The sequence below is a fragment of the Myotis yumanensis genome, unplaced genomic scaffold, assembly GCF_028538775.1.
Source record: "Myotis yumanensis isolate MYYU_CA2020_CCGP unplaced genomic scaffold, mMyoYum1.0.hap1 SCAF_3, whole genome shotgun sequence".
In the NCBI taxonomy this organism is placed as follows: domain Eukaryota; kingdom Metazoa; phylum Chordata; class Mammalia; order Chiroptera; family Vespertilionidae; genus Myotis; species Myotis yumanensis.
The window spans coordinates 154,044,275-154,620,990 of NW_027223754.1; the positions used below are offsets into that span (position 1 = coordinate 154,044,275).

At 39.0% G+C, this 576,716-nt stretch overlaps 1 protein-coding gene and 4 pseudogenes across 11 annotated transcripts; 3 read left to right on the forward strand and 2 right to left on the reverse strand.

Annotated features, from left to right (window-relative positions):
• The first annotated feature begins 17,820 nt into the window (after window positions 1-17,820).
• Window positions 17,821-483,858, forward strand: TAFA2 (TAFA chemokine like family member 2). 11 transcript variants are annotated; one of them, XR_011470817.1, is made up of 7 exons: window positions 17,821-19,146; window positions 102,490-102,610; window positions 342,260-342,366; window positions 437,323-437,475; window positions 438,560-438,684; window positions 471,779-472,016; window positions 481,768-483,858. XR_011470817.1 is itself a non-coding variant. In XM_070409826.1 (6 exons), exons 2-6 carry the CDS (start codon window positions 102,573-102,575, stop codon window positions 481,777-481,779), a joined length of 435 nt encoding a protein of 144 aa, XP_070265927.1. In that variant the 5' UTR covers window positions 17,821-19,146; window positions 102,490-102,572; the 3' UTR covers window positions 481,780-483,858. The 11 variants fall into 11 exon arrangements, 10 of the variants coding, with proteins under 10 accessions (XP_070265927.1, XP_070265930.1, XP_070265928.1 ...); XM_070409826.1 differs by lacking the exon at window positions 471,779-472,016; XM_070409827.1 differs by lacking the exons at window positions 17,821-19,146; window positions 471,779-472,016 and adding an exon at window positions 78,786-78,835.
• Window positions 89,298-89,850, forward strand: LOC139005405 (large ribosomal subunit protein eL31-like; annotated as a pseudogene).
• Window positions 138,383-138,927, reverse strand: LOC139005406 (large ribosomal subunit protein eL20 pseudogene; annotated as a pseudogene).
• LOC139005407 (peptidyl-prolyl cis-trans isomerase NIMA-interacting 4-like) lies at window positions 225,450-225,863 on the forward strand (annotated as a pseudogene).
• On the reverse strand, window positions 319,127-323,883 carry LOC139005248 (heterogeneous nuclear ribonucleoprotein A1-like; annotated as a pseudogene).
• Window positions 483,859-576,716: the final 92,858 nt, after the last annotated feature.

Here is a 576,716-nt window from a genome sequence, read left to right on the forward strand (position 1 = left end):
GGAATCCAACCGTGACCTCCTGGTTCATGGGTTGACACACAACCACTGAGCCACAGCGGTCAGATGGATTACTTTCTAATTGAGGTTATTTTACTTTACTATCATTTCCAAAAATATGTCTATTGTGTGTAGGGTCTAGGCTGGTAAATTAAATAGGGATATGATAAGAACCATCAACCATGAATCTTTAAGATCTTTAAGATTGGCACCATCTCTGTCACTCCTCTTACCACATGCTCCCATCCAGGAGCTTCCTTCTCTTTCTAGACATGCCCCCCCTTTTTTCTTAAATATATTAAAAATATTTTTAGAATATTAAGAAATACTTTATAATCTTGGGGGAGGGGACATTTCAGAAGCTTTTAATTAGCTGTCTCTACTATCTAGATCCAAGGAACTAACACCAGGCTCAGGATAAGTGACCACTGGATGGCTCTGTGGACCTGCTGTTGGTAGGAATTTGGCCAGGCCTCCACTTATTATTTTACCTTCATATGCTGGTACTCTAATGGGGGAACAGTGTCAATTTGAACTCTGTGTCCAAAGCCCTTGAAATGTGTAGGTGTTTTCTTCCTTGGGGGAAGGAGAGAGGAAATTGTTAACTTGCCATGGTGAAACAGGTCCTGGGACTCCTTTCAATGGTTAAAACTCACTGTCTTTACAAATAACAGTTCTTATATAATTTTATTTAGTGAGCACTACAATATTAGAATAGCTGTTGTTATATAGGTGCCCTCTCTCTACATTTAAGAAACCAAGGTTCAGGGAGATTAGGTCACACAAAGAGTAAGTTGCAAAACCTGTATTTGTATTGTGAAACAATGTTCTTTCTCTTAAGTCAATTACTGTCCTGGAACAGCTGTATCAGCATAAATTTACCCGGAGTAAGATTGTGTACAGATAATTCTTTGTGTCTGAAAGCAAAACCGAAAGGCAAAAAAATAGGTGAAAATGTCAGTACATCCCCAGACTATGAGATGTACTGGAAATTTTGTTATTCTTATATCCTATAACCTGGCTTTCTTCTATTACATGGCATTTCTAGTGTTAGGGCAACTACTGAGACTAGAAAACCTGAATGATCTAGGTAGAGGACACAGGGGGATTCTTTTGGTGACTGCAACTAATAAATACTTTATGAAAAACTGACTTATCAGTTACTCCAAATGTGAGCAAGTGGAAACTGCCTTTTGTTCCCCAATTCAGAAACCCAAGGCTCTGATTGTCTTGGAAAGTTTCACTGTCCTATTTAACTATAAAAATTATGCAAAATTAATGATTTAGTTTTTTAGTAATGTCTCAGGAGAATTCTACAACTTCCTTCCTTTCTAGACATTCCCCCTTTTTGTCTTGAATCAGGAAAGTGGGTCTCATCAGTGGTAAGCATGGTGCAGTGGTGAGCATGGCATTCTTGTCTTGTTTCTGATCTTAAAATAAAGGCTTTTAACTTTTCACCATTGAGTATGGCATTAACTGTGGGCTTGTCATATACGGCCCTTATTACATTGAGGTACATTCCTTCTATACCTAATTTGTTGAGAGTTTTTTTTTTTTTTTTAAATTTTTTTTTTATCATCCAAGGATGCTGAATTTGTCAAATGCCTTCTCTGCTTCTATTGAGATGATCATATGATATTTATCCTTCATTCTGTTAATGTGGTGTATCACATTTACTGATTTGCTTATGTTACATCCTAGGGATAAACCCACCTTGATTACGGTGTGTGAATTTGGTTTGTTTGTATTTTGTTGAGGATATTTGCATCTATATCAGGGATACTGGCTTGTGATTTTTCTTTTCTTGTAGTGTCCTTGTCTTGCTTTGGTATCTGGGTAATGTTAATCTTATAAGATGAATTTGAAGGGTGACCTCCTGTCCATTTTTGGGGAAGAATTTTGGAAGGATTGGCATTAATTCTTTAATGTTTGGGTAGAATTCACTAGTGAAGCTATTGTTTCTTTGTTCTTAGCTCCCCTCAGGGGCTCTTACTATGCTAGTTGCCTCAGTGCCTTGAATGAGGTGAAACAAGTAGGTTTTGGGGGCAGTGCCCTGAAAGGCTGGGGATGCTGGATGGACACTTTCCTGTGAGGGAGAATTTGCAGGCTGAGTGGATTTCTTTCAGCCCTGAACTGGGTGGCTTGAGGGAAGGTGTGATATGGATCCAATGAAACTCTTGTTCATTGCAAAGTGGATTTTCTCGGTTTTGTGCTACTCCTAGGATTGCAAATTCTTAACTGAATTCTCGATGTTTCATAAAGGCAATTGGACCAAGTATTGTTGTTTCATCAACATCTCTATAGGAGGACAAGGACTGGGACTTCCTATTCCACTATCTTGCTAATGTTATTCCAATGTCTAGATTAGCCTTTTTAACTTGGTGTGTCTGGATGGTTCAGGGGATCCCTGGACTCCTTGAAACACTTTTTGGTATTTTAGAAGGTGCTCAATGCTTCCCTTAAAGGTTAAGAGTAAAAATGGTGTTATGTACTGATAGTGATGTCAACTGGGAACTTGATTCAGTATCTCTGTGTTTAATAGACTTTTCTTATTTAATTTTGGGACATAGATCTGGGTACCTAATTGCCATTTCAATTATTTTTCCATGAGCTTGGGACATTCTGAGTTCCAAATAACATCTAAAATCTTGAAAGACATCCCATTCGTAAATTGAAGTTACCTATAGTTGGGATAAAGGATATAGTTGAGTTTAAAGGATTTCAGTAGCTGAAAACATTTTTATCCTTTAGTTTGAGTTATAAATTCTAAAAGACCAGAAGATGTGTGCTCTTACAAAGCACAGTAACACAGGCAGGAGTACCTAATGGCAACTTGTACTTTTAATAATCATAAAACAAATTGAACTTACTTAAATTGTTCAAGTAATCATCCAGAAAACTGGACAGATTGTCCATAAACAAAGTACAACTAAGAATTTCTCCTCTGAATTCTCAAGCATTGTTTTAGAACTATTCTGTTTCTCCTTTCTACCATTTCTATGACTATGTCCCTTACCCAAGTGAGGAGGGATTGAAGGATGTGTGGCGACAAGCAGCTGCTTGGTCTAAATCCAGAAGAGAAGTCAGACATTCACAGTGGCTCCTGAATATATGAATTGATTCTGAGACAGGGGCCAAATTTGTGGTCTCAAAACTTCCTGGGTTCCTGGTATAAGTTTTACTAATACAGTTATTTAATAAATTTAACATAATTATTTTCACCAAAGAGAACAAAATACATTATTTGTGGCCTTTATTTTATAAGATTTTTAATTTTATTTTCAGGCATCTAATATTAAACGTTTTAATCTCCTGTAAATAATTCTTACCTTGGAATTTACATCTCTTGGACTCAAGCACTTAGGTATATTTTTTATGCTCCTTAACGTAGTGCAATAGTTAAGAAACCTATTGTATCATCACAGTTGTGATTTATTTTTTCTATTGAGAGTTGGATTACACCTTTGATAATTTAGAGTGCCAAATGAATAAACAAGGAAGCATTTCAAATATCTCATTTTTATTAGTACTTAGTTTTTGAGGGTAGAGCATATCTCAACTATTCTGACAGGCTTTTAAAGGAAAGCAATTATATCTGCCAAGGAAAGAAGAAGTGTGTTTAGAGGATGGTTATTAAGCATAGAGGAGTGAAGTGACTGCCTCCACAGATGTCAGAGGACTTGGGCAGGCTCAGCTTGGATACCTTGTCAACTTACAAAGCATCTAATGGTGGTGGAGGGGAGTCTCCCCAGAGGACATCAATATGAAACTTGATCATAAGAGATGGAGACTGTCTTATTCAAAACCCGCAAAAGACAAAACCAAAAGAAATAGGTTCATTGAGAAATAGAGGACTCAACCAAGCACCTCCAAGTGGCTTCTTGGAGAGATGGTTGAATTTCCATCACCGACTAGTATTAAAATGAGAGAGAGGTTTTGGGTTGGGGATAGTTTGAAGGAAAACTTTTAGAATGAAAGGAAAACTACGTACTTCTTAAAAGCTTCTTTCTAATTTTATGAATTGATGGTAAGTATACACCAAATGTCTTTCTTTCTATTCACTTTTTTTTCTGATTTGCTATATACCTTGAACCACAGGGGCTACTTAAATTATGATCTTTAACAATATTTATTGCTTGACTACTGATTTCATGCAATTTGGTGATTTGTTGTGAAGTAGGTCATTAACAATAAAGTTACTGCTAATAAAACACTAAACTTAGGGAAATAAGAGTGCTTTTTATTTTATTTTATATATGGAAACTAATCAAAATGTTAAGAGCCACTGATCTAATCTATGTACACTTAGGCACTGTGTTGGGGCCAACACCATAATAGAAATAGCATTTCACAATAGAAGTTGACCCAGACAGCTCAAGCACCAACCCTGAATAATTATGAAAGAAGACATACTACCATTAAAAAGTCTTTTCTTATACTCAGAATTCTATTATTATTTTTCTACTTTTTAAATTCAAAATAAACATGTACTCTATACCCCATCTCTAAAAGTCTCTCTTCTTTGTCATTCATGAACTAATAGCTTCATTTTGTAGTGATGTCATCACGTTTGCTTTATTAGATTGTACTTTCTAAAGGGCAGGTGCTATCTATGTATAATTAAGTGTGTAGTAAATCTACATAAATGATGATTTAGTTCTAATATTAGTCCTACTGTATCTCTTGCTGCATGTTGTTCACTTTTGTTTGTCATTACAACTTGGTGGAACTTGATTTCTATAGGTTTCTCATCAGTTGCCTAGTTACAGATTTTGCTGAACACCTTTAATATTGGCAATTCCACTGATTCTTTCTGTGGCTCATTACACTGCCTGATTAACCTCTATATTAAAAAATATACAAAAAACCCTGAATAGAACTCTTGTTTTTGACTCATTTCTTACATATGATTAAATTTTATTATTTAATTTCTTGTTACTTCTTTATTTTTTTCTAGCATTTTGAATCAGGCACATCTTCACTTATGCTATTAAAAATTTTAATTTATAAAAATTTGGCTCCTCATTTTCATGTTCTTCTTTCTGTTGTGGGAGTATCTTCGATATGTACAAGTTTTACCACTCAAAGACTCGGGAATCTCTGTCATGATGTATTTTTGTTGCTGTAAAACAGATAGTCTGTACTATCATGCTTCTCTGTAGACAGGTTAGCATCTGCCTGCAGTTACTCTGTTTTGACACTGGGTGGCTGAAATGCATACAGAAGTTGAAACGGGGTTAAAGTTCTGTAGGCACTAGTTTGATCACATTGAATGACAGTAATCATCCTATATCATACTAAAAATGAGAGGAAATTTTGTACAGGACTCTAAAGATAATTTGCATGAATGATTTTTAGGGTTTGAGTTTGAGCCTTCTGGAAATAATTAAATCAGAACAATATGTAGAGTGAAAAGAACACTGGTCTGGGAACTAGGAGACATGAGTTCTTGTTTATGCTCTTGATAAAAAATATATATATAATTATAATTCCGGCTGCCCTCACTATTTAACTAAGTTACTTGGACAAGATACTTAATCTCTGAGCTTCAGTTTGAGTCATAAAATGAGATAATACCTACCTTACAGATAATATTTATAATCTTAACCAGTGGTTCTCAACCTTCTGGCCCTTTAAATAAAGTTCCTCATGTTGTGACCCAACCATAAAATTATTTTCGTTGCTACTTCATAACTGTAATGTTGCTACTGTTATGAATCGTAATGTAAATATCTGATATGCAGGATGGTCTTAGGCGACCCCTGTGAAAGGGTGGTTTGACCGCCAAAGGGGTCGCGACCCCCAGGTTGAGAACCACCGATCTTAACCAATATCTTATAAAAGTGTTATGAGAAGAAAGATGTATTAGTTTTCTTTCTTACTTTTATATTCAATTTTTAATTAAAAATTTATAAACATTGCCCTCTACTTAGCTTCAGTTAAAAATAGTTTTTGATGTGTGATCAGTTAGTAGATCTTACTCCTGTCCATTTTTATCTGTATTCAGTGGATGAACAAAATGATGGGTTATTATTATTTATTTAGTTAGCAAATAATACAGGAAAATGGGATTTTGAGCAAAAGTCTAGGAGGACCTAGCCTCTTAAGTACAGTACTGAAAATTCACTTCCATCTTGGTCTGTACCTTCGGAATGTACCTTGCTACGTGAAATCATTGGTGTCCTGCTAAAGTAACAATCTGTCTGCTTCTACAACCTTGCTTTGGGGAAATGGGGGCAGGAAGGAGGGAAAAAAGGGACTAAGAGACCAAAAGCAATCTAATTAATCTGATAAAGTAGGCAGGAAAATGAGGATCAGAAGATAATAATTGTACATGGTTATTATAGGCATGACAGTCAAGAGACAGATCATTTGCAGCTGGCAGTATTGGCAGGAGCTGTGGATCACACCTCAAGTGGAGACTCAAGGGGGACCAACTCTGGGTGATGAAAATCTTACGAACGAAGACATCCAATGGATTACATGAGGTACACTGTTAAAAACCCTGGACTTCCTACCTCACACCAATGGAAATTTTTATTTCTGATGGAGGAAGGGCATGGTTATTAAGACATCATCCTCACTCCTGATGACCGTGCCCTCTAATCTATACTGCTGAGACTCGTATATTCATTATATGGACCATTAATTTCTCAGAGATCTGGAGTCTGTCAGTTTCTGCCCATTCCTTGCCCCATGCTAGCTATTCATAATGATTCTATAGTGGTGTCTATAAATACTTTTTGCTGCTTTATACGACAGAACTGAAATATCTCAAAGGCGAGTATTCATAGAACCTAATGTTTAGCCCAGTCATGGCGAACCTATGACACGCGTGTCAGAGGTGACACGCGAACTCATTTTTTTGGTTGATTTTTCTTTGTTAAATGGCATTTAAATATATAAAATAAATATCAAAAATATAAGTCTTTGTTTTACTATGGTTGCAAATATCAAAAAATTTCTATATGTGACATGGCACCAGAGTTAAGTTAGGATTTTTCAAAATGCTGACACGCCGAGCTCAAAAGGTTCACCATCACTGGTTTAGCCCATTAATAAATGGATACAAACCATTAAGTGCAGTCAAGAAATAGTTTTATTTTTCTCTCATTGCCTTGATGTCTCAGGCTACTACCTTGTGTAGTGGCCAGTTGGTCCATGAAATAAATATATCTTTGGCCCATGAAATGATAGATTTACCTCTTGACTATTGGATGATCCATCTTTTTGGGACTACTGCTCTTGGTCACTTCAGCCAGTCACCCACTTTTGGATTTTTCAGACAAGAAGAGGCACTTCCCTCTAATTTCACATTTGCCCCCAAACTACTGGGAAATTACATGTTAGATTCTCTAAAGTGTTCTTTTTCTTTCTAGCTGTGCAAGCTTCCAGCCAGGTTGTGAGACCAAGATTCCCATCACACCCCATCACTTCCTGTGGGCAACCTTTGTGTTCATAAGGGATGGTGATGTCTAGACACTAGAGCCTGGGACTCGCAACATATCCAACTTGCCACAGGGAAGGACTTGTGCTGAGTTCAGCACGAAGCTGATACTGGGTCTCTTTCTTACCTGGCTACCCTGGCGATGTGGGCACACCTTGGGAAACAGGTCTATGGGACTGCAACTTAAATAAGTTGATCACAAAAAGCTGGGGCTTTTGGAGACTAGGGCTATTTTTCTTTGATCCTGGGCTCAGTAAAACATTGTGGAGAAGTGGAACTTCCCTTGTATCCTAGGAACCACTGTGGTTCAGCTGTTGGAGCAAATTGGACTTCAGTTACTATTCTAAAATGGGACTTAGCTCTAACATGTGGAAGCAGCTGAATGTAGGAAATAGAAACAAGCAGGTGGGACTCTGAAAGTCAGCAGGTCAAAATAGACCATAAGGAGTTCATTTGAGCTTCTTGTCTCTGCTGAGTGTGTGTGTGTGTGTGTGTGTGTGTGTACACATGCAGCAGTGAAGAAGGCTGATTTCATAGACTGTGTCAACTTCCTTCAAGATTGCCAGCAGCCACTTGGGAATCTAATATTTAGATAAATATAATTCTTGTGATCATCAGGATGGAGGCTTGAAGTCATTATTGTTGGATATTTAAATAAATGTGACAATATACAGAGTGTCTCAAAAATGTATACACATTTTAACAGCTATCAGCTCAATTTTGAAAATGAAATGTATTTTAATTATAGGCAGTCCTCGGGTTACGTCAGACTCGACTTACGTCATTCTTGACTTAGTCGTTTCATGGTTACGTCGCCATCTCCCATTTACAGTATTTATATAAAAAAAAGTTCCATCATTTCGACGTATGTACATATGTGCTTTATGTTTTTTATTATTTATTTGCCACAAGTAAAGGTCAGGCATTGTTATCTTTCTTTTAAGTTTTTTTACTGTTTCACTTCATTACTGCTGTGTATGTGCTCCATGTGAGTGACGTAGGTGCTTATGTAGGTGGGTTCCAACTTACGGCGAAAATAGAGTTAGGTCGAGCCGTAGGAACAGATCTCCGATGTAACCCAAGGACTGCCTGTAACACCGTCTTTATAATTATTCAAGTGTGTGTATACATTTTTTGGGCCACCCTGTATTATTCCACAATCTTGTGCATTGAGATATTGATTACTCATCCACCTCTCCATCCTTGTCTGCAGCTTTCCTAGGTGAAAACAAAGATGTACACCACTGTATACCTTCAAGACGCATATAGTCTAATGTGGGATAATCTATAAAAATGAGTCAATTACAACACAATATGATAAGTATTAAGATGGAGGGAAACATTAAGTATTGGGCAGCACAGAAGAAATAGTTAGTACAGTGAAATAAGGGACTTGTGATGATTTCTTAGAGTAAATAATCCTTGTGTTGAGACTTAAGTAGTGAGTTGGAGTTTACTAGGTAGAGATTCCTTACAGATATGGTGTGTTGGTGCCAAGGATGTCAATCAAGTCCATTTGGGAAGTCATTTTTAACAGGTATTATTTATCTTAAGTCTTTGGAACATGGTAAAAAAAAATCAGAAAGTAAGCAAATAAAATCAGGCTCACACACCAAAGATGACACATTCACTGCCATGTAAAAGTTGCTAGTGATTTCTAGCTTATTGAGTCAGATTTTATTAGTCTTGGGATTAATTCAATGACTAGCGTAGAAAGTATATAAAATTTTTGTCTAGTGAGGCAAAGAATTACAAAGACATGTTCCACTGTATTGGTGAAAACTGTTGGGATGGACTATATCTTTTAAATTGATAAAGGAAGTGAATCCAGAGACTTGATAATCTGGACAAACTTCTTGTTCTCACCCAAGATAGGTGTCCTTTATCTGTAATGGGAATATTCTGCTTTCCACAGAGCAGTTTACAAGACACCTGGTGGGTTAAGCTACTATGCAAAATGCTAGCCTTCTGGGATAGCTATTATAGTAGGTTGCAAAAATGAAAACAAACTCTTTCCCTGTACCAGGTTATTGAATGTGTTTTTGTAGCTCTACTCATTAAGAGATGAAATCTTTCTTCATCTCTTGTGTATAGGCTGGCCTGGTGAACTGCATTGCCAAGGGGGCTGTAGCAAACAGGATGTAAGCAGAATCTTGGAAAGTGCTTGGGTATCAAGGCTTCTCCTATTACTGCTCTTGGAAACTGGTGACCGCCACAATGTTAAAAAGCGAAGCTAGCCTGTTAGATGATGAGACATGTGGCCTACTTAGCTCCGAATACTCCAGTGTACAGTTAGCCAATTGTCCGACAATAAGTGAGGCACTATCCTGCCACTTGATCATAGATGCATGAGTAAGCTCAGCTGAGTTCAGAGGAACTGCCCAGCTGGGCCTAGCTGAGCTCAATCCAAATTGCCAATCAATAGAAATGTGAACTAAATAAATGTTGGTTTTTAAGCCACTAAATTTGGGGGTAGTTGTTTTCATTTGTCTGTGTGCTACTTATAGGACAGTTTTCTTGCCTCCATTCTTTCTCAAACCACTTTGTGGTTCTCATACCACTCAAGTTCTCTTGATTTGTTTTCATGGCATGTGTCTGCTCACTTGACCTGTTTGGTTTCCTGATTACTGACCATAAAGTATTTATAGAGTATTTATGGTATGTTAGGTACTATGCCACATGATGGGGATACTAAAAGTTAATAGCATGCCACCTTGGGTTATACGGAATGAATTCTGTGCTCCTTCTGTTCACCTAATTACATGGAAAACACTTAAAAGATGAGTGGGAGAAGCAGTATTGAAAAAGATAGATATAAGATGGTTAGCACTGAAGAAATAAAACAAGAGGAGACAAATGGGACTGAGTAGCTTATGTGTAGCACTCTTCTTCATTTATGCACTGGAGTCAGAGCTTTTGTTCATCTGTTTTACTGCCCTACACCTTGGCAGAATGCGGAGGGGAACTGTTATTAATATTTTTCTCCCCATCTTTACCACTAACCACTTCTTTCTATTATGATTGGACCTGAGTTCTCTGGCTGAGGCTTTTCCATATGCAGGTGCACATAACTTTCAATTTTTTTGTAATATGAAGATAGCATGTTTCAGTGGGGTGCTGGGGAAGTCAGGGGAAAAAAAAAATCAAAGCCAAAACCAAGCCAAACAAAAAACAAAAACTAGTTTTAGACTCAGGTACATATGGTTTGAATCCTAGTGCTACCACTTAATGAGAAATTGTCTCAATTATTTTTCATATAGAGTTATGCCATCTATTTTATGAGATGTTGTGAGAAATTGAGGTAAGGATTTGAGGTCACATATAAAGCCTCTAGCAGAAAGCTTGAAGTGCCTCAAAGTGACATTTTAGTAAGCCTTCAGAATACAGAGAGCTACTAGTACACATGGAGCTACAAGCCAGCAAAGTTCAGCATTCAAAGCAACTATTTTTTTACTGTTTAGGAGGAGGCAGTTTAAGTAAACAGATGCAAAGAAATATCATCTCAACATTTCTATTAAATTAGGGAGGTATTTGTCATATTTTTCCTTTTGGAGGGAGAGATAGATTTTGTTTAAAGTCTAGAGACAGAACTTAGAGACAGAACCTACACAGAACATGGCAGGAGAACCTGGATAGATCCTGGCTAGAGATCCTGGCAAGAGAACCTTGCGACAGAACCTTGCGATAGAACCTGGCTGAAGAACCTAGAGATAGAACCTGGCTGGAGAACCTAGCAAGAGAACATGGCTAAAGATTCTGGACAGAACCTGGCTGGAGAACCTGGCTGGAGAACCTGGCGACCGAAACTGGCTGGAGAATCTGGAGAACCTGGCTGGAGAACCTAGCAAGAGAACATGGCAAGAGAACCTGGCTGGAGAACCTCGCTATGATGATCAACTGAAAGCTGCATCCGTGTCATTCCTTCTTTGCTGACTCCGTCCACACCTTTGGGGACCCCTGGACCTGCTGGGGTTGGACCCCAGCACAGTTGGACATCCCCCAAGGGGTCCCAGATTGGAGAGGGTGCAGGCTGGGCTGAGGAAGCTCCCCATCCCTATGCACAAATTTCGTGCACCAGGCCTCTAGTTTCAAATAAGAGGTATTTAATGAGAAAATTAATGCCTTTGGAGTATAAGTCAATAAATCTTTTCTGCCCTGGTCAGTTTTGGTTAGTGGTTAGAACATCAGCCTGTAGACTGAAGAGTCATGGGATTGATTTCTGATCAAAGGATGTACTTTGGAGAAAAAACATCCAGGAAGAACCAAGATGGCAGCATAGGTTAACGCCGGAGTTTGCTGCCTCGAACAACCACTTCAAAAATACAACTAAAAGACGGAATGGACATCACCCAGAACCACAGGAAGGCTGGCTGAGGAGAGATTCTACAACTAGAAGTAAAGAGAAATCCATACCGAGACTCAGAGGAGGCGCAGTGCGGAGGTGAAATACTAAGGTGTGGAGGCGCGCGTGGAGCGGGCTGGCGGCAGAGGGCACGGTTGTTGTTTTCAATCGGGAGGGAGTTTCAGACTCTGAGCTCCAGATCCGGGTGAGTCTCTAGGGACCCAGACTCAAACGGGAGAAGCGGGAAGGCAGCTTTCTCTCCGAGGTTTGCAGCGGTTGCAGAGCCGCTGGGGACGGAACTGAGAGCAGCCATAACTGCTCGCTCTGCCCACCCTGTAGATCCCCTGGGACCTGCCCCGCCCAAGCCCTGCACAGAAGCATTTGCCAGATAGCCTCAGGCAAAGGCTTGATTAGCACCGCCCTAGAGATTCAGCACAGAAGCTCTCCCACTGCAGACACAGCTGACTCTCATAGCCAGTTAGCCTGGAGGTCAATTCACCCCTAGTACTGCCAACAACAATTAAGGCTTAACTACAACAAGACTGCGCACAAAGACCACAAGGGGGTGCACCAAGAAAGCATAAAAAATGCGGAGACAAAAAAAACATGACAGAAATGGAGGATATAGAGCTAAAAAACGCACTTTTGAGGGCTTTCAATAATTTGCTAGAAACTGCTGATAAACTTGATGAGAGCCTCAAGAAATCTAATGAGACCCTCGATGTTGTGATAAAGAACCAACTAGAAATTAAGCATTCACTGACTGAAATAAAGAATATTATACAGACACCCAACAGCAGACCAGAGGATTGCAAGAATCAAGTCAAAGATTTGAAATGCGAAGAAGCAAAAAACACCCAACCGGAAAAGCAAAATGAAAAAAGAACCCAAAAATACGAAGATAGTGTAAGGAGCCTCTGGGACAGTTTCAAACGCACCAACATCAGAATTATAGGGGTACCAGAAGATGAGAGACAGCAAGATATTGAAAACCTATTTCAAGAAATAATGACAGAAAACTTCCCCCACCTGGTGAAAGAAATGGACTTACAGGTCCAAGAAGCGCAGAGAACCCCAAACAAAAGGAATCCAAAGAGGACCACACCAAGACACATCATCATTAAAATGCCAAGAGCAAAAGACAAAGAGAGAATCTTAAAAGCAGCAAGAGAAAGAGACTCAATTACCTACAAGGGAATACCCATACGACTGTCAGCTGATTTCTCAACAGAAACTTTGCAGGCCAGAAGGGAATGGCAAGAAATATTCAAAGTGATGAATACCAAGAACCTACAACCAAGATTACTTTATCCAGCAAAGCTATCATTCAGAATTGAAGGTCAGATAAAGAGCTTCACAGATAAGGAAAAGCTAAAGGAGTTCATCACCACTAAACCAGTATTATACGAAATGCTGAAAGGTATCCTTTAAGAAGAGGAAGAAGAAGAAAAAGGTAAAGATACAAATTATGAACAACAAACATGCATCTATCAACAAGTGAATCTAAGAATCAAGTGAATAAATAATCTGATGTACAGAATGAACTGGTGATTATAATGAATCAGGGACATAGAAAGGGAATGGACTGACTATTCTTGGGGGGGAAAGGGGAATGGAAGATGCGGGAAGAGACTGGACAAAAATCGTGCACCTATGGATGAGGACAGTGGGTGGGGAGTGAGGGCGGAGGGTGGGGCGGGAACTGGGAGAAGGGGAGTTGGGGGGGGGGAAGAGGAACAAATGTAATAATCTGAACAATAAAGGTTTAATTAAAAAAAAAAAAGTCTAGGAGGTGCCAGGAATAGGAATACCTTAATCTAAAAATCACTGGGAATTATTTATCTGAATATTTATAAAAAATACAAAGATTATTACAGAATTTTAATATCATGACTTTGAATAAGAAATTCGATTATATTTTGCAATTAATTTATACATTCGTTATTTTTATTAACTTTTTCACATTTTTGTGGGTTTAATTAGGAAAATAAGGAGGAAAATGTCACACATTTTAACAACAGAAATACACTTTTAACAATATGGTAAAATTATAGTTTTCCTCACAACCACAGAGAGCTAATGACTTAGAAGACAGAAGGATTATAATGCATGCTTTATATTTCTTACTAGAGGCCCGGTGCATAAAATTTGTATATGGGTGGGGTCTCTAGACCTGGCTGGCGATCAGGGCTGATTGGGGCCAGGCAGATCAGGGCCAGGCCGGAGAGGAGGTGATGGTTGACAGGCTGGGCGTAGAAGGCACGGATGCCTCTGCTGCCATAGTCAACACCCCACCACTGTGCGGTTCCCTGCTTCCCCCACTCCTCATTCCCTCGTTGCTGTGCTGCCCCTGCAGTGGGAGGGCAGCGGGCCAATCAGGGTCTGCTGGCTGGGGGGAAAGAACAGGGCAAGGGAGGTTGGCCACCAGCCCTGAGGAGGGAGCTAACCCTCGGCACCCCTGGGAAAGGGGCCACATTCATCACCACCCACCCCTGGTTCCCTGTCCCAGTCTGGGGGCCCGAAGGAGAGACTGTGGGAGGGTGTCCTGCTGGGGGAGGTTGGCTGTGGGAGCACACTGACCACCAGGGGGCAGCTCCTGCATTGAGCATCTGCCCCCTGGTGGTCAGTGCACAGGTTGTTTAGGCTTTTATATATATAGATGGGAAAGAAAGGCCAGTGTTCTAAAGTGATTTTGTAAATGGTTATTCTTCCCAGCACAGTGCCTGGGTTTCCAATGTCATTCCCATTTGGATTTAATCCCACTACTTAACATAGCAGACAGAGAATTATTGTAAGACTTGCAATGAAATAGTAGTGCCAGGCCTTTTAAAATGTAAACTTTGTTCCCTGGGGAAATAAGTTGATAGTTAAGAGAAAAAAAAGAAATACCTTTCATCACATGACATGAACCGTTCAAAAGAGATCATTTGAAGGCACCTCAAATGATTGTCATATGCTAAATTGATTTAAATATACTATAATACAATTAGCTAAAATAGTAAAATTTACATAATTTACTTTTGTCTCCTTGTTTTAAATTATTTGTCTCAGTTATTTCCTTATAAATTCTTTTCTTTCTTTAAGCCTCTACTATGTTAGATTATCAAGCTAAAATAGAACGACTCCAAAAATTCAGAGTAAATGGTGAATGGGATGGAGTTTAATTGTAACTTTAATACATATTTTATAATTTATAAACATACAGATACTTCTTGAAAGCAAACCTTTAAATAGTAAGTTCATAAAAACTAAATATTAAAGTAATAGATGGGACTGAACTTGAACTTGACTGAAGTAACAAAACATAAAATCTGTGGCAGTATCTTTTATTAAAAAAAAACAAGTTAAAATACTTGATGCCCTTTAGATGCAAAATATGGTTGGATTACAAAGCATGTTATGGTAAACTCACTAACAAGGGAAACATATTTAAATACTAGTGGCCCGGTGCACAAAATTTGTGCACGGTGTGGGGGGGTATTCCCTCAGCCCAGCCTCTCCAATCAGGGACATCCTTCTCGCAATCTGGGATCACTGGCTCCTAACCGCTCACCTGCCCACCTGCCTGATCTCTCCTAACTGCCTCTGCCTGCCTGCCTGATCACCCCTAACTTCCCTCCCCTGCCAGCCTGATCGCCCCTAACTGCCTCTGCCTGCCTGCCTGATCACCCCTAACTTCCCTCCCCTGCCAGCCTGATCGCCCCTAACTGCCTCTGCCTGCCTGATTGCCCCCAACTGCCCTCCCCTGCAGGCCTGATCTTGCCCCCAACTGCCCTTCCCTGCTGGCCTGATCTCACCCCCAGCTGCCCTCCCCTGTAGGCCTGACCTCTCCTCCAACTGCCCTCCCCTGCAGGCCTGATCTCGCCCCCAACTGTCCTCCTCTGCTGGCCTGATCACCCCTAACTGCCACTGCCTCAGCCCCTACCACCATGGCTTTGTCCAGAAGGAAGTTGGATGTCCAGAAGATGGCTGGTCGACCCAGTCTAATTAGCATATTACCCTTTTATTAGTATAGATAGATTATATAGGATAGGATTGCTTAAATGGGGGGCGGGGAGAGCCTTTTTCAGCAGGAGGAGATGCTCTTGGCAACAAAAATACATAATCCCTATATCTGGACTGATAGCCAGCCATATGCACTATACTGCCAAGCTGGTCATTAAAAAAATTGAACCACTTTCTTACACCTGACACCAAACAGCTGTTGCCTTAAAACCCCTCCTCTGCCCCCACCTTAGGTTCTGCCTTCCTAGTTCATCTAGATTAGGTTCTGATTGGTCAGTTTTTATGCCAGTCAGCATTAAAAGCTCTGCCTCCTAGGCAGCCATTGGCTCCTCGCACTTCACCCAGATTTGGTTCTGATTGGTCAGTTTCTATGCCAGTCAGCATCTCCGGGCCTATTTCTGGGCCTGATCATGGAGGCGGGGCTGATCAGCAGCCACCCCAGGCTGCTGGTGAGCCGGCTGAACTGCTGACCTCTCGGAGAAAGAGAGAGGCAAGGGCTGATCAGAAGCTGCCACGGAGGCTGCAGATCAGACCCTGCTTCTTTCTCCAGGTCTTGCCAGCAGCCGCAGCAGCTGCTGATCAGCCCCGGCTCTCTCTCCAAGGGGTCAGCAGTTCAGCCCGCAGGCCAGTCCCCGCCCACCTGAGCCTGCTGCACGTGCAACCTGGCTTCGGTGGTCTCTTCAGTCGTTTTGGACGTTATGAACCCTGACTCTTTATATATGTATAGATAGATGATACCTAGTATTACTTTTATTTTTAATCTTCCCCTGATATTTTTTAAAATAATGTTTAAAATATATATTTTTTATTGATTTCAGAGAGGAACAGAGAGGGAAAGAGAGATCAATGATGAGAGAGAACCATACTGGAGACTGAGCTGTCAACACGGACAGGTGCCCTTGACAGGAATTGAACCCAGGACCCTTCAGACTGCAAGCTGATGCTCTACCCACTGAGCAAAACCGGCTAGGGCGGATATGGATTTTTTAATTGATTTTTTAAAAAGAGAGAATAAGAGTGAGAGAGAAACATCAATTGCTTGCCTCCCATAGGCACCCCCACTGGGAATGGAAGACACAATCTAGGTATATGCCCTGAATAGGAATTGAACCCCCAATCTTTTGGTGTACCTGAGGATGCTCCAACCAACACAGCCACCCTGCCAGGGCCCTAGTATTGCTGTTAATTTTAGAGCCTGTGAGGAGAACATCTGATACCTATTTTGTCAATGATTTCCGTGAACCAGAGCTATAAAAGCACAAAACTTTAGAGCTGAAGGAATTTAGTTACTTTGGTAATTACTAGTCTAGTTGAATAAGATGTATGAAATATTGGCTCCAAAGCAAGATCTTGGAGATAGCCTTAGTTGTAAAGGGTTCGTAAGATTTCCTGGATCAGCCTCTTGTTTCTTCGCTTCAGATATTCTTTTTCTAAACCCATTATTAGTACTTATCCATTTCGCATAATCTTCTAATCACTAGATTAAGATTTTGCTCATCACCGAAGCTGGTCAAAGTGAGCTTAAAAAGACCTTTCTGTTGAGCTCATATGCATACACCTTAAACCAATTTCCAATTTGATTTAACCTGTAAGGACATGACCTTCCAGGGTCTTGCTATTACATTTCTGTAAATAGCACACGGTTCTTTTACCAAGGACTCTGGTTACCTAGTGCTGCAGTGCAAATCGTCTCTCCAAAACCATTATAGCTTGGAACGGGTAAAAACGCAAAATTCTCTGAAACCAGATACTGTGTCTTTTTTTTTTTTTCTCTGTGGAGAAATTGCAATCCTAGTTACAGCCAGTAAAGCTTTCTAACCCGGTTCTTCCTCTAGAGGGAGACACAGTCCAGCTTTTTACCCATTGCCGCCCTTCCATTTTTTACTGTCTGTCTTTTCCTGCAGGACCGCAGTTTGCTCTCAGCAGCAGCTGCGTCTGCTAACAGAACTGGCGGTTGGGAGGCAGACGGAGGGAGGCAGCATCGTTTGGTCTTGCCACCCCATTTTACTGCTTCACTCAACCTGGAGTGTTGGGACCTATTCTCTCTCTGCGTCCTCTCCAACCAGGCTGGGTGGAGTAAGGGGTGTGGGTGGACAGGGGGTTCTGCCCTTTTCGGTGACTTTAAAAAAGGTACCACCGGTGTCTATGGACTGTATAGCGCTTAGGAGAGGGGGATTTGATTACTAAACCGTTTACTTTTTTTCCCTTCGGTAATTTGGATTTGTTTCCTCGGCCCCTTCCCCCGCCTCCCTCTCTCCCCCTCCCGCCTTTAGCGAAGTGACACACTTGCTCGCTCCAGTTGGATGTTGGAACTTACACCTTCCCGGAGGTGACGGTGCCAGGCACTGGGGAGAGGGGGACAGAGGCGACTTCCCTTCCTTCCAACCCAGGATGCCTAGAGGGGCAGCGGTTGGGCTGCGTGGGGCTCTGCCCGCAGCACTTCTAGGAGGGATTGAGGGGCTGCAGCTGGCCAGGCGTGGCTGCTAATTGGACTCACGCTAAGTCTCCGAGAGAGCATCAGCTGGGACCTATCTGCTAAAAGCGGGAGCACGGGCACCTGCACCGAGGAACCCGGGCGGCTTGCGGGCAGACGACGGCCGGCCGAGCTCAGAGCCTCTCCTCCTTCCTGCCCAGAACCTCCCCAGCAACTCCTCCTGGACCTGCGAGGGCCGGAGAACAGAAGTGCGTGGCAGAGGCTGCTTTCCTGAAGGTGAACCGTTCCGTCCAATTGCCTTTTCCCAGAGAGCAAAAGGGAGGGCGGGAGACGGAACGGAGTCCTGTGTGAGTGTGTGTGAGAGGGAGAGACGACGTGAGGCGAGAGGAAAAGTCTGTACTCGGCGTTAAAAGCAAACAAATCAGAGATGGAATAAGGGCGGTAATTGCTGCAAGACCGCCTTGATTCTCGCAGCGGGGGGAGCTGAGCGCACCGCGCGTATCCGGCGAGGACGGCGGGCGACCGCGGGCGCTGGCGAGGGCTGCGGGACTTCGGCTTGTCCTCGGGAAACACATTTTTTTGATTACTTTGACACCGTGGCATAGAAGGGAGGAAAAGAGGCGAGGCTCGCTCGCTCCACCTTCCATCCGCTTTAAGGGGATTCCGGTGTAAATGTCAAGAGATTCCTGAGCCTCTGTGCCATCGGAGGAGGAAACACACACGCGCGCACACGCACGCTCCGGACCTCACTCCCCAGCCCTCCACGAGCACACCCCACCGGACCCCGGTTCCCTATGCCCCTGAACGGGGACGGCGGATTGGCATCTTGGAAGCGATGCGAGAGCGATAAGGCTGGCGCGGGCCCGCGGAAGCTGCAGGAGCATCGCTAGGTGTTGCCGCCACCAGGAAGCCGGGCTGCAGGTAGGTGCGAGCCGTGCCCCCGCGGGCTCGGGGGACTCGGGCGGCCGCTGGAGGACCCGGGCCCGGAAGCCCTCCCCTCCCCGGGGTCCGGATCTGTTAGGGAGCTCGTCGGGGCAGGCGGGAGGGGAGAGCCGATGCTGGTCGGGCGGCCAGCGTCTTCCTCGCGGGCTGTCGGAGTAGGGGTGCGGGTAGAGGGACACCGAGAGGGGAGCCGAGCGCACGAACGACGTTCCGAGCGCGGCGCCCTCCCTCCTTTTCTGCTCCATTTCTCCTAACCCTGCGAGCGACCCGGCCGAGGGTGAAAGCGAGTTTTAACCGGACCCCCCAGCCAGGTCCAACCGGGTTGGTAATCATTTCGGACTCCTCACCAGGAGTTGGGGGTCGCGTTCGAGGCAGGACCGTTGAGGTGTGCCAGGGCGCCCCTCTGACAGCCCTACTTTCTGTCCACTTCTGATTAGCTGATCCTCGGGCCTGCCTGCAGACGGTGGGCGTTTCAAGGAGGCTCGTTTCAATGAGACTTCCCCACTTCCAACTATCTTCATAAAGAATCGTCCTGATAAGTTCCTCGGCCCCATCTGTGTAAAGGGTTATTTCAATTTGGGAACGGACGCTTTATTTCCGAGTGAAATAAAGCTTTCATAGAGGATATCACAAAAGAGCTCCGGGAAAAGCATCATTTGACGAACTGCGTTCAACAACAACAACAAAACCCAAACAAACAGCTTCGAGAAGCGAATGGGTTTTCATTTCTTTCCCAATGGAAGCCTCCCAGATCTTACTAACAGGGCACGGTGTTTCTGCCCCATTGCTCTGCTGTCCCTTCGCCCCCTCTGTCCCAGAAGGCCGGGTTCTTATCTGGAGGTGTTTTCTTTAGGCTATTGGTCCTCCCTTGCCAGTGGGGAACGTGTTGTTTCCAGAAACTGCCTTTGCAAAGGAAAGTTTGAGATTCGCCGCCCGATTTCTCCGAGGACTGCAGGCTGAGCTGTCTAGTCTCCGCTTGAAAAGGAGTAACTGTGGGCGCTTGCAGAGCTGCCGCCTCCCCACCCCCAGTGGACGCGGCGCTCTCCCCTTCAGCATTCCTCTTCCTGACCGTGTTAAACAATTGCCTGAAGCGTTTGGAATCAGATGTGTAGTTACTACAATGGCTGGCTAGCCTCCCTCTCTCCAACCTGGTGCTGAAGAGAGTTTGGCTTGTGGCAATGAGACAGAAAAAATACCTTCTGTTTGTGTTAAATCCCCTCTTGCATTTTGTTGTTTTTGGGGAAAAAACAAAACAAAACAAAAAAACCCACCCAACACAAACCTGAAAACCTTTACTCTGAAAAGTCCCCTCAGAGCAGTCAGTATATGAGTCCTCTCAGGACAGGATGAATTTCAATGACTATTGACTGAATGATAATTATCTGGTTCCTGTCTTCCCAACTAGATTGTTTGAGACATTAATGTTCAGACTGTTATCAATTAACACATTAAAACTGCTCTATTAAGCAATGTAAGTTAAGACAGCTGAGTAATTAATTTCTGTGTAAAGTGCTAAATGGCAATAACTAGCAAAGGAGATTGAAAACACTTCTAAAGCCTTTAAAAACCAGAGCATTACGATGATAGGTATTCACTCCAGCCTTCCTATGTTTCTAGGTGTACTCTCAGACTGGTGAATCTGTTACAGTTTCAAATTTGGCACCTAAAGAACCCTAAGAATGATCATACACATGTAATTTAATTGTTTCTTTTCCTACTTTACTCTGCCTCATCCTGGGTCAATTGTTTGCATATTGACCTCTTTAGAGCCCTATTTTTTAAAGCTACCAATAGCCTTTGAAAGGCCATCAGTAACTACACTGAAGCGCATTTTATTTTGGTTTTCTGAATTTTCAATAAAAATGGGATTGTATTATTTATAGATAGTATGCTATGAGAACAGTGTCACACCAACTGAATGCTCAGACACAGTGACTCTTTTAAGAGGCAGAGCACAGTTTAGTGTTTTGCTTTCTATTAGGCATTTTTTGAAATTGAAAATCTTGATTCTTTTGCACACCTTTAATAAAATTTTGTAGTTTAAGATGCATAAACTTACGTGTTAACATATAATGCTATGATATATGTCTCTTAAAGAAGAACCAAAACCTTGACATTAATGCCACAAGTTGTGCTAAAGGGGAATTGAAGTTTTCTGAGTTTGTGATTTTGAATCTGAAAAAATGTTAGCTACTTTAACAATGACAAATTGCAGAATGAAGATTTATTGAGATGCCCATGGATCTATGTCATAGGTAAAAAATGATACATATTGCTTAGAGACTACATTATAGTATTTATTAACCACCAACTTATAAAATGTGAGCACACAGCTGTAAAAAGGCCTGTTTTTAAATGTGGTTACGTTTCCTTTTTAAAAATGTATAAAGTAATGAAATTTAGGGGTAATACAAGATTTTATAAACTTTATTTTGTGTATTATCAGAAAATCTTAGTGATCCTGGATCTAGTATTTTAACAAATGACCCTTTTACAATGTGTTTTTGAACATTGAAATATTGAGAGTGTATTTTAGGGTTGATTTATCATTAATTACAGGTTATGGATTACCCTGCATGGGGAGGGTAAAATGTGCCTTTCCAGCATTTTCCAGGATTTCTTATCACGGGCCCTAATAGAAGGTATTCTCAGATTCTGCCTAAGTTCAGCTGTGGCTGCAAACTGATGAACATTTGCCTCTCTAATGCATGTGTTAAACTAGCAGTGCTCCAAGTGTCATCAGTTATTTCTAATATATTTGGGAAGATGAAACAACCAGAGTGCAAACAGTTCAGTGCCCATGCTTTTACTTCTCCAGTATTTTATTAGGGATGCCTCATTAAGTCACATTATTCTGCAGCTGTTTTGTTCATTAAAGATTCAAGTAAAAATAAGGAACTTTACTGTGCAATGCAGCTTAGTTTCCTGGGTGAAAAACCATACGTTGAGGTAAAATAAGCATCTAACATAGTCCCCTTTGATCTATGCCTGACATTTACAATTGCAATTCACCAACCTGTTATTAGTAGGGTTCCCTCAAAACACAGAAGAAACACATTAGCACAGATGCTGCTAGATATGAAGGCCACACTAGCTAGATTAACCTCATATCTGGTCCACATCCTTGCACAGTATTTCACATGATGCATCTTACTTAGGAAGCATTGATTTTTTTTAATGCCATGTAATATGATGAATTTGCCATTTTGTTCAGAAATTCTTTGGTTAACTTTATTTTGAACACTGTATTTGAAGCATATTGAACTATACCACTGGAAGAGGAGGAATAATTTCACAATGAGTCTTTTTAGAGAACAGTTTTACTTAAGGTTTGGAGCATAGGCTGAAATAGGGGAGATGGAGAGAAGGGCATGACAACCAGAGAACTAGAAGTTAGTTTTTGTTTTTTAGTTGTCATTCACCACTGATTTATTGGGTAATTTTTAGAAAGTCTGATTCTATTCATTTGGCACAGTGATTTAGTGTCCTTGTCAATGAAATATAACTAACAATTCTTGTCTTCCACTTATTCTTAACAGAATTTTTTAGAGGAATGGTTAGACTTATTGGAACGTGAAGAAAAGAACTATTTAAATACATTTCTCTGCAATATCTATCTAATCTCTATATCTATACATATAGATGCACATGCATATATGTATACAAATGCTTTTAATGGCACCTATGGAAAATGCTGGTTTTTGTATTGAAGGGGGTGAGAACAACTATAAAAAATGTGTACATTGTTAGGTACATAGTTTTTCACTACTTTGCATGATTTGACCTACAGTACAGCTGTATCCATGGTTTAACAAGGTCATTTGTAATTGAGTTTTACTGTTTGAGCCACTGTTACATGCAGTATATTTTTCCTTTTTAGTTTTTTTTTTTAAGGTATTTTTGTCCTTGCTCTGTTCAGGCCTGTCTAACTCTTACTACATTTTTATTTGTTAGGCTACAAATGCAAAAATTAATCAATTTTATCCCCTATGTAGGGATGCTTTGGGATGTGTTTATTGACACCATGACTGGGAATTTCAACATATTTTAAACACTGAATAAATCTGTATGCTGTCTTTATTAAATATGCACCTCTGCAGTCCAAACATAAACCTCACATTACGTTAGAGCATACTATTCTGGTTTACAAGTGTTACCTACGCATTTTCCAGCAACATATTGATATTATAGGCCAAATTTCTATTAGATTTCCATAACCCACCCACTTCCAATGTATATACCACATGTATATGTTGGATTTCATCCTCTGCTATAGTGATAGGCCATTTAGTTCCTGGAATCAGTGAAAATCTGGCCTTTTTTAGGCAACTGATTATTATGACCATTGGGAAATATGTGCAAGACTTTCAGGTTACTTGGGATTCAGATGAAAAGTGAATATACTAGTATTCACTATAAGGAAAACATTTCATTTTGTTCACAGTGATCCAGATGGGGTATGAGAGATGACTAAGGAATCAGAGCTTATAGTACGCTTTTATTAGATAAGATCCTTTTAGTCACTTCCTTTAGTCTCCTGAATTACTCCATAGTAGCTGTAATTGTTTTATGATTTCATCTGAATGGTCAGTTAGTGACGGTACGTCTGTCTCCCTTTCCCTAGCAATAGCACAAACATAGTCATTTAATTAAATTTATCGTTATTTTTGAAAGTCTTTACAGAGAGACTGGATATTGTGATAATGTTGAATTCTTAGCAATTATGCTGGTAGGCTGGATTTAGAACTTTGACAAAATGGGGACAAGTAGCCCCTTTGCTCTGTAAAGCTTACGCTTCACATAAAGCCCGGAGAGTGCAAAGTAGCTTTTGATGAATGCAAGGTTTGTTTTACTCAGTACTTTTTTATGTTTTTTTTCTGCTGTGAAGTAGTCACTGTATAATTGCATGCATGTGAATGGGCAACTGTGTTGACCTTTAAAGGTCATACAAAGATTCTAAACCTTTCAATTTCCAGTGATAATTGCCTATGACCTCCTGTTGCTGCATATGGAGCTTTCTGTTGAGTTTAATAATACAGAGTAATACTTTGGCTTTCTGTTGCAGATTATGCAGCTCTTTATAAGCACATTTACAAAGGTATCCATAGTAGGCACTATGATGGAAGACTTTTGGAAAAGTGTATTTGCTTTGGAATAAAGTTTTCAAGCCAGAATGGCCTGGGCTATGAGGAGATGGACAGATTCTTTCTGGAACAAAAATCCTTCATTTAAAATTATCTTTATGTAAAAACTGTGCAAAGTTTTATTTGATTCTGGCTGAATTTTTCTTTTTTAATGTCTTTCTTGGAGATTCCAGTGAGAATTGAACTTAAATATTGGAGGAAGGAAATATGTCTGCTCTCTCCTGCTCTATTATGAAAAAGACCATCTTTATGAGAAAAGCAAGGTGTGTTGTTTGTTCCAGTCTGTTTTTTTTCTGGTTTCATATTCTTTGTCTTTATGGGTTTATTTTTTTTTAAGTATTATTTTTTAAAATATATTTTATTGATTTTTTACAGAGAGGAGGGGAGAGGGATAGAGAGTTAGAAACACCGATGAGAGAGAAACATCGATCAGCTGCCTCCTGCACACTCCCCACTGGGGATGTACCCACAACCAAGGTATATGCCCCTGACTGGAATCGAACCTGGGACCCTTGAGTCCGCAGGCCGACGCTCTATCCACTGAGGCAAACCGGTTAGGGCTTTGTCTTTATGGGTTTAAAGTAAGCAAAAGCAGGGGAGTAAAAAAGGGCTATATGGTCGTAAGAATCTTAACAAAATCTCAAGCTAGTAGTAATATGACACAGAGACTGTTAGAATATATTGTTCAAGAGGGTAAGTGTTCTATGGCTCTAAAATTTGGTCTATTCAAGCAATATAACTCTATGTACTAATGCAGTGAATTCATGTCTGCTCAGATCAGTCAAGTATTCAGAAATAGCTAATAAAGACTATTTAAGGAAAACAATATAGACACTTTTTTATTCGTATTAGTTTATGGACAGTTTCAAATTAATTTAAGGTGGACAAATCTGGTTATTAGCACTTCTTTCTTAGTTTAGTTTTACCTTACTACAGGGGTCTAGTGAATGGCATGCTCATATTTGTTAGTGCTGGAGAGTTCAGTGAATTTCTTCTTAGAATGGCTGTCAGACATACTAGTACCAATGACCTGGTTCTGCTTTTGTTTGTATTTTCTTCAGAAAGTTGAGTTGAATTGAGCAAAACAGCTCTAACTTTAGTGTTTTGTTTTTATGGTGTATAAGGAGAAAGGAGGTAGATGTACCTTTCAGTCAGGCAATCCAAAGGCCAAGGGCAAAGTGAAAGGGTATTGCAATCTCATACTCCATAAAACCATTTTGAATAGTTTTAAGTTACAGGAATATTTTTAACCTAAATTTTTTCAGCTTTAGTTATATTACAGTAGAAATGTTATATTACAGCAGTTTCCTGCTAAGATACATGTTTAGCATTATTGGAAAAACCTTTTAGATTGATTGTTGGCGTGTTTATAAATATACCAGAATTGGGTCAAAACTTAGATTTTGCTATTTGACAAACTTAGATATATTTGCTTATCCCATCATCTGCTGAGTGGTTAAAATTCATTGGCTTGCATTTTGGTTAGCAGATACATTTTGAAAATGACTATTATGAAAGCACTGTGGTACAGTGGCGAGAGGTCTGGAGATACTTTTGTAGTTCTACCAATAAGTAACCATGCAACCACAAGAAAATAACTTTATTTCTATGAGCCTCAGTTTTTCAGCAATGTTTTTTTTTAAAGTCAAGTTTTCAAGACAATTCAAAATTTGAAAAATTTCCCCTGTGCTCAGATCTACTAAGCATCATGGCATGTGAGGAATAGTACTATAAGACATACCTTTTAGTTAGGCAGTCAAGAGACATCTAGCACATAGTTCCTGGCATATTAGTAACTGTTCTATAAATGCTTTTCAATAAGTGATTTGTGAAAGTTGTCCAGCTTTATACAATTGGGATGATGATGATAATGATAATAATGATTATGGTGATGACTAAAGAGTATAGATAGAGGGACATAAAATTGAATCAGACTAAATCTTATAATTCAGCTTAGCCATTTTGTCTAGTTTATATTATGCTGTTTTTTTGCAAAACAAGTTGTGGTAGACTACGAGTCTTAGGCTTGTTAGGGTTACATGTCTCTTCTTTACTGCTGGTTTTCATCGTCACTCAAATAAAATGAACAACCAAAATAGAGCTAGACTAGCAAATGAGTACTCTTCATATATCTGTTGATAATGGAACACATTGATTCAAAATCTGTGTATGAATTTTTGAGAATTTTTCATTCCTGGGAAAAGTTTATTCATTTATTCAATAAGTATTTATTGAACAACTTCTAGGTGTTTGGGGTCTCTCAGTAAATAAAAAAAGACAAAGACACCTGTCCTCGTGGAATTTACCATTTCAGTATATTACTTGAAGTTTTGAAATGAATCTGGAGGAGTGGTTCAAGAATGTATTGTGCTGTGTCTGCACTTGCCACTAATTCTTGTTTATGACTGTGAAGCATAGTTCTGAAAAGACATTGTTAAAATAGTTAAATTGTCTGAGTTGGAATGAGATGTGTAGAAAAATAGCATAGTATATACTGAAGGTGAGTGGATTGATTCCACTTCCCAAGGTCTATGACCAAACCTAGGGTAACACAAACAGGAGCTCCTTTTCCTGAATTACACATGGGAAAGAATAAATTCAGATAGGCTGAATGATTTGAGTTCAGCGACATGATACTTCTAGAGTCCCTTAAATGGGTCACACATTCAAACACTTACGGAGACCGGTTGGGAATGTGAATGAGGGAAGCAGACCAAATGGAAGATGACAAATGATAACTGACATCAACTTCAGCTACAGTGTTGGGGATACCATAGGGAGTGGTGGAGATTCTGGCCAACATCTAAGTGAGAAAGCTGGACCTTGGCTCCCCTTATTGCCATGCCAGGATGTAGGTCTGGTGTTGCCAGATTTTCTGACTTGTTGAAGGAAACTTAGATGTGCAGATTTTTTGATGTGAAAGTTTCAGATTTTTAAATGAACTCAAAGTTAAAATACTCTGTGGGTCAACAGACATATCTGAAGGCCATGTGCAGGCTAAGGAGCATGTTGAAAGGGGGATATGTGAGAACAGCTAGTTAGGGACCCTCTGTCATCTCTAGCCATAATCCTCCAACCCTACTGGCATCTGGAGTGAGATTAGTTGCCAGTACAGGGCTCAGCTGGAGCAGCTGAATAATAACGAGGAGTGGTTCCATCTGTCTCTGTATTTAGTTTTCTTCATGTTGACTCATTGTGCAGTTGATGCTGAACTCACCTTGAAGTTGGTGGTTTCTTGTAGGGTTTAAGAGAGATGCTGGAAATGCAGAAGTTTAAATTGATGCCATGTATTTGGAATGTGCTTTGTAATTCTATAATGCCTTATTCTTTTAGATTAGTGCTTCTTAAACTTCAAAACGCTCAGAAACCATCTGGGGGAATTTTGCTAGAATGCAGGCTCTAGAGTGGGGCCTGAGATTCTGCATTTCTAACATGCTTCCACGTAAAGCTAATGCTGTTGGCCCATGGACTACAGTTTGAGTTGCAAGGCTTTAGAGAGCATTCTCACCTGAGCTTCCATTCATGCATGCAGAAATGGGGGAGGCCTCCAACCCTTAGCTCTGACAGGGTTCTCTCTGCAATTACAGCCCAAACCTGGCCACTGACTCAAAACACTTTTTTCAAAGGCTCTTTAATCTGAGCACAGAATTCATGTGTTTTGCTTATTTTTCTAGTCTTTTGTTTAGAGAACATATTCCCCCCCCCCAAGTATTAATCAGACATTATCTGTTCCTCATATATTAATACAAGTTTGATTCACTTCCTACAGCTTGAAGGAATAAGTTTATTTCTTAACTAAGGCATTATATTTGGCTCTCTAAATCAGTTTTGAAATTTTAACAATATTTGCTTCCCTTTAGGACTTAAATGTCAAAATTTTGGCCACAATAACTAGATTTTTGTTTTACTTAAGTAGTTATTATGAGTAGGCTAGAGGATAGATTTGAAAAATGATGGTTTATCTGTGTGTTTATTAGGCTTACTATTTTATTTTTTAATTTATATTTATTATTGAAAGTATTACAGATATCCCCCATTTTCCCTTCATTAACTCCCTCTTCCCGTCTCCTCCCCAAGCCTTCACCCACTGCACTATTGTCTGTGTCTGTGGGTTACGCATATAAATTCTTTGGTTAATCTATTCCCGCCCCTCCCTTCCAGCTCTCATTTCCCTATGAGATTCATCAGTCTGTTGCATGCTTCCATGTCTCTGGATCTATTTTGTTAGTTAGTTTATTTTATTCATTAGATATCATATATAAGTGAGGTCATGTGATATTTGTCTTTCTCTGACTGGTGGGCTTACCATTTAAAGTGACTGTTTCTTGCCTGGCCTATGTAGCTCGGTGGTTGAGTGTCGACCCATGAACCAGGAGGTCACGGTTCGATTCCTGTCAGGGCACATGCCCGGATTGCGAGTTTGATCCCAGGTAGGGGGCATGCAGGAGACAGCAGATACGGTAGATGATTCTCTCTCATCATTGATGTTTCTATCTCTCCCTCTCCCTCTCTCTGAAATCAATAAAAAAATTTTAAAAATGTTTAAAAAATAAACATCTTTATATAGATGAAATGACTATCTCTCTTTTTTTTTTTTTTTTTTTATCATTTTGCTCTGCTAATCCTAACCACCTTTCCACAGTGGTCTCTTTAGGATTGAAGACATAGTGACCTATTATTTAGGGAGTTTTACTTCTTTATATATCGTTAGCATTTTTTTTTCCTAAACCAGTTTTACTAATGCCAAGTGTCATAGCTAGGTTTGTGACTCTTTTGTACTGAGGTTTGACCTGGGTCTTATGTCAGAAGCTCAGTTCATTGGGTAAACTATTTTGTTGCCAGTTTTATCAATGCCCTGAAAATTCTTATGTTTCTTATGCTGGCATATTAATTATAAACTGAGATTGGATTTAGACATGTCAGTCTGAGGGAGTGAAGCAATTTGTTTTCTTGCAAGTTATATGATTAATATAGTTTGCAATAGTAATGCTATTAAAGCTTACTCATTTTTTTCATTTAAGTGCTTCGAAGTTTCTGATATATAAAATAGCTTTGCTTAAAACTAAGTAATAATATGATTTCATTTTCCTGAGTCTGTTAGACTGTAAGCTCTGTGAGGAAGAACTATGTGTATCATGTTTCTATTGATTCCCAGTGCTTAGCATAGTGTCTGGCACATAATAGGTACTTGATGAATTTAATGGGAAGATGATCACGAGCTCATATTGATAAAATGTCTTTTTGCATATTTCTTCAGTGTGTAAGGAAGTATTCTGTGAAGCATTGTCGTTTATTCTGTCTAACTAAGTGTGTGTTTATGTTGTGTGTGAGAGAGAGACAGAGAAAAGATAGAGGCTATTGATTTTGACCTACACCTGAAAGATATTTTGGCATTAAAAAATACATACATTCTAGGCAAAATATCAAGTGGAAAAAAATAAAATTAGCATGCTGACCGATATTTGACAATTTACTGTAGTTTGGAGGTTTAGGGACCACATATGCTTGTGATTCTACTGTAAATTAAATAATATTTGTCAATGTCAAACTTAAGTGTTGTTAATCACATATGGAATATACTTTGATTGCTCTTGTCAGTGACTTGACTCATAATTCATTAGGGAATTTAATGCCATTTATTCTTATCTACATAATTACCATTTTCATAATTTATCATGAACCAGATTTGCTTCTTTTCACCTTCAGGAACACTTTTGATTGTGATACCATTGTTCTTGGCTTTAATGATATTTAAAATTATTGGTGTTCTAAAATTTAAATGCTATTTAGTACAGATAGTATGCATTCAAATATTTTATTTTAGTCCTAGACCAACTAAAGATTTTAAATGCTTGCTGCTATTGAAGATTTTACAAAATTAAAACTTTATAAATATTTGATTATTAAGAAAACTCATGTGTATTATAAAACCAAGAGTCACCCTAACCAGTTTGGCTCAGTGGATAGAGTCTGCAGACTCAAGGGTTCCGGGTTTGATTCCGGTCAAGGGCATGTACCTTGGTTAAGGGCACATCCCCAGTGGGGAGTGTGCAGGAGGCAGCTGATCAATGTTTCTCTCTCATCTATGTTTCTAACTCGCTATCCCTCTCCCTTCCTCTCTGTAAAAAAAATTAATAAAATATATTTAAAAAACAAACAAATAAATAAAAAACAAAACCAAGAATCAACTCATTAGATCATCAAAAACTTAGTTGTATTTTTTGTGTCACCTTTATTTTAAAAGTTTGAGTTAAATTGTATATATTAGCATCCTTTATGCTTAAAACGTTTCTTAAAACCCTTGAATATGATATATTTTTTGAAGTATAAAGTATGTCTCTTGCATGCTTCCATGTCTCTGGATCTGTTTTGTATTTTTGGAACTCCTCAATGAGTCAAAAGACAGTCTTTGAAATAAATGGACCCGTTATTGCCTGTATTGTCCCAGAACACTGAGATGTGTATAATTAAGATCTAAGTTTATTGAGCTAGGACTACTGTGGAACTAATTGAAAAAGACCTCTTTTTCTTCCCCAACTCAATACCAAATATGAGACGAATGAAAAATTTAGGGACTGTATAGTACTAAATTTCAATATCAATCAATAGAATTAAAATCAGGCTTATTGTATAGTGGTAAATTTTATTTTGGAGCAAAGTCCAAGTTATAATTCTAGGAAGACTGGATTAGCTATGGTTTTCTTTGCATAGCATCTTTTCCTAGCAGCTGATTACATCTAGTCTTTAAGGTGGGCTTCAGGGTCTGTGGCCAATACTTCACTTTGTATTTGTGAAATCTGCTTCCAGTTCAGTGGGTAGGTGGTATGGCAGACTGGAGTGAAATGAAAGACACAGAAATAAGACTGAATAACTGGCGGTCAGGGACTGAGAAGGTTTGCATTTGGTAGGGAATTCCAATGGGAAGAGGAATTAGGAAGGGAGAAAATAGAGGTGAAAAGGAAAGTTTGTTCTCACTAGCATTTTTATACAAAAAAAGAGGAAATCCTTGACCCTTGAGAGAGATTAGAAGTTAGACAAAGAATAAATCCATTGCAGTTCTTGGGGGAGCAAAGAGGTAAACTGGCAACCAATAGAAGTAAGACTGTTGAGAGAAAAATGTTTGATGCCAAACCAAAGTTTTCCCTTGGTCTTGTGAAAATTGTTACTGGGAATAAGAAATTTTCATCAAGGTATTTTACCAAACTAGAAGTCTGAAAGAATGTTACTGAACATTTTTGTCATTAGTTTCTCATTGGTAAATTGGATTTAATTTACTTAGATCTCTCCAAGCTTCTTTAAGTCAATGATGACCATAGGTCATCCTATGCTTCTATTAACATATCTTGAACACTGTCCTTTCTCTCTGCCTCTTCCCCACACTATGAAATTCTTGAGGTCAAGGAATGTTTCTTATTCTTCACCATGTACCGCCCAAGGATAATCTAGAACATATTCAGACATTTAATATGTATTTTATTAATTTATCTTTAATTTTTTATTCTAAAATTCAAAATTATTTTCATCTTTATTTTCCATAATAAAAAACAAAATGTGTTCCAGAGGCACACATAAGTACATTTACATAGCGCTGTATTGTTTATAGAAATGCTTTCATACATGTGATTTCATTTGATACTATAAAATGGCTAGGAGTTAGGGATGAGTGATATTTTCAATTCTGGGTGAGGAAATGGATAAAAATCATACAGCTAGCAATGCCAAGAGGCTGGTTTGAATTGAAAGCCTATCTGCTGGGAGATAATTCTCCATGGGTCTCTCAAGACATTAACTGCCCTTTTGTTCCATAAGATCTTTTTAAGGATGTTTCAAAAGTAAACTGTCTCCCTTTGATTCACAAGGCAGATTTGCCTACTGTCCAGCATAAAAAAAAAAAAAAAAGTCTCCCTCTAGGACAAAGGGAAGTCTGCTTATTGTCCATTATAACATACTAGAGGCCTGACGCATAAAAATTCATGCACTTTGGGGGTGGGGTGGGGTGGCCCTCAGTCTGGACTGTGCTCTCTCGCAGTCCAGGAGCCCTCAGGTGGGGGAGGGGGATGTCTGACTGCCTCGGAGGCGGGAGAGGCTCCCACCACTGCCACTGCACTCTCCAGCCATGAGTCTGGCTTCAGGCTGAGTGGCACTCCCACTGACCTCTAGGGGGCAGCTCCTGCATTGAGCGCCTGACCCATGGTGGTCAGTGCGCGTCATAGCAACTGGTCGTTCCGTTGTTTGGTCGACTAGAATATTAGCCTTTTATTATATAGGATTTGGGTTCACTTAGCTCAGGGTTCCATAAACCAATGTGTGTACAACATCCACATGGGCTGCTTTGCATCGTACCTGTGGGACTTGGAGTAAGGGAACTCACTAACCTTCATGTTACTTGATATTCAATAAGTAATAAAGTCTTTTGTCTCTGACACAGGAATCTCATGTCTTTTGCCAGCAACCATAAGCTATGGTAGCCTAACTTGTAAGATTATAAGTAGGGTAAAAATCTCAAACCCTTCACAGTTTTTGACAGTGTCTCTTTCTGTCACATCAAATCATGTCTCTTTTTCTTTGCCTACTTTATGTCCACTCTCATAGCTACTCTAAGTAAAGTTGTATCAAAAATGTGTGATCTATTTTACTGCTGTCAGGCTTTCAGTACTCCCCCACCTGAGGTCCATCCTCCTCTGATATTCAGAAAGATCCTTTAGTGGCAGTATAGAGGATAGGTTCCATGGGGGGCAGAATAGGAAGTCAGGGGAACCAGCTAGGGAGGTGTTTTTTGATTCTTGTGAGAACTGGAAAGAGTTTGAAGAAGAGTGTTGAAGAAGGGAGGAAAAAAAAGACACAATTTAGAGGTGGAACCAATGGGTCTTAGAGACTGAATGAGTGGGGGGGAGAGAGAAGAGAGTCAAGAATAGGTCCTGGCTTCAGTGACTGATATCATTTATACAGAAACATCCTGAAACCTACTGTAGTCTATCTAGATCAGTGGTTCTCAACCTTCTGGCCCATTTAGTACAGTTCCTCATGTTGTGACCCAACCATAAAATTATTTTCGTTGCTACTTCATAACTGTAATGTTGCTACTGTTATGAATCATAATGTAAATATCTGATATGCAGGATGGTCTTAGGCGACCCCTGTGAAAGGGTCCTTTGACCGCCAAAGGGGTCGAGACCCACAGGTTGAGAACCACTGATCTAGATGAAGACAATAGGCTTAATGTTAAGCATTTTGAGTTGAGATGCCCTCGGGATATCCAAGAGGACATTTAAGTAAATAGTGGTACATTTGAGTTTGAAGTTCAGGTCAGAATTATGGTTTAGAGATAGAAGTTTGGGAGTCATCAGCATACATGTTGCAGTTGAAACCTCCTAACTGGATGAGGTCTCCAGGAAGAGTGTGTAGAAAATACCAAGGAGAGACAGAACCCTGGGGGAACAATAATGTATATAAAAGAATCTCAGCTCTACTTAATGTCAGCAGGAAGAGTCGCTTTCTCTCTGTTGTTCTCTTTCTGGATTTTTGCCCGGTTTTCAGGAACTTGGCCTCATAAACCAGGGAGTCCACCTCTCCTGCCTAGAGAAGCTGATAATAGCAGGAAGAGAGAGCACTGGAGAAGAGTGGGCAGCATGTTCAGAGTTCCCCATTTCCATTTTCCCTCTGCTATGCCCTGAATATTATCATGTACTAAGGCTGTGCCCCTGCATGGCTGTCACAGACAAGAACACTGCGAGGGTCCAGAGACTTTTCATTTGTGGTCTTTATTCTCCATGGAGATCTACAGACATAAAAAAAATTAAAACTCAAGTGTTTACAATGTGCCAACACTGTGCTAAGCACTTTACATGAATTACCTTATTTAAATCATGCAGTAATTCCAGAGGAAGGTACCACTACTATCCATCCTATTTAATAAAAGTCTAATATGCTAAGTGTCCAGTAGTCCAGTCATCCATTCAACCAATCAAAGCATAATATGCTAATGCTATGCTAAGGCAGCTCAACCGCTCACTATGACGTGCACTGACCATTAGGGCAGACAGTCAATGGGTTGACCAGTCACTATGACGTGCACTGACCACCAGGGGGCAGATGCTCTGACCAGTAGGCTAGCTTGCTGCTGGGGTCTGCCCGATCGGAACTGAGTGAGATGAGCCGGACATGCCCTGGAGCCCTCCCATGACCCCTCCCCCCAGTCAGCCCCAACAGGCCCCCATCAGGGCAGGCCAGCTGGACCCCACCCATTCACTAATTCATGCACCGGGCCTCTAGTAGTATTTTTATAAAGAAGTAGCTTGACCAAGGCCACACAGCTTGTAAGAAGTGGAGAAAAGTTTTGAATCACATACCCTACCTTCAGAGCTGAGTTTTAACCATACAGTACTGCATGTTAGTCACACTTGTTGTAAAATGAGACTCATTCTGCTTAGCAGAAGGCTAGTTAGAGAATTGTCTTGGTTCAAATTACTTATATTTAGACATCCTAAGTATGCCCTATTTCTTCAAATTTAGAACTATATTATTCAAACTACACTATAATATCTATAGCATTATTTGAATATGTCACAGATTTCCCATAAGTGGCTTTCTATGTCTCCTGTTTCATTTGATAAAAAATTTTAAGTAATGAGATATAGAACTAGCATTCAAGAAAATCTGGAAAAAAATATATACGCAAATATTTATTCCTTTGAATTAAAAAACTAAAACAACAACTCCAGCTCCTAACCAAAAGTGAGCTAAAGTGTCTTTTTCAGGAATTTAAATTCAGGCTAAAATATTCTATTACATTTACCTTACAAAAATCTCTCCTGGGCTCCTTGCTCTGTAAGAAATGGGATTCTTGGGGGCAGGGCAGGAATAGCCTATGCAGCAGCCCTGTTTGCAGAACGCAGTTGCATTTGTAGAACCTCAATATAAGACCAATGAGATGCTCAATGCTTGGTAAGGTTTGTACATTACAATCTTCTAATTTTCTGATTAATGACAAAGCCTCACAAAAACATTAATTATATTGAAAAAATTCAGACAATCCCTGTTTGAGTAAACAGTAAATATATCTGTAAATGGACCTTTCCCCGAATAATATTGTAATATAGCCAGCAGACATTCTGTGGTACTGTGAATAGTAGGTTCCTATCTTTGCATGTTATAGATGTTTTTAATATGAGGACAACATCAGAGGAGGAGTTCTGTATTACAGCCACATTGTATTTTCTTTTGACTCTGTTTTTAGAATTCAATGTTAGAAAAGAATAGGACAGATTGAATATTTTTTTTTAAAATGAGATGTATACTGCAATACCTCTGTAGACATACATTCAGATGTACATATTATATGTATTATGTACTCTTTGTATACTTGATTGACCTTCTTGGTCTGAATTATAGTTGTTGCTTATCGAGTGGAATAATAATTGGTGATAACTAGTCTTAATAGCAATAAGTTAAATATCACTGTCGATTATGCACTAAAATTATAAATGGAAACAAAACTTTCTAGCTGGGGCTAAGAGAAAGGCCCTTGTGAAGCATAAGATTTAAAATCATAACAAACAACAATGTAATTTCATTTGAGGATCCACTTTGTTGAAGATGACAAGATAATTTTTTTTAATGACTGAATGAGGATATGGCAAAGTGAAATTGTGGTATAAAGAAGCTTATTGTAAATACACAATAACTAGAGAAGAATAAAAATGTGAAGCCTGAAGAAATATAATTAGAGCACTGAGTAGCCATTTCAAATATTTTTCTTTACACATTTTCTTATAACATTTACACATGAGTTTCCACAACCCAATAATCTTATAGTTTTAAACCGGAAAAAAAACTTTGGAGTATATACAATCCAAAAGCCTCACTCTATAAATGATTTCTTAAGGCCCAGAAAAGTAGCTTGATTTGCTGAAGGGCAAAGAAATTCTGTCAAACCCAGATCTGGAGCCCAGGTTTCCTGATTTCCCAATGGGATGTTTGCACTACAAATAATCTTTGTCAGCTTTTCATGGAATCAAAGTTTTGGAAGGGAGTTTGAGAGGTACCTAATCTATCTTGCTTTCTTACAGTGATTTAGAAAGTTATGTGAATATTGATAAAATTAAGGGAAAAAAGATCCACAGAGAAAGGAATGTTAAAATTTCATTCAGTTATTTATTCTAGAGTTTAAAACCCTGTTTGTCAATATACTTATTCATTTAATCGTTATTTATGGAGCACCTACTATGTGTCAGGCACTCTGCAGATACATGTAAAACAGATACTGATGCAGATACTTGTAAAGCAGAATGTCCTTGGAGTTTATAATCCAGTGGGGGAGACAGCCATTAAGTAAATATGTATTTCTGTATGTATACACACACACACACACACACACACACACACACATTTGCAGATTAGGGTAAGTGTTATATCAGAAAATTTATTTTCATATATTTAGAAAACAATGTTTTTTCAGTGGACACACATACAAAGAAAAATACTCTGATTCAAAATGAGAGAAAATTTGTAATAGTTAGAGCTGTCCAAAGATTAAGAATTTTAGAAAATGGTAAATTTCTAGCACTGGATTTATAGCTATTAATGGATCCACCTTGATATAATAGAATTACTTATTTGTTTGCCTTAATCACTAGATGATATGATTCTTGAGGGCAGGGACTGTTCTTTTCCTATTTTCTGGTACACTGTGTCCTTGTCTTCTCTCTTCTCAATCTATAATTTTGCTAAGTAAGAACATTAAAATTGTCTTAAATGGTTTTTTTTTGAAGAATGGTTTTATTATATGATCTCCGCTGTTTTTCTTTTTGACAAAGAGATTTTGTGATGATTTGCTTTAATAGGTTTCTAGTTACATGAAAAATATATATGAGAGACAATACAGTTACATTCTGATCATCTTCCTAATCCTCCATGAATTTTTAAAAATAATAGATGTGGGCCTGCGGCCAATTTCTTAGTATTATAATATATTTATATATTTAGTTTTACTTGATCTTAGTATTGTCAGTATGCAATGCATTAACAGTGAAGAAAAGTGGTCTTGTAATGTATCTTGAGAAATGTCTTTTGGGGTATGCCTTTTCTTGATGATGCATTACCAAGGGGCTATCATGTAGCGGAAGTTTCTTGTTATTGCTCCACCTTTGTTCTAATCACAGCTGTAATTTCACTACCATCAAAGTACAGGGCCTACATTTCAGAATTTGGAATTCTGTAATATAAAATTTTAGCAGAGCATAGCTCAAAAATAGCATGTGGATTTGCTTGGTTATGTTCTCTGTATTCTTTTTTTCTCTTCAAATATTATAGATTGTCTGAATGAATCAGCTATCAGTAGAGAGGATTTATTTGCTTATGTTCTCTGTATTTTTTTCTCTTCAAATACTATAGTTGTCTGCATGAATCAGCTATCAGTAGAGGTGATTAATAATAAAACTTAATAACAGTGATTAATACTAAAATATCAACAGCAACAATACCACATATAATTAAAGAGACTGTGATACCTTAACTGTGGTGGATCATAGTAAAGTGAATTAGAGAATGTTGCTAGGTTGCAAACCACTTACTGGTTCTAAAGTATTGATTAATCAAGAAATGCTACAACAGCCTAAGTATTAAACTAAGAATAACAGTTTTAAAAATTGGCCCCAAAGTGCCCATCAGTGGATGAGTAGATAAAAAAGCTGTGGAATACAATGTGGCTGTAATAAGGAAGGAACTCTTTTTTTTTTTTTTTAAATATTTTTATTGATTTCAGAGAGGAAGGGAGATGAAGAGAGAGATAGAAACATCAATGATGAGAGAGAACCATTGATCGGCTGCCTTCTGCACGCCCCCTACTGGGGATTGAGCCCACAACCCGGGCATGTGCCCTTGACTGGAATCGAACCTGGGACCCTTCAGTCTGCAGGCTGATGCTCTATCCACTGAGCCAAACCAGCTAGGGCAAGGAAGGAACTGTTATCCTTTGTGACAGCACGGATGGACCTGGAGAGCATTATGCTAAGCAAAATAAGCCCGAGAAAGACAAATATCACATGATCTCAGTTATATGTGGATCTAATGAACAAAGTAAACTGATGAACAAATTAGGTCCAGGGGCATGGATACATGGAACAGAATGACAGATATCAGAGGGAAGAGGGGTAGAGGGAATGGGAAGACATTTACCAAAGAACATATATGCATATATGCATAGCCCATGGACACAGACAATAGTGTGATGAAGGCTTGGGGTGGGGTAGGAGCTGGGTGGAGGGGGTCAAAGAGAAGTAAAATGGGGGACATCTGTAATGCTGTCAACAATTAAAATATTTGATCCCAAATAGCCTTGGCAATCTTGAGAAAGAATGAAGTTGGAGGGATCACAAGTGGATATCAAACTATACTATAAGGCCATTGTAATCATAGCAGCCTGGTACTGGCACAAGAAAAGGTTTATATATCAGTGAAACAGAACAGAGAGCCCAGAAATCAACCCGTGCTTTTATGGTCAATGAATATTTGATAAAGGAATCAAGAGCATACAATGGAATAAAAACAGTGTCTTCAATAAATGGTGTTGGGAAAATTGGACAGGTACATGCAAAACAAACAAAAAAAGAAACTAGACCACCAACTTACACCATATACAATAATAAACTAAAATTGGATAAAGGACTTAAATGTAAGTCATAAAACCATAAGAATCCTAGAAGAAAACATAGGCAGTAACATCTCAGATATCTCTTGTAGCAATATTTTTGCCAGTATATCTCCTAGGGCAAGGGAAACAAAGGAAAAAGTAAACAAATGGGACTGCATCAAACTAAAAAGCTTCTGCACAGCAAAAGGAACCATCATCAAAATGAAAAGGGAACCCACTCTATGGGAGAACACATTTGCCAATAATACATCTGATAAGGGGTTAATTTCCAAATCATATAAAGAACTCATACAACTCAACACCAGGAAGACAAATAATCCAATTAAAAAATGGACAAAGGGCATGAATAGACACTTCTTTAAAGAGGACATATAGATGGCCAAGATACATATGAAAAAATGCTCGCATCACTAATTATCTGAGAGAGGCACATTAAAACTACAATGATGTATCACTCCATACCTGTTGGAATGGCTACCATCAATACATCGACAAGTGCTGGTGAGGATGTGGAGAAAAGGGAACCCTAGTGCTCTGTTGGTGGGAATGCAGAATGTTGCAGCCACTGGAAAACATTATGGAGTTTCCTCAAAAAATTAAAAATGGAACTGCCATTTGACCCGGTGATCAATCCCACTTCTGGGAATATATCCTAAGAATCCCAAAACACCAATCAGAAAGAATATAGGCACCACTATGTTCAAAGCAGCTTTATTTACAATATCTAATCTATGGAAACAGCCTAAGTGCCTATCAGTAGATGAATGGATAAAGAAGCAGTGGTAAATAGATAAAAAAAAAGCACTGGAATACCATATGGCTATAAAAAAAAGAAGGCACTCTGACCCTTTGCAACAGCATGGATGGACTGGATATTATTATGCTAAGCAAAATAAGCCAGTCAGAGAAAGATAAATACCATATGATTTCACTAATATGTGAAATCTGATGAACAAAATAAGCTGACAAACAAAATAGAATCAGGCATGGATACATGGAACAGAATGACAGTTGTCAGAGGGGAGGGAGGTTGGGAGGACTGGATAAAAGAAGGTGAAGGGATTAGCCAAAGAACATATGTGCATAGCCCATGGACACAAACAGTGTGGTGAAGGCCAGGGGAGTGGGGTGGGGGCTGGGTCGAGGTGGGAAAATGGGGGGCATCTGTAACAGTGTCAACAATAAAAATAAAAAAATAGAATGTAAAAAAATATTTTTATAAAATGTTCTCAGGTAGAGCCACAATAATAGCCCAATGGCTCAGATAGTTTGATACCTGATAAAGCCCCTTTGCAGTTGGGGTTTATAGCTCTTCATGGTCCCTATTTAGTAACTCCTATAGAGAAGTAATAAACAAATATATAACTCTAGTAGAGCAAATGTGGATATAGAAGAACATAAAAGCAGAGTGATCTACCTCAGGAACCTGGCTGACTTGATGTATAAGTTGAATACGTTTCAAAACCAGTATTTCTTTCATGTCTTGGCAACATTTCAGAGGGAGGCACATCTTGACACTAGCTGTATCACGGAAATTTTTTCCTTACAGAGTTTGTCTAAAGTACTCACCCAGGGTGAGGCCAATGCCTTATTGTAAGAGTCACCTGACCTAAAAAATATCTTTACTTAGAATTATGATGATGATAACACTGGACTCTGACATATAGTTTCCTGTGTTCGGCATTTTAAAAAGGGGTATCAGTTATTTTAGGCCTCAAGGAAATGGTTAAAGCTTGCCCTAGGGTCCTTGGGATTGCAATTTTCTCTTCTGGCTTCCATAAAGACAAACAAGGAGAGAGTTATGGTTCTTGGAAAGAACTTGGGAAGCCATACAAGATATGCATTGTCTCAAAGGTATATGATTACTGCTGTTACTATCTTAATTTATTTTTTAGATGTGTGCTTATGTTGTAAGCTCATTTCTATTGTACACCTCAGACTCATTCCTATTATACAGGTGCTATCCATTATAAATAGAATATACGAATAAATCACTTATTTAAAAAGACCTACTAGTCATTTAAAAACATTTATTTCTTGTGCTGTTTTCTAATTTACCACTTGTCTAGTTGGCTTCATTCTTTATTATAATGCACTTACAAAACTTTTACTAAATGCTTATTTAAGGCATAGAAAACCCTGCAAAGCTAATGCATTAATACCTGTAGTGCAGATAGTCATTAGTTTACACATATTTGTGTTCAGGTGTCAGTGTAGTGCATGTTAGAAGTATCTCAGTGTATCAAATAGATTATAGACTTTGAAACTAGACAGCTAAGATTAGAGTTATAGCTCTATTGCCTACTAGCTGTACCATCTTGGCCAAATCACCCAGTTTCCACAAAACGTCAAACTTTGGAATTCCCATGCTGTGGATACATGAGGAAGGAAGGAAAAAGTAAACACCAAAGGAATAACTAGAGAGACAGACATTGGATTAATGTGGTGTCCCTCAGGGTAAAGATGATGATATTAAATGTAGCAGAGAGGCTAAAAGGAAATGAGAAAAAGGCCATCGCATTCTGAAATTACAAGTTCATCACAATAGAAATTGAGAAGGCTTTCTGTCTGAACATAAGGAAGGCTTAGCCCTTCTTTAGAGGGATATTTCATGTGACAAAATAGCTCATTATAATTGAACAAAATATTTCCCTGTGTTAGACTTGTTGGGGGCCGCTGTGTTCCAATTTCAGCTTGGCCACTAGCTAGCTCACTTTGTAACCTAGGGCAAATCATTTAATTTCTTTGGGCCTCATCTGTATAATGAATTGTGTGTTTTTTCAAAAATATATTTCTTTATTGATTTCAGAGAGGAAGGGAGAAGGAGAGAGAGAGATAGAAACATCAATGATGAGAGAGAATCACTGACTGGTTTCCTCCTGCACACGCCCCCACTGGGGATCGAGCCCACCACCCAGGCATGTCCCCTTGGCCAGAATCGAACCCAGGACCCTTCAGTCCACAGGCTGACACTCTATCCACTGAGCCAAGCTGGCCAGGGCATGTATAATGAATTGTTGAGTGAGGACAAAGGTATATGATTACTACTGTTACAATCACCAATGTGCTATTGTTAGAATGTGCCTGGCCATGTACTAATTACTTTCTATCCATTCTTTCATTTATGTGCTATTTAATGTTCCTTTTTATCTAGAATTTCATTAATTAATCTGAAATGTTCAGAAGCACTAGCAGTGGAAACTACTCTGAATTAACCAAGATTATGTCTAAATTTTTTTCCAGTTAATTTTTTACATTTCTAATTGATTACTGGGTGGATTTAAAAAAAAATAGAGACTTTAAATATTTTATGAATCATGTGTGCATTAATGTCTAAGACCTGAACCCTGGCTAGATTTAAAATAAAAATTCCCATGGAAGTGGCACTTGTATTTTTAGGCATGTTTCTTTCACTAAAGTCAGACATGCCCATTAAAAAACTAAATGGGATATTCCTTTAAAAAGAACTCAGTGTCTCAGTAAGTCTACCTGGCTTTTGTTTGCAAGTTCCAGCACATTGATGTCTTGAGTATAAAAATGTATTTAAGTTCTCTAGGAATAAGATAGATGTTCTCAGGTTCAAGAGAGAGAGAATTGTTGAAAAACTAAGTGAAACTTTGGCTGCCCTTCAAAAACCTCAAGTTTACCAAATTGCAGATTAATGGACTCAGTTCTTACTCAAACTTCTAAGGGAGAGCCCTATCCAGGAGGATTCATGGAATAAGCACAGATGTTCTTTGAATGGTACTAGTGAAAAACAAATCAAATACTAGATTTCTTGTTCCACTCTCTTTGATTGCCTGAAATAAGACTATTCATAACATTTTCATTTTCTCTGTTTTCCAAAAATAAATTAGATCTCAGCTCTGCTTATAGATGCATCTGTTGAAATGAAAATTCTTTAAATGCAGTCACGGGAAAGAGTTAAAATGCAACCTTTTCCCCACTTCTCCTTGTTCCCAACCCTTGTGTTTTTAATTTACCCATCAAAAGAAATGTGACATGTTAATACAAATGCTTATTGCTGGTGTCCATTTCTCCCTTTGCCTAGCTTTTTGCAGAACCATTGCAGTTATGTTAGGCTGTTGAGAGATTTACATTACTTAGAAAACAAACAACTATATTTGCCACACTTAAATTAACAGCCTCTCTCTAAAAGCATCTGTCTTTGAAAGTAGATTTTACAAATGAAAGAGGACATTCTGTGGGTTCTTACATTTCCGTGATTGCTCACTTGGTTTCCACAAATCATCTTTAAATAGGTAAGACACCTCCCTGAAGATGAGAAGGAAGGTCAAAGAAAGACTAGAACCACCGCCCTTAGCCTCTGTGAGAAAAAGCACAGGAAAAGGGAGAACAATGATTGCTTCTGGCCCAGAAGATAAGGAGTTAAGAAAGAAAAGTGGTTCTTTTAAATAGTTAATAACAGCACCACGACTGCTGTTAGGTGTTATGGAGATAAAATGGATAATTGTGGTTAGATAAAAGACCAGCTCCTGAGAGCGGGAAAGGTTGTGACTCGTGTTTTCTACTCATGTTTGGAGATTTTGAGTGGAACTGAGGCTTTTTTGTACAGAATTGTAAAGGGAGTGAAATACTCTTTCATATTTTTCATGAAAGATCCTTGCTGATTCATATATGTTGCTCCCTTCAGAGACAAGATAGATTGTATGTGAATAGTTTTTGTGTGTGTTTTTTTCCTCCCAGCACCCACATACCTGCACCATTGTCCTAACTTCCTTCCTGATTCTGTCTTCCAAGTCCTACACACACTCAACATTGTAATGTGATTAGACTTCTCAGTTTTTTCACTTTTTGTTTTTTCTCCCTTGTGCTTTGTTCACCCTGTGCTTTCTGTTGCAAAGCCATCTTTTTATTTCTGCCTTTATAGAATTCTTTCCCTTTCTCAGACCTTGTAAAAACTAGACCTTTTTTTTTTTTTTTTGGTGGAATGCCACATGGAGACATTCATAGAGTCGATGCAGAATTCTCTTAATTGACATCTAAATTTTTTCAAATTATAAGATCTCATTATTTTTAATGTTGGAAACCAAGGAGGAATCCCAGCCAAATGGACAAAGCCAATTTGCTGGGGACCAGAGAAAGGCTGCTACGGCCTGGGCATTTCAGTGCCCAGAGTTCACTCCGCTTACTGCTGGGAAATGGAATTACCAACACTATCTCCTCGCAACTTAGAAAGCCTCCCCACAAAGAAGAGAAATAAAACAGTTTTGTTATTGAATAACCATTAAATCAGAATGTAAAGTGCATCACAGGCAATCTGCTATGAGATTGCAAAGACAGAGAGAACTCTCACTCTTTGTGGAGCCAAGATACAAACCCTTCTGTACATGTTCTCCAGATAAACAGTAACTAGTCTTCAGGTAAGAGGACTTGACAGCACCACTTGTCAAGCATAGCTCATCCTATACTCACCTGGTAATTGGGATGAGCATCTGTGTTAGCAAATTGGCTTTATTTGGAGGAGAAACAAACTCATCTTCCTGACAGGAGGGGGTTTTGCAATTTGGCACAAGGCACCCACCAAATTAGGCTCTTGCCCTCCATGGACACTGGGAGGTAAGGGCACTATCTTTCATGATGTTCAGAGAGATGGCTCCCAGGTCCTTGAGAAAGGCATTCCTGTATCTTTAAGCCAGCAAGAGGGTATTTAGCTTTAAAAAGGATTTACATGTATTTCAAAAAGATAGAAAAAGATCTTATAATTTCAAGTTTTCTTAAATAAAAAAGAAAAGGGATGGTGTGGGGGGAAGATGTCTCTTCCCTTTTTTACCTCTATTTTTTAGCTGTTTTTTTATGTATATGTTTTTATTGATTGAGAGAGGAAGGGAGAGGGATAGACAGGAACATTGATGAGAGAGAAACATTGATCGGCTGCCTCCTGCACACCCCCTACTGGGAATAGAGCCAGTGACCCGGGCATGAACCTTGACTGGGAATTGAACTGGTGAATTTTGGTTCATGGGTTGATGCTCAACCACTGAGCCATGCTGGCCTGGCTCTCCTATTTATCTATTTATTTTAATAATTCTAATATTTTAAACTTTCTTTAATATACAGAAGAGTGATTCTTTAATTGATCGTGCTGTTGCTATAGATACACATTCAGGCAGTCTTCACTTTAAAGTAATTTTCTTTTCCAGTGGTATTTTATATATCAGAATATTGATTTTTTTATTGTGGTAAAATACACATAACATAAAACTTACTATCTTAACCATCGTAAAGGTACAATTCAGTGATATCAAGTGCATTTATACTGTTGTTTAACTGTCAGTACCATCCATCTCCAGAATTATTTCATCTTGCAAAATGGAAACTCTGTACGCATTAAACAAGAATTCCCATGACCCCCTCCTCCCAGCCAATGAAAACCACCATTCTACTTTTTTTTCTTTCTTTCTTTTTTAAAAAATCTCCTCCTCCTCTCCATGGCCCAGATTCTGGTAACCACTATTCTACAATCTGTTCTATGAGTTTGGCTTAAATATGCATATAGTCCACATATAAGTAAGATCATGCAATATATTTCTCTGATATATTTCACTTAGTATATTGTCCTCTAACTTTATATATGTTGTCACAAATGGCAAAATTTCCTTCTTTTCTAAGGCTGAATACCATTTTGTATTGTGTGTGTGTGTGTGTGTGTGTGTGTCTACTATCTGTCTGTCTATTCATCCATCCATTCTTCCATCCATCCCACATTTTCTTTTTCTGTTTTTTTTAGGTTAATCTTCACCCAAAGATATTTTTCCATTGATTTTTTTTTTAGAGAGAGAGTGGAAGGGCAGGAGGGAGAGATAGAGGGAGAGAAAGAGAGAGAGAGATCATATGAGAGAGACACATTGACTGGTTGCCTCCTGCATGTGCCTCGACTAGAGTCGGGGATTGAGCCTGAACCCAGGTACATGCCCTTGACTGGGATTGAACCCAAGACCCTTCGGTCTGTGGGCTGATGCTCTAACCACTGAGCAACTGGCTAGGACATCCCGCATTTTCTTTGTCCATTTATCCATTGATGGACACTTAGATTGTTTCCATATCTTGGCTATTGTGAATAATGTTGCAATAAACATGGGAGGGCAGATGTCTCTTATTTCAAATTTTTATTTTCCCTTACAATACTACCCCTAGAGCAAAAAGACCAATTTCATACCTCTCTCATAGGTGAGTAAGGGACACAGAATTGGTTAGAGTCATACCTACAGGAGACAGATCTGCTTCCCCATTCATTCATGAGCACTTGCAGCTCAGCATATTGAAGATGTTAGGAATTGGCAGTAGGAACTTATCTTTCTCTGGAGACACATTATTTTCTGTCATGTGTTATAGTTTTTATGTGCATGTCTCATCCCTTTTGTATGACTTGAAGCGCCCAGATGGCAAGGATAAGATAATTTCTTATTTTCTAACTCATTCATAGTTAGCAACATTTATTCAGTATTTACTATGACAGGTTCTAGGCTATGGCCAGGGGTACAGAGATGAATACAGGAGAGAACACAGCTTATTATAAGACATCAACTAATTGCAATGCCCACGCCTTTAAGAGAAGTATAAACAATATGTTCTGAGACCTCAAAAGAAGAAGTGCAGGATTCTGGAAATATTCCCTGAGGGGTCGTGACGATTTTATGTCAGTTTAAGTGGGCCATGGGGTACCCAAATTAAGCATTGTTTCTGGGCCTGTCTGTGAGGGTGTTTCTAGCTTAGATTAGCATTTGAATCAGTGGACTCAGTAAAGTATGTTGACCTCTCCAATGTGGTGGGCAGCATCCAATCCTCGGGCCTGAATAGGACAAAAGGCAGAATAAGAACAAATTTGCCCTCTACCCCCCTTTTTTCTGCCTCACTGCTTGAGCTGGAACCTAATATCTCATTTTCTCCTGCCCTCAGACTGGGATTTTCCTCATTGGCTCTACTGGTTCTCAGGCCTTTGAACTGGCCTGAATTATACCACTGGCTTTCCTGGGTCTTCAGTTTATAGTAGATCTCAGGACTCCTCTGCCTTCATAATTGCATAAGCCAGTTCCTCAAAATAAATCTCCTTTTCTATCCTATTGGTTCTATTTTTCTGGAGCACCCTGGCTAATCCAGGAGATTACATTGAACCTTGGTAGAAATCTCTATCAGCTGCCTATGAACACACTCATAGACATAATGACTTTTTCTTGTACCTAATCATGTTCTAGGATCATAGTGCTCTTAGGGAGAGAAGAAAGGCCAAGAGAGACACTCAGGGGGAAAAGACAATTGCATGGTCGGGGTCCCCAGAAATTTTCAGAAAGGACTTTAGGTAGAACCTCAACACCAACCGCTTTGTCTTTCTGAGCTCAAAAAACACAGGACCTGTTTCGGACCTGGCAGGCACACAGAGGATGCTCAGTACTTATTTCCTGAACTGAATGACTTGGGTAAGGGTACAAAGGCGGTGGAGAAGCTTGAAGACACAGAGCTCCTGGGGCAGCATCAAATACTCTCTCCCTCTACTACTTTGATCACATTGAGCTTAGCTCAAAAGTTGGGACTCGATATAAAATACAAGCATTGTATTCAGATTCTACCATAAAAATTATTTATTGTTGCTTTCTATTAAAACAACTTGGAGTCTGACACTCAGAGGAGCAGACTCTTCCTTTTAAAATATTTCTTTGTGAGTTATAATTCCTGGATGGGGGGTATGCATCTTACAAGATACTGAAGAGCTTTATGGTTCTCAGTGATGCACCATAGTCTGCTCAGTTTATGGTGGCAGTTCTGCTGGTAATGGTACCTTGAGTGTTTTTATTAATGGCCATTACATTGAATGTTAGTTTCTTCAGAGTTATTAAAATCCTTTGTGTAGTTGTTTTGTTTCTGTTTTATTCTTCCCTGTCCCACATTTTGGCAAATGATCAACTATAGCACCATATGGGCCACTACTTTAAGGAAGCAACTTGAGCATTAAAAATGTTTTTTATCCACACACAACACATTTAAAGAAACAGAAGAGTTCTTCAGTGCTATATCAAGTTATACCATGGGACAGAAAGAAATTATATTTCTTCTATAATGTGTCTTTTGATAACCTGCACTCTAATAATTTAGAACTCCATATTGAATTAAGAATTTGGTTGTAATACCTGAATATATAAAGTTATTACCTTTTACTTTTAAACTGGAGTATTTCAATTAAAGATGACCATTTCCTTTTTCTTGCATTAAATGAATCAAATAACAAATCACATGCTTATCTTCCAATGCCTTTTCCTTTTCCTTTGTGCTGGGTCTTTAGACCAGTGATGGCGAACCTTTTGAGCTCAGCGTGTCAGCATTTTGAAAAACCCTAACTTAACTCTGGTGCATGTCACATATAGAAATTTTTTGATATTTGCAACCATAGTAAAACAAAGACTTACATTTTTGATATTTATTTTATATATTTAAATGCCATTTAACAAAGAAAAATCAACCAAAAAATGAGTTCACGTGTCACCACGCGTGTCATAGGTTCGCCATCACTGCTTTAGACTATGATTGGAGGTACATGAGTCTTGTTAAAGTGATGTAGATAATGAAAGAGATAAACAATCTGTTTTGCTTTTAGCTGACTTTTAACAACCTGTCTTGGAAACTAAAGGGAAAGAGAATAGCCATTTGTTGTGCGTGTGCGTGCGTGTGTGTGTGTGTGTGTGTGTGTGTGTGTATATATATATATATATATATATATATATATATATATTTTCTCCAAAATAAGATGTTATATTATCAAAAACATGTCTTAATAACTGGGCTGGGTAGGAAGGAACTGAATCTGAAGAACAGAGACCTTGGTCTAAGATGCAAGATACAGATTTAAGGTGTCACAGCAATTCAAGAGTCCTTAGTCTATGGAATTTAGCTTATAGATCCGAGAAGACTTACTTTACTCTGTTCCCATGGAGAGTTGACAGTCTCTGGAAAAATATGTCCTTATGCGCTACTAAATTGTGAGGAATTCACCAGGAGAATGTCTAGTTCAGCTCTTTAGTTTTCCTTGTGGTAATTAGAATCCTCCTCTCAGTAGACTAATACACACTAGAATGTTTTAATGAAATATTACATGAAGAAAATTTATATGTATGATTTAAGATACTACCTAGTATGTACACTTGAATGCAGCAGCTTAGTTCTTTCCAAGAGTCTTTTGTTATTTTTTATATTTACAGATTAAATATAAAGTTTGAATTAATGCAATTCAGCCAATAATTACTGAGATCTATGTGTCAAGATCTATGTATCAAGTTTAGATTATACTAAGTATGAAATACTGCTTGTAGTTTAACTTATTTGGGATAAACCTTAAAGGTATTGATTTTTTAAGAAATGTTTATAGGGAACACAGTTTAACCTATCAGACCATCAGAGCTACTATATATATTTTTCACTCAACAAATATTTATGGAGCACTTGCTTTGTGATGAGCCCTGTTTGAGGTGCTGGAGGTAGGGCTATAAACAAGATAGACAGTGTTCCTGCTTTTGTGAAGCTTATGTTCTAGTCTAGTGGGAAGGCATAGGGTAGACAGATAAGCCAAATGAAATATGTCAGGTAATTGTAAATGCTGCGAAGAAATAAAAGCAAGGTGATGGTGAGTGACTCTTTCAAGGTCAGATTGTGCAGAGAAGGCATCTCTATGGAGATGACATTTGAATCAGCACCAGATGATGGGGAGACAGCCATGTGGACAACTGGGGAGGTGATAGCAAGTCGAAAAGCCTGCGATGGTGTGAACTGGTGTGATTGAGGGAGGCAGAGGCATAAGGATGAAGGGCAGGCCTGACCACAGAGGTCTTGGCCTTGGTCAGGTGTTGGTAGGTGTACGTGTAGGTGTATGGAAGGTGTTTTCTGAGGCTCTCTAAATGATCTGCTCCTTAGTGTCACTAGCTATTTTAACATCATGCATGTTCAAATTGCATTTTACTGTCTCTCTATCTGATATTCAATATAAATCGTTACTGTGCCCCCTGCTTCTTCAGAGGGCACTGTTATTATGTTATCACTGAGATAGAATATTTTCCAAGTGCTTTTTTCCTGAAGTGACTTTTTTAATTAAAAAAATCTTTCTTTTTCCTGACCATTTTATAGGATAAGAAAAAATTCATAGACTCTTGAAAGAAAAAAAAATACAATTTCTATTATATGTTCTTGGATACTGAAGATAAATAATTTTAAAATTTGTACTTACAAATTTTATAGTTCTTTTATTTTTTGAAGGCGAGCATAGTGATTCAAGGCATTTTAATTCAGAAACTACATAATTACTATTTAATTTTATCACATGTAAATGAAGTAAAGGCATTTATACCCAAATTATAGACAAAAAATTGAGTCATTGGAGGTAAATAGTGTTAAATAAAGCAAAGAGTAAAAAGTTTTTATACTTTGCCTTAATATTATAGATCATAATCGAATCACATGTATGTTGTCTCAAATACACAATGAGAAAAAATTCATCCCTCCTATTTGCTTCAGAAGGGGTGTGTGTGTATGTGTGTGTATGTGTGACCTAATATACTATATATTAGTTAATATACATATATATTAGGTAATATATCTATATATTAGTTAAAGTATAATATACATTTTATCTAAAGATCTTTTTCATGACATTGTATGTATATAAGGAGAATATAACATTTGTTGCTCTTTACAATCAACTTTGTTTAGCTTTATGGTTAATAAAACACTTTTAAACAAGTTGTCTGATGTCATTCTTGACACCAACTTTATAAAGAATATTGAGGCAGACATTGCAAGCTGCCTATTCATTCCATTCTCCCCTTCTTTACTGACATAACCCCAATTTTGATTGGACTGGCAATGTGTCCTGCTTTAGAAAACCCCTACATTTTCTAACCTCCTTGCAATCGGTGGCATGTGACAATTCTAGCCAATGAACTATAAACAGAAGTCCTACTTGGGCCTAGAGAGCTTTGTCTCTCCCAGTAAAGTCTTTGTCCCTTTCTCCTGTTCCTCACTTGTCCCCCTATGTCCTTTTATCACAGCCATAATTGTTAGAGCTGTCACAGATGTCTTGGACCAAGGGAAAGGCCAAGAGAGCTCTAGTGAGCATGATCCTGACATCTTTAAATCACCAAACCAACTTCAGCACCTCCATACTCCTGGAATTCTTTTTTGGAAAAAAATAACCTCCACAGTTTATCTACATGCAATCTATTACTAATAGAAATATATTACTAGTATTCTCATGTTCAAATTTCAGTGACTAAGAGCACACAGCACATAATTGGCAATCTTTGGGATTAAACATAAGTCTTTCTATTCTAACATACACTCTTTTTCACTATACTATATTATCTAATTAGAAACCTTGTCTAATCAGATTTGAATACTTTCTAGAGCAAAGATTAATGTTCATCTTTACCTGATATAATAATAGGATGTGATAGGTGAGGGCTCAGTGTGACAAACATATCCAGAGGTAGCAGATAAATCAATTTTTGTTGCAGTCACCATTCTACTTTGGACAGCCACCACCAGCCACCTGTCAGAAAAACCATAGCTGGTGCTCCTACCTTCAAACACCAGTTTCTAATTTAAATTGTAGGAATTAGTAGTTATATGCATGCATTATAAATAAAATTATTAAATAATAAAGAAATATTAATAGATTCTTAATACAGTATATGTAGTTAGCACCCCACCCTCTTTGTCATGCTAGACATCAGTATATCACAACATGTTGGCATTTTGTGCCCTATAGCAAGGGTTCAACACATTCTTGGAGCTTGATTAATATGAAAACATGGATATTTTCTGGAGAACTGTCTCTACTGTTGTAATATAATTTGACACTTCAATGGCTTTTAAATCTATATCTTCAGAGCCACAATTATGCTGTTGATTTGGGTAAAAGCAATTACCCATGCAAGTAGCTGCAGCTGTGTACAAATAGCCTACTATTTTTTCACTGCCCCTGTCAGAGCTCTATGCCTCACTCCTATGGGAGAGGGATCCTGCATTTCAGAATAGCATAACACAGACCTTTAAACAGAAGATGAATTATCATGCCAAGAACAGTGTCAGAATGTTCATGTCTACCCTTTAGATCTGGATTAGACAGGTTTGGGTTCCAGGTTTTCAGATAACTTGGAACCTCTTTATGCCACAGGCAATCAACAAAAAAACTCTCTAAACAGTGAGTAACTAGTTACATTTTTGTGCTACCATTTGGGTCAAGAGTGAATTCCTGAGTTTGAGGAGTGTCAATGTGCTTCATCTTCCTGGGGATCTTATTTCTAAGCTGCTTTGTGGAGAGCGGCTACCGTGTTTGGACAGGTTCAATCCTTGGACTAATGAGAGGGCACAGTCCTCTCATGGCCACGTGCAAGTCCCAGCTTGGAGGGCAGAGCCCTCCCAGCACAATTATAGCCAACAGCTATAGTTGTAAGCTTGAACCTATGGTCCGAACACATGGCCCCGCATTCCTGAGTGATGTGGGCTTGATAGAGTTCAGGTGCATGTAACTGAGTAGGCTTGAAACCCAGGAGAATGTTGTAAACATCTTGACCACACCCTTACTTTCCCTCGAGTACTCTGGCTATAAAATAAAGACATGGTTTGTAGTTCGTGGCACTGTCTCTCCATCTGGGAGCAGTGTCCCACCCAGACCCAGCTTTCTTCTCTTGTCTGTCTTTTCTCCATCTTTCACCGCCCCCTCTCAGGGTGACTGAACCTGGTTGAGCTGGCATGGCACATAAGGTTCCCTGGGGCTGAGTATGCCATGGCCGTGCTGGCTTGCCACACTGCTTGATCTGGGTAAGGCACTGTGGACAAAAACGAGCCACATGCTAACCTCACTAACTCAGGGAAGGCAACCACAAAAGATGGTCTGAAATTAAAACTTTTAAATTAAAAATTAGTCTAAAGTAGTCATGTCTTAGGCTGGTACAGCCGTGGGCAAACTACGGCCCGTTTGAAATGAATAAAACTAAAAAAAAAAAAGACCGTACCCTTTTATGTAATGATGTTTACTTTGAATTTATATTAGTTCACGCAAACACTCCATCCATGCTTTTGTTCCGGCACTCCGGTCCAGTTTAAGAACCCATTGTGGCCCTCGAGTCAAAAAGTTTGCCCACCCCTGGGCTGGTATCTTCTATGGTGAAGATGTACTTTGATTTTAACTGAGACTATTATCTTTTTGCATCTAGATAACATACCTTTGGAATGTCTGGGTAACTTGTAACTTCCCTTTTTCCAGACTCCTCAGGGCACAAGCAGTGAGCCAGAGCACTGGCAAGGGTGGAGACCACAGATTCCCTCATTGTTATTGTTATCTTGGTAATTGTTGACTGTTAACTATCCTGTACTCACCTATGTAAAAGAAGCATGTGTCCATCATTTTACTTTTTTTCCAATCCTAGAGATTCCCCACCCCCCCTTTCTCCTGCTTCCCTAATCTATCACCAATAGATTTCATGTAACTCACTTATATCTCCTACTTTGATAGTAATTTATAAAAATAGGTGAGAAATCACCATTCTTTGGAGCATTATCTCAATACGTTGAGATTCTGCTTCCCAGCAATTGTCGAAAGTTTGGCTCAAATAAACTTACAAAAATTCTTTACAGGTTTGAATGTTTCTTACGCTAACAACACTGACATTAGTTCACATTTTCCCAATAGTTTGCAGCAAATCATATTCATTTAAAATTTTTCCTCTACATTGTTCTCTGTACATACAAATAAGTAATCTGAGAATGGGAATGTAATTAAAAAGTTCTCTCTAATGAGTGTGGCAGGAAAAACCTTCCAGACATCATCTTTTCCCCTGTAGACACACTTGATTGCAGTGTAAGGTGTTTGCACATTTTCCAAAGCAATATCATTCTGCTGTGTATTTTACGGATAGGCCTGCTGTTCCAGAGGAATGCACTAAATCAGAAATGTCTGCTTTATTGAAAATATTTTGTACTACAGCCTTACATTGTGCTTCCTATTCCTCCCTAGGACCATAAACATCTTAAAGGCTAACATCACTTTGTTTCACTTGTTCACTGGGAACTCTATCTGATAACTAAATAAAACATAACTGAAGAATTTATTTTTTGAGTCTTGTTAGTTTTCCTAACTCCATAAATACACTTCTCTAAATAATAGTCTATTCTAATGTATGGCATAGAAGCTCCGTTGGGTTCAAGGGTGGGTAGAAATAGAGTTTTCTATTCTATGTACAAGATACACAAATCTGGAGGAGAAAGAAATTAGCTTACTAACATTTTTATGGCTAGGAAAGTGAAAAAATTACAGTTGAACCAGAGTAAACCAACTAAAGGATTTTCCTCTCCAAGGCAATATGTAATTGCGCTACAAAAATTGCTACTGATGTCTTGCCATAAAGTATCAGGTCTTTTCTACATGACACTAAATGTCTATACACACATCAGATACTGCAAATGAGACACATATGTTATTGTTCTGGCCAATCTTCTGCATTTAAAGTAAAATGTCTATATACACATCAGATACTGCAAATGAGAACATATATTATTGTTCTGGCCAATCATCTGCATTTAAAGTAAAATGTCTATATACACATCAGATACTGCAAATGAGAACATATATTATTGTTCTGGCCAATCTTCTGCATTTAAAGTAAAAAAGATCTTCCTTTTTATAGAGAACACATTTTAGGCTTCTCTACAAGTAACAAAACCCTCGTTCTCTGTGGAGCCTTTCAATTAAAGACTAGACTGCAAGAGGGGGCAAGAGGAACACACTGATGGGTAATGGACAGTCACCACCGACTGCCTCCAGCACTGGCTCATGGTTCTGTGATGTGCTTCAGAGAGGCACTAGGGCCGGAAGCTGAAACCAGCAAGGTGGGTGTTGATTGGCTGCCAGACCTTGGACTTTGGTTTGCTGATGTTGCATTTGTGAAGGGTAAAAAGAATACCTTGCCTTCTAAAAGAAGGAAACCCATCTGCTTGCTCAAGGCACCTTTGGAGCCCCTCTGGCTCTAGGAGTCAGATTTTGGGTACATTTGAAACTACAAATTAGAAACTGCAAATCAGTCCTCCCCTCCCCCTTTGGTAGTGGTAGTAACATGAATGCGAACAAACCTGTGAAATTAAGTAAATAACCTGCGTGGTGGTTATATAAGACCCAAAATGGGAAAAAGGTAAGTTGAGCTTTAGGTGAAAGCACATGTGTCTATTGTCACCATTCTTTTTTTTTTAAATGATAAGGCCTTTAGTACTTGGATGCGCCTATTTCAGTCTAGGAATGGGTTACCCAGTTATATCCATTCATAAACACATATAGGGGACAAATAATTTAGGCAGGTTCCATATTCTTTGTGACAAATGACCTCTGACTTGCAATTTGTGTGTGTGTGTGTGTGTGTGTGTGTGTTTTAAATTTATTTTGAGGGCACTCTGTGTGGCAATTAATATTTTTGAGTAGATGAGTGATGGCATCAGAAAAAGCCTGTTAGGAAAATTAAACTGATGAATATAGGATGGTTCGAGAGAAGTTTGGTCTGTGAGATGATTTAGGAGGCTAAGAGAGAAGAATGTAATATGTTATCTACCCTCTAGGTAAATTCAAATCAATGCTTTCTCTTTCCAGAACATACCAATTCAATTCATTTATTTACCTACTAGAGGGGGGGGGGGTATCCCTCAGCCCGGCCTGCACCCTCTCCAATCTGGGACCCCTTGGGGGATGTCTGACTGCTGGTTTAGGCAGTCGGACATCCCTCCCACAATCTGGGACTGCTGGCTCCTAACCACTCATCTGCCTGCCTCCCTGATAACCTCCTAACTCCTCCCCTGCTGGCCTGGTCGCCCCCAACTGCCCTCCCCTGCAGGCCTGGTCACCCCAGCTGCCCTCCCCTGCTGGCCTGATGGCCCCCAACTGCCTTCCCCTGCAGGCCTGGTTGCCCCTTACTGTCCTCCCCTCCGGGCCTGGTCACCCCCCAACTGCCTTCCCCTGCTGGCCTGATCGCCCCCAACTACCCTCCCCTGCCTGCCATCTTGTGACGATGTGAGGGTGTCGCGTGAGGGTGTAAGGACCACCTAGGCTTTTATTAGTATAGATAATAACACATCTGTTTTAAAAAACAAATATGAGACAGTTTACAAATAAATGTAGATATACAGAGAGATTATGAAAATAACATAAAAGAATAAGAGCCATTTAACCAAGGTCTCTTTTCAGGAAAGCAGCATGTTTTAGTAATCTTGGTGAGTACCACAGTGTGTGGCACAAAAGTACTCAATTTTTGTTGCCTGACTTTAATGGAGAGTGGGTTATAATTGACTAGAGGCCCGGTGCATGAAATTCATGCATGGGTAGGGTCCCTAGGCCTGGCTGGTGATCAGGGCCAATTGGTGGGGTGACCGGTGGGGCGATCAGGGTCCCCGTTCGCCTTGGCCTGGCACTGCCCGCTCACCTGCTTCACCATCCCACCATGTTCCTGTTCTTGTTGGGGCCTATCAGGGCTGGCAGCGCCTCCACTGCAGCCTGCTGCCAGTGCAGCCAATGCCAGGGACAACCGCCATGTTCCACACCGCCCCCTGGTGGCCAGTGAACATCTAACTCCTGGTCAGTCAAACTCCTGCCCTTGGGGACAATTTGCATATTAGCCTTTTATTATATAGGATAATGGGGTTTGAACACATAGCATCTTGCATATCGATAACCCTCTCCCCCCTTGCGACTTTGAACACTAAATTTAACTTTAAGTTTACTGTCAGCTAAAGGCAAATCTAAGTTACAAGTTTCTTGGCATCTTAAAAAAAAGAAAACATAGAAGACTTTTCTATGTTTTACTAAGGAGGAGTTCATAGAATGTATCATCATTAGATAAGGGACGTGAGCAATATCTTCAACAGCAATTTCACAAACAAGGCAGAAATATTTGTCATTGGGGTTCCTTATATTGACCTCTGATAAAGACCAAGACACAATATTAAATTACTAGAGCAGTGGTTCTCAACCTTCCTAATGCTGTGACCCTTTAATACAGTTCCTCATGTTGTGGTGACCCCCAACCATAAAATTATTTTCATTGCTACTTCATAACTGTAATTTTGCTACTGTTATGAATCATAATGTAAATATCTGATATGCAGGATGTATTTAGGCGACCCCTGTGAAAGGGTCATTCGACCCCCAAAGGGGTCGAGACCCACAGGTTGAGAACTGCTGTATTAGAAGTTCAGTCCATGAATTCGTGCATGGGTGGAGTCCAGCCGACCGTCCCTGATTGGGGCCGATTGGGCCAGGGCTGGCCAGGAGGAGGGGCTATGGGTGGTTGGCCATCTGGCCCTGCCCCCGATTGGGGTGAGGGTGGCAATTGGGGCCTCAGTGTGCATCAAAGCAACCAGTTGTTCTGGTTGTTCCAGTCACTTGGCTTTTATATATATAGATAGTTTTGTGAAGGCATTTCTGTGGCCGAGTGAGAATTGAAGGAAGTTATTCAGTATAGCTGGATACTAAAGGGTGAATCTCAAAAATGATGAATATGTTTTGGCATAGTTATTAACATACTGTGTTTTTTTTTCCCCCCTGACTGTACTGTAATTGGTAAACAGTTCCATTTTTCCTTCAGGCAGCTTTTTTATTTTTTTTTGAAAAGGCAAGAGGGTATATATTCAGTTCATCTACAGAAAAGAAATTCATACAGCAAATGTTTATTTTTTGGCAGCAAAACCATTCCCCCCTATACAAAATCTTAAGCCTAATATTCAAAGCAGATGAAATCTGATCTATTTTGGTTGACAGCGCGTGAATGAGGGAGAGAATTGGGAGAGCTGTACTTCTGAGTTTTCTGCCACCATGAAGGTTCCTGTGAGACCTCCATGGAATCTCAGGGCTCTGAAGAACCTGGTTTTAGAACCTCTTTCTAACAGCTTTAGAAACTTACCTAGACCTATGTCTTATCCCTTGTTCTCCTCTGTGTATAGGACCTGTATTTTAACTCTCAAGAGCCAGTTCCTGCCCATGCTGATTCTTCAGAAATTATAATAAAGAACCCAAAGGAGTATTCTTGGAATTTATATCAAGAACACCTAGTGGGTTCATGTATGTTTTTGTCAAAAAAAGCAAATGATACCTTAACAAATGTTTTAAGTCTGTGCTAAGGCCTGAACAGGCTGAGGTGAGCCCACTCTAGCTGAAGTGCAGGAATTAGGCATGGCCTAGAAAAGAATTCTAAGTAATTCTAAGATTATAGTATCAGTTAATGGGATCATAGAAAACATAAATTTGGAAGACTATAAAGTTGGGGTGTTTAAGTAATTTATTAACACCTCAACCGGGAAAGCCCAGCATATACTTTAAGACATATTTGATCATCTTTTATTGGGGAGGGGGCCATGTTGGCATTAGAAGGAATGAATGATTTCTAACTGGATACTAAATAGTATGTCAGATAACTAAGAAAAGTCCCTCTAATATTAACCAAGATCAGTGAGATAACCTTCTATTGTCTATTGCCTAGTGGTTGTATTTTAATAAAGGACCTGAACTTCTTCCACAGAGAGTCACTCACTAGATTTCAGGCCCTGTATAGAGTTTTGGACTTTTAAATCTCCCCAAAGAGGATTATCAGGTCAGAGTCATTTTTTTTTTAATCCTGTGACATTGTAAAGATGTTTAGTTCTTATCAGATATATTCCAGGATCATGGAAAGGGCAGCCTTTTGCCTCTTAAAGCCTTGGCTCATGCTTCTACATGTAACAGGATGCTGAGTGTCGCTTCTCCTTTTGTCTAGGATAGAAGGACTAAATCTCAAAGCCAGCGACAGAGAGGTTAAGCCTCCCATTCTTAAGAGGGCCTCCATAATTGGGAGCCACATGCTTCTCTCGGGGCTAAGAGGCACAAGACTTGCCACCCCCAGTCCCCAGCACTCTGGCCCTCCAGTCCCAGTCTATAAAAGAAGATGGGATGAGAGAAGAGGCACACAGTGGCAGTCTTAGGCTGCAGTGCTGAGATGGTGGGTGGGGGAATGGTGCCAAGCAGAGGAGGGTGCTTCAGCTTCTCAAGGTGACATGAGAGGGAATCTGAAAAACTTCTCTTAGAGACTGGAGGGTGGGGGTGGGGTGGGGGGGGGGGAGGGTGCCTGCAAGAAGGGGAAATGTCACTTCCTGTTGGGTTGGGCAAAGGGCTTTTTGGTATATCCCTGTGCTTATATTAGCAGAGGAAAGAAAAACTGGAGTGAAATTGGGGCAGAGAGGAGGCAGATAGGGAGTAACCTTCATTCCCACTATTGGGCAGGGCAAGGAAGGAAGCATGAATTTCTCATTGGTCTCATAGATACCAAAAGGTAACAAGGCGTAAGCTGTCTTCCCATATCTCACAGAATGAGGGGCATCCTTGCAGAGAGGGCTTTGGGCTATACCACTGGTGGTAGGAGTTGAGAGCGGGCCAGCAAAGAGGTCAGGCTGGAACTGTACAGTGAGGGCACCTTGCAGAGTCAGCTAAGAATTCTGATGAGTGCTTCCTGAGAGTGAGGCGTTGGACAGTTCTCCAGATTGGGTGGAGACCCAGTGGGGGAGGGGGTTGTCCCCGAGGGAGACCACTGATGTTCACTCTAAGGTGAATTTCATTTATTTAGCAAATGTTAATTGAGGGCTTCGTGTGGCAGAGCACGAGGGGAGTGGGCAGTGTACCAGGCTCTGGTAGTTATTACCTTTTCCACTTGTCACACACCAGAACTGGCTTGGATAGGTTAAATAGCTTCCCTAAAATCACAAGCTCATAAAGTGGCAAGTTACTTAACCTTTATGTGCCCTAACTCCTTCTATACAAAGAGGAAAAATAACACCTACCAGTAGTTAGCATATATGGAGATAAAAATTTCTCTTTTTTGTTTTGATAATCCTTACCTGAGGATATTTTTCCCATTGATTTTTGAAGAAGGGGGTGGGGGGCAGGGAAGAGTGAGGGAGAGAGAGAGAGAAAGAGAGAGAGGAGAGAGACATCAAAAAATTCCTCTTTTGTTGGGTGGTGAGGATAATGTTGAAGCCCAGCTTTCACGGGCACTCAGTAAGTGGTTGGTAATAACAGAAACAATGGGAATCTATTGCGAAGGCCAGTTTCAATGCATTTCCAAAGGAAAATTTAGTTTCTGTCTCCTAAATGACCAGGATCAGTGATAAGCATGGCACTGGCAGTCTTCCTTAGTTGACTGAGTTTAGTGTTTACTGAGTTTTGCCTGAAGTATATAGTTTTGCCTGTGCAGAACGAACTCCAGAAAATCAGTGATCGGTTTCTCCCACTGGGGGCACGGCTCTCCTCAAAACTGCTTTGCTTGCATTCTCTTAGTGTTTACAGTCAAAAATTAAAAAACAACAACAGATAATCTAAAGCCAAATGAAAGATTATTCATGGGAAAAGACAAAACTATTAAACTGCAGCATAGAGTAAAATTTAAATATTGAAATACCAGTCAAAGGGCCAGGCCACAGTTTTTGGTTTGAATGCCATGAGGTTTATCCTCAAAGTAAGGTTTCATGTGAAGTTTCTGTTAGTTGAGGCTAGATGAGGATCCGTTTAACAGCAGCAGGAACTGAATCCTTCCAGGCAGGCACCAACACATTGAGCCACTTCAGAAAAAAGGATCCTCATTAGCTGAGGTAAGGCAGGCCTGTGCCTGCAGTGCACGTGGTCGGGCTAAATGGAACACACAGGCCCCAGTATTCTCTGAATTTTCCATCTCCAGAGGTGCTCGCGGGCTTTCAACCTACCTTCTGTGGGTGAAATGAGGAACTTTGTTGACTGATAAAGGAATTTCAGACATCTATGATGAAGTTGGTGACAGTGAACAATTTATTTAGCTTCTGTAAGACTGTTTCCAAAACAGCAAAACTGTACTGATTAAGAACTACCAGGAGAAGCTGATCATGATAAACCATGACCAGGGGGCTCTTCCCTGGTGTCCATCTGTTCTCTCCATAGTCAAGCTCCGCTTGGCCCCATGAGCTCACTTTTTGATCTGATGTGAGCAATGCCACTAGTCTTTGATTAGCTAGTCTCTCAAATTTCCCTGTTCCTGCAGGAAATAACCCATTTCTAACTTTACTAGTATAATCAGTAGTGGGAAATTGGTTATAGTATGAACTGGGCACATCAAGGCTGGCTGGAAGCTGGTGGTTAGGCTGTCTGTCTGAGAAACAAAATAGACATATGTTGTAGGTTGGATTGCATGGAAGCAGTTATTGTGGTGCAAGAGCTTGGGGTGCAAGATATTTATTAGGGATCAACACCTGTGAAGGGAAAGAGGCGGCAGCAGGATTGGGCGGAGGGAGAAGTGGAGTTGTGATGTAGAATTGACAAAGCCTTGCTCCCCTGGCAATGACCTCAGGAGTAAGCATTGTTCCTCACAGGTGTCCGGCATTGGGGTGACTAAGTTTATATCAGCCTAGCTTGGACACTCGATTGGGTGGCACCAGAAGGGTTTGAGCTCCTGAGTTTTCTGCAGTTGAGGGGAAGCTAAAGGAGCTGAGCCAAAGCTGTTCTTTCTTGTTGGGCAGGGGGAAGCCCTCCTTGGAATGTCTACCACAACATTTTTTAAAGAAGGAAGCCACCATTCCTGCTGTAGGCACTCCCTCACAGACATCGGCCTGTGGAGGCTGGGATAAAAATTTAACCCCACAACTAAATAATAGGAAACTGCTAAAATATTTACAGTAAGATCTGCCAAGCTCTTAGGACAAATCTCCTCATAAAGCACATTTACCAAGAGCACATCATGCTCTGGGGAAATAAAATACACATTGCCGCTCTGGTATTGTCTTTCTAAAATCTTTATATTAAGAAATACAAATAAACAATAATAAATGACAGTGTTCTTTCTCTCTGTCTTTCTTCCTGCCGCTTAAAAGAAAGGAAAACCAATATTTATTGTACCCACAATGTAGTGAAAAGATGATTGGATTGGGGTTAGGAGACTTTATTTTAGTCTTGGCTCAGTCACTGTGTGACCTTGGGCAAGTCACTCAAATCCAAACCTCAATTATCTTGTCTGTATGATGACAAAATTGGGCTAGATCCCTTCCAGTTCTGATAAGTTTGTTATGACTTTTAAATAATAAGAAAGTCTCTCCCCAAAATGTTGGATCCTTAGTCATTTTATGACATGCTATGTGTCAAGCAATGCTTGTTACCAAGATGTATGTCATTGGTATAGATCAGTGGTTGGCAAACCGAGGCTCGCAAGCCACATGCGGCTCTTTGGCCCCGTGGCATGGGCTACGAAGTTTCAATCGCACTGTACGTGCGCGCCCGCACGTGGTATTTTGAGGAAGAGCCACACTCAAGGGGCCAGTTTGCCGACCACTGGTATAGATAATGGCTAACATATCCCTCTTCCCATCCCCAATTAGAGAAACCATATTAATGAATTCTTCGAATTGCTATGTGTAATTTTACATTGAATCCATGTCTAAACTATAAAACAGTAGGCATAATGTTCATATCCTATCATAAAATTTTGTATTTTGTTTTTCCAGTAAGAACAACTTGTAGTGCTGATACTCTGGGGTAGAAAGTTTCAGTTTATCCCACTTTGTAAATTACAATCCCTAGATAGGGGAGATGAATGCTACAAAATACTTAAGAATTTTATGACATTTGGTAATTCAGTAAAGAACACTCATTTCACAGTGTCAGCGGCATTAGTTGTGATGGCACCAAGTAATTATAATAATGACTATCTTGCTCACTATTAGTTTCTTTAGGAGTGTTAAAACACATTTGTTACTTGTTTCTATTTATTTTATTTCCCGAGCCCCACCTTTTAACAAGTGATTGCCAAGACCTCTGCCTAAGTTGGTATTAAAGGTAAACAGCTTTGGGAGCGTTCCCCACCCCCACCTCCTATCGTTTAAGCACATCTAACAATGTCATAAAATCATATGATTTCTTCATTTATATGTCTAGTTACTTCATGGGTAAAAACATGCATTATTTTTTTCACCCTATTGCTGGTCTTTGGGTGGCATGAAATGTCTGAATTCTTTTGGCACTCATTATTGAATTAAGGATTCTGTCGGCAAGCCTGTTTAAAATGTAAAGCTCACATCTCTCCTGAAAAAGGTTATTTTAAATTAAAATGAGCGTTTCTGTTTCCATTGTTTTAGATGTCTTAAATGGTGCACTGAACTGAAAAGAGGTTGTGAAGCAGACATTTGGTTGTGCCAGGGGAAGCCAAACTTTGCTGAGCGCTGCATACACACTCAAAGGCTGCATTTAATTGGCATGCATTGGAGTGTAGTGAGGCAACGCTCCCATTACAGAGCCACCAGCCAAGTAGACTTCAGGAGAGTGCATAATTCAATGTCTTCTGTTGGTCTGTCAGCTGAGACCTGAAGAGCCAGTGACCATTCATTCATTCATTCATTCATCAAATGCTGATTGTGCACCTACTATGTGTCTGGCATTGTCCTAGGAACTAGAGCTCTAGCAGTAAACTATCAGACAAAAAATTCCTGCCTTGTGAGACTTACGTTCTGCAGGGGGAGAAAACAGAACATAAGCAAACAAGTAACATTAATGATATTTCAAATGCTAATAAAATAAAGAAGGGTAGAAGAATAAGGAATGCTGAGGTAAGAGTTGGTATGCGATTTTAAATAGCAGGGTCAGGAGAGACCTCACAGAGGAGGCAGCATTTGAGGCATATGCTTAAAAGATGCTCAGCAGTTTGTGATGGGGATTTTGGGGGGAGATCCTTCCAGGCAGAGGGAATAAGCACAGAAGTCGAGAGGTGTCTCAAGGAGACCAGTGTAGCTAGATTGGAGTGATTCATAGGGAGTAATTGCAAAGATCTGAGATGAGGTCAGAGAGGCGGGGATGGGGCCCTGATGGAGTTGGACTCTGTTGGCTTTTCTAAGACAGTTTTTATTCAGAGTGTGTAGGAGAGCCACTGAAGGATTTTCTGGAAGAGAGATGTTGTGATCTAACCGATGCTGTAAATGGAACCCATTTGGCTGCTGTGTTGAGGATAGATGTATGGAGGCAAGGATGGGAGCCTGAAGACTGGTGAGGAGGCTATTATGATAACCCATGTGGAGGTAATGATGGCTTACATCGGGCTGGTTGCAGTAGAAGTAGTGAGAAAGGGTTGGGATTCTTTTGTCTAGATTACGTATATGATCCAAGAAGGAGGCTCTGGCCTCTGACTATATTTCTAGCATTGTAAAACCATGCCATTAGCTGTGGGAAATAGAATATAATAGAGAGATTGTGGGTTTTAGAATTAGAGAAATCTGAGTTAGAATCCAGTTTTTTTCACCTACCAGCAGGGTGACCTTTCATAGACACTGTCTTTGTGTTTGAATGGGAATGCCATAGTCTGTGCTCCCCCATAATTCACACATTGAAATCTAACCTCCAAAGTGATAGTATCAGGAGGTGGGGCCTTTGGGGAGTTAATTAGGTCATGAGGGTGGAGCCCTCATGTTTGGGATTAGTGCCCTTATAAAAGAACGTCCTCCAGAAAGATCCCTTGTCCTCTTCTGCCTTGTGAGGACATAGCCAGAAGGTGCCGGCTATGGAAGAGAGCTCCCACCAGAACATGTCCATGCCTGATTTCTTGGCTTGACATGCCTTGACTTGAATGTCTTACACTTTTGGTGCTTTGATCTTGGACTTCCCAGCCTCCAGAGCTGTGAGAAATAAATTTCTGTAAAGTACCCAGTCTGTGTTATTTTGGAATAGCAGCCAGAATGGTCTAAGACAGGGAATAATAACTAACTTCCAGGATGTTTATGAAGATTTAATGTAGTGAGATGGTGAAAACAACTTGTAGAGGGTTTAGCATATCTAAGTACTTCCTAAGTATTAGTTATCTTCAATTTCTCATTAGCTTAAAGATGGTTGTTACAATGTAAATTCATTAGATCATGCTCCTTTGTCTATGAACTAGAAATTTGTTCCTCTTGCTCCTTGGGCAGAATCTGTGCAGGACATTTCCCAGTCTGTCTGTCCTTAAGGAAGCAGGGTGACAAATAGGAGCTTTTCTTGTAAAACAGCTTCAACTGTATTGAAGACAAATTCCTAACCCCGTGCTTTTTTTTTTTAAAGTTTCAGTCCCGTGTTTAAGATGGGGGCCCTCTCCAAAGCAGAGGCTTCTATTGAGGAATGAGGGGGGTTTCCAAGGGTAGACTTAGGGGCTCAGGGAATTCCCTCAAATTTTATGAAAATTTTGTGCATTAACATATTTTTTTCTGGAAATAAGAAATAGAAGATTATAAGATTCTCAGAGGTTTATGAACCCTAAAATATTATCTACCACTGTTCTATAAAATTTTACTGTGTTCTAAAAAACCACTGTCCCCCTGCCCCCATTAGAGAAATTGTTGCCTACTCTTGCTAATCCTCTTAACAAATATTTTACCACAAAACACTTTGTGGTTGGAAGATGTTATCCTGGCTTCTTATATTTCTCAGTCTGTCAATATTTTCTGTCTTCAGCTCCTCAACCACTGCTAATTATAAACCTCTGCGTATATACTGTTTATGGAAAAGGCTTAGGATGTGTTTATACCTTATACTCATTATTGTGAATTACAAGGATAGGTAATTTTTTCTGCACACTGTTTCCCTAAGCCCTGAGATGGGGAATCATATTATGAAAAGGTTTGTCCTCTGCTATTTCTGTTTGTTGAATATTGGAACAATATAGAGGGGAAAAGCAGATATCTTTTTTTGACAATTATCAGAGTGGACAGAAGAATCACAAAGGAGACAAAAACTGCCACATTCTGTCTGACTCTCAATTTGTTTCTAAGCCATCTGTATCCATACTTATATTAAATGATTTATAACAATTGTGGATTACTGTATTACAGAAAATAACTTTTAAGATTCTTGGATCTTCTAAATTGATGAAAAGGAATATCCTAATAAAAATCTCCATAACTTAAAAACAAAAACCTGTCCACTTGTTAACTAGTAATCATATGCTAAAAACTGCAGCGTGTGCAAGCCAATGAATTTACAAAGTTGAAAAAGTGCATGCAAAGTAAGAGCCTGGGTGGTGAAGAGCCAAATATTGTCTCAGCATTCATCATGACACCTCTGGTATGAGAAAGAGCATTTTTCTCCTGAGACACATGCAGATCAGAGAAAAGTTGGTCAGGGTGAAGAAGCCATGCATTCTTTCTATATATAAACTAGAGGCCCGAGGCACAAAATTTGTGCGAGGGGCTTGGCCCTCGCAGCCGCAGCTTCATCCGGAAGGACGTCTGGAAAGATGTCAAGAAGGTTTGGCTGTCCGGTCTAATTAGCATATTATGCTATTATTATTATAGATGATTTCTCCTGAGATTTACATTGTTTACATCACAGACTAAGTAACATACTCATTCTTTAAAGGGCTACTGGCCAGTCAAGAGATAAGCTTTTCTAATAGCACTTTATTTGGTTTTCGCTTTATTCTATAATGCAAGCTTTGTTACTAACTTAATTGAGCTGATGATATCCATAAGTGGAATAATTCAGAGGTGCTAAATTAGCCTCTAAACTTGCTTACTTAAAAAAAAAAAGAAGTCCTGATAGGTTTGGCTCAATGGATAGAGCACCGGCCTGGGGACTGAAGGGTCCTGGGTTCGATTCCGGTCAAGGGCATGTACCTTGGTTGTGGGCGCAACCCCAGTAGTGGGTGTGCAGGAGGCAGCTAATCGATGTTTCTCTCTCACCGATGTTTCTGACTTTCTATCCATCTCCCATCCTCTCTGTAAAAAAAATCAATAATATATATATATATATATGCTCATTTTCTTATTTAATATGGTTGTTTTACCATGATATACAAAATCTATTTTTATTAAATTTTTTTCTAATATTTATTTTTGTTTTCAAATAACCCTTTGTTTTATATCTGTAATGAATTTTCCAAATTTTACCTTATAGTAGTAAAACTCAGCTGGCTCTATAACCCTGTGGTGAATAGATTTTCACTTTTGTTGAGTAGTTGAGTTTCCAAATCATAAATTAGGTGACAATCTTGTGATGCCTGTCATCAGAAGGTTAAGCAAGTTATTGAACTACCTAGTCTTTCAGAACTGAGTAGTTTCAAAGCTATTTCGGCAATGCAAGCCTATAGACTCCATGTGTATTTGTCCAAGTCTATTCATTCAACTAGCTAATGTTTATGGGCAGCCAGGCACCATGCTCTGCCCCAGGGACATAAAATTGAATTAGATATTCAAGGTCCTTGCCTTCATGGGGCTGTGTCTTGCTCTTTTCCCTGAGTCATGTTGCATTCTTGGAGGGCATGGGAAAGACAGAAGATCTTCCATCCATAAGTAGTGGTAAAACAAAGATCAGTATGGCTTACACAGTAAAGGAGAATTGTTTACTTATGGAATTAAAATAGGGCATCCAGGATGATTGAGTAAATCTCCATCTCTATTTTATTCTGCTCTTTTCTTGATTAAGTTTTGCCCAAATTCCAGATAATAGTTCGTCAGACCATACTGTCCCAGAGGAGAAAGGGTTCCAGAATTTCCATCCTAAATCTTGAGCTTTGTGTTGATTGGGTTGATGCTGATAGAACCAGGAGAATATTCATGCTGACTGGCTTCCATATTTACTCCTAAACTAAATGTGTGGTAAGGATATTCTTATCGGGGAGTGATAGTGACCCTTGGGTGTGTGTGTGCATGAAAACTTATGGGGAGGTGTGCAGAGAAACTTATGAAGAGTGTGGCGTTTTCACAGTGAAAGAAGGGGGAGCAAAACTGACATTTAGTGGATGAGGACCAGGGATGTTAGAGGCCTTTAGTATATAGGACAGGCCTGTACCACAAAGAATTGTCCCACATTCTGCACACGTTTTGGGTGTACTTCTGGACAATATATAGGTGTAAAGTACTATATAGTCACCTGAACCTAGAATTTAGCTGTTTCACACTAAAACCCAAAGTGAGGTTTGAGTAGCACTATTTTAATATATACTGAATCTATAATAATAAAAGCATAATATGCTAATTAGACTAGACGTCCTTCCGGACGACCTTCCGGATGAATCCGGGGCTGAGAGGGGAGCCTGGGTCCTGGGTGCCTGCCGGCAGCCGGAGGGAAGCCCGGGTCCTTGGTGCCAGAGGGAAGTTGGTGCCGGGGGAAGGAAGGCCTACTCTTGTATGAATTTTGTGCATCGGACCTCTAGTTTTCAATAAATGGAGTTATTGTGTGTATTGTGAGAATATTGTACATTGTTCAGAATTTTCCCAGGATTTGTTCACCCATTTGAAAAAGATCACAACAGTTGGGATGATGTTTGGGTACTTGAGCTGTATATGTAATACACTTTATTTCCTGTATTTGTAGGTGTCTCATTTCATGGTGGTGCCATGTAAAGATGTAGGCATTATCATGCCTGAATATTTACATATTGAATACATTTGTTTTATAACTTAATGTTATTTCTGCTTTATGTTTTATTTTGAGCATTATATGGATTTTTGAAATGATGGTGATAATTATATTTACTTATGAATGTCATTGTAGTAGAGGAAGGGACATTACAAAATATTTATTACATAGAGGGGTGTTGGGTCTGATTGGGTTGAAATTACTGGTTTGGGCTCATCAGAGCCCACCCCTGGAGCTGTGGATGGGCTCAGTACCTGAGCAGTGGGGTTAATATACACTAGAGGAAAGGTGGAATGGATATTGGGGAGTTACCACAATCTACTAGATACTCATTTTATTGTTAAACATCAGCTTTTCAAATCAAGACAAAAGTGATTAAATGTAATATTTTTGATATTAAATGTACTTTCAGGGAAAATCTATATTAAGGTAACTTCCTGTCACCCTATCCGGTTTGGCTCAGTGGCTAGAACATCGATCTGCGAACCAAAGGGTCCTGGGTTTGATTCTAGTCAAGGGCACGTACCTTGGTTGCAGGCTTCTCCCTGGTCAGGGCATGTGCAGGAGGCAACCAATCTATGTGTTTCTCTCACACTGATGTTTCTCTCCGTCTTTCCCTCTCTTCTACTCTCTCTAAAAGATTATTGGAAAAGTGGTTAGAGAGTCCGCTGGCTTGTGTTTGATTCCTGGTCAAGGGCATGTACCTCGGTTGCTGGTTTGCTACCCACTCCCTGGTCTGGGTGTGTTCAGGAGACAGCCAATCGATGTGTTTCTCTCATCTCTCTCTCTCTCTCTCTCTCTCTCTCACCTCTCTCTTTCCCTCACCTTTCTCTTTCCCCCTCCCCCATTCTCTCCCTTCCACTCTCTCTGAAAAGTAACGGTGAAGATTAACAACAACAACAAAAATCCAAGAGCAAGTTAACCTGAGGTGATGCAAATTTTATGTTGCAAATTTTATCACTGTAGACTTCAGATTCTCTTTTTTAATTCATTCAGTGTTGTGTACTCATCGTTCACTGCTTTAACACACCCCTTCCCATTTTAATATTATGAACTGAACTTCCAGCATGTAGGAGGGCCCTTAAGTACAAAACCTAACCTGTCCATGAAGTTGTGAATAGGAATGGCCGAAGTGCTAATTCCTAGTAAAAGCGCCATCACAGAAACCATGAAAGGGTAGAATGAAAGGTAGAAAATGCAAAAATGAGTAGTGGCTGGCATTTATTTAATAGGCTAAATTGTTGACATTTAACTCAGATTGGAGTTATATGAACATATCTGGCTCCTTTAAGCAGGGTTTACAAAAGAACATTGGGAAAATGGCCATTTTAGATAGTGGGAATAGATTTTTTTTCCCTATTGCTTCAAAATTCACACACAGTGAAACCTTTATCTGTTTCCTTGAATTAAACTAAAAACCAAGAAAGTGTTTGTGTTGCTTTGGTCACAATGTATGTGGTGCAGTGCACAGATTGCCACTGGGTGCTCCAGGAGCACCACTGAGAGGCATTTGAATTTTTCAGAGGAATTTGTGGAGAGCTTCTAGGTGACACTCCCAAAGCTCTTTACTTCCGGGACTACTACTCAGTTTGTATACAATAACTGGCGTACATACCAAACTTCCTTTAAATAGGTACTTATTGCTATGGGATCAGCTTAATTGCATGGAGAAAGTGCAAATGTTACCTCTTTTTTCTTTCTCCCCGTGTGTGGATACCACCCGGGGTCCTTACAATTTAAGGGGTGGTAGGTGATCTCTTTATGTTGTAATTACTTACCAGAGAGCTGGCTCTGACATTGTGCTTTCGTCCCCCAAATTTCCGGCTCCTCTAGTGAACTGCATGCAGTACATGTTTTTTCCATTGCTTCCTATGTGACATTCTTTCCACGAAGGCCAATGAGCTCCACAGCATTGTTCCTTTTCATTAGCGAGGTTTTCCATTTACCATGTTATTTTATGTCAGCTGGCTTTTTTCTTTTTTTTTTTTTGCATCAACATTGTAATCAGCTAACATTTTGTTAAGCAATTTGTTGATGCTTATCACTTGTCAGGTTTTCACTTTGCCAACTGCTGACATGGTTTTCCCTTTTTTGTTCAGAAAAGGATTTTTACTGTTTAATATTACCAAACATACCATTTTTTCCTCTTCTCTTTTCCCTTTCCTGACTCTAGCTTATCAATAGGTACATCTCTCTTAATAACAACAACAACAAAAACAACAAAACCCAAATGGCCCTGGCTGGTGTGACTCTGTTGGTTGGGCATCATCCCATGCACCAAGGGGTCATCAGTTTGATTATCGGGTCAGGGCGCATGCCAGGATTGTGGGCTTGATCCATCCCCATTTGGGGCCCTGAAGGAGGTACCAATTGATGCTTTTTTCTCTTTCTCCTCCTTCCTTTTCTATCTAAAATCAACAAAAACATATTTAAAAAGAGAAAAGATATTATGTTTGAAAATCTGAACAATTAAAGCATATTAAATATGGGTCAGTACATTTCTAGTTCCACTTAGAGAAGAGTATTGCATGGAGGGTCATACATCCATGTCAGTCTCTGTCAGCGTCCCTGGTATAGTGACTGCCACATAGTGGGTGCTCAGGAAATGTCAAGTGAGATGAGATGAGGAACATATGCAATCACTTTCTAAGTTTCAGTAATAAGAAACTCGAATTTCCACTCATTTTCCTACTACAGTATATTCTAGGGCAGTGGTTCTCAACCTTCTGGCCCTTCAAATACAGTTCCTCATGTTGTGACCCAACCATAAAATTATTTTCGTTGCTACTTCAGAACTGTAATGTTGCTACTGTTATGAATCATAATGTAAATATCTGATATGCAGGATGGTCTTAGGTGACCCCTGTGAAAGGGTCGTTTGACCCACAGGTTGGTAACTGCTGCTCTAGGGGATGGGTTAGCCAGTAAAATGTCTTTGAGCTAGTTTTCCTTACTTGCAGTGTTAGTCTGTGAATTCACTTATTCCTTACCTCCTTAAATTGTGTATTTCATTTTTACCACTTTAATTTTAAACTAAAATATCATGTGTTTTCTCCTTCATTTGCGTTTGAGCAACAGCAGGGGAAATTCTGAAGCAACAGGAGGGGAAACTTCTTGATAGAGGTTGAAAAGTTCTGAATTACTGTGTTTACTGAGAGTAAAAGAAAAGCTAAATGGGAGTATTATGCGCCAGGCCACAGCCATGGCTGTAGAGTCCCTCAGGCCTCCCAGCCACCTGGGACAATGAAGGCAATTTGCCATAAGAACTCCCCCTGTCTTCTAATTTACTGTGAAAAAAAGCTACTAAACTATAAGAAAGTTAAGTTCATGAGTAGAGTAAATACTTTTGATTTCTGTTTATCATTTTTTATAACAAGGAAATGGGATTTATGGGTTAATCTAATATGTTGGTTAATGGAATGTTACTAAAGCATAACACAGATTTCTAGTTCATCTAGAATGATTGGGGAATGGAGTATTACGGTATTCTGGATCTCAGAGATGCCACACATTTTACCCTCGTTAGCAGTTAGCAGTGTGTCTTAATCAGGGACAGTTTTACCCGCTGCGGACATTTGGCAATACCTGGAAACATTTTTGATTGTCAGGGTGGGAGGAAGAGGTGCTACTAGCATTTAGTGCAGCGGTTCTCAACCTGGGGGTCGCGACCCCTTTGGGGGTCAAACAACCCTTTCACAGGGGTCGCCTAAATACATCCTGCATATCAGATATTTACATTATGATTCATAACAGTAGCAAAATTACAGTTATGAAGTAGCAACGAAAATAATTTTATGGTTGGGGGTCACCACAACGTGAGGAACTGTATTAGAGGGTTGCGGCATTAGGAAGGTTGAGAACCACTGAAGTGGGTCAAGTCCAGAGTTGGTGCTAAGTGTCCTACAATGCACAGGATGGTCCTAACAACATAGAATTGTCTGGTTCAAATGGCTGTAGTTCTGATTTTGAGAAACTCTGCAGGTTAGCACTTTTTATCAAATTAGAATTCAGAAAAATTCAGTTCATGTTCAAGATGACAGCAAGCATTTTGGGTGATTTAGATGATAATTTAGCATCTCACAGAGATTCAGTGCTTCACCAATATTAATTACCACTGTATTGGTCAAGTGTAGAAGTGTGGACCCTTGGTTGACAGATAAAGATGTTATGCTGTGGTACAATTATCTGAAGAGGCTCAATTATGTCCTAACAGCTATTTGAATTAGAATTGCTACTTTTTTCTTATAGAGGGGATTATTTTTACTTTTCACCTTATAACAGAATTGAAATATAACTTGACCTGTGTTAATGAGTTTTAAATATACTTTATAGATAATAAGTGACATTGTCTTGGAAGAATATTTTTGTCAATACAACTGTTTTTTATAATACTTACTATGCTTTTACTTTAAGCCCATTGTGAAAACATAAGAAAGAAAAAAGATTTTCCTTCTAATTCGATAAAGTTTATTTGTGTGCACAATCCAAGAAAAACACCCCTTCTGGGTAGCAAAACAAAGGAATCTGTTTATTTATTAGTATCTTAATTAAATATTTATTGAGAACTGTCTCATTCACATTCTGGGGCTAGCGCAGTAAATAAGGTAGAAGTTTTTATGATGTCATTTACTGAATTATTTGGAAAATAAAAGTTGAAAGCATGAGAGTGAATTTAATTTTATATGTTTGTATTAACTTCTTGCTCACATGAATTTAGATACAATGTATGGTGTTTACAACTCTAGAAACCTCCTATTGTGTCGCTATAATTTTATCCTTAGAACCACGCTTTGAGTTATGACACAATTAAGTAGCTTATCATCAGTAAGTGGGTTTATGCAATCAATGATTCCCTTTTTACTAAGCATACATTGCCTAATATGTGCGATGCTATTTTAGGAAGAAGGGACATAAACATGAATCAGAAACGGTCCCTGCCCTTCTGTGTAATTGCAGGAGGAGGTGGTGAGGAGAGGGAACAGAGAGGTAGAGAGGGGACTATTGAGAACCTTGAGTGTGACAGAGCAGTGAGGAGATGAGTCATGTGAATGATAATGTGTTATTAGTGGTAAAAGAGGATAAACAAAGCATGAAAGACATACAATCTGTCACTTGTTTCTGTATTAACCTCCTGTTCTTTACCTGGATTTGTTTTTAACCCTTTCTTTTAGACACTTCTATCTCTCCTCTATCCTATATAATAAAAGTCTAATAAGCAAATCGACCAAATGGTGGAACAACTGGTGGAACAACCGGTTGCTATGACATGTACTGACCACCAGGGGACACACGCTCAATGCAGGAGCTTCCCACAGGCCCCAGGCCAGCCAAGGCAGGTGCCAGCAGGGCCCCCATCCCCGCTCCTCGATCACATCACCGGTTGCCCCGCAGAGGGAGGTGACTAGCGGCAGAGGTGGGGGACGGGGCTGGCCAGTGGGCAGTGCCAGGCTGGCCAAGGTGGGTGCCAGCAGGGCCTCCTTGATCGCCTCGCCAGTCACCCCACAGATCAGCCCTGATCACCAGCCAGGCCTAGGGACCCTACCTGTGCATGAATTTTGTGCACTGAGCCTCTAGTGTTAAATAATTAGCCTTGGCAAGGGCAGGGTAAACACAAACTTAATTTATGTTTGTTTTACAACCTCTGAGTCCCCAAGGAAATGAATTATCTGAGGGCAAACTCAGTGCATCGATTTAGTCATACTTAACAATAACAAGGATGTGGCTTCCAGGGCCATTTCTCTGAATACATAATCATTGAATAAACAATAAAAAGTATTGAGCCTGCATATTCTGCAGTTTCTACTTCAAAGCATAATCCTAATTCAACTTTTAAATATTTTTTTAAGAGAGTGATAAAATTGGCCCTGAACAGACTACTGAGATAGAAGAAATAAGAATGTAACTCAGGCACCTTAATCTCAACATGTCCAAAATAGAATGCATTATTTTCCACCATATTCTTGCTTCTTACTCCCTACCCATTTTTCCTTATCTTGATTGTACCTCCAGGGCCTTTTTCTTGCCAGTCTTAATATATGTTCTCCCTTCATATATCTCTCCACATTGCTGTCAGAGTGATCTACAAAAACTACAAATATGAAAGGAATAATACTAATAACAACAGATAAGATTTAACTGAGTACTAGTAAGTAATGTACTTGATCTGAAGTGATCAATATACAGTAAATATTTCAATTTTCACAATAGTGTGATACCGGAACTATTATCACCTTAAACATACGAGAAAATGAAGGCCCAAGAAGAAACTTTGTCTAGGTGACATATACTCCGTGGTAGAGCCAAGATGTAACTCGGTGTTCTGACTTGGGAGAATTGGGCCTTAACTGCCATGCTGTGTATGCTCTCTTGGTTAAGGTACTTATTGTCTCTTCAGAGCCTACCACAAAATTTGGAGCACTTTATCTCTCATTTGATGACTGACTTATTTGTTAAAAAAAACCTACTGCTAAGTGAAAAACTAAAAGTAAAAATCCATTGATTTTAATGAGAAAAATTATAATGCGTTCCATCCCAACTTAAGATACCTAAACAGTTTTCACAGGTGGAAAAAGGTAACAATTCAGCAACAAAAACAGGTTTATGTAAATAATAAACAACAATTTGAAAGGAGAGAAATCCAATTTCTACATAAAATGAAGGTTTATTATACTTGACAAAGGAGGAAGAAAAGACTTGGGATGGGCAGTGAATGGTCGATGTAGAGCGCAATGGAATCATTCTTTGGAAGGTACAATCTTCTTTCTGCCCTATTTTCCTCACCAATTCTTCAACCTTTTTGGACTAAGATTATCTTGTACTCAAGGTTCACTTTATAAGTGATAGCACAGGAAAACACCTCTGGGGCAAAATAAAGGCTAAACCCAAGACCTCATCTAATACATGAACCCATGATGAAACTAGGGCATGCATGCACACAACAGACCCCTGCTTTCTCTCAAAATTTTTTTGGCTTCATTAAAATGTGGTCCTTAATTCAAATCTATTCCATAAGATACATGCTGACTAAACACTGATTAGTCAAGTAAATTGGTGAGTGTGTCTCCGTTATTAAACAGTAACATCCGTATATCATGTCCTATAGTGTATTTATTTAGGGAAGTTTGGAAAGCAAATGTTGCTCTAATTAAAAAAAGATTTGTTCAAAAAATGGCATAACTTTCAAGAGCCGATGGTAAAAAATCATTAGGTAAACAGGCATTATGAAATAAGTTTATACTTGGCACACAAAGTCCCCCATGGCTCTGCCCTTGCATTGCTCGCCAGCCTCATCTTTCCCCACTTCCTGTTTCACGCCTTCACTGGCTGGCATTACTGCATTATTTATACTTATGCATCCACACACTGCTGTTTCATACCTCGGTTCCCTCTGCATGAAATATCTGCTTTCCCCTTCTGTCCACACACAGTGGGCTTGTGGCACAACTAAAGAATTCCAAACATTGGAAACCTCAGTCTTTTAAAAAGGGCTGTTAACAATGCTGCCCAGGCTTTGCCCAGGAAAGACGCATTATCTTTAATATTCTGGTCAGAAAACAAATTCGCCCTCTGCCCTGTAGAGAAAGACTCTGTCTTCCAAAGCTGTTTGGCATACAAACATTCCTGAACATTTAATCTGAAACAAAAGATCTGCGAATGCCTTTGCTCAGAAAGTGCAGAAACTGGAGAGATTTGTGGAAATTGTCCCCCAACAGTCATTGTGCTTGGCACATTGTATTAAAATTATCCATTTATGTGTCTGTTTGGTGAGCTCACTTACAGCAGAAATTAAACGAATAAATGAATACCTTTAAAATTATGAAGCACATGGAGCTATACCAAAAGTTATTTTATATAAGGTAATCCATTAAGCTGCATAAACACTACTGAATTTTAAATGTCAGGTAGCTCTCAAACCACCAGCTCATTTCCATGATCCAGACTCTAGTACATTGGAAAAGTTTCTTATTATATAATGATAATACCCAATTCAACATTTATTATGTGCCAAGCACCAAGTTAAATTCTTTAAAGGTAATGCTTCAATACATTCCCATAAGCAACCCTATGAAGCAGTACTATTATTATTGAATTTTGGAAGCAGAGACTCAGAAAGGGTAAGTAACTTGTTCAAACTCACACAGGTGGCCAGTGGAGGAGATGGGATTTGAACACAGGTGGTTTGACTCTGGTGGCTGTGTTTTTAACCACTTATGTTATATAGCCACTAACAGGAAAGGAAATTAAAAAATTTGCTTGATTTATCTTAGATTCTCTCAACAGATGTTCTGTCTGTGAAACCAAACTTGGATAGACAGAACACAAATATTCCCCATTAACAGGTTCCAGTATACATTTGAGGAACTAAACTGAACCATGTTTGCTTTAGGAAAGATGTATCTGTCTTGCCAAGGAAATTCTCAGAGGGTGGGAAGATGAAATTAACATTTAAAAAAAAGCTATTTATTTCAGAGAGGAAGGGGGCGGGAGAGAGATAGAAACATCAATGATGAGTGAGAATCATTGATCGGCTGCCTCCTGCATGCCCCACACTGGGGATTGAGCCTGCAACCTGGGCATGTGCCCTGACTGGGAATCAAACCCTGACCTCCTGGTTCCTAGGGTGACGCTCAATCACTGAGCCACCGCGGCCAGGCCATGAGGTTAACATTTTTGCCTGTGAGTATTGGGACTGAAGGGCCCTTGAAGACATTATTACTGCTAACCTCCAGCTAATCCAGGCCAGTGTCCTGGAGTGTGACCTAAGCAGTCACGTAGGCCCTGCACTTAGCAGGGCTGTGATCAGAAGGGTTTACATGGTTGGTTTCCTGCTTTGCTGTCAATGTCTTGAAATTTTTAATGCTGTTTGAATAAGGGGTTTTTCAAATTTTGTAGCAAGTCATGGTTAAGTTTTTATGGCAGCTAATTATTTGACAATGGAGAAGGGGGTGGACTGGCAACACCAGAAGTGCTATCAGCAAAGGTCTTTCTTTAATGACCTGACCTGAGGTTCTGCCAGTATCCTGGACTCCGAAGGGAAATGCTCAGGCCTTAAATTTCTAGGCTGTAGAATATCCAATTCCCTGCTTATTTGGCAATTCTGTAAGCTCACCTGGGGATTGTTTTAAGATATTTATTGCAGAATACTAGTCTATCTTAAAGGGAAAAATTATATGACAGATAGCGTTTTCCAGATTCTTAAAGGTCTTAGTTCAATTTTCATTCTTTATCCTGGTCTGATGGTTTGCTTTCGGTCAATATAACCATTCTCTTTTGTAATAAGCACCAATCAATGAAATAATATACAATATTTCCTTTGAACAGGAATCAATATCTACCTGTTTTTTTATTATGCAAGTTACATTTCTATTATCCTTAGTAAATGTGAATGCACTTTGTGATTTTGTGTGTGTGTGTGTGTGTGTGTGTGTGTGTATAGGCTCAAATACTCCATAATATCAGGTTTGCTACTATATAATGTTTGCTACTATATAGTGATGTTATCAACAGCCTTGATTTTTAATACTTTAGTAATACTACCTAGCTGCTGCTGCTTTTTTCTTTATTTCCTCAGAAAACTCACTTAGAGCCTTTATATGGCCTTTGGTCATATTCATCTGCATTTGCTTCTGACAAACATTTGTAATCCAGATCGTATTTATATGATTATTTTCTTTTGCATCGTTTCATCTCATTTCTGCAATCTTTGAGATTTCCTGCTGAGTTCCACTATTCTACTACAAATGGACACTAGGGGAAAACACTGATTTGTATAGCAGTTTCTGAAAAACCATTTGTTTTGATTTATTATTACTATATTTTGCTGGATACTGAGTTTAATTTTAGTTAAAACAGAAATTCTGTGGGGAATGAGTTCTATCACCTCCAATTCTAATGAGTTGTATGTTTTACTGCTGCAGACCCAGCAGAGGGAGCCCAAGCTAATGAAGGAAAGGAACTGTTTTGATGACTCAGAACTAGTAATTTGTAGTCAAAAGGTGATGGGGAGGGAGGGAAGGCTGGGCGGGGAGAAGTCAGGATGTGTGTGTGTGTGTGTGTGTGTGTGTGTGTGTGTGTGTACTTAGGTGTGTTAGAGAGTAGAGGGAAGAAGTAAAGTAGAAGGTGGAAGCCATGTAAATTTTAATATGTAAAGGTGGGAGCTATATTACATCTTCTGAAGGAAAATGACAGAGCCCATGGAGAGAAGCGTTTGAATTTCAGATCCTGAAAAGGTACTTTCACACTAAATGTATAAAATGACTTTCTTCTCCTTACTTTTTCAGTTAGTCAATTCTCCCTTTAAAACTCCTTTAGATTGAATCCTTATACATTTCTACTTTTTTGTGATTTTTATAATTAGGGTAATTTCCCAGTGAAAGCTTTTCTTACTTTCCTTCTTCAGTCCATTAGCTGACTGGCCCGCACATTATGTGCATCCACGTCTGAGCACAGAAAACCTTGGAGGCTGTTGAAGTTCAGGTGAGAGAATATTTATTCAATAGATTAATCAATTATTCCGCCAACTATACAAACAGTATTTATTGAACTTCTAGTAGTATATGAGGTGCAGAATGTATGTATGTGTGCCTGTTTATGGAAGAGGGTGCAGCCAGGAGGGAAAATCAAAACTGCTTTCTGTTCTCAATGAACTTACATAAATGTAGCTGAGTAAATAAATGTTTGGTAAAAACAAAACATTATGTAACCAAATGCTAGGCAGTCGTTTCAGGTGCTCCAAAAGGAAACTGAACATAATGTAGGTGTTCAGAGAGGAGAGATGCAGATCCTTGAGGTAGCTGGCAGAGCCCAGAAAGGCTTCAAGGAGGATATGGCTGGGCCTGAGTGAGGAGTGGTTTTGTGAATGCTCAGAGGAGTAGGGGGGAGGGGACAGGGCTTTCCTGGGTGGGGAAGCAACGTGGGAAAGACTGTGAGCAGGAAGGTATGGTTTATGATGGAGATAGGGGTCACTGTGTAGGCTTATCCTTTTTGTGTGCTGCATACTCCGGAGGGCTGCCATGCGCGGCAAGCCTAGGTGGATGGTGCTCCTGGAGGTCCCCAGTGTCTTAGAGTGAGTTCTGGAGTGACTGTGGTCATGTTGACCAGTGGTTCCTCACTTTTCGTATATTTGACCTTCAATCACTCTATTGAGAGGAATCTATAAAGAGGCAGTAGAGCACAGTGGGTCCAGACTGGACTGTGTAATCAGGCAGCTTGGGTTTGAATCCTGGGCACATCAGAAAATAGATGTGTGACCCAGGATAAGTTTCTTAACCTCTTTATGCCTTATTTCCCTCATCTATGAAATGGCAAGATAACGATAGTACTTAGTGCATGGAGTTGTAATGGTTAAATGAGGCAGAATGTCATCTGCTTAAAACAATGCCTAAAGCCTGGTGAGCCCTGAGTGTTAACTGCTATTATCAAAGAGCTAATGCTAATGTGCCCCTAAAACGGAAAAGAAAGCAAATACCCTGCTTTTTAAAGTTTAGAAATATGAAAATTCTGGGTCTCACCTAGACTACTTTGACTTTTGCCGGTTACGAATGAAGCCAATTATATGGTTTAAGATTGTGCTAATTTCACAGGCTGATTTCTGCAAGTAAATCAGCATCGTTTCTGGAAAAACAAAGATGACACCTATTTCAGTAAGAGTGATGCTTACCTGGGAATTCGGTGGCCCTCTGCGCTTGCAGTGCCTCCACATTGTCCAGCAGTTTTTGTTTTTTTTTTTTAGTTTTTATTTTATTTTATTGATTTTTTTACAGAGTGGCAGAAGAGGGATAGAGAGTTAGAAACATCAAAGAGAGAGAAACCTCAATCAGCTGCCTCCTGCACACCTCCTACTGGGGATGTGCCCGCAACCAAGGTACATGCCCTTGACTGGAATTGAACCTGGGACCCTTCAGTCGCAGGCCGATGCTCTATCCACTGAGCCAAACCGGTTAGGGCGGCAGCCGCCATTTTGAAACGGCAAAGGTCAATCCCTCCCTTTTATCCTCTCCCTGCCGCCCTAAATCCCCCGTTTTAACTTCCCTGTTTTAATAGCACGAAATACAAGTACAAAACATTGTACAAGTATACTTTTTACTACATGGAGGTGGAATAATACCTTTGTGTTATTGGTGTGTGTTTTTAAAAATATATCTTTATTGATTTCAGAGAGGAAGGGAGAGGGAGAGAGTGATAGAACATCCATGATGAAAGAGGATCACCGGTCAGCTGCCTCCTGCACACCCCCCACTGGGGATCTAGCCCACAACCCAGGCATGTGCCCTTGACCGGAATCGAACCCGGGACGCTTCGCGGTCCACAGGCTGATGCTCTATCCACTGAGCAAAACCAGCTAGGGCCATTTGGTTGTTGTTGTTGTTGTTTAAAGAGAGAGTGGAAGGGAGAGGGAGAAGGAGAGGAAGAGGGAGAGGAAGAGAGAGAAAGAGAGAGAGAGAATTGTTTTTCCACTTGTTTATTTATTTGTTCCTAGCTTTTTAAAAAATATACAACAGTAGCAATGAGGGAATTTGTGGTCTCTACCCTGGGACCCTGGGCTGTGCCCCGAGGGCACTGGAAAAAAGGAAAGTGACTTGTTACCAGGACATTCACTAGTCCAAACACATGTGATCCTAGAGGCAGAGAAAGACAATAGGCTCAGATACCAGTAAGTTCAAAGGTGATCTGTCCAGCTGTTTTTGAACCACGGACAGAATGGAAGCTCCTGTGCCTGGCATTGACTCTTTCCTCCTTCTTTTGTGAATGGGCCAATGATCGAAAGGAGGTATGATTTTGAAAACGATCCCTGTTCTGTCCTACAAATTTGTTGGCACTCCTATGCTTAGCGAGGTGGAGCAGGCACGTCTACAGAATGTCTTGAGGGACATGTAATTAAATATCTTCCCTACTGGTTTATCACTGCCAGAAAATGAATGCCACATCTATTTTAAGTCACTTTATAGTTTACAAATAGTCTCTTACGCTTCATGTCTTTTCCTAGAGTATTCATGTGAATTTGTTATTATGTCTTCCATTTAATAGATTAAAAACTGAGTCTCAGTAGAGTTTAGGGACTGACTCAGTCTCAAACACAAATTATTGTGGCCTTTGGACTTGATCCCTCAACTGAAGATTTTCTTAGGCTTTAGTGGCACCATACTTTTTTCCTAATTACATGGAAAGCCTCATGATTACATCGACTCCCCCAGGAAGGATGGGGTCTCTCTATATTGGTGTGAGATTGGATTGGAGTTGCTTTGGAAGATACCCAGACACTCATAGGGGATGTGATACTGGGCAGAACCATGAGGTGGGAGAAATAGTGGACAGAGTTAGAATTTACCTTGAGTAGTTTATAGAAATCATAATGTATCCATTGAAACTGAAAGGCCTGGATGGGATACTCCACTGAAGGTTCTGAATAAAGACAGTGGGAATATGGAAAACAAACAACACAGAGAAGACGGGAACCTAGAGGACCTAGCACAGGCCTTCCAAATCTCCATAATTTTATGTAGAGCTGATCCTCACTTGGGTCAGGGGAAACCTAAAGCCAAGTAACCGAGTAGCTGTAACTGTAAGGCTATGTTCACTACAGGAGGGGAGAGTATGGAAAGAACCTACTCTTCAGTGCTTCCTCTTCTCTCTTGGGTTTGGACAAAAGCCTTTATCAAATATGTTGGCCACGTTCATCATTATCTCCTTCTTTATTATTTAATTTTTTAAATTACAGTTTACATTCATATTATTTTGTATTAGTTTCAGGTATACAGCATCTTCTAGGTCAGTGTTTATATTATGGTCTGAGGCATCCCTATATGGTAAATGGACTTTGCTTAACAAATTTTACTACTGTTGGCTGTTTCAATTATAAATTTCCAACATTGGGAAATTACTAAATGGGACTCTTTAAAAAGAAATAAAAAATGCCTATTTAATGAGACCGTTGAAATGTACAATGGCATATTCTCTTAGGTGCTTGGTAATTATAAGCATAATTGAACTCAATCAACATTTGTGGGTACTTTTATTACATAATTTATCATAGTTAGTCCCATTTTAAATTTATTTATGGCTCCTTGATTATATTAGGGAGCAAATTTTTGTTCTTTATATTATCTAGTGCAGTGCTTTGCCCATAGTAGATGTTTGTTAACTGTGTTAGAAGTTAAGCCCTTTTACTTTTTTAGAATGTAATGGTGGAGAAACAGAGAAACAAGAGCTCCTCTGAGATAGTGGATATTTGGCAATTAATTTATATTTTGGTCTGCCATTACTTAATTTGTGAAGTTATATTTAAGGTAGAGGTTAACCCAATTTTAGTTTAGAGCAGAAATCAGAACACTAATATAAAAATATTTGTAAAACAAATCATAGTAGCAATGGAAAATATAAAGGGAAGTTTATATGTGGAACAATAATTGTGCTTGCCTTTTCCTCACTACTGTTTCTGTGTGTGGTGTGTGTATGTGTGAATTTGTGTGTGTTTCAATTAGTCAAAATAGATTTTTAAATTGCTATGGTGAGGGGAATGGGAATGCTTAGTTGTCAGAAAAAATCATCTTCATGTTTCTCACTTTTATAATTATCCTAATTATATATGACAAAATTAGCAACTTCAGTTTCTACTGTGCAAGATTTTCTTTCATTTATAAAAGTATTATATAACTAACTAACATCAGAATTTTCGGATAGTTTATTTTAGAGTCATGTAATAACAATTTTCTATAACTAGAGATTAATACCTGAAGTATAAATAATTCATTAAGTATCAAAAAAACCCTATAAAGTTAGATTCTTACCTCACACTATATAGAAAAATAAAACAAAAAATGGATAAAGGATTTAAATGTCAAAAGCAAAGCTTTGAAAACGTAGTAATAAATACAGATGAATATATTTTAGACCTAGAAGTCAGGAAGTATTCCTTAAAGAAGACATAAAGCATGTTGACTATGAAAGATAAGACATAAATTTCACTATATTAAAATTAAAAACTTTAGTTCATCAAGAAACCACTTAGAGAAAATGAAAATTTTACAAACTAGGGGAAGATATTCACAATATACCCAACTGTAGAAGGATTGATATCAAGAGTACAAAAACATCCCATAGGAATCAGTAAGAAAAATGGATGAAAGTCCTTAATAGACATTTCACAGAAGATAAACTCATGACCAACAAACATATGGAGATATATTCTTACTTCATATTATATCTGTTATTAATCATGAGAATGCAAGATAATAATATACTACCACTTTATACTTTTCTTTTGGCAAAAGAATTAAAAGCCTGATAATATAAACTGTTGGAGAAGATATAGATCCACTAGATGTTCATTGCTATTCAGAATGCAAATTGGTGCAATCATTTTAGAAAATGAATGTTTTTGAAAAAAATGCATATTCACATAGCCTGTGACTCAGGAATTCCACTGCTAGGTATTTAATACAATTCATTTACAGGTACAACAGAGAACATGTTCAAAGATGTTCATTTTGGTGCTATTTAAGCAACTACCTGGAAACAGTCTAAATGCATATCAGTAGGAAAGTGGATGATTTAACTGTGATATACTCACAATAAAATATAACACAGCTGTTGGATGAAGTATAGCATTTACAAATATGAATGAATCTTAACAATGTAATGCTAAAACAAAGCAAACTCAAAGTTAAAACAACGGAAATATCTCTTAAAATACAGATAGATATAATAATTCTGTATACCAAGGAAGTTAAAAAATGATGACTATGGAATGCAGTATAGTTAGTGCCTCACATCTAGGAATCAAAAGGAATGTCACATGATGTGACCATGTAGCTGAACACAGGTTGTGTGTAATCAGAGTCCTTTTATGTTGACATAGAAGGCTATATTATGTTATAGTTTTTATATTATTTATAAATGCAATTTTATAACTATACTAGAGGCCCAGTACACAAAAATTTGTGCACTTGGGGGGTTGGGGGGGGTGTCCCCCAGCCCGGCCTGTGCCCTCTCACAGTCTGGGACCCCTCAGGGGATGTCCACCTGCTGGCTTAGGCCCGCTCCCTGGGGGATCAGGCCTAAGCTGAGAGTCAGACATCCCTCTGGCAGCCTGGGAGCCCTCAGGGGATGTCCACTTGCCAGCGGGGAGCAGGCCTAAGCTGCAGTTGAGTATCCTTAGCGCTGCTGAGGAGGCGGGAGAGGCTCCCGCCACCACCGCTGTGCTGGCAGCTGTCAGGCTGGCTTGTGGCTGAGCAGAGCTCCCCCTGTGGGAGTGCACTGACCACCAGGGGGCATCTCCTGCATTGAGCGTCTGCCCCCGGTGGTCAGTGTGTGTCATAGTGACCAGTCATTCCCAGTGGTTCTGCTGTTAGGGTCAGTTTGCATATTACCCTTTTATTGTATAGGATACATAAAAGCCTAAGCGACTGGCCTACTGGCCAGTAGCTATGATGTGCACTGACCACTAGGGGGCAGACGCTCAATGCAAGAGCTGTTGAGCTGCAGTTACTTGGAAGCAGGGATTCTCAGGTGATGCACCCAGAACCAGAGAACAAATTCTGGGGTGCATCACCCAAGAACTGCCCTCTTGCAATCTGGGACCCCTTGGGGGATGTTGGAGAGCTGGTTTCGGCCCAATCCCTGCAGGTCAGGCCGAGGGACTCCACCAGTGCATGAATCCGTGCACCGGGCCTCTAGTTTTACATGAAAAACCATTTTTAAGCTCATTCTCAGATTATCTGTGTCTATCACGTAAAAAAGGAAACATAAGAATCATTCAACTCCATTTATTTGGTGCTCATTTTTATTATATTTGATCTATTTTTCAAAGAAAAAAAATTAAGGCAATATCTGAGACCAATTTTCACTGCAAAAGTATTTAAACCTCAAAGATGTGAGATTTTGGGTTGAAAACTCTGGGTCATGTATGTGGAATATTAGAGATAAATATTTAATTTCCTAAAACTGCATTTCCTAAATATACACAGTTTTTTATATTTTGAAAATAAAATTGGAAGCATCATAGAATAGCAAAATTAAATCTATTGTGAGTTACTGTAAATATAATACAATACAAGGATTAGGTGACATATACAAGATTCAAGATAAGCACAAGAGTTAATCAATAAAAAGGATAGAAATTTCAGCTTACAAAAATAGCTGGCTGTTTTAAAAATAGGAAATCCTATTTTATAATGAAATCCAAAATATTTATTCATATTTGTATTAGTTTGCTAGGGCTAACATAAGAAATAATTACAGACTGGCCCTGGTCGGGTGGCGTCCTCCTGTACACCAAAAAATTTGTGGGGTCTATCCCCAGGCAGGGCACGTACCTAGGTTGCAGGTTTGATCCCTCATCAGGGTGCATATGGGAGGCAACCAATGGATGTTTCTGTCTCCCATCAATATTTCTCTCTTTCTCCCTTCCTCTCTCTCTAAAAATAAAATACCAAAACAAAACAAAACATATCCTTGGGTGAGGATTAAAAAAAATTATTATAGACTGGATGGCTTAAACAACAGGATTTAAATTTTTACAGTTCCTAAGCCTAGAAGTCCAAGATCAAAGTGCTGGCAGGTTTGGTTTCTTTTGGAGCCTCTCTCCTGGGTCTGCAAATGGCCATCTTCTTGCTGTGTCCTCACATGGTCTTTCCTCTGTGTGGCCACATCTCTAGCCTCTTTTCTTCTTAAAAGGACACCAGTCATATTGGACTAGGATTCCACCCCACTGGCCAGTTTTAACTTGATAACCACAGGGTGGAAATCAGACATAACCTTGGGAAACCAGGACTGAGGGGGAGGGCAAGTGGGGGTACATGAGGGGATGCATTTTGAAATGTAACAAGATGACATTTCATCACATGTATACAGAACCTTCAATATACAAAAAGTGGTGTTTCTTGATCACCTGAATTTATGGTCTGTGATTTGGACCTGGAACTGTACTTTAAAATATTTGATTTAGTTACAACAACCGCTGCTAACAAGGACTGAAAAAGATTGAGCTGCAGTATGGCTTGATTCAAAGCTAGAGACTCATGAGCTGTAAAATCTTACCAAAGCTCTTGTAATATGCTGTCATAAATTGAAAAAAAAAAACACCCCAAAACAACAACCCAGTACAGTGTGAAATACTGGCCTTCTGCAGTATCATGAAGATGATCTTATATATAATCTTGGAAAGTGGGGGCCTGGGGAGAAAAGCATACACAATCTTGGTGCAAATATAAGCTAACTCTTGTTATTCAGTTTGATGACATTCTGGTCAAAATGAATTTATTAGTTTTTCTTCTAGACTTGAAATTAAAATAAAAATGGGAAATAGCCCACTTTTAGGGGAGAAGGAATTACTCAAAGGAAGCCAATATTTTGAGACAATAGTTAAAAAGAAAGGTATTGTGTTATTTATAGAAATTAGCCTCAGCCTAAATGACCTAAATCATACTGCATTTCAACCAATCCGTAATTAGATCAGCCCACGTTCAATTAAATGAAATCAATAAAAACATGTTAAAAAAATGCTGGCTGTACAGTCGAGTGTCTGTGTGAACCTGGGCAATGTACCTGGCTTTATTAAAAAATAGAGTGTATTTTACAATTCCAAAATATTTTACACATTAAATCTGATCACTTATTTAATGTGCATGGCAATTGTCATAATTTATGTTATTATTAAAACTTTTACTAATTGGAGGTTTTTAGCAGCCTGACCCATGATATAAAATGTTGGTTTTTTTGTTGGCTTAACCATATATGTTTAGTTATTGAGTCATATGATTTCTGCATTTCCTAAATAATTTTATTACACATTAGAAATTATTGATACACAATAAAAGCTTTCCTATGGCTTTTCACAATGTACAGCTAAAAATACATGAAAATATAGTGAATGAAAGAATGAATTCTTTAGGCAATACTCTTTATGACTTCCGAAACAAAATAGGAAAAAGAGAAGAAAATTTTAATGGCCTCTGGCAGATATTAATGACAATAATAATGTTATAAATACTATAGTAATGTCTATTTTAGCCTTCTTAGTTTAGTCATTCAGGAGATTTTAACAAAATAAGCTAGTGAGCTTTCACATTCTAAAGAGGAGGTTTTGTTATGAATTTTCTCTGAAGGAAGTACAAGTGCAGAAGAATTAAGAAGTTCATTAATATCCCAATGAAATAACTCTTCTTTCAGGCCTCCTATTTCAGTTTCCTCTTCCAATAAAAGCCTTACTTAAGAAACAAATTTGTTTCATTAAATCAGAATTCTGAAAGTGTTGAGATTCTTAGACTAAAATAAAGAAAACATGGTTTTAAAAAGTCTTCATAATTCACAGCTTAATTTTTGTTTTTGAGATAAACTATGACTTATTTGGGAAAATAATGTGCAAGCCAAGCTTAGGATTCTGATAGCATTTATTTGAGGTTCTCTTTGTTTATTCTTTGTTGCCTTTTGCCATTTTGAAGAAATGACATCTATCTTTTTTTCTAGTAGCTTTATTAACTTTCATTGGTCCCTTTCTCAACACTTTTTATTTTTTAACTCATAGATGCAGAGAACAAACTGATGGTCTGCAGATGGGAGGAGGTTGGGGTGGGGCTGGGTGAAAAAAGGAAAAGGGATTAAGAAATACAAATTGGCAGTCATAAAAATAGTCATGGGATGTAAAGTACAGCATAGGGAATATAGTCAACAATATTTTATTAAATATGTATGGTTAACATCAGAATGTTAACGGTAAATGGTGCCAGATGTTAGACCCCAGTCTCGAGTTTTGGCTAAGAAAGAATTCAGAACCAAGACTCAAATACAAGTGAAAGTTTATTTATAAAGTCATAGAGGTAGAAGAAGTGAGCTAGCTGGGCTGTGTGAACTCAGGAGACAAGTTACAGAGATGATAAAGGGACCCTTGGAGCTTAGGAGAAAGAGAGCAAATATATGTGCCTTGAGGGAAAGAAGGGAGGAAAGGCATGGGAGTACTCAAGAGAGAGCTTGGTCCTTCATCTTAAGGGCTTTTCACTGGAGATCTCAGGGGATGGTCTCAATAGAATATGCATCAGCTTTCCGGGTGTGTTTCCTCTGGGTTGTGGTCTCCACTGATTGGTTGGTACCAGGGCAGAGAATCATTAGTCATTGCAGCTGGTCCTGGTGTCAGCCATGGCGCTGCCCCACCTGGCCCTGCTGCTTTTCTGGGCCTAGAGCTGAACAACTGAGGCCTAGATGTTATCTTTAGGACTTAATGCTTAAAGAAGGGGTTCAGCAAAGGCTTGTATGGGAGTCCTATTCTCTGGCCTCCTTGTTCCTCCTTTAAGGGGGTGTCTATCACATGACTAGCAACTTGTCAGGGGAGGAAAGGTCAGGGGAGGGTCTGAGTCACATGACCAGCAATGTGAAAGGTCAGGGGTTCAAAACAGCATGACCAGTGATATGTTAGGGGAGGAAAGGTCACTCTGGGGACAAAGTCCCAGCCCAGTTTTGTTCATTACTAGGCACCCAGGGCTTCCTGCTCCGTTGACCTTCTGTACCTAGCCTATTGTTTCTACTCTGCTCATGTCTCTCTAACTGCCCCCTATATCAAGATGGATAGTCTTATTGGGGTGATCAGTCATAAAGTATATAAATGTTTAATCACTATGTTGTACACCCGAAACTAATATAATAGTGTATGTCAACTAAATAAAAAAAGAAAATATAAGATTTATTTTACACTTTAGCCTGAACTGCAGTGATATAAATTTTTGTTTTGCTTTAAACTTTTTATGAATTAGTTTTATTGCTGATGAATTTTGACAGTATAAGAATATGAAAGCAAAAATCAATGCATGAAGAACATTAAGAAAGCAGAACGTTTCTTGTTAGGGATTTTGTCTTGTCCTTTGCCAATGAGGGGAGCAGCAGAGAGGGAGATAGTGAGTTAGTAAAGAAAGTGTATCGGTATTTGCAACCCTGTTTACCCTCCCCCACAATACCTCCAGCTGTCTCTTTCCAACTTGGGCTGGGCGTAATGGCTCCTGCAAAGAAGGGTGGCGAGAAGAAGAAGGGCCATTCTGCCATCAATGAGGCAGTGGCCAGAGAATACACCATCAACATTTTCAAGAAGCATGCCCCTCAGGAACTCAAGGAGATCTGGAAATTTGTCATGAAGGAGATCTATGCATTGACACTAGGCTGAACGAAGCTGTCTGGGCCAAAGGAATAAGGAATGTCCTATACCGTATCAGGGTACAGTTGTCCAGAAAATGTAATGAGGATGAAGATTCACCAAACAAGCTCTACATGTTGGTCACCTATGTACCTGTCACCACTTTCCAAAATCTACAAACAGTTAACGTGGAGGAGAATTTACTGCTGATTGCCAAATAAAGTTATAAAATTGCAAAGAAAAAAATAAAAAAAAGGTATCATTTCTTGAGAGAGTCTTTACTAGAGTCAAAAGGTAGCAGTGATCCTTTGAAAATAGAACAGTCTACAGTAGTAATTGAAGGTCTTTTACAAGTCCCTTCACTGCTGCTGCTATTCCTGACAGTGAAGCTATTTTAACTTTTAATTCGCTGAAAGGCAAATAAGGCAGCTGTCTTCACAGTAGGAAGTTAGGGGTGAGTGTTGGAGAAACAGCTTCTCCTTTCATGTAAATTAAAGGAGACTATACTAGAGAAAAGTTTACAGTTACTCTACAGACTCTCAGCAAGCAGACCAGAGTGCCATCTTTAGAGAGTCTCTTATAACTTCTTTTAATTGGCCAAACACATCAGATCTGAGGGCAGATTTTAGATTGACAGCAATGAAACTGTTGCTGGTTGAAATGGGGTCCTTTCACAGAGTCACAAGAAAAGCATTTCAGGACCCTATGAGAAGATGAGATGTAGTGAAAAGACTCATTGGAATAGAAATAAAAGACTGCCCCCAGGTTCTTGATGGCTCATCTCTGTCTGTCCCGCTGTGGAAGAAGTCCAGCCTTGTCTTCATCAAGCCCAGAAGAAGGACCAGGGTCCAGAAATTCTGTGCCATTGGTCCAATCCGTGCCAAAGCTTAGTCCAGTTCAGTCTCTGTCCCCACTTGGCTTAGTCTTTGTTCCTGGCTCTGCCCAGAGCTGTGTTGCTGTACCTCGTCTTGCCTTTGGGCCCATGTGGCTACTGTGGAGAGAGAGCAAGCTAATGGGAGCACAGGAGCGCAGGAATGAATGGCAAACAAATGCCTGTTACCAAGCCAGGGGCCTTTGTTAAGCTTTGATTCTATTATCTCTGGCTTTCAAACTGACCAATATCTTTCCCAGTCCTTCTTGGGCTTGTGCTGGCCCCTCTCCCTAACGAATCGGTCTTTCCCCAGATTAGACGTCTTCCCTTCATGGTTGCCATCTTGGCTTCTACTGTGCATGCCCCATAGTAGAAGGCCCTCCCCATGCACCATCTTGGCTTCTTCTGGGCATGCAGCAACCACAGGAATTTCCACTTTATTGTTTTCTCTCCCCTGGTAATCCTGGCTAATGACTGGTAACTGATCCTTCCTGCTGCTTCCAGGATTAGGTCCCGAGGGTGGAGGATGCAGGGATCCTCTGTGGAGCCTGTGAATGCTGCAACTTCCTAGTGAGGTAGGCTTATTGTCCTAGTCAGCTCCCTGGTAGATTAGGCTTAATATCTGATTCAGCTTTCTAGTTTATTTTGCTTAACACGTTAAGCTCCCAGTCAGTCACCGGTGACTGACACTATACTTTCCATCTGGAAGACAAAACAGGCTGGGCGCTTAAGGTGTTAATGTCAGATTCCCTTTGCTCCCTTCCTTTATCAATACTAGCTAACCACCTATGCTAACAAGACATCCCTTCTCTTTTGCCTCTTCCTCCGCCTTCTCAAACATCAAACCCCAGAAAACTTTTTGGATGGTGCCTGAGTTTAGTATTCTACTTAGTGCTTTGATAAAACCTCATTCTTTCCTTTATGTCATTCTTTTTTATCAAAGCGTTTTCCTAGAGGAATTGAAGCACATGTGGCAAGAACTAAGATTGCACCTATTTCTCATTAAAGATGTTAGCATCTTCGTCAGTGTTGCACGTGATCTACTAATGGCAACGGCCTCGGGATGAGTCCTTTTGAAGTTGCTCTCTAAAGGTCTCATCAGAAAGCATTAGTCTCTGCATTATCCCCTTCTGACTTCTGGTGGTTGTGTTTTATTTGGCTATTGATTGGTATTACACATCCCTCTTAATGCTAACATTAGGTGATGCTTTATAAGAGCACTTAGTGGAAAATTACTGTATATAAGTAGAAAGTTCATGAGGTAATTTGAACTATGAGTCTGGGATGCATCTTTAGCCAAATATATGCTCTAACTATAGGACTGATTGGGAATTTTGGTAAGTTGATTCATTTAACTTATCTCTCCTATACTTTTGTCTGTTGTAGGGTAAACATGTATTATTTAGATGAATACTTCTCTTTGTATCCAGTATAATACATTTTTAATGGCTAATGATTGTGTAGGTAATCTCATATAGGGGAGCAAAAGCATTTCCCTTTGGTTATCATTATAAATTTACTCCTGAACAAATTTAAAAATGAAATCATCATTCCTGTCAGAAATGGGCAGGAAAACAAAGGCTTATTAAGAATTTGCTTTCCCCTGGTGAAATATATTGCCAATGATCATTGCAGTCCATAATGCATGTGGTTTGGCGTGATGTATTAATTTGCACTGATTTAATGGTTCAGAAATAATTTTTGTTTTACTTTATTGGATCTTCACTTCTGGGAACCTGCAGTCCTCACATATCTTGTGTAAACAAGTTTGCATGATGGTAATCACACTGAACCTGTCTGGTGTTAGGACAAATACAAATTAGGAGGCTCAGTTCTCCCTGTGGAAAATGAGGGAAGAGACTTCTCTTCCCCACATTTTCCTAGAACATTCACTTTAGCAAACTTGTACTTTCTCCTCACTTTCAAACGTATATGAATCCTGAAAACTGGGTAGGTCTATGCCTCAAGTTTATGACCCAGGGATATTTTCCTCAAGAACCTGGGGGCCATCTCTTTGAAATGTAAACATCAAGGAAATTAGCGTCCCTGTATCCTAGTGTGAAGGGTAGGGCAGGAGTCGAATTTGGTGGGAGCCTTGTACTAAGTTGCAAAACTACTTCTTGTCATAAAGATAGGAGAGGTTTGTTTTTCCTCTGGATAAAGCCAATTACCAGGTACATTTAAGATGAACCATGTGACAAATGACGCTGTCAAGCTCTCTTACTTGAGGACTAGTTATTGTTTATCTTGAAAATACGTGGCTAATGATTTGTATCTGCTAGGCTATATAAAAGAATGAGATTACCTTTCATCTTTGCACTTTCTTAGCAGATTGCATGTGATGCTCATTACATTCTAGTTTAATGCTTCTTCAAAAATAGAATTTTTTCTTCTTTTTCTCTGTTACCTTTGGGGAGAGGACTTGTGAGTTCTGAGAAGATTTTGTTTTTAGTTATATTTCCCCAACAGTTGTCATGGACTATTATAAAAAGTAACACTTTGACCAATTTGTGCCTTTGGTTGTTCTCTGTCTTTCTTTCTTTAATCAGATGTTCAATTCAGAGTACCCTCTTGGCTAAAAAGCACTGAGGATTAAACAGTATTATGTAAAAAGAAAACAAGACATTCATTAGCATTTTTTTGCAAAAAAAACAGCTTTCCAAATTCAACTGTGAAAGCTATTGTGCAGAGAGCATTAGCTAAGTGGCACGTTTGTCACTTTTTCTTTTAGTTAGTACTTAAATCCTCTCAAACAATCTATTTTTAGGCTAATATTATTTCATTAAAGTTATTACTATTCATTTTAAATATCACTTGCTTGCAATTATACAGTCTGTAGAATCCTGCAAAATGTTAAACTTGGCATTGCTAACTCAAAGGTGACTTGTGGCACAGGAATGATTTATGCCCGTGGAATTGCAGGGGTCTAAAAATAGGGCTTGATGTTACATTAATATGTACTGCAGTACACAGGCACAATAGGGTTAGAGGAGATGGAGTTTCATCCTAGGCTCTCAGTTTGCTTGCTTTTGTCTCCGAGTCTGAGCAGCACTGGAATAATTAGACATTGCTCATTTATCATTTGTATCATTTCCCATCAGGGCATACCATCCTGCCCTGCCAGCTCCCAGGTGTGTACAAGCAAGCATGTAGTCTGTAAATAGCCATTCTGCACAACTGTAGTTGCTGTCTTAATTTGAAGATATCCTCTGTACATTGGACTGGACAATGACAGACCATTGCTGCTGGGTTCTGATGGGGTAAGTATGTAAGTATGACTTTGACCTTAGCACGAGATCAGAAATGAAAGCGTCTAGCTAGATATACAGCACATACTACAGATTCCAGGAAGGTGTTTCTATTGACAAGGTGAATGCCAGCAGTTCTGGACAAGCAGCATTTCTGAGTGAATGGCAAGCGTTTTGGTCAAGGTTTCCTCTGGTCTGATGCTTCTGATTTCAGATGTAATGAGGGAGATGACAGGCATTGACAGGTGCCTTTCTGAGTATGAACTCTGATCACATGAGAGGAAGTCATGTAATTGAGTTCACACATCTTTGTCAACAGGGCTATAGGTTACTTGAGCATAAGGGTGTGCTGTAGAGAAAGAAATCAGGGCTAGTACCAGCCAGAATATATATGGGTGACTTAGGAATTGGGTAGTTTCTCTACTTGTTGAATGGACTGTTGATAAGACACAAAGGTGATGGAGAAACTGTGCTCAGCATAGCCCCAAAGTCTTCTTTAATGAAATCTATGAAGATTGAGCATGATAGTTATAGGTTCACTTAAATATAGTGAGTTGCTAGCTTAATTTTTCTCTACCAGAATATATTTGATTAACTTATTTTATAACTGATGAGGGAGTTTGGTTCAGGATATATTATTGTCTTATAAAAAGGGAGTTGTTTAGATTTGGTGGTAGCTCTGGAATTCTGAAAAGCCATGGTAATTTAGAGCATTTCTGACACTGTTGTTTAATAAGTAGCTCAGTTCTTGGAGTTTATGGAAAAGATCTCAGGGATCACCCTTTCAGCAATAATTTTACATTTTTGTAATGGCTTCCATGTTGCTGTGGTGAAACAATGTGGAACACATTATACTAGTCACTAGTTGCCAATTTAAATGCATACTGGGAAGAGTAACCTGATTTTCAGGGAGTATTAACGTGATATTAATAAATGTTGATGTTTAATTATGACCTTTAAGTTATATTTTTTGAAGAAAAATGTCTCATGTTTTCATGACATGAACTGTTGAAAAGTCTAGATACTGTGGCTATTTTTAAAAATGGACTTAGATATTTTAAATATAGCAATAGTTTCTGAATGCAATATATTCCATTTTAATACAAATAAAACCTAGTGAATCTGCTCCCATTACCTACATTATACTAAAAAACACATATAATCAGAGGAGACCTGGCTAGTATGCCTCAGTGGTTGAGCATTGATCACTGAACCAGGAGGTCATGGCTCAATCTCCAGTAGAGGGCGTGCAGGAGGCAGGTGATCAATGATTCTCATCATTGATGTTTCTATCTCTCTCCCCTTCTTCCTTCCTCTCTCTGAAATCAATAAAAACATACTTAAAAAAAACAACACAGAGGAGGACAAAGCACTAGTTACAGTGAGAGCAGAAAAAAAAATTTCCTCTTACACTCTTATAGTTAACTATGCAGCAAGAAGAAGCTTGCTCCCACCAGCTTCACTTCAGCTTCTTAACCAAGCAAACTCCTACCTGTCCTTCAAAATCCATTAGTAATGTTGGCTTCCCCTCCCCGCCCCGGGACTCTTCCCAACCTCTTGTTCTACCCACAGGCAGAGATGATTACTCTCTCAGCACTTTGTTCATAGCACTGCTTTATATGTTTTAGAATTTCTTTTTATATTTTCCTCCCTCCCTTGACTGAGTTCCTTGAGGACAGGGATTATTCCTTATTCATTTCAATATGCCAATGCCTAATGCCATTACACCTAGAGTGGGTATTCAATAAATATTTGTGAAAAGTGGGAAATGTTAATGGATTCTCAAACAGAACTTCAGAAATGGTCCATCCTGACGGTGGTGATGGTGCATGCCCTGATGGATTGCTCTTGTAAAAGCTGCACCTAGGCTCCTGTAACCCATCAGCTGCAGACCACCTACCTTGGAACCCACTTACATGTTACAGTTCTTTGTCTTTCAGGAAAAAAGCCAGGTTTGGGTTTACAGCAGAACTAACTCCCAATCTAAGGAAATTTGATAACAAACTATTGTATGATGAGTGTGCATCTCCAAGTAAATGCAAAATACCTTTAATGTAGGTTCAAATTCATGATAAGCATGATAATGGATTAAAGATGTTTCAGTTCTTTGGACCTTTAGACTTATTTAAGAGATGGTATGGTAATTTGGTGTCAGCCATGTGGGTCAAGACCATGAGTCAATTGTGTATTGGCTCTTGTTGTGTCATTGGTCAAGAAACCTAGATTGTTTTGTGTCATTGGTCAAGAAACCTAGATTGTGAAGTGCTGGCTCCTCAAGCAGCCCTGATATTCGAGGGACCTCTTAGAACGCTCAGGACTTTCCTGGGCCTTGGTTAATTCTAGAGCACTCTTCAAAAAGACTCCGATTCAGTTATTATTGAATACTCTGGTACTAATTTAGGCCATTTCTGTATTGTGTGTGTTTGCACATGTGTATCTGATTCTCTGCATGTATGGGCATTGTTTTAAGTCAGTTTAAGCTTCCACCCATGGACGGGGTGGCTTCAACAACAGACATTTATTTCTCAGTTTTGGAGCCTGGACATCTGATATCTGGTTGTCAGCATGGTTTGGTTCTTGGCAAGCGCTCTCCTTTTGGTTTAGTTTTCTGATGGTATTTTAACATGGCAGAGGAGAGATAGATAGATAGATAGGTAGATAGATAGATAGAGAGAGAGAAAGAAACTGTTGTTTTTTTCCCTATAAGGACACTAATCCCATTCATAAGGACTCCACCTTCATGACCTAATTACTTTCTAAAGACCCCACCTTCTAGTAGCATCATGTTGAAGGTTAGGATTTCAATGTAAGAATTTTGGGGGGGACACATACATTCAGCCCATAATGGGTATGTCTTCAAGTGTCACAATTAAGAAGTATTCTATAGGAAACTATAGGATCTAGTGTATCATAGTGATTAAGACCGACCTCTTTTTCTGATTTATCTCTACCACTTGCATACTTTTCTAAGCCTTATTTTCCTTGGTTTCTGTGATAATGGAAATCAAAATAATGCCTATCTTTAGGCCACTGCAGGAGCTGAGCATTGTCCATGCCCAAGCATTATCATTCATATTGTAGTCTATGTGACTGGCATCTCCAAGTTTGAAGAGCATAATGAATGAAGACCTGCTTGGTTATGAGCAGTAATGAGTCACTGCACATAGCTAGCACTGTGCTTGACATTTAGGATGAGCACAATAAATGACCACTTTCATCCTTATAGGAAGGTTCTCAGTGTTGTTGTTTTTGTTTTTGTTAACCTTCATCCAAGGACATTTTTTCCCATTAATTTTTGGAGAGAATGGAAGGGAGGGGGAGGGACAGAGAGAGAGAGAAACATCAATGTGAGAGAGACGCATCGATCGGTTGCCTCCTGCACATGCCCTGACCAGAACCGAGGATCAAGCCTGCAACTGAGATATGCACCCTTGACCAGAATTGAACCCAGGTCCCTTCAGTCAGCTGATGCTCTAACCACTGAGACAAACTGGCTATGGCTCACTGTTGTTTTAAGAAGGCTGGATAGGATAAGGGGTATGACATGGGCTATCACAAATGACATTTTGAAGTGATGTTAACAGGTGAGTAAGGGTTTGAAAATATAATCCATGTTATAATCATTGCTACAGTCTATGTTTAAAAGTCAGCTTGTTTGCTAGAAATCCCAGACCATACTGTATAAATGTACAATTACACATATTATGTATTTGGAGGTGATTTTCTATCTTCAATCTTGCTTTCTGAGACATCAATCCTTTAGAATATAACTTTTACTAGATGTAAGGGAATAAAATGAGGAGGCCTCTAAAATAGTGATTCCAAAGATTTTACTGTGAAGATAGGGAATTGACTTTTGAGTTCTTCCAGAATTTTAATGACTCTTAATAAACTTATAGTTCTTAAACAATATGGTTATCCTGTTTCCCCATCCACAGAAGAGCAAATCTGAAGGAGTGACTGTGTGTGTATGCACCCATATGTATGTGGAAAGCTACTATTATGAAGGGACAGTGTTTTTGGCACATATAATACACAGTGATAGCCAGTGGAACAATCTAAAGCTTGATCTAGAGGGCTAAAAAAGAAAAATGAAAACAGCAACAACAACAAAACTCCACATTGCTGATATCCCTGAGATGTTAAGAAAATATGTTCAATGTTTTCTATTTTAAAAGGAAAGTCACATTAAAAATGCATTCCCATTTTATGACCATTTATTAACTAAAACATGACCTACATGAAAACAATTTGTTAGCTAAGAGGAGGCAGCATGATATGGTGAAAACAGAAGTTGGAGTTGTACTTAGACTGGTTTACATTTCATCCAGATTCATGTCTATGCTTAAGGGATGTGGGCGGATTACTTAATGCTGTGAGTTTGGTTTTCTTATCTTTCTTATCTATGAAGTGGAAGTAGTGCTTCCCACCATACAGGGGTGTTGTGAGGCTCCAATGACATCCTATGGTGTCAAGTGTAGCCAGCATATTGCTCCCTCCCAATATATTAGTTCCCTCCTTGTCTGCTTGGTGAAATTTGTTTATCTGAAACACCCCATTCTCAATGAGATTTCACTACATTGCTATTTATCTGACTGGAAATTAAATTTATAATGCACATCTCAGATAGTAACTGGTCATTGAATTCAGTAATTATGAACTCTGAATGATTTAGACACTGCTAAAAGCCTTCAGGTATGCGTCTATAGTAAAGTGCTAGGGTGGTCTAAGAGTTCTAAAAGGATTTGTTCTGTAGTTTTGTGAGGTTTCTGGAATGTTAGGACTTTCTAGGATGAAAAAGGAAAGATAAATTTTATTCATTGCTAGTGCTACCAAAGTTAAGAAGACTGATCACATTCTTGTGTTAAATGCACTTTTAATATAGTTCAGATAATGGTAGTGGGTTGTGTTACAATTCACCCCCCCCCCCCCCACACACACACTTACTATTAGGTGCTTCTTGTTATTGTTATATATCTGATTGATTTGGAGGATATTCTAGAGACTTACACTATTGATTAGGCAGAATGTTTCTATATTTTGTGATTTATCAGTTTGACTCTTTTATTATTATTACTACTAGACTCAAATTGAAAAGATCCACAGATCCCTTTTTATCATGGAATTTTTAGGTTTTTTTTTTATGACATATACAGTATTGAAGAATTTTGTGAAAACTGCCTAATTCCTTTAAATTTATCTAAAATACGCCATCTGCTTTGTAACCTCTAGTGTTTTTATGGTTTATTAGATTTATTATGCAAACATTTAATGTGTAAATATAATTTAATACGCTTCCCACAGGTGTTTAATTAGGCTTTAATTTCTGCCACTAGAATTAAATCCAGCAAAGTGTGTGTGGGTCTCTAAATCATAGTAATATCTCTCAATGTTAACTGGTCAAATGTGAATTTGTATCTTGGTTTAATTTTAATATCTTTAAGTCTCTGAGGGATTCTGGTATCAGATTACTACATTAAAGAGATGATTCTTCAGCTTTTGGGGGTGGGGGCTATTTTAACAGCTAAGACTAATTCTGTTGCAAGTGACTGAGAATTCCAACTCCAACTAGCTTAACAAAAAAGAATTGATTGGCTGATGTAGTTTGGAAGAATACTTGGACAGATTGGAGACAAAGAAGGAAGAATTAAGGCCTTAATGAGTGGATTTAATGATGGCAGAAGTCTCTACCTATTTTTCTTTACCCATGTTTTTATTTCTTTCTACATTTGTTCTATTTGGAAGGATTTTCCCATAAGGCAAGGACATGGCCGTTGCAGCCCAATCTTAGCAACTCCAGTGCAAAAACAGCTTCTTTCCCCTCATGTTCATTTGTCAGGGCCAGGAAAGACTCTGATTGGGCAGGCCTTAGTCATGTGCCCATGGGGGTGATGGGAAAGCTTGCTAGGCTCAGGTAGGTCAATCTGTCACTCACTCTGAAATCTACTGAAAATCTGATGAGTATTATGGACCTTTACAGGAAAATCTCTAAGCATAAACGGATCTAAGTATTTTAGAATAGTTTTTTAGGAAGCTAGTTATAGTTTCTCCTTAGATGTTTACGGACTTCAAGTTAACAACACCTGTGATAAAATGTTAAGACAGCATGATTCATCATTAAAATAAAAGTTTAGCAACTGTGTTTTTATTTCCAATATATAAAATTCTTTCTGTTTTAAAAAAGTGTGTGTGTGTCTGTGTAACTCCAATAGCATTCAAGCAATAACTCCTTGTAATATATGGGAATGTATAGATTTTATCTGGGGATCAACTGCACAACCTTAAAACATCTTTAAGGTTTATTTTGTTTGTTTATTTTAATCCTTATCTGAGGATATTTTTTCATTGATTTTTTTTTTAAGAGGCAGTAGAAGGGATGGGGAGAGATAGAGAAACATCAATGTGAGAGAGACACATCCATTGGCTTCCTCCCGCATGCAACCCAACCAGGGCTGGGGGATCGAGCCTACAACTGAGATACATGCCCTTGACAGGAATTGAACCCACGACCCATCAGTCCATGGGCTGACGCTCTACCCACTGAGCAAAACTGGCCAGGGTGAAATCTTTAAGTTTTAATGACAAAGTTGCTTCCAAGAACAGTGAACACAGCTAAGAAGAACTAGAACTAATTATTGGCTTTGTTACATAGAATAAAAGAGGGATCTTGGTGTCTCTAATAAGTCAAGGTTTTTCATGAAAAATCAGAGTGGGATAAACTAGTAAGTGACTGGAGAGATAGAAGAAACTCATTGAAATGAAGTGGGGTCCACCTCTAAAGTGTACGAGGCAATTTCCAACGCATATATATAGCGTAATATGCAAATAGACTGGATGGCGGAATGACCGGTTGCTATGACGTGCACTGACCACCACAGGGCAGACGCTCAACGCAGGAGCTGTCCCCAGCCTGCAGGCTCCGATTGCCTTATTGGGACCTGCCCCCATCCGGCAGGCTCTGATCGCGTGATGGGGAACGGGGAACCGGGGGTGGGTGGTGGCAGGTGTGGGGGCTGTGGCTGGCTGCCGGCAGCCAGAAGATCGACCCTGATCACAGACCAGGCCTAGGGACCCTACTGTGCATAAATTTCGTGCACTGGGCCTGTAGTATTTTAATAATGATAACTCAGTGTTACAAATGCATGCCCCTATAATTGGTCTCTTATCTCCCATTCCTGCCATCTTGTCAATGTTATCAACACTGTTCATTGGTCAATCCTTATACTAAAAATGTTTAACATGACCTCTAAGCTATGATCTGGCTCCTACTTTCCCCCCCACCTCATCGTATGCCAATTTCACCTTCACTGTGTTTACTTACATTGCCATCTTGACCGGAGGTGACTGACCTTTCTAGTCCTTACATGTGCAAACCTCTCCTTGTTCTGAGGCCTTTGCCCAGGTTGCAACTTATTTCTTGAGTGTCTTTTTTCCACTTTTTTCTTGACTTTGTCCTACTTACCCTTGGTATAATTATTACTTCCTTAGAAAGGCCTTCTGGAACCAAGTCTAAATAAATTCCTTTCTGTTTTTCCTCTTTAGTATTGTATTGCTGCAACATATATTTTTAATGTTTCTTTTCCTTTTGCATTATAAGTGCTATGCAATGAAGTATCATGTCTGTTTTGTTCACTTGGTGCCTAAAACAGTGCCTGGGATATAATTATTACTAAGTAAATGCTTTTGAATAATCAGTGAAGAATGGAAAAGGAAATAGAGGAGATTAGAAACAGTTGCAACAGCTGAATATAAAGCTTAGAAATAGCAAGGAGTGGTAAATAACAGACATTCTGACGGTCAAGTCAAAAGAGAGATATACCAGCAAAAAGCGGGCAGAACAGCATTGCCATCTGGGGCATGGGGCTGTGTGAGTACAGGCATGTGTCCCACAAAGACATGCACAGGCACATGAGCCTCCTGCTCAACAGCCCCTGAGCGAATCAGTGTGATATCTGAGAAGCCTGGTAATCAGTCCAGCTTATCACCTGGGAAACAGTTTGCACACTGCCTGTAAGTGACAAGCTCAGCCATTTGTGCCTGTGGTTGTACACGAGCAACACTACTGATTTGACTTCATTTGTAACATTGAGTTATCATTATTGAAATATTGGAAATTGCCTTATACACTTTAGAGGTATTTTTATTAAAAACAATTTACTTTCTTCTGGGAATACTTACAAAAAGGAAGACTCAGTTATAATTGGGATTTATAATCCTGGATTAAAAATAATAAAACAAATTATTATTTATAATAATACGTATTTATAATACTAAATTGTTATCACCTAATTTAAACCCTTTTAAAATAAAATTTATTCCCCGTTCTTCAGTTAATATTTTGCATTTGTTTATCTATGAATAGAATCTCATTGTGATGAGCTATGTCTTTTTATCTCAGCTTTTGAAAAACAATTTTCTTTTTTTAATCCTCACTGGAGGATATTTTTTACATTGATTTTTAGAGAGAATGGAAGGGAGGGAGAGGGGGAGCGAGAGAGAAAGAGAGAGAGAGAGAGAAATATCTGTGTGAGAGAGACACATCAATCAATTACCTACCACATCACCCTGACAAACCTACAATCCAAGTATGTGCCCTTGACCAGGAATCAAACCTGCAACCATGCATTGCTCAGGCTGATGCTCTACCACTGAGCCACTACAGCCAAGGCAAAAACACAAGTTTCCTTTTAAAAAACTTGAAAAAAATGTTTTTTAGTTATAGTTGACATACAATGTTATATTAGTTTCAGGTGTACAACATAGTGATTAGACATCTCTATAACTTATGAAGTGATCACCCCATAAGTCTAGTACCCATCTGGCAACCATCACAATATTTATTTATTTATTTATTTATTTATTCCTCACCTGATGATATTTTTCCATTGATTTTTAGAGAGAGTGGAAGGTAGCAGGAGACACACAGAGAGAAAGAAACATCGATGTGAAAGACACACATGGATTGATTGCCTCCCGTACATGCCCGACCAGGGTTGGGGATTGAGCCTGCAACCGAGGTACGTGCCCTTGACTGGAATCGACCTGGGACCCTTCAGTCCTCAGACTGACACCCCATCTTCTGGGCCAAACTGGCTAGGGCCCATGACAATATTATTGACTGTATTGCCTATGCTGTATTTACGTCTCCATGACTGGTTTTACAACTGGCAATTTGTACATTTTAATTTCTTTCCTTTTTCTGTCATCCCCCCAGCTTCCCTCTCATCCTGAAGCCACCAATTTGTTCTCTGGATCTATGAGTTTGTTTCTGTTTAGTTTGTTCTAAATGGTTTCCTTTTGATTCAGATATAGTTGGAGCAGAGCCCCCTCACCTTCCCGTGTTTGCTGTATAGTACTTATGTGATCTTAGTGTTTGTATTAGCAGTGATGTGTGAATGCTTGCTTTTTGAAAGAGCACATCTCAATCTGAGCAACATCTTTAACATCAGGATAGGAGTGTCTGGATCTTTCTGGGGAGTGAGCTGTGCTTAAAGATATTAAGAGCCCAGCAGATAAGATTCCCAAAAGAGAGAAGCAAAAACCACCCTCTGCTTCTCTTGATAAAAGTTTCCCCATCTTACCACGGGATGTTGGCTTCATGGTAGTGGGAACTGGTAATATAAAAAGGTATTAAGAGTGACATGGTACCATGAGAGACATTTTCCTAAGATCAGTCTTTGTGAAAGTTTACTCTTTGAACCAGATCTGTAATGCTCTTTTTCTCAGAGCTTTGCATAACTGGCTCCTTCTCATTTTTTGGATTTCATTTTAAATACCCATCCTCAGTGAGGCTTTCTGAGGTATGTCAGTTCTCAAAGACTTGGTTCATACTTGAGGATTGGCAGAAAGCGATTCGTCTTTGAACAATGTTCGTTTTCTTCTGCATTACTACGAATCAGAAAATAACCATTGCAAGGGTGCCCATGAGTTTAACAACACAAGGGTGAGGATCTTTGCAGATCCCTGGAATCTCCTGTCTTTTTTAGAGCCTCCCCCAAAGTTTAATAGAATCAGGTGTAAAAGACCCTTTTTAGGCTAGTGTGAGCAATGGGCATCTCAACTTATGGGGTCTGCTTTATTTGAGTGGTGCCACTGAGATGTAGGTACTGGATTCATAGTTTTTTCTTGCTGTGGCATTGTATTTACTGCTGTGCCGTCTGGGTTTCAGGGTGTTAGGCCTGACTGGGGTCTTCTAGGCCTTTCCCAATCATCCCTTTTATTCCTTACTACCGTGTCACGTTTACTTCTCTCATAAATTTGAATAACACTCATTTATTTTATTTGTTTACTTGTTTCTTGACTGTGTACCCCTCACTATGTTAACTCTAGCAGGGTGGTAATTATATTTCTTCTCTGAGGTTCAGCCTAAGTGCCAAGAGAAGTGTCTTGACACTTACGGACCTTATATTTCCTACTCCCACAGTGTAAGGCTTATGATGCTCTTGTGGTTGTATCATGAGGTAGGGAAGTTTGCTAAGAGCATGCAAGCCAGACACTCACTGCATCACTCAGATCCCTTAGCAAGACCTCATCTATGAGGTCTGGGACCTGGAACCTGGGGGCAGGTAAGCAGGTATAATGATACTATTAGAAACATCCTTAGCATTTGGAAAACTAGGCAATTAAGGAGACTTTGTCCATGACTGATGTTTTACTATCATCCCTTCCTATCCTTGCACGTTTTAGTACCTCTGAAGCATACATTTCTCTAATTTTTTTTCATGATAATTTGGCCAATAGTACAAGCACTATAGCTCTGTAGTTCAGAGCACAGTCTCTAGATGAGTCACCTGTGTTCCCTTTCTGGCTCTACCTCTTTTGAGCTACTTTTTGCTGGTTTCTTAATCTCTCTGGTCTTAGTTTCTTCATTTAAAAAATAAAGCTAATTTATAGAATATATTTTACAAGGTTCTTATAAAGATGAAATGAAGTCATATGTTCAATGTGTTTAGAACAGTATCTGAAAGACAGTGAGCATTCAATGCTGGCCAAAATAAATGAACAAATTATTATATTAGATAATTCAGGGATAAAATTTAGGTTTACATTTGTCTATTTCCCCTATGTTATTTGTCTATTTAAAATTTTAAAAGTTAAACCAATTTCTTCCTAAAATTCTTCCTTATTAATGCCAGGAGTCAATAATACAGATATTTTTTATTTAAGTTGGGAGGCCAACCCTGAGAAGGATGGGAAAGGTTGGCTCCTAGGCACTTGAATTTACAAATACCCCCAGGAAGGAATTTAAAAAACACGAAAGTTCCTGAATGTATAATCAAAGTGATTGATATCTCTCAAAGTATTCAACCTTGCTGCAATTGCTCAGTACATGTTAAAATCTCCTCCTTTGGACCTGCCTTCAGAGCAAATTTACAATCTTTACAAGGACATCTGCCTTTTTATTTTGTAGTTAAATCTTGTTTTAGATTCAAGATAGTATTACTCATTTTTATCATTCACCTGATTTATTGGACTTGACACTAAATAATATTGGTTCTTTCAAAAAACCCACTTCAAAGTATGAATATGTGGTCCTCTGAGGACAATCAAAAGAGTGTGATGTGGGTTTTAGTGATGTTTTTGAAGGTGGAATTCCTAAAAGGTCTGAGCATATGATACTATCAATGGAATGTGGTGTAGCCTTGTAAGATTATCACTTTGAGGAGAACAGTACCTACTTGGATGTATAAATACTAGCAGTCATTATCTTTATAGTTAAAACTTGACTCCCCAGGTGTCTTGTTGATTCTTTGCTTTCTAAGATACATAACTTTGAAGCCACAATTCATTTGAATGTGTAAATTCTATAAATTTAAAAAATCTAGCAATGCCACTATGCACTCTATTTTTTGTCATTGTTGGATCTTACCATTAAACAATTATCACTTTAATTACACATACTTGAAATCTTCATTTTCATCATCAATGCTACCTTGATAAACCCAAAGCATGCACACAAGAGTGGCTTATATTAAAACCATAGAAATGGATTTAGACATTGACTAACAATACAACACATTCCTGAAAATGGTTTTATAAAGCACATAATATTTTCCCAAAGGAGCAATGTTGTTGGAGGTTTTTCTTCTAGCTGATGACAGAAAATCAAATAAATCAGAGATGTAGCAATAATGCATTATAAATGCAAAATTATAACAGCCAAGACCTTGATAATATTCTAATATAATAAAGTTGTGTACTAAATCCTATCAAATGTCTAAAAATGTAATGGATATATTGATTAGAAAGAGGATATAAATGGCCTACCAAGTTATTATATTGCAAAGAAAATCTCTATTGATATGTGAAGTTAACTGGAAATGAATGTCTAATCAACAATAAATGGCAATTATTCTTTTAATTATAATGCTCTTAAAAATTATATGGGATTTGGAGGGAGATGATTTGCCAGGCCTATGTCTCAGAAACTGTCTAAGGAAATTTAAACATTATGCCTTTTTTCCCTTGATAGAATATTTCTGCAAAAGGCAGATATGTTAAAAAATCATGCCATTAATCTTGGAGCCATCTCCTAACCTACTTTAGTAGATTTTCAATACATTGTTAATGAGATTGATTGCTTGATTGATTCATTTATTAATTTATATGTAAATAAATTTCTAGGCTCTGTTTTGGACATTGGGCAGTTGAATAGAAATTAGTAAAGGAGGCTGAGAATGAGTGGAAGGAAAACCAGGTGAGTGTTGTGTTGGGGAAGTCAGAAAGATATTTTAAGATAACTGAGATGATTATTTGTGTCAAGTAATATGAAGACTGAAAACTGACCATGGAATTTATCAAGATAAAGAGTCATTTATGACCTTGGTAGTAGTGGTTTTAGAGACAATGGAGATAGGAGTTTAAACAATTCTTTTAAGGAGTTTTGCTATAAAGCAGGAATGGGGAACAACCAGCCGGCCTGTGGAATCATTTGGTCTGGCCCTGCCAAGGCATTAGGGGTGAGTCAATTAAATGTTTGATCAAATACAGCAGGCTAATTTTTAAGTTGATAATTTTGTATGGCCCACGAATGCAGTTATAAATATCTAAATGGCCTTTGGCAGAAGAAAGTTTCCCCACCCCTGCTAAAGGTTTGGAGAGAAATGAGGTGATTGGGAGATTAAGGTGAAAGGGAATGGGGTCTAGAAAGTTTTATTTTTAATAAGATGGGAGAAGTCACAACATGTTTGTGTGTCTGTGGTAGTGATCTAGTAGAGGGACAATCTGCTCATGTAAGAGTGAGGGGAGAAGAGCTGGATCGGTGTTCCTGAATAGCTGTGAGGGGTTGGGACTGGTGCACAAATGGAGTGTAGATCTTAGCTAGGAGCACAGACAGTTCCGTGTTATCAAGGAAGAAGGTAGAGTATGTGGACATAGATGCCAATAGGTGAGTATTGTAGCAGTGGGTATTATTTATCCTTTAAAAAATAATTTTAAATGTTCAAACAATTCAGTATTGTTGCTCATTATCACCCCAGATCAGTATATCACTCAACTTGACATTCCATTGACAGTCATTAGAATGCTTTACACTTCATTGGAAATGCATTAAAAACACTTAATAGCAACTCTTCAAATGGTGTTTCAACATCTCCTTCCTAGAACAACGGGTCTGAGACAGTTATGGAAAAGTATTGTGATTGAGCTTGCCCTTTGCCTTCAATTTGACAAATCACTGAATATGTTTAGTAAAAGGCAAAAGATTTATGCGATTTGAAGAGAAACCAGAGTATAAATCACTGAGTATGAAAAGGTAGGGACTGGAACCATGTAGGTGTGGCTGTTAATTGGGGACCTTCAAATGATTACATTGGAGATGTGAGTAATGAGAAAAGATCTGAATTACTGGGTCAGACTTCCAGTAATTCCAGTCTATAGTTCTTCATAGGTAGTTTGGTGATCATCCTCTTCTTCACTCTCTAGTAATAGCAAGATTGTAAAGTACATGGCATGAAAACATAGTGTCTGTGTCTGGAGAATAATTATATGATGGGTTTCCATGTGTTTATGTAAATATATACATTAAGTTAAAGAAGGAGGCAAATTAATACATATCTACTGTATGCTAAGCATGCACCAACTTCTATAATGATGTTATTTAATGTCAAATGGACATTCACTGCCTTGAATTAAAATGAGAAATATTGACATAAAAGCTATAGTTGCTTAGAAAAAGAAAAAAAATCACTGTGGACTGAAAAATCACTGTGGCAGAACACTTGGATGAGAAACACAGAACTTACATTGGGGCTTTGAGCCAAGTCTTTGTCTTGGCACCTGAGATAAGAAAAGGATGTATCTGCACCTAGCAAGATGCTTGGCACATATTTAACACTTAACAATGCCTGTTTGATTAATTTTGCTATATTATGTGTGTGAATATTTAAATCTTTTGTTCAGATTTCCTGAAAATGTCAAAACAATGGAGAATAGACACAAATATCTGTATATAAGTAGTAAAGAATCCAGCTTTGCCAGCATTATCCAGTCTTAATTAGAAGTCTAATTTAGGCCCAAAATGGCTGTCTTCTGAAGGATTTATAGAATGTTTTAACAAAAGTGGCAGATTTATAGGAAGGACTAACAACCAAAGAAGAGTCACCTTTGCTCATTGATCTTAATCTAAATGGGAATATTTTCTCTGGAAAATGAAGGTTGCAATTAAGATTACCTTTTTTTTTTAAAAAAGAAATATTTGTTCAACAAGAAAGAAAAAGGAATGATTAAATGATTGTGGAAAAGAGGTAGAGAATAGACTAGTTTTTCAGTTGACTCTGAGGCTCTAGCACTTGGATTAGTGGTGACTCTATTTCAGTCTCTAATTTTCCTTCAGTTGCCAAAGGAAAATGTCTTATTCACAGTCTTGAGGCAAGCTCTTTCTCTTTCTAAATCAGCAGGTTGCTCAAAGTGATGTTGACTGTTTTGTTTAAAACCCCATTAATTTTTAAACTGTAAAACTGTGTTTCCATTTTTCAAACTAGAAACATATTTTATTTTCTATGATTTTGCAGTAAAATTTTGATAACTTTATGGTGGATTTTGAATATTTTCTGTTACATTATGCATGTGTAAATGACTGCCAGGAGATTTTGTTCAGAGTCCAAATTCCTATAGTTAAACACTTATTTGTAGAGAAAGCTTTCAAATCAGCCCATTGATTGAAAATTTTGGATAAATTCCACAAGAGTTTAATTCTTTTGGACTAGAAGTTAGAGACTATTTTGAAGTCATGTTGAAATTTAATCCACTGAAAAAGCCAAGATCTGAACAGGAACTGAAGCAAAGGAAGACTCTACCCTTAAATAAAATGAGCAGCCAATGCAAGGGCTTGAAGGTAACTAACTATGTGTGGAACATAATATTCAGGTAGTCTTGTGAAAATTGATATTATTTTGGTAGCATATAAAGCATAAACGATAACATCTAAATGATATCCAGCTTAATTTAGAGAACAGGTTACACTGATGAGTGAGGTTTGATGGGTCTGTGGTTAAAGAACTCTGTTAAGGGAATAAAAGCAAATAATGGGGTGAGACGAATGATATTTGCATGGGCAAAAGCCGAATCCAACATTACCCACAGCTGTTAGTCTTGAAAACCTGAACAAGTAGTAGATTTCATCCAACCTTCAATTCTAATGATTCTTTAGCAATTATTTCTTTCAGCTCTGTGGTTTCAAAAGTTCATTCAGATACTTCTGTGAACCATATATATGTAAAAGATTGGACCAACTCATCAGGAATATAGAGTAGATTCAATTGGCCTAAAAGGAATTCATATTCTCTCTCCTTCCTTCCTTTCTTTCTCCTCATGATGTTACAGCTGAATTTAGACTCCAGTTAAGTCCTGCTGCTCTTCATATCCTGTTTGGCTCATCCCAAGGCTATTAACTGACAAAACCAAGTACGGAAATGAAAACAAAAATCAGTATCAAGTCCTTGGGCACTGCTAGGGTTCTTCCATTTAGGGTAATATTGGACATCATAGTATGTGGATGGTTCACAAAACTGAGGCTTAAAATAGTCTAGGAATTATGGGTAGCAAGTGAAGTGCAATATTTCCCTTTGAAACACAACTAATCTTCCTGTTTGCTTCTTTACTCAGCTTACATGAACTGACAGTCCCCAGTCAATTATCCATCACTTAAAAAATATATTGGTTCATTTGTAGTAAGAAGTTTTAATCTTAACTAACTGGCTTTCAAATATTAATAAAGGGCAATGGTTCTGGTAGTAAGCTTTGGTGTTAATTTGGTTTAACAATTATCTCAGGATTGGTTTGAAATTCCATTTTGGCCTTGTACTCTGTTGAACTTTAGAATCAAGAATATACTTTAGAAAATTTTTTTTTCCATTGCTGCTGCTTTGCTTTGGATAAAGGGAAAGAAAAGCAGTTCTGTTTTATGAGGTTTTTTTTTTTTTTTGCTGTGTGTGTGTGTGTGTGTGTATAGAATAGCTAGTAGGTATTTCTTCAGGCCATACCCACCTCGATTTTTTCTCAGAATGCAAAATCATAATAAACCTGACATTCCTTGGAGTGTTTCAGGAAATGACAACTTACAAATATCCAAACATATTTCTTGACTTCTAATTTACATCACTTCTAATTATGTAGATATAAAGTATTCCTGTGCCATTATCCTCCTGCTAAAGAATTCATATGCAACCTTACTTCCTTACTTCTGATGTGTTTTCTAACCCATGCCCAGTACCATTTTCTGTGGAGCAAGTAGTCTCTGTTTAGGGATCTTTTCCCTGAGATTCTTATTCAGAGTATTTCCTTCTACTCACTTAGTGGTATAAACCATTGCAAGCTCCAGGATCCAGGATAGCATCATTCTACCACAGCCTTGCCAGACCAAAGATCACCATCCATGAACTTGGTCACTGCAGGAGCAGGAGCAGGAGCAGGAGCACTGGGGGCCATCATATGCCTGTACATGCTGCTCCCTCCTGAAAGTTGCTTTTCTTCTTTACTTTTCTGGCCAGTTAGTTACTTGAACTATTGTTTAGTTGGCTAATTTAATTTGCCATTATTTTTTTGCCTGAAGTTTTGAGCTGCATACATATCTACTGAATTGGGATGGGAAGAGGAACATGGGATTGCTGGATGACTGTGGACAAAAAGGACTCATGAATATAACAAATGGAATACAAAATTCCAAATATGTTTTTCCCTTCCTTAATGATATTGTTAATAGACCACCTTTGAAACATCAGTACCATAAACTTATTATTCAAGCTGAAGAGTCATTTTTGAGTCTTCCTTATTTTTATTCCCATAGCCAGGGCAACTATATGATTTACTGTCCAAACTGGAATAATGTTGAGAACAAAAGAGGGCACTGGGACAGTAGGCAGAAATCAGGTGAACAGGCAATGTAAGATTACCCTACCCAGAAAAAACCAGGAATATTTGTTGGCTTCACCATCAAAATATATGTTAAATGTATTCATTTATCACCATTTCCACTGCTGTCATCTATGCCAAGCCATCATTATGTCTACTCTGTACTTACTCCTAATGGATTTGCTTTGATTCTTGCCTTCCTATAATATATTTTCTACACAGCTGCCAAAACAATATTTCACAAACAATTAGATCACAGAATTCCCTTTCTCCCAAAATCTCCTAAGGTTTCAGTGTCCTTAGAAGAAAATTCACACTGCTTTCTTGGCCCACAATGCCTTACCTTTCTCATATAGGTCATCCCATATCAATACATTGCTAGGACTCCCTCTACTGGACCTTCTTCCTAGTTCTTCAAATGCAAATCTTATGCATTTGTTTTTCTCTCTGCCTGAAATGCTTGCCCTCCACCACCAAGGTCTTACCTTTCTGAGTTTCATCATTCAGATATTTAGAAAACTATCACCTCCTCTGAATACTTGAACTCATAGTAATGCTGTCTTAATCCCTTCTCTTATCATTGTTATACTGTTTCTTATAGCCCTTCTCAATGTCTGAAATTTTCCTATTCTGTTTTTAAAAATTATGTAAAAATACACATGAAATAAAATTTACAATGTTAACCATTTTTAATTGTATAGTTCAGTGGCATTAAATACGTTCACATTGCGTATCCATCACCATCTATCCATCTCTAGAACTTTTTTCATCTTCCCAAACTGAAAATTCATACCCATTAAAAAGTAACTCCTCATTTTTCCCTTTACCCAACCCCTAACACCCACCATTCTACTTTCTGTATCTATGAATATGACTGCTCAAAGTACCTTATATAAGTGGACTCATACAGTAGTTGTCCTTTGTGACTGGTTTATTTCACTTAGCATAATGTTCTCAGAGTTCATCTATGTTGTAGCAATTGTCAGAATTTCTTTCCGTTTTTTGAAATCCTCACCCGAGGAGATATGTTTTTATTGACTTTTAGAGAGAGAGAGAGAGAGAGAGAGAGAGAGAGAGAGAGAGAGATAGAGAGACAGAGAGAGAGACAGAGAGAGATATATATTGATTGGTTGGTTGCCTTCTAAACATGCCCTGGCCAGGGTTTAAACCTGTAACCTAGGTATGTGCCCTGACCAGGAATCGGACCTGCAAACTTTTGGTGTGTGGGACAATTCTCCAGGGCCAGAATTTCTTTCCTTTTTAAGGCTGAATAATATTCAATTGTATGTATATATATCATATTTGGTTTATCCATTTGTTTGTTGATGGACACTTGGGTTGCTTTCATCTTTTGGCTGTCTATAATAATAAAAGTGTAATATGCGAATTAGACCAGACAACCGAACGACCTTCTGGATGTCATTCCAGATGTGCTTCTGGATAAAGCTGCAGGGGCCGAGGCAGAGGTGGTTAGGGGCGATCAGTCAGGCAGGCAAGTGGTTAGGGGCAATCAGGCAGGCAGGTGAGTGGTTGGGGCAATCAGGCAAGCCTTTAGGGGTGATCAGGCAGGCAGCAGAGGTGGTTAGGGGCAATCAGGCAGGCAGGCAGGCAGATGAGCAGTTAGGGGTGATGAGGCAGGCATGCAGAGTGGTTAGGGGCAATCAGCCTGGCCTGTGCCCTCTCGCAGTCTAGGATCCTTTGGGGGATGACCACCTGCTGGTTTAGGCCCGCTCCCTGGGGAATTGGGCCTAAGCTGGCAGTCAGACATCACTCTGGCAGCCCAGGAGCCCCTGGGGGATGTCCACTTGCCAGCGGGGAGCAGACCTAAGCTGCAGTCGGACATCCTTAGTGCTGCTGAGGAGGTGGGAGAGGCTCCTACCACCACCCCTGTACTGGCAGCTGTCAGCCTGGCTTGTGACTGAGCAGAGCTCCCCCTGTGGGAGTGCACTGACCACCAGGGGGCAGCTCCTTCAGTGAGTGTCTGCCCCCCGGTGGTCACTGTGTGTCATAGTGACCAGTCATTCCCAGTCTTTCTGCTATTAGAGTCAGTTTGCATATTACCCTTTTCCTATATAGGATAGAGACCTGGTGCACGGGTGGGGGCCAGCTGGTTTGCCCTGAAGGGTGTCCCAGATCAGGGTGGGGGTCCCGCTGGGGTGTCTGGCCAGCCTGGGTGAGGGGCTGATGGGTGTTTGTTTGCAGGCTGGTCACACCCCCTTCAGGGTGGGGGTCTCCACTGGGGTGCCTGGCCAGCCTGGGTGAGGGGCTGATGGCTGTTTGCAGGCTGGTCAAGCCAACCCCCCAGTGGGAACCCTCACCCCTTGGAGGTTTGGCCAGCCTGGGTGAGGGGCTGATGGCTGTCTTCAGGCTGGCCACACCCCCTTTAGGGTGAGAGGTCCCCACTGGGGTGCCTGGCCAGTCTGGGTGAGGGGCTGAGGGCCATTTTCAGGATGGCCAAGCCCCCCTGCGACAGAAGCTCCCAGCCTCTCCTTTTTTTCTTTTTAATTCTGGGATTTATTTATCTTCTATAATTGAAACTTTGTTGCCTTCAGTGGAGCTCAGAGCCAGCTGGGTAGCTTGGCTTCCTCCATCACTGGAGCAACCAAGCCTCCTGCTCGCTTCAGCTCCGTGGCTGCTGGCCGCCATCATGTTTAGGTTAATTTGCATATAGACATTCTGATTGGCTGGTGGACGTGGCTTAAGGTGTAGCAAAGGCACGGTCAATTTGCATGTTTGTCTTTTATTAGATTAGATTGTTAACATAATATATGACCAATAATTGAAGAACTGATCCTAAAAACTTCAGCATTGCCCCATTAATAATTGGAGAATAGAGAAGATTCTCTCCACCATCCATCTTCTGCTCATGGAGACAGGGAAATCTGGTAAAGGAAAGACAAATCTTTCTTGATAGAAGTTGGAGGGGCTGAAGGATGCATCTAAGGATGGATAGGCTGGAGCAGAGGAAAACAGCCTCATCTCAAGCTGGAGTTGGGTAATTACTCTGGTTGGCTGTGGAGTGGGTACTTGGGGATGTGAACAAATAGCAAAGGAGTATTTATCTGGTAGAAGCTTGACAAGTGAGGCTGACAAGACCAACAACACTTGGAATTTTCAGTTTTTAATTGGAGCAGCAGGGCTTCCTCATGGATCCTAAAGCTTGAGGTCATGTGTGATGAATACAGTGGCTCCTGAGGCACCTTAAACAGGTTCTATTTCCTTTTTTTAGGAAAGACGTCCAAGACATAAAAAGAACTCAACTTTAAGTATATCCTTGACTTGTGTGACATGGGAAACAACTGCTGTATCAGAAAAGCCTTAGTAAATGCTTTAATTGATGTCAACATGTCTTGAATATAACTATTCTACCTCATCATTTTTTTTTGAAATATGAGATTTATTTTCACCTTGACAGATTCTGGGTAAAAGAAAGCAAAGTGGGTTTTAGAATGTTTCTCAGAACTCACCATTCAGATATATGTCTGATGTCTCTACTGCTTCTTTGACCAGTCCCTACCACTGGGCATCCGTGTTTCTGATCATCTAAGGATGAGGTCTGTTAATTCTGAAGGAAACATTCAGCAGAAGGGAAGGAACCACTGGAGGGAGAACTTGACTATTCTTTTTCCCCTTTCTGGGGAGCACATTTTCTCTTCTCATAAAAATTATTGAAGGGTCATGTCTGAACATTGCTCTCAGGTTTGGACAGACATAATTAACTGGCCATTAGTACATATGCTGAGTCTTCTCCCACTTCTTGTGACTATGACTTTGTTCTGCTCTATTCAGCATCATTTGTATTATATCTCTCCCTTTGTACTATTATAATTAGAGAAGAGCAAAGGGAAAAATGCTAATGATTGTCATAATTGGGTTCATTATTTAAACAAGCGTTAGATAAGCTGTTAGGTATTTAAGTATTAAGCATATAATTGGGAAGTGGTTTTGTGCTCTCTGAAAGCTTTCTTATAAACTTGACTTGAAAATTGTTGGAGGGAGTGGAATAGAGAAAGGAAAGAGAAAATATTAGAAGAATGTAGTGCAGTTGCCAGATGATTTTCTCTCTCTCTGCATACCTAGTACAGCTTTTGATGAAAGGTTGGCTTTTTGGAAAATGTACTGTGTACGTATAGTTAAGCCATAAATCTCTTGAATTTGGAGTTCAATTTAAAAACACCCTGGGAATACTGATGCATCTCTTCTTATATGTATCTTTGAAGCACACACACAATGAGAATAAAACATTCTCCAATAACAGTCACCAGTGTGGGAAGAATTGAAATTAGATGATGAAAAATGAAAAAGTTCACAGAAATGCTAAGGCTACAAAAATTTTAAATGTTCTAGATATTTTAACGACTAAGATAATCTATTGGGACTCTAGTACACTAAAGATACTCCTACACTAGTGAGGTTTTCATTCATTGCTACATAAAAAGAATATTTAAAACATATAAAGACCTATTTTTTCCTGCCTTATGCTAAAACTGTGGGAGACAAACCAAAGTTCTTAATGACAGAATAAATTTTTATTTGTAAAGGATGTACAAGTATTTGCAGTCAAATGTGGTTTCAGATTGTAGCTATAAAAATATTCTTCAGACTCAAATGAATAAAAATGCACCCCTATTTAAGTTTGTTTTGCTTTGGTGGGGAGAAGAGGTATTATTCAAAGATAGAGGTTTCAAAAGATAAAACCTGTATTTGGCATGTACTTCAGAGAAATATTTAATTGGATTTTGACTGGAAGGTAGACAGTAAGCATTTTTCTACTTTCTGTAACTCCTTTACTCTCTTCTGATAACAGGAATGTTGTTAGAGGGAAGAAATGGTCACTATCATTGTGAAAGTTGTAGAAACTGTAGCAGTACATTTTCTACTGAAAGAGATAATTCAGATCAGATGGTATCACAGTCATATCAGATCATTGCAGGTTTATATCAGATCAGATTGCTGCTCCAGTTTATAATATCCATTAATAAAAAACCAAAAAAAATAAATTCACAGTGCCTGGAATTTAGAAGACACTCAGCAAATGTTTATTGAGGCAATAGAGTCTACTACTGGTTATGAGCTCAATTCTGGAATCAGATTTTAAGAGTTTAAATTTCAGCTCCAATATTTATTGTGTGTGATTTTGGACAGTTTTTTTTCTTTAGTTTCCTTACTTTAAAAATGAGGATAATATGCCCAGCTGGTGTGGTTCAGTGGTTGAGCATCAACTTATGAACCTGGAGGTCACAGTTTGATTCCTGGTCATGGCAGATGCCAGGGTTGTGTGCTCAATCCCCAATAGGGGGCATGCAGCAGGCAGCCAGTCAATGGTTCTCTCTCATTGATGTTTCTATCTCTCTCTGTCTCCCTTCCTCTCTCTGAAATCAGTAAAAATATATTTTTAAAAAATGAGGATAATAATAGCACCTACTCTTAAAGGGTTGTTGCAGGGTTAAATGAAAAAAAAAAAAAGTAGCTGTAGAACATATTGGACCCATAATTACTGTTATGTGTTAACTTCTTTTTAGTGAGTGACCAAATGATAGAAATTATTCTCAGAGGCTATATTTTAAAATTATATTGTATATTCTTCAGAGTTCAAATGAAATGTTTCACTGTGTCTAGTTATGACTGGTTATTTCAGTACATGATGTAATTACTGTTTGGCTTGACTTCATAGCCCATGTTAAGATTCTTTTTCTTGGAGATTCAGGTCCTCCTGGAGACTGAGTCAGAAGTCACTCCCCTCAAATGTAGTATCTGAACTTGATGAGCTTCATGAAGGCAGGGCTGTGTCTGGTGTTGGGGCAACCCCGAGCCTCAGCCCGGAACCGTATTTGTCACTCAGCAATGTTAAGTATCGGTGGCATCAGCAAGCATTGTGTGTGCTGTGCCCCGTGCAAAGCAAGGTAAACAAGATGTGATGTTTGTACACTTAAAAATAAAACAGCTGCTTACTAACAAAGATGATGGAGCAACAGTGAAATAGGAAGTACATCAGGTCAGATGAAAGGTAAATTGGAATCTGCCTTTGGTTACGTTCCTAACTTGCTGAGGAAAAACCATTTAACCTTTCCCAAACTCAGGTTTTTTTTCCACCTGTGTAACGAGAAACGTAATATATTGCTCGACCTATTTTTACATGGATTTTTAAAATTATAAAATTAATGTGACAGTAATTGTAAAGGTAACTTGAAAAGTTAAAATGATTAAATACTTGCAAAGATGGTATAATAATTCTACAAATGGAAGTAATACTCAGGAGAAGGGTTTGATGCTAAGAGCAAATAGACCATTTGTCAAAGGCATAGGAGGCTGCTTTTTCATGAGCTGGTTGTGGAGACTTACTCTTTGTGGATATTTACATTAAGTCAAGACCATTTTTTTCTTTGCTGTCACCTGGTAAATTTTATAATGTAAATATGTTATATGTGAATGTATGGTCATACAAAGTGAGAATCCTTGTTTTATGAATTATGAAAGTGAAAGCCAGAGATATTCAGAGATTTAATAGATCCACATTGAATGATGCGTAGATTTTAGAATTTTGTAAAGTTCACATGTGTGGCAAATCAAAGAAGCCATAACGGAAGTGCACATTTTTCTCCCCCGTGTCTGTTTTTTCTTTTTCTATTTTTTCCTCCTGTCTCTGCCCAGGAGGTAATTCAGTCTCATGCATGCTTATGTGGTAGGAAAGAACTGTCATAAGTAGGAAGGGTAATGTGGTAGACAGAATTCTACCTTTTGATGACCATTGTTATATAATTCCATGTCTTCAAATGTAGGCCTGGACGGTGAATACAACCTGGGCTTTAAGAAAGGGAGATAATCCTTGGTGAGCCTGACTGACCTCATCAGGTGAGTCTTTATAAAGGGACTGTGCTCTTTCTGGAGAATGAGATTCAGAGTGAGTGGAAATGATTTTTTGGACACAAAGGAGGATATTTGTTTCTTGTTTTGAATATAGAGAAGGCCACATGCAAAGGAATGTGGGTGGCCTCTAGAAGCTGAGAGCAGCCTCCATCTGATAGCCAACAAAGAATTAGGGAGCACAGTCCTACAACTGTAAGGAACTGATTTCTGCCAAACAACATGGTCTTGGATGAAGAGCTGAGCTCCAAATGAGAACACAGGCTGGCTGACACCTTGACTCGTCTGTGGGGTCTGAGTATTGAAACCAGTGTCTTTGTGCTTGAACTTCTGACCTATAGAACTATGAGCTAATAACCTGGCATTGTTTTAAGCTGCCAAGTTTGTGGTAATTCATGATGCAGCAGTAGAAAATTTATGCAGGGAGATCAAGTTAGTTGGCTTTGTCATTAGTGTGCTAGTTGATTTACTTTTTTTGTGAGCAGCTTCTTCTGAAGAAAGTGGTTAAACTGGACCAGATTAACTTGAATATCCAAGAATTATTTTGAGTCAGGAATACTGATTTTAGATCATAGATTTCGTAACAACATGCCGTTTAACATTTGTCAAGCTACAATATTGACTCTAATCCTGTAGACCTTTCAGAAATATTAAATAATTTGAAATTAATGGATAAAGTATATTTTTATAAACTTTGATATTTTAAATTCATGCTCTTTTTCTTATGTCAGTTTACTACCTGCCTTTGTGACAGGGATGGTTGCAGTTGAGTGTTTGATGATGGAAAATGCAGACTTTGAGTTTGCAGATGTGTGTGTATCCTGTGTGTGTGTGTGTGCATGTGTCTGTGATAGTTAAGATAAACAGAGATTCAAATATATTTGGATGTGTGAGACCAGCAGTTTGCTTAAGTGTCTGTTTGTATGAATAGACTTTTTTGGAGAAAGGGGCTTGCAAAGAACATGTTAGTGTATGGTTTCTGGAGAGCTGATCTTGAAGAAAGTGGCAGTTGCAAATGATGACATGACATGGCATTGGAAATACAATCTGACTTGGAATGCATATGACCTTATAGAGAGAAAGGCTATAATTGGAACTTAAGGAATTGCTTTCAAGAAAAGCTTGTGAAACATGCGTAGTAACTGGGCTTCATAGATCTCCAGAGACCAAAGTGAATGACAGTGGGGGATTTTAGGGTTCCAGCCTCTTTCTTGTGAAGCATGGCATTGCTTTGGTACTAGGAAGGCTGTAGGTACTCATGGGTGTACCATTAACACTGAAGGAGAAGACTGAAACCATTGATTGAGAGAGGGAACACAGGAGGGCTAACATTATTTGGCTGTGGGGTAGAGAGTAGACGTAGTAAATTTGGAACATGTTAATTTCGAGGTCCCTGTCATGTAGAGGTTTTAAAACTATGGACTGGGAAGTTAGAATTAGGTTAGTGTTGAAGATGTGGATTTTGACAATCAGCATATTGATGACAGTTGAATTCATGGGTGCGAATGAGATCATCTTGAGGGAGTATATGGGATAATGAGAAACAGCTCTGGAAATGGACAGGCAGTCCTGGAAAGTACTGATAAGTTGTCAGAGTTTGGAAGAGAATTGGAACAAAGTGGGATCCTGGCAGCTAAGGGAGAAATGAGGTTGTATATCTTTATGAAATTTCTTCATGCTTTATAATACCTATTCATAGCTTCAGATGGATTTCATGATCAAGCCATTAAAATAAATTTCTTCTCAGAAATGAGCTACACTTGATGCTGATCCTCATTTCTTCACCAACACTATTACTTTCCTTTAACAATTCAGAAAGAAGTGACCAAGCATTTCCTCTTTTGTAATTAAACAATCATTACTTGCTAATTTTAGAGGGAACTTTAATTTTTAATTTACTCTTATGTAAAAGATAGCTTGTGCAATGACTTTGAGCGAAAATATCAGTGAATGTTTCTTTGTCAATTAATGAAAACGGAGCACAGAATAAAAGCACCTCTTTACACCACGTTCGTGTGTTTTGTAGCTTCTGAAATCACTAGGGTGAAATTAATTCAAAGATGTGTCTTTTAGCTGTTGGTTTTAAGGAGAGATCTAATCAAGTCAGCCAACAATAATTCTCTAGGTTTAATAATAAAATATCTTGCAGTCTTTAAAAACTTAAAAAAAATCTCTAGGTTGCTAATTAATGAATTTAATAATTTATCTAATGTTGAATAATTTCTGGTTTATGGATTCATAAATACTTATCTAGGATTGGAATGCACTATTTTCATTGATATTAAATATCTCAGAATGTTAATCAACTAAATCTAGATTACTACACTGGAGGAATCTAAAATTTACTGAAGCCCTAGCTGGATTTGGCTCAGTGGATAGAGGGTCGGCCTATGAACTGAAAGGTCCCAGGTTTGATTCCAGTCAAGGGCACATGTCTGGGTTGCAGGCTCAATCCCTAGTAGGGGAAGTGCAGGAGGCAGCCAATCAATGATTCTCTCTCATCATTAATGTTTCTATCTCTCTCTCTCTCTCTCCCTCTCCCTTCCTCTCTGAAATCAATAAAAATATATTTTAAAAAAATTCACTGAGGCTTCATTTCTATCATATTTCCTACTTTGAGCTCTTTTCTCCTCGTTGGAGGTTGCAGTTTCATATTATTTTTTCCCTGGAAACCTTGATGCTGCCCCGAGCAGCTATAGACATGTTCATGGCCTTTAGTAAAACTATTTTATCTGAATTCTAGCCCATTTGGATACTTATAGGGTTAAGAAATAAGTTATATTTTTATTCCTTCTGCTTTTTGTGTCATATAACACTAAAGCAGCTGGTTAATTCTGTGGATTAAAGAATTGGTAGCCTGGCCAGCATGGCTCAGTGGTTGAGTGTAGATCTACAAACCAGGAAATCACAGTTCGATTTCTGGTCAGGGCATATGCCTGGGTTGCAGGCTCTATCCCCAGTGTGGGGTGTGCAGGAGGCAGCCAATCAATTATTCTCTCTCATCATTGATGTTTCTATCTCTCCCTCTCCCTCTCTGAAATCATTAAAAAATAAAAAAAGAATTGGTAGAAGCTGTTTTAATTCCTTCTTTTGGGAGGCAGGGGAAATATTGTTTAAATATGAGATCAGATTGGTGAGAAATGCTTCTGGAAGGTTCCTGGCCAATAACACACATTACATGTGGTGTCTAACCTTGGCAAGAAAATTTGGAAGAGTCATGAGGAGAATATTAGATTTTATTGAGGGAGATACCTGGAAAACCCTAAAGAAATGTTAGGAAGTAGAATAAAATATAACTGTCCCAACTGTCATGTCAATAATGAAACTTTTCTGAAATCTATGACAGAAAAGTGATTTTCAAAAAATTAAGATTTTTGCACTGGAAATATTTATTTAAAAAATCAATTTCTTTTTCTAGTGCCTTAAATCTCACTGTGATGCCCTGCTAACAAAACCTAAAGATAATTTGGAGACTTTTTCCTAAGAGACTTTAAACTTTAAAATTCATTTTCCTTTGCCTATTTCTATTCCTAGGTCTTAAATTTTTCACAAGAACACAAATTATAGACAGAGACAATAGTATGGTGGTTACCAGAGGGAAGGGGGTGGGGAGTAAGGGGTCTAGGAGGTCAAATATATGGTGGGTATACAATGCAGAAAATATATCATAGAATTGCGCACATGAAACCTACATAATCTTATTAACCAATGTCAACCCAATAAATCATTTTTCAAGAAAGAATAATACACCCCAGCTGGTGTGGCTCAGCTGGTTGAGCTTTGTCTCATGCACTAAGAGGCTACTTGTTCAATTCCCGGTCAGGGCACATGCCTGGGTTGCAGGCTGATCCCCATAGTGGGTGTGCAGGAGGCAGCCAATTGATGTTTCTATCTCACCCTCTCCCTTCTTCTCTTTCCAAAAAATCAATAAAAAACATGTTTTTTAAAAAAGAATAATACAAATTACACTAGACATACTTAAATATATGGATGTAGGAAAGTCTGATCTTATCTAATTTTTAATAAAACAACACCAACTTGTATGCATGTATACATAACTCATGGACACAGACAATAGGGTGGTGAAGGCCTGGGGCAGGGGTTGGTTTGAGTTAGAAGAGGTCATGGGGGCGGGGAGGAGATGTATGTAATACTTTCAACAATAAAGATTTTAAAAAATTTCACAAAAAACAAAAAAACAACACCAGGCAAAATTCACTTCCTTTTGAAATGAACAGTTAAAATTGGGTGGATTTACCAAGTCACACATTAGAAATATTGGCCCAAAGAGGTTATATAACGTAGTCTGAAGAGCAAAAGATTCAGTTTAGTGCCTCTTGTGCTGGTGGAGGGCTGTGCACCATTTGGCAAGTTACTTAACTGCTCTACATTTTATTTTGTGATCTGCAAAATAAAAGGACTGTAATGAGGATCAAGTGAGAATGTTATGAGAATGTTTTTTAAACTATTAAATTTCAGCTCAAAACCATATAATTGCAATGTTATTTATCTTTAACAATATAATAATTAGAAAACAGTAGTTTATTTGTAGCTCATGTGGGCATTCTTAGTACAGTGGGGCCTTGACTTACGAGTTTAATTCGTTCAGAGACCGAGCTCTTTAAGGAGCTCGTTAACTCAAATTACTCTATCAACTCAATGCAAAAAATCAGCTGAGAGACAGCTGGTATCTCAAAAAACTCGTTAGTCAGGACACTGGTAAGTCAAGGCCCCACTGTATTTTGGCCTGTACTTGCTCTTATATAACTTAATGGATTAATAAACCTGCAAAAGCAAAAACAAAAGCCCCCAATGGTTATTGACTATAAAATGCATGTATATGTATATGTGGTAATGTATGTATGACCTATTAATTAGGATAAGCTAAGCTGCTGCAACAGATAGACATGAAAATAGTGGGCAAATAACAGTCCTAAATTAAATGTGTTTATCTGGCTGGCAGTTCTGCTCCTTACAGTCAATTAGGAACAGAGCTGTAAGAAGGGGGTGAGTCTAATCTGGGTCCACTGATTTCCACTCAAACCAGTGAGATGGAATTTGCACACATTGCTTCTACCCACACCCCATTGGCAGGAGCTAGGACACATGGCCACATTTAACTGCAAGGGAGCCTGGAGATATACAGTGTCTACCTTCGCGTCTGTATCCCATCTAGAATTTTATCACTCTTGGAAGAACAGCTGATTTCAGTGGACAGCTAGCATGTCCACCATGACAGTCACTGCTTTTTCCTTATTTCTGTTTTAATGGAATACTTAGTACATTGAATTATTTACATTTTAAATAATATACCATGTAGATTGTACACTTATTTATGTCTGGCATATAGTGAGTACTCAAGTGGTAGATACTGTCATTACACAAACATTTCATTTAATAACAAAGAACAGAATGTCATATTCTTGGCACAATATTCAGTAATTGAAAATATAATAAGCATATATCCATCTTTCATGTGTGACAAGTTTCCTGCAATCATCAAATATTTAACAATTATGTAGATAAAAGGATTCTAGATGTGAGTATTGCACATATAAGCTTGCTTAATACTATTTATTTGGGAAAATAAATAGATGATTCAAGGATATGGTTTCAGAAGCAAAAGGGAAATAGAATTTCTTATTTTCAAAGTGTTCTATATCTATGGATTTGTTAATGATGAAAAAACTTTGACATATGTAATGTCTTACTATAAATGCTTCCAAATTAGCAAATTTATCACTATCTATGAATTTTAATGAATTCTGCATAAGCTCATAAGACATATCATTTCCAAAACAATTAAATTGCATTAGAGACTAGAATTTGAGGGGGTTAAAAAATTCTTCCTTTTAAATGAGCCTTTCCATGTCAAGATTAAGCAACATGAAGTATGAGAATTTTTACAGTGCAAAAAATATTTATTTAATGATGTATGCTGGAAAAACTCTATGTCCGTGCTATCATGCTGGCTGGAATATTGTGGTGCCTGGTGGTTTATTTACTGCCCGGGCATAGAAATCTAAAGTTAATCTTGACTTGGCCATATTCTCTCTTTCTCTCCCAGAAACAAGTGGATAATAACACATAAACTTAAATCACGGTTGCATCCGCTAATTATTGTACATTTAATGAAAAGTAGATGTTACTATAAAATGCTCTGCTAGCTAAGTAAATCAAATGAAATCAAGTTTGTACCCACCAATCCAACCTTAGATTTATCACACATACTTAAAAAACATCTCTACCATAAACATATAACATAGTTAAGACATAAAGAAATCTAATTTGTTTTAGCAATATGCAAATCTGAGGGCCGGTTCATCTATCTATCTATCTATCTATCTATCTATCTATCTATCTATCTATCTATCTAAAAGCCTAAGCAACTGTCCGACCATCTGACCAGTAGCTATGATGCGCACTGACCACCAGGAGGCAGACACTCAACGCAGGAGCTGAAGAGCTGCAGTGACTTGGCATCTGTGGTTCTCGGGTGATGCACCTGGAACCAGAGAGGAGGGAGCTTGATTCTGGGACGTGTCACCTGAGAACCGCCCTCTCACAATCCGGGACCCCTTGGAGGATGTCAGAGAGCCAGTTTCGGCCCAATCCCTGCAGGCCAGGTCGAGGGACCCTACCCGTGCACGAATCTGTGCACCGGGCCTCTGTCTAGCCCATTGGCTCCCCACTTCGGGTCTGGCTCTCACTGGGCCTCTAGCCTATTGCAGAGGATGTGGGTCTGGCCCTTACAGAACCTTTACGACTCGATTAGCTAAATGATGAGACTTGCAGGACCTACTGGCTGCGGCTCCATCGTCTGGCGCCTGCACTAGCCCATCTGCTTAATATCGATTTCCAGTGGAGGCAGCAAATTTTCCCACTACCACTTTCAGCTGGGAAACCAGAAGCAGCTTCCCTCCTTCTGGGTGGGCAGTAGGGCCAGCGGGCAACCTCTAGGGAGGGAAGGAGGTGAAGGAGCAGCTCAGGTGGGAAGAAGGATGTTCCTGCCATCACAGGACTCAGCCTGGGTGGAAGGGCCTGGGCAGAAGCTTGACACTGAGCAGAGCCCTGCCCTAGGCCAATTAGATTCCAGGTTAAGTAAATCCTGTTTGCTAAATAATTGCATTTTGCAGCTAAATGCCCATAAGTCATCAGTTACCGCCAGACTTAGGGTAAAGTGAGATGGGAGAAGTGAGACAGATACAGAGAGAAAGTGACATAATATCGGGAGAAGAGAGGAGGGAGCCCGATTCTGGGGTGTATCACCCGAGAACCACCCTCTCACAATCTGGGAGGATGTCAGAGGATGTCCCTTGGGGGATGTCGGAGAGTCGGTTTCAGCCCTATCCCTGCAGGCCAGGCTGAGGGACCCCACCGGTGCACGAATCCGTGCACTGGACCTCTAGTATCAATATAACAGTCCTTGATCTCTCACTGTTTTATGGGAGAATTCATTCTTGTCTGTATAGTCATGGCACAGAAAGATCTTAGTGCCACCTGTGTCTGCCTGTCACTTTATAATAACAGATAACTGAAAATGCACTGTGTCCCTGCTGTGTAATCAGAAATGTATCTAGCAAATTATTAAAGAATATGGAGGTACTGACATGAATTTTGAAGTTAAAGAGACTTAAAGTCCAGTCCTGGCTCTATCACTTACTGTGTAGTGCTATACAAGTTACCTTCTCTAAAAATGAATTTTCTCATCTACACTAATAAAAGAGAAACATGGTAATTAGCGTACGACCGCTACCCTTCCCATTGGCTAATCAGTGAGTATATACAAAGTAACTGTCAGCCAAGATGGCGGCCGGCAGCCAGGCAGCTGATGCGAACAGGGAGGCTTGCTTCCTTCAGTGACAGAGGACTCCAACGTTCCCCGCCGGCCTCTGAGCTTCAGTTGGAAACATAGTAACATTTATAGAAGATAAACAAAAGCCCAGAAAACTCCTGTCAGTTAGCCGGGATCTCAGAGCTGGAGTCGCAACATTGTTTCAAATACAGAAAACAAAGGCCAGAAACCTGCTTTCAGCCGAGCCTCAGAGAGAAAGCCGGCTCTCAGCTCCACTGACAGGCATAGAAGGTAAATAAATGCCAGAATAAAAAAAAAAGAAAAAAAGGAGAGGTTTGGAGCTCCAGTCGCCCGCCAGCCTGAAAACGGCCCTCAGCCCCTCACCCAGACTGGCCAGGCACCCCAGTGGGGACCCCCACCCTGAAGCAACAAGATGGCGGCTAATTTGCATACTGAAGGCAGGCGGCAGCAGGCAAGGCTGTCTGCGGTCTGGGACCCGGATCTGTGACCCTGCCGGGCGGGATCAGCGGAGCCGCGAGGCCTCCCGGCACCGGGATCAGCGTGACAAGGGGCAGCGCCCAAACGCCCTGATCGGCCCTGCTCTGTGGGTGACAGGGGGCAGCACCCCAACCCCCCCCCCCCCACGGGCCCTGCTCTATGTGAGATGGGGTAGAGCCATACCTCCCCATCGGCCCTGCCCTGAGTGTGACAGTGGCGGCGCCCCAACCTCCTGATCGGCCCTGCTCTGTGTGTGACAGGGTGTGGCGCCCCAACCCCCCCCCCCCCCCCCCCCCCACGGACCACCCTGCTCTGTGTGTGACAGGGGGTGGTGCCCCAACTCCCCTATTGGCCTTGCTCTGTGCGTGACAGCGGGGAGCTCCTCAACCCCCTGATTGGCCCTGCTCTGTGTGTGGCAGGGTGTGGCGCCACAACCTCCCCATCGACCCTGCCTTGAGTGTGACAGGGGGCGGTGCCCCAACCCCCCAATCGGCCCTATCCTGAGTGTGACTAGGGGTGGCATCGCAACCTCCCCATCCGCCCTGCTCTGTGCATGACGGGGCGGCACCCCAACTCCCCAATCGGCCCTGCTCTGAGCCCGACCAGGCGCTGCACCTAGGGATTGGGCCTGCCCTCTGCCACCTGGGAGCAGGCCTAAGCCAGCAGGTCGTTATCTCCTGAGGGGTCCCAGACTGCGAGAGGGCACAGGCCAGGCTGAGGGACCCCCTCTCCCCCCACCCCCCGAGTGCACAAATTTTTGTGCACCGGGCCTCTAGTCTATAATAATAACACATACCTCATAGAGCTGATGTGAAGATTACATGGGAGAAGACTAACTTCGAAAAAAATGTCTACTACACAGAAGGGAACAACACTAGAGTAATAGTGAAATCTTAAGGTGGCCCCCCTACATTACCCTCCAGGTTTTAGTGTTCATATCTTTCTTATTTCTGTCCACTGATCTTTATTTCCCATAATACCACAACTGGGGTGTGGCATCCTGGTATCAAAAGCAATATCTTGGATTAGTTTGTTTTAGCCCTTGCCCTATCCTCTGTGCTGTTCTGGCAGGAGGGAATTTAAAGGTTGCAATGGCATCAGATGAGAATAAGAATATCCAAGAACTATATTCTCACACCAACTTCTCATTCTAACTAAACCAGTGATGGCGCACCTTTTGAGCTCGGCGTGTCAGCATTTTGAAAAACCCTAACTTAACTCTGGTGCTGTGTCACATATAGAAATTTTTTGATATTTGCAACCATAGTAAAACAAAGATTTATATTTTTGATATTTATTTTATATATTTAAATGCCATTTAATAAAGAAAAATCAACCAAAAAAATGAGTTCGCATGTTACCTCTGACACGCGTGTCATAGGTTCGCCATCACTGAACTAAACAGTCTCATTATACAGGAGTGACCTGTGCTAGGCTGAAGGTCAGCTTTGTCAGCTGATTAGGGGATTTGTTTCCCTTTTACTTTGCTTCATCTATTTTGGTCACCCAGTATTTTCATCCGGAGAGTGCATCATTTTTAACATGGAGGGTGTAAGATATTCTTGCCCAAGGATATAAGTCCTTATGCCAATGTTACTTTTCAGCTTACCTATCTTTTTCCAGAGAGGAAACTCTGTCTAAGCCAAGATGCTTAGAGAATGAGTATGATAAGATAGTGTCTAAAATGTAATTTAAGAAGTTTAATCTGACTTCCCTTTAATTTTTATAAACACGAGGGTAGTGAAGTATACTACTTGATAACACACCAAGAAATGGTGTGCCTAGGCATGTCAAACAGAACATGGTCAAAACAAAACTGTATTAACCCCACACCCATAAAGTTACTTCTTCTAGTCTTCCCCATTTTGGTACTGGCACTATTATCCTTGCTCCCCACATTTATCCCAACAGCCAGTTATGGTTAATCCTCCATTCAAAACATATCCCAAATCTGTCTTTTCTCTTTCTCCTAGCATCCTAGTACAAGCCAGCATGATATCTCTTTGTAATTCTTCCTTGGATTGCTGCTATCCAACAATTCATCCTCAAGAACATCTTATAGTAATATTAGAGGCCCGGTGCTTGACTTTGTGCATGGGTGGGGTCCCTCAGCCTGGCCAGCGATCGGGGCCAATTGGGGCTGTCTCACCCAGTCCAGATCGGGGCCGATGGGGGCTGGCTGGCTGGGGAGGGACCCCGGGAGGGTTCCAGGGCCTGCTTGGCCGTTGCCCGCGGTGACCCGGGAGTGGTCAAGTGGGCCCCACAGACAGCAGAGAACCACAGGGAGTGGGCCTAAGCCTTCAGTAGGACATCCCCTGAGGGCTCCCAGATTGGAGAGGTGCAGGTAGAGCTGAGGGACCCTCCGCCCCCTGTGCACAAATTTCATGCACTGGGCCTCTAGTCCTATATAATAAAAGGCTAATATACAAACCAAACAAATGGCAGAACGACTGGTCACTATGATGCGCACTGACCACAAGGGGGCAGACTCTCAATCAGTGCACTCTCACAGGGGGAGTGCCACTCAGCCAGAAGCCCTGAGCTGGGCTCATGGCTGGCGAGCGCAGTGGCAGTGGCGGGAGCCTCTCCTGCCTCCGTGGCAGTCTGACATCCCCCAAGGGCTCCCGGACTGTGAGAGGGTGCAGAGCTTTGTAGCATATTCTCTCTCTCTCCCCTACCCCATTTTCTTCCTCCTTATCCCCTTCCTCCTCCCCTTCCTCCTCCTCCTCCTCCTTCTCCTCTCTCTCTCACATTCACACACACACACACACACACACTTTGTCTTTATGGAAAGAATTATACCCTAAGATGTTTGCTCAAAAAAGAGGCCAGTTCTGTCAGTGTTTGAGATCAAGAAAGTCTCTGCCATTTATTGCTAACTCTTATACTTTATTTACTATACCTTTTAAACTTAAATTTCCCAGTAATATTCTGAAAATAAAGCAGCATAAGCAATAATATTTTTTAAAAATCCTGACTTCTATATCTTTGGAATTTCCTCTACTTTCTTGCTGAGAGCTAGTCTCAGATGGTACAGAATGAATGAATGAATGAATGAATGGAAAAATTAATATTACTCCTAAGACTAGCAAGCAAGTGTGTAAATGTCTTCAAGAAGTCAGACCACCTTGCACATTATAAATATTAGAAATAACACATGTGCCATAAGAAGCATGATACCTAATCCAATTAAATGTTTTTTTAAATATGGTAGCAAATCTTACAATGTTAATGAGGAATGCACCTAGAAGCTGAAGCAACGTGCATGGTCACTATTGTGTTGTCTTGACATGTAGAAGAACTAAAATTCAAACATCCAAGGCAGTTGAGTCCTGAGTAGTAATATATTATTTGTTTTCTTTTTTTCAAGCATAAGAAACAAATATTTGGACTCAACATATATATGTTTACACATGTACCTGGCACTTAGGAACTGCTCAACACATTAGCTAGTGTCATTAGATGGTTTAAGAGGCATTTCTTGTCTATTGTTACAGGATAAACATTTTGATGCTGTTTCTGTCTCTTTGAACTCATCATAAGAATACCAGATCAGTGATTCCCAGAAAAGAAACAAGACAAACCTTTAAAGAAACCTATGTTTTGATTATGTCCTGCCCCTGTGTCACCAGGGATGTTGCTATGGCCAGGGTTATACTACAAAGAGTAACAGGCTGTCAGGGAGCAATAAGAAAGGAGTGAAGGAGAGTAAGTGACCAGTGTGGAGCCCCGAAGCCATGTAATGGTGGCTTCCACTAGCTTAAGCTATTCCCTTCTGTGGAAATTGTGACACAAAATCATTCTAATTCTTTTGTGATGGAGATTTTCAAGCTGGCTTTGTTCCTTTCTAGAGAGTACATGCTTTGCAATGTCCTCACACAAGAAACTTTTCAAACATGGAGAAAATTGGTGACATTCGGCTCACGGTTTCTGAGTAGCGTCTATGTATCGGTGTGGGCATTGATGTTGGGAACACAGATGACTTCAATCAGTAGGAATTCATCATCTCTGCTTTTAAATGATTACCTGTGAGCATCAATATTTCTGATGGATGCAATCATGCAGATGGCAGGTTCTCATTTTCCAGCGGCACTGAACAATGAGGAGTTCAAAACACCCGAAATCCTCTTTGTGAAGTCAAAGATAACATTTGGCTTGGTGAAGGAGAATTCCTGTAAATTGAATTTTTTGAATGATATTTGAAGTCTGTGATTTTTTTCATTTCCATATTCTAACAGAAAGTGAGCCCATCTGATGATTTGACTGGCATGATATATGAGCCCCTTGCTTAACTATTGTAAGACCTATTCCTAGGAGGCAGGTGGAAGATGAGATAATTGCTCTTAGGGTGCCAGCAGGAAAAATAGCTTAGCTTTGATATTTTTCAGCTTTTCAAAAGCGAACAGAGGTGAGGCTATGAAAAGAGAATTCCATCTCATCTTTCTCCTACTACTCCCTCCTACAACTTTGCTAGTGCCAAGGTGCCTATGTGGTGGATTTACACAGGTAACTGAGGATGTTCCTTTGGGATTAAACAGAGGTCACTGAGAGAACAAGTCAGCTCATGCCAGGGCATTTGTAATTTAAAAATACTTGAAGCTTCACTTTTGTAGTTTCCAGTTCCCCCCTTTCACTTGTATTTATAAGGACATCACAATATTTCCAGTGTGGCTCAGTGTTTGGAACATCAGTCCGAACACCAAAGGGTTTCCAGTTCCATTCCCATCCCTGGTCAGAGTGTGTGCAGGAGGCAATCAGCAAATGTGTCTCTCACATCAATGTTTCTCTCTCTGTGAAAATCAATGGAAAAAAATATCCTCAGGTGAGCACTAACAAAAAAGAAAAAAGAAATTAAAATTTGCACAGAGATCTGCTCTCAGTGAGGGAGGTAAATAAACCGTATTTCTATTTTTATAGAAGCCAGGGAAAAGGCATTATAGTGCAGTGGCTATAGAATTGAGCCTCTGTGGAATTGTGGAATGGAATTTATAGAATTAGAGATCTGATACTAATCTTTCTATTTGGAAGAACCTAAAAAATAAAAAAGTAAGACAAAAATTATTAAAAAGGAAAGTAATAAAGAGACACATTGTCCAGTTGAAATGAGTCAATTAAGTAATATCGTTAAAATGCAAGTCTAATTGTGAAGTGTGATGTTTTATTTGCCTTTTAATGATGCCCAGATACTTAGAAAACACCTGATATTGAAAGTTCCTTTTGATATTCTAAGGAGAGTAAATGTTTGTCTGATACTTTACTATTTTTTTTTTTAAATGGGATGTCTCAGCCCTGGCCAGTTTGGCTCAGTGGAGAGTGTCAGCCTGTGGACTGAAGGGTCTTGGGTTTGATTCTGGTCAAGGGCACATGCCCGGGTTCCAGACTCCATCCCCAGTAGGGGGCGTGCAGGAGGCAGCTGATCAATGATTCTCTCATCATTGATGTTTCTATCGCTCCCTTTCCCTTTCTCTCTGAAATCAATAAAAATATATTAAAGAAAGGGATGTTTCAGGAAAAGAAGAATTATCAGCCTTTGTTTGTGGGGCAATTCTCCTGTTTTTACTTTTCAGTTATAATTCACAGTATCTTTTCTCTATGAAAAATTATTATTCCTAGTCACACAGAAATGACGGGATTTTTCTCAAGATTTTTCTACATGCCTTGGTACTCTCTAGATTACACTGACATCTATAATTGCAATCAGCTGTTATATAAAGTGATGTGGTTCTGGAGGCTGTTGGTGTGTTTGTTATTGACATACCATAAAGAACTTGTTTTTCTTTATCATTTTATGGATAATAAGGCTGATCACTGGTGTAAATTTTATATTTGACATGAAATCTCATACATGCAGAACTCTGAGTTCTAGTTTCACTCCCATTAATCATAACAGGCCCTCGCATGCTTCCCTCAGCACACACACACACACACACACACACACACACACACGGGGGGGGGGGGAGGGGTGAGAGAGAGAGAGAGAGAGAGAGAGAGAGATATTTTATATCAACATATGTAATGCTTCTTGCTTAGTCAAACTGCATGATTTTAAAAATTGACCACACCTGGCCTGGAGAGGTTGTTGGTTAGATTCCAGGTCAGGACACATGCCTGGGTTTTGGGCTTGATTCTTGGTAGGGGGAGTGCCAGAGGCAGCTGATTGATGTTGCTCTCACACAGAGGTTTCTCTTTATTCTCTCTCTCTCTCTCTCTCTCTCTCTCTCTCAAATAAAACTATTCTTCAAAAAAAAAAAAAATTTAACCACATCTGATGTCTTTTGGATGATACTATTAATGTAAGAAATATTTAAATCTGTGAAGAATTTTTGTTAGTTCATTTGAGCCAAACTGTCGACAATTGCCAGGAAGCAGAATCTCAATGGATTGAGGTTATGCTCCAGAGAATGGCAGTACCTTCCTTTATATATTACAATCAAAAGAGAAGACATAAGTGGGTTACATAAAATCTATTAGTGATAGATTAGGGAGGCGGGCAAAAGCAAAGTGGGGAAACCTCTGGGATTGGATGAAAAGTATGACAGACACATATTTTTTATATAGGTGGTACAGGATAGTTAACAGTCAACAATTAACTCAATAGCAATGAGGGGATTGGTGGTCTGGGCAGAGCAGTGCCTGTGCTATGAAGGGTCTGAAAGAAGGAAAATTACTTTGACATTCCAATGATATATGTTACCTTAGATGCAAAAAGACAATAGGCTCAATTAAGGTAAAGATTGACCTTTGTCAAGGAAGATACCAGCCTAGGACATGACTAACCACCATAAACTGCTTTTTAATTTAAAAAGTATTAATTTCAGACCATCTTCTGTGGTTACTTTAGGTCTCTGAGTTTTCAAGGCCAACACACAGGCCTTCCCTGAAGTAGTCAGGTTAGCATGTGGCCCATTTTTGCCCACAATACAGAGGCCAATAAGAATAAATAAATAAAAAATTTTGTAATATATTAGGCTCTGGGCCTTTACCCAGATAGTATGACAGTTTTCAGTCTGAATATTGTTTTTGCAAGTCTGCGTAGGATTTGGAGTTTTCAATTGCACCATTTTTCAACATCATTATGGTATTTTTATTGGTGAGACTAGGCAGGAAAACAAGAGCCTTTTACCTTATGATCAATGATTGATTCTTTATCAAACTTTTGCCTAGAACAGGTTTCTGGTTATTCCTGTTTACTCCCGTATAGTTATTTTTGATATTTTGACTGCTTTTTGTTTTTTTCTGGAAATCAGGTGTATCACTTTAATGAGTTTTTTTTAGTAAAATATGTATGCTTTGAATTACATTCTGATTTCGTGCAAAGCTTGTACTCATGAAAATAATTTGCAAAAAATACTTGCAACATAATTGGATTTGGGAACTAAATTTCTTAGAGGAAAAGCAAGGCTGCATGATTTTCTAATCTTGAGGGAGTGCTTTTAGGATAGTGTTAAAACATAGCCAAACCAGCTACTTAAAGTAATAGTATATGTAGCATTCAGTTATAGTATTGAATATTGTTAGTTAAATAGTAAAATTAATATTGATTAATTATAGTAGAAAATCTTAACAACATTAAGAAAAGTGACAGGAAAATACAGACAACATAAATTATTCTTTTAGTTCATAACATTGTGCAAATTCAATAGAAGACTTACTGGGAGGATTATCAGTTGTATTCTTATGGTGACAGTTATTGGAAGTTCTGTGAATTATATAGACATTATACGCACTTAATAGTTGTGATTTACCATCATTTTGTTTCAAGTTTACAGATGGATCAGTAACATACATAGTGAACAAATATGTATCTTAATGTTATTTATTAGGAAATACAATTTGGTGATATGACTCAGTATTTGCCTAAAATTGTATTATATATGAAACAAATGGAAAACCCAATGATTATATTGAACAGAAAAATACTTTTTTTAATTTGGATAATTATTTTAGGAATTGGCAGTCTCTCTGCTGAATCCAGCGAAGGCACATTTGGAAACCAAAGTCCAACAGATTTGGATGCTCTGTATTTTTCTGTTTCGTCTCCTCCTATTGTTTTTGGCTCCTAAGCTAGCTCTGTTTTCACTCTGAATGTTATACTGGCAATATGTTAATAAGAAATGCATAGTGAAGTTGTTTATTGTCTGATAGCTATAGTTTTTTAAAATTGACATGTGAACTTTTTTATATCTATGTGTACAGTGGCATGACATGGCAAAATTGTCTATTTGTTCTAAAACTCCAAATAAAAGTATCTTTCCCTCTAAATTTAAAGAGTAATGGTGTTTTCAACTGTCATCTAAAATGTTTAGTAAATTTTAGGAAGATAATGAACTTTGAGCTCAGGCTCAGATTCACAAATCCCAACTCGATTAGTTATTTGACCCAAATCAAATTTTAAAAATTGCCTCTGAGCCTCAGTTTCCTCATCTCCAAAATGGTCATGCCACATAAGTTGTGTGACAACCAAAAACTATTGGCTTTCTTTGTATTTGGATTAATTTCTGGGAATATCTAAGTTATTAATGATTAAATTTCGTTCCTAAAGGTTATGATTGCAGGATATTTATATGTTGCATTAACCATAATATTTGATATATCAGAATACCTTATTCTCATTTGGATAATGAATGATTTACTATGTGAATAGCATTCATTGGCGAAATAGACAGAAAAATATAATCTGGTTAACCATTAAGATGAACATTTCATTGTATCTATCTTTCTTTCAAAGGTGCTGCATTCTGAATGGATTTTATTGCTATAAAAAGATCCAAGGGCATTAACTAAAGGTTACCCTGAGCTATATCTGGGATACATATTGTTTCCTCAGATAAACTTTAGCAGATAACTGAATAAGAATTTTATGGCAAGATATGGCTCCTGGATTTATTCATAACACAAAGTAGTTACACAAATAGCCCAATTATGATGTTGACTTAGATAGATTAGCATTGAAAATTGCAGGAATATTTTACATTAAAATTTGGGGAAAACTTTAATAGTCAGAGATTATAACCAATTTTACCATCTAGAAAGCAATTCTCATAAGAAGACTACAGTGGCTAAATAATACTAAAATAACCCAAAGCTAATCTTCTAATGGACATAAATAAATGTACTCTGAAATCACAAAGAACATTTTAAAGTTGCCATTTCAGGTTAAATTAATGGAAAACACTTGTATCACAAAAAAGAAAGAATTATCCTGAAGTGATAAAGTACCACAAGCATACTCCTAGAGAAAGAAAAACACACACACACGCATTGCCATTATTAACGGTTTTATGAAAACAAATAATATTTCCCTATTGTAACATGATTTGGTATGATAGATTTGGATTTTTATTGTTTCATAAAGCATTTTGATAATATGTAATGGGAACTTAATAGTACATAGCTTGCAAAGTAAGTTCTGTATCCCAAAATAAGGGCATCCTAATAAAAAGGTTCTATTCCAGTTACTTTATGTAGGAAGTTTATTTCCTCCTTTGGAACTTTCTGAAATTACTTCTATATAATAGTTAGGAATTTAATGATGGCAGTTATTTGAAGTCTTCCATTTTGTGCTATGCATGACTAAAAGAGACCATGAAAGCTCTTTCCTTCTTTTTCCCAACGCAGCCTCTGTTTGTAGCCAATATAACTTTCCTGCTTAAGGACCATCCTGGAGCTAAGTCACTGGGGCTGTGTGGTAGACAGGATAAAGGCCCCCCAAAGATGCCCGTGTCCTGCTACTCAGAACTGTGACTGTTACCTTACATGGCTATCTCAGTCCGTTTGGGCTGCTATAGCACAATAGCATAGACTCGGGGAGAGGGGCTTAGAAATAACAGGCCTATAAATAACATAAATTTGTTCCTCACAGGTCTGGGAGCTGGAAGTCTGAGGTCAGGTGTCAGCATGGTCAGGTTCTGATGAGGACCCTTTCCAGGTGTCAGATGATCATTTTCTTATACGCCGACATAGCGACGAAGGCAAGGCAGAGCTTTCTGGTGGCTTTTTCTAAGGGCATTAGTTCCACTCATGAGCACACTTCTCTCATGATCTCCCTACCTCACCTCTTAATGCCATCACCTTGGAGGCTAGAATTTCAGCATATCAATTTTAGGGGGAAACAGATATTCAGTCAGTAACATTGGCAAAAGAGACTTTGAAGATGTGATCAAGGTGGGAGATTTCACTGGGTTATCAGGGGGCGCCCAGCCTAATTACATGAGTCCTTAAGAGTGCACCGCCTTTCCCTGCTGGTCAGAGATGCAATAGGAGGACAGTTCTCTAGTGTGAGAGGGACTCAGCCTCTGAGGGCAGACAAAGGGGGTCATGAGCTAAGGAATGTGGTAGCCTTTAAAAACTGGGAAAGACCTTTTGTTTATAACCAGCAGGAAATGAAGACTGAGCTTTACAATGCCAAGAGATTGTCCTTTTCCAATTGTACATTATTGACTCCTTTGTCCTAAATTAATTGACCATATATGCATAGGTTTATATTTTTTAAAATTTAAGTTCTTTATTGTTTAATGTATTACATAAGTCTCCTTCCCCCACCCCCATTGACCTCTCCCTGGCCCCCCCCAACTGCCAGCACATGCCCTCACCGACCCCGCCCCCCCCCATGTGTGTCCATTGGTTATGCTCACATGCATGCATACAAGTCCTTTGGTTGATCTCTTACTCCCTCGCCCCCTGCCTTCCTTCATAGGTTGGACAGTGTATTCGTTGCTTCTATGACTCTGGTTCTGTTTTTGTTCATCAGTTTATGTTGTTCATTATATTCCACAAATGAGTGAGATCATGTGGTATTTATCTTTCTCTGACTGGCTTATTTCACTTAGCATAATGCTCTCCAGTTCCATCCATGCTGTTGCAAATGGTAAGATTCCCTTCTTTTTTACAGCAGCGTAGTATTCCATTGTGTAGATGTACCACGGTTTTCTAATCCACTCATCTGCTGATGGGCACTTAGGCTGTTTTCAGATCTTAGCTATTGTAAATTGTGCTGCTATGATCATAGGGGTGCATATATCCTTTCTGATCGGAGTTTCTGTTTTCTTGGGATATATTCCTAGAAGTGGGATTACTGGGTCAAATGGAAGTTCCATTTTTAATTTTTTGAGGAAACGCCATACTGTTTTCCAGAGTGGCTGCACCAATCTGCATTCCCACCAGCAGTGCAAGAGGGTTCCTTTTTCTCGGCATCCTCACCAGCACTTGTCAGTTTGTTGATTTCTTGATGATAGCCATTCTGACAGGTGTGAGATGGTACCTCATTGTTTTGATTTGCATCTCTCAGATGATTAGTGACTTTGAGCATGTTTTCATATGTCTCTTCTGTATGTCCTCTTTCAAAAAGTGTCTATCTAGGTCCTTTGCCCATTTTTTGATTAGATTGTTTATCTTCCTTTTGTTGAGTTGTAGGAGTTCCCTATAAATTTTGGAGATTAAACCCTTATTGGAGATAACATTGGCAAATATATTCTCTCATGCGGTGGGCTTTCTTGTTGTTTTGTTGATGGTTTCTTTTGCTATGCATTTCTGAGCTTTCTATTGTGTTCCATTTGTCAGAGAGATAAGAGTTTAATTTTATCCTTCAGTGCCCCATCCAGACACAAGAAGCTTGCGTCTACCCTACAGGACATAGTGTGTTATTACAGACTTAGCAAGAATTTTAAGAACATATTTGTTTTTGAAAATGAAGGGTCAAATCTATTTCTAAGTAAAGTGCCATGTACGAGAATTTTATGTTTTATATTTATTTTTCTGAGCCTCCTTTGAGCTTCTTATTGCCATATATTTCCATTTTTCCAAGAAATAGCTTTATGTCCTTATACTTACTAAAATTCTTATTAGAATATAAGTTCCCTATAGGCAAGGACCTTTGTCACTTACATCTATTGATGTGTCACCAAAAGCTAGACAGTTGTCTGATCTGATACCTAGTAGGTACTCAATAAATACTTAGCAAATGAAATAAATGAATGAATGATGTTATCTTACTTTTTTTGAGACATTATAGCTTTTCAATTCCTGTGCTGCTTCTAGTTTTCAAATGATGATACTTCATAATATGAGCAACTTCCTGGTGATGATATGATTAAATCATATGAAAAGATTGTACTATAATGTAGCATTTTTTCCCTCCCTCACAACTTATGACTGACTGCCCTTTCACAACCCTACTCTAGGAGATATATATATATATATATATATATATATATATATATATATAATTTTATTTTCCCCCCAAAGAATTTATTTGGGTAGACCAAGGAACGGAGAGACCCTGCATCTAAAAGAAGGTGTTGGGCTTCTTGGTGGTGAAGTGTGGCTGGTGCTGGCGATGAAGGACCTGGTGCGGCAATGGGAACTTGATCTTGGAGTCCTGGAACTGCTTGTCTGTTGGTCGGCGGCACTTGCTGGTTGCAATCTCCTTCACCTTCATGATCTGGATTGAGTGGGTGCGGGCACGGTGCCGGGCCCCCATATCTCGGTGGCACTGGGTGACGGCGCCTGCGGCGGTCAGGTCCCGGGACTCCCGGTATATGCTGTGGGTGCCACTGCGGGAGTCGTAGCGCAGCCAGATGCCAAAGTTCTTTACCCAAAGGGGGGATTTTTCAAACACCTGCCCACAGTAGACAATTTCCCCTGAAGACTTCTTCATCTTCTTTAGCTGAGACACAAAGCACCAGAAGTGGGACTTGGCAACAACATGGGTAGGTGCAAAGATGTGCATGCGGTAGAGGGGTGGTGTGTGACACTTGGGGTGGGCAGGCAGCGCCCCACCACCTTGTACTCTCGAAGCGTGCCTGAGGCCTTCATGACGTTCTCTCTGCGTTCGCCACCACCCACAAAAGGCTAGGATCTATTTAATACTTATAACATCGCTAGAGGCACCTGCCTATGGGAACTTCTATTTGATGGCTTCTTAGGGCAGACAAGAGGAGACAAAAACTAAGACCCACCCAAAGTGAGCAATTTTAGAAATCAGAGCATTGCATCTTCAGTTAAACAGCAAACCAATAAAAACCCACTGTGCAGAAAGACAAAAAAGTATGCTTGTCTTGGCACTGCTCTTGTGTAGTAGGGAGAAAAAAGCCCTTCCTGAGAATTTGTAAAAACAATATGGCTCTCACATGAGTCTGAAATTTGAATTCTTGCCACTCCTGTGGTTCATAAAAACCTTAACCAGGAGCTAATTTCAACATGTTCTCAATTTCTTTTTTTCTGAGAAAAGGTAGAAGCAAAGCTATATCTTTTCTAGAGGAGCTTTCTAATATCTATGCCTCCAAGAATTTCCTTAACAAAAAATAACCTCAAAGTTGAAACAAGGCCCCGTGTGAGAGAACCAGCTGAAACACAACAGAATCAGACCCAGCGGCTGGCAGACTCTCATGTGGCCTCATGATTCTTGCTGCTCGCTATGCACATCCTTGTGTAGTCTCCTCTCCTTGAGCGTGGGTGCTACCTGAGACTCTTAATTTGTAAAATATTGCAAAAGGGATGGATTGTCACTTCTATGATTATGATACATAATATTATATTGCACAATTTTTTAAATTGATTTCAGAGAGAAAGGGAGAGGGAGAGAGAGATAGAAACATTAATGATGAGAGAGAATCATAGGTCGGCTGCCTCCTGCACACCCCACATTGGGGACTGACCCTATAACCTGAGCATGTGACCTGACTAGGAATCGAACCCTGACCTCTTGGTTCATAGGTTGGCACTCAACCACGAGCCACACAGGTGCAGGCTGTATTGCACATCTTTTGAGGAGACTCTCTCCCTTGGTAGCTTTGAAGAAGCCATCTGCTATGTAGTGAGATATCCTATGGAAGAAGCCACAGGGCAAGAATCTGAGGGCAGTCTCTAGCCAGCAGCCAGCAAGAAACCGAGACCCTCACCCATGAAGGCTACAAGGAACTAGATTCTGCCAATAACCATATGAGCTTGGAAGGGGATCCTTCCCTAAGTTGAGTCTCAGATGAGATAACAGCCTTGGTTAACACTTAGATTGCAGCTTTGTGAGACCTCTAGCAAGGGACTCAGCTAGACCACGCTCAGAGCCCTGACCCACAGAAACTGAGATGACTGATGTTTTATTTTAAGTTACTGTGTTTGTGGTAATACTGTTTTGTGCAACTATAAATAATCCTCAATACTTCAGATATTGAATTTATCAGGCAAAAAATATATAATAAATATGTTTAATATAGTTTGAAGCAATAAAGCATGGGATTAAAATAGGAGCAAGGAACAAGAGACTGTAAAATGATCAAACAGATTTAAAAAGTAAGTAGAACTTCTAAATGAAAAATATAATAATTGATATTAAAACCTCAGTGGCCAGGCTAAACAGTAGGCATTGCTGAAAATGGAATGAGTGGCCTGTAAGAGAGAGCTGAAGAAATTATTTAGAATGAACTTAACCTCGGTTTCTTCTGCCTGGAATACGTTCTTTAGAGGGCTCAGTCCTCTTAGCATAATTAGGCTTGACCTTATAACACTCCCCAGATCTTACCTGGGAAGGTAATGGGCTGAGAGAAGTGCGGGGAGTGTAACTATGGTCAAAACAGGTGGAACTTACATGAACTGTGTAACTATGGTAACCACTGCCTTGTTTACCTCTGACTATAAAAGGTTGGTGCGGCCTGAGCACCGGTGGAAGTCCTTCCTCTTGAGTTGGACTTACCTGCCTGGTCCCCCAATATTCCCAAATTATCTCTTCTCTTTTCTCTTTCACTTGTGTGCAGCTCCTCTTCCAGATCCTGAACCCTGAACCACGTGGGACGTGGAGGGAAACATTTACGAATCAGTAAAAACGTTACATGGCTGCTCCTTCACTTCTTTCAGGTTCTTGCTCAGATAATACCTTCTCTGGGAGGCCTTCCCTCACTATCCATGGTAGAAGAGCAACCCCTGCTTGCTTCTGTATATCTGATATTTCTTGCCATGCTTCATTTTTTCGTTGTATTTATTACTCACTGATATATTATTTATTAACTTATTTGTTTATTGTGTGAATCCCCCTATAACACCCACTACACTGATCTTTACGTTTAGTACAGCAATCCCGGGGCCTAACCTGTTGCTCGTCTCATAGTAGGTGCTCACAATTATTTCTTGAATAAATGAATGAATGAATGAAAGGGGCACAGAGGGAAAAAGAGATGACAGCACACGAAAGGTAGGCTATGCGATGCGAAGCTTAGCACTACTAGACTCACTATCATGTACTTACTCGTCCTGTCTGCCTGATCTCTCAGACTCTGAAGGGCTTTGACTGTTTACTGCTGTATTCCAAGTGCCTGAATCAGTCCCTGGCACCTAGTGAGCACGCAATACATATTGCCGAATAAAATAATAAGGGAAAGGTCTAACATCTATCCAGTCAGAATTTTGGGAGGAGGGAGGAGAGAGAATGAGTTAATGGGGATTTTTGAAGAGTTAGTGGGGATTTTTAAAAACTGGTAACAAATAGGAATTCTTAGGTTTAGGAACACCCAAGGAATCCCAAGTAAACAAATGAAATCTACGCCTGAGGCCCATTCATTATAATGAGAGTGCAAAGATCTTATAATCAGCCCAATGGAAAGACAGAGTCCCTACAAAGTAATGACATTGTTGAATTTCCAGTAGCAAGAGTGGAGGCCAGAAGACAGCAGAACAGTATTTTAAATTATTAAAAAGAAAACAATTGTCTCTAATTTATTATTCAGCAAATTACTCTTTCATGAATAAGGACAAAAAGAAGATATATTTTTAGGCAATTAAAGAGAGAGCTTGCCATCAACAGATTCTTTACTAAAGGAAATTCTGAAGGATATAATTAAAAATTATTCTTAAGGAACATCAGAATGCAGGAAGAAATGGTGGCCAATGAAAATCAGAAACTGTGGTTACAGCTAAACTAATACCTGAAGCAGGAATCAGTAAAAACGTGTAATTAGTGTGGATAAATGATAGAACAAAAATATTTGGCAATAGGATATAATTGAGGATAGAGTATGATGAGTTGAAGTATTCTAAATTCCTTATACATTTTTTGAAGGGAGGGTATTAATACTGATTAACTTTAGATTTTACCTTTTTAAGTATACATAATAAGCTTTCAAGGGTAGGACTCAAAAAAAGGGACAGATTATATAATTTCCAAAATAGTAAAATAAAAAATGGAACAAGAAAGAATCTTAATAAATTAAAGCAAGAAAGGAAGAAAGCAAGCATAAAAAATAAGAAAATAGAATACAATATAATATGGTAGGAATAAACCCAAACAGAATCACAATTTAGAAAGAAAACATGGTTTAAGAGATAGGGTCAATAGAGTGAAAAATTGTTTCTTTGGAAAGACTAACATAATTAGCAAGATGGATCAAGAGAAAAAGAGAGCAAGAATAAAAAGTTATTAGGAATAAAGAAGGGGATATGAGAAATGAACAAGATCAGAGTGATATTATGCATAATTTAGTGGCACTAAATTTGAAAACTTAGACAAAAGTGAAAAGTGTTTTTTTAGAAAATCACTTTCCACTAAAACTAAAGAAGAAATAAAAAAATAAAAATATTTTATAAGCCCTGATAAAATTAAATTAGTTTATAAAAATCTTCCCACAAATAAAATGCCAGGCCCTGAAGGTATTATAGGTAAATTTATTCCAGCATTCAAGGAGTAAGTAATCCCAATGTTCCACCACAAACTTATCCAGAGAATAACCATGGGAGCTAGAGTATTGCCACTAACACCAAAGTCTGAAAAGGACAGTAAGAGAAAAAAAATTGCAGGTTTTTCTTTCTCAGGAACTAGATAGAAAAGCCCTGAGAAAAGTACTAGCTAATTTTATTGTGGGAAAGGATTAGAAACCATGTCATCCCCTCCCCCAAGTCCCGCTTCTAAGAAGTAAGAAGGCTTTGCTGTTTTGTTTTGTTTTGCTTTGAATTTTTGGTATTATATTGGAGGTTTAGTCCTCTATGAGAGATCACATGAATCAATATCTCTGAGGTCTTTTTTAAATTGAATTTATTGGGGGTGACATTGGTTAATAAAGTTATATAGGTTTCAGATGTACCATACAATTCTATAAAACATCATCTGCATATTGTACTGTGTGTTCACCACCCCAAGTCAAGTCTCCTTCCATTTCCCTGGCCAAATACTTATGACCTCATTGCTTTTGGGGATTATGGCTAAAGAGTTTGCTCATCCACAGGTATTAAGATCTATATCAGAGCCAACAAAAGTATCCAGTGTTTGCCTTAATCAGCCCGAGAAAGATGTAGATTTCTGAGATGGGGTGCCTGGCCAGTCTGGATGAGGGGCTGAGGGCTGGTTTCAGGCTGCCCAAACCCCCTTCAGGGTGGGGGTCCCCACTGGGGTGCCTGGCCAGCCTGGGTGAGGGGCTGATGGCTGTTTTCAGACTGACCAAGCCCCCTGGTGACTGAAGCTCCCAGCCTTTCCTTTTTTTGTTTTTGTTTTTTATTCGCTCCAGCTTCATGGCCATGGCAACTGGAAGCAGGTATCTGGGGTTTATTTACCTTCTATAATTGATACTTTGTTGCTTTGAGTGGAGCTCAGAGCCGGCCAGGAAGCTTGGCTTCCTTGATCATTGGGGCAACCAAGCCTCCTGCTTGCTCCAGCTCCGTGGCTGCTGGCCGCCATTTTGGTTGGGTTAATTTGCATATAGTCGCTCTGATTGGCTGGTGGGCGTGGCTTAAGGCATAGTGAAGGTACGGTCAATTTGTATGTTTGTCTATTAGGTAAGATTATATGGCACACATCAAGTTAACTTTTATAAGTATGTTTAGGGATTCTGGTTAGTTACTTACATAGAATGATATTTTATACACATTTTTTAAAATCAGAGAGAATATTGACAATTACAATGGCATATTGATGGCTGAACTGAAAAAGAGAATGTTTTAAACTTCTAGGAAGCAAGCAAGCTAACTAATGTGTAGGTTGCCTTGTGCTACTTAACTTTAAACATCTCTTCCTCCACCTCCCCACCAACATTTAAAAGAAGGAGTTAGAAGAGGAAGGGGACAGAGCAATAAAAGAGAAAACCTTTATTTCCAGTTTTCAAAAATGTAAATCACAATATCAGGAATGAAAATTTGAACTTTAATGCACAGAACTATTTTTCTAAATTTGTTAGAAATTTAGATATTGTGGAAGTGTGTTAAACTCTTGGGTTTGTGTGGGAAGTGAACTATATAGGTAAATTGTAACAAGAGTCAAGAGTTTACATTTGACTTTTATACTTAAATTTATGCATAACCGTTCTCTATTAACTTACAAAGGCTTTTGGCAGTTACTATAATAAGAAATAGATTTTAAATGCAATTGAATATACACACAAATAGTCATGTGTGAAGGCAGCCTGAGGCCCCCACTCCCAACCTGCATTCTGATGCATATGCTTGCTAGCTCCAACCCTCTTTCAGCTTGTGTCCCAGCTAACCATGCAATACATGTTTCCCTGAATACTTCCATTTTACAGAAGCCATGAACCATACACAACCCCCAGAGGGAATTGGCAGTGCTGGCGCCAGCCGGGCCAGGCCTTTGGGTATAATCTCACTTCCCCCATTCCAACCAGGGGGGCTGCACAGCCTGCAAAAAGTCTGGAAACCTGGTCCATATTTGGGAGACAAAGACACTAAGGGGATAAGAGGGAAAGCCCCCCTTCCCCAAGGCCCTCTCCCCTCCCCCCGCATTCGGTGCTCAGGCTTTGGAGACGGACTCCCCTGAGTCACTGCACTAGTGCATCTGCAAATATAAAGGCACTCTTTCTGAATCCTCTGGGTGCCTGCCTGTTCATTCTCCTGTGCCACCTGGCAGCTTATCTGCAACAGTGTTGGTGAAAAAGACATTTTATGAAAAGATACTCTTTATAGGGCATTATTATGTCATTCCTTCTTATTCCATTTTTTACTTTACATGTGATAGGCTTTAATATTTCCATTTTATTCTATTCTATCATTTAAGTTAAAAAATGCAGGTTGTGAGGGGTGGGGTAAGAGATCAACCAAAGGACATGTATGCATACGTATGAGCATAACCAATGGACACAGACAGTAGGGGGGTGAGGGCTTGTGCTGGGGGGTGGGAGCGTCTGGGGAGAGGTCAGTGTGGGAAAGAGGAGACAGATGTAATACTTTAAACAATAAAGAATTTAAATAAAAATGCAGGTTGTGAACTGTGGGGCATGGCCAGAGTGTTTGGACAGGTTCAAGCCTTGGACTACTGAGAGGGCGCAGTCCTCTCATTGCCACATGCAAGTCCCAGCTTGGATGGCAGAGCCCTCCCAGCACAATTATTGCCAACAGCTATAGTGGTGAGCTTGAGCCTGCGGTCCGAACACGTGGCCCCGCGTGCCTGAGTGATAGAGTTCAGGTGCATGTAGTGGAGTGGGATTAAAACCAATGAGAATGTTGTAAACATCTTAATCAAGCCCTTACTTTGCCTTGTGGCATCTGCTATAAAATAAAGACGCGGTTTGTGGGCGTGGTCGCTGTCTCTCTCCATTAGAGAGGGCAGTGTCCCACCAAGACCCAGCTTTCGTTCTCATGTCTGTCTTTTCTAAGCCTTTCATCACCCCCACTCAGGTTCACCCTTGGCCATGCCGGCGCGGCACAGTGAACTACTAAATTGATTTGGGGACACACTAATAAACAGATCACAACCTACAATTTTAAACATACTATCTAAAATATAATTATATTGCTGATAACTGTCTTTTAGATAACTATTGATTGCTATTATTGAAAATTATTTAGATACAGTCACTTAAAAAAAAATTTTGGGGTGCAATCTTTCTAGTTTGTCATTGAGATGGTGGCAGAACAGTGATTGTGACCTACATAGCACATAATCATCTTTGATTAGTTTAATTCTGCTGATGGTTGAAATTAAAGCCAGTGGTAACAAGGTGAAATTATACTTATCATTGTAGTAAGTGGTAGGTGGTATGTGGAAAATCAGAGAGATTCTTTTCTATTGGAGGACTTTTCCAATCATCCTGAGTCTATGGGTTAAGTATTAATTGCTATAGTGATTCAGGTCAACCTATTATATGTCTGAAAGTAACTTTTGTACTATAAATATATTTAGAAGATAAAAATGCTGTTTTAAAAATAAGGTTGTGTTGAAATCATGTTTCCAGACCTTAAATTGTTTTATAATTGAGTTACAGACATCACCAATAAAGGCAGGTCCAAGAAACAATGCATTTTAAAGTGCCATGAAATGTACCTAAACGTTATCCATTTAGAAGCTACTTTTATACAATAGAATGTTGTTTTATGTAAAGTAGCAGCTTTCACACTTGAAGTATCTGGAAGAGCTTTATAAAACAAAGCATTAAGTGTGAACTGCTCATTTTTATTCAAAGTTTATGAGATTCCAGAAGGACCATTATATTGCTTCTGCTTTAAAATGCAATTCACAGTAAAGCACGGTCCCTTTCTTTTTTAAAAAGGTTCAGTGAGCTAAAGCTGCAAGTGACTTGTACCTTGTATACATTTCCTTTCCACAGAAGACACTGAAGTGACTCTGATTTAGCAAGGTCTGAAATTTAGCTTTCAGTGTTCTGAAACTTCATTTTAAAAATGTTACTTTGATGCCAACATAATGGGAAAGTCTTTCTATTAAATCTAAGGCACTAATGACGAAGAAAGCTGAAGCAAAGTATACAACTTTTACTATCATGTCCATATTTGAGTTTGTGTGTATGCAGACACATTTTCTGTATTTGAGTTGTAGTTAACCATAGAATCTGTCACTGTACACACTTTTGCCATTTGGATTTCTGGTCTACTTGTTGCTCCTGGGCCCAAATTGCTTTGGAATCCTGGTGCCCTGCATCAGACACCCCCCCCCCCCCCCCCCCCCCCCCCCCCCCCCCGGGGAGCCAGAGCTACTCTCCAGAAGTGCACAGCTGTAACATAGACACTGAGCTGTAATCTGGTGTCTTTCTCAGTCCAAACTGCTTGACACCAATTCTCTTTTCTGCATTTCTATGCAGCTAGAGTCTCTTGTTTGTCATTTGTGAGGTCAATTTGTAGTAAATAAAATGATAACGAACCAAAAAAAATGAGCACATTACTAATGGCTAAACTGTTTTCAGCATTTTCTATGTATTAAGCTCTGTTTATAGTGGATTACAAATATTATCCCAGTTAAGTCTCACATCAATCTTATGAGATAGGTTCCAGTATTATTCCCACTTTACAGCAGAGCAAATTGGAATCCATAGAGGACTAAGTAACATGGCCATGGTCATTCAGTTACTAAGCAAAAGAGCCATATTTTGCACTGGGGAATCTCAGTCTACTGGGTGGTGCTGTTTCTCAACTTGCAAAAAGTGAAAAAGGGTAAAGAGTCCCCTCAATAATAAATTGAGTTATTAAACCCATTTTTTGGTATTATGAATGTTTTGCTTTATTTTCTGTTAAAATATATTTTTAGTAAATGATATTTTAGATAGAATCATATTAAATAGTGTAACTTACAAATTTTTTAGCTTACTTATTGATAGATTTCATTTCAGAGTTAGTAAATTATCCATTTATTACATCCATAAAATAATCTCATATACTCTGCATATAGTGTCTCTATACAGAGTTTTTTTTTCTATATAAAGGTACTCTTTCAAACTCACAATAAAAGATAACTAAGAGTATTCTGAAAAACATACCAGAAGATTAAACATATGTGTTTAGAGTAGCCTTTTATACTTACCGAACATGTAAAATTCTACTGAGGAAATAGTAATCTGAGTTAGAGTAATATACATGCAACTTGGAGAAAGGAAAAATTGTTGGGGGGAAATGTACTGTTTACTTTTTAATGACTCTTTTATTTAAATGAGAATGAATTAAATTAACTCCCATTTTGGAAGTCTTTATGGTACCATTAATACTGTGTTTACTAATGCCAGGAGATCAAATTTTGAATCTTGTAATGTCTTAACTTATTACCTAATTTAGAAATTTCTGTGCAACAAAATAGATGAAACACTGAGCTTTCAACCCTTTCTCTCTATCCCCTTTTACTTCTTAAAAAAGCCAATGGTAGTTGATTTAATTTATGAAAAAGTCAGATAAACTCAGTAAGCTTTCTCAGTAAACTTTCAAATAATACTTACCCAAATAACTTATTTTGAAGAAATTATCTCATTTTAAACTTGTACTTTCTATTTAGCAAACAGTAACCATCAATGCTTGAATACAGCCTTCATTTGTAACTAATATCTCCCACCAAATGTGCAGTTTTTCTTAAATCCTACCTTTGCATTTATGTCTTGATTCAGACCCTGAAGTTCTAAACCAATTACAAATTAGGCAGAGCAACTTTCATCATTTTAATGGAACCAACAGAACCAATTGCTTATACTGAGGATCTACTATGAGCTTATTAAGTGCCAGGTGCTAGGAAGACTGATAGAGGGTGAGAAAGCAGAAGACTATTTAAAATATTAATTTATGAAATTGTTTAATCGCCAGTTGCTTAGAGTGCATGTTAAGACAATCTTGCCTGAATAAAGAGAAGGTGAAATAAGAAGGAGATATTGGTAGATGTCACAGGCAACTATGAAGATGTTTGAGTCCACTCAATTTTTAAGATTGAAATTGGGGTTGGCAAAGTATGGCCTACAGGCCACTTCTCCAGCCCACTTACCTTTCTTTGTAAATAAAGTTTTATTGGAGCTTGGCATGCTCGAAACTTTATGTATTGACTGTGGCTGCTTTTTTACTACAAAGGTAGAATTAGTTAGCAACAGAGACCATATGGACTGCAAAGCCTAAACGATTTACTATGTGGCCCTTTAAGAAAATATTTGCTGCCCACTGGCATGACTCAGTGGTTGAGCATTGACCTTTGAACCAGAGGGTCATGGTTGGATTTCAAGTTAGGGTATATGCCTGGGGTGTAGGCTTGATCCTCAATGTAGGGCGTGCAAGAGGCAGCCAATCAATGATTCTCTTTCATCATTGATGTTTCTCTCTCTCTCTCTCTCTCCCCCTCTCCCTTCCTCTCTGAAATCAATAAAAGTATATTAAAAAAAAGGACATCTATGGTATAGTTCTAAGGACTGATGACTGGCATCTGCTTTGTGGCTCCTACTTCACTGATTGTATGTTTGCCTCACTCACTACATTTCTATAACCTCATGAACAGGTGACAGATATGTACAGTGCCCGGCTCACTGTGGTCACTAAGGCAATGAATTGCATGGAATTGAGAAGTTGTACACTTTTGAAATTCTCTTGGAATTTTAAAATGTTCTTTGCTGTTCCTCCTCTTGTTTAAAATGCAGTGGGAAGCAGCCACTTAAGTGTCTGCCTGCCACACTTAAACTTGCAACCTGCCACAAGGAGGGACTGTGCTTGATCCATCTTTGTATTGTCAGCACCTGGCACAGAGCATGGAGTATATACTTGGATAGCAAGGCTATTAGTAATACTAGAGGTCTGGTGCATGAAATATGTGCACTGGGCAGGGTCCCTCAGATTGGCCTGCGCCCTCTTGCAGTCCGGGACCCCTCATTCCTTACTGCCTGATGGCTCGCTGCTCCTTCCCGCTCAGCTTGCTGCTTTTTAGCACTGTTGCGGAGGCAGGAGAGGCTCCCGCCACCGCCGCTGTGCTCGCCTGCCATGAGCCCGGCTTCTGGCTCAGCAACACTCCCCCTGTGGGAGCGCACTGACCACCAGGGGGCAGCTCCTGCATTGAGCATCTGCCCCCTGATGGTCAGTGCGCATCATAGCGATTGGTCGTTCTGGTCATTCCACTGTAATGGTCGCTTAGGTTTTTATTATACAGATGCATAACATTCCATATCACAGAACAATGGGCATCTGTTTCTGCATCTGGACGAAGTCCTGTTGCAGGAAGCAGGAAGGAGGAGGAGGAGTAAGGAGTAATTGGTACGCCTCACTGGATTGAAGGTCTGAATAGTCAAGGATTGCTGAACGGATGAATGGGAGAGTGGTAATTAGACTCCTAGCTGTCAGGAAGCCTGGAACTGAAATATTAGAGCAGTATCAAAAGCTGATTTAGCAAAAAAGTATTTTTTTCCCCCTGTAGTGTAATTTAGCAACACTAAAGCTGCTGTTCAGGTGTATTTTCTTGGAGAGAGTGAACTTTCAGACTTGAAAATGTTGGCACTTTCAAAATCCTAGAGAACTCTCCCAGACAGAGAAGGGAAAGAATCCAAGCCTGCTTTTTATAGCACTGATGAAAGGTTGCTTACTTACGGCAGTCACTGGCTGATAAAGGTTTAATAACTGTTCTCTAGAAGGAGACAAAGACTTTGATTTGCAATGTTTTCTAGTTTCTGTGGTGTAAATATTCCCACTATGAGTGATTTAAGCTACTGACTTGACATTACTGAACATGGAGTTGGAAAGAAATATACAAATTGCCTCTTGGGAGCCAGCACTGGCTGGCTCTAGTATAAAACTCACTTAAAGTAACTTTAGCACTTTGTTGTAGGGGTTTACTGCCAGGTCACCAGGAATATATGGTGCTTTATGTTATCTATCTATCTATGTATATAAAAGCCAAGCGACCAGAACGACCAGAATGACTGAAACAACCAGTCACTATGATGCGCACTGCAGCAGGCCAACTGGCCTGAGAGGGGGCAGTCCCTCCCCCCTGCTGGTGGGGCTGAGCAACCTCCTGTGGCCCCTCCCCCCAGCTGGCCCAGCTCTGATCGGCTCCCCCCACCCTGATTGGGGATGGGTCCCTTCCCTCTGGCTGGCCTGGCCCCTGATCGGCCCCCCACACCCCTGATCAGGGGCAGGGCCTTCTGGCCAACTGCCCGCAGTCCCTTCTCCTGGCCAGCCCCACCCCTGATCGGCCTCCCCCCACCCCAATCAGGGGTGGGGCCGGCCGGCCAACCTCCTGCATCCCCTCCCCCCAGCCAGCCTGCCCTGATCGGCTCCTATCGGGGTGGGCTGGCTCACCCCCCACCTGTGCATGAATTCGTGTACCAGATATCTAGTTAACTGATAAGCATATATGTGACCATGTGTTTTATTTACATGGATGTATACGAAATTGTGAAAAATTTTTAATAAAGTTTTTTTTATGACATATTGGCAAGAGATGCAATAATCATTTTAAAAATTTGCATCTCAGGAAAGGCAGAGGGCATAGTCTCAGGCATTTTATTTGCCCTTCAGTAGTGGTAACAGTAAAGGCATTTCATAGTTATCTTTCCAAAAGCATTGATGTGGGAACCCTGACCAGAGTACGTTGGATGTTCAAGGCCAAGGCCAATTTCCCAGACACAGGTGCAAAAGCAAGGAAAGAGCAATCTTACTGCATTATGCAAGGGTGTCCTTCTATAACCCAAAAGACTGATGTCACTATTTGGGCAAGAAGCCTCTTTTGTCTAAGTTGGTAAAAAGTATGTTACTGACCAGCCAGTGCGTGGCTACTTGGTTGGGCTACTATGTTTGTATAGCCCCTATGTTGGAGGCTGCTTTGTAGGAAAGATGTGTTGTTAACCAGCTGGCGTGTGGCTGCCTGCTTTATGGGACTGCTTTATATGATGGCTACTTGGTAGCAATGGCTACATGGCCACTGGCTCCTACAATAAAGACTCTCTTACTGGTATATGCCCAATGACAGCTTCTCACGTCTTCTTTATCTACTACCTGGCGGCCATGAAGGTCCAGTTCCTGAGAGGGGAACTGAGACCCCACAGTTGGCCTCAAAGGTACAAGGACTTAGACAGCTTTGGGAATTTTTTCTGTCCATCCAAATAAGCCAGGACCGTGCAGTAGCTCTAGCCAGCATTAGTCTGGTTTTACATTTATGAATCTGTACATTTTCTGAGGGTAATTCATGCTTTACTAAATTATTCATTTTTGACTTTCAGGTGGTGGCTTGAACATTTTTCAAAACAGCTTTTTTTTTTTTTTTTTTTTAACAGGCAACTGGTAACCAAGCTTTCCTTCATCACTTGTTTGTATATTAGGTACAGAGGGTTTACCTTTGTTCTTCAGTTTCTTGGCAACATTCTGGCTTACTTGTTCTTTTTGTTGTTAATATGTCACTAAGTAAACTTAACTGCATATGTGCATAATATATATAGATTGACTTCATGTTGAAAACCTGGTTTTCGTATCCCCATTTTTCCTAGATATGTTGACTTTTTTTAAAGGTTATTCATTGCTGGGGTCCAATCCCAGCGGGTCCAGGGGTCCCCAAAGGTGTGGACGGAGTCGGCGAAGAAGGAATGACACGAAGACAGCCTTCAGTTGATCAGCAGCCTAGTCAGGACCTCTAGCCAGGATCTCCAGCCAAAGTTCTGGTCGGAGTTCTGGTTAGGAACTGATCAGGATCTGATGTTTATTGTCTTGTTACATCCATATTTATACCAGCCGATTTTAATCCTGCCAATTTCTATTACAAAGGTTAGGGCGTTTCTTATCTCCATTCCAGGGAGTAAAGATTATGTAGCTTAACTACCCGCCTGGCACTTAATTAAGGGGTTGTATCCCCTCCCTAACCTCAGGGAAAGATCCCCACCTGGGGAAACAACCTTTCTCGGAGAGGTGACCTTGGTTAAAACACATGGCGCTAAAGAGAGCAAACATATTAAGAACAATATGCTATATATGCCAGGTCCCTTGAAACATATGCTGTGCAGATGTTTCTTTCCTGCAGCGACTGTGTCAAGCAGCAAGGATGGACCGGCTCCCGGCAATTCATGACATTTAAGATGATGTAAAACATTCATTTATAGTCAGTCTTCATGGAAAAAGGGTTTACATTCATCTCTTTTTATAGTCTCCATTTGCTCCTGAACTCAGTGTGGTTTGGCTTTTTGGCCCTTTATTCAACCAACAATGGTTTAGTTAAGGATCTCCTCTTTGCTTGTCCCCTGTATGATCTTATTCAAATGCATGCATGGATTCAGCTGTTTTCTTTCTATTCTCACTATTACCTATTGAGTTAGGTACTAGGTACTTCTTGCCTGGGTAACTGCAATTGTCTACTAATATCTCTCTGTGATTTTACGTGTCTCTTCTCCAAATGCTACCAAAGTACACCATCTAAAATGAAAATCTGATCACGTTAGGTGACACCTGGCTGCCCTGGAAGGACAATGATTTGGTGCTCCTTCTATTTCTTTAGTCAACATTTATTTGGTTGGTTGCCATGGGGGTGCGATAAGTGGTGGAGGGATGCTGGTAGCTTACTCAGGGAATCCTTCCCCACATCTCCAGAAGCTATAATACCAGAGCTTCTTGGCCATATCCACTGTGGGATATATCCCACCTCATGAGACTCATCAAAGCATTCTTTTCTATAAACTCTCATTGAGATAACTTTGTGTAAATATAATTTTCTCTATTTTGTTACATTTCTAATGATAGTTTCTTAATAACAAGAGCAACTGCATGACTAAGCTTGTTAGTGTACCTTTGCATACAGACATTTTGTCTGTATTTTTGAATCTTTGGGTGATACCTTCCTCTTCTTTGGCCTGTGTATGTTCCACGTGTATTTAGTGCCCAGCTAAAATAGTCACACATGTTAGTGGGTGCTATCCTATACTATGAAATAACTCAATTATGATAATAAGTTTTAGGCATTGGGTTATGCAAAATAATTAGGTCTCCATTTTGTTAATTATATTATTTGGATAATTTGCATATTGAGTTTACTCATAATAAGGCTTATTTGTAATAATAAAATGAAATTAGCAGGGACAAAAGTAATAATGAATTTGTCATAACAACATTATGGTCAGAAGCTAAGGAGCAAATAAAGAGGTAACTGGTGACAAGTGAAGATGCAGAAATTTGGAAAATGTAATATTAGAAAAAATGAACTACTAGGGAGGATCTTCCTTCCCAGTGTACTGAGGGTATTGTTACTATCTTATACTCGTTTTTACTAAAACTATTCAATGCAGACATTTGAGATGGAATTTTCCTGCTTGGAAGCAATCTCCATCTTAAAGTGATCACTAAAATGATTTGAAAAAATTTGCTTCAGAGATCACTTTATCAGAACACATTGTTTTCTATAAAGCAGGAATGTGTGTGGTTTGGGTTTTTATTTTTTCCTGTGATATTTTGAAGTGGTACATGTCAAGGATGCATGCAAGGTTCTGTTCAGAGACCTCCAGACTAAAAAAGCAGTGGCCTATTTTCCATTTTAACTTCCTAGTATTTCAGAAAATCCAGAACTATATTATTCTTGAAGTCCAGGAGACAAAGGTGGGACTAGGGGGTTATTATTTATTTATTTTTAAAAAATCTTATTTAAGTAGTTAGATGACAATTTCTCCAAATTTGTGGCTATGTGTATGCACCTCAAGGAAAAATAATTTATTATCTGGTTAAATTAAGTGTTGTTTTTGTTGTTGTTGTTTAACAGGTATTTATAAAAAAATGCCAGCTAACACTTTGGATAAATAAGTTTGAAAAATTTACATTAGAAATTGAATTAATGAAACTTAACAGTACTCTGTGATCAAATAAACCCAGGACCTAATCAAATTTATTCTTCATTATTTCGTATTGTTTCCTCTGTTGAGCTGAATGGTGGTAGCAGTAATAAATTTATATTACATAGGGCTTTATTATTTGTAAAATAATGTCACCTATACCCCCTAATTTAATCATCAGTATGCTCCTGGGACGTAAGTTGAGCTTATATATTAAAGGAACATTGACTTGCCAAATATCATACAGTTTATCAGTGGAGGATCTAAAACGCAGGCATTCTGCCACCTGGCCGCCTTTGTTTCTTTCTCCTTTCCTTCCTCCATTTCTGCCTCATTTCTGTCTTAAAAATATTGCTATCACCAAGATGGCTGAGTAGTCATCAGAATTGATCAAAATCTCTTGCTGAGAAAGTTTATCACCTATTAATAAATCAGCACATTTGTTGATGCTTCAGTTCCTGACTTAATTATTATTGTTACTATTTTACTTTACTAATTTTAAGATAATCTTAGTTTCCTTCCATGCATTTTCTATTTTGTGAGCCTAAGGAATGAAAAATAAAAGTGTAATTTAAAATTCTCGGGATTTTGCAAATACTACGTTGAAGTATTAATATCCTGTAATGAACATGACAGTAATCTGTTAAATGATTATTGGAGCAAAATAAATCCCTCGATTCCCATGGTGTTTGGTTATTCATGTGTTGATTCTGAACAGTGTTCTTGCTGATTTAGTTAAGGCATAGGCAATTAGAATGAAGGCCAATATATTAGAAACTCACAGCCAACAACATTCAGTGGGCAAAAACTACAAGCATTTTCCTTAAGATTGGGAACAAGATAAGGATGTCTGCTTTCACAACACTTATTCAACATAGTACTGAAAGTCCTAGCCACAGCAATCAGACAAGAAGAAGAACGAAAAGGCATCCAGATTGGAAAGACAGAAGAAAAACTGTCATTATTTGCAGATGACATCATACTGTATATAGAGAACCCTAAAGAGTCCACCAAAAAACTACTAGAACTGATAAATGAATTCAGTAAAATAGCAGAATACAAATCAAACATCCAGAAATTAGTTGCATTTTTATATACCAATGAAAAACTAACAGAAAGAGAAACTAAGAAAACAATTCCATTAATTGCTTCAAAAGGAATAAAATATCTAAAAATAAATCTAACCAATGATGTAAAAGACCTGTACTCAGAAAAACTATAAGACACAGAAAAAAGCAATTGAAAAACATAGAAATAAAGGGAAGCATATACCATGTTCATGGATAGGAAGAATTAACATCATTAAAATATTTGTATTACCCAAAGCAATCTATAGATTCAATGCAATTTCTATTAAGATACCAATAGCATATTTCACAGAACTAGAACAAATATTCCAAAAATTTATATGGAACCACAAAAGACCCTGAATAGCCACAGCAATATTGAGAAAGAACAACAAAGTTGGAGGAATCACACTCCCTGACAAACTACAAGCCCATAGAAATCAAAACAACATGGCACTGGTATAAAAACAGACATATAGATCAACGCAACAGAATACAGAATCTGGAAATAAACCCACGTCTTTATAGTCAATTAATATTTGACAAAGGACACAAAAATATACAATGGACTAAAGATAGTCTATTTAATAAATGGTGTTGGGAAAATTGGACAGATACATGCAAAATATGAAAAAGACCACCTTCTTACACAGCACATAAGAATAAACTCAAAAGGGATTAAAGTCTTAAATGTTAGACTCAAAACTATAAAAATCCTAGAAGAATACAGAAGCATTAAAATCTTGGACATTTCGAGTAGTAATTTTTTTTCTGATAATTCTCCTTGAGCAAGGGAAACAAAAGAAAAAAAATAAACAAATGGGACTTCATCAAACTCAAGAGTTTTTGCACAGCAATGGAACCATCAAAATGAAAAGACAACCCAACTGAATGGGAGAACATATTCGCCATTGATGCATCTGATAAGGGGTTAATAGCCAAAATTTATAAAGAACTTACAAAAACAAACAACACTATTAAGAAATGGGCAAATGACCTGAATAGACTTCTCCAAAGAGTACATACAGATGGCCAGTAGACATATGAAAAGATGTGCCAGGTCACTAATCTTCGGAGAGATGCAAATTAAAGCCACGATGAGATATCACCTCACACCTGTCAGGATGGCTATCATCAATAAATCAACAAACAAGTGTTGAGGAGGATGTGGAGAAAAGGGAACCCTGGTGCACTGTTGGTGGGAATGCAGATTGGTGAAGCCATTGTGGAAAGCAGTATGGAGTTACCTCAAACAATTAAAAATAGACTGCCTTATGACCTAGATATCCCACTTCTGGGAATTTATCCCAAGAAATGGGAAAACCTAATTCAAAAGAATATATGCACTCCTATGTTCATTGCAGCATTATTTACAAGACCAATATTTGGAATCAGCTCAACTATCCATCAGTAGATGAGTGAATAAAAAACAATGGTACATTTACACAATGGAATACGACTTGGCTGTAAAAAAGGAGGAGATCTGATTCTTGGAGACAGTCTGATGGACCTGGAGAGCATTATGCTAGATGAAATAAGCTAGTCAGAAAAAGAGAATTGTGGAATTGTGCACCTGAAACTTGTATAATTTTGTTAATCAGTGTCACCCCAATAAATTCAACAAAAAAGAATGAAGTGGGCCAGATAACAATTATAGTAACAATATTTACTCAAATTTGTACAGTATTTTATACTTATGTAAATATTTTTCATGTACATAAGGTACTTTTAATATTGGATATGCTTGCTCTATGTAGCTAGGCAAAATAAGGGCATTTTTACCTTCATTTAAAAAGTATTTTTATCAGTTAGGTAACAATACAACAAAATTCAGAAGAAACACATTTAAAGCTTAAAATTTGTTCTTCTTTTTGCCACTTGCAGTGATTTATTGCACATACCCAATTAGGTCCTGCATATCTTTTGTAGTTGGTTTCTATAGAAGATTGTAGAAGTTTTAGCCTTTATAATATCTTTTTTCCTTTAATCTTTGTTTCTGATCAGTGAGCCAGGAACTTCCTAATTGGATGGCAATAAATCAGCACAGAAACTGCCTTATCTTGACTCATTTTCCTAGCTCTGATATATAACAAACATGGGAGCAGGTTGAATTTTGGGGTCAAATGGTGTCAGAAACACACTGTAATCTTTTAGATCTAGTCTTAGTTTTTAAAGAGCAAATTACAAAATTGTTGCTTTCTGAATCCATCATTATGGCCATGGGCTACTTTGACCCTGACTGGGGCCTCTGCTTTTCTTTTTTTCAAATTCCAGCATTCATCTTGTTTTCCCACTGATTGCCTTTGAATTACAGTCTTACTCTTGAATTCTCGGTGAGCTCTCAGATCCCTTGCTCTGGTCTTTCTTACTGCAGGCAGTTTGCAGTCTCTCCTGTCTTTTGTTGACTCTCTGCGTGCAGTGCTGGTTTGGGAAACCTTGGTGCTGTTTGCCATATGTATGGTATATGTGTTGTGAAGGATAAGTTTCTCTCATGCTGTTTTGGTAGCCATTGTCATTAGATTGCTTTTTGAAAGGGGAGAGGATGAAGAAAAGAATTGTCATGTTTGATTTTCTCATATGTAATCTTTCTTAATTTTTAAAAACAGGAACATTAAAAATCATCCCAGGTTAATAATAGCTGGCACCTCAGCATAGGTTGATATTTTCTAAGATATGGCAAAAGTTTGTAGAGCAAAATTTTGAAAGCATAACATCTTTACCCATAAATATGTGTTTTTTTAAATTTTTTATTTTTCGCTGAAATTTTTAGAATCTACATTGCTTTGAAAGAAAGGGATAAGCAGCTTTGTTTGAATAGTAACATCTCTCTGGGGAGTATAATGCATGCATTGTATGATGAAATTTAGATTTGTCTCTTATAAGTTATTCCTAGGAGAGCATGAAAATTTGTGGGAACTCGTATTTCCTTAGGATTCTATTCTTATTTCTTACTCTGTCCACATTAAAGAGTATCTGTGTCTCAGATGTCTGCCAGATGGGCTAGTTAAGTTTTTCAAAAAAGAAGCCCATTGCTATATTGGATGGGTGGCTCAGTCTGTTCTCTCTAAAAGGAGTGTCATCTCTGGTGTTTGGGCCTCAAAATGTCAGGCATGGTGATGTTCAAAGGGCTCAAGGAATACAGATGGAGACTCCTCCCCCCCTTTTTTTTCCTGCCAGATGTGAGAAGCAGTAATCAGCCTGACCTGTTTGGAAGCTTGAAGGACACTGACTGCTTGCCTTCTCTTTCCATTACACCTGGGAGAGATTTTTATGCCCAGTTGATCAACCAGCATTTGAATAGCGATACCTCAAAAGGATGAAAAATAAAATACTCCATTTCTCATGGACTTTTTCCAAAACCAGTTGGCCCCCAAGATGTTTAACACATAGAACAATATCTGCTAAAGACTGTTGATTTACTAGCAGGTAGGCAGCAGACATTGGACCCCGACAAAAGGAAGGTCAGGTCTGAACTGAAAATTACTGTCCACTTCCATGGTTATTAATGCTCAGTCTGTTGGCCTTGCCAGGAGGAGGCCTGCCTCCCCTGAGTAGTCATCAGAATTGATCAAAGGCTACTCAGGCTTTCCACCCGTGGCACATACACATGACTGGCCTTGTATTTTCCCCAGAATCTGGTGGCCTTTCTTCTTTTTTTTGGTGGCACCTTTCCCAGGCTCAGAATTTTGGTAACTTCATGATTCATTTCCTCTCATCACTTTATCTGTTTCCATAGATCTTTTGTTACTCTCAGTTATATAGAAACTAGTGGCTCAGTGCATGGATTCATGCACATTGAAAGGAAATTAATTAGAAGAAATATTTTAATATCGCTGTTTGCCCTTTATAATAGAAGTGTCAGAGATGAAAGAAAATTAGTAAAATATATATGAAAATAATATTTAAATTGATTAATAAATGAACAATAACAACATGATATAACAACAGACATGATATAAAAACAACGAAAACATGATATAAAAACAACAGTGACAAAAACAATGACTGATAAATTGATTAAACTTATTCTAATATCTCCCTGTATACCTCATTAATAGTAAAAACACTTTCAGAGTGCTTGACCTATTTTCCTTGTGATGAAGTATTTACAACTTTAATGTCACACACTCTTTGAACTCGAAAGAAAGCAACATATAACTGACCATGTCTGAAAACGGGTTCAAGTAGGAATATTCCTACTCTGTCTAGAGTTTGTTCTTGTGATTTATTAATGGTCATCGCAAATGCTGGCATCACGGGAAACTATCTTCAAATTAATTTAAATGGGAGGCCAATGGTTGGTCTTCAGCTACATTCTGTTGATGATGCTGGATTCTTTCAGCTTCAGAGGTATGTTGTGCCAACAGTTGTTTTTCAGACATATTCTATCAATGATGTCACTTTCTTTCAGCTTCAGAGGTACGTTGTGTCAACAGTTGGTCTTCAGACATATTCTGTCGATGATACCGCTTTCTTTCAGCTTCAGAATGGCAACAAAAACAACCAAATTCATGATCGACAATGACAGATTGAAACACACGCTTGTGATTGGCACCAGCGAGAGCTTTATATGTATTGTGCATGCGTGAGTCAACATTTATTTTTAAATTGCCAGTGTGCATCATATGTACTGGCCAGTCAGTCGGTCAGACATATGTACATTGGTCACTTAGCCTTTTATATATATAGACTAGAGGCCCGGTGCACAAAAATTTGTGCACTCGGGGGGGAGGGAGGGTCCCTCAGCCCGTCCTGTGCCCTCTCGCAGTCTGGGACCCCTCAGGAGATAATGACCTGCTGGCTTAGACCTGCTCCCGGGTGGTAGAGGGCAGGCCCAATCCCTAGGTGCAGCCCCTGGTTGGGCTCAGAGGAGGGCCGATTGGGGAGTTGGGGCGCCGCCCCCTGTCATGCACAGAGCAGGGCTGATCGGGAGGTTGCGATGCCACCCCTAGTCACACTCAGGGTACAGGGGGTTGGGGCACCGCCCCCTGTCACACTCAAGGTAGGGTCAATAGGGAAGTTGCGGCGTCACCCCCTGTCACGCACAGAGCAGGGCCGATCAGGGGGTTGGGGCGTTGCCCCCTGTCATGCACAGAGCAGGGCCCATCACGGAGGTTGGGGCTCTGTACCCTGTCACACACAGAGCAGGGCCGACCAGTGGGTTGAGGAGCTCCCCCCTGTCACTCACAGAGTAGGGCCGATAGGGGAGTTGGGGCACCGCCCCCTGTCACACACAGAGCAGGGCGGATCAGGGGGTTGGGGCGCTGCCCCCTGTCATGCACAGAGCAGGGCCCATCACGGAGGTTGGGGCTCCGTACCCTGTCACACACAGAGCAGGGCCCATCAGGGGGTTGGGAAGCTCCCCCCTGTCACGCACAGAGTAGGGCCAATAGGGGAGTTGGGGCACCGCCCCCTGTCACACACAGAGCAGGGTGGATCAGGGGGTTGGGGCGCCACACTCTATCACCCACAGAGCAGGGCCGATCAGGGGGTTGGGGCGCCGCCACTGTCACACTCAGGGCAGGGCTGATGGGGAGGTTATGGCTCTACCCCGTCACACACAGAGCAGGGCCCGTGGGGTTGGGGGGTTAGGGCGCTGCACCCTGTCACACACAGAGCCGCAGGGCGATCAGGGGGTTGGGGAGCTCCCCCCTATCAGGCACAGAGCAGGGCTGATCAGGGGGTTGGGGTGCCTTCCCCTGTCATGAACAGAGCAGGGCGGATAGGGAGGTTGTGGCCCCGCCCCCTGTCACTCACAGAGCCGCAGGGCGATCAGGGGGTTTGGGCGCTGCCCCCTGTCACGCTGATCCTGGTGCCGGGAGGCCTCGCGGCTCTGCTGATCCCGGTGCAGGGAGGCATATTACCCTTTTACTATATAGAATAGAGGCCTGGTGCACGGGTGGGGGCCGGCTGGTTTACCCTGAAGGGTGTCCTGGATCAGGGTGGGGGTCCCCACTGGGGTGCCTGGCCAGTCTGGCTGAGGGGTTGAGGGCCGTTTTCAGGCTGGCGGGTGACTGAAGCTCCCAACCCCTCCTTTTTTTCTTTTTCTTTTTTTTTATTCTGGGCCAGCTTTAGCTCTGAGGCCTCGGCTGCTGAAAGGAGGTTTCTGGCCTTTGTTTACCTTCTGTTTGATACAATGTTGTGGTCCGGCTGGCTGAAGCCTGGCTGACTAACGCAGGTTTCTGGGGTTTTGTTTAGCTTCTATATTTGCTACATAGTTGCTTAGAGTTGCAGCTGAGAGGCTGGCAAGTCAGGCGGGGATTGTTGGAGTCCGCCGTCACTGGAGCAAGCAAGTCTCCCTGTTCGCTTCAGTGCATGGCTGCTGGCCACCATCTTGGCTGGCAGTTAATTTGCATATCGCCCTGATTAGCCAATGGGAAGGGTAGCGGATGTACAGCTAATTATCATGTTTTTCTTTTATTAGATAGGATGATAGGAGCTTTAAAGTGTTAAAATTCCCAGATTATTGCCAGTTATTCTAGTATTAAGAACTTAAACTAAAAAGCTTTGGGCAATTCAAGCAATAGGAAACATCTGAGAAGGGGAAAAGATTTTGGAATCTGAGATTTCCTAGAACCTCACAAAAGAAAAAAATCACAGCTCCTGAGCACCTGCTCTCCTCAGAAGGGGGGTACCTCACTCCAGGATCACACTGTTAGTGGATCCTCAAGTACCTCTGTATCTATATCTGAAAGTATGCTGTTCAAAGATGAAAAAGTTTTGCCAATTGTGTGGAGCATTACAAGTCTCATGAGCAATTAATAGAAGATTTTCGAAGAGGATTGTATTTGCTTTAGAATGTTAGAACAAGTGCCAGTTGTTACTTTTTTTTGCCATTTGTTACTTTTTTAGTGCTTTTCTTTGTTTATTCTATTTTTCCAATGTAATTATCATAATTGTTATTACAGCTTTTAGTCTGATGTCAGCATAGCTTCTACAAATCTTAATAATGTCCCAGCATGTGGTTTAAATCCATGTGTAGGGATTTATGGACTTAATATAGGATGAAACTATTGCATGTATATGCAAGCAATATAGCCCTTTCTCTTGAAGAACTTAGAGTCCCTGCAAAGTATGTAATGTGTGACATATTTCCAAAATTATTTGTGGCAAACAAAACACCAACAAGTAAAATTAAAAAATATTTGTAATTAGTTATTATTTTTGAGATATAAACATGATTTTTCTTTTATTTATTTTTATTGTGGAGAGTATTACAGATGTACCCCATTGAGACTCAATTACCATAATACCTTTAACTAATTGCAAATATTATTTATCCCTCTTAAATAAGGCAGGATTTAAAACATACAATGAAATATTATTAATTAAAAATGGCATGTTTTAAATTTCTATTTCCAGAATGAGAAACGTACAAATTATAAATATTTGTTACTTCTGCCTTTATCATTTATGGCTGACAGCTCTATCTTCCTTTTTATTTTTGAGAATCTAATTTTTGTTAAACCATTGAGATCAGCAGAAATTATGAAGTTTTGACTATGAAGACCCTAAAAAAGGTGAGGAAAGACAAATTGCTGACAGGTCTGCATTTGAGTGGATCCAAGAAGTGGTCAGCAAAATAGTCTGTCTTCAGGATTGAGCTGATATAGCACAATGAACCTTGACAGAGTAGAGTATTCCTAAATGATGCTCTACTAGAATGAGGGGTTCAATACACTTAATGAGACACAGAGTCCATCATCAGAAGGTAGAGCAACAAAGTATAGGCTCATCGTGCAGTTGTAAGAGTTTTTAGAGGTAAGGTGAATTAATAGATACAGATACTTAGGAGTCTCGGCAGGCATGTAAGCTGGTAGGACCTGAGAAACCATTCAGCTGATTATAAGGTTCCAGCCACAAACCTAGACTTCAGGGCAAGCCTGTTCCAGCAGGGGGACTGGCTAGATGAAGACAAAGTCACAGTTCTGGAGGAATATATACACTGTGTATGCTACTGAAAGAAAGACTGGAGTGCAGAAACTAGAACTAAATCCAGCTGATCAAAATGAGGATACAAGCAGCTGAACTGAGCGAGCAGCCAGGAGACATATGCTGTTTGTGTTTGAACCTAAGTTTGGGGCTAGAGGTGTTCACAATATTCCTCTATGAGATCGGGATTGGCCTGAACTCTGGGGGAGAGTGGTGCCTTGGAGTGCTTTTGGTTGTGGGGAGGAGAGAACTTGGGGGACAGTTCCCCCTCTGTCCTGGGAATGCCTTCCAATACGGAATGGATGCCATGGTGGAGACAGCCCTCTTAGAGACTTTCCTTCATGATCATTATTTACATTTATATAAGGTATTAAGGTTATGTGGGTAAATTAAATGCCTCTTGTATATCCATTATAACTCTGTGATTTTAAAAGCATTTAATATTAAAAAGAATGCTATATAATTTGCTCTTCTAGATTCTTGGATTTTAAGCAATATTGGAATCTTCTTTCGGAATTTAAAGATGGAAAAAAAAAACACCTCCTTTAAAATAAAGTAGGATAGTATTTGAAAAGAGCCTTCTAGGTCCCGTGAGAAATCTTTATTAAACCATAAAGCTTTATTTAATCTTCAGGGTGGTAAGGAAACATGCTGTTATTATAAATGTTTAATTTTATATTGGAATGTACTGTATGTTTTTGTCTTATGCTGATTTTTCATTGTTTATTGAGGAGAAGAATAAGTATGCACATGATCCTATAGTAACTTCCAACTTCTACTTTGAGATTTCCTAACTACAGAGCCAGTTAAAGTTGTTCACCTGACCAGAAGGGCCCTTTAACTGATACATTTAGGTGGGGAATAGATTTTATGTTGCCAGCAGGAACTTTAATTACTTTTATGTGAATGGTTTCTTCAACTACTTTATGCATAAAGGCCTTGCAGATAAGAGAAATATCTTTTAACTATTTCTCTGTATCTAGGAAGTTGTAGTTTAATAAATCCGCTTTCAGAACCTGTCTCATTTCAATAACTACTTCATGGAGCAAAGCAGTCCACATGGAGGCCAGTTATGGTGTACTGGAAAGAACTTGAGTTTTGGAAGCAACAGATGTGAATTTTACTGCTTTTTTTAATCTCTTACTAACCCTGATCATGGATCATTTACCTAACACTCTGTTTCCTGACCTGAGAGTGGTGGATGAGTCACCTCCCCCAGAGGGTTGGTGTAGATACTAAACAGTGAAACACTTAACATAATGGCTGCACATTTTACAATTTCATTTAAAGTTTAGTTCTTTTTCAGCTCCAGTCTCCTATTTAAACAGAGGAGAAATGCCTCCCTCATCAGATTGTTTTGAGAATCAATGATGAAAACATTTTTGAATAATAAGGTCCTATAGGCATGTAAGGGGTTCATTATTCTTAACCTCTAACATGAGGGAAAACAATTGTTAATTTCTGTGAAATTCTTATCCTTTCTAATAAAGAAATAATATGCAAATTGACCACCACTCCAATACACAGGATGGCCGCCCCCATGTGGTCAAAGAGGCTGTCCCCATGTGGACACAAGATGGCCACCACAAGACGGCTAGCAGGGGAGGGCAGTTGTGGGCAATCAGGCCAGTAGGGGAGAGCAGTTGGGAGGGACCAGGCCTGCAAGGGAGGGCAGTTAGGGGGAACAGGCCTGCAGGGGACGGAGGGCAGTTGGGGGCGACCAGGCCTGCAGGGGAGGACAGTTGGGGGCAACCAGGCCAGCAGGGTAGGGCAGTTAGGGGCAACTGGACCAGTAGGGGAGGGCAGTTGGGGGTGACCAGGCCTGCAGGGGAGGGCAGTTAGGGGCAATTGGGCCGGCAGGGGAGCAGTTAGGCATCGATCAGGCTGGCAGGGGAGTGGTTGGGACAATCAGTCAGACAGGCAGGTGAGCAGTTGGGAGCCAGCAGTCCTGGATGGTGAGAGAGATGTCTAACTTCCCAGTCGGAGGTGGGATGGAGCCTAAACGGGCAGTCAGATATCCCTCGTGGGGTCCCAGATTGGAGAGGGTGCAGGCTGGGCTGAGGGACACACACACACACCCTCCCATGCATGAATTTCATGAACTGGGCCTCTAGTTTCTCTATAATCTAAATTCATTTTGACTTCTTTCCCCTTTAGTCCAGTGGCACTGCATGTCACCCCTTTAACCATGGCCTCAGGCTCCTTAGCCAACACTTCTTTTTGTTCCTCTAAATATCAGTGTGTTGGTTCCCTAGGAACACTGTAATAAAGCACCAAAAAACTGGGTGGCTTAAAACAACAGAAATGTATTGTCTCACAATTGTAGTCACTGGAAAGCCAATCTCAAGATGCCTGTACTGCGGTGCTCTCTCTGAAGGCTCTGGAGGAGGGTCTTCCCTGCCTCTTCCAGCCTCTAGCCATCCGTCCTTCGTGCTCCTTGGCTTGTGGATGTCAGTATTTCAGTCACATGGCTGTCTTCTTCTATGTGTCTTTACACCATTTCCTTTTTATGCATGTTGTCTCCACATTTAAATTTCGCTTTTTATAAGGACACCATTTATATTGAATTAGGGCCCATTCTAATGATCTCATTTTACCTTGTCACCTTTCTAAAGACTATTTCCCAACAAAGTCACATTCTGAGTGACTGGAGCGTAGGAGTTTAACATATCTTATCTTGGGGAGAGTGGGGCACAATTAAGCCCATAACAAATGGTATTCCCTAAGGTTCTGACCTCAGCCTCTTTTTGGGTCCCCTCCTCTGTGATTTCATCTTCTCATGACTTTATTGACAACTGTGATGTAATAGAATACTAGTAAACATGGTCTTTGGAATCTGACTATCTTACATTGGATCCTGGCTGTTTCACTAAACATCATATTTATAGGGGTCTGTTGAGAGGCATTTTCCCATTCAGGGTTTTTTCCTGGGGAATTTCAGGGTACGGAGTGCTAGAAACATGCCAAATCCTCCAGTGAGTTTGCCTTCAGCTTTCTTAGCTTACCCAGTTAATATGAACACTCAGAAACAACCGTGAAGGGTAAAAGCAATCAGAGAAAAATCACTTGGAGGAGCGTCACTTAAAGTGTGGTGCACACACCAGCAGCATCGATCACCTGGGAGATTTGGAAATGCAAAAGCTTGGACCCCACCTCGACCTACTGAATCCGGATTGGAGAGGTAGCGTTCAGGCATCTGTGTTAAGAAGTTCTGTTGGTGATTTGTACGCACGTTGCAGGTTGGGAAGTACTGAATGCGAGTGGGTATCACAGGACTCTGTGCATATCCGCCATGGTGATGGTGGTGGCTTCATGGGTTGATGGCACAAGTGAATATGCATCTCAGGACTGTTTAAGCAACAGGTGGTGGGGCCACCCCGCCCCTTTAACTTCCCTTTCCTTGAGTTCAGCAGCATTTCTAGGCATACTACGGCAAGAATGGCATGATATCAGGGCAATGTAACATTAATTTCATATGAGTTACTTTTAAAAGTCCCATTCCAAGCTCCATTTGGCAACTGATCTTTTTCAACACTGCTTAACGCCCTTCTTTCAACCATCAAGTTTCTCCTTTACAACTGTTTGTCCAGAGTGAGTATGAATCCAGTAAAAGGTGTTTCTATTATTTTTGAGGAAATATGTTATGCACACCAGCCTCTTATTATCCTCTCCAAGGGAGAGTGTGCAACATAAATTATAGTGATTTATTAGAAATGAAGAACCTATTCTAGTGCCCTTACTCAGCAGTTTTCATGAAGTGCTCTGTAAGTAGAAAAACATTTGTCATTTTTGGACAGATTCAGAATAAATAAAACAGAGAACTAGTACGAGGTATGTTGCATTTAACATCCACAATATTTGAAATAATCTTATGTTGTTGCTGACAGACACTGTGTAGTTAGGTCTATGATGGTTGCATCTGTACTGAACATGCATAGTCCTTTTTTCCTTGTCATTATTGCCCAAAGAATATAATAGAACAACTATTTACATAGCATTTACATTGTTTCAGGTATTATAAATAACCTAGAGCTGATTTAAAGTGTATGGGAGGATTGGCTGGGGTTTATGCAAATACTACTCCACTTTATATAAGGGACTTGAGCATCTGTGAACTTTAGTTTTCACAGGGGTCCTGGAACCAATCTCCTTTGAATATGGAGGGATGTTTGTAACTTAATTTCCTCCTGAGAGTTTGATAACTTTTATGTATAACTCGGGTTATTGTCATTTCTTTTAATAATGGAGACTTATAATGCACTCATGGTGGAAAAGATGGGTAAGAGGGATGTGCATTTTCTTTGTAGGAGCCTGGTATACTGTACTTTCCTGCATAGCATTTCCAAGTGATAGAATATAATGAAGGTCCTAGCATTTCATTCTTTCTCTTCCTTTATGTATGTCTAGAAGTTCTTTTAGATGTCTCCCCACCCCACCCCCACCCCTCATTGACCCCTTCTAGCTCTCACCTGCCCCCTGACCAGGCCTTCACCACAGTATTATCTTTGTCCATGGGTTATGCATATATGCATACAAGTTCTTTGGTTAATGTCTTCCTACCCACCCCTTAGAAGTTCTTATATAAAAAGAAAAGATAAATCGGATTAAAGTGGATATTCTGTATGTAGATACTTTTGTATTTATTTATCTAAAACTCAGTGAGCATTTGCTGTATAACTGGTCTGGGTATAAAGGTGTTTCCTCCAAAGAGATTTCAGTCTAGTTCAAGAGATTGTGAAATCATCTGGGGTAAAAGAATTTATTTTGTGAATTATATTTATCTATCTCTGAGCAATCAGTAATTAATTATCTGACAATTATTAATTATTGCTCTAGTCTAGAAATAGTGATTCTTGAATTTTTGTGTACATCAGAATTTAATGTGCAGATACTCTTGGGGTTTTTGCTGAAATTACAGGTAGCCTGCCCCTATCTCTCATTAGTCATGTTCCATAAGTCTGTAGTAGGGCCCAGGTATATGTATTTGTAAAGGGCAGAGCAGGTAATTCTGATGCCAACCAAGCTCATGAACCGTTGCTGCCAGTGCTTAGAAGCCAGGCTGATATCCATTATTTACTTGTGACATGAGTGGATTAGAATCATGCAGTTTTGTAAAAATCAGGAAATTGCCTGTAACTTTGAGCCAGAACTCAAGTGAGAGCCACTTAATGACTGCTTTGCTTTGGCTGCTGGAGACTTCACCTGGCCCATGGGTCAGAGGAGTTCCACTGGCAGTGTTTTTCCGTGCCGGCATGCGTAGGGAGCTTGGCTCTTGCTTCTTGGTTACTGGTTTGAATGGAGCTCATCCTGCACAGATGGACCATGGTTTGTGAGGACAGATGGAGAAGGAACAGCAAGTTCACTGGCAGAGCCAACACATGAGAGAAAAGACAAAGGCTGGGGGTGGGGCACTAAACAACACCAACACTCACCTGGTTTTTGTAGAAAATGCTCCTTTCTCTTATTGTATCTTAATAAGAGTGTACATAGCAAGTCTATTTAAAGTGCAAGTCTACTTGATGTTTTTCCTAAAGAGCAGAAGGAACTGAGTTAAGGAGAGATGCAGTTGACTGACTTTCTGTTTTAACAAATAAAGAAGGTCTCAAGTTAGTGTAGTCACAGGACTGGTAAGAAAAATAATGCGTGATTTTGGAGACACAACTTCTTCATTTTTGTATGTGATATTTGCTTTGGTTTTGATTTTTGTTTTTTTAGTTTTGTGCTAAAAGTAGGTATATTCAGATATTCTCCAGGGAGCATAAAATATAATTATTGCTATATATTCTATATTTTTATACTCTCCATTTACAGTTTATTCTCCATACTGTTTTAATGTAACTCTTACCCCCTCCCCAATATGCATATTGGAATTCCAACAATTCGTCACCAAAGTGTTATTTAGCAAACACTATGTAGAGCATTACTGCCAGGCTGTCAGGTGAACACAGATGCACAAAAGGCCCCTCAGTCTAAATGAACTTTGGGGAAGGACACAGCAAGTGGCCTTGTTCCCACTCCCAGCGAGGCAGCGAACCTAATTCAGAGCATCTGGGGAGTGGTTGACCTACTCTTCTGTAGGTTTGGAGAGCTATCATTCCTCTTGCAGATGTATGATTTCACTCTCAATTTCCTCCTGCCCTACACAGATTGTTTGAAAAAAATCACTCATTTTCATGAACTATTCAGTGTGTTTTTATTGCTTTTAGGACGAAGGCCAGACTTATTAACATTACTTATAAGGGTTTATAGCAACAGCTGTTAATTGGGGATGATTTTGTCCCTAAGAAGACAGTTGGCAAAGTCAGGAGACACTTTTGGTTCTCACAAGACATCTGAGGGTGGGTAATGGTGCTATTGGCATGCAGTGTGTAGAGGACAGAGATGCTGTTAAACATCCTATAAAGTGCAGGACAGGTCCTCACAACAGGAATTATTGATCCCAAATGTCAGTAACACTGAAGTTCAGAATCTTTGCCCTGTGGCGTCTGGACCCTCCTTGCTGCACCAGCTCCATCCAGGCTGCCCTCCCTTGGTTCTCTCCACTCAAACACACTGGCTTCCTTTCAGTTCTCTGAATAGCCTCTGGTGCTGTTTTATTCCTAGGGATTTTGATTTTGTGGCTAGCTGTACATGGACTCTCCTTCTACTTCTTTCATTTGTCTAACCGGAATGAACTCTGAACCCTTCAGAGCTCAGCTAATAGCACTCCTCAGAGAAGCCGTCCATACCTCTCCCACAGCTTAGATTGCCTTATGCTTTAAGAGCACCATGTATTCCCATGCCTTTGACCTTATGGATACTCTAATTAATAATTTGTTTTGTAATTGGTTGTTCACATCTTACCACTTCCATTAGAATATAATTTCAAGAGGGCAGGGCCTATTCCCTCTTGTATCCCCAAGGTCTGACAGTGCTTTGCACTTGGTAGTCACTCAGTAAATATCAGTTGAATAACTGAGTCATCCAATAGGATAATGACAATAATTTATAAAGAATTAGACCCATTGCTATTTTTTTACATACCATCTGGAGGTGTCCTATGCCATCTGTATCTATAAGGAATTTTCATCTAAACCAATATCTGGTATTAGGCATATGTAATTTTGTATTAGTAGTTAAGGGCAAAGGAGTGTGAGAAATGCTCACCTGTCCATATTCAAATAATGGATTTGGAGACATAAGCATAGTGAAAATGAAACTTTTAAACGTTCTTGGAAGAGCAAGTGTTCATCTGATTGAACAGGCCAACAGGAAGCAGCGATCACAGGCTATTTATCCCTCCTCCAGTTCCTCATTGGCTGAATACTATGGGGTTAATAGTTTTCCTCATAAGTAGTCTAGGTCTCATTGTCTCCTATTGGGCCATTTAAAAAAATGGGCTGAGGCCTTTTCTAATTGTCTCCACCTCCCCCTCTCTAGTTGAGGTGGGGGTGAGGTGTTTCATCCTGTGAGCCTTGGGTGTTTCCACTGTGATGCTGGCTCACATACACAGATCTTTGTTCTTATATCCTCTTCCCTCCTCCCTACATTCTGTTTGCCCTGGGGAAATTCAGTAGCCATTTCCATTAAAAGTTCACTATGCTGAAGATGGATCACAGAGGCCTATTTTCTAACAGAAAGATATGTTGGTTGTGGCCTTTTGGATGTCATTATTTTGATATCAGTATAAAGTCACTCTCTTTTTCTATCACCATCCCTTGCTCTCTTTATTCTATCCCTCTCCAATTACAGCTGACTTTCAATTTTTACTTTATTTTCTCATTGTTTGACTTTTTAAAAAGACTACTGAATATTATTTTTATGTTCAGAAAGATGATTAAAATTTTAAAATTCGATTGGAACTGGACTGGATACTAAGATTATATCCAAGTCCCCAAAGTATAATTTTATGAGTTTAATAATATCAATATAATACATGGTTCTATGGAGAAATCTGTGGGAAATTTAATTAAATATTAACCATGCAATTTGAAATTGAGAATAAGGGATCATATTGTGATCCAACATCCTGCTTGGCTCGCTGTTTAATATATAGTCAGTCAAATATGGTTAGCATAATTAGGCAACCTACAGAAAGCAGAGGTGTTCATTGTCTCAATTCCTTAAATGGAAAACAGATTGAATATCCTTATTCAGTTGATTAATCTATTTATTACTTGAAACTAATTTGAATGAATATTACAGCTAAAGAGAGTAATAAGAAAGCTTGAATTATAGACCATTATGTATGAATAAATTCACAAAGAATGAGCTGGCTCTGGCCCTTCCTGATATAGGCAAGTCTAATAAACATTTATGTGGTTTGTCTGCCAAGTGATGTTTAACCTTCATCCTGCCCCTACTCAGGGTGTAGGATTAGTAAAGGGGGTTGGGCTCAGAGAGAGGTGAAGATGTTTACTGTTTACAGTGCTTGATAATTTAAAAAATGCGTGGTCTGTTTTTAGCTGCCCTTGAGTCAGTATGCATCAAATTGTTGCTCATGATGTTATGTACCAAAAATACACATTATGGTGTTGAGATCTTTGTTCCCAACTTTCTTCTATGTCATGGTATTCAGTTAATTTTAATGCATGTATCAGGTTGCCCATATAAATTGTCAATATTTAACTGTTTTTTGACCTACAAAAATGATATTTTATCTGGTTCAGTTTAATATAAATAAATGAATAGGTGAGCTTTGAGTTCATTTTTACATAAAATAATGTTTTAATTAAGAGTGAAACAAATTTAAAATAGTACTATATGTACTTTTTAAAAAAATATATTTTTATTGATATCAGAGATGAAGGGAGGAGAGAGAGAGAAAGAAACATCAATGATGAAAGAGAATCACTGAATGGCTGCCTCCTGCAGGATCCACACTGGGGATTGAGCCCACAACCCGGGCATGTGCCCTGACCGGAAATTGAACCAGCTACCTCCTGGTTCATAGGTCAATGCTCAACCACTGAGCAACGCCAACTGGGCTATATGTACTTTGTTTAGGTACAGAGTGAGTGGTTTAAATAGATTTTTATGGCAAGCAAGAAAACCTAACCATAATTTAAATCATTTATTCTGCAGAAAACTGCATGTCAACTACAAAACTTAAATATGAACGTTTGGTACACAATATATTCAGAGATTGGTGACATAAATCATTACACCTGTAGGGATTACCTTCATATTCTGACACGGTAATTAATAGAAATTTCTTTACTAGTTCTTTGGTTTAGGGCTAGCAATTAGAGATGGGTAGAGAATTAGGTGATAATATCAGTCAGTGTTGCTGGATTCGGTGTCCTTGAGGCATTAACTCATTGATGGAAATCTTTTTCTCTGGGGGACAAGATCTTTGGGTTCTGATGAAATGTAGGGAAAATGTGCAGAATATACAAAGCAAACCTCTTTTCTAGGCTCTGATATATCCTGCATCAGCAATTGGTAATGAATGAAGCTCCTTTTTCATCATTATCTATTTTCTGATCTTAGGGTTTTGGGAATTTCTTAGCTCATGGACTTTTAGTTTTCCAGGCACTCAGGAATATATGTGTTTTCATGAAAAACCTCATGATGTGAGTGGGCATCTGGTGGTGTTGCATAAGCAGACACAGGAAGGGTGATGTTCCTGCCAAAGGCTGATGTAATCCACCATAATCTCAGCCTTTGGAAAGCAAGGGTAACAGGTTAGCTCAGTCTTGCTCTACAGATAGGCTGGGAAAACTTTCCAGGTGCCCATGTGACATGGCTGCAGGGGCCTGGCAGTTCGTGTACATGTTTTATTTTAGGGCAGCTTGTTGGTTGGAGGAGAGGAAGAGATAGGAGTTTGGATCATAAATTTTTATTTACTTTTTAAATCCCTGGAACATACAATAATAATAATAAAAATAATGGGAAAAAACATAAAGAAATGGGACTTATTGCTGAGGGATAGGATATTTTCAGGTGCAAATGTCGCTACCTCTTCTGATTTTATTTTTTAAATAAAAAGAGAAATAAGGGAACTTCCACATATTCTGTTTCTGTTTGTCTGGTTAATATAAAGCAAGAGAAGCACACAACACTCCTGATGCTCATAAATATAACAAGCTTCAAACAGCTTTGTTGTTTTTGCCTTGTTAAAAGAGAGACCTTGAGATTTTTTTATTAATGCATCAAGAAGTCTTATATGAGTTAATTTTTTTGAAAAACTAACAAACTAGTAATCCTATGGAACTTAAACAATTAAAAAATCAGATAATGAATAATGTGATTGCCAAAGCCACGGGTTCTTGAGGCTGTGAACACTCCAAATTGGTGAGATTAGAAACAATACTGAAATTATTATAATAATTATGAATACAATGATTTTTTCTTTTTATTGACTTATATATTTAAAATCTATTAAAATTTTCAGCAATATGTTTACATTTTCTTCATATTCAAAACAATTAAGAGGACCTTGTATCTTCATTGTGTGTGTGTATGTGTGTGTGTGTGAAAGAGAATGAGAGTGTATGTGTGTGTGTTTGCCATCAAGAGTAACCTTTTTTATTTTGACTGCATAAAATTTAGAAATGCTAAACAATAAACAGTATCTCTGACAAGAAGGAAGAAGAAAGCACTATAAATTGGAAAGAATACTAAAGATTTTTCATCTATGAATTTAGGGCTAAACTATCATATGATTTTAGGACTAAATTATGAATTTAGGACTGAAGTAATGAAAATATTATGTAGTTTGAATGCGGTGTTGTCCTGTTAAAGTTTTTTTCTTTTTTTTTGGCATTGCTTCTAAAACCAACCAAAATTTGCTCAGGTACACATTAAGTCATTTCTATAAATTTGTAATATCATACAATCATACAATCATGGTCTCTGTTTAAATGTCAATGTCAAACTTAGATGATGGTTTAGGAAATAGTGGTTATTTAAATCAAAATACAGTACTTTTAGTATATAATTCTAAAGGGTCTTATGAAGAATAATGTATTCATGAGAATTATATGAATGAATCTATATTTAAGTAATAGTACGGTAAGGTTATAATGCTGTATACTACTAAGGGTAATTGTGGCATCAATTTAGTAAGAGTAGCGAAACTAAAGAGCGATCAATCAGAATTACTGGAACAGAAACACAGGCAGCTGTTGTACGCTGGTTGTTGGGGTTCAGGACCCATCTGATGTGGAAGCTGAGTCACAACTGCAGATGACGCTGGATTCTTGAGCTCTTACTGTGTGACTTTCCTCCTGGGGACTAGATGATCCATGGCCTGGCACTTTAGGCCTCTGTGGGCTGTGGGGTAGAGCAGCAGGAACAAAAGGGCCACCTGGGAAAGGCTTGAACTTGGACTTGACCTCAGCCAGCATTTGCTTGTTGTGATCATTTTCTCTCCATAGGTACTCGAGCTTTCTCTCAGTGAACTTGGCTGCCATGCAGGCTTCTTCGGCTCTTCTCTGATGGTATCGAATCTCATTTTCATAGTAGAAAGTGCTTCTCCGTAGTTCCTGGTTCATGTCTTGGACCATCTTCCTATACATGTTCAGAAACTGATAGTTGGAGTTCATGTTTCTCCAGACGTTGAAAAACTTCTTCTCCATTTCGAAGCCCCGCATTTGCGCCTCAAACAGTTTTTTCTGTAATTGTGTTACAGGGTCTTCACATACATCAGGAGCAATTTCAAGCTTCAGCTTCAGCTGTTGCATCTCATCTTGTAGGCTTGCATTTTCACGCCGCAAAGATGCTTTCTCGGTTTGCAGACTAGTTCTTTCTGCTGCAAGCTCTTCATTCCTTTGCTTTTGCTCCCACACTTGTCTGGCTATTTCCTGATTTCCCTGGTCAGCACTTTGAAAGGACAGCCTGTCATCAGCACCATGAGGGACACCCTTGAGATCAACTTCCGACCCATGGATGAATCGATCTCCTTTGTCTACTCCCCTCTTTGGTGGGAATTCCAAGTTCCCATCACCCAGGTGATGTCCAAGGTCGTCAGGCTTGGGGTTTCCAGCCACTGACGTTGATTGGCCGCCTCTAACTTTCAGGACCTGCTCCCTTCCTGTGTTCGCCTGCTCCAGCCTCTGTTTCCCCTCCTCCTTCTCTTGGATTTTCTGCTTCCATCCCATAATTTCTCCTTGGAGCAATTCTGGACTTTGTGGGTAATGAGAGTTTTTGTTCAGACCATCCATTCTGTTCTTCTGAAGTTGTTCTCCATCAATCCCCGATGCTTTTGAGGTGGGCTGTTCACCAGTCACTTGGGAACGTTTAGGAGGTTGGCTCTTGCGTGCCTTTTTCCATAAGTAAGCCGTGTCCTGACGTGACAGCTGGCTCAGGTGTTTATTCAGTGCCCTCAAGCACAAAGTCTGCAACAGGAGAGGACTGGCCCCCACCCAGGGTGCCTTGAGGGCATGGTTGACTCCTGTCAGGGGTCCAGTGGTCTCACTACATCTTGCACAGACTCTATGGCGGCGGGCAGAGCACCTTGCACCTGGAGCCTTCGCACTTCTTGAAGCGCATCGTCTCTTTGCTATGACAGACACCACCACCAGAGTGCCCACCAGGATCCCCCAGGGGAACGCAGCGGGGCCTGGGCCGAGTCTCAAGCTCTCCGAAATCCCCAGCAGAACCCCGCACAGGTGCCGCAGGGTCAGCTGGAAGGCGGATGCCGTGACAGGCAGCAGGCCTCCCATGGCTGGTGGGGCTCTCGCGCCGCCTCTGACTGCCAGTGTCTGGTGGGCACAGAGACCACCCAGAACCCTGCGGAGTGCTCTGTCTCTAAGGTGACCGGGTGCCCAGCAACCAGGGCTGGTCAGTTGGGTGGGGGAGGGGAGGCCGGTGGTTCCAGAAAACAGTTCCTATCTTGGCTCTGACATGGGACGGTGTAAAGAACCAATGAACTTGAATGGAGAGTACAGAGTTCACATGCACCCCTGACGTCCCGCGTGAAGAAGCCTGTGCTATTGGCATGACTATGGGGCGGCTTTATAGTCAATGGATGAACCGATATTGGCACATTGTTGTCACCTAAAGTCCCTTTACGTTAGGGTTCACGCTTTGTGTTGCACATGATGTGGTTTTTGACAAATGTGTGGTGTCTGTACGCACCATTATAGTCCCACGGAATAGTTTCGCTGCCCTAACAATCCCTCGTGCTCCACCCCTGAACCCTGATCACGTTTCTTGCTCTCTACTCTGCTCTGCCTGTTATCAATAGGAGGATTCCAGCTTTTTAAATTAGTGTCAGCGTGGTGCCTCTTGTCCTTCCCTATAGTCTTCACCTTGTTGTGCCTTGTAGTTAAAGTGGGTTTCTTAAAGGCAACTTCATAGTTGGTTCTTGTTTTTTTATTTTTCCCATCACCATTTATCCCCTCTATGACCTCTTCCACTCACCCCACACTCACCACACTATTCTCCATGTCCATGAGTTCTCTCTTTATACTTTTTTCTCAGAGCTGTCTGCCTGCTCTCTGTGTCTGTCTCTATTTTGCTTGGTAGTTCAGTTCATTTATTAAATTCCACGTATGAGTGAAATCTTGTGGTACTTGCCCTTCTCTGACCAGCTTATATCAATTAGCATATTATTCTCCTTGCTGTTGCAAAAAGTAAAATTTTCTTTCTCTTGAAATTTTCTTTCTTTTAACAGCATGGTGTAAATGTATCATAACTTTTTTATCCACTCATCTACTGATGGACACTTGGGCTGCTTCCAAATCTTGGCTATTGTAAATAACGTTGCAGTGTACACAGGAGTACATATATTCTTTTGAATTAGTGTTTTGGGTTTCTTCGGATAAGTTCTCAGAAGTGGCATTGCTGGGTCATACGAGAGTTCTACTTTTAATTTGTTGAGGTAATTTCATGTTGTTTTCCACAGTGGCTGCACCAATCTGCATTCCCAACAACAGTGCATGAGGCTTCCCATTTCTTCACATCCTCACCAACACTTGTTATTGATGACAGCCATTCTGACAGTAGAAGGTGATACCTCATTGTGGTTTTTATTTGCTGATTAGTGATGTGGTTTTAATCTGATGATTAGTGACCTCGAGCATCTTTTTGTGTCTATTGGCATCAGTACGTCCTCTTTGGAGAAGTATCTATTCAGGTCCTTTGTCCATTTCTTAATTGGGTTCTTTGTTTTTTTGGTGTTGAGTTTTATAAGTTCTTTATAAATTTTGAAACTTAACCCCTTATCAGATGAATAGTTTGTAAATGTTTTCCCATTCAGTGTGTTTTCATTTTGTTGATGATTTCCTTTGCTGTGCTAACTCTTTAGTTTGATGTAGTCCCATTTGTTTATTTTCTTTTCTTTTGTTCCCTTGCCTGAGGAAATATATCAGAAAAAATATTGCTATGAGAAATGTCCATGATTTTACTGCTTATGTATTCTTCTAGGATTTTTATGGTTTTGAGTCTAACATTTAATTAAGTCTTTAATCCCTTTTGAGTTTATTCTTGTGTGCTATGTAAGAAGGTGGTCTAATTTCATTCTTTTGCAAAAATATGTCCAATTTTCCCCAGCACCATTTATTGAATAGACTATCTTTATCCATTGCACATTTTTGCTTCCTTTGTCAAATATTAATTTTCTATAAAGGCATGGGTTTGTTTCCAGGTTCTCTATTCTGTTTCATTGATCTATATTTCTGTTTTATGCCAGTATCATGCTCTTTTGATTACTATGGCCTTAATGTGTAGTTTGATATCAGGTAGTGTGATTCCTCCAACTTTGTTCTTCTTTCTCAAGATTGCTGTAGCTATTTGGGATCTTTTGTGGTTCCATATACATTTTTGAAACATTTGTTCTAGTTCTGTGAAGTAAGCCATTTGTTATTTGATATAAATTGCATTGGATCTGTAGATTCCTTTGGATAATATGGACATTTTAATAATATTAATTCTTCCTATCTATGAGCATGGTATATGCTTCCACTTATTTGTATCTTCCTCAATTTCTTTCTTCAGTGTCTTATAATTTTTGAGTACTGGTTTATTACATCCTTGGTTAAATTTATTCTTAGATATTTTATTCTTTTTGAAGCAATTGTGAATGAGATTGTTTTTTAAATTTTCATTTCTGATAGTTTGTTGTTGGTGTATAAAAATGCAACTGATTTCTGGATATTTATTTTGTATCCTGATACTTTACTGAACTAATTTATCAGTTCTAGTAATGTTTTGATTCATCTTTAGGGTTCTCTATATGTCAGCTGCCAATAATGACAGTTTTACTTCTTCCTTTCCAATCTGGATGCCTTTTATTTCTTCTTCTTGTCTGATTGCTGTGGCTAGGACTTTCAGCACCTAAGAGTGGTTGAAGAGTTGCATAAGAGTGGTGAAAGCAGATATCCCTGTCTCATTCCCAGTCTTAAGGGTAACGCTTGTTACTTTTGCCCATTAAATATCACGTTGGCTGTAGGTTTGTTATATATGGCCTTTTTAATATGAAGTATGCTCCCTCTATCCCACTTTGCTAAGTGTTTTTTTATCATAAACTAGAGGCCTGATGCATGAAGATTCGTGCAAGAATGGGCCTACCTTCCCCTGTTTGCCGGCATCGCCTTTGCTCTGGTTGGAGCCACCTTTCTGCCTTCGTTCAGGCTCGGAGCTGCCTTTCTGCCTTCCCACACTGCCCAGAGGCCTGGAACGCCATGGCAATGAGACAAACGTCCCGCCCTGCCCCGGCAGCTCAGCACCTGCATATGCAAATTAATCGACCATCTTTGTTGGGTTACTTTGCATACTCACTCCTGATTGGCTGGTGGGCATCGGGAAGGTATGGTCAATTTGCATCTTTTCCTTTTATTAGTGTAGATAGTTGCTGGACTTATAAAATGCTTTCTCTGCATCTATTAATACGATTATTGGTTTCTATCTTTCTTTCTTTTTAAAAATATATATATTTTATTGATTTTTTACAGAGAGGAAGGGAGAGGGATAGAGAGTTAGAAACATCGATGAGAGAGAAACATCAATCAGCTGCCTCCTGCACACTCCCTACTGGGGATGTGCCTACAACCAAGGTACATGCCCTTGACTGGAATCGAACCTGGGGCCCTTGAGTCTGCAGGCTGATGCTCTATCCACTGAGCCAAACTGGTTAGGGCGGTTTCTATCTTTCAAATTGTTTATGTGATGTATCATGTTTATTGTTTTGCGGACATTGTAATAGCTGCTTCCCAGGAGTAAATTCCACTTGATCACAATGTATGATCTTTTTAATGTATTGCTGGATTCAGTTTGCTAATATTTTGTTGAGGATTTTAGTATATGTGTTCATCAGGGATATATGCCTATAATTTTCTTTCTTTGTCATGTCTTTATCTTGTTTTGGACTTAGAATAATGTCGGCATTATAAAGTGAGCTTGGAAGCTTTCCCTCCTCTTGAATTTTTAGGAATAGTTTGAGAAGGATAGATGTTAGTTCTTTATATGTTTGGTAAAATTCACCTTGAAAGTGGTCTGGTCCAGGGCTTTTGTTTGTTGGGAGTTTTTTGTTTACTGCTTAAGTTTTACTAGTAGTAATCTATTTATTCAGATTCTCTGATTCTTCCTGATTTAGTTTTGGAAGATTGTATGTTTTTAGGAATTTTTCCATTTCTTCCAGATAGTCTAATTTGTTGGCATATAGTTGTTCATAATATTTTCTTACTATCCTTTGTATTTATTTGGTGTTAGTTGTTACTTCTCTTTCATTTCTGATTTTAATTATTTGGGTCCTCTCTCTTGTTTTCTTGATGAGTCCAGTAAAAGGTTTGTCAATCTTGTTTATCTTTTCAAGGAACCAGCTTTTGGTTTCACTGATTCTTTTTTAGACTATTTTATTTATTTCTGCTCTGATCTTTATTATTTCCTTCCTTCTACTCTGGGCTTTGTTTATTGTTCTTTTTCAAGTTCCTTTAAGTATAAAGCTAGGTTGTTTGTTTGAGCTTTTTCTTGTTTCATGCAATAGTTTGAAATGCTATGAATTTCTCTTTTAGGACTGCTTTCCCTATGTCCCACAGATTTGTGTTGTTGTGTTCTCATTTTCATTTGTTTCAAGGTATCTTTTGATTTCTTCCTTCATCTCATTGTTAACCCATTCATTGTTTATTAAGATGTTAGTGTTTATGTCTTTGTGTGTTTTTCAGTTTTCTTCTTGTGATTGATTTCAAGTTTCATAGCATTATGGTGAGAGAAGATGCTTAATTTGATTTCAATCTTCTTAAATTTATTGAAACTTGTTCTGTGTCCTAACATGTGGTCTATCCTAAAAAGCATTTCATGTGCACTTAAAAAAGAATGTACCAGTATATTCTGCTGCTTTGGGATCGATCTATCCATTGATGTCATGGGGTATTAACATCCCCCACTATAACTGTATTGCTATCAATCCCTTCCTTTATGTCTATCAAGATATTCTTTATATGTTTAGGTGCTCCTGTGTTGGGTGCATAAAGGTTGACTAGGGTGATATTTTCTTGTTGGATTGCTCCCTTTATCATTATGTTGTGTCCTTATTTGCCTCATACTATATCAATTGTATACAATTGTTTGAATTTTATTTTGTCATATATAAGTATTGCTACTCCTACTTTTTCTTCCTTTCCATTTCCATGAAATAATTTTTCCATCCCTTTACTTCTAGTCTGTGTGTATCTTTTGTTCTGTGATGGGTCTCTTAAGGCAGCATGTATATAGGTCTTGTTTTCTTATCCATTCAGCTACCTTACATCTTTTGATTAGAGTATTGCAGCCATTTACATTTAATGTGATTATTGATAGGTACACATTTATTGCCATTTTATTTTTTAAGCTCTGTTCCTCTGTGTTTTCTTTTCTTTCTTCTTCTGCTTCTTAAAGCAAACCCTTTAACATTTATTTTAATAATTTTTTGGTGGTAACAGACATGTTTAGCTTTTTCTTATCTGGGAAGCTCTTTATTTCTCCTTCAATTTTAAATGATAGCCTTGTTGGGTAAAGTAGCCTTGGTTGTAGGATGTATACAATTGATATAAACATAATAAATTTTACTCCTTATAACCCTTTCACATGGGAGGTAAATGTAGTGCTGAAAGCAGTGCCCTTTGTTCTAAAGTCTTTTTTCCCCCTTTTCTTCTAGAAAATGATGTGATGATACTGCTTTGTTTATGCTGATTTTCTAGAAACTTTTGATGGTGTGTGTGTTTGGAAAAGAGAGAGAGAGAGAGAGAGAGAGAGAGAGAGAGAGAGAGAGAGAGAGAGATATTAGCTCCCTATCCTATGTAAGGTCATCTATGTGGTCATGACCTTGAGGGCTAAGTCAACTTTCCTCACCTGGGTTCATTTTAATTCCAGAGAAATCTTGACCTATGCTTAACTAAGGAGGTGATATAGAAGTACACAGTGATTGCTCTTTCTCTTGATTTTATAGTCCACATTTTTTTGTGTCCTGTTTTTTTTTGTGTTTGTTTTGGGGTTTTGTGTGTGTGTGTGTGTGTGTGTGTGTGTGTGTGTGTGTTTTACAAGGGCTGGGTGAGGAGGAAAGACAGTTTGTCCTGTCAATTCAGGATGTTCTGTCATATTGTCTGATACTTAACCACCTTCTCATGAATTTAAGCTTTAAGATATGGGACATAAAACTAGATAATGCATAGTTTACTGGAGTTGGAAGCTTTGCAAGCAGAAGACCTGCTAATTATTAGCTATATGACCTTAAATGAGTTGCTCACCTCTCAGACATATAATTTTTTATCTGTAAAATGGCTATTATAATACCTCTCTAACAAGCATAATATTAGTGTTAAAAAAGCATATCAGACAGGTGAACTTGTCTAGCACATCATAAACATGCTAGGTTTTCTAGAATTTGATAGTTTTCTTTCTTCCTATCACCCCAGCTGACCATAGCAGTGCTACCACTAGGATTTTTTCCTTTATAGATTAGAAACCTAACCAAATGGTTTGAGATCATTAGTTTGATTTCACTTGGAATAAAAATATAAAATGATTGTTTAAAAGCATTTAGTGGAGGTTAAAATGTTCTTTACCTGTTTTTTAATTAAAAAAAATTAAATACATTGACATTTTTTATTTTCAATAGGTAACATATTATTTGGTCTTTTAAAATATTCATCTTTATAAATTTTCTAATGCATGTCTGTTAATTAAATACATATGTTTTAAAAGAAAGTAATTATGCTTTGGTAGCTCTTTGTTGTTATCACACTATGAATAATAGATGGCAGAGACTCCTGTATTAGATGTAAAGGAGGCGTGAATGGAAGCGACCAGGAATTGGGAAGAGGTTTGGCCTATAGTTTGTCCTTTGGGGCGGTGTACTGGTTGCTGTGGCAGATGTCCCTTTTCCTGCTTAATAAACAAAGATGATTTTACTCACATTTATTCTTGGCTCCTACCTCACAACAGGTGGCCAGTCAGCCTGTAGATGACTCTGCAACTGCTGGCTGTCAGGAGCTTTGAGAACCTTCTGTTATGATTAAAGCGATAGTGTAGAGAAACTTAGGAAAATTAACTGAGTTTATATAGTGTAAACTCACTTGTAAGCAGAGGTGGATTCTAGTAACCCACATGATACTTCTGTTATGCTGTGTTGACATGTTTGGCCACAGTGGACTCTAGAATTGGCCATGTAGTTAGTATTTAGTACCTGGCAGCTGAGAACTATTTCATAAATGTCTGTGCTTTGAGCCTTTGTCAAAAGAGGTCTTTTTTTCAAGTCCTATCAGACTTTTCTTCTTGCAGACAAGGAGATATGGTGCAGAGGTTAAAGACAGGTGAGAGAGGGAGACTCATTGTGACGGAGAGAATGAACTGTCTTCCTGTCCCTTCCTGGTCTAGCTCTTGGTGTAGATATACTAGGTCCTTGCCCCGCCCAGCTTGTCCTAGTAGAAGGCCAGACTAAATCCATAGAAAACAAGAATGAACATTTGTCTTTGGACACATTCCTTGAGAACTTGATATGGCGCTAGAGTTGCAGAGAAATATTTTGGTAATTTTCTCTCTTATAACAATGAAAACACAAGGGACATTGTTCTTCTCTACCCATGACATGGCCTCATGGGATTTGAACCCAACTAGTCTGATAACAGATTCTGTCACTACAGCAGAAGAGTTAGTAACTAAAGACCTCAGAACTCCTGAGCTAGTCTTGTAGTTCTCCAAAGGCGTCTGTGATGGTAAAGCATTAAAACATGGCATTTAAACCCAGGAATTCTACAGACGGATTATTGGGTTAGAATCTCTGCTTTACCACTTTCTACCTTTGACAACTGGGCAAATTAATTAAACCCTGTGTACTTAAATTTCTTTATCTCTAAAGTGGGAATAGTATCTGCTTCATGGAAGATTTAGAATAAACTTTAATCCCGGCCTGGTATATGGCAAAGTACCACACATGAAGTTATTTTTTGGGGGGATGGGGTGGGGATAGATTCACTCTCTATAAAGTAAGGTAACATTGATGTTCTGTAAAAAAAATAATTAGAATGTTCTGGGATTCTTATATGAAAAGTGCTACACAATTATGTATCATAACCCTAACAAAAGGAAACTGAACATTTTCTTACTTTGCTTGTTGTAATAAATTTCACTTTCTTAGAGATTTTACATTTATATAACTTCTCATGAAGATAATTTATTATTCTCTAGTAGTATTTTTCTTCCCTTCTCTATTGCCCCATGAACAATGCTCTCGTTTATTCATTTATTTGAGTGTAAACATTGTCCTCTTAGTTCATGTCCTGTGTCTAGGGTCATTCTAAAAGGCTGTAGACTACATGTTCATTCTTTATCTTCACAAAATTAAATTCAAAATAGTAACTTACATGCAAGTCTAAAAAATTTTCATTTAAATAATTTACACTAAACTCTTTTACTGCAGTGGTTTTGTCTAATTTTATAGTTATAAATATGTGGCTGATACATCTGAAACCTACATAATTTTATTAACCAATGTTACCCTAATAAATTCAATAAAATTTAAAAAATTAAAATTAATAAATATTTGGCTGATGTTGCTCAGCTAAATTTAATTAGAAATAATTATTTTAGAAATAGTGCTGTTATAAATGAGATTCTGTGAACCACAGGAGAGTTATTATTCAATCAGAAAAGAGAATTCCTTGGAAAAAATGTAAGATTTTGAGCTATTGGTTTAAAAAAAAAGACCCTAAAATTATTATGAAATTAGATAAATTAGGACTATAATTTCAAGCTGTGCTCTGATTTATCTCACGCTGTTTGATATTGCCACATAAGTGATGCCAGCATGGTCAAGCGTTTAAATGCAAATTTATAATTCTAAATGCTTTCCTACGTTGAAGGCATTTTGTTTAAGCTTGAAATCCCCAAAAGATTGATCATGAGTTGGAGTACTTCCTGAAATGGAAACCTTTGATAAAAATAGAAGATGCAGCAAATAAGCTGAATAATGCTGTTATTCAGCAAATGCAAAGCATAGGCCATCTCCCAGGCTCTGCAAACCAAAACAAAGTTGGAAAAAATGACTGCTGTCTGCCAGAGGATAGGGGAATCAGACTTGTTTGTGAGACAAAGGAGGAAGTGTGAAACATGAAAGGTCAAGTCAAGCTGGAGCTAGAAGAAAGAAAATCAGATCAATAAGCAAATCAACCTGTTATAGTGACAAAGGATGTTTCCAGGCTTTGCCACGAAGAGAGAAAAATCTATCATGGGTTCACCTCAGTGCAAACTGTGGGGAGGCCTGGCAGGGGGCTTACATGTTCCTTTCCTCTGTGTGCCTTCTTTGAATGGCTACATCCATCTACTCAGGTAAACCTTCTTAAAACAAGAGGGCAATGAAAGTTACACAAATGGAATACCTAAGAAACCTTCCCATTTCACCAGTGATTTATCAGAGGGCTAGAGAAAAGGCAATAGACTAAATTTAATCGCTTTCACAGTTAGGGCTTATTTTATTTTTATTTTGTTAATCCTCACCTGCAGATGTATTTTGCATTGATTTTTAGAGAAAGTGGGAGAGAGTTGAAGAGGGTAAGAGAGAGAAAGAATGAGAGAGAGAGGAAGAGAGAAAGAGAGAAAGAGAAAGAAAGATGAATGTACTCACATCCACTGGTTGCCTCCTGCACACCCCCCACTACCAGTCTGGGGATCAAACCTGCAACCCAGGTACATGCCCTTTACTGAGAATCACTGGGAATGGAACCTGCGCTGTAACCACTGAACAACACTGGCCAGGCTTTATGGTTATGGTTTATGTTTATCTAAAAAGAATGATGTGAATAATGTTTGCTTCTCCCAATTTTTTTAGTGTTAGTAGATTCCCACCCCCCCCCCCCCCCTTTGGAATATAAATTATTAGTAATCCTCATTGAATGGGTTCCTGCATGTACTAAAATGTGTAAAAGAATCAGGGTTTATTGTTTACCATGTTAATATGTCTTACCAGTTAATTTAGAGTCTTGGCTAGACTACTCACTTGGCTTCTCCCTCTTCAGTATATGTAGCAGGTAATCAATATTTTTAATTTTCGTTTGGTAAAAACTCTAGTTTGCATTGTAATTAAGATAGAAGAACCAGTTTTTAAAAATCAGGGCTAGAAAATAAAATTTGAATTAGGCATAATTTGTCTCATAAAAACATATTTTTTGTTATTAGATGCCTTTTAAAATGCAATGCTCCTTATGCTTTACTAAGTATGAAACAAAGCAAGTTAATAGACAGATTTTTTTTTGCAATAAACAACAGCAATAAAATGTTCTGGCTAAATTGTACCTATTTGCTTGAATATGGATGATACATTTTATGTAGAAGTTCTTTCTTATAAATGAAAAGAGTCCACAGTGACATTTTTTGGATTTATGTCATACAGAGAGAAAGCTGCCAATTGTTGGTGGTCATTATGTAGACATCAGGATGGTTTCTCATATGGGACGTTAACTTTATCCAACTGCAGAGTAAAAACAGTCTGCAGAGGTTGTGCTCTGGTCAAGCAGCTGGCCCCTCAAACACTAGCACAGAGTCATTGTAGAAGAAGGTATGCCTGGTGAGACCCATATCTAGCTCTTTCTAGACAACTATTTATCTTATTCTCCATAACTGTTCATTTTCATTAACATAACACAGTCAGGTTACGTAGGCTGTAGGTTTTGTAAGGTTGTATTTACAGTAGTATTTACCACATCTCTGCAGAAAGCTAAGGAGAGTGAAGCTGAGATCATGGAGCTGTTTATTGACTTTCCTAGTGGAAACAAGGATTATTATACTGAACTAGAGGCCCGGTGTACAAAATTTGTGCACTGGGGGGTGTCCTTCAGCCCAGCCTGCACCCTCTCCAATCTGGGACCCCTTGGGGGATGTCCGACTGCCGGTGGATCCGGCCTAAACTGGCAGTCGGACATCCCTCTCACAATCCGGGACTGTTGGCTAACTAACCACTCACCTGCCTGCCTGCCTGATTGCTCCTAACCACTTCTTCTTGCCAGCCTGATTGATGCCTAACTGCTCCCCTGCCGGCCCAATCACCCCCAACTGCCCTCCCCTGCCAGTCTGGTCACCCCCAACTGCCCTCCCCTGCTGGCCCAGTCACCCCTAACTGCCCTCCCCTACTGATCTGGTCACTCCAACTGCCCTCCCCTGCAGGCCCATTCATCCCTAACTGCCCTCCCCTACTGGCCTGGTCACCCCTAACTGCCCTCCCCTGCAGGCCTGGTCCCCCCAACTGCCCTCCCTCCCCTGCAGGCCTGATCACCCTCAATTGCCCTCCCCTGCCAGCCTGGTTGCCCCTAACTGCCCTCCCCTGCTGGCCTGATTGCCCACAACTGCCCTCCCCTGCCAGCCATCTTGTGGTGGTCATCTTGTGACCACATGGGGTGGCCACCTTTTGAGCAATGGGGGCAGCCATTTTGTGTGAGGGTGTGATGGTCAATTTGCATATTACCTCTTTATTATATAGGATTATGGTGTTGCGAGAGGGGAAGAAGGGATCTGCCTGATGCAGAGAATGTCTTCACATTGGAGGCAGCCAAGAGAAATAGGAGCAGAGACTCTTCAAGCAGTAGAGGTAAAACAGCTGATCCTGATGTTGGAAACTTTATCACATCACACATAAACAGGCACTTTAGCACTAATCAACACTTCTGATTTTTTCACAACCTTAGAAAATATCTACTTAACTCTTCTATAAACCTCCTAATAAGGTAACTGAGGTTAGCCACCCTCTGGCAATAAAGATGATAATGTGCAGTGAAGAAAAAAATGGAATTCGAAGTAACTGTTGGTGGAAAGCTTTGGGGAGAGACCTGTAGTTTTTCCCTACCTGAATTTTTTCTCTTTCCTTTTTTCCCTCCTTCTCTTTGACAGCAGGTCAAATTCAGACTGTAAGTAGTGGATATAGCAGTAAAATTATCCATCTCAGGTGAATTGAAAAAGTACAGAGTTATGAAATGTTGTCATTCTGACTCAGTGATGTTCTCTAGTGAATACAAAAGGTGTGTTGTTTCTGTAGGAAACTGAGAGGAAATTAAGATACACTTCACTTTCTTAGTTACAAAATCATGGTTTCTAACCCTTGTCTTGGTTTGTAAATCTTGTGCTGTGTGGATATTGCTCCAATAAAATGGTAACTTCCTTGTTTGTTATCTGATTTTATCTAATTTATTAATAAAGTGATTAAATCTATAAAACACAATATATGCTATAACCTAGATGTACATATAATTGTAAATTTAGATCTGAATTCAAAAGCAAATTTATTTAACATAAGCAAAATATTTAGTTTCTTCCCCCTTTTTATTTTTATTTATTTATTTGTTTATGTATTTATTTAGAAATATTTTTATTGAGTTCAGAGAGGAAGGGAGAGGGAGAGAAACATCAGTGATGAGAGAGAATAATTGATTGGCTATCTCCTGCATGCCCCACACTGGGGATCGAGCCTGCAACCCGGGTGTGTGCCCTGACCAGGAATCGAACCTTGATCTCCTGGTTCATAGGTTGACGTTCAGCCACTGAGATACACTGGTCTGGCTCTCCCCCCCCCCCCCCTTTTTTTTTTTATTATAAATGAAGGTAAATGCTACATATCCACCTCTTGTTCACACCATAGCAGTCGCCCTTTCCTCCCCTATGCCCTTTGTTCTCTATTCCTAAGCCAGTCAACCCAGATAACAATCCCTTATTATTTCATCACTTTCGTTGTTGGGAAATAGGCCCGAAATGCCATGTATGAAGTATTGATTTCTGTCTTTTTTTGTTTCATTCTCATCACCAATGCTTGTTAATTCTTTATCTCTGTCTCTGTAGCTGTCTCCCCCTTACCGGAACATCTATCCACAAAACCACTTAGAAGGTGGATGCTTTAATAAGAAGGATTTCAAGGATTAGGTGTATCACACAGTAGAAACCTGAGTTGATGGATGCCGGTGTTTCAGGTCTGAGATTGGCAGTATGTTTGCTTTCCCCATTCAGCCATCTCAACCCTGGGAATGGGAACTACTTGCTAGTGTACACGCTGCTGCTCCAGCAGACTGCCTGATACATGGCAGACACTAAGTACATAGTTGTCGTGGATGACTGAGTGAGTATGGAAATACTTGTCTTGCTTGACAAAAGGAGTCAAAGTTATGCTACAGCTGTTCAATGTATTCACCTAGAAGCAAAACACTAGTTTAAACACTAGGAGTGTTTTCATGCAGACAAAGGTTAAATCGGATCCCATTGTTGTACGTATCAAGTTCACTAAGCATTATTTGCACCGGTCATATGGGTGAGGACTGAATGAGTTAATAGATCCAAAGCCCTTAGCAAGTGCTGTGCACATAGTAACACTCAGTTACAGAAGTACCAGTATTGTTGTTATTATTTTACTAAGAGAGAGAAAATAATTAAGAAAAGTGGTTGTCTGATAAGAATGCTCATGAGTTCTTCCCAGAGCAAATCATCCTTATGTGCCACTGCTGTGTTTGCTGTGCCAGAAAAAGCCATTATGTACAAGTAGATATGTTGCCATCAGAATGGCTGTTTTCAAATACAAGACTGATAATGTCATAGGCCTTCTGAAAACCCTGCAGAGGCTTACCATTAACTTCATAATTAAATCTGAATTCTCAGCATGACATGCAAGGCTCCTTAGGATTTAATCTCCTAATTTAATCCAATTTCACAAGGCTTTCACAGTCCCTTGTCACAATGTGGACTGTGTGTCCCAACTATGTGCTCCTACAAATAGTGAGGTTTTTGTACCCCAGTACGTATCATCATTCTGAGTTGGGTAGGTCTACTTCCTTCATCTCCACAATTAGACCTCCTTGTGTTTTGCCATTGTCTAGAACAGGGATCAGCTAAATTTTTAGAGTTTAGTCAATTTTTTAGGCTTTGTGGGCCATACTATCTCTGTTGTAATTACTCAATTCTGTTATTGTAGGTCAAAAGCACTCATAGATAGTATCCAAATAAATGAATGTGAGTGTGTTTCAATGAAACTTTATTTATGAACACAAAAATTTGAATTTCATATATCCTGATGTAGTATTCTTTTTCTTTTTCCATCCATTTAAAAATATAAAAGTTATGCTTAGTTTGAGGACCATACAGAAACAGGCAGTAGGAAAAAATTGGCCTCTGTGATATTTGCTGGTCCCTGGCCATAGAAACGAATGAGTGAGTAAAGAGGAATGTTTTCATTGAAGTCATTTTCAAAGGGAACATAAGGGGGAAAATTTATACCAACTGTTGCCTGCATTAGAGCCTAACCTCCTTAGTGTGTCATTGAAGAATCTCTACAATCTGGTTTGTAGGCAGCTAATCTCCACTTCTATCTTATCCGCCCATCCCTTATGCCCCCTTCCTAATGTCCTCTAGGCTACAACTCATTGACACAACCAGTTGACATTTTCTGAAAACATGCCCATTCCTACCTCTAGGTCATGTGTCTTGTATCTTTCTTTACTGTAAATGTTCTTTCCTTTTTGTTGTTTGTTTGCTTGAATTGTCTGCTTAGGGAGGTATTGTTTGTTCTTCAAGATTCAATTCTTCCCCAGGAATGGGGACTGTCATGAGGGCACATGCCTCTGTGTTTGTGGGGAGCTTTGTATCTATCACCATTGTCACACTCTCATATTGTATGCTAATCCTTATCTTTGTGTGTGTTGCTTTTCCCCACCATGTTTTGAGGGCACATCATATGCCTAATGCCAGTAGAGAACTTGGCATTGGTTGTCATTTAGTAACAACTTAATAAAATAAAAAAATATTTTCATATAAAAGTAAATTCCCAATATCCTATTAGACTGTTGAATCCACAGTGGTGACTATCTTTCAATATTTATAATGAGGTACTCTCAGAGTTTAAGATGGGAACAAATGTAATTAAAATTGAATAAAAAATGTAAATATTAAGAAATTAAAAATAATTAAATTGGAAACACAAGAACTAAAAGCATTATGTGTGGTATAAAATATCAGTTTTATAACTTAATTTCAAGCTTAGTTGAGTTGAAATCTCTAGATGTATTTAAAAATACTGTCTTTAAGCCTTTGCTTGTTTTTGTAGGGAAAAATGGTGATATTTAGCCACATTCATGTATTGCTATTAGAAGGATGAGGAACAGTGATAGTACTGACGATTCTATGGTGAAATGTAATGGATTTTGACTAATGATTATGTTATTTCAGCAAATTAACTGATTTCAAAATTTTACTTTGATGGAGTTTACCTGGAAGAGATGGGAGGCATTTTGTAACATAAATTATTTACTGCGCCAGATATTCTGTTAATATAAATTCTCTCAGATGTTTTGTACATGCTCAGTACTTATTTACTGCAGGAATATCCAGGAACTTATATATCATATATCACCCTACTACCCTGGGGAAATTTCCTGCATTCTCCCAAACTATAAGATTTTCAATTGAGATCAGTGTTCTGGGTAGATTTCACCATAAATATCTTGGGAAATCTCACTAGGAATTGAAAGCACACTGCCATGTGAGATAAATAAGAAGCTTTTTCATTATCAATCCTTTATTTTCATTCATTCTGATAATTATAACATATAATAGTGAGTTTGAATGGTAGTTTAGGTTATCATTATAAACAGAATGTCAGAATACTGGCTGCTTGTCATTTATTGAGAGAATTGCATACCGATGATTGGAAATCAGCATGTGTTCAATTGGTACAGGTGTTTATAAAATACATGCCGTATTAATGTGGAAAACAAGAGCAACTGTGCTTGGGTGAACTTACCTGGTATTTAACTTGCAGAAAGGCATATTTCACAGGGAAAAAGTTATCTTGTAGTTATGGGACAAAATAGTGATGGGGATTGTAACAGAATACACTCCTGAATCAGGGCATTTCACACCAAGCCCCAATCTTTAGGCCAATGGTTAGCTGCCTTACTTTTAAAATAGAATAAATTTTCTCATAAATTCACTTGATTACAAACACCTTAATCATAGGAGTGTGTCATATATTTTTGTGTACATGGTAGTGCCTGGTACAGTGTCTTGTGTATAAGAACACATTTATTTGCTAAATTAAATTGTAGTTATAAAAAATTCAGACAATATGTTTTTTAAAAGTATTTAAAAATGGTCCCCTGGAATAACTTTTCTAAATGTGTGCTATTCTTATAAACATATTGTAATTAAGTGATGATATCAGCATACATTCATTCACTAAGAACCTATGGTATCTTAGTTATTTTTTACATATTAAGTCATTTAATTTTCTAAACAATAGTATGAGGTTGCTATTAATCCCTCTTCCCCTAAGGAAACTGAGGCTCAGGGAAGTTAAATAACTTGAGTTTGTGTGTAAAATAATAATAGCTCTGGCTGGGTGGCTCAGTTGGTTGGAGCATCATTCCATACACCAACAGGTTGTGGGTTTGATTCTCAGTCAGGGTATATAATCTAGGTTGCAGGTTTGATCCCTAGTCAGGCACGTAGGGAAGGTAACCAATCTCTCTCTCTCTCTCTCTCTCTCTCTCTCTCTCTCTCTCGTTCTCTTGCTCTATCACTCTCTTCCATTTCCTCTCTCTTTAAAAAAAATCAATAAAACACATTGTTGGGTGAGGATTAAAATAATAATGATGATAATATTTATAGGGCTTGTGAGGATTAACTTGCGTGGATTATAGGCCAAACTTCCTGATGTGTGGTAAGCCCTTATTAATTTAGCTAATATTATTAAGGCCATGCAGCTAAAAAGTTGTAGAGTTGGGATTACATCACTGATTGGACTCACTTCAGAGCCCAGGTTCTTCTCATCATTGCATTCCAACTCCCTGGCCAAATTATGTATCGTACAAACAATTACGCTTCCTATTATGAGCTCCTGAAGGGCAAAGGATAATACTTTTTCTTTTGTGTCATCTACTAGTACTCTGTACACACAATGATAAATGTGGTTGACAGCTTGACTGGCCTGGTGGTAACACTTTCTGTTTTTTTTTTTCCATATAAATGATTGGTAGATGGTTGATTCTGAGAAGGACTCAGAGGAATGTTATAGTATGTCTTACATTTTATATTAAAACTAGAGGCCTGGTGCACAAATTCATGCATGGGTAGGGTCCAGCCAGCCCGCGCCGATGGGGGCCCATTGGGCCGTGCTGGTGGGGAGGAGGGACCATGGGCAGTTGGCTGACCAGCCCCTCCCCCAATTGGGGTGAGGGGATGATCGAGGATGGGGTCAGCCAGGGGGAGGGGCCATTGGCGGTTAGCTGGCTGGCCCCACTGCTGATTCGGGTGTTGGGGGCTGATAGGGTGTGGGGCTGGCCGGGTGGAGGTGCTGATCAGGGCCTGGATCAGGCTGGTTGGCTGCCACAATGCACGTCATAGTCACCAGTCATTATGGTCATTCTGGTCATTCTGCCGATCTGGTTGCTGGGCTTTTATATACCAGTATATAGATAGTTTTTTTTTTCTTTTCCTCACTAATAAACCACCTGCATCATGATTCTAAATGTTGTTTCCCTTGTGCCTGTGTAAACAAAGAACAGAGAACAGTTAGAGTATTTGGGCAAGGTTACCAATTTCCAATTAGTTTCACCAGTATTTCTCATTTTCATCCTGAAGTCATTTCTGTTGGTCACGTCCTGAGATTTTTCAAAGTAAGGCCTTTTCACTTGAGGAGTAAAACTTTGTGTTTTGGAGGTTAGGTTTTTTTTTAAAAAAAATCACTGAGTCTCATAGCTCTGAAGAGCTTTCCTGAAAGGGAATCAGAAGAAAAAATGAGCTGTCATTGTCCTTGAGGTTCCTTGCTACTTATATAACGATGCATCATTTATCAAATGTAGTTGTCTGTCTTGCTTGAAGATCCTGCAGTTGGTGGTGTTTCTCCATTCTTGTGCATGTGTAACTCAGTAAAAGATTCAGGACTAGTAGTTCTGCACATGGGTGCTAAATGACCACTGCACTGCCTTGTGTGATTCAGTTTTGTTTTTGTTTTTTAAAAAAAATATATTTTATTGATTTTTTACAGAGAAGAAGGGAGAGGGATAGAGAGTTAGAAACATTGATCAGCTGCCTCCTGCATGCCCCCAACTGGGGATGTGCCCGCAATCAAGGTACATGCCCTTGACCAGAATCGAACCTGGGACCCTTCAGTCCGCAGGCCGACGCTCTATCCACTGAGCCAAACTGGTTTGGCTGTTTTAGTTTTTTTGGGGGGGATTTTTTGTCTACCTAACATAAAATCTATTCTAACTATTTTTAAGTGTACAGTTCAGTGACATTAGTACATTCACATTGTTGTGCAACCATCACCACCATTCATCTCCAGAACATTTTCATGTTTCCAAACTGAAATTCCATGCCCTTAAACAGTAACTACCCATTCTCTTCCCCACTCAGCCCCTGGAAACCACCATTCTGCTTTCTGTCTCTGAATTTGACTGCTTATGTTTTGGTTTTATAACTCTATGATTTATTGGTTTAAATTGAGGTCTACTATCTTCTGTTTTCCCTCCTTGTAGTTATTATCCAATTACTGGGATTGATGTTCCACTGCTAGATCTTTGCAAGGATGTGAATTGAATTCTCATGCAGTAAATATTTTACTTTCCTTCTCTGTATAGTAGCCCTTTAAATTTCATTATCACATCATGAGGGCAAGAACTGTATCTGTTCTGCTCACACTATATCACCAATGTGTGGTACTTGTTTGCACTCTATAGAAACACATATACAGGGTGTCCCCCACAATGTATACACACTCAACAGCTGATAGCTCAATTGATGTTTTTCTTTTCAGATTTAACCCATTGGAATTTAAAGTGTGTATACATTTTTGGGACACCCTGTATATAGGCTAAACAAATGTTGCTGATCTTTATCTTCATCATTGAAAAACTTACTTATATAAAAGATCATTTAAACATATTTTATTGAGATTTCTCTATAATGTAGGAGACCAGCTCTACAACAGGAACTTACTCTTCCTCTGTAATCTCTCTAAAAATAACTTATGATGATCTAAATCAAATGACTGTGGACTTATCACCACCCCCCGACAATAATTTATTTCTCCTTTAACATACTCATCCATCAAAACTTTATTGAGCACCTGTTATGTTTTAGTTGCTGGCTGTGCAATGGTGCCAATGATCCTTGAACTCATGGAGAGAGGTCTAGTGGAGAACATAGGCTGTATAAAGGTGAGCACACCAATGACCTAGCCATCGTAAATGATGTAAAGGAAAAAGATGGGATGCACCGGAAAGATTGGTCATGGGCAAACAACTTTAAATTGAGGGAAGGTGAGACATGATAGCTATTTTCATGTTTGTGAAGCGTTGTACTCTCATGTAAGAGAGGAAGAGGGTGTGTTTGACTCAAAAAGTCCTGTGATAGACATTCTTAGAACACAGATTTTGGCTAACTATTGAAGAACTAGAGGCCTGGTGTACGAATTTGTGCACCAGTGGGATCCCTACTCCTGGCCTGTGGGATTGGGTTGAAACTGGCTCTCCGACATCCCCTGAGGGGTCCTGGATTGTGAGAGGGTGCAGGCCAGGCTAAGGGACCCCACTGGTGCACGATCGGGGCCGGGGAGAGACACGGGAAGTTGGCCAGCTGGGAAGGGACTGTGGGAGGGCTCCAGGGCATGTCTGGCCTGTCTCTCTCAGTCCTGATCTGCAGGACCCCAGCAGCAAGCTAACCTACCAGTTGGAACATCTGCCCCCTGGTGGTCAGTGCACATCATAGAGACTGGTCTACCAGTTGACTATCTTCCCCCTGGTGGTCAGTGCATGTCATAGCAAGCAGTTGAGTGGCCTTAGCATATCATTAGCATATTATGCTTCGATTGGTTGAACAGACCACCGGACAACTGGACACTAGCATATTAGGCTTTTATTATATAGGATTTGCTAATAGAACCCTTCAAAGATAAAATGTATGGCCTTTAAAAAATATATTTTTAGTTTTTTGTTTGTTTTATTTTTTTAAATATATTTTTATTGATTTCAGAGAGGAAGGGAGAAGGAGAGAGAGATAGAAACATCCTATATAATAAAAGTATAGTATGCAAATTGTCCCCCTCGACTGGGAATTTGTCCAGGAGTTTGGCCAGGTGGTGGGGCCGGCTGGGGGAAGGGAGGGAGGCTCTGGTGGTGGCAGGTGGCCGGGGGAAAGAAGGGAGGCCCTGGCTGGCGGGGGTGGTGGCAGCTGTGGAAGGCAACTGGGGGAAAAGAGAGGCCCCAGCAGTGGCAGGTGGCTGAGGTGGCTGGGGGAATGAAGGGAGGCCCTGGCCGGCAGCCGCTAGAGACTCTACCAGTGTACAAATTTCATGCACTGGGCCTCTAGTCAGTAATGATAGAGAATCATTGATTGGCTGCCTTCTGCACACCCCACACTGGGGATAGAGCCCATAATCTGGGCATGTGCCCTGACCAGGAATCAAACCCTGACCTCCTGGTTCATAGGTCAATGCTCAACCATTGAGCCATGCTAGCTGGGTTGCATGGCCTGTTTTCAGGTTTTCTGTCCTGCCAGAAAACCTGAAAAACCTGGAGGACAGAAAGATATTGATCATGAAGATATTGTACTTGAGCACTGATTGGCAGGCTGGTTTCCAAACCTGGTTGGTCATCAGAATCACCAATTTCTGTGGAAAGGTCTGGCCCAGTGTTTGGTGTTTAATCGTTCTGTTTAAGAAATGCCAGTGGGATCTGACTTTGAATTGCTTTATGGTACATTTAAGTATGGCAGCTAAGATTAAAAGTGTCTGAAAACTGGAAATGTTTTTAGATTATTTCTAGCTCACAAACACTAAATTAATTACTCAGCAGCATTGGTTAATACACTGTCTGATTAGATTTGAACGTTGGTAGCTTGCTGTCAAATTTAGTTCACTGATATGCATGGTTGCACAGTAACCTTGAGGATGTAGCTTTGTAATTACTTGCCTCTTGGTGCCTAAAATAGAATCAAGATGTGATGTTAGTAGGGCCTTTCAACTTACTATGTGTGTATAGAACCTAGTGGAATAATATGTATGTTAAAGATTTGTTTCACAGGAACTCTCTAAGGTATTAGTCAGCAATCAGGTATCAAGTATTTATAGAACACTCACTGTGTCTCAGGCTCTCTTCATGAAAACTGATCCAAGATTGGTAATTTCCACTCAGTGTGACAAATCGGGTAGGCTTCGTAGGATGAAACCTGTTGACATTATATTGATTATTGTGAAAGTGTAATGGTGTTTTGGCATTTTATTAGGCTATATTTGAAGGTGATTTTACATTATCGCTTAACTTACAACTAATTTATCATGATTATGTATTGACTCTCTCACAGGGCCTAACTGTAGATGATCAAGATTTGAAGATTGAAGAGTTGAATGAATAAGGCAGGTTATTAAATGGAACAACCTGGCTTCAACACATTTCACTAAAAAGCAATTTCATATTATTGCAGTTTGTTAAGTGATCCTATACAACTTACAATACAGTTCATTATTCACACTGTGGTACTAGGCTAATAATAAGGGTGTTTTTTATAATAGAGTAAGTCCAACAGAGCTGCCATGCTGTGTCATGATGATGTGTGTGGTGTTAAATATCTAGGTGTAGTGTTTGTCTGAAGAATTAGGTATTGGACTTACTATGAAGTTAAATCCCAAATGGTACCCTTTAGCAGCAGGAAGTCTTCTTTCCTTTTCTCTGTTGTGTTTTTAGTAACACACTTACTTTTAAAATACATTAACCAAAAGAATTGTGTTCTACTTGATCCTGCATTAGTTTAAGCCTTGTTAATATGCTATGATTAGAGATTTGTGGGTGGGTAGTGGCAGGCATTGATTTCTATTGTGCTGCCCTTACCATAAATACCACATATTTATAAGGTTGAATTTATCTCACCGATTTCCATGTAGAAAAATTCTACCTCATTTATAGTCTGATAACCTAATCCTTCCCAAGCAGCCTATTCCACTGAATTTACTGATTGTTTTTTTGTGTGCCCATAGACAGCAAATGTTCAATAATAGGCTAAATGTGCATGACAGCATCTGCAGATAATCTAAATGTTCTTTTTTGTGAACCTGCAGGATTTTAAATATGGAACCATGAATGCCTCTTGGGCAAGGAATTAATTTCCAGCATTTTAATAAGGAGGATGTGTAAGTGTGCGTTGAGGCTGTGAACTCTTTTGTTAACGGGGCAGATTTCAGGGCGATGTTAGTCTGCAGCATGAGCGCACTTACATTATTTCCTGCAAACTACATTTCCTCCGGTATTTAGATTTAAGAGGTTTTTTTTTCCTTACCTTGCAATAATCAGAAAAAAGAGGGTTTTGTTTTTTCTCTTCTGAGTCCATTTTAGTGTGCAGTATTTAGCAGCATTACAGTATCCAAAGCATACTGATTCTCTTTGTTATCAGTAAGGTTAAATTCCAAGCAAGTACTGTTTTAGACTGGATTCTTATGTCTCTTTAAATTTCTAAATATTTGTTGCATTGGAATAATCTTAGGAATAAGACAAAGAAAGGCTGAGATGGTATAATTTGGATGCAGTTTCACTCCAGTAGAGATTTTTCTACTTTTGTGCTTTGAGAAAATCCAATAAGAGCAAAAATTATGGAAATTTGAAGGTACTAATAAAAATGGAAAATATCTTCTCTAACCACAGGCACCTTTGCGCCTTCACAAAGAATCTACAGATAGTAAAATGACAACAACAACAACACTCTATAATGGACCCACAGTTTGTTTTGTTGGAAATGCTGAGATCTGAGAAAGATGATATGTGTGCCTCCCACTGGTTTCAATATGGAACATTCACCTCAAGGAAAATAAAAGGAATAAAATAAGAGTTATTTTTTACACTAAAAATGTTGTGTGTGTGTGTGTGTGTGTGTGTGTGTGTGTGTGTGTGTGTGTGTTTTCCCAGCTGGCATGGTTCAGTGGTTGAGTGTCAACCTATGAACCAGGAGGTCACGGTTCAATTCCCAGTCAGGGAACATGCCCGGGTTGCAGGCTCGATTCCCAGTAGCGGGCGTGCGGGAGACAGCTGATCAATGATTCTCTCTCATCATTGATGTTTCTATCTCTCTCTTTTCCTTTCCTCTGTGAAATCAATAAAAATATATTTTAAAAATGTTTGTTTATATTTGCCTTAAGAGAAGTTTAGACTTATCAACTTTTAATAATGTGACAGTGAAATAACATTTCTGGATGACTCTCCATGCCCTCATGTGTATCAGGTAGATTCTTATTATCACTGCTAAATCACTTTTATTAATGTTTACTGAATATGACTAAAAATTTAGGCCTTAGAAATTCCCGATTTCTACAGATTCTAACTGAATGTTAAGCATGCACTATGAAATTACTTGAAAATTATACACAACTGTATGGTTTATTTAGCATGCATGTTCTGTGAGCTCACCCACGCATTTTACTAATGGGGTGGTGGGTACTTGCTCTATTTTACAGATGAGGCAAGCTCAGGGTTAGTGAGGAGCTCAGTAGAGTTGCTGGCGTTTTTACTCTGGTCTACCTACTACAAGCCCAAGAGCTCACTGGCTAACTTATACTCCAGTTTCAAATGAATGCTGTTGTATAGATATTTTGAATTCTAGAAAGATACTAGAAATATCTAAAAATTAATGAGAATTATGTGTTTCTAAGAATGTTACAATGGAGCTACCTCAACTGGCCAGTTTCCATTATGCTTTTATGGCACTGGCAGAGGTATTTGGGGGCAGTTTTCAAAGTACATTGACTTACTTTAACATTTACTACTTTGTCACTAAGTAGTGACAAATATCTGTGTGAACCACCAGTGTTTGAAGAGGAAATGGAAGGAAAATTAGTTTACTCTATATGGTCAGAGAAACTATTATCATAGGGAAAACCAGGGACTAGAAGCTAGCAGATCTGCTCATTTTTTGGATCTTGTATATGTCCCAATTTTCAGAATATTGGTTTCATAATCTGCAAAATAAGGCATATAATTTTCTTATTACTTTCCATGGGTGATAAATTGATGGAATAACATAATAAATCACTTCTGATGACTTAGTCATTTGAAATAATATCAGACTTTCACGTGATTGTGTTTTCTAAATGTCTGGAGTGCCAAATGCATTGCTCCTTATCTAATGCTTAGTCTCTTTTTTACTTTTCTTTGGGAGCACTTCATGATGATGCTGTTATCCCCCAAATTAGAAGTCCTTTCTGTCATGTTATTGCTTTCTCAGCTCCCAACGACTGAGACTATGTATAATATTTTACTCCCAGTAGCAAGCTCTGACATGTAGCAGGCACTCAAGAAATGCTTATTAAATGAATAAATGAACTATATCTAAGGAATTTGAGGTTTTCCTCTTGCTTTTCTTGTTGTTGTTAATCCTCACTGGAGGATATTTTTCCCATTGATTTTAGAGAGAGTGGAAGGGAGGAGGGAGGAAGCAGGGAGAGAGAAAAATCGATGTGAGGGTTCCAAGACCTTTTGGTCTTAGGAAGTTCCTAAAATTCATTTAATTAATTTTAAAATAATTTGTTACTTTGTAAAATATTACAAAGATCTGAAATTATGCATGCAATAAGACTTTTCTACATATGTCTAGGTACTGAAGTTTTCATAGCTTTGCCTTTTTTTTTTTTTTTTAAGCTACAGGATTTCCCCTCATGTGAGACATACCTGGATGGGAGATTTTTTTTACTGAGGAGCATGATTAAGTAACAAAAATTTACTGGTTAGAAAAGTTGGTCATTTGAGAAGATGATCCAAGTATGATTGCAGCAACAGTCCTTTCTATCTGTTTCTGTCACTTTATGTTTCTCTATTCGACCCCACAATTTTCTTTCAAAGGTCAGTTCTCTCATCATGTGCAATATGGGGCCTACAATGTTGGCAATAAGATGGATAGTGTCAGGCATTTTTCAAAACACCAAATGACTGCAATCATTTTTCTTGCGTGTAATCCTGCTGCATCTAGACAGACAGCCCTGCCAGAAAACCAGCTAGGAATATTTGGACATGTTGACAATTTCCTCATTTTGCTAATTCCTTAGTGATTGCAAGTGCATTTAAAATGTGTTTATCCTGAAGTTGGGCTTTTATCGTAGCATATTTTTAATAGAGTATAATATTTCTTTAAGATGAATTCTAGGCATATTATTTTTGAGTAGATTTAGAAGATGTTATAGAGTGCCATGGTGCATTAAGATACTTCTATTTTAATAAGGTTCGGCAGTGTCATAAAAAATTAGGTACTAGCATATGCTCACACACTGAAATTTTATATTTTCTCTGTTACTTTTTTTTCTTTTTTGTTCTTGAGAGGCATTATTCTATTATATGCTTATTTTAAGGAGTAGAAACTATGTGAAATATTTAACATTTAAACACTGAACCATTTGCAGGAATGTGGTATTTTTTAGCTATTTTTGGTTGCTCTATTTTGCCTTCAAATGCCTGATCGATGCACCACCATGTAAATAATTTTCCTCAGGAATACCATTGAGGTTCTGAGGACTTCTGAAAGTACTCTTTTAGTGACCCATAGGAAGAGCCTGGGCTCTGTTTATTTGAGATGATCTTTCTTTATAAAATCACAAGATGGGGCTCTAGAAGTCATTAGACCACTCTTCCATTGAAAGCAAAAATGTTCCTGAAACAGTCCTCATTCCGTAAATATTAACTGATTACCTACTAAGAACCAGGTACTCTTCCAGTCACTGTGAACAGAGCAGTGAACCAAGTAAAGTCCCTGCCTCACAGAGCTTTGCCTTCTAGTGGGAAGCTGTGGACTAACAAAACAAAATCACTATAATAGTAGGAAGTGATACATGAGAGAAAAGCAGGGTAAAGCAGTTGGATTTGATATAGGGTGATCAGGGAGGATCCCTTTGATGTGGCCCAGAGCCCTAACTGAACTGTAGGAACAGGCCATGTGCTGTTTGTGTAAAGAACAGTACAGTCATAGAGGTCAGCAAGTGCAAAGGCCCAGGGGCACAGTGTGCATGGCAGAGGTTCAGTGTGGCTGTAGCAGAGGAGAATGGTAGGAGAGGTGGCCAGGTGACAGATCATAGAGGACAGTCATCATCATAGCATGCCCATTATGTTTTAGGGGCAAGACCTGTTTTTCAACACCGCCATAATAAGGAACACATACAGGGTGGGACAAAAGTAGGTTAACAGTTCTGAGTATGCAAAACACAGAGTTTATTCTTGTATTGTTATTTATTATTATTTTCCATCTGAACAACTGTAAACCTACTTTTGCTCTATCCTATATTGTCCATGTAGTCCACAAAACTACCTTAGGAGGTAAGAAATATTATCCTAAGTTTATTGTTGACAGTTTAAGTAACTTTCCCAAGTCTAAAGCATACCTTTATAATGAACACTGGGAGATCAGCTGGGAATTTATCTCTCTCTTTGCCTTGGACGCAGTTATTAAAAAGGTTGATATGGAGTTGTTGAAGGACAGTGATAGAAAATGGGTGGGAGAAGATATATTGGTCACTGAATTTATGACTTCCATTTAATGACAGAGTCAGTGCTTGCAATTGACACTTTGCTTAGCAAAACATGATGAAAAACTGGAGTGGCTCCATCAACCTGGGAATGAATACACTTTCTCTTCCTAGCTGTAGCCTCTTAGACTTTACTTAGTAGTAAAGCAAAATAAAATGTCAAAATAAGTATAAATCCAATAATTCAATTTCAGTTTCTGTGTTTTGTAAATCCATTTTCTTTCCAAATTTAAGTGTCTATATCGTAACATGATGATTATTTACAAAATCAATTATTTGTAGTCTCATATATTTTAGATCTTCAGATAATACCATGTAGTCACATAATTCAAAGGATCTCTTTGGTTTAAATATGACAATTTTCCTCTTCTTACCAGCAGAGGGCGGACTCCACAACCCTGTTTTACTTGGTCAACAAAAAGCACAGACGAATTAGACAGGAAGGTTAAACAAAACACAAAACCTTTCCTAAAGAATAACCTTTCAAATCCTTTGTACACAGTTTACAAAACAAATGGGAATTTAGGATCTAGTCAATACTATCATCAGGTTAGGTTTTATACTGTTCCAAATCGTTTCTATATATCTAAAGAAGAACAATACACGAATAAATCCTTGCTGTGAATCTTAATAGTATTACAAAAGCAAACAGGTTTGTTTTGCGAAATAGAAAACAATGATATGAAAATAATGAAATTCAAATATAAATATGTAGATGATTTGGGGGTAGACTGTCGAAGATTTATTGGCTTCGAATTTGTTTCTTTTTCAGACATGATTTGCCTTGGGCAGGTGTGCATATCAGAAAGAGCATCAGGCTGGAGTTGGGCTGCTGTTTGTGTAGCTTACTTACGACATGTGAACTGTGTACACCTCACTTTCCTTATCTGTAAAATGCATGTAGAGATGTCTGCCTGAGTTACTTGTGTGAATTACTGGAAAGAAAGCAGATGGGCAGAGAGGGAACCTGCATTTTAGGCCCACTTTGTGACCTGAGAGAAATCATTGGTCATCTCTGGACCTCATTTTCCTGCTCTTCAATGAACAGTTTGGACCAGCTTATCTATTATATAGATAGTATGTGGTCCCTAAAAGCACTTTATGCTAAAATTTCACATCAAAATGACTGATAAAGTGGAAAGCGCTATATAAATGTAATGGAGTACAAAACCATGCATTTCCCTCTATTTAAAATTAAATTTTATTATATCTAAATGTCCAGAAACATATATGTATTCTGAAGCCACAATGATCTATATTTAAGATACGATTAGAAAAAGAGCAAGAAGCAAGTCTAATGTGGAGACAATGCAAATAAACCAGAACCTTTAAAAGGTAGCCAGTATGACTGACCATCAGGGAAATGTAATCCTTCTTTCCAGGCACTTTCCTTCCCAGAGTGAAAGCAACCCTCGAATTACACACTTATGACTTATGTCCTCATTCACTAATTCATTGACTCACTAACTGAACAATTACCTTGCTCGTCCTGCTTACACACTGTTACACTTCCCACTGGACTTGGTAATACTGTTTATTTTTTCCCTTTCGACTAAAGTCTGAGCTGAGAGGAGTTGCTCCCTCCTCATATACAATACACCTATTTTCAGCTCAAACAATTTTTCTTCATTTTAGCACCATTTTGTTTCCCTCCTTCCAGCTGTTGCCTAGTAATATCAGAAACACGTAGTCTCCTTCACTCTCTTGAGAGCTCTTTTTATTTCATTTCGATGAGTTGAAAAGAACCAATCTGTGAGCTAGAAGGTAAAAGAGCAGCACCAGTGATCCACTTGTAACAGAGAAAAGGGAAACCATGCTTTGAAGTGAAAATATACATGACAGAGACTACATTTCTAATAGCCTGAAGGAGCCTTGCCATCCCCTTCAGAATAGGTGTGAAAGTTTCTTTCTTCCTTCTCACTTTCTTTAAGTAAATATGGCTGCTCTTAAGTGTTGACATTCAAGATAAAATCATACTATTCATTATTTTTGTCTTGCTTTAAACAAACAGCTGTATGGAGATATAATAGAGATACAAAAACTGAACATATTTAATGTGTACATTGGATAAATTTGGACATAGGCATATACTTGTGATACCATTGCCACAATCAATGTAGTAGCCACCAGCTCCAAAATTTCCCATGTGTTTTGCATTCCTGCTTAATTGATATTGAGTTAGTTTAATTCATTATTATCTACACTCATAAAAGACAAATATGCAAATTGACCATACCTTCGCTATGCCTTAAGCCACACCCACCAGCCAATCAGAGCGACTATATGCAAATTAACCCAACCAAGATGGCAGCCGGCAGCCTCGCAGCTGGAGCAAGCAGGAGGCTTGGTTGCCCCAATGATGGAGGAAGCGAAGCTTCCCGCCTGCCATTGCAGGCTCTGAGCTCCACTCAAAGCAACAAAGTTTCAATTATAGAAGGTAAATAAACTCCAGATACCTGCTTTCAGCGGGACGTGGCCAGGGAGCTGGAGCCTTGGGTTGCCCCTGGCAATGGAGGAAGCCAAGCTTCCCTCCCGGGTGGATCTGAGCTCCACTCCAGGCTACAAAGTTTCAATTACAGAAGGTAAATAAATCCCAGAATAAAAAAAAGAGAAAAAAGGAGAAGCTGGAAGCTTCCGTTGCCAGAGGGGCTTGGCCAGCCTGAAAATGGCCCTCAGCTCCTCACCCAGACTGGCCAGGCACCCCAGTGGGGACACCCCACCCTAAAGGGGGTGTGGCCAGATTGAAAGCCATCAGCCCCTCACCCAGGCTGGCCAAACCTCCATGGGGTGAGGGTCCCAACTGGGGGGCAGGGGGGCTTGACCAGCCTGCAAACAGCCATCAGCCCCTCACCCAGGATGGGCTGGCACCCCAGTAGGGACCCCCACCCAGAAAGGGGTGTGACCAGCTACAAACAGCCATCAGCCTCTCACCCAGGCTGGCCAAGCACCCCAGTGGGGACCCCCACCCTGAAAGGGGCTTGACCAGCCTGCAAACACCCATCAGCCCCTCACCCAGGCTGGCCAGACACCCCAGTGAGGACCCCCACCCTGAAGATGATGTGACCAGCTACAAACAGCCATCATCCCTTCATCCAGGCTGACCAGGCACCCCAGTGGGGACCCCAACCCTGAAGATGATGTGACCAGCTACAAACAGCCATCATCCCTTCATCCAGGCTGACCAGGCACCCCAGTGGGGACCCCAACCCTGAAAGGGGTGTGACCAGCCTGCAAACAGCCATCAGCCCCTCACCCAGGCTGGCCAGGCACCCTAGTAGGGACCCCCACCCAGATGGGGGTGTGATCAGCTGCAAACAGCCATCAGCCCCTCACCCAGGCTGGCCAAACCTCCATGGGGTGAGGGTCCCCACTGGGGGGGGGCTTGACCAGCCTGCAAACAGCCATCAGCCCCTCACCCAGGCTGACCAGGCACCCTAGTAGGGACCCCCACCCAGATGGGGGTGTGACCAGCCTGCAAACAGCCATCAGCCCCTCACCCAGGCTGGCCAGGCACCTCAGTAGGGACCCCCTCCCAGAAGGGGGTGTGACCAGCTGCAAACAGCCATCAGCCTCTCACCCAGGCTGGCCAAGCACCCCAGTGGGGACCCCCACCCTGAAAGGGGCTTGATCAGCCTGCAAACACCCATAAGCCCCTCACCCAGGCTGGCCAGGTACCCCAGTGGGACCCCCACCCTGATCTGGAACACCTTTCAGGGCAAACCAGCCAGCCCCCACCCATGCACCAGGCCTCTATCCTATATAATAAAAAGGTAATGTGTAAATTGACCCTAACAGCAGAACGACTGGGAATGGCTGGTCACTATGACACACACTGACCACCAGGGTCCAGACGCTCAATGCAGGAGCTGCCCCCTGGTGGTTAGTTCGCTCCCACAGGGGGAGCTCTGCTCAGCCACAAGTCAGGCTGATGGCTGCCAGTACAGTGGTGGTGGTGGGAGCCTCTCCCACCTCCTCAGCAGCACTAAGGATGTCTGACTGCAGCTTAGGCCTATTCCTTGAGGCAAGTGGACATCCCCACCGGGCCTCTAGTCCAATTATAATAGAAAATATTTTAAATAACTAAATTAAATATAATCTTATAGACTGACTTGTGGATCAATTAAAATATTTGTTACTTATGGGGGAAAGTGTAGACATCATCTTTTGGGCAATAACATATGGTCAGTTAGGAACTGTCTTTTCTTTTTGAGCCCACTTCCTATAGAAGCATTGCAAATTAGGAATCTGGGAGTTTTTACTGCAGTCTGGTTCTAATGCTGTTGAAATCCAGCAAGTCACACAGAGAGAAATATTTATGTTTGATTTATTTAAACGAATCTATTGTATATCTACCACGTATTAGGTCTTGCTCTAGGTACTTGGCAGGTACAAATGAACAAGATAGATCCAAACCTTTATTCCTCATGGAGTCTAAATTCTAGTGGTGGAAGGGACAAGAGGAAGGTAACAAACATAATAATCAAATTATATAGCATAGTTGATCGCTAAAAATACTACGTTTAAAAGAAAACTAGAATAGGGTATAGAGGATTGTGAGTGCTAGGCTGGAGTGGGGGTTTAGCAATTTTCAATAAGATTTCAGGGCAAGTCTTATTTAGAAACTGAGATTTGAGCAAAACTTGAAGGCACAGGAGAAAGTTATAGTGATATATCTAGGATAAGAGCATTTTAGGCAGGGGAGATCATCAACACCAAGGCCCCGAGGCAGGGGATTTGAGGTATAGTGGGTTTGAGGTATAGTGAGGGGACTAGTGTTTTTGGCCTGGAGTGAGTGAAAAGAAGAGTAGGAGGAGGTCAAGTCAGAGATAAGGGGCATGGATCATAAGTAGGCTTGTAAGTCATCACTTGGATTTTGGGTTTTACTCAGAGTGAGATGGAAGCCACTGAGAGTATTGAATAGAGAAATGACATGACCTGATTTACATTTTTAAAGGACCCTCCTGGCTGCTGTGTTGAGAACAGACTGTCAGTGGATAAAGATAGAAGCTAGGGGACCTCTAAGAATACTAAGGCAATAATCCAGGTAAGAGATGATGGTGGTGAGAGAGGAAAAGAGTCAAAGATATATGCAAAGAAGTGATTGTAATGATTGCCATGGAATTTTAATTGAGCAAAGGGGTTGGAGAGACAGCTGGAGGTTGGAGAGACATTGAAAGGGAGAAGGATAGTGAAAAATTAGTGAGATCAGTGTTCTGCAAGTCCCTGTGGGGTTTAAGCATTGTTGGAGTGAATTGAGGTACTAGAAGGAATGAGCATGAAGAAAGAAGTGGCCAGGAAGTGGGATGCATGAAATTTAGATTTTGGAGGGTTTATAGGTAGGTAATAAGGTGAGTAACATGACTTGTGAGTAAGTGGCTAGGATAGGGTGTAGGACATAATTATAGGGGAGAGAAATTCAAAAGAGGCCAGGGTTGTATTAAAATATGAATGAAATAAAATAGCTATGTATGAATTAAAATAGCTAAAAATTAAGGTAGGAATTGTAGTTTATTAAGTCATCATGAAGTAAGAGCTAAAATTGTCAACCAATGAGTGAAAATGACTCAGGTATCTGTAGATGACATCAATAATGAGGGTTTGGGGGTAATATTTGATAAGATTCTAAGCTAGGAAACTTTATGGAGGAGAGAGGGAGAATATAATTTAATATAATGAAAATATAATGTGAGGGGGAAGCCAGAGGGTCACCTACCTCCTCTCTAGGCCCAGTTGTATAAAGGTTGTAAGAGGAAGGATACAGTAGATGTAGGGTGCTCAGGGAGGGGCCAGGATTTCTCTTAGAGAAAGAAGGTGAAAATTATAGGAAGGAGAAACCAAGATATGTCTTTTATGATTGAAGTGTATGCCCCACAGAAAACTTTTTTTTATCACAAGAAATAAAAGCTACAAATATTTGCACAATACTTGCAATATATAAAGTACTACTAGAGGCCCGGTGCACAAAATTTGTGCACTTGGGAGGGGTCCCTCAGCCTGGTCTGTGCCCTCTCGCCAGCTGTGAGCCTGGCTCAGGGCTTCTGGCTGAGCAGCATTCCCCCTGTGGGAGTGCACTGACCACCAGGGGGCAGCTCCTGCATTGAGCGTCTGTCCCCTGGTGGTCAGTGCACGTCATAGAGACCAGTCGTTCCACCATTCGGTCGATTTGCATATTAGCCTTTTATTATATAGGATATCCAATGCTCTATGGAAACACAATGAAGCATAAGCCACTGCAAGACTTCATTGCCCTGACATGCCCCACCATATTATTGCCAGTTCCTGGGGGTGTTTTCCATTGGCTGGGTAATAGGGGCCAGTGATGTAGTTCTACAGAAGATGGAGAGGTTGGAGAGCTGAGGGTGCTTTGGGCTGGCGATAAAATCATCTGGCTTTTATTTTTCTGGTAACATTGTTCTGTTCATAGCATGATGGGACCTTTTGATCCCAAGTTTTATTTGTATTAAAATCTCTTTACAATATCATCACTTGGCAGCTAATTATAGCTCTCCATAGTTCCTTCTGATGTTTAAATTGTTTTTAATTAGTTATCATCATAATATATTTTTGTTTTACTTTTTACACGTGATGTGAATTACTGTGTATTGTGCTTCCTAGGGAATAAAAGAGACTTTTTCCCCAGGTGAGGGAGCACAGAAAAGTTTAGCAACTTGACTAACTTGCAGAATTAGTTCAAGGGAGCAACAGAACCTTTGAGAAGGTCTTATAGGCCAATGTTTTTGCTATGATGTTCTTTTCTCTGACTTTTATGATTTGTATAGAACATTCATAAATTACAGTGATTGCAATAGGGAGAGGGGCAAAGGCAGTGGACTACAATAATATTGGTCCTGAGGCTTTTTAGTCACATAAGCATTTTTATTACCACTATTCCAAAAGTCTCTCATGTCCCTCTCCCAAAGGCTTCTGACTTATTTCTTTATAGATTCATTCTACCTGTCCTTGACCTTTATGTAAATTGAATCATATATGAACCTCTTTGGTCCTGGTTTCTTTTGTTTAACATTATGCTCATGAGAGTCATCATTTTTGATATCATTTAATTAGAGGAGATAGTCTATTTTTATTGCTGTGCTATATTCCAGATTGCAAATATACCATAATTCACTTATTTGTTCTATCTTGAAAGAACATTTAGATTGTTTCAGTTTTGATTTATTCCATATTATACTGCTTTGAACATTTTTATACATTTTTTGTGTGTGCACATATTTATGCATATACACCAATAGTGGAATTGCTGTGGCGTAGAGTATGTGTATGTTCAGTTTTTGTAAATACTTCCAAACATTTTCCCAAAGTGGTTATTCCAATTTTAACACTCTCCTGTAATGCATGAGAGTTCTACTAGTATGTGTGCCTCGCCTTGCCAAAGCATGTTATGGAATTTAATTCACAACCACCATGGTCTTAGGGTATTGACTATCTACCATGTACCGGAAATTATAGTAAGCTGTGTAGGGAATAAAAAAGAAAGTATATTATGCAGTTTCTGCCTTTGTGTTTCTCCTAATCTAATTGGTTAACTAAAAACCTCTGAAGAAACTATAGGACAACAAGACAATATATAATAGAATGCCAAATTACAGGATTAAGTTAATAATTGGTGGATTCATTTTGTGTGACCCAGTTTTGGTCCTGTATTTGGTTTTCCTTTTTAAAAGTATAAGCAACAAGAAATGATAGTAATGTTAATGGGGAAAAAAAAGAGTTGGTTACTTCAAGCATTTGCCTAGATTTATTTTGGTATGACTCTTTTTTGTTTGTAAGATTTTTTCATTGCAACCATATGAAATTTTCTGAGAACGGACTCCTATGTCAGCATGTAGATGTAAGAAGAACTTAATATTAGCCAAGATGCTACCTCTTTCCTTAATCTCACAGGTTTGGCAAAGGCTCTATCATTCGTTTCTGATCTATGTCATCCAAGCCACCTCTCCACCCGGTGGTGAGAGGAGCTCAATCATTATTCGACTGCTCTAATTGCATCGTGCTATTTCTATGTATTAAAATCCTTTGTGCCAGGCACTGTGCTCAATGCTGACATACAATACCTCGTTTAACCTTCTCAACAATTCTGGGATATAGGTACTAGTATTAGCTTCATTATATAGTTAAGGAAACTGGGGCAGGTGGGTAAGTAACTTGCTTGGGAGTTTCCAGTGGTTCACTATGGAACTCTGGTGATTAGCACGGAACTGGCACCTCAGGCTTTCAGTAAGCCAGCTGAATGGCCGATTTCATATCCAATGGACAGTGAATGGTCTGCTCTTTACTTTTCTGGAGCCAATATCCACATATCTTCTCCATACTTCACCTACTTATGTGATCCTATGCAAGGCATTTAAGTTCTCTATCCTTTTCCTTCTTTCTTTAGCAAATGTAGATTCTAATATGAGTCTTCTTAGTTGGATTTTCATGAGGTTAAATGTGGGTAGTATAAGATAACAGCCATTGTTTATAAAAAAGTCACCGAATTGTTTTAGCATGTTAAGGCGATTGCATGAATTGTTTGGGAATGTCTGGTAAGATTAGTTGAGAGGAGAATCTTAGGCCACGTTTGAAGAAGAGGGCAAGCTTGGGTGAATGGTATTTTGAATTTGAGTTAAGTTGGAGGGAAAAAAACTCCTAGAATGAAATAGAATTGTTTCCTCTTATATTAAGATCCTCTTATGGCAAGGACATTTTTCAGTCTTAAATGAAATCCCCGAGAATGAGAAATAAGGAAGGCTTGTCTTTGAAACCAGGTTTTGTTCACGCAGCTGAATAAAAATCCAGCTTCCTTGGCACAGTGCCCCGGTATTGTTACAAAGCAGATTCGTGCTTGCCTGCTACAGCCAGAAGAAAATCTTCACAATATGAGAAGCTGCCTATGATATGGAAGACAAATCCCTCTTCTAGGTGAGATGTTTGTCAGGATTAGAAAATGTCACTTGCATCTTCCTGGTGTGGTAGGATTAGCTGTTGAGGAGAGATGTTTTTCCCGGTGCCTCCCTCATTTTCTTGCAATTGCTTCTTACAGGTGTTGCTTCCCTCGACTCATAAACCTAGCTATTATTACCTGTACAGGGCACAAAGAAGGCATGTGTGGTAGTCAAGAGCACAGAGCCAGACAGCCTGGCTTTGAATTCTGGCTTCCAGCTATGCCAACATATTTAACTTCTTGTGGGCCTCTGTTTCTCCATCTATAAAATGGGACTAATAACAGTACATGCCTAATGGAGTTGTGAAGATGAAATGCTTTTATGTCTGTGAAGCACTTAGAATAGTGTTTAGCATATAGTAGGTACTACGTATGTGTTGGCCATTAATATATGAAGTTTTTGTTAAAGAGAAAAATTTATGTACCTGTGGCATACATATATTGTTTGCCTTTTGACATCTGGGTTCAATCTTCATGCAAGCACGGTCTCTTTTAAGGTGTAAAAGGAGGAGGTGAAATAAATGAACAAGCGAAGGATGTTTTTAAAATACTTTTTCTGAAAATATTTTAAAATATGCTATTTACATTTATTCAAAAATCTGCACATTTGTAATATTATAATTTCAGTTGAAATATCAGATTTCCCCTCATGCCAGTATCTTGAATGACAGGACTTGGCAATCATACTTTTAAGAAAAATTTTCACTCTCATTTTACTTGTGCTGGCTTACCCCTCAAATCCCTTCATTAAATGTATTTATTAAATTCCTTTTAATTTTTTTTAATCTTAGGGAAAAAGGGAGAGAGAGAGAAACATTGATGTGAGAGACATACATTGATCTGCTGCCTCCCGTACATGCCCCAACAGGGGATTGAGCCTGCAACCTAGGTATGTACCCTGACCAGCAATCGAACCCACGACCTTCCAGTGCATGGGACCACACTCCAACCACCCGAGTCACACCGGCCAGGCCCTTTTAATTTTTTAATCTATATAGAACAGTGAGCCTAGGGTATTTTTCCTCCTGACTTATATCTGACCTTTGATTTCCTGTAGATTGTGATTGAGGGGGTTCTGTTCTAAGTTCTCTCCTTAAGCCAAGAGCTTAAACATAGACTCTACTTTTCTTTGAAAACAATAAAACACCATGTAATATTGCAGAACAGTTTTATACTTTCTTATTTCAAAATCTATTTAAATTTTTTTGGTTAAATAGGAATAGCTTTTCATCAAAATGTTCATTTGAAAGAAAAACAGTGCTTGAACAGAACTAACGTGTTCATTTTCCCTCTAGGTGCCTCATTAATTTGAATGTTTGCTCCCTCCCTCCATCTGTCTGTACCGTTATCCCTCTTGGACAACTGTTACAGATTACTTGTGTTCACCCCCTCCCCCATCCATCTTGGCACTCCCACAGCCAATTCACCTCACAACAGCTAGGGTGATCTTTTAGAAATGTAAATTCAGTCATGTTCTCCCCCTTTCCAAACCTTTGCAATATCTTCCATTTAAAAAATGTTTTGATTGATTTCAGAGAGAGGAAGGGAGACGGAGAGAGAAATAGAAACATCAGTGATGAGAGAGAATCATAGATTGGCTTCCTCCTGTATGTCCCCTACTGGGGATCGCGAACCAGAAAACGGGGTGTGTGCCCTGATGGGGAACCGAGCTAATGGAATCGTGATCTTCTGATTCCTAGGTCAACACTCAACCACTGAGCCACGCTGGCTGGGCTCTGATGTCCTCCTTTTGCTTTCAGAATAAAATTTACCTTCTGTCCCTTGGACTTCAAGAGCCATCCTGCCTATTTCCTGCCATTCCCCTCCATGCTTCTTCCATTCCAGCTCTACTGCCTTCTCCCTCTCCCTCGAACCTAACAAGTTCATTTCTAGTTCAGGTCTTGGCCCTTGCTGTTCCATTAACCTGGGAAAATTTTCTCCAGAGAGTTTCAGGACTGACTTCCTCACTTCATTCAGATCTCTACTCAAATATCACTTTTTTTTTCTGGTTACAACCTCTCCACATCATTTGTTAACCACTTTACTGTGTTTTATTTTTTATTATGCCACTTATCATCACCTGGCATATCATATATTTACTTGTTTATCATTTGTTTTCCCCCACTATAATATAACCTCCGGAGAGTGTGGATTTTGCTATGTCTGCTGCTGTATTCCAGAATTTAGAAGAGAGTCTGGTTTATAGTGCACAATTAACATTTGATGAAGGAATGAATGGCTTGTTGAATGAATTAGTTTGGCAACCTAGGCTGCATTTATGGCTATCTTACGTGATTGACATTATCTATGCTTTGGATGCAGAGATTTGGTTCTTCTTGGTTAGGTGATGAGAATATAGAAAAAGACTTTGCGAATTGCTTGAAACTGAGACCCCAAAGCAGAGCTTTCACCAGGTGATGTATTTTGGGAAATGATCCCAGAATGAAGAAGTGGAGTACTTGAAAGATAAAGATGGAAAAATACCTGTGGGCAACTATAACTTAATCCCACTGGGAAAACTTTGAGAAGTGGTATACAATACACCTGAGAATTGTGCACCTGAGACACAGAAGAGTGGCAATGCCACGAGGTCCAGGATTGTACTAGTTGTTAACTCCCATCTACTGCAGTTTTGTGTGTGCATTGGAATGGCTGAGCAGTTCTGCAGTGTTCATTTGGCTGCAGTGGGAAGACCTGCTGGAAGCTATGGTGAGGAGCTGTTAGGTTACATCTGTACACTGCTAGTTGTTAAAGCACCAGCTGGAGGAAAAAGGGGTGCAGGAGGATGGGAGATTGTGCTGCGCCAGCATGGTCAAGGGTGAACCTGAGAGGGGGTGGTGAAGGATTAGAAAAGACAGACAAGAGGATAAAGCTGAGGCTGGGTGGGACACTGCCCTCTCTGATGGAGAGAGACAGTGCCACAGACTACAAGCTGTGTCTTTATTTTATAGCCAGATTCCACGAGGCAAAGTAAGGGCGTGGTCAAGATGTTTACAACATTCTCGTGGGTTTCAATCCTACTCAATTACATGCACCTGAACTCTATCAAGCCCACACCACTCAGGCACATGGGGCCATGTGTTCAGACCATAGGTTCAAGCTTACAACTATAGCTGTTGGCTATAATTGTGCTGGGAGGGCTCTGCCCTCCAAGCTGGGACTTACATGTGGCAATGACAGGACTGTGCCCTCTCATTAGTCTGAGGCTTGAACCTGTCCAAACACTGTAGCTGCTCTCCACAGGAGATGGGTCACAAGAGGTTTCTGATAACATAATCTTCACTATTTTCCTCTTAACCATCTTAATCTGACTAAACTAGCTCTTCAGACTCTTTAAGGGCAGGGTTGAGCATTTTTTGGTTACCTCCAATACCTTGCATGATTTATAGCAGATGTTGAATAGATACTTCTTTACTATTTGCCTGCCTTATTAGCATTACCCCATAGTCACTTAATTTTGATAGTACCCTTAAGTACTTTAAAATCAAAAAATATATAGGCTAGTATACATAATCTATCAAAATGTAAAAAGGAAAGCAAATCAGTCAACCAATGGATTAATCAAATGCATTCTTTTTTGGAGGTGGGAGGGAGCAGCATTATTGGTACATGTTTCATATTCAATACAATTCACCTATTTAAAGTGTACAATTGAATGATTTTTTGTATATTTGAAGAGCTGTGCAACCATCACCACAGCCCATTTTAGAATGTTTTTCTTACCTCCCCAAAGAAATTCTGAACTCTTAGCAGTCATCATCCTTCCCTCTCATCTACCTCAAGCCCTAGGCAACCACTCACCTACATTTTGTCTTTATTGATGATTCTGGATATTTCAGATAAATGGAATCATATAACATGTAGTCAAATGAACTCTTAAATCTTGCACGTACTAGTACACATTCATTGATTCTTTAAACATGCATTTCCTGAGCACCCATGATGAATCAGGCACTATGCTGGGAATACAGGAGCCACAATGTTGAAAATGTCATGCCTGGTCTTAAACTACATTCTAATAGAGAAGACAGAAACAATTAAACAATAACAAAAACCTAGACAAACACATAAGATAATTACTGAGCTAAACGCTGTAATAAAAACATAGTATACAAATAGATAAAATTGATAGTGGGAAGGCACTTTGATTGAATTGTGAGGTCATGAGAAAAATGTCTCTAAGTGGTTGACATTATGCTGAACATGCAAGAACTGTCCACATGGAGATTGGAGAAGGGTGGTCTATGAAGAGCAGCGTTTCTACAGGCTCTGATTCAGGGAGGAACTTGGATTATTTGAGGAAGTGAAGATAGACTATTGTGGCTAACAAAGCACAGAATAAATGTATTATGTGCATATAATACCTAGTTGAATTACCTAAAAATGTGAAAATTTATTGGCCTAGAGTCTTCGTTACAAAGTTGTGGGCCATCAGTTTGTAGAGAGTAGGATTCAGTTGTGAGAAGTTTTCCATGTTAGACTAAGAAGTCTAGACTTCATTCTGTAGGTAGTAGAGAGATATGCAGGCTTTCATAGGAGGGGAGTGATGTAAGGGAAGTGGTGTTTAAGGAACATGAATTTTTTATCTGCCTTCAGTGTGGATTTGAGGTGAACAGAATAGAATCACTCAGGCAAATAAACATTCTGTTAACACATACACTTTAGCGTCCATCTTGGAGAGTTATTTTTAAGATCTATTTCAGTATCTGTACCTAACAGTGACCATTTGTGGAGTGTCCTCAGTTTACAAAAGGGGGAACAGGTTTAGCATCACTGGAAAGGAAAATCTTGATCTATGAGATTTTCATGTGAGCAAATGGGTATCTACTCTCTGTGCTGTTGTGTCCAATGATAGGAATTTTTGAATGGAAACATGAAGTGTGTAGCTTCTGACATCCAGGCACCTGGTACTCTTTTACATTATATGTGTGTCTTCAGGTTAATCCATCATGTAGGTACATTCTCAATGGCCAATATATGAGAAAGACATTTTAATGAAATAGGTTCAAAGTAGAGTCCTGAATTGTATTTGTTTGGGCAGATAAGAATGACACAAACATAGAAATTATGGAAAAGCATATATAATTAAAAGCATTACAGTACTTTGTGAACTTTAAGTGTTTTATTCCTAAGAATGGAGACAATGATACACATTGGAATCATTCATATGAATGTATGGGATGTTGAAAAGGAAATTACTAAGAGAACCTTGATTTGTAGTAGAAATCTGAAAAGTAAGGTTGGAAGAAAACTTTCCAGACATGGTAACAACACAAGTTGGAGGAATGGAAATGATGTGGACTACTTAGTGAGCAGAGAGGCCCCAGGGAAAGAGCACAGACTCCAGTTAAAACCTTAGTGCTGCCACTTTCCAGCTGTGAGACCTGGGACATGAAATGTAACCTTCTCAGTCTCGTCATCTGCGTAATAGGGACACTAATGCTGTCTTCAGAGTCTTTACTGAAGGTTTGACATAGTATAGGCTTTGGGCGTGGCAGTGAAGCTGTAGTAGTTACTATGGAACAATACAGATTCATTATTAATTCAGTCTATTCTTTCAATGAATGTGTGACTGTGCTAAATACTGTTCTTGGTTTAGAGGATGCAATAATTTATAAAACACTCTCATGGAGTTTATATTCTTGTGGATGAATGTATGGTGGAAGAAAAGAAAGCAGTGTAGCTGAAGCAGGAAAGGAAGGGTAAAGGAGTTGGTGAGGAGTGATGGATAAGATCAGAGAGGAAGGAGTGGCCAGATCATGTAGGGCCTTAAGGCACTGTAGAGGGCTGTGGTAAAGATAATGGATTTGACTGAGTGAAATGGGAAACCATTTAGATACTTGGAGGGAACAGTGCATTGTTTGACTTATGTAAAAGGGTCGCTCTAGTTGCTCTGTAGGAACAAACAAGAGGGAGACAAGGGCAAAAGCATGGAGGATCTGGCAAGAAGTCCAAGTGAGAGGCAAGGGGGCTTTTGCGTCAGGTAATGGTGCAGCTCTGAGATCCAGTTGGGTGGATATGTTGCCGACAAGGAGTTGACATAATTTACTGATGGAGAGGATGTGAAGTGTAAAAGAAAGAGGGTAATCAAACAAGATTCCTTCTCAATGGAGTTTCCATTTACAGAAATTAGGAGATGGAGGTAGCAGCAGGTATGGGAGGAATAATTGAGTTCTGCAGGACATATTAACTTTTAGATTCTTTAGGCTCCCAAATGGAACCAACTAACAGAAGTTGGATGTTTGCCTAGCTTTATGGAGAGAAATCTGCACTTAGATAATTTAAAAAATTCAATTAGAATAGGTTCAAGAGAGACTACAACAGGAAATTTAGACAGTAAATACAGTTTTTTCAAGAAGTTTTGCTGTGAAGGAGAGCAAAGAAATGAATTAAGCAAGATCAAGAAAGCTTTTTTAAAAAAAAACAAGTAGGAGAAGATATAGTTTTTATTATGCTAATGGAAAAGAGCCAATAGAGGGAAAAATTGATGTACTTGAACTTAGAGTTCATGTTAGAAGTTGTGACAAATATTTGAATAGTGGTTGATAACATATGGCTTTAAAAGCCAATGAATGACTTTAGACTGCAAAGGCAGCATGAAGCCTTTGTAGATGTTTGAATAGTGACATAAAAACCTATATGTGTGCCTATAGTGAAATTTACTGCATTGATTTATAAGTATTACTAGAGGCCCGGTGAACAAAATTTGTGCACTCGGGGGGGGGGGGGGGCCCTCAGCCCCACCTGTGCCCTCTTGCAGTCTGGGACCCCTCGGGGGTGACCACTTGCTGGCTTAGGCCTGCTCCCCAGGGGATTGGGCCTAAGTGGCAATCAGACATCCCTCTGGCAGCCCAGCAGCCCTCGGGGGATGTCCACTTGCCAGTGGGGAGCAAACCTAAGCAGCATCAGACATCCTTAGCGCTGCTGAGGAGGCAGGGGAGGCTCCCACCACCACCGCTGAACTGGCAGCCATCAGCCTGGCTTGTGGCTGAGCAGAGCTCCTTCATGTGGGAGCTCACTGACCACCAGAGGGCAGCTCCTGCATTGAGTGTCTGCCCCCTGGTGGTCAGTGTGTGTCATAGTGACCAGTCATTCCCAGTCCTTCTGCTGTTAGGGTCAGTTTGCATATTACCCTTTTACTATATAGGATAGAGGCCTGGTGCACGGGTGGGGGCCAGCTGGTTTGCCCTGAAGGGTGTCCCGGATCAGGGTGGTGGTCCCGCTTGGATGCCTGGCCAACCTGGATGACGGGCTGATGGCTGTTTGCAGCTGGTCACACCCCCTTCAGGATGGGGGTCCCCACTGGGGTGCCTGTCCAGCCTGGATGAGGGGCTGATGGCTATTTTCAGGCTGCCTGCACCCCCTTTAGGGTGGGGGTCCCCACTGGGGTGCCTGGCCAGTCTGGGTGAGGGGCTGAGGGCGGTTTTCAGGCTGGCTGGCAACTGAAGCTCCCAGCCTCTCCTTTTTTTTCTTTTTTTTTTAATTCTGGGGTTTATTTACTTTCTATATTGGAAACTTTGTTGCCGCTCCAGCTCCCAGGCCAGGGCCTGCTGAAAGCAGGTATCTGGGGTTTGTTTAGCTTTTATAATTGCAACTTTGTTGCTTAGAGTGGAGCTCAGAGCCCAGCTGCAGCAGGGAGGAAGGTTGGCTTCCTCCAACACTGGAGCAAGCAAGCCTCCTGCTCTCTTCAGCTGCATGGCTGCTGGCCACCATCTTGGTTGGGTTAATTTGCATATCCTGCTGATTAGCCAATAGGAAGCATAGCAGAGGTGTGGTCAATTACCATGTTTGTCATTATTAGATTAAATTATCTCTGACACTCCCACCCATAAATATAAAATCTCTGCATTGTAAACAGCTCAACCTCAGGTAGATTTACAATGTACTGCATAGTATGTTAGTTCAGTTAATACTTCTAAGAGTCCCAGACAGTGTATATTATTGCTGACCACATTTTATAGATGAGGAAACTGAGGCCAGAGCCTAAGCAACTTTTCCTTGGCAACAGCTGTAAGTGGTAGAGCCAATAATTGAACCTAGACAGTGTGGTTCCATAATACAGCATGAAGTACCATGTTCTATTATCTTTTTTCATGTATTGTCTTCTAAATTATAATATTTTTTGACCCCGTTTATAGTTATTGTACTAGTGGCCCAGTGCACGAAATTCATGCACATTAAAAGGGAATTAATTAGAGGAAATATTTTAATATTGCTATTTGCCCTTTGTCTATAATAGAAGTGTCAGAGATGAAAGAAAATTAGTGAAATGTATATGAAAATCTCCCTTCTGTCAGAGTCTGGGGTGCACCATGGGACCCAGAGACAAGTCCCTGCCTACCTTCACAAACTTCAAAATCGTGTGAGACCCAGACCTGGCTGGCCCCACCCCGTTAAGCCCCGCAGGGTGAGAGGCACAGCCTCAGGTCCCCTGGCCTGGAGCCAGGGCAGGGGGCATGGCCTCAGGTCCCCCAGCTTGGCTTCAGGTCCCCCTGCCCCGGCGTGAGGGCACAAGGGTGCGAGGGATTGAGGGCGGGAGGACATAAGGGCGTGATGATCATTTGCATATTAGCTCTTTATTATAGAGGATGAGGAGTTTAAAAAATTCACTATTTCCCTCTCCTAACTAGTCTGCCTCTCCATTTCTAGTCTACAAATTATATTTTCTTTGTTATGACTCAAATATATTATAACATATCATTGTGCACAATTTATATATTGTACACACAAATTCTGTTTATATTCCTATACACCCCTTTATGTGTTGGTTAGGGGAAGTTTGAAGTGGATTATAATGCTTTCTTAATAATAGTCACTTCATAATTGTATAGTACTTCATTGTTAACTAAGAACTACCACATAAACACTTTCATTTACTTCACATAACAACCCTGTGTGTTAGAATAGATATAAATATCTATTTATCCTTTTAAACAAATAAAGACTCATGGGCTGATGGGAACTGGCACAGCACTTAGCTCAGCGTAGATATTTAATAAATAGTTGAATAAAAGAATGAATGAACAAATGTTCACAGTCACAGTCATAAAGTTCTGAGAACAGAACAATAATTGAAAGCCGAGACTCCTGATTGCCAATCCAGGCCTTTTTTCATTACGCTGCAGTTGCCTTGAAATGGTTTAATCCTTGTTTTTAAGTAAAATACTTTGGCTTCCAAGTACTAGCAGTTAAAATATAATCAAAGTGGTGAGATGGAATTCTCAACTTGCTGTATCTCAATTTAGACCTGCTTTTTTATTGGAGAGTTGTAGTGACACCACAGGTAGCAACCATTTTTGGGGGGTCAATATTCAATTAATCTTTCAGCAGATTGTTAACAGAGACTGAATTGTAGGGAGTGCTGTTTGGGAGGTGAAATGAAGAAAAGACGATTCTCAATTACTGAAATCATAAAAATATGGAGGGTGATTATTTACACATTTCGGGTATGTTAGTAGTTCGGACTTGGGCACACTCCAGACTGGATAATTACTATTTTTCCTTTGTGTAGCCTTCTCTCCATTTATTTTAATTGGCTATGAGGGCAATATGCTTTCTGGCAATCTATTTTGGAGCACTTCTATACATTTGCTTCAAATGATTAGATCTGCCAGATGCCACTCTTGAACTATGTCTGTTCTGGGGGCGGGAAAAGAAGTGTAGCTTCTCACATCTCTCTTCTAACACAAGCTGTGAGTTGGCTCTGGTCCTCCTCTCTGAGAAGGTGGTGTATAACATCACTTCTGGATGAGGAAGGCATTTCAGTGGTGGCGCTGAGCGTGGTGCTGAGTTAGAGAGCAGGGAGCACATATTTTTATACTCTTGATTAGCCAGGAGTGATTTCCATAGCCAAGCAACTGTTGGAAGGTTATGGGCATTTTCAAAGCCAATGTTATGTACAATGGTTAAAGTTTTGCTCTGTGGGGGAAAGTTAATGGGGGGACCGGTGCTTTTCCATATGTTTTAGGCATGAGCCTTTTTTGGGGGAAGGAGGGATAACAGTTCATTTTTGTATGGGTACATGTTTTTAGTGCCTTTGTCCTCTACGGATTGCCAGGCATTTCCCCACATCTCGATGAGAGGGTACATACAATCTGATTTTCGAATGAATTCTATGCTGTTGCACAAAACTGATGAACACAGAGACATGAGGACCTTCTTACAACTAACACATCTTCGTGGGGAGCATCGAGATGGGTGCTACTTAAAATTTGTCATATTAAAGAGCACGCAATATAGAATGCTATTAACAAACATCCACCTTAATTTTTTTTCTGATTAAATACATCTATATCATGTGCTATGTATGAATCATTTGAGCAGCTGAAAATATCCTAATTTCTGAGGAAAAAAATCTGGTCCTATCCAGACACCTCTGCACCTACCTTATACCAAGGTGAGATCGTTTCCTTTGAAACAAGGATGAAAGCTCTATTTCCAAGTGTCAAAGTAGAATGTCTACATCAACTAAAAAGGTAGCCTTCTACTTCCTGCGGGACTTAGCAAAGAGCCCGGGCTTACATAGACTGCTCCTGCTGAAGCATGTTTGCAGTAGTATTTTGAGAAACATTTCAGCTCAAGAGACATATTAACTCTTCAGTACGTACGGAGTAGTCTCTAAACGCTGTTGCTGGGGCCAAGTTACATCACCAGAATACAGCATATTTTGGCTAAAATCTTAATGTTCTGGTAGAATGTATTTTGATGAATATAATTAAATGTTATGTCCTTGGCTTTGGTTAGAGGTCAAGTTAAGAAAATGTTACTTAAAGAATATTTCTTAAGCAAAATTGCAGTGTACATAGCAGATATTTTCAATAAACATTGTTGAACTAATGAATGAATTAAAGTCATTACGTACCCTGTGTGAAAAACTCCTCCCAGAGTTTATTACCAGGAGACTTTGTTTTTCCATATGGATTCACATATTTCTTTTGATTTCATTCCTCCCTAAATGCTTTCTGATCCATTTTAATTTTTAACTTAGTTGTTTTGTGTATTTTAATATTATAAAAATTCTCTAGACTCTAAGTCATAGAGCACTTTAGAATTCATTTAGTCTATTTCACTATCTGCTGCCTGAAATGCTTCAAATCCAGTTGGGGAATGAGGAGGGCATAGATAGTAATGAAAAAGAAACCAACAACAAAATAATTTTCTCCAAACAGCTCCTTCAGGAGAAAGAGAGCCTTCCTTTGAAACCTGTTGATGGAGGGTGCTTAGTTCAGTCCGGGGCACAGGATTGGTCCATAGTGGCACCCACAAATAAGCCCCCCAAAGTTTGGGCACTTTTACCAGAGCAACCCTACAACCTGGCCCTAACTCAGTGTATCCATCAGAAGCACCAATTCATCACTATGGGAAAAATACTAATTGAAAGAAAGGTTTCATTGCTGTGATGATTTATAATTTTTGACTTATTTTATGTGATTTAAGCCTTAGGGAATTTCATTGATTTTATTATTTTTATTTTTTTTAATTTATCTTTATTGTTGAAAGTATTGCAGATGATTTTAATTTGCCTCTGCAAACATTTGTTGGGAGTCTCAATTTAAGGTGGGCAATTTACAAGAGCAGACTTTCCTCCTGAGCTTTCTGAGCGCACTCTGTTGTGGGGCAACACTTCAGTGTTTATCCACTTCCTTCCGCCAAAGAGACCCTTCAGAAGATGTTACATTATTTTATTTACATATTTTGGTCATTTACTTTAGGGGGAGGAATAGTTTAAGTGCGTTGAGATTAGCATATGTTGGGTTTAGATATTATTGTAATCTCAGAAGCACAGCTTTCAACAGGTCACCTGCTATTTAGGAAGCTACAGACTTTCTCGGACTCTGCAGGTTAGTGGCTCGCAGGGGATAATATTTCTTGTCAGTTTCTAACCTAGGCAATCTGCATTTTGAACAAGGCAAACCACAAATTGTGCATGATACTCAGGCTGTGCAATAATGGGACCAGGCCCAGAGAGAAGTACATTTGCACATTTGCTCAGTGATGACATGACCAGAACCATTTATTCCTTTGTCCTGGACCTTGATGAATGTCTGGCTTGAGATGCAGGCAGCCATCTGTAGATACAGCACACACGTTAACAGAAACCAGTGGTACATTTGCTCACCCCTTATTGCTTTTTTTAATTCAGCGGCATGAAAGGAGGACACTGCAAGGAAGCACATTATGATTTACGAGTTGTGGAGCTGGCTGCACTAAGATTCTGAAAACCATACTGCAAGCTTATTTCCTTTGAATTTTGAAAAGAAAAAAACTTGTATTTTCTGTCCTCATTTATGAAATTGGATGCTTAAAAATGATAGCAAAATTATGATTTTAATGACTTAGTTTATATTTGGTAGAGGAAATTCAGCTACATAAGATGAGTTTCTGAAAGGAAATAATTTGTATATTCTGTTTGAAATAATTCCCCATGATGGAGATCTTCTGGAGTTCATTTTCTTGACCAAGACGATCACTTTGTAGCAGATGATGGCTTTAGTGCTGAAGAATGTCAGCCTCTGACCTTGAAGATCTTGTCTTCTCCCTGGTTTTGCTTCTGTTAAGACCAATTTATATAATGTCATATTGTTATGTAATTATTCAAAATTTGAATAATTTTAGTTGGTATGCTTTTGACTCTTATACATTTATAAATGTATTTCTTGGCATTTAAAAAATATTTTAAAATCTCTCTTTTACATACCCTGCTCCTATTAGTCTGAGAGAAACAACTGTGAGAAGGAGGAAGGTGAAAATTACCAATGCATTTGTAGAGCGCTGTGTCACCAGAGCTCTGTTTTTGTAAGGAGTATTTGATTTCTGTTTGAATGAATACCGTGTACTGAATATCCAATTACATTTGTGATCACATCACTATTGACCAACTAACCACACATGCACAAACATGTTTGAGTACGCGTGCTCAAACACACACACACACACACACACACACACATACACACACACACATTCTTCCACACTATATAATAACACCTTTTATTTGATGCAATTACCCCTGTTAAGAAGATAGGGCGAGTTTTACCACTGAAGAGATTAAGTGATTTTTTCCAGATCTCATGACCAGTAAGTGATGGGCCTTTTTGTAGACCTTTGATCATTTGACTTGGGTCCTGTCACTCCTTCACTCAGGAAATACACTGAACATGATACAACAGATGGTGTGTCATAGAGCCACTTTGTGTGTGTTATTTGGTGGTAATCAGGGAAAGCCATTAACTTATTATTGTTATTAATACCAATATTATTTTTTCTCCTCAAGGGCTCTGGATGAGAAGACTGCTGCCTAACACTTTGTCCTTTTGGTTTTCAGGAGCTAAAGTGTACACAAAGCAAAATAAACTTCTAATGAGGATTATTTGCAAAATATTCCTGTGTTCCTTTATTCACTCATATTTAGGCCATATTATACATGTCAAAATAAGCCTGATATTCTCCCCAATCCTGAGGCATGGATCTAGAGCTCTCAATGAAGGAACTAGTCTGTTAGACTGGGTTTCTCTTGTGTCAGACAGCATTGTCAGTCAACAGGCAAGAAAGGTGGCTTCTAGAGAGTAAATTGCATGATCAACCCAACTTCACATTCAAAGCAACTTTCATCCTCTCCCTCTCTCTCAATTAAATTCTAGGACAGTGTTCTTTTCACTTTCCCCAAGTTAAGTCAAGGAAAGTCTGGCTTTAAAATACAAAATAGAATATTCATTTCCACTCCAATGCATATGGACTGAAGCTTTATGTTCTAACTTGCTAAACACTATCGCAATTCTAATGAGACTTGGTAGATATTCCATTCATTCTGTTAGAAAACAAGCATCATGACTTAATGAGGACAAGTAGGTAACCACTGAAACATTTCCAAATTGTCAGTTCCGTACCCATTGTTAAACTCTACATGAAATTATGTATATGTGTAAATTTATGCACAACGATTAATCTACTATGATAATATATTTAAAACCTAAATAATATTCCATGTATAAAATACACAACTGAAGGAACAGAAACTGATACAGTGGAGAGTTCAATGTCAAGTTCTGAAGATGCCACCCAAAGGAAAAAGCGATTTTGGAGAAGGAGGGGATGGAGGAGCAGCCTCCGGGAGTGACAGTTCTGACAAGGAGTCTTGGGGTCCCAAAGATGGTGGCAATGCAGTAAAGATCAAACACATTCTGTGTGAAAAACATGGAAAAATCATGGAAGCCTTGGAAAAGTTAAAGTCTGGAATGAGATTCAATGAAGCGGCTGCACAATCTAGTGAAGATGAAGCTGGCCTAGGGGCGACTTGGGTTGGATGCCAGAGGGCCCATGGGGGCGCCATTTGCAGAAGCAGCATTTGCTTTGCCTGTAAGTGAGTTGGACAAGCCTTTGTTTACAGACACTCTGGTTAAGAAAAAAAAAGTGTACATATTATTATGGTTGAAGGGAGAAAATAAAATGGTATGGAAGACTGAAAAAAAACAACAACAACTGAAAATGCTTTCAGAATACTAAAGTCCCCCGAAGAGTCCTCATGGCTACTTCCTCTTTTGTGGCCTCAAGTCTGAATGGGTCTCTAAAAAACCACAGGAAGGCTTTAGAAATACATGATGGAAAAAGGCAACTACCTCGGCTTTTAAAGCTTTCTTTTCTCATGCTTGCTAATGCCTTCCTTTAGCTGCCACTAAATAATTGAAGCGCATCTTTTTATACCTTGTTGAGCATGGCAGTGGAAAGAACCACCTGAGTCAGAAGACCTGGGCTGTGCAATTCTCACAGCCTGCTAGTCTGTTTCCCACACAAGGGTGTGTGCTCTATGAGGGCAGGGACTGGGTGCTCTTTTCATTATGGGACCTTCAGCATCTATCATCATCAAAACAGACTTGATCCACACACACTTAAGTGCCTTCCTTGGACCAGGCATTGTTCTATTTGCTGGCGATGGCACAGTGAAAGAAACGAACACAATCCTTGCTTTGATGGTGTTCACTCTCTAGTGGGAAGATCTATGTGATTAAGCGCTTTGATGGATAATACAGCGGAGTGTGTGAAGCACAGTGCTACTAAGAGTGGTACGGAAGCCCTCCCGGCTAAATGGGCACTTGAGCAAAGCCAGGGATGAGCCTTGTGAATATCTGGGGATAGAGAGCTCAGGCAGAGAAAGCAGCAAGAGACCCTGGGATGCTTGGTGTGCTCACAGAACAGTAATAATAATAAACATACACACACAAAATGAATACGCCTGAGATCATAGAGGTGTTTGTATTAGGACTTGGGGCTATTAGCGTTATCCGTTTGGCTTTTAAGCTTGTTTTCGGCCTCTGAACAGGATATTGCACTGACTTTGCTGGTTGTTAAAATGCAGGGGCTTCAGACTGGTTTCTAGAGGGCTGATTGATAATCCTGGGACCTAGGACCCAGAATTTCACCCTCCCCAGTTTTTATTACTCGGGGATAATATTGGAAAGTTTCCCAGCGGAGAGTCAGTGGATATCTGAATGGAAACTTTTGTTTGCTTTCTGCCCTGAGGGTGTCATTTTGGGTCACACAGGGTATAAATGGCAGAGCGGATTTATGACAGATGTAGCTTATTGTGAAGGAAAATGAGGTGTTCAGTAGAAAATGAACCATATTCTAACATTGTGTCTTTTTAGCTTCCCAATCGTCTATTACATGGCTGAGCCTTTGTAAACTGTAGTATATTTTATCTCCTACTCCACCCAAATTACTGCATTCCAGCTGTTGACCTTGTGCTTTCTGAAATAAGCCTTTCTTCTTCCTCCTCCTTTTTAAAAAATTGAATTTGAAGAGTGTTGACCCACAGGGTAAAGAATGTTTAAATATATGAAAAGTACCCGGAACAGAAGCAAAACAATATACCCCCTTTTCTCACCCAGTTGCTGATGGGAATAGTCATTCTGAAAAGCAGTCTGTTAGTGCTTAGTGAGGTTATATTTGCGTACTCTCCATGAAGACTCACCCAGGCCTACGTATACCCTAGAGAAAATTCTGATAAAGGTAAAGGAAGATATTTGAGGATTATCTTTCTCATCTGTCTATTTTGGTGGTGTTGGGAGTGGTACTTGAAAGTTAGAGGCAACAAAGATGACTATAGGGAACTGAGGAAGTAAAATGTGCAATATGTATACTTAACAAGGGCACTTCAAGGCAACAAGCTAGATATAAATGGAGCAACATGAATAGATTTTAAGAACCTGAATAGATATTAAGAAATTAAGAAAAAAGGAAATAAAAAATGAAATGCATAGTCTAACATTACATTTGTAAATTAAACACATTCATACAAACCTACTATTTTTATAAAGATATGGGCATATTTAAGGACTTATTGCAAGCAGTTTAGGAATGTGGAACAATGGGACAAGGGATTAGAAAGACATTGGGGCTCTGTCTGGGTGGCTCAGTTGGTTAGAACATTGTCTCTCTCTGTTTCTCTCTGTGTCTCTTCCTCTCTCAAATTAATCAATACATAACATTTAGAAATGTTATAAAAAGAAATAAATTGGAGATGAAGCTAAAACAAGAGAGGTTTTACAGTGATGATAGTGTGCTGTGAACCCAGGGATATGATTAACTCACTTCCTTGCTCCTAAGATTCAAAAGACAAAGGAAAGTCATGGTCTATTATTTGGAAATCTGAGTCTTTCTAACTCTCCTAGACCAGTGGTTGGCAAACTGCAGCTTGCAAGCCACATGCGGCTCTTTGGCCCCTTGAGTGTGGCTCTTCCACAAAATACCATGTGCAGTTGAGCATGTACAGTGCAATTGAAACTTCGTGGTCCACGCGCAGAAGTCATTATTTTGTTGAAGAGCCACACTCAAGGGGCCAAAGAGCTGCATGCGGACTGCGAGCCGCAGTTTGCCGACCACTGTCCTAGACTGTATTCTCCTGTGATTCCAAGGACATATTTCTATGGAGGAAAGAGTCTCTGAAAGCAATTCACAATTCATGAGCATGAAATGCACTAAAAGATTACACGCATAAAAGAAACTAACAAATTGTTTCCTAAATAAGCTTTAGCAATCATGCTTCTAGTCAGCGTGGCATTTGAAGTATTCCTTTAGAGAACACAGTGTTGGTAAGAAGTACTTGCCTATGGGACATGGGGTGGGGAGTGAACAGAGAAAGCTGTTAGTTTTTCTTTTTTTTATTTCTATGATGCTTTCTTTGTGAGACTTCTCTTCCAGTCTAGTTCCCATGACAGCATCTTTAACTGGTCTCCTTCTAGGTGCCTTTACTGCAGTGATGGCACTGCCCAGGTGGGGGCACTGCTGTGCTCTTTGTCAAACAGTGCTTTTCTCTTTGAGATTGGCTTTTCTTTTCTCTCATTTTCTCTCTTTCCCCCCTAACTTTCTCTGCATGAATTGTGCTCCCTTTTCCAACTCTGAAGACACTTGATCCAATTTAGCACATTTTATGGGCAGTACTTCAGTGAGCTGCTGGAACATATATTACCTCACTCCTTTCCCATTCTTCCTATGCCCTCACTATATAGATTCACTTGGATTTTAGCATTTTTAAAACAGAAAGGGTGAACCTATGCTTCCAGCTTTAAGTTCTGAAATGATACAGTAGCTGAATCACCATTTCACTACATTTTCTCTATTTGACTTTGTTCTTTTTTTTAAAATTCAGGTGATAAAATCTAAAACCCATGACTTTCGAGATGTTCTTCAATGGCTTAATTATAGAAGCCTTTATTGAAGCTCCCCTTTCCTTGTTTATCCAATAAGGCAGTGATTACCATTACCATGCACGAATTCTGCTTAGTTATTGGTTCCTCAAATGATAATTACTATTTATCTAATTATGTGGTAAGTACTATGCAGTGGCAGGGTAATTAAACAATGCACAATTACAAAGTAAGTTTGGTATTTGGGGGGAGTTTGTTTGACCAAAATTCATTTTAATGATAACTCATTTGATACCGAAAGAGAAGAACATCAAGTTATTTGTAGGAAAATGGCAAATGTCATTTAGTTTCACATTATAACCTATTATAGTTTAGCACTGAAGAAGCAAAGTGTATTCTCCCATGAAAATGAATTCCACACACTTTCCTGGTTACTGGGGAAATGAGGCTCTTGGCTTTTCTGATTAGGCTGTAGTTGCAAGTGATCAGTGAGGAAATATTGATCACCTCCCTGTGTGCCTAGTTTGAAAAGCAACGCAAATGTAGGCAAGAATAGGCCAAATTTAGCAAGCCTCACCTGGGACATCAATTCTTAAAGTTTAGTTTCTTGAAGTATGGGACATGGACTACTGGCATGAGTCACTGGGGACTTTGAGCATAGGAGGGGGCTTTTGGCAAATGTCAATTTCTGGGCTCCACCACCCCCTCACCCCAGAGGTTCTAATTTAGGTCTAGGTTGTGGCCCCCCAATCTGCCTTTTATCCTTGTAGACTTAAGTGCTCCCCAAATGAATCCTAGGCATCTTTAACTTTGAGAGACACCAAGCACCGTGAGGACATTCAGGCCTGATCTGTACCTGTGTTTGGATACCTGTGGGCTGTTCCTCCCTCTCACCCCCAACCCCAGTACTTCTGTCGGACATAGGCGTATGCCATTCCTCCATATTTCTCATAAAGTCACCTTTCTCCTTTCTTTTCAACTTCAAAATACATTTTCATTTTAGAAATTATTAAGTTCCCCAATTAGCATATTCTTCACAAAATACTACATTAATGTGTGTATATCTTAGAATGGGGAGTGTGATGGATATGAAAAATGGAGACAAGGATACTGGATTCACCAAATTCATTTTGGAAGACATTTGGAGAGGATGCTAGGTCTTTTGGAGATCTTCATTCAATTCTGCTTTCAAAATAAGGGTTAATTTAATTGGACAGTTACTCAGGTAGGTGAAGTATTTTATATACATTATTCTTTTTAATCCAAGAACTTTCTGTAGAGGAAAAATATTATTATACTCCTTTTCACATGGGAAAATGTGGCACAGAGAAGCTAAGAAACTTTCCCAAAGTCACACAGCTCAATAAATATTTATTGTTCAGCAAAATCTGTGTAATTCTGCTGTGGGAGAGGAAGAATAATTTTTCCTCTACTTTTTTAGGTTGTTGGCTGAGACACCCCCTGTAATAAAAGATAGACTCAAAGGAAAAAAAAGTAGATGTTTAATAACATGTACTAGTATACCTCCAATATACATGGCAGATATCCAGGAAAATGGAGTAACTTTCTGAAATGGCCCAAGCAACCACTTTAAATACTATCTCTAGCTAATGTTGGGGGAAACGGCGGGGAGGGGGGGGGGGGGGGCTCCAGTTATGAGCGGTTACCAGGCAGAGCACTTTAATCAAGTGTGTGTGGTTGTTATGCAGATTTATCCATACCTTCTCCATTGATATTTCTAGAAATTTACTTCCCCTTCTATTCCTTAGTACAGAGAAAGAGACACTCTTACAAATGGAGATTTCCCTTATAAATGTCACTTCCACTCTGTTCAGCTCTTCCTATGTCTGCTCTTTCTTAAAATTTACCAGCCTAACATAATCCTTATGCCAGAGAGACATATTTTGGGACTAAATTCTGCTCCCCTTCACGGCCTCTGAGCACCTTCATCATGGTCAACCTTGTAGGAATGTTTTTTCGTGAGTCTTATCAAAAGAATTCTTAGTCTAAAACAGTGGTTCTCAACCTTCCTAATGCTGTGACCCTTTAATACAGTTCCTCATGTTGTGGTGATCCCCAATTTCGTTGTTACAAATTGAACATAATTAAGCATAGTGATTAATCACAAAAACAATATGTAATTATATATGTGTTTTCCGGATGGTCTTAGGTGACCCCTGTGAAAGGGTCGTTTGACCCCCAAAGGGGTTGCGACCCATAGGTTGGGAACCGCTGCTATAAAAGAAAGCAAATCCTTAATCTACTGAAATCTGTGTTATGATTTCCTTCCTTTCCTCTTACCATCCTCCCTCCTCTTGCCCCAATCAAAGGGTGTCTGAGAACAGACCAGAAGAATGAGGACACTGCTGTGTTTGCATTTTAAGAGCCTGGCTGAAAGAAAGACAGCTGTTCACAAAAGTGGCTATTTTGCGTTGATTTATTTTATGGTGAGAGAAACAAAGTGGAAGAATGGCTGCATATTCTAGGGAAGGACAAAGACCTGTAGAATGGAGTGAATGCCACCGAGGGAAAACGAGGCTTTTAAAAAGAATGACAATTTTACTGCACTGGTCTACCAACTGTAAGACATACAAATGCGATTTTATTCATTTTGGAGGCCAGGTATAGGGTTACCGAATGAGTTTCACAAAAGAAGAGGTTTCCGTCAGAGAGGCCTTGCTGACAGCAGCACATCCATTATCTGGGCTCAGACATGGAAGCCACCCAATTCAGGGCTCACTTGGTGAACAACACTGAGCAGGAAAGTCAAACAATAAGGCATCTTTGTTTCATAATTTGTGATAACTCTTCATAAAATGTGTAGCGTGGAAGTGAAAAGCATAGACCATCTTTCAAGGAAAGACATAATTAGAATTACAAATACTTATTTGGTATTGGCAACTTGGAACCATTTTAAAACTTGGAGACCAAATATTTTATTTATCCAAAATTGTTGCAAAGAGGAGAATTGAATTGCTGATCACATCAACCATTTAATAAGGCTTTGGCAGAAAATTTTACTTGAGTCTCTTATTTGCGATTAAAGTGTATGAAGTTTATAATGCAGATTCATATGAAAAAGTGCAAAATGTTTTGGGCATAGAAAGAGTGATTTCTAAATTATCTCATTTATTTTGTAATCTATATGAAAGTCTAAGTGACTGTTACGACAGTCGACTGGTAACTATGACGCACACTGATCACCAGGGGGCAGACGCTTAACACAGGAGCTGCCCCCTGGTGGTCAGTGCACTCCCACAGCTAACCTCCTATGGCCAGCCAACCTCCCAAAGTCCCACCCCCTGGCGGCTGTCCCCGATCGGCCCTGATTGCAGGCCAGGCCGAGGAACCCCACCATGTACAAATTCGTGCACTGGGCCTCTAGTTGGATTATAATACACATTGTGACCAGTGTGAGGAAAAAGGAAAATATACTTCTTTTCCCTTTTAGTTCTTCTGGCTGGTCTAATAATCAAATTAACACGAGACAGATTAACAGGAGAAACTAACCAAATTTAATTACATATGTCCATTCAGGGGTTCCATAGGAATTTGAGACTCAAGGACAGTCAAGGTTTATATGGCATTCTAGACAGGGATCTGGGACTTCCAAGGGCAAGCAGGCAATTCACAGGTGAATGAGAAAGAGCAAACATTTGGTAAGCAAATTCTTGCTGGGCCATCCAGAAATAATGGAATGCAGAAAGGAATGTGACAGACTTTCTAGGTTCCTCCCTGTCTGCTGCACTTAGTTCATGTTATGCTAAGGTGACAGCTCCCTCTAGGACAGTGGTTCTCAACCTTGGCTGCACATTAGAATCACCTGGGAATCTTTTTAAAATCCTGATTTCTGGGCCTCATCCTCCAGAAATTCTGTTTCTTTGTTATGGGATGGGGCCACAACATTAGTAACAAAGAAACAGAATTTCCGGAGGATGAGACCCAGAAATCAGGGTTTTAAAAAGATTCCCAGGTGATTCTAATGTGCAGCCAAGGTTGAGAACCACTGCTCTAAGAGCAGGAGTTTTTATCTAAATTCCTTTAGGCAGGTAAGGAGGAGATGAAAAGCTCTTGAATTTGTTGGGCTTTAATTGTCTTCTGCTTGAAATAATCTGCACACCACGGTGGCACATTCTGGTGAGACTTGTCCTGAACCCCTAAAAATATAACTGGCTTAAACTAATCAGTATCCCCCAAAAGGCATATCTTGGGGTGACAAACTCTGCTCTTCCTCACCCAGTTCAAAGTAAAATCTGATTCAGATAATTTCTGTGTGATTCCTTATATTTGCTAGGATGGCCCACTTTAAATTTGTTTTTATAATTTCTTATTTTCAGAGTTATGTATGTTAAAAGGTAACTGAAACATATTAAAAGATTCAAGTTCAATTGATCAAAAATCGATTCCCACCTGGAAGTGCCAAACTGGAAGTGGCTAGGAGCCATCTACCAAGAAGCCAGGGAAAAGACTTGGAGTGAAGGTGTGGAAACTAAGAAAGGAAACTATTTGATTGGCTACAGCTTAATTCTAGCTGGCTATTTGTGATTGTCCTTAGGTTTTGATTTTATAACCTTGAGGTATTTACAGGCTTAGATTTGAGTTTGCTTACCTACCCCACCATGGCCTTAGAGCCACCACAGTCTAATGGCCTCCTGGCTTAATTAACAGTCGCAACTCAGGTTGTTGGGTAAAAGCCTTTCAATTGGGTAACTTGTGAGTCCAATAGTGGCTCAATGAAGAAGTTGAGAAGACATATCATCTTTAACTTTTTCATTTATAAGAGATTAGAGGCCCAGTGCACAAAAATTTGTGCACTCAGGGGGGTCCCTCAGCCTGGCCTGTGCCCTCTCGCAGTCTGGAACCCCTCGGGGGTGACCACCTGCTGGCTTAGGCCCACTCCCCGGAGGATTGGGCCTAAGCTGGCAGTCAGACATCCCTCTGCAGTCCGGCAGCCCTTGGGGGATGTCCACTTGCCAGAGGGAAGCAGACCTAAGCTGCAGTCGGACATCCTTAGCGCCGCTGTACTGGCAGCCATCAGCCTGGCTTGTGGCTGAGCAGAGCTCCCCCTGTGGGAGCGCACTGACCACCAGGGGGCAGCTCCTGCATTGAGCGTCTGCCCCCTGGTGGTCAGTGTGTGTCAAAGTGACCAGTCATTCCCAGTCATTCTGCTGTTAGGGTCAATTTGCATATTACCCTTTTATTATATAGGATAGAGGCCTGGTGCATGGGTAGGGGCCGGCTGGTTTGCCCTGAAAGGTGTTCCAGATCAGGGTGGGGGTCCCGCTGGGGTGCCTGGCCAATCTGGGTGAGTGGCTGATGGCTGTTTGCAGGCTGGCAACAGCCCCTTCAGGGTGGGGATCCCCCCTAGGGTGCCTGGCCAGCCTGGGTGAGGGGCTTATGGCTGTTTACAGGCTGGCCATGGCCCCCAGCCACCCAAGCTCCCAGTGGAGGCTGCCTGGAAGCAGGTATCTGGAATTTATTTATCTTCTATAATGAAACTTTGTTGCCTTTAGTGGAGGCCACAGCCGGCCGGGGCAGGCAGGGCAACCAAGCCTCCTGCTTGCTCCAGCTCCATGGCTGCTGGCTGCCATCTTGGTTGGGTTAATTTGCATATAGTCGCTCTGATTGAATGGTGGGCATGGCTTGGGGTATAGTGAAGGTATGGTCAATTTGCATGTTTCTCTTTTATTAGATTAGATTCTTCCAAGGCAATGGAGAGTGAAAGTGGTTTTTAAAAATTTGCCTCTTGATTCCCTCTTGATGTTTCAATGTAAGACAACGAATGCCTAGAATTGCCCCTGCCCCTGCGTCAGAAACTGTTGGTTCATCTGGCTTGGGCCTGGGGGTTTGCATTTGTAATAACTACTAAGTCCTCTTGAGATGATTGGCCGTCCAGATGTTTGCCCATAACTTTGTCTTAAGCATATACTATCAATTGGTAGTATATGCCTCGTCATTACTTAGATGACCTGGTGACAATTGAAGCTTTTTACCAGGCAGCCAGTTTGCAAAAGTTAAAAGAAAAAGGAAAAGACCTTTCCCCTATTTATGTAGCACACAGGTTTTTTTCATCAAAGGGAACAGCATTGATTAATAATTTAAATGCTCGTCTCCCTGCAAGTCTTTAATCACGTACACTGTAGAGACTGGATTACATTTTGCTGTGAGCGTTGCTACTGTAACAGTGTGAATTGCACTTTTAATTTGTCTCCCCATCTGACAGCACATCTGATTATACTTTACAAAATCTGTTTTAAATGATACTTAAATGATTGAAAGGTATTTACAGAAAAGCAAAGATTAAATAAACACTTACAAATTATAACATCAAATCATCTTAATTCAACCACCCCTTTTGTTGCATTTGAAATGTAATATACATTTTGTTCTTACCGAGCTAATCTTCAACAAAACCAGAGTGGCCAGGAAGTACTGGTAGAATGGCAGTGAGAGAGGAGAGATGGCCTTTTCTTGCTTTGAAGTTACTCAATCACTTAATTTGCATATGTGAGTATTTGGAAACTTTTTTATATCACTAAAATTCTTTTTGAATTTTCTTAGCCTTACACATCTGGCACCAGTAGTGAATAGAACAGGAGCATAATAGGTTAATTACACAGAGATTGGAAGATTCCATCACACATCTCTAATGGCAATAGGTTACATTTCTTTTTCTTTCTTTGTCTTGCTTAGTCTTTTCCTGTTTCTGCTTTAATTTTTAATATTGTTAACATAATAGCAGGTCTACTTACTAGAGCATTATTATCTTTACATAACCTAATTCACATTTTTGTTCTTTTCTTCCTTCTTTCTATTCTGGATAGTTTTAATTAGAGTTTTTATTATATCAATGAAATTCTTCTTCCAGACACCTTATGATTTTGATTACTATTACAAACCACCCTCTAGTGCAGTGGTTCTCAACCTGTGGGTCGCGACCACTTTGGGGGTCGAAGGACCCTTTCACAGGGGTCGCCTAAGACCACTGGAAAACACATATATAATTACATATTGTTTTTGTGATTAATCACTATGCTTTAATTATGTTCAATTTGTAACAATGAAAATACATCCTGCATATCAGATATTTACATTACGATTCATAACAGTAGCAAAATTATAGTTATGAAGTAGCAACGAAAATAATTTTATGGTTGGGGGTCACCACAACATGAGGAACTGTATTAAAGGGTCGCGGCATTAGGAAGGTTGAGAACCACTGCTCTAGTGTAAGGCATTGGTTCTCAAACTTGGCTGTATATTTGGAGCTTTCAAAAGCAACTAATGGTGCCCTAGCTGGTTTGGCTCCGTGGATAGAGCACTGGCCTGTGGATTGAAGGGCCCTGGGTTCAATTCGGGTCAAGGACACATGGTCTGTCTGGCAGATGACCTTGATAGTGCTGACTGGTTAAGATTACTTTCCTGAAGGGGCTGAAACTGCAGTTAGGTTAGATACTAAGTTTTGGTTTGGTGATTTGGGCTTAGAACAAGTGACGCCATTTGGGGCCTGTTGTCTCTTTAAAAAAAAATACCTGCTGCCCGACCTGCATGGCTCGTGGTCAACCTATAAACCAGGAGGTCATGGTTCAATTCCTGGTTGGGGCACATGCCCTGGTTACAAGCTTGATCCCCAGTAGGGGGCATGCAGAAGGCAGCCGATCAATGATTTTCTCTCATCATTGATTTTCTCTCTCTCCCTTCCTCTCTGAAATCAATTAAAAAAAACACTTCTTACTTTCCCTAAGATATTTCTTATATGCTTCTTTCTTTTGGCAGCTCCTCTTCCGCTGCCCAGCTGCTTCTCAACATGATTAATGCTGCCAGTAATCTGTTTCCAATGACCAGTTTCTGTGTGTGTGTGTGTGTGTGTGTGTGTGTGTTTGGTATAAGTCATTTGATCTTTTAAAAAGGTCATTCTACTTCTTATTCTTCCTCTTCTTCCTCTATTACAGATTGTTCCTTCTAATTCCCTCCTTCTCCCCCTCCCCCCCGCTCATTCCTTTTCCCATTTCTAGTTTCCTTAAGTTATCCAGGCTTAATACTTCTATATCATACCCCTAAGTATGAAGGCTTTAATACAGGACTTAGAACTCGTACAACTTTGGAAAGCCTGGGAAAGTGAAATTATCACCACTTCAGTATATCTCCCAACTAAACTAATTTGTCTTCCTTTCTCTATATTTCCTTCTTTATAAGCGATGCTGATGCTCTAGTCCAGTTGCTTGACCTTTTATTAAATATAGTAACTTATATTCCTCTATTAATTTCTCTTACTATGATAGCAATAACAGACTTTGAATAGATTCAAGAGTATGTATGATTTACCACTTTTTGCCTGATTCCTGCTCATCATTCAAGACCCAGATAACCTCCCCCACCCCCCAGGAAGTCGCTGAACACCCTTTCCCATGTGATTTTTGAATGAATATTCTGTATCTATTGTCTTCGTGTCTTTGATTTCCACTCACTCTTGCCCTGCTTTTTATACTCTCCTATTTTCTTTTCTTTTATTCTTTTAAGTTTGTAATGGCATATTTTGCTATATCCAGGGACTTTTTTAAAATTTTTCATTTATCTAGAACTAATAGGTCACTAGACATGGATTACCCTCTCATTTTTGAAATGCAGATATGCCAGTAATGTATTCTTTAGCCTGCTGTTTTTTAAACTTATAGAGAATGAATCATTGAGGACCATGTTTTTCATCTCTTAAAATGCCCTTTGAATTTTTTACTCTCCATTCCCAATGTTACCATTTTACTCTGGATGTTCATGATAATTTTTACAGGAGTTTGCTCACTCTTATTTTTGTAATAACTTCTCAGTGACTCCTCTCTCCTGGTCCATGGTAGGTACTTAATGAATGTTTGTTAAGGAATGAATTATAATAACTAATGAATAGTGCTTCTGGTATATCATTTTCTTGCAGAAGAAATTAGTTTTTGTTACCACTAAACTCTTTGACTGTTGTAAAGTTCTTCAGACTCTGGGCTTGATCTGCCATTTAATTCTTATCACCAAAACTTCTGAAGGAAAGAATAATTCTTTTGGCTAAATTGGTTTGTTTCTTACATTCCAGATGTGTTAACCCTTCTTTGTTTATTTCAATTTTGCCTGTTCTTTTTAGCCAGTTTTGTTCTTATCCCATTTAACAAATTATAGCTTCTGACATTGTATTTTTTCTTGATCTGCTGCCATTTTTCTTCTAATAGGTCCAGTATTGGGGGAACAAAAAATTTTCAGATATAAATTTCATTAAGAAAATTGGATTCTTCCATCATTTTGTGGTGTCTAGTAAGTTTTATCATGTATAGTTTTAGCCATTGTCAGTTGTATTATGTTTTAATGATATCTCCCAGTGATCTCCATTATATTTAAATGCTTGATTTTTAAATTATATATTCTTCTTTATTCTTAGTATCAAAATAAAATGAAAGGACATTTTATGAAAGAACAAAGACACAGGAATTTTGTGTACCACTGGGTTAAAAATATTCTCAGGGTTGAAAGAGTAGTCAAAACATCTGTTTTGACTCTATGCTTGTAGCCTGGCTGTTGAGGTCTTTAATAGTCTGAATGTATGTTTCTTTCCCATCTTGTCTCTGACCATACATCTTTATTTGCCCTTTGTTTTAATCATATTGGATTTCTTGACATCCTCTGAACATATTGCAACCTAATTTCTTCATGCATTTGTGTCTTCGTTCTCACAATTCCCTCTGTATAAAACATCCCTTTGTCTCCTTCTTTGCCTTGTGAATTGTACTCTTCTACAAGGCCAAGTTCAAATGAGTATTGAGTTCTTGATCTCTCAAGCTTAGTGAATATCTTCTTCCTTTGTGTTGTTACCTCATTATTCTCATAACCTTTAAAAAGTATTTACCACATTATGTTCTAGATGTTTTCTCTGTTAGACGGAGTTAATCAGGATATGTCTTTATTTATTTCTTCACTCAGTACTTAGTAGGTTTTTCAATAGAGATGATTATGGACACATGTCTGCTATGAATTGCCCTCTTACACAATGCATACAATTAGATTTTGGCAAGAGACCAGATCTTATATTTTTAAAGTAGTCTAACAGCCACAAACTGATTAGGATTCTCCTCCTTATGCATTGAATATGTCTCCAGACAGCCTGTGTTAAATAGTCACTTTTCATATCCTTTGTATAGTTTCATTTATTGTAGTAGACTCCAAATTCAGGAAGAAAAAAGTGTTAAAAGTAGATTTTTTTCAAAGGAATCTTTTTAAAACCTTAAATCAGTTAGTATATTAATATAATTTTTTTCTTAATAATAGTAATTTATATTGTTCAAACATAAAGCATTTATTGATTATTTATGGTAACATTATTATATGAGAAACACTAGACTACACCATTGTCATAAAGATATTTCTTCACTTGAAGAGCTTCTAATTTAGTTAAAAGGAGAGGGGAAAAGAAATAACACTTGCTAAGTGTTTCCTGTATGCTAGTCTCGTTCTTTTGTATTTCATATACATAATTCTTTTTATTTTATTTTATTTATTTTATTTTATTTTTTTATTGCTTAAAGTATTACAAAGGGTATTACATATGTGTCCTTCCCCCCCCCCCCCCCCGCCCTTGACATTCCCCTGGCCTCCCTTACCCCCCCCCCCCCCATAATTCTTGTTAATACTCACAATAACATTATTTCATTGATGAACAAATGTGGCTCAAACTGGTTAATGAACTCACTCAGGACAACGTAGCTTATGAGGGGCAGAGAAAGAGTTTGAAATCAGTCAGATTTATGTGTCTCTAAAGCCAACTCTGGTTCCAGATATAATCTCTAATAAATGTGATAGTTCAGAGAGATATGAATTCTAGGGCAAATTTCTTAACTTCTTTATTGATTTTGTAGTGTAGTTAATTGAAGTCATTAATATCACACCAACTTAACTGCATAGCATTGTTTCAATGATTGACAAAAAAAATATGTGAAAAATTATTAGCAAAGTGACGGGAACAGAGTACACTTTGAGAAACTGGAAGCTATTGCTATTATTATGATGATTTAATCATACTACCTCTGATCAAATAGACAAGCAAAGCAGACCTATATATAGCCAAACAGATACAATGAGTTCAAAATGCTGAATGTGGGGCTTGAAGCAGTAATGCTGAGATTGAGGCCCATGTTGTGTGTCTTATAGTTTTGTATACTGGCAAGCAGCTTTAATGTGCATTATTAAGGCAGGTAAAAATGTAGCTGAAGCACCAGCTTATTATACCACAATATATGTGTGTAGCGTACTAAGGGAGATCAAAGGAAGTAGTGCGTGGCTAGGAGAATGGAGTGAGTTGGGGGAATTAAGAATACTGACAGGCTTATAATGTAAGATCTAGTAGAGGGGTTATGAAAGATACACTATGCAGGGAAAATAGCATAATGAAGGGCCCAGGGATTGGAATAAACAAGTTGTATATGGAAGAAGAAAATGAGGTCAGCACAGCACAAATGAAGTTTTTAAAGTTTCATTTTCTACATTTTAGTCATCTGTACTGCCACCTAGAAGAGTAGCTAATGTGGGAAGGAGATAGGGAACATGTTCTTAACATGTTTTAAATGGTAATTAATATGGTATGGTGAGTCCATTAAGTGAGGAATATGCATTGAACAAGGTGACCTTATTAAACAATTGTTGACCACCATGCCAACACCAAACCAGGACCTAGATGGCAGAAATGTGGGGCTGCAGACCTGTTCATGGGTTTCATTGCTTGTGTGTATATCATATATGGACTCTTACCTTTCTTTGTTGGAGAATGGATGACAGTAGTGAATAGATCATCTTTATCTTTTCTCCCTATTGATAAACTGCTTCTCAGAGGCAGGAACTCCATAAATTCTGACTTATCACTTTACTTTCTTCTGATATATTTTACTCCTCCTGCCACTTCTTGATTGCTTTTCAAGTTTTGAACTGAAATAACTGGTATTTTAAAGGACCACACTCCCGTGAACATTGTTTTGAATGGCTCAAAGAGTTGGATCATCTTTTACTTCAGTTTCCAGCACCTTGCATTATTATAGAGTGAAAGTACTGTGCCAACTTGACAGTGCTTTTAAAAAATATGTATTTGTATTGATTTCAGAGAGGAAGGGAGAGGGAAAGAAAGATAGAAACATCAATGATGAGAGAGAATCATTGATTGGCTGCTTCACACTGGGGATTGAGCCCATATCCCCAGCATATGCCCAGACTGGGAATTGAACTGTGACCTCCTGGTTCATAAGTCGAGGCTCAACCACTGAACCATGCCTGCTGGGCCTGGCCTGATAGTGCTTTTGGATATAATGTATGTGATATGCTGGACATGCTTCATTCACTGATCGAAGGAACAATGGGGGCTTAGTGTGCTCTTAAAAACAAGTTATTGTACGAGATACACAGTGGATGGCTATTAGATTCTCTGTAACTTATCCTTTAAATTTAAATTATTGCATATGAGAACTTTGAACTTCCTCTGGTAGAGGACCTCTGTAGAGCATGGATGGTTATTCTCAGTCTCTATATCACTTCTTGGGAACAAGTCAAGTTGCTGGGTTCGTCTTTGTAAGTATTTAGATTTAGCAGGTGATTAATTACTGCCTTGATTGAATTATTGCCTATTTCCAGTAAAATTCACATTCTTCTCTAAATAGTTAACACAATTGAATATACATACAGAAAAATGATACATTCAAATGTCACCTCTTCAGTGAAGCCTAACACACATAAACGATCGAGAACCCCTGTTATATAGTCTCTCAGCAACTATCACTTTTATTTTGAAGCAACTTAAAATTTATTTGTAATATATGAATTTTGCCCCCAGGTCCACATAGGTATTCTTTTTCTATATCTATTGCTCATATGTAAACTTACTTAATGCAATAGAATATACACATAGAAAAAGAAAAACATAGAAAAATGACTGGCAAAACATAAGGAATTTCTATTTATTTTTGAAATCTCCCACTCTAATGTTTTACATGTATCCAGATAGTTTAATTTTATATATGTATATTTATTGATTTCAGAGAGGAAGAGAGAGATAGAAACATCAATGATGAGAGAGAATCATTGATTGGTTGCCTCCTGCATGCCCCCTACTGGGGATCGAGCCCATAACCTGGGCATGTGCCCTTGACCAGAATTGAACCTGGGACCTTTCAGTCTGCAGGCTGACGCTGTATCTGCTGAGCCAAACTAGCCAGAGCCAGATAGTTTAAAACACCTCAAAGAGAAAGTAGGGAGATAGAGGTTATTAGCCTAACTGCAAGTGAGAACAAAATGGGCTCTTTCCCAAGCACACCTGAGATGGAATTACACCATGTAATATGCACCTGCTTTCTTAGGATGATACTGAGCTGAGCTCTTTTCCAATCAAACTTCATAAGTATTTAGTGAACACTATATGTTCAGCCATAGACTTTCTGATGTGGATTGTTAGCTCACACCCATTAGATTAAAAAACCAAAACACAAAATAAGAAGGTGAACATGAGGAGAAACTGGAACTCTTATGCACTGTTGATGGGAATGTAAAATGGAGCAGCTGTTATGGAAAACAGTATGGTTTTTCAAAAAATTGAAAATAAAATTACCATATAATCCAGCAATTACACTTCTTGGTATATATAAAAAAGAATTGAAAGCAGATACTGTACACCATGTTCACAGCAACATTATTTATAATAGCCAAAAGGAGGACACAACTGGTGTCTATCCATCAATGAATAAACAAAATGTGGTATATATGTACAATGGGATATGATTGAGCCTTTAAAAAGAAGGAAATTCTGACATGCTATAACATGGGTGAACCCTGAGGACATTATGCTAAGTAAAATACACCAATTATAAAAAGAAAACTAATACTAAAACTAAACTAATACTCTAATTCCACTTAAATGAGGGTTGTAAAATTCATGGTGACAACATCAATGGGATGTTGTCAGAGACTTGAGGGGAGCAGCGAATGGGGAAGTTGTTATTTGATGAGTCTAAAGTTTCAGTTTTGCAAGATGAAGAGTTCTGGGGGAGATTGGTTGTAGGACATGTGAATGTACTAAACACTGATGAACTGTACACCTAAAAATTACTAAGGTGGTAAAATTTATGTTTTGTACATTTTACTGCCTGCCCCTGCCAAGATGATTAAGAAACAGTTTCTTCCCTTAAGGGTTTTAAAATATTTTTGTGGTGATTAACTGAATAAGGTTTTGTTTATTTGTGTGGAAAACTAAAGGAAGAGTAGGAGCTAGCTGAATATAAAGAGGAGAAAGGAAAAAGGAACTGTTGATCATTTGTATATGGAGAAACTAGATGCTAGGGTGGCTGAAGCTCAGAGAATGTGCCAAGTAGACATATCAGGAGAGAAAGGCAGGCTTTATGTTTTTCAGAAATTGCTAGGACACATGATGAGTTTTAGCCTTTAAGTTTAACCCAAAGACTGAGGGTTATTGAGTGCAATTGAGTATATCTCTGATTAGATGTTTCAAGCGTTGCATAATTTCATGTTATTCTCAGCTTTCCAGAGTTGGGGCCACTGACCTGTGTGCAACCTCAGTCTTGCTCCCTCTTCACAGAGCCGCTTATGCCTGGTTAAGGAGTAATGATTCCATGATGTTGTTGTTTGAGTACTCTTGAAATGAGTCCATCACTTTCAGTCCCATCCTGGATTCTACTGATTATCCCCTCCTGCCCAGTTTATTGATGCGAAATGAACAAATAAGATGTTTAAAGTGTACAACATGATATTTGATGTATATTGTGAAAAGATTTCCCCCATTGAGTTAATTAACTCATTTATCAATTCACATATGTAGATTTCTGAGAGAACGTTTTTCTATTTTCTTAGCAGATTTTAATTATACAATACTGTGTGTTACCAGCTATAGTCACCATGTTACACATTAGCTCCTCAGACCTCATTCATTTTATAACTAAAAGTTGGTACACATATAAGCGATACCTTGAAGTATTTGTCTTTCTCTGTCTTATTTCCCTGAAGGTTCATTCATTTGTTGCAAATGACAGGATTGTCTTCTTTTTTTGAGGCTGAATAATATTTCATTGTGTGTGTATGTGTGTGTATGTGTGTGTGTGTGTGTGTGTGTATACACATCTATATCTCATGTTTTCTTTATCCATTCATCCATTGATGGACACTTAGGTTGTTTCCATGTCTTGCCTTTTTGTGACTAACGCTGCTGTGACCATGAGAGTATAGCTTTCTTTTCAAGATCTTGGTTTTAATTGTTTTGGATATGTACTTAGAAGTGGGGGTTACTAGATCAAATGCTAGTTTTAATTTTTGAGGAGATTCCATACTGTTTTCTATAGTGGCTACACCAGTTTACCTTTCCGTCAAGCGTGTAGAAGGGTTTCTTTTTCTCTGCATCCTTGGCAGCATTTGTTCTCTCTCTCTTTTAATAATAGTCATCCTAACAGGTGTGAGATGATATTTCATTATGGTTTTGGTTTGCTTCCCTGATGATGAGTAATGATTGGCACCTCTTCATGTATCTGTTGGCCATATGTACGTTGTCTTTGAAAAAAATGTTTATTCAGGTCCTTTGCCCATTTTTAAACTGGGTTATTTGTGTGTGCTTTTCCCCATTGAGTTGTATGAGTTTCTTGTATTTTTTGGATAGTAAGCCCTTATTGGATATGTGGTTTACAAATATTTTCTCCCTTTCTGTAGGTTGCCTTTTCATGTTACTATCCAGAAGCTTATTGGCTTGATATGGTTCTACTTGTTTATTTTTTCTTGTGTTTAAAATAAACCTGCTGGCATATTTACAGCAACCTTTTTCTTACATGTAAAAAGAGTAATCTCTAAAATAATGATTAAAAGTATAGTAAATACATAAGCTAGCAACAGTTGTTCATAAATGATTATGTACTGGTTACAATTATATGTGCTATACTTTCATACAACTGGGTGGACAGTAGGTTTGTTTATACCATCATCACCTCAAACAGGTGAGTAAATGTGTTATACTACAACATTACAATGGCTACTGATACACTAGGTGATCGGAAGTTTTCAGCTCCATTCTACTCTTATGGGACCACAGTCCAAGGGGAATGTTTTTTGAGACACATGACTATACAGTTGATAGCAAATACAGAAAGGCAAACAGAAGTGTTCTATTTTCATCAGGTTGTACATGCTTATGAGATGTTGAGGACATTGACTTTAGCGAGGCAAGTTTGAGATTGAAAGTTTTAATGGTGAAACAGGACTAAGTGGTTATATTTAAAAAAAGGCCACAAGGATAATTTTTAAAAAGTGGACAAGTGTTGTATTTGACAGAATTATACAACTGATTAAATAGTCGTGCACTAATGTATGATTGGAGGATGCACTAACCCAATCATATGAGTAATAGCAATGAGTATACGGGAGGGGAAACCAAAAGACCAGATTCCAGTCCTTATATATTTACTCTCTGAGCTGCTCAGAGTCTGTTTCCTCATCTGAGAAATGAGATTAATAATAAAACATTTCTCACAGGGTAGTTGTGAAGATAAAATGAATCAATGTAAATTTAGTGAACCACAAAACTCTATTCAACAAATATATTTAGCATCAAAAATGTCTAGCATTGTGTTAAATATTGGGATACAGTAATAATTGAATATAGCTATTCTCTTAAGAACACACAATGTAATGGCCTAGGTCAGTGATTCTCAAACTTTTTTGATCTCATGGCACACATAAACTAATTACTAAAATTATGCAGCCCATAAAAATTTTTTTTGGTCTGACAAAAAAAGGTATAATTTTGATTCATTCATACCAGATGGCTATTGTTGTATTGGCTGTTGTTATTATTTTAAAAAATATATTTTTGGTGATTTTAGAGAGAGGGGAAAGGAGATAGAGAGATGCCTCCTACATGCCCCCTACTGGAGATTGAGCCTACAACCTGGGCCTGTGGAACCTTTGACCGCCTGGAACCTGTGGCCCCCTTTGCCTCATTCATTCTTGATATTTAATTTTTTAGAGTTATATTTTGAATTTTATCTTTCCAGTTTAATGTAGAATTTTGCCATGAGCACTCTAGTATCATCATGTTTGCCGAAGTCTCAACCAATTTTGCTTTCTAGTGTGAATTACAGACAACCTGACTATAATGGTTAGTTTTTCTCACATAAAGAGAAGTCTGGAGGAAGCAGCCCAGAGATGTGTCAACAGTGCCACCTTTTCATCAGCATCCTAGCCTCCTCCTTTCTGTTCCACCATCTTTAACAGGTGGCTTTAATCCCAATGGTCACAATTGGGATTCATTGCATTCAGGAAGGAAGTGATGGAAGGAGGCAGTTACCTGTATCAGAAAAATGAAAACATTCTCAAAACTTCCCAGTGACTTTTCTTTATGCATTGGTGTTTAGAATCATGTAACATGTCCCACCCAGCAGCAAGGGAGATTTAAATTTTTGGCTGATACATGGTGACAAAGACTCTTTGACCAAACCTTAGTTAGGCTCCCCTGAGCCTTCTTCTAGACGAGGCCTCTATTTTGGCTCCCATCCTGTCTTTGGCCTGTCCAGCCCAGTGTTGGCAAAGAATCCTGACAATCAGTTTAGGGAGACACTCCCCACCCTTGGTATCCAATCAAGTTCCTCATCCCCCATCTATGATGACAAGTCCTTGGCTTGTTAGCAAGAATCTTATTAGGTAGTTCAGTAAGAATTCTCTTACCCTTGATGTCTCCTCTTTGTAATTTTCTATCCACTGGTCCCCTCACTCTACAAATCCCCAGCTACCTTTGCTGTATTTGGAGTTCTGATCTCTGTCCCCCATTGTAATACCTCTATTGTGAGAGTCTTGGATAAAGTCTTCATTACCATTTTAGCAAGTGTCAGAATCATTTTTTCCTTTAACAATGGCCATTCTGAAGAGAAGTAGGATTCTGCTAGCTAAGAAGAGGAGAGGACTGGATAATGAGGAAGCAACTAACAGTGCCTGTGACATCAAAGGGCTATGTACGCCAAAAGTGAGTCATTTACATTTGAGGAGCCAACGTGACATGGAGCATAAATCCTCATAAGTTTGGGACTTACATTTCACTTCCATCTCTGCCAGTGATATACCAAGGAATTCAATAAAATGAAGCCAGTAAAACTTTTCACCTCCATATTTTGCAGAAGTATTTGTGCAGTTTAATTAGCTAATGGTTATAAAGTGATTTGAAGAAAGTTACTGCAAGTACATAATGCTTTGTTAGATAATGTGCGAATAATTTTACAAAATCTGGGTAACTGTCAAGCAATTAAAGGCAAATGCACTGTAGATGCTGTTCTGTGAGTCCCATTAGTGTTCATCAGAAGTTGACACACCCATTGAGGAAAAGAGCAGATCTCATACTGTTCTGAAATGGTTTTTGAAAAATCCTTACTCCTCTCTTAAATTCTCTTTCACCATCTGCTGGTAAAAGAATTGAGATGGTTGCCTGTGAACTTAGCAATTACATGTGCTAATAGAGTAGCAGGAGAAAATGATCATCACACCTGTTTTTACAAACAACAACAACAAACAAAACAAAATTCCACTACTAACCTAAACCAAAAACACCATCTGGTTTTCTGTGAAAACAAATTTTCAGATTCTTAAAAACAACAAACCAACTATATTTTCAGTTGTTATTATGTATCTGAAAATGTACTCATTTAACTCCTCTTAATCCTTAGAAAAATTGGGGTCTCAAGACAAAGCATCATCCTGCCAATATTTTTGTGTCTTCTCCTTCCTTTTGGATTTTGAGGAGATGGTGGAGGGGAAGAAGCATGACTGTGAGAGAATTGTTTCATTTTATTTTGTTCATGAAATCCTTAATACACCTACAAAAGACAGGGTTATGTATTTGTCTCAATTTAAGAAGTATTAGTGTATGAAAATTAACATATAAAAATCTTTAGCAAATGTAGGACAAAAATATTTTTTAAAATATCTAACTCACTAGCACTCATAAATTAGTGAGCTACTAGAACCTAGCTTTCCTGATAAATGTTATTTGTGTGTTATTGTCTACCACTAAATCTCATATTCTCATCTTAACAACGAAATCATAATTGAGATTATATTTAAAAATTTGTATATATTATTGAGCTATTAAATTTCAAAATCAAGACAATTATATCATAAAGTTGGGGGCATGAGAGTTTCTTGGCACCAGGAAAATTAGTATAGATAAAATCACCGTATGTGATTGATTTGGTTTAGTCTTATTCACCACCTCATTATCCATGTAACAATGTAAATTTGTGAGATTCATGGATTTCCAATTTCATAGTCCTTTCCAGAAAAACTCAGCCCTACTCTTGACTATGTATTAAATTTAAAATTAATTTGATGCACATTTTGATTAAGCTTAATTTTTCTGGAAAGATCTATTATATGAAGGTAAACATAGGATAATATTGTGCTCTGGTTTTTCATCTAAATGATAGAGCAAACATTATGTGCCTGACCAATCTATGTTAATGTTTTCTTGAAATTAAGCAATAAATATCAGCCAGCAACTTCATAATCCAGATATTATTTTATTACTCCAATAATATGGGGAATTTAAGACACTATTTTTAGTAAAACTAATCTTATTTCTAGATAATACAGTCTACTACATAGAGACCCTCATTATAGACTTTACAGGAATGATGAAATGTGCATATTCAGGAAGAGTTATATTACCTTACTACCTGGTAAGCTTCTAAGAGTTATAAAGTAAATGAAGACTTCAGGTTAATAAAATTTTCTGTGGTTTAATGATTTTGTGTAGGTCAGTGAACCCTGAAGTAGGGCTTGATACGAGAAAAAGTTCCTGAAGTGGAAAATCTGTGTAATAATGTAATAGTTAGCACAGTTTTTTCTTTTTCTTTTTGGGGGTGTCTCTTCTATTTTCAAATAAAGTTGCTTGACATCATTCATGTACACGTTTCCCTTTTTGCACAAAATTGAAGTTACATTTAACATTGTACTAAGTAGTTCATCCAAACAGAATTGAGCACCATTTGGACAAAGCTCCCTAGAGGATGCTCATTATCTTCTTGTCCACTTTGCTCACCAAAGTCACGTGTCTTGTCAGGTAGGTCCCCCTCACCTGAATATCCCTAAGCAGTAATTCCACAGGTATTCTTCCTATGTGTATAAAGTTCTCCCACTGCAGGGTGCTGACAGATGGGCAGGATCAGAAGCAAGTAACTTCCTGAGTCTGCTCTTCAGGGCTCAGGGAACAGGTAGAGATTGTCTCCTGGGATGAATTGGAGACACCTCAAAATTGCTGGGAGGAACACCTGGCCCCAAGGCTGTGCAATGGAACAGGTGCTCAGGGTTGCTATGGCTTTAGACCTTGGCAGACATGGGATTGAGGCCTCTGGGTTGTGCAAACCTGAACTCACTACCCTAGAGTCTTCCAGCCCCTGGAGGGCTATAGATGCTCTAGATTTTCTGCTGACACATGCACAGTTGACTCGCTGTTGTCTGGCTGTCAGTGCCTGTTTTGGGCTGCCTTGGGATGCTGACCCTTCCCCACACCTGGCAGGGCTTCTAGGGTGAGGGTGGAGTGAGGCATCCATGGGCACTGGGGTTTGCATAAAAGGTGGTGTGAGCCAGACTCCTTATGGATGAGTCTGGGATGAGGGGACTGCAGCCCCCAGACACCTGGTGTTTCTCTTCTCAGGACTCTCCTCCCAGTCTCTTAGATCCTTCAAGATAGGGCTTGTTCTGGGAAAAGTGGCTGTTTCACACTTTTTTGCGTCACCCCTGATGTTCAGTGCATCCCAGCCCATTTCTTCATGACCCTCCATCAGGACACAAAAAAGAAAAAAAAACAAGTTTATTATAAAGTTAAACTAGGAACCCTATGTACATTGAAAAATGTTGATAGACAATGATCAAATCTATGCTATGTATGAGAGCACCCTTTTTTGAAAAGCAATTAACTTGAATTTAAATTTCTACTAGTATATTACAAACTCCAAATGCTACATAATTTGTCTCAATTTAAGAAGATTAGTGTAGGAAAATTAACATGTAAAGCCAATATCTGGATACTTTGCTAAAGCATTCTTTCCAAAAGAATCTGCTGAGACAAAATGCAATAAAATGGAGTCCTTTGACCCTGCGTCCCCCACCTCACCATTTTCCAAAGATAGATGTTCTTCTTAGAATCTCGAGTGGACTTTATTTTTAACACTGTTAGCTCTTATTAGTAGCTCTGTAGTTGCTTTAAATTCATACTTTAATTTCAGCATCTCAGTTAAGCTGACTTCTAGACCCTTATTTCTAATGGTAATGGTAGACTTAAGAAAATAGGTACCCTTTTAATGTGCTTTTCAGAAATTGCCCATTAGTGATTTGTCATCAGTAAAATGCCTTATCTCTGTGCCTAATTTTGTCACACTTTGCTCTGTCCTCTCTGTGTCCTTGTGATGGATAAAAGGATGACTTTCTGTGGTACTAAATTTGTCCAAACATGCCCTGGTGTTTCTCGGAATGAAGTGCTTCCATATTGGGGAAGCACAGAGGTAGGCTTCCCAATTGTACAGAAATCATGAAACTTAAGTCCTGTATGTTACTCACAAATATCTCATTAGCTGAGGCCACTGCTTATTAATCATATGCTTTTTTAAATATATAGGCTAAAATCCCACAGAAATGTGGCAAATAAATGATGGTGGAGATTGTGAAAAATGTCAATTACTCAGTGAGTGATTGGCAGTCGTTAAGTCTCACGGAAAAGAGGAATCTTAGATGCATTTCTTATTTTCTTACCCGATAATGTAACTTCACTGAAATTACACCTTTTTGAGTTACTGTTATTCAACTATTTTCCTGATTTGAAAGCTAGTGCTGACTTGCGCCTAATTTGCAATGGATTAGTATCTTTTGCATTTAACTTCTTGTTACAAAGGTCTGTAATTTGACTGAAATAAGCACTTGAAAAAATACAGACTTGGTGGATGGGAGTAATACAGAGCTTTAGGACTTTTTAAAGGGAATGCCATTGTTTCTTTGGAAAATGCAAACAATGCCTCTGGATAGTGCTCTCAGGAGGAGGCAGTGGGTTCTCAGGACACCGGACTGGCTCAGTCATTTATTGCTTCTCTTGACCTCCATGAGAGCCTCATTGCTTCATGGAGAACATGATAAAGAGGAGGAGATGAGATGAAGATACACTTTACAGTTTTGCTTTGAGTCAATTTTTGTGGCTCCTATTGACCATTAAATTAAAATCTAGGTAGACATTGGTCTTGACTTGCAATAGTACCCTGATAATGCATGTTTCAGCAAAACTACTAACCCCAGCCCCCCAATATGCTCAATTCTTCTAATACTTCTTCTTTGCCTTGGTTTATGCTGTCTTTGGCATACAACGTTTCCCTTACTGTTTCCATTGTCACAATTCTTCCTACCCTTCAAGGCCCATTTAAAATATCACCTCCTATATGAATCTCTTCTTATCTCCTTCACCAGATATGTTCTTTCCCTCTCATTTGGACTCCTATGATAATTTATTTCTTCCTCTCACGGACAAGTATATTCCTCCTTATCTACTATTTATTTCTACTCCTATCTCATTCCTCCCCATGAAATACTAGGAAGGTCCTGAAAACAGAGGCCATGTGTTATTCATATTTAAGTACCCAACCAAAGGAACTTTAGGCATGGTCACTAAGTGAAAACTGTGTTTAGATCCAAACATGTAATAGCTCCAGAAGATTCCTACATATTAACCACTTTCTCCCACCCCCAGATTCACATTCACTTAAGTAAAGTTACTTGTGAAAGATAGTCTTGTGCTTTTCAGGATAAAATGACATACGCAAAAACTGGTCTTGGTTTTCTAGGCTGTTTTAACAGATCATAATCTTTCTATTTTTACAATATATAAAGAAGGAAAAATGATCTAAAAAAGTTCATCTTGGGTACAAAGCACTTGGTTCTTTATATGGCCACATATATAATCATATGTATATATGTATATAAAATCATATATCCTATATAATAAAAGGCTAATATGCAAAATAGACTGAACGGCGGAACAACTGGAACAACTAAACAACCGGACAACCAGTCGCTATGACGTGCACTGACCACCAGGGACGTATGCAGAACATGGTTGGTATTGGCCCTGGCAGGATGGTGGACCAAGGTGGGGTGTCGTTGCTGCATCGGGGTGAGCCTCTGGTGGTTACTGAAAATTCTTTGCTCTTGCGTGCCGCAGTCCCACCTGGCACTCGCACCTGCTGCCAGTGCCGGCCTTGCTCACACCTGCTGCCGGCACCAGAGCTGCCGCTCACACCCACTGCCAGCTCCCTGTGCCAGCCTTGATCACTTGGCACCGTCAGTGGGTGTGAGTGGCAGCTGCCAGCCCCTATCGCCCCTCAGGGCTTTTCCACCTCCTCCTCCTCCTGAGGGGAGATTGGGGCTGCCAGCTGCCTCTTGCACCCGCTGCCAGCGACGCCCCACTCACACCTACTGCTGGTGCTGGAGCCACTGCTTGCACCCACTACTGGCACCAGCCCCAATTGCTTTGCGCCTTCAGTGGGTGCTAGCGGGGCCAGTGTCGTCAGCGCATGGGAGTGGCAGCAGCGGGGACAGGGCTGTGGGCAGATAGGGGACCAGGGGCTGCAGCGGAAGGGGCCGGGCGGGGGTGCAGAGGATGGGCTGAGACCCACCCCTGTGCCTACAGCAGCCTCGCGGCCCACAGTTCCTTTCAAGGTGCACGAATTTGTGCACTGGGTCCCTAGTAAGTATATAAATTTACTTATTCATGGAGCTCTCCTGATTAAGAGACATATACATGATTTCTCTTTTAAATTCCCATCTATCTCATAAATTTTCTCTATCTTTAGATATGCAATTTTTAAGGCAATATAAAGAATCCTAAAGATTAACCAATTGTAAAACTATGGGTAGAAATAGAATGTCAGCTTCTTTTTTCTTTTCTATAAATAGTCAAGTGCAAGTATTGTGTTTCTGAAAGCTTTTCTATTTCCAATAGGTTAGTCTTTGTCAGCTCTTGAAGTTTTTAAATGTTGGTACCAGGAAGATGAGTATTTAACTCCTAGAAATCTAAAGAATAAAAGTTAATTTGCATTAATTAAAATAACTTAATGACAAGAACAAGGAATAAAAATATAAAACCTCTGAAAGGGTCATGCAAAGCAAACTGTGGATGGAACAATTTGATATAAACCTTTAATATTTAAAAACTTTTTATAGTCCTTTTTATTCACTGAAAGTCTCATAGCTTCTTCATCATTATCAGAGAAAAATAATTATCTAATGAAAACATGGAAATGTTGATTGCCAGGTTGGACATTTTTATGTTAGAGAGTCTGGTGGGAAATGGGTAGCAACAGATATCTATCTTGGTTCTGTCTATCTGCCTTCGTGTCAATCATCATTTCTAGTGTAATATTTTTCTCTTAATTTTATATTTCCAGTGACTGGTCTTAGAAAGATCATATTCTTTGTGCATCATTTATTAAGAAAGAAAAACCTAAAAAGATAATATGACTATTTCAAAGTAAATAAATCCTTTCTTGTATGAAAGGATCTGTTGATTTCTATTAAGTTTTCCTTTGCCTTGTAATACAAGGTGCATTAATGGGCTACAACTAAGTATATCCATATATTTAACTACCTTTTGTGATATACAATGAACTCTTTTTTTCTAAAGTTTAGGCATCAACTTAAAAGGCCAAGGAGATAAGACTCCCTAATGGCTTGTCTTGATTTTGCTGAGGATTGATATGATTTCAGTAAGCAAACTCTTTTTTCCTTAGTGTTTTTTCCTTTTCTTTTTCTTTCAACAATGATAGTGCATGTTCTAAAAAAATATAGGAAAGTTCAGATGTAAATAGTAACTCAGAGTTCTTGCTGTACTTAAAACAATCATGTGGTCCTTTCCATACTTGAGCTGCTAGGCAATGGCATCTATGATTCTATCACTTTTATCTCATAGACCTAATATGACACTTTAAATGTGTAAACATATTAGGTAACGCTATTGTTTATGTCTGTGTTAACATAATTTACATTGTAGCTATGTCATGGGGAAATATTTTAAAGGTAATCTATATTTACACTGACTGTGTTATGGTTTTTGAAGTTTGTATACATCTGATGTATAGTTTTGGTTTGGTATAAGCTACTATTGTAATTTTTTGGCATTTTATTCATAAATAATTTTTTGAAGGGATGACAGCTTGTCAAGGATTGTGAATAAACACATTTTTACATTAAAAAAAGATGGTAGCATTCGCAGAGACTTGGGAGTAGGAATGTGCAGAAAGAAAAGCAGAAAAATATATAGGGGTAGAAATGAGAAATATATTTCTTGACAATCCATATTCCTTACCACTTAGCCATCAGTAACACCAGGAGGAAGTCAAATTGCTACTCTGGCTTTGGCCATTTTGGTTAGTAGATTGCTTAAAGTGGTGTGCATTAGTTAAGCTATATTTAACTTTTCTTTCCTTATAAGATGAATATTACAGCTAGAGAAATCTCAGACTGAAGCCTTAAACATTAAGCCAAACCAGTTTCCACAGTAGGTACGCATAGTGTTTAGTGTGATAGAGGTATGCCAGAATAATTCCTGCATTTTGAAACCGGGATGGTGGGTATAGAGATCAGAATCCTAGGGTTGTGGCATATTTGAAAAAGGAGAATTGTTGAAAGATTGTTTGGAGGTGGTGATGAATGACAAAATTGGAAAAGCAGGGACATGGCCAGGTGTCAATCCTAAAGACTAGCAAACTAGCTACCCCAGTGCCCTTGACCCTTCAGTCTGTAGGCCAGCACTCTATGCACTGAGCAAACTAGCTAGGGCTTCAGATATGTTTTTAAAGATATTCAGAGTGAAAGCCGAGCAGAGAGCACCTCGGTGTAACTCTAATGTGTGTGTGGTGCCTTTTCTCTCCATTGCTTCCCAGCCTTCCAGGCACTTAACAGCACAGGAGCCAAATTAAAACCAGTTTATTTCAACCATCAGCCCAGAAACTCCTCTAATCATCTGTAAAATCTGAGAGCCAAAGGGCCCAACTCTAAAGATTCATTTAAAGTTAGAATATCTTTGGCAAACAAAATATCTTATTCTATTGTCAAATCATAGTCTTGGGCAGGGAAATAGTAAAATCTAAGTAGCATTTTGTCAGGGCTCTGTTGCCCATTTTCAAATAGACATTTATTTCCATCAATAAGCAGCATTCTAAGAAAAGCGAATGTAATATGCATATAATACATATACACACTCACATATTTTATTATTTAACACACACTTTCCATATGCCAGGCACTGTCCTAAGCATCTTATATATGCTAACTTTTATTTATTTCAGATATGGAACTCCTTTGCCAACTTACTTGGGTATGAATTTACTAGGTAATTGATTTAATGAAACAAATTTTTAATCTAATATTCTACTCTGCGCCTTCCTGGATATGCCTGATGTATGGTACAGGCAAAATAAATTATCTGAATAGATATTTCATTAAGAGGAAATAGGGCATAATAAATATTGATATGATTACATATTACTACCAAGATTCCATGTGGCTCCAAACCCTATTCAGTGAGTGTCCTCACCTCATATAAGCCTGAATGAGTGGGGGTGTTTTTGTGGCTCATCCTTCAAAGGGCGCCATAGACAGCATTCTTGACAGTCCCTCTACAACTCATGAATGAAACTCTGGCACATTTTTAGCTGTGTGTATTGATTTCTGGACTTATTTTGGAATTCATAGTATATACCTTAGTGTCCTCTGGAGAATGAAGAAAGGATAAACTACATTTCCTTTGTGACATCATCTTTACCTTTCTCTTTCCTGCGATGCCCTTCATCTCCATTCCCTCTATCGCTTTTGTTTTCTAGACATAAGGCCGCCGAGGCTTTCCAGTGGGATTCTGACCTCCCTCCACTTCCCTGATGGCTTGTTTAATTTTTATCTGACATCCAAGATCAGCTGTAGAATTAAAGCCACCATACCTGTGTACATTTACTGCAGAAATACCCCTTAATTCTTTGTTTATTTGTTATTTGCAGTCTATAATGTTTTCTGGGTGGGGAATAGTCCATGTTGCTGACATTTCTTCTTTTTAAAACATCAGACTTCTTTTATTTTATCATTTTGTTACAGAAACCTCTCTAAAATAAATTATATAGCTGCCTGTAAAGACATATAATTTAATCTTTTCTTTAACCAAATGTCTGCAAAATCACTCTTCCTCTGTGCTCTGTGGAGCCCTTAAGGAAAATCCACATGTGTGAGACCGCACTCTCCTGCACCAAGTCTCCTGTTTGCTACTGCATTCATTCTTCTGACTTCCTTTTTGTTTATTCTCACTTCAGCAAGGCATCTTCTGTAGCAGCTTCCTTTTCTCAGTCTTTCACTTTTAGTATCTCATTTGCAGTCCTGGTCATCTGGGGCAAAACTATAGTCTAGGACAGTGATGGCGAACCTTTTGAGCTCGGCGTGTCAGCATTTTGAAAAACCCTAACTTAACTCTAGTGCCGTGTCACATATAGAAATTTTTTTATCTTTGCAACCATAGTAAAACAAAGATTTTATATTTTTGATATTTATTTTATATATTTAAATGCCATTTAACAAAGGAAAATCAACCAAAAAAATGAATTCGCGTGTCACCTCTGACACGTGTGTCATAGGTTCGCCATCACTGGTCTAGGAAAAGCCAGTTGAACATGCTTGCCAAACTGTAGAGCCAATAAGAAGTCAGTAGGCTCCAGTCCAAAGACAGTCTCACCTTTCCTATGAATAAGAGGATTGGTGTTAGAAAGGTGACTCAAAGCCTGTGCCTACTGTCTTGCCTCTCTGGTATGTATTCTTTGTTTTTCAGTTCCCATTGGCTGATTGCCTACTAACTACTGGTCATTATAGTAAGTTCTGATTGTGTAGCAGAGAAGAAACAGACATGGAGAAGTCTTGTAGGCACACAGACATGAACTTGTAGTGTCCTCGTGCTATCATCTATCTATACACCAAACTGACAGGGAGGACCTTGACTTTCAGGGGTCAGATAATTCACCGTCTTAGATCATATATTGCTGGAGCAGAATTTTGAAGGATAGATGGATATTGGTCCAGAGAACAAAGGTAGGGTTTCCCAACAAATTGAAAGAGTACATGTAAATTTCCAGACAGGCAGCATCATGTGGTCCTCAGTACATCTTTGTTTTTCATTTGTTGTAGAGGAGCTTGTGATCATTGAAATAGGTGACAAAGTTCTTAATTTTGGCAAAACCTTGTTTTCTCTTCAACATTATTTTATTAGATCAATACTGTATAATAAAATGTAATGTGAGCAGATAGGCAATTAAAAACTTTATAGTAGCCACATTTTAAAAAGTAAAAAGAAATAGTTGAAATTTATTGTAATGATATATAGGAGTGGGCAAAAGTAGGTTTATAGTTGTTACTATCTACACTAATAAAAGAGAAACATGATAATTAACGTACGACCGCTACCCTTCCCATTGGCTAATCAGCATATCGTTATGCAAATTAACTGTCAGCCAAGATGGCGGCCGGCTTTAGGCTTGGGGCGGTGAGGAGCCAGCCAGCGATCAGCTGCGGCAGGAGCTGGGGGTGCCCCGGCCCAGGCCTAAAGCCTCGAGCAGAGGCTTTAGGCTTGGGCCGGGGAGGAGCCAGCCAGCGATCTTCCGCGGTGGGGGCGGCGTCGGTGAGGAGCCAGCCAGCGATCAGCTGCGGCAGGAGCTGGGGGTGCCCTGGCCCAGGCCTAAAGCCTCGAGCAGAGGCTTTAGGCCTGGGCCAGGGAGGAGCCAGCCAGCGATCTTCCGCGGCGGAGGCGGTGGCGGCGGCGGCTTTAGGCTTGGGGCGATGAGGAGCCAGCCAGCGATCAGCTGTGGCGGGAGCTGGGGGTGCCCCGGCCCAGGCCTAAAGCCTCGAGCAGAGGCTTTAGGCCTGGGCCGGGGAGGAGCCAGCCAGCGATCTTCCATGGCGGCGGTGGCGGCGGCGGCGGCGAGCTGGGGGTGCCCTGGCCCAGGCCTAAAACCTCGGTCTGAGGCTTTAGGCATGGGTCAGGGAGCAGCCAGCCAGCGATCGGCTGCGGTGGGAGCTGGGGGTGCCCCGGCCCAGGCCTAAAGCCTCGAGCAGAGGCTTTAGGCCTGGGCCGGGGAGGAGCCAGCCAGCGATCTTCCGCGGCGGCTGCGGCGGCGGCGGCGAGCTGGGGGTCCCCTGGCCCAGGCCTAAAACCTCGGTCTGAGGCTTTAGGCCTGGGTCAGGGAGCAGCCAGCCAGCGATCGGCTGCGGCGGGAGCTGGGGGTGCCCCGGCCCAGGCCTAAAGCCTCGAGCAGAGGCTTTAGGCCTGGGCCGGGGAGGAGCCAGCCAGCGATCTTCCGCAGCGGGGGCGGTGGCGGCGGCGGCGGCGGCTTTAGGCTTGGGGCGGTGAGGAGCCAGCCAGCGATCAGCTGCCGTGGGAGCTGGGGGTGCCCCGGCCCAGGCCTAAAGCCTCGAGCAGAGACTTTAGGCTTGGGCCGGGGAGGAGCCAGCCAGCAGCGATCTTTGGCGGCGGCGAGATGCCCAGGCCTAAAACCTTGGCCTGAGGCTTTAAGCCTATGACAGGGAGGAGCCAGCCAGGGATCGTTGATGGCTGTGGTGGCGGGGACCTGGGGGTGCCCCGGCCCAGGCCTAATGCCTGGGCCAGAGGCTTTAGGCCTGGGCCGGGGAGGAGCCAGCCAGTGATCCTTGATGGTGGTGGCGGCCCGAACCCGGGCGCAGCCAGCCAGCGATCCTTGATGGCCACGGTGGCTTGCAGCTGAGGGTGCCCTGGCCCAGAGCTAATGACTCGCCAGAGGCGTTAGGCCTGGGCAGGGGCCAAACCAGCAATTGGTGTGAACTACAGAGGAAACACCTTTTCTGACCTCTGATTGGTTAAGCTCTCTGTATGCCACTGGTAATATTCTTAGTAACTTGGGTAATAAGAGTCCAAAAAGTGATCTAGGGGTTTTTTTTACCACACTCCTGGAGAAAAAAATGAAGGTCTGCTGCTGGAGGGTTAAGAAATGTCATATCCTGTCCTAGCCAGTTTGGCTCAGTGGATAATGCCTCGGCCTGCCCAACGCAGATTCTGGGTTCAATTCTGACCAAGGGTATGTACCTAGGTTGTACGTTCCTCCCTGGCTCCGGCCCAGGTCAGGGCTCATGCAGGAGGCAACCAATCAAAGTGTTCCTCTCACTTTGATGTTTCTCTCTGTCTTTCCCTTTCTTTTCCACATTCTCTAAAAATCAATGGAAACATATCCCCAGGTGAGGATAAAGAAAGAAATGTCATATCCTATGAAAGACACTTCTTGAAAATGCCTAAAGAAAGTTGTCATTTTTTCATGGTAAAGGGACTGGAGTCCGTGTTGATGAAAACACCTTGGTGGCTGCGGTGACTGGCAGTGGCTGCAGCAGCGGGGTGATGGGGCTGGTGCCTTCCCCTGATCAGCCCGATCGCCTCCCACAAAGGGAGGCCAGACTGTGGCTTAGGCCCGCTCCCCAAGGGGAGCAGGGAGCAGGTAGTAGGACATCCCCTAGGGCTCCCAGTATGTGATAGGGGGCAAGTTGGGCTGAGGAAACCCCCTCCCCAGTGCACAAATTTTTGTGCACCGGGCCCCTAGTTGAAAATAATACAATAATCTATATAAATAGGGAATATGCTAATTAGCCGAGTGTCATGACCACTCAGGAGGAGGCTGCATCACGACCCCTCAGGAGGAGCTGTACGTGCAGATGTGGGGAGGGGACTGCGTGCCACCCCGACCCCAGCGGCAGTGGGGAGGCTGGAGCTGGGGGCCGGCCAGAGTGGAAACACAACACACAGGAGTGCCTGCCCCCTCCCCAGACAACAAGGCTGCGCCTGGTGCTATGTGGGTCAGGCGCGGGTTCCAGGCCCCCTGTGGGGTGCCTCCTCATCTGATTTCAATCGTGCACTGGGCCTCCAGTACATCATAATACAAGAATAAATGCCGTTTTGTACACTCACAACTGTTAACCTACTTTTGCCTACCTCTGTATTTTATTTACCCAACATATCTAAAATATTATAATTTTAATGTATAATCAATATATAATTATAAATATTATGTTTTAAGTTATTTTTTGGTACTACATTTTCAAACTTTGGTGTGCAGTTTACAGTTACAGCATATTCAATTCAGACTCTAAATTTTCATAGAAATATGTGGTCTGAATTTAAATTTCTTAAAATCAGAATTAAAACATAGATTCATGTGTACAAGTTCTTTAAAACATTCATAAACAATTTTAAATAACAGAATAATTTAAAATTTAAATAAGTCACATTTAAATAAATTTAAAAATTCAGTTCCTAACTCACATGAGTCATATTTCCAGTCATAATCAATAGCCACATATGACTAGTGATTCCCATTATTGGACAACTTGTATTAAACTACACTCCCCTTAAACTTATAAATACTGTTTCCTCTAATGTAGCCAAATGATAACTTATACGTATAGTATCATACTGACTTTATTAAGTAGCATATAGATATGATCAGTTTTTCATGCTTTTCTTTTGAAGTTACCATATTAGCCACCACTTATTGAGGCTCTCCTCTGGCTTCTATGAGTCTATAGCCAAAGATCAATTCTCAGGCAACCCCTTATGTGACCTCTGTGCACTGTGTGATGCACTGATCTCTTTCTTCTCCAGGACGCATTTTCCTGGGATCCATGCCGTCACACCCTCCTAGTCATCCTTTAACCTTCCTGGTTGATTCTTCTCAGTTTCCTTTTCCTCTTTAGTTTACTGACCTTTAAACTTTGAAAGACTTCAGATTTCAGTCTTTGGACCATTTCATCACTCATTCTTTGGTGATCCTGTTCAGTCTCATAACTTTAAATATTATCAACATGTTGATGCCTCCCAAATTTGAATCTCTAATACAGACCTTTCCCTGAACTCCAGTCTACTCCACTACCTAGTGCATAATGTATAGCCCCAGTATAATGTATCTAAATTTTCTGATTTTCTACCAACAAGTTCTTCCAGTCCTCTCCAGCTTGGTTAATAGTAACTCTATTCTTCCAGTTGCTTGAGGTAGGAATCTTGGCCTCTAATAAATCTTAACCTCTAATAAATCTATTGGCAAATCCTTTTGGCTCTCTTTTCAAAAATACATTCAAAAACTAACTACTTCTCATCACTCTTTTTTTTCCCCCTGTTACTATCCTGGTCTAAGCCACCACCATTTTAATCTAGATAATTAAAATAACCTCCTAATTGCACTCTCTGTACTCTCATTCTTGCCCAGCTTAGTCTATTCTCAACCCAGAACCCATACCATGATACTTTCTGCAAATCTCCAATGGCTTCCCATGTCTGAATAAAAGCCATAGTCCTGATAATGGCCTCACAATTCTACCTGCCTCTCTCACCTGATTTCCTTTCTGGGTTTACTGGCCTCCAGGCTATTCCAGGAACATGAGCCAGGCTGCTGTGTCAAGGCCTTTGCACTCACAGTTCCCTTGGTTTAGCTCCATCTTTCTCTATTCTGCACAACTGATGTGCTTATTTTTTCAGACCTTTACTTGCAGCCCTTTCAGGGACGCCTTCTCTGACTGGCTGGTCCTTTGCTGGTTTAACTAGGACCTCTGTGTAAAGGAGAAAATGGTACCCACCTGAGGCCATGACTCTGTGGTTGACAGATGAACAAGCAGATGATTTGCTGGGCTACCCATCTGAAGATATGTGGGGCACATTATAATCTATGATTGTCATTTCTAGAGCACTTTGCCTCGAGTCAGTTTTGTACAAAGAAAAAGGCCCCTCCTTTAAGTAGTTTTCAGGCTCCACTAGCCCCCTAAACTTGACACCTTTGTGTGGTGTTCAAAATGCACAAGGTCCCTTTGAGGCCTCTTGACCACTCCTTCCACCTCCCAGGGCACATCTCCCTGTCTCTCTGCTAATTTTATTTTTTTCCATAGTGTCTACCACTATCCAGGAAATTAAAATGTGGTCCCCCTTGTTCAAAAGTATTAAGAATTTTAAGACTGCAACAGCAGAGCATTAAAGGAAGCACAGGCCCTTCTGAGCTCAGGGCCCTGTGCAATTGCACAGTTTGTGTGCCCATGAAGCTCACACTGCCATCATTTTAAAGACTATATATTTTACTTATTTATTTGATTACCTGCCTTTCTCCCTAGACTTGAATATAAACTCAATGGGGCCTGTGTTTTTTCTGTTCCATTCTGTTATATCTGTGGCAGCTAGAACAGATTATTTGTTGAATAAATGAATGTGCTAAGCACTAGGCCATAGGCTTTAAATATATTATCTCCAAAGCCAATTTCACAGATGAGAAAGCTGAGTAAGACAACACTGTTAAATCCGTTGTCTTATGTCTGCGTAGGTGGGGGCAGGTAAGCTGTGCCATTTAGAAAGAATGAGCTACTAAGGCTCAGGGAAATTTTGTATCTGCCCCAAGAGTGAACATCTCACTACCAGGGAATTACTCTTTTTCTTTGAATCCTACTTCCGGCAACAGCTTATTTTTGGCTCTTTTGCTTAGAGTGGGTGAAGGGAACAGTCACCTGAGAGGCAGCCACCAAATGTATTTTGCTGTTTCTCTCTTTTTACTTGAAAATGCCATTGATAATAACATTACATACTTTAAAAAATGTAATAAATTACCCTGTTTGCTCCACAAAAAGTCTATGAAATAGGCAGGAATTGTCCTTTCCTACTCTATAGATGTGAAATTTGAAAACCAAATTGGCTAGATCATGTAAGTTAGTAAAGAGTGGGGCTGCCAAACCCCAAGTTTTTTGTCTCTTGTTCTCTGTTTCGATCAAAAGCTAATCTTAAAAAAAATGATTCTTTTAACTTACTGCAAATTTCTTTTTTTTTTGTGATAAATATTTACCATTTTTCTGTTTCTATGTAATGACTATGCTGAAGAATGTCATTATTTTTCTTAAAGCTGTGATTTTTGTTAAGCTCATATAAATCCCATAATGAAAGTAAATGTATATCAAGAATTAGCGTTTCTAATACATTGGATGGAGTTTAAAATTGGTGTGGCATAGCACATCAAATACTTGATAAGGTGTTTATAAACTTATAAGTAGCTAGATGAACTATTAGGTTGGTTCGGGGATTAAATGGCAATTCAGTCTGTGGCTTTGATGAATTAGAGCATGATGAAGTTTTCTGGAGCACTATGATATAGGCAGTTGCGTATGATAAATTTCTATCAATTGAGAAACAGATCATATTTCTGGGAAAGATAGCTTGAAATACTTCTTATCGTTTTGGAACTTGGGTGTCTCGTCATTCACTATTGAATAATTAATTCTGGAAAGTGTTGTCAGAAACCAGACATTCTAAAAATAAAACGTGCTCCCATAAAATGTTTTCAGGGTAAGGCATGATAGTGAAATGTAGCACCTTGCAGTTCTATTTTTCATCCTGATTCAGTTGAGGGTGCTATAGAGTCAATACAGTGGGGCCTTGACTTACGAGTTTAATTCGTTCCGAGACCGAGCTCGTTAAGGAGCTCGTTAACTCAAATTATTCTGTCAACTCAATGCAAAAAATCGGCCGAGTGACAGCTGGTATCTCAAAAAACTCGTTAGTCGGGACACTCATAAGTCAAGGCCCCACTGTAATTAGTTATTTCATGTAATCATGACAGGCCCAGTAGATGTTTATGAGTTCAGCGAAGTGGACTCATTTTTCCCCCCATAAATCTTACCCAATCTGAGACATAAAGGAGCTCTTCATTTTATAAATGAAGCCAGTCCCCAAAAGTTCTAAGTATGTAAGCAGAATCACACACTAAGTGTCCTAAGGAAGTGGTTATTGAAAGAAATCTTTTCAAGAAGTGGAGAATCTTGCAAGAGCACTCAACTTCATGTATTTAGATTTTGGTCTAGATGCCTCTCTCACTACTTTCCCGTGTTATTGGGTTCACTATGTGCCAAGTGGAAGGTTATCTCCAGGGAAACTCTTGCTCAACTCCAATACTAGTATTTGAAACATAGCATCTGAGACACAGGAACGTGTTTCTGTCATGTGTCACAATGGCATGAAGAAATGTCTGAAGAATGTGAGGTCAATTGGTCTCTGCTTTGAGGCAGGGTTTTCCCAGGTAAATGAGCATCCAGTTGGTATAGATTTGATGGTACTAAGGGTTTATCTTATATCCCGTCTCAGGGTTCAGTTTAGCATAATAAAAAAAATTGCAAGCAGTGGATTATCATCTCCATATGAAATACAGTTCCTTTCTGAGGTGCTGAATGTGATTCTTGTTGGTGTTGGGACTCAATCTTCCTGATGAGATTACTTCAGTATTTACTTCAATTAGTGTCATTAGTGGTGGTGCACTTATTCCTCAGTTCTGAATGGGAGTTTTGTGACCTTGGATTACTGTCAGTCCACCTCTTGAGGACTTTCTGGTCAGACTGGAGCTGCAGGTTTTTCTTTTCTCTCTGATAGGTGTGATCTTATTTCAGCCCACTCCATGAGTTTTTGGTTAGGGGTGGTTTCTGGGCAACAGTATTTATCTGACAGTTTTGGGCTCTGTAGCAACAGGATTTAGGGTGGTGAGTTTCTTTGGATTTAATTTACTTGGGTTCCAAGAATTTCTTTTACTTTTAGGTTTTGAAATACGTTGCACAAATCAGGGAAACTATTATATTTTAAGTATATAATAAGCACTGGGCTGTTGTTAGCTGTGAGGCCTTGGAGAAGTTACTTAACTTTCCTAAAGTCAAATTAGATGCTAATTTGTCTGGCAGAACCCTGACGCAAAGCGAGGAATGGAATCTCCTGTACCTGTCCAGTTTTCTCCTTGCTGTTTGTAACACTTAACAGGGATACTTTCTATTAGATGACCTCCAGGTTGTAGGGTTTATTAATGAGATTTAGAAATACAATGTGCTTATGCTTAGCACAGTGCCTAGCCTATAAAGTATTCAATGAAAAGTCATTCTTATTATTCTTACTATATATCTGCTACGATTACAATGGCTGCTATTAAATTATTTTGAATAGGTTTAGACCAATAAACAGGTGAGTGCTTTGCTTAAAGTTCTGCACTAGGAACTTCATATATATTACTTTATTTAATCCTCATGACAAATGAATGAGGTAGATATTACCTCCCCATGACATAAATGTGGAAACCATAGCTTAGTGCTACTCTGAATATTTTTGCTAAGAATTTTTAAGAAATTAAACTGGAATTTGAGCTCAATCTGTTTGATCCCAAATTCTTTGTCCCTTCCTGGATGCCATGAAGCATCAGGGATACATCTAGAAATAAAATAAATTCAGGTCAGCATACAAAGACTCCTTACTGCATTAGCACCAGTATCTCCACTACCTTAAGTCTTTTTCACTATGTAAAACTAGTTTGGGGAACTTGACAATCAGCTCAGCTGGATAAACTCAATTTTCCACTAACTTCCCTGGTTACCTGTAACCCAGCGCAGGTTTTAGAGTTTCCAAGTCCCAGGAGACAGCAGCTAGTGGCCCAGGGAAGCTCCATTTAACATTTGACTTGGTGGCACCACAATGCAACAAAAAGTCTGTCACACAGAACAATGTCCAACAGACTACCATAAACATTAAGGAATCAGTTCTCTGCTAGGAAGAGGAAGGATGTGGAGGTAAATGGAGTCTCTTGGGTGTAGAAAATCTAGAGCCCTACTGAACAGAATGGAAGTGCTTTGGGGGCCTACGCTGGGGCCTTAAAAGATGTAGGGGGTGCATGATGTCTTTCCCCTCCTTGCTGAAACATCATCTGCTTTTCGCTTTCGCCTCTCTGGCTACTTCATTTCCAAGCCTCAGAAAGCATTTGTTATCATGCCACTCTCACTCATGGGTCACCACCTTAAAGTTTCCTTTCAAAACTGGACCACAAGTGGGAAAGGAAAATAGCATTGCAGCGTGTGCATCGCGGCCCCTTGTCTTTCGCTGTATAGGGCACCATCCCTGATGGACCCGTGGGCGGCATTTGTGGTGGCCCTGCAGAGACTATTCCCCAAATAGGAAAATCTACAAACTGCCCTTCTCCCTTTCAAACGCCACTTGGGCGCTTTTTGTTTATGCATGCTAATAACAGACATCACTTTACTACTTTGGTTAAGAGAATTTGTTTTTCTGGTACAAAATTCAATTTGAAACAAAGTCAGTGATTTATGATGTTATTTGATGTAGCTGAGGTAAAAAATAATAAAGGTATGAGGTGAAGGAGGAAATTTATGCTTAGGTATATTCACTAGGAATGAAAACATAGGTGAAGCAGAATTGTCTTCAAATATATTTTTGGAGGCAAGCAAGAATCCTATGCACAGGATTTTGATTATAGAAATTTCCTGGCACAAACCTGATACAAAAATTGGTTTGTTTTATATTACTGTTCGTGTTCCAGAAGATTTCCCAAAGAAGATAATTAATCTGATAAAGCTGCTGTACAAGCCCACTGTGCATTTGAAAAGAAAAGCCCTTGTAACATTACAAAATGACTATGACCACCGGGGACATATGCAGCTAGACTTAAACAGGACCTTCCATATTGGATATTAAAATAGCTTTTTCTCTTTAATTTTTGGGACTACTGGAAGAAGCAGAGCAGATCCAAGATTTTGTGTGTCGTGTAGTTTTACAAAAGACCACAGGTAAGCTGCAGTGAAAATTACAGGGTAGGAGTGTATATTCCTCATTCGTGGCATTCATATAATACGCTTATTGCAGAAAGGCATTAAAAGGTATGCATCCAATTTCACAACAGCTGGATAGTGCTAAGGGCTCCCATGGCATAAGGTCAGGTGTTATGCCCTCTTTATTACATTGATTTAAATTTGAGTACTACAGTATTTGCATCTAAAACTAAAGTAAGATTTTATGTATCAGATGAACTGAGGTTCCTAAGATTTCCAATCTAATACAGGCATCCAGCATGAGATTAATTTTGGTGTGTGTATAGCAGGAATTAGTTTTGAGAGCTGAGAGACAACACATGAAATGGATCAGAGTTTCTGGTAATTCTAAAATTGAAACATAAAAAGATAATACACTTTAATCAGAATGCCTTATGAAAACTGTAGCTATTTATGATAATGATTACACTGATGGTGGCATAAGGAGCAAAACGTGTTGAACATGTTTTAAAGTTATAGCTACTTTGACATGTAGTAAAGGAAATACAGCAGTCCCACTTTATCCACAGGGGATACAGCTAGTACTGAACCTTATGTGTTTTTTTTTTTCTATGCACACATTCCTATGATGAAGTTTAATTTATAAATTAGGCACAGTAAGAGATTAACAATAATTACTACTAATAATATAGAGTAATTATCCTATATAATAAAAGGGTAATATGCAAATTGACCCTAACTGCAGAATGACCGGGAATGACCAGTCACTATGACGTGCACTGACCACCAGGGGGCAGATGTTCAATGAAGAAGCTGCCCCCTGGTGGTCAGTGCGCTCTCACACGGGGAGCTCTGCTCAGCCACAAGCCTGGCTGATGGCTGCAAGCGCAGCAGAGGTGATGGGAGCCTCCCACCTCCTCGGCAGCACTAAGGATGTCCGACTGCAGCTTAGGCCCGCTCCCTCAGTCTGACATCCCCTGAGGGTTCCTGGGCTGCCAGAGGGATGTCTGACTGCCAGCTCAGGCCTAATCCCCTGGGGAATGGGCCTAAGCCAGCAGGTGGACATACCCTGAGGGGACTTGAACTGCGAGAGGGCACAGTCTCACTAAATGCACGAATTTTCATGCACCGGGCCTCTAGTACTATAATAAAAGTTATATGAATATGGTCTCTTTCTCTCTCACAAAATATCCCATTGTACTCCATGTACAGCATGAATATGCTGGACAAAGGGCTGATTTGCATCCTGGGTGGGACAGAGCAGGACAGTACAAGATTATGTCATGCTACTCAGAATGGCACACAGTTTAAAGCTTATGAATTATTTTTTTCCATAATTTTCCATTTAGCATTTTTGGACTGCCATTGACCATGAGTAACTGAAACCTCGCATCAGGAGGCTGTCAGTGATCTCTCATTTGTCAGTCTACGTACTTATTTTATCAAACCAACTATCACTGGGTTGAAGTGGGAGACAAGTTCTCACTATACTCCTTGAGATGTTGGCACCACATTACTTCTGCCATGGAATCCTCTTAGGATTTAACATCAAGGCCATCAAAGGAGGTGCTACCCCCATGTGGACCATCCTGCTTCATGGCCCCTGACAAACTGGATTATGGACATCACTGTTCAAGACATTAGTTTCTTCCTACCTCATACAGAGTACTATGAGGGGGGACTGAGAATTGTGCAAATATGTTCCAAGGTCTTGAGGAACTTGAATCTGGTGGAAAAATAAGTCTTGGAGATATCCACTGAATCTAATGTCCAAAAGTAATGTCCTAAAATGTTGACTATATAATTGGTTTGCTCTACTAGATGGAGGCAGTACTAACATGGAGCAAGTTGATCAGGATCAGGGACTTTGTATCCAGCAGTTCAAATCTTGGTTTTGCCCCTGAGTAGGTATGAGGTTTTAGCTTTCTTGTTGAAAAAAATAGAGCAAATAATAGTGTTTACTCAGAAGATTGCCATGAAGAGGAATGTGATAATCCATGTGAACTGTTTAGATGAAACTTACCACATACTAAGCGCTCAGTGCATGTTTCTTACTATTATTGAAATGGCTCCGTAACATGCAGGGGCTATACAGATGTAAGTTTCTGTGTGTGTGTTTTTTTTTTTCTTTCTGAATTTAGTTTGGCTCTCGAGGCTATAATTTTTTTAAAATTAATCTTTATTGTTGAGATTATTACAGATGTCCCTCTTTCCCCCAGCTCCCCCCCCCCCCCCCCATAGCTTCCCTCCACCCGGTTCCCACCTCACCCCAGGCCTTCGCCACCCTATTGTCTGTATCCATAGGAAATGCATACATGCATATAAGATCTTTGTCTAATATCTTCCTGCACTCCCACACCCCCTTCCCTCTGAGAATTATCAGTCTGTTCCATTCCCATGCCCTTGATTCTATTCCATTCACCAGTTTTTTCTGTTCATCAGATTTTTAAAAAATTATATTTTATTGATTTTTTTTAGAGAGGAAGGGAGAGGGATAGAGAGTTAGAAACATCGATGAGAGAGAAACATCGATCAGCTGCCTCTTGCACACCCCCTACTGGGGATGTGCCCGCAACCAAGGTACATGCCCTTGACTGGAATCAAACCTGGGACTCTTCAGTCTGTAGGCCAACACTCTATCCACTGAGCCAAACCAGATAGGGCTGTTCATCAGATTTTTTTATTCATTTGATTTTTAGATTCAATTGTTGATAGATATGTAGTTGTTGTCACTTTATTGTTCATATTTTTTTAATCTTTACCTCCTCCTCCTCCTCCTCCTCCTCCTTCCTCTTCTTCTTAAAAAATATCCTTCAGCATTTCATATAATACTGGTTTGGTGGTGATGAACTCCTTTAGCTTTTTCTTATCTGTGAAGCTCTTTATCTGACCTTCAATTCTAAATGATAGCTTTGCTGGGTAAAGTAATCTTGGTTATAGGTTCTTGTTATTCATCACTTTGAATATTTCTTGCCACTCCCTTCTGGCCTGCATAGTTTCTGTTGAGAAATTAGCTGACAGTCCTATGGGCACTCCCTTGTAGGTAACTAACTGTTTTTCTCTTGCTGCTTTTAAGATTCTCTCTTTGTCTTTTGCCCTTGGAGTTTTAATTATGTTTTGTCCTGGTGTGGTCCTCTTTTGATTCCTCTTGTTTGGGGTTCTCTGTGCTTTCTGGACTTGTAAGCCTATTTCTTTCACCAAGTAGGGGAACTTTTCTGTCATTATTTCTTCAAATAGGTTTTCAATATCTTGCTCTCTCTCCTCTTCTGGCACCCCCATAATTCGGATGTTGATATGCTTGAAGTTGTCCCAGAGGCTCCTTACACTGTCTTCATGTTTTTGGATTCTTTTTTCTTTTTGCTCTTCTGGTTGGGTGTCTTGCTTCCTCATATTTTAAATCATTGATTTGATTCTCAGGATCCTCTAGTCTACTGTTGAATCCTTGTATATTATTCTTTATTTCCATCAGTGTATGTTTAATTTCTGACTGGTCCTTTTCAACTTTTTTGGCATTCTCACCAAGATCCTTGAAAGTCTCACTAAGTTCCTCAGAGATTTCTAGAAGATTCTTGAGTAACCTCATAACTGTGGTTTTGCATTTTATATCCAGTAATTTGCTTTCTTCCACCTCTTTCATTTGTGATACTGTTTCTTTGATTCCACATTTTGGCTGCTTCCCTGTGTTTGTTTCTATGTATTGGGTAGCTGCTAAGTCTCCTTGAGTTGATAGAGTGACCTTGTGTAGTAGGTGTCCTATAGGGCCCAGTGGCTCAACCTCTCCAATCACCTGAGGTGGACACTCTTGGTGCACCCCTTTGTGGGCTATGTACACAGTTTTGTTGTAGTTGAGCCTTTATTGCTGTTGGTGTCCCTGGGAGGAATTGACCTCTAGGCTAATTGGCTGTGGGACCAGCTGTGTCTACAAAGGAAGAGCTGCTGTGCAGGAGACACCCTTATGGAGCAGGACTTGCTTCAGTGGGGCTTTGGTGCTCACTGAGTCTGCCCCTTGAGTGTGTCGCTTATGAATGTGAAGAGTTGTAATCTGGTATGGTCTCACACTGACCACTGGGTACACTGGCTCTTGGGTCTCCAGATAGGTGCAAAGTCAGCCACTGCCTTGGGCCATCCACCAGGAGCTACAGAGATCTGAAGATTCCTCCTCTTTGTATCAGGTTTGGCAGTGCCCAGATGAGGCCCAGCTGTGAAGCAAGGCAAGCTGGTGCTGGTGCCAGGTCTTGGGCCTTTTATTGATAGGTTTGGGGCTCCCTGACCCAGCTGCAGCCTGCTTGACAGATTTTTTAGCCTGAGAAAGGACAGACCATTCATATGCAAAAGCTGCTGCGCACAGCTTGGGTGGAGTAATAAATTGGGTATGGCGGGGTCTCAGGGAATCACCAGGGTGGAGCAAACAGAAATGGTTGCCAGTGAGCCCTGCACTGAGGAGGTCCCATCATGGGGACAATGACCGCTTCGAGCACCTCTGTCTGGAAGAAAGCTGCCCCCGCATTCCTGCCCCAATGCCAGACAGTCCAGTTTCTCCCCATATGTATCCCCCAGAGCCTCACCTGGCACTGGAGCTCAGAGGAAGTCCGAGTTTTTAAATTCAGTTCATAGTGCAGGCCTTTTAAGAGGAGCAGCTGGATCTCCAGCAGCCTGTGTGTCACTCAGCCCCAATCTGCACTGGTTTTTACAACCCATAGTTCTTACTGCCTGTAGGGACTTCTTTCCCCAGCTTTGGGACCCTGGGCTGGGGGTCTGGTGTTGGGCTGGAACCCCTGGCTTCTCTGGGCAGCCGCTGCAGAGGCGATCTCCCTCCCGAATAAAAAAGCGGCACACCTGCACACCTGCATGCTGGATCAGCCCCTTCTGTGCCTCTGCATCTCCTACCAGTCTCAGTGTGCCTTCTTCTTTACTTCTCTAGTTGTTGTACTCCCATTCAGCCAGCTTTCCGTCAGTTCTGGGTGGTAGTTGTTCTGGATTTTAGTTGTAATTTTGATGTGGTTGTGGGAGGCAGCAAGTATAGGCGTTTACCTATGCTGCCTTCTTGGTTCTTGAGGCTTCATTTTTACTCTAGGATAGGAGACTTAATCTTGCCAGCTTAAGGTTGTACAGTAACTTCTGGTTTAAAACCTGTCTATCTTTGGGTGAATAGTCAGATTAAAGATTATTCTCCTTTCCTTCTCCCTAATGGCAATCCTAATCTCCAAGGGGCTTTTGAATGGTTTTGGCATCAAAGAAGTGTTAAATGATGTGTGTTGCTTTTTATTTGCCATCAGTTGCTATTGTACTGATATTTTATCGACTGTTCTCGTTATGTGGAACTTGCACGGTGATTGATCCTTTGGTGGCATGGCCCTGCCTTGGCTCTTGATGCTGAATTGGCCATCCAGTTCTATTGGCCTGTTGACCCCAGAGCCTTTGCAAATTGTGCTTAATGATGTTATCTCCATCATGATTATTAGTGATTCTACTCTTCCAGAAGTGTATGCTAGAGATTAGGATAACACAGACAGAATAAGGGTGCTAAGGGATAGCTTGTGTAACCATAAATCTCTTTAGGGCCATGATGGCCAGGGGACAGTTGGTTATGAAATCTTTAAAAGCAAGTTTGGTTAAAAATTACTATAGCTGGTATTTAATCTCAAATGTCTGTTTCCAAATGCCATGTTCCTTTTACTGTTGCCATCACCACCTCAATTTTAAAAAAAGTTATACTTTTATTTGTACTGGTTTTCACTTTAAATTTTAAAGGGTGGACATATATTCCACCAACAGGAGGGCTAAAGACACCCTATTACTCCAGACCTCCTTGATTCCACCTTAGGGTCAAGAGAGAACCCTAGATTCTTTTTCCATTATTTCCAAACACTCTCAGTTTACTATCACATTCTGCCTTGAGCTCATTAGGACTGGCTTCAATTTCCCTTTATTCCTTTGAAGTTATTTCCCACAAGAGATTCCAAACCTCTCCCACATTTTAATTTCCATTAGGTTTTCTTATCTCCTATTTTGCCTCTTCTCACCCTTCCTATTTCCTATAACTTTTCCCTGGGCCCTTCAAGGTCCGTCAAGAGCATTTCTCCTCTCTCCTCCAAGCCCAGCACCTCATCCTCATCCTCTCTCTTCCCTGATGACCTGTCTTCCTGATTTATTGAGAAAACTGAAGGATCAGCAGAGAACTCCCATCAGCATATTTACCCACCCAACAGCATTGGCCTTCCTGTCTCCTACCAAGCAGCAGTGGTTCTCAACCCTGGGCATACTGGAATCACCTGGGAATTTTATAAATCTACTGATGCCTCAGCTCCTACACTGGACAAGTTAAATCAGAACCTGTTAGTTGGGGCCTGAGAATTAAAAAGATTTCCCTGGAGATATTTCTGCCCAGCCAGCATTGTGAACCATTAACATAGAAAAAGTATTCCTGTTCCTATCAAAAGCAAATCCCTCCACTTTGTTTAGTGGATTCTGTTTTATCTCACCTCCCAAGGACATGACTCTAGTGACTCTCCCTTCTCTTTCCATAATCAGTTATTCACCTCTTTATGGATCATTTCCACCAGTATACAAACATGCTGTCATTGAACCAATATATTTTAAGTTGTCTTTTTTTAAAAATTGTACTTTCAATTCCATAATCAGTTCTATTATTTTGCATTCCTTTGCTTTTCTTCAATTCTCTCTTATAATATATTTCATGTGTCATCACTCTGCTAAGCCTGATCTTATTTAGATAACAAAAGACTTTCATTAGGCTAAATCTAATATTCAGTTCTTAATCCTCATCTTGATATATTAACAGCATTTGACATAGTTGATCACATAATTTTCCTTGTTAAGCTTTCTTTATTTGGCTTATTTCTCCTACCTCATTTTCTCTCAGTCTCCTTTATTGGTTGCTTTTCTTTTGTCCTTGACATCTCAATGTTGATGGAGCCTTGAGTCCAGTCTTTAATCCTCTTCTTTTTTCTGTAGACTCACCCATAGTCATACCATCTACTTCTATATATTTTTTTTATTTTTAAACATATTTTATTGATTTTTTACAGAGAGGAAGGGAGAGAGATAGAGAGTTAGAAACATCGATGAGAGAGAAACATCGATCAGCTGCCTCCTGCACATCTCCTACTGGGGATGTGCCCGCAACCCAGTTACATGCCCTTGACCGGAATCGAACCTGGGACTTTTCAGTCCGCAGGCCGACGCTCTATCCACTGAGCCAAACCGGTTTTGGCTTCTATATTTTAATAACATCAATATGCTAGTGGTTCCATAACTAGTATTTGTACATAGATCTTTATCCTTAATTCTTCACTTATATATTTGAATTGCTTAATTCCAAAATTGCATGGAGAACTGATAGCCTTTTCCATCTCAGATAGTAGTAATTCTGTTCTTTCACTGTACAACCCCCAAACCTTGGAGTCATCCTTGAAACCTCTTTTTTCTTTGTTTCTTTTATTTTATTTTATTGAATTTATTGGGGTGACATTGGTTAATAAAATTATATAGTTTCAGGGGTACAATTCTATAATACATCATCTGTGTATTATATTATGTGTTCACCACCCCATTTCAACTCCTTCCATTGGCACTTATCCCCCATACCCTCTTGTACCTTTCTCTACCCACTCCCTTCCCTCTGGTAATCACCATACTGTCGTCTGTGTCTATGAGGGTTTTGTTTGTTTTTGCTTAATCCCTTCACCTTTTCTCCCAGCCTCCCAACTCACCTCCTCTCTAACAGCACTTAGCAAATGTTCTTCAGGCCCATCCATGCTGTTGCAAAGGGTAAGACTTTCTTCTATTTTATAGCTGAGCAGTATTCCATTGTGTAAATGTACCACAGCTTTTTTATCCACTCATCTACTGATGGAAAGAGACTTTCTTTTTCTTATATTCCCATTCAATCTATCAGTAAGTCTTTTTACTGTACCTTCAAATTATCTGGCTACTGCTCACCAACTCCTCTGTTGTTCATCTGGTCTAAATCACCAATATTTTGGCCTGGTTTAGTTTATAAACTCCTAAGTGGTTCCCTTGCTGTCTCCCTTCCTCCATATATCTCAATCAAACACCCTGAGTGATATATTTAGTACCTAAGCCAGTTCTTGGCAATCCTCTGCTGAAATACTCCTGTAGCTCTTTTTGCCACTCAGAGTAAGAGCCAATTCCTCATAATGGCCAGTAACTCCCATTATGACCTGGCCCACCATTTTCTTTCTGATGCTGACTCTCCCTGCTTTCCCTTCCACTTATTCTGTTCCAGGCAGATTGGTCTCTGACTCTTGGCCTTTGCACTGGCATTTCCAGAGGGAATTTTTGCTCCAAAATTGACATGGCTACTACCTTATCTTGTCTCAGTCTGTATCCTGTCAGTGAGGGTTACTCGCTGATAACTCTCCATTTGTGCTTTATTTTTTTTCATATCAGCTTAACATTACCATCTAATATTTTATATGGCAGGCTTATTATTATACTACTAGTGGCCTGGTGCACGAAATTTGTGCACATTAAAAGAGAATTAATTAGAGGAAATAGTTTAATATTGCTATTTACCCTTTCTCTGTAATAGCAGTGTAAGAGATTAAAGAAAATTAGTAATATGTATATGAAAATCTCCCACCTGTCAGAGTCTGGGGTGTACCGCAGGAACCGGAGTCAAATCCCCACCCACCCACATGCACCTCAAAATCACACGAGAACCAGACCCGGCTGGCCCCACCCCCATCATGACCGGCAGGGCAGTGGGGGCACAGCCTCAGGTCCCCCGTCAAGCCCTACCGGGCAGTGGGCGCAGCCACAGGTCCCCTGTCAAGCCCCGCCAGGTGGGGGATTTGGCCTTAGGTCCCCTGGCCTGGTGCCGGGCAGGGGGTGCGGCCTCAGGAAACCCACTGCAGCCTCAGGTCCCCCGGCCCTGGTGCTGGGGCAGGGGGGCATGGCCTCAGGTCCCCCAGCCCATAGGTCCCTGGTCCTGGCACGAGGGCATGAGGGTGTGATGACCATTTGCATATTAGCTCTTTATTATGTAGGATTACATTATCAGAATATTACATTGTTCTGCATAGTATACTTATTAATTCAGTTGTCAATGGAAAGAATGTACATTCTTTCATAATAGCTATCTAATTTAGTGTCCAAATTAGTGCTGATTTATTATATCAGTTATATGTTATGTTAACACTATAGATATTTTAATTTCAGTGTTTCATAATGTTTCAAGTACTTCAAAATTGCCTTTGTGATTATTATTTTAAAATTTAAAATATAATAATTTCACTTTTGTAATTAACTAAAGAGACTGAGAAATTTTATCATGAGTCAATATCAAGAAAGTAAAGTGGAAAACTGATGATATTATACTGATAAGCTGGGCCAAAAATGCATTTGCCTGAATTAAGCAATTGAAACAGACTTTACTGTTTGGGGTTGAATGATTATCTACCATTCTTTGCCTCATTTCCTTATTTCCTACTCTTACAGGTTTAGACTTGAGAAAATGAAATAAGTGAAGAAATTGACCATTATGTAATTAGAAAACAAAATACAATGGTCAGAAAGATTGCATTGGGGAGGTGATGGGCAAGCTGAGTGTTTTTCACAGATGGAAATTATTTAGCTATTCAGAAAGGCAGTTAGAAGGGCTTTCTAGGCAAAAAGCACAATATTGACAGAGGCCTTATACAAGAGAAATGGCTGTGAGAATGAAGAGGTAGTGTCTGGGGAAAGGGAAGTTGAAAGGAGAAAGGGTTAGACTGAAAGGCATATGAATATTAAGTTAACAGGTCTTCTAGTTGATTCCTCTATGCCCTATTTTCAAAATTATCTTCTGCATTTTAAATAGAGCATCAGAAAAAGAAAGCCAAGAAGGAAGTATGGTCTTGATTATGTAAATCATTCCCCAAGGGAAAGTTGAAATCAATACATTATAATAATAAAAAATAAAGTAATAATTGCTACAAATTACCTAATGGGCCATTATAGGTGGTATGCTTTATGCTTTACACTCATGTTGTTATTTAATACTTGTAACAACCTAAAGAGATTGAAACTATCATTATCACCTCCGTTTTACTGAATAAGAAATACAGGTGGTACTGGCAAACCCACGTATTCACTCAAATCTTTCTGAATCCAGAGCTCTTAACTGTGGCCCCACTATTTCCCAAAGAGCCTTCCCTTGCTACAGACGAAGACTCCTAGGCCCCACACCAGAGGTACTGAATTAATGGAACCCAATAGTCTTCATTTTAAACAAGAATGGCTCTTATATCCGATATAAATTGAGAATCCAGTATATCTTCAGTATAATATGCCTGCCAGTTTGCCAAGGTATTCAAGGATTTTTTTTTCACATTTCTTGGGTCTTTCAATATGTGCCTAGTGTGTACCTTTGATAGACTTGTACTCAAGTAACAGACAAACATTTTCATCCTTTATTTCTCCGTCCCCCACTTAGGCTTGTCTCCCATAGAAATAAGTGGCCCTCATGCTTTAACAGACAGCAGCTCATTCCCTTCAGTCTCCTACCTGATGAGCTTTGTGATATGTCATTCTGGAAAGCACAGGCCAACTATTGGAGTGGAGGAGTTATGCAGGGTGTAGAGATCAATTGAATAAAAGGAGGAAATGTTTTAAACAAAAGAAATCTTCATCAAGGAATACTATGCCTCGGTAGGTGGTGAGCCCTCACCAGTGGACATAATCAAACAGAGTCTGGATGCCTAATTGTTAGGGATACTACACAAAGAACTGGATATGACTTTGACCTTATTAAGGAAAAATAAATGTTTAATTTCTGACAGGTAAAAATTATGAACAAAAAATGTTCATGCACTCCTTTCAAAATGCTGTCTAGATTTTGATTCATAGGGGTTGTTTTATGTTTTTTCTTTCTATTTTATTATGTCACAAGAGCTTTTCTTGTCAAAGGAAAGTTTTCATGTCTGATGACTTCAGATCTATGCTATTCAGTAGTCCTACCAGGTTCTCCTAACAGTTAACCCTCTGGACCTTGAACACTCATCTTCATTTCCGTCTCCTCTCCTGTATATTTAAAAGGCAGGACTGGGGGCTGGGAGATCCAAACGCCTCAGTCTCATTGCCTTGCACAAGTTCTTACTACTCCCAGTGGGGCATTTAGGTTAATTAGATATGAATGACAATGATGTGAGTGAACTTATTATAGTTAATATACCTATTAAGAATACATTTCTATGCAGCATCTGTACATAATTTGGATAAGGAAGCATAAGACCTGAAATATATCCTCCCTTAATTATTTTTCAAACAAAAATGGAGAGCATCTTAGATTAATTTGGAATTTTCACTGTGGTTCTGTCAATTGGGAATAAGAGGTTTATCTTGAAGCCACACTGAAGATTTGCTGTGACACATGGCTCAGGTGTCCCCACTCAGAAATTTTTTTCTCAATAAAAGTGGGATGAAGGCCAAAGCCAGAAGCGGGTGAGTTATCAAGCCAAGAAATAAAGGAATAAAACACACACAAAAGCCTAGAGAGTCTTCAAGTAAATTTTGCACAACTTCAGAAATGACTTAATAGTCATGTTATTTTTTTTGGGCTAGTCAGATTACAGCTGGAGAGTAAAAACAATAACACTCTAAAAGCAACTACCCATTTATTAAAACCTTGCTAGGTATCAGATACCCTACTAAGCATTATACACACTACATTTAATCCTTTTAATCAAGCTTTAAGGAATATAATGATCCCTACTACAGAAAGTTTAGATGAGGAAACAGACCAGAGAGGTTAATTAACTTGATGAAGGTCAAACAGTTGGCAGTTTTAGAGCTGGTGTTCTAACACAGATTTATCTGATCACAGGGCCCATTTTTTAAAAACCGTTATGGTATGTATTCTCTTTTCATTATATTTGGTTCTGGATCTCATCTTTCAATAGGGACATAGACAAACTGGACCCTGTTCAGAAGAGAATGACCTCAGGGACAAAGGGTTTTATGTCATTTCATATGAAGAAGGACCAAAGGCCCTGGAGGTGGCGTGGATCCGTCAGGGAAAAGGTGATAGCTATCCATATAAATACCAGAGGCCCAGTGCATGAAATTCATGCGTGGTACGGTCCCTATGCCTGGCCTGCAATCAGGGCCCTCTTCCCCAGCTGCCTGCAGCCGGCCCCGCCCCCCACCGCCACCCACCCCTGGTTCCCTGTTGGCCATTGGGTGATTGGTGCCTGACGGCCGGAGGAAGGGACGGAGAGGTTGGCTGTTCCTGCTCCCTCGCTGGCCCTGCCCCCGCCGCAGGCCGTCCTCTGTGTGTGGGGTGACCGGTGGGGCGGGGGCCTTGGCCTGGTGCCACCCACATCCCCCACCACCCACCCCCGGTTCCCTGTTTACCATCAGGCGATCAGAGCCTGCTGACTGGGAAAAGGGACCGAGAGGTGGTCAGTGTGCCTCATAGTGGCTGGTCCAGCGGTCATTCTGGTCATTCTGCTGTTAGGATCAATTTGCATATTATCCTTTTATTATATAGGACTAGAGGCCTGATGCATGAAAATTCATGCAAGAGTAGGCCTTCCTTCCCCTGGCTGCCAGCACCGGCTTCCGTCTAGCACCCGGACCTGGGATTCTCTCCTCCAGCCACCCGCAGGTACCTGGGACTGGGGCTGGCTTCCCTCTGGCCACCTACCGGCACCTGGAACCCAAGCTGGCTTCCCTTGGGCTGCCTGCAGGCACCCGGGGCCAGGGCTGGCTTTCACTGGGCTGCCTGCTGGCACCCAGATCCTGGCTGGCTTCCCCCCACCCCCGGCTTTGTCAGGAAGGATGTCTGGAATGACGTCCAGTCTAATTAGCATAGTATCCTTTTATTATTATAGATAAAGACCTCGTGCATGGGCGGGGGCCAGCTGGCCTTCCCTGATTTGGGCCCTGGGTCAGGGTGGGGGTCCCCGCTGGGGGGTGGGTCCGGCCTGGGCAAGGGGCCATGGATGCTTTGCAGGCTGGCCACACCTCCAATCAGGTTGGGGGTCCAGGCTGGGGGGTGGGGCTGGCCTAGACAAGGGGCTGCGGTAGTTCTGGTATCTGGTTGTTCTGGTCATTCTGCCATTTTGGTCACTGGGCTTTTATTTTATAGAACTAGAGGCCCGGAGCACAAAAATTTGTGCACTGGCGAGGGGGGGGGGATGTCCCTCAGCCCCACTTGTGCCCTCTCACAGTCTAGGACCCCTTGGGAGATAACGACCTGCTGGCTTAGGCCCACTCCCGGGTGGCAGAGGGCAGGCCCAATCCCTAGGTGCAGCCCCTGGTCGGGCTCAGAGCAGGGCTGATTAGGGAATTGGGGCGCCGCCCCCTGTCATGCACAGAGCAGAGCCAATCAGGGGGTTGGGGTGCTGCCCCCTATCACACACAGAGCAGGGCCATTCGGGGGGTTGAGGAGCTCCCCCCTGTCACGCACAGAGCAGGGCCGATAGGGGAGTTGGGGCACTGCCCCCTGTCACACACAGAGCAGGGCGGATCAGGGGTTTGGGGTGCCACCCCCAGTCACCCACAGAGCAAGGCCGATCAGGGGGTTGGGGCACTCCCCCCTGTCACACTCAGGGCAGGGCTGATGAGGAGGTTGCGGCTCCACCCCGTCACACACAGAGCAGGGCCCATTGGGGGGTTGGGGCACCGCCCCCTGTCACACACAGAACAGGACCGATCAGGGGGTTGGGGAACTCCCCCCTATCAGGCACAGAGCAGGGCCGATCAGGGGGTTGGAGTGCCTTCCCCTGTCACGAACAGAGCAGGGCGGATAGGGAGGTTGTGGCCCCGCCCCCTGTCACACACAGAGCTGCAGAGCGATCAGGTGGTTTGGGCGCTGCCCCCTGTCATGCTGTTCCAGGGGCCAGGAGGCCTCGCGGCTCCACTGATCCCAGTGCTGGGAGGCCTCACGGCTCCGCTTGACACCAGGGCAGTGAGGCCTCGCTGCTCAGCTGATCCCGGTGCTGGGAGGCCTCGCGGCTCTGCTTGACACAGGGTCAGTGAGGCCTCGCTGCTCCGCTGATCCCGGTGCTAGGAGTCCTCGCTGCTCCGCTGATCCCAGTGCTGGGAGGCATATTACCCTTTTACTATATAGGATAGAGGCCTGGTGCACTGGTGGGGGCTGGCTGGTTTGCCCTGAAGGGTGTCCTGGATCAGGGTGGGGGTTTCGCTTGGGTGCCTGACCAGCCTGGATGAGGGGACGATGGCTGTTTGCAGCTGGTCACACCCTCTTCAGGGTGGGGGTCCCCACTGGGGTGCCTGGCCAGCCTGGATGAGGGGATAATGGCTGTTTGCAGCTGGTCACACCCCCTTCAGGGTGGGGGTCCCCACTGGGGTGGCTGGCCAGCCTGGGTGAAGGGCTGAGGGTCGTTTTCAGGCTGGTGGGTGACTGAAGCTCCCAACCTCTCCTTTTGTTCTTTTTTTTTTTATTCTGGGATTTATTTGCCTTCTATGGCTGTCACTGGAGCTGAGAGCTGGCTTTAGCTCTAAGGCTCGGCTCCAGCTCTGAGACCTCGGCTGCTGAAAGCAGGTTTCTGGGCTTTGTTTACCTTCTGTATTTGAAACTTTGTTGCGACTCCAGCTCTGAGATCCCGGCTGACTGAAAGCAGGTTCCTGGGTTTTGTTTAGCTTCTATATTTGCAACATTGTTTCTTAGAGAGCAAGCTCAGAGCTGGGCTGCGGCAGGCGGGGAACGTTGGCTTCCTCTGTCACTGGAGCAAGCAAGCCTCATGTTCACTTCAGTTGCCTGGCTGCCGGCCACCATCTTGGCTGGCAGTTAATTTGCATATCTCGCTGATTAGCCAATGGGAAGGGTAGCGAAGTTACGGTTAATTACCATGTTTCTCTATTATTAGATAGGATGGGCAATCTGAATTCACATAATGTAGGACCAGGAGCTACTGAGAAAATTTTTTCTAATTGGGGAGAGTAAATTTCTCTTCATGGGATGATTTGGAGAAGATGTGGGACACCTCTGAGTGGGGATCTTATAGAGAAGATTGGTTGGATGTTTGGACTATGAATTTTGTGCACTGGACCTCTAGTATTATTATACAACATAATCACTTTGAAAGGTTTTTATTTAGATAGATGTTTCTTTTGTCACTCTTATTCTGAATACAGTGAAACCATAGTTCTCAGGACTCAGATGTTGGGCTCTATTGAAGAGTTGTGAGGATGTGGCATCTAGCTCCTTCTGTCATCTGAGTGACCTAACGTCTTGTTTCATAGCTACCTTAGAGGCACGTGTTCTTCTCTAACCGGATTGTGACTTTCTTGCATGAAGGACATTGGATTCTATTATTACTGACTCCATTCATTGGTTTGAGAATTAAATGACTGAGAAAGCAAAATAGTACAACAAATATTAATCAGAAATGTTACAGATACTTGGAAGTCAGGATCATGATCCCTATACACTTGCTCCCCGTGATTCCCATCCTCCTGACTTCTATCTGTCCTATTGAACAGGAAGAAATGTGATCCTTTGGCCATGGCCAGAATGGTAGTCAGGCTTTCAAAGTGCCATCTTAAGTTATGCAACTCTGAGTAAATTTCTTCCCCAATGTCTCCCAGTTTTTTCTTTGTTAACAAAAGCTGTTGAATTAGCGTTACTTTCAGGTGTGATTGTTCATAATAATCAGCAAAAGCAATAAAGTCTTTTAAGAAATGTTAAGGCTTTTATATTATAAATGTCAATTGGTGATGCAGATTTCTTGGGTCCTATGCAGATGGGCACTTTATTTAATAATCAGGATCATTTTATGCTCAATTCCTTCCTTCATACCTCTGTGTCTGGCTATTTTCTTACCTGGCTCTTTCTTCTTAACTTTGTTTCATTTAGTGTAATAAAGCTTACAGCATCAAAAAACTAGGAGAAAAGATTTTTCATGGTTACCTCCTTAGCAACTGTTGCAGAATGTTTTTAAAATTTTCAAATTTGCCTTTAGACAGATATGCATTTACCTTACTCAGTACCACTCCCTATTGTGCTACCCCAGAACAATTTCTCTTATTTATACAACCAGTATTGATTCTGTAAATTTTTAATTTTGTGACCACATGTGGCTAGTGGAAGCCATATTGGACAACAGCTTTCTAGAAAGAGAACTACAAACATTTTGCAATGTATAAACATCAGTATAACAGCATATTATGGAGAAATGAGTACTTTGAATCCCAGTTCTGGCTCTTACTTTAAAGCAGTTATTTACCTTTCTGAGCCTTGGATATCTCATGTATAAAATAGAGAATTTATAAATGCCTATAGAGTTGTTTTGAGGTTTAAGTGAGATAATGTATGTAAAGTGCTTTGCAGGCACTTGACAGGTAACTATCTGTTTCATGTTCCAGTGGGGAGTTTGGATAAAAATTTTAAGTTATCTCCCCCATAAGGGCTCCATAAGAACTACTAGCTAGTGCGAGTGAGGCATTAGCTTCTGTTTGGTATTGGTTTGGTTCTTCTTTGAGGTTTTCTACATCCTTTTCAGTGTCCTATGCAGTTTGCATTTTGATTGCTCACTTCCTTCATGAGAGCCTTGCTTGTTATTTCCAGGCTGTTATTCTGTTGTTTGACCTTCTCAGGTTCTTGACATATCTCTCACGTAGACTCTTTGTCATCAATCCTGGTTTTACCCCCAATTCTATTTGTGACTCACAGTCTGGGCCTGATGCCTGTTTTCCCCTTCTCTGGCGCCAACCCTGGTTTTGATCTTGCTCTGCCACAGAAAGAAACGTAGGACTGATCCCCTTGATCACTGAATGCACGAGAAGTGTGGGCGTTCTAAAGATTGGGGTGCTTTTCAGTACCTGTACCTAAACCTGATAGTAAATTCCTTGTACGAGTTAATTTGGTGCCCAAAGCAAACTATTTGAAGAGCTGTGTGAGTGAAAAATGTCACGATTTAATACAGGCATGCAGAGTGGAACACAACTCAGCTTCGTGGTGCATGGAACTTGCTTTATTAGGTATAAGGAATGCAAGAGAAACGGTAGGGTTGTTGATAGTTTAGAGGGTTGGGTCAGTTCTGATGCCTCTTTGCTTGAAATGCTGCCCAGAACCTGGGTGAAGGTGGGAATACAGAGTAGAGAATTGAGGAAAGGGACTTCCTGTGGCTGAGTGATTGTAAGAGTGCTAATTATGGTAAATTGCTATGACTTTCTGTTTCCCATCCAATCTTAAATGAATAGCTCAGAAAGCACCATGTAAAGCAAACACAGCTATTTTCTTCTGAGGACACAATACCAACAGATGCAACCTTTCTGAACATCTACACATGATGCAAGTCTTTAGCCATGCAGGGAACTTATAGGCAAACTGCTTGTCTCATTTCTGCAAGTCCCGAAGACAAAGAAACAGCCAAACATCTGATCTTTGAAGCAAATGCCTCCTAAAATAGAGCTGCCCTAATCATTGGCAGGGTTAGGGCTGATAGATATGCGCCTTGAAGAAACACAGATGGTTCAGAGTTGCACAGGGTGAGTTTATCAGCAGGAATGGCAAAGAGGGTACTAATTATGATGGCTGCTTTTTGCTGTGCTGCGTGGGGTCTTGACCTTTACCTAGTTTTCAGACTCAGCATAATTCTTCCTTCTTTCACAGCTTTCCCTTAAATGCATTCTTTCCTCTTCAATTTCTTCTGTACATTTTATTTTTCCTCTTGTATACTTCAGTCTATTGCATGGATTTGGCCAGAATAACACACAACCCTGAGCCAGCTCCTCTCAAATTGTCTTACCGGCTTACAAAATCTGTGGGTTAAGGCTTCTTATGGTTGTTTTATTTTCCAATTAAATTGGGAGCTCCTGTGGAAAGATAATATTACTTATGCCGCTTTACCTCCAAGTCCTGCCCAGAGGGTGTTTGTTGATTATGTTTTTCGCAGAGTCCACCTCTGGGAAAAAAAGGTTGTCCACTGAGTGGAGAGGCAGAGTCACAGCCTTTCAGCCACCCCAGCTTCTGCAGCTGTCAGTTGTCCTCAGCTAACTCTACTGTGTGGAAGTCAGGAGGGAGCGACCCTTTCTAGCATCTCTAGTTAGTCCTATAAGCATGTTCCTAACACTCAAATTACAATATCAATGAATAAAAGAGTGGAACATTTCTTTTCAAGCTATGGATTATACCCCAGATTCCCCGAATCATTTTATTAGTGCACGCCTTGGGTCCTGGGGGACTGAGAGAGAAAAGTGTTGGGATGGGGCAGCATAGCCACTAGCCCCGCCCCCCCCCCCCCCCCCCCCGCACACACACATGTGCACACACGCACACACACGCACACTCCATACATCACACGCACAAAATTCTAGTGATCCTTTTCGGGCCCTGTTTCACATTGTATTGGGAATTATTTACACACTTGAATTTTTGATGTCAGATCAGCGATTTGCCTTATGTATCCTTGGGCTTCCCCATAATGCCCTTTAATAATAGTTTGTTCAATAAATTTACCATCTTTACACATTTAAAAGGCAGTAAGTATATCATGTTTTCCTTTCAATAGCCTAGAAAATGTTTCTTTAAGATGAAAATGCACTCAGTGAATAGTCCTGTCATCCACCACTTTCTTTAAGACCATATTCAAATTTTCCACTTTGATTTTCAACAGTTTACTGTGCCTTTTAATTTATAGGAAACCAGAAGCCTTAGGTGGGATCACTCTCAATTCCCCCCTCCCCCCATTCTATAAACATCTAGTGAGTGGTTTCCCATCTCTTTGCTGCCTTTGTCACTGCTGTTTAATTCCTGCCCACATGACTGTCCCCCACTGGCTGCTTCACCGGGCACTGCTCATGTCTCTGTGTCTCTGGCAGTCAGTGCTTCCTCTGCTTCTCCGAAATCCTGGCGTTTCCCCAGAGATTTATCTGCTGCACCTCTGCTAACAACAAACTCTTTCTGCCTCCGAGTCCTAACTACCCCCACCCCACCCTGCTGTGACCCCTAAATGTGTATTCCTAACCTAGACAGCGCCGCCTGAGGCTCAAAATCTCACATAAAACCTGTCCGCTGTACCCATGAGGAGGGTCTACGCCTTACTTTTCTGTGCATCCCGAGGCATTAGTAGAATGCTCTGAAATTGCATGATTTTTCTCATACTTTGGTAACTCACCTCCATTTTTACCAACAAGAAAATAGAACTTTGAAAAAGCTGTGACTTCAAGGGCAAAATGCTCACAATAGTTTGCGAACTTGTGACTGACGATTTACCCTGTGCAGGGCCTTGGATGCCTTTCTCTCCAGATTTCCTGGTCTGTGAACATCCTTCACTGTGTCCATGGGACTGCAAACTGTCATTTCTGGTGACTCGCTGACACTGAAATGCAGGCTCCTTCACGCAGAACTTGCTTCCGGAAATTGCACTATTGGATCACTTTAGGATTAAAAATTACACTTTAGGTGAGGAAATAAACTGACCTTGGGGAAAGTTAGCATCAGTTTGGCTTAGTTTTGCAAAAAAAATGCAACATTCTGATCATACAGTAAAATAGGGGTTGGGAAAGACCCTGAGGTCTTACCTAGTTTATTTCCTCATTCTGTACTTAGAAGTTAACATTCAGTGTTCAGAATAGTTATGCTTTTCCTTGACAACTCATCAAGGACCAGCTTCATGTCTCTGTTTTTACTTTGAATCAGGCAGTATACTTTCTTTGTTGCAAGGGAGATTAAAAGTAGTCAGGATGCATGTTAACAACATGATTGCTGAATTTCGGCTTTCTCCATGTGTACACAGATGCATTGAGAAAGCATCGCATAAGACAGAGCTTTGGGGCCTGCGTGTGAGCCAGTGTGTCCGTGTGCCTGGTAGCAATAGATAGATGTCAGAGGCATTTTGTTCAGAGACTTAATAAAATGAATATTTGCCTTTTGGTAATTTTCAAAAAGCTATTATCCCCTGTGTAGGAGAAAAGAATTTTTCATTATGCTTTGCTTTCATAACTGAGGAGGACAAGAAGACTTTTTTTCTAATTAAAATCTCATTTCATACTAATTTGATATGAGGACATTATTTCTGGAGACCTCCATAATTTTTAATATATGTAACAATTATCTGTCTGGTGATACTGAGACTATCTGGTGATATGAATTCTATACATTTATTTAGCACTTTGCAATTTACATATTCACTTTGTACAATATCAAGCTTGATCCTCAATGTTAAATGAAATAATATCAAGACCATCTTACCTTTTGAGAGGTTAGCTAATAATTTTTCTTTAATTTGGATCATTGTTATTATAACAATTTGTAACTCTAAATTAGTATCTTGATGTTAAGGTAATTGGAATGTTGGGTTACCGAACTGTAAGTTTCAGAACTGACAATCTATTGCTCTTTCATTTGTGGTACTTCTCATGTCTTTCAAGCAATTAGCAAACTTATTAGAAGGCCTGGTAATGACATGCTTTTGAACAATAATCTCTTACTCCATGAGAAGATAAGAGACTACTACTTAAAGATAGTCATAAAATAGTTCTATTACACTGCAAGGCTCTCATGTACTACTGAATTAGATACATGAATTCTCTGTGGAACAGAATAATACTCTTGGCTATCTTCCTAGATTTAACCAATTTATTATTATGAAATGGAGAACCAGAAAATGAAAAAAAAAAAACTCTTGAATATTCCATGAGTTCTGAATTCACACTTCCCTCTGAATCCTTTTTAGCATTTAATTGTTGATGGCAACCCGCTGAAGATATTACATGAAAAAACATCTTGGTAAATAAAATCAACATGTGGATTTTGTACTTTTTCACTGAATCAAAGAATTGAGGCCAAGTGAAACATTTATTTAATAAACCTTTAGGCACATTGAAAATTTGGAAGTACATCTGTTTTTTCTTACTATCATTTATTTTATGCTCAGGCCAATAGTTACGGAGTAATTCCTGCCAATGAAATTGAGTAAGTCTAAATTTTTATTTCAAGTGTCTACTGTAAATCATGAGGAGAAATCATGTAGACCATGGGTTAGCATAACCTGGTTGAAAATTATAAGCACTGTGAGTTATTTATTGGAGTGTTGCCTGCTTTATCTTGGTTGATCATCAATGGGGTTGGTATTATTCTCATTTTATCCAGGAGAAAATGAAGGCTCTAAACTACCCTAAGGGCTTTTATTTCAGACATAGCACCTAGTTCAGCCCTTGGCAGAGTAAGTGCTCAGTGAATATTCGATGAAGGAAAGGTATGTCATACACTCAAGTACAAACCAGTAAGAAGCAGAGCCAAATTTTGCATGTATACCTTGAATTTCTCTACACTCTCATTCTTCTACTCTGCCTCTTAAATATTTGAGTTTTGGGGGGGTGTTTGGCCCACCAGGAAAAAAAAAAACATGCAATATTTTTATCCAAATGTCCAAACTTTTATTTGGAGATTGTTTACCTCTAACCAGGTATGATGGCTGCAAAGCCAAGGGGCTCTTGGTGTATATTATATCTTTAGATCATCACCAGTAATTGCCAGAGTGTATTAATGCTGATCAAATTGATATTTTCTTTACATTATTAGTCATATAGTTGATATAGATGGATGGTTTGAAGTTTCCACTTACAACTTCTATAACATTGTGTCAGTTTCCCCAAGCCAGTCGTGGTCCCCAAAGACTACTGACTTACAGAAGTCTTCAGTAACTTCTGACGTTGGATCTTAAAAGAATAGCAAGTCTTGCCCAAAGCAAGGCATTTTCTCCTAAATCTCTTAAACTATTATTATTTCATTGTCTGAAAGATAATTTTAATGAGAGTAAATTACAATCAATTTTGTAGAGAAGAGCTTTTGCTCTTGAAGTTCCTCAGAAGTAAAAATAAATGTGAAATTTTTTACTTCATGAGAGCAATGGCATTTTTTGACTCATGTAATAATCGACATACAGAGAATGAGAGGTTTTAAATGTTCCTTAAAATTAGAAAGTGGCACACAAATCAAGCAATTTCTCCATGACTATTAATTTTGACATGAAAATAAAAGAAATTCAGGGCATTTGGGGAATGGTTATTGGGTATCAGGAGGAGGGGCTTAATACAATTTATTTTTTAATAAATATTTATTGAGTACTTAGCATGAGCCAGATGGTTGGAACACAGTGGTGAACAAGACAGAAAAGGTTCCTCGTTTGGAACTGATATGCTATTGGTAGGAGTCAGAAAATATGCAAACAGATACATTATTATTGATAGTGATGTTCTTTGGATGGAAATAAATTGGATGCTGAGTTATATGATAGTCAGAAAATCCTCTCTGAAAAGATTTAATTTGACCAGAAATCTAAAGAATGAGGAGGACTTTCAGGCAGAAGAAATAGGCAGGATTAAGGATTTGAGGACTTGAGTTTGGCATTTTAGGAAGGAGGTGTGAGTGGGAGGGAGAAGGGTAAGTGATCAAATGCAGGTAGCCTACTAGGTCATGGTAAGAAGATGGGATTTTAATTTTATTCTGATAATAATACATTGGTTGTACATTGGAAACTTTTAAGATCCAGCATCAGAAACTTTTTAAGTGGTGCAGTAGTAAGATTTGCATGAAAAAAGAAAATGATGGCTGTCAATGTTTTTTAGGAGGAAAATGCTCTGGTGAAAGAGTGGAAGCAGAGATCAAATAGGAGATCATTGTTGTAGTGAAGGTCAGACTTGGACAAGATGAAGGTGGAAAAAATAGATGGGTTTATTGTATATTTTATATGTTGAGCATAGGATGTGCTGAAAGTTTAGAAATGGGGGTCAGAGAAAGGGAGAAATCAAAAGTAACTTCTGAATTTCTTGCTTGGCTGGATGGTGGTGCAATGAAGAACGAGGCAGAAATAGTCGGTCAGGGCGAAGGAAGAAAATGCATCACTAGGCCCTTCAAGCTTGACATATCTATCAGCCAACTAATTAAAGATGCTAAATTCCTAGTTGAATGGAAAGTCTGGTTCAGGTAAGATGTTAGGGTTGGAGGAAAATTTTGTGACTTATCAGTGAGGAGATCACACTAAAGCCATAAATCTGGGTGAGATAATCTGGGAGAAATGGTGAGCAGAGGCTCCAGCACAGCCTCGAGGCACTGCAGCGACCTTTCCGAGGTCAGCCAGGCAAACAGATATCAGCACGTCACCCTGAAATGAGAGGCCAATGAGAGTGTTCAATTTCTCTCTTCCAGAGAGAGAGCAATGTTTCTAACAAAAGAAGGTGTGCTCAGTTGTGTTTATATGACAGAGAGGCCTAGAAGAATGGGGGCAGTGAAGTGATTTCTAGCACAGGAGGTGGTTTCAATGCTGTTTTTTGAACTGAGCATGGATAGTATGCCATTTCCAGCTTTGAATTGGATGAGAATATAGAAAGTAGTCATGGTATTGACATTTATTTTAAAGGTAGTGACAATTGGTTATTGTTTAAAAAGTAAAGGTGTTACTGAAGTAATATACAGGGGTGGGCAAAAGTAGGTTTATAATTGTTCACATGGGAAAAGACATACAAGTTATGATTATTACAATAGCTTCAACTCAAAAGAATGTCACGATGGCACAGTGGACTTAGGTACAATCTCGTAAGTGCTCACATTGCCAGCCTTCCTTATTTACACAATCTTGTAGTCTTTGAAAATCAGTAAACAAACTTGAATTTCTTTTTCTTTTCTTTCTATCCATATATCTTTCATTTAAGTTTTCAACTTCTTATTTGATTTTATTTTTTTTGTAGATACAAAATAATTAGCCATTTACATGCAATAAACATTAATATTCCAAGAGAAAAAGATTTTAAATATAATATTACATGCAATAACATTAATATTTTAAGAAAAAAAGATTTTAAATATAATATTACCAAAACTGTACTAACATAGTGTAATATCACAAAAGTTGTAGGAAATATTAAAAATCTACAAATAACTGGATTACTTCTATAGTATTCTAAAATATTTTTTTTCCTCTGGCTCTATTTCTATTTATTCATCAGTTTATATTGTCCATTATATTCCACAAATGAGTGAGATCATGTGTTATTTATCTTTCTCCAACTGGCTTATTTCACTTAGCATAATGCTCTCCAGGTCCATCCATGCTATTGCAAATGGCAAGAGTTCCTTCTTTTTTACAGCAGCGTAGTATCCCATTATGTAGATGTACCACAGTTTTTAAATCCACTCATCTGCTGAATTTCAGTGACCTGCTTGGGGTGAGCCCCACTGACTCCTGAGGTGGTTTAATTAAAATGTACTTTTGCCCACCCCTGTATATTTCCCAATTTCCACAGTGGGGCTAGAATACTTAGATGGCATTATTCTGTATATAGCATAGATTTAATAGGTTACCAAGAGGTTGGATTCCTATAGTACCATACCAGAAAAACACAGGTTCTGTAATGTTACTGCCCCCTGGTTAAATCAATAGGTTACAATGAAAGAGTTTAATTGGCAGGTTTGCAGAGCTAGAAGACCTATTCACAGCCATAGACCAGTGCTATAAAAGTCATGAATCCATATTTGATAGAAAGTTTACTGCTATCCTAGTCATGTACACTAAATAAGGAAACTTTGATACCTGGTCATGAAAAAAAAAAATCCGACAGACCCCATTCTTATTAATGGTAACATGGCAGATCTGTGGCAGGGTGTCTGTATAATCATCATTAACTGATATGGCTTACTATTTATAATGGTCTTTCCCTGCCTTGGGAGACATAAAGTATCAAAGCTATTTTATCAGTGTGATGCCTTCAATTCAACCATAAATCTCATTCTGTTTATTCTGATTTTACCTGAGAAAAATAATCCATTGGCACAGGCCAAATATATGTGCGTTCTTCAAATGGCCTTCTGAGAAAACTAAGGTTTTTGCACTGCAATCACATGATTTCAATTCAACTTTAAATCCAATTCTATTTATTCTGATATTATCTGAAAAAAATAATTTTCATAGGCCAAGTATATGTGATTTCTTCAAATGACCTCCTGAGAAAATCAAGGTTTTTGCACTGTAATTGCATTTTTATGTGTCTTTTTCTACTGTAGGAGTACCATATATTTGTACAGCCACAGTTAGCAAGAGGAAGTAAAATTTAGAGAATGTTTTTAAATTACAAAGGTAGAAAATAGAGTTAAAAATGGGAGAACATATTTGCCAATGATACATCTAATAAGGAGTTATTGTCCAAAATTTATAAAGAATTTATAAACTCTACATCAATAAAACAATCCAATTAAAAAATAGGCAAAATGGCCCTAACCGGTTTGGCTCAGTGGACAGAGTGTCGGCCTGTGGACTGAAGGTCCCAGGTTGGATTCCAGTCAAGGGCATGTACCTGGGTTGCGGGCACATCCCCAGTAGGGGGTGTGCAAGAGGCATCTGATCAATGTTTCTCTCTCATCGATGTTTCTAACTCTCTATCCCTCTCCCTTCCTCTCTGTAAAAAAATCAATAAAATATATTTAAAAAAAAATAGGCAAAATGTCTGAATAGACATGTCTCCAAAGAAGACAAACAGATGGCCAATAGACATATGAAAAGATGCTCAATGTCACTAAACATCAGAGAAATGCAAATTAAAACCACAAGGAGATATCACTTCACATCTGTCTGAATGTCTCTCTCAATAAATCAACAAACAACAAGTGTTGGCAAGGATGTGGAGAAAAGGGAACCCTGTTGTATGGTTGTTGGGAATGCAGCCCAGCCACTGTGGAAAGCAGTATGGAGTTACAAATGGAGCTGCCTTATGACCCAGCGATTCCATTTCTGGGAATTTATCCAAAGTAACCCTAAACCCTAATTCAAAAAAAATGTATATGTACTCCTATGTTCATGGCAGCATTATTTACAACAGCCAAGTTTTGGAAGCAGCCAAAGTGCCCATCAGTAGGTGAATGGACAAAAATGCTGTGATATATTTACACAATGAAATACTACTTGGCTGTAAAAAGGAAGAAAAGTTTACTCTTTGTGAAAGCATGGATGGACCTGGAGAAAAATATGCTAAGTGAAATAAGCCAGTCAGAGGACAAGTACCATACAATTTCACTCATATGTGGAATTTAATAAATAAACTGAACTACCAAGCAAAATAGAGGAAGACTCATGGATATAGAATGGGCAGACAGCTCTAGTGGTGGTGGATTTTGGGGGGTGTGGGTGGGAGTAGAGAGATTAAGCAAAAAATAAAAAGAGAGAAAAGTGATGGACATGGACAACAGTATGGTGATTGTCAAGGTAGGATGGGGTGGAAGTGGAAAAGGGCGTAGAGGGGATAAATGGTGATGGAAAACAACAACAACAAGAATCAGCTTTAATGTAGCCTTTAAAAAACCCACTTTAGCCGGAACCGGTTTGGCTCAGTGGATAGAGCGTCGGCCTGCGGACTGAAAGGTCCCGGGTTCGATTCCGGTCAAGGGCATGTACCTGGGTTGCGGGCACATCCCCAGTGGGAGATGTGCAGGAGGCAGCTGATCGATGTTTCTCTCTCATCGATGTTTCTAACTCTCTATCTCTCTCCCTTCCTCTCTGTAAAAAATCAATAAAAATATAAAAAAAACAAACCACTTTAACTACAAGGCACAGCAAGGTGAAGACTATAGGGAAGGACAAGAGGCACCACGCTGACACTAATTTAAAAAGCTGGAATCTCCCTATTGACATCAGACAGAGCAGAGTAGAGAGCAAGAAACGTGATCAGGGTTCAGGGGTGGGGGCATGACTTGGTGGAGCACGAGGGATTGTTAGGGCAGCAAAACTATTCCGTGGGACTATAATGGTGCGTACAGACACCACACATTTGTCAGAAACCACATCATGTGCAACACAAAGCGTGAACCCTAACGTAAAGGGACTTTAGGGGACAACAATGTGCCAATATCGGTTCATCCATTGACTATAAAGCCGCCCCACAGTCATGCCAATAGCACAGGCTTCTTCATGCGGGACGTCAGGGGCGCATGTGAACTCTGTGCTCTCCATTCAAGTTCATTGGTTCTTTACACCGTCCCATGTCAGAGCCAAGTTAGGAATTGTTTTCTGGAACCACCGGCCTCCCCTCCCCCACCCAACTGACCAGCCCTGGTTGCTGGGCACCCGGTCACCTTAGAGACAGAGCACTCCGCAGGGTTCTGGGTGGTCTCTGTGCCCACCAGACACTGGCAGTCAGAGGCGGCGCCAAGAGCCTGACCAGCCATGGGGGGCCTGCTGCCTGCCACCGCATCCGCCTTCCAACTGACCCTGCGGCACCTGTGCGGGGTTCTGCTGGGGATTTCGGAGAGCTTGAGACCCGTCCCGGGCCCCGCTGCGTTCCCCTTGGGGATCCTGGTGGGCACCCTGGTGGTGGTGTCTGTCATAGCAAAGAGACGATGCGCTTCAAGAAGTGCGAAGGCCCCAGGTGCAAGGTGCTCTGCCCGCCGCCATAGAGTCTGTGCAAGATGTAGTGAGACCACGGGACCCCTGACAGGAGTCAACCATGCCCTCAAGGCACCCTGGGTGGGGGCCAGTCCCCTCCTGTTGCAGACTTTGTGCTTGAGGGCACTGAATAAACACCTGAGCCAGCTGTCACGTCAGGACACGGTTTACTTATGGAAAAAGGCACGCAAGAGCCAACCTCCTAAACGTTCCCAAGTGACTGGTGAACAGCCCACCTCAAAAGCATCGGGGATTGATGGAGAACAACTTCAGAAGAACAGAATGGATGGTCTGAACAAAAACTCTCATTACCCACAAAGTCCAGAATTTCTCCAAGGAGAAATTATGGGATGGAAGCAGAAAATCCAAGAGAAGGAGGAGGGGAAACAGAGGCTGGAGCAGGCGAACACAGGAAGGGAGCAGGTCAATCAACGTCAGTGGCTGGAAACCCCAAGCCTGACGACCTTGGACATCACCTGGGTGATGGGAACTTGGAATTCCCACCAAAGAGGGGAGTAGACAAAGGAGATCGATTCATCCATGGGTCGGAAGTTGATCTCAAGGGTGTCCCTCATGGTGCTGATGACAGGCTGTACCTTCAAAGCGCTGACCAGGGAAATCAGGAAATAGCCAGACAAGTGTGGGAGCAAAAGCAAAGGAATGAAGAGCTTGCAGCAGAAAGAACGAGTCTGCAAACCGAGAAAGCATCTTTGCGGCGTGAAAATGCAAGCCTACAAGATGAGATGCAACAGCTGAAGCTGAAGCTTGAAATTGCTCCTGATGTATGTGAAGACCCTGTAACACAATTACAGAAAAAACTGTTTGAGGCGCAAATGCGCGGCTTGGAAATGGAGAAGAAGTTTTTCAACGTCTGGAGAAACATGAACTCCAACTATCAGTTTCTGAACATGTATAGGAAGATGGTCCAAGACATGAACCAGGAACTACGGAGAAGCACGTTCTACTATGAAAATGAGATTCGATACCATCAGAGAAGAGTCGAAGAAGCCTGCGTGGCAGCCAAGTTCACTGAGAGAAAGCTCGAGTACCTATGGAGAGAAAATGATCACAACAAGCAAATGCTGGCCGAGGTCAAGTCCAAGTCTAGGTTCCAGCCTTTCCCAGGTGGCTCTTTTGGTACCCGCAGTCTCCAGGAGGGAGGTCGCCCAGTAAGACCTCAAGAATTCAGCATCACCCGCAGTTGTGACGCAGTTGTGACTCAGCTTCCACAGTCTCTGGGTCCTGAGCACTCACAGCCAGAGCTCAACTTCTGCCTGTGTTTCTGTTCCAGTAATTCTGATTGATCGCTCTTTAGTTTCGCTACTCTTACTAAATTGATGCCACAATTACCCTTAGTAGTACACAGCATTATAACTTTACAGTACTATTATTTAAATATAGATCCTTTAGTATAATTCTCATGAATACTACATTCCCCATAAGACCCTTTAGAATTATATACTAAAATTTGATTTATATACTATTTGAATTATATACTATTTGACATGGATGTTTAAACAAAGACCATGATTGTGTGATATTGCTCTTATTACAAGTCTATAGAAGTAACTTAATATATATCTGTTGGTTTTAAAAACAATGCAAAACAAATTGAACAGGACAGCATCCCATTCAAACTGCATAATATTTTCATTATTTTAGTCCTAAATTCATAATTTAGCCCTAAAATCATAGGATAGTTTAGCCGTAAATTCATAGATATGAAATCTTTAGAATTCTTTTCAGCTTTATACTTCTTTCTTATTCTCTTTTGTCTAAGATACTGTTTATTGTTGAGCATTTTTAAATTTTATGCAGTCAAAATAAAAAAGGTTACTTTTGATGGAAAACATACACACATACACACATAATGAAGATAAACGTCTTCTTAGTTGTTTTGAATCTGAAGAAAATGTAAAAATATTATTGCAAATTTTAATATATTTTTTAAATATATAAATAAAAAGACAAAAATTGTTTTCATTATTACAATAATAATTTCAGTATTGTTTATAGACTGACCAGCATTAAGTATTTACAGCCTTCAGAACTCTTGGCATTGGCAATCACATCATTCATGATCTTATTTTCTTAATTATTTAAATTCCATAATACAAGTGGTTTGTTGTTTAAAAACATCCTCATATAAGACTTCTTGATGCATTAGTAAAAAAATCTCAAGCTCTCTTTTTTAACAAGGCAAAAACAACAAAGCTGCTTGAAGCTTATTATATTTATGAGCATCAAGAGTGTTGTGAGCTTCTCTTGCTTTATATTAACCAGACAAACAGAAACAGAATATGTGGAAGTTCCCTAATTCCTCTTCTTATCTAAAAAATAAAATCAGAGAAGGTAGTGACATTCTCACCTGAGAATATCCTTTCCCTCAGCAATAAGTCCCATTTCTTCATGTTATTTTCATGATTTTTATTATTATTTTTGATGTTATTTTATACTCCAGGGATTTCAAGAGTAAATAAAAATTTATGATTCAAACTTCTGTCTCTTTCTCTCCCCCAACTAAAATGCTATCCCAAAAGAAAACATGTACAGGGGCTACTAGCCCCCTGCAGCCATGTCACATGGGCACCTGGAAAGTTTTCCCAGCCTATCTGTAGAGCAAGACTGAGCTAACCTGTTACCCTTGCTTTCCAAAGGCTGAAATTATGGTGGATTACATCATCCTTTGGTAGGAATATCATCCTTCCTGTGTCTCCTTATGAAACACCACCAAATGCCCACTCACATCATGAAATTTTTCATAAAAACACATATATTCCTGGGTGCCTAGAGAACTAAAAGTCCATGAGCTAAGAATTCATCAAACCCTAAGATCGGAAAATAGATAATGAAGAAAAATTACCTTCATTTATTGCAGATTGCTATTCAGAATACATTAGATGCTAGTAAAAAAGGTTTGCTTTGTATAATTCTGCACATTTTCCCTATATTTCATCAGCTCTCAAAGATTCTGTTCCCTAGTGACAAAGATTTCCATTAATGAGTTAATTCCTTAAAAAAGAATACAGACTGCAACAACACTGATGTTATCACCTAATTCTCTGCCTGTCCCGAATTGCTGGGCTGAAACCAAAGAACTAGTAAAGAAGTTTCTATCAATTATCCTGTCAGAGTATGAAGGTAATTCCTACAGGTGTAATGGTTTATGTCACCAATCTCTGAATTGTGTACCAAATGTTCATATTTTAGTTGAGTTTTGTAGTTGACATGCATTTTTCTATAGAATCAATGGTTTAAATTATGGCTAGGTTTTCTGCCTGGCCATAAAAATCTATTTGAATCATCCACAGTGTACCTAAACAAAGTACATATAGTACTATTTCAAATTTGTTCTCCTCTTTTTTATTATTAAATCTTTATTGTTGAAAGTATTACATATGTACCCTTTTGTCTCCCATTGATTCCTTATGTTTCCCTCTTAATTAAAACATTATTTCTATGGAAAAATAAACTCAAAGCTTATCTGTTCACTTATTTATATGAAATGGAACCATATGAAAATGTCATTTTTGTGGGGCAAAAACAATTGAATATTGACAGTTTATATGGTTCAACTTGATACACTCACTCAAAAAAAATCAACTGAATAGCATAAGAAAGTTAGGAACAATGATGTATAAATCAAAGTCCTTCTATTTACAGATCGTCATGTCCAGTTAATACACATAATGTATATTATGGGTACATGATATGAGCAACAATTTGATGCATATTGACTCAAGGGCAGCTAAAAACAGATGACACATTTTTAAAATTATCAAGCACTGTAAGCAGTAGACGTCTTCACCTCTCTCTGAGCACAACTCCTTTTACCAATCCCACACCCTGAGTAGTGGTAGGATGAAGGTTAAGCATCACTTGGTAGACAAATCACATAAATGTGAGTCCAATGTTTACTAGGCTTGCCTATATCAGGAAGGGCCAGAGCCAGCTTATTTGTGAATTTATTAATATATAATGGTCTGTAATTCAAGTTTTCTTGTTACTCTCTTTAGCTGTAATATTCAGTCAAATTAGTTTCAGGTAATAAATAGATTAATCAACTGAATAAGGATATTCAGTCTGTTTTCCATTTGAAAAATCTAGGGTATGAATACCTCTGCTTTGTGTAGGCTGCCTAATTATGCTAACCATATTTGACTGAGTATGTATTAGACAGTGAGCCAAGCAGAATGTTGGATCACAATATCCCTTGTTTTCAACTCCAAATTGCATGCTTAATCTTTAATTAAATTTCCCATAGATTTCTCCATAGTCAATAGTATCCATGTGTTATACTAATATTATTAAATACCTATAAAATTATAGTTTGGGGAATTGGATGATATAATCTGAGAATCCAGTCCAGTTATAATAGAATTTGAAAATTTTAATCATCTTTCTGAATATAAAGTAATATTCATTGGTCTTTTTAAAAAAATTAAACAATGAAAAAGTAAAGTAGAAATTGAAAGTCAGCTATAATTAGAGTGAGAGGGTTAGAATAAGGAGAGCAAGGGATGGTGATAGAAAAAGAGAGTGACTTTACACTAGTACCAAAAGAACGATATCTAAAAAGCCAAACTAACATATCCTACTTTGCCCATAACTACTACATAAAACCATATATGCTTAATACCTGATATTGGTTTGAACAAAAATTTCTTATAGATTCCGAGGACATAGGTCACCTCCAGGTGATGTGTGAAAAAATAGCAATGGGTCTAATTTTTTTAAAAATAACTGTCATGATCTTATTGGATGACTCATTTATTCAACTGATATTTATTGAGTGATTATCAAGTCACTATGTTAGACATTGGGGATAAAACAGTGAACGGGCCCTGTCCTCTTGAGATCATATTCTAATGGGGGTAGTGAGACGTGAACCACCAATTACAAAATAAATTATTAATTAGAGTATCCATAAGGTCAAAGGCACTGGAGTACATGGTGCTCTTAAAGCCTAAGGCAATCTAAGCCAGTGGGATGGTAGGTATGGATGGCTTCTCTGAGGAGTGCTATTAGCTGAGCTCTGAAGGATTCAGAGTTCATTCCTAGGCAAAGAAAACAATACCATAAGCTATTCAGAAAACTGAAAGGAAGCCCAGTATTCTGGGAGCAGAGAGGGTAGCCCAAGATGAGGCTGTCCCTGCTAGCAGGAACCAGACGCCCCAGGGCAAACATTCTGAAACTCAGTACTGTTGACATTTGGGGTTAATAATTCCTGTTGTGAGGACCTGTCCTGCACTTTATAGGATGTTTAACAGTATCTCTGGCCTCTACACTTATATGCCAATAGCATTATTACCCTTCCCAGATATCCCTTGAGAACCAAGAATATCTCCAGACTTTGCCAGATGTCCTCTTGTGACAAAACAATCCCCAATTAAGAACTGCTGCCCTAGGGCCTTATTGGTAATGTTAATAAGCCTGGCTTTTGTCCTAAAAGCAATAAAAAGACACTGAATAGTTCATGCAAATGAGTGATTTTTCAAACAATCTGTAGGGCAAGAGGAAATTAATTGAGAGTGAAATTCTACATCTGAGAGAGAAATGATAGCTCTCCAATCCTACAGAAGAGTAGGTCAACCACTCCCTAGATGTTCTGAATTAGGTAAACTGTCTTGCTGGGAGTGGGAACAAGGCCACTTGTGTACTTCCGCAGTGTTCATTTATTTACCTGGGTCATTTCCACTGAGGGGCCTTTTGTGCATCTGTGTTCACCTTACAGCCTGGCAGTAATGCTCTACATAGTGTTTGCTAAATAACACTTTGGTGACGAATTGTTGGAATTCCAGTATGCATATTGGGGAAGGGGTAAGAGTTACATTTTAAAAAAGTATAGAGAGTAAACTTAAAATAAGGAGTATAAAAATATAGAATATGTAGCAATAATTATATTTTATGCTCCCAGGAGTATATCTGAATATACCTATTTTTAGCAAAAAACTAAAACTAAAATCAAATATCAACCAAAGAAAATATCAAATACTGAAAATGAAGAAGTTGTGCTACCAGAATCAGGAATTATTTTTCTTATAAGTAACACTAACTTGAGACCTTTATGGTTAGAATAGAAGGTCAGTCAACTGTTCCTTTCCTTAACTCAGTTCCTTCTGCTCTTTAGAAAAAACATGTAATTTGTCACTATGTTGTGTGTTTTTTTTTGCTTCAATTTTGCTGCATTGTTAGCTATTTTTATTATAATAAATACTTGGAAGGTATTTATTGTTTAATTTTAAAGGGCATACATAAGATGAAATTGCATGTGCTTCAAATAGACTCGCTATGTACACTCTTATTAAGATACATTAAGAGAAGAGAGCATTCCTTACAATGACCAGGTGAATGTTGATGTTCTTTAGTGCTCCACCTCCAGCCTTTGTCATTATTTGGGGGGGCGGGGGGTGGTGATTAAAATTATTTATTTTGTACTTGGAAGGTTATTTTTATTTTTAAAAAATTCTTTATTGTTGCAAGTATTATATATATATCCCCTTCCCCCCCCCCCCCCCCCCCCCATTGACCTCTTCTATCTCGCCCCCGCCCCACCCCCAGCCTTTGTTTTTTCTCTCTTGCTCTTTCCCATGTGTTGGCTCTGCCAGTGAACTTGCTGTTCCTTCTCCATCTGTCCTCACAAACCATGGTCCATCTGTGCAGGATGAGTTCCATTCAAACCAGTAACCAAGAAGCAAGAGCCAAGCTCCCTAAGCATGCCGGCACAGAAAAACACTGCCAGTGGAACTCCTCTGACCCATGGGCCAGGTGAAGTCTCCAGCAGCCAAAGCAAAGCAGTCATTAAGTGGCTCTCACTTGAGTTCTGGCTCAAAGTTACAGGCAATTTCCTGATTTTTACAAAACTGCATGATTCTAATCCACTCATGTCACAAGTAAATAATGGATATCAGCCTGGCTTCTAAGCACTGGCAGCAGCGGTTCATGAGCTTGGTTGGCATCAGAATTACCTGTACTGCCCTTTATAAATACAGATACCTGGGCCCTAGTACAGACTTATGGAACATGACTAATGAGAGATAGGGGCAGGCTACCTGTAATTTCAACAAAATCCCCAAGAGAAGCTGCATGTTAAATTCTGATATACACTAAAATTCAAGGATAAGTACTTTCTATACTAGAGCAATCATTAGTAATGGGAAAATAATTAATTATTAATTGCTCATTGATAGATAAATATAATTCACAACTTAAATTATTTTACCCCAGATGATTTCACAGCCTCTTCTACTAGATGGAAATCTCTTTGGAAGAAACAAAATGACTTAATCACCTTTGTACCGCAGACCAGTTATACAGCAAATGCTCAATGAGTTTTAGATAAATAAATACATACTTATCTACATACAAGAATATCCACTTTAGTCAGTTTTCTCATTTTTATATAAGAACTTCTAGGGGGTAGGTGGGAAGAGATTAACTAAAGATCTTGTATGCATATGTGCATAACCCATGGACACAGATTCTGGGGTGGGGAACAGGTGTGAGGTAGAAGGGATCAATGGGGTAAAGGAGGATATTTGAAATACTTTTAACAATAAAGATAAAAAAAATTTAAAAAAGAACTTCTAGACATACACAAAGGAAGAGAAAAGAATGAAATGCCAGGACCTTCACTTCATTCTATCACTTGAAAATGCTATGCAAGGAAGTGCAATATACCAGGTTTCTAGAAAGAAAATGCACATCCCTTCTACCCATCATTTCCACCATGAGTGAATTTTAAGTCTCAATTATTTAAAAAAATGAAAATAAGCCCAGTTATACATAAGATTTATCAAACTTTCAGGAGGAAATTAAGTTATAATCGTCCCTCCATATTCCAGGGAGATTGGTTTCAGGACCGCTGTGAACACTAAAATCCACAGATGCTCAGATCCCTTATATAAAGTGGAGTAGTATTTGCATATACCTCACCCAATCCTCCCATACACTTTAAATCACCTCTAGGTTATTTATAACATCTAAAACAATATAAATGCTATGTAAATAGTTCTATTGTATTCTTTAGGGAATAAAATAAGTTTAAAAAGACTATACATGTTCAGTACAGATGCAACCATCATAGACCTAAGTACAATATCCATCAGCAACAACATAGTATTATTTCACCTCACACTAGTTCTCTGTTTTATTTATTCTGAATCTGTCCCAAAAATGACAAATATTTATCTACTTACAGAGCACTTCATGAAAACTGCTGAGTAAGGGCACCAGAATAGGTTCTTCATTTCTAATAAATCACTATAATTTATGTGGCACACTTTCCCTTGGAGAGGATAATAGGAGACTGATGCACATAATACATTTCCACAAAAAGAAAAAGATGAAATCCTTTTAGTGGATTTGTACTCACTCTGGATCAGCAGTTATAAACCACAGACTTGGTGGTTGAGAGCAGGGCATTAAGCAGTGCTGAGGGAGATCAGTTTCCAAATGGAGCTTGGAATAAGACTTTTAAATGTAACTCAGATGAAATTAATGTTACATTTCCCTGATATCAATGCCATCCTTGCCAGTAGTATGCCGAGGAGTGCTGCTGAACTCAAGGAAAGGGAAGTTAAAGGGGCGGGGTGGCTTAAACAGTCCTGAGATGCATATTCACTTGTGCCATCAACCCATGAAGCCACCACCATCACCATGGCGGATATGCACAGAGTCCTGTGATACCCACTCCCATTCAGTACTTTCCAACCTGCAACGTGCGTACAAATCACCCACAGAACTTCTTAAAACAGATGCCTGAACGCTACCTCTCCAATCCGGATTCAGTAGGTCGAGGTGGGGTCCAAGCTTTTGCATTTCCAAATCTCCCAGGTGATCGATGCTGCTGGTGTGTGCACCACACTTTAAGTGACGTTCCTCCAAGTGGTTTTTCTCTGATTGCTTTTACCCTTCACGGTTGTTTCTGAGTGTTCATATTAACTGGGTAAGCTAAGAAAGCTGGAGGCAAACTCATTGGGGGTTTTGGCATGTATTCTAGCACTCCGTACCCTGCATTTCCCGAGGAAAAAACCCTGAATGGGAAAATACCACTCAGCTGACCCCTATAAATATGTTTAGATGGCTAATCTCACTGGAAAGTGAAACAGCCAGGATCCAATGTATGATAGTCTGGTTCCTAAGACCATGTTTATTGCATTACACCACAGTTGTCATTCGAGTCATGAGAAGATGAAACTACTTACAGAGAAGAAGGGGACTCAAAAGAGTCTGTGGTCAGAACCTTAGGGAGTCCCGTTTGTTGTGGGTTGAGTTGTACACCACCCAAGGTAAGATATGTAAGAAGTCCTAACTTCCTCACTCAGAATGTGACTTTGTTGGGAAATAGTCTTTAGAAAGGTGACAAGGTAAAAATGAGATTGTTAAATGGATCCTAGTTCAATATAAATGGTGTCCTTATCAAAAAAGGGAAAATTGAACACAGAGACAACATGCACAAAGGGAAAATGATGTGAAGACACATAGGAGAAGACGGCTATGTAACAAATACCGGCATCTACAAGCCAAGGAACACCAAGGACTGGTAGTGGCTGGAAGAGCAGGGAGGACCCTCCTCCAGAGCCTTCAGGAAGGGCGCTGCACTGCAGGCATCTTGAGTTTTGATTTCTAGCCACTAGAATAGTGAGACAATACATTTCCGTTGTTTTAAGCCACCCAGTCTTTTAGGAACTAAGAGAAGTGCTGGCTAAAGAGGCTGAGAGGCCATGGTTAAAGGGAGGTATCGTGCTGTGCCATAGGACCAAAGGGCAAAGAAGTAAAAATGCATTTAGATGAAAGAAACAAGAATTTCACATAAATTACCAAGACAATTGTTTTCTCTCTAAAATGACTTTTCTGGTCAGGTGAACAAATGTAACTGGCCATGTGATTAAGAAATCTCAAAACATTTTTGAGACATTAGTTGTTGGCGGCAAAGAATAACGAACCCCTTACATGCCTATAGGACCTTATTATTCAACATGTTTTCATCATTGAATCTCAAAACAATCTGATGAGGGAGGCATTTCTCCATTGTTCAGACTGAAGCTGAAAAAGAACTAAACTTTAAATGAAATTGTAAAATGTGCAAAAGTGTTTCCCTGTTTAGTATCTACACCAACCGTCTGGAGGAGGTGTCTCATCCACCACTCTCAGGTCAGAAAACATAGAGTGTTAGGTAAATTAACCAAGATCATTGTTAGTAAGAGGTTAAAAAAAGCAATAAAATTCATATCTGTTGCTTCCAAAACTCAAGTTCTTTCCAGTACACCATAACTGGCCTCCACGTGGACTGCTGTGCTCCATGAAGTAGTTATTGAAATGAGACAGGTACTGAAAGTGGATTTATTAAACTACAGCTTCCTAGGTACAGAGAAATAGTTCAAAGATATTTCTCTTATCTGCAAGGCCTTTATGCATAAAGTAGTTGAAGAAACTGTTCACATAAAAGTAATCAAAGTTCCTGCTGGCAACATAAAATCTATTCCCGACCCAAATGTATCAGTTAAAGGGCCCTTCTGGTCAGGTGAACAACTTTAACTAGCTCTGTCATTAGGAAATCTCAAAGTAGAAGTTGGAAGTTACTATAGGATCATGTGCATACTTACTTATTCTTCTCCTCAATAAACAGTAAAAAGTCATCCCAAGACAAAAAACATACAGTACATTCCAATATAAAATTAAACATTTATAATAACAGCATGTTTCCTTACCACCCTGAAGATTAAATAAAGCTTTATGGTTTAATAAAGATTTCTCACGTGACCTAGAAGGCTGTTTTCAAATACTATCCTACTTTATTTTAAAGCATTTTTTTTTTTCATCTTTAAGTTCTGAAAGAAGATTCCAATACTGGTTAAAATCCAAGTATCTAGAAGAGCAAATGACATAGCATTCTTTTTAATATTAAATGTTTTTGAAATCACAGAGTTATAAAGGGTGTATAAGAAGCATTTAATTTACCCATATATTGTTAATACCCTCTATAAATGTATTGTAAATAATGATCATGAAGGAAAGCCTCTAAGAGGGCTGTCTCCACCATGGCATCCATTCCATTTTGGAAGGGCATTCCCAGGACAGAGGGGGACTGTCCCCAAGTTCTCTCCTCCCCACAACCAAAAGCACTCCAAGGCACCACTCTGCCCCAGTGTTCAGGCCAATCCCGATCTCATAGAGCAGTGGTTCTCAACTTTCCTAATGCCGTGACCCTTTAATACAGTTCCTCATGTTGTGGTGACCCCCAATTTCATTGTTACAAATTGAACATAATTAAAGCATAGTGATTAATCACAAAAACAATATGTAATTATATATGTGTTTTCTGATGGTCTTAGGCGACTCCTGTGAAAGGGTCGTTCGACCCCCAAAGGGGTTGTGACCCACAGGTTGAGAACTGCTGTCATAGAGGAATACTTCTAGCCCCAAACTTAGGTTCAAGCAGAATCAGCATACATCTCCTGGCTTCTAGCTCAGTTCAGCTGCTTGTACCCCCTGTTTTGATCAGCTGGATTTAGTTCTCGTTTCTGCACTCAAGTCTTTCTTTCAGTAGCATACACAGTGCATGTATTCCTCCAGAATTGTGACTTTGTCTTCATCTAGCCAGTCTCCCTGCTGGTACAGAGTCTTGCCCTGAATTCTAGATTTGTGGCTGAGAACTTATAATCAGCTGAATGGTTTATCAGGTCCTACCAGCCTACATGCCTGCCTAGACTCCTAAGTATTTGTATCTATTAATTCACCTTACCTGTGAAAACTCATACAACTGCATGATGAGCCTGTTTTGTTTCTCTACTTTTTGATAAGAACTCTGTATCTCATTAAGTGTATTGAACCCCTCATTCTGGTAGAGCAGCCTTTAGGAATACTCTACTCTGCCAAGGTTCATTGTGCTATATCAGCTCAATCCTGAGCACAGTTTATTGTGTTGACCACTTCTTGGATGCACCCAAATGCAGAATGGTCAGCACCTTGCCTTTCCTCCCCTTCTTTAAGGTCTTACTAATTAAAACATAATTTCTGCTGATCTCAATGTTTTAGTAAAGATTAGGCTCTCAAAAAAAGGGAGATAGAGCTGTCAGTCATAAACAATATAGGCAGAAATGGATGGATATAGTTTGCTAAAATCACAGAACAGATTATATGACTGTGAAAATGAACTACAGTTGGATGCAAACACATCTTAGAAGTATAATGTTGAATGAAAGAATAAATTTTAGGAGATTACACATAATATAATAAGACATTTATTAAGCTCAATCAAGCAAATTGTAATAATACATTGGTTAATGATACCTATATATTGTAACATTATTTTTTAAAGAGGAAAGTTAGTAATTACTTTTAGATGAAGAGAAGCAGGAGTTGAGCTGGGAAGGTGCATAAAATAGCTTTAAGAGCAAGCATAAGGTTTGATTTCTAAATTGGTGTTGGGTTTAATAGGTGGTAGTTCACAATTATTTTATACTAGAGGCCTGCTGCACAAAAATTCATGCAAGAGTAGGCCTTCCTTCCCCTGGCTTCCAGCACCAGCTTCCCTCCAGCAACTGGGACCCGGGCTGCTGGCACCGGCTTTCCTCTGGCACCCAGGACCTGAGATTCTCTGCTCTGGCTGCCGGCAGGCATCGGGGACCCGGGCTGGCTTCCTCCCGCCCCGGCTTCATCAGGAAGGATGTCCAGAATGACATCCGGAAGACGTCTGGTCTAATTAGCATATTATCCTTTTATTATTATAGATTATGCTTCCTAACTGTACATACATTACCTGTTTTTATATGTATCAAATAGTATAGAAAAGTAGTATCTCATTAAGTCAGTTATAGGATCATCTTTACTGATAAAAGGGATAAGGTGTTAGGTAGGTTCTGTGTTCTCAGGGAACTCTATCTTTTTTTTTTTTGCTATTTACATCACAATAGCTTGATGGCATGCAAAAGGAAAAAAACTCAGATAATCCAAAATTTCATCTCTCTTTGTAAGTTTATCTTGGATCCTGGGGTCTTACAGAAATCAGAGCATATATTTAGCATTTCAGTTGACAGTAAGACATGTTCAGTGCCTGCTTGACCCTCTTTCTTTATCCTTTCATTCAATTTTAGAATTGCTGGCAAGATAAGAATAAAGAAAATCAAATAAATCATCTGCCAAAGGCTCACCTGTCAGGTACAGGCAAATAGTGCAGGAGTACTGATTAAAACAAGCAGATTGAAACCCTGATAACCTAAACCTCTCCAAAGCATGGAGATTGGCAAGGGAAGAGCTTTCAGCATCTGAAGTGGCCCCATAGTATCAGGACAAGGATGGGAATGTGATTCTAAGCACTTGTCAAGAGCTGTGTATTTAACTGAAGAGATAATTGTGTGCAAGTCCATGGAGTCCATGGAAGATGAAAACTATGAGGAATCCATAGTAGATTATTAAATATTTCATAATGTGTTTTACTTTCATGAAAGTATAATATAATTAGATCTTGGCTTAGTTTGTGCTTTTGACTGCCATTGTTAATTTTTTTTTTCATTTCAGAATTTTATTAACTCTCCATCCCTGAGTCATAACTTCCCTGTGCACTGCATACTTAGCTTTGGCAAATTTAAGGATTTAATTGCTGTACAAAGATAGTAGTGAAAAGTAAAATAAAGAACTGGTTCCCTTTGCCTCATTCATGAGCAATTTTTTTATTGAGGTAATATTGGTATATAACATTATATTAGTTTCAGGTGTACAACATAAAAATTAGACACTTGTATTCAGTACAAAGTGATCACCATAATGAGTCCAGCTGCAATCCATCACCATACAATTGACCCTCTTCACCAATTTTGCCTAACTCCCTTCCCCTCTGATAACCACCAATCTGTTCTCTGTATCTATGAGTTTTATTTTTGATTCCACATGTAAGTGAATTCACACAGTATTGTCTTTCTATATCTGGCTTATTTCACTTAGAATAACATCCCCAAAATCCATACATGCCATCACTATGTAAGATTTTCTTTTTTTATGGCTGAGTAGTATTTCATTGTACATATGTACTACATCTTATTTATTTATTTATTCATCCATCAGTGGATACTGTAGGTTGTTTCCATATCTTAGCTATTGTTAATAATGCTGCAGTGGATATAGAGATGCATATATATTTTTCTAATTAGTATTTTTGTTTTCTTCATATAAATACCCAGAAGTGGAATAGCTGAATAATATGGCAGTTGTATTTTTAATTTCTTGAGGAAGCTCTATATTGTTTTTCATAGCAGCTATACCACTTTACATATCACCAACAGTGTATAAAGGTTTCCCTTTCCCTGCATTCTTTCCATCACATGCTATGTCTTGTCCTTTCAATAATTGTCATTTTGACAGATATGAGACAATATCTTCTTATGGTTTTGATGTGCATTTTCCTGATGATTAGTGAGGTTGAACATCTTTTCATGTGGCTATTGGTCATCTACATGTCTTAAATCAAATTGTTTATCTTATTTTTGCTATTGAATTAAAAAATATATATTTTGGATATTACCCCTTTATTGGATAAATGATTTGCAAATATTTGCTTCCATTCAGTAGGTTGGCTTTTTCTTTTGTTGATGTTTTCCTTTGCTGTGCAGAAGTTTTTTAGTCCCACTTGTTTATTTTTCCTTTTGTTGCTTTTGCTTTTGAAGGCAGATTCAAAAACTCAGTGTAACACTGATGTCAGGAAATTTACCATCTATGTTTTCTTTTTACTTCTTTATAGTTTCAGGTATTATATTCAAGTTTTTAATAAATTTTTCGGGTAGTTTTTGTATATAATGTAAGATAGTGGTCTAGTTTCATTTTTTATGTGTAGCTGTCCAGTTTTCTCAATTCAATTTATTGAAGAGACTGTTCTGTCTCCATTGCATATTATTGGCTCCTTTTGCATATTGACCATATATGTGTGGGTTTATTTCTTCTGTTTCATTGATTTCTCTGTCCCACTTTCTGCTAATACCATGCAGTTTTGATTACTATAGGTTTGTTATATAGTTGAAAATTAGGGATCATAATATCTTCAGCTTTGTCTGTTTTTCTTAAAATTGCTTTGGCTAAGAAACCAGAAACACCAATCAGAAAGGATATATGTACCCAGATGTTCATAGCAGCACAATTCACCATAGCTAAGATCTGGAAACAGCCTAAGTGCCCATCAGTAGATGAATGGATTAGAAAACTGTGGTACATCTACACGATGGAATACTATGCTGCTGTTAAAAAGAAGGAACTCCTACCATTTGCAACAGCATGGATGGAACTGGAGAGCATTATGCTAAGTGAAACAAGCCAGTCAATGAAGGAAAAATACCACATGATCTCACTCTTTCATGGATAATTAAGACCATTACAAACTTTTGAACAATAATAAATACAGTGGCAGAGCTGCCTCAAACTGATTGTCGGACGGCAGTGGGAAGGCCAGGGAGGGTTGGGGGACAGGAGGGAGGGGAGTAAGAGATCAACCGAAGGACTTGTATGCACCCATATAACCATAACTAATGGACATAAGACACTGGGGGGTAAGGGAGGGCAGGGGCTTGTCAAGGGCGGTGGGGGGGGGGGGGCGGGAAGGACACTTATGTAATACCCTTTGTAATACTTTAAGCGAAAAAAAAATTGCTTTGGCTATTCGGGATATTTTGTGATTCTGAACAAATTTTAGCATTATTTTTTTCTACTTTTGTGAAAAATGCCATTGGATTTTGATAAGGATTGTGTTGAATATGTACATCACTTTGGGTGATATGAACAGTTATACAATATTAATTCTTCCAATCCATGAGTATGGGATATCTTTCCATTTATTTGTGTCTTTAGTTTCTTTCATCAATGTCTTATAATTTTCAGTGTACAGGTCTTTCACCTCCTTGGTTAGATTTATTCCTAGGTATTTTATTCTTTTTGATACAATTAAAAATGGGGTTGTTTTCTTAATTTCTCTTTCTTATAGTTCATTATTAGTTTATGGAAAAACAACTGATTTTGGGATCTTGATTTTATATTATGGAACTTTACTAAATTCTTTTATTCTAATGTGGCTTTTTAGTGTTCTTTTATTTTTTAAATAATTTCATTTATTGATTTTTAGAGAAAGAGAGGGAGCAGGGAGAGAGAGAAGCATTGATTTGTTGTTCCATCTATTTATGCATCCCTTCATTGATTTTTGTATGTGCCATAGCTGGGACTCAAACCCAAAACCTTGGCATATGTGGGTGATGCTCTTACCAACTGAGCTACCAGGTGAGGGCTAGGGCTTTCTATATCTATATATTATCATGTCTTCTGCAAATAGAGATAGATTTACTTCTTTCTTTCTGACTTGCATATCTTTTATTTCTTTTCTTGCTTAATTGCTCTGGATAGGACTTCTAATACTGTTTTGACTAAAAGTGGCAATAAAAATACATCCTTGTATTTTTCCTGATTTTAGAGGAAAAATTTCAGCTTTTCGCCATTAAGTATGATATTAGCTCTGGGTTTGTCATATATGGTTGTTATTATGTGAGGTACATTCCCGCTATACTGATTTTGTTGAGTTTTTATGAATGGATATTGAAATTTGTTTACTTGAGAAGACTGTGTATTCTGCTGCTTTGGGGTGGAATGTTTTATATATGCTAGTAACTATTAGTCTATCTTGTGTTATGTGTCATTTGAGGCCAATGTTTCCTTTTTAATTTTCTGACTAGATGTTCTATCCATTGATGTAAGTGGGGTATTAAAGTCCCCTATTATTATTGTAACACTGTCAATTTTTCTGTTTAGGTATGTTAATATTTTGGGGCTCCTATGTTGAGTATATATGTACTTATAAATGTTATATCCTCTTATTGGATTGACTCTTTTATCATTATGTATTGCTCTTTGTCTTTTGTTACAGTCTCATTTTAAGTTCTATTTTGTTGGATATAAATATAGCTACACTAGCTTTCTTTACTCTTCCATTTACATGGAATGTCTTTTTCCAATGTGGGATATAAACCCTTCACACCTCAGGGAGATGTGTAAGACCCATGAGATAATTCCCTACTGTGTGTTGCCATGCTGGGAGTGGGGTTTTCGTTGATAATGCAACTCTGCCTCTCCTACACATCTTGATGTGGCTCTTTCATCCCTTGTCGTGGAGGGAGCTGTTCAGCTATTGTAAGGTTTTTTGTTGTTGTTTTGTTTTTCCAATGGGAATTATTTCATAGATACTTGTAGATTTAGTGTGTCTATGGGAGAAGGTGAGTTAAGGCTTTTTCTATGCCACCATCTTGCTATGTAAAATCCTGACTCATGAACACTTCCCCTCCTTTGACCTTTCCTTCCCCTCCCTTTGACCTTTCCTTCCCCTCCCTTTGACCTTTCCTTCCTTCCTCTCCTTCTCTCTCTCCTTTCCTCTGTCTTCCTTCTCTCTAATTGCTGCATGGATTTGTGGTCTTCTGTCTTAAGAAATCTTTTCTCATAACAGTCCTTTGTGGAGAAAGGGTAACTTCTGTGAAAAAACAAATAGTTGAGGAATTTGCATAATCTGTTTTTTTAATAGATTATATTAGGATATTAGATTATCAGGTTGTGTTCTACTTTCTAGTAGAATACCTGGGCATGTGTGCTTCCATTCTTTCATACATTCATTCATCTAATAAATATAGATATTAAGTACTTACTGTACACCAGTGCTATGGTAGATTTCTGGGATACATAATTGAGAGTAACATGGTTCCAGCTTCCAAGAAGTTCTCTGTATGCCCTAATATGATTTGTAGGTGTGAAATGTCAAAGATATGAACTGTTGAGGTTATTTTTTAAAAAGCATGGGTGTTATTCTTGGGGGTATTGGCCATTGTGAATTGCTCTCTCTCTATATTTCACTGTATTTGTGATAGCTTTGAAACCCTTGGGTAAAGCCCAGGTATCAGGGTTTAAGTTTATTGCAGCATCATTTACAATAGTGAAGATATGGAAACAATCTGCATTCCTCAGTGACCAAATGGATAAAGAATGGGATAAATATCCATGGTATATAATGAATATATATAATCAAATATTATTCAGCCATAAAAATAAGGAAATCCTGCCTTTTGAGACAACGTGAATAAACATTGAAGGCATTATGCTAAGTGAAATAAATTAGACCCAGAAAGACAAATACTGTACGATGTCACTTATATGTGGAATCTAAATAAGCAGAACTCGTAGAAACAAAGAGTATATTGGTGGATGCCTGGGATTGGTGGGTGGGGGAAATCAGGAGATATTGGTCAAAGGGTAAAAACTTCCAGTTATAAGATGAATAAGTTCTGGCTGTGTAATATTCAGCATAGCGACTATGGTTAACAACACTTTATTGTATACTTGAAAAATAGTTAGAAAGTAAATCCTAAATGTTCTCATCACACACATATGGGCACAAACACAAAGGTAATTATATGAGGAGATGGCTGTATTAACTTTATTGTGGCAATCATTTCTCAGTATATGTGTATATCAAATCACCCCATTGTACACCGTAAACTTCCATAGTGTTACGTATCAATTATATATCAAAGCTAGGGTGGGTGGGGCAGAAATCTATCACCAGAGCCTAGTGAGGTCTGTTTTACTTTGAGTGTGTGAATGGATGGATTGGGGAAAGGGAGAGTGTAGGATGGAAGCATATAGAAGGACTAGGGTTTTTAAATGGAATTAGAATATTTGTCACTAACTTGTGGCTTTAGGGATGGCAGGAAGTTCTGGAGAATATTTGATACACCGTGTTTTTCTCACCTGATTAAGAAAAGTATATTTATGATCTCTTCACCATCTGACTAAATTTCATAGCTTCACTTTCGCATAGTTCTCTGGACATCCATCCACCCCTTCATCCATCTGTCCATATTTATTGACTGCCTTTAGTTTACCAGACACCAGGCAATGCATATAAGGCATCTTTGTGGAGCTTAGATTTTGTGCTCCTTGTGTTCATATAGGGGAACTAAAAAGATACTATCTAAAGATAGTGAAGGTGGCAATTTTAAATTGTAGTAAACATGCTGAGAAAGAGGCTTGTTCACGGTGGGAAGTGTTGGCAACAGATAATAAATGTTAGTTGGTTTAATATTCATGATTTTTTTCTTCACCCATATTTTATCAGTTCTAATAGCAGTGTCAGTTTGCCTTCAAATACAGGATATGGCTAGGAGACACATTTCTTTAAATATTCAAAAGGATCCGAGATTGCTTTAGCTGTGAGCTTTGTGTTAAAAATAACAGGGACCATGCAGACAGTCCTTACTCTGAAACTTTAATAAACCAAGAAATTTCATTTGCCAGACTATCACTCTTCTATTAATAAGAACATGAAGTATTATGGAGCAAATGTTCATGTTCATTTACAAATATCATCAGGACTTCAGGTAACTGACAAATGACTGCATGATACTTAGAGAAATGTTCTAAAGGTATTACTAGTATATCTAGCTAAAAAATGTGTTTATTGTTTCCTTTCTATTCCCCAAAATGCAGCACTATCTCTTTGCTGCTGAGCTATATTTATAGTTGTCTCACTGGATACCTGATTTTTATTGTGAAGTAGATCCAATGCAAATATCCACATTAATGCAACACATGCAAAGGTCAGAAGGTCCAAAGCGTGGTTCCCACAGCAACTGACCTTTGTTTCTCTGGAGCTTGGCAGTATTTGCTTTTACTTCATATTAGGAAAACTTTTCTATTTAATGATGTATGGCATGGAGCAGTTGTTTGGGGAAATGTTGTTTAGGAATGTCTGCTTTCCAGTAGAAAAACTTCAGTTTTATGTTATAAAAGTTTAAAGGCTATTTTGTATTTCCCATAGTCTTAAAAACTAAAGGCAACCATGGGAAAGCAACTGTCTAACAATAATTGATTTAACTATCAAAACAATTTAAAACAAGCAACTAATTTTGACTATTTTATATTGGTTTATGAATATATAATAAATAGATGGATAATTTTGAACAAACTAAAATGTACAAAAAATACTTTATAAATAAAATATTTTTGTGTGAATGTTTATAGAGTCATTTATAATTTGAAACCAACAGAAACCACACCCATATCTGCTATCTTCTTTCTGTTGAAATGGAGGAATTGTTTCCACTATTGTCAAAAGTTAACACATCCATCATGGTTTGGATCCCATTTTCACTGAAGGCCTTTGGTCCTCCCATTTTCCTTCTCACTCCTGACTCATGCACTTCTCCTCTCCCCTAGATCATTCCCATCAGCATACACACATTCTCCTGCATCTCTCTCAGTGTTTGGGCCCCATAGCTACCACCCTGTTTTCTATATTCTCTGTCTCCAGCTCTTTATCTCTTTATTCCACTCCAATGGGTCTTCTGTTCAAGTAGGTGCTCTTTTCAGGATCAGCAAGGCTTGCTTCCCTGATGACAAATGTCATGGTTACTTGTTGAGCTCACGTTATTCAAACCTTAAACAACAGTACAAATTTTGCACTCAATTGAGTATCTCTTTCTTCTTGGGACACCTTTTTATTTATTTATTTATTTATTTATTTATTTATTTATTTATTTGGTGCCTGAGACACCACACTCTCCTACTGGTTCCTTCTAAGGCTCCTTCTAAATACTTCCTAAACCCTCTTCCTCTGATCCCCTTCTCCAGTGTGGCTATACCAGGTCTTGGTTTTCCCTATTTATGATATCACCCTGACTTAGGGTTGGCAGATATAGCAAATAAAAATACAGGATTTAATGTCATATCTGATAAGGGCCTAATCTCCAAAATTTATAGAGAACTCATAAATCTTAACAAAAGGAAGATAAAAAATCCAATCAAAAAATGGGCAAAGGACATAAATATAAATTTTTCGAAAGTGGACATACAGAAGGCAAAGAGACATATGAAAACATGCTCAAAGTCACTAATCACCCAAGAGATGCAAATCAAAACAACAATGAGGTACCATCTCACACCTGTCAGAATGGCTATCATCAACAAATTGACAAATGACAAGTCCTGGAGAGGATGCGAAGAAAAAGGAACCCTCGTGCACTGCTGGTGGGAATGCAGACTGGTGCAGCCACTTTGGAAAACAGTATGGAGTTTCCTCAAAAAATTAAGAATGGAACTCCCATTTGACCCAGTAATCCCACTTCTAGGACTATATCCCAAGAAATCAGAAACACAAATCAGAAAGGACATATGCACCCTTATGTTCATAGCAGCACAATTTACAATAGCTAAGATTTGGAAACAGTCTAAGTGCCCATCAGCAGATGAGTGGATTAAAAAACAATGGTACATCAACACAATGGAGTACTACACTGCTGTATAAAAGAAAGAACTCCTATAATTCACAGCGGCATGGATGGACCTGGAGATCATTATGCTAAGGGAAATAAGCTAGTTGGAGAAAGATAAATATCACATGATCTCACTCATTTGTGGAATATGATGAACAACATAAACTGATGAACAAAAATAGATCCAGAGAAGCTTCAAACAGACCACCAAACTTCAGAGGGAAGGCAGGGAAAGGAGGCGGGTAAGAGATCAACGAAAGGACTTGTATGCATGTATATAAGCATAAGCAATGGACACAGACACTAGAGGGGTGAGGGCATGTGTAGGGGCGTGGGGGTGGCCGGGGAGAGATCAATGGGGGAAAAAGAAGACATATGTAATACTATATGTAATACTTTAGACAATAAAGAATTAAAAAAATACAGGATGCCCAGTTAATGTTGAATTTCAGATAACCTTTTTTAGTGTTATGTGTTTCATATAATACATACACACACCCACACACCTCTCTATGTATCATCTATCTATCCATCTCAGACTGTTGGGATGTATTTTAGTATAACCATGTTTTGTGCATGTTTGGAACATACTTACATTAAAAAAAATTCATTGCATCTGAAATTCAAATTTAACTAGTGTCCTGTGTTTCATCTCTAACTCTTTGCCAGGTAAGCTTATTTAGTTACTTGGTATTAAATGCTATCTGTATGACCCAGAACTTACCTCTCACTAAGCTCTAATTTTGTGCTCTCAGCTTCCGAAAGTAATATCTTGGATATCTACCTTCTCAAACTTAATATGTCTAAATGAGAATTATTTAGTTTCACCCCCTCTTCATCTTACTAATGACATCAGTGTTCTTTTTACCATACTCTCATTAAATCTTTGGACAAGTCCCAAGGTTTATATGTTCAAAGCATCTCACAAGTATGTGTACTTTTCTTTATCTCTACTGATACCTTCCTAGGTCACATCATTATGAAACTTGCCTGGACTATAACCCCAGATTCCTCACTCTTCTCCCTGCATCTATGGCACCTATTCCCCACAACTATTTCTCCACACAAAGATACTTTTAAAAGAGACCCTTACATAATGTCCATGAGATTGTGTCATTTGGCCTGGTGTTTCACAGCTCACTTTACTTCCACTTCCCAATGGCTTCTCACTGCACTTTGAATAACACAGATTCTTTATTATAACCAACAAGGCCTCTGCGATCTGACTGGCTAGTACCTCTCTTCAGACTCATGCTTGACCTCCTCCAGCCGTGCCTCCTCCTCCTTATTTCACTAGCTCTTTATTTTTATAAACCCCTCCCTTTTATTGCCCAGATTTGCTTTCCCCTCCTTTTTCTTATGGTTTATTCATTTGGTTCACATCCTCCTTACCATCCTGTCTCATGTTGCTTCTGTCCTTTCATCACTCTGTATCACATAACTGTTTTTTATGTATTATATCACTGATCAATACTTGCAGTTGTCACATTGGCATTTTTAGGTCTTCATTTATTTTTTTCTCTTCTGAAACATAAATTCCACGAGGAGAAACATCTTGTTTCTTTTGTTAATTATTTTATCTACAGCTCCAAGAATACAACATAGTAGGTACTCAATGAGTGGTTTTCTAAAATAGATTTGAGCTGTGATGTGTCATGAAAATCCCAGCATATTACCCTTCCTCAGCTCGAAGACAGGTATAGAATGAAAATATTTCCACTGCATCCCCCCCCCCCCCCACGCACTGGCACACATGCTGCGATGGTGAGTTGGAAATGTTGGTGAAAAAACAGCAATCAGCACCAATGAAAACACTGAAATGGTTTCATCTGCTGGTGTGAGCTGGCTCTGTCCCTGAGGAGAGAAGCCTGACATATTATATAGCCAGTCAGGATCCTGCAATGGATTCTTTCAAAGTCAAATTTCAGCCTGTCAAGAGGTGGAGAAAATGATTTGTGACCGGAGAAGATGGTAGATTAATATTTCTGAAATACTGTGCACTAAACCCCCTGTAGCTACTCCTTTGTTCTGCTATTAAGACCTCCCTCCCTCTGGTACAGGAAATGCTTTGCTTGAAACAGCATCTTTGCTTTGATATAGACATTTCCCCTGCCCCGAGATGGGGTTTCCCAGTGAGGTGTAACATTCATTAGCCCCTCTGGACAATGCAGTTGCTGAAACAGACTTGGGTCTTTATCTCACAGCTTCATTTTAGAGTCAGAAGGCCCTGGATGTCTGGGGGAGCTGTGATGTATGAAGCAGAAAGAAGATTGATTTGCCACAGGGTACCTGGTACCTGGAGTAATGAGAGTGGCAAATTACTTGCTCACTGAGCAAACATGACGGGAATGTCATAGAGTGAATTTATATGTATGCAAACACACTGGGGTCACAGAGGTGGGGATTCCACAAAGTGACCCTCTCTCTGGAAGACAGCCCTCCTTGCACTGGGAAGGCTGTGCTCAGCAAAAGCTGCATAATAGCTGCTTAAAACACAACTGCTTCTAATGAATAATGTAATGCTCACGGTACAGCAAGAACTAGGATAAATTGTGGTGCCATTTTAAAATGAGAGTCCTCAACTCACAGGCTATTTCTGGTGTTCATCTTGGATTTTGTGGCAGTGGAACATAAAACACCTACTTTAATAGAGTAAAAGAAATGGAGTGATTTATCCTAGTCATGGTAGGCCTTTAGAAACTCTCATTTGGTAATAGAAAAAACCAGTGGTTGGTGGGGGAGCAGATAATTTTTCTACGTTTGGGCAGCCCAATGCATAGAGAGCACTCACGCTTCTCAGAACATTTGGGGCAGACGAAAGAATTTTAAAACTCTTTAAGTGACAGAAGGAAATGGTAGTAATATTCGGTTAAAACATTTTAAGATTTCCAACCTAAAGGTTTGCACAATTCACTTTAAGAAGCACTGCTGATGCTTTTAGCTGTAACCTATTTAAAAAACACACACATTAAGATGATAATTTTGTTTTGTTAACAAGTTTAAAAGTCTGCTGATTTTAGTAAGTAGTCCTGGATTTAGAATACTTTTTTTCTTATTTGATACTCATTCGTTAATTTTTACTCATTTATTTTTTGAGACACTGGTCTGTGCCTGGCACCATGTTCAATGTCAAGTATAACAGAGATCAAAGGAGCCATTCAGGTTCCTAAGCATCCCATTCCTAGTGACCCAGATTGTAATGTAATTCAAGTCCAGAGAAAATGAACCTTGTAAACCTGACTGTGGGACCGAGCCCTGGTGAACAAGGCAGAATACAATATTCTAACATGATTTTTATCTGCTTTTGCCCCTTCCCCCCCCCCCCCTCCTTAGCTTCCACAATATTGATTAGAATAGTCAGTGAGGGTGCAGTTAGTCTAGATAGTAAACAACAAATGGTGACAACCTTTAACTTGGTACCTCATGGGAACACAGAAAGTATGTATGTTTTCTGTGTGTGTGCACCCTTCTAAGAATTGCATTTGTGGTAGCTAATTTAATAATCATGCTGCTCCCGTTAGGCAGATTCCAGCATTAGCTCCACTTGGCAGGCAAGGAGACGACTGGGGAGTGAGATGAAATGACTTTGCCGAGGTCACACAGGTAGTTAGCAGTCAAGGCCGATCTGTTGTCCAGCCTTCAATGACCAGAGGGGAGTTTAACCTCCACTTGGGAGGAGGAGGATCAGAGGAGCTTTGGTTGAAAATAACTGAATCTACATTTAAAATAAGAAATATACTCCACTGTAGGTGCCAGAGCTTCTGCCTCCAAAGTTTCCTCCTTTCGTGGCTCCAAAATAGGAAGACTGATGGTTGTAATTGCCAAAATCATTGTAGCGTCCTCCACCTCCCACATTGCATCCATCATTATCAAATCCATTCTAGCCATCCCCCCTGCCACCATATCCAACACCCACCCCCACCATGACTGCCACCGAAGCCACCTCGATCACTGACGTTTCCTCACAACCAAAGTTGTCATTCCCATCAAAACCGCCTCCACGACACCTTCAAAGTTTCTAGAACCACTTTCACTCTTTGGCTGGATGAAGCACTAGCCATCTCTTACTTAGATGGGGCTTTCCTTACTTCATAGTTGTGGCCATTCATAGGATGATATTTCTGAATGACAATCCTGTCCACAGAGTCATGGTCATCAAAGGTTACAAAAGCGAAACCTCTCTTTCTGCCACTGCCTTGGTCAGTCATGATTTTTCAGTCATTTCAATTTTCCCCATGCTGTTCAAAATAATCTCTTAGGTGATGTTCTTCAGTGTCTTCTTTAATACCACCGACAAAAGTCTTTTTCACAGTTAAGTGGGCACCAGGTCTTTGAGAATCTTCTCTTCAGACAGCCCTCCCTGGTTCCACAACTCTTCCCTCCACCTCGTGGAGCCTTGCATCCATGTCCTCCACAGCGGCACACGTGACAAACCCAAAGCCCCTGGGGCGCTTGGTGTTTGATCTCTCACCACCACAATCTGTGAGTGTCCCCATTGCTCAGCATGGCTCCTCGGACTCTCATTGGTTGTTTCAAAGCTCAAACCTCCGACAAAGAGCTTGTGCAGCTGTTTGTTCTCTTTGGGAGACCGACTTAGACATGACAACTGCCAGAGGGTGGAGTTCAATGATGCTACTTGACGGTGTCCCCCGGCAGAAAGCTATGGCAGTGGCAGAGGTTTTAATTACTGCCAGGAAACAAAGCTTAGAGGAGAGGAGAGCCAGATAAGTGACAGGGAAGCTACAGGTTACAACAGATTTGTGAACTCAGCCAAGCACAGTGGTGGCAGGGCATAGCTGCTTCAGAGAAGACATGTTTTAGACAATACTCATGTGAATGGGCAAGAAACTTGAGGACTGTACTTGTGACTAATTGTATCACAGGTTATTTTCCTTTCTGTTCTGTGGAAAGTGTAAAGCATCCCAACAAAGGGTTTTAATGTAGATTTTTTTTGTACCCGTGCTATTGATTGCTAATTGTGGTAGTCTGATCATGATGCTGAATAACTGTCTTTTTTAAAAAAGGAAATATTCTCTAAATTTTAGTATGTGGCTGACTAAGACATGTGTATATACACTTACACATGGTATAGAATGGAACTTTGGGTTTCATCGCTTGGACATAGTCACTAAGAATCCGGTATTACATACATCTCAGTCCACTCTGAAATTCTCTTCCTTTAGGTTCTTTTGATTGTCTTTTGTGTCTACACTATTATTGCCTCATACCAGTGTATGTCAGATTGTTGCCTTCTTGCTTGGGACCCCTAATTTTTTTTTTCTGAGTCTTTTTATCCATTTGGTCTTTTAAAGTGAAGTCTCTCACTGAATTTCTAAGAAAGATTACATCCCTTAAAAACTTTGCAAAATGTCAATTGTTATATGTACTTGCTATGCTTGATTTCCCTGCTTTCTCTCTTTATAGGAGGGTGTGGCTATGATTGCTTCCTTCTGATCTGAATGATCTTGTTCATCTGGTGAATTTTTTAGGCTGCAATTAAGATTTGAACTCACTTTATGGGGGGAAACTTTTGTTTGGGACAGGAGCTGATGACAAACGGCCCATTTGTCAGGAACATGGATTCCTCCTGGCTCCAATCCCTTAGGGACATTCTGGTTTCATCATTTCATCTGTCTATTGTATGAAGTACACTAATAGAAATTAGCCAACACTTAGGTGCTTTCTATATGCCAGGCTTCTTCTAGAAGTGCTTTATATGTCTTAACAAATTTAATAATAAGGCTAGTGCTATTGGATAGGAAACACTATTTTCTACATTTAATAGATAAAGAATGTTCACCCAGGTAGTAAGGCAAACCTAGGACTTCAAACTTCTCTGCTAAAGAATTACTGGCATATTGAAGGCAAATTCAGATTGTCATGGGAGGGTCATAGAAGTCTTCATGGAAGAGTTAGCATTGATTTCAGCATAGCACTGATTTTTTTTTCTATTTGATCTTCTCTATGACTCTCATAATTATTTGTTAGATATGGTAGCCTGTATCTAATTGTTGAGCATTTATTATGAGGGGGGCCCTACTGTAAAAACTTCATATATATCAGCATGTCACTGGAGAATGAAACGTCTCCATCACTCATAGGAGTGGGGTCCTTGTGATATCTTTAGAAAATGAATTTCCTAGGATTCACATAGGAGAATGAGATGTGGTAAAATACTTTATTTGTGTGGCGTTACATTTCTAGGGGTGCAAAGTCCCATGTCCTTTAAACCAGTCCTTAAAAAGGTGCATCTGCCGGTCCGGTAGAGCCAAAAGGAGGGCCAGTGTCCAGAGCTTCTGTTCCATGCAGCAGCCTCATCAGTTCAGCATTCAGACGAATTAAAAGTCCCTTAGTCCATTTGTGGGTCCCACATAGCTGTGGGCCACATGGGCTCAGGGGAGCCAGGAACCTGGCATGCCAGTGAGAGAGAGAGGCTCCTTTGTTTAGAAGTTTAAACATTCAGGTTTTGTGCCCTTGCAATGACCACACTTATTCTGGCCGCTGATTCACTCCCAGGTGTGACTGACAGACAGGTAGGCACCATCCCACGTCTCTCAGACCTTACAGGACATGTGACTAAATTGCCTTTGTCTATTTCCTTCACCTATTGATCAGCATAGAACAGACTTGGAGAGTGTTAAATTAGCAAAGCTGTATAAATGGCATGCTTATATTACCTAGTCTTCACTTTATTTCTTTCCTGTTAATAATAACCAGGTTATTACAATGGTTTCATTCACATTTAATAATCCTCACAACTCCTGAGAAAGGAATCATTTCCCCCCTCTCCCATTTCATAGTTGAAGAAATTGAAGCACTTGTTAATTTTGTCCACTGGCCCAAAGTTGGTAAATGTCAAAGCTAGGGTTTGAATGCAGGATGTGTAGCTCCTGAGTTATGTATCCACTACTCAGAATTGTAATTATGTATCAAGCCGCAATCTTAGAGGCGGAGTTCAGGATCTGAAGGAGGGGCCAACACACAAATGAAAATACTATACAGGAAATATGAATTTAGAAGGCATTGGGGGCCAGGTGGAGCCTCTGTCTTGAAGAGGCACACAGGCTTCTGGCTGGTCAGCTTCTTATTTACTTGAATACACATTTGCACTTTAGCAATGCATACAGGCACATCAAAGGTAAAGTTTGGTAAACAGTAAGAGGATTATCAGGTTAGGGAATTGCCTTGAGCCACCACTATCTCAACAGACCAGGTACTTAGCGTCAGCTCTGTTAATGCCCAAGGTCCATTGGCCTTCCGTGTTCCTTGGTGCACTGACAGTATTGGCAAGCGGTGGCTTCCCGCAGTATCAATGTCAATAAGGTGGCCATAATTATAGCTGAATAATATACACCAATTTATGAACCACACTATTTTATCTTTTGATATTGTAGATGCCTATGCGAACTAACAATAAAAAACAATAAAAGTCAAGAACTAATCTTTTTTAAAGTACATTTCTTTTCATTAAACTATAAACCTCAGGTGATCAATATCAGCAAGTTGACACAGATGGGGACAGTTGGGACCCAGAACTTGACCTTGCCACTATGAGGCCCTGATGATGGGATCGGGCCCAGCTTTGGTTCTGAGGAAGGTCCATTCTGGTAGGTGAGGCATGGCATCCATGCAATAAGGCAAGAGCAATATAGCCCAGAGAATTATTGTTAAGGGCAGGAGAAATATAGGGTGTCCCCAAAAACGGATACACATTTTAACAGCTGATAACTCACTTAATTTTTACTCCTTTTGAGGTTTAACTGATTTTAAATAATGGCCAGAGGAGATTGTCAGGAGGTAGTAAAGACAAGTACTGAATTTCAGGAATTGCACTTCAGGTGTGTGTGTTGGGTGAGGGAGGCAAGAGCAAAGTGAAATGTTTATAGCTGCTCCAAAGGAGTCAGGCCTGGGCAAATGGTAGAAGCTGAACTGGGGCACCACAAGAGAGCTAGACTGACAAGTGTGATGTGAGTCCTATAGTATTGGGCAGATCTTCAAATTCATATTCCAACTAGTAAGGCTCATCCAAATTACTAGAGGGAAGTCTGAGCCTACAGGAGGGGGAGGCTTTGGAAAAAATGTTTCCTCCTTTATCAGAGGGAGGCCTTATGACAGTGATGGTGAACCTATGACACGTGTGTCAGAGGTGACAGGCGAACTCATTATTTTGGTTGATTTTTCTTTGTTAAATGGCATTTAAATATATAAAATAAATATCAAAAATATAAATCTTTGTTTTACTATGGTTGCAAATATCAAAAAATTTCTATATGTGACACGGCACCAGAGTTAAGTTAGGGTTTTCCAAAATGCTGACACGCCGAGCTCAAAAGGTTTGCCATCACTGCCTTATGATATCCTCTTCCAATTATTTGTCATAACTATGGTGATTGCTAGACTTAGGTGCATTCCATTGGTTGTACTTACAAAGTTCCTGACTGGATCTTGAGATAGAATGAAGACAGTATTCCTGGACATACTGTCTGCCTTACACAGGAATAAAAATTTTGAGAGGAGAGAAAAATCATTTTTATCAATAGTATTATCTGTTGTTAGAAGGTGGGCACGTAGCCTGTTTAGAAAGGGTATAACATCAATGATCAAGTTGCTGGCATGAATTGAGAAGGGTGACGCCTAAAAGCCCAAATAGTAGGGAGTCCAAAATTATTGCTATTTATCATTAGGGACCATTATGTAGTTTTCCAGCATATAATTACCTTCTTAAATACATTGTAATACAGTGGTCATTTTTTATTCCTTATAACTGATAAAAAGAGTTAATACAGAATCAGGTGAACAGCATGTGACCTGAGGTGGAGGATACATGCTTCCCTCATAATTCAGAAATTGGATAATGTCCCCAATAGACTAAAGCAATTTTATTGTCACCTACATTTGATGTTTATACAATGTGGTGTCAGCAGATGGTGTCCGGGGTTCTGGGAACTTGATTATTTTTGTCAATTCTCAGTACAGAAGGTGCAGAACTAAAGAGGAATAAAGGAACAATGCCACCCTGTGTCCTGGCTCTGCGTCAACCTTCTCTTTTTGTGCAAGATGGAAACTAATCTGGAAGCCAGGGTCTCTTTCTCTACTGTTCATCTGGTGCATACATGTCCACAAATACTGCTGTGGGATGATCTGGTAGAAGGAACAAGGAATTTATAATCAGAGGACCTGGATATGATCCTAAAGCTGTTACATGGGATGTGTCCCTACTGGGTGAGTCAGTTCACCTCCTTAAGCCTCAGTTTCCTTATTTTTGAAATACCTTTTCCAGATGAAACTCTTTTTTGAATAATTAATTAATTAATTTTAAATTAATTATTTTAATTAATTTATTAAATTTATTGGAGTGACATTGATTATGATCATATAGGCTTCAGGTAGAGATTTCTCTGTTACAAGATCTGTATATTGCACTGTGGGCCCACCACCCAAAGTCAAATAACTTTCTGTCACATGTATATGGGCAGATAATTTTTGACAAAGGAACCAGAAATACACAATTGAGTAAAGGTAGCCTCTTCAATAAATGGTGCTGTGAAAATTGGAAAACCACACACAAATGAATGAAACTGGATTACATTTTGTCCCCATGTACAAAAATTAATTCAAAATGGATCAAAGACATAAATATAAGGTCTGAAACAATAGTGACATAGAAGAAAAGCAGATATAACTCTTATTATTCCATTCCATAGTGTAGGACAAAGCCAAATAAGACTGCTTGCTTTTCCTACTCCTTGAATGTCCCAAATTGAGTGTTTTTCCCAGACTGCTCCTTTGACTTGGCTTGCCTGTGTTTCCATCATCTCTGCTTGTTAAGATCTTATCCATGCTTCAAGGTTTAGTTTGATTATTTCCTTCTTCAGACCCAGGTTTAACATCTAATGAGGATGTTCTTAAGTGTCAGAAATAGTGAGGGTGCTTCACATATTTTATCTAATGTAACTACCAAAATTTTGCAGTAAATTATATTTAGTAAATCTGTTTATTCTATTCTGAGTTTTTTTTTTTTCCAAAAAGATTTGAGAAGGCCTGAGGAGCCAGAAGATTAGTACTGTTTTATTTATTTATTTTATTTTATAGATGGGAAAACTGGGTTGAAACAATTTTCTTTAGTTCATAGAACCAGACTAGGGCAAAGACATGGTTAGTTTTCAACTCAGAATTTTGACTACTGGTCTGGCACTTTGTCCTATTTGTCAAAATTTTATGAAGGTAACTTTGACTCCTTAAGTTTGTTCTGTCTCTCTAAACTACAGTAATCCTGTAATGCTTCATGTCTTATTCCCTTATTTACATGATCTTATAAGTCTTCTATTTCTCTTATGAGTCCTTTGAAGGAAGGAAGGGACTGGGGAGTAGTATCACCATGCCCACCATAGGGCCTTGCATGAATTAAGCATTTAATAATAGCTGTTTTGGATGAATACATGGCATTTCCCCACACCGTTTCTCCAGCAGCATTTCCCTTATGTTTGTCTGATAGCAAGTGTGTCTGTGCCAACTGTTTAATAATTACTATGCACCAATGACACATATATAGTAAATAATACTTTGACTATACAATTTCAGGCTAAGTGCCTTTCTGAATTTAATTAAAAATGCCATTATATTCTTTTCTTTATGGATATTAATGGAAAACAAGCAATACATAATCATAAACTTATTTAAAAGTAATTTATATTATAAGATGGATGATTTTGTTTACAATGTTATTGTCAAAACTCAAATGAAGAATTTACAATGTTAATCAGAATGTAGGCTCCATGTGTGTAGGGATCTGATGGTACCTGTCATTTTCACAGTGATATCACTGGTCTTTAGAGTAACAGTAGATGCTTAATATTATTTGTTGAATGGCTCATGAGGCTGCAGTTTTCATTGGATAATGAACCTTTGACTTTTTCAATAAGATATTATTAGGATGAAAACTTGTAAGACATTATCATATATGTTATCTCTTGACTTTTCCCAACAACCCTGTGAGATATTTAAGAAGAATTTTCATACTGCATTTTACATTACCAAAAAAAACCCAAATAAACAAACAAATAAATAAGCTGAGGCTCAAAGAGATTATATGACTCCAGAAATCATCTACCTAAGCAGTAGCAGGTGAACAAGACTCGAATCCCACTATTTTTATGGCAAATTCAGCATTCTCTCTGTGTTTTCATATAGTCGGTAAAGAATATGAACATAGAAGGGAATATTGGCCAGGACAATCATGTTGGATAACTTTTTAAGGCTAGAAAGTTATATGTAATACATTGAAGTGACTTAAGCATCTGAAAGATGGCACCACCAAGGAAGCAATGTTATTGAGTTTGGAGAGAGACTCTGAATTTGAGGCAATTGTGAATGGTCCTTTGAGACTTACACTGGGAGAAAAATTCAGTACAGCCATTTCATGCTTCCTATTCTTGCTTTGCCCCTTACTTCCAGCTTGTCTGAACCATAGGCTATTTAAAGCTTCAGATTTTACCAGTCTTCTCAATACCCTTTTGTACTCTGTAGTTTTTGTTCTTACCAGTTGAAAGGAACCAGCTGACTTCTTTGGTATTTTTATATCTTGTACTTTATTGTTTTCCTCCAGTGTTTTCAACCCACTGCCCAAATGCAGATGTGTGATTGCTACTTCTAGCTCAAGACATCTGCTTTTTAGTAGTCCCTTTCTTTTTCTCATTCCCAATTATAACCTTTATGTGCCACTGCTAACATACAGCATCAGATCTGGTCCCTGCAAGAATGAATACTTTGTTTTCAACATCTGTTTTCTCCCAAGGAAGGCAATGTTAGTTTTGAGTTGCACTTGTATACTAAACATTTTCAAATCTAAGGACCTCAAATACACATAAAAACACAGTCATTTAATATAAAAGCACTCATTTGAAGTCCTGTAAGTCTAGGTATAATTTTCAATGGGGTAAATAAAAGTTACAGGGGAAATAACTAATTCATTTAAGGTCATTTTTGTCTTTATATGCTCCCTTCCTGCTCTGCTTGTTCTGATCCAAGTCAGAATTTCCGTAGCCTATGACTAGAAAGCACTGTCTCTTCTAAAACCTACCCAGAAAAAAGATGGCTTACATCAGAGACAACACACTGGCTGTCTACAGGCTGCATTTGGCATGCATAATGTTCATAAAAATGGAATTCACTGAGCACATTTAAAAATTGCAAGATTTCAGATATGATTCTGAATTTCTGGATTTTTAGAGACATGGGAGGGCCTGGCAGAACCAAGCTCGCATTTTCATTTCATCAACGGGCTGGAGCTCAGTGATTTCCGGAGGCGACTTGGAGGGTAAGAGTGAGCCTTCTTTTCACTGACTTCACTGCTCCTACTGGCTCCATCAGAGATCTCTAAACTGCTAGCGATTTCCTCCCTTCCTCCTTCCCTTTAGCATTATAATGGCTAATAGTTAACTAACTTTATTTTCAAACATGTATAATTTGCCTCTTTCTGAGCAATTCCAACACACCCGTGGTCAAGATATCTTTTATGATAAGCCCAGAAAAAAGATAGTAGGAAATATATTAAAATGTTCTATTTTGAAGAATGGAACATATGACAGCATCACTGTTTTCGTTATCAAACTTTAAATGGAAAGAATTTTGGACCTGGAGCTAGAAGACTTGGTTTTGAGTTCTGGATTTGCCATTTACTAACTTTGACCTAGAACAATTCATTTAACTTCTCTGAGCATGTCTCCTCATCTTTGCAAGGGATTATTATGTCTGCCAGCCCCTTGGTCATGTGTATCCGATATGATCATGGGGTGGAAGTTCTTGCTATGCTATATGATGCTATGCAAGGGTTGGGCATTTTATGGGGAAGCAGAGCTATAGTGTCTGATTTCTCAAGGAGCTTGGAATCTGGCTTCAGAGACAGGACTTACATATAAGGTAAATGACAGTTGAAAGTATCCTTCTGACTACAAAGGATGGAGGCATTAAATATCATATCTAAGAAAAAGTGCATGATGATGCACTCAAAATTAGAAAGACATATATTATTATTTATTATTTAATTTGCTCCACAAATATTTATTCTGTATTTACTCTTCAACAAAAAAACATACAATTGCTGGACATAAAGTATTGAAATAGAACGCCCTGGCTCTTGCTCGTATAGAATTTGTATTCTAGTAGGGGAAGAGAGGGACAATAAACAAACAGGTCATTATAACTTCAAATACTGTTAAGTTCCATGAGGAAAATAAATGTAGGTTATATAACAGAACTGATGAGCAGAGCTGCTCTCATTATGACTTGCTGTGTTGTTTTTTTCTTTATTTTTACTGTGATGAAGTTCACATAAAATTTATCATTTTAACTGACTGTTTCAGTGGAATTAAGTACATTCATAATATTGTGCAACCATGACCACTATCCATTTTCAAAACTTTTTTATCATCCCCATTAAACAAAAACTCTCCATTTTTTCTTCCCCTCAGATCCTAGTAACCTCCTTTCTATTTTCTGTCTTTATGAATTTATTTGCCTATTTTATATAGCACATATAAGTGGAATAATATATTTTTACTTTTTGTGTCTGGCTTTTTCCACTTAGCATGTTTTCAAGGTTTATCCAGGTATCAGAATTTCCTTTTTAAGGCTGAATAATATTACACAGTATATACACACAATGGTGTGAATCCATTTAAAATATTACCTATTTTAACATGACTTGGTAATAATTCTAATTTGTAGAATACTTTACAAAGAACCATAATATCCATCATACATGGCAAGAATAGTGTTAACTCAGGGATTATTGTCAGCAAACTGTGGTGTTATCTGACTCAGTTGTTTTATAACATTCTATCTGATGTATTTTGAAACCTTGTTACCAACAGTGAAGTAAGAGTATATGAATTGGGAGGAAGTAAGGGCGGTGGTTTTCAGCAAATATGAAATGACAATGGCTATAGTATGGACCAGTCCTACCTACTTCCCTATTGTAGGACATTCCTCTTCTCAGGGTGTTTTGGAACATTTTTCAAAAATAGATTTAGGTCATAAGCTTCTACCACCACCCTGGGACATAACTTCACAATCTAATAAATCTCATCACTGGGAAAATTTCTTAAGATTGCACGCTTAACCACTTGAAGGCTGCTTTGCAGTGTGATTGCATCCTGCCGAAAATTGCCTGCTCTGTGACTGAGGAAGCCAAGTTCATTCATAAGGAAAATGTTAGGAGTGTACAGAAACAGTTGATGGCAAAGAGAAGGTAAAGTTAGTGGACACAGAAGGTCTTCAAGGAACATCTTTTTATTCAAGGTCATTTCCTTGTAACATTGATGAGATGCTGTAGCTAATTGATTGTTTCTATCAATTAGCCTTTGGTAAAATTGGTTTTGTTATAGTCATTTAGCTTAAAGTCACAGAACCTAACCACTATGATAAGTGAGGACTTACTGTGTTATGTGATTGACTTTATTCAGGATAGGAAGTCCCAGAAATTGGAAAGAGTAAAAATGTGATATTTTAAAAGGAGCAGAAATCTTGTTACAAAGGAACAAGATGAAAGAATATATTGCAGAGCTTACTGTAGACTGATGCTTATAGCACATAGTGGTTGCTGCTTTGATTCTTAACCAGTTGCATTCTCAGTTGCTTTAGCTATTAACTGAAAGCTGGGCATAGAACTTCACTATATTTAAATCTGATAATGTTCCACTTTTGCTCAAAAGGAGCTCATTATATATGAAGTCATGTACAAATATCAAACACATACAAGATGTGTGTGTGCGTGTGTGTGTGTGTGTGTGTGTGTGAAATGTAGTTACAAAAATGTAAGCAAAATAAGCCAGTGAGAGAAAGCAATATCACATGATCTCACTTATATGTGGAATCTAATGAACAAAATAAACTGACAAACAAAATAGGTCCAGAGGCATGGATGCCTGGAACAGACTGACAGATCTCAGAGAGGAGGGGTTTGGAGGGACAGGAAGAAATTAAAGAACTTATATGAATATATGCATAGCCCATGGACACAGACAATAGTGTGGTGAAGGCCTGGGGTGGGGCAGGGGCTAGGTGGAGGGGGGGGTAAAAGGGGGAATGGGGGACATCTGTAACAATACTGTCAACAATAAAAAACGAACAGGTGTGTCAGTATCACTGTCTCTTTCATCATCCATTGTGCAGTTGTGCTTAGAATTGAATGCTCGTACATGTGTTGTCCAAAAATCTTGCTTAAACTATTATTCTTAGAGCAAAGTACACAGGCTCTAATGAGCTAGATTATGTAGCCTCTTCTTGAACTTCTTTTTATTGCTTTCTTTCGAGGACATAGAATGGTACGTCTTTCAACATGTAACTGTCATTGTGTTTTTCATGGTTTATTTGCTTTGATATTTTTGGTGGTAAGATGAAATTTGTGAATGTTTGTGCCTTTTGGGGCATAGTTATATGAGGGGAGGCCTTCAGATTTTAGCCTTTCAGTTCACTTACCTCTGAGAGGTTCTATGTTGAGGGAAGGTCAACCATGGGTAAAGGTGCACTTTTCTCCTGATTGCATGCTGTTGCCCAGTTAGTGTTTGAGGGCATATTGGCCATGACTGCATGACTGAATTCACAAAGTGAAGAATCCCTCATACCCATAGGTGTAGCCACAGTGAGAATATGAGTCCTTCTTGGACCACAAATTTTATCCTGACAAAGAACCCTTAAAGATTAATTTTTTCATCATTCTTACTTATTCTTTGGCTACTTTGCTAACATGAAGGAGAAGGAGCTGGGGTGCAGTGGATTTCTTCTGTGGCCTCATTTCCGAAGAGAGCACAGACATGAGAGTAAAAGGAATAGAAGCACTTAACTAGGGCCCGTGGTAATAGAGTAGACAAATATTTAGAACTGATTACATGACCATTAATTACTTGTTTTAATAACTATAAAAGTTTTCTTAAAAAAGGAAAGAGTATTTTGTTATGTTCCCTGTATGTGGAACTTAAATGTTATGTGCTGAGCTAGCTCTGTTTTTGCCACAGTAATCACAAAATTAAATGCTAGGATTGTGATTGAACTGCCAATAAAACATGATTGAAAGTTTTCTTTCTTATTCTACTTAGTGATACTCCACCCAAGAGTTGTGAAATGTAACCAATTCAAGTGGATGCTTTGAATTTAGGACTCTCCTCTGCCACTTATTACTTGTCTTCAAATTATTCTTTCAGATTCTATATGTGATCTTGGAATATTAATACATGTAGTTTAGTTCTCATGAGGATTATTGAGTTATTGTGAGGATTCAACAACATATTGAATGAGCTAGAACATTTTAAGCTAGTATATTTGAAACTCTATAAAAACATACATAGTATCCTATATAATAAAAAGCTAATATGCAAATCGACCGAACAGTGGAATGACCGGTTGCTGTGATGTGCACTGACCACCAGAGGGAAGACGCTCAATGCAGGAGCTGCCCCCCTGGTGGTCAGTGTGCTCCCACAGGGGGAGCGCCATTCAGCCAGAATCTGGGCTCATGACTGGCAAGCACAGTGGTGGTGGGGGGGGGCCTCTCCCGCCTCCGTGCCAGTGCTAAGGATGTCTGACTGATGGCTTAGGCCCGCTTCCCGTGTCAGTCAGACATCCCTCGAGGGCTCCTGGACTACGAGAGGGTGCAGGCTGGGCTGAGGGACCCCGCCTCCCCCACTGAGTGCTAGAATTTCATGCACTGGGCCTCTAGTTATTAATAACTTCAGTTAGCATGCTGTGTTCTACATATCTCTAGAGGCATTTGAGGAATATTTGTTCTTATACTTAATGATCCCAGAATGCTGTACATTTATCAATTTGATGTCTACTTCTGGATATACAAGTATCAGTATTTATTTTGCAGAGCCATCAGGAGACTGTTAACCAGCCCTATTCCATTTTTAGCTTGTTGCTTCATAGTCTTACCTTCCAATTCTATAGACTTAGAGTAAATTCCTAAAAGTAGGTTTATTTATCACCTATGATTAAAACGCATGAACTCTTTTATTTGTTGCTCAAAGATTTTTATTCCCCACTCACTCCTAGCCAGCAGACCATGTTCCAGATATTATTAATAATATATAATAATAGCTACAGTTTGAGTGCCTATTCTGGCTTTGTGTTAAATGCTTTATGTACATTGAATTTATTCCTTAGAGCAGTCCTACCAACAGGTAATAGTATTAATGCATTCCCTATGTAGGCATAAATGCTCAAGTTGTTAAGTAAAGTTGACAAATTCATTTAACTATTATGTGTTGAAGCCAAGATCACACTCAGGCAGGTATTTCTGATTTATAAGCCCATGGTCTGAGAGTAGGACCTTTGAAGAAATAGTAACACCTCTGATTTATCATACATCTTATTAAGTCCAAACTGTCACATGATTTCTTGTTTATTATAATGACATTCCTCTTTGAAGAATAGACAACATTCCAATTTTATAGATAGAAAAGGAGGGTAAGCAATTCAGTTGTAATAATAGATGCACAGCATTGTGGTTTAGTTTAGCCCTGGTCATTTCAGATGTCTTTCTAGTACTCTCAAAATCTCAAATAATTGTTTTATTTTGCTTATGACATTGTTGTCTGTTTGAATATTAGAGTTTAGAGTTTTAGAATAATGTATGCTTCTGGAGAAATCATTTAAATGACAATGCATTTCTATTTCCTATTATTATAAAATTTAGATGGCAAAGGCATTTGCACAAAATCAACACTTTGATGGTACCTTGCTAAGCATAAAGCAAACACACTCCTGGGCTTTTGTACCCACCAAAATTGCAATATTGTGGGGAAATAAATGGAAATATAAAATCTGGGTGAAGAAAGGAGACACCTGTAGTTCTTAAATGAGGTTTGCATTTGCTGCCAGGCAATCTTTAGAAACAATGGTGATTTCTTGGCTAAATCTCCAGACTTGACTTTTTAACAGAATGGAATTAAAAAAGTAGTTTTATCATGAAACACTGCTGTATCAAAAAATGAGAATTTTAAAACAGATTGTTTCCATTCAGAAAAAATTGAGAAACTGATTTAAATTTCAGTCTTTGTTCTAAAGTTACCTAAGAGTTAGTTGGGTTAATCATATGACTGGCATATGAAAATCCAACTCTATAAACTTTTGATGATAATTTACAAGATGGAAAGACCAGATTCTAATTATTCAACAGGGAGATTCTAATTCAAGTAATGTTGGTGGTAAGTGTGGTGTGAAATACTATAATGTGATGTTATTGGATATCTGATGTAAAGTAAAAACAAAATGCATAGCAATAATAAAAATGACTAGAATTGACCACTTCAGTTTCTGGATAGTATAACACATAATGTAGGATTAGTGGTAAGGCTACATGATTATCTCTTAAATTTGTTACTATATATTCTTTTACATACAAAATACATATATACAGGAGTCCCTTATACTTTGATACACATCTGTATCTACTTAATCTATATCTACCTATCTATCTTCTCAAAGATAATTGCTATTTCAGTAAATAACTTGGATATTCTAAATGCAGTCATAATCTTTATAATAAAATGATAGTCAAGTTGGATATTATTGGATAAAACCAACAATTTAGTGAAACTTGTGGCTCTATATGTCCTATTTGTAGGATTATTTTAATAAGCTACCAAAAAAACAATGAATGATTTAGTTTTGGAAGATACATTTTTTTCTACATAAAATGTGGAAATTAAAAGTAATAATAAAAGCCCTGGCTGGTGTGGTTCAGTTGGTTGGGCATTGTCCTGTGCACCAAAAAGATGCTAGTTTGATTCCCGTTCAGGGCACATGCCCCGATTGTGGGCTTAATTTCTGGTAGGAGGCATGCAGGAGGCAGTTGATCGATGTTTTCCTTTCACATTGATGTTTCTCTTTCTCTCTCTCCCTCTCCCTTTCTCTCTCTCTAAAAATAAATACAATATTTTAAAAAGTAATAATAACAAAAATAACTTTTCTATATATATAAAAGCCTAAGCGACCAACTGACCAGCCAACTGGCTAGTAGCTATGATGTGCAATGACCACCAGGGGATAGATACTCAATGCAGGATCTGACAAGTGACAGCAACATTGAAGAGTACCCTCTTGCACTCTGGGATCCCTCAGGGGATGTCAGAGAGCTGGTTTCAGACCGATCCCCACAGGCCAGCCCAAAGGACCCCATCTGCCTGAGGGAGCCCACTCACTCTACAGATGCCCCTCAAACCCTGGCACCGCCCCAGGTGCAGCCGGCCAGAGAGGGACTGCGGGAGGTTGGCTCCAGGGTGTGTCTGGTCCATCTCTCCCAGTTCTGCCTCACCGGCCACCTTCTAATTAATTTCCTTTCAATGTGCATGAATCTGTGCACGGGGCCTCTAGTTGTAATTATAATAACATTGTAATAATAATATATACTTGTAGAATGTAAAAGTTTACAAAAACTTTTAATCTTTATAGTCTACTCTCACTTTGGTATCTGTAACTTCTCTCTTCCTTCTGACTCTTTCCCATCACCTTATTAAAATTGCTCTAGCTACCACTCTTCCTTTACTTCCACTCTCTGTGTATTTCTTAAGAGATTAATCTAAACACTGTTTCCATTTTTTCATCTTCCACTTACTCCTCTTCTCACTTCATATTGTATCACCCCACCAATATGTGCACTGTTCTTGCCGTTGGCATTCCTAGCTGATGAATATAATAGAAATTTAACTGTTTAAATTAAAAGAAGTAATGAAACTTCCCTAATTAAAGAGGATTCATCTATTCTGTTATAATTACATATTCAACATGCACATTTCTTCATCGAACATGTAGATATTGAACATTGTAGATAGTGTTCCATTGCTGGAGCAGTGCTAAATAGACAGTATATGCCCTCATAGAAATTATATTTTAGTGGGAGAAAAAAGAAAATAAACTGCTAAATGTATAATATGTAAATAAGATAATTTCATATTGTAATAAATAAGGTACTTCAGAATATAGGGAGAAAGAGAGGCTGTGGGGTGGGTGTCTTTGGATCTGAAGGGCAGAGTGGTCAAGAGGTACTCTCTGCAGAGGTGATCATAAACAGGAGCTCACCACGCAGAGATGGGAAGAAGAGCCTCAAGGCAGAACTAAAATTTAGCGTAAGGTCTAGAATTCAGTGATGGCGAACCTTTTGAGCTCGGCGTGTCAGCATTTTGAAAAACCCTAACTTAACTCTGGTGTCGTGTCACATATAGAAATTTTTTGATATTTGCAACCATAGTAAAACAAAGACATATTTTTGATATTTATTTTATATATTTAAATGCCATTTAACAAAGAAAAATCAACCAAAAAATTAGTTCGCATGTCACCTCTGACACGTGTGTCATAGGTTTGCCATCACTGGTCTAGATCATGCTTGGCACAAGGGACAGAGGGCAGGCCAATGGGGAACAAAGGGAACAGGGATGTGAACTGAAGTCAGAGAGGGGGAAGCTTGAGCCTTTTCTCTAGTAAGAAATGTACATTTTGCTCTCATATCAAAGGGTGCGTAAATTCTGGGATTTTAAGCTGGTTGTGAGGTGGACTAATGTCATCTTCTTTACATTTTATCAAGGTCATTCTGGTCCCTATGGGACAAAAGGAATGTGCCTTATCAATTAGAGTATTTTACCTCAAGGGTTGATTCCTGTGTTAGTTTTGGCTGTTGTAATCCCTGCTATTCTAATTCATTGACACCAGGTTGGTTTGAATATTAGATCATTGTAGAGAAGGGTCCTAAAGAGCCTTTTATATGTATCGCCTTATGTGACCTTTATGACCACAGAAGTGCCTTACGCTCAAGGGGAGGACAGCTTTTATCTCCTTTCTGTATAAGATTCTCCCCTTTTCCTTTCCATTTTTCTCTTCTTTAGAACAATTAAGTTTACTTTCTATTTATAGGGGGAAATGGTTTTTCTAATAGCATAACAGTTTTTTAATTCTTGTTTATTTACTATTAAATGCACTTTTAGCATAAGTCAGGAGGGGGACAGTTTCAATATCATCCAAAAGTCTACATCTCAGTGAGTCTAACTGTGAAATGCAATACAGAAGAGAAGAGTGGGAGGAAGTCTGAGATGTAATTGTCAGTCTGCCACTTTGACAACTTTCAACTTCAACACCCTTCACTGCCAAGGTTGCCATTTCTCAGTTATCCGTTCCCCTTGTGCTGTGTGCAGGCGGCTGCTGCTTGGGGAACAATTTCAAGGTTTCCTTCTCTGTGTGTATTTATCCTGCAGTTTCCTGTTTCTTTTCCCCTCAGCTTTTGCTGTTAAAAACTTCACTTAAATTTTGTTGTTTTTACAGATGAATGTGACAATTCTGAAAGTGTGTTGGATTCTTGACTGTGGTGGGAAATTTTAAACTACGGCCTGGTGGGTAGCACATTGAATGGGAAGTGAATGCCCCCTCCTGTGGCTCCCACACAAGATCAGGAAGAAACATGCCATTCAGCCTTTGTTTCTTTGGGTTTTCTTCTCTGATACTGCCCCTTTGTCAAAAAATCTTCCTTCTCACAAGTGTGATTGTTATTTAAAAATCAGAATAAAACTCATTACAGATTGGATTTCTCCATTCTTCTTTTCCCGTTTGCCTTTCTCATCTCCCCTCCCCCTCCTCTTTCTTACATTTTTCTTCCTATTTGTCCTTTTGTCATTTCATCCTAAAGAAATTACACACACTTCTTCCTCTTCACATCGACAACTACACACTATATTTGGCTTTAAGGCACCACCAACATTCAACAAATACTCATTTACCAGTTATTAAGCTCAACTTTGGGCCAGGCTGTAGATATTCACAAATGTATTGGACACAGTCCCTGTCTTTAGGGATCTTATATGAGAGTGGAGGATGGAGATAAGTAAATGGAAAATTATAATCATTGTGGCAAGTGGCTATTGTGCATAAAGAAGGGTGCTCAACATTGGACAAATCCGATGGGAGAAATTCTAACCTGCATTCTGACCAATGAATAGAAGTTAGCATTTCAAAGAGTGGATGGGGGATGGGGTGAGTGGCTGATATGTTTCAGGTGACATGGAGATGAGGTATGCTGGAAAGCATTGAAGAAATTTAGTAGAGTTAAAATAAAGTGATGGGAAGAACAGCATAAAATCAGATACATAATGAGTCAAAAACAATTTTTTTAAAACCCTGATACAGGTTTTTATACCTTGCTAAGGATTATAGCATTTTCTACCTCTGAATGTAGAGGGGAATCATGTGAAGATTTTAATCTTATGAAGGGTGTCTCATGATCATAGTTACATATTTGGCTACAGCACAGAGAATGCATTACATTCAGTCAACAATATTTATCAGGCGCTTACGAAGTGCTAAAGACTGCAAATATAGTTGTGGAAAAGGCAGATCCCAAGCCTGCCTTTAGTTCCAGAGGATGGCAATTTTGGTGGCAGAAAGTCCAGTTAGGAGGAAATAACCTGTGAAAAATTTTAGTGGTCTAGAGTATTGCCATAGGGATGGAAATGAGTGTATACATTTAGGAGGTATTGAGGAAGTAGTATTAAGAGAAGATGGTAACTGACTGGTCAGGGATGGGGTTGGTAAGAGGGAGAAGGCATGGGTATTAGGAGACCTCCAAATGTTGACCTTCATTCTGCTTCCTCTTTTAGTTTGACAGCCTGGTGATGTTGTGGATGTTTCCATTTCATATGTAGAGTTATCTGTTTGACCAGCTGTCAGTTTTGTCATCTCATTTGGTGGGTGCATAGTGGAATGGAAATACAATGGGTCATTGACCTTGTAGCAGAGACCATTTGCTATGGGAAAGCTATTACCAAGAATTATGCTAAGCAGCTCTTCTTGTCAGATGAGTTTTGCTAAACGGCTACTTTTTAAAAGATGATATGCAGTACAATAAAGCTGCAGGGATTGGATGTAGAAGGGGAGGCAAGATCATTGGCAAAAAGTGAGAAAATGTGGAGTGTCGTAACAAAGTTAGTAGTAAGAAGGCTGAGGGGAAACAAAGGCAATGAAAGATTGGAAATAGGCATTTGTCTATTGAGGGGAGAATATTATAACAGATTATTTCTCTAAGAGGTTTCCTGATGGCACTTGTATCATGTGATACTCTGTGGAGAGAGGTTTTTGGAAAATGTCACACACTCAGATATGCCTCTTGTTAAAAACATCTGCTTAAATTTGTTGAACCCCAAATTAAAAAATATATATATTTTATGGATTTTTAGAGAAAGAGGAAGGGAGAGAGGAGAGAGAAACATCAATGTGAGGGCAAAACATTAATTGGCTGCCTCCTGCACACCCCCTAACAGGGAACAAGCCCACAACCTGGGCATGTGCCGACTGGAATCAAACCCAGCAACCTTTTAGTGTACAGGATGACACCCAATCACCTGAGTCACACTGGCCAGGGCTGTTGAACCCAGAATTTTACAAATAAATTTGCCCCAATTTTTTTCACTGATACTGCATTAATATTCTCTGGAACTGGTGCCTCACAAGACACAATTAGGAGAATGCTGGTCTAAGTTATGATCATAGTAAGGATTAGCACTTACTGAGCTTTTATTATCTTCTATGCATAATGTTAAACTCTTACATGAGTTACCTTATTTAGTCTTCATATCTACAACACTATGAAGTAGATACTATTATAATCCTCATTTTAGTGACAACAAAAAAAACTCGGAGTTATTAACTAATTTGTCCAAAGTCATATAGTCAGTAGGTAGGAAGCGAAATTTTAAACCAAACAGTTTAATCTAAAAAGTTAGGCACCTATCCCTTTGTACATGATCTGACATGTTACAAGATCAAGGTCCACAATGAACTTCAGGCTGTTGATGCCACTGAAACTCCCTTCATTCACCACATAAATGTGGCTGTCCTCTCATGTACTCAAGGATCAACATGACATCCAAATGACTGAACATTCTCTAACTTCAAAGTTGTTGCTCCCTGTACATGTCAGCCAGTGGGCCAGGCATTTCACATGCATTATTCCATATTACAGAAGAAGAAACTGAAGAACCAGATCAGAAACCCACACAAGATCACACAATTTGAAGCTGGTAGAGCCTGGATTCAAATCCAGACAGTAAGACTCAAGAGTGAATCTATATTCTTAATCATACAACGTTGCTTTCTCAGCATCTGAATGAGTGTGCACAAGGCTAAGAAATGGTAGCATACATGTACAGTAGGTCCTCCGGTTACATCGGAGATCTGTTCCTATGGCAACATAGTGTGATTTTCGCCGTAAGTCGGAACCCACCTACATAAGCACCTACGTCACTCACATGGAGCACATACACAGCAGTAATGAAGTGAAACAGTAAGAAAAATTTAAAAGAAAGATAACAATTCCTGAACTTTACTTGTGGCAAATAAATAATAAAAAACATAAAGCACATATGTACATACGTCGAAATGACGGAACTTTTTTTTTTTAATAAATAAATGGGAGATGGTGACGTAACCTGAGGACTGTGTGTATATTACAGATACATACTATATTAATTTATTTTTTACATATTTATCAATATGAAAGGCTTCTTTTCAAAATTGTATAGCCACCATTGTTACCACTGAGTCATATTTTTGGAGCTGGTATAATTGGAAACAAAGGTGGGAGGAAAAAGCTGACTTGGAGAATTCAGGAGGAATCGGGCTATGTCAGGAACTGAACTCATGAACTTACCTGCAGTAGAACCAAGGCAAGAATCTGAAGGTCAAGCAGGAGTGAAATTGAGAAGGCACCGAGTGACGGATATGTTTTATCTCCCTAAAAATAAATGCGTGATGACTATACTTTATATTTGTTTTGCTTACCTCTTAGCAATGTAGTAATATAGGATTTTAATATTAGACAATTCTGGGTTTGGATTTTTATTATTAAACATTACCTCAGGCCAATTTCCAAATTTTGTCATCTATGAAATGGGGATACTTATACCAACATCTTGAATTTGTTCTGAAGAGAAATTGAAATAATCCTATCTAATAATAGAGAAACATGGTAATTAACTGTAACTTCGCTACCCTTCCCATTGGCTAATCAGCGAGATATTCAAATTAACTGCCAACCAAGATGGCGGCCGGCAGCCACGCAGCTGAAGCAAACATGAGGCTTGCTTGCTCCAGTGATGGAGGAATCCAAGGTTCCCCGCCTGCCGCAGCCCAGCTCTGAGCTCCGGATGCAACAATGTTGCAATTATAGAAGCTAAACAAACCCAGAAACCTGCTTTCAGCCCCAGCGGGCTCAGAGCTTAGAGCGCCAGTGATGGCAACAGAGTTTCAATTATAGAAGCTAAACAAACCCAGATACCTGCTTTCAGCCAGACACAGCCTCAGAGCTGGAGCCAGCTCTCAGCTCCAGTGACAGCTATAGAAGGTAAATAAATTCCAGAATAAATTAAAAAAAAGAGGCTGAGAGCTTCAGTCGCCTACCAGCCTGAAAACGGCCCTCAGCCCCTCACCCAGACTGGCCAGCCACCCCAGTGGGGACCCCCACCATGAAGGGGGTGTGACCAGCTGCAAACAGCCATCATCTCCTCATCCAGGCTGGCCAGGTATCCAAGCGGGACCCTGACCCTGATCCGGATCACCCTTCAGGGCAAACCAGCCGGCCCCTACCCATGCACCAGGCCTCTATCCTATATAGCAAAAGGATAATATGCAAACTGACCCTAACAGCAGAAAGACTGGGAATGACTGGTCACTATGAGACACACTGACCACCAGGGGGCAGATGCTCAATGCAGGAGCTGCCCTCTGGTGGTCAGTGTGCTCTCACAGCGGGGAGCTCTGCTCAGCCACAAGCCAAGCTGATGGCTGCCAGTACAGCGGTGGTGGTGGGAGCCTCTCCTGCCTCCTCAGCAGCGCTAGGGATGTCCGACTACAGCTTAGGTCTGCTCCCTGCTGGCAAGTGGGCATCCCCTGAGGGCTGCTGGGCTGCCAGAGAGATGTCTGATTGCCATCTTAGGCCCAATCCCCCGGGGAGCAGGCCTAAGCCAGCAAGTGGTCACCCCTGAGGAGTCCCAGACTGCGAAAGGGCACAGGCCGGGCTGAGGGACCTCCTACCCCTGAGTGCACAAATTTTTGTGCGCCGGGCCTCTAGTATTCTATAAAGTGCTAGAGAAAGTAGGTGCTCAACTTTTATTGTAAGTAGCTATGATTTTATAACATTTCTTTGCTTTCCTTAGTTTTGTGAGCTCAACTTGAGAATGTTAAGTTGCTGCTTTTTCTATCTGCTTTTCCATTTTTTTCCTACTTCTGATAAGTACAGCACAGAGGAGTTCAACAATATTAAAATATCTGTGTGTCTCCAGCAGTAGTGATGTATAATGACAAAGCTATTGTACCTGGTGACTTTTTTTTTTTTTTTTTTTTAAAAGCACCCTAGGAATAATAGATTTGAAGTGATTTTATTCTGTGCAGAAATTCATCTAGCTCATTTTATCTAAACTGCTTACCCTGACCATTTGACTTGGCATTGAAGAAGGAATATTTAGAAAAAAAAGTAAAATAAGTCACTATTTAGAGATTATTCAAACAACTTTGATTTTGTGAATAGTTATGTGTGTGGAGAGGAAAATGGTACTATTTCTCATTTGATTTGGGCTATTGTTAAGTGAATGAAGACTGACTTAGGCAGAACCTCTCTTCTCTAATATGAAGGTTGCTTAGAAAACTTTTTTTCTCTTCATAGTTTATACACAACGGACAGCATTTTAAATATGATAAATGCAATTTTCAGGAGTTAAGTGGGTTAAGGTGTCATGAAAAGCTTTAATGTGGCATAATTATAATGGAAAAGCAATGGCTTCATATACTTAGGATTTTTATTATTATTTTCTATTTGCAGGATGAGTAAGGGATACTTACAGAAAGCAACAAAAGGAAAACTGCTAATAATAATATTTATTGTAACCTTGTGGGGGAAAGTCATATCCAGTGCAAACCATCATAAAGGTAAGCTCTTCTGTTTTCTTTCTCAGCCACCTGGAGAAGGTGGCTTCCTTCAACACTGACTGTTGTGTTCCCGCTTCACTGGGATATTAATTTTACTGGATATGGGTCCCCCTGGCAATTCTCTTTAAACAGAGATAGTTATCCTTACTATGGCTTTGACTATTTAAATGTTTCCAGGATAGTTGCCATTTCTGCAAATAGTGTTCAAAGAGTATGGAATTGTGACTCAGACTTTCACATCACTTACTACTTAAAGAGAGTGATGTTGGAATGTCGGATTGACACGTAATAAAGACGAGTTTCAGGTTGTAGTCATCCTCGTAATGAAAGCATCTTTAATGATATGTATCTTAACAATATGCATATATGGAAATTTTCCTTCAGGGCTTTTTGTGAATCATACTTCTTTGTGCCAGGGTACCTTTGTAGCCACCATTTGGACTCTCTGTCTAGTCTGATATTTAGCATTCTAATTCTGCTATAGAACAGAGTGAGAATATTTGTTTCATAGATGTTTTAAGCTTGACAGCTCAAAATTATGTCCTGTCTGTTCTCTTTCCTGAGCGTGAGACTCAATATAATAACTACCTCTTTCCAAGTGAATGAAAATGGGGCTATTTCTAAACTGTCCCTACCATAATCATCTATTTATAACCTGAGAAGTCAATTTAGATTTTTCTCTGAAATATGATTTTAAAGTTTAATTCTCAGTACTCTGTAAATTCTAGAGGCTAGCAACTTACTTTCTGATTTTGTGTTGGGGTGAAAGGGGAGTTAAGACAACCTTGAATTCTGTAACACTTAAATTAGTTACATGTGTGCATTTAATTAGCATTCCATGGAGCATTAACAGCAGGGAAAGGAAAGATATGGCATGAAGGAGTGATGCTTATCAGACAAAAACTTTTCCCCCTGTGTTTAAACCAGAGCCATCTTTCTAAATATGAATTTTATGAAGATGTCTTTTATATTTCATAATCTTGTTTTTGTCCTATTGTGTGTGTTTATTATATATATTTTAGAGTTTTCATTAATACTGCACACTAATCCACATATCAAACTTTAAATTCTCTTTAATAATTGGTATTAATAAAAGATGTTGAGCGTCCTAGGACATTATTCCCCGTGCCTCCAAAATGGCAACATTGAACCAAACTTGAGGACAAAATAGAGTTAAATACTCACCTTTAAAAAGAGTTAAAAACCACTGGGGCCAGCCCCCCTGTCTTGGTCTTATTAAGAGAAGACATGTCATCCTTACTATCTGGAGGACTATAATGCTATTATGTAAATTCAATAACGACCAAAAATTAAGCAACATGCCATTTGGAGATATATATGTACCTCCCTTTCCAGCTTATAAAAAATAGTTGAGAGAAGAAGGGGAGACCCACAGGAACTGTGGGCGTCAGCCTGGAGAAGCAAGGGTTCGTGAGAAAGATGCTTTCCATCTGCAAAGCCAAGTGATGGGGTCGTTGAGAGAACCACGCACAAAGACGACCCTGCAGTGACTATTACATACAATTTTTAAAGCTACTTTTGATAATTTTTAAGTTGTGTTATGGTCTATGCTAACTCTGAAACTGAAGTTTTTCCTTACTTTTTGCCAAGAAAATACTTCTTGGACAAAGAGATTACCCATTTCAGAAAACCTACTTAAAGTGCCAAACCCAGTACATTATAAATTTTGTACCCTTTTGGTGTTTCATTCTCACCTTATCACTGATATTTTGGATAAAGGTTTGAGAACAGATTTCTCTATACTTTCCTTTTTCCTTATTCCCCTCTTCCTTCCTTTCTTTCTTTTATATTTTCCATATAAAATGTCCCTTTAGTTTAAGGTATTTTACATTTAAAATGAGAAGTAGAATATGTATGTGCATTTCAGGAATGTTCATAAAACGAACACCAGTGTGATCACCACCCAACTGAAAAATGTAACGTTTCTAATTCTCTTGAATCTGGTTGTGTCTGCCACTCTAACTTCATTCCTTTGCCTTTTCCCCAAGATAATCACTATTTTAAATTTTGTGATTATAATTCCTTTGTTTTTTATTTCACCATGTACGTATATATCTCCAAATGGCATGTTGCTTAGTTTTTGGTTGTTATTGAATTTATGTAATAGCATTATATTGTATTTTTCTGTAACTTTCTATTTTGCCGGACAATGTATTTGTGGCATTTATTATAGTTGATGGCATGTAGCTGTAGTTTATTATTTTTTTTAATGTTGCACCATATTTTATTGTATGAAGTCACCACAATTTAGGTATTTATTCTCTGCTACGTAAGCATTTGGTGTTCTATTTTCTTGCCATTATGGCCTATATTTCTATGAACAATCTTGTACTGTTGCATGTGCGCAAGGCTCTGTCTCAAGCACATTCTGAGGAGCATGATTTTATGAAAGTTATGCATTTTCTTTCTGGTGAATCTCATTCATGATACTTTATTTATTTTAGGATTTGTGATTTTTAAAAATGTTGTGAGCTAATGTTCATTGTAATCGTATTGATGAGAATTTTAAAGGCCTCTGCTTAGGATGCATTCTTCCAGAGATGGTTTGCATATGCCATGTGCCTTAGGTGAGGTTCTCTGGAAGCAGAGCCACGTCAGGAATTCTTGTTTATATTATTCATTGAACGAGTGCTCCCAGGAGAGCAGCGGGCCAGAGCAGGAGTCAAAAGCTCAGCACAAATAGAGTCTCTGCTGGAGAACCGCCTGGTCAGGTCCGGGGAGGCTCTGAAACATGATTTGCTCCACAGAATTGGTCCGTCCTTGAGGTGAGATGGACAGCCTCTTCTACCCTTGTGTCCATTTGTCATTAGCTATGGATCTATTACCCATGGTGTGAAGGGGCCTTCTTGGGGAAGTGGCTACTCTTTAGCAGAGGGTGAGCCTCCAAACAAGGCAGGGGCTATGGATAGTAATCTAACATTTACAGCAAATGGAAGACAGGTGCACAGCTGGTAGAAAGGACCTTGGTAATGAACCGGCCTATATTCCTCTGCAGTCTCCTCCTCGTGCCCCTCAGATCTGCTTGCTTCTCAGTCAAGTTTACTCCATCGAGCCCTGGCCAGTGTGACTCAGTTGGTTGCGTGTCCTCCCATTCACTGAGAGGTTGTCTATTTGATTCCCATCAGGGCACTTGCCCGGGTTGCTGGTTCAATCCCCAGTAGGGGGCATGCAGGAGGCAGCCAATCAATGGTTCTCACATTGATGTTTCTCTCTTCCACTCCCTTCCTTCCTCTCTCTCTTTCTCTCCCTCTCTCCCTCTCTCTCTCTCTCCCTCCCTCTCTCCCTCTCTCCCTCTCTCCCTCTCTCTCTCTCTCTCTCAAATAAATAAAAACATGTGTTGTTTTTTTTTTTTAAAGGTTCACTCCATCCAGGCAAAGCTTATCAATGATTCTGGTTGGTTATAATTTCCAAGGAACTGTACTTGAGCAAAAGTGGGGCCCCCACTCATGCAGTTTGTACCAGAGCCATTACCGATGCTCATCTGCCCACGCCCCTAGACATTTAGGCTCTCCTCTCCTAGCACTTCTGCTCATTAAAGAGGCTTGCCTCATGTTTTATCCAGATCACATGCCTGAGGTTTCTTAACCCTGGATTATTATGCTTTTAAGCTGTGGTTATTGTACGAACACATTTATAATTATACTAGAGGCCCAGTGCATGGATTCATGCACTGGTGGGGTCCCTTGGCCTGGCCTGTGGGGATCAGGCCAAAACTGGCTCTCCAATATCCCCCGAGGGGTCCTGGATTGCGAGAGGGCAGTTCTTGGGTGATGCACCCTGGAATCAGGCTCCCTCCTCTCTGATTCTGGGTGCATCACCCAAGAACCGCCGCAGCCAAGTGACTGCAGCTCGTTGAGTGTCTGCACCCTGGTGGTCAGTGCGTGTCATAGCTACTGGCTGGTCAGCTGGTCGGCCTGGTGGCTGGTTGGCTGGTCGCTTAGGCTTTTATATATATAGATTTAGTCATGGTGATGTCAAGAAATGCCTAACATATTCTTACCCATCCCAGTATTCAGGAGATACCCTCTTCTTCATGATCATCATGGTCCTTTACCTCAACAATATTTAACTCCTTTCTTTTTCTGCTGTCTGTGGGGCTGAGCAGCAGCAGCTGTAGCTTTGTGTGTAGCAGGACTCTTACTTTTTCCCCTGGTAAAAGCATCTTCTTTCTTGGAAGCAGTAGACTCACAGAGTCTATTTGTAGTTTTCATAGGAATATTTTAGACTGGATAATTCTGATGAAATATTTGTTTTACTTCATAATTTTTGAGGACCTACAATAAGGGCTGAGAATATAGCAGAACATAAAGGGAGCAAAATATTTGTCTTTATGGAGTTTTTGTCCTAGAGGTGGGAAGACAGTTAATGAAAATAAAAATGAAAGTTTTACTGTGTAAATGCTATGGAAAAAATAAAGAAATAAAGAGGTATAAGAAGTGTTCAAGAGGAATTGTCATTTTAAATAAAGTCTTATGGGAAGACCTAAAGTTTTGAATAGGACTCTATTGAATAGCCATGAATATTGGGGGAAGGATGTTCCAGGCCAGCAGCAATAAGTATGAATGCTTTCAAGTAGATGCATGCTTGCAGACAAGGAGAAATGGCAAGAAGAGTGGTGTGAATAGAACAGAGGATGTAAGAAAGAGAGTAAGACATTAGGTCATTACAAAACAGGTGAATGAAGGAGAATAAAAAAATAGAATAGATAGCTCATCAAAACACCAGCGCAATGGCTGTGTGCTATCAAAAGCAACCCAATGCAGAATTGTGTTATTCTGATCTTTAACCATGATGTAGAAACACTTGTAGAAATCCAGAGCATTTGGATTTGAAAAAATGAGATATCTAAAAATCAGAAAATGTCACCTGCTTAATAAAATCCTCTGAGCTTTGGGGACTACTAGTGAAATATCCCTCACACATTTGAATTAGTTTACTGCTCAAACCACCAGAGATTCAGCCCTGAATTCTCACAATTGTTTTGAGCCAGGCATTTTATGGGGGATGGTGATTAACTCAGAGGAGTGTGACAGCCAGTCAGAAAGTATAAGCAGTATTCCCCCCTTGGAAGCAATTACATTAGGTACAGCTTCAGATTCTGCGGATCAGAGAGGAAACCTTTTAGTTTAGGACTCGAAGTTCTCAACAAAATATATAGTCAATAAAATATATAAAGTTATTAATCTTAGAAGGTTGATATGTTGTCTTGCCTTTTCTTCCTCTACCCATATAGCCATCATTGGCTATTTGGGTTTGAAAAGAATCTGTATTTAGTGTGAAAGACCCATAAACAGGTGAAAATTATATACAAAGAGGAAAAGAATAAAAGTTCTTTTGATTAGTTGAAATTGAATATATGTTATCCTCATTGTCATACAAGGTAATTATTAGTCTGAGTTAGACATTTTGATTAAGTTGAATTTTTTTCAAAGAAAAACTAAATTTAAAATAAAGATGATTTTTAGTTCAAAGCCTAATGAGAGAGCAGCTATTTAATTTTTTTGGTAGCTTTTCATTTGTTGGTTCACTTGGTAATTTACTCATTTATCCAACCAACTACCCAGTAACCAAAATATATATTGTTTGTTAAGTGTTGGATGTTAGGTCCAGTTCTGGAGATATTAAAGTGACCAAAAGCAACACAATCTATGCCCAGTGGAGCTTACAGTATAGTTGGGAAGGAAAAACATTAATGTGATAATCAGACAAATAATATTTGCTTATAAATGGCATTAAAGTGCTATAAAGATAAAATTTCAGGATAAGAATATATAAATTGTAAAATAGATGTGGAGGAATCAGGGAAATCTCTTCTGGGGAAGGGACCTTTGAACTGAGATCTGAATGGGGAGTGGAACTTAAGTAGACAGAATGCTCTAGAGCAGTGGTTCTCAACCTTGGCTGCACATTAGAATCACCTGGGAATCCTTTTAAAATCCTGGTTTCTGGGCCTCATCCTCCAGAAATTCTGTTTCTTTGTTATGGGGTGAGGCCACAACATTAGTTACAAAGAAACAGAATTTCCGGAGGCTGAGGCCCAGAAATCAGGATTTTAAAAGGATTCCCAGGTGACTCTAATGTGCAGCCAAGGTTGAGAACCACTGCTCTAGAGTTAAGAGCAGTCACTGTTGGAGGGTAAACAGCAAGGATTGCGGCACACAATTTGCAGGGAGAGGGGGCTGGGGCAGATCCTCTGGGGCCATATTCAGAATGCTTGTTCTCTCACAGTTAAAATTGTTTGCTCCAATTTAGCTAGGGTATTACTAGGTTCTCTTGGGCTGGTTTATAGCTGATAATTATGTGCATCACAGTTGAAGAACTTTGGTTTATAATTTATATTGTTTAAAGCACCTTGTTTATGAAAACAATCATATTAATGGCCCGAGAGAAAGAAAAATGGCCATAACATAAACTGACTCAATTTTGAACTTTTAACAACACATTTTATGACATAGTTTATTGAATTTTCAAAGTAATACATATTTATTTGAGAATTTTGGTAAGAAAGAAAAATGTCAAGAAGAGAAATCAAGTCACCCATAATTTTTCCACATAAAAATGATCAGATGGCATCTGCACATCTAATTTATGAGCATATTAAACATATTAGAGATCTTGGTGTTCATTTGCTTATTTAATTATTCATACATTTATGGAGATAGACGAGGCATGTGAGAGACTGTGCTGCTCTGAGCTGGTGATTCTGCTTTAAATTATGCAGATCAAATTTCCTTTTTTCCTGGAGTTTATTTTTCTATATCTTGATTTTTCTTCTTTTTATCTTAAGACTAGAGGCCCAGTGCACAGAATTGTGTACTGGTGGGATCCCTCAGCCTGGCCTGTAGGGATTGGGCCGAAACCAGCTCTCTGACATCCCCCATCGGGTCCCAGATTGCAAGTGGGCGCAGGCCAGGCTGAAGGACCCCACTGGTGCAAGATCGGGGATGGGGAGGGACCGCAGGAGGGCTCTAGGGTGGTCCGGCCAATCTTTCCCAGTCCCTACTGGCCAGACCCCAGCAGCAAGCTAACCTACCAGTTGGAGCATCTGCCCCCTGGTGTTCAGTGCGCATCATAGCAACTGGTCGAATGGTAAAACACTTGGACACTTAGCATATTAATTAGGCTTTTATTATATAGGATATCTCATCCTTACAGGATAGTGCATGAAACCCATATGTATACACAACAGGATAATTATAAGGCAAACAACTGTGCAACTACCAACTAGGACAAGAAATAGAATGCTGTCAGCCCCTCAGAGCTCTTCATGGGTCTCCAAGATTACAACCTTTCCTCCCACAGAGGTACTTCTTTCCTGACTTGCTATGCCTAAACAATAGATATTGTTTTGTCTTCTTTATTTTGTAAAAATGGAATGCTACTATGGGCATTCTTTTCAGTGTGATTTGCTTTTTACCATTGACATTTTCTCTTGAGATTCACCCGTGTTGTCATATAGGATTGCATTGTATGAACATACTGTGATGTATTTCTCTTTTGTTGTTGATGAATTTGGGGCTTTCCAGCTGTTGGTTATTATTGACAAAGCTGCTGTGGACATAGTTTTACATGTATTTTCATTCACATGTGAAAAATTTCCCCAGGGTACATTTCTAAGAATGGAACTTTAGGGGTCATATGATAAGTACAAATTCAAATTTACTTTTCCCCACACTTAGTAATATAATTAGCAGTAAATGATGTATACTTACTTATACTATATCTAGAAACTATTCACAAACACATGAAGAAACATAATGTACTCTAAATTACTTAAAAAAAAAACCTTTGTTAGATTTTTTGAGATTATTTTGTTTGTTAATACTAATATAAACACATTTGGGTAATAATTTTATTTATATTTAAAATTAATTATTAAATAAATTTATTAATACATTTTGCTCATATTCAATTTATTTACATAGTCAACAAAAATGAGAATTTTTGAGGTAAAAAAGATTGAAATAGTGACGTTTGTATCATTCAACATTCACTGAAGAAAAAGAAAATCACACCAATTGCAATTAATTATTTGTATAATTATTTACAAATTATAAGTTAATATTTACTTTACCACTTAGCTGAAGGGAGATCCAGGCATTTCATGCTTAGCATCTCCTGTTCCTAACAGTATCTAGCATAAATAAAAATATGATATGGCCTCTTTAAATATGTTCTTAATTTAGATTTCATATTTCAAAATTTTGAACAGAAGGTGCAAAAGAGTTTGAAAAATTAATGGTGATAACAGGTATCCTTGTTGTTTTCTTATTTTAATGATTACTCTAGTGTTCTGGCATTAAATATAATATTGACCTTTAAAAATGGTTTAAAAATTACATGGAAGATATTTCTTTATGTATATTTTCTCTAATTACTTAAAGGATTGAGATTTGTTTTCAGTGTAGGATGTATTTGCAGGTATAGAAGTAGGGAAATTCTGACTATTTAATGTTAAAACAAGTGAAGTAATCCTACTTATTTCTAGTATAACTTTATTTATTTGGATTAAGAAGGGATAATCTTTCATTGAAGTCCCTCTCTCATGTATTCAAAATATACATTTGTGTGTGTGTGTGTGTGTGTGTGTGTGTGTTTGTGTGTGTGTAATGAACCCAAAGTAGAGCAGGTCTATTATGAGTGGAGTGAATCTTACTATTTGAGAAAATTGGATATGGTTTCTGGTATTGGTGGGTTTGACAGTCACTGAATGAAGTTATGTCATTACTGCATACTTTCACGGTTTTAAAAAAGATGAAAATAAAAAAGCATTTGTTCTCTTTTGACTGAAAACAATTTATTAATTGAAATATATTTAGTAATTTTTAGCCATATACTGGACACTGTGAGCTAAGAGCAAGCATTTCATAATTTATTTGGGGATATATATTTAATACTAGAGGCCCAATGCCTGAAATTCATGTACGGGGCGGGAGTGTCCCTCAGTCCAGCCTTTGCCCTCTCACAATCCGGGACCCCTTGCTCCTAACTGCCCACCTGCTCGCTCCTTACCACTCACATGCTCTCTCCTTACTGCTTGGCTCGCAGCTCCTTAGCGCTGCCATGGAGACGGGAGAGGCTCCCACCACCACGACTGCACTCTCCAGCAGTGAGCCCTGCTTCTGACTGAGTGGCGCTCCCCCTGTGGGAGCACACTGACCACCAGGGGGCAGCTCCTGCATTGAGCGTCTTCCCCCTGGTGGTAAGGGCATGTCATAGCGACCAGTTGTTCTGGTCATCTGGTTGTTCCACCATAATGGTTGCTGGGTTTTTATATATATAGATACTCCTATGACTGATCTTTATCATCTAGCAATAATTAAAGGAAATAAAAGTCTTGAATTTATTTAACTTAGAGTAGAATTTGCTAATACTTGTTTACTCAGACCTGTACTTCTGAACCATTTTTTCAATTTTGTTCTCTAGGGAGCTTTTTAGATATTTTTTTTCTAATTGATCTCCACTCCCTTGAAATTTTAATACCACAAATATACTGTATATCTGTTAATGTGCTTATGTTTCTGGGATTTATAGATAAAGAGAATGAGATTTTTTTCATTTTCCATGAACCAATTTTCACCCCCTTAGGGGATGATATCACCCTTGTGGAAAATGTATGACTCATAGATTATTTTTGTCATTCTGTAGTATCTGTTTCTTAATACTACTATTCTTTTCCTGTCATTAATCATCATTTAGAGAAGTCCCTAATAGCATATCAAAATAACAGACTTTAAGGACTTGGAGGAGCTAATATGATCTACTAGGTCAATAATCTAATTTTAATGAGTTCACATGACAAAATACTATTACAAGTACTATCAATCCATATTTTGGAATAAAAAAAAAACATAGAGCACAGATTGGGCCCCCTTTTGGAAGTATGAAACTTTAGGCAAAGAACAATAAAGTCAATCTTGAAAAATGGCAATTTTGGGCTGATGTGTAGTAAGACGCTAGAGTGTCTTCATAGATGCTCTCATTGCATGTTCGGTATATCAGATGGACAGACAATTTTTCTGTTCTTATTAATGTATGGTAAAATTGTAGCTTGACCTCCCATAATCCTTAGCATACTTTCTTCAAATTATTAAGATTTGGGGCTCAATTTTTCTTTTGACCCTCACTTCTAGCAGCATTTTTCTGAATTATTAGATTGAAGTTCAAAAATGCCTTTTAAAGATGAATGAAAATCCTTCTAATATTTCTACCAAGGTGATATAGCATTTTTGTTTATGAAAAGAATTCTTAAGATTTTATTTGAGAACTCAGTACTCTGATAAATAAGATCACAACCCCAAAACAATTCAACTAAGAAAACTGGAGGAAAACTGATCTTAAATGTATTCATAATATAAGGTTGACTTGATTAGAGCTGTTGTCTTGGATTATGTTACTTGAATATTATTTCAATTAAAATTGAAACTTGACTTGTGATTAAATGAGAACTTTACTTACAACCTAAAATTACTGCCTGGTCAAAGACAGCTCTGAGAATGCCAGTCACGTTTTTTTGATAGAAATATTTAATTTTTTTTCTGTAAAAATATGAAGAGATTTTAACAACTGTTAAGTTAAAGCAGTGAAAGTTCTGCAATTTCAAAATTCAAGCTGTTACTTTAGAAAAACTAACGACTCCAGTTAATCTCCCAGAGGTATTTCATCAAACGAGTTATTTTGTGATCATAGCTTGCAGTTATCCTTTCCTTCTTACTTCCCACACGGATTTTCTCCTGTTTCTCTGAGCTGCTGTTAATCACGTATACTTTCTCTTCCATGAAAGTCCTTTGCTCCATTACAACATGCCATCTCCTCCTTCCACTGACCCTCTCAGGCTGACAAATATTTTTGCACTTTCTAGTAACTTTACCTTTTTCAACATTAAGATGGGCTTGTCTCTATTATTTCTTCTGCTGTTGGTATTGTACATACGTGCGCATGCTTTGTCCTTATCTGTGTGTGAATAAGTAAGCTTTTGTTACATACTCATTGTGTTCACTTTTATTACACAAGTGTGTGGTTTGTTTGTTTATTATATTCTTTGGGATTTTATTTTTATTTTCTTTTTTCTTTATTGATTAAGGTATTACATATGTGCCCTTATTTTTAAGTTGATGAGTTCCCTGAGAGCAAAAAGATATAGTGTATTTTGATGGTTTCTTGGTGCTGAAGTAGTATCTGTTTATAATAAATGCTCAACACATATTTGTTGAATAAATGAATCATAAATAAATTACCAGGAAAAAGAATATTTGAAAGGAAAGAAACCAATGATAATTTGATATTATTTCTGAAAGTTAATTGTATTCAATATCTGACATGTATAAATTACTTTGAAAAATCCCATTATATGTGAAATGTATCATCTATATGTAAAATAAAAAGATGCCTTGCCTATCTTTGATCTCAGTGTCTTCCAGTGCTAGCATTCTAGAGAAGTATTTGTTATAGTGTTCATAACAATGTTTGTTAAACAAGAACAACAATAAGGGTGATTTTACGTAAATGACATATTTTGAGATAAGACATTTTCAGAGTTAGAAAATAATACATAGGCTATAATTATTACACAAATAACTTAATAACTTAATAAATCCTCTTTTAATGAGGTTGTAACATTTATCTATACTTGAGTTCCATTTCTATTTATAACTCCTGTGCAATTTGTTTCAAATCAGGAAAAAAATTTGTTCAGTTGATTGATTTTCTCAGTGAACTAGTTATAATTTGAAAATACATTATAAAAGAGCTTGATTCCTTTCTGACTAACAGGTAACACTCAGTTTCCTTAAAATACTCCCACAGATACACATTTGCAAAAGCACATTAATTTCATGTATGGGAAAAGAATTAAGGGGCTGATTATTGTTTGTATTATATCATATTTCCTAAAAGCAAGAAATTGTTCCCTAAATGAGTCAAATTTTATTTCCTAAGAAATACCTTTCAAAACTATCACTATTTATAAAAGTATTATCAGTAAAATTAAAATTTTTGTATATAGTAGAAACTAGTATAACATATTTTATGACTCTTCAAAAGAAATTTCATGTGCATTATCATTTTTTTATCTCTATAGCAAGCCAGAGTAGAAAAATGAGCACTTGTTATTTCTACTTTACAGATAAAGAAACTAAAACTTCAGAGGTAATAGTCTCACCCAAGGGCATTCAGCTTAAATCCTGAATTCTCCCGACTCCAAATTGTCTTTTCTTTTTACCACTCTGATCAGATAAGTATCTTAATTCAAATGAGTCTTTCTGTTTGTTTATCCTACAAATGCAGTTTCCCATACTCACGAACTTGTACGGAGGTGGGCAAATGTAGGTTTACAGTTTGTATGGAAAATAACACAACAATTAATAAATAATAATACAAATTAAACTGTGTTTTGCATACTCACAATTGTATACCTACTTTTGCCAATCCCTGTATTTGAGGGGAAATTTCTTTCATATATCCTACAATTTATTTTATTATTGAAAAAAGAACTTTAATTTTTGTTCAGTCATACCAAGCTTTTAGTCTTGGTCCTGTGAATACCTTTCTTTCAAGTCACCAAACCATAGTGCTCTATCATTTTTATAATAATACAAATTATTAGGCCAATGGAAAATACTTTTAATATCTTCTATAGTTTTTACTTTTTCATATTGTGAGTTCCATTTCTGTATCACTAATGTATTGGATGTCTCCATAATAGGAAGTCATTTACTAAGTAATTCAAATCTGGTGATGATATTTGGATGTTAACCAAATAAAATAAACAGGACACAAGCCTGGATATTAAATTACCAAACAAAATGACTACTTAGCTAATCACTCAGGATGAACATGTCTACTTCCCCAAATAAATTGTTTGCTGGGATGGGCAAAAGTGGGTTTATAGTTGTTCATATGGAAAATTATAATAAGAATAAATAATATAAGAATAAACTCTATTTTGTGTACTCATAACTATTACCTTGCAAAGTGGAACAAAAGCTTATTTTATGTAATGACTTCTGTGGTTAGTTCAACCCAACCTTTCTATTGTATTAATAAAGGAATTACAGTCTTGCAAAATGGGATTAGGCAAACATTTATCTATTCTATCAATAGGAACATCCTGGACTCTTTCCATGTAGTATGTTGTACCTTTTGTATTTTTATAGAACCTTGCTTTGTGGATCCTTTCTATGAGTGCTATTGGCAAAAGGCCTTTGACTTTAGAGTTGTCAGATGATTGCTTATGCCTCTGGGCACACTGGGGAACTGTAAAATGGGTGAGCTCCCCAGAAGGGTGCTGACCTATCTCATTCCTCTAGGTATTTTCTTTAATGTCCCAACTCTGGCTTCTCTCAAAGCCTTAATACCAAATTCTCATAGGGAAAATTTTTGTGATAAGACCCTGTTCTTGTTCATAAGGCAGAGGTTGATCGTGAAGTCACAGTGTTTCCTGAAGCAATGTTCAAGGCCTCTGTGTCACTTGTCCTGTCCCGAAAGACAATGACAGACTTTCGGCTTAGGCTGTGGGGAGCCAGAATCTTGGGTTGACCAAGTGACAGACTTTCGGCTTAGGCTGTGGGGAGCCAGAATCTTGGGTTGACCAAGCCCTGGGGCATATTGGGAGTCTCTATATGCTTTTCCTTTTTTTCTAGAGACAGTATCTCTGAGTGGATAAACAAGGTAACCTAGATGAAAACTATTGAGGATAATATGAATTAAATTTTGAACGTATTTAAATGTTAATAGTCTCACTGAATGGCCCATGTCACAGGAAAGACACTCCTATGTTTTTGTCAGTGCTACAACTGCTGTGGACATGACTGGGCTGGATCTCTCTCAGACCCCAGAAATTTAATTCATCAACTCAACTATTTGGACACTTTTCAGTGCATTATTTGACTTTCTTCTCTTCATGAAATATCTTGGTTCTCTGCTACCTGTTCTCCCAGGAGCCATAGCTACCATGTCAAGCAGCCCAACCCATCATGTTTAATTCCTTATGAATTAGACTCAGACTCATTTCTATAGCTGATCCTGAGCTCAGTGTGACAGTAACTTCCTTTGAATGTTAGATAGTCGGTCTGTATAGTTAACATATAAATACACACCATGTGTATATTCTGAGTTTTGTGATATTGACAGATGGAGGTTGCTTTGTGGAGTGTTTTCAAGACAAGCAATAATATACCATCTCAGGATGAGAAAATATTGTTACCCCTCATAGACAAAGATGATTTTCTGCGAGCTGATAATGGATTCTCACATGGCTGATAATTGTTCATGAGTCATGCTTTCTAGCCAATTTGTTATCTCTCTGTAACTGTGTTTTGTGGTATTTTATTGAAGCACAGTGACTTCTATTTCTGCAGAACAAAATTATTATTTCTGTTTACTTTCATTTCAAATTAGATCATAATGGAAATCTTTGGGTGTAATGAGCTTTAAAAACTAATTCCTGTAAAAATGATCCATTTAACCTAAATAATAAAAACCTTAATCTTGGTAACATAAATTTCTGTATCACAAAGAAATAATAACTATTTGAAAATATGTAGAAAATGTGGCCTCCTTTTGTGCTATTATAACAATGAAGCAGGCTTTTCCTTATGTTTTGACAAATGGCACCATATGTATGATTCAGTTCTGAATGCTGAAATATTGAAACTGTACTTGACCAGATTTCATTCTTGCTAAAAATGCCTTGAAATATTTTTCAGAAAACCATTTAGAGAGCAATCTTTTTCAAACTGGAGATGCTTGTCATGCTCAGTGTCCGTCTTAAGCTCAAGGCTGAAGTATTTCTTTATTGGCTGACATATAGAAGCAGTTTAAAGTGAAATTCTCATGGAGTCTCATTTGGCTGTTCCATGGAAAAATTAATAAATAAATGAATAATTAGAAAGTACAAGTTTATAAAACTCTCATCTTTTAAAGCACCATTTGCCCTAATAACTGTATTTATGCATACATTATTAAACACATTTAGAACTATCTCTTGTAAGCCAAGCGTATATCATTTTTCCACTGTTATTAAAACTGAACATTCACCCCCCCCCAAGTAACCAATTAACCCAAAATTTCAGGATTGAAAAAATACTTAGAGGTCATATACTTCCAATTACTAATCAGTGCACAACTCCCTTCTGTAGCACTCCTGATCAGTCTTCAGCTTTTCCTTTATATTACCACAGCTTGCTACTTCACAAGTCCACCTACTTCATTTGTTTAAACATCAAATTGAACTTCTTTGAAAGTTCTGTCTCATGTCTTTCTGTATTAATACATTTGTTTACCTATTTATTTGTGTATATATGCATCTACTTCAAGAATTAGAATAACATCTGCTGCATAACTTCAACCAATTGAAAATAGATAATAAGGAATCACATGACTATTCTTTCTATGTAATGGTCTTTTAAATATTTTCATACACATATCTTATTTTAGACCCCTATTCTTCAGAATTAATCTCAATTAATCTTCAAAAGCAGGTTATTACCTTTATAATCCTTTGAAGACTTGCTTCTATGCATTACAGCTTAATTATGGACTTGTACCAATAGGTGAGTCCCCTGGTTTGTGTGGGACATTTCAACGGGAAACAATGTCTTCTTCAACGTTGAACAGCCCTTTGGTTTTCCCCAACTCTTTCAGTTTGTGGCTACTATTTTGTAGTAGTACTTAGTTGAAAGTACTTAGTTGCACTTAATATTGGTCATTTGATCTCCCCCAAATAAAGATCAAGTTCCCCCATGAGTGAGAAGCTCTTTTACTGAGTAAACTAGACTATATTATGTTTTCCTCTTTTTGTCCCTGTGTGCATAGTGAACTAACGTAGGTGGCTAAGAAGATGCATGATAGAATGCTAAATACAATTATTTTCTATATACCATAAGGCTTCCTTATGCTTCCTTATGAAGACTGTGTCATTAAAATATTAAAATTCCTTGGTACTTTTCTTAAAGCTTAAGCTTTATTCAGCACTGACCAGTCTTTAAATTGAGGTTAAGAAACTCAAAGCATGACTTGATTGATTAGGGATTTATATGGCCTTCCACCTCTTTATATCATCTTTCCTGACCAATTTGGGTACCCTATTTATCAACCAGTGGCTCAGTGGCTTTTAAACTTTCTATCTTTCCACTCTTTGAATCAGCCTCATTCTTAAAAGTATACTAGTTTGAGACAGGTCCTTCTAAAATACATTTCTTTTGGGAGAAATCCCATTTTGACCATTCACATTTTGAATAAAGGGGAAGAATATATATATATATACTCACAGAGGAAGGGAGAACAAGAGAGAGATAGAAAGATCAATGATGAGAGTCATTGATCAGCTGCCTCCTGCACTCCCCACACTGGGGATCGAGCCTGCAATCCAGGCATGTGCCCTGACTGGGAATCTAACGGCAACATCCTGGATCATAAGTTGATGCTCAACCACTGAGCCATGCTAGCTGGGTGAGAGAGAATATAATGCATCTGGTCTGCTACAGTCTGCTCTCACTATGGTTGTACACTGTTCATTGCAGATATAGTGTTCATGGGTCACGTTTACACTGGGACTCACCTATTGGTACAAGTAGACTGTGGCCTGACTTCTCGCTAGTATTGACCCTTGCTCCAGCTGGAAACATGGATATGCATAGTGCCCTGTGTTAATCAGGGACTCTCTCAGTCTTTGTTGAATTAAATTGAAGAAGCTTTGCGCCAGTATAAGATCTTTTTTACAACGGGGATCTGGACTCTTTCATGCTGATAGTTGACCTTGATTAGTCTTGATTTCTGTATAAATTTTGGCTCCTGAATGCTGGCCTTGACCTTAACTAGGTTCTACATTTCCCTTATGATTCCTGCTCTTGGTCTTTCAAGTGTCTATGTGTCTATCACCATCCTCATTTTCCCACTCTTTTGCCTGGTAGGAGAGTCTCAGAAGAGAAATTGAATTAAAACTCTGTAGAAAAGAAATTAGGTCATTGTTCTCCTTTGCTCCTTTACTAGAAGGCTGGTCATGAAAATAGTACATTTTTTGTTTAACTGGAGATCTTGAATATTTAAAAAGAGTGAAAGACCTGTAAGAAAAGAAAAAGGTCCTAATAATTTTCAAAGTATAATAGAGACTGAAGACAACAAGTTGTTTTGGGGGTTACCTTAGAAACACAGACGATTCCCTGGCAACTGGCATCAAATTGTTTTACTCTACACTTGATGTTTTTTGGCTGGCTCATTTGCTCTGTCATCTCTCAACCAGTCCCTTTTACTGAGGCTTCTATTTCTAGAATCTGTGCAGCTTATTTGTCTGGTCTCTGGTTGAAGGGCGTAGATTGCAAATTAACATGTATGTAAAATTAAAGGAAGGTTTGTCAAGGAACAATGAAGGTAGATGTTTAATATACACAATCTTATAACCAAAGTAAATTTAAGAAGTTTTAAAATATGCTTGGTTGCTTCCTTGTGTCAGTCAAACTGACTGGTTGTGAAACATGCCAAATAACATTATCACTGATTTATCGCACTCTCGACATAAATATGCAGGCACAGTGAAATACAGCACCGAGGCACTTCAGGCACATCTATAAAAATAGCTTTGAAGCATATTAAGTCAGAATTAACCTAAAAACGCCACTGCTTCCCACTTCACAATGCGCCTAGTCACAGCTCTGTGCTTTGTGAACCTGACTGCTGCAGCCTTGAATTCGGGTGGGAATTGCTGCCCCTCTGAGAACAGCAAGGACTTAAACCACCAGCCTTACCTCTCTTAGCCCTGCCTCTTCCTGAGCTCTCTGCTTCAGGCTTCCTGAGACCCTGAGCCATGGCCATTCCATATGCTCGCACAGCTCCAGATCTGTCTATGAGGCTCCTTCTACCTGAAGTCTTTCCCCCAGGTCTATGTCAACTCTGCTGACTAATTCCTTCTCATTCTTCTGGTACTGATCCCGACCCCCATCTTTTACCTTCTTAGGTAGCAACTAAAACATCTCTTCTCAGAGAGGGAGAGAGAGAGAGACATCAATTCCCTGACTAGGAATCTGACCGGTGACCTTAGGTTCATGGGACAGAGCTCCAATCAACTGAGCCACACTGGCCAGGGCTGCTTTGGTTTTAATAACTCAAGTCAAATAGGGAATATTTTCTAAGAGGCCTGTCTCTGTATCATCCACTTTAAAAAGTTTCATTCCATCAGAGTTCCCTTTACGATCATATGATATGTTTACATTTTTTAGTTATTCAAAATATCTGGAGAATGAGAAGTTACCAGGTTTATAAGTTTTGCATGGCTATTTTTTTTAATGTGTATATGTAGTACCTCTAAGGCCAGCCAACAATTGCATATATTTTCTGGATTGCCATATTAGACTATTCCCATCACCTGGAAATAACTAAAACCAGTATCTTCTGAATAACTGCATGTCAGTATTTTATGTGCAGCCCGTTTTGTATAATTGTAAATTTTTTTTAACTTTAAAAGTCTTATGTCCACTGGAAAGGTGTTTCTATCTTTTAACTTGTTCCTGTTGCTTTTGATATATGCTGATATGTTTACTATGATATTTTAGAGGGAAATGTGAATTAAACGTCTTAAATATAAAAATAAATAAATAGAAATAAAACCTCTCTTCCCAAGAAAGCATTCTTTGATCCTTCTGTGCTGGGTTAGATATTCCCTGTACTGCCCCACAGGATAACATGCTCATTGGAATCTTAGTACTGACAGTGTTGCTCTATGTATATCTCCCTCACCAGACTGTAAGTTCCTAGAGGGAAAAAGATTGCTTGCTTCAGTGCCCCAGAGGCATAGGCAAGTTTGAACATCTGGCAGGGCCAGCCTGAGAGAAGTCCGTACTGTTATTTTCTCTTCATGTCTAGTAATCTTGATAGCACCTGGTTTCCTCTAAGGCAGGTTTTCTCAACCTTGACATTGTTGATATTCCGGGATGGATAAATCTTTGTTGTGGGGGTATGTCCTGTGCACTGTAGGATTTTAGCAGCATCCCTGACCTCAACCTATTAGGTACAATCAGCCCACCCCCAGCCTTACCTCCCCCCCCCCCCCCGCCCTCCGGTGTGACAACCAGAAATGTATTCAGACATTGCCACACATCCTTGGGCAAAGGGTGGGACCTGTGGTTTTCCCCAGTTGAGAACTGCTGCTCTAAGGTTATTCATCATATTCTTTAAAAATGTTATACTTCTTCAAAATTATTGATAAATGTATCCTTTAAATGATATTTCCAGGGTAATGAAGCACTTTCATTCTTCCTGGTGCCCCAACCCTCTGCTATACTTCTGCAGCATTGGGCATATAGTAGGTGCTCAAAAATGTTTGCTGAAAGTATTAAAAAATGCCTGGGAGAACACATTTCTCAGTGATTGAATCGCCTTTTTGTTAGTTTGCCTCTTTTTCTGCTTCAGTTGGAACAATGTGAAAATTGTCCATAGACTATATCCCTAATCCCATATGGCCCATACGGCCCGCATGATTCCAGGTCTTTCTACTGACTAGGCTCATCTCAGATGGTTTTCCTTTTCAGCTTGAAGGATTCCTTCAACCTGTCAATCTTGTATCTGCTTTGAGCCTTGGGATCTGTTGTCTTTTCTGTCTGGAATATCACGTGCCCCGCCCCCCCTTTACTTACCTGCTAATGTGAATTAGCATGTCTGCATTAAAAACTATAAAAATTTATATTCAACAAGCTTTGAAAAGAGAAGGATTTATTGGAAGCATGCACATAATGCTAAGAAGGGCAGGAGAAATAAGGCCTTGGGGACAACTGACACAAAAAACTTAAATGTTGCCTGGATCCCCTTCCTGTCTCTGCCTCTCATGTCCCTACCTCTCTGATATAATTTCATTTTATTCCGCTATGACATCCTTCCTCCACGGGCAGAGAACAGAAACACAGCAATGTGCCGATTCTCCCTCCTCAATCCACGATTCTACTGTTATCAGTGGAAGTGAGTTATATCTTTCCCCTCTGAGTGCTTGGGGTTGGGTCCTCACGATATCACAAGAAAAAGAATTTTCTGAGACTTGCACGGGAGGATGAGTGATTTTTATTTGCATGGAATTACATCCTTGGTTTTCCAAAGTCTCATTTCCCTTAACCCACTTCTGGAAGATATGAAGTTGGCATTCAGTAGCGACAGAAGCAAAACCAGCATCCAAAGTTTCTGTTCCATGGTGGAGATGGGGCTGGTTTAGCAACAGGCTAGTTATAGTCCATTAGTCCATTGTTTGGGGTCCACTTGTCTATGGGCCATGTGGGCGAATGTAGGAGAGCAAGGAGAGTGCGCCCCCTGTAACAAGAGTCCCAAGAGAGCAAATATGTTTGTTTAGGGGATCAAGTATCTCAAATATTCCCAGGCTTGCTGTGGCCATGCCTACCCTGGCCAATGACCTGTTCCCAAGTGTGACTGACAGAAAAGTACCACCCTATTTCACCAGACTTTACTAAGCATCGTCCCTTCCCCCAGCGATCTATGGGGAATAGACTGTCAAGTGTTAAACTGCAGCTTCCTGGCAAAGCTGCACAGATGACATGCCTATGTCCTATTAGTACTTGGCCCTCCCTTTGCTCCTCTCTAGTTATTTGTAACTAGTTCATTACAACGGTGTCACTACCACCAGAGGCATAGGTTTTCTTCTTTTAAAAGTTTAGTCACCGGAATTGGTTCACATTGGGTCAAATATCCATGCCGTGCCAGGTTTAATCAGCTCTGGCTGTGGATTAGGCTCACATAAAACAGATGAGGCAGCAAAGAGTTATTTCTGAATTTTGTGAGCCACCTAGTCCAGTGGTCGGCAAACTTCGGCTCGAGAGCCACATGCGGCTCTTTGGCCCCTTGAGTGTGGCTCTTCCACAAAATACCACGTGTGGGCGCGCACATACAGTGCGATTGAAACTTCGTGGCCCATGCGCAGAAGTCGGTATTTTGTGGAAGAGGCACACTCAAGGGGCCAAAGAGCCACATGTGGCTCGCGAGCCACAGTTTGCTGACCACTGACCTAGTCAACTCAAATGTTGTCTACTCCACTGGCTAATAATTTGCAATCCTTCAGGGCTCATCTCTGATATCATTGCTTCAAGGAACCCTAATTAAAAGCTCTTGTAGCACTTTGCGTTTCTTTATAACACTAAAATTATGATTACTTTCTTATTGATATAATTTGTTTGCCATCTCTCTCCCACTTGAATGCAACCTTCAGGAGTGCAGCAACCACATCTATTTGTTCTGTGTTATTTTCAGCAATTAGCATAGTCTTGCTAAGAGTACATATCTGATTAGTAGTTATTGAATGTAGAAATGAATTCTTGGACTCAGTCACAAAATTCCTAGCAAATCAGACATATAAGTGATATATTAGAGAAGAAATGTTAAACAATTCCAAATTAGTTTTATTTAAAGGAATATTAGTGATTTCAAATAATACATACTGTGCCCTGATGAGTGTGGCTCAGTGGAGCATCATTCCCTGCACCAAAATGTCGCCGGTTCCATTCCCAGTCAGGGCACGCGCCTGGGTTATGGGTTTGGTCCCCTGTCAGGGTATGAGCTGGAGGCAACTGATTGATGTTTCTCTCTCACATTGATGTTTCTCTTTCTCTGTTTCCCTTCCTCTCTCTCTATAAGCAATAAAAGCATTTAAAAATAATATACATTCTGTCAACACCCAGATTATCACTCATTTGAATACTATCGCTAAAATGATTATATAACAGAAGTGCTTTGCAATTTATGTAACAGTAAGGTAGCCCCAGTGGCTTAAGGGTTATAATGTGACTAAAAAACAGCATTCATTTTTATCCCTGTGAGGAGAGATGCTCAGTAGTAGAGCAGGAATTACATATGGAAGTAACAAAGTGTGTGACATAATCTTTGGTTGTTACAAACTCAAAGAAATAGTAATAATAATAAATTAAAATGGCTCTGAGAATAGAATATTGATTGCAGTTCCTATCAAATCTGTTAGTTGTTATGTCACTCACAAGACATAGATAAGTTTAGAGATGAAAGATATGGAATGATCGATTAGAGCATATTAAAATTAGAAACTTTGGTTGGTTAATAAAACACCACAAATAAAATTTAAATACAAGAAACAGACTTCAAAAATGTTCATGACAGATAAAGGGGTAATATCTTAAATACATTGAGCACCTTTTACTAGTACAAATGAATAAGGAAAAAAACCTGCAAACACTTTTATAGGTTAGCTGGAAATTCACAAAGGAAGGAATACAAATTCCCAATTAATATACTAGTATAAACATATAAAAATTGGTTCCATTTCACTCTTAATTTGCTAAAAGCATAACAGTGACATAGATGTATAATTAGCAAATACAGTGGGGCCTTGACTTACGAGTTTAATTCGTTCTGAGTTTAATTCGTTCCGAGACCGTGCTCGTTAAAGAGCTCGTTAAGGAGCTCATTAAGGAGCTCGTTAACTCAAATTACCCTATCAACTCAATTCAAAAAATCAGCGGAGAGACAGCTAGTATCTCACAAAACTCGTTAGTCGGGACACTCGTAAGTCAAGGTCCCACTGTATTCTGAATACTAAGTGCTAGCTAATTTATGGTCAAAAGACATTCATGAACTTGTTTTGAGGGATATAATTAGAATAACTTTAAAGAAGCAATTTGGCACTATTTTTGTAAGAGCTTTGCTTTTGTTAGAAAATAATTTACTCATCCAGTGTCATTGAGACCCTCAGTGTTTTAGAAAACCACTTAGTCCAACAGCTGATTTAAGGAGGAAACTGTAAAGTTAAAAACTGGCAAAGATATACATTAATTCACCCAACTGTTATGAAGGAATAAGGAGTTTTCTTGGAGGTGGGTCCTCGGAATTGAGTTTGGCCTTATCATCCCTGTATGCATCTAAATTTCCAGGTTGGGATTCAAGAATCTAAGACACTTGCAGAATAATCTGTGTAAAATCTTCCCAGATCTCATTTTTCCTAATGTTTTATGATTTTTTCACTCATACCTAACTCCTCAGAAATATATATTTTAGTTACTTTTCTTTCTTGAACCTTATTAAGCTTTCCACATGCAAACAGCATCAGTTTTTATAATGGTTAATTGTTATGTAATTAAGTACAACTGATATAAACATGTTTGGGGGCACAGGCAACTGATTTTTGGTAAGTACATAATTTAACCAGTAGGATCAAGTAGCCATTATCCAAGCATATATTCCTATTGGTGTTGGGAAATCCATTAATCAAAAGCTTAGAATCGAGCACCTCAGATTAACCAGAGTTGTCTAAGTGGAAGTGAGTTAAGGGAACGTTTGCAGTACTTACCATTATTTCAACACTGGAGATGCTAAGTGCAATGTACAAGTACTATCTCTCCAATGAACTATAGGCCCTGTAAGGGTGGGTGCTACATCTATTCCAAAGCATATTCCTAGAGCCTATGATAGTGTCTGGCACAAAATAGGTGTTAAACACCTATTTTTTAGGTTGAACTTAAGAAGAAATAGAATGTTTGTGCTCTTTCATTTAATACTTCACTTCTATAAATCTTAGGAACAATTCAGACCAATATGTTTAAGAATAATTATTCAGCCCAGCTAGTGTGGGTCAGTAGTTGAGTGTTGACCTATGAACCAGGAGATCATGGTTTAATTCCTGGTCAGGGCACAGGCCTGGGTTTCAGACTTGATCCCCAGTTGGAGGCATGTAGGAGACAGCCGATCAGTGATTCTCTCTCATCATTAATGTTTCTATCTCTCTCTTCCTCTCCTTTCCTCTCTGAAATCAATAAAAATATATTTTAAAAAAGAATAATTATTCAATGATTTTTGACAGTTTAAAAATAGCTATAGGGTTACTCATTAAAGGATTGTTTGTAGCAGTATAAGATGAAAATATCCTAAACATTCAACAGTATGAAAATAATTAATTATGGTGTGCCTGGTAAAATATTATCTACTTACTAAAAATAATTTGTTTTTAAATGTTAAAAGTCTCCTTTTTCAAAGAATATAGGAAATGCTTAAAATTTGGCGTTTTTAAAAAATTACAGTAAAGACTATGTAGAACATTATTCTAATTTTCAAATTAATATAGTTATTTATATCTGCATAGGTCGAAGCCTGGGAGGAAAGCACATTACTGTTCACAGGGGCTCAGCCTGGGAGGTGTGTCAGTTTTATTTTCTTCTTGACACCTGTTCACATTTTGTACGCATTGTTTTATAGTCAGAAGAAGACAGTCATGTTTGAGGTGGAACTGATTTTCTTTCCTCAGGCAAGGAGAGGAAATGGATTAGCATTTAGTTAGAAATGCAGAAAATAGTCAAGGCAGAACAGCTGAGACAACAAAAGCAATTACGGAGGATTATAGTCACAGAGGAAGAAAAAATTTGAAAATGACTGAAAGAAGAGGTTGTGTTCCAAAAATTGTTTTGAGGGCCTAGAACCATGAAAGAAATAAATTACATGATCTGATGTAAAGAATAATTGCTGAGGCTTCAATAAGTTATGCAGCATTATTGATTTTATTGACTAGGGAATATTAATAAAGAGAAATGGCTGTCACTTAATCCAGAAAGAAGAATAATCTTGTCAAGTGATAAAATCAACTGCTGGCAGGATTTTAATGCTGGATATTTCTTGTACTTTCCCCCCTACTTATTATTTATCTATAATGTTTGTTCATTATTTGAAGTTATCTAATTAGGATGGCCCCTCATGAGTTTATGTTTTCCCTAAGAAGAGATGTTTGAAAAGATGTATTGACCTCTTAGCAAAATATTGTATGAAGCTTTTACACCAGGTCACCATCCAACTGTATAGAGACTTAGAGCCTGCGGGTGTGCTCTGTGGGAAGTGGCGAGGAAGACTGGTCTGAAGGCACATCAGTCTGCTAGAGTTCCCTCTGCAGAAGCCGGAGTCACAGGGTCAGGCCAAGGTCAACATTGTGAATCAGAGGAGTTATTCATAGCAGAAATAAGTGCTGATGTGCAGGTAAGAAATCCAGCAACAAACTGTAACATCAGACAGCTTGGTGCTATTAATTTTACTGACTTCCTGCTCATGCTGCCAAATTCTCATTTCTCTTGAGTGGGAAGAAGCAGGAGATCTCTGTAAGTGGACACATTTCCACAGCTGGGCCCAGGAGCAAAACAATGAGAGGAGGGCAAAAGCCATATCTCAGCTATGTTGATTTATGATGAGGATTAAGTGAGCTAATGTGTATGAAAGTATTAAAATCAGTGCCTGCATATGGAATAAACACAGTGTAAGCGAGAAAAGGGAATGACGAATTTCAGTGAGAAGGGATAATGGTAAAGAGACATTCCCTGGAACTTAAAGGATGAGTAGAATTCTAATGATTTCATTAGGTACAGTGATTTCCGTCCTTGGTTTATTGACCAACTTTAGCTCTATAAGAATCACATGGGAAACTTAATAAGAAAACAGGAACTCTAGGCTCTACCCTCGATCTTGCAACAGGGCTACATAATGTATATATTAAATCTCCACAAATTATTATGATGCACAGCCAGGTTTGCGATCATTGAAGTTGGAACAATAGGTGGAGTATGACAGCATAATGAAATGCAGGAGGTGTGGACGTTTGTGTGAAGTAGAGTCACCAAGTTCTTTTCTTTTTCTTTTTTTTAAAAAAGTATATTTTTATTGATTTCAGACAGGAAGGGAGGGGGAGAGATATAAATATCAATGATGAGAATGATTGATTGGCTTCCTCCTGCATGTCCCCTACTGGGAATCGAGACCACAACCCAGGCATGTGCTCTTGACCGGAATTGAACCTGGGACCCTTGAGTCTGCTGGCCGATGCTCTATCCACTGAGTCAAACTGACTAGGGCTCATCCAGTTATTTTCCCTTGGAGATGTCTTTCTTGGTTCTCCTAACTTCATCTGCCATCCTTCCCTAGTCTTCTTTTTTTTTTTTTTTTTTAAATATATTTTATTGATTTTTTACAGAGAGGAAGGGAGAGAGAGAGAGAGAGTTAGAAACATCGATGAGAGAGAAACATCGATCAGCTGCCTCCTGCACACCTCCTACTGGGGATGTGCCCACAACCCAGGTACATGCCCTTGGCCGGAATCGAACCCGGGACCCCTCAGTCCGCAGGCCGATGCTCTATCCACTGAGCCAAACCGGTCTTGGCTTCCCTAGTCTTCTTGAAGGATCCTTCTCATCTTTTTGGCTAAGTTCTTGGACTTTTTAATATTTTCTCTCTCTCTTTCTAAACTCAGGCACTACCATGGCTTTCAATACCATTTATACACTCATGACTTCTAATTTTTTAAAATCTCTAGCCCCAACTTTTCCCCTTATTTACATAACCACATGTTTATCAATCACTTCTAATAACATTTCAAATCTAACTTTTCTTATAACATAGTTGACTTCCTACCTTCTGACCCAAATTTACTCATTCCTCAGTCTTCCCCATTTCCACTTTCTAGATGCTAAGGTGAAACACTGGGATTATCCTTGACAACTCTCTTTCTTTTACACTCAACATTCACTCTATAAGCATATCCTATTGTTCTCTTAAAAATAGGTTCTTAATTTTTTTTATCACCTGTATAGATGTCATTTGATTTCCCCAAGGCAGTCCACATTCATGACTGTTAATTGAATTTTCTTTTACTCTCAAAGGTGTCCTAATGTGGACAATGGTCATCTTAGTTACCACCTTAATACATTTCACTATCATCTCTTTCCTGGTCTATTGCAATTGATTCTCATTGCCTCCCTACTTTTATTATTTTCCCCACAGTCTGTTATCCATAAAATAGCCAATAGGAGCTTTTCAAAATATTTTATCAAATCATTTTCTGCTCAAACCCTCCAGTACCTTTCATCCTTAGTCAGAGTAGGCTAGATTATACTACAGAAATATATCCCAGTGGTAAACCCCTCCAAGGCTCTCACTCATACAACATGTGTATTGTGTGTCCAGAGACTTTACCTTGTTGTAGCTAAACCAATTGGAATATGCATCCTTCTTGGTTGCTCAGGAAGAAGAAGAAGATATAGGCTGAATCCTGTATGACATTTTTACTGCCTTAGCTCAAAAGTAACATATCACTCCCACTCATATTTCATTGGCCATATCTGGTCAAAAAGTCTTGCCCAAATGAGAAATGTAATTTTCTATATTTGAAATATTAAAGACATAGGCAAAGGAAGAAGAGTGTGGAAAATACCAATTGTTGGAAATCCTTACATAACAAGCACTGAGGTAGATTGCTTAACATATGTAATCCCATTAAATCCATTCACTACTGCAAAGTAGGTGTTATTATCCATAACTTATAAGAAACTAAGGCTCAAATATTTAAATCACTTGTCTAGGGTGACTCAAAACTAAAATGGTTAGTATACAAAGACAGTGTTCTAACAAAAATGGACTCCAAAAAATTTTAAGAGCCAAATTTGGAAAATACATATATTTATTGGAACTGACTGCTATGAATAAAGTATTTGTTTATATGTGACACTTCTTATATGTTTGATAGATGTGCCTTGGATACAAATTTGGCCCCCTGAAGCCAAGGCCAACGCTAAATTTTACAACCATAGGATAAAAATTCAGAGGTATTATCATAAATCTAAAGTTTTATAAATTTTGAAATTATTAAATGTTATTATTAAAATATCAAGCTCTCATTATTTAAATGTTTGACATTATAGTACAGGAACACTACCTTCTCTGTGCTCTCAGTTTTTAGAGTGCTTCTGCAGACACTTTCTTATTATTTTTTATTATTATTATTTTTTGTTTCTTTTTCTTTTTTTTTTTTGCTAAAAGTATTACAAAGGGTATTACATATGTGTCCTTCCCCTCCCGCCCTTGACAATCCCCTGCCCTCAACTACCCCCCAGGGTCTTATGTCCATTAGTTATGCTTATATGCATGCATACAAGTCCTTAGGTTGATCTCTTACTCCCCTCCCTCCTGCCCCCCAACCCTCCCTGGCCTTCCCACTACAGTTTGACAATCAGTTTGAGGCAGCTCTGCCTCTGTATCTATTATTGTTCAAAAGATTGTAATGGTCTTAATTATCCATGAATGAGTGAGATCATGTGGTATTTTTCCTTCATTGACTGGCTTGTTTCACTTAGCATAATGCTCTCCAGTTCCATCCATGCTGTTGCAAATGGTAAGAGTTCCTTCTTTTTTACAGCAGCATAGTATTCCATCATGTAGATGTACCACAGTTTTCCAATCCATTCATCTACTGATGGGCACTTAGGCTGTTTCCAGATCTTAGCTATGGTGAATTGTGCTGCTATGAACATATGGGTGCACATATCCTTTCTGATTGGTGTTTCTGGTTTCTTGGGATATATTCCTAGAAGTGGGATCACAGGGTCAAGTGGGAGTTCCATTTCCAGTTTTTTGAGGAAACTCCATGCTGTCTTCCATAGTGGCTGCACCAGTCTGCATTCCCACCAGCAGTGCACAAGTGTTCCTTTTTCTCCACATCCTCTCCAGCACTTGTCGTTTGTTGATTTGTTGATGATAGCCAGTCTGACAGGTGTGAGATGGTACCTCATTGTTGTTTTGATTTGCATCTCTCGGATGATTAGTGACTTTGAGCATGTTTTCATATGTCTCTTGGCTTTCTGAATGTCCTCTTTTGAAAGGTGTCTATTTAGATCCTTTGCCCATTTTTTGATTGGATTGTTTATCTTCTTTTTGTTAAGTTGTATGAGTTCCCTATAAATTTTGGAGATTAGGCCCTTATCAGATATGACGTTGGCAAATATGTTCTCCCATGTAGTGGGCTTTCTTGTTGTTTTGTTGATGGTTTCTTTTGCTGTGCAGAAGCTTTTTATTTTGATGTAGTCCCATTTGTTCATTTTCTCTTTAGTTTCAACTGCCCTAGGAGCTGTATCAGTGAAGAAATTGCTTTGGCATATGTCTGAGATTTTGTTGCCTTTGTATTCTTCTAGAATTTTTATGGTTTCCTGTCGTACATTTAAGTCCTTTATCCATTTTGAGTTTATTCTTGTGTATGGTGTAAGTTGGTGGTCTAGTTTCATTTTCTTGCATATATCTGTCCAATTTTCCCAACACCATTTATTGAAGAGACTATCTTGGCTCCATTGTATGTTCTTGCCTCCTTTGTCAAATATTAATTGAGCATATTGGTTGGGGCTAATTTCTGGACTCTCTATTCTATTCCACTGATCTATATGTCTGTTCTTGTGCCAGTACCAGGCAGTTTTGAGAACAGTGGCTTTGTAATACAGCTTGATATCTGGCATTGAGATCCCACCTACTTTGTTCTTTCTCAGGATCGCTGCAGCTATTTGGGGTCTTTTTTTATTCCAGATGAATTTTTGGAGAGTTTATTCTAGATCTTTGAAGTAGGCCATTGGCATTTTAATGGGAAGTGCGTTGAATTTATAGATTGCTTTGGGTAGTATGGACATTTTAATGATGTTGATTCTACCAATCCAAGAACATGGTATGTTCTTCCATCTCTTTATGTCTTCCTCTATCTCTTTTTTCAACGTCCTGTAGTTTTCTGAGTAGAGGTCTTTTACCTCTTTAGTTAAGTTTATTCCTAGGTAGCTTAATTTATTTGGTGCGATGGTAAATGGGATTGTTTTTCTAATCTCTCTTTCTGAAAGTTCACTATTGGTGTACAGAAATGCCTCATATTTCTTGGGGTTAATTTTGTATCCTGCTACATTGCCAAATTCATGTATTAAGTCTAGTAGTTTCTTGACGGAGTCTCTAGGGTTTTGTATGTATAATATCATGTCATCTGCAAATAAGGACAGTTTTACTTCCTCTTTTCCAATTTGGATGCCTTTTATTTCTTCTTCTTGTCTAATTGCAATGGCTAATACTTCCAGGACTATGTTGAACAGAAGTGGTGAGAGTGGGCATCCCTATCTTATTCCTGTTCTTAGGGGAAATGGTGTTAGTTTTTGTCCATTGAGTATGATGTTGGCTGTGGGCCTGTCATATATGGCTTTTATTATGTTGAAGTATGATCCTTCTATTCCCACCTTGCTGAGAGCTTTTATCAAAAATGGGTGTTGGATTTTGTCGAATGCTTTTTCTGTATCAATTGATATGACCATGTGGTTTTTTTCTTTCAATTTGTTTATGTGATGTATTACGTTTATTGATTTACCGTTGTTGTACCATCCTTGCATCCCTGGGATAAATCCTACTTGGTCATGGTGTATGATCCTTCTGATGTACTGCTGGATTTGCTAAGATTTTGTTGAGGATTTTGGCATCTATGTTCATGAGGGATATTGGCCTGTAATTCTCTTTCATTGTGTTGTCTTTACCTGGTTTTGGTATTAGGGTGATGCTGGCTTCATAGAATGAGCTTAGAAGTGTTCCTTCCTCTTGAATTTTTTGTAGTAGTCTGAGGAGGATAGGTTTTAGTTCTTCCTTGAAAGTTTGGAAAAACTCCCCTGAGAAGCCATCTGGTCCTGGGCTTTTGTTTGCTGGGAGCTTTTTGATGACTGCTTCAATTTCTTCCATAGTTATTGGCCTATTGAGGTTTTTAGATTCTTCCTGATTGAGTTTTGGAATGTTGTATTTTTCTAGGAATTTGTCCATTTCCTCCAGGTTGTCTAGTTTGTTGGAGTAGAGTTGCCCGTAGTATTGTTTAACAATCATTTGTATTTCTGTGGGGTCTGTTGTTATTTCGCCTCTATCATTTCTGATTTGGTTTATTTGGGACCTCTCTCTTTGCTTCTTGGTGAGCCTGGCGAGGGGTTTGTCAATCTTGTTTATTCTTTCAAAGAACCAGCTCTTGGTTTCATTGATTTTCTGTATTGTTTTTTTGGTCTCTATGTCATTGATTTCTGCTCTAATCTTTATTATCTCCTTCCTTCTGCTCACTCTGGGGTTTTCTTGTTGCTCTCTTTCTAATTCTTTGAGTTGAAGAGTTAGATGATTTACTACCATTTTTTCTTGTTTTTTGAGATAGGCCTGCAGAGCTATAAACTTCCCTCTCAGGACTGCTTTCATTGTGTCCCATAGGTTTTGGATTGTTGTGTTTTCATTGTCATTAGTGTCCAGGATGTTTTTAATTTCTTCTTTGATGTCGTTGGTAACCCAATCAATATTTAATAACATGCTATTCAGCTTCCAAGTGTTTGAGTATTTTGGGTTGTTTTTATTGTAGTTTATTTCTAACATTATGCCATCGTGGTCTGAGAAGAAGCTTTTTATGATTTCAATCTTCTTGAGTTTGTGGAGACTTTGCTTGTGACCCAATATGTGGTCTATTTTTGAATATGTCCCATGAGCACCTGAGAGAAATGTATATTCCGCAGCTTTGGGGTGAAGTGTTCTGAAGAGGTCAATTAAGTCCATCTGATCTAGTGAGTCATTTAGGATTGCTGTTTCTTTGCTGATTGTTTGTCTAGCAGACTTATCCAATGATGTCAGTGGTGTATTAAAGTCCCCTACTATGATTGTATTGTTGTCGATCTCTCCTTTGATATCTTCCAGGAGTTTTTTTTATGAATTTGGGTGCTCCTGCATTGGGTGCATATATGTTTACCAGGGTTATATCTTCTTGTTGTATTGATCCCTTTAGTATTATGAAGTGGCCTTCCTTATCTCTGGCTATGGCCTTCACTTTGAGATGTATTTTGTCCGATATAAGTATTGCTACCCCAGCTTTCTTTTCCTTTCCATTTGCGTGAAAGATATTTTTCAATCCCTTCACTTTCAGTCTGTGTGAGTCCCTTCTAATGAGGTGGGTCTCTTGTAGACAGCAGATGTATGGGTCATGTTTTTTATCCATTCAGCCACTCGATGTCTTTTGGTTGGAGCATTTAGTCTGTTTACGCTTAAAGTTATTATTGAAAGGCACTTGTTTGTAGCCATTTATTTTTTTGTGTGTGGCTGTTTTCTTTCTGAGCTTGTTATTTCTTCTTTTTACACCAGTCCCTTTAGCATTTCTTGCATGGCTGGCTTGGTGGTGATAAACTCCCTTAGCCTTTTTTTGTCTGTGAAGCTTCTTATTTCCCCTTCAATTTTGAATGATAGCCTTGCTGGATAGAGTATTCTTGAATTCAGTCCTTTGCTTTGCATCACTTTGTAGATTTCCGTCCATTCTTTTCTGGCCTGATATGTTTCTGTTGAGAAATCATTTGATAATCTAATGGGAGATCCCTTGTATGTAACTTTCCATCTCTCTCTTGCAGCCTGTAAGATTCTCTCTTTGTCCTGAACATTTGCCATGGTAATTATGATGTGTCTTGGCGTGGGTCTTTTCGGGTTCACCGTGTTTGGGACTCTCTGGGCTTGTGTGACTTTTTTCTTCCCCACCTCAGGGAAGTTTTCTGATATTATTTCTTCGAATAGGTTTTCTAATCCATGTTCATCTTTCTGTTGTTCTGGCACCCCTATTATTCGTATGTTGTTTCGTTTCATGTTGTCCCAAAGCTCCCTTAGGCTCTCCTCCGGTCTTTTAATTTTTTTCTCCAATTGTAGTACAGTTTGAGTGTGTTTTGCTTCCTTGTCTTCTAATTCACTAATTCGGTACTCCGCTTCTCCTAGTCTACTGTTGATACTTTCAATGGTGTTTTTTATTGCAGCTATGTCGCTCTTCATTTCTTCTTGGGACTTACTTAAGTTGTTGATTTTTTCATCTGTTTCTTCTAGCTTCTTGCATAAGTAGTTGATTTTTTCATCTGTTTCTTCTTGCTTCTTGCATATGGTATTGATTTTTTCCTCCGTCCGGTGCATGTACTCTAGGACCCTTATTCTGAATTCTTTTTCCGTCATGTTGCATGCCTCTGTCTCACTTAGCTGCTTTTCTGGCGAGTCTTCGTTTTCTTTCCTTTGGGGGTTTCTTTGTCTACCCATGTGTGATCTCACTGACATATCTAGTTGTTGAGTCGCTCAGTGGCTGCTCCCTGGGTGGCAGTGGCTGCTCCCTTGGTGGCAGTGGCTCCTCGGGCTGTGGTTGCTCCTATGGTGGTTGTGGTAGCAGCTGCTCCTCCATTGGTAGCAGGGCCTCTGGTTGGTGCTATTCACAGCTGTGGTGACTCTTCTGGCTGGTGGGGGGAGGCTTCACACACCGTAACTGTTTCCCAGACAGGGCGTGTGGTGATCAGGAGGCCGCTGTTGCTTGAATCTGCTGCGTTGATTTAAAGGCACCAAATACAACACAACAAGGCACAACGTACCAGGCACTGAACACAAATGTATTTATGATATTAATAACCCCAAATAAAGGTGGCCACCCGAGCAAAGAGAGTTAGGAGATAAGGAAGAAAAAAGAGAGAAAGATAGAAGAGAAAAAAGAAAGAAAGAAAAAAAAAGGAGTGCAAAAATGAAATTGGAAAAAGAGAGGGAAAGAAAGAAGAGGAAAAAAAAAAGTAAGAGAGAAAAGAGAATGAAGTATAAGAGGGGAAGAGACTATTTATATGAGGAGAAAACTCCTATAGAACCACCACTAATCCCAACAAATTACAGCAACAGATTCCTGGAGATGAATACAAACTACAAACAACCAATAATATCAAGCGACGCAAGGGAAAACAGAAGCACAGAAATAACCGGGGGGGGGGGGGGGTGGGGGCAGAAAAATAAAAAGAATAAGCAGAATAACCTCACAAACAATCCTAAAAAAAAACCCAATATACTCGTCAATCAAGCAAACAACAATGAAACAATAGAGAGAGAAAAGAAGAAGAAGAAAAAAAAAATTTGGATAGTGAAGGAAGATAAGGGAAAGGTGTATAAGGATTTAGACCAGGGGATTGGACATAGGATATATAAGTAGGGTGAAATTTTGACAGGGCGTAAAAAGAATAGGGAAAATCTAAAGCTGGAGTAGGGTAAGAGAAACAGGACAACAAAAGGGAAAAAGTGGGGAAGAGGGTTTAGCACAGAGGCAAAATTGAGATAGAGAAAAATGTTGCTAAAGAAACGATGAAAATAGAATGGAGAACATTAGTCCCAAAATAAAATAAAGACAAAATAAAATGACACTTAAAAAAATGGTAAAATGGTAGCAGTAATAATACTAGTTAAAAATAAAAATGTAGTAATTGAAAGGGTAAAATCAGGTGAAGGGAAAAAAAAAGAAAAAAAGAAAAAGAAAAGAAAAAAATGTTTTCTTAGTTAAAAGGTGAAAAAGTAATTAAAAACAATAAAAATAAAAATGTGCAGTAATGCAGGTGCTTCAGATCTTCTACTCTTCTTTTTGGCACGCCTGGAATTCAGGAGAATATTGAATTTCCCTCTGATATACTGTTCCTCCGTGTTGTAAGCCACAGTCCTGATTTTAAGGCAGGCCGTATTGGTTCCCCACACTGCCTTATCTGTATTTACAGAAGAGTGAGTTCATGGCTCTGCTTCTGGGTGGCAGTGTGTCTGGATTGACCTCCGAGGCTATAAGTCCTCTCTGACCAGGAGTTCTCTATTGTACCTGAACCAGCTCCGCCCAGAGATGGCTCCCCAGGCGCCACTCCCAGCTCTGTTTCCCAGGCTCCCCAAAAACAATCCTCCCCTACAGGCTCTGCTAGCGAACCCAACTGGGCAATCCCATGCACTGGGTTCAACAATCAAACTCACAGATTTAAGAAGAAGTGTGTAAACAAGAGCCTGGGAAGCTGTGCGAGCTTGCAGGGCTCCACCTTCCAGATCTGCATGGAGTCTCTGCGAGTGCTCTGGCCCCTGGCACCAAGTAGCCGGTCAGCTGGGAAAATCTAAGGCTACCCCTTTGCATCCAGTCCAACTATGGGCTTATTTATAGTGTTACCTTCTGCCAGCAGCCTTGCGGGAGCCCTCCCCACTTGCGGGTCACACTGGCCTCAATGGGCGTGGACTTTGTGGGGCGCAGATTCCCGCACCCCCCCGCCCCCTCGCCCGGGCACGCGCGCGTGTTCCTCGCTCCAACCTGAATTACAAACCGCACCTTTGGGGGAAGTCTAACCTTTCTGTGGGGGGAAGCAGGTCTCCTCTGAGTTCATGTAGTCGCGCTGCTTGAGAGCCATTGCCTCCGGGTTAGTAGCCAATCTCTGGATGCGGATAACAGCTACTCAAGATGGCGAGGTCTCGCAGCTGAGCTGGCACCTGGGGGAGGTTTCAGCCTCAATCTCTAACCATCCCCATTTTCTAGGAGTTCTCTGTCTTTCCTGGCTGCAGACTGTCTCTCAGCTGAATCTCCTCTGCTTGTTCGGGCTGCATGTTACTCGTTTCAGCTGCTCGCCCTTATCTGCTCCGGGACAAAGCACCATCACGTCCCTCTAAACCTCCGCCATTTTTATCTCCCACTTTATTATTTGTGATATAAAATAAATCCTCACAGTCCACCAAAGTAGGTGAGGGGAGCAAGATATTTGGTAGACTATATATTTTTTTCTCAAACTTTCTTCTTTTTAATATTCTTTTGTATTTTTTGTGTTCTTTGTATTTGGACTAAAAATTATTTGAAATAATTGAAGACTTTTAAAGTTATAAATGTTTATAAGCTAAATAATTCCAGAGAGCTTAGAATTATGATATAATTCTTATTATTGTACCCTTTTACTTTTCACAAAACTTTTAGATCAAAAAAATATATTTTTTCTAAAGATTTCTAGCTAATATTTTTTCTAGTATCTATTAAGTACACGTTATTTCCCTATTTGTTTAACTCTTTGGATGTTTTTAAGCATTTTTGACAGAAAATTTAGTTGCTTTAACTATTAAACATTAATTATTGAAGTGTTTTGCTCTTACAAAGATAAATTTGCATTAGTGGCTGAAATTTTTTACATAGCACATAAAAAGATTTCTAAGTTACATATTCACATATTAACAATTGACCAAATGACTTGCTGTCATTTATTTTATGTTAATATTGTGAGTAGAAAATATAGGTGATCTACTCATTGCATGATTATTTTTTTTTTTGCATGATTATTGATCTCAATCAATTTCAGTGATGTCCAGAATGACATTAAGTAGGCGTTTGACTATTGGGCTTTCTCAAGATCATGTCCAAAGCCACGGCTAAAAGCATTTTTGGGCTTAATACCGAGATTGATGCCATACCTTGAGCTTAGACCTATTAAAAACCTAACTCCTTGTAAAAATCTAAATGTCAACAAACAGCTCAGAAATCAAATGTATCTTGAGACCTTGCTAGTTTTAAATAGAATTAATTAAAACTCACAAATATCTCACCAATGTGAAAAGACATTTGAATAAGTTTAATTTAAATTGTTATTGGAAAAGAAACAAGAACATTATTAATTTATTCAAGAATATATTTAAATTCAGAATCAAGTAATCCATGTGGAGTCATTAGATGGCTATTCAACAGTTTACATATTACTCAGAGCTCAGTGGAATCACTATTAATTCTCTTTAATTAAACTTCTGACATTTAATGTTGAGAGCTACCATTGTGAGAACCAAGAGATTTGATTGAAATAAATTTGATTAGTTAAGCTTATTGAATGCAACTTTAAAAAATATCTTAAGAATTATATATTTGGTTAATTCATGAAAGGATAGCAAATGAACTGATTGAAAACAACTTGGTCACAAACAAATTGGCCAAGACAACAGTTTTATTTAAAAATTTGTCAAAACAAATAATTTCAATACTGCTTTTCAAATATTAATTATCTTGGTAAAACAATTTTTAATTTTAGTTCATCAGTTACTACTACCACGTATATCATAATGTACATTTATATAAATAAAGGTAGTTAATATTGTAATTCTACCATTTTGGTAGATTCATGCTATTTTTACACTTCTAATAAACTGTATTTTATTAGCATGACTAATGAAAAATTAAAGTGGCCTGTACACATATGGATTTATGACCATGCAGAAAGGTAACAATGATTGAATTAGGAGAATGGATGTGGAGGACTAAATGTGAGTTTTAGTTATATAATACTTTGGCTTTGCAATTCTTGAGTTTCTAGTCAAATAGCAAATAATGAAATTGGTCATGTTGGTTAGCAGAAAATAATTGACTTTCTTTTATGATGTTTTCTGTGTATCAGATGATTGAATGAAAGCAAGATTTACTCAATTTACTCCTTCCTCTCTGACATGTGAAACTGAAAAGAATTGATCAAACACTGCTAAAGGGAAACTGAAACCCTAGGTAGATGGAATATGAGTGGTTTCTATCAAGTTCATTGAATTTTCAGATGCCATCACTACACTGGTAAATAATCCTTGACATATTGTGGCAATGGGACTGAGGTCCAAAGGGTGGACATGGATACATGAAGAGAACTCTTTAATATCCCATTTAATCAATTCCTTGTTTTCAAAAGTGAAAGTGGGTGAAATGAAGTATTTTTGAAGTAGAGAGTTTTCTGTTATTGGAAGGGAACTAAGCCTGCATTGAAGAATCATGTAGTAGGGATTTACACATTATATAGCAAGTTAAAATTCTCCAAAGAATGTTCTACAGAACAGTAGTTATAAAGTATGCTAATATGTATTGTGTTTTAAATCTTTCTATGTTCTATTGCTAGGGGAAAAAAGTTAAACTCATTCCTTTATTTTAGGAATACTCACATTTTTGATATGCTAATTTGCCTTATGATTTTTAAAGAAAAGAATAGATTTTAGGTGTTTTTCAAACTTTTTAACTTTGATGTCCTGTATTCCTATCTCACGAGACTACTGCATATCCAATTAAATACATATCAGAAAACATCACACTACATTTTACAGCTCTGAAATTATTTGAATACAATCATGTTTTCAAAGTAGAACTATTAACTTGAAAGGAAACTAAAATGAGCATGATGTCTAAGAACAAGTAATGGTGGAGAACCTCCTATTTCCTCAAAAATATACATGATCCGTTTGAAATCACAAGCACATAAGTTCAGCAACATGGCAAACCTGAAATAATACTGCTTTAACCAAGACTGGAGGCCATTTCTCTCTCATGAAATCCTGAAATGTATTGGAGCTCTGTGTCAAGAATTTATCAAGACTGAGGATTCCTCCCCCCTTTTGCTTCACACTCCTAGTATGATCCCTTCATCTCTGTGGATCAAGGGGGCGAGGAGAGGACAAGCTACTTTCTTTTATGGACACAATTTGTAAATTGCACATAATAGTTCTACTGACATACCCTTTCCCCAAATGAATCATATAGCTACCTGCACCTGTAACTGACTGGGCTTGGTTTTTTCTGAGTATATGCCCAGCTAAAGATTGGGAAGTTTTCTTACTATAAAATGAGGAGAGCATAGATATTGGAGAAGAACCTACCATCTCTGTTATATGGCCTTATTGTCAGTACAGTTGCTTCTGATGACATATTTGTAAGGAAATACTGCCTCTAGAAATTAAGATTGCATTTCTTTACTGATCTTCTGATATTCCTTAAGTATGTATTATAACACTCAAGAACATCTAGTAAGGTATAAGATGTTAATGAGAGAGAGAGAGAGAGAGAGAGAGAGAGAGAGAGAGAGAGAGAGAGAGAAAGAGAGAGAGAGAGAGAGAGAGAGTGGAGGGAAGGGTAATAACACAGAAGGAGATCACAGAGAGAAATTATGATTGAATGAGGAGGTAAAAACAGGCTAGACTTTGCACAATGGATCTTGCTGTGAGTCAAAGCTGAGGATAATATTTTGCATTTAAGGTGAGATACCCTGGCCGCTGGAAACTTAATATGTGCTGTGTCAAAAAGGCACATCAGCTGCCTGACTCATAGCCACTCAAATATTCTTATACTATTTGCTTTATGATGATGTTCATACTTCATATTTTTACATTACATAGATTCTAAGCTTAGAACTATTTTCCAATTTTCTTTTTTTTAAATTTCAAAACTTTTTTGTGATTCAATATTTCTAAGATTGCATGCTTTCTTAAATTTTTAATGAACAATCACATTGCCGGCTATTTGACATCATATTCTCACTTCATTCACAAATTCAAATATATATATATATATATATATATATATATATATATATATATATCTGTGTAATTTATATACATCCATATATGCAAATTATAATTTATATACTAGATACATACACATATACATACATATATATCTAGATATATCAATTAATAAATAGTTATAAACACCTTCTCTGCAGAGAACTATGCTAAATGCTATGGAAGATGCAAAAGAAAGGGTAACCCTTAGTCACTGCAGTTTTGTGCTACACATATTCTAAAAATAGAAGTGAAAGAAAACAAGAAAATTTTCTAAAACATGCAAATTATAGGACTAGTGAGCATGGTGTTATCTGCTTGTCTGGATCTAACACTCACCATCAAGAAATAACTTGCTTTTCATAGCTGAAAACATAGGTGTCATCATCCTGCATCTAGCTGTAATTGCTTCAACTCAGGGTGTTGCATTAAGAAATGGAAAGCATTCAGAAAATTCCTCAAAGAATGATATATATAAAATAATAACATTCTCTGAACTTTCATCAGTCCTTTCATACTCATCACAGCTATGCATCTATTTTATTTTTATAGATCCAATGACTTACTCTATATTCAAAATAGGGATGGGAAGTCTCCCCCCGCCCTTTAATTTCCCCTAACAGAAAAGGGAGTTGCTATGTTCCAAAAGATGCATATGCCCCAAATAACAATTGTATTATTTTGCATTTGTGCTTTATGTATTTCTATGGAGTCTTTTAATGAAACACTTCTTTTCTTCTTTTGAAAATACTCAAACCAAAGCATTCCTTTTGAGTTGTAATAAGAGAAATACCCTGAAAAGCATCTAAGTATCTTTAATCTCCTTCAAACTTTCCCATGTTCTTATTCAAGATCCTTGTTGCTTTGCCACCTTGAGAACGTGGTATATTTAGTCACTATGTCCACTTTCTCGCTAGCAACTTCTTTAAATTAAACTGAAACACAGTTGTGGAGGTTTCCTCATTCCTTGCCTTCATTCTCCTCACCTTTCTCCTCAACCTTCCCCTCTCACTAGTCCATTAAATACATGTACCAAATCCAACCGCTTCCTCCACACAAACCAATAGTCCCTCTTAGCTCTCCTAATTCTGTTCATGATGCTTCTTTCCCCTCTCACGCAGGTTTGAAACTTCATTTTCAATTTGTCTCTCTGTATCAGCTGTGCCATGCAGTCCATTGTGCTTATTCTAGGACCCACATCTGCAGTGTCTTTCTTCTTTGTCTGCATCCTCTGCTCCATTTCAGTTTGGCTCAGCCCTTCATTATTTTTTAATTGACACTGTATCCTGTGCTCTTGCTTTTCCCAATAAGCCATGATGCCTTTCAAGACAAAATCTCTTGTTCTCTGAGCATGCCCCTCATTCTTACCTCTAAGTGCCTTCTTTCACTGTTTTCTCCCATAGCATGTTCTCTTTCATAATCCAGTTTTTGAAAGCATTACCCATCCGTAAGACTTATGGTCATTTACTATAAAAAAACATGTTTTTTAAAATAAATATGTTATAGGTGGGTTTATACCAGCAATTTTACTTTGTTAAACACATTTATTTTTTTCTGTTCTAAAACTGTGATTCTTTAAAACAGTGGTTCTCAACCTTGGCTGCACATTAGAATCACCTGGGAATCTTTTTAAAATCCTGATTTCTGGGCCCCATCCTCCGGAAATTCTGTTTCTTTGTTATGGGGTGGGGCCACAACATTAGTAACAAAGGAACAGAATTTCCGGAGGATGGGGCCCAGTAATCAGGATTTTAAAAAGATTCCCAGGTGATTCTAATGTGCAGCCAAGGTTGAGAACCACTGATTTAAGATATATTCCATATTGTAAATAATTTAAACTCTTTTGCCTTGACAACACATTCTCAAAACTTTGTGTATCAAAGTTGTAATTTTTCTTAGAGCACTAGCCATGTCTTGTTCATATATGTTTTTCTTGGAGCACTTTTCAGTTCCCACAAAATAGAAATGCATTACATATTTGATGAAATGTGTGAGTGAATTTAAGACTTACTACTATCAGTAATGGTGGTCCCTAATTGTAAAGAATGGCCAAAGACCTAGTAAGTTACTTTGAGAACAGGAAGTTCCTCATTCATTTTCTAAGGTGTGTTTTAGTTCAATTTCCTGAAAGAATAAAATGGTATGTCCTTTATTTTGGAAATAAAATAGCTATATCTATTGTTTTGCTAGAGGAGATAAAATGGGTCAGTATGATTTTATTACCTAATGAACACCCTCCACAAAATGCAGGCATGAAAAGACCAAAATTATCTTCACAGGTATTTTTAGTGATCTACTGATGCATAACACATACCACAAACTTAGCAGCTTAAAACATCACACATCAGTTATTTCATGGTTTCTGTGGGTCAGGAGTTCAGCCAGGTATGCTATAACTGGGTTTAGTGCATCAGGCTGCAATCCAGGTGTTGGCTGGGTCTGTAGTCTCATCAGAGGCTCAACTGGGTAAACATTTATTTCTAACCTAACTCAGGTTATTGGCAGATTCATCTCCTTGCAACCTAGGCTCGAGGCTGCCCTCTGCTCTTAGAGACCACTAGCAGTTACCTGCAGCGTGAGTTTCTATTTCATGGCAGCTGGCTTCTTCATGGTTGGCAAAGAAGAGTGACTCTAGCAGTGGTTCTCAACCTTCTGGCCCTTTAAATACAGTTCCTCATGTTGTGACCCAACCATAAAATTATTTTCGTTGCTACTTCATAACTGTAATGTTGCTACTGTTACGAATCGTGATGTAAATATCTGATATGCAGGATGGTCTTAGGCGACCCCTGTGAAAGGGTCGTTCGACTGCCAAAGGGGTCGCGACCCACAGGTTGAGAACCGCTGCTCTAGAGCCATTCTGCTAGCAAGACAGTCTTACATAAGCAGGAAGTGACATTTTGTTACTTTTGCCATTTTTTAATGGTTCAAAGCCAATCACAGGTCTCATCCATCCTCAAAGGGAGGGGAATCAAAGGTGTGGATACCAGTAGCTGGGTATATAAGGGGCCAACTGAAAGTCTCACATGATGATGGCTTTTGGCATGTGTTTCCTATTTGTCCGTGCGTAAGTCCTGCCTCAGGTTCTGCTGTACATATTATTCTAGGAATCATCTCTTCCACCTCTTAGTTTACACTTTCATGACTGGATTTCCACCGATAAGATATAAGCATGGAAGGACTGGATGCATTTGGAAGGGGAAGGAAGATCTTTATTTGCTGGCTGTTTAAAGTACTGAGACTGCTACAGAGTTCATATAAAAATTCAGAATGTTATGAACAGAACAGAATGTGCAAGGTCATCTGGCACAACTACTCATTGTACTGATTTGCAAACAAAATTACTCAGAGATGGAGTGGTTTATCCAGGATTGAATCTGAATACGTCACCTACCTGGAGACCCTGAGCTCTTAGATAGAAAAGTTAATGAGTACCTGCAGTGAAATTAATTCAGTTAAATATAGTTTACAGAGATTGGCTTTGATCCAAGAAGCAGTTTTTGGAACATTTTTATAACATTTTAAAACTGGTAGAGCAGAGTGAAAATTATACAGTTATTATCCTTATTTTGGTATGCAAAGAATACAATTAAAAGGTTATTTTACACAATTTTTAAATGAGATCTTTTATGCACATATTAGTTGTTATTTATGGAGCAAAAAATAACTAACATGGTATTTCCTAACAGTTAAATATATAACTCTAAAGAGAAGACATATGGAGTGAATGGAATCAAAACTATCAATCATAAATACATGAAACACCTTGATCTATAGTCCCAGTTATTTTCTTGATCCTGGTTAGGCTCTACTCAGAGAATACACTTGTATTTCTATCAATGTAAATCATTCACCCATTCATTTAATTACATATTGATGCAGCTTAGTATATATACCACATACTAAACATTATACTGGCCCGAGGATTACAAAGGTCAAGACTTAGTACTTACTTTTAAGTATCTTATAGAAGGAAGCATAAATAAAATTGTCATACAATATACTAAGAGTGTGGTGACATGAAGTAACCGTAGAACAAATCAACGAGAAGGAATAGTTCCTGTGTCTGAAGAGTTGGAAAGATCTTTAGATAAGTGACATTTGACACCAGAAAGGTGCATAGTGAACAAATATCTTTCCTTTCCTACTAGTTTCTTAGTTTTCTAGAAATTTTAGCTTATCTGCATTTTGAGTCTCCTCAGTTGCATTTTTATTCTGATGTAGATGGTTTTGAAGTTCTACTAGATTGGAGTTGGGAGCAGGGATGAAAGCAACATCATTCATTTCCTTTACTACGTGATACTGCTCCTGATTTAATGCTATGCACAACCTCATGACCAATGGGCACGTGCATTGATAAGGTTCTATTAGGTAGGTGATTTATTTTAGATCTGCAGTGCTCAAGTCTAAGATATAGGAGGTGAGAGACTCACTTCTCATTGTCTTGAATTCATGTTTTCTAGTCATCAGTGAAGAATGAGATGAAAATTTTACCTATAGTAGTTAAAGATGGAATTAGTATACAAATTAATTTTATTTTTTGGTGCAAATGACTCCTTCAGAATGAATGAGAAATATTTGTACAATATATTTAAAAGAGAGATTTTCCATGAAATATATCATAAATTTCTTACATTTATTGCTTTATATTATAACTAGAGGCCCAGTGCACGAATTCATGCATGGGTGGGGTCCCTTGGCCTGGCCAGCAATCAGGGCTATTGGGGCCGTCTAGCCCAGTCCCACTTGGGGCCCATCGGGGCTGGCCAACCTGGGAGGGACCGCTGGAGGTTGGCCGGCCATGGGAAGTTGGCTGTAGGAGCGTACTGACCACCAGGGGGCAGCTTCTGCATTGAGTGTTTGCCCCCTGGTGGTCAGTGCATGTCATAGTGACTGGTTGACCAGTCATTCGGTCGACCGGTTGTAGCGGTTGCTTAGGCTTTTATATAAATAGATATTCTCTTGGTAAGATACTAGTGGGATTTTAAAAATGGAGGACAAATATATTCCTATTAGAGTTCTTGGAAATTTATGTTGTCATAGTCCAAATGACACACACAATTTCCTAGAATAGTTCTGAAATAACACTTGCTTCTAAAGGTCTTTTTTTCTCTCCCCTTTCTTCCCCCCCGCTCTTTCTCTTCCTTTCTTATTTTCTTTTTTTCTTCTTTGCAATCCACTTTATTAAAAGATAACACTCAATAGGCTATCTAAAGGTGAAAACTCCAATTTAGGTTCTGGAAGATGAGTTTTATTTAACTGTAGGTATATTTTAGTTTTATTACCTAACCACTTCTCAGATTAGCTATTTAAAATAACTGATAAAAACAGATTTCATCTAATAAAATTTGAGGACTTACCTATATTATAAACAATCATCACTATGAATATATCAACATTTTACCCTCTAGCTAGAGAGAGTAAATTAGGAAACATGACCATCTTATAGCAATTAGTTCAAATTACAATGAGATGTTTCAGTGCCCCCATTTAATCACGTGGTGTGTATATAAATCTTGATCAAATTGTCAACCACTATGTCTCCCTTCCATCCTTCCTCTCTAACTTCTTCCCTCCCTCCCTCCCTCCCTTCCTCCCTCCCTCCCTTACTCCCTCCCTCCCTCCCCCCTCCTCCCCTTCCTTCCTTTTTCTCTTTTGTATTACTGTAATGGTATTCTGGATATAGGGAGTTCCTAAAACTCACAGTTCTGAAGAGAGAGAGCCAGATGGATGGTGGATAGATAGATGATAGATAGATAGATAGATAGATAGATAGATAGATGATAGATAGACAGTCAGGAAGAAAGAGAGGGAAGTAGGGGAAAGGGGGAGAAGGAAGGGAGGAAGGAAGGAAAATAATACTATTATTGCTTATTAGAGTTAAGTAAAAGTCAATGAGGGAATGAATGTAGATGTTATAGTTAACTTAAGCTTATACTTTCCACATTTTGAATGAATATGTTGAGACAGGTTTAGTGTTGCAACACAATATAATATTCATTATTGGTATCCAAGTATTTGAGCTGTCTATGACCTCACCACCATTTCTTAAAGTTCCTATGCATTGACTATTACTATGTCATGATTGACCCACAACATAATGAAATCCATGACACAATGAAGGGTGTTGGCAACTGTTGTGGCGGGAGAAACTGATACCACTGCAGTTTACTTTATGAATTCAGCAATGACTACTAAGACTTGTATAAACTTTTTTCTTATTCACGTTCTCAGGATGGGATAGAGTGACTCTTCAAGATGAGCTAAACTTTCAACAAAATTTGGAGACTGAGTGAAGTTTTATTATTATTCCAACAGTTTGCCCATGGACTTTGAAAAGAGAAATGTACAATGATTTTGAAACTTAAAAACTTTTGGGGGGAAAGTTTTTCACTCCCAGATGTTTGGTGCATTTATGAAATTTAATAAAATTTCATGGAAATGTGCACTAAAAAATGCCTTCTGGGACATTTGTTAGATTTTCAGTATTGATTCATGAAATGGAAACCAGACGCTGTTCTCAGCTGTAGTCATTATGTAATAGATAGTAAACATGTGTTTTTGACAAGTGACTAGTTAGCAAATTAGGCATCTGGATGAAGTGGAATTTTGGATTCTAAATTGTGCAATTCACCCCTGGACATCTGCCAAAGGAAAAAGACCAAAGATAACAGAATCTGAGGAAAGATATAAGCTGATAAATGGGGGATGATAATGCAGTATCTAAGATTTTGAATTCAGATCCCTAGTATCTCTTTTACAACTATACTATCTCTAAAATTATGGACAGATAATTGGATTTGCATAATAGGTATTCTACAGACTTGGGATTCAGCTTTTTATATAAGAAGAAATCTGCTTGTATTTACATTTTACCATCGGAAAGATTTTATAAGTGCTAGAAAATCCAATGTATTCTGTGAACTTGGTGGTATTGGATGGGTTAGGAGGAATTAAAAGTATATCCTTTAAAATAATATTTTCAGACACTCAGAATTTCTCTAGTACATTTAAAAGTTCTAGGTTTGAAAATTTTTAACTTTATAAATTTGTTAGTACTATCTTATCTATTCTTCTCCTTAAGCCAAAGCTATTATTTCTTAGTGCTTTACACAAATCTCCTGTTTTTCACTAGGATAAGTAAACACAAACATCCACCATGGATCACATACTAAACACCTTGACAATAAATTGAGAGAATATGATTAATCAGTGATAAAGGCTGAATGAAGATAAGTTTAGGAAGAGATGAAGTAGTTTAGCAGTAATGGACAATAATGGAAAAAGCAAGCGTTAGACTCCCATTCCAGCCTTTTCCAAATTTTGTAAGCTTAAACAAGTTTCAATATCTGAGTCTTTGCTTTCCATTGGTGTAAAAAAAAAAAAAAAAAGACTGTGGTAGCATTATTGGGGTAGGAGGGGAATGGAATGAGATACTGTTTTGCAGCATTTCAATAAAACTAAAGTTGGCGCTTAACAGTATTATCGTTTCCTTGCCACTCAGTCTTTCTTGCTATTTAACTGTGTTGAATATAATATTTGAATATTAGAGCTAGAAAGGGACTAGAAAGGGACTAGAAAGGGACTTAGTGATGACTTAGGTGAAAGATTGTCATTTACTCCTTAGAGTCTTGTAAGTTGGAAATATCTCAGGGGCCACCATGAGAAGGGGTAACAATGCATCCAATGGTGAGGGCTCTGGAATCCCGTTCCAACCTGGGTCAGCTGGTGCTCCGTTTGGGGAGATTTGTTCTATACATTAGTCACAATAGCATTTGAAGAAAGAATCTTACTATTTAATACAAATTAAAATCCACTAATTCTAGACCATCTCACCCCAATTGTACTGATGAGAAAACTGAGACCCGGAGAGGTAATATTACTTACCCAAGGTGAGTAATTGTTTCTGGCACATTACCTATTAGTCACAGGTAAAAGAATATGAGCATTGAAATGCAATTTTTATGGAATGGGGTTTGGCAGATTCTATTTGGTAAAGAAGAAGAGAGATTCTACAATATAGAACAGAGAGAATGAGTTGGAGATTTAATGACAGAGAAGAAGGATAGAGAGAAAGTTGGAGCTTCAGAAAAATGATCAGAATCCATTGGCTGAAAATCCCAATGGAGGAAGATGTGGATTCCATTCTGGTGGTGAGGATGGCGGGCATTCTACTAAATTATGAAGAAGAATGATGCAGCTGATGCTGGGCACCTGGGAGAGTCTGTTTTGGCTAGTTGGCAGCTTCCGGTGTTGCTGAAGGATGATGGAAGGGTGAAGTGAAGGTAACTGAATACCAGAGGCTCCCTGGAGCCATCATTGTGATTTAAAGTTTCTGAGAATGAAGTTTGGAGCCTTAGAGGAAAAAATGCCTGGAGGGAGGTAAAACTTGGTTGAGTAGACCACACAATTGTGTCAATACGTCATTTGGAGGCGGCTGATTTATGTTTATATTGGCCATTTTTATATATCACTGTTATTGCTTTTTGCTAAAATTTGCTCATTATGGCCTTTTTATGGCTGCTCTGTGCTGCACTAATCTGCATCAGAACTGGAAAGAGTTATGGCCTCAGTCTTTGAGGACCCAGGGCATACCTCGCTACCACTTAACACAGAAAACAACTTTAAAGGGCTAACTTTAAGATGACCTTTGGAGTAGGAAAAAATAAAAATCTCTGTCAAGGGGAAACACTTCTTGTCTATGAATTGATTGTGTATGCTTAAGATTTCCAGTAAGTTAAAACCATGTTATATAAATCCTTCATACATTTTCTATTTCTAAAAGAACATTCTAGAAGAACATTTTGACACTTAAATTTCTTAATTATGTTTTCCTAATAATAATTGAAATATGCTAGCCTAATACATATTATTTTTATTATTGTAATAATTATGACTTCATTATATTCACTTCATGCCTGTCTTGGCCCTGTCGCATGCAGATAGGACCAGAAGCTATGATAAATCCCATTTACAGATTAGGAAATTAAGCCTCAGAAGTTGTTACTTGTCAAGGTCTCCAATCCTATTATGTGCAAAGTCAAGTTTAAGAGTTTTATCTTCTTTAAATCCACTCTTTACTTTGTCAGGATGTCTTCCTGTAGCATGTAATGTGGCAGTACACATCATGGTGCCTTAGGTCTGCCTTTTCCATCACTCTGTTATATAGTCTCTTCAAATAGATTGTGAGCTATTGGGAATCAGCAACAAAACTGTATTTCTTGCTCTGACCAGTTTGGCTCAGTGGATAGAGCATCAGCCTGCGGACTCAGGAGTCCCAGGTTCAATTCCGGTCAAGGGCATGTACCTTGGTTGCGGGCACATCTTCAGTGGGGGGTGTGCAGGAAGCAGCTGATTGATGTTTCTAACTCTCTATCCCTCTCCCTCTCTATAAAAATCAATAAAATATATTTTAGAAAAACCAAAAAAAACCCTGTATTTCTTTTGGTCTCCCAAACCTAATAAACAGCAAATAACTCATTATTTGCTTATGATCGTCAAGACATACATATTATAATATCTCAGTGTCAGACTTTGTATGTATAAAAAATTAGGCCATATGTTTATCCTTCAAGTGTCTAGTCAGATGGGAGAAGACAGACACTATGTCCACCAATAAGTATGGCTGCTTACTTGTCATTCAAGTCTCAGCATAAATGCTTCCTCCATAAAGATTTCTCTGACTCACAATCTAAGGATGCTCCCTCTCCTAATTTTAATATGTCTTGCCAATGCCTGAGAAAGACCTTTTCCAACTGCTTTATTTAAAATAGCCTCGATATCCACACCATCTTGTGTTATTTTCATTATAACACTTATTTACTTTTATTTTTATACATTCATTTGGTTTATTATATATCTCCTTTCACTAAAATAAAATAAGAGCAGGGATTGGTTTGTCTTGTTCACTGCTGTACTTCCTGATCTTAGAAAAGCAGTTGATTATTGAATATTTAGTGCAGGAAGGAATAATATCATCCAGCCTCATAGTTTAAATACCATCTAGATACTGATATCTCCCAAATTCTAAGTAAAATTTATATCCTCATCCATTACCTCTCCACTGAGCCTCAGATGAATATATTCAATTGCTTACTTCTTACCCCCACCCCCGCCCCCCCCGTAAATGTCTAATAGGCATTTGAAACTTAACTCCTTCAAAATAAAACTTTTTATTTTTTCTTTCTTGTCCAAAATGTTTCTTCTACATTTTCCCTAATTGTCTTCTTTATCTATTTGTTAAGTCAAAACTCAAAGGTCCAAACCAATGCCTACCCTATCAGCTCTGCCCAGAAAATATGTATCTGATTTATCCATTTTACTGCTATTTTTGCCACCACCACTCTACTGTATTACACTATCATCTCCCACATTAATTACTTAATGTAAAAATCTTATGTATTAGTTTTCTATTGCTGCTATAACAAATGGCCATACACTTAGTAACTTAGAATAATGCAAATTATCCTACAATTTTGGAGGTCAGAGGTCAAAATAGGTCTTATTGGGCTAATATCAAGGGGTTGGCAAAACTTTGTTCCTTCAGGAGGCTCTAGGAGAGAACCCATTTTCTTGCCTTTTCTAGCCTCTAGAAGCCATCTCCATTCTTTAGCTGATGGTCCAATTCTTCATCTTCAAAGCTAACAGTCTAGCTTCTTCCAATCTCTTCCTTTGTGTTTCCATTGACATATTCCCGATTCTGACTTTGATCTCCTATCTCCCTCTTATATGTATGCATCCTTGCGATTACATTGGACCCAATAAGATAATTCAGAATAATCTTCCCATCTGAAGATCCTTAATCATATCTTCATAGTCTTTTTTGTCATGTAAGGTAACATATTCACAGATCCTGGGAATGAAGATGTGGACATCTTTGTGGGAGAGGTATCACCTTATTTTTCATCACAATTATTAATGATAGTTAACAATGAGAACAAACTAATTTTCTAATAATTGGGTATTGTTTAATACAATGTTATTTAGTCAACTGATGGGATGCTATACAACCACTATGTTTATGAAATGTTAAAAATAGGTTACAGAATAGTAAATGTTGTTTGACGCTATTTTTACAAAGCATTTTTCAAAAGAAAAATCTAGGAAGGAGATAATAGCAAACAAGTTATGAGGTTATTTTTTATTTCTTATGCATCTGTATTTTTAGAATTGTCCAGTAAATTTTTATTGAAAAGAAAGACAAAACATAAAAAAATAGGCATTACACTGACATAGGGAGAAAAAATGAGGCTCTTTATATTCTAATCTGCTAGTCCAATTGATACTTGATCACTGGATTTATCTAGCTGGTATAGAGTGCTGCTAATGGCTTTTGTTATGTGTTTAATTAAGCCATAACTTACCTTGGTATTCAAGATCCAGTAAAAACTGATTCTAACTTGTCTTTCTAGCTCTCTGCTCACCCATTTTCTGTTTTGAATTATGCCATATTTTGTCCATTTGAAAGGGTTTTTTCCTATTTCTATCTATTGAACTCTACCCACTCATAAAGAACGAGATTAGTATTTCAAAGTATGTGCTCTGACTCCCTGCTAAAAGTGATCTTTCCCTTTTAAATGTTTATATTATTCTTCAATACTATTAAGACATTTACCATATACTGTAGTTTATCAGTTATTTTTGCACATGGTTTATATATCCAACTAGTTTTTAATATGCTTCATGTCATGTTTCCTGTCCTTTACATATTCGTATTTCCCATGGTCATTGAATATTATTATGCCCTATACATAAACACTTCCTATTTGAATGAACAATGAACTTACAAATTTGCTTTATTATTATTGGTTTGTGTTTTTGAATAGTCTCTTTATTTACTAGCCACATAATTGTCTTTCAGTTGATGGGTATTTTAAATCTTGCTATTCCAATGTATAACAATGCTAGAGGCCTGGTGCATGGATTCTTGTACATTGAAAGGAAATTAATTAGAAGGTGGCCGGCAGGGTGGGACTGGGTGAGACGGGGTGGACACGCACTGGAGCCAACCTCCTGCGGTCCCTCCCTGGCCGGCTGCACCTGAGGCGACCCTGGGGCTTAAAGGGCGTCTGCGGAGTGAGCGGGGTCCCTCGGTCTGGCCTGCGGAGATCAGGCCAAAACGAGCAGTCCAACATCCCCTGAGGGGTCCCAGAGTGTGAGAGGGATAGCAAAGTTGTCCCTCTGCAAAGTTGCTGTCGCTCACCAGCTCCTGTGTTGAGCATCTGCCCCCTGCTGGTTATTGCATGTCATAGCTACTGGCTGGTTGGCAGGTCGCTTAGGCTTTTATATATATAAAGACTAGAGGCCCGGTGCACGAAATTCATGCAAAGGGCTCGGCTCTCACAGCCGTGGTGCCTTGCCTGGGCCCTCGCAACCCTGACTTCACTCGGTAGGTCATCTGGAAGGACATCCGGAAGGTCATTTGGTTGTCTGGTCTAATTAGCATATTATGTTTTTATTATTATAGATAATCTTGGGCAAGTTGCTTAACATGTCTGAGTTTTATATTTTTCAATGGGAAAGTTTTTAAGAATTAAATGTGAGAATGCATGTAGAATGGCACATTGTAAGCAATCAATAAATGTTAGACAAATTATAAAAATAAAAATGTTATGTTTTTATTAATAATTGTGTGTTAATGTTGGCATTACCAAACATTTAGAAATCTCCCTTTGAGAAAAATGTTTGTTTTTACTTATATGTTAGTTGTTTAGTGTTAATATAATTTTAATTTACTGTGTAGTAATTTGACTACATGGACTAGCTAAGGTTACTCTAGTTGCTGTAGAAATTAAACCATCAGATCTCAATAGGTGACTGTAATAAAAATGTATTCCCACCCACTTGATGGGAACCAGAATAGAGGTAGGTTGGTTTTAGTTTTCACCCAATCTTTTGGAAACCCAGGCTGACTAAGCTCTGCCTTTTTCAACATCACACCTGACTTACAAGATCACGTTAGGCAAATGCTTCCTGCTGGCTGATGGGAGAAGAGAGAAAGATCACTGAAGATTGTATAGGCCAGTGGTTGGCAAACTGCGGCCCCTTGAGTGTGGCTCTTCCACAAAATACCACATGCAGGCGTGCACGTACAGTGCAATTGAAACTTCGTGACCACACTCAAGGGGTCAAAGAGCCGCATGTGACTCACGAGCTGCAGTTTGCCGACCACTGGTATAGGAGAGTGGTCGGCAAACTCATTAGTCAACAGAGCCAAATATCAACAGTACAACGATTGAAATTTCTTTTGAGAGCCAAATTTTTTAAACTTAAACTATATAGGTAGGTACATTGTTATTAACTTAATTAGGGTACTCCTAAGGCTTAGGAAGAGCCACACTCGAGGGGCCAAAGAGCCGCATGTGGCTCGCGAGTTTGCCAACCACGGGTATAGGAGATTCTTATGCTCCAGGACTGGAAGTGGCAAACCTCACTTCTATCTCAAATATTTTGACTATAATTTAGCCACATGGCCCCACCAAGATGCAAAGGAAGCTGGGGGATGTATTCTGTAGCCAGGCAGCTACTTCCTAGCAATAACTCAGAATTGAGGAAGGGAGTACAAGGGAGATAACTAGTTTTTCAGATAATCAGCTATTTCTGCCATATAATTTCAACTCTATTAATGCTTAGATATTATTAGAGCAGTCACCTTATAGTAATGGAATCATACTATGTGAAACGGTAATTCTAATCTGTTCTTGATTGCCAGCACTTCTTTCCTAATCATTGAATCTTTATCTGAGGCTACATTTATTTTCCTTAAATATATTTAAGTATGAGTGGAAATATAGATGTTTAAAACACAGGCTTCATGATCAAAAGTTATGTATGTTTTTATCTTAGTTGGTTTGGCTTAGTGGGTAGCGTGCCAGCCCCTGGATTGAAGGGTCCCAGGTTTGATTCTGGTGAAGGGCAGGTACTTTGACTGTAGACTTGATGCCCGGCCTGCCCATACCTTGGTTGCAGGCTCAGTCCCTGGCCCTGGGTCAGGGCACATGAGAGAGGTAACCAATTGATGTGTCTCTCTCACATCAATGTTTCTCTCCCCCTCCCCTCCTTGCACTCTCTCTAAAAATCAATGGAAAAATATCCTCGGGTGAGGATTAATAGAAACAAAAAACAAAACAAAAGTTACATATGCTTTTTTTTTTCTAAAAAGGAAACTCAAAATAATGATTATGAGTTCCTGTAAAGCACCTGTTTCCCCATTAGAGAAAGAGTAGAACTCATTTTAGGAAGCTAGGTTTAAGTCTGATGCATTGAAAATCAGAGGCAGAATTTCTTAACATGTTGGGCTGGGCTTATTTTCAGGAAAACTATGTATTATGCTGTTCATTCACCCATATTTGGGTAAATGTTAAATGACAAAAGAATAGAAACAGGAAATATGTATTTCTTTTTTTACAAGGAAAGTCTTTGATTAGATGGCAAAGATGATGGGAAAGAAAATGTGGTTCCCAAGAATGCTCTAACACTCCTATAATTCCCTTGTAGTCGATGGCCTGTTATGTTTGCAGAGACATTATGGGATTGGGATATTGTATGGAAATTATCATCTCAAAATGCTGCAGCTTCTCAAACTTAAATCACTTGTTCTCAGAGGTATTTCCATCCACCTTTCCGTGGTTGGGGCAACTATTAAAGCTGAGAAAGGCTTGGTACTTTGTGTTGGTGACAATAAGGTGAAGTAGGTTCACAAGCTTACCCCCATAAGCTTTTACTCAACCGTAAGTAAAGGTCAGATTTCCCTTAGTAACAGACTGTGTACAACCATTTGTGATAACTCACTACATTCGGACCAGTGCAGATTTCCCTTAGTATAAAAAACTATAAAGCTAAGAAATTTTTTGTTAAAATGTTTTTATTTTTAAAAATATTCTAATCATGATTCTTATTGGTATCATGGGTTAGATAATAATCAGTGCCTGTGCTCTTTTTTCCCCCTTATATTTTGAGTAATTTCAGAGAGGACGGGAGAGGGAGAGAGAGATAGAAACATCAATGATGAGAGAGAATCATTGATTGGCTGCCTCCTGCACACCCCACACTGGGGATGGAGCCCACAACCCTGGCATGTGCCCTAACCGGGAATCGAACCATGACCTCCTGGTTCATAGGTCGATGTGCAACCACTGAGCCATGCCGGCCAGGCCCTGAGCTCTTCTTTTAATAAAGAGCTACTTTTCGCATACTTTTTATTATGACAAATGCCTAGAGTCTCAGTCAACTATCCCTGAACCACATGTATTTAGCTCTGTGAAGAAGATAAATGGGTCAAGAATAGTTAAGTAACATTTACTGATGCTGGCTGTGTGTAAGACAGTTTGCTAAATGCTTTACTTTTATTATTCCTACTAATTTTATAGCTATTATTATAATGCCATTTTAAAAATAAACTACTATCACTATCTGTATTTTAAATATAAGAAAACTGAGGTTAGATGATGAAATAACGTGCCCACGGTCAGCTAACAAGTACAGTAGTCCCTCCTTTGATCCACAGTTTCACTTTCCATGATTTCAGTTACTTGTGGTCAACTGCAGTCTGAATATCACATGGAAAATTCCAGAAATAAACAATTCATAAGTTTTACATTATGATTAGCATGATGAAATCTCATGCTGTCCTGCTCCATCCTGCCTGGGACATGAATTGCCTTTGTCCAGCATGCCCAGGCTGTAGACGCTCCCCACCCCTAATCACTGAGTAGCTGGTTCAGTTGTCAGATCAACAGTCTCTGAATTGAAGTGCTTGTGTTCAAGGAACGCTTATTTTACTTAATAATGGCCCCAAAGTGCAAGAGTAATGAGGCTTGAAATTTGGATATACCAAAAAGTAGCCAAAGTGCTTTCTTGCAATAAAAAGGTAAAAGGTTTTGACATAAGGGGAAAAAAATTGTATGCTGAAGTTACTAAGATCTACAGTAAGAATGAATAGTCTATCTGTGAAATTGTGAAGAAAGAAAAAGAAATTCATGCTAGTTTTGCTATCACATCCACACTACAAAATTTATGGCCACAGTGTGGGATAAGTGCTTAGTTAAGATACAAAAGGCATGAAATCTGTGGATGGAAGATGTGGACAGAAAATGTCTTATGATTGATGACATTGTGTTGTACCAGAAAACACTGAGCCTAAAGACTTAAGCAAGTGATCCCCAGAAATGAGTGAACACATACACAGAACTTTACTACAGTATATTGTTTTAGTTCTATTTTATTATTAGTTACTAGAGGCCTGGTGCATGGAATTCGTGCATGGGTAGGGTCCCTAGGCCTGGCTTGCGATCAGGGCCAATCTCTAGGGTGACCAGTGGGGCGATTGGGGGGCCCCCCCTGGCACCTGCCTTGGCTGGCCTGGCACTGCCCGCTCATTGGCCCCACCCCCTGCCACCACCACTGTTCGGGGCCTGCGGGCTGGGCGCAGCTCCTGCATTGAGCGTCTGCCACCTGGTGGTCAGTGCACGTCATAGCGACTGGTAATTCCACCAGTCGTTCTGCCATTCGGTTGATTTGCATATTAGGTTTTTATTATATTGGATTGTAATTGATTTCTTACTAGTTAAAAGTTAAACTTTATCATAGGTATGTATGTATTTATCAGAAAAAACATAGTCTATGTAGGATTTGGTACTATCCATAATTTCTGGCACCCATTGAGGGTCTTGGAACATATCCCCCATGGATAAGGGGGCACTACTGTATTAGGGCTCCTTTATGATCCAGGAAGCCTAACTTTAGAGGTTGCTCACTGAACCCTGTGCTCTCTGCCTCTCCATAGGTGTGGGATCATATACACACATTTTCAAACTATGTGCTTTCACACAGCTCAGAACTTGGGTGTTATCTATGATTCATCTGTTTTCCAGAACCACCATTTCTAGATGTTTTTATCAGACTTACTTTCCATTTTAATATCATCGTTCATTCATATATTCCTTCATTCAATAAACATTTACTGATTGCATATTGTGCTTCAGGCACTGTGTAAAAACTATGAACATTGATCTGTTGACTCCACTCTTAGCCCTAGCCTATCTTGCATTACTCCTTCCAGACCATTCAGGAAATCTAAGCTCTTATGCTCAGTATAAAAGGCTTTTAAAAACATCCATCTAATCTTAAATTCCTGCTAAACCTCATGTCCTTTCCTCTCATTGTCTTCACAAGTTGCTTTGTTCTGCAACTTACTTAAATCCTAATCATCCTTTAAGGTTAGTTTTCCCATGGAGTTACTTTTCCCCATGGAATAAGGGATGCACACACATATATAATTATATACCATTTTTCTTATTAGTATACATTTACATAAAAAAGTATAAAATCTTACCTAATAATAGACAAAACATGTAAATTGACCATCCCTCTGCTATGCTCATCAGCCAATCAGGAGACTATGCAAATTAACACAACAAAGATGGTGATTAATTTGCATACATAGGCGCAAAGCGGCGGAGCGAAATCGGAAGGCTCCGGCCAGAGCAGCGAAGACGGACAGCTCTGGCCACAGCGAAGGCGTGGGTCCCGGGTGCCAGATGAAAACCGGTGCCAGTAGCTAGGAGAGGGGAGGGCCTATTGCATGAATCTCTTCATGCAACGGGCCTCTAGTATGAAAATAAAAATCATATGTGTTCCTTGCAAAAAAATGCAACACACTGTGGGAAAATGAGCTACCTTCTTTGATTTCTCCATCTCTCACACCCAAGTAACCAATCTTTCTTCCTTTTCTCTGTGTCTTTGTTGTAGGGACCATATAGTAATATGTGTTTGCAGTTAGTGCTGTATATTTTTGAGTACCTAATAATAAATAACTTAATCTATTAATTTGTTAACTCCATCAAAATGAAACCATCAGAAATTTAGGGTAAAATCCCATCTATGAATAGATTATTGTCATATTCAAAACATATTAATGAGTTCTGCTTATTGGTAGCTCTGTACTTTTAAAAGGTAAAACTAAATAAGTTGGTATTTGCACATTTGGCGAATACATTTCCTTATTTCTATAGGTATGTATTAATTCTGGAAATCTAAAAAGGATCACCTAGGACAGTGGTTGGCAAACTGCGGTTCGTGAGCCACATGCAGCTCTTTGGCCCCTTGAGTGTGGCCACGAAGTTTCAATCACACTGTACGTGTGCACCTGCATGTGGTATTTGTGGAAGAGCCACACTCCAGGGGCCGCAGTTTGCTGACCACTGGCCTAGGGCATCTTGATGGACATGTCCTGCACAAAGGAATTACTTAGCATGGTCATGAAGTTGCCATGATCATCTCCACTGAAATATTAGCTATTACACAGTGTTTAACATTTGGGCTATAAACAGAAAATCTTTTAAAAATATTTAGCAAAAATTCAAAATGCAATTTAATTATATTTTTGTTTAAAAAATAATAAATACATTATTCTAAATTTAGTATGTAATCTAATATGTAATCAAAATTTATTGATGTTTGAGCCTTTGAATTAAAATTGGATGTCTCCACATATTATCATGAATGAGTTTAGGTATAGAATCTCATTAGTTTAGGCTACAGGTCTCAATTGCTGTAAGCTACCCATTCTTAGAGTGACAATTGGTAATGTGCTTTGAAAGATGAGTAATTTATTTAGTTTTATTTAATGGCTAAATATTTTGGCCAAATGTTATATATTAGAAAGCATTTTGCCTTTATCCATTTTGTTTCTTTAAACATCATGTATTTTTAATTAAATAACTACATAATCTTTAATATAAAATTTTGACCATAATATATGTTATCTTTATCACCTGTAAATATAAGACATATACCTTTTATGGATAAAAATAGAATTGCTTTTTTTTTGGAGAAAGTGTTTCTCTCTTTTTTAAAAAAATTATTTTTATTGATTTCAGAGAGGAAGGAAGAGGGAGAGAGAGATAGAAACATAATAAGAGAGAGTCATTGATCGGCTGCCTCCTGCATGCCCCCACTGGGGATCGAGCCTGCAACCTGGGCATGTGCCCTTGACTGGAATTGAACCCAGGACCCTTCAGTCCACAGGCCGATGCTCTATCCACCGAGCCAAACCGGCTAGGGCAGAATTGCTAATTTTGTCCAAGGAATAATCTTAGAATTTATACTATATACCAATTATGATTTTAGACTTAATGGTCACAGATGAATGTGCACAGTTAAGACTTGTCCTGCCTCTGGTTTCTCATGTCAGATCATTTTTTTACATAGAAATAGGAATGGTATATGTAACTTTCCAAATACCACTGGAATTTTGTTAATTTGGGTATTGGTTCTTCCAATTATGGTCTGTATGATCTTACATATGTTACTAAATTTCTATGTGTCTCAGTTTCTTCATTTGAAAAGTGGGAATAGTAATAGGTGTATGTGTGAAGGATTAATGTAAGGTTTAAATGAGATAATGGGTATAAAATAGAAGAATGGGACCTAGAAAATGCTTCAAAAATGTTACAGTTTATTAATTTTTATTAGATTTCTGGGAATAATGATTCTATCAGCTACTTATGATAAAAGCTTGTTTCCTACAAACATAACTTGGCTCAACAACCTTGGCCTAAATATATCCCATAATCATTGTAATTTAAAATGTAATTCCTGACTCGATTTTCTGCTCCAACCTCAATGTAATTTATTTCCTTGGTAACAGTAGCACAAATTTGTAACTAGGAACTTCTTGAAGTACATTTCTCCTGTCTTTCTCTCTTGGAGCAGTTCAAGGAGGTTTTACTTACTGAATAATTCAGGTCTCTCTGAATTTGAAGTGGTGGTTAGTGGAGAGCATAAACCATATGGCTTTAACAAGTTCTTGACATATATGCGTGTGAATGTTTGTGACATATATTTGAAGATGGACATAATATCTTTCTTGTTAGCAACATTATTAGTAAAATGGACATACATCAATTGCTAGTTAAATATTAAAGGGTTACAAAAGAGAATGAGCCACAGGTTTTTAACACTCCGGTGTGGGGTGAATTTCCCGCCAAAATATAAGATGGCGCGGGCAATTATTTAGGTTTCCCGCGCAAAATCAGGGATTTTTATGATACCTATTACCCCAATGGGTATGAAACGGTTCGCATACGCAGGTAGGTATCTTTGTGAACGGCAAACAAACAAATATTTGGTAATACGCAGTTACAATCGGCCTGAGTTTACACGTTTCCCGCACTCCACCGCAAATCTATATGAACCGAGTTAAGACGGCTCCCTCGGAGTACGCGCAATTCACGCGAGCCGACTTAACTCGTTTCCCCCACTCCAAGTGTTAAATATAAAGTGTGAAAAGCCATTGTATTCTACTGCTGACATGCATGGAAAACTGTGGACTGGTAACCCCAGTCTCAGAAGCATCCACGTTGTCAGTATTATCTTTCTTCTTCTGTTTATTGAGTCAATAATAATGGATTTAGTAATAATACTTTCCTTGTAGACCTATAATGAGTACTAAAAGAGTTAATATATGTAAGATACATATGATTACACTCAGTCCAGAGGTATATATAGATCTTAGCTATTGTGATTCTTATTATTCTGGGGTAGGTACTGTTTTTTTGTTATTTCAGTAGTTTGCAATAACAAATCTCTTGAGAATTCATTTGACTAGTCATAAATGAATAAGTTATTATGCTTCAGATTTTGAGAATTAATAAAATGTTAATTTAAATAAATCAATGATTTATAGTTATATATTAAAAATTGAGTAGAATCTTGGAAAAAATAATTCTTTATGTTCAATTCAACTATATATACCTTGATGAGGGTGACTGATATAACATATGCGTAAGGGGATTTAGACTGATTTTGTTATCCATGAGATGTACAATTACTAACATACAAAATTCTGATTTAGTGTATATAGATGGAACAGAACATCAATGCTTAAAGCTGGGCACACAGTTGGCTGAAGAATCTGAGTGAAATCCACCCTATATGAAATCAGACATTGTTTTGTATTACTTGACAGTTAATCTTAAATTTTTACCCTTAGTGAATCTTCTTTCATACTTTCTGTTCAATGGCATGATAAACATACAGTTTTAAGGTACCTTCTTCCTAGTCAGAGACTTCTAACTAACAAAAATTACCAAGTCTTGCCAGTGCTTCAGTTGTTATCCATTTGTTTGTCTTATCATTTGTACTCCATGGACAAAAGTATTGATCAGATCTGTATTCTACTCACAGAAAAATATGTAAATAGTTATTTTACTGATTCTATCCATTCTTAAAAATTGAATATATAAAGTTCAAAAACTGTTATTAAGGGAAGTTTGGAATTTCGAGTTACAATACCTGCACATAGAGCAATGCACGCATGGAGCTCTGACTGAAAGTACCAAGCTCAGGGGATTCCTGTGAGGCATTCTTTAACTGACATGCACTACAGCGACCCTTGCTGCTTTCACAGTGTCCTACACTAAGAGGATGATAAATGGCATCTCGTTAACTTTTATCTGTTTTGCTCTACGTGGAGTCTCCTTCTGACCCTATGATTTGTAAGTGTTCTCTTAAAGATCAGCAAAGGGCATTTCTCCATAAGGGCCCTCTTTAGCCTTTCTGAGGTATTGAACACAGCTGCCCACAACCCCCTACTCGAATCTGTCTTCCATGTCCTCTGCCTGGTATCATCCTGTTTCTCCTTATTTCTGAACATTCCTTCTCTGTTACTACTCATTCTCCTTCCTTCCTAAAAATTTGCCTTCACAGCCCTTATCATTGCTCATCCCTCTATGCCCCTAAAACTTCATTGATTTCACCATTATAGCAAGTGACTTCCCAATTCATTTCTCAAGTCAATCAAGTTCCTGAATATTTGCCCCACATTTCCAAGTTCTTGATGTATTTATCCAATATTGGGCTGTTGACCGCTAATTCAATGTGTCTGAATAAAGTCCTCTCATGTTTACCTGACTTCAGTTATTAAATCAAGGTTTCTCACCAGCAGCTTCCTCCTAATAAATATAAATTGAATAAATCTGCCATATTTATCTTCTTAAAGCAAGTTTCCAATCATAGAGTTTCTTTCTTCAGCAAGTTTTAAACTAGGCTACAGAGTTCCCAGCCAAGAATATTAATCAATTTCTTAGGTGTTGTGGTGAAGATTAAGAGACAGGATAGGTAAAGATGACTAACATTGTATCTAACATCTAGAAAAATAGTCAATGTATTATTCATGACAATGGCTAATTATACTATCTTCTGATCACTATTTTTTTTTTGATATTTGCTTATTTTTGCTGCAGAAATGGTTTGGATTTTTATTATTTTTTATTTTTTTATTGCTTAAAGTATTACAAAGAGTATTACATATGCCTCCTTCTTCGCACCCCCCCCCTTGACATTCCCCCGGCCTCCCCTACCCCCCAGTGTCTTATGTCCATTGGTTATGTTTATATGCATGCATACAAGTCCTTCGGTTGATCTCTTACCCCCCTTCCTGCCCCCCAACCCTCCCCAGCCTTCCCGCTGTCGTTTGACAGTCTGTTCGGTGCTGCTCTGCCTCTGTATCTATTTTTGTTCATCAGTTTATAATGGTCTTTATTATCCACAAATGAGTGAGATCATGTGGTATTTTTCTTTCATTGACTGGCTTATTTCACTTAGCATAATACTCTCCAGTTCCATCCATGCTGATGCGAACGGTAAGAATTCCTTCTTTTTTTATGGCAGCATAGTATTCCATTGTGTAGATGTACCACAGTTTTCTAAACCATTCATCTGCTGATGGGCACTTAGGCTGTTTCCAGATCTTCACTATGATAAATTGTGCTGCTATGAACATAGGGATGCATATATCCTTTCTGATTAGTGTTTCTGTTTCTTGGGATATATTCCTAGATGTGGGATCACTGGGTCAAATGGGAGTTCCACTTTTAACTTTTTGAGGAAACTCCATACTGTCTTCCATAGTGGCTGCACCAGTCTGCATTCCCACCAGCAGTGCACCAGTGTTCTCTTTTCTCCACATCCTCTCCAGCACTTGTCGTTTGTGGATTCGTTGATGATAGCCATTCTGACAGGTGTGAGGTGGTACCTTATTGTTGTTTTGATTAGCATCTCTCGGATGATTAGTGACTTTGAGCATGTTTTCATATGTCTCTTGGCTTTCTGAATGTCCTCTTTTGAAAAGTGTCTATTTAGGTCCTTTGCCCATTTTTTGATTGGATTGTTTATCTTCCTTTTGTTGAGTTGTATGAGTTCCCTATAAATGTTGGAGATTAGACCCTTAATGGTGATAACATTGGCAAATATGTTCTCCCATGAAGTGGGCTTTCTTGTTGTTTTGTTGATGGTTTATTTTGCTGTGCAGAAGCTTTTCATTTTGATGTAGTCCCATTTTTTTATTTTATCTTTAGTTTCCAATGCCCTAGGAGCTGTATCGGTGAAGAAATTGCTTCAGCATATGTCTGAGATTTTGTTGCCTTTGGATTCCTCTAGTATTTTTATGGTTTCCCGTCTTACATTTAAGTCCTTTATCCATTTTGAGTTTATTCTTGTGTATGGTGTAAGTTGGTGGTCTAGTTTCATTTTTTTGCATGTATCTGTCCAATTTTCCCATCACCATTTATTGAAGAGACTGTCTTGACTCCATTGTATGTTCTTGACTCCTTTGTCAAATATTAATTGAGAATATTGTTTCGGGCCGGTTTCTGATCACTAATTTTATTACTTCAAATATGTTTTGCATTGTAAGTGTATTTAAATTAATTCCATGATATCTTCTCAGTCATTTATATAAAAATATCCATTACTTACCATTCTAAATAATAATATTTATTTGTGAACAGTGTAATTTACTTGATTTTATGCAATCTTAAACTATACGAAATAGGAAGATTAGCACTTTCCCAGAAAGGAAGAAAACTGCTAGAAACACAAAACCTGTGTATTTGTCTATATTCCATTAGAGGGTTAAATCACTTTACCTTCAGGATCCTAACTACTTCTAAATTGTAGTTAGGAGTATATTATTTACTTTACAGAGTAGATATGAATATATTGTGGTTGTACTCTATCTGTGGTTTTATGTTGTTGTTTTTTTGTTTTTGTTTTGTTTTGTTTTTTTTAAATATATTTTATTGATTTTTTACAGAGAGGAAGGGAGAGAGATAGAGAGTTAGAAACATCGATGAGAGAGGAACATCGATCAGCTGCCTCCTGCACATCCCCTACTGAGGATGTGCCCGCAACCCAGGTACATGCCCGTGACCGGAATCGAACCCGGGATCCCTCAGTCCGCAGGCCGACGCTCTATCCACTGAGCCAAACCGGTTTCGGCTGTTGTTTTTTTAAACAGATTTTTGTGCCCAGCTGACTCTAGGCCAATCTGCCATGTAATTTGTATTAAACTTTTTCCTGACTCAGCAGCTGTAAATTCATCCATCTGTCCACTGCAGCTCACGGGCAGTGTCCTGGTACTATTTAGGGCTTCACTTCACTGGATCATTAGTGAATAACTCCCTAGAGAATGCTTTCATTTTAGTTTTCCTTGATGCTTTTTCCCAAAGAGGAAAAGTCTTCCTTAGCAGATGGCTGTTCCGGGTGGCTGACAGGCCAGCTGATGGAGGAGAATTTTCCTTTGGCATTGTGCATTGGCGCATGCTCTGCAGTGTGGCTGTGGCAAACCATTCATTAGCCCCGCTTTTAAGGCCACTCAAGATGCTGTCGGTATGTGATGCTGTGTGAACACTGCTCACCGTTCTATATCCAACTGGACTAAATAGGTTCATAGCTCAGTGGAATCAGCTCTTCCACGTGAGCTGGCCAGCATCTTTGTAGTAAACACTAAAAATTACTCTTGTGAAGTCACAACTGCTCTCTAGTGTGATTGAGATTTTTGTAACAGCTGTTTAAACGAGGCACGATGAAGCATGTCCTCTTACCCATGACTGGGAATTGAACCCACAACCCTTCAGTGAGCGGGCCGTCATTTTAACCACTGAGCAACACCGGCCAGGGTGATTTAGCTGTGAATTAATTGGTTTGCTAGCTATAACTTTTTTGTTGTTAGAATGCTTTGGCTTCTTCACCCCTGCTTTGGAGTATACAGTGCACATTTTTAACTTTACACAACAGTGTACCTTCTACTGATATGATGCTTAATATAGTTGTATTTCATTTCTCCTCCTTGTCTCTATACTATTGCTGGCATATATTTCACCTCTACATTTTTTATCAACTTCAAACTACATTGTTGTTATTTTTAAGAAGTCTATTATCTTTGAAAGAGAATTAAATTGTCAGAACAATCTTATAAATTTTTCCATATAATACAACATCCAGAACTCTTCATTCCCTTATGTAGATACATAATTACATCTGATAACCATTTTCCTTATGTCTAAAGCCCGTCCTTTAACATTTCCTGTGTGCAGCTCTGCTGGCTATGAATTACTTCAGCTATTTTATGTCTGAAGATGTCTTTATTTTAGCTATAGTTTTAAAAGATATTTTTGCTGGGTATAGAATTATGGCTTACAACCCTTCAGGTTTTAATTTTTCAACCTTGAAAAGATGTCCTATTCTCATTTGCATTGTTTCCAATGAGAAATCTGCTCTATCCCTTATCTTTGTTCCTTTGTACCTAACTGGTTTTCTCTGGCAGCTTTTATGATTTTCTGTTTTTCAGAATAATATGATTATAATGTTCCTTGATGCAGTTTTCTTCATGTTTTTTTGTGCTTGGGTTTTTTTGTTTGTTTGCTTGTTTGTTTGTTTGTTTTTGTATTGTTTTAACTTTTTAGTCCTGTGGGTTTACTTTTTTAAAAATCAATTTTGGGGAAATTTTTATCCAGTATGTTTTCAAATATTATTTATTTCCCCATAACCTCTTTCTTTTCTTCCAGAAACTCCAATTATGCATATTTTAGTCCCATGACGCACTTATCCTCTGTTTATTTTTTAGTTGTTTCCCTCTGTTTTCTTTTGGGTATTTAAAATTACTGTATCTTCATATTTACTAATGTTTTTCTACAATGTCTAAATCATCATTAATCCTGTCCAGTGTATTGTTTAATCTTATATGCTATTGTTTTCATATGTCAGAGTTCAATTTGAATTATTTTTATGTTTTCCTTTTCTCTACTTAAGATGTACATGTTTATTCTCCCCTCCCCAACTTCTTGAACATATGGAATATAGATACAATAGCTGATTTAATGTTTGTCTGCTAATTTTAACATTTGGATCAATTCTGGATCAGTTTCAATTATTTTGTTATATTTATTTTTATTATAACTCATGTTTTCCTGCTTCATCACATGTTTGATAATTTTCGACTGGCTGACAGACTGTCAATTTCACTCCTTTAGTTGTTGGAATTTACAAAAATTAATATAAATATTATTAAGCTTTGTTCTGGTACACAATTAAGTTATGTGGGGATAATTTTATGCTCTCTGGTGTTGCTCTTAAGATTAGTAAGGCAGGACCAGAGCAGCATTTAGCTTAGAACCAAGTATCCCCTACTACTGCGGCAAGACCCTTCTGAGTATGCTATGCAGGGCCTCGTAAATTATAATGTTTTTCTGTCTGCACTATTCCTAGTCTTGTGTGATCTCTGGCTCATGTTTCTTTAATCCTTTTGGGTTGTTTCTTTCCCTTGCCTCAGGTAGTTTCCGCATAAGCGTGTGCTGATCGGTACTCTAACTGAATACACAAGTTCTTGCTCTGTGTTGTTTCTCCTCTCTGGTAAATTGTTCTCTTAACTCAAGCTGCCTTTTTCGCCCCTGACTCACAACTCTGTCACCATGATTTAGGAAGTCAGTCAGACATCTGGGTTCTCCTCCATATTTTTTAAATTTAATACTTCACTTTGTGTGTGATTAAACTAGGATTAAACTATTCTTAGGTTGGAAATTAGTTTCCTTTGGAGAAAACATGAAACTGTATCTGAGTCAATATGTTAGAGTCAACAAACAATATAATACCAATGTACTCATACTAAAGGTGCAGAGACATTATACTCTAAATCTTTACAGAAAGTTCAAGGCATGATTGGCACTGCATGCACTGCAAAAGGTACAAGAGGTGCACTTTTCATATTTACAGTTATTTCTTTGCCAATCTATACTAATAAAAGACAAAGATGCTAATTGGCCATACCTGCGCTACACCCACCAGCCAATCAGAAGAGTATGCAAATTAACCCAATACAGATGGCGGTTAATTTGCATACACAGGCACCCAGCGAAGACTGAAGACAGTGTAGAAGGAAGCCAAGCACTGCAGAAGGGAGCCAAGTGGCGGAGAAGGGAACAGATCAAAGGTAGCAGAGACGGGAGCGGAGCTGAGGCAGCGGACACGGGAGGGAGCGAAGTGGCGGGGAAGGGAGGGAGCGAGGCGGCAGACACGGGAGGGAGGCAAAGCAGAGGACACGGGAGGGAGCCGAGGTGGCGGGGAAGGGAGGGAGCAAGTATCCTCATTCACTGGAGGATACTGGAGGGACCGAAGCAGCGGACATGGGAGGAAGCAAGGCAGTGGAAAAGGAAGAGAGCGAGGCAGCGGAGAAGGGAGGGAGCCGAGGCAGCGGAGAAGGGAGGGAGCCGAGGGCGAAGTGGTGAAGGGAGGGAGCGAGGCAGCGAAGAAGGGAGCGAAGCCCTCCTCGGTGGGCTTCGCTCTCTTCTCTGCTTCGCTCCGGTCTCAGGAAGCCCTACTCTTGCAGGAATATGCCTGAGGAAGCACTATTCTTGCAGGAATCTTCCTGCAACGGGCCTCTAGTAAATAGAAATAATCTGGTTTCATGGAAAAACTACACTATAGTAAACTGTGATGAAATCTTCGTTTCCTATAATTCCTTCCCTAAAGACTCAGAAAATGAAATTTAAAAAGGAAAAATAATATTTTAAAATGAGGAACACTAAAAATATAAAGCTTTCTTTTATGTGACATAAATTTGAAATAAATTTTTTTAAATGGGAGGGAGATATTAAGTCATGTTGAACCTCTCGTTTAGTTTAATTAGAATCCGTGATGAACATTCACCTAACTTTGTTGCCTTATGATAAAAATTCTTGAACACTCAAAGTTTATCTCTAAAATATTGTGTGCCCCGGTACCGAACTTCGAGAAATTCTCTTCTCAATCTGTGGATTAGAACCACTTCCATGAAGATAATGTTCCAGTGAATGAGGATACTCAATCTATGAAACATAAAGCAAGAGAGGGTTTTTCTCACCTCTGACCTTAGACATGATATGCACATGAATCATGCCTCACATTTTTCTGAGGAGGCTTCTTTTATATCCCCTCTCTTGATGTGCTTGCCAGTTTTTGCTATAATGATCCTAGGTACACACTTTTTTTTTAATGTGGAGCAAAATGATTTTAATTAGATATTTCTGAAAGATACATCATGTTACACAGTACAAAGTGCTCACTCACACTCTGAAACAGACAAACCTGAGTTCTAGTGTTAGTCCAGCCACTTACTAGCTCTTTGATTGTTGAAATTTATTTTTCTCTCGGAGCCATTACTTCTCTGTAAACGGAAAAGAATAACATCTAACTTACAGGATTCTTATAAGAATAGAAAAGTCATATGTACTTTTAATTACTTTATGTGCATGGGAGGATACTGTTAGAAGGTAGCTAGTGGTCTCTAAGCCAGGAGGAAAGCTTTCACCAGACACCAGGTATGACAGTGCCTTGACCTTGAACTTCCCAGCCTCCAAAGCTGTGAGAAATAAATGTTTGTTGCTTAAGTTCAGGCTATCCTATTTTTGTTATAGCAGCCTGAACGAACTTACTCCTTACATCCTTTCCCCTCTTCCCTTTTCTATCTTTTTCTGTAGAAGGTGAGCTTATTTCTAAACTGTCCAAAAGAACTAGATTCTGACCTCCCTCCCCTCCTCCCTTTTCCAGGGAGGGCCTCAGCCTCACAGGAGAAAGCATGGCCAGCCGCCCAAACAAACTTGATGACAAAAGTATATTATTTTCATAAAGTAGTTGTGTGTTTTTATGCCTTTACTTCCATTTAATTTTCCACTTACATATAATCTAAAGTTGATTGTCTTGGTTACTGAAAAATACCAGCATATTAACCTCCTCTGACTAAAAGAAAAGCCTTGAAACGAAACATTAAGCTACATGAATATTTGAAAGACATGTTTCTTTCCCTCCGTAGTGACATTGAATGTTCTTTTTAAGAATGTCAACATAGGGTACTGAATTCTGCAGTTTTTAGTACTGTCTTGTTGTTGATTTTGTTTTGAAACTCAAGAATCCCAATAAATTCAATTTAAGATCATTTAAAAGTATTGCTTTACCACTTTAAAGAGCAGATCCTCTTGCCTGCTTCCCTTTTCTGTACTAATTTTCTATTAATGGAGTAAGGAATATGTCTGGGAATGGAAGTGAAGACTATTCTGTTAGCTTCCTGTGTGGCATATCCTTAGTGTTTATTAATTTTAATTCAATAAATGTTTATTGAATACATACTCTGTGCCAAGTTTAAGAAATCTTTGTCTTGGAGGGTTTCAATTCAAGAGGAAGCCAATTCTTACAATAGAGTTTGATAACTGTCTAATTGTATTGGTGGGACAAAAGGGAAGTTGTCACAAGCTCTTAATTTTCTTACCAGAAATGAGCTTGATTCTGTCACATATGGTTAGACATGTGAAATCAAAGCCTATTCACATGAATTTGTCTTAAGCAAAGTAGGGAGGCATTAAACAACAATTCCATGCAAAATGAATACTAATTTCTGCATTCCTTATGATCTCCCTTTATAGCCTTGTCTTCGTATTTCTGATTGATCTTCTGTGGCCTCCAAGCATTTCAGACTTCCTAGCCTTGGGCTGTCCATCAGATAGTTAATGATCTGTAAGCAGTGTTTTATGTAAGTAGTTTTCAAACAACTTATTTACCCTTTGATGTAAAAGTATGTTGAAAACTACATATGTAAAGTATTTTAGCATAAACTCCCCAAGAACACATACTGTATTTTCCTCAAGCTTTAAGATTAAATTCTGGAACCTCCTGGAAAAAATTATAAATGTCAGCTATGCCCTTCATGATCTATAATAATAAAAGCGTAATATACTAATTAGATCGGATGTCCTTCAGATGACCTTCTGGATGAAGCCAGGGCTATGAGGGAAGCCTGGGTCCTGGATGCCAGAGAGAAGCTGGTGCCAGCAGCTGGGGGAAGGAAGGCCTACTCTAGAATGAATTTTGTGCATCGGGCCTATAGTTAGGAAATAAAAGAGCTCTTTGGGGACACAGATTTCAAATCTTTGCTAGATAGAATAAATAAATAGGAAATAAATATATTTCCTTCACCTAAGCTCATAAATACTACATTACATAAGATGTAAACTTTAGTTAAAAACTTTTCTAAACAGTCCTTGAATTACAGAGGAGCTTGAACCTTATTAAATAACAAACAAACAAACAAAAAATGGAATAAATATTTGCAAGCTTTTTTTTTGCTTTTTTTTCTGGCTAGTATTTAAGATTATACCTGTGGGCTCAAATATTTACATGGAAATAGAGACTTTTTCACACTGATCTCTCCTAGCCCTAAATCTACTGTTTTCTAAGGGGGACCCCCATTTAGGATGTAAGAGAAAAACTCCAAACATGTAGAATAGTTTTGTGAGCTTTATTGATTGGCTAATAGCATGCCATCTTTTAAATTTGTATTTTTACTTCTTTTATTAGCAACTATCCCTAACAAAAAGAAACATTGCTGCTCTTCTTGATTTTAATTGGAATTATTGCTATTTTAGTACAATTATTGTGTTAGTTGTAGGTTATTTAATTCAATCTATTTTTTGTAGCAATATATAGTTGTGTTACAATCCTATATAATAATAATAAAAGGCTAATATGCAAATTGACTGAACGGCAGAATGGCTGGTTGCTATGGTGCGCACTGGCCACCAGGGGGCAGACGCTCAATGCAGGAGCTGCCCCCGGTGGTCGGTGCACTTCCATATGGGGAGTGCCACTCAGCCAGAAACTGGCTCATGGCTGGCCAGTGCAGAGGTGGTGGCAGGAGCCTCTCCCACCTCCATGGCAGCACTAAGAATGTCCAACTAAGGATTTAGGCCCCATCCCTTGGGGGCCTAAGCCTTTAGTCGGACATCCCCCGAGGGCTCCCTGGCTGCCAGAATGATGTCTGACTACAAGCTTAGGCCTGATCCCCCGGGGAGTGGGCCTAAGTCAACAGGTGGACATCCCCCAAGGGGTCCCGGACTGCAAATGGGCGCAGGCCGGGCTGAGGGACCCCCTCCCCCGCCAGTGCACAAATTTTTGTGCATCGGGCCTCTAGTATTTACTATAAGACTCATTAATGACATTAAGGTATATATCTATGATTCATTTCTTACATTCTTATCACTGAGGGCTGGGTTGTAGTTTTTCTTTCAAAATAGCATTATCTATAATGGAGAAGAATTGGGGATTTTTGCTTTGCCTGAGGCTATGATTCTCTCTCTCTTTCTCTCTTTCTCTCTCTCTCACACACACACACACACACACACACACACTCATGCATCCATGTACACACTCATCTGATGCATGCCATAGAAATAAAAGTGGAAAAATAATGTTAGATTTCAAGTATGGTAATATTCTAAAATTCTAAGCTACTTTATAAGAAGTCAGAAGTGTTTAATAAAACAAACCCTGAATATCTTCATTAACCAAGCCAAGTGTGGCTTGTGTGTGCAGCTGCATGACAAAAACACCTCAGCCCCCAGCTTCTTTTGATCCCAGCCCTGTTGGAAGTAGATGAGGCGGGCTCTAGGCAAAGCTGTAAATACTGTGAAGTTTGTCTTCACCCTCATTTTTCTGCTTTTTTCTTCTCCACATCCCCTCTTTGTCCTTCTAGTCTTCTCATGCTTCCTGCTCCTCAATCCAAACAGGAACGGCTCTTATCATGACCTATTTATACCTGTTGATTGACTGATTACACCCCCAAATGCTTCCCCATGGAAGCATTACCTGAATCCACCTTTATCCCTGATTGCAGAGGAGAGGCTGATTTCTTGTTAGAAAAACGGCTCCCTGCAGGCTGGTGAGATCGTTTTGGAGAATGAAGTAGGAGGAGGCCCTTTGGAGCTTCTGAGCTCACAATGGCACTAGTCGGGCAAATTTAATTTAGAACTTAGGATGTGTTGGGCAGATGCTCTAGAAGAAACTTACTGGACTCTTGTTAAAAATGGCAAGGAAGACTTTATTCAAGACTATTGCAAAGGGGGAGAGAGATTTCAGTTCCACTGAAATAAAAGGCAGGAGGACCTCCCAGCACTGGGCTTGGTGCAGAGGCCCTGGAGGACAGGAGGTTGGTCACTGTGAGCCATCGTGTTTTCTGATTGGTGCTTAGCAATGTTAGGCTCCACTCCCTTCGCAGAGACTGGAAGACAAGCTTCCGAGATGATTACATTTCTAAGGGATGGCTTTAGGGTGCTTGAGAAAGACATCCCTGGGTTGTAAAACTGGCAAGAGACTGGGAGAAGATTTACATCTCAGCACGGAAAAGAAAGAATTTAGGATTGCAACATTTCTAAAGAAAATGCTGTAGGAAAAGGTAGATCAGGGGCTTATAGTCTGAAGAAAAGCCTGTCTCAAGTTTAGTTAAACTGAGAGCATTGTGGCCCTTATTCACTTTCCACACTCATTCCCGCTCTAACCCCGCCTGAAAGCTTTGCAGTTCCTTGAAAACATTATGAATGTTTGTAGTTCTTCTGGATTTGGCTGATGTTGGTCTGATGTCCCTGCATTATCCGTTTCTCCCATCTGTAGCCCGTGCCCTAGCACAGGGTAGGCCTGTTGGCAGTTATTCTCTCTCAGTGCCACTCTCTCTACTGTAACCTGATCTCTGCCATCTCTTTCATATGCCCCATGGTTTGGAATTATGTACATGTTGTTCTGGGATATTTGACATTGTCCTTTCATTTAATGATTTGTCATATTGTAACGGTCCTTATCTGATGTCCTCAACACTCCTCTAAGAACAATATTATTTATGCCCCTGGTTACGGAGGTTTACCCAAAATCAATATAGTTTGGGCTGCATCCCCTTCATTAATAGAGATGGAATCATAGCGAGGATTAATATTTGTGGTCACAAAACAGAGGAAAAGAACAGATCCAGGACAAAGACACCATCGATGCAGTAGCATTGCCTTCTGAGAGTGAGAGGAAAGAACCTACACCAGTGATGGCGAACCTATGACATGCGTGTCAGAGGTGACACACGAACTCACTTTTTTGGTTGATTTTTCTTTGTTAAATGGCATTTAAATATATAAAATAAATATCAAAAATATAAGTCTTTGTTTTACTATGGTTGCAAAGATCAAAAAATTTCTATATGTGACACGGCACCAGAGTTAAGTTAGGGTTTTTCAAAGCGCTGACATGCCGAGCTCAAAAGGTTCGCCATCACTGACCTACACTGTCCCTGGTCCGGCCGCTAGCCCACCATATACTATGTAGGCTTTTCAAAGAAAGAGAAGGCCACTGGTCTTTCAGAGTGAAATCTGTATCGCCACGTAGGAAAATCTGTTCCCTACCCATTGATGTTAGTCTCCTCTAGGATTTTAGTTTCCCTTTCTCCCCACCAGGTTAGTTCATAATAATTCATAGCAGCACATTTTCAAAAGCCTGGGTAGTGAGGCTAGAATAAGACCATGGTAAGAGCAGGCTTCAGCAGAACAGCTCAGGCTGAGCACTGGTGTAATGATATGTCCCACTTTGCATCCACCCAGTTAACACCCATTATTGCGAACCCTTTTACTCTCAAACAGGTCCTGACCTGCATAATAAATTATATGGACATGAGCTTTCTGAGGGTCCTCTACCAGTGTGTAGTGAAGATATACCTCCTTATTCTATTTAGCTTTCAGATATGTAATTATTGGATTAAACCCTGTCATTCCTATACTCTCTCTCCCCACCCCCGCCAACACACACTCCAAGAAAAAATGTAGTTCTCACACTGACTACCTTTTAAAGCATAATTTAAGAAGAAAAATGTTAGCCCTAACCGGTTTGGCTCAGTGGATAGAGCATCGGCCTGTGGACTCAAGGGTCCCAGGTTCGATTCCGGTCAAGAGCATATACCTTGGTTGCGGGCACATACCCAGTAGGAAGTGTGCAGGAGGCAGCTGATCGATGTTTCTCTCTCATCTATGTTTCTAGCTCTCTATTCCTCTCCCTTCCTCTCTGTAAAAAATCAATAAAATATATTTTAAAAAAAGAAAAGAAAAATGTTACCTTAAGTACAACATAATGAGCAACGGTTCCAGCCCACAGTGAACACAGGGCACAGAGCTTTATGCTGTGATGTTAAGTCTGGTTCATTCTCCAGTGGGGCTCATTGCTGTGTTTTCAGAAAACAGAGATGTGGCGTTGACCTTTTATTTATAGAAAGATCAGCCGAAGCTTTGGAAACGTAACGTTCACCCCTGCAACTCCCCCTTTAACAGATCACATTTTATTTTATTTTTTTATTTTTATTTATTTATTTTTTTAAATATATTTTAATGATTTTTTACAGAGAGGAAGGGAGAAAGATAGAGAGTTAGAAACATCGATGAGAGAGAAACATCGATCAGCTGCCTCCTGCACATCTTCCACTGGGGATGTGCCCGCAACCCAGGTACATGCCCTTGACCGGAATCGAACCTGGGACCTTTCAGTCCGCAGGCCGACGCTCTATCCACTGAGCCAAACCGGTTTCGGCTAACAGATCACATTTTAAAGTAAGCTATCCCATCAGTCCCTATAAGCAGGGGGTCACTGGTAAAATTATTTATTTATTTATTTATTTATTTATTTATTTATTTATTTTGGTCTAGACTCTAGAGAGTAAACTCCCAGAGGCAGATAAGGGGTGGGTGGTGAAAGAGGGGGGTTATTCTTCTAGTTCCAAGTGAACAGTGGTATTCACATTTCCCAACAGCAGAAATAGATGCTTAGAGCAATTACATGATTCATTTAAGACACAGCTAATAAGTATGGGGGCTGGAGCTGATTTAATTCCATGTCCTGTATTCTGAGTCAGTCCCCTATATTGCCTTCCAGCTATGTCATAGTTTATTCCATGTTTATCTTCTCCAGGAAGGCAGGAACTTTGCTTTTTCTATGTTTATATGTCTTACGTGTTTAATACGTGTTAAACGACTGAATGACTGAAGTGACGCATGAGAGGGAATAAGAATGAGAGCTAGAGTGACAGGGAGGCACAGGGTTGTATATGAAAGGCAAAGTCAAGAATGGTGGCAAGTGTCTGTCAGTACATGTTCACGTGGAGTCTTTGGGACTCTCACCAAGAGTGCGAGGGGAGAAACCGGTTCAGCACTAGGGGGTGGATATAATGAGGTACAAAGGTTCAGGAGTCCAAGTTTGGTGGCAGAATAGAGTAACAGGTTATTTTTGAATAGCTTTCCCGCCCCTTAGGCTAAAGAGACAGTACAGGGCAGTGGTCAAGGCGAGGGCTCAAATTCAGTTAACCCTTAGGTCGAGCCTTTAAAAAATCATTTAGAGTACAGAGATAATCAGCCCCTTTACATTTGGGATCCCAGTTCGTCCTCACCACAGTTTTAGGTGGATACTGCTGTCCCATTTTATGACCGAGCCATCTGAGACTTTGGAGTGAAATGATATGAACAAGGTCATGCAGAACAGGTCAGCTTTCTCATCTGAGTCTGTCACCTTGGAGAATGAGTTCTCAGTTGTCCTTTCCCTCAGGAGGGCCTTCTGAGAATGCTTTTCCCTCCGAGGTAAGAGGTCACCACTAAGCCCACCTTGATGACACTACCTCCTACATCTCCTTCGGTGCTACAGAAAGTGTTATTTCTATCACTAGCAAACATTTACAGAATCTTTGTTGTGACCAGATACTGTTGCAAGTGCTTTATATATATTAATTAAATCCTTACAACAATGCTATGAGGCAGATACTATTGAGGAAACTAAGATGGAGTCTACTTAAGGAACTTGTCAAAAGGTTAGGCAACAAGTAAGAGGTAGGGCTGGAATTGGAATCCAAGTAGACTGGCTCTAGAGTTTGTGTTCTCACCTATGATGCAACTTTGTTACCTACTGACTCCTAGAATAGAAGGTAACTTGCTGAGGACTAGATCCATATGTTACTTTCATTGAAAACCATTGCCATCTGTCATGCTTAGCATCTTGCAGAATGTTTAATAAAGATAATAAGAGTCCCTGGATTTGTAAGAATGATGAAAATAACAATGCCAATAATCACTGAGCACGATCTACATCAGTGATTCCCAAAGTGGGCGCTACCGCCCCCTGGTGGGCGCTGCAGCGATCCAGGGGGGCGGTGATGGCCCCAGGTGCATTTGTTTTAACTTTTTTTGTATTACCTTTCTATTCTGAGTTCAATAAATAGTTTCATAATTTCAAACTTCAATGTTTCTAATTTACACCTTTCTTTACTATATTTTACAAAAGGTAGAAACATTAATACATATATCTTTCTGTTTAATTGCTATTAAAATTTTTAAAAAATTAATTTTCAGGGCGCACTGAGTAATATTTTTTCTGGAAAGGGGGCGGTAGGCCAAATTAGTTTGGGAACCACTGATCTACATGCTGGATATAGTGCTGAGAGCTTTACCAGCTTTCTCTTAATCTTCCCAACAATAAAATAAAATAGGATTATTGTTCTTCTTTAAAAAATTTGTTTTTATTGATTTTAGAGAGAGAGAAAGGGAGAGGGAGAGAGAGATAGAAACATCAATGAGAACCATCATGGACTCGCTGCCTTCTGCATGCCCCTTACTGGGGGTTGAGCCCAGCCTGGGCATGTGCCCCTGACCAGTAATCCACAGTGACCTCTTGGTTCATGGGTCGACACTCAACCACTGACCCACACTAGCTGGGCGGTTTATCATTCTTGTTTCACAGATGAGGAAACTGAAGCTGAGATGTAAGTAACTTGCTCAACGTCATACAGCTAGTAACAGCAGAGTAAAAGCCAGCTTCTGTTTGTTTTGTTGTAACCACCAGTCCCTCTGCTGCCTCCCACCAGAGGCTGCGTTAGCCTTTGATTCATTCATTAGATTTGCTGGATTTTGTCCATTTTATGCTGCCCAGGAGGGCATGGTAGTGTGCATGCTCACTTCACTTTCAATAGAAAAAGGCAAATTACCAAGAGAACAAAGTAACACCAGGGACTTTTATAAGAAAGTAAATTCCTGGGATGTAATTTGTTCAGGATCCGCTTACCACTACATGTCACCCTATGTCATGATTTTTCTGTACAACTGCATAAAGCTACACTGCCAACATACGCCAGGACTGGGTGCTTATCATCATGCCCAAGGTTAATGGCTAAAAGTTAAATGATTTTTAGGAGATACTGTTTAAAGAAGCAAAATAAGTACTTTAGAAAGCTTTGTTTTAGAAATATTTAATAGAGGATTTAGGATAATGTGCATACTATGGTTAAATATATACATATGTAAACAAAACAGAAGCATATACCTTTCCATATTGTTATTAAAGATGAAAATTTAGAGCCAGAGGGGAGTTCAGAGATCACCTAGACCAGTGGTCGGCAAACCGCGGCTCACGAGCCACATGCGGCTCTTTGGCCCCTTGAGTGTGGCTCTTCCACAAAATACCACGTGTGGGCGCGCACGATTGAAACTTCATGGCCCATGCGCAGAAATTGGTTTTCGGCCTGGGCGAGTCGATTTTGAAGAAGTGGCCTTAGAAGAAGTGGGGGGTGTCAGTCGGTCAGGGACAGGAGACACAGAGGCGCAGGCGGGCCTCGGGATACACAGCGCGGGGGAGGTGCCAAATATCAACAGTACTTAAACTATATAGGTAGGTTAATAACAATGTACCTACCTATATAGTTTAAGTTTAAAAAATTTGGCTCTCAATAGAAATTTCAATCGTACTGTTGATATTTGGCTCTGTTGACTAATGAGTTTGCCGACCACTGACCTAGACCAGTGGTCGGCAAACTGTGGCCCCTTGAGTGTGGCTCTTCCACAAAATACCACGTGGGTGAGCATGTACAGTGCGATTGAAACTTCGTGGCCACACTCAAGGGGCCAAAGAGCCACATGTGGCTCACGAGCCGCAGTTTGCCAACCAGTGACCTAGACAGATAATAAAGCTAAGTAAGGCCAAAGCTGCTAAGGTGACTTGGCCAGCCTTCAGGCATTTTGCAAAATTCAGATTATGGATCATGCTCTTTTTGAATTCTTTCCTGATCTTCTTCTTGTACTGCCCCTGAGTGAAAATGACTTTTTGTTTTGTTTTGTTTTTTAAGTCTTAGCATACTCGGTGGCTATTTCCATCATGGCTCCTATATCACTTTTTCTTTCTGTGTACGTGGCTCCCTTCCTCTACTGCCTTATAAGCTCCTCGAAAGCAGGGATGGTCATCCCCTTGGCTTTATTTTCTCAGGAGATAGCACAATGCCTATGTGGGGGGGCTAAAATATATTAACACTTTTCCTCCCACCTTCTAAGTTCTTCTGGCTTAGCTAATTTCCAAATCAACAGAGAGAAGATTTACAGGAGAAAAATCAAAGTTTAATACATGCACATGGGGAATTCACATAGACAAGATCATTCCATGAAAATTCCAAAGACAATGAGGCAACATGGGGTATATGACATTTTTTGGAGAAAATGTTATACAGGCAGTTGAGGAAGAGCAGAACACACATGGCAGGCAAGTTCTAGGCGACTCAGAAACAATGGAATGCGGGGGAAATCTAGTTAGCAGGCATCTTTCTGCCTGAAGCCCTCTTACTTGTCATACTTATTCAAATTAGGCTAAGCAACATCCTAAGATCTCCTTCCTGAAGCAGGTTTTTCTGTCTGAATCTTTTGGTCAGAGAAGGGTGGAGGGTCAAAGCTTTCTTAGTTTTTTGTTTCTTAATAAACAACTTAAAATCAATGTCCCAAAAAGCAGCTTCCGTGTGGCAGAATTTTTGTTCCTTACCTGGTAATTACTCAATGATAGATAGATATACTAGTATGAATGAAGAGATCTCATGGTTAGTTAACAGTGGAGTGCAAAGGAGGACAGATTTCCCAAAGGGCTGGGAGCCAATGATCTTTCCGCTACACTTTGCTACTTTTCTATTTTCATTTCATTTTCACTTCATGAATGAATTATCAAGTTATTTTTAAAGAGGACATTTTCAGAAGCTGTCAACAACAAAATATCTTAATTGACATGACAGTATAAAATCCTTACCCTGTGAATAGGCAGTGCAGAATATATATATATATTTCTCAAAGAGCTACTAGCATCTTTCTTCTAAAAACTAAAAAAAAAGCTTCCTTTAGTCTTCAGTCTTCGGTAGTAATTTGACTTCAGATTTATATGCTTTTGATCTAGTGTGACACTCAGAACCTGGATATTCCATTCTGAAATTGCTGAAGTAGAGGAAAGATAACCTAAATTTGCTTTTGATGTCAATCATGGGGTATGAAGCAAACTTGCCATGTGTTTGAAAAATTTTGTTGAAAGGCAGTTATTTCATTCATTCTTGAATAATACTGATTTATTCTATTTATAGATGTCTTGCTAGCTTCAAAGAATATATCAGCTGTAGAAAACTTCTTAGTATACAGAAAAGTATGAAATTATGAATATGCAAAATTAGATATGGGAAATAGAAGCTCATCATTTTCACAGGGGATAATTATTTCCCAAAGGTAGATGACTCTAGTGCCTCTATTTATCTAGACTTCTGCATAGCAACCATGTAATACGTTTTTGGAGCAGAAGAGAAACTTAGAGACCCTTCTAATGTTGTAGTTGAAGAAACTAAAGTCCAAGTAAATAAAATAATTTTCCAAATAATTTTCCTGACCATTTTGGAACCAAAATCAAGATCTCCTGGGGTGGGGATACAATGTCACACTGCTTTTGTGATGGATAGGCTTTCATTGATTCTATCAGACTTGCACTTCATTGGACAAATACTACTGGTTGAAATTCTTTTAGCTGATATTACAATTGTTTTCTTTACTATATTATATTAAATGTTCCCATATTGTATATAGTAACTTTATTTTAGAGATGATGACTTGTGACTTAGGGAGATTAACCGACTTACTAAAGTTTAAATAGTCCCTTTGTGATAGTACTAGAAATAGAACCTAGGGCTTCTGATTTCCCAATCCAGGGCTCACTGAGTATATTAATCTAAGCCTGGACTTGAAAAATTATTACTCTTTTTTTCTTGTGTGTGTGTGTGTGTGTGTTGTTTTTTTTTTTGAGAACTCTTGTAGTAAACCATTTATTTATTCTTTTATCATCAAACATACTGATTTTTTTCTATTGTGGTTCTCAAACTGTGCTTCAAGCTGGGGAATCAGAGATGAATAATCATGAATTTGAGCCTTACAATTTAATAGATGGAAATAAAGAGTAAATATAGAAAACTTATAGGTGTTGCAGAAAAAACTAAGAAAATATTAATCAGAGGAGAGCAGGCTGGTCCAGTCTACCTGAGGATTTGATTAGCAGCTTCATAGAGTAGGTGTTGCGATGTTTTCAAATTGAAAGATGGGATAGGTGTTTCCTGGGGGCTAAGAAGTGGGGCAAGGACTCAGGAAAGAGGGAGAGGTGGCCTGAGCAAAGATGTAAGTTTCTAAAAATCGTTTCTATGACTCAAGTGTAGGGTACAACCAAGCACACAGGAAAGGCAGGCTGTAATATCAGAAATGGGCTGATGGAAGGATGCTTGGGCCATACCCAAGAATTTAAATTTATTCTATGAATAATTATGAGCCAAGAATGGTTTATACTAGTGGTTCTCAACCTTCCTAATGCCGTGACCCTTTAATACAGTTCCTCATGTTGGGGTGACCCCCAACCATAAAATTATTTTCGTTGCTACTTCATAACTGTAATTTTGCTACTGTTATGAATCATAATATAAATATCTGATATGCAGGATGTATTTTCATTGTTACAAATTGAACATCATTAAAGCATAGTGATTAATCACAAAACAATATGTAATTATATATGTGTTTTCCGATGGTCTTAGGCGACCCCTGTGAAAGGGTCATTCGACCCCCAAAGGGGTCGCGACCCACAGGTTGAGAACCGCTGGTTTATACCCTGGGCTTAATTTTAGAAAGATCTACCATGGTAGAATGTGAGTGTTTATATGTGTGTAAGAGAATAAGCTAACAAGGAGGGAGACCCATCAGAGATCCCTTATGGTTATGCTCTGAAAAGATGTTAAGGATGCCCAAGTTAAGTCATTGAGGTAAAGTTGCAGATGAGGGAGGGAAGTGAAGTGAAGAGGAAGGAAAATGAGAGGAATTTGGTGAGCAAAAATATGTGGGATAGGTAATGGAATTGACATTGAACTGGGAATTTAGAGAGCTGAATTCTAATTATGGATCTCCTCACTCTTAAGGCTGTGATTTTGAACTAGTTAGTAGTCTAGATGTTTTCTAACCATTTTATTTTTTAAAAATGGCAAAATATGACTTTATTATTTTTAAAGTCTCTAAAAGTCAATGATTCACTCTTAGATGTCTGCATTATATAAATGGATTCAAGGGTCTAAGTAAGGTTTTCTTAGACTCCATAATAATAGGTATGGCTAACATTTTACTCTGTTTATCAAATACTAGTGGCCCGGTGCATGAAATTCGTGCACGGGAGGAGGGTGTCCCTCAGCCCAGCCTGCACCCTCTCCAATCTCGGACCCTCTTGGGGATGTCGACGGCTGGTTTAGGCCTGATCCCAGGATGTCCGACTGCCGGGATCGGGCCTAACCCAGCAGTTGGACATCCCTTTCACAATCCTGGACTGCTGTCTCCTAACCACTCACCTGCGTGCCTGCCTGATTGCCCCTAACTGCTTCAGCCTGCCAGCCTGATCGCCCCCTAACAGCTCCCCTGCCAGCCTGATTGACGCCTAACTACTCCCCTGCCGGCCTAATCATCCCCAACTGTCCTCCCCTGCTGGCCCGATCACCCCAAAGGCTTTTATTAGTATAGATATGACTCTTCACAGAAAATTTCACTAACCCTGCTTTACAATAAGGGATTGACGATTGAATCATTGGGGCCAGGCAGCAAGATTTCCTTTCTTTGAATAGTGAAGGGAATAATTATCTTGTCTTTAAATTGCCCTGAACATCAAATGAGATAATGACTTAGAAAAGCATAAAAGCACCATATAAAGACAACTGTCTTATCATATACTGAAAAGACAATAAAGTGGTAAAATGAAAAACACTATTTTTATTCTCCCCCTTCCTTCCTTTACAGCCTTTATTTAAACTTTGAAATTTAGAAAAGTTTCACTCCTATTTTCATTTCTTTACATTCAATATTATTTTGTATTAGTTTCAGGTTTATTAGTTACAGAATAGTGGTTAGACAACCATATACTTTACAAAGTGTTCCCTGATATTTCCAGTACCCACCTGGCTTCATACCATCATTACAACACTGTTGACTCTATTCCCTATTTAAGTGACAACAGGTTTACAGGTTCCTTCCAACCTTTCTTTTGTGTTGCCCACCCTTCCTTTTCTTTCTCATGTCTTCCCTCATTTTCTTTATATAGGATTTCAATTGGCCCTCAAAGCTCAGTGAAGGCACTGCGACACGCTTTACACATTTTACAGACCAGGAAACTGAGGCCAATTCCAGTTGGCTATGGAACTGGACTCCTCGCGCAGGGAGCCCTCACAGCCGGCTCTCCGCCTTTCCTAAGGGACAGCCAGGGCAAACAGAACAAACCTCCCCGTGAGGCTTCCAAGCCTCATTCTCAAGCACCTCTTCATCATGGATGCTCCACACTTTCCTCTCCCCCGCCCCACCCCCATTCTTTACTGCCCCCCTTCTGGGGAGCAGGTGGTAGGCTTGCACTCACTGTGCAGGTGTGCACCCCTATGGGGTGGGCGAGAACTGGGGCGGGGCGGGTGCAGGCTTGTTTTTGGGCCAAGGCGGGAGCAGGAGTCCTGGCCTCTCAGGTGTACAGGCCGTGGCAAGGCCCGGTCAGTGCCGGGAGCTTCACCAAACCACCGCAGTGGGGTAACCAGCAGTGGGGCGCTCCTCCCCTGAGGTGGTGCCGCCCCTCCACCCCCGCCTCAGGGCTGCGAGTCTGCGCCCCTCCGCCAGGGCGTTCTTCCACGCCTGCAGTCATCGCCTCTTGTTTCCTGCCTATTGGGGCCAATACAGAACCTCACTCTCTGCAGGAGAGGCAGATCCCCGTCCTCCAGCACCCTGCCCAGGCCTGAGCCCCCTCCAGTGCACCCCACCTTGGTGCCGCTCTGCGCCCCTTGGGCCGCCCGCCTCCTGGCCAGCCGCTTCCCCGAAGCCATGGCGCTTGCCCAGGATTGCCCATCAGGCGGAGGCCTGTCCGCGGGCCTGCAGACCCCAAGGCCGCGGCTCCTGGCAGGGGCTTTGCCAAAGGTTCCTCTACCTTCAAGCTCTCTCCTCAGACCCCCGGGAGCTTGGCTCCCGTGGCCCAGCCCTTCCCTGGCTCCCTGCAGCCCTGCTCTACTCAGCTCTCCTGCCGCCCACCTGTCAGGAAGCTGCCAGGAGCCTTGCTGCGGGCAGTGTGGTTCTGGGGCAGGGGCTGGGGTGTGGGGAGCAGCTCCAGGAAAGTTTAGTAAGCCCCTGGTCCCCAGCCCCTCCTTGAGCGGAGCCCAGGGCAGGCTGGGGGCCTGGGTCCAAACACTGCAGCTGGAGGCCCCGCCCACCCAGGTCGCCCACAGGGGTCCTGGCTGGCGTTGGGGCTTAGGCGCCACACGGGCCGGATGACAGCTCCAGCTGGCCCTCCCTGCCTGCAGTATGCAAATTAGCCGCCATCTTGGCTGGCCATTAATTTGCATATCGCCCTGATTAGCCAATGGGAAGGGTAGTGGTCGTACGCCAATTACCATGTTTCTCTTTTATTAGATAGGATAAGCATCATTATGAATGCTGAATCAATTGATCCTTTCATCCCTTTCTGATAGGTATTATAATTCCTAGTTTACTGATGTGAAACTGAAGCATAAGAGAGGCAAAATATTTTTTTTTCAAATTACATCTTTTTTGCTCTTTGAATGTCTTAGTCTATTCAAGCTGCCATCACAAAATACCAAAGACTGGGTGGCCTCTTAACAAAGGAAGTTTATTTGTCATAGTTCTGGAGACCTGAGGTTAAAGGTCAGGATGCCAGCTTGGTATAAGTGAGGGTCCCTTTCTGGGCTTCAGACTTCATGTTGTGTCCTCACACTGCAGAAGGGATGAGCCTATCCTTGGGGGCCTCTTTTATAAGGACGCTAACCCAATTACCTCCCCAAGATCCTACCTTTAATACCATCACCTTGGGCACTTGTTTTCCATCATGAATAATGGGGAGACACAAACACTCAGACCAGAGTACTGTGTAATTTCCTTGAGAAGTACTTGGACTGTACCTGACTCCTTCCTAGGTCCATTAATAGGAATATTATTGTATATTACTTAATACTTGCTGTTATAACAGATATACTTCTAAATCTCATTGACCTAACATAGCCTGTTTACTTCTGGTATATATGAAGCCAATTAATGTCAGGGGATGGATCTCTCCTCTACACAGTATGATTGGGGCTCTTCAAGGCCACTTTTGGCACTGACATCTAACTGAAAGGGGAGGAGACAGTGGGTGCTGGAGTAGGTTTTTAAGGAAGTATAATGTACTTCTGCCCATAGTCTAGTTGTATGCCCAGGAGGAAAGAAAAAGGAAGCTTAATGAATAGGTAGGCAGTCTCTTGTAAAGCTGGGGCTTGAACCTAAACTATCTTGGCTTCAGAATCCTCACCCAAGCCACTGTGCTAGGATACCTTTGGTACTTGATTTGTCTCATGGAATCAACAGTAATTAAACTGTTTTGTACATAAAAGAATATGAGGATTATGAAGATGTAGATTGACTTTACAGTGAATGTTATACTGTGTAGTTAAGATTCATGACTTCATACATATAAGAAATCTATCCACAATGTAAAATTTATAAACTCCATTTGCAGTTTTTCATTTGGTGCAGTGACTTAATGAAGTTAATTTATGTAAGTCTTAAGTGATTAAATAAATCTGTTTTACTTTGACTTTCATTTTCTGATGGGTGTACTTTATAGTACCCATTTAATGAAACTTAATCATTTCATAAACTCATAGAGTTTTAAAAGGAGACGGAATCTTTAAATTCACTTCATAAATAGACTGATATCTTATTTTGCAAATGAGGAAAAAGTCCCAGAGATCCAAATGACTTACTCAAGATTACACTCTTTAGGGACAAAGAACTATGTACTAGGCTCAAATATCCTGTCTTTCTTCTAAATGCTCTTTCTACTCACTGTCATTTTCCTCAATAAGCACTTGGGGTGCACTGCCCTCCTTCCTAGAATCACTTAAAAGAAATTTATTAATCATTAAAGCACACTGTGACTCCTACAGTATATGGGAAGTAGGGATATTCTGATTCTTCACATTTTGTGTGCATGTGTAATGTGGGATTAAGCAGGACATCTGCTTTTAGCCTTTGACATTAGAAACATTCATAGTAATTTGAGATGGCCTTTGGATCATCATTTGAAATGTCAATTTCCACTAAGAGGTTAAAGGAGAAAGTATGGCTGCTGGTTTGTGAATTTCCTGGGTACTTTGAAGGTGGAAACTTGTCCCTTGCTCTTAAAAGTCAGGGTAAAGAATCCCTCTGCTAATAATTAGCTTTTGTTCATTATAACTTTAATTACAAAAACTTAAATGTCCTAGGCAGCATGTTTTTGTGGGTCACAGAACAGAGACATCACTGGGTTATCTGAGGGGAAAAAAGGGCTCATTAAAAACTATTGTAGGGAGAATTTCAGGAAGACCTCGCAAAGGGCAGATGCCAAGGCAGCTGAAGGAACTACCTACTGTCTTACCTGTTACCTCTCTCTGCTCCTCTCCTATTTGCTTCCTCAGAGACTGCATCTCTCATCACCATGAGGTGCACAACATTCTCCATAGGTCATCTGCCACCTGAGCCAGATGACCTTGGGCTCAAATGCCCATTTCCATGTGGCTATTCTGACTTCTAGTCCAAATTTCCAGAGGGATGGATTTGATTGGTCTAGCTCCTCTTTTTCAGATCAGGCCTCCCGAGCAAAAGTTTCTGGGCAGTTTATAAAGATACCACTGTTGCTTTCCTCAGTATCAGTTCTCATTTAAAAACGAAGGAGGTACAAGATGTTCATGTTTAAACTGAGGGCAAATGAATCCAAAAATCTCCAAAGAGCGAATCTTCTGTCCCACCTTTCTCTTAAAATACACTGAGGACATCGTCTGGTTGAGAGTTTGCTTTTGTTAAGAGAGACTGTACTGTTAATTAGGGTGATTCTTTAGTGCCAATCTGTCTTTCCCCAATAATTTTATTTTTTCCATGTAAAATTGGAGACATTTCAGAAAACAGGCTTTGCAAAAATGTCACTGGCACTTGGCTATTTCCTGCCCAATCATCCTGACTTCATAAATTATGCAAATTTTTGAAATTTCATTGAGCTATTTAAGTGATCATTTCTTTTAATTAGATTGCTTCACCAGGAAGTCTAAAAATGTGCCTTGTTTTCTCCTTCTAATGAATTAAAGTGAGAAATTAGCTGTCTCAAAAATTTCTGTTTCAGCATATTTTTCCATTCAAAATGATTTACAGCAACTTCAATCCACTAACCCGCCTGCATTTTAGATGCTTATTTTGGTGCGAGTAGGTAATATTTTATTTCTGTGTAGAAGGTATAATGCAGACTCTCTGGAGAGCTATTCAAGATGGGTAAAACTATTAAATAGGAGTGTATGGAGACAAACAAAATTTCAGAATCAATGAGACAAATCAGAATACAAATAAGTGAAATTCAATGGAGAGGAAACCAGATAGGTACAAATTCACAATGTAATGCTAAATTTACTCTCTCTGTAGCTTCGGTGTCAGATTCAGCTTTTTTTTTTTTACATGTATCTTATGTCAACACAAGTATATATAGACTTTTTTGTAATATGAAATCAGAACTTTTGTAAAATGTAGGTAACTTTCCCTCACAGCTGTCTTTGTAGTGTATATATGCTGCATTGTTTTGATATTTATTGATTACTTAAAAAGTAAAAATCAAGATAATTAACATTTCAGTTGCTGAACAGTCAAAAAGTAGTTTCATCAAGTACATGGTCTGATTTAGTCTTCATAAGGACTCATGGGGCCATTTTAGACATGAACAAACAAGTTCCTTGAAGGTGAATGGGCTTGTTCGAGGCTTTGCTCAGTCAAGTGTAGGTGAAAATAGGTGGGGACTGAGGTATTTCAGCTCCAGAGCTCATGCCCTTTCAAGGGTACCAAGCATTGCATGTGGGACAGGAATACCTTCCCTGCATTTCTCCCCAGCACCTGGATCTCTCCCCTGTAGCACATGTGCAGCTCTATAGAAAAGCCACCAGAGAACAGTGGTCAAGGTCATGGATTCTGAAAGCAAACTGGTTGGACTCTTCTCTCTGGTTTTGTCCCTTACTAGTTACATTACCTTGGGCAAGCTACTTAACATTTCTGCGGTTCTGTTTCTGCAACCGTAAATTGGGGATAATTAAGCTTCCCCTTTAATGGTTGCTGTGATGATAAAATAGAATAACACTTGGCATACAGTTAAAATTCAGTAAATGTTAGCAATTACCATTATTCTATAAATTGTTTCCAGCGTGAATGAATTATTCTTACATATAGAATGCGATATGCAAAGCTTTGTGCTCTTATTAACCCTAAGGCCAGCAACCTCTACCCAAGGTGAATGATTTACATAACTATTATTCTGCTGTGAACTCATTTTTCATAGCTATGTATTTATAGTTGTTTCACAGCTGATGAATAAAATGTGAACATATTAACACATATGTAAATATAAATGTACACATATAATTATGTATGTATATAATGCTTAAAAATCTCTGCATGCTTACAAATAAAATGCTATTTAATTCATTTTGCCCCCTTATGGAGATGTGCCTTTCAATGCGTAAAAAAAACATTTGGAAAAAATGTCTGATAGGACTTCATGCCAGAATATACCTTTGCAAAACATTTAGGAATCTTAAGATATGATTTAAGTGGTAGTCTCTTAAGGCCATGTTTCTGGGCCATTATACGGCTAATGATCCTATTGTTGAAATAATATGTAAAGTAATAAGATTGGAAGGCACAATTAGAGCTGGGTAAGGCTTGGTATTCCTGTTTTTATAAGAATTAAACTGATGTGTCTCTAGTGTCACTTCACAAAATTGGAGGAGGCAACTTTGTGTTTATGCATCACATCCAGGCAGGGAAAAATTGCAGTCTAGCAACCAGGTGGGTTGTGTTTCTTTTTGTTTTTAACTTCAGAATTCTTACATAAAAAATAAAAATTTGTGCCCAACTGGTGTTGCTCAGTGGTTGAAAATCGACCCATGAATCAAGAGGTCACAATTCGATTCCTAGTCAGGGCACATGCCCAGGTTTCTGGCTCGGTCCCCAGTAGGGGGCATTGCTGGAAACCAAGATCAATAGTAATTAATATAAATGCGAGGAGTCCTTCAGAAGGCTGACCTGGACTCCTTTGATATTCACAGGGTGAATATTTACATTTTATTACATACTGCTGACTCAATGGCCTAAAGAAACTCCCCCAAAACCTGATAATCTTCTGTTTACTAAACATTACCATTGATATGTCTGTTTGCATTCCTAAAAGGCAATTGTGTATTCTAGTAAATAAAAGCACCTGGGAAGGGAGACTCAGTGGAACTTGTGTACTACAGTTAAGTTTTTCCCTGCTTCCCCCCATAATTTCAAAATTATTATTTCTTGTCTTGTGTGTCAATTTGTGCATCAGCTCTTTCTCCAAGCCTTTGAACCCGAAAACCACGCTGGCTGTGGCCTTTCACAGGACATAGAGGAGGCAGCCAATCAATGATTCTCATCATTGATGTTTCTATCCCTCTGAAATCAGGTCGTTTTTTTTTTTTTTTTTTAATTATTCTTTTTTCATTTAAATCTTCTCCAGGGGGTCTCGCATCATTTTATTATGATGCTAACTGATTGTCTGTGAAGCCTGTTTTGTTAATTTGGAAAAACCTTAATATTTGATTAGGTTAGTTTGGCATGAGCTCTGTCTGAATCTGTGTAGAGAATTCTAGTAACTGCTTGACTTCCTTACAGTCTCATTAACCTTTTAAAATAAAACCACAGGCATTAGTTTTACCTTCTTAAATTATTTGTTTACCACCTATTAAACACATACCACATACTGAGCAGTTTACATGAAAAATTAGTCTTTGTCCACAAGAATTTAGTTATAAGAAGTACATCAGATAAATGAGAAAACTACATATATTTATATACATGCTATGCTTAGGTGGACTAAATTCTGCTAGAAGATTCATTTCCCTGTTTTGAGGCATATCTACCAGCATATACAAAGTAATACTGAACAGTCAATACTCTCTCTACCTAAGCCTTCAAACTCTTTCAGTATAAGATTATCCATCTATCCCTCCATCCATCCTATTTTTAAAAAGATTAATTATCCCTCTCTCATTCTCCCACAATAAACTTTACAACTTCAGTTCTAATAAGAACAGCAAAGGCTGAGAGAGATTTTTCACAAAATCACATTTCTTGCCAGGAAACAAAGCCTGTATGCCTGAGTATTTTATGTACAGGCAAAGAAAAGAAAGTTTAGGGCAGAAAAGCCTCGTGCCTGTTAGGCCTGCCTTTGCTGCCGCCTTTATTATTAATCTCTTAGCACTTAGTCCCATGCTCTGTCTTCCCAGTGCAGCGCCTACCTCATCCTCCTCTTCGTTGAACCACGTGTGCATTTCACTTCCGTTCTCCTCAGAGAAAAAAGAAGCACACTTTCTTCACCAGAGCGCTGGCATACGGAACTTAGCCCATGTAATTACCCAACTGTGGAACAATTCATTACAATCCTTTGAATCACATAAATATCTAAACAAGTTTTTCCTTTTCATATTTATTCTGCATTGACTTAAATAAGGTAAATGATCCAGGTTTTGAGATACCATACTTACCTGAATTGTCCTCCAACTAATGCATTTAGGAAAATATACTGAACATCCCAGGAGAAAGTGCTACTGAGGCTTAAGTTTTGGAGCAGTAATAAACAACCTCCAAATTTTAGAGGCTTATAATTATTGAAGGTTTATTTCTTAGGCATAGGTGCATCTTGGTGGGGACTCAGCTTGATCAAATCTCTACTACCAAGAACACAATTGGTTTCTCTGGCTGGTAGGGAGAAATGTGGTGAATTACACACTCACTCTTTATTTTTAATTTCTTTTTCAATTACAATTGACATACAATATTATATTAGTTTCAGTGTGCAACCCAGTGATTAGGCATTTACATCACTTATGAAGCGATTCCCCAATAAGTCTAGTACCCATCTGACACCATACATAGTTATTATAATATTAAGTATATTCCCTATGCTGACTCTATATTTCTGTGACTATTTTGTAACTACCGATTTGTACTTCTTAACCCCTACACCTTTTACCCCCATCCCATCTGGCAATCACCAATTTGATATCTGTAACTATGAGTTTGTTCGTTATGATTCTTCATTTATTTTTTTAGATTCCACATGTAAGTTAAATCATATGGTATTTGTTTTTTTATCTTCCCGACTTTAACTTAGCACAATAAACTCTAGGTCCATCCAGGTTGTTGCCAAGGTAACATTTCATTCTTTTTATGACTGAGTCATATTCCACTGTACAATGTACCACACTTTCTTTATCCATTGTCTACAGATGGACACTTGGGTTGCTTCCAATATCTTGGCTATTGTGAACAATGCTGCAATAAACATAGGGGTATGTATATATTTTAAAATTAGTGTTTTGGATTTGTTAGAGAACTATCTAGAACTGGGATTGCTGGGTCATATGATAGTTACATTTTTAATTTTTTGAGGACCCTCCATATTGGTGTATAGTGACTGCATCAATTTACAAACCCACCACACAGTGCATGATTCCCTTTTCTCCACATGCTTGTCAACACTTGTTGTTTGTTGATGATAGCCCCTTTAGGGGTGTGAGGTGAAATGTCATTGTGGTTTTGATTTGCATTTATTTGATGATTAGTGATGTTGAGCATATTTTCATGTCTATTGGCCATCTATATGTCTTCTTCGAAGAAATGTCTATTTAGGTCCTCTGCCCATTTTTTTATTCAGATTGTTTGGGTTTTATTTAGTGTTAAGTTGTATGAGTTTCTTATATATTTTAGATAGTAAGCTCTTATCTGACGTATCATTGGTGAATATATTCTCCCATTTAGTGAGCTGGCTTTTCATTTTGTTGATGGTTTCCTTCACTGTGCAAAAACTTTTGTGTGGTGTAGTCCCATTTGTTTACTTTTCTTTTGTTTCCCTTGCCTGAAGAGACAGGTACAAAAAATATTGCTGAGTGATGTCAAAGAATTTACTGCCTATGTTTTCTTCTAGGAGTTTATAATTTAAGGTCTTGCACTTAAATTTTTAATCCATTTTAGGTTTATTTTTGTATGTAATATAAAAAATGCTATAGTTCCATTTTAGGTTTATTTTTATATGTAATATAAAAAATGCTATAGTTTCATTTTTTCATGTGTCTGTCCAGTTTTCCTAACACCATTTATTGGAGAGACTATCTTTAACCCATTGTATAGTCTTGCCTCCTTTGTCATAGATTAGTTGTCCACACAGACTGCTATCCTTTCCCTCTTCTCATAAGTGACTCATATTATTTAACTTTTATCTCATTGGCCTAAACAAGTCACATCACTGCATCTAAATTGAATTGGATGGAGAAATATAGTATTGCCGCATCCCAGAAAGGAGAGAACCAGAAATATTTTGTAAACAGCACTAATGACTACCACACTGATTTTTATCCTCTTATTTTTCTTGTCAAAGTCAAACTTTTGATATTGGCATTTGGAGAAAAAAATCAGATTAAGGGTCTTTTTCAATGTATGATAAAATCTTCCTTATAAGAAAGTTGGTAAAATGGCCTTGGTGCTGAAATTATGCCTTTTTTTCTCAGGGGAGAGGTTGGTGCAACCTACTGTGTGCTCCTGGCTGCCATAGTCTGGGGAAGACCAGAGAGCCCTAGCCACCACCAAACTCTTTCTGAAACTGTCTCTGCTCAGCACTCTGCCTAGCAGCTTCACTATCTGAAGAATCCTAGTAATATCTTATCTCTAACCTGGCTTCCATTCAAAGAGTGGCAGGATTAATTGCCTCATGATTAACATCTCTGTTTTCCTATATCACTATAAAAATTCCAAGCATACCAAACAATCCAATATCACAGATATGTTTATCTTAATTCTGCTCAGTATTCCACCTCTTCTTCCATCCACTGTGCCATCTGCACTTCACAGGGTGTGTCAGCCAATCCTGCCCTTTATAGATAAACTTGCTTTCCTGTTTTTGAGATATTTACTTCATATACTAGTACTCTTTTTTATTCTGAAACAACTCTCATATTTCATAGAAAAACTAGATAAAATCATATAAGAAACTGCCTCATCTTCTCACCACCTGATCCACTCACTCACACTTACCTGCTTCAGTCAAATGGATTGTGTCTCCACATCAATCTAATGCCAACCTCTCTGGTGCCCTGAATCTCAATTCCTTTTTCCTTCTCAAGAACATTCTTTTTCAATTATCCATTTTTCTCTCCGATATTGACTGATCTCTCTACCAGATCATTCCAGCAAGTAAGCATGCTTTTATGGTATCTGTTTCTTTCTTCCTTTCACAGAAAAACTCCACGAAAGAAATTTTTATAATTGTACAGTTTTACATCTTATGCTGTACCAAACATACTTCAATCATGACTTTATCAGGCCATTAAAATGATTTTATTAAGTTGAAATGCTTACAATACTAACAGAGTGCCAATGATGAGTCGGGAAGTGTTCTAAATACTTGATACACGATAAATCATTTAATTCCCAAACCAGCCATATGAAGTTTATGCTATTAACATCTCTGTTCTAGACATGAAAGACTGCCACTCAGAGATATTGGTAATTTGCCCAAAATCACACGGATGCTGGGAGGAGCTTAGATTTAAACCCAGCAACTTTGGTTTTAACCATTACATCATATTACTTTTCTAAGGGACAATTATTTCATTTAATTTATTGAACCTTTCGGTAGCATTTGACATAGCTGATCAATCCCTTCTTCTTGAAACATTTTATTCTTTGGTTTCTATGTCTTTACTTTGGGTTCTTTTTTCTCGCACCCCATATGTTGGTCCTTATCAGTCTTTTTTTTTTTTTTCTGTTTCCTTCATTGCAAGTCTATATTTTGGACATTTTCCCATTCTTTGCTGGTAGCCTTTCCATGGTAATTTGGTTCAGATCTGTTGAGTGTGAATCTGGAGCCCATATTTCTTCTCTAAGCTCTATTTCATAAATTATGCTGCCTGATTTATATCTCTACTTGAGTATCTTATAAGGATCTCACATTTAACAGAGAAAAAAAGAGAACTATAGACATTCTAGCCCAACCCATTTTTTGCCAAATTCTCCTTTCCCCAAGACTCTATTTACCAACACCAGCAACCTCAGGACAAATTTAGAAGTAATCCTTAATTCCTTTTCCCCTCACAGCTGACATTCTACCCATTAGCAAGTCAAACCAACCCTGCACTGAAATACTCCTAACCTGCTACTTTCCCACAAGTCTGCTGCTGTTAGTATAGTCTTAGTTCCATCCTTTATCAATTAGACTCCTGCAGTCTCTTCATAATTGGTTTCCCTCATTCCACTCTTGCTTGTCACCCGCCCCCCCCCCCCCAGTCCTTTCTCTAAAGAGCAGCCTGAGAAAATGTCTAAAGTGTTAATGAGACAATACCATTTCTACCCAAAGACTTCCCCTTGCAATGAGATTCAAGTCCCATCTCCTCACTGTGGCATACCAGACCCTACATGATCTTCCCACATTTCTGACACCTTTCCTTTGACGTCTCAGTTGTTCAGCCACACTGGTCATCCTCCTGTCCTGAGAACATACCATGCTTTTGCCCATTTGGTACCTTGTCATTGCTGCTCTTTCTCTTTGGAATGCTCTTCCTTAGATCTTCATAATGGGTGCTTCCTTCTCTTCACTCGGGTCATTATTCAGGTTCCTTTTTGAGAGGTCTTCCTTGAGACTCTTGCTAAAATATACATTTTCTCTGTCCTTAATTACTCTCAAAAACATACCGCAGTTCCTTCAAAGCACTTACAAATCTAATATTGTCCTATGGAATCATTAATTTAGGCATTATTATTTGTTTTCTTCAGAGGAATATGAGCTATTTGAGGACATGGTCTATGTCCCTCTTATTCACTGCTGCAACCCTAGGACTCAGAACCATGCCTGATGTGTGGTATTGACTCAATTAAAATGTGACTATGTATAGTGTAAAAAGCAGTATGATGACTTGTATAACACAAAACATTAAATAAATTAAAACAAATGGAATCATAATTAGCTAAGAAAGTATGTTTCAGAAGTAGATAGAGAAGTCTTGGGGAAAGGAGAATTTAGCAAAAAATAGGTTGGGCCGCTAGAATGTCTTTTGTTCTCTTTTTTCTCTAAATGTGAGCTCCTTATAAGACACTTAAGGAGAGATATAATTCAGGCAGCATCACTTATGAAATAGAGCTTAGGAAAGAAATCTGGGCTGTAGATTTACACTTAAGAGACCTAAACCAATAGGTACAAGTCATAGACTGAACGAAATTATCACGGGGAGGCTACCAACAAAGTATGAGGAATAGAAGTCTCGCTCTTCAGTTTTTAGCTTTGGTAGGGTAGCTTTGTGACTTTGGAAATGATATTTGCTTCTTAAAAGCTCTTTTGAGAAGGACGTGTCATACTTGAGCTTCTTGATCTCTCATGGAGGTATGAGGTGGATAATATGTGTGATTTCCTCTTTCTCATAAGGAAAATCTAAAGGAGTTCTCTAACCTGAGTTACTGCACAGTGGTTCCTCATCTCCCAGGGAAGATTAATATTATACATGCAAAAAATATATTATAAATGCACAATGTGCTCTTTTCAATATGTTTATAACATTAAAGTAAATTTGTTTTTATAGCAATCAGTTTTAAAAATTTCTGAAAGTATAGTATTTCAATAAATGTTGGATTCTAAGCTATTTTTGTTTTTAGCAGATGAAACTTTTGCTTTATCATGTCACAGTAGGATTAATAGAACCTCATCATAATGTGATGTCAGGTCCCCAAATTTCACCTTCATAGTCTTACTGCAAGGTGGATGAAATGGGTAGGGGACCTCACAGCTTTCTGGACTGGGTTTCTAGGCTAGATATAAATCCACCCAAGTTCTGGCTGTACTTGGTGCCATTTGGTGGCAGTTGTCCCCGCAGGCAAAATTGGAAGGAATGATTTTTGGGTTCTGAAACTGGCTGGAACTTTTGGGACAATAATAGCAATTTCAAGAATCAGCCAATTAATTCATTTCCAGAGAAACTGTACAGATGAATAGTAAGGAGGGGGAAATCCTCCCTTCATCATTGCTTCTTGAAAATTGGTATTCTGCCTGACCTTACACATACCCCCAGAAGAACATAACCTTTATATTAACCATCAGCCCCACCGTCGCATATTTCTCCAGGGGTTTACCTTACTTTAACATGTTGAACAAAAAGGTGTAAAAAAGAAGCCACATACAACTAAATACGTTTTGATGGCACTATATATTGCTCCTATATTTCAGACTGTCCTAACAGCTTATTTTAATCTAGTCACTAATTAGCCCTGCTTCACCAAGCATTTACTGGCAGAAATGGTCCTGCCACATTTAGAAAAGAAATCAACTTCCATTATGGAGTCAGCATCATTGTAGGTCTAGTTTCATGCCTGGTGGGTCCCTTATAGAGCTATATTTAATGCACTGCTAATTACAAAGAAGAAGGAAGTGTCCCAAGCTTTCTTAATGTCTCATCTTTTGTTTTTGTTTGCACAGCTCACCATGTTAAAACGGGCACTTGCGAGGTGGTGGCACTCCACAGATGCTGTAATAAGAACAAGATAGAAGAACGGTCACAAACTGTCAAGTGCTCCTGCTTCCCCGGGCAGGTGGCAGGCACCACGCGAGCTGCTCCATCTTGCGTGGATGGTGCGACTTTTACATTGCTCATTGCGGTAGTGTAGCTGGGGACTGCTTAGAAGTGGAACCTCACTGTAATGCTATTGATGGGGCCAATTCCGAGGGACCACAGTATAGATTATGTGGTTGATATGAGGTTATTTGGAAGGCATTTTGAAATCCAAAATCCTTTGGAAGGAGGTATAAGGTCTTACCCAGTTTCATAATAAATGGCATTATAATGGGGTTCCAACAAGTTCAAATGCTTCTTTGATGCCATGAAATACTGATTTACCAGCTGAGGATATGTGTATGGAAATTAATTGGGAAAGAAAAGATGAAAACAGATGATTAAATAATATGAATTTCTAAGCCCATGGATGGTTTTTAAGGATGAAAAATGAACATCATGCACATGAGAGACTATTTAGATGTGGATAGAATTTAGATAAAATGTTGGTTATTATAAAGATGCATCAGAATGTTCATTTCTTTAATATTTACCTAATTAGAATAGGATATTCAGCCATTTAATTGATGTTACCATAAATAATAATTTAAGTGCTCATATTAGCATGGTCTATATCTTGTGAAATTGGCTACTACCCACAATAAAAAAGAAATTTTAAAAAAATTGCATTAACTCTAATGCCCTCTGATTTTCAGCCTACTGTGGGAAATATAACATTTATTCTAAAATATTGACTCTAAATTGGTCAGGGGCTTATTTGCTTATCTGTTTATGTAAACAAGTTCATGAATACATACTATTAGTTTCTTTCAAATATATCAGTTTTCATGAAGCCTATATATTCCCATGGAAAATCATTCAACAGTGTGCTTATTGTGTATTGTATGTTTAAAGACTCAAAAGGGTAAGTCTCATGTAAAGTATTCTTACCACTATAAAGTAAAATTAAAATAATTATTCTACTCAGAAAATCTAGATTTAGCCTTTGGGGGGGGGGGGGGGGGGGAAGGCAGGCAGACCCTAAAACCTAAAACACAGTCTAACCAGTTATAGGAAAAATTGGTGGCTTTTTCTTTAAATGTGCACCCAGAGAATGAACAAACCCAACAGAAAACATTGCATCTATTCTTCTATCTCCTGTAGCTTCCATAGTGGAACAGAAATGGTGGTGTCATATGCAGCCATGTCTTGAGGGAGAGGAATGTAAAGTTCTTCCTGACCGGAAAGGATGGAGCTGTTCCTCTGGGAATAAAGTGAAAACAACTCGGGTGAGTGGACAGCCAGCTTGGGAAAGTAAAATGTCTCTGAGTTAACGAAGTGTACACAGTGACATCTTGAAGTGTTGGTTGTAGAATGAGAGAGTATAGTTTTCCATAATATGTTTTTCCCCATTTTCTCCCTAATTCATTTTTCATAGCACATTTTTATTTCATTCAGAATAACATCTCTAGATGCCATCAGCTGTTGTGTTATCTAATAAACAAATGTTGTTTGTTCCCTCATGAGATACTGACAGTAATGTGAAAACCTCCAAGGGTGTATATTAAAAATGCTGGGAAGGTGATCACAATCCCTTATTCTGGTCATGGATAGTACTCTGAATAGATTCTCACAAAAAAAAAAAAGAAAAAAAGATTTTATTTTATACTAGAGGCCTGGTGCATGGATTCGTGCACCAGTGGGGTCCCTCGGCCTGGCCTGTGGGGATCAGGCTAAAACCAGCTCTCCAACATCCCCAGAGGGATCCTGGATTGCAAAAGGGTGCAGGCCAGGCCGAGGGACCCTACTGGTGCACGATTGGGGCCAGGGAGGGGCCACGGGAGGTCTCCAGGGCGTGTCTGAACCATCTCGCCCAGTCTCAATTGGCTGGACCCCAGCAGCATGCTAACTTACCAGTCAGAGCATCTGTCCCCTGATGGTCAGTGCATGTCAGAGCAACTGGTCGAACAAATGGTTGGACACTTAGCATATTAGGCTTTTATTATATAGGTATGACAATAAAATTTGCCAACTAAGATTCTTGCATTTTTATGAAAATAATTATTTTGATCTCCCTGATTTCTGGATCAATAAATAGTTTTCTAATATAATATAAACTTTACATGGGCCTGTTTAATTGATGTTATCACAAATAGTTTGTTAAGTGCTCAAATTACCACAGTATATTCCATCGATCAATATGGAAAGAATACTCTTTAGACAATGATATATTTCAGCTTGCAATGCTGACTTCTGGGAAATGGGAGAGAAGTGAAAAACAGTGTTATTCTTTGATCTCCTAATTAGCTCAAAGGATGTTCTGGACTGGAGATTTTAAGTATTTTCTTTGTACATTTAGCTGTGAAAGTTCTGTCCTGTTTTATTGAGGGGGAAGTAGACAATTGATTAGAATTAAATCATTGTACACAGGGATGTTTTATAAAAAAAAAAAAGAACATAAGCCCGGCCTATTGGCTTAGTGGTTGAGCATTGACCCTTCACCAGGAGGTTGCCAGTTCAATTCCTGGTCAGAGCATATGCCTGAGTTGCAGGCTCAATCCCCAGCAGAAGGCATGCAGGAGACAGCCAATCTATGATGTTTTTCTCTCAGCAATGTTTCTACCTCTCCCTCTTTCTTCCTTTCTCTCTAAAATAAAATTTTAAAAAATTAAAAAAACCAAACAACGAAGTAACATAAAACTAAATACTGGTAATTGACAATAATAGTTTTTATAAACCTGCCTGGGAGAAGTGTTGTGCACCTCCTTCTGGGGCCAAAAAAATAACTAAATCAGAGAACATCCACCTGGAATTAACAAATTAGACACAGCTGAGAAAATTTTCAATAAGGAAGGTCAAAGGATGCCTAGAGAATGCTGCTTGACAGCCATAACCTGGGTGGAACCACCACCATGCCCCACTGGTGAGTGGTGCAGTACCTCCTGGCAGGCTCCCAGACATCTGCAGTGACCTCCCATACCAGGCCTCCTCATCAGCCTGCCAGGACCCAGTATCCTAGGATCCGGCTCCAGGACCCCACAGTGAGAGTAAGCCAGGGGGACCCCTGTGCCCAATCCCTGCCCCAGAACTGTGCTTCCAGTCTGACCCGGAGCCACCTGAGCCCTGGGACCTTCTGTCAGGGTGACCCAGAGCAACATAGTGCATGCCCCACTCTGAGCCATAGGAGAGCATGGATTGTGAGACCCAGAATAACCCATGTCTGTTTCACCCAGGGCCCCAGGAGGGGTGATCTGGAGCAACCCAGTGCATGCCTCACTCAGTGCCACAGGAGAGTTCTGTGTGACCCAGAGCAACCTGTGCCCATTCCACCCTGGCCCCTTGGACAGTCCTGCCTGAGCAACCCAGTGTGCGCCTCACTCTGGGCTCCAGGAGTGTGCGAACTGTGTGATCCAGAGAAACTTGCCCCCCTCCTTCACACCAGGAAGGGGAGAACTGGAGCAACAAAGAGCAGGCCTCACTCCAGGCCACAGGAAAGTGAGGATCCAGAGCAACCTGTGCCTACTACACCCTAAGCCCAGGGGCTTGCTGCTTGGACAATTTAGAGTAACCCAGCACATGGCCTACTCTGGGCCACAGGAGAGCTCTGACTATGTGACCCAGAGCAACCCACACCGGCTCCACCCCAGCCCCTGGGATAGTCCTGCCATGGCTACCAGGAGCAACCCAGCCCATGCCACATTCTGGGCCACAGAAGAACAGTGCTGGGGTGAACTGGAACAATCTGGTATGCCCAGCCAGGGACCACAGTACCATGCTGCAAGTGCCCTGCCAGAGGGACCTAGAGCACCACCTTTCCAGGGCCACACAGTGAATTGCATGTCAGAGGGCTCTGGATTTTCACAGGGAGTTGGACACCAGAGGAACTGATACTCTTAAGCAGACAACAGAGGGACCAGATCTGTGAGAGAAGGGGATAAAACTTAGAGCAGAGAAAATAAAGGCATGAGACTCAAGGCAGACCCAGCCTCTGAGCTAATGATTTCTGGACCATTGGCCTGGTAGGGTCTTCAACCTTCAATCCCAAACACGGTGCCCAGGGCCAGAAAGAGATAGCAAAAACGGGAAGACAAAGAAATGGAGTAATTGCCAGAAAAAGAACTAAATGAAATGGAGGCAAGCAATATGTCAGAAAAAGAATTCAGACTATGGATCATAAAGTTCTTAAACCGGATAGATGAGAAAATCAACAACATATGTAAGAATCAAGAGGAAATGATGAATGATATAGCGATAATAAAAAAAAACACAATGAAAATTTCAACAGTAGACTAGAAGCTGAGGACCGAATCAGTGAATAAAAAACACCCAATTGGAAAAAAATTAAAAAGAAGAGGAGAATTTAAGGGAGCTTTGGGACAACATGAAATGACTCAACATCCAAATAATAGGGGTGCCAGAAGGTAAAGAAGAGGAGCAAAGAATAGAAAACCTATTTGAAGAAATAATGACAGAAAACTTTCCCGACTTGAGGAAGAAAAAAGTCACACAAGCAGAGAGAGTCCCAAACAAGATGTAGCCATAAAGACCCACACCAAGACACATCATAATTACAATGGCAAACATTAATGACCAAGAAAGAATCTTAAGGGCTGCAAGAGAGAGATAGAAAGATCCCTACAAGGGATCTCTGATTAGACTATCAAATGATTTATCAACAGAAACACATCATGCCAGAAGGGAATGGAATGAAGAATACAAAATGATGCAAAGCAAGGGACTGAATCCACGAATACTCTATCCAGCAAGGTTATCAATCATAATTGAAGGTAAAATCAGGAGCTTCACAGAAAAAATAAAATGTTAAGGAAGTTTATTATCACCAAGCCAGCAATGCAAGAAATGCTAAAGGGACTGGGGTGAAAAGAAGAAATAGAAAGGGATGAAGGAACACAGACATAAAAAATAAAAATGGCAACAAGTACATATAAATAAAAACCTTAAACGTAAATGTATTAAATGCTCCAATCAAAAGACATAGGGTGACTGAATGGATAAGAAAACATGAACCATATATATGCTGTCTACAAGAAAGTTACTCAGAACAATGGACTCACACAGACTGAGAGTGAAGGGATGAAAAAATAAAAAGATCAGGCAAACAGAAGTGAAAAAAAAGCAGAGATAGCAATACTTATATCTGACAAAATAGATCTCAAAGTGAAAGCCATAACAAGAGATAAGGAAGGCCACTTCATAATACTAAAGGGATCCATACAACAAGAGAATATAACTTTGGTAAACATATATACACTCAATACAGGAGCACCCAAATACATTAAAAAAAAAAACACAAAAACTTCTATAAGCTATCAAGGGAGAGATTGACAGCAATACATTCATAGTAGGGGACTTTAATACCCCATTGACATCACTGGATAAATCTTCTAGACAAAAAAAAAAAAAATCAACAAAGAAACAGCAATCCTAAATGACTCACTAGATCAGATGAAATTAATTGACATCTTCAGAACATTTCACCCAAAAGCAATGGAATATACATTCTTCTAGAGTGAATCTGGGACATTTTCAAAGATAGACCACATATTTGGACACAGGCTAAATCTCTTCAAATTCAAGAAGACAGAAATCATATCAAGCATCTTTGCAGATCACAGTGGCTTAAATTTAGAAATCACCTACAATAAAAAACCCAAGCTTTTATGCTCAATTAACATTTGAAAAAGGAGGCAAGAGCATACAATGGAGTCAAGACAGTCTCTTCAATGAGTGGTGTTGGGAAAATTGGACAGATACATGCACAAGTGAAACTAGACCACCAACTTACACCATTCACAAAAATAAATTCAAAATGGATAAAGAACTTAAAGGAAAGATGGGAAACCATAAAAATCTTAGAAGAATCTATAGGCAGCAAATATCAGACGTATGTAGTATTAATATCTTTACCAATACAGCTCCTAGGACAATGGAAACTAAGGAGAAAATTAACAAATGGTACTGCACCAAAATAAAAAGCTTCTTCAAGCAAAAGAAACCATCAACAAGAGAGCCCACTGCATGGGAGAACATATTTGCTAATGTTATCTACAATAAGGGTTTAATCTCCAAAATTTATAGGGAACTCATAACAACTTAACAAAAGGACGATAAACAATCCAATCACAAAATTGGCCAAGGACTTACATAGACACTTTTTGAAAGTGGATATACAAAGAGCCAAGAGACATATGAAAACATGCTTAAAGTCACTAGTCATCTGAGAGATGCAAATAAAAATGACAATGAAGTACCATCTCACACCTGTCAAAATGGCTATCATTAACAAATCAACAAATGACAAGTGCTGGTGAGGATGTGGAGAAAAAGGAACCCTAGTGCACTGCTGGTGGGAATGCAGACTGGAGCAGACACTGTGGAGAACTTAAAAAATTAAAAATGGAACTCCCCTTTGACCCAGTAATCCCACTTCTGGGAATATATTCCAAGAAACCAGAAACACCAATCAGAAAGGACATATGTACCCCTATGTTCATAGCAGCACAATTTACAATAGTTAGGAGTTGGAAACAGCCTAAGTGCCCATCAGCAGATGAGTGGATTAAAAACCAGTGGTACATCTACACAATGGAATGCTATGCTGCTGTAAAAAAGAAAAAGAAAGAACTCTTACCATTTGCAACACCATGGATGGTCCTGGAGAGCATTATGATAAGCAATCTGCTGTGTTTCTAAAAATTACCTGAAAGAGATGTTGGGGTGCTTCACCGGGCTGGAAAAAGTTTAGCTAAATCAGAAAACAGGTTTAATTGAAAGCAAGTTTATACTATATCTATAAAAGGCTAAGTTGACTCGCGCATGCACGACATATATATAAAGCTCTCGCTGGCACCAATCTCACGTATATGTTTTGATCTGTCATTGTCAATCATGAATTTGGTTGACACTTCTATTATTGAGAAAGGGTGAATAGTGATATAAAACATTTCTTCTGATTAGTTTCCTTTCAATGTGCATGAATCCGTGCACTGAGACACTAGTAGAAATATAAAGGACTACTGTATAAGGAAATACTGTGAACAGTTATATGCCAACAAATTAGACAACCTGGAAAAATGGATAATTCCAAAAATATCCAATCTTCCATGAATCAAGAACAAACAGAAAGTCTAAGCAGACTGCTAACTGATAATGAAATTGAACCAGTAATCAAAACAATTACAAATAAACAAAGGCCCAGGAACAGATGGCTTCACAGGTGAATTTTACCTTATTCAAAGAAGGAATTAATACCTATTCTATTTTCCAGAAAATTGAAGAGGAAGGAAGGCTGTCAGACTTACTTTACATGGCAAGCATTACCCTGATATCAAAACCAACAAAGACACTACAAAACAAATGAAAAGAAAAAGAAAAGAAAATTATAGGTCAATATTCCTAATGAACCTAGATGCAAAAATCCTCAGCAAAATGATAGCAAGCTGAACTCAGCAATACATCAAAAAGATCATACACCAGGATCAAGTGGGATTTATTCCTGGGATGAAAGCTTGGTTCAATATGTGCAAATCAATTAGTGTGATACACCACATAAACAAAATTATGGATAAAAATCATATTATCATATCAGTAGATGCAAAAAAAGCATTTGGCAAAATTTAACATCCATTGAAGATAAAAAAAACTTTCAGAAAATTGGAGCTATAAGGACATACCTTAACATAATAAAGGCTTATATATGACAAATGCACAGCTGAAATCATACTCAATGCTAAAAAGTAAAAGCTTTTTCTTTATGATAGGGAATGGGACAAGGATGTTCACTTTTTCCACTTTTACTCAACAGAGTTTGGAAGTCCTAGCTGCAATACTCAGGCAAGGAAAAGAAATAAAAGGCATCTGAATTGGAAAGGGAGATGTAAAACTCATTATTTGCAGATGACGTGATACCACATAAAGAGAAGCCAATAGATTCAAGCAAACAAACAAACAAAAAACAACAACCATTAGAACTAATAAATGAATTCAGCAAATAGCAGGATACAAAATTAATATTTGGACATTGGTTGTAGTTTTATATACCAATAACAAACTATTAGAAAGAAATTAAGAAAATCCCATTTACAATTGCATCAATAAGGATAAAATACCTAGAAATGTATTTAAGCAAGAAGGTACCACCTCACATTGATCAGAATAACTATCATCAATAAATCAACCAACAGAAGTGAAGGTGAGGATGTGTAGCAATGGGAACCCTCATGTGCTGTTGGTAGGATTGTAAATTGCTATAGCCGCTATGGAAAAAGTATGACAATTTCTACAAAAATAAACAGTAGGATTGCCATATGACCCAACAATTCCACTTCTAGGTATTTATCTGAAGTAATTGTAAAAGATGTATGTACCCCTATGTTCATTGCTGCATTATTTATAGTAGCCAAGATATGGAAGGAAGCAATCTAACTGTCCATTGATATATAATTGGATAAAGAAGTGTTAAAAAAAAGATTTCCATTAGTGACATCATGGTGAAATAAGACAAAGGGACAAACAAATCAGAAACAAATTCAGAGATACAGAGAGCAAATTGATGGTTACCATATGGGAGGAGGGTTGAAGGAATATGTGAAAAAGGTGAAATAATTTGGAAGTAACCATTTCCAGTTTAAAAACAATCATAAGGAACATATTCAATAATCCTACATAATAAAGAGGGAATATGCTAATTGACCCTTGCACCATCACAAAGATGGTGGTGCCCACAGCCAATAAGGAGGGAACATGCTAATTGACTGCCCCACCCTCAAAGATGGCGGCATCCACAATCGATAAGGAGGGAATGTGCTAATTGACTGCCCTGCCCTCAAAGCTGGAGGTGCCCACAGCCATAAGATGGCGGCGCCCAGTCCCCTCAGCCCCGCTGGGGAGGCAGGCATGTGGCACCTGCCTCCGTAGTCCCCCAGTCTCCTCAGCCCCCCAGCTGCCCAGGGCTGGCCCAGGGTGCAGGCAAGCCTCAGATGGCAGCTGCCCAGCTGCTCAGGGCTGCCCGAGGCTCAGGTAACCAGGGCTGCCCTAGGCTTGGGCTGCCGGCAGTGGCAGCAGCAGAGGTGTGATGGGGCGTCACCTTCCCCTGATCGCTGGGTCGCCTCCTGCCCTTGAGGGCTCCTAGACTGTGAGAGGGGGCAGGCCGGGCTGAGGGATGCCCCCTCCAGTTCATGAATTTTCATGCACCGGGCCTCTAGTCCTATATAATAAAAGGGTAATAAGCAAATTGACCCTAACAGAAGAATGACTGGGAATGACTGGTCACTATGACACACACTGACCACGAGGGGGCAGACGCTCAATGCAGGAGCTGCCCCCTGGTGGTCAGTGCGCTCCCACAGGGGGAGCTCTGCTCAGCCACAAGCCAGGCTGATGGCTGCCAGCACAGCAGTGGTGGCGGGAGCCTCTCCCGCCTCCTCAGCAGCACTAAGCATGTCCGACTGCAGCTTAGGCCTGTTCCCCACTGGTAAGTGGACATCCCCTGAGGGCTCCCAGGCTGCCAGAGGGATGTCTGACTGCCAGCTTAGGCTTGATTTCCTGGGGAGCGGGCCTAAGCCATCAGGTGGACATCCCCTGAGGGGTCCCAGACTGTGAGAGGGCACAGGCTGGGCTGAGGGAGCCCCCCGAGTGCACAAATCTTTGTGCACCAGGCCTCTAATCTACACTAATAAAAGAGAAAAATGGTAATTAGCGTACGACCGCTACCCTTCCCATTGGCTAATCAGCATATCCTTATGCAAATTAACTGTCAGCCAAGATGGCGGCCGGCAGCCAGGCAGCTGGAAGCGAACATGAGGCTTGCTTGCTCCAGTGACTGCAGACTGCAACGTTCCCCGCCTGCCTTGCAGGCCTCTGAGCTGGCAGTTTGAAACTTTGTAAAAAATATAGCCGGCTGGGATCTCAGAGCTGAAGTTATACATTGTTTCGATTATAGAACGGCAAACAAACCAGCAGTGGAAACCTCAGAGCTAGAGCCAGAGCTAAAGCTGGCCCAGAAGAAAAAAAAAAGAAAAAAAGGAGCGGTTGGGAGCTTTAGTCAAAACCGCCAGCCTGAAAGCAGCCCTCAGCCCTTCACCCAGACTGGCCAGGCACCCCAGTGGGGACCCCAACCCTGAAGGGTGTGTGACCAGCTGCAAACAGCCATCATCCCCTCATCCAGGCTGGCCAGGCACCCCAGTGGGGACCCCCACTCTGATCCAGGACACCCTTCAGGGCAAACCAGCCGGCCCCCAGGCCTCTATCCTATATAGTAAAAGGGTAATATGCCTCCCAGCACCGGGATCAGCGGAGCCAAGAGGTCTCCTGGCACCAGATCAGCATGACAGGGTGCAGCGCCCAAACCCCCTGATCGCCCTGTGGCTCTGTGTGTGACAGGGTGCGGCATCCCAACCCCCTGATCGGCCCTGCTCTGTGTGTGACAGGGGGTGGCGCCCCAAACCCCCCCCACCCCCCCCACGGGCCTTGCTCTGCGTGTGACAGGGTAGAGCCATAACCTCCCCATTGGCCCTGCCCTGAGTGTGACAGTGGTGGCGCCCCAACCCCCTGATCGGCCCTGCTCTGTGTGTGACAGGGGGCGGTGCCCTAACTCCCCTATTGGCCCTACTCTGTGCGTGACGGGGGAGCTCCCCAACCCCCTGATGGGCCCTGCTCTGTGCATGAGAGGGGGGAGCTCCCCAACCCCCTGATGGGCCCTGCTCTGTGCGTGACGGGGGGGGGGGGCAGTGCCCCAACCCCCTGATGGGCCCTGCTCTGTGTGTGACGGGGGGGGCAGTGCCCCAACCCCCTGATTGGCCCTGCTCTGTGCGTCACAGGGGGTGGCACCGCAAGCTCCCCATCGACCCTGCCTTGAGTGTGATTGGGTGCGGTGCCCCAACCCCCCAATCAGCCCTACCCTGAGCGTGACTGAGAGTGGCATCGCAACCTCCCAATCCGCCCTGCTCTGTGCATGACAGGGGGCGGCGCCCCAACTCCCCAATCAGCCCTGCTCTGAGCCCGACCAGGGGCTGCACCTAGGGATTGGGCCTGCCCTCTGCCACCCAGGAGCAGGACTAAGCCAGCAGGTCGTTATCTCCCGAGGGGTCCCAGACTGCGAGAGGGCACAGGTCGGGCTGAGGGACCCTCCCTTCCCCCCCGAGTGCACAAATTTTTGTGCACCGGGCCTCTAGTATTGTTATAATTGTGTATGGTGTCATATAGGTACTAGTCTTATGGGGCAATGACTTCATACATTATGTAAATGTCTAATCACTATGTCATAAACATGAAACATAATGTATGTCAACTATACTTGTAAATTTTCTCAAAAAAATAAAATTTTCAGGGTCATTAGATTATTATTGTTTGACCATCTCTATGGAAATAGTGTAAAATGTATCAGATATTTCAATTCTTGAAATTGTTCTTTTACAATATTACTTTTCCCACAGTGGAAGTGTTGGACAGAAGTAGTTTATGCCATGCATAAATAGCAGCAATATTATTGAGGAGAAACCTATTATTTTAATTATTGGTATTATTTTCCACTTGCCAGATTTGAATAAGGCCTCCATGGCTGGAGTGAGCCAAACAGCCACTAGGCCCTGATTTGGCAAGTCCCAGCCACACATGCCATAGTGCAGAAGTGAAGCAGGAATAGGTTACAAAGTAACTGAAGAGCAGTTCTTAGCCAAAAGGCATTTGCGTTTCTTATGAATGATATGTTGGCTCTGTGGGATTATCACTGCCAGCTAAATGGCCCAAGCAATGATTAAAAATTGCAATATGTACAGCCTACCTTCTAATTGCCCATATCCAATCTGGAATGCTCTGGTAAGCCTAAGGTTAGGAGAGAGCATTCAGCCAAAACAGCAGTGAGGTTTGTTGGCTTCAGCAGAGATGCATGGTACCTCCCAGAGCTGACTGGAAGTCAGAGGCTGGGTGAATTCATCATTTAAGACTAATTTGGAACTCACATTGTACTTCCTACTCTAAACATGAATTGTTTCTTCCTTCTGTCTTTATCCTGGATTCAGAAAGCTTACTGTTCTGACCCGTTTCCTACAAAAGGCAAAGACCCTCAATATTTTCCAACATGTTCTTCAAAATCCCAAACATTTGATCTGTAGAGAAAGGAGGATGCACATTTGTTTCCAAACCCTATCTCTCATTACAAAGGTGGAAACTTGTGACTTCCTATGACATCCTTAACCATCTATTGTGTTACTTTTAAGAACTCTGAAGTTCAAAGGAAAGGAAAAGTCATGAAAGCCTTTTGGTCTCCAGCTCACTTTAAAAATAAATAATAAAGACCTTTTCAAAGAGTCATTAATAAAAGAAGAGACTTTCCAGTGTGGAAGAGCACATAATTATCTGCTGGTTATGTAATACTAAAGGAGCAGGGGGGAAAGGTGCTGCAGAGCCTGTAAGGTTTGAGGAAAAGAAATCTTTGATAACATGTTGGAATCTTTAGAAAAATAGACTGTGGATAATTTCTTTTAATGTTTTGCTATTCTTTCTCTATGGAATACCTCCTAAAGGAAGTCACATTCTGCTTTTAGGATTCACAGCCCTTGGCTGTTGGGGTGGACTTTACACTCTAGTGGTACCTGCAGCTCTTAAATCTGATTCTTACTAAGAAAGAATAAGCTTAACTTCATATTATACAAGATTCATATTTTCATTAGAAATATTAATTTGTATGAATCATGGATCTCACATCTACTTACTTTTCCTATGCTGAGGAAGAAATTTTCTGGGTAATTTTTAATTAATTGGAATTATTTAATCTTCACTCATTTACTTAAAGTGCCTTAAGCAGATAAGAATTCTGTAATTTTTGAATGCCTCTTCAAATATAAATGAATTTTAAGGACATACAATGATTTTATTTTGTTCTATAATGCAAGGAAAATCACGAGATATTAAGAATTTCCTATGCACGAACATTCTATAGTAATAATGCTCATGTTGAAATTAAAGCAATAAAAACAAATATGAGACCATTTACAGTGTGCTGTGCCCTTAGATAAGTGCATTGCAGGTATTGTCTTATTTAATTTCCCAGCCACATTTGGCGCTAACAAGAGTACGAAGATGTATGGTATGACCCCTGACCCCCAGGAATATGTCCTCGAGTGGAGAAATGAATAAGTGTGCAGTTGCATTGCTCTCTATCTTCATGCATTCCACTGACAGTACACATTGAATCGCTGGTAACTATAAGTCAAGAGTAACATTGGGGATAGGATAGGCCTTGAGTTCAGCTTCCTCGTCTGCAAAAATAATGGGGACGTGGAACTAGATTGAAATTTCATGTTCTTTTAACCAACATTCTTTGGTCCCATGTGCCAAGGATATTTCTAACTTCCTTTCCTGCTAAATTTATATGACATCAATCACAGCTAATCTCAGAAGACTGATAAGCATTGGGTTTTTATTCCTTTCCTTATAAGGGAGAAAAGAAACCAATGTCCTGGAAGGATTTGCTGATTAAAGCCTAGGCCAGTGGTCGGCAAACTCATTAGTCAACAGAGCCAAATATCAACAGTACAATGATTGAAATTTCTTTTGAGAGCCACATTTTTTAATCTTAAACTATTTAGGTAGGTACGTTGTTATTAACTTAATTAGGGTACTCCTAAGGCTTAGGAAGAGCCACACTCAAGGGGCCAAAGAGCCGCATGTGGCTCGCGAGCCGCAGTTTGCGGACCACTGGCCTAGGCCATCCCCTTGCAGATGTTGCCAGATTTTATACCAAGACTCAGAGACAATGCTCTGTTGACAGTGTCCAGGGTTGCTATTTCAGGCTCAAGGCAAAGGAAGAATACAGCAAGAGGAAAAAGTTCATGTCCTCACCTTAAGGTGGTGCAATTTGTGGGAATTCGTTAATCATAGTGCTTTCTTTTGCCTTGCAAATGTAATCATAGATTTAGGATAGTTAGTGTATTTATTTCTTGATGAGCCATTCTTAACAGACACATTCCCCATTCATTTGTATTCATTTCACCTCAGGTCAGGCCTCAAGTTGCACCCTGATCCATAGCACAGAGTGTGATGACCTTCAGGGCTGTGGTTTCTCAATTATTTGACGGTATCTACAGTAAGAAATACATTTTATGTTGTGACCCAGCATACGTACAACAGACACTCATTCACCCCACACTGAAATTAAAGCTCTGGTATTTGGGTTCTATTTTCTTCCTTCCTTTCTCAACTCTATAAATTAATTTTATGACCTGCCAATATGTTACAAGATGTGGTTTGAAAACCACTACTTGAGGAAGTGTTATCTGATTGCTTCCCTTATCTGCACCATGGACTTGCCACAAGATAGTTTTCAAATCAATTTACCTTTTACATTTTAATTTTTAAATATTTTAGTTAAATGTTTCAGGGTAAAAATTTCGTAAGCTCTTGTAAAATAAGATTTCATGGAATTCATTAAGTCAACAAGAATTTGAGTGTTTATGATTGTCAGGTGCTATTCTAGGATCTGGAGCGCAGAGGAGAAAAATGAACAGATGAGAATCCCCTACCCTCATAAGGCCTATATTCTAAGAGGGTGTATTCATGTTCTGTTGCTGCAATTGTAGTGATTTAGCACAAATTTAATGACTTAAGACAATATCTGATCTGCAGGTCAGACATACAGGCGCAGTCAGCTATTTCTCTACTCTGTATTTTTTGAACCTGAATTCAAGGAGTGCGATTCATCTTTTCACAACAGGGCTCATTTTCATTCTGGAGGCTCTGGGGGTGGGTCTGCTTCCAGGCTCACTCAGGTTATCAACAGAACTTGGTTCCTTATGAATGTAGAAACGAGGTTTCTATTCCCCTAGGGCAGTGGTCGGCAAACCGTGGCTCGCGAGCCACATGCGGCTCTTTGGCCCCTTGAGTGTGGCTCTTCCACAAAATACCACATGCAGGCACGCACGTACAGTGCGAAGTTGACTTAAAACTTAAAGTTTATTAAGTTAATTTTAGGGAACATTGTGGAGTGAAAGAAGATGTAGTGTCGAGGATTGAGAAAGGTATGGTGAGATGGTTTGGACATATAGAGAGGATGAACGAAAGGAGATAGATGAAACAAGTATACAAGATGAGTGTGGATGGGAGAGTTGGAAGGGGTCGACCTCAGCCTCAGCGAACGTACCTCAATCAGATTGAGGATGTTTTTAGCAAAGGCCAGCTTAGGAGTACCCTAATTAAGTTAATAACAATGTACCTACCTATATAGTTTAAGTTTAAAAAATTTGGCTCTCAAAAGAAATTTCAATCGTTGTACTGTTGATATTTGGTTCTGTTGACTAATGAGTTTGCCGACCACTGATCTAGGGTTTGTCACCTGGAAGACTCTCTCACATCCTTCAGAATTCCTGCCTTCCTCATCACATTGCCCCCTTCATCAAACCATCCAGGGCACACTGAGTCTTCTTCACACTTTGGATTTCTCTGATGTCCCTGTTCCCACCATCTCTCCTTTGCCTTACTGTTCTGCTTTTAAGGGCTCAGGTGATTACATTGGCTCTACCCCAGCAATACAGGATAACCTCCCCACTGTAAGGTCAGCTGATTAACAACTTTAATTATAATGCAAAGTCCCTTCTTAGCAGTTCTTAGACTAGTGTTTGTTTAAAGAGAGGACAGAAATCATAGGGATGTATCTTTAGAATTCTACCTACTAATGGGGAGACAAAAAATAAAATAATTATATGTCTGATGGTGATAGGTACTATGGGAAGAAGTAAAGCAGGGAAGGGGAACTAGAGAGTGCTGAGCGAGGGAGTTTGCATGTCTGATCCAGGGCTTTAAGGAGATGAGGGGGTGAGCCACAGGGCTATCTGGAGGACAGGTAAAGAGAACAAGTTAAAAGTACCTGAGATGGGACATGCCCTGGAAATATCATATTCAAGGGACAGCAATGATGCCAGTGTGGCTGCAGTGAACAAAGCAAGTGGTTGAATTTAGGGTTAGAAAGTTAATATGAGGTATATCGTGACTGACTTAAATTTTACATTAATATCCACCAAGTCTAGGTCATTTGACTTAATGGAAGCTTAATATGGTATATCATCTTGAATTTGATATTTATGAAGAAAAATAGGTGAATTTTTTTTAACTATATAGTAACAAGAAATGCAGACATTGAATGAAATTAGTATTAGAAAAAGATTTAAAATCTCAAATGATATGGCATTTGGGAAAAAGCACTTAAAAACTGTATAATTGCTATAATAATAAGTATTTTATAAAGAGATGTGAACAAAAATGAATGAATAAATTGAAGGTATTTTTATTCACAAATACATATTAAGTCCAAGGTAGGTAAGACACCAAGTTAGGTGTCCAGGAATAGCATTAACAAAAGTAACACTTTAAACCTGGTGTTTTAAATTTAAGAGCTCCTTACCTAATTAATAATAATTTAATAGAACAAAGAATGTCTACCTCGGTATTTGTTTAGAGTTATTGGAAATTCATGCAAAGATTTAAAAAATGTATCATCAGGGCTATATTTCTAAGCCTTGGCTTATATCATTACGAGTAATGGACAACATGGGAGTGCTCTGAAGTTCTTTGTAAGATTTAAATGCTTATATAGTATTTGAGCCAGATGTTTATTTATAAGTGTTAGTCTGAGTAGTATGCTTATGATCTTATAATTAATTGTGAATAGCCACACATTGTATAGGATTTAGTTTGCCCATCAGAGAATTTAATCAGCAAGAGTGAGGTACATCTTTAGGTTACTGTTAATTAAGTTCTGAGAACAATATCCCTCTTACCTGTGGTGTGAGGACTAAAATTCTGTCAGGGACTTAGTTTTAATGTTGAAGGGCTTCCCATTTGTTCAGAGGTAAATCTCCTGGGAGAGGCACTTCTATCTGGTTTTGGTTATCTAGAGTGCCTTACTAAAAGAGGAATAGTACCTCATCAGACTTGAAGAATAGAACAGGAAGTTCAAGAGACCCTAGCTAGTGGCGCTCCCATGCTTATTCTTTTTTCTATGGTGGGTGACAGCCCTCCTTTTAAAAAAATATAGGTAGTCTCTCCTGTATACACCCCCCCACGGTGCTTTCCCTTCTCCCAGCCTCACACATTTTCTGTGGAATTTAAATTCCTTAGTCAATTATTTCAGATCCAATTTTATTTTCTTACTTTGGAGAGTGAGATGAAGGTATTTTTTATTGAGAAATAAAAAATAATTCTCCCACAGCTCAGAATTCTAAATGCTTTATGATTTGCGCTGAAATTGTGGTCTAATTCCCAGCTCTCTCTAGGATGAGAGTGAATCCTAGCTCCCTGCTGGGTAATCCGCCTCTGAACACTAGAGGGTTGGCTGTGAAGTGTGCCTAATGCAAAGGCAGAGTTCAGCTCCACTCTGTAATGATCAGACCTTAGCTGGGGTACCCAATACATTTCTGAATACCAGCTCTGAGTGTGCTAGAAAAAGGAGGCTTATGTAAAGGGCTTTGTGAATATTTATCTCAGAGAATAGAATTGCTGGGAGTAATAGGTTTTAGATTATTTGAAGATATATCATGTGAAAGAAAAAAGTATACTTGTTCTATGTGACTATGTGGAATACAGTTAAGGCCAAAATTTACATCTCTTCTTGTCAGCTCTAGATGGTGTTGATTGGGCTGCCTTGGGAAATAATAAGTTTCTCATTTCCGGAAGTCATCAATTTGTGACTTAAAGGATGCACAGAGATTCAGAGTTGACTAGTGCACTTTACCTCATAAAAATGGCTTATGCAAAGGCATGGAAGTGTAGGAGATCATGGCTTATTCATGGGGTAACTTCATGTGTGTGTGAGGGGACCTGGGATGATGGGGAATTCATGGGAGGGAAGTCAGGGTAGGCTGATGGTGGCCCTTTAAATGCCAAGCTAAAATATTTGGATGTTATTGTTTAAGAAATGGTGAACCATTGAAGCATCTTAAGTAGGAGAGAAGAAGGATATGCTTTACACTTTAGAAGGTATATTCAGATATAATATATCAATTGCTGGGAATTAAGGGAAGTATAAGTTAATAGGCCTGATCTCGGATGGGACAGAGGTGGGGATATGGAGGGCTAGGTTGTAGAATCCATAGGGCTGGGTCATTAAATATGAATAGTGAGTGAAAGGAAAAATTCCATAAAGACCCATATTTCTTCCTTGACCTATTTGGTGATATTAATTGATAAAGATATGATGAGGTAGACATGAAGTAGATAAGTTGACATAGCCCTAGAGATTAAGATAGAAGTCTGAGAATAGTTATCTCCTATATAGTGTTGAAATAATTAGGAAGGCTCTCTCAGAAGGAATGTGTTGAAAGGTGGTATCAAAAACATTTTAGCAGCTAATATAGAAAAATTTGACTACTAAGGAACATGCAATGTAGACAGAGATGGGAAAACCAAGAGTGACCAGAGTCTGAGAGAACACAGAGAGAGCTCCAGGGATCCAGGGCTGCCAGTTGATGCAAAAACATGGAAACTACAAACAGATTATTTGGCTTTTAAACCTCTTTCTGAACAGAATATTTGCAAGAAATAGTGGAAGTTCATGATCAGTTAGCTGAAGTTATTTACTCTATTCTTGAAACTCGCCTCATAGTTGAATGGTGTCATTGGTAGCACACTGTGAACACAGCAGAATATGCATCTATTTAACACAAAATTCACTGTTAGAAACATTTTAAAAATAAAAATAAATATGAATCTCTTTAGCAGATTAACAAATTCCATTCAAGGGAAGCTTGTCCATTTATTTGTTCATTCTCTCTATAAAGATAAACTGAATGTCTGCTATGTTGTTACATGCCTAACATTGTGGTACACTTTGGGATTCAAATTTTGAAAAATGATGACACTTTGTTGTCCAAGAATTCACTTTCAAGTGGATAAAAAGTCAGTAAATCACTATCATGTACAGAAGTGGTAGCACAGAGGTTTGCACAGGTGCCTTGGGGGCAATATTAACAGTTGAATATTGCATAGCCTTTAACCCTCCTAAAACTCGTGGATAACAGATTTTCATGCCACTGAAAGGCAATTCAGTCAATATTTTTTCTCCTTAGTCTATAGTGACACTAAAAATATTATGTTCTGTGATGTCAACATTGAACTGTTTTCCACTTTTATATCTGATATTGTACTACCATAAGAAAATAATAACCAATAAAATGCTTTCTCCACTACACTACTTTCCTATTAATGAACTATCCATAGAGAAAAATATAACACTATAAAAATACTTTTGGATTAGACTTTTAAACCATTTAACATTTTTCTTCCAGTTATAAAATATGTGAGAGAAGATGGGAGGAATTTTGTGTATGAGACCATAGTAATAGTGCTAAATTGAAAATAATTTAAGATTACCACAAGCTAATGAGAATATTGGAACCTTATAACATTGCATATATTTATTAATGCTTGAAGTTTATAGAACACTTTAAAAAACTTTGGAGGTGGGAGAGGGCATAGAGGGGATAAATGGTGCTGGAAAAAATAAAATTAAAAATCTTCAACATATTACAGCAAAATCAGCCATCCAATTGAAATGTGATCTAAGATATAAAACTTAAGTTGACAAGTTAAAAAAAGAAATAAAAAATCTTTATAGTTTATACTAAGCCAAGGAATTCCATTAAACATTTATTAAAACATTTAATACTGAACTTATTAAAGAAGAGCATTATTTAGCTATTGAATGTACTTCTAGCTCCTGTGGTCCAGCATTATTGTGTTTTGCTCTTATTAAGTAGCAATGTTGGCTTCCCATGATTTATGGTGGGATTAGTCCAAAGTCAATAAAGGGCTGTTTTGTTGATGTTCTGCTTACTGTTGGCTATTTACCTTTATCTTTTATTGCTTAGTCTCTGCTGGTGGCAAACATATTTTACCTTTACTTTGCATCCCCTATTCTCTTTCTAGTGCTGTTAAAAGAAAACTAGGAGTGAGAGGCAGAGACACAGAGTAGGTTATACCAAGGAAGGCAGTGCAAATTCATTTTCAAAGGATATTTGCAAATAACTGAATGCAGTCTCTGCTTTGCAACTTTAAAATACCCTATCCTTGAAAGGGCTGTTTGAGTAATTGTGGGGAGAGTTGATTTAGTCAGCTTGTTCCTAGGATTCATATACTGTGATGCTTTTATTCTATCTTGAAAGAAATAAAATTGAATATTCTCAACAGACACTTTGGTTGACAGTCAGAAGAATTTAAACAGGTATCATGATTAGAAATCTCAGCTTCCAACTTCAATGACAACATAGGATCGATGTGAGAGATTACTGAAGTCAAGTGTCTGGCCAGACAGTCAACCATTGTTTGATGTTAAATTTCACAAATGGAATCAACTTGCTGAGAGCACCCCTGCGTATATAATAAAGATGTACTCTATCTGCTTCCACAATATACTTTCGAGGATTTCTTATATCAGCAGTAAGGAAATTCCCATGTGGATAAAGTTTATGATAATAGCTGTTGAAAGTAACTTTTGACAAATACTAGTATACATTTCACCTATGTAATAGTCTAAGGAGACTCTATTCAGTGAAATTATGTCACATCACTTATGATATCAAAGGTAAAGATAAAGATTCATAACATGAAAGAGAAGTGTTCATACCAATAGACTACTAGTAAAAACATCTAGGGTAGAAATATTTTCACTGGTGCTTCTAAGGGTAGAATTATTTTCAGTAGTACCAGTAACTCCTCACTGAGTGTTTAGCCTGTCTGAGATTACTGAAATTACAGAAAGATGAAGACATTGTCAAGATGGATCAGGTAATTTTTAATTCTCTATTTCACCCAGCATAGCCATTAGTGATTGCTGTGCAATGATGTTAAGTCTACCTAGCTTGTCAAGATCCCAAAAGGCCTTATGTAGTTCTGCAATGTGGTTCTCTCAGCTTCATCCCCACAAATGTACACCAACTCCATCTCGTTATGAAAACTTACACCGTATGGTCAGCTCTTCCAGAGCACTTCTGGGTGAATTTTACTAGGACAATAGAATATTTGCGATGCCACCACCCTGTGCTTACGTGTGAGGCTTGCTGATTATTTATGGACAATTTCTTGTTTTGTTTTCCTTTATCCTTCTATATCACTAATCTTTTGGGTTGGAATAGGGATGCTTGAGTCTCCAGGACAGTTTCCTTCTTTTCTCTTCTTATCTAGTACAAAATGGGAGTTCTGTAAACAATCATGAAGACTAATTCTCATTCAATATGGTAGCAAATGCCCTGTACCTCTTTGTAGGTTTTATAAGAGAAATGGGCACAATGAGAATGTGTCTGTTTCAGGTTCTACTACAAGAAAGAATTTCAAGAAGTATTGTAGCTGTTGCTCAATTATAAAATAACATTGTTTATTCACAGACAATAAAATATAGGAATTCAGTGTTTAGAAAGTCAAGGGCAAAATATTACTTAGTGTGATGTGTCAACTTGGCTGGGCCACATGTCTAAATATTTGGTCAAACATTACTCTGGATGTTTCTGTGAGGGTGTCTTTTGGATGAGATTTACTTTAAATCTGTGGACTTAGCATAATGCAGATTGCCCTCCATAACATGGGTGGGCTTCATCCTGACAGTTTAAGGCCCTGTCCTATTGTTTCTATTTTCTAGAGAACCCTGACTAACAACACTTGGATATTTTACCATTTTCAACAGTATCCAAAACTAGATAGAAGATCAAGATAGCAACAGTAATAATTTTGATAATACCAATAGCTTTGTTTTTATTAATGCCAATTCTTGCCAGGTACTGTGCTAGATGATCTAAACAAATATTTCTAAGAGTTATGATAACTTGCATTTTAAGTCACCTTATTCTTTAGTACAGATGAAAAAAGAGGTTTGAACAGTGTAAGTAACCTTCCCAGAGCTATACAATTAGTAAGTGGCAGAGTTTTAACACAGATCTGTCTGATTCTAAAGTTTATACTCTTTCCACTTAAATGTATTGTTTCTTAAGAAGTGTAAAAATTCAAAGTGCCATGTAAACTTTAGATATCTTCCCCGATATTTTCTTAGAAAATTTTGACTAACAGGGACATGATCATCACATGTTCTTCAAATATAATGACTATTTAGGTATTATTCTTAGAAGTGCTGTGAAGGTCAAAACAGTGCGTATGTATAATTTTTAATTTACAATTACAAAGGTCAGAAATTTCAATCCATCAAAGAAAACCAAGGCATTTCTACAGTTAGAAGCCAAATAAAAGACTGGTAGTAGAGGGAGGGTCAAAGTTGGTAACATAGGATGACCCTAGACTTACCTCCTCCAATTACTATATATATAGTAATTTCACCCAGAGAACAACTGAGAGTTTATCGAACAGTTTTTGCACAACAAATAAGAGAGAGACCACATAGATAAAGGTAGAAAGAAACCCCACTGTAGAAACCCCACCCATCAGGACTGGCTTGCAGTAGGGAGATATATCACTGAGGGGCTTGCATGGGCAGACTCATCTGTTCTGAGCACAGTGATAAAACAGTGATTTAAGAGGCACCTACACTGTATGTGATAAAAGTCAATTTACTAACCCATGGCACCTGCCAAATGAGTGGGGAAATGTGGGAACTCTTTGGGCTTATAAGTGCTGGTGAGTGCCATTGTTTAAATGTCCCCTACATCTAGATAGCATGGGTGGGAGCTCAGTCCAAGGGCTCTAGCCACGCTACAAGACCTCCACAGTGTGCCCAAGCCACCTTGACCAGTGTCCACTGCAGGCTCAGTGAGTAGCCTCCTAGGACACCTCTGGAGCTCAGTGCCACAGGCCTCCTCAGCTAGGAGCCACTTCAGTCCCAGCCAGCCAACCCACCAGGATTCCCTGAAGCCATGGGCCACCTCAGCTATTGCATGCTGCAGCCCTGCCCAGCTGGCCCACCAGGCACCACACATACCTACTTCTGCTCCAGCTGGCCTGCCAAGATCACCCAGCATATCCAGTCTATGCACATCCAGTCACTCCTACGCAAGACCATCCCTTCAAGACTGGGAGAGATAACTGTTTCATCTAATTCCTAGAAGCACACACAGATGACCCAAATTGCCAAAGCAATCTTGAGAAAAAGGAACAGACCTGGAAGCATCATGCTCCCAATTTCAAACTGTACTGCAATGGAATATTATTCAGCCATACAAAAGATAAAATCTTGACATTTGCGACAATAATGGATGGATGTAAATTACATTATGTTAGGTGAAATAAGACAGGAATACTGCATGATTTTACTTATTTGTGAAATCTGAAAATCCCAAAATAAATAATTAAAACAGAAATAGACTCATAAATTCAGAGAACTGATGGTTGCTAGAGGGGAGGGGAGGAGGAATGAGTGGGAAAGGTGAAGATAAGTAAGAGGTACTATATTCCAGTATACGTCACAGGGATGTAATGTACAGCACAGGGAATATAGTCAATATTATCCTAATAACTCTGTATGGTGACAGATGGTTACTAAACTTATGGTGATCGCATTGTAAGGTATATAAATGTACATTACACTATGTTGTACACTTGAAATGAATGCGATATTATATGTAAACTATACTTTTCAAAAGGCACTGGCAGCAGTTTTTACAAAGCATTCTGTAGGAATTGGCAGCTTTCATTGGGGAAAGAGTGCCTTAAATAATTTTTCTCTAGGACTTTCAATTGCCAACTGTTGTTTGTACTTAGTGGAAGGCCTGTACATTTATCTATAATCGTAATTCAGTTACTCCACTGTAGGCTCCCACATAATAACCCCTTCTGATCAGGTTTCTAAGTTAAGCATTTTGATTTGCAATTTCTGTGAATTCTGGAAGCTTCCAATGCTGTTTCTAGATTATTTCCTAAGATTTTAGATATTGTACTACATTTTGATGACATTCTGATACATATTAAACAGATATTCTTTTCAGTTATTAAAATCATATTCAATACCACTATATAAACCCTGGGGATACGCATGCAAGGAATTTAAAAAAAGAAATTTAAACAATCTCATCTCAGTAGTTTAAAATAAAGGTTTATGTCTTACTCCAACTATATCAACATCATAGGTGGCCTTGGATTGCCAATTTTGGGTCTTCCTCATTTTAGACTCAAGGCTTCAGTGAGGATGTGATCTGGTATACAGTGTGGGCAAACATAGGTTTACAGTTGTTCATATGGAAAAAGACATGCAGGTTATGAGAATGATAATTCAAGAATAAACTCTGTGTTTCACATACTTACAACTATAAATCTACTTTTGCCCTCCTCCTTTCCCACCCCCCACCCTCCATAGTTAAAGAGAAAGATAATTTTGGAGAGTTTTGCACTAGCAATTATATGATCAGCCCTAGAGCAAAAAAATCTGACTAAAATTCTTGGTCAAAACTCTTACGGATATACCCATCCAGCTGCAGGGGATTCCAGAAGTGGAGTCTTTCCATATATGCCCAGGAGATGTTTTTTAATGCAACGTAAATTTGGAATTATATGTGAAAATTCAGAGTTTTTTTTTTCACTCTGTATGTTGTACCTGTGAAAGGACATTTTAGAACAAAATCATTATCTCAATCATTAATTTGCTAAGCATTTATTAAACATGTATTCGATGCCTGCCACTATGGCAGGATCTGCGTATCCACAGACAAACACATTCACAAATTTTTCTGCTGAATAGAGATACCACTTCAGATACACACTTTCTTATCTCATCTACACTGGAAGTCCAGACACAAGCTGACCTACCTCTTCAGGTTCCATATCCCTTATTACATCTCTACCAGGTTCATTTGGAAAGGGCTAGCTTTTGAGATGACATGTAAAGCAGGCAAGTAGTTTAAAAAGTTGTCATCCTAAACTACCTATGCCTACAGGATACATTTTTATAAGGAAAAAACACACTTGTTATTACACCAAAAAATAATCTCATTCTTTAGTCATAGCACATACAACAGAGCTAAGAACTGAAGTCACAGAAAACAAACAGAACAAAACAACATTTTTGAGCTCTGTGCCTAGCTAGTTAGCCCAAGCAAGGAATTCTTTTCCTTTGGGAGGGGAATAATAATAATCTATGTGCAATTTAGCAGGGCTTTTTCAAGGGGAAAAAAATTCCTAAATTGCTGAGGACTCTGGATGACTCCAAGGGTTCTATTAGCTTTGCCTTAATCACTCTCAATAGATACATTGCCAGAAGCATCCATCCATCCACCCATCCATTATTTCAATGAGTCCCATTTGCCCCCGTGAAGAATGGCAGCTGTGTTGTGTATATGCAAGGATGGTGTAATGATTAAGAAGCCAGTCTCTGGAGCCACATCCCAACGGTGCTACTTGTTAGCTGGTAGCCTTCAGCAAGTTACTTTACATCTATGCTTCTCAGTTTGCATATTTGTGAGATTGGACAATAATATACCTACCACATAGTTCCCTTATATGAATTTAATGAGTTAATATTTATAAAGTACTAAACAGTTACTGGCCAAATGTAAATGCTTTATGTCCTTGTTAAGTAAAATACATAAATGAAGCAAGTTTTTTAATAGGCTTATAAATTGGCTAGCTTTCTCAGAATTCAAGCATGCACATTGTTATTCCACAGTAGTCAGCCGGGTTAAGTAAACACTAATGTAGAGTTATCACAAGACTTCCATTTATATTTAGATGAGGACTATGAAGAGATAGCACAAGTTTGAAGGTTGGTCTATCTATACCTACTCCCTTTTGGATTGGGTACAAAAATTCACCCTAGACAGAAACCATAGAGATGTAATAAATGGATTCCGTGTGTGTCTGTAGTGGTCACAGGATCTGGGTCATTTCGGTAACCCACATAGATGGGCCAGATAGAAACTGTTATGTTAATCCATTGCAAAGGCATTTCCCCCAGGTTTATCTTGTAGGAGCAAAAATAGTTTCTCCTTTATAGCTACCAGGTATTGGCTTTTTTAGCAACATCCCTTGAGGACTTATCAGAGCTACATAGTAAAGGAGGCAGTTTTTTCTGATCATTGTAATTGTTGATATTTGGTCAACTGATATTTCTATATTCAATGATACAATTAAAAGACATCCTCACACAAAAAGTATCCTTGTATGGTTGAAATGTTTTGGTAACTTTAGAGGGAGGGATGTTATGCTAGGGTCTATGTACTAGGTTTGTGAAGATTTTTTTTAATTTTAAGGTGTTTTTTTTTGTATTTGTTTGCCTAGAGCAATTTAAGATGAAGTTAGCTTGGAGTAGTTGGTACAGATTTAAAGGACTATTTTATGGAATGCTAAGCTACCCTGGCACATTTTTCTATTACTAATAAAACATTAATGTTCTTACTAAATCACAAAAACACGATGCTAAAAGTGTTTATAGATATTATACAATTAGCAGAAGCCAATAATTCCTATTTATGAAATAATAAATAAAACCTAAATGATTTTTTAACCTTAGTACATTTCAAACAAAGTGTATTGTATGTATTTTGCTTATAGATTTTTTAAAATTGTGTTAGACCTTATGTACAGAATATAGCATTTTTATAATGTATCACATTCTAGTGATCTATCTTTGAAAATAAAGCAGTCTTTGCACAGGAAATGCATAGCTTTGGAGAGGACAATCATAGTATCAAAGAGACAGAAATACATTTATAATTAATGCCTTATATAAAGTTAATATTTTATAATAATGATGTAATAATGAGAATAATCTTAAGAGCATATATTTACATTTTTATTTCAAAGTACTATTTGAAAGTGTTTAAAATTACTATTTATTGTATTCTCACTAAGATTGTATTTAATCTTCACAGTAGTGTGATGAGATATGGATTTACCACATAAGGATGGAAACTGAGGTTTTTGGTTTTTTTAAATAGTGAAATAATAGGGTCACACAGTTAATAAATAACCAAGTCAGGATAAGTCCTTGGCTGAATGATGTTATTAACCCCCTACTCTTGCCTGTTTATATATGATTTCAGAAAGGAAGGAAGAGGGAGAGAGATAGAAACATCAATGATGAGAGAGAATCATTGATCAGCTACCTCCTACACACTCTCTACTAGGGATCAAGCCCGAAACCTGGGCATGTGCCCTGACTGGGAATTGAATCATGATCTGCTGGTTCATAGGTCAATGCTCAACCACTGAGCCATGCCGGTCTGGTTCTTAACTATTATAATTATTTGCCTGCCTGATTCTTAGAAAATCTTAAAATTCATCATTTTATTCATCATCATCATCATCATCATCATCATCATCATCAGTAGATGAACATTCAGTGTATATAGGATATATTGCCTCTTATCCAACTTTTAATTATTCATGGTAAAAATAATTAGGAGAAATTGAAATTCACAGGTAATTTTTATTTTTCTATTTTAGGCAACATTAGAAAAATTCCATCAGAATTGAATTGTTCATTATAATATAATATAAATAACCAAAAAGAAATCCAGAAAAAATGAACCCTATACTTGAGATTATTAGTGTTTTAAAAAAATCTTGATTTTTATAAGAAGCCTATTTGTCCTGTTTGTTATAATAAATCTCTTATCTCAAAGGTAACAGTGTGTGCAATGGCTTTAATTTGATTCTCAGAGTTTATGACTTTGGATTACAACACTAATTGATAATATTGTAGTCAGTCTTTCACATTATAACATCCATGTCTCAGCTCTATGATGGGAAAGTTGAAGTTACTACAGTGCTTTAGCGACAAACCTTTCCTTAATGCTATCCTTAAAAATTGATTAGCAACTTGATGTGACTGAATGAGCTTCAGAAATCTTTTACACTTCAAGGAATGCTCAATTTTTACTATCGTAATAGTTGAAATATTTGTTTCAGAGAGTCATTCATTCATAGCTGTAAGATTTCAACATTATGAATTGTTTACTAAAAATTGAATTTTCCACAATGAAGGTAACTACTCTCTGTGGGTGATGATATAATTTGTTGTCCATAGTAGGACCTAATTTCAGGATAAATCTAATGGGAAGTTAGAATAAATTGTGTAAATCAGGATTTTCCTAGGCAAACTGGACAATATAGTCACATATAAGTAACTGCTAATGAAGTTCTGTTTTAATAATTAAGTGAAGGTTAATATGGAGAGAAGACTCCATCTCAACATGGCTGTAATACAGAGGCACTATGCCAGTAGAATATCAAAGATAAATTTCAAATATTACATACATTTGGTGAATGACTGATCAACACCAAGTTCATCAATAAAACTTAACCCATATAACTTGACTTCCACTTTTGGTAATGGATATTTAATAATACCATCAAACTGCCCTATTTTCTCCCCTCCCTCTAAGGAAACTGAATTTTTTAACAAAATGTAAGATGCCATACGTGGAGGCATTGAAAAGTCAATAAGAAATTGAAGAGTTATTGCTCCAGAATCTAGGGGAGAATGAAGACTAGTTTAGTTTAGTTTTGGGAGTTCCTTAATCCATGGAGGCAGTTGTCAATGTTAGAGGGAGCACAAAAGAAGTCAAAAGAAGAAAGAAAATAGGAATCTAGAACAAGTAAAATAAAATTTAGTTGGTAGATTAAACCCAAATTTCTAATGTGATTATATCAAGTGCAAATGGCCTAAATGATCCAATTATGAGGCACACACAAAGGTTGTCAATCTGGATCAAAAGATCAAAACACAAGTATATACTATTTAACAGAGGTTCATCTAATCTAAAATTATAAAAAAAACTGAACATAAAAAAATAATGTAAAAGATACACCACGCAAACACTAACCTAAAGAAAGTTGATATACTATTAAGGAAGAACACTTCCTAATGATAAAAGGTTTACTTCCTCAGGAAGAAACCACATGATAAGTGACTTTATGAAGTTTTTCTATGGTCAAGCATCATTATAAGCACTTAATATATATTAGTTCACTTAATGCTCACAATCGCTCTATGAAATAGGCTTATCTTCATTTTACACATGAGGAGACTGAGAAATGAAGAGGTTGCCCAAAGTTGCATAGCTAATAAGCATCGGATCTAGGATTGAACCCAGACAGTCTAGCCTCCTGGTTATGAGAATAAATATTTGAATAGGAAAAGCCTACATGGACCAAATAAGTTTTGGTTTTCCCTCTGCTACACATTTCAAACCAGTTTGCCATGGCAGGGGTAGCTCCTTAGAGATTCTCTGCTTCAGATATTAGTTTAGATTCTTCTCCGCCTCTTCCTTCAGAATCCCCTAAAATGGAGATGTGGTATTTTTCTCATAATTGAACTCACATACAGTTGACTTGTTTGGGGAGAGGACATCCCTTTAAGACACTTCTCATAGACAGGAAGAGCTAAAAGCTATGGTGGAGGAATGCATGACCTTCTTATTTGAACTTGGTTTTCTACACTAGGGATGTCTCCATCTAGCTAGAGTGTAAGTGTATGTAAGACACGCATTCAGGAATGTTTTGCCACCAGGCAGCTGAAAACATTTGCCAGAGAAATCTTCCATCGTTTCACACCCAGACTTACACACACACACACACACACACACACACACACACACACACACACACGCCTCTCCTTTCCTAAAACTTTGCAATTCCTCGCTGTTGGAATGGAAAGAACAGTGGCTTCCAGGGCTTATACAAAGAAGCCATTGTGTTCTCTCCTGTCCGTTCAGGCTCTACCTAGTTCCAACTTCCAGGAATAAGGCTTTTGAAAGGAGGAAGGTATGAAGCCATGTTATTTCTGGTGACCACCATGTACTTGCACTTAGTGTGCAGTCGTGACAACAAGGATCATATCTGCTTTTCCCCACTGGTTATCCTCAATAAGTAAAATAGCAAGAAAAAAAACATTTGTTGAAAAACACACAGAAAGAAATAGATGATTGAATGAGCCTTTGTGACCGCATCTTCTATACTGTCCCCCTTGCTTACTTCACTGCCACCACACTACCCTCCTTACTTTTTTTATCTCAGGTCATTTGCACACACTATGTATTCCCTCTGCGTGAAGTGCCCAGCTATCAGCTGGATTGGCTCTCTTTTCTCTTACAGGCTTTCAGTGAAGTCTCACTTTATTAGCAAGTCTTCCCTGTCTATGCTAACTAAAATTGTACATCCCTGCCTCAAAATTCGCTCTCTCCCATTTGGCTATATTTTTCTCTTTGCATGGGCTAACATACTTTAAAATGTTACTAATTGTGTCTTTGGCTAATGGTCAGTTTCACAAGGACAATGGTTTTTTTTCTCCCCGCTCCCCATACTTAAGAAAGCACCTGACATTTCATATGTGCTCAGTAAATATTAGTCAAATGAATGAATGACATAACAGATATGCAGGACCTATTTCACTAGATTTGAAGCCCCAAATCAGGGATCTCAGTCTGCAAACTATCACCTATTGCTTATATGAATCCTTGAAAAGCTTCACTTAATTCATCAGAGCTTTTATTTAACTGCCAGGAGATAATAGCAATTAGAAACAAAGACTCATAACAGTAAATAGCAAACAGGGACAGTCTCACAGAATAATTCTGAGAGCGATAAGAGAATATGGATGTGCACTAAGTAGTCTACTGGTGCCGGCAATTAATATCTGAGAGGTGGAAGCAAAGGAAGGGTGAGGAAGGTTCCAGGTTCCATGAGCAATAGAAGGATCAACTGCCTTTGACAGTCTTGTCTAGGCTAGAAAATGCAGTCTCCTGCATTTTGCTAAGCAAAAATTGACTTCTCTTTGTCTTTTGAAATGCCAGTCTCTATACTTGAAAAATATAATCTGGGGGGAGGGAGAGCAGCCAGGCATCCTGAACTTAAATATAGAATATATAATTAAATATAGGCATGCATGGGAGAGGCAGAGAGATTGCATGCACAATAGTATTTTGGGTGAAGCAGTCATGGATGTATTTGTTTGTTCCATTATAAGGAATTTGGTACTTCAGATGCACCGCCATACCTGATGTCAAGTGAGCATGTAATACTTGGATGTAGGATAATTGTCACAATGGAACATTTCATGAGAAAAATTTCCTGACAGTGTTAAGCAGCAGTATTAAAATTACTCAAGAGAAAACTGCATTTTACAAAAAATTAGGATAAATTTCTCTGTGAAATACTAACTGTAATGAATATGCCATAATCAACCTTGCTGTATCTATTTGGACATTTTCCACATCCCCAGTGGTTAGTCTAATACCAATTAAATCATCACAGAATGCTATTATCTTTTTGCATTATGATTTTCATAAATTAATTTTGTTTTAAAAAATCAGGCCTTTTCCAAATGAGAATAAATTTAAATATCTAAGGTGTAAGTGTGAAGCTGGTGTCAGGACCCATGCATATCTATAATTTTAAAATTCTGAAATCACAGAATCGGGAATAATCCTTAAAGAATTGAAAATGGTGGCACTGACCTTTTGGGTCACTTAATCATTCCCCTTGCTATTCATGGAGAATACAGATAGTAACTTTTGTTTTTCTTCTTCTGAAATTAATTATCATTCTCCCCTTATATTCATTTATTTGTTCCTCCATCCATCCATTCATTGTTTCAATCTTTTATTAATAAATATTAGTCATTATTTAAGGGCCTGGAATGCTGCTTAGCACAGGGGCATGGTTGGGTCAGGGGCCAAGGGGGTGGGGTATAAGGGACATCTGTAATACTGTCAACAATAAAAAAAATTAAAATAATTAATATTAAAATATGCTAATATCATCTTTACCCAATACATTCTAGTTTAGTGGAAGAAACAAATAGGTTAACAAATTAGCATAATATGACAAAATATGTCTTATAATAGAAGTATGGACAAGATATGTCTTATAATAGAAGTATGGACAAAGTGTTGACTAGATAAATCACAAAGGCTAATGAAACATGAAGTGATAACTATCTAAATACTCTAATGTTTGGAAGAAGAATATTTCAGGCAAAGATAAAATGTACACAAGGATAAGGAGATATGAGTGGGCATATCAAGGCCTACAGGGATTAGTTAGGTATGGCTGGAGTTGTGCCTATGTGTCTCTGAGGGGCTTTGGGAGATGGAGAGATGAAGCTGGGTGGGTTGAGTTCTAATTGTGAAGGACCTTCTAGATCACCAACAAGAATTTACATCTCTTTCTGTAACAGGAAACTATTATAGCTTTTTGTTTTCAGGATAATGGTGGCAAAGAGGAGGAGGGCTGCAATGAACAAGACAAATCAGAAGACAAATTAGAAGGTTATTGCAACTGTGCAAACCAGATGAAATAAAGGCCTTGATTAAGATAGTAACAGCCAGACAGAGAGTTGGGAAGAGAATAAAAAGATGACTAGGGTCTGGAAACTGATTAGAAATAAAACATATGGGCATTTATGTTACAATGCTAAAAATAGTCAGTGGGTATATGAAATTAAAAAAACAATAAGACTTTCCACAGTTTTGAACAACGTGAAGAAAATGGAGAACTAGAAATGTTAAGCAGTATATTCTCGGTCTGCTCCATGCTTTTTCTCAAGGATATTAAGCTCCTCTACATTTTCTCCACCTCCATCTTTTGTCTTCAGTCCATGGTGAGTCATGACACTGACCCATGCTATGACTGCATTGGCTCTAATATAAATGCATAAAGTCAAGTAAATGCAGTGACCAGAGCGAAAATTTCTGCTCTTTTTCACACCATAATTTTAGTCTCACATTTTATGGTTAGGGAGAGAGAGGCCAAGTTAGCAGTGATAGGGAAAAGAGGGTCTGTTATTAGTGCTAAAAGACTCAAATTTTTTTCAAAATTGGGAAATAGTTTTTTACAGTATGACTAGAGGCCTGATGCACGAAATTTGTGCAAGAATAGGCCTTTGCAGCCCCGCTGCCTTGTCCCTCGCAGCCCCAGCCTCATCCGGAAGGTCATCCTGAAGGTCGTCTGGACAGTCATTCAGCTGTTCGGCCGTTTGGTTGATTTGCATATTATGCTTTTATTATTATAGATTAGTTTTAACTACCCTGATCTCTCAAGTTTATATAATAAATTTATGTAAGAAATGAATTATATTACCAAAACCCTCTGTTATCTGATTCTAAATTACTAGCCACTCCTCCATATGATTATTGAATAATACTGACTAATATTGAATAATATTAAATTATCCAAATATTTGAAATTAAAATAGTATATGCTTTATGTAATATCTGGAATACTTTTGGAAAGAGAAATTAGAAATAAAACTTTTGCCCTAGCTGGATTGGCTCGGTGGATAGAGCGTCAGCCTGTGGACTGAAGGGTCCCAGGTTCGATTCCCATCAAGGCACACGCCCGGGTTGCTGCGGGCTCAATCCCCAGTAAGGGGTGTGCAGGAAGCAGCTGATCAATGATTCTCTCTCCTCCTTGATATTTCTAACTCTCCCTTCCTCTCTGAAATCAATAAAAGAATATAAAAAAGAAGAACCGTAACTTTTGAAAGTCTATACCTATAAAATAACATAAACTACAACTGAAAAAGTCATGGATCCCATTCTGACCATTAATGAGGATTACACAAACGATGTACAGAGAATAAAAAAGATGGCTTGAGATGAGAATGCCCATGGGTGCTAGACCCACACACTGGCCATAGTACTCTGCCGTACTTATCAGCATTAAAGTGTATATGAGTAAGGTTCAGACTTTACCGAATTATCAATGACTGTAGACATGGATGCTCAGATAATGGTGGCAAAGAGGTGGAGGGCTACAATGAATAAGACAAATAAGAAGACAAATTCGAAGGTTAGTGGAAAGTCTTATTGTTTTTTAATTTCATATACCCACTGAATATTTTTAGCATGATAACATAAATGCCCATACGTTTTATTTCTAATCAGTTTCTAGACCCTAGTCATCTTTTTATTCTCTTACCAACTCTCTGTCTGGCTGTTACTATCTTAATCAAGGACTTTATTTCATCTGGTTTGCACAGTTGCAAACAAGCCTATGAACAGTTAAGATTGCAAGTATTAAGTCTTTGAATTCAAATTGAATACTACTACATAATATTGTTTCTACAATTATTTTACCCTTTTATGTTAAAATGATTGTCTGTTGTTTTCTACATACTTTCTCCCTTGATCTTAATGAACATTTTCTTAAGTTTGTGCGGAATGCTGTCCAAAATACTCACAAGAAATGCTTACTATCCTTGTATCGGTTTCTTATAACACCTGTTTATTTTAGGTCCCATTTATGGGTATGTGTTTCTCTGAAATAAAAAATGTTCTAAGAGTTTATAATCCTCTAGGAGAGATACAAAACTATTGCTGTCCTGAGCTTTTATGGAGGTGAAGGAAATTATTGTCTTGCTGTTGAATGTTCCCTTTCTCCCAGGTTTGCTTCCTGTAATAACCCGTTGAACAGTGGAGTACCTGACATGTGTTTGTTCCTTAGGCAAACGTGTAAAACTCTTCAAGTTCGAATGGAGGCGTAGAAAGAGGTTTCTGCTGTGCCTGATGAGAATTTTTAATATCCACATGCAAAATATTCTGGCTCCACCATGGAGCACTAGTGTGGTGAATCCTAATGTTGGTCGGACTCTAAGGAAGGGACAGAAGTTTCATTGAGGAGTAAAGATTCAAAACAACTCCAGAAATGAGCTCACCTTGGTTTGTTTCTCACAGAGCAGCAGGTGTGTACATTGTGTTACAGGATTAACTGCAACCAACTCTTTCTTATAGTTCCCATTAGCATTCCAGGGGCCCCTGATTGCAGAGGAAAGATGAACTCCATACAGCTTTAGGGAACAGAAGGCAAAGATCTGCCTCTGTGGTCAGTGAAGAAAGGCATCGAATTATCTTTATTAAAAGAAAGGGGCATCATTCTTTGAACTATGATACCCACAAATTTAACAAATTTGCCACAAATAGCCAATATATCATTATTGTGAACCTAATATTACCACCTACAGTAGCCCCCCCAGTTGACACAATGGGTAATACAAAACCCTGGTTGTATTCGTGGACCCCTGTCAGTGTTCAATCTGCCTATTATTTTGTAAATTAGCATGAAAAGTATTGAGCCATCAGGCTTTCACTGAGTTTCCATATACCAAATGATGATTGTGCCCTTACCTAATGGTCCATACTTTCTATATTTAAATGGCCCTATAATTGAATCAGCTATCTCAGACCAGCATCTAAGCAATTAGAAATAGCTAGAGTTAAAGATTCATATTTTGATCAACTTTGGGAATTCATGACTACTGAATTTTGACCATTATTATTATTATTTTTAAATATAGTTTTATTGATTTCAGAGAGGAAGGGAGAGGGAGAGAGAGAAAAAAACATCAATGATGAGAGAGAATCATTGATCAGCTGCCTCTTGCACACCCCCCACTGGAGATTGAGCCTGCAATTTGGGCATGTGCCCTTGACCGGAATTGAACCCAAGACCCTTCAGTCCTTAGGCCAACGTGCTATCCACTGAGCCAAACCAGCTAGGGCTTGAGCATTATTAAAAACAAACAAACAACATCCAGAGAGAAACACTGTATATCTGGGAAATAGAAAGGAGAAAAAGTAAAAGCACCAACATATTACCAGTAAATGTCACTATCTAGATGCTTCCCTGTTCTTCAGAAATGAATTTAGTTTAGCAACTTGCAGAAAGGGAAGTTTTTTCAGACATCTCTCATCTCTAAACTTCATTTTATGGGAAAAGATAGGCATGGCGATGAGAGAGGATGTGCTACTTCAGGCAAGGTACTAGCTTTGTCTTCCTCAAATTCTCAAAGTGACAACAACATATTCTTTATTCAGTCATGTATCTTAAAGAAATGCTAGTACTAGGAACCACTTGTATTTCTAACTCAAACGAATCAGGAGGATAAGAGAAAACGTTGCTCTCTTAGTCATCTCTAGGTTACTAAAATGAATTTCTTAAGTTTCTGCCCTTCTTCTCCCAAAATTCCACTGTACTGAAATCCTGCTTTTAAGCATACTTGTTACTGCTTATTTCTACTAGCCCTCAGATGTAGTGAGGCTGAAATTCTTTTTTTTTTTTTTTTTTTTTTTTTTTTTGAGGCTGAAATTCTTGAGAAGTGTGATACTCTAGCAGATTTTAACTTTTAAATTAAGCCTTAATGACAAAGTGGGAAAAAATTATCAGTTCAAATTACACCTTAACAAATGAGAGGTGATTCTAAAAAAAATAAACCTGCTATCAAATTTAGCAGGTAAAATACATTTTAATTGAATTCAAAATATCAACTGTCTAAAAATGTGTGAACTGTGCTGGTGTATGGAATAATGTCTTTTAAAAAAATCTATTCAGACTTCCTCCAAGCATTCGAAATAATAATTTTCCCATATTAAGGGCTTTTTGATATCTCTGAAGGAAACATAACTGAGTCCCATTATATTGCTGTCTTTCAAAGTTATCTTAATTTGGGGGTCATGTTTGACCTGCCTAAACAAAAGTGCATGATGGGGGTCTGGGGAAGAAGGGGCAGGAAAGTTTTAAGTCTCCTTACTGTCCCAAAGAAATTTATTAGCTGCCAGAATTGAAGTCGGGAAATGTTTTGCTAACAGTGACTGTCATCCAGAGAGGAGCAGTTGATCTGCCTCTGAGTGGATGAGTGTGCATAAGTGGCTGTGCAAACAGTCATCTGTTTTCATGAGTCACGTAGAAGAGTTCATGGCGGGCGCACTGTACAGCTTCAAAGTTCCAAGAAACAGTGCAGGTCCATCTGTTTGAAAGATTTATTTCCAGTCAAGATCTCCATGTGCACAGCATTGGAAGCTGAAAGCCATTGACAGCTGTTGACTAGTTCTGCATTCTAATTTAATGAGTAGGCTTTTTAGAAAAAAGAAGTCTACATAAATGTTATACCACTGATGAACTTAGGGAATCAGGATAAAGTTTTATCCCATGTAGAATTAGTCCTTCTTAAGAAAGGTCATAGTAGTTTGGGGATAGAAGGGAATTAGAAGCTCCCTGAATCCAATGGACTCTCGTGGAAGGTATGGACCCTGGAGATTCAGAGATTAAGTGACTTGTTCAAATTTCTAAAACTACTAGCATGTTGTAATGCTGATATAAAACTCTTATCAGAATAAGGGATCCTCTCTCTCCTCAGTTATGTGTGGTGTTCTGGTTCTCTGCAGAAATCTAGGAGGACTATATGCCATTTTCTGCTTCCACACAGAGCTACACCTAAATGTAGTCAGTTAGCTACTGAAAGGCTCTCTGTTGTTGGAAATGACTTTCATCCCAATCACTCAAGGTTGTTAAATTTTTAAAGAATTTATAGAACAGATAACAAGGTCATTCAGTGGAAATGCTGACTGTAGCTGAAGCATGAAACAGATAACCTTTGGTGCCTCAAATGTTAAAATAAATGATCAGACCATTTCAGCACTAGCCATTCTTAGGAAGGAAAATTAAACTGTGGTATGAAAATGCAACAGCTTTCAAGGCTGTTGGAATCACCATATCACCCTGAAAGGCAATTGTAGGCTTATTTTTTGTATAGGTGGTGTATTTATGAAGGCAATTCATATGTCATTGACTTAACTTCATTTGTACCTAAAAAACCTCCTGGCCAGCTTGCTATCGAATGATTATCCCGGACTGACAGGTGTCTTTCATTTTGTAATACCTCCCTGTATAAGGTGCTTTACGATGGGACAAAAGCATCCATGTACAGTTATGACCAGCTCAATGGCAGATTTTCTCTAACTTAATGAGAAAACCTGCTACTGCAGAGTAATTGTGTTTTAATTGCACATTTAGTAGACAGAAGTGAAGTGAGAGCTTAATTCATGTACTTGTAAAAGCTACATTAAAAAATACATTTGCAGTGAAGCAGCAATTATATTCCACACAAGGAAATATGCATTCAAATCAGCATTTAGGATGATGAAGATATTCTATTCTTCCTTTTACTTTATCGAGTAAGTTGCATTTATTTACTGGAATGTTAGTTTGAAATGGTGCCTATTTGTGATATTACTAAGTGGCTGTACTAGAAAGATTGGACACGCACTGCATTTAAACCTGCCACCCACATATTTCTTGCCTTCCAATTGCTTAAATAAATAATGTTCATCAATTCAAAAGTAAATGTTTCCCTAATAACATGGGTATCCTAGTGAAAATTTAGCTTTTTAAAAAACGAAATTGACTTGTAATGTTCAAAATGCAGTCTTCTACTATTGTGTGTATAGGGTTCATTTTACAGTCACAGGAATGTAAAAATTATTCCGGAGTTTCTCATAATAAGATTTTAATGATCATACTGAAGAAGAGAACATATTATTTTGTGAATTTAGTTAATATGATATAACATTCATATTGATGCTGTGGCAATTTGGCAGTGATTTCAGTTTTATGTAAACTGACAAACTGAATGACTGAGGTTCAAAAAATCAAAGGAAAACAATATCAGAGGAACCATCAATAATGAATAAATAAATGTAAAAATCTTCATTTTGTTTTGGCATCATTATACCCTATTTATTTTTTAAGCCTAAGTAGTTAGAGTGCAGTGCTAATTTCCTAAATATTTGTCCTGCATGCAAAGTCTGATGGTAGCTGGCCTCTTGGAAAGGCAGAGAATGAAAAAGAATGGAATTATGTGTCTGTGAAGACTAATAACGTATGCTCAGAAGTAATTAGGGGCAAGAACTAAAAATTCAGTGCATTCAGATTTCTAGGAACGTATGCATATGAATAATCGTTACCACTTGCTATGCTTATTGTGTGCCTAGAACCGTTCTAAAGACTTGACCTATTAACTTCTCAGGTCATACACCCCTGTGACATAGATATTAATATACCTGTTTTACTCAAGGTCATGTCCTGAGTTATCAGAACTGAGCTTAGCTTAACTTTGAGATACATCCTTTTTAACCACTGATCTGTATCACCTTTTCTGAAGAGATTATCTCTCCCCCAAAGTTCTCCAAAAGAGTGGTGCTTCATTCAAGATATAATAGTTTTATGAGTGACTAGAATATGAAAAAAAAATTGCAAGATCAGTTACCATAAGACACAGAAAATTAACTCTAATTGAGCAAGTCAATATTTGTAGAGAAATAAGAAGTAATGCCCCCTCCAATATGTATCCATCTTCTGTGTCTTTCTTTGGCAATTACTACCTCTTAATATTTAAAAAGCGTTTAGCTGGACAGACACTTTGCAGGAACAACCTGATTTAATCAAAGTAGCAAAGTTATAGGGGCTGATAATATCCTTCCCATATTACACATGGGAGACTAAGGCACAGGAAGTTTGATTTATTCAACCCCACAATGTTAGAAAGTTATATAAGGCAGAGATCAGATCTCAGGTGATTTGCTACAGAGCCCACACTAAGCCTCTCACCATAATATGTTGTCTCCCCCTGATAACCTAGTCAGCATGACTTGAACGCCGGGGGGAGGAGGGTGCGGATGATTAGACTCCATAAATGTAATGATTTTAAAAGCATCTTTTACACATGGGAACAGAATAGGTTATTGAATATTCTTCCTTTTGAGACTTTCTAGTTTATCTTAACTTGAAGATAGTCAAAAGGATATTTCTTAATCTTCAAAATATAAAATGAGAGGTATATAAAATAGTTGACTTCACTTGATTTCAAATATGCCGTATACCTGTTTTTGTCCCTCAATTTCAATTGGTGATTTTAGTATAAATTTTGTGTAAAATTAAAAGACATCATTTTATTATACATTTTTGAGAAATCTAATCAGGGCCCTATAATAGATTTGTTGGACTGGGAGATAAACAGACACTCTCATCTTAAAGAATTAGTGCTTAAAAAAAAAAATGTTAGCAGATTAGCTTCTTCACTCTGGTGAATCATTACCAAGATAACTTTCTGCTTATGACTAGGAAAGCTGTTATTATTTTATTATTGTTATTATTATTATCATTATTGCATTTTGTACCTGTTCAGCAGCTAAGTAGATTCACTTAATGAATTGATTGGTGTGCAGCACACACACAAATAGCATTTACATAAATAAGAACAGCTGTGTAAACTATTGCCTTTGAAAAGGCAAATTTACTGAGATAGTGATTACAGTGCATGAAGCTCCAGGCACAACCATAATTGTAGGACCATTTCTCTCCTCTGCAGTATTTTATGTCTATTGCCCTCAGAACCAGAAGACAGTGTATTCATGGCAGCCAATGCTGTTTTCTCTCCTGTAAAATTGCTTTTATTACAACATCATGCTTTTAGTTACTGAAAACTTGCTGAAAATCCTCCTTAGAAGGTACAACTTTTAAAATTTGGCCTCTTCCAAAAGATACAGCTTAAATGAAAAGAGGTTAATATTTAAGTTCTAAAAATAAAGCAATACTTAATTTAGTGTATTAAAAATTACTTTTAAATGAAAAAAAATTAAATGTTGGATTGTATTAATATTGCTCAAGCAACTCTCCAATAACAGGAAGTGCCAGTTTGTAGTCTACAAAAGGTAAAATGACATTGGTTTTGCCCAACTGACACGTCAGAATTTAAACTTGAGTCCCTTAGACTTATTCCGGCAGTTCTCAACCTATGGGTCACAACCCCTTTGGGGGTCGAATGACCCTTTCACAGGGGTCGCCTAAGACCATTGGAAAACACATATATAATTACATATTGTTTTGGTGATTAATCACTATGATTTAATTATGTTCAATTTGTAACAATGAAAATACATCCTCCATATCAGATATTTACATTACGATTCATAACAGTAGCAAAATTACAGTTATGAAGTAGCAACAAAAATAATTTTATGGTTGGGGGTCACCACAACATGAAGAACTGTATTAAAGGGTCGCGGCATTAGGAAGGTTGAGAACCTGACTTATTCAATGAGTATATAGATCAGAAAAAGGCTATATTTATGTGTACTAAATTTTAGACAGTAATTTTATTTTAAAACTAGAGGCCTGGTGCAGGAAATCCATGCACTCAGCGGTGGGCGAGGAGGGGGTGCTGCAGCTCGGCCTGCGCCCTCTCACAGTTCGGGAGCCCCCTGGGGGAGCGGGCCTAAGCCAGCAGTCAGACATCCTTAGTGCTACCACAGAGGCAGGAGAGGCTCACTGGCCAGCCTTGAGCCTGGCTTCTGGCTGAGTGACGCTCCCCCTGTGGAGCACACTGACCACCAGGGGGTAGCTCCTGCATTGAGCGTCTGCCCCCTGATGGTCAGTGCACGTCATAGTGACCGGCCGTTCAGCCGTTCGGTTGATTTGCGTATTAGCCTTTTATTATATAGGATGTTATTTGGATCTTACATATTAGGTGATGAAAACTGGTGATAATGTACCTATATTCAGAAGCATCCTATATAATAGAAGCCTAATATGCTAAGTGTCCGGTTGCCTGGTCGGCTGTTCAACCAATCAAAGTGTAATATGCTAATGATATGCTAAGGTCACTCAACTGCTTGCTATGACATGTACTGTCCACCAGGGGGCAGATGCTCCGACTGGTTGGTTAGCTTGCTGCTGGCTCTGGCAGATCAGGACTGAGCAAGATGGGCCAGACATGTCCTGGAGCCCTCCTGTGGTCCCTCCCCAGCTGGCCAAACTCCCACATCCCTCCCCAGCCCTGATCGTGCACAGGTGGGGTCCCTCAGCCTGACCTGCACCCTCTCACAATTTAGGACCCCTTGGGGGATGTTGGAGAGCCAGTTTTGGCCTGATCCTGCAGGCCAGGCCGAGGGACCCCACTGGTGGAAGAATTCGTGCACCAGGCCTTTAGACTTCTGTAATTTTTAAAATCTTTGGTTTTGCCATTTCATTTGCTACAAAATCTGGAGGTTGTCAGGGAGGGTAAATACATTTGTATTTATAACTACATTGAAAAGGGCAAGTTATTACTTAGTCTTTGTTTGAATTCCCTAAATTAATCCTCTGACTTGTTGTTAGTGTGATTCTTTCATTCTACTTTTAGTGGCTCTCTTGTTAAAAGTGTATGCAGTTAAAAAACAAAACTCTAAAACCTTTGTTTTTATAGTACTTCAGTCTTCAAAGCTGGGTGTTTTCATAACATGATATTTGATCCTCACAGCACCCTGTGAGGTTAATAGGACCCCCCCCCCCCCCCGCCTTTTACATATGGAAAAACTGAGCTGCCAGAGGTTGCATGACACATCCAGTGTGAACAGTATTACTGCCACACTGACTGGAATCCAGAATGCTGAACCACATGACCTTCTGATCAAAATCCAATCTAAAACAATTGTCCACTTTCATCTGATATTAGAAACAACTTATGCCCTACTCTTCACCACATAAAACATGCTAGAATATATTTAGGATTATTAAACAAAGAATATTTTATACAATTAGAGTGTGAAAAAATTACCTTAATTATGTTTCAATCCATGCTTATTTCAATAATTACTTCTTTTAGTCAGGTTGTCATTTTGGTTTTCTAGCAATTATTTTAGCTGATAAAAACTGAGTGTAATGAGAATATATGCTTATGATATTCCTGATGGTAGGATTGTATAATTATATGTGTTTATATGTTTGCCTGTATACATATGTATTTTCTCTACCGAGATAGAGAAGAAATTTGTTCTAGGTACATAAGCCCGTGTATTGTACTGTCGAGTTGGATGCCTATTTTTAAAATTATTTGAAAACAAAGCTTTAAAATATAATTAGTTGAGAGAATCACTCCTGAGATTTACATAAAGCAGCAGAATGAAGTACTCAGCTTAGCTTGGAATGAAGAATGCATCTATCATACCCACCAATAGATGACTTAGGAACTGGCCTTGAAGTGACTCAAGAGGACATGCCCTGACTTTCACAGTCATGACACCACATCCCTCCAGTTGCCTATGCTGTGTCCCTGCTGAGGCTAAGCCATTTGTTCTCTCGCAATCTTTTCCCCTCCCACGCTATCACTTCCTCTCTTTTCCTGTCATTCCAACCACTCGTTTTAGAAATATGATCTTATATTATGCTTCATAATTTTTCCTGCTAAGAACTTTCAGAAGAGGCAGGTGGATCTTTTTCAGCCCATGGAAATCAAAGATTTGTTGAATTAATGTTTAGCAAGAAAGTTTGTAATAATAAAATGTTCATATTTTTCACACTCATCAGTGATCTCCACTAGTGGTCTGTGGCACAATGTCCATGGAAATAGTCCTATTCCCATCCCATGTTCTTCTTACACTGACACTCAAAATGGAAGCCATTCACAGCACCTGACCACTGAATGGCAAACTGATAGTGAGCTGCTGCCCTACCTGCTCCCCTGCTCCTAGACCTAGAATCTCTAGAGATCAGGGGGCCCTTTACCTATGTGTTTGTAACCTCCCATCCCAAGTTCACTTCCTCCCAGAGTTCCTCTGTGCACTGTAGTAAGGAATTTCAAATGTACAGGCAGAGGCTCCTTCCATGGGAATGAGGGCCCACCACAGAGACACAAAGGAATGTGTGAATTTTACACCTTCCTTTTGTGGTATAATTTGAGACTAGCTCTGGTAGAGCAAAATCTAGAGCAGTGCTTCTCAACCTTCTGGCCCTTTAAATACAGTTCCTCATGTTGTGACCCAACCATAAAATTATGTTCGTTGCTATTTCATAACTGTAATGTTGCTACTGTTATGAATCATAATGTAAATATCTGATATGCAGGATGGTCTTAGGCGACCCCTAAGGGTCGTTGTTCAACTGCCAAAGGGGTCATGACCCACAGGTTGAGAACCGCTGATCTAGAGGAAGCTTTATTTTTTTGTTTGTTCAATGTTTCTCTTTTTCATAGTTGATTAAAAACACAACACAAAGCAAAAGAAAAGTAGCCATTTTGTAAATGTTTTATGAAAGGAGAAATAACTATGTCACTAATTGGAATGGAATCAAAGTATCCAGAATAATTTTTAAGAATTCCATTTTTGTTACAACCATTGCTAGAAAGGGACTGTTAGGCAATTCCGAACACCTTCATGAATAATTAATTTTCCTGATATATAATTTAAGTCAAATAAGCACTCAATTTTTAATCTATTTCAAGAATGGATTTTATGGAGTCCATTCCCAAGGGCTGGGATGACGTGTTTATGGTCTTTGGATCATGCCCTCCAAACCTGTGCAAAGAACAGGAATCCCTGACTCATTCTTTGGGTCTGAGAGGGATAGCATCACCTGTTGAGCGTTTCCCGGTCACAGTTGAAGTCATTTAGATAATTCTGCAAGTAGTTCTAGAAATATTGTGAAATGATAAAGGGAAAAAATATAGGTGTAACTCTTAATAAGCTGCGAACACCTGAATGTGGTAGTCTTTTAAAATTCAACAATTTCATAGAGCACATCCCAGCATTTTGAATGATAGATTAACTTCTAATACTAAATTGTCTTTGGGGATTTAAGATTATAGCTATTTGATGAAATTATTATATTTTCTTCTTCCTTTGTAGGTAACCCATTAACTAAGAATAAATCAAACGACCCTCAAGGCTGATTACATTGAACATATGCACAGAAACTTAACTTCTCTGGTGGTCTTGAAGGAAGATTTTTATACTGCTCTGAAGAGGCACTCCAGACTCTTGCTTCCAAGGGATTTTATGGCTCGTAATCAGCATCTTCTTGAAATCAAGACTTTAAAAAAGTCAGACATGAACTTCTGTGTCATGAAGAGTTCATCAGATTTGAACTGTGTTCAACTTGTAAAATTGCACTTCCTAAAAGAATTTGAAGTCGTCATCTGAAGAGTTGGCGTTTCCGGGCGATGTCAGAGACACTTGCATTTTGGGCTCCTGGCTCCAAATGTGACTGCTTTTGTTGTTCCTGAAAGTCTCCCAAATGCACTGGCCTTCTGTCATGGATGTGTTCCTGGGTCTGGTCCTGTGTTCAGTGGCTAGTGGGACTGTATATGGCTTTAGTGACATTTCCTTTGCAAACTTCTCTGGCATGGTGTGGACTGAGATCATTTTATTTGTATCCTAATCTTGGAGCTCTGAAAGCCTACATGTTTTAACATCTTAAAGTTGCTTTTGTTAAAGGAATGGAAAAATATATCCATTGATAATAATTATTGTTGGCAAGTAATACTTATCTGAATACATCAATCACCTAAGAATGTATAGACTAGCTGACATGTTTCCCCAAGGCTAACACACTACTGCAGCTCTCTGTCAGTTAAATAGGTAGTAGTTAGAACTGAATTACCATTTTCATTGTATACTATTTTGTACCTCTAGAGCACTCTTCCTTCCTTTCTTTTTTTTTAAGTGGGCTGTTTTCTTTCCTTTTCATGTTTACTCTTTTCCTTCAAAGAAATCAGCAGTGAGCAGTCAAGTATTGAGTTAGGTAGCCTTCAGTTTCAAAAATTGCCAGGGATGCATGTGGGTTTCTGATTTCTTAGCTTGAAAATTATTCATTTACATTTATTACATTTTAACACTGTTCTTTCGATCTCATTTTAGAAGACTGTCTCTTGCTCGATCCCAATGACTGTTTGAATGCTGTTTGTCCAGTCTGTAGATAAAATAAATCATCATTTTCTTTGGTCTCAAATTTATAAATATTTGCTTACAGTTGTCCCATTTGAACAATTTCTTAGGTTATTTTTTGCTCACGTTTTTGTAGTAATTTTAACATTTGTGGTTTTCAGTTCTATAGGAAAATCATATAAATATTTAAAGGCCTTAAACATGTATGTACCTTTTTTCCTAAGTTATTACAGAATGTATACTTTTATACAACATTTATTTTGTTTCATTTATGATGTGAAGGGAGAGAAGAATGGAAATTGCAAAGCTATTCTGTAATAATATTGTATAAACTTACAGTTTGATGGAATGTAAATGGAGGGACTTCTGTGTTTTACTCACCTTAGACTAATAGGAAGATACTTCAGAAATTGTCCTATTAGAAATTCCATTATGTTAGAGAAGGTGTGGACATCTTTTGTGTTTCTAAAACTCACTGACGTGGCCAATTAGGTATATGTTGGTTTCCATGATGGAGGCTGAGCCGCCTGAAGACTTTCGGTCTGTTAGTTGGTAACAACTTTCAAAGACTGATAGAAACTTTTCTGGGCAAAACAACTAAAAGTGGTAAAATTTGTTAAAAGTTAAATTTGTAAAGTATGCTTTTGACATTGAACTAAAGTATACTGCCCTATAAGTCAATGAAATGACTTACTCCTTTTATTTTAATTATACATAAAACTAGATGGCTCCACATGGATTTTGCAATGGTTCAATACTGTAACGTTAAGACAGGAATAACAGTTGTGCTGGAGTTTCTGCATCAATTATATCATTAATTTGTTTGTAACAAAGAAGAAAACCATATTACTTTGGAAATTACAAATTTGTCCTAGATTGGTTTGAAATTATAGATCATGCCTCTCATTTATTAAACCATGTTCTTTAAAACAACACTGAAAATTCTGTACTATATATGTGTAATACATGCATATCAATAGAAAAAATAAATGGAATTTCAAATATACTAACTAGATTATCCCCAATAGAATACTGTTGTGACTATTCAGAAAAGTGAATAAAATTGGGATATAAAATAGAGTCTCTTTCATGAATTACATTTTGAGAATCTTTTTTCTAGGGTTTTATTTTAAAAGCACTTCCGTTACAATCCAGGAAAACCTTTGAATTCATGTGGAAACTGACATAATTTCTTCAATTTTTATAAAATGGAAATCTATGGCAAGTCTTGCCATTTACACAAGTCCCAATATTTGATAGTTTAAGATTCACAAGAAGTTATGAAAATAGCACAGAGGACTCTGTGTGCCCTTTCTCTGTCATCCCCCAGTGATAACATCTTATGAAACCATTGTCAACCAAGACCATGATATTGGCAGAATAATATTATTAACTCAAACACAGACCTTATTCAGATTTCTCCAGTTTTCACATGCACTTTGTGTGTGTTTATGTGCGTGAAAGATCTTCTCCCCTTTGAGCAATGTGGTACCTATCCACTATACTATGCCAGGATGTGGATTGGAGTATGAGAATATGTATGGATGAGTAACTAATTAATTTTTTATGTTCTCTATTTTTGGAATAACATTCTATAGATTTTATTTTATTTTTATATACTCTTGTTGCCTTAACACATAAAAGCTTCTAGTTTTAACACCAGATATTATCATGTATATGATTTTAAGTTTGGTATTAGTTTTGATGGGTAAGAGGAGATCTGAGAATCTGTGTCTATAGTTGAGTTTAATCCTGTTCTTTAGTTGCATCGGCAAGTCCTGTGCTACTCTACTAATGCTATACAGGTGGATTGTGACTTTTGATAATACACTGCAGCTAATAGCACAATGATTAAATGGGACTTTTAAAAAGTTTTTTTTTTCAATTTATAGAAGATACATCAATTTTAAAGAGTAATTTATGCAAATATATCAACTAGTATTTTTTATTATCTCTCATTTGGACTCAAGTTGAGAGAATTAGAATGATGGCATATACTTTGCTTAGAAAAACTGAAAAGTTGGGAAGACATATACTGGGCATCTCTTGCTCCCCTTACCCACATAGAGAACTCATAGATCATTACTATTTTTACTAAGGTACGAGTTTTTCTATTTGCCTTTCTTTCTGTTCTTCTGTTCTTTCTTCCTTTTCTTCTTCCTCTTTTGTTTTGTATATAGAATGCCTTCAAAAACAGTAGATACCAGATTTCTTCTTTACTGCATTGACTTACACTGTGAAAGACTACAAAAAGTAAACATAAAAGGTACTAAAACATTCCAGGGGAGAGATAATGTGGGCCTGCACCACAGGTATGTGCCCTTGTCTGGGAATCGAACCCATGACCCCTCTGGTGCCAAGGCCAATGCTCTAACCACTGAGCAATGCTGGCCAGTGCTGGTTATGAGTATTTTTTAAAAAGCTCTCCAGGATATTTTAAGCATCTATGGTTAAGAACCACTAGTTAAGGGGTTTTCCAAAGTAGAAATCAGGACTTGGGTGAAAAGATTGGGTAAGTGAAAGGGAAATGTGGATGAGAACTCCATAAGGCCCTGAACCTACTAAAATAGGGTTATAGAGCTTCAGTTAAATATAAGATAAAAACATGAATGAAAAGCAAACTGAGTGGCAAGTGGAGACCATAAGTTTATTGTTTGAGCATATTGAGTTCAAAGTGCCAATGATACTTTCAAAAAGGTCATGTGAGATAGGAAGTGAGCAATTTTTATTTGCTTTTTAATGAGAGATTATTGTTGGTCATGGAAAGAGCAGTTTCATGAAGTGCTTATTGTAAAACTGAGTTTAGTAGGTTGGAGAATGAATGAGAGATTTGAAAGTGGAAATAATAAGGTAAATGTCTCATTCATTGAGGAGTGAGAAGAAAAGGGCAGTGGTTATGCAGGGCAGGCAGAATTGGAAGGTGCATTTTTCTTAATATGGGAGAAATACACACACACACACACACACATACATATTGCAAGGGAGAGAGGGAGGAAGGGGGTAAGGAGCTAGGAGTGGGAAGAAAAAAGAAACCGATGAAGGCAGGGGTATCCTTATAATGTATGAGGAATAAGCAGGATCAAATCCCATAGCAAATCTAATGGGATGTGAACAATGCAGAGGTAATTGGTAAGTCTTTGGTGACCTTCAGCAGAGCAGTGTTGGTATATGCTAGACCCTGAGTCAAAGAGCAATCATTGGAGCTGATTAGTACACGGGTGAGCATCGACTTGTACCTGACTACTGAGACTTACAAGGTGAACGATTCTGAGGTCATAAATAGATGAACACGAGAAAAATTAAGCTTCAGTATCCTTATTTGTCAAATGAAAATATTTTACCTCACAGGATTATTTTGAATAATTGATGAATAATATATGTAAAAGTGTTTAGCATAGTATCTAATGCATAGTAAATATTTATTAAATGGTAGTTCTCCAACTGTGAAAGATGTCACAGTTCTGTTTGCTCTGCACTCATGTAAAATCATGTTGATAGAAAAGAATATATATGATATGAAAGGTTTGGGGACCTGCTGATATATGTGTTAAATCGAAGAGGAAGACATAGAGGCATTACGTTTAAATAATTTTATTTTCTAAAATTAAGTGGCTACACTGTAGGTAAAGAGTAACCTTAGTGACAGGCTGAGTAAAAATATTTTTTCTCCTGACAGGAGAGGACAGAAAGGGTTATAGGATGAGTGCAAGGAGGCAGTAGAGCAGTGATGGCGAACCTATGACACGCGTGTCAGAGGTGACACGCAAACTCATTTTTTTGGTTGATTTTTCTTTGTTAAATGGCATTTAAATATATAAAATAAATATCAAAAATATAAGTCTTTGTTTTACTATGGTTGCAAAGATCAAAAAATTTCTATATGTAACACGGCACCAGAGTTAAGTTAGGGTTTTTCAAAATGCTGACACGCTGAGCTCAAAAGGTTCACCATCACTGCAGTAGAGAATGAGAAAATGATAAAGGAAGAGGTGAATTAACATCCTGGAGGAAGAAGAAATAGGTGGGGTTGAGAATATTAAGTGGAATGATTAGTGTGAGTGGAATAACATTTCTTCTGTGAGATTAATGAACAAAGATGAAGGAAGCTGGAGAGAAATTTAAAAGTGAGGCCAAGGTCAATAATGCTAGGGGCCTGGGATGAGGAATAAGGAGAGATCCATTATTCATTAACAAACATTTCTCCTTCCATGTGCCAAGAACTGTGTTAGATGCAGTGAAAAAAATTAAGTGGTAAGCTTTACCTACTTTTCAAATGATATTCCCACCTGCTGCTCATAGCAGCATGAGAGAGAGAGAGAGAGAGAGAGAGAGAGATGTTGTTACACTTATTTATGCATTCATTGGTTGATTTATGTATGTACCCTGACCAGGTATCAAACCCATAACCATGATGTAGTGGGAAGATGCTCTAACTAACTGAGCTACCCGGCCAGGAAGAGGTCTATTATTTAGATGAGGGTAGGCCATATTAATAATTAGGAACCTCAGTAATGCTTGAATATGTTACAAAAGGACTTTAACAAATTGTGTATATTCTATATTAAGGGTTTATGTTTGACTTTTCATCTAAAATGGGGTTTTCTTCTGTTGTGTTCCCTCATCAAGAGATTTAGCGTTATGTGTCAGTTACCCACTGCTGTGTGATAGACAACTCCAAAAATAGCAACCTAAAACAATAATCCTCAGTTACTGTGTGTGTGTGTGTGTGTGTGTGTGTGAGAGAGAGAGAGAGAGAGAGAGAGAGAGAGAATTGAACTCACAAGCTTTTGGGATGCTCCAACCATGTGAGCCACCTGGCCAGGGCAAGACATTGCTTATTAAAAGAATCATTGTAAGAGTTAATACACTACATATACATAGTTACTAGTAACTGAGTTTGCTTCTTATTGACTAACTTATTCCTATCACCCTAAATCTGAGTATCAGCTGTTAGGGAAGATTCTGGCAAATGAAGCATGATTGTGATTTGTAGTGCAAATATGACATTAATCATTTTTGTTTTCTGCATCAAAATTGTCCCAGCTAAACAATCTGAGGGATCAAATAGCTTCTCATAATTCCCAAGCTGCTAAATAGCAGAAATATATTACCAAATCACTGCTGTGGGTCTTTGCTGGTGAGTTCTCATGGAAAACATTTTTTAAAACTTTGAAGCCTTAGGAAACAGAATTGCAATTTAAAAGTTGTTTGTCCTGGAATATATAAACAATCTGTTGCTATTTCACTGCCAGAATGTCAGTTACTTTACTAATAATGTGACAGCACTGGTCACCTTTTATTTTCACTTTCAGTGCTTTATTTGTGCATTTCTTCTATGCTAACTTTTAAAAACTGATTTTAGGAAATTTTGAATTCGACAGTGTTCCCTCATGATAGCTAATGATGTATGGTGCCAACATCTCTAACACTAATAGGCACTTAAACATTTTTGTTGGCTTAATTATTTCTTGTAGCATTCCTAATGGTATTGTGTAACTTATTTGGTCCTCCTCATTTCACCTCAGCCTATACATTAGGCCTCATTTCTTGTCTTGTAATTCCTATTTAGTTTTTGAAAATGGTCATTTTTCTTTTTAAAAAGACTCCTTGCAGTATCTTGTTTCAAAGAGAACCGAGTTGCAGTTGTAAAGGGAAGGGTATGTGATATCTCTTTGTGTCTCTTACAGGTTTATTGAGAAAGAATACTTGAGAATGGATTATAGATAATTACTTCACAAGGAGCTTTTAAAAATCCAATGACAAGATTTTGAATTTAAGTGGAGAAATGTGGGGGGACAAAAGTTGCAGGCTCACTTCAATGCAATGTGCTATTTTGCAGAATATCACGCCCATCTTGGGAGTTTAACTGTGGGAGGACTTTGTAATAGCACTATAACATGATTCCACAGATGGCATTATGATGAATCTCCTGTGTGTGTTCATTTAATTTCAGGGGTTGCTGCACTAAACAATAAACCAAATTTGAGAGCCCGAATCCGGATATATCCTGTCACTTTCTTTCCCGGTCAGTTCAATCAAATGTCATTCTGTTCCATTGTATATGGACAGGATGAATTTCAACTAAGAGAAAATTCAACCTGAGTGACAGATTTCCTCTTAAAGTTACTTTTGATTTCATTTTGGTTCTTCTTTGCTGTGAAACCACACAATGAAATGGAAATCGGGATGTCAATTCTCCCGCTGCTTGCTGCTCCTGACTTAGGCTTTTGGATCAATGAAACTAGTTTCTTTGTATGCGCCTCATGGGCCACACAGTTTGGGCTCTGCACAGGATTTCAGGGAGCACCATTTAAAGGGTGTCCCAAAATTCACGCAAAAAGTAATTTTGATAGAAAACACAGGTTTATAATTAAAAATTGTAAACTTTTTATTGATTCATAAAGTATATAGTATAGGGTTATTTATGGAATAGCATATCCATATCGGGTAAACGGCCTCCACAGCTTTGCTGGCACATATGCACTCTTTTGTTATTGCCTGAGCAGCCGCATTTTCGAAGAAGAGTGGTCCGATGATGCCTCCAGCCCAAAATCCGCACCAAACAGTGACATGTTGTGGATGCATTTGTTTCTCAACAATCACTCGTGGATTTTTCTGAACCCCAAATGTGACAATTTTGTCGATTAACCAAGCCATCAAGATGAAAATGAGCCTCATCGAAATTCAGCCACATTTATGCAAAACGGTCATAGAAAATTTCAACAAAAGATTGCGTATGTGCCAGCAAAGCTGTGGAGGCCATTTACCCGATATGTTATTCCATACATAACCCTATACTGTATATTTTATGAATAAATAAAAATTTACAATTTTTAATTATAAACCTGTGTTTTCTATCAAAATCACTTCTTGCGTGATTTTTGGGACACCCTTTACATACACCACTATGTGAATGTCAGTCCTTAGAGCTGTGCAGTGTTCCTCTGGCACAACTGGAAACAGAAGCTCTGCTGAGTCTCTCCATTGGGAAAGAGGTATTTGCCTCCTGCTTTGTTTCAAAGGACTATAAAGAATACGAGTGACAGGTTTTTGATTTATGATTTTGGTACTAGATGACGGCACTGCAGAGAATCAGGCCATGAACTTATAAGTTCTGACCCTGGGCAAACCAATGACTTAACCCCTTTGAGCCTCAATTTTCTCATCTGTGAAAGATAAATAATAATATCTTTTTCTCTGCTGCCCAGGACTATTGGAAAGATTAAGTGAAAGACTGCTTAATTCTCTGCAAAGTTAAAACTGCTAGATAAATATATTCTAATATTATGATCATTATTAGAATGTACCAGAGAGGATCCATGGCACTGGATGCTGTTGGCAAAATCTATATAACATTTTCTATCAGTGAGAGCTCTAACACTGCATTGTTAATCAAAACAGCATCCTGTTACACTGTGGTTCTTACAAGTTTTTAATATTGTTACAAATGGAAACACGTTATCCTTTAAGCGTTTATAAATTTAAGCAAATATTGTATTCTAAGCATAGAATCGTAGTTATTGAGGTTAAAAACTTGTAATGTTTGGCCAATAGTATGTTTTGTTTATTTCATGGGGGCTATCCTTGAAAGATAGTGATCATTTAGAGTAACCTGGGGACATTTTTTAAAAACTAGATTCTAATTTTGCACTTTCAGTAAGGCACATATAAAATTCTAACCTATTTAATCAAAGATTCATGCCCAGTATAATAAGGAAATAGAATTGGAGGTTTACTATTTGAGTACTCAAAATTATGAATGAAAGAGGATACATCACAACAGATACCACAAAATACATAGGTTCATAAGAGAGTACTATCAACAATTATATACCAACAAATTGGACACCTAGAGGAAATAGACCAATTCCTAGGAACATACAACCTCCCAAGACTGAAATAGAAAATCTGAACAGACTGGTAACTATAAAAAGTTTCAATCAGGAGAACCTAGGGACAGAACCTAGAGACAGAACCTAGAAACAGAACCTAGAGAGAGAACCTAGAGACAGAACCTAGGGAGAGAACATGGCAAAAGATCCTGGACAGAACCTGGCTACAGAACTTGGCTGGAGAATCTAGACAGAACATGGCGAGAGAACCTACACAGAACCTGGCGACAGAACATGGCTGGAGATCCTGGATAGAACCTGGCAAGAGAACCTGACTAGAACCTGGCGACCGAACCTGCCTGGAGAACCTAGCGAGAGAACATGGCAAGAGAACCTGACCAGAACTTCGCTGGAGATCCAGACCAGAAGTTCGCTGGAGATCCTAGCCAGAACTTGGCAGGAGATCCTGGCTGGAGATCCTGGCTAGGCTGCTGATCAACGGAAGGCTGTCTCCGTGTCATTCCTTCTTCGCCGTCTCCATCCACACCTTTGGGGATCCCTGGACCTGCTGGGGTTGGACCCCAGCATGTGACTTTGGGCATTTTTTTTTTTCATATGCCTCTTGGCAATCTGTAGATCCTCTTTGGAGAAGTGTCTATTTAGGCCTTTTGTCCATTTCTTTTAAGTTAGATTGTTTGTCTTCCTTTTGTTAATTTGTATGAGTTCCTTAGATATTTTAGAAATTAACTCCTTATCAGATGTATCATTGGCAAATATGTTCTCCCATACAGTGGGCTCCCTTTTCATTTTGTTGATAGTTTATTTTTCTGTGCAGAAGCTTTTTATTTTGATGTAGTCCCATTTGTTTATTCTCTCCTTAGTTTCTTTTGCCCTAGGAGATGTATGGGTAAACATATTGCTACAAGCGATGTCTGAGATTTTGCTGCCTAGGATTTTTATGGTTTCCTGACTTACGTTTAGATCTTCTATTCATTTTGAGTTTATTCTTGTGTATGGTGTAAGTAATGCTCAAAATCACTAATCATCAGAGAGATGCAAATTAAAACAATGAGGCATCACCTCACACCTGCCAGAATGGCTACCATCAACAAATCAGCTTGCAAGGATGTGGAAAAAAAGAAACCTTAGTACACTGCTGGTGGGAATGCAGACTGGGGCAGCCACTATGGAAAACAATATGGAGTTCTCCTCAAAAAATTAAAAATAGAACTCCATTTTATCCAATGGTCCCACTTCTAGGAATATATCCTAAGAATCCTGAAACAACAATCAAGGAGAATATATGCACCCCTATGTTCATGGCAGCACAATTTACAATAGCTAATACCTGAAAACAGCCTAAATGCCCACCAGTATATGAGTGGACAAAGAAACTATGGTACATTTATACCATGGAATACTATGCCGTTGTGAAAAAGGATTTCTTACCCTTTGAGACAGCATGGAGTGACCTGGAGAATAGTATTATGCTAAGCAAACTAATTCAATCAGAGAAAGATAATTATCACATGATCTCACTCATATGTGAAGTCTAGTGAACAAAATAAACTGATGAACAAAATAGATCCAGAGACATGGAAGCATAAAACAGACTTCAGAATCTCAGAGGGAAGGGGGAGGGGAGGGTGGGAAGAGATTAATGAAAGAACTTATATGCATAAATGCATAACTCATGGATACAGACAATAGTGTGGTGATAGTTGGGCAGAGGGTATGGGGTGCGGGGGCAGGGCAAGGGAGGAAAAGAGGGACATCTGCTATACTTTCAACAATAAAGATAAATTTTTAAAAATTGTGAAAAAAAAAAAAAAAAAAAAAAAAAAAAGTTTCAATCAGTAATCCAAAACCTCCCCCCCACATCAAATGTTGAGTACAAGTTGGCTTACTGTTGAATTAAAGCAAACATTTAAAGAATAATTAATAACAAACTCTCCTAAAAAAAAAAAAAGAAGAGGAGGAGGAAACACTTCCAAACTCATTTTATAAGACCAACACTACTCTGGTAACAAAATCAGAAAAAGACACTAGTAGAAAAGAAAATTATAGGCCCAAATCCCTGATGAACATAAATGCCAAAGAATCTTAACATATTACTAGCAAACCAAATTCAATAACATATTAAAAGGGTCATACACCATGATCAAGTGGTATTTATTCCAGGGATGCAAGGACAGTTCAACATCCCCAAATCAATCAATGTAACACACACCACCTTAATAAAATGAAAGATAAAAATCATATGATTATCTCAAGAGGTACAGAAAGAGCAAGTGACAAAATTCAACATTCTTTCATGATAAAAAACTCTCAACAAAATGGATATAGAGGGAACAAATAACTGCTCTGAGGAAGTCCCTTTAATAGTCGACCACACTTCAAATAAAATAAACGCCATATTCCTTCCTCTAGCTGCCCCTCTGTCTGAAAAGGTCTTCCCCCAGATCTTCACTTGGGTGTCTTCCTGCATGTCATCCACATATCTCCTCAAATGTTTCCTCCTAAGAGCCACACTTCCAAACTACCCTTCCTAAAGTAGGCAACACTCTCCTCTGTCCATTCACTCCACCACTTAGCTATATTTCATTTCCCTTCAAGTTTTCATCAAAATATATTATCAGTTTAATTACATTGCCTTTATATCTTCCTCCCCATTTTGACTCAAATGTAAACCCAGGAAAGTAAGATTTCATTTTCTTCAGCATGGTTTCTCCTAATCATAAAACAGTGTCTGGCAAGTAGCAGATGCATATTCCTGCTTGTTTCAATGATGAAATGTGAGGGAGAGAGGGAGATGGGGAGAGTAAAAGAGGAAGATGGGGAGAGACAGAGAGAAGGAAAGAAAAGCTGGAATAGTTAGCCGCTTGCGTGAATAATTGAACCACAATATAGACCTGAATGAATAATGTGTTAATGGTGTCAACTCTATTAATGGCTAAACACCAAAGTCCAAACTGGGGATTGGCATATAATCAATAAAGTAAATGTATATATATTAGTAGGCAGCACTGAACACACAGAAGTGTGATGTAAGGCAGTATTGAGTTGCTCAGTCTAAGAGTGTGCTCAATAATGCTTGTGAATAAGTAAAGTGATGAGTGGAAATATCTCTGTGCAGCTGGAATGTGGAGGAAGTAGTAAATTGTACAATCACTACCTTTAAGGATCTGGAAAGAAAGAGGGTGTGGAGAGTCACTTCTTACTACGTTACATCTCTCTACCACCTTGTCTAAAATGTATGAGGGTCCCCTCTAATTGCATGGAAGAAAAGGAGAGTTATACATTGGGAAATGTCTTTATTGAAACAAAACCTGTCAGTCTGCCAAATCCTCACAAGTGTTTAGAGGCGCTTACATAAAACACTCAGAAATACAAGAGAGTTTTATAAATGGTGTAGAGTTAACTGAGCCTAACGCAAAAGTCAACGATTCCTTTCATATCATCATGGATTGAGCTGAGTGGCAGAAAAATGTTGACTATGGAACGGACGAGAGAAAGTATGTCTTCAAATTCTGACAGAAACTTTGCCTTTTCTCCACTATCATTGTCAGCACAAAGCCAAAAAGAATATCTTGCAATTTGCAAGTGAGAACACAGCAGAACTTACAAGCAGGGGGGATGACAACTGTTCTAGCCTCTACCACCAGGTAAGCTTGCTGCTTTGCCTAGAAATCATGGCAAAGGGACTGGAAAACAACATCTCCATATGCCACAGTTACCGAAATTATTCCTCAGATAGATTTCCTTGCCATTTTTCATATGTAGGGACTCATTAGACACCTACAGGAAGAACATATGGAGGGAAACAATGATGCCATTGGTAGAAAATGCTGTGTGATAGTGTATTTATAATCTAAAAGTTCTTCTGCAAACAGCTTCCCAGAAATAGTAATGGCTGCTCTTTTGTGCAGTAGGTGTCATAATTCTCACTGTCTTAAACCAAGCACAAAGGTATTCTCGATTGAAATTAAATTTTTTCTAGCTTCCTGGCCAGAGGGGGTGTCTTCTCTAATTTTCCTTTTCAGTATTGAAAGTCTAGTTAGTGAGTTTCAGAAATCTTCATTCTTTTGTAGAAGAGAGGATGCTACTGAATTTTCTGTAACTATAATCTCTCACTTTCCATGGAAGAAGACAGTAAAAGACAGAGGTGTGGTTAGCGGTTCAGAGCTTAGAGTTTGCAATCAGAATGACATGGGTTCCAGTTCCTTCACACAAGTGATTTATGGTCTCCATGTCCTAATTTTCTCATCTATAAAGTAAGGGCAAGAGAGTCTGAAGTTGTGAGAATTTACCAAAGCAATTAGTGTCACGCAGGTTCTGGCAGATAAGTTGTCATTATCATCATCATCAATATTATCGAGCAGTTTCCCAACTAATACATTTATTTTAAAAATACTTTTATGTTATTAGTCAAAGGGTAAAATATGAGGACATTAAGATAATGGAAACTTTCATTTCTTCACCAATGACAACTACCAGAGTGAATAAATACCTATCCAGGTTCAAATCAGTCAAGCTACAAGTTTTGAAATAGAATTCATTGGTTGTTCCTGAGGGTTGACTCTCTGATATTGGAAGTAAGATTTGTTGCATATTATTGTCATCTATTTATATAGTATGAATCACAATTTCTATCAGTTATTCTCCTAGGAGACCTTTGTTTTAGTTAACTTGCTATTTTAGTAGTCAGTGTCTTTGCAGTGGCACAATTGGTAAAGAAGACCTGCTGTTCAATGTAACACAAGAGCCCATCTGATTTTTGCTGTTCAGAAATTCCATTAAAACCCTTGGCCCTCCATCTTTCACCAATGCTAATGGAAAGTTTTCATAAGAACAATAATCTCAGTTGAGAAGTAAGTGGCAGATTTGAAAATCAAGTATCCGTGTAAGTTTTTATAACATTTGCAAATGCCAAGTTCCAAGAGCACTGCCTTCCTTGACTTCCATTGGGCTTCTTCTACAGTAAATTGGATGGTAAGTTCTATTTACTTTTTTAGAATCTATTTTCAGGAAGCTGAGAAAAGTGGAAATCTGGGAATTATGTATTTAATGTCACAAATATAAGCTTACATAAGATGTGAAAAGTGGGCTATCTTTTATGACTATGCTTTGATCAGATTATCCAAGCATCTACCACATTGCCACTTACTCAGACCTTTGTAAGGATGGGCTATCAACAAATACGCCAGGAGACAAAACTCACTCAGTTTTCCTCCCTGTTGGACACATTAAAAGAATAATTGTTTCTAGTGACTCACTATATAGGTGACTCTTGATAAATGGAGGAAAGCATATTTTCTGATTTTTCAGTCTAGTCTATGGAAAAGATACATATCACCATTGGCTGAAATAGTAACCTGAACATTTAAATCACCAAAAAAATCTTATCTAAAGAGAAATGATTAAACAGACATCAATGGCTTATTAACACATGCCAAGTGAAATGCAGAATTGAATAATTATGCAAGTAGTTTTAGCTAAGAATTAGCTTATTGTATCTCTTGCTTTTCAGGTATAAATCAGCTTGGCAAAGGCATTTTAATAATTGTGCAGAATATCAAAAACACTAAGCATTACTTGCCTGAGAATAAAGGGATTTATAATTTGGTAATATTCAGGTCAAACAATGCTGACGGCTGATTCTTATGTTAAATACCCTTTTTCCTATAAAAGGGTGCTTATACTTAAAATTTATGGCATTGCTTATGGAAGCAAAAACTATAGTGCAGAGGAGAAAAAATGTCAAGATAACCATTGGCTCCACCATATTATAGCAGCATATAGCTGTTTTATGGATTTATTGTAATAGTTTAAAAGGTCATTTAAATATAAAGACAATTGTCAGGTTTGGCCCTTTAAGAATTTGCTTTCAGCAAAATACATTAAGACTTATGTTAATGGAACTTCCAGGACCAAACCTAGGCCTATAGTTAGATCCAGCTCCATTGAATATTTTTACCCTTTTACCCTGATCTCCCGCTTTGGGGTGATGACTCCAGCTCAGTCTGCAACTGGCTCTGCCAACATCCTGCCCAGATGCCTCCGTGGGAAGTAATAGGCCCAGGAAACAACAGAGTACCTCATTTTCTAGAAGAAATTCTGCTTTTAAAGACTCCTCCTCTATTTTCTTCATACTTATATGTGTCACACCATGCAGCATTATTTTTAATTTTGGTAAATAAAATCACCAAAAATATTTACTGATGAATAAACATTAACAGTGCAGGGAGGGGCAAAAGTAGGTTTACAGTTGTTTGTATGGAAAAAGACACATGGGTTATTATTATTATTATTATACAAGAATAAGCTTTTTTGTGTATCACAACTGTAAATCTACTTTTGCTCACCCATGTACACACACACACACACACACACACACACATTCACACGTAAATATATAGAACACAAATTTAAACATCTCAACTTGATGTTTTCAGACTTTCAATGCTATAGAAAGAGCCTTATGGTATTAATTGTTCGCGGTGCTTTATATGAAAGAATGTAGTATGTCCAAATAAAAGGATGTGTAAAAAGGAAAATATCCCGAGGAGAAACCAAGATGGCGGCATAGGTAAACGCTGAGGTTGCTGCCTCGAACAACCACTTCAAAAATACAACTAAAAGACGGAACGGACATCATCCAGAACCACAGGAAGGCTGGATGAGTGGAAATTCTACAACTAGAAGGAAAGAGAAAAGCATACCGAGACTCAGAGCAGCCGCAGTGCGGAAGTAAAATGCGGAGGTGCATGTGGAGCGGGCTGGTGGCTGAGGGTGCGGTTGTCGTTTTCAACAGGAGGGAGTCTCAGGCTCTGAGCTCCAGTTCCGGGGGAGTCTCTAGGGACCCAGACTCATACGGGAGAAGTGGGACTGTCTGGCATCGGTCGGAACCCGAGGGCAGCTTTCTCTCCGAGGGGCTTGCAGCGATTACCCGGACATTGAGAAGCAGAGCCTCTGAGGGCAAGACTGAGAGCAGCCATAACTGCTAATCCCACCCTGTTGATCCCGTGGGACCCACCCCGCCCAAACCCTACAGGGTGGCTTTTGCTGGATAGCCGCAGGCAAAGGCTAGATTAGCACCTCCCTAGAGATCCAGGAGCCTCCTCAGGTAATTGGGGAGGCTGAACCACTGGGCCCTAGAGGACACTCAGCACAGAAAATCACTTTTTCAACACAGGGAAGCATAAAAAATGCCGAGACAAAGAAACAGGACACAAACAAAGGAAATGGAGAAAAGCAAACTGCTGGATATAGAACTCAAAACCACACTTTTAAGGTCTTGAAAGAACTGTCTAGAAGCCGCTGATAAATATAGTGAGATCCTCAAGAAATCTAGTGAGACCCTCGATGTTGTGATAAAGAAGCAACTAGAAATTAAGCATACACTGACTGAAATAAAGAATATTATACAGACTCCCAACAGCAGACCAGAGGAGCACAAGAATCAAGTCAAAGATTTGAAATACGAAGAAGCAAAAAACACCCAACCAAAAAAGCAAAAGGAAAAAAGAATCCAAAAATACGAAGATAGTGTAAGGAGCCTCTGGGACAGCTTCAAGCATACCAACATCCGAATTATAGGGGTGCCAGAAGAAGAGAGAGAGAGCAAAATATTGAGAACCTTTTTGAAGAAATAATGACAGAAAATTTCCCCTACCTGGTGAAAGAAATAGACTTCCAAGTTCAGGAAGCACATAGAACCCCAAACAAAAGGAATCCAAAGAGGACCACACCAAGACACATCATAATTAAAATGCCAAGAGCAAAAGACAAAGAGAGCATCCTAAAAGCAGCAAGAGAAAGAAAGTCAGTTACCTACAAGGGAGTACCCATACGACTGTCAGCTGATTTCTCAACAGAAACTTTGCAGGCCAGAAGGGAGTGGCAAGAAATATTCAAAGTGATGAACAGCAAGAACCTACAACCAAGATTACTTTATCCAGCAAAGCTATCATTCAGAATTGAAGGTCAGATAAAGAGCTTCACAGATAAGGAAAAGCTAAAGGAGTTCATCACCACCAAACCAGTATTATATGAAATGCTGAAAGGTATCCTTTAAAAAGAGGAAGAAGAAAAAGAAAAGAAGAGGGAGAAGGAGAAGAAGAAAGAAGGAGAGAGAGAGAGAGAGAGAGAGAGAGAGAAACATCAATTATTGCCTCTCACATGTGACCTGACCGGGGCTTGAACCTGCAACATTTTTGTATATGGGACAACGCTCCAACCAACAGCGCCACCCCAGCCAGGGCAAGTCCAGAACTCTTTTAATAAGCTGACACACGCCCTTGTCAGGGACTAATTTACCATTTTCCTGGCAGAGAACAGAGAGAGGATTGAGTGAGGGGAATAAATGAACTCTGCCTGGCGAGGAGAGGCAGGTGTGAACTGATGACCACCGTGGAGCATCCTGGGAAGCCAGAAGCAATGAGTGACGCTTGGTGTCGGGAATGGGAGAGAGTCAGAGAGAAGAGCGCCTGCTTTTACAACGCGTCCTGCCGCCAGGTCCTGTGGTTTTTTTCTAAGGAACTTGCTGTGGAGGGGATGGTTGAAGCCCATGCAGGTGAGTAGTCACTGCAAGTATATTCAGGCAGAACAAGCCAGGACCTGGGGAACGCTTGGGGATTATAAACCCCAGCCCTCTGCTGCGGGGGCACAGCCTGGGGTTTGAGTCGGGGCTCTCTGAGCGAAGGGCGTACCAAGGTGCTTCAAGGAGGAAATCTCATTCTCCGCGCAGGTTGGGGAATGTAGGCCTGGAGCATCTAGCAGGCAGGGGTTCTCTGGGGACCTGGGACGGGGTCCCACCAGTTTATGGGAGCCGCGGGGAGGTCGGGCCAGGCCTTTCAGCGAGTTGGGCAGAGATCCTAGGTCAGTGATGGCGAACCTATGACACGTGTGTCAGAGGTGACACTCAAACTCATTTTTTTGGTTGATTTTTCTTTGTTAAATGGTATTTAAATATGTAAAATAAATATCAAAAATATAAGTCTTTGTTTTACTATGGTTGCAAATATAAAAAAATTTCTATTTATGTGACACGGCATCAGAGTTAAGTTAGGGTTTTTCAAAATGCGGACACGCCGAGCTCAAAAGGTTCGCCATCACTGTCCTAGGTCATTGGCACTCAGGGCTCAGTGGACAGAGACAGCCTGTGGGGAAGATGAGACCAGCCAGGCTGAGGGCCACTTCTGCCAACAGGGGGAGCCCTCCACCCTGGGGACAGGAAGGAGGTTCTGTGGTGTTTGGGCACATACACCAGCTTCAGCTCAGCTAGCAAAATCACTTCCTGATCTCTGGGTCCCTCTCTGACCCTGCAAAACTAAGGGGAAATGAAAAGGCTTGGGGGGGGGGGGGGGGGATGCTCTGAGGAGGGAGAGGCACTGGGTCCTTGTCCTGAGGTTTTAGGGTGGAGAGTTTAGGGAGGTTCCTGGGGAAGGTCTCAATCGAATATTCAGCAGCCTTCCAGGTGTGTCCTTTCAGGGTCTCCACTGATTGACTGGCGGCACCAGGGCAGGGGGTTGTTGGTCAGTGCAGCTGGTCCTGAGGCAGCTGGGGCTGGTTTTGCTGCTTTTCTGGGCCTGGAGCTGAAATACAACTGAGGCCCAGATGTTATCTCCAGGGAGGAAAGGTCAGGGGTCCAAACCGCCTGAGCAGCCATATGCCAGGGGAGGAAAGGTCACCCTGGGGCAAGGTCCCGCCCTCCAATTGTGCTTTGCTAGGCCCTCAGGACTTTCCGCCCTGGTGACCTTCTGTGCCGGGCCCACCCATCGTCCTGGCTCTGCTTCTGTCTAACTGCCTGTCACAGAAAGAATACAAGCCCCAAATTCTGCCTGCTACTCAAAATGCCAAAAGCTGGAGGACTGGGGGGGAGGGGAGAGCAGGTGGGGGGGCGGAGAGGCACCTCGACCGAGTTGGTAGCTTTCATCATATTTGATGGAGTTTATAATAAGCTTCCTCAGAGCCCAAGCGCAGACTGCAAGTGGCATGAGCCAGCTTATCTAGATGGTGGCACTTTGGCCCAGCCCCTTGTCTCCTCTGAGAATGTGTATGACTTACCGTGTCCTGATTTAGAAAACAAAGCACCTAAGATATGTCTTTTCTCTCTTTCAAAAAAAAAAAAAAAAAAAAAGGAAAATATCCCTATAACCCAACATGTGAGCGTCTGCATGTGTGTGTGTGTGTGTGTGAGAGAGAGAGAGAGAGAGAGAGAGAGAGAAGTAATTGGAGAGACTAAGCATCCTATATTAGGTAATGACCACCCTGTGGAGAAGAATTATGTTGGAGAAGGTCCTAAAATCAGTAGGTGCTGAAAAGTGCAGTGAGACACACGCCGTCTCTTCTGAGTCACCTGTGACAGAGCCTCCTTGCTCTGCTTACAGTCAGTGTGCAGGAGTTGATAAAGTCCCAGTTGTGTGGGGCCTGAATTTGCTCAAAGGTCCTCTAGTTGCTTCATTGAAACAAGTTCTTCTGTAACTCCTGCATAAAGCACCTCGGCTTGCCTCCTGGGAGCTCTCAGGCATGTTCCTGATGAACTGACCTCAGCATCTTTCCCTACATTTCACTTTCAGGAAATGGCAAGTGGCAGATGAACAGCTCTGAACTTAGGCTTGGAGGCCTGCTCCAGCCTGATTTAATTTTCAGCAAAAAACATAATGCCATTGAAAGTGTGATGGGAAATGTTAATTCATCAAAGTAGGAACACATTACATTTTATTAAATTTAGGGAAAATCTGTTTGATAGGCCATAAACATTAAGGCTAAGAGTTATAATTTTTATGGAAATCTCTCTAATTTTCATTGTTGGGTCATACAGTATTTCCTACATGGGATTTAAATGTCAATAATATTGAGCTGGCAGCTTAATTTCTGTTCATATCATTAAAATGAAGCAGTTGCTTACACTGAACGTTATAAAATATCCTCTATATTTGTGGCTCACTGCAGTTTGCTAAAAAATAACTTTTATAATGCAAAGTGCTGCCATTTCCTGGGGTATATAAAAATAATAGCGATAATGTTTAAAAAAATGTGTCTACATTAATGATGCCAAATGGCAATATGATATAATTATGTGTTTTATTCAGGGGGTGAGGGGAAAATCCTACTCTAGTGCCTATTAAAGCGGCATGCTTAGTTTTCTAAATTCCTTGTCATTTTTATTTCTTTCCTAACGTCAACTTTAGCTAGCACAACTCTAAGTACCAAATTGTCCAACATACCTAGTTTCTAATACATATTGAGGACTATTGAACAATCACAACAAAACAAAACCCTTTAAACAACCCCAGAGTTCTTACAAAGTGTCATTAATAAACATTTCACTTATTTCTTATTTTAGTGACATTCTTTTGTAAGAGACGCCCCAGGAACATCAATAATTTTCTTAATGCCTAGAGAAACTATAGTTTAATTTTCTTTACTTTCCAGTATGCATATTTTATTGTAATTGACAGAGTAGTAAAAGCTCCAGGAAGAATTTCCTTGATTTGTCTCAAAAGCTGGAAAAATTACTTAAATATATTTTGTTTGGTGAATAGACATAAACTCACTCAAGTCATTCACAATAAAAGCTCTGGTGCCTTTTACACTGCTTCCCCAGTTACAGGGCTGCCAAGGTGACTTCTCTTTCTGTTTCAATTACTCAGCTTCACCGTCGTTTAACTGTTACAGTGATGGAAGGCTTGCTCTACACTTATTCGTGGAGGGTGACATTTCAGGAGAGAGAAATCTCCCCCAATGAGTGTGGAAGGATATGTTACATTAATGGATACAAAACAAGATGCTATGAAATAGTGGAATGAGCAGATTCTATTTTGAAAGAAGACTTGGAAATCACAAAAACATCAGTTATTCCTAATAAGTGATGAATCGTTACCAGCCACTGTTTTGGGCTTAGCTCACTTTCCACCTTTTGTCGGAGACTCTCATTTTACTTTGTAAACTGGTGACATTTTCCCCATGTCCTTGAAAATAAGCAAGTAATGGAGCCTTTTAGATCTGGTTTTGCATGGCGTTTAGCTTGAAGTACAATGGAGTTAGAGATGGCATTTGAATGGGCTAATACGTTTTGTTAAATGGCACTTTCAATAAGCTCTATAAGCTTCATTACCGGTTTCCCAAGCATACTGAATCTCCGATGTTCTGACCATCAGTCACCACTGAAACATATAGGAAAACATTATTATCTTGAAATGCTGTGGAAATATACATATTTATAATCAATTTAAATACTAATGAAAGACACTGTGGACTGTAGACCTGGGAAGAGAGTACAGCAGTGTTTTGCCTTAATTTGTGAAAGTGGTCAACATTATTCTTAAACCCAAAGTCAATCAAAGGGTAAACAGCAAAGGGTAACTGTCAAATGCTTAGTAACTGTTTCCCACGTGCCAGGCCCTGCTCCGAGTGCTTTCCATATATTTCCTTCTTAATCTCAGACTATGCTGTGAAATAAACGTGTTAGGCCTTTTATAGACGAGGAAACTGAGCCCTTGATTGTGTAAATAACTAGATCAAATTCAAAGCTCCCAAGTAGTCCCTGCACATCTGCTGGTTTGCCTGCAAAACCTCTGTTTAACTAGGATGTAAAGCTCCCTCCTTTATTTTCCTCACTGTTTTTCTGCTCCGTGCAAGTCATACTGATATACAAATAAAAACTGTACTGGGAGACAGTTATTTTTATAGGATGGAGGGAAAAGTTTCTTGTTAGTAAAATGAGCTTAAAGCCCTAAGAAATACTATGATAGGAGCCTCTTTTAAAAGGGTGTGATCCTGTTTCTAGGCAACTTTCTGCAGATGCTGCCACTGCTCACAGCTCAGCGGACATCTAGAAATCTTCTATTTTTTAGAATATTCCATGCTCGTTATTTGCATGTTGCTGAGGTCAATGTGGTAGGAAACCAAAGGGTAGCACATGGACTCTATGATTCTCAAATGATCTAGTTCAAAAAGCTCACATTCAATACACTCTGAACTCTCCTTCCTGAGAGACTGTCTTAAGATTAATGGCATATTCCCTCCTATTCTCCGATCAGGAAATCCTCACATTGTTTGTTATTTCTATTATCTTTTTAGTAAATAAATGGTATAAGTGATTGTGTCACAGACACAAAAGCAGTTGGGATTCTGGCCTTAAAGTCTTTGTATGTAACAATAAACATAGATCCTCATAACCTCTTGAACTGCTTTGTTTTCTGGGAGGAGAGGAATTTTACGGACAAAATGGTGAGAGTTCATTTAAAAACCTCCCTCTCCTCAAATACTAGTGATCACTTTGTTTCCAGGTAAATATACAGCCCATTTATAGTAAACATATATATGAAATGTTTTTATTGATTTTTAGAGAGACAGGAAGGGAGAGGGAGAAAGAGATAGAAACATTGATGAGAGAGAAATGTTGATTGGCTGCCTCCTGCTTGCCTCCTACTGGGGATTGAGCCCACAACTGAGGCATGCACCCTGACCGGAAATAGAACCCCTGAACTCTTGGTGTGTGAGATGATACTCAACCAACCAGACTGTACACACCAGCCAGACTGTAACTATCTTTTAAATTAAAATCATATTAATTTAAGTTATTTAACATGGTGATTGATAGATATATTCATATATAGTGCAATTATTACGAGTTAAGCTAATTAACATATTTCCTCAGTTACCATTTCTTTTTATAATGAGAGCACCTGAAGTCTACTCAGCATATTTCCAGTATTCAATGTTATAACCTGTAGTCATCATGCTGTATATTAGCTCTCTAAATGTATTCACTCTACATAACTGCAACTTTGTACCTTTTGACTGCCATCTCTCCATTTTTCCAGCCACCTAGCTCCTGGTAAGGACCATTTTACTCTATGCTTTAATGAGTTTGACCTTTTTATTTTTAGAATTTATATATTGATTCTACATAAAGTATTTGTATTTCTCTGGCTATTTCACTGAACATAGTATCCTCCAGGTTCATTCATGTTGTTACAGATGGTAGGGTTCTTTCTTTCTCATGGCTGAATACTATTCATTCATACACACACACACACACACACACACACACCACATCTTTATTTACCTGTTGATAGACATGGGTTATTTTCAAATCTTAGCTATTATAAATAACTAGAGGCCCGGTGAACAAAATTCATGCACTGGCAGGTTGTCCCTCAGCCCTGTCTGCACCCTCTCCAATCTGGGACTCTCAGGGGAGAGAGTACCTCTTACAATCTGGGACTGCTGGCTCCCAACTGCTCACCTGCCTGCCAGCCTGATCACCCCCTAAACACTCCCAACTGCCCTCCCCTGCTGGCCCGATTGCCCCCAACCGCCCTCCCTGCCAGCCCAGTCACCCCTAACTGTCATCCCCTTTTGGCCTGATTGCCACCAACTGCCCTCCCCTGCCGGCCTGGTTGCCCTCAACTGTCCTCCCCTTTTGCCCATCTTGTGACCACATGGGGGCGGCCATCTTGTGCAAGGGTGTGATGTTCAATTTGCATATTACCTCTTTATTATATAGGATGCTGCAATGAACATGTGAGTGAACATATCTTTAAGATACTAATTTCATTTCCTTAGGATATACACCCAGAAGTGAGACTGCTAGATCATATGGCAGTTCTATTTTTAATTTTTTGAGGAAACTTCATACTGTTTTCCATAGTGATTATACCAATTTACATTCCCACCAACAGAGCACCAGGGTTTCCTTTTTTCTCCACATCCTCATAGCATATTTTATTACTAGTTTTGGAGGTACTATATTTCTCAATGAAGTGTTACATACATACATATATATATTATACCCATCTTTCATTGTTCACTATATAGAGAGCAAGCACTGACACATCAATAAAAAAAAATTAAGGATGGGCAAAATAGATTTAAATCCTAGGTAACACAGCAAAAGGAAGGTCTAGAAAAGTCCTGATTCAGATATCATTAGGTGATGTAGCTGCTTATCTACTTTCCTTATTCTCAACCCTGTAACCTGTGCAATTTCAGTCCATCCAGATCAATGAGTGTTTTTTTTTTAATAAAACAATGTAAATGGATGTTTAAACTTAGGGCATTGTAAAATATAATAGAAAGGACTAGTTAAGTATCATTACACCAACTAGATCATCTGAATCACATACTATATTTATACAACCATCAATAAATGGCAATCATTCAGCCAATAATCATCCCAATCTCTCACCCATGCCCCCCCTAAATGCAGCCTTATTAATGTGTAGCTCTGCCATTAAGTCCAATCCTGCTAGCTGTCCACCACATTTTACTCTATATTTCCAGTGGAATGCAGCTGAAGTGAAATGTGTTCCCTTTGGACTGGGCTTTAAGATGGTTTTCTTTATGCTCCCTTTTTCTTTCCCATTTGTTAACCTGATGGAAACTGACTTCTTCCATGCAGATGATGACCATGCCCAGTGGATGGTAGAGCTACCTCGCTAGCTTGTACCCCAATAACTTGATGGAGGTGAGCCTACCTGCCAGGTTTGGACTGGTATAGTAAAGAGGCAAACTTTTATCTTATGTAAACCATTGACTTTTGGGTCTCCTTACAATAGCAATTTGGCTTTTACTCCAACAAATATACCTTCCTAACTTGAAAATTTGAGATATCTTAAGTTTAGACTGCTTTGTTAAATGTTTTTATCACCATCATTCCATGTACAACATGGAATTTGGTTGTTTTCTACTCCTCTTTTTTTAATCTCTAATGAGTCTGCTCATCACATTGATGTGATCACTTCCTTGTGTCAGCCTTGATATCTAAGGTACAGTTAATTCTTGTGCTTTATGTCTATAACTGTATACAATTCCTATTTTAAGGTGTGGAGTCTGTATCAACTACCTTTGTGTAGTACCAATTATATTTCCCTGTTTGCTATGGCACAGATCCATGTGATACTGGAACTAAGTAAGGTAGCTTCATTTTCCTAAGTCTTAATTTGCTGCTAAAGGACACTTGTCTTTTCTCCCTGAGCCCTGGGTGGCATTGGTATGTGAAGGTAACAGGGTTGTCTGTTGTTGGCTACTCTGGCTTGGGAGTGTGTGGACCAATAATAACTTCTGTTGCATCTGTGAACAACACTACCTGTTATTACTCACACCTCATATTACTTAAGTTCCTTTGCTATATTACTACATGTCCTATTTAATAGGGTCATGGGATATATTTGATTATAGATATTTTGGTTCTTTTTCCTTTAAACTTTTTCCAAAAGTTGTAAGTTATCATTACCATAAGAATTCTTAATGTGCATATGTATTACATACATATATACATATGCACGTACACACACATATATAACTATATACCATATATACTAAAAAAGAATTGAAAAGACTTTATATGCTTTTAATTAGTAGGTAATTATTTTGCCAAAGTAATTTAAAAATCAGTAAATTTTTAATAAAATTTCTGAATATGAACATGGAAAAATAAAATATTTAAACATCTAAATGGTAGATTATCAGAGAATAACAGATTATTATTTTAAAATAAAATAATTTTCAATGTTATAAATTCATGGAATTTTAAAAGTGGAAGAGAATATCCACTGAACATCATGCAATTAGGGAAAGTACTGTGGTGCAAGGGGTAGATGGATTAGTTGGAGATGGCTGAAAGCTCAAAGTGACTGCTCTACCAGTGGTCAAGAGATATAACATCAGCATGAAAGGGGAGAGAAAAAGATGGCAATTGAAAGCAAGAAGATGAGTTAATTCCTTAGATGTGTCAGAACTGTTCAACATGTAAATCATGTCTTTGCCATCAGCTGAGAGAGGCTGAGTGGGAGGTGTCTCACAAGTGAGGAAAATAAACATCATCAGTGATCAATATTCAATATGAGAGATGTGTATCTCAGCTGCAAAAAGCTGCACTTGAAAAACTGACATCGCCCTAGCCGGTTTGGCTTAGTGGATAGAGCGTCAGCCTGCGGACTGGGGGGTCCTGGGTTCGATTCCGGTCAAGGGCATGCACCTTGGTTGTGGGCACATCCCCAGTCGGGGGCGTGCAGGAGGCAGCTGAATTGATGTTTCTCTCTCATTGATGTTTCTAGCTCTCTATCCCTCTCCCTTCCTCTCTGTAAAAAATCAATAAAATATAATTTAAAAAAAAGAAAAAGAAAAAGAAAAACTGACGTAACAAGCCATATTAAACTGGCTCACAGGTAGTTTGTAGGAGAACTGGTACAAAAAAAAAAATGTCACTTCAAGCATATATCCTATATAATAAAGAGGCAATATGCAAATTGACCTTCACACCCTCACAAAGATGGCTGCCTACAATGAGGCCAGCAAGGGGGTTAGTGAGGGATGCCCAAACGACTGAACAAGCAGGCTGCATGGGGCGACCAGGCCAGCAGGTGGGGGGGGGGGGTGAGGGGCAACTGGGCTGGCAGGAGGGGCATTTGGGAGCAACCAGGCCAGCAGGGGAGGTCAGTTAGGGGTGACCAGACTGGCAGGGGAGGCAGTAAGAGGTGGCCAGGCCAGTGGGGGTGGGGGGAAAGTTAGGGGTGACCAGGCAGGTAGGCAGGTGAGTGATTAGGAGCCAGTGGTCCAGGATTGTGAGAGGGATGTCCGACTGCTGGTTTAGGCCTAATCCCAGGGATCGGGCCTAAACCAGCAGTCAGACATCCCCTGAGAGGTTGCGGATTGGAGAGGGTGCAGGCTGGGCTGAAGGGAACCCTCCCCCCCATGCATGAATTTCATGCACCAGCCTGAATATATATATATACACACACACACACACACACACACACACCACTGAATTGACATTTTGATTTACATACTATGATTCTTAATAAGATTCAATATTATTGCCCTAGCTGGTTTGGGTCAGTGGTTGGAGCATCGGCCTGTGGACTGCAGAGTCCTGAGTCTGATTCCTGTCAAGGGCAAATACCTCAGTTTCAGGCTCAATCCCTGGCCCTGGTCAGCGTGTGTGTGAGAGGTAACCAATCAATGTGTCTATCTCACATCCATGTTTCTCTTTCTCTGTCTCTCCTCCCTTCTACTCTGTCTACAAATCAATGGAAAAACTATCCTTGGGTGAGGATAAATAAATGTTTTTTTATAAAGATTCCATATTATCATTAGTTTCTTCATCTTTTCATTAGTTTCTCTTTTCTTTTTTTCTTTTCTTTCCCTTTCTTTTTCTTTCTTTCTTCCTCCCAGATTATCTCTAAAATTTTGTTGGTTGGATTATGGAGGAGAAAAGCTTAGGTATACCAGTTGGACAACTTAATATCAAATAAGACCATGTTTGCATTTTGCTCCAGGTCTTAATGCTCTAATACTTTACTATTAATTCACTCAAAATCCAGTCTTTTCCTTGGTTTATTTCCTCAGATATTTTCTCCAAACCCCAAAGATACCCATTAACTTACGAAAGTGTTTCTCACCTATAGGCGGCCCCAGAAGTCAACGATTCACTTGAGATGCAACTCACAAACCTCTGAGTTGGCCAGAGGCAGTACTGCTTCAATCAAGTGGCCTTTACTTTCCTCAGAAATCACTGTGCCCAGGCGAAAAGTCAAGGCAGCTATGATGCTTCTGGGAAAGTGAGGAGTCTAAGAATGTTGCTACTAGTTATACGCCCAGGTTTAGCAAATCAAGAGAATGATCCCACATTCAATCAAAGTATGTCCTGTAGCAATCTTTGGAGAAAACAGTGATGTTCTCTCTCCTTGGGGGTTGGTCTTTGATGTTACCCTAAGAACATATGGAACATGCTAGGGAAACTGGGTAGCATGGATTCCACTGCAGTACAAGCTCTGCCAGACCTTCAATATCTCCTTCAAACATGCCTAGGTCTTGGTGCTGCAGCCAGATCATTATTCCAGGCTATTTTCCTTTATGCAAATCTCCCTCTCAGGAGTACTGGTATTCATTTTGAAGTTTGGTCTCTGTGGTTTTACTTTAGTCCACCAGAAATATTTTTATATTCATAAACCTCGGAGAGGATCCTGATTCCCCTTTTGGGGGATAATTTTCAGCCTCCAGAGAAGGAGATACTTGCAAATATAAACTTTCAAAAAGCAACACTCTACTCCACTCATAAGCATCCAAGATCCTAATAAAAATTATCCAGAGATGGGTAATGAGAATGCTAGAAACTAGCATTTAGGCCCAGAACATACATGAGAAGCTAAAAAGTTCTACCATTCTAAATAACTTGGGAATTGGGGAGGAAAAAATTCTGAAGAAAAGGTTTAATCAAATTTGGCATTTAGGGTTCCTTTCTTTGGTATTATTAAGAGTTATGTTCATATGTTATCATCAATAGTTATTTGTCAAATGTTCATTTGAGCAGGACATTGTATTGGGTGTAGTATGGAGTAAATGAGAGATTTCCCCAAAGTACTTATAACTTTAGAGGAAATAATTTTATGGGCTAAAGTTTGCTGAAATCCTTTTTTCACTCTTCTTAATATTCATTCCCCAGTCTGGCTACTTCTTGAAGTATTAATTTTTAATCTCCCCAAAGACCTCTATATGGCTTTGCTGTGACTCAGTAGAGAAGAATAGCTGAACAGGAACACAGTAAGTTTATGCATTAGTTAAGAATGGTATAAGAAACAATTTAGAATCATGGGCAATTTACCATCTTGTGTATGAATTACCATTACTATAGTGTATCTCAAAAGGTTATAGCAAAAACAAAGTTATTCTTGCCAGGGAAATCTAGATATGTGGACTTAGGATAGAAAAGAGAAGAGAAGGTAGAATATATGGTTATATGGCAAAAAAGTAAGTTAAGACAATTGAAATGAGTTGGGGAATGGTGCTGTAATTTCAGTGGCTCATGCAAGTACAGTGAAATGTATGTGGTGATATTTCAGAAGTTTTGAAACTATCCTGAGAGTATATTTCCATATTAAAGAGCAGAGACACGGTACATTTTACAAGATCTGCTCAATGCTGGCCTTTCCTACTGTTTTTTTTTTTCTTCTCTAATCCTTCAAGATGGCAGTGTCACTGCAAAGAGATTTCAGGTAGTCAGAATGTTTTCTATTTCTTTTTTTTTTTTAATATATTTTTTATTGATTAAGATATTACATGTGTCCTTATACCCATGTTACCCCCTACACCCCCCTCCCCTCATGCCCCCACCCCCCCACTGTCTGTGTCCATTGGCTAGACCTACATGCTTGCATCTAAGTCCTTTGGTTGATCTTTCCCCCTTACCTCCACCCTCCCCTACTTTCCCTCCAAGGCCCAACAGTCCAATCAATGCCTCTCCGTCTCTGGATCAGTCCTTGTTCATCAGTTTATGATGTTCATTATATTCCACAAATGAGTGAGATCATGTGGTATTTATCCTTCTCTGACTGGCTTATTTCACTTAGCATAATGCTCTCTAGTTCCCTCCATGGTGTGGCAAATGGTAAGAGTTCCTTTTTCTTCTTCCTCTTCTTAAAGAATACCTTTTAGCATTTCATATAATGCTGGTTTGGTGGTGATGAACTCCTTTAGCTTTTTCTTATCTGTGAAGCTCTTTATCTGACCTTCAATTCTGAATGATAGCTTTTCTGGATAAAGTAATCTTGGTTGTAGGTTCTTGCTATTCATCACTTTGAATATTTCTTGCCACTCTCTTCTGGCCTGCATGGTTTCTGTTGAGAAATCAGCTGACAGTCGTATGGGTACTCCCTTATAGGTAACTGACTTTTTTTCTCTTGCTGCTTTTAAGATTCTCTCTTTGTCTTTTGCTCTTGGCATTTTAATTATGATGTGTCTTGGTGTGGTCCTCTTTGGATTCCTTTTGTTTGGGGTTCTCTGCGCTTCCTGGACTTGGAAGTTTATTTCTTTCACCAGGTAGGGGAAGTTTTCTGTCATTATTTCTATAAATAGGTTTTCAATATCTTGCCCTCTCTCTTCTTCTGGTACCCCTATAATTCTGATTTTGGTACGCTTGAAGTTGTCCCAGAGGCTCCTTACACTATCTTGGTATTTTTGGATTCTTTTTTCATTTTGCTTTTCCGATTGGATGTTTTTTGCTTCTTCGTATTTCAAATCTTTGACTTGATTCTTGTGCTCCTCTGGTCTGCTGTTGGGAGTCTGTATAATATTCTTTATTTCAGTCAGTGTATGCTTAATTTCTAGTTGGTCCTTTATCACAATATCGAGGGTCTCATTAGATTTCTTGAGGATCTTACTACATTTATCGGCGGTTTCCATAAAATTCTTGAAAAATCTTAGAACCGTGGTTTTGAACTCTATATCCAGTCATTTGCTGTCCTCCATTTCTGTCATTTGTGACCTGTTTCTTTGTCTCTGCATTTTGTCTGCTTCCCTGTGTTGGTAGAGTGGTTTTATGTGCTAGGTGTCCTACAGGGCTTAGTGGCTCAGCCTCCCCAGTTACCTGAGGTGGACGCTCTTGGTGCACCCCCTTGTGGGCTTTGTGCACAGTCTTGTTGTAGTTATGCCTTGGTTGTTTTAGGTGTCACTGGGAGGAGTTGACCTCCAGGCCAATTGGCAGTGAGAATCAGCTGTGTCTACAGTGGGAGAACTTCTGTGCTGAAGACACCCTTCTGGGGCAAGACTTGCTTCAGTGGGGCTTTGGTGCTTACTGAGTCTGCCCCCTGAGTGTGTTTCTTCTGAATCTGAGGAGTTATAATCTGGGTGGTCCCACTCTGACCACTGGGTACACTGGCTCTTGGATCTAAGGAGGTGCTAATTAAGCCTCTTCCTGAGGTTACCCAGCAGGAGCTACGACGAGATATGCAGATTCCCCTTCCTTTTTTGGAGGTTTGGGGGTGCCCAGATGAGGCCCAGCTGTGAAGCAATGCAAGCTGCTGTGGGGCCTTGGGCCTTCTCTTGGAAGTTCTGGGTCTGCCTGGCCCAGCTGCACTTTGTTAGGTAATTGTCAGTTTGCAAAGGACCCGGGCATTCATATGCAAAAGGCTTTGCAACAGCCTGGAAGGGGCGGGGTCTCGGAATCAACAGGGTGGAGCAAGCAGCTATGGCTGATTCTCAGCCCTGCCCTAAGGGGCCTTGCGTCTCAGTGTCCCGGTAATTGCTGCCAGCACCTCTGAGGGAAAGCCGCCCTCGAGTTCTGCCTGCTGCCAGACCGTCCAGTTTCTCCCCTGTATGAGCCCTGGGACCCCAGAGATTTCCCAGAACCGGAGTTCAGAGCAGTTGGGAGCTTGTGACTCCCTCCCGATTCAAAAAGACAGCTGGGTCCTCAGGTGCCCGCCCCTTCCGCGTGCGCCGGAGCCTCCGTACCTCTGCACTTCACTTTCGTAGTTCCTCTGAGTCTGTGTGCTCTTCTCTTTCCTTCTAGTTGTAGAATTTCCACTCAGCCAGCCTTCCTGTGGTTCTGGATGATGACCGTTCTGTCTTTTAGTTGTATTTTTGAAGTTGTTGTCGGAGGCAGCAATTTCCGGTGTTTTTCTATGCCGCCATCTTGAGTTCCTCCTGTTTTCTATTTCTATAAAGGGAGTTTTCAGGACAATCCAGAATTGTGTACAAGGACTAGAATCACAGAGTCTTTGAGGGAAAAACACCAAATGTTTTAGAATAAAGAAGGTTTTTTTTTTGTTTGTTGTTTTCTTTTTTTTTTTTTGCTTCTCAGTGGTTAAAGAAAATGGTAATTTATATGTGGTGTCTATAATTAATTTGAATGAATTAGTGAGCTGGCAAGTAACATAAGAAAATGAAGTCTTTTTAAAATTTACTTTCACATCAAACTTAAACAAAGCAAAATATTTTGCCCAATTGTCTATTCCTCATAGTTTTTATCAAAAAGGAAATGGCAAAAAGTCATTGTGATTTTAAGTTAGATCTGACAGAGTACAATTGTGTTGTTTGTGAGTGAAATTTCTCCTTGGTGTCTGATCCAAGCGATCAGTTCCTCACTCTGCCCTTCCAAACGGTGTTTCATGCTCCAGTCGTCTCTTTTGACTCTGTTCTCCTCCTCCAAGATTCCATGCAAGTCTATTCTTATTGTGTCAGAGTGGAAGTGAGTGGGATAAATCTGTTCCACAACTAGGCCTACCCTGTGGTATAATTGACATAACAGCTTCACATGTTCCTTCTTTAGAAGCACAAAGCTACAGAAATAATCTCCAATGGGGGAGAAAGACATCTACACAAGACCTGTTAGAAATTTTAGTCAGGAAGATTTAGTATGAGTCACCTTCAACTCATACTGGCTCTGCTTAGTATATGTAGGAATGGGATACCTAATGTTTATAGTATTTTTTCTTTTAGTTTACAAGAACAACTTCTTAATGTGCAAGGTCTTGATCTTCACAATAGACCTTTGAGCTAAATATTATTAAATCCATTTTACTGATGATGACACTAAGAAATGATGAGGTTTAGGGGTTTGTTTATACACAACAGGGTTTGGATTCAAAGCCAGGTACGTAGATTGCTGAGTTTATGTTCTTTCTACAATAGCACTGTCTTAATAGTGCTCCTGCTACTATTTCTATTAAAAAACAACAATTTTGATGACCGCACCTACTTTTATTACTAGTGGCTAATAATTATTGAGTGCCTAGAATATGCCTGGCATTTTCCTAAGCATTTTGCACATTTGCACACTTGACACAACAACTCCATGTTCTCATCCCAATTGTTTGCTGAGAGGAGTGAGGCGAGACTTGTGGGGAATGTATTTGTTCATGCTGACAAGATGCCATCCCAAATCTAGGTTCAACATCCCTGGCTCCCTTTTTTTGCTCCCCTAACTCCTTTATTTCTAAATCCCTAATTCAGTTCACATTGATCAGAGAGCCTCAACAGAATTTACAAGGGGTTGCAGAAATCTTTGGAATTGTTCCTCTGCTATCAATTTCTAAATCCTGGAAGAGGCAGATGATGGGGGCGGGGGGGATTTTAGTTAGGATTTTCAGTATATGTTGAATAAGAGTGGTGAGAGTGGGCACCTATTTATTCTATGAATAAATAGAATTTAAAAACCAAAATAGTATCAAGTACATGGAGAGGATTAGTATTACACTGGAGAAATCAAGGAGGAAATGCTTATTTATCCCCTTTGAGATGTGATTAAATAAGCCCTGTAGACTGGGTATAGGACTTTCAAAGGCTATATCAACATTTTCAGCCTTTCATGGACAGGTAACAAGGAGTGTGTTCAGTATCATGTACTAAGAATGTAAAAGTCGTATCTTTAAATTTCAAGTTTTCTTGAAACCTATACTATGTGCTTTGAAGAAATATTTGATAGTGAAAAGATATTAGTGATGGAGAAGTTATTAGGAGAATAGAGATTAAAAATCAAACCATAAAACAAAACTACTATAAAGAAAAATCAAACTGTAAAAGCAGATTCAGATGCCTGTAGTTTCTGATGAATTCAATAAATAAACAGAAAAGTAAGGTTACTAAAAACAAAAGGGTTCATCTGAATCTGTAAGAAAACCTGTTCTTATAAGTAGCATATTATACAATAGCTGGACATGTTCTAAAATTAATTTGTAATGGAAATCTAGAACTTAACAAAAAAATTTTAGCTATTAATTTCAAAAAGAATAAATTAAGCCCAAAATTAGCAAAATAATAATAATAATAATAATAAAGAGTGGAAATAAATGAAATACAGACCAGAAAGTCAATTAAAAAGATCAACAAAAAAAGAGCTAGTTTTTTTGAAGTAAACAAGATTAACAAACCTTTAGCTAGAGTAAATAAAAAAGAGAAAGATTCAAATAAATAAAAACAGAAATAGAGAATATTATAACTGATACCACAAAAATGCATAAGATCATAAGAGACTATATAAACAATTATATGGCAGTAAATTGGATAATATAGAAGCAATGAATGATTTCCTAGAAATAACCTACAAAAATTGAGTCATGAGGAAATAGGAAATGTGAACAGACCAATAATTAGTAAGGAGATTGAATGAGTAATCAAAAACCTTCCAACACATAAGCCCAGGACCAGATGGCTTCACTGGAGAATTATACCAAACATATAAAGAAGAATTAATGCTGATCTTTCTCAAACCTTTCCAAAAAATTGAAGAGCAGGGAACAATTCCAAACTCATTTTATGAGGTCAGCATTACATTGATAACAAATTCAGATAAGAATACAATGAAAACAAAACAAAACAAAGCTACAAACCAATAGATGCAAAAATTCTCAGCAAAATATTAGCAAACCAAATTCAACAGCAGATGAAATAGTTCAGAAACCATGATCTAGTGGGATTTATCCCTGGGATGAAAAGATGCTTCAAAATACATAAATTACTAATGAAAAACATTAATAGAATAAAAGATAAAAATCATTTTACCATCTCAATATTTGCAGAAAACCTTCAACAAAATAAAACATTCTTTCATCATAAAAACCCTCAAGAAATTGGTTCTAGAAGAAACATAGAGCAACATGAAAAGGTCATTATTTTAAACCCACATCTAAAATTATATTCAATGGTGAATGGTTGAAGCTTTTCCTCAAAGATTGGGAACAAGACAAGGGTGCCCACTCTCACCACTCTTATTCAACATATACTGATAATCCTAACTAAAACAATCAAGAAAATAAATAAAAGGCATTCAAATAAAAAAGAAGTAAAACTATCTCTGTTTACAGATGATATGACCATATATATTAAAAAAACCAAGAGACTCAACTGAAATAATTTTGGAACTAATCAACAAATTTAGCAAAGTTGCAGGTTATAAAATCAACATACAGAAATCAGTTGCATTTCTATATGTTAACATAAAATATCTGAAAAAACAACAATAGGAGAACACTATTCCATTTACAAATACATCAAAACAATAAAATGTTTATGAAGAAATTTAACAAAGGAGGTAAAAGATCTATACAATAAAAACTATAAGACTTTGATGAAGGAAGTTAGAAAAGACACCAATGGAAAGATATCCTGCATCCACAGGCTGAAAGAATTAATATTGCTAAAATGTCCATACTACCCAAAGCAATCTGTAGATTCAATGCTTTAACTATCAAAATTCTAATGGCATTTTTCACAGAAATAGAAAAACAATCCTAAAATTTGTATAGAACCACAAAAATCTCTGAATAGCCAAAGCTATCCTGAGAAAGAAAAACAAAGCTGGAGACATCACACTTCCTGATTTCAGACTCTACTACAAAGCTATAGTAATCAAAACAATATGTGCTGCCCTAACTGTTTTGGCTCAGTGGATAGAGCAACAGCCTGCGGACTGAAAGGTCCCAGGTTCGATTCTGGTCAAGGGCATGTACCTTGGTTGCTGGCACATTTCCAGTGGGAGGTGTGCAGGAGGCAGCTGATCAATGTTTCTCTCTCATCGATGTTTCTAACTCTCTATCCCTCTCCCTTCCTCTCTGTAAAAAAAAATCAATAAAATATATTTAAAAAACAAAACAAAACAAAACAATATGTGCTGACACAAAAGCTGATACACAGAACAATGGAACAGAACAGAGAACCCAGAAATAAAACCCCACATATATGGTCAACTTATATTTAACAAGGAAGACAAGAACACTTAATGGGGAAAAGATAGTCTCTTCAATAAATGGTTCTAGGAAACTGATTAACCATGTGCAGAAAAATGAAATTGAACCCATATCTTATACCACTAACAAAAATTAATCCAAAATGATTAAGGATTTAAACCTGAGACCCATAACCATAAAATTTCTTGAAGAAATGTAAGGAAAAAAACTCCTTGACATTGGTGTTGACAATGATATTTTGGAAGATACCAAAAGTGCAAGCAAATAAAGCAAAACACAAGTGGAACTATGTCAAACTTAAAAGCTTTTGCATAGCAAAAGAAACAATCAACAAAATGAAAAGGCAACATACAGAGCGGGGAAAAATATTTGTGAAGTGTATATCAATCAGAAAGGGGTTAATTTCCAAGATATATAAAAAACTCATACAACTCAATGAAAGCAAACAACCCAATTAAAAATGGAGAAACTGAATATAAGTGATATATAAATGGCCAACAGTTACATACAAAGGTTCTGAACTTTATAATTACTATTCATAAGGAGAACACAAATCTAAACCACATTAAACTATCACCTCACACCTGTTAGAATTGCTATAATCAAGATGACAAGAGTGAAGAAGTGTTGCTATGTATAGGGAGAAAAGGGAACACTCGTGCACTATTGGTGGGAATGTAAATTGGTACAACCATTATGAGAAACAGTATGGAGGTTCCTCAAATCATTAAATATATAACTACCACATGATTCAGCTATCCTGCTTCTGGGTATATATTCAATGAAAATAAAAACAGGATATCAAAAAGTATCTGTACCTTCATGTTTATTGCAGCATCCTATATAATAAAAGGCTAATATGCAAATGGACTGAATGGCAGAACAACCAGAACCAAACAACCGGTTGCTATGACATGCGTTGACCACCAGGAGGCATGAGCGGAACATGGCGGGCATCAGCCACGGCGGGATGGTGGAGCAGGTGAGCAGGGTTGCCAGACCAAAGCGGGGCACCAGTCACTGTCATCAGGGTAAGCCTCTGGTCGTTACTGAAAATTCTTTGCTCCTGCTGCTGGCGCTGGCCTTGCTCGCACCTGCTGTGGGTGCCCAGCGTCGGTCCCAATTGCTTGGTGCCATCAGTGGGTGCGAGCGGCAGCTGCCAGCCCTGATCACCCCTGAGGACTTCTCAACTTCCCCCTGCTCCTGAGGGGCATTCGGGGTGCTGGCCCCACTTGTACCTGCTGCTGGCACCAGTCCCAATCACTCTGTGCCATCAGCATGTGAGAGCAGGGGTGGCGGGAGCAGGGCTTCCAGCAGACAGGGGACCGGGGTTGCAGCAGGAGGGGCAGGGCGGGGGCGTGGAGGATGGGCCGAAATGCCCCCCTGTGCCTACTGCAGCCTTGTGGCCCACAGTTCCTTTCAAGGTGCACGAATTCATGCACTGAGCTCCTAGTTATTTATAATAGCCAAAAGTTTGAAACAACCTATGTGTCAATGGATGAATGGATAAATGTGACATACAATGACATATTACTCAGCCATGAAAAAGAAGGAAATCCTGTCATTTGAAACAATTTTTATGAAACTTAAGGGTGCTATGCTTAGTGAGATAAGCCGGACAAAGTAAAATATTGTATGATATCACTTATATGTGAAACCAAACAAATCTGACCTCATTAAAAAAGAGTAGAATGGTGGTTGCCAGAGTCTAGGGGATGAGGAATTGCGAGATGTTATTAAATGGTACAAACGTGCAACTAGTAGATAAATAAGTTCTGAAGATCCAGTGTACAAACAGTGATTTTAGTAAGCAATACTATATTATATAGTTCAAAATTGCTAAGACACTAGGCTTTAAATGTTCTCACCACTCGAAGGAAATAAGTATGTGATGTGATAGAGGTGTTATAGTTAAAGCTCTGCTGATAATCATGTCCCAACATATAAATGTATCAAATCAACATATTGTACATCTTTCAACTTACACAATGTTATGTTAATTAAGTACCAATAAAAACAATACCTATTAGATGTTAGTATATTTTAGATATAAAGGATATAAGTATGAGTTATTGATGTCAATGTTTTTATTGAGAAGAGATGTTCAAAACAATAAATGTTTGTTAATTTCCAATATTCATCATAATAGACATTGGTGAGAATTTTCTGCTGTGGTTCTTACATGCACTTGGGCCTTCCTCAGTCTCACAGCAGTTCTCCCCTACCCTCTTCTGCACAAGAAATTGGTCTCTAACTTTATAATACCCCCTCCTCCTCATGCTAAATACAAATTGCCCAATAGTTGCTAATTCACAAAATATGCTTCCTTTTGATAATTGTTGTTGAAGAAATAATTTAAAAGAAAACCTCCCAACCCAGAAAATCTCGTCACATGGGTAATTAAAACACACACACACGGTTTTATTATTGAATGAGCATTAAGCCAGAATGGGATATATACCACAGACAATTTGCTAAGAGATTGCACAGACAGAAAGAAATCTCACCCTTTAAAATCGGCAAGCAGATACAAACCATTGCACACATGTCCTAAAGATAATAACTAGTCCTCACGAAAGAGTACTTGACCGCACCATTTATCACACAGAGTTCATCCTAAATGCGCCAGGTTATTGGGGTGCCTATTGGGGTTAGTCAACTGCTTTTATACAAAGTGAAAATAAACTTCTATTTTCATTGTCCTATTTACAACTTTGAGTCAGGCACTTGCTAAAATTAGGCTCCAATTCTCCCATAGAAACTGGGAGGTGTGCTCTCTTGATATTTACATTTCAAGAGATGTCTTCCAGGTCCTTGAGAAAGATTTCTGGGTCATAAAGCTGGCAAGACATAATAACTTCTAAAAAGATTTACATGCATTTCAAAGAGAGAAAGAGAGAGAGAGAAGAGAGAGAGAGGAGAGAGAGAGAGAGAGAGAGAGAGAGAGAGAGAGAGAGAGAGAAAGAACTTACAAGTTCTCTAAAATGAATGTTCTAAAGAAAGGGAGAAGGGAAAAGTCTCTTTATTTCCAAGAGAATCAAGCCTCTTATTTTTAATGTATACTTGCCCTTACACTATTCTTAATATAAACTGTAAATTATGTAAGCCCTCCTATGAAAGTTCTATAAAATTACTGCCCTTATTTCTCAAATTAGAAAGATTCTTTGGAGTCTTCTTCTGCTAAGTATTTTCAAAGTCTTATGTTAATCTTGCCATGATTCATTTTCTTCCACACTAGCTATCAGGTGGAGTCACAGTCCTTAGAGTATAGCTCACATTGGCTTCTCATGCTTTCCATAGATTGTAGTCAATGCCTAGAACAGTATTTCTGCAAATACCTGGTATCAGGGGTTCCCATGTTCTCATGAGTATACTTGCATATTCCTCCACAATTAGCTCAGTTTAGGGATCCTCTTATAGCTCTCTCCCCAGTGTTCCTGCTATTGAAATTCAGGAATTTAACTGGAACGTGGGGTGTTCCCCTGGGCAGGATGCGAAGGTGGCTTCCCGGGTTCTTGTCCAGGTGGATTTGAAGAATGAAGCCACGGACAAAAGGTGGTACAGGAAAAGGTGGGAATTTATTGGGAAACAAGCACAGACTCCCACGTGGGGAGGGAAAGAGAGAGACCCGCCAAGTCCCTCTTTCCTAAGGTGTATAAAGGCTGCAGTTCTTTGTGTCCTGATATCCCCTCTGATTGGTCACTAGAGCAGCTTCTGAGCTCAAACCCCATGTGAGGTTCCCCTCTTCACTTCCCTTTTGTTTTTCTATTCCCGTTGGCCTTCCTCTTCCCTCTTTGAATGAGTGGCTTCCTTTCCTTTATTCTGTGAATGAATGCCCTCTGGCAGCTCCCTTATTCTGTGAACGTATACCTTTTGCAGCCCTGTGGTTTCCCACTATGGAACCCCTAGTTCTTAAAATTTCCTAGACCTGTTTATTTTACCCCAAAAAACTCCTTTCACTATGTACCTAGACATCTCAGATGTGGAATTCCGTCCCAGGGAGCGGAACATATATTTGATACTTGGAATGATGGACAAGTCTGTATCACATCAATGAAATCAGCTTAATAGTCATCTTAAGACAATTCTGTTCCTAAGTCCCTCTACGATAATCAAAATTCTAGCTGAAATAATTGTCTGTATGTTATATATTTTTCTCCCCCTCCTCCCCATTTCCTCTTTATTTTCCATCAACATATTTCTCTCCATTGTTAACACACAGAGCAATTAGACCGCTGTTTTTGTTGTCTTGAAAGCTGCCAACACATGCCCACAGGGCCTTACCTTTCCTCCATGGCTTAAAAATGTGCTTCCTAATAAGGGCATTTTTTTCTAAAAGAATTTTGATGCCAGCTTTGAAGTCGATACTGCTATATTTACTTATTTGAAAATGTATTCCCATAAGACGACAAAGTAAAACAAATTAAGCGGAGGAATGAGGTTATGAGGGAAAATAAGTTAACCCGAACTGCAAACAAGTGTAAGGTTTCCATACAAAATGCACCTTCTGAGGTCCTGAGGGTTTCTTGGAGGAGGGTTTCTTGTTCTGTGGAAGTTTCTCACCCTCTAACTGAGGGAGAGGTGTGCACAAGGGAGCAGAAGAGCAAGAGGCAAACCAGGGCTATGGTAAGGCAGGAATGCTGATTACTCTCACTGAGCAAGCAATATTTGAGCTTATCAGGTAGGTGGAGAGGCCTGAGAGAGGATTCTGGGGAAAGGCTTACCAATAGTCCCGCTGTGCAGGTTCTAAGAGCATCAGACAGACCAGACATGAATCAGAAGGAGGGGTGAATCTTGAGGCTGGAAAACAAACTTAGGCCTGATCATGAAGGGCCATGCGTGCCTATAAATAATGTGCTTCATATTTGTCCTGAAGTCAGTGCGGGGGATTATGGAAGACTTTCTAAGCAGGGGAGATACTTAAACAGATTTATATTTGAAAATCTAATAGTTTCTTCCTAATATTCCACAAATTATGAGTCCTTGTCTATAAATTATTTTTTAATTTCTCTTCTCAAGTTATAAGCACAATGCTCTATACAGAAAAAGAAGAAAGAACTTGTGTGTTCATATGTGTGTATGTGTATAACTCTAAGCAAGGATTGTAGTTATAAACTACAATCATACACACAACCTATTTTTAAGTTAAAGGACAAAGTTTACTTTAGTTAGAGCTAAGCTTTTTTGGTCATCAACAAAAAGGTGGACAATGAAGAATTTTTTAAGCTTAATTACTATGTCAAAACCAAAAAGTACAAGGTAAAACTATTAGGTATTTGTTTTGAAAGCCTAGGTAACATGAGTTTATAATATTTAAATTGTTGAGGGTAGGTTTTGGATAGTTCATTCATAAGTGGCTGTCATCTATTTTTCTGGAATCCCATAGGAATATCTCTTCTCTTTACTGTGAGACTAAGTACATAAATTACTAATTATTGTTAACATAACAGATGGAAAACTTGTAGCCATAAAAAGCTAATAAACATCTTCCAAATATCATATTTGAAAATTCTATAATCTCTTCCAACCACAATTCCATTTTACTAAAAACCCAAATAAAGTTAGTTTATACATTCTGTTCCTATAAATGATTCTTTTCAGCATCTTTGATGAAGTGAATCAATGTGATGCTATTCATGGTAACAAAAAATACTGCAAGAAGATTTAACAATTATTGCATTCAAGTAACAAATAGGTTGTGTGTATGATTATTTGATCTACTCACATTTCATAGAAATTCTAGATTAGCTAGAGAAAAGGGTTAGCCAAGAGGAAATGGAGATTATTTAATTCAAAAAGCTTTAAAACATATTTATAATGGCATTATGGGGTTTGAGAAGTGTTATTTGCAGAGATCAAAATCCATTGGGGTAAAAATAGACTCAAAATTGACACAGACACAGAAAGAAATTCCCTCATACTGACACAGTATTATGTCTGAGATTCATATTTTTACTTCCTGATATACTACGCTAAATTTGAGCTAATCTATCATTAAGAATGTTGGTTTTGTTAGGTAAAGTGAATTATAATAGAATGGAAAGGTAAGGATTAATGGTGCACTAGAAAAGAACATGATTATATTATAATTCACTTTGTCTTTCTGGTTTCTGTTGAGGAGAGAAAACATGAAGTGAAAGATCCTAGCCATTTGTGTTCTCTTAAGAGGCAACTATTTGATATATTTCTAGTAATAATATGGGGAATGTTTGAATTAATCTTTCTATAATGTTTAAAATACTAGGCAACATGAAGCTAAATTATGTTTATATAGATAGAACATCTGATATATGGGCAGTAACCATTGTGAATTTGATTATAAGTTTATGCTGTTATTGACATATTATTGGAGATGTTGCCTACCACATTTTGGTGCATAATGGAGTAAACTGAGGACTCTAGGAAAGCCCATAATAACTACGTGTTTTCAGTCAGTGTCTGCAACACACCAGCATGGGTTACTGGTGTGTCAAATTTTAGCACTTGTGGTTGGGTGAGTGTTTGGGACAACTGAAACCCCAGAATATTGAACTAATCACACCTCTCTTTGCCTAAAATGACTGAACAAATATTATCACTATGTCAAAAGTTTAGGCAGCACCGGAAGTACACTTAGGATAAACATAAGAAAAGTTAACACAGCAAAAGAAACCATCAACAAAACAACAAGAAAACCCACTGCGTGGGAAAACATATTTGCCAACGTCATATCTGATAAGGGCCTAATCTCCAAAATTTATAGGGAACTCATACAACTTAACAAAAAGAAGATAAACAATCCAATCAAAAAATGGGCAAAAGATCTAAATAGACACCTTTCAAAAGAGGACATTCAGAAAGCCAAGAGACATATGAAAACACGCTCAAAGTCACTAATCATCTGAGAGATGCAAATCAAAACAACAATGAGGTACCATCTCACACCTGTCAGACTGGCTATCATCAACAAATCAACAAACGACAAGTGCTGCAGAGGATGTGGAGAAAAAGGAACACTTGTGCACTGCTGGTGGGAATGCAGACTGGTGCAGCCACTATAGAAGACAGTATGGAGTTTCCTCAAAAAACTGGAAATGGAACTCCCATTTGACCCTGTAATCCCACTTCTAGGAATATATCCCAAGAAACCAGAAACACCAATCAGAAAGGATATATGCACCCCTGTGTTCATAGCAGCACAATTCACCATAGCTAAGATCTGGAAACAGCCTAAGTGCCCATCAGTAGATGAATGGATTAGAAAACTGTGGTACATCTACACGATGGAATACTATGCTGCCGTAAAAAAGAAGGAACTCTTACCATTTGCAACAGCATGGATGGAACTGGAGAGCATTATGCTAAGTGAAATAAGCCAGTCAATGAAGGAAAAATACCATATGATCTCACTCATTCATGGATAATAAAGACTATTACAAACTTTTGAACAATAATAGATACAGAGGCAGAGCTGCCTCAAACTGATTGTCAAACTGCAGTGGGAAGGCCAGGGAGGGTTGGGGGGCAGGAGGGAGGGGGGTAAGAGATCAACCGAAGGACTTGTATGCATGCATATAAGCACAACCAATGGACATAAGACACTGGGGGGTAAGGGAGGCCAGGGGATTGTCAAGGGGGGGGGGGGGGAGGACACATATGTAATACCCTTTGTAATACTTTTAGCAATAAAAATAAATAAATAAATAATAAATAAAGAAATAAAGAAAAAAAAAGAAAAGCTAAGGTGAGAATGGCTTTTCCAGTAAAGATTAATTGGAGTCAGAAATCTCATTTTGGGTCTTGATTCACTTCAATTTGTGGAACCTCAGTTTTCTCATCTGCAAAATGGTGTACAACATTTCACTTACTTCAGAGGTGATTTTGAAAATGAGATAATATATGGAAAACACTTTCTAAAACTGCACAGAGCTACATGTGTGTGAGAACAAGCAGCCTGATACTCTTTCCAGGTCTAATTGCCATTCAGAGCATTGAGTGAGTGTTCACTAATGGTTCACAGATGAATGATGATGCAGTTATGTTATTAAAATTACTAGAGGCTCCATGCATGAATTCTTGCCTGGCCGGTGATCGGGGCAATCGGAGCCGGAAGGGACCTGGGGAGGTTGGCCAGCCACGGAAGGTTGGCTGTGGGAGTGCACTGACCACCAGGGGGCAGCTCCTACATTGAGCTCTGTCCCCTGGTGGTCAGTGTGCATCACAGTGACCAGTCTACGGTTTGGGTGTTTGGTCTCTTAGGCTTTTATATATGTAGATAAAGTGGTAGCATGGAAATGTGAGTTTGCAGTGGAACAGACTTGGATTTCTATCTTGGCTCTGTGAACTGTCATAATATTTTCTGAACACTGAAAAATAAAACAGGCAATTACAATATGCTTTGCAGTTATTTATATTGTTTAAAATTGTCTCTCTACTGTCTACCATATACCTATGTGTGTACACACATAATGCCGTCTTCATGTGTGAAATGTAAGTACTAATAACTACTTGACAAGATGATTGTGATGGTGAAAGTTATCAATAACAGATGTAAGAAGCAATTACCCATGTCACCTGCTTTTGGCTTTTCCCCCCTTATGTGCTAAAATGACCAGGATGAAGACCAGAGTTTTGCCACCACAGCACATTGATATTTTGATATGAACAACTCTATGTTGTGAAGGGCTTTCCTGTGCATTGTAGTATGTACAATGTCTCCAGACATCACCAAATGTCCTTTCGTGCCCAAATCACCTCCCATTGAGAATTACTGTTCTAGACTTTTCCAGGGCAAGAAGCCAATCCCTAATGGAAGATAGCTAACAGCCACCTTGCATCAGCCTTAAGGAGTCGCAAAGGATGAAGATCTCAAAAGAGGATCCAAAGAGCACTCTCCAAAGAGATGCCATATTCCCTGCTGAAAAAAGGCCAAAGGTAAGTGCCATGGAGAAGCAGAATTTTTAATTGTTTCTCTATTAATAAAAAATCTAACCTGGCATCATTACTAAATAATGTCCTAATACTTCACCTATTCCTATCAGTGCTTTTCTTCAAGGTAGAAAACAATAGGGGATACATACACTCTCTTTAGTGACTAGTGTGGGACTGATAACTGGACTCTCTCACTATCATGACCATATTATTATCATCACTCTTTTAATTACATTAGGTACACTGAATTCATATTTTGATTAACTGATTAATGATTTCTGAAATTAACTGCACTTCAGACTTCCATACGAATAAGACTGAGAATAAGTGACAATAACCTTAGATCATATAGCACTGAAGTAAGATATAACATTACGGCATGTTTTGTATTTTGGAATAGAATAGTCCTATCTACCATGAGGCGGGTTTAGTTCTCCCAGCTATTTACTTCTAGGATTGTGATGCAGATTGTGCAGCAACAAGAAGATTGGCAATCAATCCCCTACTGTGCAGTCCTGGTTTCTAAAACAGAGTCAGGACCATCCCCTCCCTAAGTCCTGTTAGTACATTCTGACATAATTTGGGACCTAAATCTACTAGGAAACAACTGAGCAGGAAGTAGAATATGAAGCACAGTGGGATATAGACTTCTAATACATATGGTTTTCTTATATCAAGCACTGTAGATGATAGGGGAGGACAAAAGATATATAGATGCTTGAAGCTGTACTAAACCTACATAAGGAAGAAATACAGACTGTGTTGGACTGAAACAATTTATTTTTATTGCTAACAGAGAATTAAGGAGTCTGGGCAGAAATATACCTTTGTTCAGCAAGGTCATACCAGATAGATTCCTATGGATCAACACAAGTGGGCTATGCATTTCTTTCTCTATCTGTTTACTTTAAGCTTGGCAGCGGTCATTTTATAATAGCCTAATATCTGAGGACCATAATGAAATGTACTTTGTATTCTATTTCTACTGACAATCCTGGGCCCGGCTAACTTTTCCTTATTAAAAAGAAACAATAGAGTGATGTCATCAACATGGCAGAACAGCTGGTCCCTGACATCAGGCCCACTCACAGAAAACCAACTAGTAACCATCCATAGACAAGACACCTTTGTGAAAATTCCAGAAGCAAAGAGTTAGGCAGAAGCACCCCCTTAGACAACAGAGACTGAAAAGAAACATATTAGAAGGGTAAGAGGAGTGGTTTCACTTTGACTTCACTGCTCCTCCCCCAAGCTGGCAGAGCACCACACTGAGAGGACACCCTGACCCCTCAGCTTACTGTTTCTCTAGTGAGTAAAAGAGAGCCCAAGGTGGGCATCCTGCTTCACAGCATTGTGGACTGCTCCCCCGGAGGACCATTTGGGTCTTACCTCATGAGTTCACTGGATACTGGATAGACCCTGACCACCAGGGATCAGACAGAGATGGGGAAGGGGGATGTGCCTTATAGCAACCAGTGTGTAGATATTAGAAAACAGTGCTCCTGCTAGAGAATCCAAGATGTTGGTCCCATCTTGCCAAGGAACTTGATTGGCACTTCTACTTTATTTGGTTTCCCAGCCAATGGCCATTTCAACCTAGCAGCCCATTCTACAGTCCTACATGGACAAGAAAGCAAATCAGCATCCCTGTCCAGCTGCTGAGCATGGCCTCCAGTCATGCCTCACCAAGAAGTCTGGGTGTAGATGCCATTCAGCGGCAGAACACATTCTATGGCCTGCCTAGGCAGGGAAGCAAGGCAGCATGCCCACCTAGATGCTGAACATAACCTCCTGCACTGTCTGACCAGGAAGCCCAAACAGTAATCTCAGGCAGTCTTGAAGCCCAGCCTAAGGCACTGCCTGGCTTTAGAGCTCAGTTCACAGCCCTACCTGACATCAGTTACGACCTTGCCCAATTGTTGCATACAGCCTGTGGATCCTCTACACCAGGAAGTCTGGAGAGCAACCCTATCCAACAACAGACCACAGCCGCTAGCCCCACCAACTGCAGATAGAACTGGAAGTCCCAACTATCTTGGTCAACAGGATTGCACAGTCAGAGCCTGTCTGATGATAAAGTCCTGTCTTTATTCCTACCCAACTTTAGGGCACAGCCTGAGGTCCTGTTGGATCATGTTGCTCTGTCTTTAGCCGTGCCTGATTGCAGACTCTAGACAGCAGTACTATCTTGGGGAGCACAGCCTGTGGCCCCATCTGACCAAGAGTAATTGAGCACCCCGGCTTGCAGTACTGACTACTTGCAGACTCCAATCAGTGGCACTGCCCTGTCATGGAATATAGTCTGTGACCCTGTCCAACTGAGGTGACTGTCAACTGCCAATTTAATGAACTTTGTTATAACTGCCAGATATTTTCTGTAGTCTCATGGTAAGCACAAAGAAAAAACCTGTAGTCCAAACAAACGACTAAGATAAAGGAATCAAAACACACTACCACAGAAATCCTATCACAAAGAAAGACAGCAAGAGAAGAAAAAAAGGAACAAAGAAACAGAAAACAAACCTATCAATATTTACTTTAAATGTAACTGGATTAAATTTTCCCATTAAAAGATAGAATAGCTGAATGGGTTCAAAAAGACAATGATATGCTGCTTACAAGAGATTCGATTTAGCCTCAAAGACACACACAGACTATAATTGTTAGAAAATGAGGTCTTAGTTTTACTGATCTTTTCTCCTGCTGTCTTAGTCTATATTTCATTTATCCACTCTGATATTTATTATTTCTTTCTACTAACTTGGGGCTTGGTTTATTTTCCTAGTTCCTTCAGTGCAATGTTAGGTTGTTTGAGATTTATCTGTTTTATTTATAGTAATGTAATTTTTATAGCTATAAACTTCCCTCTTTTCCCCATAAGTTTGGTATGTTGTACTTTTCTATGTTGTGCTATGTTTTATTTAATTTTTCTTTTTGTCTTTTAAACATTGGTTGTTCAAGAATGTATTGTTTAATTTCCACATATTTGTAAATTTGTCAGTTTTCCTCCTGTTATTGATTTTTATTTTATACCATTGTGTTCATAATAATAGGTACTTATATATAATTTCTATAATTTCACATTTGTTACTACTAATTTCATGACTGAACATATGATCTATGCTGAAGAATGTTCCAAGTTTACTTGAAAATAGTGTATATTTAAATACCATGGGACGAAATGTTCTGTACATGTCTGTTGGGTGCATTTTGTCTATAGTGTTGTTCAAATCAGCTAATTCCATATTGATTTTCTGTCTAGATGATCTATCCATTATTGAGAATGAGATATTAGTTTCCTACTACTATTGTGTTGCTGTTATTTCTCCTTTTAGTTATGTTATTATTTGTTTTATATATTTAAGTGACCCAATACTGGATGAAAAAACATTTACAATTATTATATTTTCTTGATGAATTAACCCCTTTATCATTATATAATGATCTTTTGTCTCTTATGAGCTTAAATTCTATTTTGTCTGGTATAAGTATAGCTACCCCTGGTCTCTTTTGGTTAGATTTGCTTAGAATATCCTTTTCCATCCTCTCAATTTAAGATGTACAAATATGGCGATTTAATATACATATATATTGTGTAATGATTACTACAATAAAGTTAGTTAGCACCTCATTAACCCCACATAATTATCCTTTTTTGCAGAGAGAACATTTAAGATCTACTCTCTTAGCAATTTTCAAGTACATGATACAGTACTGCTACAATATAATTTGTACACTTTGATCAAAATCTCTCTATTCCCCCTTCCCCTCAGCCCCTGGCAATCCTTATTCTACTCTCTATTTGTAGGAGTTTACCTATTTTAGATTCTACATAGAGTTGAGAACACATAGTATCTTTCTCTTTTCAGATCTCACTTCTGCTGAGTACCTCTTGATTATACACCTTAAAACTATTTTTCTACTGTCATTCTCCATGTTAAAGAGTATGCACATCTTCTACTTTCTACTTCATCAAATCCAAGCTGCTGTGTTTGACTTTGAGAGTTTTCAATACAACCTTACCCTTCCCATCTATCTTCATTTCCTTCTATTCCTGACCTAATCCTCTGTGCGTTTAAAAACATCTTCTACCTGTGCAGCATCTTAGAGTTTATAGGAAGCTTCAGAAATCTCACACTTCTCAAAGTAAAGTGGGCATGATTATGTCCATTTTATAGAGACTCCAAAAGGCAGTGCAATTTTGCCAGTGTCACACGAAAAAGCAAATGGCAGAGCTCATTTCGCTATACTATAATACAGCTTCTGATATTTGTCTTTCATACATTATGTTTCTTCTCTACCTTTCAAAATGTTACTTGTTTCTGTATGTAAATATCCATAAACTATTTTAGCCCATATTCATCCCTTTGGTGAATTAGTTGAATTTCATGTGTTTTATTTTTAAGGCCAGATGTTTTACAAGCCATGGTTATGTCTTATTTATATTTTTTGAAATTACTAAGATATATTTTACAGTATTGATCCATATTTTGCAATCAATAAATTTGGTTTAGTTGCATTAAGTCAAACACCTACCATGTACATGACTGCATTCTGAAGAAAGCAACTGATGAAAAGGTGGACCCTGCCCTAGAGGAAATTTTCACCTATTGGGTTTGAGGAAATAAAAGAATTTAAAAAATAGGAATAAGAGAGATTCTAAAACAGAAACACATTTCAAGTGAAATGGGTATTCAAAGGAAGAAGAAATCATAGCAGTTAGAGGAACTAACAAAAGTTTCATGGTTAACGTTACACTTGAAATGGTCTTTGAAAGATGATTAGCAAAATAAAATGAATGGTAAATTTGAAATTTAAAACATCTGTTAACAAAATAGTATTAATATTAAACACATAAGTTGAAAATGAAGAACTCAAGTTGTTTGAAAAAAATTGAAAATGTTTAATATTCATTCATTCATTTGACAAGCATTTGTAAAACCAAAAATATGTTCCCTACCTTCAGGGGACCCAAGATCATTAGAGGGAAAAGTTCATCCCAATAAGTATAAAACATTGAAGAAAAGGCTAGAATAGCAGTGTGTACAAAGCATTATGGGAGTACTGGGGAGAAAGCCACTATCTGTGTTTCAATCTCGTCACACTAATGCTATGGTGAAAACTAGCTGGAGTTGGTAGTGCAGCCATGTTGGTTCATTTGCATTTACCTCTCCAGATTATTGGTTTACGTTCATGTATTTTGAGCAAGTTGAATTCTCTTGGCAGACAGGTTGATGTATTGCACTTCCTTATTTTGCTAGCTTTGCATGTTCTCCCTCAAACTGGAGCAGGAATTGAATTCCTAGCTTGCAGAGCTGTTATCTTAGGCTCAACTTCTTTGCTGTAGCCCATGAACATTTATGTTCGTGTGACAGAGGTTATGAAAATACCTGTAAGTGAATTAAATCAGTGGGAGTTTTCACTGAGTGAAGACTTTGGAAGCAGGCATTCACTAAAAGGGTCTCCTGTGAAAAACACTGTTCTTAAGAGCTGACTGATTTTATTTGAAAGCATAAGCAGTGGGTATAATAAAAGAATACAATTATTGAACAATTTTGTCATTTTGGGTTAATTTAACTTGGGTAATGGAAATCAAATGAAGCTCTGTGCTGATTTTTTTTTCTGGCAGGTATGCAATATCTGTTTCATATAAATATATGGTAAACTCAGCAAGAGACTCTATGAAATTCTTATTGGTTCTATTGTTAACTGGCTTATATTTCCTTATAGACTCTGCAAACAATCTCAAAACTATTTCTCCCTTACTGTAAGCAGCTTATTAAATAGACTGGACTATTGAAAACACCTTTTATTCTGACTTAACTCCCAAATAATCAAATGCAATCAAAGAACTACTGGGAACAGAAAAATCCTGTGTTTTATAGTTAACAACTGTGTCAGCAACCACTATCCCATGAGGATTCCTGCGGACTCACACCTTCCTTGCTGCTGTCTTGCCAAGTGACAGCAACTTGTTTTTCCTTTATGGGTTGTTAGAGGTGGGTCTGGACTGGAACTAGTAATATTAGCGTGGAAGTGCACCTCGGCACAAGTATCATTGTTCAATATGACCTTGGCATGCTCCTCATGCAGCCAGCTAGCTGCACCACTGAGACTTTGAAATGACACAAGATAGGAATGAATGAACACATCTGAAAGAAAACTTTAGAAATACCACCCAAATCCTAAGAATTTCTTATTGAAGCAGCTCGGTGAGGTATTCTCTCCCTACACTTTATCTCCTGGTCTTCTAGAGGTGGTGCAGCAAGATGATTACAAGAAAAAGAGCTCAGACTTTGGTTTCACACTGCTGGCTTGTTAAAAGAAAGGGCTTTAGCCTGTGTTCTTTCTCAGTGTTAATGAGCTGGTATGTCTACAGTCGGTGCAGAGAAAGGTACAAAATGTACCTGTTAAGTTATATTAGCAAGTTATTAGCTGTTTGAAATGACTATAAGGAGCAAGAGGTAAGATCAATGGAATGATACTGTTAGTGCAAGGCTTTTATATGAAAAGCAATTCTGAAACATAACTGCTAATAAAAGATCTATTCATTCTGTAAAGTACACTAATAGGTCCATTCTGGGGAGTAGAAAGTAGGTGATAATTAGGAAACTGCAAGTTCAAATGCTATTAGGAACCCTAGCAATGTTCCCTGCCTGCCCTGTAGGATGCCCCATATTACATGTGTTCAGTGATAAATTGCAAGTTAAAAATATTTTAAAAAAATAAGTCAAGGTTTGTTTTTTTCCGTTTCAAATGTACCTAATATAGTATAATTTCAGAACCCCCACTCTGGTGGCCATAAAAGCAAAATACAGGGGAAAGATAGATGAGTAGAGTGTATAGGAGGTATGTGTATCAGTGTGTCTATATGCAAGGGTTATGGGTGCACTCATATAGTGTGTGTGTGTGTGTGTGTGTATGTATGTATGTACCTGGGTTAAAGTGAGGGAGGGTCTTTGCAGCAGCATGATTCCTTTCTTACCTCACACTGCTTCCTTTTAGATTTTTTTTGTATTTGGTTTCTTAGAAAACACAGCAGGAGACTTCCCTGTTTGCCTCATGGCTCTGCAGGCCTGGTGTAGTACCGGGATTCTAGGAACATGATTTTAAAGTCACAACTTCTCAACAGGCTTCACCCTTTCATGTCTCTTATCTGCTTCTACCCTATGGAGTTCACCTCTGGCTTTAAAAAAGGAAAAATAAGAAATGAAGCAAAAAACAAAGTAAAGGGAAAAACCTAAAGCAAAAAGCATTACAAAATGATTGATGATGCTAACTTTAAACACTTGAGGGTTTAATACAGATGTTAAATTTAAAACATCTGCTAATTGGCAACAAAAGCTTCCCCTTCAAACATTTTCTCTCATGACTGCTGTCATTTCCTCTTTGAGGTCTGTCAATTTCTTCTCTAGTCTCTGCCCCTGGAATGTGCCACCTATTTCCACAATCAAAGATCTGAAGATTAAATCTTCTCAGTATTGTTTCATATACCTTCTGTTGGAGTTACTTTCACTCACATCTCACATCCAACATAATGATTAAATATATTAATCCTGAACAAGCTGACTAGTATTTTCTAGAGATTATCAGAAGCATTGAAAATGTAAATAATATCAATGTATGTATGATTCTTTACACAAATAATCTCATTTAACTTACATAACAACTGTGAGATAGGTATACAACCTCTCATTTTTTCCAATAAGAAAACAACCTCAGAAAGTTTAGATAGCTTGTTCAAGGTCAACAAGCTGGTAAGCAGCAGAATTAGAGCTTCAACCTGAGCTTTATTTGACTTTCTGATTCAATTTATTGCCTTTGTGACTTGGGACAAGTTATATAGTTCTCATTCCTTTGATTCCTCATATTTGAAAAATTGTATTGATGGTAATATAAATTGTTTGCCTTTACTGGACATATGTCCTGGACATATGCCATTATCATTATTATTCTGACCTGACCTTAGAGCTTGTTCTCCATGCTAGGGCTTGTCAAACTTTAATGTGCATTGGATTCATCTGAAATCCTTATGACACTGCAGGTCAGATCTAGTAAGTCTAGGCAAGATCTGAGACTGTGTCCCTGAAAGCTAGTCTGCAGGTTGCCTACCACTTTGCTTCATGTCAAGGAGAGCTACAACTGAATTGTTAAAAGAAAGATGATGGAGGACAAAGTCCTATTTCATCTTTGGGAGCATGATTTGGTCATGCTATTTCTGTAGGATACTTGTCGAGATCTCAGTTTTTGCCATTGTTTTCTGCACCTATTTTTTATCTCCACCTTTCTCCTCTTCAAGAATGTAGCCCGGTCCATTGATGTTCTTTGCCTCAATGGCCTTTTTATGATAGGAAGAAAAACCATATTGGTGATTTCCTTCATATTAAAATGAAAACAGTTCCATTCTATTTCCTCTGAAAGTCTGAGCATATCAATTGCTTGACTATACTAGACACTCATTAAAGAAATTAAGTGCCCTGCCCTAGCTGGTTTTGTTCAGTGGATAGAACTTCAGCCTGTGGACTGAAGGGCCCCGGGTTCAATTCTCAGTCAAAGACATGTACCCATGCTGCAGGTTTGATCCCTGGCCCTGGTCAGGGCCAGTGCAGGAGACAACCAATCAATGTGTCTCACATCAATGTTTCTCTTTCTCTCTTTACTCATCTTCACCCCACCCCCTTCCACTCTCTGAAAATCAGTGGGAAAAATATTCTCTGGTGAGGATTAACAAAATAAGTAATAATAATAATAATAGCATTGTACTTTAAGGAAAAAGTGAGTTCTCTATCTTAAAAAATAATTTTGGAGCTAATAGAGGTCTTCCCAAATATTAGATTACATGTAGAATCAGATCAATGTGTTTTTTTTTAAATGTAAGGATATCTAGGAGCGGGGGCGGGGGGACAGGGGGGTGATGTGACATAATTAGAATTAACTTGCTAATCTTGCCAACACTTATTCAACTCCTACTTTGTTCTAGGTAGTGTTGGGTATCCACTATTAATATTATCATTCAATATGAAGATGAGTAATACAGTGAAATATGATTGGTACTAACAGAAGCATAAACCCAACCTCATGGGAGGAGCCCTATATGTCAGAGGGGCCAGCCAGGATGGTCCAGAGATTCGTTTGAAAGAAGAGGAAGAATGATTTGAGGAATTGTCTGCTCTGCAAAGTGAAGTTACGTACTTGTCTCTGAGATAACCTGCATTTCAATTTTTTTTTTTTATTTGGGAGGAATGTAAAATATCCCAATAAGGCCAGCAAGTTAAAATATACTCAGATTCAGCATGCTAATGTGTGGGGGATGATTTCAGTTCAATACTAATTAGAAAGGGCTTAGCAAGGGCTTTGTTGGATGGGTGTACGCCACAAAGCATAGGAGTTGCCTACATTTGCAATTCTTTAAAATTTGGTTTTGTGTTCTTCAGTAGAATAATGATTCGCAGGCTAGTTCTGTGGAGATTGCCCAATTGTGCTGCCATGCTTCTTAGGATATTCTGAGCCAACCTAGACAATGTTGGAAAGCAAGTAGTCCTACTGTTTGATATTAGTTCTACTGTTCCCCAGGACTCTACACTTACTTTCCTTTTTACTGGACAGTTATCATTAACCTCAATAAGGTGTTGATAAGAGATCAAATCCCCCACCTAATCAAGTTATTTCTATTCAAATGGGAAAAGCCAACATCTGAGAATCTGTTTTTGCCATTGTTTTCTGCACCCATTTTTATCTCCACCCTTCTCCTCCTCAAGAAGGTAGATAAGGGTCAGGGGCTGAAGTGCAAATGTGTTCTTGCTGTGTTTCCTTGTAAGACCAACTCTGGTACTATTTATTTTATAGCTATAAAAACTGCAATTGGAAGTTAACCTAATTAATATCTGTGACTTACAACTTGTTTTGCAGCCAAATTCCAGCAATCAAAGCCATGTATTATATTAGAAAGGTTACCCTTCCTCCACATTTTCCCTTTAGCTTGAAAATAGAGAACAAGAAATACTAAATGGCATTGAGAGATAATAGCTCTGAGCTGGAGAATTTTAAATAGGCTTCCAATTTATCAAACCTGACTTTTCCCATTCCTGATAGATAGGCAGCTTTGTGACACAGAATGAAGAGGAAATGCTCTGTCATAAGCATTTACTAAAGAACCTGGGCCCACGGAAGGATGTTTTCTTCCTTGGGGAAATGCAGCACCTCTGAGTAATAAATTGGAAGACACATCAGTGGCGTAGAAGAGCACACTGATTGTTTGTCCACCCCGTGGAAGGTCATTATTTCCCCGGGCTTCCATTACCTTCCATGTAAGCATGACAGACGGATGCATTTTCTCTTTCAGGTTCGACAAGACATGAATTCACAGACCTACTGTGTTTTACTTGGCTGAGGGCTCCAGGCAACTGATATATTAATATCCTATTCAAGTAATTCTGTAGGAATGTGCAATATAATGATGACACAATGACTATTCAACATAAAGTCTGACAATAATGTGAGAAGATTTCCTGGTTGGTGGCAACAGAACTACTCAATTACAAAGGCAAGTAATTAAAATCCAAGAAATATTCTCACATTGTTATTGAAATTGCCAAAAAAATTTAGAGTATTTAAATTTTTGAAAACAAAGGTTTGGTTAAATAAATTATTGTAGATCCTTATTTTCAGATTATGAAAATCATAGTTTTGAAGTTTTTAATGGTGAGGGAAAAATGCTTTCAAGAAGATATATTATCTAAACTTTTAAAAATAGGGCATAAATCTATAAATAATGATAAAAAAGTTTTTATTTCTATCAAGCATGATTATTCATTTAAAGGCTCCTTTGAGACTCCTGCTTCCATCTTTTATTTGTTCTCTTGCTTTCTTGCTTTTCCTTTCTATTTCTGCACTAAATAAAAACATCTCTCCTATATTTTCTTCAATTATCTATCTCATATTCTTCATTTCCCACCAAGTCAATCCCTCTCTTAAGATAGCTCAGTTTGATAAATTACAGGACCTCTTTTTTTTTCTTTATTGATTCAGGTATTACATATGTGTCCTTAACTCCCCATTGCCCACCCACCACCCCTCTACTCAACTCATGTTCTCACACCCCTGGTGTCTGTGTCCATTAGTTATGCTTATATGCATGCATACAAATCCTTTGGTTGATCTCTCCCCCTTACTCCCACCCTCCCCTACCTCCCCTCTGAGGTTTGATGGTCTGATTGATGCTTCTCTGTCTCTGGATCTGTTTTTGTTCATCAGTTTATGTTGTTAATTATAGTCCATAAATGAGTGAGATCATGTGATATTTATCTTTCTCTGACTAGTTTATTTCGCTTAGCATAATGCTCTCCAGTTCCATCCATGCTGTTGCAAATGGCAAGAATTCCTTCTTTTTTACCACAGCGTAGTATTCCATTGTGTAGATGTGCCACAGTTTTTTAATCCACTCATCTACTGATGGGCACTTAGGCTGTTTCCAAATCTTAGCTATGGTGAATTGTGCCGCTATGAACGTAGGGGTGCATATATCATTTCTGATTGGTGTTTCTAGTTTCTTGGGATATATTCCTAGAAGTGGGATCACTGGGTCAAATGGGAGTTTCATCTTTAGTTTTTTGTGGAAACTCCGTACTGTTCTCCACAGTGGCTGCACCAGTCTGCATTCCTACCAGCAACGTATGAGGATCTCTTAACCAGCTGTTAAGACTCCCACTGTGGTGTCATTGTGAACTTTGCTTATTTTCTCACTTTGTGAATAGTATCCATTAGCCAAGTCTGTCAGTCCTTTTGCAAACTATATTTTGAATCCAGCCACTTTGACCGCCTTACCTGTTTCCGTATACCCAAGTCACCTAATTTCTTACTTAGATTATCGCTAATTGCCTTTTAACTACTGTCCTTGTTTCTGCCATTTCCTACAGTTTCTTCTCAAAACAGGAATGAGATCCTTTTAAAACACAAATCAGATCATGCTATTCTTGTACTCAAAACCAGTTGCTTTGTTGGTCTTTATGATATTTCGGATAAAATTCAAAGGTTTTCCTGTGGCCTACAAAGCCCTATGATAACTTCTCCATCGACCTCCTCCTCTCCCACTTCCTTCTCCACTCGGAGCCCCATTGTTGTTGCTGTTCCTCACACATGTTAAGTTCCTGCCTCAAAGCATTTGCATTGACCATTGCCTCTTCCTGCAGGCCCTCCTTTTCCCCTTCTCCTCACACCCAAAGGACCACATGGCTCATTCCTCATTTCCTTCAGGCCTTGGTCATATATTGCCTCCTCTGAAATTCCTATATGCTAATCATACCTAAAATATTTATGCTTGCCTACCACCCTCTCCATACCTCTTTAGATCTGTTCTATTTTCCTCCTGGCACATATCTCTAACTGTCATTACATTATATAATTATTTGTCCATTATTATCTGTCTCTTTCACTTTATTTTTTAAAAATATATTTTGTTGATTTTTTACAGAGAGGAAGGGAGAGGGATAGAGAGTTAGAAACATCAATAAGAGAGAAACATCGATCAGCTACCTCCTGCACATTCCCTACTGGGGATGTGCCCACAACCAAGGTACATGCCCTTGACCGTAATCAAACCTGGGACCTTTGAGTCCGCAGGCTGACGCTCTATCCACTGAGCCAAACCAGTTAGGGCTCTGTCTCTTTCACTTTAATGCAAAGTCCATGAAAGTAGAGAAATTTGCGTTTTGGTTTCCTATCTTGTGCCCAAGATACCAAAAGCAGTGTTTGGTACATAGTAAATAGTCAAAGAAACAGTATTGAACTACTTAATAAATGTTACTTTTCTGGAATACTTTTGTGTTTTATGAATTTATTTTTCATGATCAGCTGATAAGTTATATCTTTCAAATTTTTCTTCCAAAAAACAAATTTATACAAAAAGCATGACATTTGTTTTTGAACTACTCCATTCTAAATGTCCAAAAGTCAAAACAAACAATTACACAGTGGAACACAACCTGACTAGATTAATGCTACTACATGTACCCATGGTTTGAGCAAACTCATTGGACAGCTTCATCTGTTTTCAGTTTCACCCAGATCACAATAACTAAAATTCAATTTTTCATTTGAGTCAGACCTAATATTCTAGCCATCCCTGTTTCCTTCCTCATCACCTCGCAAACATATTATTTCACTGTCTTCTAATTATAGATTCCTTTATGTCAAGCCCATTTTCTTGTCATTTGCCTCTGAGGGCTTGCTCATTTTAAAGCTTTTGATTGTGTCCTGTCTTGGATATTGGAATGGTCTCTTCTCAATTTCCAACCCTTCTGAGTTCTATAATGGGCTATACAAGATCCGTCTTGCTGACTATTGTATTCCCCGTGGCTACTTCAGTCCCTGGCACATAGAAATACTCACTAAAGGATTTTGCATAATGGCATTTACTAATGTATTTCTCTTTGTGTATTTTCTATAGCAAATGTTAAGGTGTAATTCTTTCTGAAGCTACAAGGAACAAGCTGAAAGAAACTGCATAAGAATATGGTCCATATTTCCCTTGGCTAAGAAAATGATCTGGAAAACTAATGCAGTATTAAGTCCCTACACTATTCTAATAATCATGAATTAGATTAGTTATAACTGACTTGAAATCTTGTATGTATTAATGCTAATAGACAATTTCAGATAAATTGGAACTGTTAAAAAAAAAGGGAAGAAGACTTTTCCTCATATCAATGGACACAACTTTTATTCATTTATTGATATATTTCTCAATAGCATAAAAATAAATAGGATAAAAATGTAGGTACTTGTGAAAATCATTTTTCAATATTTAAAAAATTTTAAATAGTTAATAACTTTAAATTATTCAAATAATTTAAAGTAATTTCAAATAAACCTTTTTAATTGCTTAAAATACATTTGCAAGATATCTAAATTTAACTCTACATTCATAAATACATATTATTACTAGAGAGAACTGAAGTGTGAATTACAATATTCAGCTAATATTTAATGAAAATATAACAACTAGTGGAAACTTTTTCATAGAGAAATAAATTTATCTCTTTTATGGTGCTTCTGTCAGAAATAAGGTAAAGAGACTCAACATTTAAAAAATCTCATTTACTTTGCTGCCTATTTTTGTGCATTTTTTTTTCAGAACATCTTAGCAAACAAATTTTAAACTACTTTGGAAAACATTTAGTAGCCATCTTTAAAATGTGTAGTGCTTTTTCTGGCGGGAATGATAAATGATAGTGAGGTGATTAATTTGAGCTTTAGCCTTCCTTTTCCTAAAACTAGGAGCTTTTGGGGAGAACTACTTTATTCTAATAGTCTTAATTAAGAATAAATAAAAACTCATCTGGGGCTCATCTTTATGAAACTCTTCATGGTTACTATTTCTTGAAGCTTTAGGTTGCTGATATTTCCAGTTCTAACCTGAGAACACTTGCTTAAAGCTCTCATACTTCCTTTTAGCAACACTTTTTGACAAGAATTGTTCCTTTTGTCAAAGACATAAATGAAGAAAAATTAGAGAAAATAGAATTTTCGTAGTTTCTCACTGCGCTGTATATTATAATGATTGTGACAGCCACTATTCCTTATTGTATATAATGTAAGGGCCTATTAATTTAGCATTTGTCTTTCTATTACCTTGCCCTTTTAGCATATGATTTATCATCTTCTTGCCTCTCGTCTGATAATGTTTTCTCCTCAGGACAACAAACATTTTTATGAAATTGTTTTTGTTATGTTCTTTAGAATCCAGCACAGTGTTGGAAATAGGTAATAGTAGAAGTAGTAGTAGTAATAACAATAAAGATGATGATGAATAAATGAATGAATAAGTGAGTGGGAAGACTAAGAGAAGATGTCATTTTTAGTAGCCCATAAGAGAAAGATATGGTCGTGAACTTTAAGACATTTTTTTTCCTTCCCTTTATTTCTTCCCCAATGCTTCTCCCCCTCCCTGGCAAATAGAGTAAATTTACTAACAGATGATTTCTGCCAGATTTTTTTTTTAACATAGAGTGTTGTTTAGGTCATGACCTTGTATTATAACTCATGATGTTTAAGATTTTTTAGCACCTAACAAAATAACATCTGTACCAGGTATAATTTTCTAGGATTAACTCCATGAAGCAAATTGGCTAGGTCTTTGTTCCTTATTCTCTGGGTTTCCCAATGAAGGCTTAGAGAAGTTAGTCAGTGTAGTAATATTCTCTCATTCAAGTTGTGGAGAGAGAATAATCTAAACTTGGATTGATTTAAAGATGTACATTTTATGTCCAGGGATAAATTTGCTCATTCACTGAAAAGGAGCAATGGGCAATTAAGTGTCACACACCAGGCTAGACTCCTGTCACCACAGTGAACATGATAATATCCATATTCTTAAGGAGTTTACTGTCTCTTGAGAAAAACACTCATAAATGGGTAATAATCACAGAAATTTGATGGTATGCGTTGTTTGGATCAAGCCTCTAAGCAAAAGAGCCCTGGCTTTGGAGAGAGAAAAACCTAGGTTTGGAAACCGGTTATAACAATTACTAGTGTGTGGGATTGAGCAAATCATATAATCTCTCTGGACCCCTGTATCCTGACTGACCAATTTTCAAGGATGGTGTGAGAATTAAGTAAGATTATGTAAATCACCAGACACACAGAAGATGGCTAACAATTTTTGGCTTTGCTGAGCTCTCCTCATCTACCCTCTTTGGGTCAAGGTTGGAGGTGGATCATGGGGAGAAGAGGGTTAAGAAATATAAGGAAAGGAAGGAAAAATTATGGGCTTTCCTTTGAAACATACACTGTAATTTTACCTACATTTTTTTGTGGTTAAATGAATAATCACTTAAAGTAAAAAATTCCATGGATCTGGGGGCAAGTTCCTGGAGGTTCAAAATTGACTTTGAGGACTGTCATACAGTTATAATGTGTATGTACTATCTGAAAGAAAGTATTGATGCAGCTCAGAGACCACCAGTGGGAAATTGAGTTATGATAAAATATAGGTCCATCAAGCGCAGAGAACCTGTGCTGAAATCGTACTATACATAAATGTTGTGATCAGAGGTATTATTATAAATCTAATGTGAATAGACCAATTTATATTTCATTAGCAGTAACTATGGTAGTAAATATTAAATGAATAATGCTTATTTTCCCAATTCTATCAACTATTGAATTAGAATTTAGCTTAATGGTAATTTAAATGAGAAAGTTTTTAGGATTATCGACTGACTGCATATTACCATTGAAAATATACTTGATGGCCATGATTTGTTAAGGGGTGATTGTCAGAGCTTTCTGAAATAGCAAACAAAAATGGGAATTATTAATGTATTGTTACCAAATTATTTTTGCAAAAATCCATTTTCTTAATATTATCAAGTTAAGACCGATAAATGTATTACATGTAGAACTAGACCAGAGGCTCCATCTTTTAACTATTAAACCTCAACTTTGGTAATTTAATTCCAGTGACACAACATCATCCATCACAGGAAATAAAATTATAACTTTATTGGTTTTGTAGGTTTTTTAGTGTTTAATATTTCAATTTATTTCAGTTTTATGGTAGTTGAGATCTGGAAATAGGATGAGTATATGTCTGGTTTTATGTGTGTATAAATTTTAAGTCACTTTACCAAAAATTAAATTTTAATACCAATAGCCTTTAAGACATTTTGCTTTTTTGAAAGTGGTTTGTGCATTACTTTAACTTTCAGAAACACTGGCAAAATCAATATTAATCAATAGTTAAAAGAATGTGATAACCTTACTTTATAAAAATAGAAAAAGGAAGATGTTTTCAGCAAAGAAAATGATTTAAGGATACCTTAATTACTTTAAGTAAAGATCTCCAGAAGAAATGGGAACACCACTTAGGCTATCAGAACTCCTTTAGAGTAATCACCCATCAAAGAAGAGACAGACTTAAAACCCCTGGTTGAATCTGCAGAAATAACTGCATTGGAAACACAAGGATTAACTTCTTAGCATAAGAATCCAGTACTTTTAAATATAAGCCCTAGAAGATTGGCTTAATCACATGTCACATCTACAACAGCAACCATGATCATCTTGTGGCCCAGATGCCTTCCCCAGCTTCACTGTGAGAGGAGGAGTCAGAGAGGATAAGGGAATAAAGTGCTTAAAGGAGAAATGATCCCTTGTCTGTAATTCTTGAACATCTTCACTTCTATTAATACATTTCTTTTGGAGAATATGAACTATGGGGCTTTAAACAGTTACTCAAGATCACCACCTCTGCCTCAGATATATGATGCCTTAGATGTTTCTAAATCAAGCCAGACACATTAGCTGAGATTCATTACAAAACCACCAGCAAGTGACCAGGAGATATTGACAGCAAATTAAAAACTGTCTTTTTATAGTACAAGGAAGACAATTGTTTGAAAATCACGTCCTTTAAATCACCTGTGATGTTATAGCGATTAATTAGTCATGTTACAGCTGCCTTCATTTACAAAATGAATGTTTCTACTTAGACAACTGAGGGCAGCAGCATATTTTTGCTTGTGAGGGTATAAGTGATTAACAGAATATGAAGATTAGAGATTACCCACATAGGGTAGGAAACTCAATTACATGTCTCAGGCTTTTAAGTAGAGGTAAGTTTCACATTTACGTTATTAAAGTATTTGGCAATTAATCAAAATGTGACCATGTTTGATGTAAACAAGTCTTGACTTTATTGATATTTTCTTTAAACTAGCCAATAGAAAACACTGTATATCCTACATAGTTATAGTTATTTTAATTACTTCTTAATCTGTTTTATAACAATTATTATTTGGTAGTTTACTTAAATTCCTTTTATATTTTATTCAGTTTTGAAATTGTTGAATAATGCTTTTAAGCTTTAAATTTTCATGATATGAAAACAGGGGCACTTAGCTAGGCATCTGACTCCATTACCTAGCCTTTCTTTATATCTGTAGATCCAAGCTATGTAACAACTATCTGTCTGCCTTTGCTAGGTGTGGTTCTAAGCTTTGGAGATATAGGAATGCATAAGAAGGAAAAGATTCCTGCTCTTATGAATTTACATTTGAATGTGAACAGATAGAAAAACGTAAGTAAATGACGAAGAAAATTTCAGACACTGATGGATGTTATAAAGGAAACAACAGTGGTTCCTCTAAGTGATGAAGGTGGAAGGCTTACTTTTAGACAGGATGGTCAGGTGACGTTTGTAATGTGTCCCTAACTAAAAAGGAGCCAATTATGCAAAAACGTCCACCTAGACTAGGGCCTTTTCTCTGCTTGGTGGAGAGCAGGCTTGTGGGCAAGTTCTCTACGAGTCCATAGGTCCCAAAGAGAAGGGAGAGGCTGAGCCATCTGTGCCCAGTTCCTCTCCCAATTTACCAATCCAGTAACTATAAATATACCTCTGTGGGAAGAATTTTAAAATGGAAGAAAAGCCTAAGAGGTTTTTGGTAAAACTCTTCATGAAACCAGAGAAGTAGAACAGACATATCCTTCTTCCTCTTAAAGACAACAACAAATAGTGTGAATTTTATTCTTAGGGCAAAGAGGAGCAATGGACTGCAAAAATTGAGTGAACAGAGTAACATATGATTTGCATTTTTAAAGGACCATTCTGGCTGTAGTATGAAGATTTGATTGGAGGAGGGCAAAGAGTGGTGGCTGGAGACTGGTTAGAATACTACTGCAATGAGCCAGCCACGTGAAAGGTATGGGGGCCAGGCCAGGGTGGTAATGATGGAGGTGGTGAGAGGTGGCTGAATTCTATGCTAGCCATTTCACTAGTGCTATCACCTTGCTCAAGCCCTAGGTCTCAAATCTAAACCCTCTAAATGGAAACTTGAACATGTATTCTATTTTTCAAAGTTAAGCTAAGTAGGTTAGAGATGGAGGGAAGTGGACAGGTTTCGTTTTGGAAGCTAAATTGAAAGCACTTTCCAATCTTTAAAATTTTAAAATGCATGTGTTGTGAGGCAAGAGAAAAAGAGTTAAAGGGCTCCACACACACCGTAGGAACCAGCCACCCACTAAAGTATGCATCATCTCAGGTTATGCTGCACCTTCTCCTGTTTCCATGCTTGTGCGTGTTATTTATTCCTGCTACCGAGATCAACTCTTCTCCAACTTTCTGCCTGGTTAATACCTACTGATCCTTCAAGTTGTAATTAAAATGTCACTTGCTCTTTAAAAACCTCCCCAATCTAAATTAGATACTCCTCTTTGACCTTCTAAAGACTGCCTGCATGTACTCCTCTGAAAGCAATTACCATACTGAATTACAATTGTTGATTTACATTCCAGACCTCCCTAAACAGCCCAGTGTGGTAGTGTGTGCTAGGGAACAAGGAGTGTGCCTTGCCTCTCTGAACCTCTATTTGCTTACATTTTACCTCTAATGTGATAAAAACAATATATTTGTTGTGAGATTTAATCGACAAATTAATTCATTGGTACCGTCTTCTAATCCAAAAGGCTCATAATTTTGTTTTGGTGGTGGTGGTGGCTGTTAGAACTACTTGAAAGATTGCCCCCCTCTTATTCCTTTCCTTTAATTGTGAACATGCTAGAGAACATGGGTATATGTGTTTAGTAATAAATTACATAATTGGATTATTTGTCTATATCAAAGCAAAAATTGCACTGGATAAAGCTAAACAGGCAAGGAAGACTTTATTCAAGGTTATTTCAGGAAAGAAGCCACTCCGTTGAAACAGAGGGCTGACAAGTTTTTACAAGCTGAGGTTGGTGGAATCTTAGGCCTCTGGTGTTTGCTGATTGGCCTTACCCACAAGAAAAGTAAACTTTCTCCCATCTTCATGAAGGAGGTGGTGTTACAACTTGGAAAAAGACATCCACAGAAGTTAGGCTCCTACCTTCCTACAGAGACAAGGAGAAGGGACTCTATCTTCCTTAACGATTTCATTTCAAAGGGACTGGTCCCAGATCCTTCAGAAAAACATCTCTAGTTTGCACCACTGGGAAGCTCTAAGAAGCTTTACATCTCCAAGGCATGAGAGAATTCACAGTGAAAGTTTTCTAAAGTGAATTCTGTAAGAAAAGAGATGTCAGGGCCTAGAGTCAAGATCAAGTCTTTTTTTTTTTTTTTTTTTTTAGCTTTTAGTCAAGCAACTTTAGTCTGGAGAAACTTTAGGCTGTCTTAATGATATGCCATTTTTAAGATTATATTTACTGTTATGCTATCAGAGCACAAAGACTGTCAGATTACTTCTTTGTCAAGATGTAATTGCTACTACACATGCCCTGTGTTCATGTATCAGATATCCGGAGATATAATAGCCATTTACTCTTCCAGTGGGTGTTACGGATTTCTGGGTGCTGCAGAGAGAAATATGATGATGGCTTTATTGTCTGTGAACTGAGCAGGCAGTCTGATTTACGGCTCTCAAAACTCAGACTTGGGAGATTTGTTCGTCATGTTTCTAAAACCAAAATGCCACAAAACTGAAACTAAAGACAGCCTCTTTGACGGCAAACTTGATTTAAATTTTATGCATTTAAAGGTGTCCAGAAAAAAAACAATTACCACTGGATTCAGAGATTCTATTGTTTGACAAGGCCTTTGGTGAAAATTTTGTTTAAACAAGATTTCAGGCTCAGTCTTACTAAATCTGCAAAAAGTGAAATCTCTCTCAAAATTCAGAGCACACCTTCCTATGATGTTAATACATAGACTTGTTATTTATTATGGTCGTGTGCCTCTCCATTTTCTGTTATGGTGTTTGTAAAAAAAAACAGTGGTTTGGGAAATGCTGTATATTTGTTTTGAATGTTAAAAAATGTGACAGAGTAAAAGAATATTTGTTGAATTCCCTTCTCATACTTATTTGCTGGAGACTCAGCACTTTGCAGACTCAGTCTGAAAACATTTTCATCTCATTACCAAAGGGCTGCTGCCTCATCACTTTGATGTTGGAGGGCCAGATTGTGTGACCGATGGGTGGTCAAGAACTGTGGTACCAAGGCTGTGAAGCACGGTTTCTCACCCCATTTCACAAGGAAGAGTGTTTGAATAAGGGATTCAGATGGAATCTTTGGTGCTCTAGTCCATTTGATAGACTCTGACTTCATCTACCAAAGGTTCTAAAGGGAAACCCAGAGAAACACCAGACACCAAAGAGAGATTGGGGGCAAGGAGAACATGAAAAACTACGTTCACTTGTTGACTGGACTCTATGCCTTTCTGACATCCTTCTCCCTTGTAAAGAGGGGAAAGTTGGCGTTTAGTTATAACGTTGTTGTTGCTGAAGGTGGAAATCTAAATGCTTGCTGGGAAATATCCACTACAGCTTTGCTACTCAGTGTGGGCCTCAGACGTCACCTGAGAGCCTCACCCCAGACCTAGTAAATGAGAACGCCAAGACCTTTTTATGCTCATTGCAGTTTGAGAAGCACTGCACTATGGAATAGACTTCTTTGCCTTATTAGTAAAATACAATAAATAGGTGATTAAAAATAGCAACAAAACAACTCCCATGCTGCTGGGCAGCATGGTCAGTGGTTGAGTGTTGACCTATGAATCAGGGGGTCATGGTTCGATTCCCAGTCAGGGCACATGCCTGAGTTGCAGGCTCCGTCCCTAGTGTGGGGCATGCAGGAGGCAGCTGATCAATGATTCTCTCCCATCATTGATGTTTCTATCTCTCCCTCTCCCTTCCTCTCTGAAATCAATAAAAATATATTAAAACAGCAACAACACCCATGTTGCATCAAGATTTCACTGAGCTTTGAGCAATAGAAAAGCTGGCAAACAGATGTTTAAACAAATATGAGTTTGTGGAAACAAATGAAAACCATGCAAATGAGAACAAGCAGAGGCTATGAATTCCGAACTTCCTACAGCAAGGGAGTCAGACACCCATCATTTGCATTTGGCAAAGACTCAAAGGCAATTAGAGAAGCGGGAAAGCTCTATCGTAGAAAAATGACAAGGTTCCGTGTGTGCTCTTATTGGAGGCTGTTGGTGTGGGGAAGCTGGAGCAAGCAGCCAACTAGAAGTGGGACATCTTATGTGCTTGGTTTGGAGGGAAATAAAGACTTTCTCTGGTTGGTCTTGAGGTAGAAAGAGAAGAGGATGCAAAAACAGTTGTCAGTCACCCATGACAGAATCCTAACCACTCTGGTCCAATGCTGTAGATTGTGGTTTGGCTTCCTGGGCTTAGTATGTGGATCAGAGTTCTATTGTCACATATGGTCTGGCCTTGCCTGTATATTCAGCCTCTTAGGATTAATGTTTCTCACATAAGGAGTCCAGAGTGGGCATCCAAGGCTGCTGGAGCCATGCAAGGAAAGTCATCAGGAGCCTGGCTCTTTCCATTCTCTTGCTCTGCCATTCTTAAGCATGTGGTTTTGGATCTCAGGGGGTACCCATGCTGAATTCTGGGCACGGAAATTCAGCAAAGGGTTAAATAACACACCTCCTCAGCCTTCCTCCTTGTAAGGGTTTGTCTTTTGATTTGGAGAGGGAAGCCTCCCAGGGATTTCTGCACCCTTGTCATTGGCCAGAACTTGTCTCCTGGTCATTCCTGGCTGCTAGGAAGCTTGGAATCCAGGTATGCAACACTCAGGCCTGTATTTGGGGCAAGACAAGGGGAAACATAATAACTGGATATTTGAGCCAACCTCTGGTTTCTTCTACACACATATATAAAACCTTTTTTAAAGAAACGTAATTTAACCAAAAATGCAAAAGGACTCTAAATCATTTGCAATTTAAAATGAAATAAGCCCCAGCTTTTATAATACCTGAAATTTTAGTTGCCATTTATAGTGTTGACAAATTTCATGCTGCCCACAAATTTCTGAACCATGTGTCATAACATGTATCAGGTATACTCTTTTACATGCCTCTACATAGACACGTTCATATCCTTAATTCATAAGCCCACAACAACCACATCAGGTATGCACTACAATTATTCCATTTAACAGATCAGGAAACAGGCTAGTCAAGCAATCTGCCCAAGGTCACAGAGCGAGCAGGTTGTAAGTCAGGATTTTAACCTGGTTGTCTGGTTCCAGAGCCTGTGCCCTCAATCACGCTGCCACGCTGCCTTTCATTACATACAGTTGCATAAATGATGACTGCAATTTAACGGAAATAAATAAATAAGTTCTATGACGGGAAAGTGTAGAGAGCAATGAGGATATAGAATAGGGGAGGCTTCTCACAGAAAGCTAAGATATGGTTATCTGACAGCTGAAGGATGAGCTGGCACAGGGCAGACGGAGGAAGCCCAGAGAGAGGGAAAAGTGCCAGTGAAAGGCATGAGGGTGACAATGTTGGAAATGGAAAGACTATGTAGTGGCCGGTCCTAGGGCTGCCACCATGCTGCACACACTGAGCGGCATGGCTTCAGGAGGCACCATTTCCCAGACAACCATGGGGGACACTCCATGGCCCTGGCTTGGGCACAATGAGGGAGGCATGATGCAAGGCTAGTGTCCTAGGGATTCTGAATATAAATCTCATTACACAGGGAAATCGGAGTTAGAGAGGAGAAATTCAAGAACTCAGATCTGGTGCTCTCCAGTATGTAGAGTTTGAAAATAAAAAGAAAGAAAAGATAGAGAAGACGGAAAAGGAACAGCCATGAGGTGCAAATAAAACCAAGCTAGTCTAGAGAGGCAGAGATGGCTTGTTTCCTCCAAGTCAGTTTAGCCGTCTTTCTCACAGCAAGAGAACCCTCAATTTTCACCAGAGCCATGGTTGCCCAGAAAAAAACAATCCTGTATTTCTCAGCTCAGTGTGTTGTGGTTTGAATAGTATCCCCTCCAAAATTCATGCCTATCTGAAACCTCAGAATGTGACCTTATTTGGTAATTAAGCATCTGGAGATGAAGGTTTGGGTGTCTGTGGGTGTGGCCTATGATCGGCATCCTTGTAAGAAGAGGAGAGACTTTGGAACCCCACCCCCACCCCCCCCCACCCCCCCGACATGCAACAGAAAAGACGGCAGGGTAAAGACAGAGGCAGAGACTGACATTATCCTCACAAACCAAGGAACGCCTAGAGCCACCATAAGATAGACGAAGTGCCCTAACCGGTTTGGCTCAGTGGATAGAGCATCAGCCTGCGGACTGAAAGGTCTCGGGTTCGATTCCGGCCAAGGGCATGTACCTGGGTTGCGGGCACATCCCCAGTGGGAGATGTGCAGGAGGCAGCTGATCGATGTTTCTCTCTCATCGATGTTTCTAACTCTCTATCCCTCTCCTTTCCTCTCTGTGAAAAATCAATAAAAAATATATTAAAAAAAAAAAAAAAAAAAAAAAAAAAAAAAGATAGACGAAGTAAGGAAGGATTCTTCCCCCAAACCTTCAGTGAAAGCATGGCCCTGCTGAGAACTGGATTGCTGAGTTCTAGCTTCCAGACTTGTGAGAGAATAAAGTTCCTGAGTTCTTCCTCTCTCCTAGATGCACTCATTAGGTGATCTATTCCAGGTACTTGTGCATTATTTTTCTTTTCATAAAGCATAACATTCACAAAATACAGAAGAATATACAGTAAAAGGCTCTCTCCAGCCATACAGTTCTCACCCCAGGAGGTGACTGATATTTGGCAGGTAGCCTGTGCATATACAAGCAAATCCAAGCCTGTATATGTGTGACATGTGTGTGCACATTTGTATAAACACCCCCATTATTTTTAATAAATATCAGTTCTGGTCTACATGCACTGTTCTGCATGCTGCTTTTTCCCTTAAAATATATCTATAAAATTATTTCACAGTATTATGCCTCATTACTTTCCCTATTGCACAGTATTCCATTTTATAAACCTGCCCAAATTCACATTTATTGCAACAATTCCAACTAATGTACATTTAGATCATTTCCATTTTTCAAATTTATTAAAACAAAATTGAAATAATATCATTTAATTAAGTTAGTTTTGAACCTATGTACATAGGCTAAATTCTAAAAAAAAAAGAATTATTGGCTCAAAGAATATTGAGCCAATAATTTGGATTAATTTTGATAATCATTACCAAATGGCCTTAATTTATTGAAGGTTGTACCAATTTGGACTTCTAATAGCAATACCTGAGAACACCTGTTTCATCACATCATTTCAATTTCAATATACTTTCATAATTATTGTACATATGTATTATTCATTGATATAATTAATACATTGACACATCTTTGATCTTTGGCAATTGGACAGTTGAGATGAATGTTATGCAGCACATTATGTCTGAGTCATTTCCATTTCTCTATAGAGAGAGCTGTTTATTTTTCTCATTTTTCTATTGAAATTTTATATCTTTCTTACTGATGTATAGAAAATTTTTCCTTTAGTGGAATTATCTATTATCTATTATATGCATAACAAATATTTGTTTTCCAGTATTTTCTTTTGACTTTATCATAGTTTCATGATGCAAGCATTTAAAATTGTAGCTCACTTATATTAATCATCTCTTTTATAATTTCTGAGTTTTAAATCATTCTTAAAATGCCATTCCTATTTCACCTACTCCTGAGTCAGCAAATTGGTTATTAAAGGGAAAAAAATTAAGCATTTTTCTTGGCTTGTCAGAAATCTAGACAGAGTAAGAAATAGACCCAGCTGATAAAAGAAAGGAAAGGAGGGAGGGAGGAAGGTTGGTTTACAGGTGGCACCTATGAACTGTTCTTCCCAAAATAGTTAACCTGACTCTAAGACTTTAGATTTAACATTTTACAGAAAACATAAGGGAGATACAAATTAAATTAGATCATGAGGAAATAATAAGATGAGCCCAGAAAAAAATTTAAGACATTCAGAAACTTGACCGAATTTTTTTAAAAAATTATCAGTGTCATTAAAATAATATGTGCTCTTCCAGATAAAAGATTTAAGACATAACAACCAAATGCAATCTGTCACATTTGATTTGATCCTATTCCAAATTAAAGAAAAGCTGTATTTATAGCTTGCTGACAGAAAGCATATACAAATTTAAAATTTTGTTAAGCTCCAATTGTTCCCTAATATATAAATTGTATCAAAGCAAACTCATGTTTTCAGAATAAGCTTTTTAACAGAATTGACTTCACTTTCAGTTTTGTTAATTGTGGTAATGATATTGTGGTTATGGACAGACTGTACTTATTTTTGGAGAGGCATGATCAAGTAGTGCTGAAGTCAGATCTTCTATAACACTTTGAGATGCTTGAGCAGAACACAACACAAACAAAGAATATGAAAAAACACTAAGAATTATTGCATTTAAGCAGTGGGAATATTTATGTTTATGGCACTTTAAACTTTTGTTTAATATGAATTAGTTTCCCATTACTTCTGTAATTTATGATTTCATAGTATGTGGGTAAGAAGACCAGGTGCAGAGTAGTTCAACTGGGACCTCTGCTTACAGGATCATAAAATCAACTAGTCAGCAGGGCTGAGTTCCTGTCTTAAGGTTTGGGGGTTAAGTTTACTTCCAAGGGCACTCAGGTTTGGGGCCAAATTCATTCCTTATTATCACAGGATTGAGCTCCTGGTTTCCTTGCTGGCTGTCAGCTGGGCACAGTCTCTCCTGCTGCCACATTCCTGCTCATGCTTCCCAGGTGGCCTCCCTTTAGCACAGGTGAACCAAATCCCTCTCATTTTTTATCTCTCCAACTTGTGCCACTTCACTAACTCCGGCCAGAGAGAGTTCTCTGCTTTTAAGGGTTCGTGTGATTAGACCCATTTCCCTGGGTAATCCAGGGCACTCTCCTTGTTTTCAAAGTCATCACCTCAATTATATCTGCCAAGTCCCTTTTGCCTGTAAAGTACTATAATCACAGGATCCAGGAATTAGGGTGTAGACATCTTTGGAGGATCACTGTGCCTACTACACGACATACTTGAAAATGTTTACAATGAAAATGATAAAAACATAGAACTGCTTCTTCACTACAAAATAACCACCCACACAGTGATAACATTCTATGCTGTTATGTCGGAACTTTTACAGGTGTTTTATATGCAAGTGTTCGATCCATTTATTGTTCATTCCTCTCCCTCTTGCATGGGCCACACAGAGAGGGGTGATGCGTACTACCACGGTGTCAGCATCACCAATGTCTGTGAGGGGTAGGCTGCCACACTGCTCTGGCTGCTCCTTCATTTTCTTGCACTTGAGTTTGAGTGTCACTTAAAGCAGAAAAAGCATTGCCCAGCCTCTGAAGAAATCCCTCCTTCTGTTCATGCTTAGTTCAGTTCAAAAGAGGTGAACGCTTCTAATTTTCTTCTCTGGACCTGCATTGATTGCCTTAAAAAAATCCAAATCTGTTTTTTGTAAACTGAATTCTTGGGATATATTATAAAGGCAATTGGGCATGAGGCTTCCTTGCATCCTGGCTTGCTCTTTATTTCCTTAATTAGAGCTCACTGGGAATTCAGAGCGCAGGCGGGAAACGGGATGATAAGGAAGCTCTGTGACTTACCCGTGATGCTCTGACAGAGCAATCATTGCAACAGCCAGAGCGTGGGGTGAGTGGTATGGAGGAGAGACAAAGAATGAAAGGAAGATGGTGATAGTAATAGAGAAGGGAGATTTATGGGAGACCAAGATCCCTGTGGAGTAGTGTGTCAGCAGAAATAAAGTACTTTTATAATCATAGCAGTGAGCACTGACATATTTCCGGTAAATGAGAGGACTCAACTGGAAAACATTCAGGGGAAGTAGGAAGACTTTCCGAAGACAGTGCACATGGGGTTGTTGGCATATTAGCTAGATCAGGGCTGAGGCCCAACTACGTGAATTACCAAGATTCCTTGCTCTTACCAAGCTGAGAGTTATGTCATCTACATATTAACTAGCACATGTTCAAATGCTGCTTTTTCTGAATCTAATCTTTGGCTTTAAAATATTGAAACACAAATTTCCCACATGCCCCACCTCCAATTATTCCAGCCTGGGTTTACAAAAGATTTAGGATTTTCTGAATAGCCTCGGGGTTTCCAACCTATGAGACTGACTATAGCCCTCTTGCAAGACAAGACATGCTTCACGTTACTTATAATTTTGTTAATGGTTGGCCCCAGAGAAGAGGTAAGGAAGTTTGGTTGGGTTATCCTAATATATAAAAACCCTGGGTCCGTCACATCCGCAACCACCGGGAGGCTTGACCAACCAGAAGTCAGTCGTGCAGTCAGCACTGGGTTGCCTGGGGACCCAGCGCTGACTGCTATGGCTACAGGCAGGGTGACCCAGCACTGCCTGCTGAGGGGGCTGCGCATCAGGCCCAGAGAGAGGCCTGAAGAGAGAAGCAGGGTCTGATCTGTAGCCTCTGAAGGCAGCTGTTGATCAGCACTTGCCTCTCTCTTTAGCTCTGGGCCTGGTCAGCAGCCTTGCCTCCATTTCTCTCCAGGCCTCCCCCCGGGCTGCTCATCAGCCCTGCCTTTCTGATCAGGCCCCGTTGATAGGTCCAGAGATGCTGACTGGCATAGAAACTGACCAATCAGAATCAAATATGGGTCAACTGTGAGGAGCCAATGGCTGCCTAGAAGGCGAAGCTTTTGATGCTGACTGGCATAGAAACCAACCAATCCGAACCAAATCTGGGTCAACTGTGAGGAGCCAATGGCTGCCTAGGAGGCAGAGCTTTTGACACTGACTGGCATAGAAACCAACTAATCAGAACCAAATTAGCCAGCAGAGGAGGGCAGTTGGAGGCAAGATCAGGCCTGCAGGGGAGGGCAGTTGGGGGTGAGATCAGGCTGTCAGGGGAGGGCAGTTAGGGGTGATCAGGCAGGCAGAGGCAGTTAGGGGCGATCAGGCCGGCAGGGAAGGGCAGTTGGGGGCAAACAGGCCAGGAGGGGAGGGCAGTTGGGGGTGAGATCAGGCCAGCAGGGGAGCAGTTAGGTGTTAATCAGGCTGGCAGGGGAGCAGTTAGGGAGTGATCAGGCTGGCAGTCAGAAGCGGTTAGGGGCAATCGGGCAGGCAGGCAGGCAGGCAGGTGAGTGGTTAGGAGCCAGCAGTCCTGTATTGTGAGAGGGTGCAAGCTGGGATCGGGCCTAAACCGGCAGTCGGACATCCCCCGAGGGGTCCCAGATTGGAGAGGGTGCAGGCAGGGCTGAGGGACACCCCCCTCCAGGGCATGAATTTTGTGCACCGGGCCTCTAGTAGAATATATTGATTTGGAATCCAGGATTTGGGAAATATACAGTATTTATCAGACTCAGAGATTTTATTATAGAAATTTTAAAAAAAATGTTGGGAGATGATAGAGGCAAGTGTTTTTGATTGAAAATGGAATAGTGAGTGTGAGCCAAATTTAGAACAGGAGAAAATGACTGGAGCACATGTGCTTCACAAGACATAATAGCATCGGCACAGCCAGGAGAAAATGCCACTGCATGGTGGACAGCTGTGGCTGTTTATTAGGACACTTTGTGATAGTTGCTTCTTAGCTTGCCAGGCCTCTTTGAATTTGTTTATAATATGAAAGCATTAACATTCTTCATCAGGCTACTTACCCCAATAAAAGTATACCAAAATCTCCTGTTTTTCCCCTCATTCTTTGTTTCCTTCTTATTCCTGTCCAACCTCCTGTGTTTTTCTTTTATTCCCCATCCTCATATCTCCTTACTCTCATTTTTTTAGTTTTTGATAAAATTGAAAAATATAATTTTACATATGCTTTAAAACCGTATCATGACAAGAAACAATCAATACCCCACACATTAATTTCAACAATTGTCAGACGCTGCAGAAAACATTTTTTCTTTTGCAGACTAGGCCATCTTTACTGTAACACCATTTGATTTTGTTTCAGATTTATTTATTTATTTATTTATTTAGTCATTTACTAATGGCCCAGTGCACAAAATTCGTGCACATTAAAAGGGAATTAATTAGAGGAAATATTTTAATATTGCTATTTGCCCTTTCTCTATAATAGAAGTGTCAGAGATGTAAGAAAATTAGTGAAATGTATATGAAAATCTCCCTCCTGTCAGGGTCTGAGGCATGCCATGGGACCCAGAGTCAAGTCCCCGCCCACCCATGCACACGTCGAAATCATGCGAGACCCAGACCCGGCTGGCCCCACCACCATCAAGCCCCACAGGGCAGGGGCGCAGCCTCAGGTCCCCTGGCCCAGCACCAGGTGGGGGGGTGCAGCTTCAGGTCCCCCATCAAGCCCTGCCAGGTAGGGGGCGCAGCCTCAGGCCCCCCAGTCAGCCCCGCTGGGTGGGGGGCGTGGCCTCAGGTTCCCTGGCCCCAGCGAGGGCTTGAGGGCGCAAGGGCTCAAGGGCATGATGACCATTTGCATATTAGTGCTTTATTATATACGATTTATTATTTTGAATGCTTAATAGAAATTCAAAGTGTGGGCTCAGAGCACTCATGTGTTAATTTATTACAACAACAATAGAAAATGGTCACAAATTTAATGGCTTAAAACAACACAAGTTGATTACCTTATAGCTGTGTAGGTTAGAAGTCCATCATGGGTCTCATTGGGTGAAAGTCAAGGTGTCAGCAGGGCTGCATACCTTTTCCCAGGCTCCAGCAGGGGGTGTGGTGGGGGAAATCTGTTTGAACACCTTTTATAGCTTCTGGAAGCAGCCACATTTCTTGGTTTACAGGCCCCCTTTCTCTATCTTGAAACCCAGAAACTGGAAGTCCCTTGACCCTTCAGTAGTCACAGCTCCACTCAGCCAGGTTCCCTGCCTTTAAGAATTGCTGTGGTTAGATTGGGTCTACCTGGATAATTCAGCTGCTCTTCCCCATCTCCAGGGCCTTGGCCATAATCACTTCTGCAAAGTTTCTTTTTCTGTGTAAAGATTCACAGGTTCCAGGGATTAAGACAGGGTGGGAGGGAGCGGAATTCTGCCTACTATAACTTTTACAATCACTTGATTTTCTTGTAATTAAAAAAAGGACAGTCATGTATTCTATCTGTACTCTATGCCTTTACATGATTAAACCCTGGGAATTTGTATGAATTTTCACTTTTAAGAGTTTCACAGATACTTTTTAAAAAATATATTTTTATTGAATTCAGAGAGGAGAGGAGAGGGAGAGAGATATAAAAACATCAATGATTAAGAGAATCATTGATTGGCTGCTCTTTGCATGCCCCCTACTGGGGATTGAGCCCACAACCCATGTTGCCCTCGACTGGAATTGAGCCTGGGACCCTTCAGTCCACAGGCCGTCACCCTCTCCACTGAGCCAAACCAGCTAGGGCTTCCCAGATACTTTTTTTTTTTTATCTTTTGTAATTCTTTTTTTATTATTATTATTGCTTAAAGTATTACAAAGAGTATTGCATATGTCTCCTTTTTTTTCCCCTTGACATTCCCCTGGCCTCCCCTACCCCCAGTGTCTTGTGTCCATTGGTTATGCTTATATGCATGCATACAAGTCCTTTGGTTGATCTCTTACCCTGCCCCCTCCCACCCCTCAACCCTCCCCAGCCTTCCCGCTGTAGTTTGACAGTCTGTTCGATGCTGCTCTGCCTCTGTATCTATTTTTGTTCATCAGTTTATAATGGTCTTTATTACCCATAAATGAGTGAGATCATGTGGTATTTTTCTTTCATTGACTGGCTATTTCACTTAGCATAATGCTCTCCAGTTCCGTCCATGCTGTTGCACATGGTAAGAATTCCTTCTTTTCCTCATTTCTATGTACTTGACTAAGTCAGAATTGAGTTGCCTTGGGAACCCTGAATAAATGCTCTCTGAGGAATTTGCATATTGGTGGATTAGTGGTCATGGAGCTCTGTCCCAGTTACTTCCCACTCCTGAGCATAACTGTGATATCTATAAAAGAATCCTAAAGTTTTACTTTAGGATGAAAGTGTACCATGTTTAAAGGAAATAACATCTAGATGCTTTAGCACAAGTATAAACAGTAGACATTGCTTTAAACATGTAGAACTCTGTAGGTATGGAGAGATGTCAGGCTACCTAGCTAGTTAGAGTCTGGAATTCACCCAGTGGACCATGGTAGCTCTGAAGTGAACTGAGTGGATGGAAAGTGACTCACCATATGGAATCAAAAATAATCCCTGTGCTCTAATAGCTGGACACAGTGGGGCATATTAAGAGATAAATTTGTTCTATAAGTGGGACTATCTTATAGTAATACATGTCTTTTTTTCATTATTGTAGCTTTAGTTAGTATAGTTAACATTCATTTAAAATTTTATCTTAATAACATGTGAGAACATTCATGTCCATAAATTAGTACGTACTAAGATTTTGATAGTTATATGTTTGGTGAACCTGTAATCTGAACTTTTCACTGAAGACAAACCACAATCTTTATTTAGATTCAGAAGATCGCCTTTAATTATAGTATTAAAATAAAACTAAAACTCAGCTACATACCATGTAGTTCTGTAACATTTAAAAAGAACACAAAGAGAAAACCGTGATTCCATAGACAAATGCAGCAAAGGACTATTGGAGAAAAAAATGAGAATGAAAGTGCTGGAAGATTGGCTGTGTTCCTAGACATAGGTGCTGCTGAGCAGTATCATTGGAGCGCCTCACGACAGCCTCCTAAAACTCTCCTTTCCTTCACTGAGGCATTTATTCAATGAGACTTTACTTAGTGAGGCATTTACTTCATTTCTAAACTTAAGTCTTGACCTCTTGAGATTTTCTTTGAAAATGTAAACACTCTTTGGAGAGATACTACACTGAACATCTACTAGATTAAAATGGAGAAATACAGGGGTGGACAAAAGGAGGTTTACAGTCATGAGTACACGAAACAGAGTTTATTCTTATATTATTATTTCTTAATCATTGTATTATTTATTCCTTTCTGTTTATTATTATTGTTATTATTTTGTATCCTTACTTATGGCCTATCTTTTAGGTAATGACAGCTGGTAATTTAACCTACTTTTTCCCACCCCTGTATATTTGTTTAGGTTCCTCCAGGTCAGAGGGAGCCTGCCCTACCACCAGCTCTGAACTGCCTGAATTACATCAGTGAGAGCTAATGTTTTTTTCTCAAGTAAGTCACTATTATTTTGGATTTCCTGACACTGGGAGCTGAGCTAAATACTAACTAAACAGATACTTTCATACCTAATAATGACTTTTAAAAAATATATATATATCTTTATTGATTTCAGAGAGGAAGAGAGAGGGAAAGAGAAATAGAAACATCAATGATGAGAGAGAATCATTGATTGGCTGCCTCCTGCACGTCCCCCACTGGGGATCAAGCCCATAACCTAGGCATGTGCCCTTGACCAGAATTGAACCTGGGGCCCTTCAGTCCCCAGGCTGAAGCTCTATCCACTTAGCCAAACCAGCTAGGGCCCTAATAATGACTTTTACTACTGGTTTCAGAGCAAACACAACCTGAAGAAAAAAAAAAAGTTATCAGGTGAGTCAGAAGCAGTGGGCAAACATGTTAAATAAAGGAAAATATTTCATTTGTCCTGTTTTTATCCCTTCCTTTTAGCCACCCATTATCCCTGCTTCTCTCTTTGATTTCCTTGCATTCCACTGGCTCTTACAAGTCTCTTCATATTCCTGCTTACATATAGGCATTATATATTTATATACCGTTTATTGAACAGCTATCGAGTTTCACAGCACGGGGTAATAGAAAAGGTACACAGACAGGTTTCACAATGAGACATACATGTTAGAAATCAAGAGATCCAGTGCCCTCCATTCACAGTGAGGACAGTGAGACTCAGAGGTACTCTATGCTGCATAGTCCGGAGCGGCAGAGCTGCTGAAGCCCAAGAGCTCTCACATTTGTGACAAGTGCTCTTTCCATTGTGCCACAGTTTCTTCCAAGGTTTCCCATGGAAGGGGGACTTTATCTACTTTTGAGGTAGTATTTAATTCCATAATTCAATTAATGTTAAAGGACTATGCTGTAAAGGTTTGCCTTTAGCCAAATATATTTGAGAGCTCCACATAAACTCTGCCTCTACTAATTATACACTGTTTCCCAATAGTGTGTGTGGTAACGGCAGCCTTGCAAGCCTAGATTTCAATTTGATTTTGAGAAAAATGGCAATACTTTATTACCCAATAGTAGTGATTTTAATTGGATTTGTATAACGGTGTATGGAAGACATAACAATGTCCATGTACATTGCTTAAAAATTGAGTTGCCAAACTGAAAAGTGGTTTCAAATTTTCCTACCTGTAGAGCCTGTAGAGCTCTAAGGAATTGTGCAAAGTGGTAGAAGCACTCTGGATTAATTGGGAGGTTTGAATCCAGAAATCAGAGCAGAAACAGCTATTTTTTTTCACATCCTGTGGCTGTGATTCTCCCATTCACCTTCCCCTGCAGTGAAATTTTAATGAATTGCTATAAAGGGTGAGGTGGTTTGAATCTCAGGAAAGATAAAATCATTGAGCTCCAAGAAAAATAAAACAGATGGTATGCCTTAAAATTTTGCTTTCATATTTCAATTATTCAAAAATAACTTTTGTAAAGCTGGTGTCTATTTTGTAAAGGGCATTTACACAGTAAGGAAGTTGCTAAATGAGTTGGAGAAAGCAGATTAGACTGCTGAAGGCATTTTATTTTTATTGCAACAGAAAGATATTTTAATTAGTTATTTACAGTGTTTCTGACTTGGAACTGGCTGCTTATGTGGCAGAAAACGCTCAACATCTCTTAGTAAATATGGGCTGATTTCTATCATGTTTTCCAATTTTGAATGCTATTTTAAATATTTAATTAAAATTTAGACTTCTATCAGATTTATAGAGTGACAACATTTATTTACAGTCTTTAATATACTTTATACTTTACTAAGTGCTTGTAGCTGGTCCACAAGCCATTCGAGTATCTTTGCATGTTGTGTAATGGTCTGTGCTAGATTCTGAGAACAAAGGTTTCATGACCTCAGGAAACTCAGAGTCTCATGGGGAATACATGAATTGCTAGAAGAGGAAGGGGAAGAGAGGAACTTTCTGGAGGCACAGAAAAGTCTTCATAAAAGAGCCCCTTCTTGAGTGAAGAGATGAAGGATGACTGAAGATTTGCAAGGCAGTCAAGATGGGGTTGGAGAGAACAGTGTAGGCAGAGAAAAAGCAACAATAAAATCATGAAATCTGAACAAGGACATGGCATATTTAGAGTCTATTAAATATTTTAGAATGGTTGGAGAACTGAATATTTGGAGGAAAATGACAAAAAATAAATAAAATAGGAGGCCAAGTGAAAGACTTCTATTCTCCATAGAAACTACTGAATGTCTTCACCAGGCTTCTCTCCTGAGCTTCCCCCGCACCAGGCACTGCCCTCTTGAGTTTCAGCTCATAACCTTGCTCCACATTACAATGAGAAAATGGCACATCATCTTTCCATCATAAATCAATAAATACAGCTCCACCAATCACCACCATCTCCTTTTATGACACTGACTCAGCTGATAAAATGTCAGAGGTCAGTTCCTTCCCATGTGTTTTGGATTCCATCCCTTTTCCTTCTCATGAAATGTTGTCTTCTGAGATTTTCCTTCTCTGCTGCTTCTCCTTTCTTTCTCTGCCTCCTTTCCAGACTATTCTCATCAGAAGAAATGTGTCCTAATACCTCCCATCTTAAAAACAAATAAAAGAAAACTATCCACAAAAATATAGACCTTGACCCCACATGCTACTCCAATTTTTGTTGTAAAGTAGTATGTGTGCACCAATTATTTCAAATGCCCTCTTAGAATTCCTAACTTTTCTGGGCCAGATTAGTTCTTATCCATGGATTGTGAGTAAAAGTGATGCATAACACTGAGAGTTGGTGTACCTTCTCCATGTGGACTTAGAGGCCACATGACCCAGATGGCATAACTACGGAATGGAGAGTAGGGCGGTCATCAATGAACACTGTGACATAAATAATTATCCATCACCATTGTCTATTAGAGGCAGCTACATAAATTGCCCTGATTAGAAGAGCTATCACTCTATTTCGCCACTCCTTTCCACAAATCATTTTTTCCTTTCTTTATTAATTAAGGTATTACATATGTGTCCTTATCCCCCCATTGCTCCCCCCACCCCCCCACCCCCGCTCATGCCCTCACCCCCTGGTGTCTGTGTCCATTGGTTAGGCCTATATGCATGCATACATGTCCTTTGGTTGATCTCTCTCCCTTACCCCCACCCTCCCCTACCTTCCCTCTGAGGTTTGAGCATCTGATCAATGCTTCTCTGTCTCTGCATCTGTTTTGTTCATCAGTTTATGTTGTTTGTTATAATCCACAAATGAGTGAGATTATGTGATATTTATCTTTCTCTGACTGACTTACTTCACTTAGCATACCCATAAAAATTTTTGCAAACACTTTCATTTTCTTCACATGCATGGTGCTCCCAATTCACTATTCTCTTCCTAAGATTACTAATGGCTCCCATAATACAGAAGAGGATGGATATTTTTTGTATTTATCTTATTAGACTTAGCAGAGTATAATATTGTTGATCACTCCTCTTTGAAGCTGTCTTCTCTTTTGACTTGTAATGTTCTTTCTTCTCCTTTGGCTCTTTTTCTCCATCTCCTTTAGTGACTTTGACTCTTTTTCCAATTTCTCAATAGTACGGTTCCCAAGTAATTGTTCTCAGATCCTCTTAAATTCCATTTCTGTACTCTTTTTCTAGGTTGTTTTAGACATGGCTTACAATGCAATCTAAGTAGTGCGAACTCCCAGATTGCTCCAGTGAGGACATCTGTTCTGAGTTCTACATTTTTTACTGTTAATAGCCGAATATTTGCCATTTTCACTAGCACTTTCTCAAAATTAATATACAAAAATAAACTCTCGATATGCCCCCGTCTCTCAAATTGTTCTTCTTATCTTCCCACACAAGAAAGTTCCACCACCATTGACACAATTTCTGTAGTCAAGAATAGCAGAGTCATTCTTAACAAGTATTACCACACACTTGCAGTTTATTCATAGTTTCATATCTGTTAAATTCAAATAAATTTAAAGTCAAAGCCCTGAGTTTTATAATATCTCCCTCCAAGTCTCATCTCCTAATTTATTTTCCATTCTGTAGCTAGACTTTTTAATCTTTTAAAGTCTCTATTTAAGAGAATTTCATCTATTTGAGAACATGTAAATACAAATAACTGCTATAGGAAAGATATTTTGAATAAACCAATAGAAAATAAAGGTAACCAGGAAATGAACATTAAGTCTTTAGGCACAAAAAAATTATTTAAAGTACCACCAATATGTCATAGTCTCAGGAAAAAGACAAAAGTTCATTATTTTCCCTAGAAAATTGCTTTTTTATACAAGTAAAATAAATTACATAGTACCTTATGTAATTAACAAACTTTCCATCTATATATCACAAATTAAGGCAATAAAAATGGAATCCTTTCATTTGACAATAGTATTTACTTATTTTTACACATTCCAGATGTTGTTTAATGTGAATAATAAGTGATACAAGTTATCTGATATTAGTAACCCAACAGCATTGAGTATCAGTTGCCATGTTGGTAATTAAAAAATTCCCATTAATATTGAGCCCAACAAAAATAGAAATAAATGCATTTTCTAGATTATGTTTTCTAGATTATGGTCCAATTAGTCTTGGTAGGCTTTAACTTTTAGTACTATATCTAGATAACAATGAGGGTCACAGTTCTTTGAATGTGTTCCCCAGAAAAGTGAGCATTCTCACAAACACATTTTTGTCATCACTTTTGTTGCTATTTTTAAAGATTTCTATGGTTCCAAACATTGGTTTTACAGAGTAGTTTTCAAGGAGGAAGTGTGTGTCTGTGTGTGTGTGCGTGGTGTGTTAGACTTATTATTATGAATGTGCACATCCCTTTTACTGAAATGACATTGTGACTCTTGTTTTCCCTTATTTCTTAAGAAATATTCTTTTCAGTAATTTTAAGAATTTAAGTCATTGTAAAAACCACAACATCACTTTACTCCTCCTAGAATGGTTATTATAAAAAAGATAAGAGAGAACAAATGCTGGCATGGATATGGAGAAAAAAGAACCCCTGTGCCCTGTTGGTGGGAGTGTAAATGGGTGCAGACACTATAAGAAACAGTATGGAGATTTCTCAAAAATTAAATCTAAAACTCCAGTTCACCCTTGAACAACACAGGTTTAAACTGGGTAGGTCCACTTATATGTGGATTTTTTTTTTTTCAATAAATACCTCTACTGTTTTCAATACATGGGTGGGAGTGTGAAAATGCAAAGAGCCAATTATATCTACTGATCTATTCCGTTTTATATAGGGGATTTGAACATCTGCAAATTTTGGTATCTGGTTTGGGGGCTAGAACCTGACCCACCAGATATGGAGGGACAACTTAAGTTTTGAGGAAGTCAACAGTCATATGTGAATTTTCAACTGCATGGGAGGTTGGTGCCTCTAACCCTCATGTTGTTCCAAGGTCAACTTTACCATATGATCCAGGAATCCCACTTTTCAGTATATATCCAAGGAAACAAAATAGCCATCTCAAAGTTATATCTGCATCTCTGTGTTCATTGCAGAATTGTTTATAATATATAATAGCCAAGACATGGAAACAACCTGTCATTGGTAGAAGAATAGAAAAAGAAAATCTTATGTACATAATGCAATATTATTCATCCATGTAAAGGAAGAAAGCCTGCCATTTGTAACAACATGGATGAACCTTGAGGGCATTGTGCTAAGTGAAATAAGTCAGAAAGAGAAAGGCAAGGTCTGTGTAATGTCAGTTATTTGTGAAATCTAAAAAAGAAACTGAACTCATAGATACAAAGAACAGATTTGTGGTTGCCAGAGGATGGAGGTGGGAGATGAGGAAAAATGGGTGAATATGGTCAAAAGATACAAACTTCCTGTTATAAAATAAATAACTTCTGGGGAAAATGACTCTAGTTAATAATACTATATTGCATATTTGGAAGTTGTTAAGAGAGATCTTAAAAGTTCTTTGATCACAAGAAAAAATTATGACTATGTGAAATGATTGATGTTAATGAAACTTATTATAATCATTTTGCAATATATACATACTAGAGGCCCAGTGCATGAAATTTGTGCACTCAGGGTCGGCCTAAGCCATCAGTTGGACATCCTTAGCACAGCTGAGAAGGAGGGAGAGGCTCCTGCCACCACCACTGGACTCGCAGCCGTCAGCCTGGCTTCTGGCTGAGCGGAGCACTCCTTGTGGGAGCACACTAACCACCAGGGGGCAGCTCCTGCATTGAGCTTCTGCCCCCTATTGATCATAACAACAGGTTTACCATCCTTATGTTCAATTTGCATATTACCCTTTTGATTACATAGGATATCAAATCATTACATTGTACATCTTGGACTAATATGATGTTCTATGTCAAACAGAATTTAAGTCTTTTGAACATGAACTAAAGAAGGACCTCTAGAATATAGAAATCCAGGAAAAGTCACTAATAAAGAATGCTCTATATGTGTTCTCTTCCAATCTTGCAGCCTAGGCTGCAGCTTGTGCAAGAACAGACCTTTGAAACTGAATAAAAAATAAAATATTAAAATTGCTTTTAGAAACTCTCTCAAATACTAGGGCCACAAACACTGCTATCACATTTCCCTTCCCTTAGCCAGACTGTATTTCTGGATCTGGTTTTAGGAATACAAATGTGGTAATGGACTTTCTCACTGTAAATGGTTCAGGCTGATTAAACTTGTGAGCAACGAACAGCCAGTGTCAGATATTTCATTTTTACTGCAAGTTTCCAAAAAAAAAAAGCAGATGCTGTTGGGTTTTTCCACATTGTTTTCTAGAACTCCAAACCCTAAAATGGTCCTGAGATAGAGTTTGGGGGTAATAGAGCAGATATAAATTAAATTCATCCACCATGACCAAGAGACATCTGGATAGTAGTGATAGAGGTGTTGAACTTGTGGTCAGAATACCTAGATATAAATCATGGCTTAAGTCATTTATAATCAGGGAAGAGATTATTTTTCTACCTTATTTGAGATTCTGGTTTTAGTCTAAACATGTAAAATGGGTACAATAATATCTACTCCATAGGAATGTTGGGATGATAAAATATCTAATTTTTTGAAAAACAATTAGCACAGTACCATTTATTCAGTGGATTTGCTAAATCTGGATCAAAACTCACATTATTGACACTAATAACAATTCAAGTTTGCATTGTGGAGTTAGAATAGACTTCATATAGGTTTTTATCAATTCATGTAGTTATTCATGTAGCTGTTGTTGTTGTTGTAGGAAATAAAGTGAGTAGAATTGACTTGCTTCAGATTACACAGATAAGGGCAGTCTTGGGGCTGAAATCCCAGTTTCCTGTGAGCAGCCCTGTGGGCTTTTTATCTGTGGAGCCTGCTGTAAGAAAAGTGACATTTGTCACTGTGTATGACCAGACATCGTGTGCTGCAGAATGTGTTTCTCTTAAAAGAAGTAGAACACTTACCAATTCCGTAGCAGTAGTGTTTGGAGGATTGGGTTCAAAAAGGGCTCTTCTGTTTGCTAACAATGATTTCTGGTAAGTCACTTCTTACCTCTGAGCAACAATCTCCTTCATGCTCCTTTCACAGAACTGTTGCCTCAATTGGGTTAGAAAAGTTATGTGAACGCACCTAGCACAGGGTTTTGGACATAGAGTGTTCAATAAATACGTAGTTGTGAAATTTGTACCCATGTTGTGAATTCATTCAGTGAATTCTATTAATTTAATTTAGACAAAAATGTTTGCCTCAAATTACCTAAACAATTCTTTGGACTCTCTGGTTCTCAATACTTATGGAAGCTTCGCCATGATGAATTATAATAATAATTAACTCCTTAAGGTCACATCTGCAACAGGGATTGAATTGCAACATCCAAGTAGCTGACGTGAGTCTCCTTAGGTAATCTATTTGTGATTATGGAACTTAATTCTATGTCTTCCATACTAGTTAATCATTCTACTGAAAAGCTATGGAAGGCTAGAGCAGTTTTTATTTCTCCCCCTGCCCCACCAAACTTTAGTCATAAGATAGACAGATCTGCCTGCCAGTCTTATTTTAAGGCCAAAGTGACCTCCACAAGGGGATTGCTTTTAATTGGATCTATTTATATTCTTTTTCATTTTGGCTATGGCACTCACCCATGCCAGGAACACTTCTGCCCAGTGGCCTGCCCCAAATTGACATGGTACTTGACCTGTTACACACCATTTCCTGAGCTACAATCCTGATAGACTCTATTTCCATAACCCTCAGAACCCTGACATGACTGGAATGGCAGACTTTTTCTTTAACAATTGCCTTCCCCAAAACTAGCTTTCAGTACACTGCTCCACAATGAGCAATATATTTTTGTTAGCTATAAAACCACTTTATGCTCCACAGCTACGTGATTGTGGAGTATTTCCTTATGGAAGTCCTTTAAATTCAGGCTGTTGTTTCACCCTTAGACCTGGGCAGTGGCGAGTTACTCCAGCTGGAATTTTCCTTTCCTTCCTCTACTTACTTTTTCCTGTGGTCCTTGGTATCTTTTTCATTCATAGAAAGATTAGTAGAAGTTTAGTGAAATCTTGAGCAATTCTCACTTTATGTCATGGCCATAGGATTTTTTAAATGGCTGCTAGTTTAAAAGCAGATTTCTGTGTTCTTAAATAGATCCTGGTAGATCCATATGCCATGGGAAAATGTACATTCATATTGATTTATTGTTAAATGAAAAATAAATTAAAACATGTCTAGCAAAAACTCATATTTGACATACATATGCATATATACCGTATAAGTATAGATTAAATATAAATGAAAAGAGAGAAAAAGACCTGGTAAATAATGCCTATACCGTTAGCAGTAGTTATTTCCATGGTATGCAATTAAGGAGGATGTTCCCTTTCTGTTTTATATATTTTATAACAGTCTGAATATTTGCAATGAATTATTCTTTTAATAATTTTCTGAAATGGGAATGAGTTTTTAAACATTAAGAATTAACCAGAGAAAAGGGAGAAGGTTTAAACAACCATATATTGTTCCAACAAGATGCTTCACTCTTCTTACAGTCTAGTGACACTGTGGAGAGGAAGGGACATGTTGACATTCCTTATGAATGCTTCTGAAAATTTAAATTTTGATATTAAACTTTTTACCTATTATGGGCTCCTACATCCATCTATTATACAAAATAATCATTTTTTGAACACATGTTTATGCAATTTAAACTATTTAGGATTGTTTAGGTAGGCATATTTAAATGTGAATATTTTTATCTCCTCCAACATTAGTTTATCCACATGTACAGGGGAATAGTAGTTGTTATATTTAACATATATTTATGTTATAGCTAAATATATAACATGTAAACTTATGTATAATAAACTTCTTGGTCCCCTTTGGATGCTTTGTGATATATCTTATATAGTTCCACAGTTAGTATTATTGTATTCTGCCAAAGTAAATATTTTAGATACTATCACTTAATCTTTTTTTTTAATGGATAGATGTAAACAGAAGCTTTCTGTGAAAGAATGTGTAAAAAAAATTGTCATACCGGACACTTGTTTAAAAGAACAAGATAGATCTTATTAAGCTACTACAGTAGGACAAAGATCTTTCAATATAGAACTGAGCTCAACTCAGAATACAGAAGAGACAGCTGGGGATTTATTAGTATAGCAGAGGAAGGCAGTCTGTGGGTGGAAAATTACAACATTGAACTTGATTAGAGATCAAGGGTAGGGGGATTTTTGCTAAAATGGTTTAACAGGATTCTTGCTAAAGGCAGACCACAATAACCAGGTATCAAGGGCAGGAGGATGCTTGATAAACTGACTTAGTAAGCGTCTTTACTAAAACTGGGCTGGCAGGCGAAGGTTGAGGGCAGGTCCCGAAGAGGGCTCCGAGGAACCTTACTAAAGTCTGGTCAAGGAAGGAGTCTGTATCAGGTCCCATGACTGGTATTCATCTCTTAGGATGGGACCTATTATAATGGCTCTAGGAAAAGAGATCTCCCTAGTAAGGGGTGCACCATAGTACGAGGGGATCCAGTTTTCTAACTAAGATTGCTTGAGTTTCCTGTATACATACTAGTAAGTGCATTTCTAGATCACTGACCCTGCTTATGAGAGGAAAGTGACATGTGAGCTTACTTGGCCCATGAAGGAAGTACAGAAAACTGATTCATTCAAGTGCCCCGAGCCAGCTCTTCCTTTCCTGTGCACAACAGAGCGTTTCTCAGAATGTTGGCTCTGCAACCAAGCTGCCTGGACTCTTGCATCTCAGTTCTAACCCCTTGATAGGTTTATGACCTGTATGTGCTATTTCTAGCCCTCTGTTATTTTGTTGGTAAATAGGGGTAATCATGGTTACTCTCTCATTATTATGAGTATTAACTGTGCAAAGCACCTATGGCCATAGTAAATCATCACAAGAATTAGACATGTTTACAGAAATAAGTGTTTTTTAATATTACTGTGCTTATAATAAGTGCTCCACAAGTGTTTGCTCTTGAATATTAAATGCTATTTTTCTTAGGATCTATTTGGCCTTTTCAAACCCCTTACTAGATCTATCTCTATGACCTCTTCAACAAGTCTAAGATTATTCTCTCTACCATTTCCAGAAGTAGATCTTATTTATTTTCTGTTTGGTGGCATCTGGAGAGTTTTTATAGGGGCTAAAGTATTTTATTATCATGGGCAAAGGGTATGAGAGAACTGGGGTCACTAATTATGGGACGTTGGGTTCCCATAGCACATATATTTGATTATTTCAGTTTATTTATAGAAGTATATCTGCAAATTGAATCACACCATTTCCCTACTTTAAATCCTCTGATTCATCTCATTGTTTGTACTTAAAATTAGACTCTATCATAGCCTATAATGTCTTGCATGGTTTGAACTTTCTATTTTGCACATTAAACCCTTGATCACCTGCCATGTTAGGACTTTTTACAATTCATTAAATTTGCAGATGTCATTTGGCCTTGGAGCTTCTGCACATGCTGTTCTCTCTGCCTGGGATACATGTCCTTCCGTTCTCTGTATGGAAGGCTCCGCCTCATCATTTTTGTCTTAGTAAATGTGTTACCTTCTTGGAGAGACTGACCCTAATCGCCCTCTATCATTCCGTATCATTTCTTTTTGTGTGTTTTGCATGAGACTTATACTCTTAAAATACTTTATTGGTTTGCTCAATTGCTTGTTCTTTGTATCTGTCACTAGAATGTACTGTGCATGGTTCAAATTGTACATTTCAAAATGATTTATTTATAAATTTAATCATTTTGTATTTTCTTATTTTTATAGACATAATGAAAAGTATAACGGCAAGTTTCATTTTGCAAATGAATGTCATAAACCTTAATATTGGTGAGACAGCTATCATTAATTTTTAAAACCTGTGGAAATTGTTTTCATTGGATCAACAAACTCCCTGCCTTTTTGTGAACCCATGAAAAATCTATGCTGTGATCAAGAAGCAAAACTGACTGCTTAGAAAATTTCAATGAATCTGTCTCTTTTCATCTTCTAGTTTGAGATAAAGGGGGAAGAATGTTAAATCAAAGTAAACAGAATGTTTACTCTACTTTCAGTTTTAATAATTAAATGTATTATTCACAGTTAAGGAATTTTATTGACATGCACCTTCCTTCCCTGTTTTTCCATGATCCTGCATATAGTTGCTCTTTTATTTTTCCCTAAACCTCCTGTATTTCCCTCACCTTTAGAGGAATCTATATAAATTTCTCTGCACATTTAGTAGCACTTTCCTCTTCAAAGCCTTATATTTTTTGATGTACATGTAGACACATTCACAATTTATACTTGGGTCCTAATTATCTAATCTAATAAAAGAGAAACATGCAAATTGACCGAACCTCTGCTACACCCACAAGCCACAAGCCAATCAGGAGCGAATATGCAAATTAATACAACTAAGATGGCAGGGGCCACAGAGCTGGAGCGAGCAGGAGGCTTGGGTTTCCCCGGGCAATGGAGGAAGCCAAACTTCCTGCCTGCCCAGCTGGCCCTGAGCTCTGCTCAAGGCTACAAAGTTTCAATTACAGAAGATAAATAAATCCCAGATACTTGCTTCCAGCCTGCGGCTGTGGCCAGCCTGAAAATGACCATCAGCTCCTCACCAAGGCTGGCCAGGCACCCCAGTAGGGCCCCCCACCCTGAAGGGAGTGTGGCCAGACTGAAAACAGCCATCCGCCCCTCACCCGGGCTGGCCAGGCATCCAAGCGAGACCCATACCATGATCCAGGACACACTTCAGAGCAAACCAGCCAGCCCCCACCCGTGCACCAGGCCTCTATTCTATATAATAAAAGGGTCATATGCAAATTGACCCTAAGAGCAGAACAACTGAGAATGAATTGTCACTATGTCGCACACTGACCACCAGGGGGCAGATGCTTAATACAGGTGGTCAGTGCGCTCCCACAGAGAGAGATCTGCTCAGCCAATAGCCAGGCTGAAGACTGCAAACACAGGGGATTAGGGCTGGTAACCCTAACACTATCCTGGGCAGAGTAAAACCCCTACACACAACCCGAACCCTAACCTTAACCCTAACCCTAAGCCCAGAACTATCCTAGGAAGAGCCATAAACCTAACCTAAAAATTAACCCTAATTCTAACCCTAACACTATGCAAGGCAGAGCCATAATCCTAACCCTAACCCTAACCCTAACCCTAACCCTAAACCTAAACCTAACCCTAACTTAAAACCCTAACACTATCCTGGGCAGAGCCACAACCATAACCCTAACCCTAACCCTAACCCTAACACTATCCTGGGAAAGCCATAACCCTAACCCTAACCCTAACCCTAAACCTAATCCTAATCATAACCCCAGCACTATCCTAGGTAGAGACATAACCCTAACCCTAAACTTAACCCTAACCCTAAAATTAAAACTATCCTGGGCAGAGACATAACCCTAACCCTAACCCTAAACCTAACCCTAACCCTAACCTTAACACTAACCCTAACCCTAACCCTAACCCAAACCGTAATACTATCATGGGCAGAGCCATAACCATAACCCTAACCCTAACCCTAACCCTAACCCTAACCCTAACCCTAACCCTCTTCTGGGAAAGACATAACCCTAACCCTAACCCTAACCCGAACCCTAACACTATCCTGGGAAAGCTATGACCTTAACCCTAACCCAAACGCTAACCCTAACCCTAACCCTAACACTACACTGGGCAGAGCCATAACCCTAACCCTAAACCTAACCCTAACCCTAACCGTACCACTAACCCTAACACTATCCTGGGCAGAGCCATAACCCTAACCCTAACCCTAACCCTAACCCTAACCCTAACCCTAACACTATCCTGGGAAAGCCATAACCCTAACCCAAACCTAACCCTAACCCTAACGCTAACCCTAACCCTAACACTCTCCTGGGCAGAGCCATAACCCTAACCCCAACCCTAACCCTAACCCTAACCCTAACAAAAAACCTAACCCTAACACTCACCTGGGGAGAGCCATAACCCTAACCCTAACGCTAAAACTAACCCTAAACCTATCCCTAAACCTAACCCTAACACTATCCCAGGCAGAGCCGTAACCATAACCCTAACCCTAACGCTAACCCTAACCCTAACACTATCCTGGGAAAGCCATAACCCTAACCCTAACCCTAACCCTAACCGTAACCCTAACACTATCCGGGGCAGAGCCAAAACCCTAACCCTAAACTTAACCCAAACCCTAACCCTAACAATATCCTGGGAAAGCAATAACACTATCCCTAACCCTAACCCTAACCCTAACCCTAACCCTAACACTATCCTGGGCAGAGTCATAACCCTAACCCTAACCCTAACCCTAACCCTAACCCTAACATTATCCTGGTAAAGCCATAACCCTAACACTAACCCTAACCCTAACCCTAACCCTAACACTATCCTGGGCATAGCCATAACCATAAACCTAACCCTAAACCTAACCCTAACCCTAACCCTAACCCTAACCATAACCATAACACTATCCAAGGCAGAGCCGTAACCCTAACCCTAACTCTAACCCTAACCCTAACCCTAAACCTAACCCTAACACGATCCTGGGAAAGCGATAACCCTAACCCTAACCTTAACCCTAACCGTAACCCTAACACTATCCTGGGCAGAGCCATAACCCTAACCCTAACCCTAACCCTAACCATAACCCTAACACTATCCTGTGCAGAGCTATAACCCTAACCCTAACCCTAACCCTAACCCTAAACCCAACCTTAACCCTAACCCTAACACTATCCTGGGCAGAGCCATAACCCTAACCCTAACCTAACCCTAACCCTAACCCTAACCCTAACATTATCCCAGGCAGAGCCATAACCCTAACCCTCACCATAACCCTAACACTATCCTGAGCAGAGCCATAACCCTAACCCTAACCCTAACCCTAATCCTAACCCTAACCCTAACCCAAACCCTAACACTATCCTGGGAAAGCCATAACTCTAACCCTAACCCTAACTCTAACCCTAACCGTAACACTATACTGGGCAGAGCCATAACCCTAACCCTAATCCTAACCCTAACCCTAACCCTAAGCCTAACCCTAACCCTAACCCTAACCCTAACCCTAACCCTAACCATAACCCTAACCCTAACGCTAACCCTAACCCTAACACTATCCTGGGAAAGCCATAACCCTAACCCTAACCCTAACCCTAACCCTAACCATAACCCTAACACTATCCGGGGCAGAGCCAAAACCCTAACCCTAAACTTAACCCAAACACTAACCCTAACACTATCCTGGGAAAGCAATAACACTATCCCTAACCCTAACCCTAACCCTAACCCTAACCCTAACCCAAACACTATCCTGGGCAGAGTCATAACCCTAACCCTAACCCTAACCCTAACACTATCCTTTGAAAGCCATAACCCTAACACTAACCCAAACCCTAACCCTAACCCTAACACTATCCTGGGCATAGCCATAACCCTAAACCTAACCCTAAACCTAACCCTAACCCTAAGCCTAAACATAACCCTAACCCTAACCCTAACCCTAACCATAACAATAACACTATCCCAGGCAGAGCCGTAACCCTAACCCTAACTCTAACCCTAACCCTAACCCTAAACCTAACCCTAACACGATACTGGGAAAGCGATAACCCTAACCCTAACACTATCCTGGGCTGAGCCATAACCCTAACCCAAACCCTAACCCTAACCCTAACCCTAACCCTAAACCCAACCTTAACCCTAACCCTAAAACTATCCTGGGCAGAGCCATAACCCTAACCCTAACCTAACCCTAACCCTAACCCTAACCCTAACCCTAACCCTAACCCTAAGCCTAAGCCCAACCCTAACCCTAACCCTAACCCTAACCCTAACCTTAACCCTAACAGTATTCCAGGCAGAGCCATAACCCGAACCCGAACCCTAACCCTAACTCTAACCCTAACCCTAACCCTAACACTATCCTGGGTTGAGCCATAACCCTAAACCTAACCCTAACCCTAACCCTAACCCTAACCCTAACCCTAACCCTAACACTAACACTATCCTGGGCTGAGCCATAACCCTAACCCTAACCCTAACCCTAACCCTAACCCTAACACTATCCTGTGCAGAGCTATAACCATAACCCTAAACCTAACCCTAACCCTAAGCCTAACCCTAACCCTAACCCTAACCCTATCCCTAACCATAACCCTAACACTATCCTGGGAAAGGCATAACCCTAACCATAACCTTAACCCTAAACGTAACCCTAACACTATCCTGGGCAGAGACATAAACCTAACCCAAACCCAAACCCCAAGCATAACCCTAACACTATCCTGGGCAGCGCCATAACCCTAAGCCTAACCCTAACCCTAACCCTAACCCTAACCCTAACCCTAACACTATCCTGTGCAGATCCATAACCCTAACCCTAAACCTAACCCTAACCTTAAGCCTAAACCTAACCCTAACCCTAACCCTAACCCTATCCCTAAACCTAACCCTAACACTATCTTGGGAAAGCCATAGCCCTAACCCTAACCCTAACCCTAACCCTAACACTATTCTGGGCAGAGCCATAACCCTAAACCTAACCTAACCCTAACCCTAACCCTAACCCTAACACTATCCTGGGGAAGCAATAACACTATCCCTAACCCTAACCCTAACCCTAACCCTAACCCTAAACCCAACATTAACCCTAACCCTAACACTATCCTGGGCAGAGCCACAACCCTAACCCTAACCTAATCCTAACCCTAACCCTAACCCTAACCCTAACCCTAACACTATCCTGGGAAAGCCATAACCCTAACCTTAACCCTAACCCTAACCCTAACTCTAACCCTAACACTATCTTGTGCAGAGCCCTAACCCTAACCCTAACACTAACCCTAACCCTAACCCTAACCCTAAGCCATAACCCTAACCCTAACCCTAACCCTAACACTATCCTGTGCAGAGCTATAACCCTAACCCTAAAACTAACCCTAACCCTAAGCCAACCCTAACCCTAATCCTAACCCTATCCCTAACCCTAACCCTAACACTATCCTGGGAAAGGCCTAACCCTAACCGTAACCCTAACCCTAACCCTAACACTATCCTGGGCAGAAACATAAACCTAACACTCACCCTAACCCTAAGCCTAACCATAACACTATCCTGGGCAGCGCCATAACCCTAAACCTAACCCTAACCCTAACCCTAACACTATCCCAGGCAGAGCCATACCCTAACACTAACCCTAACCGTAACCCTAACCCTAACCCTAACCCTAACCCTAACCCTAATCCAAACCCTAACCCTAACCCTAACCCTAACCCTAAACCCAACCTTAACCCTAACCCTAACACTATCCTGGGCAGAGCCATAACCTTAACCCTAACCTAACCCTAACCCTAAACCTAAACCTAACACTATCCCAGGCAGAGCCATAACCCTAACCCTCACCATAACCCTAACACTATCCTGAGCAGAGCCAGAACCCTAACCCTAACCCTAACCCTAATCCTAACGCTAACCCTAACCCAAACCCTAACACTATCCTGGGAAAGCCATAACTCTAACCCTAACCCTAACTCTAACCCTAACCGTAACACTATCCTGGGCAGAGCCATAACCCTAACCCTAATCCTAACCCTAACCCTAACCCTAAGCCTAAGCCTAACCCTAACCCTAACCCGAACCCTAACACTATCCTGGGTTGAGCCATAACCCTAAACCTAACCCTAACCCTAACCCTAACCCTAACCCTAACCCTAACACTATCCTGGGCTGAGCCATAAACCTAACCCTAACCCTAAACCTAACCCTAACCCTAACCCTAACCTTAACCCTAACACTATTCCAGGCATACCCATAACCCTAAACCTAACCCTAACTCTAACCCTAACACTATCCTGGGAAAGCCATAACCCTAACCTTAACCCTAACCCTAACCCTAACCCTAACCCTAACACTATCTTGGGCAGAGCCATAACCCTAATCCTAACACTAACCCTAACCCTAACCCTAACCCTAAGGTATAACCCTAACCCTAACCCTAACCCTAACACTATCCTGTGCAGAGCTATAACCCTAACCCTAAAACTAACCCTAACCCTAATCCTAAACCTAACCGTAACCCTAACCCTAACCCTAACCCTAACCCTAACCCTAACCCTAACACTATCCCAGGCAGAGCCATAACCCTAACCCTCACCATAACCCTAACACTATCCTGAGCAGAGCCATAACCCTAACCCTTACCCTAACCCTAATCCTAACCCTAACCCTAACCCAAACCCTAACACT

What these genes read in the sequence shown, in the direction of transcription:
- TAFA2 (XM_070409826.1), top strand. Translation starts at nt 102,573, where the DNA reads ATGCCCGACCAGGGTTGGGGATTGAGCCTGCAACCGAG. An exon ending in GGATTGAGCCTGCAACCGAG is followed by an intron (nt 102,611 to 342,259) that starts GTACGTGCCCTT and finishes TTCTATTTGCAG; the next exon opens with GATGAGTAAGGGATACTTAC. An exon ending in TGCTCCATCTTGCGTGGATG is followed by an intron (nt 437,476 to 438,559) that starts GTGCGACTTTTA and finishes TATCTCCTGTAG; the next exon opens with CTTCCATAGTGGAACAGAAA.